We start from the raw sequence: 490,944 nt of genomic DNA, 5'->3' as shown, positions 1-490,944 counted from the left end.
CAGCCTGTCCTGAAATAAAGGCAGGAGGCATCCTTAGCCCAAGAGATAGAGTGCCCCTAAGGGGTTGTGCCTAAGGAAAAGGGCAACCCAGTTCATCCATAGGGACACTTATTATTTTGAGACAATTACACATTTTATTTCCTGGGCCAAACGCTGGAGAGACATCCTGTCAGAGCAGTTGAGCTGTGGGACCCTGATGTCACTAACCAAGGGGACCACACATAGCTGTGTTGTGTCAGGAGGTGATGTGACTCCACCAGATTGTTGTTTGAGACATTAAGTGACATGGCTACCTGTGAGTGACATTCAGTGACACAGTGGCGGAGGAATGTGACCTTAACCTGCACTATCATGCGGACAGTGCGTGATCGCCTATAGCCTAACCAGTCAGGAGTTACCCCTAGAGCATGACTGGCTGGACCAGCATGCTGAGGCCTCCAGAGTGTTCCATCAAGGGGGGACCCTGATTGGCTAGGGAGTTTATAAAGGGGACTGCGCGCCTTAGCGTGGGTCCCCAGACGCTCCCAGACTCCAGTCCTTGGAATCAGACCTAAAAGACAGCCTGATCACCTGTCTCGTCGTCTGGACAGACCCCTAGGCTTCTAGCTAGATTACTAGCATAGGCTGCTACAGCTTACAGCTAGACCACACGCAATCCGGAACGTCCTGTGTGTTGCTCAGCCAGGCATCATACTTGTATTGCTATTACTTTCGGCTGCAGTCGACCTTCACGACTACACCTTACTTGTCACTCGCTGCTACCCATCAGTTGTTCGTTTGTTTTACCTGCACCACGTCGTCTGTGTCCACCTGCTACTGTAAATAGTTCTTGTAATTAGTTCCTGTATTCATCAAGTTACTTCAACTCGTTAATCATCTTGTTGGCTCGTAAGTAAACTTATCAATTTTCTCCACCTACCATTTGTCTCAGTATCGCGCCCCTTTATATCTCTCTCTCGCACACCTGGCATCCCCGAGCGTGTCTGGGTTGGTGTCACCACCCAGTGCCCCGCTCGACACGCAACTGCGGCCGCTTCCCAAGCACTATCCGGGAATCATGGCCCACACGTTGTTGTCAGGTGATGTGTGGGTGGGGTGTAGGGGAGGTGGAGCCCCAGATCATCAGGACATCACACCCTGAGTAACCTCCTGGGACACCATTGACTCCTTCTTATCTTTATTATAACAAGTAAGGCATGGTGGGAAAGTGAGAGGTGTCCCTCCCAGAGGGAGGTAGACCCTTCATGGAAGTTGATCCTGTGACATACACCTTTCACAGAGGGTTGTCCCGTGACACTTACCCTGCAGCCCCCATGAGGCAGGAAAGGCTTCTGTGCTTGGGGGCTGCCAAGTTCCTAGCAGGATAAAATCCTCAGCCTCCTCCTCTCATCCCCCCGCCCCACCAGGCCATTGCATCCTATCCCCTCAGCAGCCCATTTTCAGCATCAAGACCAGGGCTGCCCCAATGCTAATCATCCCAATTAACTGATTGTCAGCATTTCCTTTGACATGCTATTCATGGGCAAGCACATTCAAATTATGACACCATACAAATGAGCCATAAAGATGTTCCACATATTTTGTGCAATATCTTTGTGACTGGTGTGCCACTTTACAATGCCATAAATCAGCTTCACATGTAGCACTTCTACTATTTATGGTGCGATAAACACATGAATCGCACCTTAAATGTAATGTGTGCCAGGGACCTAACAGATGGAGAGCAGTAAAGCAAGAGAATGGGCAGGAACATAACAGGTGAGCAAGTATGAGGAGGTTAATTTCTCCTTGCCTTCTCATTGTCCTTACAAACATCTCCCTCCACTGCTACAGCTCTTTAAAGACCTTTTTTGAAACAGTGGATTTATCTTTTCTCTCATTCTTTATCCTCTTCATTTCAAACACATCTTTTGGTAGCTGGACATCTTCAAGAAAGGTGATTCAAAATACAACTCTCTCATCCAGATTAGAATTAGAATCTAATTTAGAACTATAGCAATAGTTCACTGACAGAGATGCTATCTAATACAATAGAGTTGGTGCATGTCTCCCTTTAGTGCTTAGATTTATTGAAGAGAAGAACCAGGCACCCCTTGTTTACTCTATTAATTCCAATCGATTAGTACCGAAAGCACAAAATGGAGTTGATACCTACTAGTGATTATGGTGACTATAGATACTCCGTTAAAGCACATTACATATTTTGGATTGCAGTTAATTTGAGTATCAGGAAATCTATCACACCAATACCTTTATATAAATTGGTGGCAAAGGACATAAAAACCTTACACTAATTATATTACAAAACTAACTCTCCTAATATTATTACTATACAACTATGTATATACAAAATTAGCAGTTGTGTAGTACACAGAAAAGTGGAAAATGTGAGCATACATCTCACAGTCAAATGCAGTGAAAAGGAACTGATGGATAGTCAGGCCTATTTTGACTTATGCCACCAGGTTGGACCATGTAGGGTCATTCAGGGCACAGGCATGGCTCTGGACACTGCAGGCCAAAAGATTCCAATATCCTATGCCTGGGGCACACATGCAGCAGAAATTAAATATGCCTGGACAGTCATTTGAAGAAGTAAGAACTGCAAAGTTACCAAGGATATTTGGTTGTTAAAGCTAGAACAGTGACGTTTGGGTAGTTTGCAATGGCAGAAGAGATGTACGTGCAGCATTATTCACATCTTTCTGGTGTTATTTTACAAATCTGAAAAAAGCTGTTTTCATTACAAGTCAAAGAACTGGACAAAGGCTAGTCCTGCAGTCTTTATGTGTATGGAACTCTAGAAGTTAGTGAGTTTTGCTTATGGACAGAAGGAATTGTATTAACTATGCAGTACTAGTAGTAAAAAAATGTCAGAAGGTACAACAAAAAGGGGTTTCCTGGATCTGCAAGGAGCAAAAGGATAACAAAAGAAAGTGTAAGCCATCTACTTAATAGGACATTGAAGGAGAGAGAGAAAGAAAATGGACATACATAAAGTGACCAACTTTTAGGGAACAAAATCCAGGAAACAGTCTTCAATGTTCCTCAGACCTGCAAATAGTTTATATTGCTTCCAAATCCAGTTAGTGAAGCTATAAGAATATGTTACTAAGACAGTTAAGCGCATGAAGTGAGAAAGAGGGTAATTGATAGATTATGTTTGCATATCTGAAAATGCTACAGCAATCCAAGATAGTTTGTAATTGTTTCAAGAAAAACAAATTTATAAATATGATGGAAGGCAATACTGGTTTAGCAAAAAATAAATAATCCAATTTCTCTCTTTAATATAGTAAGCTTGGTGGCAAAGGGTAATGAGATTATTCCACAGTGAGATATCAAGTATAATAAGGCTTGTAATATCATTTCATAGAGATGTTTAGGGGAAACAGCCAAAATGTAGATTAAATGAAATTCCTATTAGACGTATACACACATGCTTTAAGAAAAGTAAAACACATTAAACAATGCAATTCTTGATTCTGTTTTCAGTTACAGGGATTGGTTGTACAACAAACTTTCCCTAGTGAAAGAGCAGAATTAGGCCCCCAAGGCTCTAGGGTGGGAACGGAAAGGGAGTTTCTCTTTTCTGTTGCTACTATTGCCCCAAGAAATTGTTATTAAACTAACTGTGGACAAAATGTTGAAGTGCGCAGTGGGGAAAAGAAAACACAGAAAAAACACTGTCCCTCTAATCTCTCAGTTATAGTAACTTTAGGCATTGCTTATAAACATTAGTAGATAAAAATACAATTTAAATAAAAGTAGGACATTTGTTATATTTTAAACAATATCAGAGCAAGTACTGTTACAAACACAAAGTCTTTTCAATACTGAAATACTTTTCAAGAGAATGCAAGGGAGAAAAAATAAATTATAAGTATTTAACAGCTCCCTTTTTTCAGAAGGGTCATTGGCACCCTCTAGTGGTATAGTTATTCAAATGCACTCTCTTTTGTTCATGACAGGGTATAACTGAATTTCAAATTGAGTAAGCTAACAGTCATATTTGTTCTTGCTCTGCACTGCATGTGTAGATGCTGAGACTTTACTGCAGAGCTAATTAGGCATCTACAGCAAACATCTCATGTAGATGCACTGACGGAGGCCCTTTTAGGCATTCACAGAAGCAGAGCATATAACAACTGGGAAACTTAAACACTGAAAACTAAGGTGCCTGTGGATTTAGCTCCAGGGCTAGGCAGAAGGAGAACAGAAGGGCTTTTATCTTTTTGTTCCAGGATTTAGGATGAATTTAGGTGCTTAAGTCCCATTTTAGATATGCATGTTCCTTTTGTGGATCTAGCCATAAGTTGTTTAAGGTAGGAATCTGAAATTTCTAGCACACTTGTTCATATAAAACTCATACTAAAGTGAATGTTCTAAATTGACAAGCTAGTCTCTTTCTTATGCATATGGGAACACAGCACAATGGAGCTCTCTAGGATCTATCTTGATGTAAGCAGTGGTAAAAGACTGCTCTTTCCAAAGTGATGCAGCACTAACACAACAAAGTTACAGGGAAATGTATAAATAATGCATATTTCTATAAGCAACGCTCTCACTAGTTAGGCTGAAGGAGATAGTCAAAATACTCATAGAAATGTTTTCGCTCTTTTTTAAACAAACATAGTATTCCTCTGTAAAATACAGTGTATGAGAAAGTACCAATTGACTTTGGAATGTGACATCAGAAAACACTACCTCCATTAGACTACCTCCGAAAAGATTTGTTCCAGTACGTACATCATAAACCTAGAGTCAACTTATCACAAGTTAGAAGGAAAATATATTATGTGATAGCTTTGTTGAGCCAAACATTACCAAGGAATTTCACAGAAACAGGAAAAAAGATGAAAAGTGTGAGATTTTAAAATATTAAATTAGTTATTTCTGTTCTGAATGTCCCCTAGTGTTTAGTTAAATGACTGAAACACTTAAGCATAGAAAACTCAATTGTTCTCTGATTATGTCCTCTAGAGTCTACCCATTTAAGAAAGTAGTAACTTGCATATGTCACACCTTTTTTTCCTGAAAATTAGCTGCTGGAAATTGGGGCACATCTTAAATGAGGAAATGCAGGGAACTGAGGGCCTGATCCTGCATGACCTGAACTGCATGATCCCTCTTTTGGAACCCGGTAAGTGGGCAGCAGCATCTGCTTAGTCAGATAAAGGCAGCTTGAAACAGGGCTGGGCAGTTCAACTAATTCAGCAGACATGGTTAACTGAGCCAAACTGCCTAGCCCTGCTTCTCCAGCCACGTGGGAAGTCAACAGTGCCTGCTGGGTCCTGGAACTAGGGGGCTTACAGAAGCCACAAGGTTTTGTTTCTTCCTGTTTTTGCTTCCCCACCCCCCTGCAGCTACCTGTGTTTCCTGCAAAAATACTATACTTAGCAGTATTTTCAAGGAAAGATTTTTTTCCCCTCATTTCACCTTCCAAAAACCAGACATGTCTTTTTTGGCAGCATGTAGTATGCAAAGAAATACAGCTCTAATAGTAATGTGCAAATGTATGTACAAAAATAGGCTGCTATATGCTTTTAATGTTGGCTTCCTAAGTATGTTATGAAGGTATTTGAAGAATCTAATAATCCTATTATAATATGCTTTATTATTAATAACACAAATCACCTGATACTAAATTTTAAACTACAGTGATAGAGGCATATTCAAGACTTGAACATGCTGTATCAGGGGTGGGCAAAATATGGCCCATGGGCCAGGTTTGGCCCACGAGGCCATTCTATCCAGGCTCTGGAACCCCTAAAAAAAAATTAGAAAATTAATATTTCTCTGCCCTTGGTTCCTGTAAAAAATGTAGGAACCAAGGGCAGTAGGACCAAGGGGAAGCCCGGTGGGCTCCAACAACAGCAGGGCCCACCCCACCCCGCCCTCCAGCTGGAAGCCCCAGGCAGGGTTTCTGGGCTGGGAGCAGGTGGCTGCCCCAGCGCCAGAACCTCAGGTAAGTGGGTGGTGAGGGACCCCAGGCAGGGAAGGAACACTGGGGGGGGGGGGGCGGGAGGAGCAGACTCTCCCTGCCCCACGCCCGTTGCCCCACGCTGCAGATGCTTGCAGCCCACATGGGACTGCCTGTGCCCGCTCCGGACAGCCCCATGCAGGCTGCAAGCGCCTGCAGTGTGTGGCATCGGGCGTGGGAGGGGCTGCTTCCCACCCACGCTCAGCTTTTCCCTGGGCGCCTTTCCTGCAAGGAGAAAAGCGACTCCTCACCCACCCCACGGCCGGCACCCTGCACTGCAAACGCTCACAACCCACACGGGGCTGTCTGGAGCAGACACATGCAGCCCCAGGCCGGTTGCGAGCAGCTGCAGCACGGGGTGCCGGGCATGGGGCAGGCGAGGGGCTGCTTTCTCCGCCCCCCATGCTCAGCACCAGCTTGTAACCCAGCCCCACTGCCAGGCTGCAAGTGGGGCGGGTTACAAGCTGGTGCTGAGTGCAGCGAAAAGCGGCCCCTCACCCACACCATGGCCAGTGCCCTGCACTGCAGCCCACGAGGCTGCCTGTGCCTGCTCCAGTGAGCCCCGCGTGGGCTGCAAACACCTACAGCAGGGAGCGTCGGCCATGGGGTGGGCGAGGGGCTGCTTTTCCCCGTACTCAGCACCAGCTTCCTCCCTGCCAGCAAGCAGGGTCAGGGTTGTATGCTGCCCCCCACCTGTACCACGGGGCTGGGGGACACTGGGTGTGACTGGTCGCGGAGCCAGTGGGAGCACAGGGCCCGCACTGGTGTCCTGGGACCAGTGCCAGTGGGGCCCAGAGCAGGGTAGCAGGAGCGTGGGGTCCCAGCCAGCAGGGGCTCTATGGAACCTTACCAGCTTCCCCCTCTCCCTCCTGGTGCAGCCCAACCTGGTTCCAAAGACCCCTGCCAGCCTGTGCCCCACTTGGCCCCACTGATGCTGGCCCTGGGACATTGGTCCAAGATGGTAACCAAGGGGTGGGGCACCTGTCAAGAGGCGGAGCTACCCACGCAGCCCTAGACAGCCTGCCAAAACTGGGTAAGTGGCCCTCCGCCCAAAATAATTGCCTGCCCCTGTGCTATATAAACACTTTTTAATATATTGTTCAAGCATTAACAGAAGACGCATTTAAATATGAGATGGTTAGATGGCATTTGAGTTAATAGCCCACTTTTGGTCCTTGTCTACTATTCATAACAAAGAATATCAGGGGATATAGCTATACCACTTTGTACTGCTGCAGTGAGGCATATGCATCTGTTCTGCATGTGCTCTCTTTTAAAATATAACTAATATTGATGTTGTGATCTAAAAGAGTTTATTGGCATGTACCCCAGAAATAAGATTGCTGCTTAAATTTAGCTAGGATTTAAACACCAGGGAAAGGGGAGGGCTGTCCAAGTTCTTAACGTTGGCAAAAGTGAGAGGGCATAAACTGACCTTTAAATAAAATTAGGCTGGAAATTAAAAGAATGTATCTAACTATCAGAGTGGTGAGTTCTGCAATAAGTTTTAAATAAGGCCCCCTCTATGTTCAGGAAGAGGTGCCATCTCATGTGCAATCCACATGAATGTGCATACATGGCAGGAGGTGCAATTGTGGGATCATGCATTAGATCCCACTGAGTCTTATTGCTGGTGCAGGGGCTCCCCCTACACTGGCAAGAAGCAAACTCCTGAAGCTGAGAGCCCCCTCAGCTGAAAGGGCTTCCAGTCATGGGGGCAGCCCATGCACCCCTACAGCTAAGAAACAAAGCTGGTGTGATCTTCCAGCCCCGTGGGTGCTGAAATCCCTGGGGCTGGGAGATTGCAGCTTTGACCGATGGCTGCTGGAGTATCCCAGCACTGGGAGGCATGCTGCAGGGACCCATCCACAGCTGTGAGCTGCAGCTGGGACCCAGAGTCCACAGCTGCTGCAGCTGAAAATCTCCTCAGTTGCAGGACTCTTGGTCCCTGCTGAGCATAGTGCACCCTAGCTGAAGGGAGACCCTGCTACACATGCAAATTAAAGCTCAACAGCAACCAGCTCTAAAGTTAGTACACATTTTCAAGGTCTAACTTTATCATTTGTTGGAGCTGTTTATGGTGTGATAGCTACTTTGCACATTCAGCTGGTCTGAAGGTAATTGTGCAATAAACCAATTAATTGTGTGATACCTATAATGTGTAGAGTGGGCCCAAGAGTAATGGGGCAAAAAAAATCCCAAATACTTTTAAGAGGAGACTTGATCAGCTTGTCAAAGGGATGATACAACAAGATTGCCTGCAATTACAGGAGACTGGGCTCATCGATCCAGGAGATCCCCTCCAGTCCCAACTTCCCCAACTTTGTAAATACAACATCTCTGAACACTGTTTTACAAAAGCACAATGAAGACTGAAGAGTTAGTCTGCTAGAACACCTGTTGGGAATGAGCAGATCTAAGAGCTTATCAGTCCCATTTGAGGGAGAATGTTGAGCTCTGTAAGTAAATCCTATTTGAGAACAGAATAATTTTGATGCAACACAAAATATCTCAACTGGTAACAGCAATCTAAACCAGGCACCACTAACAGAAAGTCTGTGTGCTAGTCTATGTGCTAGAAACAATTTGTGAAGATTTATTGCTTGGATTTCTCTGAGCTCTTGCATTCCTGTCAGCAAAACAAGATTGAAATGGCTTCAAAGACTCTGATCATTTTCCCTCACCAAAACCACTTGAGGCTTATGACTGTTGCTCCAGAGAACTGGAAAAGATGGGTAAAGTATGTGCAGTTTTTCCTGGCATGTTTTGTTGGCAGCAGCCAAGGATAAATTCAAAGAACTAAGCATTCTTCGTAGAATTAATACACACCACTGCCTTAAGCCCTCTTTCAGAAACCTTGGAAAACTAAACACTTTCCCGGGGCATTCTTAATAGGTAATGTTTCCCCTCCCACAAGGAACAAGTGTATGTATAAACATAGACAACCCCATAAGATAAAAAGGAACCCAGCATTCATTTGGGAAAGAATAGCAGAATTAACCAACAGCCAAACATTTCTGCCAATAGTAAGACATCATTTACCCCATATTGTTCTGGGTAATGCTGCTGTTTCTCCCTTTGTCCATGAGAAAGAATGTCCTTCAAGCACCTCACTCCCTACTCCTTACCATCCAGTGCATCCCACACAGTTTGTGGCCACTTGCTACTGCAGGTATCCTTGCTGTCTGCTCCTTGCAGGTATCCTTGCTCCCCTTACTCCATTCCAGCTGGGCTGCAAATGAGCTGGGCTTAGTTCAGGATGGCAATTGGTGCATGGGTGGGTTTCCCTTCTGCATCCCAGCTTCTGGGATGGCTGGGAATACTATTAGGGAACATACTAAGCAGGTCCATCTCGAGTCCTCTGGTAGGGGGAAATGCTTCTTTGAAGAGAGACTACCATGCCACTTCTGCCTTTCCCCTCACGATGCTGTCACTTCAATCCTAGTTTAAACTATAATAATTAAAATTCTGGAGATACTGGGCAGCATCTATTCCAGGTTCTTACTGACGTTCCTTCATTGTTGTTGTTACTCCGAGGAGCTTGAAAGTGGCCAGGAAGCAGTCAGATATAAAAATGTTGATCAGACTTTCTGTTACCCGAGATTCACTCCTCATAGGAACACATTTCCTCTTTCTCATTAGTAAGATGGGATGGCTGAGGATAGGTTATCGTGAGCTCTTGCTCAGAACATTTTAGGTATAGTTCCATTGCCCTTGAGTCACACAACAACAGCCAAAACTTAAATGAACTATAATAAAAACCAACAAGTTACCCACTATGCAAAAGTGCTCATCGCTGGTGAAAGTCAAGTCTGGCTTATTCTTCCTCTTCTTTTAATTAATCAATAGATGGCAGCAGAGAAATTGTTTCTCTCATCTACAGAGCACATAACCGCTACAGCATACCAAGTATTAAGGGGAGGAAGGCAAAGCTCCTTATAAATTGTAAGAACGTGATTTTTCCTCTCTCAAGTTAACCTCTTTCTAAAGGTTACAGAGTCTATAAGCTTACTTCATGGCTCCTCTATTCTTGGCTTTTTAATTTAGAAAAAAATAAACTCCTTGAATGCAGGTTAATTTTCAACTGTCCTAAAAATGTCAAAAGATATTTTCCTTAATCAGGGATGCTTACCAGGAGGAAAAAATTCCCACACGCCTCACGCGGGCTGCAGGTGGCTGCAGCGCAAGGCGCTGGCCATGGGGCGGGAGAGGGGCCGCTTTTCCCCGCACTCAGCACCAGCTTGTAACCCACCCCACTGCCAGCCTGGCAGTGGGGCTGGGTTACAGGCTGGTGCTGAGCGTGGGGGGAGGAGAAATCAGCCCCTCGCCTGCCCTATGCCCGGCGCCCCGCGCTGTAGCCCCTCGCAGCCGGCCTGGTGCTGCCTGTGCCTGTGCGCGCTGCGAGTGCCTGCAGTGCAAGCCACCGGCCATGGGGTAGGTGAGGAGCCGCTTTTCTCCCTGCAGGGAAGGAGGCCGGGGAACAGCTGAGCGCGGGGGGGGAAGTGGCCCCTCCCACACGCGGTGCCCGACACTGCAGGCGCTCGCAGCCTGCATGGGGCTGTCCGGAGTGCGCACAGGCAGCCCCACGCAGGCTGAAAGCATCTGCAGCGCGGGGCACCGGGCATGGGGCGGGGAGGGTCTGCTTCCACCCCTGCATGCCTTCCCTGCCTGTGGTCCCCCGCCACCCACTTACCCGAGCTTCCCGCACAGGTCAGCCACATGATCACAGCCCAGAACCCCGGCTGGGAGGCGAGGCCAGGTGGGCCCCGCAGTTGTTAGAGCCCACCGGGCTTCCTCTGGGTCCTACTGCCCTTGCTTCCTGCATTTTTGACAGGAACCAAGGGCAGAGAAATATTTTTTTTCTAAAGTTTTTTAGGAGCCCCACGGGCCAGATAGAATGGCCTCGTGGGCCAAATCCGGCCCGCAGGCAGTATTTTGTCCACCCCCGATCTAGCCGGTAGGCCATACACTTGACACCCCTGGTTAAGTCATCAGCATATGAATTGCTTGTTGGATCATCCTGGTATTCTCTGTTTGAAATTCCCAAATCCTCTGAAAAAAAATCTAATGTTCTCCCACTTAAAACCCCAGAATCTGCATTTTTCTGTGATTGAAATGAGATGTCACTATAGGTATCAGTTGGACATAATTTTTTACTGATATAATTACAATTTTAAAACAATTTGGAAACCTACCAGTGCCTCAATCATTAAAATAAAATATTGGGTTGTTATTGGGCACTCCTCAACCATTTTTGAACTGGACAGTGTCACTGTGACTCAGAATTTATACCAATGGGGCCTTTTGCAGTGACAACAAACACCCTTGTTGATAAATCAAACCATGTCTCACATTGTTGACTTGCGTCCATTTACAGTGCTACCTGGTGGCCTTCAAGCTCTTTCCGCTGGTGATAACACCTTAAGGCAGCTGAAACAATATGGCAAAACCGTATATGCTAAATAAATAAGATAAATTCTAACTACCTATATACTTTGGCATTGGATTTTGGGTTTTTTTAATCATGGGGGGGGAAAAAAAAAAAATCAGAGCTCCCCTTGCCCCCCTTTGCTCATCAGGACACAGGTCCATCTGTGACTGCCCCCCGTTTTTTGTGGTGCTGAACAGTTGGGATATCCCTACCCATGCCATTGCCCCCACTCCCAATTCACAGCTACCCACCCCCTCCCAGCCCTGCTGGTGCCTCTCACACCTGACCTGCAGCCTCCCCCCACCCCCATCCCTACCGGTGCCCCTCACTCCTAACCCATTTCCCCCCACCCCCCAATATGTGGGGAAGCGGACTGGGGTGTGGCATAGGCAGTGCCATAGGTGACGTGTTGGGGGAAGGGGTATGGGAGGGCATGTTCCCCACCCCCAGATTTCTATACCTACAGCAGCCCCATATTCCCACCTGCTCTGGCCCCAGCCCTGGCTCCAGGCACTGACTCTGCTGAGGAGTGGCTCCAGCCCTAGCCACCAACCCCACTCCCTCCCTCACTGTGCAGTCTCAGTGTGACCCACCACCTCAATCCTGCCACAAGTTGTGCCCCACTGCCCCCCCACCTCCTCACATGTCACCTATGCCCCTACCATAGACTTACCTGCAGAGAACTGTGGGAGTTGCTCTCCACCATGCTGCCTGACTTATTGCCAGCCACACACGTATGCACGTGGACATGCACACGGTACCACCTGTGTCTGATCGCCCTCCTACTCCCCCCAGCCTCAAGCAGCCCCCTGTAGGCTGGAACTCTATCAGCCTGCAAGTGGAAGCCTGCAGTTTCCCAGGTTTTTCTCCTTTAAAGGAAAAAATCCACATTTTTCCATGGAAAACAGAAAGTCTGGATCCCTGATCATCAGGTACTGGTGGTGTAAAAGTGTATTGAAACCCTGATCTAAGTCACATCAACATCAAGTACACCCTTATTACAACACTTCACAACAGCACATTAATCTTTAACAACTGAAATGCAACAAGGGACATGGTGCGCTGAATTCTACATGAGCTTATTATAAAAAAAGAAGCCAACAGCATACTGGGTTATATTAATAGGAGTCGCAAATCTAGGGACACGATTTTTCTACTGTATTCAGCACTGGTGAGGCCTCACCTGGAGTCGTGTGTCCAGTTTGGGACCAGACCCTGCACTTCAAGAAGGATGTGGCAGATTGGAAATGATGCAGTACAGAACAAAAATGATTAGGGGCCTGGGAACTATGACTTATGAAGAAAGTCTGAAAGAACTAGTGTTATTTAGTCTGGAGAAGAGAAGACCAATGTGGGAGGTTGAGGTTTGATAACATTCCTCAAATACCTAAAGGGCAATTACAGAGAGGATGGAGATGAGCTTCTCAGTGGCTGTAGGGGACAGGACTGGGAGCAATGGCCTTGAGATTCGGTCAGGGAAATTTAGGTTGGAGATCAGGAGAAATTTTCTGACTATGAGAATAGTCAAACATTGGAAAAGGCTATTTAGAGAAATGAGAATCTCCATCATGGGAAGATTTCAAGAGCAGGTTAGAAAGACAATTAGCTGGGATGGTTTAGTCCAAGATGATCCTGCTTTGAGGAGGCGGCTGGACTAGATGACCTTGTGAGGTTTCTGCTCTACCTTCCTATGACTGGGCAGAGAGGACAAAAGGCAGGAAGCAGAAAGGCCAGGTGAAGGGGAACAAAGTTGCACCCAGGGAGAGTGCAGGACTAATTTGTGGCACACCTGCCAAAGAGGTTGTCTCCCAGTGTTGTAGAAGATTAAGTTTATCCTAATGGTTTTCCCTGGCCTCCATATCTAACCTAGGCCATGAAACACTATGGTGAAGAATGCCCAGCCCACTCACTCCTACTCTGTGTATGCCTCACTACTGTGATTCAGTAATGTAGCTGCCTTATAGCAGCACTGTGTGTATGCTAATAAACATGCTTGACACAGAGAACCTAAAAAAAAAAAAGCTAAGGCTGCTACATGGCCTCATTTTTTAATGTGTGGTATAGGTGTGAGTAGGTGGGGCATGCTTAATAGCAGGGTTTCCAGGCACAGCATGAAGGCAACACAGATGTCCTTAGTTGCATTACATCTGGTGTCTGATCACAGCATGGTTTTAAAGACATCAGCTCTCTCTCAGAGGTCTTAAAAAAAACAACACTAAAAGAAAGGTAATATTTAAAAAGGAATCACTCTTTAATTTGTCATTGAGACAAGAATTACAATTTTAAATATTAAAGTGATATTGTGAGTTAAATTATTGAAGACTATATTGAAAGTACTTTATTGGAAAATTAAGCTGTTGGAAGTGTCTGGCTACATCACAGGTAAAACAAGACATAAAACAGTTAAAAATTCTCACTTTTTTTCAAAAATTTGTCAAAAACCACACTAAGTTAGATTAAGATATATACATGAGAAATCAGCAGCTTGATTAATGGGCAAAATGACATTGAATAATACTTCTAAACTATGTGCAATTAATAAAAATATATACAAGATTAGGAATTGATGAGGAAAGGAAAATTTAGAGTCGTTTTAAATTTCTCTTGCTTTGGGCACTTCCTGGCAGAGCATCTTTTTTATTTTGCCACTTTGCAGATGTTTTACAGCATTCTTTTGATCCATGAAAGGCACATAAACATACTATACAAAAGTCAAATGCACAGGTCTCTCGGCTACATAGTCCCCGTTTCTTTAAAGGCTGATATTTAGCAGGGTGCTGACATCTTGGACAGGGTTTTAAAGCTTCATCGGTAAAAAGACTTCTGGCAACCTGTAGCAAGATGGGTGGGGAGGAGGTTGGAAATTAACGCACATACAGCGTTTAGTTCCCACAGTACCTGTATCTTAAGAAATCTTCCTTTCCAGTTCTAGCAACTGAAAATTTCTTACCTTAAAATATTCTTCCTGTTTACTAGTTGACGATGAAACAGAACTGCATCTTGTAGCTATCACCGGCTCGATGCAACAAGGTGGGGTTTGAAATAAAGCAGTTTTGGCTTGAGCTTGTACAGGTCTTAGAGCAGATCTGCTTAGAATATTAAATCTTGTCGCAGCATCTTCAACATTCAAGAGGCATCCCTTTTAAAGATAATGATCATTAAGAAGGATATTAGGTTTCTATAGAGTGAAAAAATAATCAGGGTTTTATTTAATGCATATTTTGGAATAATTCTAGGTTTCAGAACTATTTTTTCTTCCCTCCCCCCTGCAAGGTACAAAATACCACATGGTGCAGATTTCTCTAAGTAAAAAGAAATTTTTTACTTGATGAAGAGGTAGACAAAAGATAACTCTTGAAGGAAACATTGTGGTCAATAAATACCTGGCCCACTCACTCCTACTCTATACACGTCTCACTGCTGTAATTTGGTAAATGTAGCTGCCTTAAAGCACCATTGTGTAAATGCCAATAAACATGGTTGAGACAGAGAGCCCCCTCATTTTACTTTGGGGTGAACAAATTAACTCTCCTTTACCATTTCAAAGACAATGTCTCCTTACAGCTCCTCAGATTCTCAAGTAGAACAGATATCAAAATAGTAAGCATCTTAAAAGGCATGACAGTCTTGTCACATGCACATCTTGTCAGTAAAACCTATCCTAGAGGCAAGTTAAGCCATGAAGTAAAACATATGGGAAGAAGTCAAAGTTTGCATTTTACAAGACCACAAGCAGCAAGTGAAATGGAAGAAAGGATGGGGTCTAAGTGGAAGTGAGGTTTGGGCCCCAGACTTTACTTGGTTACTATTTTAGACTTAACAGAACTGTCCTCAAATACATGTTTATACACAGTGCTTGATGTATGGTATTGTTTGAAAAGAAACAGAAACAGAAAAACATAAAACATCTTGAACACTCTCACATGACTGTGTGTACATCCCATCATAGGTACTGGAAAAAAATTAACTCTTACTATAAGCTGAAATATTACTGCAACTTGATAAGATCTTCATTCTCTTCCCTGTTCACAACCCCCTGCTCAAGTCTCATAAATAAATAAATAAATAAATAAATAAATACTACTTTGGGGAAATACATTACCCCAGCTTCTGCCTTCTGTTGTTTTATGTACAATTTTCTCCTCTGATATGCATTTTTATCTTGAACAACAATTTCACGCCAGTTTTTGCTTACTTTCCAAATGCTGAAACAAAAAGTTATCATCATCATGCCCCTTCCAAATCAAGCTTCTGTTTCTACATGTGGCACAATAAGATCATAATATGGAAACTAACCACTTATCATTCTAACTTACCTTAAAAACATTATACTGCAATATTCTGCTAAGCAGAGATAAGATTGCAGATTTGGTTTAAACATAGTATCACCTCACATGTTCTTCTGCATCATGTAGAATCAGATACAGAAGTCTACCTGACTATTTTATTATAGTACCATAGCATTTCTGTAGATCAACTTACAGCAACACAGAACGTATTTTCCTTTCCCTAAATAATTTACATTTTTAGATGGCCATACATTTATTTAGGAGCAAGCAGATTGCAAACTATATTAGCTAATTACAAAGCTGCATACTTTCTCTCTCAGAACAACTTTCATCCATTTCCCTAACCAAGTGTAAGATTTATTACTTCTTTTTAATAACATTAAGGAAATCTTGTTCCCGCTGAAATCAGTGACAATCCTTACAGATTCCAGTTGGAGCCAAGATTTCACTCATAATGCCATTTTCTTTTCTAAAACTATCCCAATGACATAATAAAAGTTGTTTTTATATTAGGAAATCACCATTTTGGTCTTCATTTTTTTAAGTGATTTAAAGAATCTTAGGCTTTTGAGGGATTAAAAAACAAGACATAATATTTTTAGAGTATGTATTAAGTGTTATAGTGGGTGCATATGTACATGTGCTTTACAGTGGAGTAGACAAATTAATTCCACAGTAAAGCTTCATCATTTACACATGCACCAGTACTACAGTGAAGTAAATTAACTCCGCCATAAAATAGTACTGCCAGGGATAATACTATCTTATGGCAGAATAATTTACTGCACTGAAACATGTGTGGACACTGATTGCAGGCATAAATTGTGCCTGGTCAGCCCAGCCAGCTGGGGGTCCACTCCACTCCAGCTCAAACTGCTGTTGTCCTGGGCTCATATGTAAACACTGCACCCAGGAGAAGTTTCCTCTGGCTCAAAGGGCTCCAGAGTTAATTGTGTTGCATTGATTACACATGTAGATGCTCCCAGTGTTGCTCTTTTTATTGCAAATAAATAAATAAATAAATAAATCTATTTCCTGATTTAGAGAGTTTTTAGTAAGTTTTAAATTTGCAGTTGCTCAGATAGAATAGAATCATAGATTGGTGTATGGGAAACAGAGCTCAACATGTATTAATATTTTCACTGAAGATGCCAGTATTTTGTTGTGAATAAGTCTATAACAGTGGTCCTCAAGCTTTTGGCCCCATGGCATGAGGTTGTTGACAGACCAAACTGAACCTTGTGTAACAGGACTGGGACAGGGCCCTGGCACCACCCACTCCCTGCCCCAGGCACAGAGATTGGGCCATGGGACCTGGCCCCACCACCTGGCCTTGCACACTGGGATTGTGCAGCCAATCCAGCATGCAGGGTCCGCAACACGAGTCCAGAAATTTGGCAGCAGGGGAGGAGAGCCACCACTTCCCAGCCAACAAACTTCTGGACCCACTGGGATCTGACCTGCAAGCCAGTGGTTGAGCATTCCTGGTCTAAAATTAGATAGAAAGAAGAGGCTAGGTACCAGTGACAATCCTTGTCACATCTACACATCATTAATAGATTGTTAGTGCTCTGACAAAAATAAATAAATAAATAAAAATAAAAAAGGCAGCCCTGGGTCTTAACTAATATGCAGAAAAGCAACTTTTAAAATACAATTTATGTCTCTCTTTCCTTCTTACCTGCACAGGTTCTCCACAGTCAAAGCCTCTAAAACTATTGCAAGAACATGCTTCAAATCTCTGTATTTTAATTCTGTTAAAATATCTAATTTTTCAAGGCCCATTTTCTTGCCTATAAGTCCAGCAAGAATATAGTCCAATACAGACATTTCAGCCCCATAAGCATTTTCCAAACATTCATTTTGCTGTGAACTTCTCTTTTGTCTTTGAATGCAGATTTCCTGGATTACTTGTAAAGCTGGGGTTCTTGATAAATCCCCAAGTTTTACAAACAAATTTCCACTGTTCTCTTCATCAAAAACCAAGCCACTTTCTTTGTTGACAGTTTCTCTTATTTTTAATTCATATTCTGAATTATTTAGAGTGATATCATTGTCTTCCTCCGTCTCAGAGTGTGAGCCCCTTTCCTGAAGGGTGGATAGTCTTCTGAATTGGTCTAGTTTTCTTAGCTTTCTGTTAATATCAAGAATTTTGGGAGTTTCTTTATGATTTTGAAAGAGTTCTTGGAAAGATCCCTCTTGATGAGACAAGGAATCTTCCGTTTTATCCAAGCTAAGTGAATTGTACCCACTATCTTCAGGTGTTGAAAGGTCCAGGTCACTTACCACTTTAACAGGGGGAGTAGGTATATCAGATAAATTAAGCTTAAAATTGGCTAGGAGGTTGTTGACTGGGGTCAAAAATTTATTCTCATTTACCCAAGACAACATACAAGTAGGTGTTTTAAGCAACTGCATAGAAGTACTTTCATTACTACTGCTTGTGAGGGCACTATCAATTAATTCATTAGGAGTCTTTCCAACAGTAGTCTCTTTAGAAGCATTACATTGAATTGGCGATAGACATTCAGGTTCTGGCACCAAGCTGTTTTTACATTTGGAATCATCTACAGTAGAAGTCCTTTGCTGTGAAAAAGCAAGTCTCCATTTTTGACAACTAGGGCTAGACTCCTCAGTTTTTAAGGTGCTAGTAGCTAGAGGTTTATAATTTTTATCTCTTGGAGAATCTGAAACACTTTTTGCAAGCCCATCTTCAAAAGAGAGACTATGAGATAAAGTTTTTTTCCTGCTATTCCATGAAGAATTGGCTTGTCTTTCAAAGCACCCTAAAGTATTATCTGAAGCAGTTTTAGACAGAAGCAGTCTCCTGCACAGTGATGGGTCTTTTTTACTTGCTTTAGGAGTTTCAAAAAAATCTACACTAAGATTTGCTTTTCTTCTTTCTGATAAGAATGTAGAGTTCTTTTCAATTTCAGTGGAAGACAATACAGGAATCACTAAACTAGGGTGTGAATACTCAGAACATTCTTGTAGCAACGAAAACGCTTCTTTATGTTCTACATCAGGATGATCTAAGCAAGGGTCTTTTAATGATTCATTGTATCCACTGTCTTGAAAGATGGAAGTGGAGTAGGAGTCTTTAAAACAGGAATATTTGATATTGTTGCTGGGAGAGGTCATCCGGCTTCTTTTAAGAGTAGTCAGCAGGGAATGGCTTTCTGACATCTTCTTGGAATTTTTCCAGTCCTGTAAAGTCAAGACACTATTTTTCTTTCTGGACTAAGTCATTATTAATATTTTAATGTAGTTACCAATTGATATAATTTATTATACCTAAAGGGTAACTGTTGTTTTTCTATGCAAACTTATTTAACTATCAATAGTAGCCACAGGAAAAGAAAAATCAATTGCATCTTAATGGAAGAAATGTTCATTGACCAATATGATCATGCATTATAGATATTTAGAAAAGTTGGTGGCAAAAGCTTAACATCAGTTATGTAACCAGGATCAACAGCTAAAAGGCACAACCTAGATTAAATGAAAAGTGAAAACACATATCCAATTAGCTAGCTGATCTGCTATTCTTCTTCCATGAAGGATGCTTTCAATGAGATCATGGACACTGCAGGTGAAACCTTGGCCCCACTGAAGTCAATGATAAAATGATTTTTGAAAGCCAGTCTTTGAGACCCTTCATTACAACAGAATCAGGTTTTCACCCATATGTACACTTTCCAGTCCTTCAGCTTTCTGACAGTTTGGGTCTTGAGAACTAATGGGTTAGTTCATTAAAAATGGGAGAAGAAAAAGGCATGTGTTTAAAGAAAGAGTAGAAAGAAAGCATTAAATTAACTACCACTGCTCCCTTCAATTAGTCACTGAAACCAGCGAGTTGGCCAACTTCCAGCATTTCTACTCATGAACTGATCAACCCTTGGATATGGATAAACCCTTGGAATTCCAGCTCAAAGGACAACAACCAACCATGTAACTATACTTCACTTCTTTACAAATGTATAGTAATCACCAAATATTTATGCTCAGTTCTATTCATAGTTGAAAGTAATACAACCCCATACCCAGTGCTTGTGGAAGCTTTGGGACAACTCACTTCCTTTCTAGGGTATGGACTGAAAGATGCTCAACTCAATGGCAATATGTCTCCCTACATCCCTTGCTCCTTTTACCCCTCTCCTTTCCCCTGGCAAGAAGCATATTTTATTTTTGACAATGAAAGAAACAGCAGCAGTTCTATAGGAACTTATATGGCTTTTCTCTGAAAGATAAGATCGGTGGTTCACTCATGCAAGTTATAAACACCAGAAAAGAATGCAGACTGATCACTGTTTCCATTCAGATATGAAGAGGGATCTTCTCCACGATGCTAGGTCAAGACAGGAACACAGATCAGTTTACTACTTCGCAAGCACAAGACTCAGTAGACAAGTAAACAGATTCAGAATAATACAACTTTATGAGGAACAGTATTTCAAGAGACACTAGAGCCACTACAATACAAAAGCGTTATATGCTTTTGGAAAGTTTGACTCAAAACTTTGACTATACAATACTGGTCCCTAATCTTGACAGTTTGGGAGATGCCCCTGGAAACAGTCGTTGGTATTTTAGAACCAACAAAAATATTCATAAGGCCACATACCAGAGTAGGTGGTCTTCAGTGGTTCAAGGATCCTGAGACAGTTTGTTCTCCATTGCAAGGAACAAGGTTAGTGCAGTACATCTGCTAAATGAGGTTATACTTTGATGGCTTAGGGGTATTAGAATAATTACCCAGTGATGGCGAGTCCACAAGAAGGGAGAAGTTTTCCCTATAGTAAACAGATCTCACCACACACACACACTTTTTGGTAGAGAGAAGGATAAGACAGACACAGCGTAGTGGGAAATCATGAGGAGAAATACCGAAGACCAATTGGGTAGGTAGTCTTTTGCCTATAAAATAATAAATGAACATAAATATAAGGTCAAAAGAATAGCAGCAGAAAAATGGACATGAATCCATTTCTGAACACAGAATTTGGACTAGCATTCAGATGTTCTTGTGCAAGTAGAGGCTGAAGGTGAATTTTTTTGCATTATAACATGCAGGGCAATACTCTGCTTTTGCCCCTCAAAGTTGCTGTTCACTTCAGCAGGCACTCCTTTTTCCCATCCCAAGCCAGACAATGCCCTGGGAATCAAGATCTGCAGTGGAAGAGAATTCTGAGAGGAAGGCTGTGCATTTTTTGGTTTGTTTGTTTGTTTGTATTGGTTAATTTCCCTTCTTTAGACAGAAGGCAAAAATCTCGTAGTGTCCCTGGCTAGATCTGTCTGGAACCACAGCAGCATATTTATCTTAAACGTACAGCGATGTTTAAGTTGCTGCTGTTACTATCACCATCACCACACCTTTTCAAATCATAAAGTTAAAGATTCAGATTAATACTACCTGTATGATCAGTTTCAAAAGTGTGTGTGGGGGAGGAGGAAATCAATAAAAGCACCAATATTTTGAGTCGACTATAAATAGCTTATTTCTTTTCATCTTAATATTTTTAAATCCAGAGACCTTGTTGAAAAAAAATAAAGCTTTCAAGCAAAGAAACATGAAGCCATACCTAAAACTTGAGGAAAATAAATAAATCTTTTGCTACTTCAGTGGGTATTGGATCAGACTGATAGCCAGGAGAGATTCCAGGAATACTAGAAAGTGCTGTACTAGAAAACACACACAAATACTTGATAGGCAAATGGCATTGGTGACTGTTTGGAAAATTTACCTGCATTAAGCTTTGAATCCTGATTAGGGTTTTTTGTTTTTATAAAACATCCATTTGCTCACAGAGCTTGTATCTGTGCCTGCCAGGGCAGGACTGGGCAGGTACAACATCGAACCATAGAACATTAGGGTTGGAAGGGACCCGAATGTTAACACCTAGGTGATGGCCCTGCTTTGAGCAGGGGTCAGACAACTAGATCATCCAAGCCAAGGCTTTGTCTAGCCAGGTCTTAAAAACCTTCCAAGGACAGAGCTTCCACCGCCGCTCTGGGTAACCTGTTCCAGTGTTTTACTCCCCTTCCAATGAGAAGGTTTTCCCTCATATCTAATCTAAGCCTCCCTTGCTGCCGCTTGAGACCGCTGCTCCTTGCCCCATTATTTGCCATCGCTGAGAACAGTCCAGCTCCATCCTCTTTGTAGCCACCCTCCAGGCAGCTGAAGGCTGCTATTAAATTCCCCCCACAGTCTTCAACTCCTCTCCAACAAAAACCATTAGAAACAACTGGGTCCTTGAACCAAACTCTGCCACTAGCTTCAGGCGAGCCAATAAGAACAAGGAGAGAACAATCCTTGCATCAGACTCGGCGCTCTCCAGGTTGCTCGGGGCTCCTGCCCGTTGGAGCAAAGGGACAGAGCAGACAAGCCTCCTGGTACAAGGCAGGGCAGTGCCCCGGCCCCCCCACGGCACCAGCCTTCTCCCTGCAGCAAACAGGGTTTCGCTGGAGGCGCCCATCCATCGCCCGTCAGGGGAGAGGAGAGGAAAGGAGAGGAGATGCGCCAGTCGGGATGCCCCGTGGCTTTGGCATCACTTACCCAGCTGTTTCACAAGGCAGGAGATGGGGCAGGGGGACCTAAGCCCACGAGGGCTCCAGCTTAAAGGGGGCACTGGCAAGGTCTAGCCCCCAGGAGCCGGGGCGGGCCACGGGCTCGCACAAGCGCCTGAGGAGAAACACCTAGGGCAAGGGGCAGCCCAGCGAGGAGCGCCCCGGTCCCGCGGCCGCCTCAGGGGCTGCTCCCCGCCGGCCCGGGCTCTGCCGCCTCCAGCGCGGCCGGTTGCCCTAGTAAGGAGCCGCTTCCCTCCGCCCGGCGGCAGCAGCAGCAACAACTTTCCCTCGCTTGGGTTTCAAGTGCCCGCCTTTATCAACTGCTGCTTCCCTCCTCAGCTCGGCGCCGGGGGGCGGGGCCGGGCCCGGGGCGGGGTGGGGCGGGGCGGGGCGCCCCCTGCGGCTTCGTCCCCGCGCCCTGCCCGGCTCCTCCGGCCTCGCGTGGTGTCCCCGTCTCCTTCCCGCCACTCCGGGGCCCGGCCCCGCGCCCCAGGCGTCAAAGCTCCCCCCGTGCTCAGCCCACGTGCTCCAGGCCCGGCCCTGCGCTCGGGCTCGGCACTCGCCGGCACTAGCCTTGGCTACAGGCTAGTCGGGATGCAGCGCTAGGGCGTGCGGGCGCCTCCCGTCCCGTCCCGCCTGCGCAGCGCAGCGCAGAGCGAGCCCTTCTCCGGGCGCGGGTCAGGGGCAGCCCCGGCTTTGCGCCCTGCCCCATTGCTTAGTTCTTCCGCGCCTCTCCTCCCTCGGCGAGGGAAGGGTCAAGCTGCGTTATCCTTCAGCGTTTTAGTTTAGTCTTAGGATATCCGCCCCCATCTTCCTTCCCTCTGGAGGTCAACGTCAAACCCGCGATGGGGGGGGATACGCATGAAAAGTCTTGATGTGTTTCATGGAAACAGAGAGAGGCTCCAGAGAGAGAGGGAGCGGCTCGGAGATAATTTTGAAGTTAAAGCAAACACGTTCAAGTTTGGCAAGTTCGCTCCCGCTTTCTATTTTCCCTGCCTATGAAACCAGGACTTTAATAAGGCTCTGGGGTCCCAGGCGGGGAGTGAGGTGGACTCCGACAGGCAGCAACCGGAGGGAGCTGAAGGACATTCGGTTTAAAGCCTTACAAGTGTAAAGCATAGGGCATATTTTTTTATAAAGGGAAATAATATGGTAATCCATTTATACTATTGAGGAGACTCTCTGCTGCCTTTTAATGGATGAAAGAGCATCCTGGCAGGGAAACGGTTATTTTCCTGGAGGAGGATGAAATAAATTAACCAACCCCTCAGGTTTTAATACATTATTAGACTGGACAGTAGGACTGTATTGATACCCATTTCATAACACTGGAAAGACCCTTACAACAGAATAAAGTCAACTGCAAAATAAAAAGAACTACCCTTCCTGTATCACTTGTCCTGATTTTAACTCTTTCAAAGTCCAGCTCCTGAGCCAGAACCAGACAGATCGATTCTACCTCATTAAAACAATCCTTAAAAGGTTAATAGATGCTGCTGCTCTCCTGATCAGTATGCGGACATAGTGTCACTGAGGAAGGCTGACAGCAGTATTTTAAAAGAACTGTCCATGAACATGTCAGGGTGCTTTAGGCTAATTTCACATTCCTTTCCAAACCTAGCAGTAAATACCTTCTAAACTAAGCATCCCCTGTAAAATAAATAAATAAAGACTGACCTTTACAAAACAAAGGATGCAACAGGTTCCTGTTTTGCTTGATGTGCCGAATCAGTGATTCTCAATCAGGGTGTTGTGGCACCCAGAAGTGCCTTGGGGTCCCTTCACCAGTGTAATGCAAAGTTAGCACTGTTAGATATGTAAACATGATACACAAGATAAAACCAGAGACTTCAAATAGGAATCTATAGTGTTCAAAACACTCGGATCTATTGTAGGCTTCCTGCCTTCAGTGTAACAGATTAATTGCTATATTCTTTTTCTGTAGTCAAAAAACAAGTGAAAACTTAGAGTTGGCATTTTCCAAGAAGTGCCTGAAGTCTTGGGAACCTGAGAACCACTGAATTAATACCTCAATAAATGGTGTGGTGGGCATTTTTAACTTATTCTCTTAACCTTTTAGTTGAAGATCCAAACTGAGTCTGTCAATGAGAGCTATATTGTTGACAATGCATTTCCAACCCTACATTTATTGTACATTTTAAAGTTAAATAGAACGTAGAAAACTTGAAATAAACCAAGTTATTGATCACAGATGAGGCTAGTTTACCTGGAAGATAGTTCATCAAGCCTAGTTTTTGGCATTCACAAAAACAACCCAAAAGGAAGCCCCTGCTTAACTACAAATATCAGCTTGGAAACTGTCGGAAACAGGCTGAGTAACCAGAGTTAAGTTTTGGGGTCTCTGTTAAACCTCAAGTTGTTTCAATGAAAAAACAATTGACCAATATATTTCTTAAATTTAGAACCTAGTTTTCCAACTGAATGGTTAAAATGGCTTTTTGGTGGCTAGGCTATGAACAGGTAAGTTTAAAAGTACGAGGTAGATTTAAAAAATATGAATGGACCCTGAAAGAGCAATATTGAAAAAAAGACAGTTTATGATTTTGTAGAGTTTAATGCCTTTTAAGTGCTATGGGAAAAAATAAGTGAGTTAATTGAACTAGAAGATGTGGAAAGGATATTGCTAATGCTTAATAAGTGACAGCTATAGAGATGGGCTTCCTAAATTGCCATTTATTTTTATTTGATTTTCTTTCTTTTTTCTTCAGAATTGGAAAAATTAAGTCTTTGAGACTTTTTTTCTCCCTCTCTTAAGAAATCTTAGTTATTTTAACTTTTTGGGGGGACGGGTGAAATAAGAAGATGTGGGCAGCATGGGCATACATAATAAGTACAGTAATAATACTGGAAACTTAGAATGAACATAGGTTATATTTTGACAATGCATTTCGAAACCCAAATTCATTGTATATTTTTAAATTAAATACAAATGTAGAAAACTTAAACCAAGTGTTGTTTAGATGTTATTTATCACAAATGAGGTTAAACTGGCAAATATCAAAGTAGTACTGGAAAATATAATTAAACAATAAGATTATCAGAGATTTCCAAATATTTGATAATATACTCAAAAACCCCCAAAAGACTAATTTAATTTGCTTTCAGTATTCAGGATTGTTGATTGATCTCCTAGGTACGTGCATTGCCTTTATTGACTAACACTACATACTGAATTATAATGCATAGTTCACATTTTGTAGGGTTCTGTACACATCATTTGTAGTAAAAGTATATTTGGGCCTGAGAATGAGAGAGCAATTGGTATTTTTTCACCATAGTTTAAATGGCTGCAGATATGGTAAACATTTACGTTGTTGAAAAATGAACTTTTTTATAACAAAACCAATCGTGGCACTGAAAACACATAATTATTTCTTTGTATCTTTGTTTTAATGAATATAGGAGCATATAGTAAGACCTACAAGAAAAAAGTATTTACCTTAAGCTCTATCAGGCCTAGAATATACACTCTTGAACTTCTGAAAATAAAAAAAAGTTCAGGCAAAGGAGACCACTCCTCTCTGGGTTAAAATTCTCTGGTCATGTGACAATGTCTGAGTCATCTGATTGTTTTCCTCAGGATATGTAGATTAGTTCAGGTAGTTAAATATGTAGCAGAATTGCTGCTTTGGTGTTTGTTTGTTTTTTAATTAAATACTTACAAAAAAATTGTGCAAGTTTACGTTCAATAAAGGCTTTTCTCTTCTCTTTCCAAAATGAATAATGTTAGTGGCCCAGTGTTCACTGCTTTCTTGATCTCTCTCTGTGTTTTATCTTCAGTGGGCCCCATGCTGTTAGGAATAACAATACAAAGACTGCTGGTACTGGCATGCTTGCCCCATTGCTGGGGACTGGTTTGGCCCCTGTAGCAGGCAAACTGAGTTATGCTCAGACTCTTAGCATAACTTTAGGCCTTTCTAGAACTAATTAATTAAATTACAGAGTGCTTACAGAGTGACTGGGAAAAGTGAGTGCTGTGATTGGTACGGTGGGCTAACCAGGTACAGTTTCCCTATAAGGAATGTGCTTGGCACAGTGCCAGTGGAATGATTGGCGCACACACCCAGCAGAGGATCTTAAGTCAGTACCCCCGAAGGTTGCTGTTGTAATGTCTAAAGAAACTGCTTACCAAGTCGTATTAGAGGGAGGAAACTTGTAATAAATAATTACACCTATGACTTAGTGGGGCTAACAGAGACCTGGTGGGATTCATCCCATGACTGGGCGGTACATATTGAGGGCTATAGATTGTACAGAAAGGACAGGTCGGGGAAGAAAGGGGGGGGGGGTTGCACTTTATGTCAGTGAGCAATATACATCAACCCTCATCAAGACAGAATCTGAGGTTGAGGAAGTAGAAGGATTGTGGGTTAGGCTACATGGGGGGCAGGGAGAAAGGGATTTGGTGGTAGGGGTCTGCTACAGACCCCCACACCAAGGGGAAGAAATAGATGCGGGGCTCCTGAGGCAACTCTCAGAGACCATAAAAGCTAAAGAGGCAGTAGTCATGGGGGACCTAAACTACCCGGACATCTAATGGGAGACGCAGACAGCAAGGTCCCATCGCTCACGCAGGTTTCTAACCTGTATACAGGACCTCCACCTGACACAGGAGGTGCATGGTCCCACTAGGGGGAATGCCATACTGGATCTGGTATTGGCAACAGGGGATGACATGATAGGGGACCTCCAGATCGGTAGCCATTTGGGAGACAGTGATCACCTAATAATAGAATTCAACATAAGACGGCGAGTGGGTAAGGTAACTAGTAGGGTGAAAGTGCTAGACTTTAGGAAAGCTGATCTCAATGCACTCAGGCAATTAGTCAAGGAAGCACTGCAGAGTAGGAGTTTTGAAGTGATGGGAGCCCAAGAAGGGTGGCTGTGCCTTAAGGAAACGATCCTTCAGGCACAAAGCAAGACGATCCCCGAGCAAGGCAAAAGAGGGAAAGGGGCCAGGAGGCTTCCCTGGCTGACCACAGAAATCCAGGGCAGCCTAAGGGCCAAAAGGGGAGCACATAAAAAGTGGAAACAGGGTGAGATCACTAAAGATGAATATACCTCCTCTGCTCGTGCTTGTAGGGAGGCAGTTAGGCGGGCCAAAGCTACCATGGAGCTGAGGATGGCAACCCAAGTAAAAGACAACAAGAAATTGTTTTATAGATATATTGGGAGTAAAAGGAAGGCCCAGGGAGGAATAGGACCCCTGCTAAATGGGCAGAAACAATTGGTGATGGACAGGGGGGACAAGGCTGAACTCCTCAACGAGTTCTTTGCCTCAGTGTTCCTAAGTGAGGGGCACAACAAGTCTCTCACTGGGGTTGTAGAGAGGCAGCAGCAAGGCGCCAGACTTCCATACGTAGATCCTGAGGTGGTGCAGAGTCATTTGGAAGAACTGGATGCCTTTAAATCGGCAGGCCCGGATGGGCTCCATCCGAGGGTGCTGAAGGCACTGGCCGACATCATTGCAGAGCCACTGGCAGGAATATTCGAACGTTCATGGCGCACGGGCCAAGTCCCAGAGGACTGGAAAAGGGCTAATGTGGTCCCCATTTTCAAAAAGGGGAGGAAGGAGGACCCGGGCAACTATAGGCCAGTCAGTCTCACCTCCATCCTTGGTAAAGTCTTTGAAAAAATTATCAAGGCTCACATTTGTGAGAGCCCGGCAGGGCAAATTATGCTGAGGGGAAACCAGCACGGGTTTGTGGCGGGCAGATCGTGCCTGACCAATCTAGTCTCTTTCTATGACCAGGTTACGAAACGCCTGGACACAGGAGGAGGGGTGGATGTCGTATACTTAGACTTCAGGAAGGCCTTCGATACGGTATCCCACCCCATACTGGTGAACAAGTATTCACCAAGGCGCCCCAGGGGGTTACAAGAAACAATGGCCACAAGCTAGCAGAGAGCAGATTTAGATTGGACATTAGGAAGAACTTCTTCACAGTTCGAGTGGCCAAGGTCTGGAACGGGCTCCCAAGGGAGGTGGTGCTCTCCCCTACCCTGGGGGTCTTCAAGAGGAGGTTAGATGAGTATCTAGCTGGGGTCATCTAGACCCAGCACTCTTTCCTGCTTATGCAGGGGGTCGGACTCGATGATCTACTGAGGTCCCTTCCGACCCTAACATCTATGAATCTATGAATAGAGATTGCTATTGAAGTTCACTAGACACCACGTCGGATGAGCTGCTGCGTTAATCCTTGGAGGGCTCTGACAAAAAGAATCCTAGGGTTATCATCCCCCAAGACTGGTTCCTAACCTTTTTAGAGTCAAGGCACCCTTTCTTAGACTCAAAGCACCCCTCAGAAAATGTCAGCTCTTAGTTTTCACTGTTTTTTCCACCAGAGGGATATAATAAGCAACTTTTCTGTTGCGGTGAATTCAGAAAGCCCACAACAGGTCAGGATGTATTTAACACTATGGATTCCTATTTGAAATCTCTGGATTTATCTTGTGAATCATATTTGCACATTTCACAGCGCTAACACACAGTGGCAGCCTTGAAAAGATCTCAAGGCAGCCAAGGCACCATTGTTGAGCATCACCAGTCTATAGCGTGGCGCTTGCAATCACACCACAGGTGCTTTCTCTATGACTTTGCTGTAAAAGGTACTTAGGTGCTCATTTGGGTTGGGGATTTATTCATACAAATTCTATGAATGCAGATTTTCCTACACGCATCGGTTCCACTGTATTCTTTTTTCCACTCAGAAACTGTATCTCGCTAAATTAATGGAGAAGCCCTGTAGAAGGGCACTTTGCATCCAAATGCTGGTCTAACATCTTTTTGAACTATACAGTTAGTCCAATAAAACGTATCACCAAAAAACTTTGTTTCTCACATATTTCCTATACCAGCAAGTCTATAACACTCCAACTCTACTACTAAATTATGGGGAATTTCTAACTACACTGCTATTTCCCCATTTCTGTGGCCTAAACCAATCCTTCTATATAAACTAGAATGCCTGTGTTAGTATGCTTATAAAATTAATGTTATTGTACTGTATAGGACCCAGGAAAGAGAACTGAGATACTCAACTCCTTAGCTCAATTTTTTCCTTTTGAACAATTAAAGGTTCAGTCTTGGTTAAATGCACAGTGATCTTTGCTTTTAATATTGAAAGCTTGGTAAATCCTCTAGTGCAGGGATTCCCAGACTGTGGTATGTATGTGTAGCCTGGGGTAGGGGGGATATGGAGAAATTGTGTAATGGCAGATTTAATTTTCATTATAATTGGCATTTAAGGGGTTAAAATATAAAACATGCTGGTACAGCTATGCAGGCAGCTGGTAAATCTGGAAGCGGGGGCACAATAAGAAAAAGTTTGCAACCCCCCCACTGTAGTAGGAACACTACTATAACAATGGCATGGGCACAACTGGTACCAAATAATGAACCCCCACAGTAGTAATGGCTTATTTACAGCTTACTTCAAGGCAGTACAATAAAATGAACAATACAGTTGATATATAACAATAACATGTATATAATTTGCTAAAAACATACAGTGAAAGTAATAATTCTACCAGTTTACTGCAGAACCCCATACACCAAAAAAGCTCAGGAGCCAGCCCCTCCATCAGTGATCTGTGGGCTGGAAAGGACCTCAAGAGTCTTCTAGTTACTCTCTTCCCCCGCCCCCAAATAACTTGCACTTGTTGATTCGCATTAAATAACACGCGTGGGGGCTCTTTCTGGTTGCATTCTGGACCTTTAGGGCGCTCTTGTTTCCTGCGCCAAGCCTTTCTCCACACCCCGGAGTACTACAACCTGACTTTAAAATCGAATTGAAGGAAGGAAGCCGAGGCTCTCAGAAGCGGGGCCGCAGAAAGGCCTGGCTGTCACGAGCCGCGGGACCCGGGCGGGCTGCTCGGAGAAGCAGACAGCGGGGCGCCGGAGCCCTCCGCAAGCACGCGGCCGCGCGGGGACCGGGCAGGCGCGGCGGTGGCTCCTCCCCGGCAGCGGCCGGAAGCTGCCGTGAGGCCTCATTCATCGCTGTCAGGACGGGGCAGCGGCGGAGGTAGGGCATGGGCTGTCTCCCCTCCTTGGCGGCAGGCGCCTGCTGCGCTCTGGCCCTTCCGCGTCCCCGCTGCAGCGGTGGCGCCGCCCGAGGCCTCCCGCCTCCCCCTCCCCGCGCGTGGGGCTGCCAGGGCAGGACTGGCTCGTCCCTGCCCCGCGCCGCCGCGTGCTCAGAGGCACCGCCGGGAAGGCCCAGGGGGTGGGGAAGGGGGCGCCTTTGAGGAGGATGTGACCGAAGGTTGGTCTTGGAGATGGCGCCTGCCCCCGGCCAGCGGAGGGTTGTTCGGGGGAGGGGGCCCTGTTGGCACCTTGTTGTCCTGTAACGTCCTGGGTTTTTGGTCTATTGGCGGCCCTTCCCAGCTGCTCTGTACTCTTACTCCAGCTCTGTGTGTAGTTAAATGTTCCCTGGGGTGGGAGGGTCAACCTTTTGGCAGGCCTGCCATGCAGCCTCCCCAGGTTGCCACTCTGATCCCCCTCCTCTGCTCTGCTTTCTGTTCCAGGCTATGCTCCCTTGTTCTGCTGCCCTGCTTCCTTCCCTCTGCTCACTGCATGAGTTGTTGCTTTGCTTTCTGCTCCCTGCCCTATCTGCTGTGCCTGGCACACAGAGGCTGCCCATGCCACTTGTGGCACCTGTGCCACGGGTTGGCCACCCCTGCTTTAGAGAGTGGTGTTTCTGTGTTCACGTATCTTCTGTATGCTAGGGTATCGCTGCCTGCATTCCCTCAGAGTATCGGGGTGTCAGAGTGGTAGACTGGAAACGTGGATCCCCACACTGGTGATGATGCATGATTGTATTGTGAGAAAAGCTTCAGTATAGCTATAGGTTAGATTGCAGTGGCAAAACCTGGCCTACAACAATATTGCCTGTGGTTTGTGACCTGCTTGTTTGACCCAGGTATGTTATGTTTGCAGGTGTTTTGCTTTTTAGCAATATTTGTATAGGTGCATTGTGGAAAGGGAGAAGAGCTTTTGCCTTGTGCTTCAGCAGGGAGTAAGCATCCGGAGGAGAGGTACACAGAGCAGCATTATCGCTGCGAGATGCCTAAGGTTGTCCTGCTCCGTGATAGACAAAAACCCAACCAAACAGCAATTTGAGCCAGTTACAAAAAAATAGCTTCACGCTAGCCTGGATTTCATACAGGATTGGAAAACTGGCAGCAAACCATGTTCTGGTTTCTAATTGGGTAGAAATGGTGATAGACACGTTTGGCTCCCATGATGCATGTGTGCATGATCTGAAATGTGGAGTAGGAAGGGTCTAGATTCCCTGTACAGAAAATAAGGTTATGCTGTCTGTTTTCTCCCCTTTTTTTTTTTTTTTGATAAACCAGGTTTCTTACATTTGGCTTTTTAGTGACAGAGGATGGATTCTCAAAAGGATGTTCAGCCACCAAAGCAGCAGCCAATGATTTATATCTGTGGAGGTAAGAGTGAAAACAAATGTTTCAGTAATATCTGATGCACATAAGAACAGTCCCTTACTGGTTGAAAAAAGTTAACATTCTCTGAATAGTTTTCTATTTACCAGGATCATTTTGGGAAGTGGTGGTGCATCCCCCAGAGGGAACATGCATTTCCCCAAGGGCAAACAGCAGTGGCAGGGGAACACCTGCAAGTGTGGGGCGTGTGGTGTCTGTGGCACTGCATACTGTACAGCTGCACTCGTCTGGATGCATCTGTTTAGTTCTCTTGATGCAAGGCACAAGATTGCACATTTTGGTCTTCTTGTTAAGTGTTTATAATAATCTGTTTATAGGGAATAGGTGTTGGCATAAAAGATGGCTTTATAAGGATTGCTGTAAGGCTAAAGATTAATTGAAGCCTTGAAGAAATACATGTCCAAAAAGAATAAATTTAGTTTCCAACAGATGAAGAAGATTAAAATAATTTATTATTAAATTATTATTATTACATTTATTATTAAAAACCCTAATAGAAAGAAGAAATAATATCAAATGAGGCTATGGGAGGACTTTGTAACTGCAGGGAATAATAATAATAATAGCCACTTTTTTGGAAAGTTATAGCCAAGGGGTTATAACTATAACAATTGAGTTTAATTCCTGATGCTTATCTTTCTGAACGTATGTGAACATCACTTGTATTAAAAAAAATAAGTTCAACAATTTAACTTGCAGTTGATGAGGAAAGTGATGGTTACCTGGTGAATACAAGCAGATTATTAACTGGACTCTGAGGCTGCTTGCAGGCATTAAAGAAATACAAAAAAAATCAATGTTTTACTTTGAACTCCTCATGTCCCTACACCAAGCTCGGTGCATGTCCAGAAGAGGTAACGCGTTAGTTGGACCTAGCTCGCCCAGTGTCTTTATAGATTGGGTGCTTTAGTGGGGGGGGTTTGGCACTGTTGTCTAATAGCTGATTGAATGTTAGATAAAAACGCCAGAAAGACCTGATGAAGCACCCAGTCTATATCCATGCTGCAGAGCTGGGATGAAGTAATGTGCTGCTACTTCTGCATGCTTTGTTTTGTTTTTGTCTTTTTTTAAAACATCTGCAAGCAGCCTGAATGCCAAGTAAAATTATAGTAATGAGTAATGGAAAGGGCCCCAGTCTTAATCCCCCCCCCCCAGAAATTGCCAAGGAATTCTGACAAAAAACGTAATAGTATTATTTTAGGAAGTATTGGAATGAAACTATAATAGTTCTAACTTTTAAAAATGGTGATGAGAGAGATCCTATAGTATATCATCCTGTTAATTTTATGTATATTCCAGCAAAAATATTTAGACAGTGTTATTTTTTCACCCCACCTACAGAGGTGGGGCAGGGGCAGGAAGCAGAAGCTAGAGAAGTAATGGGAGACTGGAGATCCCACCCCAGCAGCAGCTGGAGTGTTGGGTTGTGGGGGAAGTGTCCAGGTTGGAGTCTGCAGGCAGCCAGGTGGGCAACTCTGGCTTAGGAAGCGTGTTGACAGTCATTCACCCAGTATTTAAATTTTTTTATTTAAAAATAACAGATTATGTGACCAAATTATGCAGGCAGTAAGATTTTTCTTGAACTTCCTGTTTTTTGAGGTTAAAGCATTCTTTTGGTCTAGGAACCTACTTGTCTGCATGCTACAAACAAAAACTAAAAATGAGGTTACAGTTCACGTTAATTAAATCTGCATTGATGACTGGTATTGGACCCCATGTTGAGATGGAATATATTCTTGTAGGGAGAGTGAAATAAATGTTTTAAATCACCGTGGAGAATGAAGACCACCACAAGTAAAGATGATAAGTGGAAAATGGATATCTCCATTACTGGAAAATGTGAAATGTTGATGAAGAGAAAACAATTTGGCTTCTTTCTAATGACTCAAAGTCTGTTTTATATTCCCCATGTCAGGGATGGGCAAAATACAGCCCATGGGCTTTGACCCGGCCCCTGGCCCCACACTATCACCACCCCATGATCCTGGCCCCTGCCCAGCCGTCCTGTTCCCGGATTCTGCTGCCTGCCCATGGTCCCATCCCATCCACCCAGCCAGGTGCACCGCACCCTGCCTACAGGGCCCCGCCTGGCTGCTCCATCTGGCAACCCTGGCAGTGGGTGAGAGGTGGACAGGCCCCAGGCTGGCTAGTATCAATTTTATACCCCCCCACCCCCCTCTTTCAGTCTGCAACAGCTCACCCAAATTCCTAAAGTGGCTCTGCAGCCAAAATAATTACTCACCTCTGCCCTGTGCGTATTTGCAATACGTGCCCAAACAATAAAGGTCAAAATCAGTTAAAATACTTGTTTTACCTTACTGCTGTATATCATTTCATTTTATCTGTTTGTTTCTTTTTATGTTTTTGTACCATTCTACCTGTTTTATGGTAAAAAACATGGTAAAACTGGTAGAATGTATGTTTTTAGCAACACCCATAATTGTTTAACTTTTATTATATGATATAATAAAAAGGACAATGAAATAATATATTGTTTTAGTAAAAGCTGTATATAAATAAACAAATAAAAATAAAAGCTTTTCTGAGAGTGGATGATAGTTTTAGGGAATGCTATGTGGGCATTTAGCTTGTTTGTTATGAACAAGCAAAGATTGTTATGAGCCATGTGCAAATGCATTAACTTGCACATTGATTATAGCTGTTGAATTAGGAGGTACATCTACTTATTTTGAGGAATGTTTTCCTGGAATACTGTACATATTGTATGGGGCAAACAAAAGACAATTTTATTTTGTCCTTTAGAAGAATCTTTTTAAGCTAAGGAAAAGTAATGGATAGATAATATAACTGCATTTGGAGAAAGGAACATACTCCATTAAAGTAGAATCTTTCTCCAAATCAGAAGTTTAGAGTGAAAAATGTTTCATATTGTCATGTGGGTGCTTTGACCACTAGTATGTGGTACGTATTTTTTTAAAACTGCAGTATCTTAAAGCTACTCAGTTAGTTAGCATAGTCTAGGTAATTTAGTTTGCATGGTTTTGAGATGTTTTATAGCTTTATTCTAGGTACTTTAGTTTGAATACTGTACAGTATGATAGCTTTGAAATCAATAGAACAATAAATTATAACTTTATAGATTAACTAAAAATGTATATGCTGAAGAAAAATAAATTAAAAACTGAAATTGAAATTTTGCTAGATTACTAAAATTGTTCTTTGCTTTGTCATATGCATGTTTTAAATTTTGGTATGCGTTTTTAAAAAAAGAAATACAAATGCAAAATATTGCTTATAACTTTGGCCTAACAATATTGTCTCCCCACAGAATGTCACACAGAAAATGAAATAAAAGCAAGAGATCCTATCAGGTGTCGAGAATGTGGATACAGAATAATGTACAAGAAAAGGACAAAAAGATGTATCCTTTTACAGTCCTCTTATCTTTGGGTAGGTAGAGAAAAATAAAGGTTAGAATAAGAAATTGGGTTGATTTTTATGACTCCATGCAGGGACAAAAAAAGCTTACAAATGAAAAATGCGTATGAAGAACAACCTGTACATCTCTGCAACTTACAATATTTTCACTGATAGTGGAATTGTTCCGGATATGTCAATCACTTTTTGTTAATGCAAACCACAGTAAACTGTCAGCTGTTATCATCTGTAACAGTAAAGGCAGATACAAAGTACACTAGGTAATGAGATTGCCATGCATGTTCCAAATTTTAAGATATAAATACAAACTATTGGGGTTATAACTAAAAATTAGTTTGAAACTGTGTTCTGTGCAACTCTTGTGATCTGCTGTTTTCTACTTTTTCTTTAACACAAATTTATAACAGTGGTGGTTTTTGATGCCCGATGATGTGAACCCAAGATGTAGCTGCTTTATCTTAATGCTGAATTATCTCTGATAACTTTTGCTGTATAAGAGTGTGCAGCTACATGTACTTTTCCATCCTGTTACCTGCTGTTATAAGTTATTTGTCTGCAATAAAGTTTTAACATCAGATATTCAGTCTAATGATTTGTATACATATAATGATTTTTTTTTCAGTAAGCAGGCTTCTAAAACTATCAGGCAAGCTTTCAAATGCAAGACGTGTTTCTTCAGGTCTCTGAGGGTGGTGCCTGGTGCGCTGAGCTTTGAGATCTTTTACCTGATCAGCTCTGATCCGCTCTGGTGAGGACCCTGTGGCAGGATAAGAGCTTCCAGTTTAGTGTAACTTTGTAGAAGTCCTTGGGATTCAGTGGAGTTATGCTAGTGCTAAACTTGGCCTCACATCTCCAAGTTATCTGCTCTCCGCCCCCACCCCCCCCCTTTCCAATATCTCTTGAAACTCGTAAAGGCAATATATCTCATCCAATGTACCAAATGCCCAGATGGAAAATACATAGGTGAGACCAAACAACAACTGTGCACCAGAGTGAATGCACACCAGAAATCTATCAAAGACAGGAATACCCAATTACCAGTGGGGATACATTTCTCGCAAGAAAACCACTCTCTAATCTCAGTCCTGATCCTCAAAGGAAACTTACAAAACACTTCCCAGACACAAGCCTATGAACTTCACTTCATCAACCTCCTGGATACTAAAAATCATGGACTAAATACAGACATTGGATTTATGACACATTATAACCTGCCTGACAGCTGACTTCCCAGGTACTTCTCCACTATTCATCCCCCTTCTCTCCTCCCCACCCAGCCTGTCTCTCACCCATTGACTTCACAGTCTACATTTTCACTGACTACCTGTCTTGCATGCAGACCAGCCCAGCCCCTGGCTTCTTTACTTTTCATTGCATCCAGGAAGAGCACACACCAACTGCTGAAACTTCCTTAGCCTGACAAGGGGTTTTTGAACCAGAAAACTTGTTTAAATATTGTTCTCCAACTATTTAGTTGGGCCAATAAAAAATATCAGATTCACCCAAAGAACCTTGTCTGCCAGTCCTTTGAGGCACTCCTAAAGAGAAACTCATAAAGGCCTTCCAACTTATTGCCATCCTTGATTTCCAAGATAGTGTTTAATGCGTTAAGGCAAACACATCTGTGATGGTAAAACGCACTCTGTTAACTACAGACATCAACACTATTTATTGCTTGCTAGGTGTTCCTGAGAGGGAAGGTGTAGCTGTAAGTGATGTAGCCCTGATGGTCCAGAAATGGAGAGAGGCAAGGATCCCCTAGGGGGGATATCCGTCTTTTATTGAACCAGCTGTATTTGGGATAGAGTTAGGCAACGTTTCCAGGGCAAGACGTATTCTTCCTCAGCTCCGATGTAGGAAGTGGGGTGTAACTCAAACCGCTGAGTTTGAATGACTTGAAGTCCTTCACCGCTGTTTTTCAGGGATCAAACCCGCTATTTCTATTGATCAGCATTGGGTGTCTGGGGGCAGGGAAGGGAGGGCACTTGTGGCCGTCTCCTAAGGGCTTTTGGTCGTTCGCTTTCTCTTCCTGCAGCCGAACAAAGCTCTATTTTAGGCGGAAACGGGATTATTGCCTCCTTCATCTACGCCCCGAAACGGGAGGAGAGGCTGGCTCGGGCTGCCAGTCTCCCTCACGGGGCGGTGCCCACTCCCTCAGGCCCCGCCCCGCCCCAACGCTCTGGCCGAGACGCCAGTGCGCGTGCGCGTTCCGCTGTGGGCGGTGCCGCGCTGAGACGCGGCGTCCTGGTTGCGGGGCAGCGCGGAGCTCCTCGCAGGTGGGTCGGGCTGGGCACGGGGCCTTGCCCTACCCGCCTCTGCTCCTGGTGCGTGTGGGGAGGTGTTCCCGGCGTGGGGTGCTGGGGCTCGCGGGACACGATTCTGTCTGTCCCGCGCCTCGGAGTGGGGGCTCTTCCATGGGGGTCGCAGCGCCCCTCCCCCCGTCGGGGCGCTGAGCGAGGCGTCATGGCAACTGATGCTAGGGAAGGACGCGGCGCGCAGGGGGGCGGAGCCACTGTGCAGAGCGCCCCGCCCCGCACAGGTGGATCTCGGGGCTTTGCCTGGTGTCTTTTGGGCATGAGGGGCCTTCCTCAGGGTTTGTAGCAGGAACTAGCTGCCGCGTTTCTCAGAAGTTTGTTCTGCTGTCACGTTGTCATGGCGGAAAAAGGGAGAGAAAAGCGCCTCCTCTTGCCTCGCATCTGCCCTGGGAGGCTGCGGATTCTGCCGCGGGAAATATTGGCCGTGCTTTACATCAGCGCAACTCTGAGAAACGTTCATGTAAAAAAACAAAAAAGAAAGGTTGATCCACTAGATAGGCAAGACAGTCTGGTTTTTGTTTGAGTGCAGGGAACAGTTAGGGTAGAAATAGGCGTTTTCGTTGGCGAGCCATTGGCTGTGCAGTGATGTGTCGCTGCACAGCTAATTGCAGTCTGGGAATGTCTCTGGACATCACTGGTAGCTGCACTCTGATGTGGGGCATATCTGTAAGGGGGGGAGGGAATCCCTGCTTGCAAACTTGCTCTTCCTGTTAAGGAGAAAAAAATCCCCTGCAGGGGATTTCCCCTATGCACCTGCCAGCCTAGGGTGGGGGGAATTCTCCCACAGGGGGTCCCCCTCCCCATTTGCAGCCCAGGCTCCATGCTATTCCTAGCAACAGCATGGAGTATGGTTTGCAATAGGGAGAGGGACCCCCATAGCTGATTCCCTGCTTCCCTCTGCTTCAGGTGTGCCAGGGGAAATCCCCTGTAAAGGGATTCCCTTGCCTTGCTGAGGGTGCTTTGTCTGCAAGAAAGAAACCCCCACTTGCAAGACACGCTCCATGAAGCCCTGACTTTCCTCACTTACCCAGACGTCCCTGGAGGGATGCAGCTGGGTGTGCAGGGAAAGTGAGGCAAACACTCCCAGGGCTTGAGGGTGCCAATCTGGTGTGAGAATTCCCAGGGTGTGCAGGACTGGGCCCACCAAGCCTGAGAAACCCCTGTTCCAGGGAGACTGTTGCCTGTGTCTAACAATAAAGTTTGTTACTGCCCCCCAGTTTGTTACTGCTTTTTGTTGTGGACACAAATTTCAGCTTTTGTGGAACAACCAAAGATAGGGGTGTCTATTAGCTTTCACTTTTTACCACCATAAAAAATTTTATGGTAGCACAAAGGTTTCTATCCTTAGTGTGGTAATAGTATTGGTAGTGTTAGGGTGATGTAACCATGATGTTCCAAGAATTATGCAAGAGGCAAAGATTTCTTTGAGTGTTGTCTCTTATTCGACAAACTGCATAATTGGGATAGAGTTAGACAAGGTTTTAAATGCAAGAAGTTCGTCTTCAGGTCCCTGAAGGTCGTCCCCAGGGTGTGGAGCTCTGAGATCTATTATGGGATCAGTTTGGGTCAGCTCGGGTGGGAAGGAATCTGTGACAGGAAAAGAGCATTTCACTCTGAAAACAAGCTTTATTAACCAGTTATATACACTAAACTAACAGTAACTCAGGTTGTCTTGGTAAGTGCATATAGTCACCCATTCATAGATTCACAGACGTTAGGGTCGGAAGGGACCTCAATAGATCATCGAGTCCGACCCCCTGCATAGGCAGGAAAGAGTGCTGGGTCTAGATGACCCCAGCTAGATACTCATCTAACCTCCTCTTGAAGACCCCCAGGGTAGGGGAGAGCACCACCTCCCTTGGGAGCCCGTTCCAGACCTCGGCCACTCAAACTGTGAAGAAGTTCTTCCTAATGTCCAATCTAAATCTGCTGTCTGCTAGCTTGTGGCCATCGTTTCTTGTAACCCCCGGGGGCGCCTTGGTGAATAAATACTCACCAATTCCCTTCTGTGCCCCCGTGATGAACTTATAGGCAGCCACAAGGTCGCCTCTCAACCTTCTCTTTCGAAGGCTGAAAAGGTCCAGTTTCTCTAGTCTCTCCTCGTAGGGCTTGGTCTGCAGGCCCTTAACCATACGAGTGGCCCTTCTCTGGACCCTCTCCAGGTTATCCGCATCCTTCTTGAAGTGTGGCGCCCAGAATTGCACGCAGTACTCCAACTGCGGTCTGACGAGCGCCCGATAGAGGGGAAGTATCACCTCCTTGGACCTATTTGTCATGGATCTGCTGATGCACGATAAAGTGCCATTGGCTTTTTTGATGGCTTCATCACACTGCCGACTCATGTTCATCTTGGAGTCCACTAGGACTCCAAGATCCCTTTCCACTTCCGTGCCACCCAGCAGGTCATTCCCTAGGCTGTAGGTGTGCTGGACATTTTTCCTCCCTAGGTGCAGCACTTTGCATTTCTCCTTGTTGAACTGCATCCTGTTGTTTTCTGCCCACTTGTCCAACCTATCCAGGTCTGCCTGCAGCTGTTCCCTGCCCTCCGGCGTGTCCACTTCTCCCCATAACTTTGTGTCATCTGCAAACTTGGACAGAGTACATTTGACTCCCTCGTCCAAGTCGCTGATGAAGACATTAAAGAGTATCGGTCCAAGGACCGAGCCCTGCGGGACCCCACTGCCCACGCCCTTCCAGGTCGAAACCGACCCATCCACCACGACTCTCTGGGTGCGACCCTCCAGCCAATTCGCCACCCACTGGACTGTGTAGTCATCCAAGTCACAGCCTCTTAACTTGTTCACCAGTATGGGGTGGGATACCGTATCGAAGGCCTTCCTGAAGTCTAAGTATACGACATCCACCCCTCCTCCTGTGTCCAGGCATTTCGTAACCTGGTCCTAAAAAGAGACTAGATTGGTCAGGCATGATCTGCCTGCCACGAACCCGTGCTGGTTTCCCCTCAGCATAATTTGTCCTGCCGGGCTCTCACAAATGTGAGCCTTGATAATTTTTTCAAAGACTTTGCCAAGGATGGAGGTGAGACTGACTGGCCTATAGTTGCCCGGGTCCTCCTTCCTCCCCTTTTTGAAAATGGGGACCACGTTGGCCCTTTTCCAGTCCTCCGGGACTTGGCCCGTGCGCCACGAGCGTTCAAATATTCCTGCCAGTGGCTCTGCAATGATGTCGGCCAGTGCCTTCAGCACCCTCGGATGGAGCTCATCCAGGCCTGCCGACTTAAAGGCATCCAGTTCTTCCAAATGACTCTGCACCATCTCAGGGTCTACGCATGGCAGTCTGGCGCCTTGCTGCTGCCTCTCTACAACCCCAGTGAGAGACTTGTCGTGTCCCTCGCTTAGGAACACTGAGGCAAAGAACTCGTTGAGGAGTTCAGCCTTGTCCCCCCTGTCCGTCACCAATTGTTTCTGCCCATTTAGCAGGGGTCCTATTCCTCCCTGGGTCTTCCTTTTACTCCCTATATATCTAAAAAACAATTTCTTGTTGTCTTTTACTTGGGTTGCCATCCTCAGCTCCATGGTAGCTTTGGCCCGTCTAACTGCCTCCCTACAAGCACGAGCAGAGGAGGTATATTCGTCTTTGGTGATCTCTCCCTGTTTCCACTTTTTATGTGCTCCCCTTTTGGCCCTTAGGCTGCCCTGGATTTCTGTGGTCAGCCAGGGAAGCCTCCTGGCCCCTTTCCCTCTTTTGCCTCGCTCAGGGATCGTCTTGCTTTGTGCCTGAAGGATCGTTTCCTTAAGGCACAGCCACCCTTCTTGGGCTCCCATCGCTTCAAAACTCCTACTTTGCAGTGCGTCCTTGACTAATCGCCTGAGTTCATTGAGATCAGCTTTCCTAAAGTCTAGCACTTTCACCCTACTAGTTACCTTACCCACTCGACGTCTTATGGTGAATTCTATTATTAGGTGATCACTGTCCCCCAGATGGCTACTGATCTTGAGGTCCCCTACCATGTCATCCCCCGTTGCCAATACCAGATCCAGTATGGCATTCCCCCTAGTGGGACCGTGTACCTCCTGTGTCAGGTGGAGGTCCTGTACACAGGTTAGAAACCTTCGTGAGCGGTGGGACTTTGGTGTCTGTGACTCCCAGCAGATGTCCGGGTAGTTTAGGTCCCTCATGACTACCGCCTCTTTAGCTTTTATGGTCTCCGAGAATTGCCTCAGGAGCCCCGAATCTCTTTCTTCCCCTTGGTGTGGGGGTCTGTAGCAGACCCCTACCACCAAATCCCTTTCTCCTTGCCCCCCATGTAGCCTAACCCACAATCCTTCTACTTCCTCATCCTTGGATTCTGTCTTGATGAGGGTTGATGTATATTACTCACTGACATAGAGCACAACCCCTCCCCCTTTCTTCCCCACCCTGTCCTTTATGTGCAATCTATAGCCCTCAATATGTACTGCCCAGTCATGGGATGAATCCCACCAGGTTTCTGTTAGCCCTACTAAGACATAGGTGTTTAGTGCAAGCAGGAGTGCTAGTTCATCCTGCTTGTTTCCCATTCTCCTAGCATTAGTATATAGGCACTTGAGCCCTGCGACTGGTGCCTTTGCTGCCCCCCGCTCCAAGTCCTAAGGGGCCCATTGTTTCTTACCTTCTCATTTCTTACCTGTGCTGTAGTGCTGGCCTCCCCATGGCTTTCAGGTTCCCATTGAGCTGGTGGGTCTGAGATGGCCAGTTGCTAGGAGTCCTACAGGTGTCGTTTTGGTGGTATTCTTGCCAGCTGGCAGTCTCTCTTTGTTCTCACTTTGTCTCGGGCTGATCAGGTGAGCTGGCAGATCTCATGCAGATTTCTTTTCTGTATGCTTTGCACCCTGTTTTTCCCAGGCAGACTTCCCTAACTGCATGGGCAGTTTAGTTATATATGAGGCATGCTACTGGCTAGCAGCCTCTAATGGAAGCAACCAGTAGCCAGGGGTTCTCAACCTTTTTAGACTGTCACCCCTCGGTAGACTTGAGGCACCCCTCAAGAAATGCCAGCTCTTAATTTTCACTTGTTTTTTGACTACAGAAAAGTAATACAGCAATTTTTCTGTTGGAGCGAACTGAGAGAGACCACAACAGGTCAGAATGTTTTTAACACTACATTTCTGTTTGAACCCTGGTTGAGAATCACTGTTGTAATAAAAAATCAATAACACTCTGCAGTTAATCTTCTTTCACCCTAGTCAGGTCTACACTTCTTCTCCACAGGTGAAAAATCTGCAAGATCATATCTTAAATTTAGCAAATTTGGCAATCCCATCTTTATGGCAATAGCTTTGTTTGTATGAGAGAGGATTATGCAGGATTAAGGCAGGACCAGTCTCTCAAAATATATTTAGTACCATTTTACACAACAGAATAATTAGGTTTATCTTTCAAAGTTTTAGTTATGAGTGACCAGCCAATGCCATCTATGTTGGACCAAGGATTAACAAAAACATACCAGATTCCTATTGGTCATCTGGACTACACATTCATTGAGAAATGCACAGATGTGAAACACCTTGAAAAGATTCTCAAGATATTAAGGTAAACGTTTGAAATTCTGTTTTTGTTACTTCATTATTGACAACACTGAAAATGTTAATCCATCAAATACATATAGCATAAGTAGAAGTAGTATTAGCTGCTTCTCGCTGTCCCATCATCCTACTCTAGTTGTAGCATGGAGGTACCTCCCCCAAAAGAAGGTAGTGATTTCAGGCACCTTGCCTATTTAATTCTTGGAACATTTGTTGAGAGTGATACATGTCCATGTTTAGACTAATTGCAATGATGTTTTTTATAATATGGATGTTTATCTGCTGGAAACTAGTCTCAAACTCATTTCATGTTTGTTACCAGACTGCTGCTAGGTGGTAACAACTCTCAGTTGCTTGGAAGTAAACTATCCTCTGTGGTTCCTATTGTGTGTTATACACAGAAGTATTTATATTTCTGGAGAACACAATATTATTTGTTTCTTGTGCTTAACTTTTAAATTATGTAGATTTTCTGTTTCTGTAAGGTCTGGTGAGGAAGGGTATTACCCCGATCTCACATTATTTTGTGAAAAGCGCATTGAATGTTTAGCTCCTGGGAGCAGAGCCCTTCGAAAAGATAAGCCTGCAGCCACTGCAGCTGACTTTACAACTGAAGAATGGGAAGAAATAAATGGTGAAATTAAGGTATAGTATAATTTCAGTCTCTAACGTACAGTACTAGTACTGTAAACTTTATGTTAAAATTAATTACTTAGGTGGTGATTGAGTTAGTTTTAGGCCTAATTTATAATTTGGTTAGGGTTCTTTGTTCTCATATTATATGTACAGATTATCAGTGGCCAGTAACTCTCTCTCAACCTTTCATATTAAAACCTGTATAACTGAGTGAGGAAATATTGGCCAGGGGTGTTGGTTGTAGATGTGTTGGTCTAAGGGCATAGGCAGACAAGACTCTTTGGGTAAATCTGATATTTTTTATTAGACCCACGACAATAATTGGAAAAATTCTTTGCAAGCTTTCATGTACAAACACCCTTCTTCAGGCAGAGGGAGCACCTGTAGTTGTTTTGTGCTTTTATTTCAACCAGGAAGAGCACAAAACAACTGCAGATGCTCCCTCTGCCTGAAGAAGGGTATTTGTACATGAAAACTTGCACAGAAGAGTTTTTTCCCAACTATTTTATTTGGTCTAATAAAAAAAATCAGATTTACCCAAAGAAATATTGCCCAAGCACTTTGATTATCCTTTCTTTCATTTGAATAGTGCCACTAGTTCTTTAATTTCTAGCAGAATAGAAAGAACCGTTCATTTAGAAGAATCGGAAAGTATTGACATATTATATTTAGGAAATGCATTGCTCATCATTTAAATCTGACATCTGATTACACTGTTACAGCAATATTATACTATAGGATAGGAAATGAGGAATTCCTGAAATGCAGGGAGAATTTAGCAAGGTAGACAAACCTTAGGCTTTAATGTTTCTTTGAAGACAGTATGTTTAATGGTGCTGTGCCTTAGCAGTAACAATTAGATACAAGTCCAAGTCTTAATGTGAAATAAACCTATGATTTTTCTAGCCCAGAGTAGACTGAATAGTCTATTAAATCATACTAAGGTTGATCCTGACAAGTATCAAGCATGAACAGTAATTTTGAAAAGAGATTCCTTGCATTTATAATAGACATCTAAGTATTTTTTATTATTACTGTATTTTAAGACAAATTATGGGCAACTTAGCATATATTACAATTAGTGTAGTGTCCTAATAATATTCTGCTTTTTATGTTTTGGATTATTTCCACTACTTGAAAGAAGATTCCCCAAACCCTTTTCAAATACTCCTTGACTCCTTTCCTATTGTATATTTTCCTTTATTATTTTTCCTCCCTTTGCTTTCAAAAGCCAATGTTGCATATGACTGTTGCATCAGCAGAGGAGGGCTGAAAAATGACTCTTGCATAAGACCATCAATTGCTCCTTGAGCTGACCACAGGGCTTGGTAGAAAGTAACCCTTTTGGCCCGAGGAAATTTAGGTTTAAACTGAACAGGACTATGTTTTGTTCATAATAGATGATGTCTTTACTATTTTGAGGTATGGTGATATTATATGTTTCTTTTCAGAGCTGGATGACAGAAATGCAAGAAGATTATAAAATACAGCTTCCTAAAACACAAATACTTCATGAGAGACTGGACAATTTGCCACCAGTTCGTGGTTCAGATAGCTGTGTTCCTATTGGCCAAGTATTTCACTTTTAAATATATGCTTAAAAATTTGTTTTACATTTTAAAGATGTCTCTGTATTGCTGTGCAATAATAATCAGTATTAACTGAGGTTTTTCTTCACCAGTATTTTGTAAGGAGAAAAAACTAGTGGAGGGTCTCTTGTAGGTGATTAAGGCTAAATTGAAACTGCCTCTTTAATACTATATTTAATCTCTGCTCATTTTATATCTGCATTAGTACTCCCAGTCTTCTTCCTTTCTTTTTCCTCATAACTCACTTAGAAATCATGTTAAACAAATCATGAAGAAGTACATAGTAATATTTTAAGTATCTTCCTATAGATCTGTTTCTTCAGGTTTTTTTAGTTCTTTGGCTGGCTGATCAAGTACAGTACTTTAGAATGAATTCAGAATAAAATGTGGACTCAAACATTTAATTGGCAACTTAGTTGTTATCTGATTCTCATCCAGTATTAGTAAGGTCTGGGACACTGCTTGAGTCAGCTCACGGAAACCATTTCCCTTTTAACAGTGTATGAATTTGTGATTTACATCAATATAATGGGTCTTTAAATGATCCATTGGTTTCTTGTTAATTGCTAGATTGATTAATTGTCTAGGAATGTTTCTATACTAACAAACTAGTTTACGATTAAAAATTACGCTAACACACACATGCCTTAAACTTGTGGAAAATTCACAGTAATATGACTGACAATCCTAGGCAATTCCTTTTATTTAGAGGCTTGTATTGATCAGTAACATCATGGAGTTTATTCATGGCTGCTTTACAAACCTTTTGAAATTTGATATCCAAATACCTGTATAAATTCAGCTAAGCCAACTAAGTAGTGATGTGATCTTTGATAATTTCTGAGTAACAGAATCAATTTTATTGTATTAATCCATCTAGGTTTGCCACTGACCATATTAATTCTTCCTGAGTGCCTTACATTACTGTGTTGGTAAACTGACTACTTTCATCTTGTTTCTTCTGAGTGGTTCCAGACCAGAAGATATATCTGGACTTAGAGAATCCAGAAATGGAAATATTATCATAAGCCTTAACAGGTGACTTAAGCTGCAAACACATGAAAAAATCTGGGCAAATTCTCCCAGGTTTGCTTTTCTTAAGACTTACCCAGACCCACATGTAAAGATGTTCACATGCTGAGGCCCTGGAGAGTAGAGAGCTTGCAGTGCTGACATCTCTTTGCACATGTCTTAGTGTGCTCATCAGGCTCTCTGTTTACCTGGCAACAGATGGCAGCAGTGCATATGGTAGCCCTGATGGCTGACCCAGGCTGTCCAGGGTCAGCCTGCATTTCCCTACAGGACAGTGTGGTGTTTGGAAAGGGAGTGTGTTTTGCGCCCTGCTGAAACAACATAGTCCAGCAAATGATACACTGTCTCCCTTGGGGACAGGGAGGTATTGCTGAAGGAGTATGTTCTCTTCTGAGATAAGCCACAGCATGTACAGGCATTTGCTCTCCCAGGAGAAACTCTCCTGGGTGTGATTTACCCCTAGTTATTCCCAAATTATTTTTCCTGGAACGGTAATTTTTACCATGGGAGAAAAAGCTTGAACATCTATATATTCATGGTTTCTCCTGGGACAGCAGTGATTCTCCCAAGAGAAACTAAGTGTCTGTATGAGGCCTTAGTGTTCAGCATAGAAAATATATCAGAAATGGACATGTAATCAGAAATGTTCTCCCTTAACACATTAATAATTTGCATTTGTTCTCCATTTTCCCCTCCCACTATCTAGTACTGTGGGACATACTCTACACACAAAGCATTCTTCCATGCTTTAAGGATCTGTATTATGACAATTATCTTTCAAGCTAAAGAGATTGGATATAGCTTCATGGCATTTCTGTCAGTTATGCCCAGCCTCCCTCTCTGCCTTCCACTTGGCTATGTGGGTTGTCTCTGTAATACCCCTAGGTTCATAGATTTCACTGAGAAGTAAGGTTGGAAGGGACAGGGAGAGAGACCTGAAATAGTGTTTTGTATGTGGATTGTTCTTTGTGGGGATGCAGTCACGCTTTTTGTGCATTATATATATCAGTTCTGTGAAGATTAATGTTCAAATTTAATGTAAAAAATTAATGATTCATTTACTTGTGATTATGTTTTCCTCTCCAGCTTGAAACAGTCATACCAAATCTATTGCCCTATCAACCCAAATCCAAGACAACTTCAAATTTAAGACAACCCCCAATAATTAGATTCTGTACATAGAAAATTTATAATTTTGTTATAATATTTCATGTGTATAACTATTGCAGAGTTGTCTTTAATTCATCCTTCCAACCACTGAATTGGGGAAAGTAGCAACAGGGAAGCAGGTTTGGGGGTGGGGGGAGGAGGCAGGTGGCCTGCATCTTGCTTCCTATTGCCTATCCCACTCACCACCACTTGCCCACCCGATTGCCTGCAACCCCCCCAGGACTCTCCCGTAGTGCCTGTATTCCCTGCTGTCTCTCCTCCCCTCTCCCCACCATGCCTGTACCCCTGTGGTGCCTGTCGGCTCCAGCCCCCCCCCCCCTTTCTGCTTGCTTCCTTTACCCCCCACATCACTTAGGCCCCTTCTGCTACTTATCCTCAGTCAGGGCTCTGGGTCCAGTGTGTGCTTGGCCAACGAGTGGTGGTTGCAGCAGTAGCAGCAGCTTCAGCCCTGACCCTGGGACTGGCTTGGAGTTGGAGCTGCTGCTGGGCTGTGTGGGGCCTAGACTCAGTGCGCTCTGTGCCCTGAGCTAGGTGGGGCCAGAGGCACAACTGAGGGTAAGCAATGAGGCAGAGGTGGCGGGTTGAGCAGTAACACTCAATTCCAAGCCTGCGTTGTAGCCAGAACTACAGTTGGAACTGTAGCAGCTGCCTGTCTTCCCACATGTTCTCGAATCCAAGATTCTGTGCTTTTTTCCCCATGCTGAATGGAGGAAATAAAATTCATCTTGGATTTGAAGAAAATATAATCACAAAATTAGAGATCAGTTGTATGTAGTTCCAGTGCTTCTTGTTCTCTTGTCTGCCAGAAGGAAATCCAATGAAAATATTGACTCTCTAATGCGGTGGTCACCAACCGGTTGATTGGGGTTGACCGGTGGATCCCAAAGCCTCTTGCATGTGCGCACCACCCCACCAAGTCCAGCAGATCAGTTGGTGGGGGAGGGAAGGGGTGGAGCCTGGTGGGCACGTGCAGCAGGGCTTGGAGCACAAAACCCAGCCTGCAGCTGCAGCCAGGGTGGGGGATGGAGCTGCAAGTGGCTCATTCGGGGAGAGGGTGGGCACGCAGCCTGGGAGGACACGGGGCGTGGGGCCGGCTGGGGCCAGAGCAGTGGCAGCCCCAGGCTGTTCCCAGCTGGGTGTGCTTAGGCTGGGCAGCTGTGGCATTGTTTCTGGGAGCAGGGTGTTCCCACTGGGCCTGACCCATGCTGCACTTGGTGGCAGTGCTGGGAGCGGGGGTTGGGAGGGCTATGGCTCCCCCCTTTTGGCCCCACTCCCAATGCTGCTGCTGCAGCCACCCCCATCCCTAGGCTCCCCGTGTGTGGGGAATGGCGTGGGTGTGTGGGGAAGGGGTGTGTGGACACAGGCAATGTGGAAGGGGGTACAGGTGACACAAAGGGGGGTGGGGGGCATGTCCCCTCCCTCCCCTCTGAGATTTCTGCACCTACAGCAGGGTGCGGAGCTGCAGCCAGGCCAAACCAGCTCCAGGCAGGAGCTGCCTCCACAGCCCAGTTGGTAGGACCTGGTGCGGGAGGGAGTGCAGTACTACCATGGCCAGCAAGGTGAGGCACCCCTTGCCCACCCGGCAACAAGGGGGCACAACTCCATGCCACTGCTGCTACAATACCTCACCGTGGTGACCATCGTGGTACTCCCTCCCACACCATGTCCTGCATGCTGGGCCACAGAAGCAGCTCTTGCCCTGAGCTGGTCTGGCCCAACTGCAGCCCTGCACCCCATGCCCCACTGTGGGTGCAGAAATCTCAGGGGGCACATACACTGCCACATCACCTTGGCCCCCCTCCCCTCTCTACTATGTTGCCTGTACCTCCTCCTGCCCCTTTCCACCGTGTTTCCTGTGGCCCACCCTACGCATCGTCTGTGCCCTCCTGTCCCCCCAACCCATTGTCTTGGTCCCCCACCCTTCTGTGCTGTCACCTGTGCTTCCTGACACCCTGACATGTTGCCTGTTCCCCCCACCCCAATGTATCACCTGTGCCTTCTTCCCCCATCCCCCCATAGACTTATCTGGAGGGAGCTTTGGGAGCTGCTCTTCACTGCTGCTTGACTGCCATATGCATGTGCATGCACATGTGCCCCCTGCCTTCGATCGCCCTCCTCGCTCCCCCCAGTTCCAGGCAGCTCCTTGCAGACTGGAACTTAGCCAGCCTGCAAGTGGAAAACGACAGTTTCTTGCATTTTTCTCCTTTAAAGGAGAAAATCCAAATTTTTCCACAGTGAGAGGAAAACCTAGATCCCTGGTAATAGCCCAGGGCCTCAGTCATCATTCTTAAGCACATCACCTTACATCCAGCACTTTACATCCAACATAACTGAACCTATCTTTTACAGCATAAAATAATATAGAAATATTACATTATTTTTCTCCGGTTTGGGTCCCAATAGCCCTCTTCCTGAGGGGGTCCAGCATCCTCGGCCCCCCAGGTACTCACCCTTCTGAGAACAGATTTGCAGAAAGGGACCTTGTATTTTGTTTGTGGGCCATAGTTTATCACCAAAATTGCATCTAGCTGATACTGTAAATAACAGCTAGTTGTTTCGCTAACACCGCACTCATCTTGTTTAAAAAAAAAAAAAAGAAAAGTTTTTACAGACCAGGCTTTCTGGTCACTCATTGATGACCAGAAGGAGCCTTCTATATGCAGCTCATACCCTTATGGGCAGAAATCATAGGATCAAAGGAAATTAGGGCTGGAAAGGACTTCATGTGATTGTCTAGTCCAGGGGTTTTCAACCTTTTTGGATCAGTGTACCCTGGTGGCTGGACACTGAGCGGGGGTGGGGGAGTGGCGTGTAGCTGAACACGGTGGGCAACACGGGTGAGCATCCCCCTGCCCCTGTGTCCGGCTGGGTGGGCCACACCTGCACAGCAGCACAGGATGGTGCACGACTGCGCTCCGTGCCCGCCCACCCACACATACCCCCTAGATCCTTCTCAAGTACCCCTGGTCTAGACAACCCCTGGTCTAGTCCAACCCTGCTCAAGGCAGGATCATCTCTGACCAGACCATCCCAGCCAAATGTCTGTTTAACCAGTGCTTGAAAATTTTCAGGGATATACATTCCATAACTTTTCTATGTAGCCTGTTCCAAAACTTAATCTACCTCCCAGTCAGAAAGTTATTCCTAATCTCCAATCTAAATTTACTCTGCTGCAGTATGAAGCCATTGCTCCTGCTTGTGCCCCTATAGCAGGGGTGGGCAAAATGCGGCTCGTGGGCCAGATGCGGCCAGCCAGCCTGTTTTATCCAGCCCGCAGGGCTCCTAAAAAATTTAGAAAATTCATATTTATCTGCCCCTGGCTGCCTGTCATGCGGCCCTTGATGGCTTGCCAAAACTCAGTATACAGCCCTCTGCCAGAAATAATTGCCCGCCCCTGCCCTATAGCCACAGAGAAAAGTATATGTCCATTCTCTTTATTATCACCCTTCAAGTATTTGAAGTCTGTTATCAAATCTATCCTCAGTCTTTTTTTCTCCAGACTAAGTAACCCTGGCTCCTTAAGTTTTTCCTCATAAGTCTTGCTTCCCAACCCCCTCATCATTTTTTTTGTATTGCACTGGATTCTTTCCAGTCTGTCCACATCTTTCTTGAAGTGTGGGGCTCCAAACTGAACACAGTATTCCAGATGAGGCCTCACCACTATCAAATAGGGTAGAAGAATCACTTCCTTGATTTGCAGGTGACACTCATGTTAATACCCCCCAGTGTGCTGTTTGCTTTTTATGCAATAGCTGTGCAGTGTTGGCTCATATTCAGTTTATCCAGTGAAACCCGTAGGTCCTTCTCTTTAGTGCTTCAGTCTAGCCAAACATCCCCCAGTCTGGATTTGTTTATGTTATTATTCTATCCCAAGTGCAGGTCTTTGCACTTGTTGTTGAATCGCATCCGATTGAATACAGACTTTTTCTAATCCATCCAGGTAATTCTGGATCCTAGGCCTGCCCTCCATTGTCTGAAACTCCACCCAACTTTGTGTCATCCACAGATTTGCTAAGCATACACTCAGTCCCATCATCTACATCATTAATGAAGGTGATGTTGAACAATACCAGACCTAGGGCAGACCCCTGGGGAACCCTGTTTGATACTTCCTCCCAACTAGACATTGAGCCATTGATGGCTGTTTGTTGAGTATGTATGTCAAATACTTAATAGATTTTCTTTAAAACAGAAGTAATAACTAACCATATTTCAAAACACTAATTCTGAGACCAGTCACAATGGTGTTGATCTCTCCTGTGGTTAAGTATGGGATGAAAAATGTAAATTGCATGTAAGGCAAATAGATAAGAATACATTTTCAGCCTGTTTGTTTTTTCTTCCAGAATCAAGGTTCAGGAAAAAAACAAAGAAAGAAGAAGAATATACCACGGGATTACAGGGAATGGGACAAGTATGTTAAATACTCACTTATTTTACATTTTTAGTGAATTTCCTATTTTAATTTTATTTTAAAGACCTGTTTTACAAATTTTACATTTTCATGGAATTATACAGTATAGGGAACCTTACTTTTTAATAAAAAATATATCCATTGCAAAGCAAACAATGAATCATGGTACTAAAACTTGAGAAGAATAACATGAAGCTGCATAGCTTGTCCTTTTTTTCTAGGTAAATGTAGAGCAGAAGTGAATAGAAAACATAAATAAAAATAATTTGTTTCAAATTTCAACTTTTTTAACAATCTAAGATGTTAACCTATACATCTTCTTGGATGAGTCTTTAAATGTTACAATTTGTTATTTGATAAATTGGATTCATTGATAAAGTTTTTAAAAAATGAGATCTTACAAGATGACATATTGATACAAGACAACAAATAAGGAAATTAACAGTTTGATTTTTACCTGAACGGTTTTGTTTAAACAGAATTGTGTAGATTTTTGTGCTGTGTTCATCATTGTAGTTATTGGGTACCTTAGTAGCAAAGAGAAGAATCTCTGCTGCTCTACCAGATCATTGGCTTCACAGTATGGGGCTTGTAGTAGGTGGATGTCTGCCCACACACATTTACATGGATGATCAGAGCCTTATACACCACCAGTTCCCTTCACTGGTGATAACTAGTAGTGAGGGGAAGTGACAACAGTCACTGAATAGTGGGGGTATGATAGCAGTCAACCCTGGTGTGGTGGGACATAAACCCACAAAGCTTAAGAAATGCTGGGTTACATAATAAAGTCCCAATATTCCAAACACTTCCAATCTATATGTAGTTTAGTAAAATAATGACATTTAAAATAAATTTAATAGAAATTCACCTTGCACAGGGGTGGGCAAAAGACAACCCGCAGGCACAATTCGGCCCACGGAGGGACTTAGTCCAGGCCGTGGCAGGTCCCTGCCTGGCCCAAGCGCTGTCCGGCTTGTGGCAAATCCTGCCGCCCCTTGGAACACAGTGGGCCTGGGCTGGCTCTGCAGCTGGATTGCCTTTCTAGGCAGCCCAGGTAGTGGCAGCTCCTTCCAACTGCCACAGCCACTGGCCTCAGCCCTGCGGTGCTGGCAGGTACCTGCGTGCACAGCTCTGACCCAGCCCGCCCTGCACCTGCTTCAGACTTACCTGCCCATGCTGAGCACTAGCAGTGGCTGGGCAGAAGCTCCTGCTCAGCATGGGGCGGGAGGGGAGTGGGGAAAGCAGCCCCTCCACTTCAGCTACCAGCCCCTTCTTGCTGCAGCCACCCAGAGCCTGCACCCAGGCTTCCCTGCTGCTCCTCTGCACTGCCACTACTGCCTCACTGGGTGGCTCAATGACAGTGGCAGAGAGGAGCAGCAGGGCAGCCTGGGCACGGGCTCTGGGCAGCTGCAGCAAGAATGGCCCTACATTCTTGGCGAGTGGAGTGGGTGCTTTTCCGGTGGGCCCAGCAGCAGCTTCTGCCTAGCTGCTGCTGCTGCTCAGCATGGGTGGGCAGTCCAGAGCAGGCACAGGGCGAGCTGGGTCAAGGCTGTGCTTGTGAGTTCTAGTTACTCCAGAGCTGGTCCACTAGGCTAAGCTGAGTCCTCAGTGGGCGTGGGGTGGGCTGGGACCGGGGCTGTGCATGTGTGTCCCCGCCGGTACCACAGAGCTGGGGCCAGCGGCAGTGGTAGAGAGAAGGAGGCATCAACGCCGCCTGGGCTGCCTAGAGAGGTAGGCCAGGTGGGGTTGAAGCTTTGTGCTATTAGTGGTGGCACGTGGGCTCCAGGCTGTTGTGGGGGTGGTGCTGACCAGCTCATGGCAGCTCCATAGAACTGCCTATGTGGCCTGTGGACCTAAATAATTGCCTGCCTGTGCTCTTGCATCTAGTCCAGGAGTGACTTGAGAAACAGTTACTTAAATGTTCCCTAATGTTTGTACTACCATAATTTAACATACAAGTCTTTGGGAGTATTTATAGTGGATGGAATGGAAGATGGCATACAGAAAGGAAATGGAGATACAATATACTATATTATCCTACCTACAGTATAATATAGGTCTGTTTATTTTGGATGGTTCAAACAGACCAAATCACTCTTTATAGCTGATTTGTTTTCTTTTACATAAGAAACATAGTGTATCCTTTTTCTGATGGCGCAGTCGTGTTATGCTACATTATTATATATTTGAATGGTTTTAATTTAAGATTTGATGTGGAAAAAGAATGTTCTAAAATTGATGAATGCGATGAAGAAAATAATTCAAAATCAAGACTTCTTACCAGTTCAAGTGTGCCCCAAATTGAGACGACAATAGATCTAACAGGTAAATGCTGACTTAAAAATTGTTTTTTTCTTTCGATTATATATTCAACTAATTTTAAACAGTGCAGTGTTCATGCAAACTGAAGAAACATATTACAGAGAAAAAAATGCTTTTGCTATGTATTATTTCTTACTTCACCTCTCACAGGAAACAGAAGTGGCATCCTGTTTGTGTTAGGCTAGTTTGGAAAAGGGCCATATTTGCAGACATTCTGGTATGGCTTCTGATAATATTTATTGTTGGGAAGAAAATCTCTTTTAAAGTCAATATAGAAAATTGTTTTTGGAATGGGGCCACTGGGTAAAAGTATAACTTCAAGATGGGTACTGTTGGAGTGATGTAATTGCAATGGTCCAGGAAATATAGGAGAGGCAAAAACTTTTGGGTAGTGTCTTTTATTGGACCAACTGTGTAGTTGAGATAGACTTAGACAAGCTTTCAAATGCAGTGTATTCTTCCCCAGGTCAAATTAATTGCATTTGAAAGTTTGCCTTAAGTCTGTCCCAACTATGCAGTTGATCCAATAAAAGATCTGTTACCAAAAAAACTTGTTTTTCACATTACATCAAGATTTGATTCCCATTCCCCCCTGCCCCATAGTAAATAAAGGCTTTTAAATGTGTCAGAACCTAATTAGGATAGTCTTGTGTAAGAAAAAAATATCTCATTTACCCAAATCCAAGATAACTCTCTGAATTTAAGATAACCCCCCAATAATTAGATTAAATACATGGAAAAATTATAAATGCTATAATTTTCCATACATAGAATCTAATTATTGCAGGGTCATCTTAAATTTGTCTCCCTCTGCCACTGATGCTGTGGGGAAAGGAGTGGCAGGAGGGAAGGTGGTGGGAGAGATAGTTGGGGAGGGGTCAAGCAGCTTGATATTTGGCCTCCTCCTTTTCTGTACCCCCTTCTGCTGATGCTTGCCTGACCCCCATGGCTACTTGCCCCTCCCTGCAGCATCTGCCATTCTGCCACCTCTGCCTCCCCACCCACAGTCCTTTTTCCCCCACTGTCTCTCCTGACCCCAGACCTCCCACTGCAGCCTTTGCTCAGGCTCCAGGGCCTGGACAGAGTTGCTGCTGCTACCATCAGCTGTTAATGAGCCAGGCTGGGGCTGGAGTATGCCCTAAGTTGCAGTGGAGGTGGAGTGAAGGTAACTGGCCGGGGTCTGGAACAGAGGTGGTAGGGAGGCAGGCAGCAGCTGTGGCCCTGATCCTGACCCTGATCTTGACCCTGAGTTGCAGCTGGACCTGGAGCTGCAGCAGTTGCCTGCTGCCCTGCCGCCTTGTAATCGAATCCAAGACGAGGGGCTTTCCCCCCTATTTAAATGAGGAAGAAAACCTTGTCTTGTATTCGGGTAAATATGGTCATTTTAAAATTCTTGGTTATAAAAACTACTGTCTAATGCCATTTTTTCTATAATATTAATGCTAGATTTGGATTGTACCATTATTTTTGAGTGCTGGGCTGCTAGCGATGTGTTTGAGGTAAAATTGTTGTATTTCAATTATTTGAAAAAAAGTATGTTAGTGTTTTCTTACTGAGCTGGTCCAGCTTTGGGTATATTAATAGTTTCAAGATACTGCAGAATTAAAACTTTATCTGAATATAGATCTGCTGAAAACTTTGTTCTCTTCCTTAGTTGTCTTCTGGTGACCTAGCATCCTCTCTCCTTTCAATACAATAACCTATTTTATCAGATAGTCAGGGGATGATAACCGTTTTTCCAGAAAAACTGAAACAGCATTTATTCAACAGTGCAAATTACTTATCCCAGACATTAAGTTCCATTATCACTGCAGAAAAATCAGTTATTCTGCTGAAATCATTCTTCTGCATAGTGAACTTGTCAAGGTGACAGCATAGTGATTTTTGTAGAAAAGAACATTTGTAACTGTGGCAGGGCACTGTTTGTGCCTGCCACTTTAAGGGCCTGGAGCCGGCAGCCGCCAGGTGCCTGATTGTGGCAGCCATTTTGGATCTGGGGATGCCCATATAAACAGGGCAGTTCTGCTGCTGGGAGGCCAGGCAACAACATCGCCTGGCTGGAGGGCTGCTGATATCATCTGGAGGTAAGGGAGGAGCTGTAGGGGATGGTCAGGAGGCTCCTGGTCCTGACTATGACCTAAAACTGCACCCTGCCAGGAGTGGGTGGCCTGGTGGGGCTCTCAGTGGTTCAGGAGCCCCCAAGAAATACCAAGCCAGTTACCACCCTGGTGAAAGGCAGGTTGAGGCGCCTTAACCCCAGCTCCCACAACTGGGTGGGTTACCCCTTTGTTTGGAGGGTCTGGAAGGTGGACCCCAGAGGAAGAGTGTGAGCCCGTGGACTCACGAACCTGTCTGACATTTCCCCTGACTGGTCAATGCTGGGGCCAGGACCGGAAGGGTCAAAGGGCCAAGGGGCACACCACAAGGAACACCCAAGAGCTGAGGGCCTGGGGTTCCAATGGGCCTGGAGGTGGGCCAGGGCTAGTAGCCCAAGGTCCTGGGGGGACCACACCCGTGAGGGGGAAGCAGCTCAGGGAGCCATGTTTGCCAAGGATGAAGGCGGAATAGGCTGCTTGAAGAGAGGAATACAGGCAGGGTTCAGTTAGTAGGATTCTGGGGCCCAGTGTTGGGGCTGGTGATTGTGAGAACTATAGATGCCATCTGCGAGGCTTGGGCTGCAGTGTAGGGGAGGAATGGAGCCGTAGATAGCGCCCCCTGGCATCAGGGCAGGTAATGGGCAGCCTCCCGCTTGATTAACATCTATTAAATAATTAACAACAAAGCATGGCAGGCGAGAACGTGGGTGGTTAGCCCAGAAACAGGTGGGCAGGCTGCAGGGAAAGCAGCCCTGAGTAGGCCCCCTGTTACAGTAACAAAAATGGATATAAAATCAGTTTAATATTTTAATACACTTTACAAATAGTATTTACTATATGTTTAACAATGGAAGAAAGTTACAGACAGTATTGGCCTATGTGACGGGGTAAGCTCAGGGCCAAGTCTCAAGTCAGCCCACCCAACTGTCTATGGGGCAGTCTGCCAAGTCTCACCTGACATGACTTTTCTGTAACAATAAACTGGTGGTAAATGTCAGGAGGCTGCCCATTACATGCCCCGATGCCAGGGGGTGCTACCCACAGCTCCATACCATCCCTACACCATGGCCTATGCCTTGCAGATGGCATCCAGTATGTCACTATGCTTCTGGCCTAAAGCTGGGCCAACTTAGTCCTACGTCAGGTCTCATTTACTCACGCACTCATATTGTCCACCTCTCACTGGGGCCTTTTGCACTCAACCCTCTCTCACAGGGTGTCTTGACCGCCGCACTATACTGTGCCCCCTTAACTCTGCCCTGCTCCCTTGAGCAGCCCTGTAGGCCATCAGGCTTATCAGAGTCATGTCTCAAGTGGCAACATGTAGTCTTTTGGGCCTCTCCTGCAACCCTCACCTGGGTAATGGCCAGCTGATTCACCAAACGGAGGACGAACTCTGCCCTAGCACCTCACTGGGCTTCTCACACCCTACAACTTTATCTCATGGGGGTTGGCCCATGTGCTGCCCTTCTGGCCATCCCACAGCCCTACTCAGCACACCCCTTTGGGCTGCTCTTCAGGCTGACCCTCATCCCTACTCAGCCCCTGTCAGGGCCTTCCCTACTGTCCCCTCCCTGGGGCCTCCAAGGTCTTTCATCCCTGCGGGTTCAGGTTGGCACAGCCATGCCTGGCCCTACTCCTTTCCTGGGGTCTTGCATCCCCTGGGGCTCAGGTGGCTGTAGGTGTGCCTGGCCCCCTTACCCACAGTGTTGTGGGGGCTGGGGTTATTAAGGCTCCCTGACCCGCCTTTCACCAGGGAGGTGAGCAGTCCTGGTATTTGAGTGGGGTTGCTACACCACCAGCAGTCCCGCCAGGCCTTCCTTCCCCAGCAGGGTGCAGTTTTAGGTCATGCCCAGGACCAGGAGCCTCCAAGCCTGCCCCTAGCTCCTGCCCTTACCTCCAGGGTGTTCCACACTGCAAAGGAGCCAGATGGTACTGCTCCCTTGGCTGCAAGCAGTTAACAGCTGTCTCTGCTTGGCTGACTTTTGTTTGAAAATGGCTGCCTTAATCAGGTACCTGTCGGCTGCCTGCTTCAGTCCTTAAAGTTGCAGTTACCAAAAGTGCATTGCCACAGCCTATATGATGTACTAGCGAATTGCCTGTCGAGAATGATGGTGGGGACAGAGCAGGGATGGTGGGGATGGGAGTTAGGGGGCAAAGCCAGCACCATGCTGCCAGCACCCTGCACTGCCACTGCCTCCACGGAGCAGGGCTGGGGGAGGGGCGAGGCCAGTGTTGCTGGCCTCGCCCCCCCAGCTCCATCCCCTCTGTTCCTGCCATCATGCTCCCCCCCGCCGCTCTGCATCCAGCCCCATGTACCCCCCTCCTCCCCCCCACTTTCTCTGTACCTGCTGTCATGGCAGTACTCCGTCCCCACTGTCATTCTTGATGGGCAATTCACCCCGCATGCAGCAATGGCTGGAGCCATGCCTCTCTGGGAGCCACACCCCCAAGAATATTACAAACAGACAGACAGACTAAGCCCTTATGTATATAGATGCCATTCATATACACAGAGAAAGCTTACTATGGTTTTCCCTTGATTTATGTGGTAAATGCTTTCCCAGGGAACGGTGCATAAATTGAATTCGCATAAAGTGAACCCAATTTATAACGAAACAGATAGGGATGTGTTCCCACAGTGGTGAGGGAGGGATTAAGGCTGGGACTAGGGAAGGGGCAGGACGTAGCCCAGTTGCTACAAGCAGGTGGCGTCTGCCGCTCCCAGGGTTGCAGCATGGGCATCACAGGGTGCTTTGCGGTACTTGGGGTGGGCGGTAGCTCCACTCAGCCCACTTCTCCCCACTTGCACCACTGCTCTGCTTCTCCCCACTCACCACAGCCCCTGCTGTAGCAGCCCGGCGAGCGGCTGATGCCAGCTGCCTGCAGCCACTGGGTTGCACCATGCCCCAAACCTCCCGGCATGGTGCAGCCCAGCGGCTGCAAGCAGGTAGTGTCTGCCACTCCCAGGGCTGCAGCAGGGGTGGGCAGCAGCCTGCAGTAGGACGAGAGCAGGCTGGGGCTGGTGGTGGCACCAGGTTCTTCCCAGCGCTCAGCAACAGTGATGGGAGGGCAGTTTGTGGGGAGCTACGGTGAATTTTGAGGTGGCAGCAGCCCCCCTCCCATCACCGCAGCCTACCCGGAGCGCTGGGAAGAGCCTGGTGCTGCCGCTGGCTCCAGTCTGCTCTTGTCTTGCTGCAGGCAGCTGCCTGCCCCTGCTGCAGCCCTGGGAGTGGCAGACACCGCCTGCTTGTAGCCACTGGACTACGCCATGCCAGGAGGCTTGGGGCCCGGTCCCTCAAGGGAAGTGGAGCTGCAGAGGGTTTAGGGCACGGCACAGCCCAGCGGCTGCAAATGGCTGGAATCGGCTGCTCCCAGAGCAGCTGCAGCAGGGGCTGTGGAGAGTGGAGTCCCAGCCCCATGGCCCTTTCCCCTGCCCTTACCCCTCCCCTCAGGTTACAACCCTTCACCTTACAAACTCACAGATTTACCTGCTTGGGGGAGGGGAGAGTGCGCCTATGCCAATCGCATAACAGTGAATTTACCCCACGTTTAATGAATTTCAGGTATAAAAAGTGTCATCGCATAAGAGCAAATTCACATAAATCAAACCCGCATAAATCGAGGGAAACCTGTCCAGTGAAATATCAATATAATAAATGTCACGGGAATGAAAATTGTAGTACAGTAAAATCCCTGTTATCTGGCACGAGTGGGGAATGGGGGGTGCCAGTAAGCTAAAAATGCTGGTTACCTAAGGCACAGGGTTTCCAGCTGGATGTGGAGTGGGGGCGGGGTGAGGCGGCTGTGTGCAGAGTGGTGGCAGCCGCTGCGTGCAAGCTTCTTTCCTGCCCCTCATGCAGCAGAAGGCAAAATGGCACGGCGCGGCGCTGTGTGCGTCCCACCGCTTTCAGTAGTGCAGCGGGAGGCAAAGCGGTGTGGTGTGGCGCCATGTGTGGTGCAGTGCTGAAATTCCGATTAATAAGGTATTCCAGATGTTGAAGTACCAGATAACAGAGATTTTACTGTATAATGAAAAGGCACAAAAAGTCATCCCATTTCCTGTATAAAACTGTGGTGTTGTGCTTCAGTATAATAAATTTCAGTTTAACAAATAGACAGACAAGGTTCCTTGTGTGAATTTGATATTTTTTATTAGACCAACCCGAATAGTTGGAGAATTGTTATTAAGCAAGCTTTCGGGTTCAAAAACCCTTCATCAGGCTAAGGAAGTTTCAGCAGTTGGGGTGTGCTCTTCCTGGATGGAATGAAAAGTAAAGAAGCCAGAGGCTGGGCTGGGGAGTCAGTTGCCAGGCAGATTATAATGTGTCAAAAATCCAATGTCTTTATTTAGTCCATGATCTCTAGTATCCAGCAGGTTGATGAAATGGAGCTCATAGGCTCGTCTCTGGGAAGTGTTGTGTAAGTTTCCCTTGAGGATCAGGACTGAGAGATTGGAGAGAGAGTGGCCCTCCTGTGAGAAATGTGCCCCCACCGGTAATTGGGTATTTCTGTCTTTGATAGATTTCCGGTGTGCATTCATTCTGGTTTAACAAATGTGATTTTACACCATTGTAATACTGGGTATAGTATTATGAACAGTAAAATTAATTTCAACTTCGAACACAATGGCAACAGATTAAATTAAATGTCTAAAAGAAACACAGCCATCTGTGTCATGTAAAACTGTCTTATTTCTCCTGTAATTTTCTAACCAGCACAGCATAGGTCTTGGGTACAGGGAACCATGTGATAAAACCATGTCTCCACTTGAACATATACCATGCTGCTGTTTGGTTTGCTTTTCCCATAGGTGTTTGCAGCGAAGAAAGCAATGGATGCCATGGGGAAGGAAGGGAAGGCATATATAATTTTGTTTGAAGGAAATATTATGAATTATAAATTAAATGGATAAGTGAAATCAAGAAGCGTGATGTTCAAACAATACAGTGTTATCAACTCTGTCTGCACTTTTAAAAGACAGATATAAAATTGAAAGCAAAGTCTAGGGTGATGCACTTGTTGGCGTTAGTTGTACTGTAATGTATTATTGACATTACACTGTATTGAGCGGCCATATATCTCAACATTGATGTAAACAAAGAGGTATATGTGGCATATTTGTTGGGGAGAGAACCTTAATACCTATTCCAAATGCTGTAAAGTGTTGCATATATTTCAAGTATTACATTTCTAAAGCAGACCAAATCTCTGGAGCTGGACATCCTGCTTATCCTAATATTTTTAGTGCACATTTTACATACAGAAGAATCTTGAAAAGTACCATATTCCATGTCCATTTTAAAAGAAATGTACAAATTATAATGATAGTTTTTATGTTAAATTTCTTATTTTGCATCTTTAAATATTAGGTGTTATCATATATAAATGCTGTTTTCTAGGTATGTCTGAGAGAGAGAAATTCTTTATTGCGAATCGTGAAAAAGAAAAAGGTAATGAAGCTTTTGCCACTGGGGACTACAAAGAAGCAGTGACATATTATGCTCGGTGAGTTAAAGATGTTGTTAAATATTGTTAAAATTCACAGTTCTACAGTGAGTCCCTCTTAGCTGAGGATAGTAATGCTGTGGTGTCTGTTGGTGGCTGAGTCAAGCATGGTGAGTATACAGATGACTGTCCAGGTCTATGCATAATATGTGTGTTTTTGTCATGAAATTTGTAGTGCTTCTCACATCAGCTGGTCTTCTGCTGCTGTTCAGAAAGATTTATACCTTCTCTTACCTTGATGCTACACTGCTGCCTGTTTACAACTAACAGGTTAAAAGAGTTACCTGGTAGTTTATGATCAATTAAGCAAGCCTTTAGTATGCCCATGAAGTACTTTCTTGGACCACTGTGCTGCTGCTTCCTACAGTTCAGTTCACCATGAAGTGGCTGCTTGTGAATTCATGCATTGTCTGTCCCAGTTGTTGTTGTTAACTTCTCTGTGACCATCCAACCAGCATGCTGCAGGACTTTTGTTCTTGGTCAGTTTATATCACCAGTTTATTAAGAATAAAGATGTGAAAGAGCGTCTGTTGGAACTTCTCCAATTGATTGATCAATGCATCTTTTGTACAATGTCCACATCTTTCACAGTGTGGGGTGGTAAGCATGACAGCTTTGTATAACTTGAATTTGGAAGAAGGCTTGATTCCACAGTAGATTCACACTTGCTTTGTAAGCGGGCCAGAGACCATGCTAGCTTTTTTAATGTGAGAGACTACCTACCCATCAATGCTGGCATGATTGGTCAAAACAGTTCCAAAATAAATGAACTCATGAATGAACTGGAAGTTTAGTTCTTCCATTGGAGGTAAAAGGGATGTTATGTTCTCTTCTATGGGATGGCTGATGCATAATATCAGTCTTCCTTAAACTGAAAGTTAGTCCAAAGCTGATTGCAGATACTGCAAAATACTTTACCAAGAGTGGAAATTCTTCCACAGAGTGGCCACCAGTACAGTTGCCAGAGATCCTGTGTGGTCTGGTAACCTTGGAGCCAGCGTACAGTTGGGAGTTTAAGCAGCTCTCTAGTAAGTGAATCTTAGTGCCTACCTGAATATAAGAGTTATCTTTTCTAGCATTGCTACATAGAACAGTGTGAACAGGATTGGCTCAGAGATGCATACTTGTGTGATACTGTTCATCAAGGGGAAGGGGTCAGATAGATATTGTTGATCTTTACCACATGTATTACCGTGGAGCCGTCTCAAGATCAGAAGAAACTTTCTTGGCCAGCCAAGTCTTTCCATAAGATCCAAACTAGAATTGCAGCTCACTATACCTAAGGTTTCTGCCAAATCTTTGAAGGGTATGTAGAGGTTGAGATTTTGTTTTTGACATTTCTTCTGACTTTGCTAAACAGCAAAAATCATATCAGGTATTTCTTGGTTTGCCCAGAAGCTACATTGTGATTCTGTTTCCCTCCCTCCCACGGCCCTGGAGCACGTGTAAAGATACCCACTCTGCCTAAATCAATAAGTAATAAGAAATTAAATAGCTTAGCAAATCACTATACCAGGATGGATGTGGCTAGACAATGCAACTGGTTTAATGTATTTTGGGACAGATTTTCTACTGGTAACTCTTTGTGGGGGAGAAAGTAGAGTAGGGTTTTAGGGGTTTTGCCATCTTCCCAATTTTGTTTTTGTTTTTTTTTACAACGGTGTAATGCCAATTAAATTACAGTGGTGTAATGCCAGTTAAAATACTTTGTCTGTCCAGGCTTGTAAGCTTTTCTGTAGGAAGAAACTTCCTGTAGACAAGTTATTCCTTATTTGCACCTTCTCCTAAAACATTTGGTATTGGGCACTGTCAGAGATCATATAACCTGCTAGTGCTAGCTGGGTTCTAGTTTAGTTCTGTATGGTAATTCCTATTTTCTTAAGTTTAAAAAGTTATAAGATTTAAATAAGATACAAGATAAAATGTGCTTACAGCATTTTAAAGGGGTTACAATCATATTTAGTGTATAGCTATATGGAATAAGTACACTGTAACCAGATTATTTTATATTAAACTTGAATTTTTTTTTCCTATGTACTGTCTGTCTTATCTTCCTAGTCCAAATTGAAAGTAGACAGTAGTTTTTACTTAAGTGTTTTAGTTCATAAGGAAGGTTTAATGAGCGACTAAGAGCTTCAAAACTTTTTTGCACAAAGCTTGTTGTAAAACTGTGCCCCTATGTTGGCATGATTTTAAAATCTCTTTTCACTTCCTTTTTTACAGATTTCTAATTGTAACAATACCAGCTTACTGAATTTAAATTGTATACAATAAATGTTTATATAAAACTGAAAATATTTACAATTCAAAACTGAGTTCACTGAATTCTGACGTACTCTTGTTTTCTTGCTAGCAGACAGCTCACTATGTCCAATATCTTTTCTTTTGTAGGAGTATATCAGTATTGCCAACTGCAGCTGCATATAACAACAAAGCTCAAGCAGAAATCAAACTTAAGGACTGGCACAGTGCTTTGCAGGATTGTGAGAAAGTATTAGATATGGAGCCTGGCAACCTAAAAGGTAAAATTAAATGTAAACTTTTCTAAGGATAGTTTTGTTTTTAACAAAAGAGAATGCTAGTTCAGCATCCATTGAAGCCAAAGGGAGATCTTTCTATTGACTTCCATGATCACTAGGTCAGATCCCAACTGTGGAAGACTAACTCCCCCTGCACTTAATTTCTTAATGGTAGTTTTGAGATTTGTTCAGGTTTTGCTCCTGTGCTGGTTGATTTTTCTGAAACTGGGTGAGGCTACAAGAAGGTGGAAGCATGCAGCCAGATCATTCATTCAGAATGATTTTTAACAGCCTCGTAGTGCAGGGTTTCTTAATACTCATAGAGAGGCATTTCTTTTAGCAGTTCTACCAGCTAAATTAAACTGCAGTGAAAGATGTTGGTATTGTGCTTTCTTACTAAGCTAAGTATTTGAAACCCAGTTAACTAAACTTGGACTACAAGAGTCTAGTACAAAAGAGTAAATGTTGGGAAAATATTAAAATTGTAATATTTCATGTATTACCATATAACAATAGAATGTCATGTCAAATTATGTTATCAGAAAAAAGTAGAAAATCGGTTAACGATTGACGCAGGGTTATTGTAAAGTAGATGTATGCTTTTATTTAATACAGAATTATTTTATATTTACATTGTAAATTATGTTACCATATTTACTCAAATATAAGCCAACCCTGATTATTAGACCCCCCCCAGTAGATTCTGTATATGGAAAATTGATAAATTTGATACAATTTTCCAGGTATAGAATCTAATTATTGGAGGTTTGTCTTGATTTTTTTCAACCTCCCACTGCTACAGTAAGGAAAATAAATCTGGGGGGGTCAGGTAGCTCCTTTGCCTGGCCCCCTCCCCCCAACTTCTTCCCTCTGCAGCCCTTTCCTACGTCCTTACTGTCAGACTCTGCTCTCCCTGAGCACATGGAAGTGAGGAATAAATCTGAAAAAATTGACCTTGAAATAAACATAGCTGTAGCAATTTGCATATAGCACCTATAGCCTTAGTTCACCCAGAAATAGTGCATTTTAACTTTTTGAAAAAGCTGCAAGTTTTACCACAGGTACTCTTTAAACATACTTTTAAGCGGCATGTTAATACTTCCTTATATATAATACAGATTATGCATTATATTAATCCAAACCAAAAAGGGTCATGATTTACCATATATCTTATTGGGCTGGGTCCCAAAAAAGTCCGACAGCATTTCAAGCCATGGTGACCCCACAGCTCAGCATGTGTCTGTACTCCAAATACCATCCCCACAAAGGATCCATGTACTGATCAGCCTACCTGTCATGATTGGAACCCAGGTGTTCTTGTCATGAATCCTGGAATCCTTCAAAAATGTATATGCAGATGAGGCATAGGGCAACCTCATGGAGGGCAGAGCCACACTAATTATATGAGACAGGCTGGGTGGGGGGAAATGGAGGGATTTGGGGTAAATTGCTTGGGACCCCATTTGGTGATGTTTGCCAGACATTTAAGGCTGGTGAAGAAACCGGAATAATTGGAAATGGGAAAGAAAGGTGTAGATCAACTGTGGGAGTGAAGAAGTTGAAACATGTGCAATATAGTGGCTCACCATGACTTGAACAAGAGTCAGTGCTGAGGGGGACTGCACTCAATGGGCTCTGCCACATATTTTATTCAGATGGGTTGTGCTAACCTATGTTTGTGGAGAGCCATGTACTTTATAATTATGCTCAGTTTTGGCTGCTTTTGATCAACTTCAAAGTTAGCTTCTGTTACTGAGCACATGATGCTTTTAGCAGTAGTTCAAAGATAGTCAATGTATTTAATGTGGTTTCTTTGCATACAAATAAATAAGAGGGGCTTTTCCCCTCATGTTGATTGAGGGAGGACCTCGTCTCACATATGAGTAAATATGGTAAATATAAATTGTTGTTTGACACACAATTTAGAACAATGCAATATAAATATGTTCTTTGTTAATTTGTAGCTCTTATGCGCCATGCCACTGCAAACAAACATCTACAGAATTACCAGGCAGCTATAGAGGATTTGACTGAAGTATTATACGTTGAACCAGAAAATGCAGTAGCCAAGGTAAAGAATATCACTTGGTATTTCTAGAACAAGCGTTGTCAACTGGGGGTACACATACCCCCAAGGGTACTTGGGAAGGCCTGAGGAAGTATGTGTGGGTGGGCCAGGATGGAGTGCCACCACCCACAACCCTGTGCCACCACCTTCCAGGGTCAGGGCAGCGGGGTAGTGGCGCCCCTCTGCGGGCTACACAGGCACCACCTGCCTGGCCAGATCAGGGAGGAAGCTCATATGCAGTGGCCACCACTGCCACTCACCACGCTGCACTGCCGCCACTGTGCATCTGGCCGTGCCCCCCTCTCCCTTCCCCCTAGCTCTGCATCTGGCTGCTGAGGGTACACTTCATAGATTCATACATTCATAGATTGTAAGGGGCTGGAAGGAAACTTGGAAGATCATCAGGTCCAGCCCCTTCCACTAGGCAGGAAAAACAACTGGGGTCAGGTGACCCCAGCCAGGTGACCGCCCAGTCTCCTCTTGAAGATTTCCAGGGTAGGCGATTGTACCACTGCTGGAGGGAGCTTATTCCACAGTCTGGACATCCTAACTGTGAAGAAATTTTTCCTAATGTTGAGCCTGAAACGGTCTTCCAGGAGTTTGTGGCCATTTAAAAAAGGTTGAAAACCCCTGGCTTAGGCATCCCTACCCTGTGCTGGTTGTTATGAACCCCATTCCTTGGCACCTAACTCTTCCCATGCATTATATATAGAACTTCAATGTATAACTAGGGTTTGTGGTTTCAACTCCCAGTCTGAGTGGCCTCACTTTTCTGAACAAGCTAATTTACTTTACTTTGAGGGCTCAACTACTGCCTGTTGATAATGGCAAATGCACAGGTATAAAACTTAAAAGATCCCAGTTAAAACATTTGTAAACCTACCAACATAAACTATATATTTAAAAAAATCAATAAATGATTTGTGCATCCATGTCACATTGGCTATAAAGGAGGCTCTGCCAAGAGGATGTTAAAGAGTCACACCTACACTTTAGTTGGATAACTTGGAGGTTGTTCCAAGCTGCACTTTGGTCACTAGGTGAAATAGAATTCTGCCCAGTGGGGTTGTTTTTTTTCAGGCAAAAATTATTACAGTCCTACAACTTTTGTTGCCCTTTAACATGAATGCACACCTTTCTGATTAGAGCAGTAAGACCAAAAGCAGCACATTCTTGCAGATCCAGGCATACCTTCTGACATGAATGAAAGGAATTGTAGCTTTTGAAGTATCTTGCTCTTTTTTACAGAACTTGTATCAGTTTTCACATCACTTTACCAGTCTGCAAGAAATTATTTTTCTTATATTTATGTTTCCCTAGCTGTGACAGTTAAAATATGTGAAAAGAAAAAAATATTCTTATCAAACAATGGGCTTTTTCTAGTGTGGATTTTGGTTAAATTATTTTGAGTTCTCTCCCAAAGTTCCAGAAAATAGTTTAGTGTCTGTAAACCTTGAATCTGTTACTCTCTCTTAAACAGGCCATTCTAGTTAATTCTTATTGTCACAACTGTATTGTCTGCACACACAGAAACATACAATCAGTATCCCAAATAACTCATTTACAAATGGCACATATATGGTATTTATATTCTATACGCTTTGGCTTCTAGTGAATTTAAGACAGGACTAGGAACCAAAAACCCTATTTCTAATCCAAGTTCGGATACTTGCACTAATATCTTGAAGAAATACTTAACCTTTCTCTGTCTAATTTCTTGTTTATAACATAACAATATTTACTTGAGAATAGAAGGTACTATCCAAATGCTATCTTCAGAAGAACACTTCTAATGTTGCTATTATTGTTTTTCTGCAGAAAAATCTGTTGGAAATGGAACAGAAACTTAAAGATATAAAGCCTGTATCCGAGACTCACACTAAACGACAAAGAATATTTATTCAGGATATAGAGAACTCAGATGGGGAAGAAGAACGTGAAAGAGGCAGTGGAGATAAAAGTAATGTAATGTTTGTCTGTGTAATTGTTATTTGTGAAAGATGTGAGGCCTTAATTCTGCAGTCTTTATTTAGGAAAAATCATTTTTGCTTCCTAAAAATTTTGCCTAAGAACTGTGGAACTGAGTCCACTGCTTATAAATATGAAGCTGAGTCACATCTGTCAGGGAGAAATTGGAGTCCTTTAGAGTCTAGTCGAAGAGTCCTTTGGAAAATTGTGCCGAAGCGATACTCCTCTTGGTATTGGAAGAGCTTTCCTGTGTTATTCACCCTCCATCAGTTAGCACATAAGCTAGATAGTTAAGTAGTGACTGTTCAAAGGTCCCTCAGTCAGTGCATTAGCAAGTGATCTAAAATATATTGAATACAAACAGCTAAATCCAGAATACTAACTGTACTGTACCAATTAATATGGGCTTGTATCAAGTGTCTGGGACAGTGGGCAAGAAAAGACAACATGAGAGTGTACTGGAAGGCTACTGTTACGAAAAATTACAATTTGAGATTAGAAGTAACTTGCCAGAGCCAACAAAAACAACCCACAATGGGCTTGTTTTGATGTGTTCCATTCTGTTTTTTGCTTTTTTATTATGCATGTAAAAGACCTGAACAGATTTTGGGGAAATAGGTTCTCTTTTGCTTGCTTTCAATACTAGAAATACAGATCTTTTCTCCATTAGTGACTGGTAGTCTTTGGTGATTTAAAGACCTAGTAAGATTATGAAATCACAACAGACTGAAATTTGAAGCACTCAGAGAAGAAAAAGGGTTCCTGGAAAGACATTTGTTTCTAGTTCTCATTTAACACCAGTGTCTAATGATAATTTGAATTTTTTTTTAAAAGTGTAGTGATGCTGACCCTTGAATTAAGGTGAGGAGTTAATAATGAGACACACAAAAAAGTCATGTGATAAAACCAGGAAAATAGGGCATATATGATATTCAAAACAGTATGTAAAATAGTAATATGTAAAAAAATTTTTTTTAAAAGGTCCCTCCTACCCCCAAAAAAACACATTTCTGTCATTCCTTCTGCATTTTAAAGGAACAAAAAAATTGCAAATTACAATTGATGGGAAATTTTTTGATGGCACATTTTTTCTTGTTGAAAAGTGTTGATACATCAAGAAACTATCTAAGAGGAGCCAGTAAGTTGGTTTGGAGCAGGGTCTTGAACCTGAGTTTCTCCATTCCATGTAAATGACCTAACTAGTAGGATGTCGGCAGTTTTGGTGTGAGTGTTTAATTTTTTTGTATGAAATATTTGAAATATCTTAGTTTTGTCAAATGGAAGAAGAAAACAAATGCTAAAACTTAGAACTTTTTGAAAACCAAATGCTAAATTTCACGCTAGTCCAAGTGCAAGGTTGGCTTTTTATATAAAATTATTTTACACAGTATATGCAGAGGCAGATCCGGAAGGGTTTAAGTGGTGCAGTTGCAACTCCCTTTTGGATCACACAATGGGAGCAGCAGGCAGGGACTTTTTCTAAGTCCCCAAATCAGATGAGAATCCCACATCCCTTGGTCTCAGTAGGCCCCTTCATCCTCGTTATGCTCAGTGGCTCACTGTTTTGAATATCTTAATTCTGTCTTTCCCCTTCCCTTTTCCACCTGCTGCTGCTGCCACTGCCTCTAGCTGACTTGGAGTTGGTGGGGACCTCCATAGCCATTCCTGCCCTACTCTGGCCAGGCTGCCTGGGACAGTGGGATTAGCTAGGGACAGTAGTGGTGGCAGGCAGATTCCCCCTCTAGTCCTCCAGGTTAGCATGCATTTCCTGCTAACCTGGAAACAGGTGCAGAGAGCAGGAACTTGGCCAAGCCCCACTCTCTGTACAGCCCCTTCCCATGGCTGTGCCTGAAGCAGGTCAGGAGTGGCTGGATTTCCCCTTCCTGCACCCAGAAATGTAAGTAGAGAGGGCAAAGAGGGAAAGGGAGAGGTGAAGAGGTGTTGTAAACACAGAGGCTAAGAGAAGGGGAGCTTAGACTAGGGGGTGGGAGTGGAATTTTTACCTGATTTTAAAAAGTCCCTGCCTGCTGCTCCTGTGTCATGATCTACCCTATCTTGGAAGGGGGTAGGAGAGGGGAGGCTGGGAGTGGGAGAGTGCAGCCACCCCTGCAGCTCAGGTCATGGTTCTTCACCTGCCTTTTTTAAATCATGGATCTGCTTACAAATATATGTCTTTGTATAGAGAAAATATAGATAATTCTGTATCTTGGAATTCCATTGATCTAGGGACACTGGATTTTCTTGTGATTGGCAAAGGCAACCCAATTATAATACCAGAATTGTTTTTCACAGCCTTATATCATAATATGTTTTCTACATTTCTAAAGTACTTCAATGTGTCTTGGACTGTATAACAACACATTGTTTAAAAGAAACTAAAGGAAAAGATAGTCTTTAATATTTTGTTAAAATTGTAAGTCTGTGCCTGCTGTCTAGAGTGACATCCTGGGCAAAGAAATGGGTCTTGCACCTTGCTGCAAGCTTGGGCTTTATTGAACTGATGGTAGAAGTCAATTCTAGAGCCGAGTGCTTTTTTATTGATAACAACCAAATATTTGAAGACCCGATATAATCCTCATTGAAAGTCTGTAGTAGTGCAGGCAAAATCATGGGATAAGTAGAACATACCTGCTTTATCTTCCTCTTTCTCTTATTGTTTGCTCTTGTGATTTAGTTCTGTTTTTGCTGTCTACTGTTGTATCTGTTTTCAGGGCCCAATCCTTCAAGGTTCTGAGCATTCTGGCTCCAACCCAGCAAAGCACTTAAGTATTATAAGCAGTCTGGCTGACTTCAACAGAACTACTTTCATGCTTAACATTAAGCACATGCTTAAGTGTTCTGCTGGATGAGTTGGAGAGCTCAGTCTCTTGTACGATAAAGCGTTTAATGAGTCCAAGGAAAATTAAATAACCAGGTAGTCTGCCTTGTTTCTGTGAATAAAATATCTGCCCCAAATACATTATTTTGTTTTAGTGCAGTCTTTCCAGTCTTTCCTTTTTAAAGAGTTTCATAATGGGAAACCTGCTGTATATGTTCTTTTGTTATTTTATGGGAGGCAAATTAAAATGAAATATCCTCGCATGAGCAGAAGAAAAATGGATGTCTAAGATAGCTATATGGAGTTCAATCTTTTATCAGATATTTACAACATTTTTTTCAATCAACGGGAGTTAGATGCCAACCTTTTGATACGCATTTGAAAATCTGTCTCGTTGCCTATGTACATCTTCAGGTGTAGAAACTTCTGAAATTCTGATTGGATAACTTACGTATTTCTCATTTTAGTAGATACTGCCCTTTCCTGCTTGATTCTTTTTACTGTTAGATTGGAAGAAAAACACTTGCATGTTCTTTCAACTCTCAATTCAAATTTGAATGAACTGTCCCAAATGAAGAACCTATTCTTCCTGCACATGCTTGAAAAAAAGTAAGGCAAAAATTTACCTGCACAAGAGAAACTTGAAAGTGCCTGCATATGACAAACTATATTACTGGTGTTTACTTAATGTAAAGATTGCAAATAACATTGTCAGGTATTTATAAAGGTCAAGTTGTTCTAAAAAATTAAAGATGTTTCCCCCAGTTTTATACATTAAGAAAACACCACCATTTAACTTATTAAAATTGTGAAAGACTCATTTATCCAGAACATTTCTGTTATTATTTATTAAATTATTTTAATAGATTGAAGAAAGCTTCAGTCTGTATAGTAGTTATTCTATTTTCAGATTTAATTTTAAACATATATTTTAAAATATACATTTAAACCAAAAAAGCTGACCTAAATAAAAACAGATTTTTATCACCTTGTTTGGTGCACTGTATCTGCTAAAAGTGACATAAGGTCTAGCTTAAAAATAGGGGTACACCGATAGAGAATTTTTGGGCCAAGGCGATACTGGTGGCTGATTTTTAATGAGCCATATCGGCCAATACCGATCCAATTCTGATATGCAGCTGGGCAGCGTGGAGAGCGGTGTCCACCTGGGAAGTCTGGGGGAAGGGAAGGGAAGGGGTGTGTGGGGGCAGACTGAGGCCCCCACAGTGAGGGAGGGAGTGGGGCTGGGGCAGGTGCTGCACAGCTGGAGCAAAGCAGAGGATGGAGTTGTGAGCGGCTCATCTGGGGGATGCAGAGAGGGGGAGGCAGCTCCTGCTGCTGCATACATCCTGGGAGGGCATAGGAGGCCCCCAGATCTGTGCATAGGGTGAGGTTGGATTGTTGCTGTGGGCTGGGGCCAAGGCAGTGCCGAGCTCTTCCCAGTGTTGGGCCAGGCTGCACTCAGGGTGGGCAGTGGCGGCACTGGGAGGAGATTATGGGCGGGAGGGGCTGCAGCCTCCCCAAAATTCGCCATAGCCCCCATCCCAGCACCACCGTCCGTCCTGGGCGATGCCCAGCCCAGCCCCTCTGCTGCCAAGAGCCCAGCGCCACCCATGGCTGCAGCACACCCTCGCCTCACGTGCAGATCTGGGAGCACATGCCCCCCATGCCCTCCTGGGGTTTGCATAGTGGCAGGAGCTGCCCCTGCCCCGTACTCCCCAGATGAGCCACCTGTGGCTCCGTTCCGCATCCCCCCTAGACTGTGTAGCCCCTGCCCCACCCCACTTCCTCCCTCACCTCTGGGGCCTCAATCTGCCCCCCACACACCCCTCCCCTACAACAGACTTACCAGCCAGACCTGGTTGCTCTCCACTTTGCGGACTGTTCTCTTGGCTGCCTGCATGCTGCATTGCAGCTGCATGCATGCGTGGGGCATTTATTGGTGGCATTATTGGCCACATCAGCCAAAAAGCCGATTGCCGATGCAGTCAATTTTCCTTATATTGGTGCTTATCCAATATGGGACCGATGTAGAGGTGCTCCTCTACTTAAAAACTATACTTCATATACACTTAAGAAATTCTAACAGACCAGTGTGGCTTTTATTTAGTGTATCCTGTGGATAGATGTTCCACAAGAAGATGTTCAGTTTTTGATTGGTTTATTCTTTGGGCTCTAAGGCAGAAGTTTCACATTCAAGCCATGCTCTGTGCCAGATCCAGACTGTGGAGCTCCTCATAGGCCGGATCTAGCATCAGACAGCTATAGCAGGGCCGTGTGGCAGCAGCTGTGGTGAAGTGCATCCAGCACAGGTCACAGAGCAGTGGCACTAAGTCAGCACAGCCTTCATTCACTTGCTTTCCTCCCACCAAGGGCCCATATGGCCTTGGGACCCTGAATTTTGTGGCAAGCAACACCCTCTGCAGCCATACCCCCAGATTCCCTAGTCTGCCAACAGCCTGGTTGGCTGGATAGAGCATCACAGCAGGCTACCTTTTAGCTTTGGGGCTCGTGGATGTATTTCCATTTTCTTTCTGGAAAGCCTTTTTGGTCTGGCTTCCAGCTTGGCTCCATCTATGGTCTTAAATTCAGCAGTACTGGCTGTTCAGAATGCTTTACAGGTAGTTTGCTCTCTTGTTGCCAGCTTCACGAGTGTTTTCTTAACACAGAAGATACTACTGAAAGTGACAGAATGCGTATCAAGTTCCTCTCTCAAATATGATAAGTACCATTCTTAACTTAAAACTGGACCTTTTCCAGATATGAATTCCCTTTATGGGGGTTTGCATTTTCACCTTTCGTCAATTTATATTTTGTCTTGTCATTGTCAGGAGCCATAAGGTGAACTGAATAGCTGAGAGAACTTACTCAGTTGCCTTGATGAATCACATAACCTGCGATCAGCTGACATTAGCAAAGTGTGATTTTTTTTCTCTGAGTTGTATGCTCCCTGCCACTGGCTAGGTGCGGACTTCCAAAATAAGAATGGGTTGCTATTACTAATGGAATTTGTCTCCACGTATAGAGTTTATTGATTTTTCTAAATATTTTGGGAAGTGAAGTTCTCAAAATAAAACTCTATTGCTTGTCCTCAGATTTTCTTACTCTTTTGAGCTGGAAAATCCCTTTTGGAGTTGTGAATAATTTCTTTGACATTGCAGTTAATTCTTTAGCATTAGTGGCAGTGCTATATGACTGAATACTTCAAGCTTTTCACATGAAATAATGAGAGAAAGGTCCTGGATTTGTGTTTTGAAATTCCTGTTTTATTCGGTAAAAAGACTGCAGGTAGAGACCAGAACTTACTGCTGCTCAAAGAATCAGTTCTGTTTGTTGTGCTAGCATTAGGAGTCTCATTTTTCTACCTCTGAAGAAGGAAAATAACCATTCCATTAGTGAACTTAGCAATTTGAAGGTTGTTAGTAGTTATCTGTCACTGCACAATTAGCCCAATTCTGCAGAGGCAATCAAAACTACAGAGGAAACTTGTAAGTTCTACTTTGGTACCTTTTTCTGACTCTCTGAAGATGATTATTCCATTTCCTTCCAGGATTGCTTTCTATTATTCTGAGATTGCTAGGTCTTTGAGCTAATTGAGAAGGATGTCAGCCTCCTGTTAAACGTTACAGTGCCTCTTCATCCCCTATCTTTATGACCTTATACCATGTCCAAATTCCCCTCTTCCCCAAATTTGAATCTTGTGAGATCCTTCTCACAATATTGCTGTGCTGAAAGATTTTGTTCCTAATGGAGACTAATCTAATAGACTGGGGTGCTCAATCCCTGGTCTGTAGGCGACCCTTTCTCCCTTTCCAGCACCATGTCATCTGGTCCACAGGGTTCCCATGGATCCGTGAGGATGGTGCAGCCAGCCCCAGAGCCTGATCCCAGGGGGCTGGGGGCAGCATGGGGACCCTGGAGCCTAATTCCTGCCAGAAGGGTGCAGCATGGGGACCCAATCCAGCCCATGGACTGGCCCCATGCCGTTTGTCTGGCCAGCAGGGCCAAAACCTTGAGCATTGCAGTAATAGACCATTCATTCCATTTACAAAGATAAAGAGATTTAATGATGCTATCTTGTTATCGGGACAGGTAGCCCTAATTTGTCCCCTTTGGTATGTGTTATATTAGTTACCTTCTTTGTTCATCCTATCCATCTTTTTTTGTCTTGTCTTTTAGACTGTAAACTCTTTGATGCAGGCACTGTTATTTGTTGCTGATTTTGTGTAACATCTACCACAGCGAGACCTGAGCTAATTGTGGCTTTTTGTCTCTGTTGAGTTTTAATTATAGCCTTGTATAATTTCAGAGTATTTAAAATTAAAATAATGAAATCTAACTCTAAAACTAACTGTAGAATTAATTTCTTGAAGCTAAGAAAAGTATTCAGTTATAGATTCATATAAATGTTAAATAACAACAGCTCTTTCTTGTTACTGTTTAGGAGAAAAGACTTCATTTTTTTTTTCTTCCTGTGACTCTTTCACACATACAATGTCACTTGACCTCTGTTTGGTTACTCCTAAGCAGTCAAAGAAAATATTTCTTTAGGAGTTTATCTAGTGAATTCTCTATAATGGAACAAGTCAAATCCAGGCTGTACTAGATAACATGAAAATAAATATTTATTGACAATTTAGGGTACAGAAAATAACATTAAATATTATTAAATAGTAATCAGCGGAGATTATTATCAGTTCTTTCAAGTGGCCCTGGCCTTAGAAAAGTAGGGCTGGAAGGGATCTCTGGGGACCCTGCTATACATTCAAATTAAAACTGGATAGAAACCAGCTATAAAGTTGTTACACATTTTCAAGCACAATCTTTATAGCTGGTTGGCTTTTTTTATAGCGGCACAGACATTTTTATGTGATGATGATTACTTTCCACTTGTGGCTGGTTTTCCTTTGCAGGTGTGGCCAGTCTAAAGTTATTGTATGATTAACCAGTTAATTGCATAATATACATAGTATGTGGCAGGGACCTCTGGATGTCATCTAGTCCAGCCCCCCTGCCTGAGGCGCAGGATCATCCCTATCCAAACATCTCAAGCAAATCCTTGTCTAACCTATTACTAGAATTACACAATCAACCGGGTCACATAACCTAACTTGCCACAGGCAGAGCAGGAGGATAACAGCAGTCAGTGTCATTCTGCTGGAAGGGTTGTCAAAATATACTTGAGACATCCAAGGAAAAGGGCCCACCCGTGCCAGAGGAGAAGGCCATGCCAGTCTGACCATGGATTAAAATTCCTTCCTGACCCCAAAAGTGGCAATTGCTCTGACCGTGAGCAGAGGGGCAAGACCCTCTAGCCAGAAATTTACAGGTTCAGTTCCAGCAGGTGCACTGGTATGTCCAGTTACTATCCCTAGCATTGGCTTAAGCTATAATTGAGGAGATAATATCAGGCAAACTGTTACCCAGTAGCTTTTATTATATTTAAACTGATCCTTTTACATTTGGCTATTCTGTATCATTCTGTCATTGTTACCATATACCACACATGTGGGAACCAAAGTCTTGTGCCACTGGACACTAATTTTTAAATTGCTCCTTCCTTTCTTAGAATGATGTCACCTTTAAAAAGGTTTCAAAATACTTACTAGCTTTTAGGTTATGCTAGTCCTTCCTTTTTTAAGTTGGTGAAATTGTAAATTCCAGGAGTTTTTCTTCTGATATTTACTGGCAAGTTAAAATGCATCCTATTTTATATTTGTTTAGTTTATTGTCTCTTGTTACCTGAATATAACCTTGTGCATTCATTTCAGTTAGTTTTTCTTTTGAATTATTAATATATCCAAAGAAAAGTTAACTTGCATTGCTTGTATTTAAAATAAAGCACAGTCCACTACTTTAAGGAAGGAAAATCCATTACTTCAAGGGGCTTGAGTATCCATAATTTTTTTAAGATCAGTAGGGAAATGCAGTGTTGAGTCCTAAATACAGATACTGAAAAACCTAAAAAGTGGATTTTTGACTATTGTTGCATAGTTTTAGTAGTACTAGTTGCTCATTTCAAAGAAGTTTTCATTAAATAATTAGGCTGTCTCAAAGCTTAACACTTTTCTCTGAAGGATCATATTTCTCAAAGTGACTCCAAATGCTTTTTATCTTCCCTCAGGATTTGGTATTTTCTTCCACATTGTGCAAAGGACAACTGATATGAATTACCTTCTTTTTTTGCTTTTCTCTTGCTGTGGCATTTGGAGTGCTTATCAAGTTCTTATATGTAGATTGCTTGGTTCCAGTGACCTCTTTGGATGTTGTAACAATAGTAGGGAATCATAGAAAGCAAAATTCACTTTAATTCAAGTTTCTTGTTCAGTACTAAAAGAGAGTGAGGAAAAAGGAATTATCACTAAATCTACTCAGTCTGTTTCTGCTGCACTATACAACTTATGCCTAGATTCTTACCAAGTCCTCTTCTGGTTTTTTTTTTTTGTCACTGCAAGAATTGAAAATTTCTTCTCACTGTGAAAGTGAAAGTGTGCCTGAGTCTAAAGGCCTATTGGGTCACAGTGATTAAGCCACTCCAGTTCCTTAACCAGCAGCAAACAGGGAGTTATGTGGTTAGCACCATGTCCAGATGCCTGTGACTCCCCAGCCTGAATGGCCAGGTACCCATTTGCAGTAGGGTTGACTGGGACAGCCTTTGGCACAAGCCCTAATAAAGCTTGACCTCACACTGCTGGAATCACAACAAGGCACTTTAACTGTTGTGCCACTGTGCCCTTCACCCTATTGGATGAACCTCCATAGAATCTTGTAGGTATGAGTCAGTTGCAAGTAAAATGATTTTTCCCTCTGTCTTGATATGTCCTGTTCCTCTTAGTTTGATTTCAGTGATCTTTTTGTACATGTAAAGTCAGAAACAACTTGAGAATTCTAAACTATAGGTTGTCATATAAGCTATGGAAACATTAGTAAGTTTCAGTCAGTTGGAGTCAATCCTGAAAGAAATAAGAATATGTAAAGTTCCTTCTAGATCACTTGTTGTGCCATTTAAAAGTAAAAAAAAATAAAAAGCCTAGCCTCTAGATCAGTGGTGCCAAGATACCTAGTGTGTACAATTAACTGATGCTTTCTGTTAAAATTGCTACTTAGCTCCTCTAATGCTAGGCTATTAGAAATTAAAATATTGAGTTAAATAATTAAGTAGGACTCTTTATCTATTTGCTCCTGACTGTCACTAGAACTATTATTTTGATACTTATGTAATTCTAAATTGTAATTCTAATAATTTTTATTGAGGGCTGGAAAAAGTGAATCGGAAGTTCAATGACAATATATCAGCTTTTTATTTAACATGTGGTATTTAAGGAGTTAATTTCCAGGTGAATTCTGTACCATTACATCACCTCAGAAAGGGGGTGGGAGATAAGTTGCTTATCAGCAAGGAGACAACAGATTTCATAGTAATACAGTCTTACTACCTGCTGTAGACTGTTTCTTACTATATAGTCATTTTTTCTGTGAATGTTTTCTGAGGCAGATGACTCCCTATAAATAAATACTCCTGAACTATTTTGTGCTGTGCTCTGTTCAAGTACACCCCTCCTTTGCCTTGGCAATAGTTTCTTCTGATGATGCAGACTCTAACCTAGCTGATTAACTTCCTTGTAGAAACTGGTGTGCTAGTGCAGGAAGAGATTGCAACTGAGAAGAGTGAAATGGGGAATGTACAAAAAAAGTTTACCAGCAAAGGAGATGGCTCTAGGTCAGATGATAAGGAGACACAGAATCAGAGGGAGCATACTGGGAGTGGAGCAAAAAAAGGCACATCTGAAAACAGGACACCTAAACATTTACCAGATCAAGAAGCTGAAGTTAATGGCTATTTGAACAACGATAAAAAAAAGAGTGGGAACAGTAACGTTAAGGAAGAGAACCCCAGATCATGTGAGACAGTGTCTTCATCTTCTGGAAAAAGCATTTCTACTTTGCTTCCTCCTACTGCAGCAAAACTAAAAAGTGAAGGAAATGAGTTATTTAAGAATGGACAGTTTGGAGAGGCTGTGTTGAAATACTCAGAGGCAATTGATAATGTCGTCAATTTAGGTAAGTGATGTTTCTTTATAAAATAGATTGTCTGTTTAAAATTGCTTGAAGACCCACAATTTAGCCATCACAGAGTATCCGTATACTCTTGGCAGGAGCTGATGGGCAGTGTATACCAGTGCAGTGAATAATGAAGTCAAGTTAAGAAATGATTCACATAAGCTACCATAGTGTAAAGTTATCTTTTAAACTTCTCTGTAGTATAGATACTAGTGTTTGTTTGCATATTCAAATAACGATGTATTGTAGATGACATAACTGAATAAACAAAAGCTCCTTGAAGCTTTGCATCCTCAGCAAACTGCAGCACTGCAGTGCAACTGGGAACCTATAGTAGTCTTTTAGTTCTAATTTAAATGTAATGTCAGTAATGAATTTTCACTGTCATTGCGTATCCTTTTAGGAGTGCAAAATCCAGATGATTTAAGTATCTTATACTCAAACAGAGCAGCATGTTACCTAAAAGAAGGCAACTGCAGTGACTGCATTCAAGACTGTAACAGGTAAACAGTGCCCTTTCATTGTAGGGGAACCACATTCCTGATGACTAAACATTTAAATTGGTTTCTTGTTGTTGAAATACTATTTTAACTGAGTCATCTTTAAGGCTAACTCCTTATCATATTTATTTATCAAAATATCTTGGGGATTGCTTGGATGTTAGGTTCAGGGTGATTTAAAAAATATTCCAGGAGTTAAGTCTTAAATGCACATAGAATTGCATGAGTGGCTTTAACAACATTCATTTTAAATTAATATAGACTCAGTAGTGAACAGTTCACTAAAACTCTATTTATATATAAATGCTGTTCACCATAAATCTTTTAATCATTTTGGAAACTATATTCAATCATGTTTACAGTATAAATGGGTGTTTGTAGGTTTCTTTTGCAGGTGCACTTTGCATAGTTATAAATTGTATTAACAGCTATACTCAGAAACTTAGCTACAGTCCTGTCATTAACTTATAGTTTGCCTTGACTCCTCCCAAAAATCTCCCTCCAAACCCCTCTTACTCTTGAACTGTTGCTGTTTTTAACTAAAGTGATATCTATTACATTTTCATAAATTTTGGTTCATGGGTCAAGAGACCTTAAAGTTTAAGCAAGATTCCAGTAATCAGAACACTCATCAACCAAATTCCTTCTTTCAAAGTGTGATGTACAGCTTAAAATATAAAAATGACTGGATATATTTAGAACCAGATTCAAATTAGTTCTTTAGGTGCTGAACTAGGACTTAGGGTAAGACTTCAATGCCTGAATCCCTAGGAGAGATTCAAATTGGCCTGGTGCCAGTCCCCTACAAACACATTATGCACCTGAATCCATTATGTGGTTCAGTACATACAAGGGTGCTAGTTATCCACACTTGGCTACATGTACCTGTGTAAAAGCAAACCAGAGCTCCCGCTTAAGTGGCTGGCTGTCCCATAAGATCTAGGATAAATTCAAATCAGCCCTGGAAGGTAGCCAAGTTCTGCTTAAGACCCTGGAGAGGGCTATGCCATTATACAGACAAAACTGTAGCAAATGTACATTGACAGCACCAAATTCAGCTGAAGAATGCCTTTGGTAGTGGTGCTCACTTCTTGTCCAATAGCCTAATAGGTAGACCATTCACTCTAGGATTTGGAAAATGTGGTTTGTAGTCCCTTGCCTTTATTCTGAAGGCATATAAACATCATAGCGTAAACAGGCTAGCTAAAGGCATTTTTGACATTCCTCTTGAACCTGGGCCACTAGACAGAAAAGTGTGCAAGAATCATGGGGCCAGAATGAAAACAAGCAAGAAGGAGCCAGACTATAGTGTAGTGATTGTCATGGGGGATTGGGACCTGGACTCTAGGCCCTTGTCCTTGGTTCCCAGCACTGATTATGCATTTTACTGACTTATAAATCAGTGGTTCTCAAAGTTTTAGGCTCTGGGCTCCCCTCCTTAGCTCTATGGATTTCCAATTAGAAATTTCTGGGTTTATCTTATGAGTCATGGATAGGTATTTGCCATTTAACAGTGCTAATTATGCAACACTAGCACTCTTAAAAGGATCTCACAGCACCCACAGTGCAATAGGACCCTGGCTGAGAATCGGTGCTTTATGAAGGCATTACGTAAAAAAACAAAAATACTTAGGATCATAGGAAAGTAGAGCTGGAAGGGACCTCATGAGGTCATCTAGTCCAGCTGTCTGTACAAGGCAGGATCATCCCTAACTAAACTATCCTAGCAAAGTTTCTGTTTAACCTGCTTCTGAAAACTTCCAAGGATGGAGATTTTACAGCTTCTCTAGGTAGCCTGTTCCAGTGCTTGACTACCCTCCTAGATAAAAAGTTATTTCTAATTTCCAACCTAAATTTCTTTTGCTGAAGTTTGAAACCATTAGTCCTATTTTTGTCCCCAGCAGCCATAGAGAAAAGTCCTCTGTCCTCTTTTATAATCACCCATATCCCCTCCACCCCATCTTCTCTTTTCCAAACTAAATTACCCTAGACCTTTCAGCTTTTGCTCTCGTATTTCCTAGGCCTCTAATAATTTTTTTTGCTCTTCGTTGGATTCTGTCTGTCCATATCTTTTGTTGAAGTGGGGGACCCAAAACTGGACATTAGTACTCTAGAAGAGGCCTCACCAGTGCTGAAGAGAGTTGAAGATTTATTTTCCTTCATTTGAAAGTGATAACTGTGTTAATACAACCACAGGTGACTGGTAAGGGGGGCACATGCCCCCCCCCTCCCCCCCCGAGATTGACCCCTGACTCGGCACCACTCAGGATGGGGCAGGTTTTTTGCTGCGTAGGTTGGTGGTGTGTTGGGGCAGGGGAGCACTAAGCTGTGGCACAGAAGTATAGGAGTGGATATGGGGCTGTTGGCCTGCCCCTGGGCCCACCCTCAAATTGTGCCCCCCAAGACTCAGGAAGCACCAGTCATCCCTGAATAGAACAAGCCAGTATGTTGTTGACTTTTTTGTAACAGGAGCACATTGTTGGCTCACATTCAGCTTATGGTCCTTTGTAATCCTCAGGTCTTTCCCTGCAGTACTGCAGCCTAGCCAAGCATTCCCCAGTTCATATTTGTGCTTGCGGTTATTCCAGCCCAAGTGCAGAACTTTTCACTTGTTCTTGTTGAATTTAATTTGAGTGATTTTTTATTTTTTTTTTGCACAGTTTTCTGTGAAATCACAATTTCAGCAAGTCCCTAGTAATAGATAACTTGAGATAAGGTCTGATACACCCTTCTACATCACTGGTTGTTTTTTTTACTTCTGAATTGCCTTTTGGGATGCCTACTATTACCTATTCTTTTTTTATAGGGCCTGTAGATGCATAAGCCTGCATCACCTTAGGCAACTCTGAAAGGTCTCCACTGATTCTCAGATATGCTAGAATTTACTTCCTAGGGCAGGCACACAAGTTAGGCGTTGAGCTGCCTAAAATCTCAGGTACTTTCTGAGACTGCTTGAATCCTGCCCTTAGCTCTTAGTTTTTATTAATTAAATGGAAATCATATTGCAAATAATATAATATCTGCTTTAAAATTTTCCTTACAACAAGGATTTTCCTTTTTTAAATTAGCTTTGTAATCTTCAGTATAAATTTCAATTTGGGGGTAATTACTAATAGTTGAAAGAGACATTTACTGACTAAAAGTATATAGTTATATGAAACAAATCTCTTCTCTTAGTTTCAGAGTATAACTCTGCCATTATAGCAATGCTATTAATCTTTCTTCTGTATTTTCACTTAGTTGAAACTCGTTTCATGATTATTAATAATTTATAATACCCATAATGTTGTAGATGATTTCAGTAGACAAGGAGGTATTGTGTCTGCCTGTCCTTGGGGCCCACAAATAGACAGAAATTAGGGGAAATGGAAAATAGTATGTTGCTTTGAAAAGGTTAACATATATGCCAAGTGGAGTGGCTATAAGTGGCCTAGCAGAAATAGACAAGATTTAAGAATATGCTTTGGGGGTTTTTTTTAAATTGATTTCAGCCATACCTAAGAGCACTTATATTTAGAGGTGCACTGATACATTGGTCCAATATTGGATCAGCACCGATATAAAGAAATTTGATTGTATTGGAAATTGGTCTGATGTGGCTGATAAATGCCTGTGCATGCATGCAGCTGCAGCGCAGCATGTAGGTCAGGAGCGCAGCCTGGCAGCTTGAAGAGCTGCATGCAGCTAGTAAGTCTGTTCTGGTGGACTGGGAGGTGTAGATCAATGCCCCCTGCAGAGAAGGCGGGAGTGGTGCTGGGGCTGGGGCCGGTGCTGCTCAGCTGGGGCGGGGCACAGGATAGCCGCAGCTTGTCCGGGGGGGCACGGGATAGAGAAGGGGGGGTGGCTCCTGCCACTGCACACACCCCAGGATGGTGGGGGGAGCATGTGCTCCCGGATCTGTGTGGGGGGTGGGGGCAGGGTGGGCTGCTGGGCTGGGGTGGGACCGGGGCTGTGCTGGGCTCTTTCCAGTGCACGAGGGCTGTGCTCGGGGCTGTGCTCCCATCACGTGGGGGGCTGCGCTCAGGGCGGGCAACAGCAGCGCTGGGAAGGGGGGGCTATGCCATAATTTGGGGTGGCCACAGCCCCTCTGGAACCCCCCTCCCAGCACTGCCACCACCCGCCCTGAGTGCAGCCCTGGCCCAACCCCCCTTCACCCCCCCCCAGGTACCGGGAAGCGCCTGGCGCAGCCCTATGCCCCCTCTGCTCCCCTGGCATAGATCCAGGGGCACCCCCCATCTCCTCCTGGGGTGTGCGCAGCAGCAGGAGCCACGCTGCACCCCCCGGATGAGCTGTGGCTGTGTCCAGCGCCCTGCTCCGCCCTGGCTGGGCAGTGCCTGCCCCAGCCCTACTCCCTCACTGCAGGGGGACATTGATCTGTCACCCCCACACCCCTTCCCTTCCCCCTCCCTGTATACCACAACAGACTTACCAGCTCCACACAGCTGTATTGGAAATCGGATCAGTATCGGCTGACATGCCTCCTTAAAAATTGGCGTTGGTATCAGCCCCCAAAGTGTCTTATTGATGCAACAGTGCACCTCTACTTATATTGATACAAAAATGTGTTCTGCACATTTCTCTTTTAATTTTTTACTTACTTCTTGGAAATATTCCAGGGACCCCCTATTTAGTTCCTGCCCTGCTTGAGAAAGTAAGGTTGCAATCACTTTCTATTTGACTGCAAGAGGGCAGGTGTGGCTTTCATATACTAACTTCTGTTTCCCGGACGAGTGCTTTTACTTGATTTTTGTCACATGGCTATCATTCTCCAGTCATACCCTAGAAATATATGTGGGACAGCTTTCTTTCCCAGGTTGCAGTCTTCTCCAAGAAATGTCACTCCCATTGAATTTACAACTAGTGTTTAGATTGCACCTAATTTCCTTGTATAATGAACCTGGAAATTGGGTTAATGTTTTATAGGTTAAAAAGAAGACATTTCTGAGCCTCTGTAACTCAATTAAGTGATGCAGAATTGAATTTCTAAACTGTATTTAGCAATAGGAGAGAACTTGGTAGTTTAGCTAAAACAATCTATTATTTCTTGAGATTTTTATGGGGGTATCAATCCTAACATGTAGCTGCTTAAAATCCTCTGAATTGCACTATTCCAGTGCATAGCTTTTTACCTCATTATTAGGAATTCATGATTAAGAAATGCTTTTGTGGGCTTCTGCAGAACTCATTGTGTTGCTGGAATAATCCACAGAGTTTGGAAGGCATCTTGTTTCCCCTGTGGTAGGGAATGAGTTTGCTGTCTGCTAGCATCATTGCCAGAGGCATTGGAGAAATGCTATAATTGACTAGTAAGCAATTGAAGCTGTTGTGCAAGGAAAAAACCTATAGCCAAGAACAGGCAATGATGTATTACATGTATTGCTATATGCATTCATTATTATAGTGGAGGAGGAACTGAAAACTGTTAAGGAACAGACAGAAACAGCATATGTTTGAGAACCACGCAGATCTAGGTACCATTGAAGCAGAAAAATCATCTCCCTTTAGATTTTACCTCACAACAGTATTCTGCTTTTCTGAAGGAATAGATCTGTTAAATCTAATGGAAGTAGTTTTTCAAACTTAGTATACACGTGTAAATAAAATATATGGTAATACACATACTAACATGTTCTTGACTGTAGTCCTATTTTATGTGTTTAAACCTAACCATTTAAGCTTTGTTTTTTTTAATCTTATGTTAAATTAACTCTAAGATGAAATTGTAGAAGTACTAAATCTCATTAGATGATTTCATTTTAGTTTACTCACCGGTTCAATTCCAAGCTTGCACTGCTTGTCATCTCTTTTCTTTTGTAATCTTTTTTTTCCCCCAGAGCTCTGGAACTTCAACCATTTTCACTTAAACCTCTCCTGCGAAGAGCAATGGCATACGAGTCCATGGAGCGGTATCGGCAAGCTTATGTTGATTTTAAAACAGTTCTACAGATAGACAGTGGGATCCAGGCAGCAAATGACAGTGTTAATAGGTAACCTCAATTTGTGACTTTCCTTTTTGTATGTGAGGCTGAATGGAAATATAAAAGTCTGCATTTCGTTTATTTTCCTTTATCTTTTCTGTAGTCCCTGAAAGTTAGAAGCATCCTATATGGAGATGCCAGTTGTTTGTTGTTAATTAAATTATTGTGGCCCAATCATTTCCTATTACTGTAGCTACTTTATGATTGATTAGACCATGAAGATGAACTTGAATGAGGACTTTTCTGAAACTGTATATTAAAAATAATTTTAAAACATCTGTAGCAATGACCTCTTGGTAGAACAAACATTTAAATGCTATGCCTTCAGCACCTGTGAATATGTACTGTTTTTCCTTCTACTGTTTTGTCATTTATTTTTTTCCCTTCAGTGTATTGTGCCTTTCAGTCTTGTCCTGCACTTTCCTTCTTTTTTGATTTTCTTTTGTATTCTGCCCAGTGTGCTGGCAGCAGCAAAATGAATCTTGTGTGATTCCTGATCGTGCAAATGCCAGGCTAACATCAGGAGTCTTCTAGCCTACAGAAGTCCATGTTTTATTATACTGTATTAAATTGTGCTGCCAAGTACCTCATTAAAGAATGGTGGGAAAATTAGCTAAATACAAGAGAGCCCCATTTCAGCATCCGCTTAAATTTTATTTCTATACCTCAGAATGGTAGAAATATCCATGTTAAACTTAATCAACTGATATTTAGTAGTGATGGAATTTGCATCTTTATTTTCTCATTTACAATAAGCCTCTCACTGGGGTTGTAGAGAGGCAGCAGCAAGGCGCCACACTTCCATGCGTAGACCCTGAGATGGTGCAGAGTCACTTGGAAGAACTGGATGCCTTTAAGTCGGTAGGCCCGGATGAGCTCCATCCGAGGGTGCTGAAGGCACTGGCCGACATCATTGTGCAGCCACTGGGGGGAATATTTGAACGCTCGTGGCGCATGGGCCAAGTCCCAGAGGACTGGAAAAGGGCCAATGTGGTCCCCATTTTCAAGAAGGGGAGGAAGGAGGACCCGGGCAACTATAGGCCAGTCAGTCTCACCTCCATCCTAGGCAAAGTCTTTGAAAAAATTATCAAGGCTCACATTTGCGAGAGCCCGGCAAGACAAATTATGCTGAGGGGAAACCAGCACGGGTTCGTGGCAGGCAGATCGTGCCTGACCAATCTAGTTTCTTTTTATGACCAGGTTATGAAACGCCTGGACACAGGAGGAGGGGTGGATGTCATATACTTAGACTTCAGGAAGGCCTTCGATACGGTATCCCACCCCATACTGGTGAACAAGTTAAGAGGCTGTGACTTGGATGACTACACAGTCCGGTGGGTGGAGAATTGGCTGGAGGGTCACACCCAGAGAGTCGTGGTGGATGGGTCAGTTTCGACCTGGAAGGGTGTGGGCAGTGAGGTCCCGCAGGGCTCGGTCCTTGAACCGATACTCTTTAATGTCTTCATCAGCGACTTGGACGAGGGAGTGAAATGTACTCTGTCCAAGTTTGCAGATGACACAAAGCTATGGGGAGAAGTGGACACACCGGAGGGCAGGGAACAGCTGCAAGCAGACCTGGACAGGTTAGACAAGTGGGCAGAAAACAACAGAATGCAGTTCAACAAGGAGAAATGCAAAGTGCTGCACCTAGGGAGGAAAAATGTCCAGCACACCTACAGCCTAGGGAATGACCTGCTGGGTGGCATGGAAGTGGAAAGGGATCTTGGAGTCCTAGTGGACTCTAAGATGAACATGAGTCGGCAGTGTGATGAAGCCATCAGAAAAGCCAATGGCACTTTATCGTGCATCAGCAGATCCATGACAAATAGGTCCAAGGAGGTGATACTTCCCCTCTATCGGGCGCTGGTCAGACCGCAGTTGGAGTACTGCGTGCAATTCTGGGCGCCGCAATTCAAGAGAGATGCGGATAACCTGGAGAGGGTCCAGAGAAGGGCCACTCATATGGTTAAGGGCCTGCAGACCAAGCCCTACGAGGAGAGACTAGAGAAACTGGACCTTTTCAGCCTCCGCAAGAGAAGGTTGAGAGGCGACCTTGTGGCTGCCTATAAGTTCATCACGGGGGCACAGAAGGGAATTGGTGAGTATTTATTCACCAAGGCGCCCCCGGGGGTTACAAGAAACAATGGCCACAAGCTAGCAGAGAGCAGATTTAGATTGGACATTAGGAAGAACTTCTTCACAGTTCGAGTGGCCAAGGTCTGGAACAGGCTCCCAAGGGAGGTGGTGCTCTCCCCTACCCTGGGGGTCTTCAAGAGGAGGTTAGATGAGTATCTAGCTGGGGTCATCTAGTCCCAGCACTCTTTCCTGCCTATGCAGGGGGTCGGACTCGATGATCTATTGAGGTCCCTTCCGACCCTAACATCTATGAATCTATGAATACTCATAGGATCATAGAAAAGTAGGGCTGGAAGAGCCTTCCTGAGGTCATCTAGTCCAGGTCCCTGTGCAAGGCAGGATCGTCCCTGACTAAATCATTCCTATGTAAAGGTCTGTCTAACCTGCTCTTGAAAAGTTCCAGAGATGGAGATTGCACAATTTCTCTAGGTAGCCTGCTCCAGTGCACGACCACCCTCATAGTCAGAAAGATACTCCTAATCTCCAACCTAAATTTCCCTGGCTGGAGCTTTAGCCATTGCTTCTAGTCCTGTCCTCTACAGCCACAGAAAAAAGACCACCTCCGTTCTCTCTCCTCTTCAGGTATTTGAAGACTGTTATCAAATCCCCCTTCATCTTCTCTTCTCCAGATTAAATAACCCTAGTTCTTTCAGCCTTCTTTCTGCCTTTCTCCATAAGTCTTGCCTCCCAGGTCCCTAATAATTTCTGTGACTCTTTGCTGGACTCTTTCCAAACTGTTCACATCTTTCTTGAAGTATGAGGCCTAAAACTGGATACAGTACTCCAGGTGAGGCCAATGCTGAATACAATAGAAGAACCACTCCTTGATTTGTAAGTTACACTCCTGCTAATGCAACAAGAGCACAATGTTGGCTCAGATTCATCTTATGGTTCATTGTAACTCCCAGGTCCTCCTCTGGAGTACTGCAGCCTAGCCAGTCATTCCCCAGTCTGTATTTCTGCATGCTGTTGTTCTATCCCAAGTGCACTTGTCCTTGTTGAATCTCATTTTACTGATTGTGGACCATTCCTGCACTCCATCCAGATGATTCTGGATCCTAGCCCTGCCCTCAAAGTCTCTGCAGTTCCACATGACTTGTTGTCATCACAGATTTGCTAAGCATGCACTTCATCACATAATCCAAGTCATTAATGAGGTTATTAAACAATACTGAGCCCAGGACAGACCTTTGGGGAACCCAGCTCATTCCCCTTAGACACTGAACCGTTGATGATTAGTTGAGCTGAATACAAAGATTCAACCAGTTATGTGTCTACTTTACAGTATTTTAATCTAGCCCGTATTTCTTTAGCTGGTTAATGAGAATGCCATTGGAGATGGCATCAAAAGCCGTGCTAAAGTCGAGGTATATCAACATTCACTGCTGTCTTCCAATCCACAGAGCCTGTCACAGTCTGATCATGAAAGGAAATCACGTTGGTTAGGCATGACTTGCTCTTTGTAAATCTATGCTGGCTCTTCCTGATCGCCTTATTTTCCAATAAGTTCTTCACAGTATATTCCTTGGGGACCTCTTACGAGGTATAAAAGTTAGGGTGACTAATCTGTAATTCCTCAGATCTTTCTCCTTCCCTTTCTTAAAATGGGCAGTATATTTGCCCTTTTGCAATCATCTGGAACCTCACCCAACCTCCATGAGTTCTCAAAGAGGATAGCCAAAAGCTCTGAAACTACCTCAGCCAGTTCCTTTAGAATCCTAGAGTACATCCCATTCATCCCTGATGACCTGAAAGCATCTAGGTTCTCTAAGTAACCCCTAATCTGTTCTTTTACTATTTTAGGTTGTTTGTCTCCTTCCCTGTCTTTACTGCCACCTGCACTCCTCATTTGGTTGATGCCTGTTTGCTGAAGTAAAAAAAAACATTAAATACTTCAGCTTTCTGTGTATTGTCTGTAACTAGATTGCCTTCCGCATTCCTTAAGGGGCCTGTGGTTTCTTTTATCATCTTCTTTCTTTTGACATCCTTGTAGAATTCCTTTTTATTGCCTTTTATTGCCAGTTGCATCTCAAATTGTGCCATGACTTTCCTAATTTTCTCCCTGCATGCCCATGCCATACTTTTACTTCTCCCTAGTACTATGACCAAATTTCCAGATTTTGTAGGATTTCTTTTTGAGTTTCAACTCATTGAAAAGATCGCTGTGTAGCCAGGGTGTCCTCCTGTTGCACAGTCCATTCTTCTGTTGCATGAGGTTAGCTTGTTTCAGCACTATTAAAAGGGTCTTTTAAAGGTATGGTCAGCTCTTCTGCATTTCTTTTCCCCTCAGACTTGCCTCCCAGAGGATCCTGCCCAGCAGTTCCCTGAGTTTGTTAAAGCCTCCTTGCTTAAGTCCAGTGTCCTTACTCAGCTGCTCTCCTTCTTTATGCCCCTTTCAATCTTTAACTCTGTCATTTCATGCTCACTGGATACATCTATGTGAGACTGCTGTGAGACATGCAGCTGCCTAATTAGCTCCACAGCAAAGCTTCAGCATCTACACGTGTGGCCTTATTGGGCTACAAGAAACTAACTAACTCTGCTGTAGATTAGTACTTGTAAACACAAATACTGTCCTACGGCAGCATTCTTTAGCGAGCAGTAGTGCATGTGTAGATGGTGGCTGGGGCATGAGGGTGCTTCAGTGTGGGGGCTGCCTGCCAGCTAGTTCTGCACTGGAGCATCCTCATGTCCCAGCTAGCCCCTCCACAGCATGTTGAGCCAAGTCGGCACAGCCCCAGGCTGGGAGGCTGAACCCCTGGGCCCCCCCACCAGTCAGAGCTGCTCCAACCTGGCTCAGTGTGCTGCGGTCCCGGGTGCATATGTAAACATGACACTTGGGAGCATTAAACTCCGGTGTTTATTGTGTCGCATTAATTTCATGTATAGACGCACCCACTGTCATGTGAGTTACCTTCCACCTTCACAGTCTCAACAAATTCCTCTCAATTCATTAGAGTAACTCAAGAAGAGCTTTCTCCCCAGCTGGCTTCTCTATTGTCTGTATCAAATAGTTAACATACTCAAGAATTTGCTAGGCTGCATGTAAACTACTACTGTACCTCCCTGCAGATGTCCCAGTAATTAAAGTCCCCCATGAGAACCAAGTCCTTTGATTTGGAAGCTTCCATAAGTTGTTTAAAGAAGGTCCCGTTCACCTTCTCCTTCTGGTTTGGCAGCCTGTAGTCAATGCCCACTAAGATATCCCCCTGGGCACTCTTCCCTCTGACCTTTTCCCAGAGGCTTTGAATAGGCCTACCTTTCTGTTCATACTGTACCTCAGACCCCATGTACATCACCTTTATACATAGGGCAACATGCCCTCCTTTTTTTCCCTGCCTATCCTTTCTGAACAAGTTATACTTGTCCCTGATCATACTCCAGGAACATGAACTGTGCCACCACATCTCTGTGATTCCAATTGCATCGTAATTCTGTGCTTGTACCAGGACCTCCACTTCTTCCAGTTTGTTTCCCATACCTTTCAAGTTAGTATATTAATATTTCAGGTAGCTAACTGACTGTCCTGTCCTCTCCCTGAGAAATTTGCTAAGGTTTCTATTATTGATTTCCTTTACTAAGTTTTTATGCAGGTCCCCCAGGCTTTTTAATTTCCTCTGGGCTTTTGTCTCCATCCCCCAGTGAACTTAGTTTAAAGCCCTTTAAACTAGGTCTTCAACTACTTGTTATGTTTCACACTTCTGCTTCCCTGAGGTTATTATTATTTCCAGAATTTGGTTGTAATGCATATCAGTGCAATTTGTTGCTCTTGTTTTGGATATTTTACCCTTTCCTATGAAATTTAAGTATTATAAATATTATAACTTAAGGCAGAGGTGGGCAAAATACAGCACGTGGGCCAGATCCAGCTCACCACGCAATTTCATCTGGCCTGCAGGTGCCCATCAACTAATTGTACCCCACCCAGCCTTTCCACCCATGAGGGTGGGAGTGAGGTGCCCACATATACACCCTTCCCTCCCCACCCCCAACGTACCCTGTTGCATCTTGTTCCCACCCTGGTGTGTGGAAGGGCCTGGCCCAGCCAGCACACAGCTTCCAGGAGGGGCTGCTGCTGCCATTGTCATTGCCAGGGGGACTTGCTTGGCTTCCCCAGCATCCTGTTCACTCCAGGCACCAGACAGGGAAGCAGCCGAAGGCAGGGTGGGGAGCTGCAGCTGAGTGGGAGTGTGGAGTATGGGGCGGGGGCTGGCAGCAGCGCGGAGCCCGCACCTAGGGGAACGCAGAGCTCAGGTGGGCAGAATGTGGGTGTGATGGAGGGTGGGAGCTCTTGGAGCGCTGGTGTCTGGCACAGATGCTGCCACTTGTGGTGGGTCGTGGCAAGGAGTGCAGCAGGGCTGGCCCACCTTTAAAGCGTGGGGCTTTCTGTGGTGCATGTGCACTTGTGCGCCACTGGGGGAAGCCCTGTGCAATGGAGCTGGCTGATTTCCCTGTTGTGCAGGTCCCAGGACTCCCGTCCACTTCCAGCGGAGTCTCAGGACCTGCGCAGCAAGGAGCAGTGAAGGCAGCTGGCTCTATCAAGTGGGGCTTCCCTTGGTGGTGTGCAAGTGCAGGAGCTGCGAGTGCAGGAGCTGCAGGGAGCCCTGTGCAATAGAGGTGAGCTGGCTGGGCTGTGCTTCTTGCCCCCATGTGCGCTGCTGGTGGCAGCACCTACACCAGACATGAGCACCCTGAGCACCCCTGCCTCCTGCTGCTGCTGCCAGCAGGGGTTGTGCACTGTGAATTCCCCACACACCCCCATCCTCCCTTACACCCCACACACCCACACCCTGCCTCCATAACCCCCCCACATATATATCCCCCAACATATCATATTGCCCCCACACACACAGCCACACCCCCCCACACAACTATACACCCCACCATACCCCGCACACAATATACAAGAGTAAGTCTTTATTTTTGAGTTATTGTACAATCATTTATATACAGTACGTAAACACAGATCATGACAAAAATAGTTTTGTAGGAAAATTAAAATATGTTATAGTAGGTGTTTGTCTTTTAGTATATGATTTGGGGGTTTTTTTGTTCCAAGATGGCAAACCTCCCCTTCCAAAAGGAGTATTTCCAGGGGAGAGGGGGAGGAGAGGGGCAAGAGGAGGGACTTTCAGTGGCAAAGTTCAGGGGGCTAGGGGCAGGACTTCCAGTCCCAAGATGGTTACTAGGGGGTGGAGCACCTGTCATGGGGTGGGGTTACCTTTGTGGTGCTTGACAGGTCACCAAAACTCATTAAGCGGCTCTCCAGCTGAAATAATTGCCTGCTCTGACTTAAGGCAACCTCATCAGAGCAGATTTTGCCTCTGATGTTCTTTTCTTTCTAGTTCTACAGCTTGCATAGTGTCTTAAATTTGAGGTGTCTGAATATATCAAGAGCAAAATATCAGAGCTGAGAATTTTGCCTTTAACAGTTTTAAAAATGTTAATGAGATATTAAACTATATTATTTATGTTAGATAATAAAATACTGATGTAGGTGGGGTAGAATAATTTTACATCAGCGTTACTGCCAGAAAGGTCTCCTCATAAGATAGTGGTCTTTCGGACTGCATTAGTCATCCATTTAATGCAGAGGCAGGCAATTATTTTGGGCGGAGGGCCACTTACTGAGTTTTGGCAAGCCATCGAGGGCCACACAACAGGCAGCCAGGGGCAGATAAATATTAATTTTCTAAATTTTTACGGGGCCCCGTGGGCCTGATAGAATGGCCTGGCAAGCTGCATCTGGTCCGCGGGTCACATTTTGCCCACCCTGATTTAATGTCACAACAATCAAGTTTTGTAATAAGAGATTGAAATTGTGTTGCTAAGTGACATTATACTCTAGGCCAGATTCATAAATACAGGTACATGACCTAGGGTTTTAGGTTGTAGCCGTGTTGGTCTAAGGACATAGGCAGACAAGGTTCCTTGGGTGAATTTGATATATTTTATTAGACCAACCCAAATGGTTGGAGAATAGTTATTAAGCAAGCTTTCGGGTTCAAAAACCCTTTGTCAGGCTAAGGAAGCTGCAGCAGTTGCTGCGTGCTCTTCCTGGATGGAATGAAAAGTAAAGAAGCCAGGGGCTGGGCTGGGGAGTCAGTTGCCAGGCAGACTGTAATGTATCAAAAATCCAATGTCTATGTTTAGTCCATGATCTCTAGTATCCAGCAGGTTGGTGAAATGGAGCTCATAGGCTCGTCTCTGGGAAGTGTTGTGTAAGTTTCCCTTGAGGATCAGGACTGAGAGATTGGAGAGAGAGTGGCCCTCCTGTGAGAAATGTGCCCCCACCGGTAATTGGGTGTTTCTGTCTTTGATGGATTTCCGGTGTGCATTCATTCTGGTACACAGTTGTTGTCTGGTCTCTCCTACATAACTTCCATCAGGGCATTTGGTGCATTGGATGAGGTATATCACATTTCTGGAGGTGCAGCTGTAAGATCCTGGGATGCTGATGGCTCTGTTGTGGGGTGTAGTGATAGTGGGGGTGGTGGAGATGTGTGGGCAGGTTTTGCATTTCTTGTCCTGGCACGGTCTGGATCCTTTTGGTGTGTTCTGGGCTTGAGGAAGGTACATGACCTAGGTTTACATGATTGCCAGCAGTGACAGTGAGAGAGAGTTCTAGGGAGCTATATTTCAGTGACTGAGTAACAATATTTATCCAGGGTCTCAGATTTGTATCTCAGCGTAGTGTTTGTCACCTTTTGGAAAGAAGATTCTGAGTTATTGATAGTTGTACAGAACGTTGAACAAACTTACTACAGGTATTACTCAAAAAGGTATAGGTGAGCCCCAAGCATGTTTTTAGAGTGATTTTTCTTTTAGGCTAAAATATATTTTAAGGACTTTAATTAATTTGCCTCAGTTCATGTCCCTGTTTTTGTATCTAATATCAGGTCAAATAATATCTACCCTTCCCTAAAATTTCTTTCTTCCATTAGTATTTATATTATGGTAGTCACGTCTGGAATCAGGCCTTGATATGCTGGAGCTTTACAAACCTAGAAACAGACACAGTGTCTGTCTGCATAGCTTTCAGTTTAAAACATTTATGTGGAATACAGTTTTTCTTGATTTTTCTTGGTACCGCCAAATCCATATATAACTTCTGTTGTCAGCTGCCATTCCTTAATTTCTTTATTATAAAGTATGTAAATTTTGTGTGCATGCTGTCAAGCCTGTATTTCCATTGTTACAGTAAGTGCCTCTGTCCAAGAATGTCAGAATTGCGTTTGCTTTCTTATTCATACTTAAAAATGCGTATGAGTAGAGATCAGGTATTATTCATTGAGCAAGAACCCTCATACTTTACACCTTCAACAAAAGAACTCAAGTTTTGTTTATTTTTTTTTAAAGTAGGACAGGACATTCAGTTTATTCCCTCTGATTCTTAAGAAGTTCAGTTTCCTTTAACTTTTTCCTATCGGGGCACCAAAGATGGGCAGAAAGGATACCAGTTTACTTTCTCCTCTGTAGAGCTGCAGCCCGGTGTGTGAGTGGCTGGAGGTGGGAGGAGGTAAGGGCAGCATAGCCTCTTCTGTCCATTGATCCTCGCACTGCTGGTGGTGCAGGGGTCCTGGTTGCAGCAGCAGCAACAAGTCTTGCTGCCCTGCTCTGTCCTCCTGTACTGGGCCCACCTACTGGGCTATTGAGATGATTCCTGCCCGTGCCAGTCTGTCCAGGCTGCAGCCCCATGCCCGCTGTGGGCACACAAATCTGGGGTGGATGGCAGCAGGTCAGGAGTGAGGGGCACCAGCAGGGCTGTGGGGTGGAGGGCTATAGGTTGGGAGTGAGGGGCACCAGCAGGACCAGGGGACTGTTTTCTACTTAAACTTTCTACTGTGTCAGGAGTGAACCTCGATGTTTACAAATGGGTCCTGGTACAAATAAATTTGAGAACCACTGCTCTAATAGATGGTACTTTTCCCCTGCTTAGCAGTTTGCTACCAGAATCCTGAGTCTATGTGTTGTGCTATGTTCTGGGGTGGTGAAATCACTGATGTCCAGCTGGTTTTGTACAGTTTTACTTCTGTTATTTTTATCTTGTATATGCACACAAGCACTTCCGGTAGTTCCCCAAGGTAGATTTTGTAACTTGCTTAGTGTTAAGCTTACTTCATATTTTTCCCTTAACATTCTTCATTTTCTCCTCTCTAGGCCTTCCTTATGTTTTAGCTTCACAGCTCATTACTCTTTCCTCCCTGGCAACCCATCACCTTATTTCAGCTGCTTCTTCCTTCTTCTCTTCTGCTGGTAATTCATTTTCAGCTTGCAAATTCTTAGAGCATAGATCTGCTGCATATATTGAATGTTTAATACAGTTTATTCTGTGTCTTACCTACTTTGTTTATAGTTTAAAGTGCTGGCCAAATATGGAAAAGGTTATTTTCAGTGAGGAAAGATAATTAATTAAAAGGGGTTTTTTACTTTTTAATGTGAACTGCAAAGTAAAAAGGGCAGAGATCCTACCTTTACTTTCCCTTTTAATTTAAAAGGGTAACCTCAAAATGTATTTTTAAAAATATTTTGCTGTTTGTCTTTTATACTAAGAATATTAGGTCCCGGCTGCTTGTTTTTATTGAAGGTTTTTGTAAAGTTCCTGAGGCACGGGGTGGGGAGTGGGAGTGCAGGGAAAAGGGTGGGGAGTAGATGGTGACATTGGGAAGATTAGATAACCCTGAGTTGCTGATCTTCCTTTTCTGCTTGCAGAAGTGGGGATTACTCATGTAAAAGACAGGTTAAAATGTTTTAAAAAATTAGGTTAGCTTTGTATATCATAAAGAAGAATATTTGAGAGGGTGAGAAATAATTACTTTGCAGTGCACCTTTTAAAAAAATAGAGAGTTTATTACATGATGCTTGTTTCTTCCTTTTGTGATTTCCTGACCTTGTACACATTGAAGAGTAATAGCAAGAACTCTTGTTCTAAAGGTTCTTACTTACAGACACTGTTCCTTATCATGGTATGGCAGAACTAAGATTTGGGGCTCTTCTTTTCCAAAAAGTTTTAATTAGCAGCATTTTATTGTGTCTGTGTCCAACATCACATTTCTGGGCTGATTTGTTTTTTCAGTTTTATGTTGAATTGACTGATAGTTTTGCAGTTGGCTTTTAGTTATTGTGAGAGTGCAGATGCCATGGCACTGGGCTCTGACTGCCTCCTTCCTCTCAGTGAATTGACTTCTCATTCTAATTGTCTCTTTCTGCTTTTAATATCTCTTATTAAATTGCATCAGAACTACTCAGCAGCTTTTGTTGCCAGCTTTCATTTGAGAATGGTATTATAATTATATTTTTCTGATAGGTGCCAGTAAATTTAGCATTTCAGCATGACAGTGTTTTGTTACAAAATACCATGTTTGGCCTAAGAGCGTTCCTCATGCAGAAGAATAAATGGGTACAATGGGTTGCTACATCAAGTCTCGTCCTCATCCCATCCATCCCAGGCAAGGACCAGGGACAAATGTGGTTTGCTCCCTCCGAGCATTTAGAATTAGTTAATAGGAATCTTTCAGTTGTCTTTGGACATTGCATCAGACCATCTGTGCAATGTCAGAGCCACATTGCTACAAAGGGAAGAAGAGCTGGGCAGGAAGGAAACAGGTCCATGTTTAGTGTGAAGTTGGACATGCTTCTCACTCAGAATAATATTTTAGCAATTTTTTATCTGACTGTGTGTGTAACATAACTCATTTTACAGTGAAAAAAACAGAGGAAATTAAAAAGGTATATAGAGTGCCCATAATTTTATAAAAACTAGCTTTATTTTAGGGAATGAAGCTGTAGTGAAGTTAAATGAAAAATAAAAATTCTTTTGCAAAAGAATGGCTCGATAATGATTTTGGGAACATAACACAGAGCTTACTGCAAGGCATCTTTGCTTACTACACCAACAAACATTGTTACTGTTCAGTAAAGGAAGAAATTAGGCAACCTGATAATGTTGTGGAATGAGTGAAAAATATCTTGTATACAATTCTTATGTTTACTTTTAAAAATAAATTTACATAAATCAGTTTAGCACACAATGCACAAAACAATACATCATACAAGTCTAACAGTTTTATCAGAATTCATTTTAATTCTATTACTTTGTAGAATAGTAGAACATTACATGATAAAATATACTTAAATCGGTAAAACTTCTCATAGGCCTAAGTAAGGAGAGGAGTATTTGGCCCTATTCTCCTACTATAATACTGAAATACCCTTAATTTTATAAGCATTACTGATATTTAAGGTCTTCAGAAAATTTAAAAGAATAAAATTAAGGGTGAAACGTGTCCATCTGGTTTGCTTTCCTTTATCCCTACCACATCCTTAATGTTGCATTGAATGCTGTTCATCTTTTTTCAGATGTATATCCTTTCCTAAATTTATTTAATGCAATTACATCTGAAAAATATTTTTAATATATTTTTGCCTGAGTGCTATGTCAAATAATCAAACTTCAGGATCAAGAAATACAGTTAAAATATGCAGTAGATGTTAATCCTTTCTGAAGTAGTACTTTATTTTTTAGATTTATGTGCTGTCCTCACAAAAGGCTCAGGGTGGGTTACAGTACTATTTTCTAAATTAAGAAGGCCTCTCAGTTACTGGTTTTATTAGTGATTAATATTTTTTTTTTAGAAGTTGCTACAAAACTATATAGCTTTGTACAACCCTTCATAAGCTAATTTGATTACCTTCGCTGAGGTCTTGAGCCAGTGCCTATTGCAGTCAGCGTGCAACTTAGGTTTTAGATGGAATCTTTTGGTTTTTGAATAACCTGATTTCCCTTCAATGTACAGATAGAGAAGTATGCTTTTAAAAGATAATGTTTTTGAAAAGAAACAATTTTAAATATATATTTTAAAACAAAAATGGAGAAGAATGTATGCTCAGAAGTTTACTCACTTTAAAATGCAATTTATTAGGTACTTTATGACCATCACTGCTTTTCCTGAAAGATAATTTTATGTTAAAGGAACATATTTTAAATTACATCAACAGTTTTCAGTATTGCATTTATTGTTACAAGCAGCACTTACATTTGGCAGAATAAAACTTCTTTTTTCTCTCTCTTCCACTGCCTCCTTTAGTTTCTTTAGTTTATATTTTTAGGCTGGATTTAGGGAGCAATCTTGCAGTTAATCTTGTACTTAAATGGTTTGCTGGCTCAGGTGGAAGTCAGTTTCTCCACTGCTGAAAAGACTCTTCCATTTTAACAGAGAGCATAAAAACAAATTAAAAAAGGAATTTAGGACCTCTTTCTTTAAAAAAAACTAAGTACATTTTAAATTGGGCACTCGTTTTTTTTTTTGTTTTTTTTAAATGAGTTTTTTACTGAAAACTGCTTAGTTATTTTTAACCTTAAGTAATAAAAAGAATAATTATATGGAAAATGTATGTTTTTCTTTAGAATAACAAAAACTCTAATAGATCAGGATGGTCCAAGTTGGAGGGAGAAGCTATCACCAATTCCAGTTGTCCCTGTTTCTGCTCAACAGCACAGATGGGATGGAGGAACCTTTACTTCAGAGGCTAAGCAAAAGAGCGTCACAGATGTCAGTGGAGATAAACAGTTGCAGATCAACAGTATGTATAACATATGCACATCTATATAGTTTCAGAAAGGAAAATTTAAATGTGAAAAGCAAGAAGCTTTGGGGGCTGGATCTGGGGGAGTGCTGTGGTGTAGTTGCACCTCTCCTTGGGTGTAGAGCACATGTCCAGTGAGCTCTCCGCTGCCAAGATCTCTGGTCTCAGCTGCTGGTTGCATCCCCCATACCAGTAAGGTGCCCAACCCACGCCCTATTTCCAATATCCTCGATCCACTCCTGGAAGCATCTCATTACTTTTCAGAATGTTAGCTGAAGAAAGTTAGCTGACCACATATTTCTGAAAAGAAGAATTAGATTTAAGAGTCTCTTTGCATGTGGACCCAGTGGTGCTTAATGTTTAGGCCGGTCTGTGGGCTGGGTTGGAACCTGCATCTCAGGATCAGACCTGCACACCCAGATCAGTAGCTGCTGTCTGACCCTGCATGCTGGGATTAGGGGCCAGAACCCTGCATTGCCTCCATCCCATCTAGCTTGCTTGGATCGGGGGCCCAGGATCTCCTGACACCTTCACCCAGTCCTGCAGGCTGGGATTAGGGCCCCAGACCCAATGCCATGTCCACCAGATTCCATGTGCCAGGATCCAGGATCCTGTAAACAAATTTATATTTACAGTTACTTGTCTTTAAGTTATTCAAAGTTGCTTTCTTTTCAATAATATTGTTTGTTTAGTTATTTAATTCGGCCGGCTAGTATGGTGACAGGCACTTTGTTACATGTGTGCTCAATCCACCTGTGTCAGTGATAGAACTACAGGAGAATCAGGTTCCTCAGAAGACCTGTCATCCCTCCAGAGTGTGCAAGAGAGAGAAGGCCGAGGGCAGTGAATGTGTGGAGCTGGGGATCTGCACTCCCACTGCACCTTGCAGTATACCTGTACCAGTGTATTGGGGAACATTCGCACTGTATCAGATTCCTATTTGGCCCATTGAGTGAGACCAGGGAGAAAACTGTGACTTGAGGAAGTTACTCTCTCTCTCTTGAGCTACCTTGGGGAAAATGCATTGTTCTTAGGATAAATTATTAACTTGTACATAATAAATTGGTCTGTCTTTAAATAACATTTGGTCCTTTTGAAACCTAGGTGAAAAAACTGAAGAGAGGTTCAGAATCCTGAAGACTGAAGGGAATGAATTAGTAAAGAAGGGTAAATATAATGAAGCTCTAATAAAGTACAGTGAGTGCATGAAGTTGAACTCCCAGGAAAGTACTGTCTACACTAACAGGTAAGGAGCTGAAATCTCTGCCCCATTTTGTAAGTTTGCTAGATAGCAATGTTTGGTGATTCTAAATCATGACTGCTGATAATTTCATGCAACTTTACTCACTTTTTTTTATATTACAGAAGATTACATTTTTCCAGTGTTTGAGATATGGTTCAAATAACTTTTTATTTTAATCCATATTTATCTTTATTTTATTGTATTTTATTTTATTTTTTTAGGGACAGCATGTTTAAAGTGATTGAAAATGTTCTCCAAGGTCTTTATGCAATAGACTGTAGTAACTGTTGTAATGAATTTGTAAAATGAAAATTTGTTGTATTTTGTTCCATTTTCCAAGAATGTCAATGTCATGGTTGGATACCTTAAATCTCATATGTAGTGACATCGTGAGAATTATGGAAAAATTTCAAATATCTTTCACAAAAGCTGTACATTTTTTAAAGACAAGTGGTCATAATCAGGGATCCTGGTTTTCCCTGATTAAAAAAATGTCAAATTCTCTTATTAAAACACTAACATCCATGATTAAAATGAAACAGCAATTTGGAACCCTACCAGTGCCTCAATCACTATAATAAAAATGTATTCTAAATACCTATAAATTTTAGTATTTGATTTTGCATTTTTTATCATGAAAAATCAGAGCTCCCCCTGCCCCCTTAGCCCCCTGGCCTTGCTGGTGTTCCTTGCCTCCCACCCACAGCCCCCTGCCCCCCCCCAGCCCTGTTAGAGGTGGCTCCCAGCTGCCAGGGTTACGGGACTTGGATCTGCAGCCCCCTGCATCAGCGCCTGAGCCTCAGCTGCCACCCACAGGATGTGGCAGCTGCTGAAATGTAGTGGAGCATGGAGCCCAGCTCCCTTTCCCCCATGGGCAGCACAGCCGAGCAGAGCCTGTGGGGAGGGCAAGTGCAGGCTGCCTGCTGCGGGCTCAGGCGGGGGGGTCGGGCTGGCTCCCTGTCGCCGTGCATACTCCTGGGCGTGAAAACAGGTAGGACCCAAATCCCCCAGATCTGTGCACAGGGTGGGTGAAGGCTGCCCACTACAGGCTTGAGCTCCCTACCCTGCTGCCCTCCCCTGGGGCTTACACAGCCTGGTGAGCAAGACCCAATATGGCAGGGTAGAGTGAGGCTGGGTAGGGAAGCTCCTTGTCACTGCAAGCTCTGTGCTGCCCTGGCAAGGCACCCCCTGCCCACTCAAAGCAGTGAGGGGCACAACCCCGTACTGCCACCCCCACTGCTGCGGGACGGGCAGGGGGCACCTTGCCAGGGTGACGTGGGGCTCACAGCAGCAAGGAGCTTCCCCACCCGGCCCCACTCTGCCCCGCTGCACTGGGTCCTGCCCGCTGGTCTGTGGAGGCCCCGGGGGAGGGCAGCAGGGTGGGGAGCCTTAGTCTGTAGCGGGCAGCCTGCACCCACCCAATGCACAGATCTTGGAGGCATGGATCCTCCCTGCCCCCTGGTCGTGTGTGCAGTGAGGGGAGCCTGATCCACCCCACTGCCTCCTGGACAAGCTGCCAGCGGCCCCATCCCACTCCCTGCTTGGGCCCCACACACCACCCAGCTTGGCAGAAACCCCAGCTCCGGCCCTGCCCAACTGTCTCCTTATGTGGCCCTCAATCTCTCTCTCTCCCCACCACCACCAGACTTACCTGCGGGAGCTACTCTCCAGGCTGCCTGGTGGCCATGTGCACACACATGCACATGGCACCCCTTGCCTGACTACCCTCCTCCTGCTCCCCCCAGCCTCTTGCAGGTTGGAACTCTGCCAGCCTGAAGAGAGCTTTTTGCAAAACTGCAAAATTTGCATGTTTCTCTTGGGGAAGAAGGGAAATCTGTGGTTTTTTTCTGTTTTCCCATGGGAAATGGAAAACCCGGATCCCTGGTCATAATAATAAAGTAGTGTTAATATTTAAAGGACAGCTTTCAGCTGCAGTCGTAATTCTTTCTCTTCCCACAAACTTAGAAGGTTTGAATAGGTCAATGGTAGGCTGGGAGACCCCCAGAAAATACTGTTGTGCGAGGAACTACAGAAAACAATATTAATGAAATAGGGAGTAACACTTCTACGTTTTTCTTAGCTACTGTTGAAGGATTGCCCCATTTTGGCATTAAGCAGCTAACAGGGGCCCTGATTCTGCAAACTTACCCCATGCTTTATTCTGACCTTTTGAGCAACTACATTGACTTTTTATCATCCCCCCTCCCCCCCCAGGAAACATTGCAGGAATTGGTCCTAAATAGAAACTATTAATACATTGCTGTAATGAATTACACTCAAGTATTTTTGAAGAACTCCACAAATGTGTATGTGGGGGGGAGGGGGAGCAGAGAATTGATTTGGAATAGAATCAAGCAACATAATTAAATGTTTTGAATCAGATACTGTCAGCAATTCAATATGTTACAATTCCCTTATCCTGCACTGTGTTTTGTTGTGTTATGGTAGAGCTCTCTGTCACCTGAAACTGTGTAAATACGAAGAGGCTAAACAGGATTGTGATCATGTTCTTCAAATAGAAGATACTAATATTAAAGCTTTTTATAGGCGAGCTCTAGCATACAAAGGACTACAGGTAAGAATAAAGATTACGGCAGGTATTCTTACATCTTTTGAAATTTACTTATTCACCTCAAAGGCAATTCCATGATCGCAGTTTATACATAAATACAAGCAAGGGAGTAAGTGAATCCTTCACATTACACCAAAGTTCTCGAAATGCTGGCAAAATGTAAAACACTATAACTAGTTTGGGATATACAAATCATTTGAATTGAGATATCTGGTAGTTTGAGGAATTGAGTCATGTATGCAGCAATGGCAGGGGCTAAATGAGAGTTTTGGTTACCTGGGAACTGATTAAACAACATTTGACTATAATTTCCCTTTAATTTTCTTCTGATGCTGCCACAATCATCCTTCTGTGCCAATGTGTCTATTGCCAAGCTTACCACAAATTCAACTGCTGATGGCTTGTAGATCTCTGCTCTAGACCTAGCATGTTCTGTCGAAATTAAAATCACCACCTGTCACCCTGGCATCATTTCATTGATGGCAGTTGTCAATTCCAGCTCAAAATAGCTAAAATAGACGTCTTCATCACACTCCCCCCGTCTCAAAACCCTTCTTACTCCTTTCTTTTTCACTTTCGGTGTGGAAAACATCATTACCATCCTTCTTGACACTCACCCTGGTAAGGTTGGTGTCATAGTTGACAGACTTATATATAGGTCCTTACATCCAGGCTACATCTAAGTCTACCAGATCTGTCTGCATAATATCTCTTAAGACGAGTCCTTTATTGGCCCAACCTCCTTTTTACTGGCATTGACAAATAGAGGGTTGCACACAGAATGTTGCTACAAAATCTCTTTCCTAGCGCATCAATTAAAGCGTATTACCTCTCTTGCCGCCCTTCACTGGCTCCCTCTTCTCAGTTGCTTCAAACATAAATTCCTTGCCTTCATTTTCAGAATTCTGTATAGTCTGTCTTCACCCTCTCATTCAGTGTAGAAAGGTTGATTCCCATCTTTGATCAGCCTGTGATTGCCAGCCTGTATCACTCTTTAGATTTTTTTCAAACAACTACCCTCGTGTTTTGTGTTGCCTCACATGCTTGGGAGGAGCTCCTTGTAATCATCCCCCCAGGTGCTTGGTTACATGCCTTCAGATTGGCTCCATAAAACTCTCCTTTGTGATGATGCCTACAAAACAGCTTGGAGTGCTGATGCCAGTGACCGTCAGGCTGGCCACTAATGTCACTTTGTTCCTTGTGGTTCCATGTCTGTCTGCATCTCTCACCTCTTGTCCTAGGGTCTGGAAACATGCACATTTGGAACTGTTTAAAAAAGGAAGCAGGAACTCCTCTCTTATAAAGGGGGAGAACGTCTCTGTTTTTGGAAATGGATCCAAAAATGTGTGTATAAATACCCTAATGTCCAGAGCCCAGAGCTCTGAACTGTGCAGCAGCAGTTAGGTTCTAACAATTGTGTGTGGACAAGCTAGGAATGATACAAATGTAGCAAAAGAGCTCCAGTTTTACCGTGCTTCATCCAGGGTTAAATTGGAGCAGGTTTGCTGATTTTGTAATGCTCTGTCTTGTCCACACATAATGGTTAGGATGTACCAGCTTCTAAATGCTCCTAATCATCTGCTCCCCTTTTGAAATGGCTCCAGATGTATGTGTCTATACCTTCATGCCTTCATAGACTGTAAGTTCTTTGGGGCCAGGACTGTCTGTTTGTACAGTGCCTTGCAGAATGGGGACCTTGTCCATGGCTGTTGTTTCTAGATGCTATGATACTACAAATAATAACAAAAATAAAGTAAAAGCATGTGCTGTTGAGCATGAAAGGACTAGAAACCAAGTAATGCAGCAGACAAAGACACTCTACTCTTCATTTGCCCTCAACTTAGCTATGATTTCCAAATGTAAGTCTCAGTAAGAACCAGGGAGTTTTTGATGACAAGTCAGATTCCTTTACTTATTAAAAATACCTGAAAAACTGTAGCAGTTAAAAAAAAAAAAAAAAAAAAAGTTTAATTTTTCTGGAAAACCACTGGCAAGACAAACTTTTGCTTTGTATCAAATATTTAAGCAGACTGTACTTGATAAACTCTAATCTCCTTATGCATTATTGTTGTCAATAGAAATTAATATAGATGGTGAAACCAGAAAGTGATTCAACCTGCCAAAAGGCAACCAGAGATTACAGAAAAAATTGTCTTTCCTGATTGTTTATTTAGAGGGAACATGTAAAGAGACTGAGAAATCAACTCTCCTACTTCCCTGTCTCTGCTTGAAATACTTTGATTGGTACATCCTACAATTGCATCGCCTTTTTCACAGGTCTGTTGCATTGGCTGTTCAGAATCATTCTGTGATTGATTGATACATCCAGGTGTGTCCCCTCATTTGCCAGTTCAAGCTGATGAAACCTGAGCTTATGTTAGAAATTCTCATTCTTTGGTTCAGTGGAAGTTGGGGCACCTAATGCACCTAAATGCTGTTTGAATCTGGTCCTGTTCAAGTGCATGACTGTGTGTGTGTGCTGTACTATGTTATTTCATCTTTAATCCATTCTCTGACATGAGGGTGAATTGTCTCCAAGCAGTTTGATCCACAATGTGTATATTTACATATATCACCTGTACATATTTGGCTACAAAATATTAGTTTAAAAGAACAAAAAAACCTATTCTCATGCCTATTCTTTAGTAAAATTGTGCATCTTAAGTCTTGTTTAGACGATACTTACTGTTAGTATTCCAGTTTTGTTTTTTTAAAGTAATTGTGAAGTTGACCATTGCAGTTCCAGCTAATTCTCTTATCTTACTCTCTGGAATAGTTTTATGAACACACTTTGTTTCACCTTTCACTTTCAGAATTACCAAGCCAGTGTTGATGATCTCAGAAAAGTACTTTGTATAGATCCTAATGTTGCTGAAGCAAAGAAAGAACTAGAGGAGATAACCCAATTTCTTAACCCTAATGTCACAACCAGCAGCCAACAAAAGCAAAGAAAGAAAATCAAAATTCATGAGGTATTTCCATTATTGTGAAAAGTAATCCGTAGGGAAGTCGCACAGTAAATAAGATTAAAACTTAGATCTTGTTTTGTAATATTGATAGCTTTTTTAACTACGTGTATTAATTTGTTTATTGTTTTAAGGCATACCAGTGTACTGAAATATTAAATGTGGTGTTTGATCCAATGAGGTCTATAGTGCTTTGGGGAACATCCATAACTCCAGTAGAAAGAAACTATTTATCATTCTTGGACAAAACAGTTTAGGGTGGAGGTAGCTGAGGACATTTACTGTTGAGTTTTCAGAATATGTCTCTCATCTGATCTGACAGGGCAACAAATGTTGCTTATATAGAACCAACAGAGCCTATGCTATCCTGTTGCTGTGGCTGAGCCAGCAGAGGTATGCTGTCCAACAGGACCTCCGACTCTCCTTTCAGTGAAACCTAGCAATTGGATCAGAGAACAGAAGCCCAAATATACATAAAGCTCTAGAGCATATGTGTGCAAATCTACAAAACGGTCAGAGAGTGATATTGTGCCTTAAGTTTTGATGTTGTAAAACAAGCAAGCGATGTAAGTGGGTGAAAACGTCAGTTAAGCTGAGTTTCTTGGCATCCACACAGGTCCTGTGTTCAATACTGAATCACTCAAAGAAGGGATTTCTCTGTAATTAGATGCTTAGGGTTGGTAACTGTGTTAGTTCAATAAGAATGGATTTCTGTCTTTCTAGTTTTATTACAAGAAATCTGGCTACTGATCAATACAGTCCCATTAATGACATTAAAATTTGGACCTGTAACTTCAAAAATGTATGAATTTTGTTAAAACTGGATCTATAGATGGTAACATAATGGATGGAAATTCATTCATGCAGGAATTCAAAGCCAAAGAGATGTTTAGTACTTTATGTAACTGGCCATGAGCAAGAAGCTGTTTTTTTCATTTTACCATGATGTAACACATCTGAGATCCAGAAACCTCCCTTAACAGTAACAACAATTGGGGGCTACTACTGGATTATAGAAAAAGAGAAAATAATAGCAGGGTAAGACCAGTGATGTAACTCTACGTTAATGGAGTGCCTTTTATACTTACCTGAGCTAGTTTCTCAGCAGAGCTAATTAGCCTAATGAGGCTACACTGCTCCTGATACCCATACTAATTAGTTCAGAACTAGCTCTGGCAATGTCTACATTCACTGTTACATGTAGATGTTTTAAGGTGCCTTGAAACTTTTTCAAAAAGGGTGATATTCAATGTCAGGAGACTGACTGACGGTTGAGTGTTTATTAACCTAGTTCTGGGACTCTTTAGTTTAAAGTAGAAGCTGGTCTTTTAGCAGGTACTCACTACGAATATGTCTACGGTGTAGCCACAAACCTCAGGACAGGCAGTAAAACCCACCAGAAAATCTGGGTAAATATTCAGGCAGTTGCACTGTGCTGAGGTGCTTGCTGCCACAGCTAGTATGCTGCCAGTACTAAAGTTAACTTTGGGTACATCTACCTTACACTGCAGTCACAGCAGTGAATCCAGCATAGTCCTACCCTGCTGGTATGTGGGTGCAGGCACACAAAATAGTTGAACCGTTCCAGAATATCACCCATTAGGCACCGGTTCAAAGTTGTGTGAAATGTTGTGGTTCCAATACTTGGGTGAGCATCAGAGTGAGTGTCCAGCTCAGCAGTCATGACAGTGGGCAAGTGGAGAGGGATGCTTTCACCTGTGCTTTGGGGAGACATCCAGTAAGTAGGTGACCTGTGGCTGGGGATGTTTTCACTTTGCTTCTTCCCACTGTCTCCTAAACATTGGTTCAAGAAGCGTCAGTAAGCCACAAATGACTGAAGTCTGTAGTGTGCTTATCTGACTGAGGGGCAGGTTTGCCAACCCAAGAATTTCTTGTTTTTACTGACAGTCTGCACACCTTTTCCTGACAGCCAGACTTTTTTTACTCACATATGTTTTACCTAATGCAAATGCAATCTTCTGCCTTAAGTGGCAGTGACATGGCAGGATTCAAATGTGGGGTTTAACATCCACCAGAGTAAAAACAAGTTTGCTGCTTGACTGCAGCAGTTGTTTTATACCATGCTGCTTCTATGCCAGGGGTTTCCCACTCACCCCCAAATGGACCCAAGGCAGTGCTGCCCCTACCCCAGCTCATTCCACAGCCTTACCTCCACCAGTTCCACACCTCGTTCAAGTATGGACCCCCATCTTCCCCTCCCAGCCTGAAGCTCTGTCCCAGCTGCATTGTCCTCCTCCCTGTATGTTTGAGGCAAGCAGCTGTTAAAGCCAGGGGACAGCCAAAGGGACAGAGTGGCAGCATATGTCTGGGGGGGGAGGGCTGTGAACCACAAAGCCCTGACAAGAGCTCCCTGCTGGGTTCTGAGCTCCCATTCAGACACTGCTTGGTGCTGCTGTGTTCCTTCTGTCCATCAAGCTCATCATTATTTAGTTTTTATGGACAGCTCCATTTTTTATAGACCTTATGGACAAGCATTTTTGCCTTATTTTTTTATGGGCTGCCCATAAGTTTGTAGTCAGTTGGCAACCGTGCCATTGGGGAAAATGCTTGGAGTTGTATCTGCATTTGAAGTGTGTTTTATGGTTCTTAGGGTCTGATGGGCTGTGCTTGAGGAAGTGGTGAGAACACAGCTGGTGTTTAGAAAGATAACATTGATTGAACAAGCAGTGCAAGGGAGCTTGTTGATAAAAGTGCCAACAAAAGGGAAAAAAGGGGGAGAGTACAGTTCTGCCACCAGAGGGGCAGTTGCAGCAGTGTGTATGTATGAGGGGTTGGGGGCAGGGAGGAGCAGTGCACTGTCAGGTGCCTAAAGGACTGAGCAGACGTGTCACTGAATACTTGATATCTACACTAATACCGAACTGTTTCAAAGTGAACTGGTTCAATATAGTACTTGATTTTCCAAGTACACTTTTGAACTGTTCCAGTTTAAACCAGTTTAACAAGCTTGTATGTCTGTCCGCTTCAGTTATAAACTGCATTTAAACTGTTCTAAACTGTCCATGTCCTGTTTATGTCATTAGTTATATGGTCAATTTTCTCTTAAAACCTTTCAGATCTCACCTTAGAAAAGGGAGGACAGGTGTAAGGTGCATGTTGACACAGAGACAGCATTTTAAGACGCTTGACTATTAGGATATTACTTCTGCAAAGGGACCTGGGAGAAAGGAGGAGGACCACCATACTCTGAAAACCCTCCCTCTAGAAGAGGAAGTGATAACCACTAGTTTAATGATATCTCTGCTTTATGTACTCTGATCTATCTGGTTTATGAAACTTGAGGTATTATATACATCAACATTTAAATGGTTTGTTGTTGTTTCCTTTTAAAGGTGACTGAGAGCAACAAACAGGAGAGCCAGGTCAATACTTCAGAGGATGCTATGATTAATCACATACCTTCTGAAGGAGGAGCAGAAAAGGGTGTACCATTGAAAAGGTCTGAAAAACTGCTCATTTCAGAACCATCTACTGCCTATGACTTTGGTCAGAGCATAAATGCTGTGAATGCCCGGAAGGATAAAGCAGCCTGTGCAGATCTTCTAATGATCATCAACCCCCCAAAATTGCCAATGCTGCTAAGTAACAAGCTAGATGGGGATACGTTTCTGATCTTTATCCAGGCATTGGAATGCTATATACTTGGGAAAAATCCTGGTCTTGTTTATCAGCACCTTTTCTATCTGAGTAAAGCAGAAAGGTTTAAGGTAAGAGCATATCTTTTGTTTAATTTGCCTTTGTAGAAAAAGGAACAAAACTCAAAATTTGAAGGATTTAATGGAACAGAAAGTGTGTTGATTTCAGCATTTAACAGAAAACCAGTCAATGCAGAACACTCACCTGCACTGATTGTACCCATACTGGTTTCTTTTTTCAGGTGGTCCTGACCCTTCTTAGCAAAAATGAAAAAGAACAAGTTCGGCATCTGTTTGAATTGCTTTCAGAAAAGCATAATCATCAGTTTTCATCAGAAGACCTGGAGAGCCTTAAAAGGGTTTATGAACTTTAAACAGAACTTGATTTTACAGTTTCTTCTCGCTCGCATACAGCTGAGTTATGAATGGAGGTATGAACTGCAGATTTGCATGGGAAAGAACTTGGTCTTTTACCTGAATTGTTCAACTGCTGTATTTTTTACAGTATGTGCACATCTAATGGTTGCTGCTCTTTTGTCTTGTAGTTGTATACATTTTAACCCCAGTTGAGTTCTAATGCATGTCTGTATTTAATAACATAGGTGATATTTGAGGATATGTTGATTTAATAAGAATGTATCAATTAAATGTATAAAAATGTCTTAAGTCCTACAGTAACTATCAAGAGTTTTAGCTATTCATTTATTATAAGGTAGATCATATTTTCTTGGGTAAAAGCAAGTCCTCAAGATAAATGGGTTATTAGGAACAATGTTGCTGAAATAAGTTTACAGAAGGTGTTAACTTTTTCCCCCTGGTATGTAAAGTAACTGCTGTATTACATATTTGTTCTCATGGAGTGTACAAAAACAGTTAAATATTTTTGGTGCAATACAGGTTAAAAGCAAACATGAATAAAAATAGATTAGTTTGTTATGGAACTCTTCAAAGCAATTTAGCTATTAAATAAATTGTTATGTTTTTTAAATGGAAATGCGTAATTAAGAGTTTTTAAATTATTAATAGCATAATTATTTTAAGCAAGATTTCTGGGTGTTTGCACTGTTTTAGGAAGTGGCACTTGGCAGTGACCAAATTCTTCACTTCAGTGGCTTGCTCACATGTAGTTCATTTTTGTTCAATTTATCCTTAGAATGAGGGGCTGCACATATATTTGATTCATCTGAGACTTAAATGGTCTTTAAAGGTTGGTATATTAATGATCTGTTTTTAGTTGTGCTTGTGAAAACAAAACAAAATAGTTTCATAAACCCATAGCAAGTTTTGCTTTATTTTGCACAGAACTGTATACATTTTCAGATTTGTCGGTAAAGAAACTGCTTTTTTCCAAAATAATGTAGCTTTTCTTTTAATAGTTTCTTTTTGAATTTGACCACATTCCTTTCTTGGTTATATTACATATATACACAATATTTGTCTTGGGCATATATTAATAGAAAATCAATGTATTTCTCTTCAGGATATAATCTATGGATTCTCACTTCTGGTTCTAAATTATCCAGACTTTAATTCAAACATAGCTAATAAGATTTGTCTTGTGACAAAGCTATCAAGAGTAAGTCACTGTCAGGAGTACTTAAAAGAAAGATAAATCAAGTTGCATAATTAACTTTTATCTAGGGAGTTTGTCATATGGTCAAAAGACTGGTCCATCTGCAGGTATCTATCTGTTTGCTTGCAGTCAGTGACACTGCACATCTGTCCAGCCTGTTATTAGGTCTTCAAGGTCATTTACTTTTTATGATGACAAGATGCCAATTTCTGTTTCTTCATCTTTTAAACATTTATAAAGTGCTGATCAAATACCATATCTATGCTTAATGGAACTGAGAAGTATTTTTACCTAATTCACACTTCTGAAATGTAGCTAATTAACCAAAGAAAACTGAAGGGAAGTGGGGACAATGAAGACTGGGTTTTCATTAAATGGGATGTTTTCTAGTTCTCCGATACAAAGATAACTCTGACATTCCCACAATGTTGGAATGCCATGTGTTCCAACACATATTTACAGCATATTTGTTCTACATTATGCTAAGGGGCCAAATGGCTGAACACTTTAAATGCAGACATGTAATTATTGGTAGTAAGTGGAAGGCTATATGACGGTTTTGTTATGGTCATCCTGGCAGGTTATTTGCCATTCTTATTTTCATTGAGTAAATCATTGTTGCTTACGAAATCCTTCCAAAGCTTCTCCTGTGGTTTTCTTCTTTCAGTATGAGCAGTGAGCAGAAATTTTGTCTTGCACCAAACCACTAAACATGGAACTGTCGTATGGAACACAGGGGTGTTACGGTGCCTTTATCAACAAATGATTTCTCAAGATAAGTCACTTGCACAAGTAGATTCTGTGTTGGACTCAAGTCTGGAAAGAAGATCATTTTGTTGCCTTTGTTGATATTTATTTCTTTATATGGATTGCACACAGATTTTGCTCCATACTCTTTCAGGTCTCACTTGGAGAAGCAAGCCTATTGATTATTTTCACTATATCTAAAGGAAACTGTCAAGCTACAACTTAAGTATATAAAATAAAACCTTTTCATTTCCTGCCTCATTTGATTTTAAAAGCCTTTGTAATTGTAATAATGTAGTTGGCAACAAATGTGCTGGGGCGGGAAGGGGAAATGGATTTTGTATCATCCTTGAGCCTATTTCCATTTATTGCAGTACCAGTGTCACACTCAAGCACTGCAAGTTCTGGGGGCATAAATACTGCCATGAAAGGATGAGGTAAGTTATCAAACCTCTATTATTTTTAAACTTTATGGAAGGCATTTGGGTTTACACAGAATCTGTGTTTGACTGCCTGCCATTATCTTTTCAGCCACCAAAGTGTTTAGTTTTCAGCTTCATTTTTTTAACCACTTGGCCTGAACATAAGCATATTTTTAAAGCTACTGAGGCAGGGCAGAAAGGATCCATTCAGGGATACTGTGCCCTGTACAAAGAGATAGAGACAGTTTCAACCCCATTGGGTTTACAGTACAAAAGTCCCCAAAATAAGTTGAGGATAGGGTTATGATATAAAAATAAATGATCTTCCTGGTGATTGGCTTAGTTTTATTAGCCAGACATGTTGAGCCTGAGGAGGGAATGCCAGGAATGGGGAAGCAAGGGAGAAAAGAAAAGGGAAAATGGAGACTTCCAGATTATTACCAGTCCAGGCACAGACAGACATCACAGCTGAGATGAGTCTGAGCCCCTGGTGCATGTTCAAGTAATGGTGCAATGGGATCTGTTTCTTGGTCCCAACAATCATGCTTCCTGCCATGCCACAAATGAATGGCAAGATGTGAAATTTGGGGTTTGGGGATCAGATCCCAGCCACACTATTACTGCTTGTCAGTGCAGAAGGATCATGACCTTGGGCTCCCCCTGCACTGGCAACTAGAAATCTGGGTGCCTGGCGAACTGGTGCTGATTTAGAGTCCCAGCCTCCAGACCACACTGGGGTTTGTCCCAGAGCCCCACAATGCAGCTGGCATCAGGCAACAGGACAGGGACCCTGCCACACATTCAAATTAAGGCATGATGGAAACCAGTCACAAAATTATTACAGATTTTATACAGCTAATTTATGTGTCTTGTTTCCTGTTTTATTGCACCTTTAATTGTGTGTGTGGGGCTGGGTTACTATTTAAAGCCTGATTAACTGGTTAATCACATCTTAGTATAATGTTTGCCAGGGGCTTTGGGGATAGATTCAGTAAAGGGCTTAGGGCTGCAGTGCCTCACTTGAGGCATTTGGCCCCCATAGTGAAATCCAGAAGCTGGTAGTAGACCTCTTTGATACCTTGGCAGTACAAGGGGGAATTTGAGCATGAAGAGTAGCAGCTCCATGACTTCTACCTGAGGTGTGGGGCTTCCTCTGCTGTAGCAAAGACTCTAAGGGGGGTGGGGGCGGGGGGTGGAATCTGGCATGCCCCCTCATAGTCAGCCCCCAGGGCAGATGTCCCGGTGCCTTGCCCTACTTAAGCTACTGGGTGAGGTGACAAAAGCAAGGCATGTGTCAGCAGGTATTAACTCGCCTCAGGCTCCACAGCTGAAGGGCAGTGAGTGGCCTAAGATAAAACCCTATGATACTTTGTTAATGACTACGACTTGGTGGGGGGTGGGGGGGGGTTGTTTCCAGCTGGATCTACAGGCTACTGTAGGCTTCCTGTTACTAGTGTTCCCAGTACCGAAGCCACTTAGTGCCCAGCAGTGGAGGCTGTTCACAACAAAGTTTAAACATACAAAACCAACTACACAGCAGCTTTCAGACCTGCTATAACAGTAGTAGTAGAACATTTTGGTCCCAACTCCTACTGTGGACAAAGGTCGTGTCAGTGCGTCACTCCTGTTCTCTGTTCCTGTTTTGATTCCCTTTGGTGTTCCTCTGAGCCTTGGCAGTTTCTTTCTTCCTAGTCCCTCACTATCAGTTCCTTGTTCTCTTTCTCTCTGTTCTTCACTGTTGCACTCAGCCAAGGCTGTCACTTTGTGTTAATCCTAAATGCTCTGTGGGAAACAGCTCCATCTTCAGTAAATAATAATAGCAGGAACTCAGCGCAGTCCTTCTCCTCTCATGTAGGAATGGGGTAGTGGTAGAATCCACCTGCGTATTACTCCAGCAGTAGATATGGATCTATTTGTTTGCCATGTAACTGTAAAACCAAATGCATATTTGAAATTATTCCAGCCATGTGGTATGGAATATGTTTAAAGATAATAAAATCATGGACAAGTAGAGAAGACCTCAGGAAGACACTGAGTCCAAGCCCCTGCTCAAGGCAGGTTCATTCCTGTCCAGCCATCCTATTCAAATTTTGGTCTAATGGTTAGACTGTAACCGATTTGTAGAAGCTCTGGAACCAACCCTCTTGCTCAACTGCAAGGTATCATGTCATTTAACTTACCATAGGGATAGCAGGGGGTTGAGGGCACTGTCTCCAAAGAAAAGGGCAAGGGAATCCAAGTCTTCCTTCTTTGTGTATGAGCAAACCAGGTAAGGACCAGCTGCACTGAGAGCCTGTTGTAAATGACCTGCAATGCTGGCTTCCCAAGCAGCACAGAGTAGGTATCCACGTTACACTGTATTACAAATAACTTGAGCTTTCCTCAGCAGGGTTCAAGAGCTGCAGCTTAGCAATTTAGAGATTTAGCTAGTTTGACCCTCTACCACTCACTGGTTGTGCCCCATGGGACTTGTTACATGCCCAGCGTCAATCATTCTCGCTTGTTATGTTCTGCTGTGGGTGACATCAAGCCTTTGAGAAACAGCTAGTCTCATAAATTTCAGAGTTCAAGGTATTTTCAAATGTTAACAGGGTTAAGTGAAATATTTGTACACTTAGAAGTAGAATGACTGATCAGCCATGGGTTATTACAGGTTGGTGTGAATAGATGGAGACCTGACATGACTCTGTTTTTTAACTTATAACAAGTCACGTGAAGACGTTTTTGTAGCAAGTGGTGGGGTAAAAGTGGCCTGGGAGTCTTGTAAATGTGGCCTTGCATGTATTCTTTGCAAATTGAGACAAGGGGGATTGAAGTTGAGCAGGCAGTGGAAGTCCAGGGGGGATGAGGTAGCATATGCCTAGTGGAAAGATGACCCTCACAGCTCTGTGTAGCAGTGAAGGCCATCTCTTGGCAGGCTGAAAAGTGAAGTTCAAGCCTTAAATGTCCTAGTGAAGTGAGTGAGGCTGGGCTCAGCCTGCTCATACTTCTTCCCTATGCATGTGGTGCAGGAGATAATAGCCAAACTGTTCCTGCCCCATGTGCGGTTTCTTCAGTGGCATAGACCGTACTCTGCTTCCTTTGCTCTCAACCCCATGTGTACACACAGCTCAGGATAGTTTCTAGGCCAAGCCCTTTTCAAGATGAATGACCCAAAAAAAATGAGGAAAATGTTTGTGTAGATAGAACAGATGCAGGGTCGATGGTGCTTGCCTGCTCTTTCTGTGTGCCAGCATTCCTAAACTGATGGAGATGGATCAGCTACAATAGCTGCAGAGCCACCAAGTACTTTTGAAAATGTACCATACTCTTGTGCTGGGAAGACATGTGCCATGCAGAACATCATGGCAAACAGCTTCCTTTAAGAAGCTGAAGGGAGACTTGGTTATAACACGTTATTTCAGCTGTTAGTTGAAATAACTTGCTTTTTCACTGTTTTGGCCTTCTGGAAATTGATACATACAAATGTGAGTGCACTTGGAGACTGCTGGAGGGAGAACAGGCATGCAGGAAAGTCCATTATTTAAAATTAAACCCTGTCAGTGCCATCTTTCCCTGCCTTCCCGCTTGCTAGTCCATGGGCTCTGTTACTGATGCAAACCCAGGTGGACTCATGTTGGTGCAAGTCCTTCCAGGGTCCTAGAAAGGCTCCTGGCCAAGTGGTTGATGTATCCCAATGCTGATTCCTCTGGCCTAGGCCTTCTTGGTCTCTCAATGAACAACACAACAAGAACATTGCAGCATTATCAGCAAGTTTTATGTTGCGCACACAGGATGCTAAGCTAACTTCATGTTACCAGCCAGCCTACACAGCAGGTGAGGCCTGCCCAGACTGGGTAGGAGGGGTGGTGTCCTTCAGGCCACATGCAGCTCTTCGATAAGGTTGCAGAGGCACCGATGTCCCACAGGATCTCATGTCAGGCCTCTACCTAAAGCAAGGTTAAGCTGCTGTAGAATTACTGCTCCCTCTGCTGCTGCTGTTGCTTCTTCCCTAGCCTGAGTATCTTTCCTGTAGTGAGATGGAAAAATGAATCACTGTTACTGTTCATAAATAGGAACTTTACAAAACATCCTGATCTCCAGTGCTGTTCAACTCTGGGACAGGCAGCAGGAACATGGCAGCTGTTTTGGCACACTGTACTAATGCCAACTTGGAGCAGGAAGCCCACGTAGCCAGGCCTCCCCATCCTGGCAGGGATGTGGCTGTTTACAGGTTTGCCAATTTGCAAGTCTCCCTTCCCCTCCTGACCGCACTTGCTTGATGCCCCCCCCAAAGGAACCTTGGTGTTGCGTCAGGCTTCGCTATATGCAGCTGGATCCTACTCATTGGAACGATTCTTGCTGCACCTAAAGCAGGAGTCAGCTCAGCATGCAGGCCACAGCATGGCACACACAAACATTTTGCCTGGCATGTGCACCTTACGGTGGATGACTGGGTGGAGCCATGAGGGGTCCAATCCTTGTTCTCGGCCTTTTCTCCACCATCTGCCCTGAGGTGTGTGCGAGTGAGCTGGGCTGAGGCTCTGTGGACCCCAGTGCAGCTGCTTGCAGCCTCTCAGCTGCCTGCCACAGCCAGCCCAGGTTTTAGGCAGGCCCCTGTTCATTTTCCTCAGGAAAATGACCCCAGGCCGTGCCATCTGAATTCTACTATTTTTGCCTCAGAGCAGCACAGTCTCCATCATCCCCGCAATGTGTGCTGTCCTAGCACTGTCTAGGCAAACTGTGCAGCAGCTTCCCTCCATGCCTGCCACCGCTGTTGTCTTGTTCCTCTTTCACAAACCTCTTCCAAGTAGGTCTCCCTCTATTTGTGACCTAGATTAATTTACTTTTGCCTTTACCCAGTTGATTCTTAGCTTCTGCTCATACTTAAAGCAATTATAGCTCCTTAGTTTGCTGTCAAAAACTATACCCCTTAATGCCTGTGGCTTGGCTCACTAGCTTTACAACAAAAAATGCTTAGTGTTGCCTTGATATCAGAAGTTACCTTCAAAAAGTGCTTATATTAGAAAATAATTATTTAAAAATGGTTCATTAATCCATGTTAATTAAGGTGTTATTTAAAGGTAGCATTAATACACACCAGTCGGGTTACCTTGCTAAATAGCCATCTATTTATAGTCCAATTCATCCTGGTATATGGAATGAAAAATATACTACTTCAGGGCGAAAAATCAATTGTAATGAAAAAGATTCACTCATCACAAAACAAACCTCCTCAGAGGAGCAGAACTTTCCCAGGCTGCTCTCACTAGAGGAGGTTGCAATCGTTGTGCCAAGACTTAACAGCACCTCTTGCTCCAGTTGCCAGGATCTTTCCAGGTATTCTGATGCTTTATTTTTTTTTTGCTTAAAGGAACTATTTTGAAATACCAGCACTGGAAAAATAAGAGTTCATGTAATACTTATGATTAGCTAGTTTCTGTATTGAGTAACATGTATACTTGCAAGTGCAATATACAACAAGAAATACTCCATTTGCTGAGCAAGTATCAAAAATTCTTAGACAGAGCTTTTCCTCCTTGTGTAAGTGAATAAATCCTGTTACAGCAATAAAATCACAAGTTTTTTCATGGATGTAAAATGGTTAAAGCACCTTTGAATGTACCTTATGCTCTTTTCAATGAACATTCATAACTGAATTACAAACAGTAATATTGAAATAGTCAAAATGGAACCATATGATGTATCTCACTTCATCTAATATCCATGAAAGGGATGCTGCAATCAGCAAAATTAATTTTCTATTATAGCAAATTCTTCTTTGGTGGGTAGAAACTGGCTTTGTTTTACCATACGTGAAAGTTAGTGAATAATTCTGAAAAATACTGGACCTTGCAATTAGGAACACCAACCCTTTGAGGGCAAAGTAGTTATATTTGCTTTACCAGGGTAAATTTTTATTTCCATTTTACAGAAAGCAAAAGTTAAGGGGTCTCTCTCAGTCAATGATAGAATCAATAAGAGAAACTGGTCTAACGCCCAATCCTCAGTTCAATAGCTACATTACATCACTACAGATATCTGGATACTTCACTGATGGCTATATGTTGATTTTCAAATCAGGAGACAATGATGGATTACAGAAACTTTATTGCTACTGCATGTAATGATAGACATAAAATTAATTCAAGAATAAATAAAAACCAAAATAGAGGTTTACATTCTTTGATACACAGAACAAGAAAATTCTGGCTCAAGATGATTGTTTTAAGGAGGCATCTGTCTTGTAAGATTCCTTGCTTAATCGTAAGTCGGCACCACTAACCCCTAGAGAACAAGATTCAGCAATGCTTTTTCCTATGCAAAGACACAAGTCTGGGCAACTCAGAGGTCAGAGTTTTAGCCATGGAAGTCTAGCTTCCTTCCCTCCCAGAGCATTAGTGAGGCTTTTGCACTTGAATTTATGACCATGACAGAGACCATCCTGACTGCTACATCCAAAATATGCACATTGCCATAAGCAGGAAAGTACTGAAAGCTTTACTTCCACCAATGCCTATCCCAGTTCAATCTCAATCTTTAGCAAATGCAGATGTTAGTATCACTATTCAGAATCCATGTACATTCATTTTTTAAAGTTCAAATCCCAAGCACAAAAGAACAGAAGAGGAATGGAAGTCACAGGAGAGAAGATACCGACCACTAGGAATTCTCTGCTGTCCCTCAAATTAAAGATAATTTAATTTGGCATAAAATATACAAGATTACATTTACTCCCAACCCAGATGGTTAGTGACCACAGCACATGTAACAGCACCACTTGCTCTTATGATTTACTTTCACTGCCAGGATCCTTCTGCAATGGAGGAGATGCATCATCCAGCAGAAGAATGAAAGGGAGTGTCAATTCCTCACATCTTCATGGACCCTCTCTATGCTGACAGGCTTTAGACAAAACATCCAACTCAACCAGTTTATCTGTCAACACAAGTGTGTTGTCCTAACAGAGATATCACTTTGAATGTCTGGAAGAAGTTTGTTTCAGGATGACAGAGAGAGAAAAATTAAGAAAATAATTCTAAAGAAAAAACAGGTGGGTTGCCTGGCTCACAATCCGCTCCTGATGCAATGGAATTTAAAAACAAAATGTGATCAAGTCACTACATATAAATATAGGGTTCCAGTCCTCTCAGCAAGCAGTTTATTTCCCTCACCAGGGCAGCGGCAACCAGATTGCCGCTCTGGCTGTACCAAAGCAGGAAAGAGGATGGTCATCTTGAAATTTATGGAGGGGGAGGAGAAGGGTGGGTGGGGAAATTGCTTCTCTGCACTCCATCCTGCGAGGTGACAGAAAATCAGCAATTTCCATCACAGCCAGACCTCGCCAGACAGGCAATGGCAGAGGACAGCACTCAGGACCTTGTAAGAAAGAGCTCTCAGTTAGCATCTACAATTTTGTAAGGCCACCAGTGCACTGAACAAGGGACAACTGAAGGTAGTACTTCAACATTTATTTCAGGTATGCAGTTTACACGCATAGTATTGAGCAAAACTGAAATGCAAATATACAAATACCATAACAAGCGTTATCAAATAACATAACTGGCACTAGTGTTATAGCATACTAATGAAATTGGTGAGGCCAAGTCATGGAGGAGGACTGCAGCCCATGGCATTTTTCTTTTTACCCAATCAAACTTCCAGTAGCACCATAATGGCAATACTTACAAGAAACACAAGACAGATCATTGTTAACCAGGATTGATAGCCACATTTTTTTTCACGATTTAGTGAATTACATAGCAAAAATGTTTTCAGCAGTGCAGATGCTTTGGCCAACTTCAGTTTGTGTCTAGCTGTACATTTTCCATATACAAAAGAAAAAAGAAAAAGACGGCCATATCTAGAACCCATCTTTTGTACTTGTGCAGGTTCTGCACTGTGCTTGAATTCAGTGACTGGGGATGTGCACAAGTCTTGCAAACAGATGTCATGAAAGTTTTATCCACTGACGCCTGAGTGAGTCTTTGGTAGGCTAATACTTCATTATTATTATTATACACTTATCTACCACAGTCATTTTATTCTCTCAAGTTTTCCTTTATAATCCAAGATGGCCAAAGAGGATATTCTGGAAAACATTACAGTAAAATCCTCAAACGACCAGGCACTTAAAACCCAGTCTTTTCCAAAGGCACCGAGAATCTGTGGGGCACTGTTCTTCCCCTAATGAAAGGTGACTGTAGCGGCTTCTCTATATTTATAAATCAATGGTTTCTTATTTTACAGTTTTTGTACAGTATATAGTCACTTTGCCTGTTGCACGCATCATTAATTTATCCCACTCTTCTTCAAAAGAGGTCACTTTTCTACCATATACTAAGTACCAGTCCAAGTTAATTCAAATGCCATAACATTGCTCAAAGTGTGCAAGTATATAAACCCTTCTAACACAGGCTGCATCCATCTCTGGATATGTGATTCATTCTAAATGCAAACTTTTGAAATGTGTCCAGTTATGAGCCAAAACGGTCATTACAAATATTCGTTACTGAAACATACCTGTATAGTCTTTGCAAGACTTTTGCTTCCCTTAGTGTTCACTCTAGAATGATATCAAAGTTACTACTACTCATCTAACACCCACTTATCCCCAGCCCCACATTTTCAAGTGAACAGTGCAGGACGCTATTCAGTTTAGCATTTAACATTATACAAATTTGCCAATTTTGTATTGAATACATCAAGTATATACTTTCAAGCAAAGTTGTGGCAAAAATACAAAACATTAACTTATTTGTTGTGTAGTAATGCACTTGTTAAAGCCTTTGTCACTTCACATAGGTCTGTAACTAAGATCCACATGAAGCATTCTGCCTTACTAGACAGGTACATATAAAATATAATTGCATCAAAACCTTGCTTCTGCTGGTCACTTGGGACTTACAGTAGTCACATGTAGTTCAACCAGCTTTCAGACAGGGCTCTTTAGTGGTAAATATAATTTTGCAGCACTTATAGGTCTAAATTTCAGTCTGAATCGCAGTGTTTAATTCCACAGCGTGTTGTGAATGATTGTTGTTTGTTTCTTTCAGTGTCTCACCAATATCTAAATCCACATCAGCTGAAGTTCCATTATGAACACTTTCTTCAGCGATGTAACTCAGTTGTGGGACGTCAGTGCTTGGGGCGGTTGGAGCCAACACAGGAATTCCACTCTGATGTGGAGAATTTTCCAAGCGGTCGTGTTCTACCTCGGGGAGGACACTGACTGTAGTGAAGCGAGTGTGGTAATCATTGGAACCATGGCTACAGGACGTTTTCATACTTTCCATATCAGAGCAACTAAACTCTGAAAAATGACTTGAGTGGGAATCTGCTACAGACGGGATGCTATCGCTCAGAGAGGGAGAATCAAATTCACTTGAGTTTGTGCTTTGTTGCTCCAACAACTGAGCATCCATGTCCTCTCTGGTCTCATTTATCTTCATGCTACTTTTTTTTCTCAGTTTACCTTTACATTTTTTTCCTGCCGTCGCCTCTTTGGACCACTTGGTGGCACTAGATTTACTTTCTGGCAAGCTGGCTGATGAACAACCAGCATTACTACGACCTGGAGCACTGCCATCATCAACACTACTGCTTCCACTATTGTGTCTGAATTTAGCTGGCTTCGATTCAATATCAACTTGCACCTCCATGCTGTTACCTTCCCTAGAACATGAAATTATAAATGTAAATGTTCACTGTTAAAGACAACATATAACAAAATTAATTACCAATGCAAACACGTGCCTTTTTTCAATGTCTGACATAAATTTAAAGTTCATTATACTAGTTTGTTTAATATTATTGTTAGAAACTTCAAAGATGAATCAAAACCCCAAATGAATAAAAGGTATATAAACAAGTTGATCTCCAACTTTAATGACATGTTCCTACAAGGAACATCTATTTACTATATTTCACAGTGTATCGGTTGACCCCCAGCTTTCCAATCTGAAAGGTAAGGATTTTCACAGCCATGGTGTATAAGTCAGGGCCAAGCTCGGCTGCCAACGCTACTTATGGGATGGGGACAGGGACAGAGACAGCCAATACTGTGAGCAGCGTTGCTGGTGCCACTTGCAGGGGATGAGGCCATGCAAGCCTAGTGCCGAGCCTGTCCCCATCCCGTGAGCAATGCTTGGCTCACAGGGGATGGAGCTACTACTGAATGCTGAGCCTGATGCTGCTTGCAGGGGATGAGGCTGTGCCAGCTTAGCGCTAAGCCCAGCATTCAGCAGTGCTGCTTGCATCAGACAGCCAGGCTCGGCGCTTGGCTGGCACAGCCCCAGCCCCAGTGCTGCTCACAGGGGATGGGGGCGGGGCTGGGCTTGGCTGGCGCAGCCTCATCCCCTGCAAATGGCACTGCTGGCGCCACTCACGGGGGATGAGGCTGCACCAGCTGAGTGCAGAGCCCAGCCAAGCCCAGCCCCGTCCCCAATTTTTTGATGTGGCACAATGTGTAAGTCGAGTTTTGATTTTTAAGACACAAAAATTGGGTTTCAAAACCCGACTTATGCACTCTGAAATATTGTACTTCATCCTTTATACACTTGAGTGAGTCTTTGGTGAGCATGGTGACATCTATTAACTTAAATCATAAATGCACAGAGTTCTGAAGGTAAAGTCCTGAAGTCCTTGCAGCTGAAATCCCTTTTAAATGCAATTCAGAAATTTTCAAGAGCAGGCTGGACAGATACTTAGCTGGGATGGTTGAGTCAGGGATGATCCTGCCTTGAACAGGGGGTTAAACTAGATATCATGAGGTCCCTTCCAGTCTTATTTTTCTATGATCTTACATTGTTCTTACCTATCCAATGGGAGGTAGGAATTCAGAATGGATCCTGCCATTGCTTTTGTACTGGCGTTGTCACTAACCGTTCCCAAGCTAACCGTACCAGATTCTCCACTCAGACTGTATCGCTCTTTTTGCACATCTGCTTGAACTTCCAACCTTGGAGAGATTTACAAAAAAGGCAGAAATTATCTTCATATATTGCTACCAGGACTGACATCCCTAGCTAAGATCAATAACAGCTTTTGTAATACTGGGTGTGTCTACACATGCGCATTTAATGTGCATTAGCCCAATTTAAGGTGCATTAAGGGCACGTCTGCATGTACACGCCCTTAATGTGCCTTAAAAATGGTGATTTTAGGCTATTCGAGCGTGAATAGTTAAGTTGCATTAGCAAACGTATAGACAAACTAATGCGCATTACCGCAGTGTGTGTCCATTGACTTGGGACTAACTTTAGTCTCAAGTTGATCCACACACCTGTGTTAATGCGCCTTAGCATGTGCACACGTAGACACGCACATAAGTCACCTTAATATGCATTAAGCTAATGCACATTAAGTTTAAGCGTGCATAAAAGCACATGTAGACACCCACTCATTTACAGCTGATGAGCATCTCCCACACGGAGACTTGTAGTTCACACTTACTGCAGTGGACATTCCTCTTGCCTCTTTGTAAAAAAATGTCTATAGCAATGTGCTCCCCTAATTCAAGAGAGAGAGAGAGAGAGAGAGAGACCCAGAGTGAGCTACATCAAATAATTAGTAGCAACTAACAGTAAATAATAATCGTTAGGGCATTCTCAAGGAAAGTAGTATGAGTGAGTTTGAGTTGGATTGAGGAGGGCACTAAACCAACATCCCTTACTTCCCTGGTGAGTGTTCTAACCACTATCCTATCACATAAAAGGCTACTACTACCCTCCTCCAGTTCAACCAGTTGTCTTTGCTCAGGGCTTGTGTTGTGAATCCCAGTACTAAGAACAGGGAATTAGAGGCATGCAAGTCCACAAAAGAAGCAGAATTTTAGACATGCCTCTCTGGCATTTCCTACTGGCTAGCTTAGACATTCCCACACTCTGTACTGGCTGCATGAATTCAATTCCTATGCTCTGCACAAGGCCCTTCTGTGGCCAAACCCCAGGTTGTGAATTTCACTTCAGGAGCCAGGCACATAAAAGTTAGGTGTGGCAATGCCGAGTGCTGAACAGCAAATCACTTTGTGAAGCTAAAGATAAGGAGAATTCAGCAGTACCACTTTAGTGCTCAGATGAAGTCTACACAGTACTTCTGGGCAAATGAAAGAGGCCCTGCATTTATGGCCTGAAATCAGAGCCATGCCTGGTACAAAGGTGGAACGTTCGCTGATTATAAAAGAGTTATATGATTTCTTTCTGAGCAATAAAAGATCAGCCTTGAGACACAGCCTTCTCTTAGCAACAAATGGTTAACCTCTCAAGAAATCTCCATCACTACTATAATCAGCAGTCCCCATAACAAAATCATCAGAATCCATGGTTCATTCCTACACACGCCTTTTCCAAAATGTGAAATACTTGATCCAAATGCACCAAATGCCCTCATGATAATTATGTGAGGAAAACTAAACAGCATGCCAGAATGAACTCTGAGACAAAAACATTTCTTACAAAACAACCACTCTGACCTCACAATACTCATGCTCAAGGGAAATCTACCTAACACCTTTAAAAAGCAACCTTGGGAACAAAAAATCATAAGCTGGCTGGACAGTAAGAACCAAGGACTTAACACTAATATTGGTTTTGTGGCACATTATAACCTACCTGATCCCTGAATTCTTTCCACACATGAAAGGTGATAATGACCCTTCCTCCTTTTGACAGACTTTGATCACCCAGTAACCAGCTTTTCTTCTGCTAATTGTTTGTCTGCTATCCCTCGGAATTCCTCTCCGCCTTCTTCCAACTGTTTTTTTACTATGGGGTGCTAGCTTTCACTCCCCAGATCTAAAGATTCAATAATTTGTCTGACTATCCCAACTATGCAGTTGATCCAATAAAGGATATTACCCCAAGTAATCCTTTTCTTTCACAGTAAAGACTAAGAATTGCTGTTTCATTAAACAGAATTTACAGATTATGCGATGGGGTGAGGTGTACCATGGTATGTGTAATGCTGCACACATAGTTAAACTGACTTGTCCTCATGAGTGTCTTTCCTGGGACTAGACATATGTAGAGCCAGATCTAGAAGGGAATCCTTTCACTGCCTGCAACGGGCAGCAGCTATGGCCCTTAAAATTCATAAAGCTTGAATATATGGATTTTTTTTCATAGATTTCATAGACATTAGGGCTGGAAGGGACCTTGGAAGATCATCGAGTCCAGCCCCCTGCCCAAAGGGCAGGAAGTCAGCTGGGGTCATAGGATCCCAGCAAGATAAGCATCCAGTTTGCTCTTGAAGGTGTTCAATGTAGGTGCTTGAACCACCTCCGGTGGCAGGCTGTTCCAGACCTTGGGGGCTCGGACCGTAAAGAAATTCTTCCTTATGTCCAGCCTGAAACGGTCTTGTAGTAGTTTATGACCGTTCGACCTAGTCGTCATCCCTTTGGGCGCTCTGGTGAACAAACGTTCCCCCAGATACTGGTGGTCACCCCTGATAAATTTATAGGTGGCCATGAGATCACCCCGAGCCTGCGCTTTTCCAGGCTAAAGAGCCCCAGGGCTCTCAGCCTGTCATCATAGGGTCTGCTTCCCTGACCTCTGATCATGCGCGTGGCTCTTCTCTGGACTCTCTCAAGCTTCTCCACATCCTTTTTCAATTGTGGAGCCCAAAACTGGATGCAGTACTCCAGCTGCGGCCTCACCAAGGCCACGTACAAGGGGAGAACAATGTCCCGGGATTTGCGTGAGAAGCAACTATGGATGCAAACCAGCGTTTTGGTCACTTTACTAGCCACAGCATTACATTGCAGGCTCATGTTCATCTTGTGGTCAGTGATGACCCCCAAGTCTCTTTCTTCCATAGTGCTAGCCAACATAGCACTGCCAAGCCTATAAGGATGCTGCGGGTTTTTCTTCCCAAGGTGGAGAACCTTGCATTTATCGGCGTTGAACACCACCAGATTCTCGTCCGCCCACTTGCTGAGCCTGTCCAGGTCAGCCTGGATCACCCGCCTGTCTTCTGGTGTGGATGCTTTGCCCCAAAGTTTGGTGTCATCGGCAAACTTGGCCAGTCCGCTTCTGACTCCAGTGTCCACATCGTTAATGAAGATGTTGAACAGTATGGGTCCAAGGACAGAGCCTTGGGGGACCCCACTGGTCACAGGGCACCACGATGAGTGACTTCCATCAATTACTACCCTCTGGGTCCGACCACGGAGCCAATTTTCCAGCCAGTGGATCGTGTTGGCCCCAAGGCGACAACTGGCCAGTTTCTCCAAGAGGTGATCATGGGACACCAGATCGAAGGCTTTTTTGAAGTCTAGATATATGACATCAATCTCTTCTCCCTTGTCCAGGTGATAGGTCACCTGGTCGTAGAAGGAAATGAGATTGGTCAAGCAAGACCTACCCGCAACAAACCCATGCTGGGTATCCCTTAAGATGTTGGCGTCGGCCAGTCCATTAAGAACGGCCTCTTTAATAAACTTTTATATATTAGTTATTTGGTTTTCTAAAAACTATAGTGTAATATTCTTGTTGGCTTTGATAAACTATTGCATTCTTCCCCAGGCATGGCAACATTATAACCTATAAGACAGTGGTGAATAAAGGATTTTTAAAGTCCAAAGACACAAACACAAATTAACTGGAGGGTTACTACTAGGGCTTTGCGAAACTTTGGGTGCTGATTCAATTTCAAAGGAGATTCAGCCCGATTCGGCGGCTGAATCTCCAAATCTGAATTGAATCAGGAGACCAATAAAAAGGTATGACTTGATTTGAAGCTCTCCAAATTGATTCAGAAAAGATTTGGAGAGCTTCAGTGATTCAGGCAGTCCCTGCTCGCTGCCACAGGGAGCTGGACCCAGACTCCGTGCTGCTAAGTAGGGGGCAGTGGAGGGGGAGGGGGGGGCTGAAGAAGGGGGCAGAGGACCATGGGGGGGACCCCTGCCAGGCACCATTCCCTACCTGCTCCCCCAGCCCCCACCATGGCTGCCCTGCCTGGCTCCAGCTCCTAAAAAAAAAAAAAGAGCCCTGCACTCACAGGCTGCTGCAGCAGCTTCTGGGGGCTTGTGGCAGAGCCCCCTGATACAGCACAGGGTAGTGGGGACAGCAGGGATCGCCCCCTGCCTGGCAGAAACTGGTGAGTCTAGGGCTTTTTTTAAGAGCCAACACTGGGGCCAGGCAGGGCACCCATGGGGGGAGCTGGGAAAGTGGGTGGGGGGACTCGTGGCAGAGCCCCCATGCAGCATGGGGCAGCAGGGATTGCCCTCCCCCCCACGCAGCAGCAGTCAGTGAGTGGGGGCTTTAAAAAAAAAAAAAAAGAACAGAGCCAGGAGCTGGGGCTGGACAGGGTATGGGGGCTGGTGACATAGCCCCCCATGCAGCGCAGGGGGGCAACGGGGACCACCCCCCACCTGGCAGCAGCTGGTGAGTGCCAGGCTCTTTTAAAAAAAATAATAATAAAAAAATAAATAAAAAGAGCTGGGAGCTGACACCAGGAGGAGCAGCCATTGACAGGGCTGGGAGATTGGGCAGGGAATAGGGTCTGTCCGATTCAGAGATTTGGCCAATTCAGCAGTGGCCAAATCTCCAAATCAGTTTCGGCCGAATCGATTCGGAACTGAGATTCAAATCACTGAACTGAATCACTGTCCCCCAAAATCGGCTGAATCCAAAGTGAATGCTACCTGTTTCACACGGGCCTAGTTACTGCTATGTCCTGGACTGTTTTGACATGCAGTATTTGACCTTACTTGTGAATTCATAATTTCACAATTCACTTGCAGCTTCAAAAACCTAAAGACTAAATTACACATGCAGCAATATCACCTTAATTGCCATTTCCAGTTTTATCTCTATAATGCCAGAAAAATCTTCCCACCCTACCTTTTTCCCCTCACTGTCTTATTAACTAAATGTGACTTAATTAAAAAGAAGATGTTGAAAGGAAGACTAAGGCTTATACTTGCTGGGTAATGCATCTGTTCTTAAAGCAAACACGTAATTCTAAAGAGCAACAGTATCTTGGTTCTTTAATGGTTCTGGCTTATGGGTGTTCTGCACCTTGGTTTCTATGGCTACTTTGCATATAAACTTGTGATTCTTAAAGTATGAAAACACAATATGCTTGTTCTATGAATACATCTGTATCTGCGTTAAACAGTATACAAAGCTGTCAAAGAAAACAGAACTAGCTTTTGGGGCCCCAAGGCATTTATAAATTCCATTTCAGGTGTGTTATGAGTGGATGAGGACAAAAGAGGATCTTAGCAATGCAATTGTGCAGTTATTCAAGTTTAGACACAGGCACATTCTTAGTCTTGTTCTAGTAGTAAAATGTAAAATGCTTGGATGAATAATTACAATGCTCATAACATGAGACAGATACTACTTTTCCCCTGCTATTTTTAAACATGGGATAAGTATAATCAATTACAGTGTATCAGAACAGGCATACTAAGGATATACAAAATTGTGATATGGGTAACTGTGGGTAGAAACATAAAGTAGAAAACTAAGTAGTTTTATTGTAGGCTTTTACAATAGTTTGTTCATCCAAGCATCCTCCTGCAGTAATACATCGGTCTCAGTCTCCTTTGCAGTCTCCAGGGTTGACTTTGCTGTTACCTCCCCCTCTACAACAAGGGTCACCTCCCCTGCCACCTGGAAAAGGAAAGTTCTCTCTCCAGAGTCCAATTCAAGCTCTGATTCCAGGCATAGCTTATTAGTAAATATCTGTCAGCAGTTCTCTCAAGAGGCAGACAATTTACAAATCTCTGTTCAAAGACAAGTTAAGAACAAGCAGTTCTCCAGCCTTTTTTTATTCCAAGATTTCCACTAAAGAATTGATTTCCACTTTCAATTCATATGCCTGTGTTCTTGAGCCTTCTGGCAATCCTGTGCTCTTCTTGGATTGCAGGACTTCTACAGTTTCACTGGAGTGTTCCACTCCCCACCCCTTTTCATCTTCAATTCCCATCACTACCAAACTCCTTCTCAAGAAAAACTTCCTGAAGAATCAACCCACTTGTTCTTGGGTTGAACCTGTCCTGACTGAACTGGTTCTTTATTATCTGGAGCCTCTGCATAAGCCTTTCACTCAGTATGATTCATATACCCAGCCAGGTTTTTCAAGTCCTTTGAGCCAGCTCTCTTCCACAGTCTCTACCACTCTCCAGGTAACTCTGTTCAGCTCATTTCTGCTTCTCTCTCTCAGCTGCATCGTAAGTCTTTATAGCAGCTGGGTACCCTCTACCAGGTCCTGTTGGGGGGGCAACTAACCTGTCACAGGTGAACTGGACTAGTGCACCCTTAAATGGGGTCGGCCACCTTGTCATAGGTTCATTTTAAAATAGCTGTCTATCTACACATTAAGAAATGAATAACCAAGAACCCTTAAATGCTATTTATGTTGAAAGATGGATACCATGGAGTGGAAAGATTGTGTCTTACCTGTTAAAACAGTTGACCATTGCGCTTCCTGATAGACTCCCTGTTATACTAGCTCCAGCTAGTGCCATGGTGCTAGCAGTTTCACTCAGGTTATCTCGAATGGCTCCTATTCTATCCATATGGCTACCACTTGCACTCAGGCTGCCGGTCAGTCCTCCCACACTTCCTTCCCCTATGCTAGGGTTATGTCGTGCCTCTGCCACAGAAGTAGTATCTATGTAAAAACAGAAAAATCTTGAAATTCATCAGAAACAGAAAGCTTTTATTCTGCCTTAAAATATGGATATGAAATATTGCTTCTGCAGTTACACTAAAAAGACCTGGACACAATCTACATGATTTGTTGAAACATACTACAAACATGACAAAGTTTACAACATGAAGAAAAATCAGAACTTGTTTGAGACTGCCACAAAAGGTTGTGTTTGAGAAGTTGCTGGTAAGTTTCAAAATATTGTAAGACTACATAAGAATGGTACTCTTGGGTCATCTTACACACATCTTACCCTGCACCAGAAGATCTTGCCCTTTATTTAAAAAATGGTAAGTTACAACTGTGACAGAAGAGACCAAGAGAGCTGAGTTCTAGCCTGCCATTTTTGTGGGGAATACTGGAGGGGGTTGCTCAGAGTGAGCATGGTTTGTCGTAAATAGTCTTAAAAGTAGGACATCCAGAAGCCCTTTCCATACCAGAGGAAGATGGCAGTCTGGACCTATCAGCAGGGTCTGAAGATTGCTCTCTGATTATGCTCCATTTTATTGGGTGAGGGTTGTCCCCAGATTAAGACTACAGTTTTGTAACAGTTTGGTAAAAAGGGTGGCTAACTGTGCCTGAAGAGAAAGGGGTAGAAGAAAGGGTAGTCCCAGGGATGAGGTGTGGAGTCCAAGGAAGGAAAGAGGGAACTGCAGTGGCACGGTAAAGACTGTTTGTCAAGAGCCAAACAATGTGCTGTGCTCTCTGGGACATAGGCACTGTGGACCACCCCTCCCCCCCCCCCCCCCGTCCACACACACACACACACACACACACACACACACACACACTCTCTCTCTTTCTCTCTCTCTCTCTCTCTCTCTAACAGAGAGAACAACCCCCTTCCCAGGAGTTGACCAAAAAGGATCTCTTCAAGGTGGGCATGCTAAAGATCAGGGACTGAGAAAAGCCAGGGTCCCAAAGCCAGAGGCTTGAGTCTTGAGAAGCTGGCTGCAGGGGGTTCATTCAGGAGAGGGAGACTGAATAAGGTTACTTCCTGGGGAGTCCCAAGGCAAAGCTCTCTCAAAAGTGGCACTGATTCTGTGACAATAACATTTCTGAAAGGAGCAGCAGAACAATTGCTAATGGATTTGCTTCTCCATAAGAAATGAAAGCTAACATCATCTATAGATAAATCATCTGCAAAAATACTCATTTTATATCTCCACTCTCAGCATAGAAGACATATTATTATTTGGTTAGAACAAATAACAGCTTTTCTGTATCACTTCTTTTTTAACTCTGTTGAGAGACAGCGAAAAGTCTCTGTTTTCCCACCACCAGCAGGACCCAAGCAAAGTTTGAGATCCTTCATGTGGGCCCCCTGAACTCATGCATAACCTCATCAGTTACTTCAGGGATCCATGTTGGATGCAATTATTCAACATAATGCAGGTCTTTTGGGGTGGGATGGGGCGAAGGGGAAATTGACTGTTGAAAAAAGTCTGGTAGTGTATAGAGCATTTTTCATGTTCTTATACAACCCAGGCTAAAAAAAAGAAAGCTTTCACTTAATGCACTACTGTAAGATATTATAGTACGGAGGACCTACAGCATAAAAACATTTAAAGAAAAAAGTATGATAGAAACTTGGCTGTTTCACTCCAGGCCCAAAACGACACCACTGCACTAGCATAGAAACAGAATAACCCTCATCCCAGGAGACTTTCCTGTTACAGGCCATGGAGATAAACAGATGAGAGATGACTTGCATAACTGTAATCTGCATAGAACTTTTCCTGCAAAGAAAGGTCTCATGCACAAAGCTGTCAAATCCAGAAACTAATTGCAAAGCCCTACATTTACAAAAAATAAAATGCTGAACCTTCTTACCTATGGCTGCATTTGTTCCACCAACATTTATATCATTTTCATCATCAAATTCTATCCTGACACCCTTTCCATTGCCTGCAGACACACCACAACCTCCACTTCGACAGAGGGAGATAGGAACAACTCCATACACATAAGCCAACATAATGGGAACGCCAATACCTATAAAGAAAAATATTAAGTCCTCATATTTAAATATAACTATTTTCTCCAGTATTTTGCATAAAAGCGATCAAAATATGCAAATATTATCTGATCATGCACATAATAAAATTGGAGCATGGAGGAAGAAATGAAGAAAGCTTAGTTTTCAGATGAAATTTGGAAGTAGCTGGAAAGTCATTAAGATGGTATGAGACTTGCAAGTTGTTCCAGACAGTAGGTCCCCACTAGCAGTGAGATATGCAGAGAAGCAGAGGGCTGCATTAACACATTCATGCTATATCTATTACCTCATCATTTACAAACACATTCAAAATATATCACACTTCAAATGACTAAACAAACTTTGTCTAAGAATACTAAAAACTATTTACATGGGAAAGCAGCATGAACCTATGTCAAACATCTTTAAAACCAGAAATGGCCACTATTAGGGCTTATAATTAAGGGTGTAGCCCTGCTCCCACTGAAGCCAGAAAAAGCTTTACTAGGGACCAGTAGAGATGAGCTCAGCCTTCACTATAAGTGTTACTGTGAGATCTGCACATTTATTGTGTCCAATTCATTTCCAAATTTTCTCATTTTATAAGTAGAAAAAAAACTGCTGAGAAAAGCCAATGCAAGGTGCATTTAAAAAGGCTGGTCTGGATTAGGCTGTACTGCCACTGCACCACTTCCCACATATTGTGGGAGCTCATTGTTTGGTATAGACAATCAAGCACTGTGAATTAGACCATTTGACTGCCTTGCTGATGGAAGCCTGTGAAAGACAGGATAAAACAGCAGGCAAAGCCATGCCAGATTAACACACTGAGGGAGACAGCAGGAATAAACCCAGTTCATAAATGCCCAAATAAGGGAGGTCAACAGATTCCAAGCTCCCTGCCCCCGAAGTCAATGCTGCTGCAGGGTTGAGGCAGTGTGGGGTAGCTCTGGAATTACTATTTAGGCAGCTAAGGGAGTCAGTAGTCTGTTTATGTCCCATTGTTCTCTACTTCACAGGTGTAAACAATCATCTCCTCATTTTAATGGTTATTCCAATAATCAAGCCACTTTATTTTAGAGCAATTTTGCTGTCTGCCAGGTCTTCCTTTTTCACAGCTCATGCTGGATCAGCCTCTGAATTCTGGGACTGTTCCACCTAAACTGGGACGTAGGGCCACCAGTGTTCCCTCTAAGCTGTGCGGCATGCACAGCCACGCAAGCGTGCACATGCCATGCTGCCAGGCGCGCCTGCATGGACATACACACCACACAGCTTAAAGGGAACGCTGGTCACCCTAAGTATAGGGAGTGTACAGCTCTAGCATAGGAATAGAGTCCAGACTAATGAAGCTGCACATTTAAAGAAGTTATTCTCCCCATCAAATTGAGTAAGATGTTTTTATGTTTAGTCTTTCTTTTGCTCCTTGAAGAGACACTTTAAACATTTGTTTTGGGATCCAGCACACAAACTTGGATCATTTCTTCCTATATACCAGGTAACAAAAGCAAAGGTTTTACAAGCCAAAATGTGTGCAGCCCCACTTTTTTAAAATGCTGTTTGCAATAACACCTATGGAGAAGCTGTGAGAAAGGGAAACAGCTCTGCTTAACCATCAGTGACAAAATCTGGCCATGCAGTGGCAGATATTTAAGCACTGTTAACTTAAAAAAACAACAACACTTTTAACTAGAGCTACCTTGACATAGAATCAACAAGACAAACATATGGATCTCCAGCTGTCTTCAGATAGAGACACTTTCAAAAAGCAGTCTTTTCATTTCCTTTTCATGGAAAAAGATTGGGTTTATGAAAGATTGGGTTTTTGATTGCCTCCAGACTATTGGAAAATTGTAAGATTAAAAGCATTTGTAAAGGTTTTACTGAGGTGTAGCCCTCCCCAAAGGCTGCACGCTGTTATCTGCTTTTTTCAGTTCCCAATATAACCTTGGTCAATCTATCCTTTCAGTCTCCCTAGCTGTAAAAGGGAGCTAGATTCTCCTAATTCACTGTACACGACAATTATGAGCAGTTGTAAAGCATTTTCAAACCTCAGTTTTTAGGTACTAGCAAAATGCAAAGCAGTAGTATTGGCTTACCTACAGTTACTGCAGCTACAACTGGAGAAACAATTACAGACAAGGTTACACCACCTGCGATAGCCAAGTTTCTCTTGTGCTTCGAAATGTCTTTTCCTTCATAGCGATTGTGAATCTTGAGAGGAAAAAAAAAGGAAAAAAAAGTGTTCAGGATATATTGAAAAATGCTGATAAACTGTTGTAGGGAGGAAAGATGTCATGGATAATTTGGCCTCTGCTCTGCTATTATGCAATGTTGTGCCTTCAATTAGAGACTATGTACTACTCATTTATATCCTGATATAGCCCCTCTTAAAAAGGGGTACTTATCAAAGAGGAAGGACATTCATCTTTTTCTTAAGTTTTTATACAAGTATCTTCAGAAAGTATGTTAGAGAGCCCTGTAACATATGCATATACTGAGTCTTACAAATATGATTTCTGAATCCATTTAGAGACAAATTATTAATATTTCTTGCTCTTAGTCATATTTTTCCTGAACATTAGAGCAATGAAAAAACTGTGCTTTCAGATGTTTTAACAGAACAAGGAATGAAAAACTGCCACAGCAGCGTTGCCTTCAAGCTGAGACACCAGGAGACCAGAACTGTTAGTGTATACTTGCTAGGATAAACTTTCGAGTTAAGTGTGTGTGTTGGCTAACACTGTTCTTATTGTGCTTCTATCCATCAAGGGGTTTAGCAGGGTTAAAACCCTTACTGATTGTCTGCTCTACAGGCCTTTGGAAATTTGACTGTCTATACCCATCTGCAGCAACCAAATGAACAAGGTTTCCCAATTAGCTGTCTGTTACTTGACATCACTTTTGAGGCTCAGGCTGTAATTCTAAAATGATAATACTACTCTACTTTGAAGGTCTGTTATGAGTGTAAATTAATACATGAAAAGCACTTAGTGATGAGGTCTTCTAATAACATGGGGCAACACCTGTTCTAACCAGAAACATCAGACAACAGTCTTCCTTTCTTCCCCTCTTTTTTGGAAGGGTGCAAGTAGTATATTAGAACACAGCAGCAGGCACGTCATGAAAACAATGGTAGCAGAAAAGAGAGAGAAAGGGCTGAAAAACTGGTTGGGTAAAACTGCATCGCCACAATTCTAAGCTAGCAGTAAGAGTCTATGAATAGGAGAAGAAAAGGAAAGACAGGCACGACAGTCTTTTGGATCAGCAAGAAGCTGACTGGCAGGAGTGTGTTTGGACTAATTTAAACTGACAAAGCAGACACAGAGTAGCCTTAGGATTTAAGCGACAGTACAATTAATGTGAAGCATTAAACTACGGAGCAGTTTGAGCCGGAGTTAACTGCTCCTGGGTGCAGCGTCTAACTTTGCGCCTGGGACAGCAGCAATATGAGCTGGGGAGGAGCAGGCTCACAACTGGCTGGGCTGACTGGGCACAATTTACACCCATGGTCACTGGCTAACATGCATTTCAGCACAGCAAACTGCTACTCTGTACTTGGGACAGTACTATCTTACAGCAGAGTTAATTAGCTCACTGCGACCTAATACTGGTGCATGCGTAGATTGTGACCCTTTACTATTGAGTTAATTTAGTCTACTCTGCAATAAAGCACATGTGTATAGATATACCCACTATAGCCTGATTAACAGTTTTAGCACTTTAACTCTCCAAAATCACCCATTTCAGAAGGCCCATTTCCATGGGACGTTGGTAAATTAATATTTGACCAGGAATCCCATCCAACTTTGGGTATGATTAAGGAGACCAGGGATGGAAGATTCAGTACTTGTTAAAAAAAAAAAAAAAAGCCAGCTGGGTGCCCAAATAAGGATTCAAAGGATAACTTTCCAATATTTTGGTCTGCATGTATGTGCAAACAGAAGCCACCCTTAAACATTGTTTATTTCTGAAATGAATCGCTTTATGTATTTGGGAAGGGACGGTGAAAGGAGCTAACTGGAAGTATATAACTGTACCCTTTGTAAATGTGCTGCATTTAATATCAGAATGTAAAATCTGAAGCAAGAAAAGAGACAGAATGCACTTTACCTTACGTCCCACATACACAGGGATCCCAATGATCATAGCAGGAATGGCAATACCAGCTATTAAAGCAATCCCTACAGGAGCCCCAACAAGCGTCCCCAGTTGCCACAGTATTTTCTTCTTACGACTCCATGGTTTCTTTCCCCAAAAAGTACAACCTGATGGGCTAATAGAAAGAAACTGTAAGCAACTCCAAAGGAGTAGCTTCAAACCAAACCACATGTTAGTTATTGTTTGATAGGCCAATAGCTAGTACAATTCAGGTTTCGTATACTGGAAATACTCAGTCCATCAATGATTGCTTGAGATGCAGTATTTTGCAAAACACTGGGTGCATCTACACGTGCTATTAAGGCAATATGATAAACTACATGTGTACCTGGGATCGCAGCAGTTTGAGCTGGGGTAGAGAAGCCCCGGGTTGCTAGAGGGCCTGGCAGGCCAACCCGAGCTTCAGGTGGTGGCGTTGGGGCTGGCTGGTGCACAAAGGTCCAAAAGTCCAGGGCTAGAAGGCAGGCAGACCCTGCCCCACTTTAGTACCCTCCTGCCCCAGCCAGCCCATCACTGTCTACACATGTATTTCAGCACACATAATTACTCTGCCATAAGATAATACCATCTCTGACAGTACTATCCTACAGAGGAGTTAATTTACTGCACCCTAATACCAGCGTGTGTGTAGACAGTGATGCTTTACTGCAGAGTGAATTAGTCAACTGCAGTGAAGTGCATATGTAGCTGCACCTATGGAGTCCTACCACATACCACCTTGGGCTGCTACTAACCCAAATCATTCCCTCCGTGCACAAACAATAACTTATATCAGGTTAACAATAAAGACAAAACAACATAACACCACCAAACAACAATAAAATTAATAATTAATCATATGGGAAGTATTTCACTGTGCTGTACTGAGTTTGTCATATCCATCTTTGAGCTTGAACCAAAAGGAATAGAAAATTAAACATTAAACAAATAAAATGAACAAGTTATGTAATTATGCACCTACATGGAAAAATTGATGCATTTCACTTCTCATGAAGAGTCAAAGGAGCCTGGATTCTCTGCTCCAGTAGTGAGTGAGATGGCCTTAGGGCTCAGAGAATCTGACCCTAGATATTTTAGCGCAGGCACATATTTGTCCAAATAGGACTATCGGAATATGCGCTAACCTATAATGACCGCTAAAGAACTTCTGAAGTTACATGAAGCCAAAGAGGGGGACACTAAAGTAACATAAAAATCAGTAAACAGAGATTATGAATGATGTATGCTCAGCATAAATTTCTCATATGTGCTGTACTTGTTCTATTTCAAAATGAATATTTTTTCTAAACATACCTTAAGTAATGCAAATCTGAGATCTCTTTCATACACAGCCAACAGAATTCACAACCACAGACAGCACAAGTCATATGATTGCAGCTTCCATCGTTCATTTTTATTATGTAAGCAGCACATCGTGGACATGGCTTTATGTCATCGGCTGTTTAAATAAAACGAACATTAAGATCATACCCTTTCTATGCAAAAATCAACTGAAACAAAAACAAGACATACCAACAAACCTGACTGATCAATAAGATGAGAAGCAGATGCATCTAAAAAAACCTTTAGTATGAATTTACTTTAATAAATCCAGATTTGCAGGTGACTTCTGCTCATGGCCACTTCGATTTGTATGGTTCAGACCCTAAATACAACAGAACTAATCACAATGACAAGTAGAAACCCAGTGTAATGCCTGAGTAACCAAATCACTTAACATGCACAGCAAGGATTTTCTAAACCTAAAACAACAGATACTAAAAACATGCATGTAAACAAACACTGCTGATGCAGGCAATCTCTGCATATAAAGATCTTGTCATGTTTTAGGCTGATATAAGTAATTCTTTTGCCTTTTGCCCCAGTTGTTTTATTTCTCTCTCATATTTAATATGCATTTTCCCTATCATTCCATATCTTTTCTTCTTTTTTAATTTGTCTGCTCTTGATTTGCCCCCATACCCACCCTCTCAGCTCTTGCACCCTTCTTCCCACATTAACTTTATAGAAACATATTAGCATCTGTGCCTTCATATATTATAGAAACAAATAAGTATCAGAAAGTGCTCACAACTGAGCTTTAACACTGAAATACATACAGCTAAAGGGTTTTTCGGTTGATGAGAAGTAAGGGCACTAAACAAAAATGAGTATGTTCTAAAGACAGCCTTAATGGACAGGAAAAATACAAGCTCTCCCTTCTGTTTTAATTTTAACCATTTCCTTGCTCATATTAAGAATGATGGGTTGCTCACTGATCACAGCAATGTAAGTCACATGCAAATCCATCACCCACTGTTGAGCTGGTCAGAAGTTGCCAGTCCTGCACAAGGCAGCCAACAGATTCTGTTGCAATAGATTTATTGCCCCAGTCTATCTCAGCACCACTGAGGCAGTGCAAAATGAGTAGAAGACTGCAAGTCTCCTGGGGTATACCTGGCAGAGAGGGGTCTCCCATAGATCAGTAGTCACAATAAACAGTTCCTACACTGTCCTTGCCACCAGCTCCAGTGCATGTTCAGGAGAGGCAGCAAGCCAAGTTTGATGCACTCTAGCTATTTATTCCCAGATGGCATGTAGTCATTATGGATCTATATTCTTATGGAACAAAATCAGTGCAGCCCTAGTGGTTGGATCAGAGAATCAGGAAGCTGTAACTGGACCAAAAACACAAAAGAAAGTCCTCCACAATACAGGAGTGAGGTATGCCAGCAAAAGGGTCTGATCTGATGAAACTGTGATGGATACAGCATGCAAGTGTTGGACATGTTGCCCCACCGATTAGTCACCCTCATCCTCCTCCCTTGGTGAGAGATAAAAGGAGTAGATTTTTGGAAATCAGAATTTTTTGATTACTAGCTGCCCAACACTGAAGCATTTTACTGGCAACCTAGATATCTCCCTTATGCTGAGGTAGCAGTTTATTTGCTCTTATGCTAACAGATGTGGATGCTGGTAACAGAGTAATTTAAAATGCATTAGTCTTTTCTGAACACCAGTAACCTTTCTGCTGTTTGAGTTTTATTTACACCAGCATTTATTATTAGAAACCTTGCAAAAACTCAGGCTACAGAGACGATTTGTGTTTCAGTTGCTGAGTTATACAGCTAGGACAAAATGGTCCAGCCAGCAAGCAAAACCTTGCAAATGCCTGGTGCAAGAACTATGCACTTTGGAGCTATAAAATAACTAAAACAATAAAAAAAAATCGTTACAAATCAAAACCAGCAGCTCCTAACCCACACAATTTCATCATCACTGGAAACCAAACATTTCCTGTGCCTGGACAACTCAGCATTTTTTTCCTTAAATCTGAAGCTATATTCATATTTTATATTTCTACAGCACACATAAGGAGTTAAGAGGAATGAGGAGCTGGGATAACAATCAAGAGCCATCAGACATTTCTTTCCTCTGAAATATCAAACATGCAAGTAGTTATATAAATGTACAAGACAGACATTTTACAGATACAGTTCATAAATACCTGCTGCTCCTGACTCTTGGCTATAACTAATAGATGAAGAACGAATTGTTCTCAAGCGTAGACTTTGGGCTCTCTCTTGGCGAGCAGCGTCACAGGTCTGGTTTGGATGCCAAATCTGTTTACAGTGATAGCAGAACTCAGTTCCACAGCCTTCACGTTCACAAGTAAGTTTGGGACAGCTGGCACAGCCAAAAGCGATCACAGCATATCTTAAAATGATCAAGAAGCCAGGAGAAAGACTGTTAATACATAATTTCCATTTGGTGACAAAAGCTCGCACGGTAGCTAAAGAAATAGCTTCATTATGTCCTGCTGCACTGGGAAGAAAGGAGATAAAATGGGGCTATCCACAAGGCCTGCCTCTCACATTGCAGCCAGAACTGTACTGAGAACACAAACCCTATCCAGGAGCACTAGGAGCCATGCAGCACCTACCCTGCCCCTTTCTCCCCACCCCATACCATAGGAAGAAAGCAAGACAGATGAAAATCTACAGAGCTCTGACAGGAACAGCTTAAGCAGGTACAGATGGGCACAATTAGTATGTTCTTCAGTTTTAACTGGACACAGCTCAGTCTGCTCCAAAGCCCTTCCTAGCCCCGTCTCATAGTTTTCTTCCCCATCCCAACCTTCATTTTCTCCTTCTTTCCCTTTTTGCTTCACTATCCTTCCTTTGTCTGCATTTCCCTCATTCCCTCCTAACTGAACCCCCTATTGCTTTAGAGATTACAGTTTAAGGTTTACATTCAGTTATCTGGGTCTTTCCCCACATATTGTCCTTCTCTCACTTCTAGATCTGTTGTTTTTTGTTCTGTCCTCCATCATGTTCCACTTGCAGTTTTTTTCTGGCTTTTGGATGCTAAAGCTTTATCTCAGGCTGCTGTTTATGTAGCCTTGAAGTTTCAATATCAGGATCCTGGGAAATTTCCAAGCTTGTGCCACACAATGATACTAAATATATTAAAGTTTTGTTTGGAAAGCAAGGCTTCTGTTTTTCCATATTGCCACTAGGGTTACAAAAGCATGTCTGGCTTTTGCTGTTCTGACTTTAATGCCTTCATCAGCTCCACCTGGTTTGCCTACAATGCTGCCAAGATACATAAAGTGCCCAACCTCTTCTATGTCAGTTGCAAAATCTGCTGTTTTTCCCCCTGTAGGGTTGCTTCTCAGTTTCTCATAGCTATTTTGTTTCAACACTGATTTTCAATTCCACTGTGCGTGTGTAGGTCCAGAGGTCATTCACTTCATCTTCTATGGTCTCCTAAGGTGTGGAACAGGAGACCGATATCTGCAAAATCTAGGTTTTTCAACCTGTGTGTGGGAGCTCATCACACTGTTCTTCAATACCCAATCCACTACCAAATAACAAACTCATGGGAGACATAAGACATCCTCATCTGATGTCTATAATTACCTCTAGCGGTTTGGGAGTTCACTGTTACTCAGTTATGTGACATGTCAGATTTTCAAATCTCTGAGGGACCCATAGTGGCATGGCAACTTCTATAAGACCCTTCTATTGACCGTATCGGGGGCTTTTTGAGTCTGTGAAATACACAAGGAGTAACAGCTGCCATTCAACCAAGTACTCTAGGTCAACACACAGGGTAACTATGTATGTAGTCAAAGTAAGTTTTCCTCATCTAAACCCAGTCATGGATATACTGCTTTCTCTAATCCATCTAAGGGTGTGGGCACACTATACATTACTAAATTTATTTTAGATTTCATTCTGCAGTAGAGTGATAAGGCAAGGACACATGACCAGATCACTCCCGAGCTAGCTTCCTGCAGCACTATTACAGCACCTTGCCAGTAGATGGCAGGAGATCTGGTTTGCACTGAGCAAATAGCTACCCTAATTTACTAAGGGCGGGACAGACTACAACACTTACTCCATGGTAACAAACCTTGAGATAAAAAGTTCCAGAATTGTTTTTGTAGGGTAATTTCACAGTGGAAAAGAGAAGCTTACTCTGTAGGAATGCTCTGTCTGCTCCACTATAGTGTAAAATTTGCTTGCGGGGGGAGGAAGAGGAAGAACACTCAATGCTTAGCAAAAGGAGCCGTCCCTCCTCCTCTCCCAATTCCTGAGGGAGGCAGAGTCTCTAAGAACTATTCTAATACAACCAAGTAAGCAAACTGATCCACCTCATGCTGCCAACACACCTCTTTGTAAGGCAGAGGAAGCTGTCTAGCTTACCTCCCTCCCCATTTTTTGCCCACCCCTGGGCAAAGGTCCATGACCAGCATATTTTGCAGACTCCCTGTAAAAGAAGCTTGCATTCTCTCTCTCATTAATCTGAAGCCCATCTATCTGTGTTCAAACAGTATTATATCTTTTCTCCTGCATTCAGAATACACAAGTAAGGCTTTTCATACATTGCACTGACAGAGATTAAGTTACCAGGTCATTTTACTGATTAACTGTTTTGCATACAGTTTCTCGCTACACATGGAACATTTATATAGTAGGTGTACAATTCTTGTAGTTAGTTATTCAACTATTTAAAAAATCTAAAGACTAGAGCCATACTCAAGTGAGTTAGTCCCTTCAGCATAACCATACAGTTTTGTTTTTACAGTTAAAACTACATTCACATTGCTATACAAAACCAACAAAAACAGCACAGAAGAGTAACAATAGCAAAACAGATGCTGCAACAAGAGTGCTCCAAGATCAGATCTTTTCTCCAGTCAAGAGTCAAAGGTCAAAAGTAATGAATAAACCTTTCAGACTTGAAGAGCAAAGGAAGAGAAAGCAGCATCTCAAATTGCTGTTTTGCTGAGCCACTCAAAGAAAAATGACGACGTATTTCAGGTGCCACTGAAAAATGTATTACTTTGCTGGAAAGGGTGGGTGGGTATGTGTGGGGGTGTGTGTGTGTGTGCATTGACCTGGAAATGGGAAACGCTGTAACTAACATTCACAGCCATTAAGCAATAACGAAAACCTGGGGTTGCTGTTATTCAGTACCTAAAAAACACTGTTGACACTTAATACTCAGTACAAAATAATCTCGATAGATACCGTGATGACAGGCACCAAGGAAAGTGTGTCAAAATTAACTAAAGTTGTAACTGATCCTACTCCAAATACAAGTAACTTTAATCCAATTTAGCTTTCTTCATTTTGAAAACTGCATTCCATCTGAATACATGGTACAGAAAATATCCTCAGGAGAAATGTTGCTGCTAAGAGCTTATTTGGTTGCAGCAACACTTGTTAAGAGCAACAACAGCTTTAACCCTACCTGTTCAGGGCAGGAAGGGTAAAGTTTTCAAAAGAAAGCAAGCGATTTAGGAGCAAGTCTCTATTCCATTTTCTAAAGCATTTCAATCAATCAATCTGGACATGTCCAAACCTGAAACCCACATACATATTGTGGGTAACTGCGTTAAGTGGTATGCAAAATTGTACGGGCTGCTTGTCCATACCACAGTATCAGCCCACAATTAAAGGCAGTTTTGCCTCTCATCATTGTGGCCCCACACCACTACAATACTTTGAAATAAATACTCTGCATTCCGTCAGACATGCCATGGTGCTCTGTTGTGTTGCGTGCATTCTGGGATCTTTTATGCTCTGATCTGTGGGATATAATCCTGAGATTTGTGGTCAAAATAATTCCCATGATTTCTTTTGATCACCTCGTGAGCTCACCTTTCTGAAACCAAAGAGCTGAGTTTTCAAAGCACTGAGAGACAGCCTGTCACTGATGATTTCTCACAGATGCATACGAACACACTGCTGTGTTCCTAGTATATCCAAAGTCACAAAGTGCTATCAAAGCCAGAATGAAAAAGACCTGAAGCAACTACAGCTGAAAATCCCACTGTTACACCTCTACTTGGAGTACACTTGCCAGGTGATGCACTGCTCCCTGGCCTGGCCAACTATCAGAGGCTGGCTGGACAGGGTGGCAGAACTCTGGGAATATATAAACCCCTTCTGATGCACATCTCTATGCTGAGCTCAGAGCCTGGAGCAGCATCAAATCATCTAGTGAGACTTCCATCAGTAACGTGTAGTAACCCTGCAGAAACTCTCCATCCACAGCTGTCGCCAGTTGCGTGTGCAAAGATCAACTATTAAGGCTGTTGTGAGAGAGATATGTGCTGCTACTGAGAAGTATGGTACGCTCCCCCTGGGTCCTAACACTAGGTGATGCACTTAGCAGGTATTTTATGGTTTGTATGGTTCAGATTCCCAACCTATAGCAGGGCCACTGACAAGTACTACATGCCTATTCTCTGCCCCTCAGACCACATGTCCAAGTTCAACAAGAAAAAAGCCTGCATCTCCATGGTCTTACAAATCGAGTACAGTTAAATGGTTTTTAATCAATGGGATCACCATACTGAGTTTTAAGACAGCTGATTAAGGCACTGCCTAAACAATTAACAGCAATTTTTCCTAACTTTCAGAATGCTAGGGAAGCTCCAGAAGACATAAGAAAGCTAATGATGTGTCAATATTTATAGAAGATAAAAAGGATAATATTGTTCCCCTGAGCACTACCAGGAGTAACTAGGAATAACTGCCACAAGTTTACTGAGAGTAGGTTCAAGCTAGACATCAGGAGGCGCTACTTCACAGTCAGGGCAGCCAGGATCTGAAACCAACTCCCAAGGGAAGTGGTACTCACTCCTACCCTGGGGGTCTTCAAAAGGAGGCTAGACAATCACCTAGCTGGGGTCATTTCACCCCAGCATTCTTTCCTGCCCATGGCAGGGGGTCGGACTTGATCTGCTCAGGTCCCTTCCGACCCTCCCAACGATGAAATTATGAAACTATGATAATTATAGGCTATCAGTCTTGGGCAAATCATGGAATAGCTGATACAAGAATAAATTAATTAAAGGAAGAACATTAATGTCTATTATCATAGATTTATGAAAAACGGGCCCAATCAAACACATCTGCTATCTTTTTGGGATGAGATTATAAATTTGATTCATTAAGGTGAAACTGTTGATGTAACAGATTTAGAATTCTGGGCCACATTTGACTTGGCACTGCATAAAAAGCCCAGAACAAAAAAATACAACATGGATAACATTTCCAGGGGGGTTCCTCAGGTACAGATTTCTGGTCCTACCACTGAAATATTTTTATCCATATTTAGAAATACTGTAAATTTGCTGATGATATAGTGGGATTAAATAATTAAGAGGATTTCAGACTGGGAACATGCACAGGTTTTTAACCACCAGAGGCATAAACCACTAGAACACTAAGGGTCATGGAGGACTCTCCATCACTAGCAGCTTATAGATCAAGATTGGAAGTTTTTCTGAAATATGCTCTGGTCCAAACAAAAAATAATTTAGGAAAGTCCTATGGCCTGTGTTATAAAGGAGGTCGTATTAGGACCACCACAATATTCCTTTCAAGCCCTATAATCTAAGAACACATTCATCCACAACAAATCTCAAATGTCACCTCTGAAAGATTAATCTGGTTGAAGGTCTTTTTGAAGATGTTAACCTAAGTGAATAATACTGTATGTAATTGAAACCCTGGGGCAAATATTTGGTAGGTGGATTCCTAAATTACCAGATCTTACAAGTTAGCCATGAGTCCCTTGTTATTTGGAGTTTTTCTTGAAGCCTACATTTCTGGAATCATGTAATCATAGAATAATCTTCATTCTCATTTATTACAATAATAACCATTATTTGTTAATAAAATTTCTAATGCTCATGGTTCTAGAAAAAGGCTTGAAAAATGTAACACAAGTAAAGCTCGGAGTTTTAAAAAAAGGCAGAATTTTGCCTGCCCCTCACCAACATATACTGAAAAACAAAAAAACCCCAGCATCCTAGTTGGTAATACAGAAATAAGTATGTTCTACTGAAGTAAGACACTAATTCCTGCTCTGCCAATTTTTCCCCTTAAAAGTTTGTGGAGAAAAAAGAAAAAACTATAGCTTGTTTTCTCATTTCTCTAAAATGCTAAAAAGTATAGCAGTCCAAATCAGGCTACTTACTCCTGACCTTTTCCCCATGTATGTGGGTTCTTCTATTAAGCAACATGTAGGAGGATTCTTCAATGGGTCAGCAAAAAAAGTCAATGTTTCTTCTTGTAGAAGACTAATCAAAAGGATAACAATCCCTCTACAACTGTGGCCTTCAGTCCCAATCCCCTAGAGATTGATGACTTGCTTATTTAAAGCATGTACAAAATCTCAGTGAATTTATTGCATGGTGTGTGCCACTGGCAAATGCATACGGATTTAAAACATTGCTGCATCAATTCTAAACTCAGCTAATTTGTGGAAAGTGTGTCAAGGTAAGTGGTAACAGAGTTTTTTGTGAAAACTATGCATGTGCCATTGCTGCAAGTCATACTTCAGATTACTATAAAATTACTATTACTGTAAGGCAGGGATGGGCAATTATTTCGGCTGGAGGGCCACTTAACGAGTTCTGGTGAGCTGTCAAGGGCTGCAAGGCTGCAGAGACTTGATTATGTTGAATTAGCCTGAAATACAAAAAACCCTTCTGCATGCAAACCAGTAGGAGAAAAATCCTAATTTAAAATAAAAAAAAAAAAATGTCTGAGACTGTTTAAAAAGTTGATCTCAGAAAAATCAATGTTTTAAAACAATCATTCATAACTGTCCCTTTGCCTTTCAATGTGGTAAACTATTCTATGAAGTGCCAAATCTCATTTATGTATGACTGCCAATTCTGTTTTAAATTTAACATTTTTTTCCACTGTCAGTGTGGCCGTGATTCTTAATCTTCTCTCCAAGAGATAGCTGGATAGAGGCCTCTACATCTAGCTAACAAGGCAGAAACTCTGGTATTAATAAGGTTACAGGATTTTCTCAATGCTCTTCTCCAAGTATCATTTTTTGCTGCTGCCTCTTAACATTTGTTGTCCGTATAGAAAAAATATATATATTTCAAATGTTTAATTTCAATCTCTGGTTTTTTAATCAGATGCCTGTATTATGCTAACTCTTGACTTTCCTTCCATTTCATAGTCTTAACTGCTAAAGAGGACTTTTTTTTGCTTTATTAAAAATGATTTTCCTAATCTTTAACAGAATTTCATGTTTTAGAGGACTGTTCTCCTAAGAAGTTTTACAGTAAAAATGTTGATACACACCAGTCCAGGGCTGCACTAATGTCTTCACTGTATGAACACACACAAAATTGATAAGCCTTCCAGAAGTCTATTACTTAAGCAGTGTTGCAAATCCATTGATTAATAATTTACTGCACCTCATGTTACATGTTGAATTTCCTCAAGCTGAGAAGAAGCTGATGTTTTGGCTCAACTGGTCCTCTCTTTCACAGTTTGGGAATTACGACAGGGTTTCGGAAAACCCCATCTGCAAGTGGCTAAATTAGGTTCAAGCACTCAACTCTGCATCTAATTTTTTTAAATTTTGGACACTGTACCTAAACTACTGTGCAAGAACTTTTTTTTTTTTTTTAACATAATGCAAATCTTATTAACTCTTCGCTATGAAAAAAACTCAAGTAGTTTAAAGTGACAACAATTTAATGCAACTGAGATTTTAAAAAAAACCCCAACAAAATAAAACAGTATACCAAACACTTAAGCAACTATGTAATTTTATTGCCATGAAATGTCATAGACTTCAAAGTGACTCTATGAATAGTTACACATCTGCTAAATTTCTGCAGGTGAGGGCATTTCTCCCTCAGTTCGAGCTTGAAAAAAAAGTTACCAGCATTTACAGTTGAGTTCATTATATATATGTTCATTTCAAGTTACAGCAGCCCAAGGTTCCAACACATTTTACAGGATCTCAACCTGACAAACTGCTCCAACCTGATAGTTCTGCCAAATATTTTAAAGCTTCTTTAAAGATATTTTTGGAAGACCATGATGGTTTTCAGAAAGCCTGTAGGAGTGGCTGCCCCTTCACTTACAACTGATATAATAATCTACTATTAAAAGACGAGAAATAATAAACCATTTAGTTTTGAAATATTTTTCATATTTCTCCAAGCAAAACATTTTATTTCAATAATTGCAAGAACCTACTATGCTGTTGTAGCTAATCTATAAGGTGCAAATCTACTCTGCCTTCTGGTCGACTTCAGACTGGTATTGCTAACTACTTCTCTCTGGTGCGATGTCAGACATGTTTCAAGAGTAGGAGAGGAGGGAAAGGAGGGGCCGGGAAGTGAATGGATCAGAGATGCAACTCAAAACTTGAGTGCCTTAGGGGCTGGCAGCAAAGCTGCTCCTAATTTTTGCGTCCCCTAACAGCCCAAGGTCTCAGCCAGGTCCTGGTGTCTCAGTCACCTCCCTTCATTACACCACTGGAGTGAATTTTGGATACATCCTCTCTTCTACTGGTAACATGCCCAACTATTTCTAATAAAGCATCAGGCCAATTCTTATAAGCAACACTGCCTATATCTGCTACTTGTTCCTACAATGATGCCTCATGGAATAGTCATAATTCAGGAATACACATTCAAGCAGTAGCCTTCTGGCCCAGTCTTCTCCTCAGAGTACATGTAATACAAGCTTTCTTAGGAGCCGAGGCACAAAAAAAGCAGAACAAAACAAATGGAAATAGCCAATGTAAAGGAAGTGGACAGGACTTGATTGATAGCCTTCAATAAGTGGGCAGGTGGAGGCAGGGACAAAGAAAAGACAAGTTTACATCGTTAAAAAAGGAGAGAGCCAGACAGGCAGACACAGAGAGGAACCAGAGTTGGCATTCATCTTTATGCCTGTTCTTTGCAAGGTAGGATTCAAAAACAAGTCAAACAAAAGAAAATCCAGGATTCACTACACTGCCCACTACCTTTCCCTCTTCTAATGATGTAGTGTTGTAGAGGGAAAAAGGCTGAATACATTTAAAATACTAAGTAATGCAGGCTTGTCAAAATGACAATTTACAGTTTACATGTTGAAAACATCTGACAGCAAAAAATGAAGTGAAGAAAATAAGCCGTGCGAGTTAATACTCTACAGTCTGCCAAAGCAGGAGCTGCAGCAACACACAACTGTTGAAGCCGTATGTCTGCTGCTAGGAGGATTTTGCATATTTCACAAGGCATCTGTTCTTGAAATTACCTTCAGCAATACTAAAATAGACTGTATGATGCATCTAACTGGCAGCAACCAGTAACTCCATTTGATTTTTAATCCATAGTTCAAGGAAGAACCTCTTACTGTATACCAGTGGCTCTCAACTTTTTTAAGACTTAAGGTACCCCTTGGGAAATGCCAGCTCTTAAGTTTCACTTATTTTTTTGAGCACAGGAAAACAAAAGAGTAATTTCCCTGTTGCAAACAACTCAGGCCACATGTCAAAATGATTTTAATGCTATGGATTCCTATTTGAAATCTCTGGGTTTATCTTGTGAATCATGTCTGCACAACTAACAGCGCTAACACTGCATTGCACCCCCCCAGCACCCTTGAAAAGAAAGCAGCCCACCCCAGGGTGTTCTGTCACCATGGTTGAGATCACTGTTATACTTAAGCACAGCATGTATGCATTGGAAATTACTTCTCTACTGTAGCAAGGATATGAAGAACACTGAGTCTAACATGAAAGTTAGGGAAAACCACAGTGAAGACTGCCCTTATTAAATTAGTTATTCTTTTCTTGCACATAAACACATTAAGATAGTCTTTTATGACATGATGATCACATAGCTTTTTCCCAGAAGACTCCCATCTCATCCAGTAGACAAAACTGATTGTACTTATCTGACTACCTATTAAATATTGTTTTGTCCTCCCTGTTCAATATATAGTCCTACGCCTCATTTATTGCACAGTAGAAAAACCTGCTTTAAACAGACACTTTTCAACAGCAATCACTGTAGGTAAATGCTTTAAAAATGTTAGGAGTAGCATTTTCCCCACTTTACAGATGGGGAACTGAGGCAGAGATAAAAGGGAAAATAAACACCCACTAATTTTCACCACTCAGTTTGCTACACCTGATGATTTTTTTTTCAGGACTGTGTTTTATATAGTACTTGGTATGTTCAAAACAAAGCTCACATTTCCTTCAGCTGCAGCCACACACACTCACCACTTCTGCAAGTCAGATCCTGTTGTATCAACAACTAGACTTTCTTTTTTCTCCTGGAATCTTCTGCCACTCTCTCTACAAACTTTCCAACTTCTACAGCTGAAGTTGGGCTCCTACAGACAGCAACCTTCTCTAACACAAGCTTGCTGAAACATCCCACGCAACAGGCCTATCCTTTAACACTGTCCCCTTTGGAAAAAAAATACTGCGCAAAGATTTTACCATAATGCAGATCAGAGGGGGGATTAAAGTTACACAAGCATCTCCTATTGACACCAACATCATTAATAAGCAAAATGACATTGTGTTGATCTATCACACACAGCTCCACCACATGAGCTAATGATTCTAGCAATACAGATCAGGCGTTGGCAACCCATGGCCACAGGGCTGGATATACAGATATGGGGCTCTGGCTGCAGGAGTTCCCCCCACATGCTACTGTGGAGAGATGCAGAAGTGGCAGCTGGGTCCTAGCTAGGGGTGCACTGATAGGAAGTGGGGCAGGGGCAGGCACTGCTCAGCCAGGGTGGTGAACGTGACCCCAGGACCAGGAGTGGAAGGGAGCCAAAAGGCGGCTCGTCCAGGGTGTATGGGGGGAGGTAGGGCAGCTCCAAGCCCACACCATGGGAGAGGCATGGTGGGGAGGGGATATATGCCCTCTTGGATTTGTGTGCAGGGCAAAGGTGGGCTGCCTGCTGCAGGCTCAGGGCCAGGGGCTGTGCTGGACTCTTCCCAGCAGGGGGGCTGGGGGGGAGGGAGTTTGGGGCAGGCAGCAGCACCACTGGGAAGGGTCACCGTGGAGAATTTTGGGGTGGCTATAGCCCACCCCATAGCCATGCCTCCCAATACTACCTCCGCCCCCCCCCCACCCCCATGAAGCCCAGACTCCCCACTGGAAGAAGCCAGTGCAGCCCCTGGCCCCAAGCCTGCCCTCAACCCACACACAAGTCTGAGGGGGCACATGACTCCCATGCCTCACCTGGGGGTGCACGCAGAAGCAAGGAGCCGCCCCCCCTGCACCTCCTGGATGAGACACCTGCAGCTCCATCCTGCTCCCAGCGCCAGGGTCGCATTCACCACCCTGGCTGGGCAGCGCCTGCCCCTGACCCACTCCCCTCCTTCACTGTGGGGGCCTCAATCTCCTCCCCCAGCTCACAGACTTACTGGCAGGATACTGCTCTCCAAGCTGCTTGGCTGAATTCCTGGCCACGTTCATGTGTGTGGCTGCATGCACGCACGCAGCATTTATCAGTGACATTATCAGCTACATCGGCCAACTGCTGACGTTAATTATCCTTTTATTAGTGGTGATCCTATATGTGACCAATATATCGGTACACCTCTAGTCCTAGCACCTGCCTGCATCTAACCAGAACTGGGTCATTCCAGCCCACAACACAAAAAGGCTGCTAAACACCAATATAGTCGATCGTCTTCTAGGTAGACCACCATTAGGAGGAGAATGAGCCCAGTGGATTTTATCATTACCTGACAGCAGAGAAACGGCAAAACTCTGGATTTCATCTCAGGCTCTGGAGGAGTGAATAACGTAGTAAGGACACACACTTCCTGCCCCTGCATCCAGATGTTGAACCCGGTCCCTCATTCCCTGTCGCAAGCTTCTCTTTCGGAACTACAGACCAGGCAGCCTCATCTCATTCCCTGGAAAAGTCATGGGGCAGGTCCTCAAGAAATCCATTTTGAAGCACTTGGAGGAGAAGGTGATAAGGAAGTCAGCATGGATTCACCAAGGTCATGTCTGATCAACCTGATTGGCTTCTATGATGAGATGACTGGCTCTGTGGATGCAGGGGAAAGTAGTGGATGTGATATACCTTGACTTTAGCAAGGCTTTTGATATGGTCTCCCTCAACATTCTCACAAAGAAGCTAAGGATATCAGGGTTGGATGGATGAATGCACTGTAAGGTGGACAGAAAATTGGATGGATCATTGGGCTCAGAGGGTAGTAGTCGATGGCTCGATATCTAGTTGGAAGCCAACATCAAGTGGAGTGCCCCAGGGGTTGGTCCTGGAGTCGGTTTTGTTCAATATCTTCATTAATGACCCAGAAGATGGGATGGCATGCACAGAAAGTTTGCAGATGACACCAAGGTACGGGCAGTAGTAGATACACTGGAGGGTAGAGCTAGGATTCAGAGTGACCTCGAGAAACTGGAGGATTGGGACAAAAGAAATCTCACAAGGGCAATGAAAATGGTTAGGGGGCTGGGACACATGACTTCTGAGGAGAGCCTGAGGGAACTGGGCTTATTTAGTCTGGAGAAGAGAAGGACTGAGGGAGAGGTGGCGGAGGAATTTAATAGAAGTCTTCAACTACGTGAAGGGGGTTCCAAAGAGGATGGAGCTGGACTGTTCTCAGCTGTGGCAGATGATAGCACAAGGAGCAATGTTCTCCAGTTGAAGCAAGGGAAGTTTAGGTTTAGTATTGGGAAAAACTCTCACTAGGAGGGTAGTAAAACACTGAAACAGGTTACCCACAGAGGTGGTGGCATATCCATTACTGGAGGTTTTTAAAACCTGGCTAGACAAAGCCCTGGCCAGGATGATATAGTTGGGGGTGGTCCCGCTTTGAGCAGGGGGTTAGACTAGATGACTTCCTGAGGTCCCTTCCAACCCTAATTTTCTATGATTCTTCATGCCATGAAACTTGTCATGCCAGTCCCAATCTCTTTGAATAGCCAATCTTAGTTTTCCACTGCAGTCTTGCTGCCTGGAGTTTCAATCTCAGTTCTCCCCTTTCCCTGCTCACAGATTATTAAACAAGAAGGGACCATTGTTTTTAGTTGAATCTCCTGTACAGGACTTTCTGAAAAGTTCTTTGCCCTGTCTCCCCATCTCTCTTTTTTGTCATTTCAGTTTCTTTGACTAGCCAATCCTGGCTCTCCTCCTGGATCCCCTTTGTCAAATCTGTCCCACTTCCCTCTCCCTCTTCATATAGGTTCCTAAGTTTCAGTCTCCTTGTCCAAACAAACTCAGTCTTCCCCTTTCTTCTAACTCCTGGTCAGTCTGTGTTCAGTTCCCATCCAACTGGCTACCAGTCCTATTTCATGTCCTCCGATTTTTCTCACCAGCTTACAAAGCTAGTTCGTCTCCTTGAAGCTTCCCCTATGCTGCCCTCCCCAAAACTGTTTCTGTCCTCCACTCCAGTCTCAGATTCTTTGCTCCCCTGAGAAAGGGTGAACGTGCCCAGTGAGGATAGAGCCTTTGAAACTTTCCATGACAACAAGTGTAGAAGACATTAATCTTCTAAACTGCCACTTCTTCTAAACTGACATTAATTTTCTTCTAAACTGCCACTTTTTAGAGGACGTTTTTGGCAGATTTTCACAGGGATGACAAAAGATGCTTCTCTAACAAGGGTCGCTGATAATTCCAACGACTGCTCCAAAGTGTAGAAGTAGAGCTTTAAATGGGTAACATGAAGTATTTGCCCGTAGCCTCATTTGTGGAAACAGATGAGCCTTTTTAGCTGACATTTTAAAATTAATTCAATCAGAGGGTGACACCCAGCATGGAAAATTTCAGTCCAAATGGTCAAAGTTTGACAAAGCAACAGGTTATGCTAACCTTACCCATTACACAAACAAATATAGATGGGCTCAAATATTCTGTCTTCTATAAATTTACATTACCTGTTTCAAAGGTATTTTATATTCCATCCTAATTTTATTTGTATTGTTTGGTTTTTAAGATATGGTATATGGCTGGTACATTTTTAAAATGCCAATTATTTATGCATTTCAGTAAAATTTAAAAAAATAGAAATTTTGTAATAGTACCTCAATTTAATTAGTGACACAAAATGTATTAGCTATTTTCAAGTGAAAAATACCCCAATGAATTTGGAATCAAAACACACTCTTTTAAAAAGAAACTTAGTTTAAAAAGTTGAGTTTTAATAAAAAACAATTTATACAGAACATAACATGGAAGTTTTCATGTTAATAAAGGAGTAAAAAATAGTTTGCTTGGTTGATGATCAAAGCAAACACCGACACTGACTTGGAGTGTAAGAATAAAAAAAATGTAGTGACTAACTGCTTTGTGAAAAATGAGGGAAAACATTTCCCATAGTTCCTGTTATAATATCCAAGATTTTATTAGTAGCTCCCTGATTCCTTAAAAAAAATCTGGCATTACATTTTATTGCATTTCATTAAAAAAAGAGATAGAATAAGAGCACAGCAGGAACTTGTTCACTTGCAGTAGTGACTGAGAAAATTGCATGGAACAATGGGAAGTTGAGGAGGAAGCAGGAGAGGGGAAAAATACAAAACCTTAAAAAAAAATCTACCTACAATAGGAAGTTTTACAAAAAAATTCTCCAACAGCTCTTATGAATTAATCCATTTTTATCAATGTGTTTAAAACTCTGACATTACATTTTATTACATTATTACATATTAAATATTATATGTATTAATCTCTAACCACATTGTCTACTGGGGCTCACTCCCTATGACTCCTAAAGAGTTTAATACAAGTCAATATGCTCATCAAGGAGCATATCTGTGGGGGGCCTGCAGGGGAGATAATGCTTAGGGGCAATCAGCACGGGTTCACCAAAGTCAGGTCCTGCCAGACCAACCTGATTACCTTTTACGACCAAGTAACTAAATCCTTGGATGATGGTGTTGCTGTGGACATAGTCTTTCTAGACTTTATGAAGGCCTTTGACACGGTCTCTCACCCCATCCTCATCAATAAATTAAGTGACTGCGGCATTGATACCTGCACAGTTGGATGGGTAAAAAATTGGCTGATGGGGCGCACCCAGAGAGTAGTGGTGGACAGGTTGTACTCAACCTGGTGAGATGTGAGCAGTGGGGTACCCCAGGGCTCGGTCCTTGGGCCTGCACTGTTTAAACATCTTCATCAGTGACTTGGATGAGGGGGTGGAAAGCACGCTGTCTAAGTTTGCTAATGACACTAAGATGTGGGGCGAGGTGGATACACTTGAAGGGAGAGAGAGGCTGCAACTAGATTTAGACAGACTACAAAAGTAGCATGGGGTTCAACGTAGACAAATGCAGGGTGCTACACCTTGGGAGAAGGAATCCACAGCATACATACAGGCTGGGGAGTTCCCTTCTTGAAAGCACAGAGGCAGAAAGGGATCTTGAAGTCATTATTGACTCTAAGATGAACATAAGCCACCAATGCCAGACCACAGCCAGCAAGGCCAGCCATACCTTGTCATGCATCCAAAGGTGCAACTCAAGCCTGTCCAGAGAGGTGATACTCCCCCTCTATGCAACTTTGGTCAGGCCACAGTTGGAGTACTGCGTCCAGTACTGGACGCCGCACTTCAAAAGGGATGTGACCAGCCTGGAGAGGGTTCAGAGGAGGGCCACCCGCTTGGTGAGAGGGCAGCAGGACAGGCCTTATGAGAAGAGACTGAAGGACCTGAACCTGTTCAGCCTCAGCAAGAGGAGGCTGAGGGGGGACCTGGTGGCTGCCTACAAGCTCATCAGGGGGATCAACAGCAAACAGGCAGAGCTCTTTTCTCCCCAGCACCACCTGGGGTGATGAGGAACAGTGGTCATAAGCTGATGGAGAATAGGCTTAAGTTGGAGATCAGAAGGCAATATTTTACAGTTAGGGTGGCTAAAATCTGGAACCAACTTCCCAGGGAAGTGGTCCTCGCCCCTACCTTGGGCAGAGTCAAGAAGAGGTTGGATGATCACCTGTCTGGGGTCTTGTGAACCCAGCAGTCATTCCTGCCTGTGGCAGGGGGTCAGGTTAGATGATCTGTTCAGGTCCCTCCTGACCCTAGCTACTATGAAACTGTGAAACCTGTTTTTCAACAGGTTTGTACCAACAACTGGAGGAGAGTAATTGGTGGAAGACTCGTCTGTTCTATGCTCCTGAGCTTAAGACCTCCCCCCCCACTAATTAGCAAGCTGAGCTTTATACTTTAAACTGCAACTCCCTTGGTCAGGAAGAATGTCTCTGAGGTAACTAGAAAGTTTTAAAATAAACTGCTCTGTAAGTTACTAAACTTTGTGATCAAACTATTAAACAACAAGAAAGATACTGCATCATAAAATGTAGTAATGCCATTTGATAAACAAAAACACAACCGAATTATTTATGATACTGCTGCACAGAACACTAGCACATGTTCAGCTGTACATCTTCCAATAATGAAGCATCAGGACAGAACTCTCAACACAGTTCTGACTCTGCTCTTAAGTTTGTGTTTAAAAGCAAGGAAAACTATGAATAAATTACTGGTTTGTGGATTAGTGTAAAGGAAAATTAACAAAGCTCAACTGAACTTTCATCTATGGAAGAAAAGTGTATCCAGTTTTCCCACAGCAGCTATTTGAAAAAGAAGCCTTTCTCCATTTATAAAATTACGGAGAGTCCACTTTCCACTAAAATGTTTGGTTTTACCATATCGCATATATAAACAAGCTTCTTATTCTCACTCTCAGCTCTGCCCTTCCTTCCCTTATCTGTTCATCTTTCATGTCATCTCTACTACTACCACCTTTATGTCTCCAGTCTTATCTAGGCCAACTTTTAATACCATTACCTTCATCCAAATCCCTGCTTGTGGGATTTCCATGAGGCTTACAAGAAATCAAAAAACAGACAACAGGAGTATCTGAGGGCAGTGTTTCCTTTTTAATTTTATTTGGAACTGCCTGAAAATGTTAAGTTGTGGAACATCTGAGCCATAACTATCTATAAAGATAGTTGCGTTATAGTTACATGCTATAATTACAAAGATACATGTATAAATATAAGAGCCTGATCTAATTTTCATTACCCCTTTGCTTTTCTTCTTATCACTATTATTTATGTTTTACCCCATATGAGATGCACTCTGAGATGGAGATACCTCCCACTAGGTGTTTAGTGCATCTTGTATAATATTTGGACCATGATCATGACTGGGACCTCCATATACCATGATGATGAAAATACAAATGACTGACTATAACTGGTCCAATATAAAATATCACCAACAAAATCCTTGCCTCTCAATCAAATTGGTTAATGATTTTACATTCAACTCTTGTTGAGAGCCAACACAACCAATAGCAAGATGGCAGCTCCCTGAAACCAGGGACAACTTTTACGTAAAAACAAGTTTTCAACCTACCTCACAATTTAAAACCAAAAGCAACTGCAAAGTCCCTAGTAAATTTTATGGAACCACTGGCATTTCTCCCTTGTGGGCTCAAAATTCTGCAAAATTGTTGTACTTTTTTTTCCTTTTTTTTTTTTTTAAAGGAAAGTCTCATTCCCTCCCAGGAATCAGCCCAAGAAGTGCCAGTGCTTTACGTCAGTGGTGTCCAACTCACCAGTCCCTGTGCACCCAGTCTAGTACATGGAGTCAGTCCATGGGCTCATAGAGCTCCCCCCAGATCAGAAAAACTGACAGTAAAGTGAGCAGCAGCATTAACTGCCACAGCTTCCAGAGCCACAACAATTGATGGTGCTACCACTCCCCCAACACCAAAGTTCTGGACCCTTGGGAAGTCCCATGAGCTGGATGACAACTTCATGGCTTGCGTCCAGTCTGTATACATATTTTGGTTACCCTCACTTTAAACTTAAACAGACCACCCTTCTTTTAAAGAATTCTGATACTATTCAACTGCATACATCTGTCTTTTGTCACCTGATTTGTATTAAAATCAATACACCTGATTTTATTGATTTGTAAGCTAGAATGATTAGTACAATTTTCTTGGACAATGTATAGTTTAAATGGGTAGGAGTTTGTCAATGCCAGCACAGAAATACTTTCTAAATTAGAATCATTTCAATGTACATATTACAAAGATAAAAGATAAACAGACACATGACAATGATTTGCTACATAAAGTAAAGCTAATTTGTGTTCATTTTAATAGAAAATTCTATATGTCCCGCTGGATTAAGAGAGAAGAATTTTAAAAAGGACATTCTTACCCACAGTCTGGAGCTGGGCACCATCTACAATCTGGATCTGCAACAAGCCATCGCCTAAGCATAAATTCTTCGTATTTTTCCATCAAGATGTCATCGTTTAATATCAAACGAATGTCATGTGGATTGAATCGTTCAGAACATTCTGGACAGCTGATATTAACTCTACTCTCAGAGATTTCTATCCGGAGATACTGACGTAAGCAATCCACACAGGATCTATGGTGACAAGTCATTATTTCTGGGAACCTGTCCTTAGAGTGCCGTAATAGACACAAGGGGCACTCCATGAAGTCTCCAGTTGGTTTACTGCTAGAGGTGGTGCCATTGTCAGAAGAGGTACATGTGGAGAAGATAGAGTTCTTGTCTGTGCACATTTCAGAATGTATACTTTCAATACTTGCAATTCCATCCACCCCTCCATTTAAATCCCTAGATTTGCGTTTTGTATCCTTTTTCCTTCGGAAGAGGGAGCCCAGTGAAATTCTTCTTTTCTTTGGTGCCTTTTTAACTGAAGGCAAACTTACTGAAGAGGCAGAAGACTGCAGGTCCCGATCAGAGCCCATTTGCCGATGCAAACTCATGTCTAGAATACTCATCAGAAGTGGGTCAAAGTTCATGTGTTACCCTTATCGTTTTTAAGGCTCAAATGAATACAAAGTAGTAGTGTGCTTAAGTCATGTTACCAGGTGATCCAACTTGATGGTCTTCATAAAGAAAATTCTTCATGTACATTTGTTTCCAGGGAAGTCTTCACAGAAATTCTCTTAAGTCCAAAAAACAAAACAAAAAGACATATTAGCATTTTATTCACTCTTTAAATTCTAAGAGCACAGCATCTGGAGGACCACTTTACTCATATTACTGCCCCCTTGCCACACTAAAAGCCTAAAACAAAAAAAGACCCATAGGCACTATTGTCAACCCCCATAGGCACTATTGTCATTAAAACAAGGGCAACCATCTATTGTACCAACTAGCTCTCTTGCAATTTCTTCATTGGATGGAGTGATCAGAAAACTTGGCACCCAGTAATGCAACACTTTTGTAATGAAGAAAGAAAAATGAGTTCTCCTATAAGCCAATTTTGCAGAAATGGATTCTTAATGTCTATTAGAGACAGCCACGTGACTGACAACTTGAACTGCTTCTCAACTTTCTAAATACCGCCTTGATGTGGAGACCTAGAGACTGCACCTGGTTTTTGTGATTTTATTTGTAGCTTTGATCATACTGAAGTTAACTGCTAGAAAGAACAGGGATATGTCACACATTTTTACATTTATGCATTTTGCTAGAGATGAGAGTAAGGATTCTGTGTGCTCCAGCCTGTTGGGCCAGACGACCTTGAGCCAACAATCCATACAAAATTTGTATCTCTGATATGGAACCAGCAGGGTGGATAAAAATGAACAATTTTACTATTTTTTTTTTATTTAATCATTTATTTTTTAAGATGCTTTAAAAAAAAATCTATATAAAGATAGTTTTAAGTTAAGATATGTTAAAGCTCAAAGATATCATCATGGAATAGGGATTATAACTTCTAAATTATATATTATTTGAAGTTATACATATATTCATGCAACCTTTTTAGAAAAGTTTGATAAACAGGTCACAACAGGTCATGGACTATATTGGGGGCCCATCTTATGGGGTTCCCAGAGTCTCCTCTATAGATTAGTAAAGGTTTAAAAAAAACCCACTATCTAGTAGGGACTCAGTGCTCAGTCTCAAAGATCCCATTAAGCATCTCTGTGATGCTTAGTTTCAGTTCTTAAACTGTGGATTTGTGTCTCCAGAGACAACATCCTTGTTAACAGCAGTATATGGACATGAGAGAGAACAGACCTGATTACCTAACCATGAGCTCTACTGTCTCTCTGTAAGTTTGCATACACACAGTCAAGCCCATACCTTTCTCTAAAAGTGCAAGTTTCGAGAAGTTAAATGAATAAAGGATATCAAACAACAATAATGATCTTTTGTTGAAAACAATGATTAAATCAAGCCTTCCTGACCAGCGATTTAAATCAATTTATTTAAAAATTAAATCTGCCCTGGGAACCAGTCACTGTTCAACCAGTGGAAGCCATAATAAGAAGCTCCAAAGGCCAGGTCTGAAAGTGAGTTGTCCAGGCAAAGAAAAGTGACACAGGATGAAATCCCCACTTTCACAGGCTGGATATGGACCACAGGCTATATATGTTTGACACCCCTATCATGGGGCTGTTGTGCTACAAAAATAGTTACGATATAGGAGTGGGTTTACTTATTTTGTAAGCATAGTGCATTATTACAAGATCCTCTGTACATTTAATAGTGTATTTCTACTTCTCCAATTAGGGGACTGTGCTACAAAACTGCTGAGCTACATATCATGCATAATGTATGAAAATAAGTTGTGGTAATTTTAATAAACTTGAGGTACTAGCATTCCAAAAAGAACAATAGATACTGCATTATGCATCCACAAACGGATTCACTAAAACCAGTTCATTGTTCTTACAAAGTAACTTCGTCTCTCTGTTGCAACTACATTAGCATTTACTTTAAGCATGCAAGTCTATAAAATATATTGCAGAGTCATTTCCATGGCAACTTTACTGCAGGAGTACACAAAGGGAGTCCTACTTTTAAAAACCTGCAGTTTCATGCTGTGTGTATTTGCACTGCCAGTTGATAATCTTCCACTGTCACTCAAGTTGATGTAAACAACATGAACTACGAGACTTTTTCCTCTCTTGAAAAAGTGGAGAAGACAGAGGCCTTGGGAAAAAAGAATTTCATAAATAAGATATGTTCAGTACCATTTGTACAAGTTGTTACTTTTTTTTCCCTTAGGAAGGATATGCCTTACACTGAGCCCAATATAAAACACTTAAAAATGCTACAAATATATAAAGTCAAAATATTTTTAGAACATCATTTATGGTTAAAATCTACAGCTGAAATATTAACATTACACTATTCCTTCTTAAATTATGACTGCTTTCTAACATTGCACCTCATTTCACAGTAGTTAAAACTATGTGTTTTGACATTTACAATCCAGCTTGTCATTTTGCCCAAAACAGTAAGGTAAAACAAATACTGTTAAGTTTCAAAGTGCTATGCTACTGGAAGGAAATGAAGATTCTTCTACTAAGAAACTGCACACTAAATCATTAAGGCAAATGAGTTACATAGGCATAACTATTTCTAGGCTGCAAACCTGCAGAACACCAGTCATATGTTGTGTGTTCTAGAAGGTAAATGCAGCACTCAGTGTCAATATAGAGTGTCAATCATATAAGTGTTCTATGTATCATATGATTATATTTTGACATTATAAAATGTTCACATTTTAAACAATTTTGTAAAACAGTAGCTTAACTACACTTACACACTTTGAAGCAGGATTCCCATAGACCAATCCAAAAAAAAAAAAAAATCAGGGCAAAACTGAGTATAGCTTCTTTAGAATGATTCCAACACTTTCTTCAATAACAAAAACAAATTTAAAATACTTCTATAGAAAGCATTAATTCTGCACACATTATAAACTTACATGTACGTGTGCACGCAGATGCACACACACACACAAGTTCATACCAACTCTAGCAGAGAAGCATGGAACATATTCAGTAACAGGGTGTATTTTACCTATTGATCCATACTGTAGCAAGCAACCCTGATCCAATGAACGTAACCCAGGGGCAATTTAACTGGTTTTGGCAAGTTAAGCAAACACAAAGCCAAAATGACACTTGCAGAAAGTTGTTTTGTTACATACTTTCATAGTTAAAAAAAACCCTATTCCAATTATTCAGTGAGGAAATGGGACTGCTAAACACACAAGCCTGTGAGATCACCTTCACTCTTTTCATATTTGTTTAAACAGCTCCCACAGTAAGCCAAAGACATTGCAGAACAAAGAAAGAAAAGCCCTGCCCCCAAGGAGATTACAGTCCAATTTTATAAAATGCCCTCCCAGCAAGCAGGGAAGGGCAGGCAGAGTTGAAGAGAAAGGAAAATTCAGAACCAGGCTTGTAAATAAAATGCAGACCACAAGCCTTCCTAAATAGAACAACCATTGGCTAGTTGGTCCAAGCAGGAAGTCTTGAAGCAACTGCAAAAGAGAGGGAAGAAGAAATAAGAATGACAATAAAGAGATAAAAAATATTGGGGGACAGGAAGGCATATTAGGACAACAGGATGTATAAAAATAAGTAACTTTTAGTAACTAGTGATTCTGTTTTAAAAGAATTTAAAGTGCCCTGAGGAGGACAGTTAAGCTGCTGACAGAGGTTGGGGGGGAGGGTCGGGGGGGGAAAACGGGACACCAAAACAGTGCTTTACTGAAAGAGGACCCACGTCAGTTTGACTCAGCTCACCCAACACATGTAGAGAAAGTGTGCACTTTAGCAGGGCTTTTTGTCACTTTTATCAAATAGCTGATTCAATCAGCTATTCAATAAAAATGACAAAAATCCCTGCTGAAGTGCATAATCTATACAGGTGTTGGGTGAGCTAGGTCAAACGGACGGTGGCTACTTTTCTAGGCATATGCTGCTGCGCTTGGTGCAGGGCATGCTGAGCTGAAAGTAAAGCAGCGTTTTGGTTTTTTCCCCCCATGTCTTTCAGAAGCCTTAGTTCTATGTAGTAAGCTACAAAGATTTTGCTATTTGTATTGTGTCCGGTTTCCAAGGGGATCCTACAGCTTTATTTCATGTTTTTAATTTCACCCTACAAAAATTTCTTTAAAAGCAGTTAACATAGCTGAAGGCAAAAAATGCCTTCCTAAAAAAAAAAAAAAGAAAAAAAGAAAAGCATACGGCTACATATACCCATTCCCAGAACACGCCATCTCCATCCCAAATAAATTAAGGGTAATGAACCCCAGTCACTGTCCGAAACACACAACCTTGATTTCTGTATTTTCCAATCAAGACACTGTGATCACAATAATTTAAGTTCCAATAGAACAAACTAAGCATTGGAGTCTAAAATATACTTTCGTTGGATGCTAAATGCATTACTGTAGAGCAGGGGCAGGTAATTATTTTGGGCAGAGGACCGCTTACCCAATTTTGGCAAGCTGTCGAGGGCCGCATGGGTAGCCCCGTTCCTTGACAGGTGCCCCGCCCCCTGGTCACCATCTTGGGACCAATGTCTTGGGACCAATGTCCCAGGGCCAGCACCGGTGCAGCCCAGAGTGGGGTGCAGGCTGGCAGGGGTATGTGGAGCTGGGCTGGGATGCACCAGCAGGGAGAGGTGGGGAGCTGGCTTGCCTCCACAGAGCCCCTGCTGACCAGGACCCCTGTACTCCTGCCGCCCTGCTCTGGGCCCCGCCGGTGCTGGCCCTGGGACAACAGTGTGGGTCCCGTGTACCCATTTACTCCCAGTGCCCCCCAGCCCTCCAGTACAGGTGGGAAGCAGCATGCAGCCCATACCCCATGCTCCCCAGTAGGGAACCAGCTGGTGCTGAGTGTGGGGAAAAGTGGCCCCTCTCCCACCCCATGACTGGTGATCCCTGCTGCAGCTGCTCGCAGCCCGCACAGGGCTGTCCTGAGCATGCACAGACAGACCCATGCGGGCTGCGAGCAGCTGCAGTGCAGGGCACCGGCCACAGGGTGGGCAAGGGGCTGCTTTTTTCGCACTCAGCACCAGCTTGTAACCCACCCCTGCAGCCAGCTTGGGCTCGCTCGTTGGGGCTGCGCACGGCGGCAGCAGCTGCAGCCCGCCCCCACTTGCTGTGTCAGGCAGTGTTTACCACCGCCACCTCTGGGCTGCCCTGTGCACAAGCTCTGGGCAGGCAGCAGCAGCAAATACTGCCCAGTGCAGCAGGTGGGGGGCCACAGCTGCTGCTGACGCGGCACAGCCCCAACGGGTGAGCCTGGAGCTGGCACGGGGCCCAGGCTGGCAGTGGGGGTGGGTTACAAGCTGATGCTAAGTGCGGGAAAAGCGGCCCTTCCCCTGCCCTGTGGCCGGTATCCCACACTGCAGATGCTTGCAGCCTGCATGGGGCTGCCTGTGCCTGCTCAGGACAGCCCCACGCGGGTTGTGAGGTTGCAGCAGGCAGCATGGGCCATGGAGCAGGGGAGGTGCCGCTTTTGCCTGGGCTCCTTCCCTGCCCCCCCCCCCCAACCAACTACCTGAGCTTCAGGTGCAGCCACATGCTCCCAGGCCAGAAGCCCCTGCTGGGGCTGGGGGCAGGGGGCAGGGCCGGGCAGGCCCTACTGTTGCGGGAACCCACCGGGCTTCCCCTGGGTCCTACTGCCCCTGCTTCCTGTCATCTTTGACAGGAACCAAAAGACAGATAAATATTAACTTTCTAAATTTTTTAGGGGCCCCGCAGGCCAGATAGAATGGCTCCGCGAACTGTATTTTGCCCACCCCTGAACAAGGGAGTAATGAGGTAGGTGTAATCCAATTTATATTGTTATCTAACAAATTAGCTATATCAGGACTGTAGCTATATCAGTTCTAACAATTTTTTTAAGTGCAAGTTAGGCCAAAATTTGCGCTAAAATAAATAAATAAATAAATAAATAAATAAATTAACCACCCAAAAAACACAAGGACATTTTTAAAAGGATGTAATGATTTCAATATTTTAAAGTATGATGACAGCTGCACAGAAATCCCTTTATTATTCCAAATGTGTTAAGACTACATTTTTCAAGAGAAATCTTTTCACTGAAAAGGATTACATGAAAATTTCACATTTGATTCTTGGCACTCCATCTGAAATACAGCAAATTACAAATAACAGAATATAGCAGAACAATATTTGTTACTGCTTCTGTTAAGGCAGCTCTGTCAGCCTGAAATCTGGTAAAAGATACCAACACTTACTCATGTTGCCCTACCAATTGTGGGCTTACAATCATACTTCCTAATCAAGAGCCTCCTTCTTCCACCAACACTCTTCCTAAATTAAAGACCCACACAAAGAACAGGCCTGACTACATGCGATCAAAAAGCTCCAAACAAACAGGTGACTTCTCCAAATCTGTCCATTAAGATAATTTCAAGTACATTTGTAACTCAGATGGTAAACAACAGGATACAAATACACATCTGTGAAAAAATTAAGCTTCTGGCCTTAAGAGTCTCAAAAAAAAAATCTTGAAAAGGTTATTAATACATGTGTATGTTGATGCATGTTGTTAAATATATACCTACAACCATGTGTATGTATATACACAGTGGGTATCTTCCCAATACATGAAATTGTTTTTTAATGAGGAAGGAGAGAGGTGATATCACACATTTCATATGGAAGTAACTTAGCATGCAGAGTATAATACAGCTAATCTATTGTGAAAAAAAAATTACTTCAGCTGAGAACTTCCAACAACTTCCTTTAAAGTACAGTAACCAAGGCAGCTAAGTCAAAGAATATAAACTCTTTTCCTTTCCTTTCTCTGGAAAGGAAAGAATGTGCATTACAGTATTTCTGCCAACTTCAACAGATGTGTGAAATCATGAAATAGCATCTCTGGTGATTCATCGGCTGCACTTTTTATAAACAAAGATTCTCCCATGCCCTAACAAAACACATTATTTATTCCCGAGTTCTCTCCTAAAAAGAAAGAAACTATTGCTTTGCTAGATTATTGGAATAAAAGTGTTGTGACTTAGTTAAAGGCACCAACAATTATTCTTCAACACTTGGTCTCCATCTTATTAGAATGGAATATAACCACTTTTAGGCCATACTCTTTGTCTTATGATAAACATAGTTTGAACTTTTAACTAAGTGCAAGGGGGAAAAACAGAAAGCACATTGTTCATGATTACCAGAGGCAGACTTGAGAGGACAAAAAGAGGGACTGAGGCAGGGTTTCCTACTATTGCCACACCTACAGTTCAGGTGCCCTGCTTGAGAAACCAGTCATAAAGAAGTAGGCTGGAAGAATAGAGACAAGTAGGGTGCACTTTAAAGACATCTGCAAGCAGGACATGAAGGCTTCTGGAATCAACCCAAACCTTTGGGAGGCCTTAGTAAGAGACAGGACAAAATGGCACTCCATTCTCAATCATGGAATCCAACTTCACAATGAGAAATGGTTACTTGAATTACAACAGAAATGTGACCAAAGGAAACAGCCTGTCAATACAGTAGCTCCTAACTCTACAGACATATGAGACCACTGTGGCAGGATCTGCAAGTCTAACATCGGTCTCTACAGCCACAAGAGAAAAATGCACCATCAGTCAGTACAATAGCTGCAATATCCATCATCACTCACTGATAAACAGGTGCCCTTATTTTGAGGCTGGAAGGGATCTCAAGAGGTCATCTAGTTCAACACCCCTGCCCAAGTCAGGCATCTACATTTTTTTTTACAGTGCACAGGGACAGTAGGGAATGTATAAGATTCATAACAAGCAGCAAGTTAAGAGGGGACGTACCAGAGATGGCAAATAAGGGACAGAAGAGAGCAGTGTGTCTGAACTCCTGTCTGTCCCCCAGATTTAAAATGCCTGTTGTGAATGGCATTGGTATCAGATTCAGAACCTGATCCCCTCTTCCAGACTAAGGGGGGCAAGTTGTTCCTTTGAAGGTTACTTGTTTTCTTGTAAAAAACAAACAAACAAACCCGTTCTAGGCTACAAGAAGCCCTGCAGCCTTGACACAGTCCATGGATCCAAAGATTTCAGCACCCCGGGGCTAGATGCTAAACTGGAATAAAGCTACCATCCACTTCTGCTGAAGCTGTGCAAAAAGATTCATAGGGATAGATGAAAACAAAGGATAGAATCTGACTCTCTAGCCCAGTGATGAGAACTCATCCAAGTGTGGAGTCCTGCATTCCACTCCCTGCTCTCAACATTGTTTACGAACTTTGCACTGAAATGTCACTGGATAAAAATGCAAAAACAGGATTGGGAGCAGGGGGAACCAGAGACCAGATCTTGGTCAGAACACAAGTGACCATGGGTTTTTGTGCTTTGGTCTGAGCTTAATAATGAGTAGACTGCATGCTTGCTTGAGATGCCCCACTCAGCTGAGCAGGGAGTGCTTCCTGACATGCAAGGTAGCTGAACTTTAGGTGCCTAACGTAACTGTAGTGATAAAAAACTCAGGCTTTTACAGAGGCACCCACAAAGATGGACAGAACTTTGGTGGATTATACTCCTGAATTTACGACACTTAATGTGTCCCCCCCCCAATCTGGCCCTTAATGTTGCAGTGGAGTTATACTAACTGTGATCAGATCTGCACAGAACTGTACCAGCTGTTAGCATCAGTATCAAGTAAGGTGCAATCCTGATGCAGCACAGCCTACTTTTCCATATGGGTAATATGGGCTGCTTGCAGACATTAAAAAACCCCCCAACCCTCCCCACCAAAAAAACCCCCAAAACAAACAAACACCCTCCCCCCCACAAAAAAACAATACCCCTACCAAAAACATTTTACTGGAAGCAGCAGCACATTACTTCAACCCAGCTCTACAGCATCTGTATAGACTGAGTGCTTCAGTGAGTTTTTTTGGTGCTATTAGCTTAAGCTGATTCAGTTGTTAGATAAAAGTGCCAAAAAAGCCCCACCGAAGTGCCCGATCTTTACAGCTGTTAGGCAAGCCAGGTCCAACTAAGACGCTGCCTCTTCTGGGCATGTGCTGGGCTGGGCTCAGGGTGGAAATGCACTGAGTTCAAAGTAAAGCCTCGTTTTGGGGGTCTGTTTGTTTTTTTAACATCTGTAAGCAGCCATGAAGCCCATGTTGCTATTTATTTAGTAATGAGAGTCAACATGAAGGAGGCATGCTGCAGAAAAAGGAAATCTATTAATAAAATGATGCAAAAAGAGCCAAGATTATGTTGAGGGAGAAAAGGACTGCAATTCTTTGACTACAGTGCTTTTTCACAGAATTAAAAAAGAAAACAACCCTTAATCAGATTTTAAGAGGTGCTTCAGGCAATAGTTGTGATGTAATTGGGAACAAAGTATAAGAATCAAGTATTACACCCCATTAGCATCAACCAGCACAACTTTGTTACCAGACAACAGAAACTAGATTAAAGTAGATTAAAACAGTCCACAAAGAGACAGATCTTAAAGTCACAACTCATCAGCAGTGTTTCCTCAAAAGCACTTACAGATTGCAAAAAGCCATATATTCATGGTTTCCTGCCATCATGAAGGCCTCACCACAAGTCAAAATTCCATCAGCATTTTAAATGCACTCTGGACAGCAGCCAGGCACAAAAAACTGACTGCTGTAGCACAAAAGCACTATTTGGGAAATTTTCCAAAAACATAAAGGACAGTTACATGCCTAACTTCTACTTATTTTAAAAAACATTCATAGAAGCCATGTGCTTCATTGCCATTTGTACTTCTGAAATTCTACCCCTAAACTGTCTGCAGAAGGAATCTAACTAAAACTTGACACATCTAATCTATTTCCCTTTGCAACTCCTGGTCAAACCACTACATGTTAATTCAGGGCTGGCCAACTGGTGATTCATGGGGTGGCCCCTGAGGGGTTAACTTGTGGATCCGTGGGCTCCCAGTCCAGGCACCGCACCCAACATCGTTCTCATGCTGCTGCTGCCAGGGTCCCTGGGCTCCTCCACTCTCCTCCAGTTTCCACTTTCCGCCCCTGTACCTAGGGGTGTGATGGGGAGGGGCAACGCAGCTTGTGGGGCCAAAGGAGCTTGCAGCCCAGGGGTTCAAGGGAACCCCGTGAAACATGGAGGGGAGATGGGGGCATGCACCATGGTGTGCCACAGGGGTGCTGTTGCAGTATGCAGCCCCCAACCACTTAGAAGTTGGACATCCCTGTACTAAAACTAAACACTGATGTCAAACCTACAGGAAGAGGAAGAAACAGAACATATTTTTCCCTACCAATGCTATCAGGCACAGTTCTCAGTGGAAAAGTGACTAAGTGAAACCAGACCAGACACTCAACTTGTTTAAATATTTCCACCAGTAACATAATTTGCAAATACTTCATTCATAATATTTCTGAGAAAGCTCAAGACACTATTAGGCTGAACTCTGATTTTCATCAAAATCCATAAAGCCAGACAGGGAAAAATCCAATTACTAATGCCATGAACAAGTGGCAAACTCAGGCTGGGTGCCTTCTTGATACTGCAGAAAGGGGAAGCTCTCTGGCATACCCAACTGCAGCATACACATACCAGACACAAACTTAAAAACACTTCTCTTTTTCATTGGGTGCTCAGCATGACCCACATAAGCAATACACCTTGTGATTAGTGTAATTTGGAAGTCATTTGGACCACCAACACAAATTAAGTCACCCTTGCAAAAAAATCTAAATCCTATACATATTAGCACTGGCACACATGTTAAAGAGGGAAGAGAAGAGAGGCTTGTTAAAGACTGACCAGAAGATGCCTTGACTTAAAACTGAGATTTACTCTCATGTCTCTGGCACTTGTTCCCCTCTGGCCTTAGCAGGCCTCCTGCCACAATGTGAGGTATTTCTGAATATCTATCACCATAAAACATGGCAAATTACAATTAAGCACTAAACAGAAAAGCCCACTGTGGATTTTACAGACACTGTTCTCCCTCTTCTAGCTTTTGATAGCTTTTACTTCAATGCTGGTAGGTTGCTACAATCTCTTATCTAGAAAATCTAACCTATAGCCTGAAGTAGGGCTGTCCATCTCCAAAGTGACTAAGTGCTGCATTCCTTGGAGACTATGGTGGGTGGCAGAGACCTCTGGGGCTGCGCACTGCATACCTCTCCCACCCTCCACTACACTGCACACCCAACTCTGCCTCCCAAAAGCACCACATGCCCAGGTGCCCTTCCCACTGCACCATGCTCTCTCCACTGCTGCATTGTAAGTCTGGGCACATTGCCACTGTGCGGTACCGCACATGCCTGGGCTCTTCTGCACTGCATCTCTCCAGCACTCTGGGCTGCTGGCACCCCCAGTACTACAGGTGCACTGTCCCATCCTGGAATGGGGAAGGGGAAGCCAGAGGGAAAGAAAGCCCAAAGACCCCAGCTTCTTCTGTAGTCAAAGCAACAGCCGTGTGGGAACCCACTTTAACCTTGCATGCAGCTTAAGGGCCACCAGTTGGACAGCCCTAGCCTGAAGCCTACCACTGTGCACTGAATACAGCAAGACTGGGCTTTGAATAATTGCCACTTGTCATTTCAGAATAAGCACCCTCAACAGGTAATATCTAATTAGAAGTTCTTAAGAGCCTTATCCTAAGAATTCTACTCTATAGTGTCCCCCTGGCTTATAAACAAAGAAGCCATTTCTGACATAGAGCCCCTAGCACTTTTTCCTATCAAAATGTGGGCTACTAAGTCTACAGAAGGTGGCATCTGTGTGCCCTCATTTTAGCAGATACAATTAGAGTAGTTCTCACTTCAGATGATCAATGTATGAGGGAGACTGTGGTTAGATTCTCACCTAATGCATATAATGTAATTCTCAGCGTGAAGGTAGAGAAGGCAGCATCTCTTTCAGCTGTTAATACCTGGGTATCCTGTGGTAAGGCCAGCAGAATGCCAAAACTCAGTACTACTGAGTAGGAGAGGTGCAGTTCCTTCAGTGGAATGGGAGGTCTATTAAAGGCTAACATTTTAGTTAGCATTCAGCTAGCCATATGCTGCAACATATATTTTCCTAAAGCAAGGGCTTTATTGTATTTTAATTAATAATCTATTAAGATTTCCTGGTGACCATTTGCATGGTGCACATCATTTTAATTACACAGTAGGTGACAACCTAACTATAAAATTGAAATTAAATAAGGGAATTAATATTTACACTAACCAAAAACAGAAAGGGTTACATGGGATATTAACATATGCAGTAACTGATTATAAACAGTTACCTCCTCCCTCTGAGTGTCCTGGCATTTGGATGGACCAGTTCCTTTACAGGAAATGCTCTACCATGCTAATAATGGCCACAGCCACCATACAGCATATGGAACTTGAAGCCATTTCACTGAGGGCGTATCAGTGCACTTGAGGGGCACAACCAGGGCTGAGAGTCCTGTCAGCTGTGGGAACTTGCTATTTCCTGGTGCAGGGGGAGCCCAGGATAGCAAATCCAGGCTCCCCCTGTACCAGCAATAAGGCGTGATAGGACCTTACACTGGATCCCACAATCACACCTCCTGCCACGCATGTGTGGCAAGGCAGAAAGTAGGATTGTGTGGATCACACATTAGTTCCCACTGTGCCTTTATCTGTATGTGTAGAGGGCCCCTAACTCTCTTTGCTTGTTATTGGGAGCAAATATGAAGTTTCTTGAATTTGCTTAAATATCTTCATGTTACTTTTTAATCTGAGAGTACATAGATCATGACTGAATATCATAGGTGGATATTTTTAGTGTCTGGGCTCAAAAATGCTAATAAAAAAACCTGGAAAATGTATGGGTACAGTCTACCATATATTTTTACCCCAAATAACTTAGTGCTAAAATAAGTGCACCTTATAACTGTCACTTTGTAAAGGAAATAGAATACATTTTATGCAAGAAATGAACCATACTGAATCCCCTCCCTGCTGCTGCCTGCGCCCCCCCCAGCACAGTCCCAACCCAGCCTCCACACCAGGAAGAGACCAGTGCAGCCCCTAGCCCCAAGCCTGCAGCCCACCCTCACCCCATGCCAACTCTGGGGGGCACATGTACCCCATGCCTTCCCTGGAGTTGTGCACACTGGTGGAGAGCTGCCCGCCCCTGGACGAGCCACTGCGGCTCCATCCCGCACCCTGCCCTGCCCCAGCTGGGCAGTGCCTGCCCCACTCCCTCTCTCACTGGGGGGGACCTCTATCTGCACCCCCTACACCCCTTCCCTCCCTCACAGACTTACTGGCTAGATGCTGCACTCCAAGCTGCTTAACTGCGTCCTGGCCGTGTGCATGTTGCGGCTGCACACATGCATGCAGCATTTATCAGTTACATGATCAGCTACACAGGCCAAAAAAAGCTGAATGCCAATCATGTGAATTTTCTTTTTATCAACACCAATCTGATATGGATCGATATATTAGTGTACCTCTAGTAACAAGCAAAATTTATCTTCCATTTAACGTTCCAAAGATTAACACAAATATGGCAAAAATTATTGTATTGTGTGTCCTTTTACATGGGTCACAGAAGGAATTTACAAGATATTTTTGGATTATTTATTTGAGATTATTTTCCTACCACACAAACCTCAGAACAATTACATTTCAATTTGAATTAAAATACAGATTTGTCAATGATAGAATACAGAAACTAAGAAGGCTTATTAAAAGAAATTGGTCCACCCTCCTGCAGATATAGGATGTTTTTTGCGTGTACTCCATTAAGAGCTTGGCATATTCTAGATTTAAGGTAACTCCCAAATTTAAAATGTCTATGTTTCAGGTTAAGGCCTCACTGTAAAAATCTTATATGACATTCCTCCTAACTTTTCCTTTATTTGGTGTCATTTTATTACTCCTACTCATCTAAAGCAGTGGTGCCCAACCTTTTGCCCCCCTCAGGGTGGGAGAGATGGCGCTGTCTGTCCATGGGCTAGATCTGGCCGTTGGGCCTGATCTGGCTTGAAGAGCAGCAAGGTGAGGCCTGATCTGGTGGTGTGGGGGGTGGAGGCAGGGAGCAGCCTGACCCCAATTCAGGCATGAGTGGGTAGAAGGGGGTGTAACTCGGTCCCAATCTGACTACGTGGAGAGAGGAAGCAGATGTGGCCCAGCCTCAATCTGGCCCTACAAGGCTTGGGAATTTTGGCAGCAGGAGAGGGGTGGCAGCATTACTATTACTTGCCACAGCTCCCCTACCACCTAGTTTCCCAACCCAGGAGGAGCCCTGCAGGATGGGTACTATAGCTCCACAGGCTGCATTTGGTCCCTTGGCTAGAAGCTGAGCACCCCTGATCAGTTAGAGATATCTTCGTATCTTCTTCTCTGATAAAGATAACACATTTTTTCTGAGTTTAACTTTAGAGACTTTATTTAGAGTAGATTTTTGGTTGTTTACATATATAAGCACCAAAAATTTCCAATATATATATAAAATCAGGAACTTGAATATAAATTACAGTCTAAAGAAATTACCTTATTTTCCCAAATCCTGTACACCAAGAAGCTGTAGAAAGTTTGGACAACAAGTAATTTTAAATTTAATTTTGCTTTTAACAATTTATATTTCTCTCAAGAATCCTCCATCTCAGTCACCATCCTGCCTGCAGGACTGGAAAAGCCTCTTTCCAAACTGTACAGATTCTGCCAGCTGAATAAATGGAAGAATGAAAAAACAAACCAAAATTTTCTGGGAACTCCCTTCACAACAACAACAAAGATAAAAAAAGAGATATTCTTAATTGGCTGGGAATTAAAAAAAAAAAATCAGTGTTATCTTTAAAATAGTATTACAACTCAAAGTGTTCCCCCACTTCAATTATCATTTTAGAAAGGCTATAAACCTTTATCAGTGTGATTTTTAAACTTCTGCAAAGTGTATAGCAGGAATATCTAAAGAACAAGCTAGGACCAAACTGCAAAGCACAAATTAAAAGGCACAAACACTGAATTCTTCTTCCATACAATTCTCTCCCCTCCCCTCCTCTACCTAGTATCTTAAACTCATAGAAATACAATAAAGATGCAGAAAATGCTCTAGTAAGATTCAAAAGGCAGCACTGCCCTGCAGCATTTACCTAAAAGATGGTTATGCCCTTTTACCAGAAAGGTATTTGCTGATGTGCTGTTGTCAAATAACTGCAATGGATTACCTTGCTAGATTCCCCTGAGGTCAAACAAGGTAGTTATTTTGATGTTTTAATCACATGGACACAGGTTCCCGAATCTGGACTGCCTGCAGAAGTGCAAAGGTAATTATTAGCCTGGTCTCCTCAGGACAGCATTTTACCTTCCCTGTCATATCAAAACCTGGTTCAGGGCTCCAGCCCCACTGGTAAAGCAAAATACAGCACAGACCTGCATGCAACCAATTGGATATCGATTCTATGAGAAGTTTCCATAAATCAGCATACCAAAGTACCTGGAAGGAAAGCTGAAAAAGGGCCTGCCATCTCCAGGGTTTACAGATATTGGGAAAAGACTCTAGAGGTGACTCCAAAACTGTAACTGAAAAAAATGATGGCCTTCTGTTGGCTAATACTGTATTGCAAGGGTTGTTTTGTGTTCACTAACAACATATATCAAGGGGCTAGCAAGCTATGGCCTAAGCTATGGCCTATAGCCAAATCCAGCCCACAGAGTTCTTGGATCCAGCCCACGGAGCTGTCTGTGGCTTCAGCTGCATTCAGCAACAGGGGGCTCTGCCTGTGCTGTGACATCCCTGGGCTGACTGGCAAATGGGGAGCTCTTTTTGTGCCACCTCTGGGCATCAGAGAGAGTGGCTGAGGGAACGGGATCCTAGTGCCTGGCCACCTCACATCTGAGCCAAGTCATTTCAGCTCCAGCTGGAAAATGCTGTCAACCCCTAACACATATTATTTACTTATCTTCTTTGCCATTTATGTTTAACAGGATAATGCCTTTGCTCTGCCATGTTCAGCTTTGAACCAAACTCCCAGTGCATTGTGAACACACACGTGCACACATGCTTTACGTACCAAAACTGAAAAATTGCACAAACCCAGCAAAAGCTGCTATAGGCACCATGAAAACCAACACATGGATACAGGGCTTTTGCAGTACTTCAAAGCTAAAACTTAAGAATTTATACACAATTTTATTTTTTTTTCTTTTAAACTCCAAAAGCTCAGCATGAATTATCTTTTGTATAAATGTTTATGATATTTTATCCTTCTGTGACAATGGGCAACTGTTTTCACTTCTGAATATCTCAGAGAGATGGGTGTATTATATGTGTATTTAAAACAGTGCTCCAAACTATTTAATTAGCGGGCAGTCTGGAAAATGCTAACAATTTAAGGAGCTGAAGATGGATTAAAGAACTATACCATGAAACTGTTCAGAACACAAACAACTGTAGCAATGCTTTCATTAAAACTAAACACAAACTGTTCCACTCCTTCGTTTGTAAAGGAAGCCAGCTTGCATCAAAGAACTGCTCTGATGAAGAATTCCTTTCTTGTCTGACCTGCTTTGGGCCAAGCTTAAAAAAAAAAGGCTAAGCAGGATTTTCTGTAAATTCAGCATTTAAAATCCTAATTAACTCCAAGTATAGACAATGTGGAAGATGGTGCTAAGGAATTCAATTAAAACCTTTCTTTTCTGGAAGAGTTCTTTGGGCATTAGCAGATCCAGATTGTAACCAATTACCTATGAAAAGCAGCAAAAACCTAAACACTTCATTCATCCAGTGTTGACAAAGGCCCAAAAATAAGCAAAACCAACTGAAAGATCCAGCAATACTGATATCAAAATGATCCTGAAAGTGAATCTGCAGGGGCTTTCAGTCAGCACGGAATTTATTTAAGCCAAGCAGACAGACATTTATTTTTGCTTTTTAAAACTACTAGCAGGTTAAACAATCTCTCTCTAAATTTCATCCCGAACAGTCAATGTACCAAAAGTGCTAAATGATATTTTAAATTTTGTGGGTCGGTTGGGGTTTTCAAGCAACAGCAAGTAGCTGAAACTTCTGGTAGCAAAAAGGAAATATACCTTTTTTCCCCTCCCCTTTAGGCAAAGGACAGAAAAGACTCAGCAAGCAGAGGAAGAGGTTCTATTTTTCCATTCCTGAGCACAGCAAATTGATACAATAACTCACCATACCCTGGTGGGCCAAATCCAGTCTGCAGGCCATAAGTTGCTGACCCCTCTCCTAAGTGAATCCCCAAGTTGGCCTACTCTAGCAAGCAGATGGTGGCACAGGCAATGGGAGCTGTGTCTCCCAAGTCCTCAGGTTAGGGCCCAAACTAAGAGGCCATCCTTTCCATATTGACCATTTTCAAAGCTGTATCATTCAACTAACAGTGCATTCATAGTCATACCTGAGTAAACTCATCCAGAATGGAGAGACATCAAAAACTAAAATAGGAAGAGGGCCAGACAGGGAAACAAAAATAATCCTGCTACGAACAAACCATTCCAATTTCCAGACAGGAAACGCTGCCTTCAGAAAAAGTGATGATAGCTGTCACAAAGTAGCAAAAGTATGCAGGAGGTAGTTTCCTCATACCACAAAGTAGGAAAACTGAAAAACTGGAGAAAGATGACATAGGAGAAAAAAGAAAAAGATAAACTGGGTCAGCCCTAACTCACAGAGCTTATGACTTACTAGTATGTAGGGGGAAAAATAGGTTTCAGAGAGCCAAGGGTTCTTGCTTCCTAACCCAGAGAAAACCTAGTGGACTGAGGGACAGTCCAATCAGCATCTATGGAGCAAGGGAGAAAGAAGGACTACTCCATGACATTTTACAGACATGATTCAGTGACAATGATAAATAATGGGATTTATCTGATCAACCTGAAGGGGAGAGAAGAGGGTAACAGGGGAAGTGCAAAACACCAGAAGTAACTGCAGGCTTGTTTACAGCAGACGCTTCTCTGCTGTAGCCCTTAATGGACAGTTTTTCAGCTGTCATACCTACACTTCTTCCCCAAACAGCATAAGCTAAGCCTGTCAATACCGCTGCATCAACACTCGGAAAACCGTTTTACTAGCATAGCTAGGTCAGCTAATGGTTATTTTTTGTCATATGGTCTACGCTGATGCACTAATGCAGCAAAACTGGGCTAAGTAGTATAGACTAAGGTAAGCACAAATTCTCTCTGCAGAATGCTTTTATTAAGTAAATTCCAAGAGAACATCTTTATGTTTTTAATTAACTCCCTTTTAAAGAAAGTTCTCTCAATTTTCAAATATTCTGAGATAATCACCAGTTAGTCAGGTAGTACTGAGAAAAGAGCAATAACAGAAATCTCCCTTTACCCCTGCAATCAATTTTATGCTTAATGACATGCAACCTCTGTCTGTTATTAGAATCTTGCTTAACAGAAGCAGCCACATCTTAGAATCAAAACTACGCACCAAAAACATTGTATTGTGGGCATTTTCTATCACTTATTAGTTTCTTTGCTGTACAAAAACAAAAGGTCAAACCATAATATATGCATATAAACATTTTCTCCCCACTGGCTATTAGAATCAGTGGGTAAGTATAACAAAGTGCCAAAACTGTATAGGCCCTTTTGACAAGACTCTGTACAAGCTTTTAATCTGGTGCCACTTATTAAGATCACTTGTTATTAAAATTAAAAGTGCTCTGCCCAATTGGATAATAACCCACAGGCACTATACCAGATTTTTGGTGGGCAATAAGCAAGAATTTTGGTGGATGATATTTTTATAGGACCAACTACATAGTTGGGGGAGACTAAGACAAGCTTTTAGACACAAAGTACGCTTCTCAACTGAGAAAGCAGACACAGCTTGAGCTAAGTAGCCAATAGAACAATGACCCATGTAAAACTCCACATGTAAATAAAAAGTCTATTTAGAAAGATGGAACAATGTTGTGAAACATGAGAAGAGAGACATTACCAGGAGTAGCTAACAGAGAAAAAAATAGGAAGGGAATCACCTGATTAGTGGAAGTCCAGGATGATTCGAGAGGGAAGAGGGTTGTTATCACCTATGGAGTTTAGAAACATTAGCAGGGATTGCAGGCAGATATAACGAGCCCTACAGTCAGTATCTGTGATTAGTCCTGGTTTTCTCATGTCCAGTAAGCTTATGAATTTTGACCCCAGGCTCATCTTCTAAATGTGTTTGGTAAATTTCCACTGAGCATGAGGATTGTAAGGTCAGAAACAAAATGTGTGTTCTGTGAGATGTGCTCTCCTAGCCTTGTTCATTGTTCTTTTTTCCAGTGATCATTCTTCCTGATTTTTTTAATGTCATTCTGACATATACAAAAAGCACATCATAGCTTCTAATGAAACTTCTCTTATCTGTCATGGCATTAATTTTTTCATAGAGTCATAGAAATGTAAGGCTGGAAGGGACTTCAAGAGCTCATTGAGTACAACCAGGGATCAAACCCGCAACTTTGGTGTTATTAACACCATGCTCTAACCAAGCTACACAGCTGCTCTTACTGAGCTACACAGCCACTCTCTAAAATTCTGGAGTCCACAGGGGCTTCTCCGCCACCTTGAGGGGGTCAGGTCCACATACAGCCTCCAACTTAGAGTATCAACATGATCAGTGAGACTAGCACAGGGGCGGGCAATTATTTCAGGCAGAGGGGCACTTACTGAGTTTTGGCAAGCCTTCGAGGGCTGCATGACAGGCAGCCAGGGGCAGATAAATATTATATTTTCTAAATTTTTTTAGGGGTCCCACAGGCTGGATGGAATGGCCTGGTGAGCCGCATCTGGCCCACCGGCCGCATCTTGCCCACCCCTGGACTAGCAAGAGAATATTTTAAAAAGCAGTTTAAAGTTTATTTCTCTGTTTACTGGGCTAGTTACTGGAGTACCCCTCTTAGAAATCAGAGACTACTTTTTTTAGTTTTGCTTTGCAGTGCACCTCCAACAATTAAAGGAAGCTATGGTTAGAGCTGAAGTGATGCAAGAGATGTCTAAATAAACAATAATTAATAGAACGCTTAGCATTAGCTAACCTTCTTGGCTCATGTGGACCTGTTCTTCTGCACAACAAGTACAGGAGAAAAAAGTGGTGGACCCAAAGGCAGTTCTCAAAAACAGTATTACACTGCTTTCTCCATTACTTGTGCACCTAATACATTTTCCAAACTATTTTAATTAATTTGGTTTTGGGGTTAAGAAAACAATATTTTGTTGTTCACAGTAATTACAGAGGTATTACCCTCCAACTATACCAGTATTTCAAGTACACAGATAACATGTATATCAATGAAAAGCACAGTGAATTTTCCATAGCTTATTTTAAGAGGTCACTTAAAAAAAACAACCAAATTTATTTATTTATTTATTTATTTATTTATTTATTTTTAAAGACTGAAGTAACATGCATGTCTATTTAATCAGTAATTTTATTCCAGGAGAAAATGCTACCTCCGCTGAAGCTCATTTATATTTAGAAGTCACTTATCTATGTACCTTAAATAGAGGGGAGTAGGCATTTGTGTTTTTTTGTTTTAAAAAGCAGTATAAACAACATGTAAAGCTACAAAAGCTGCTTGTTCAATTGTCAAATCTGCTGCACTGCTGTATTTACACTCCCTTTATTGTAGCAGTCCTGCCACTGTAGAACTTTAGTTTTGTCACAGTGACATGCACACAGTGCAGCCCGACGTCCTTAAATAGAACTCACCCAAATTATTTGCATTCAGATAAACAAATGCCTTGAATAGGATCTAAGGCAAAATTTACAACAGGGGCTTTCATAATATTCATTTTCAAGTCAAGGATATTTGTTTAGTCAGCTACAAAAAAAAAAGTGTCAATTTTTTTATCTTTAAAATTAAAATATTCCTTTCATTCCTATACATATCTTGTCAGTTATGAATTATTTCTATTTGAAAATTAAACTTGTTTTTCAAATTATAGTGTGCATGGGGGGGAGGGGAAATCTACTGCAATCTAGTTGTAATCCTTGAAAAAATTCTTTCCTTGCAAAAATATATTTTGTTTTAAGAATCGGAATTCTAACTTATAGAAAGGGGAAAAGAGCTGGAAAACCAGTTTTTTGTGGCTGTTAACTAAAAAATATTAAAACAACAAAAATAATCAAAAACTCGGTAATGGGGTCAAATACAAAAAAAAGGTAAGATGTTACTTGCAACTCTTACACTACAAATTATGTTAATTCAAGTATATTTCCTATAAATCAAGTCAGCAGTTATCACAGCCACAAATCCCTTTCACATTTATTGCCAAGTTCCTCTACAGTTCCAATAACTGAATTCCATAAACTATACATCATATCTTTAAAGTTTTGGACTTGTTTGAGAGTTTAACTCCAACATTAGTAAAATTAGGTTACCTTGCCAACAAAAAGTGTGAAAGTCTATCTTGTGCTATTACGAGTAAATAAAATCTGAGGTAAGAGCCCTTAACACTAAAGAACACAAGGAGCAGGGAAAGGGGAAGTTCCCAGTAAAACTGCTGCAAGGTGAAGTCTACTACTACACTGAAGATAGTTTTATCCATATGGCAACATAACATTTGTCAAAAATGTGATATATAGGGAGAGAAGGCTGAGACACAGAATGGTGTTGGTCAGAGTGTAGGCAGGAAGGCATTCAGAGCAATATGGACAAGGAGCAGGCAAGGTGTGTTGGGGTGAGAGAGCAAAGTGAGAAAGGATAAAGATACAGCATTTTATTTAATTAAAATCCTTATAGCCTATCACAGACTTGGCTACAAAACACTACATACCTTCTACTACTATGCCTTATCTGTCCAAGCCACTCAACTTGACCCAGACAGAGTAATCACAGGCTGCAATGTACCTGTCTTTCTCTTTAAGCTTCAAAATTAAAAAAGGTGCCTTGGGCAAAGTCATTTGAATTAATCTAACAATAGAAACTAGCCAAACCTAACTGTTTATGCACACTACAGATAAAAGACTGAAAGATCTTTAACACTTTCAGGAACAGCAATGAAGTATCTATGCTAATTTTCCTGGAAGATAAATGATCATATCAACAAGGTCTCAACTACTACCATTCAAAAACTCATATGCTCATTTACCTCATGTCACAGGTCATCCCTGATCCAACCCCTACACAGCTGGCCACACCTTGAACTTTCAATTTAAAGCCTGGGTCAACGTAGGTGACACATCCCAAGCCAGGTCCTCTTTAATAATCATCAAGTGAATCAGGTAATAGAACACCCACAGGTCTCAGAAGTCACAGACAGAATCATCATCTTAATTAGAACACATCAAATACCATATTAAGTCACGGGACAATAGGATTCCATCTGCAAGACAGGTACTCAACATTCCTTTCTACTCCAGTCTCAACAACTGCCACAGCTACCCACATAATGGGGGCAGATCCAGGGGTGGAGGATGAGGGGGTGCAGTGGTGCAGTTGCACCATCTTTTGACTCCTGGTCCACTCAAAGTTCAAAACAAATTGCCTAGCAGCGGCAGCAGCACAGCTATTCAGGAAGCAGTGAGAGTGTCACTTGACTTTATTACTCATCTTCACACCCGATTCCTTATAACCAGGGATCTTGGCTTCTTCCGATAAAAATAAATAAATAAATAAATAAATAAATATATATATATCAATCAATCAAATTCTCTGATAAACCCCCCAAAATCCGTTATTAAAATTAAAAGCCCCCTGCTGGTGCCCCTTACTCTCTCCCAAAGCCATCCCAACACAGCTGGTGCCCCTCATTGCTCCCACAACAGCCCCTGCCCTACTTGTGCCTCTTGCCCCCACCCACAGCCCCTGCCCTCTGGCCCTGCTGGAGGGGGCCCCCAGCTGCCAGGGCTATAGGGCCAGGGACCCAAGTCCGCAGTCCTTCCCCTAACAGCAGGCAGCTGCAGCAGAAGCAGCATGGAGCTGGCTTCCCCAGTACTGCTTGGGTGGGGGTGGGGTGAGCTCCTGGCCCCCCCAGCCCTGCTGGTGCCCCCCAGCCATGACTTACAACCCCCCACCCCTGCCAGAGGGCCCCCAACCTCCTGCAAGCCCCACTTACTCTTCCAGGCGTGAAGATTGAAGCTGAATTGAATGGAGCTGTGGCTGACAGAGCCTCTAGCCCCGCCCTTCCCTCTCCCCCTTCCGGCAGGCCTGGGGGTTTCTTGCCCTGTTTGCAAACAGCTCTTCAAGGCTGGAGCTCAACCAGCCTTCAAGAGCTGTTTTCAAAAGCAGGGAATTCATGGATTTCTCTGCTAAAATGAGAAATCCACGTTTACTCCAATAAGAAGGGGAAACCTGTGGTTTTGTTTTTCCATGGGAAATGGGAAACCAGGATCCCTGCTTATGACTGGTTTTCTCCAATCTAAAAAAATCCCCAATTTTCAGTTTTAAAAAGTAACCCAAAATTCACATTGTTTTGCAATTAAAATGAAACACCACTAATATATAGCTGTATATATAGCGGTGTTTCATTTTCATCACAGAACAATGTGGATTTTGGGTTACTTCATTAAAATAAAAAATTGGGGATTTTTAAAATCAGAGAACACCAGGATCCCTCTTAATGACCCTCTCTCCTTTTTTATGGTCTTAATGTTCTTCTAATTAACGTATTCTCTCTTTTGCAATTCTACTACCTGTTAGTTGCTCCTTGCAATCGCTCCACAGCTCTGCAAACTGTTTTTAACTCTAGCTAAAAACATTAAATCAAGCAAACATGAATTTAGGTATGGAAATAACTTTCAATGAAGCATTGGATTCACTGTCAAAATGGTCCAGAAGGCTAGATTCTGTTTTATGAATCTAAAAGAGAGTATGTTTCATTATAATGACTGCAGGACTAAAGAAACATCTTTTGATGATTTTTACCCAGTTTGTTGTGTTTTTAATACAAAATATATAATATAGCAAATTAATGCACATTCCAGTAAAGTCATTTGTTTTTGCTTTGATCTTAAACTGAATTCTATAGCTTTGGAACTCCAGCATATTAGTAACATTTTAGTTTTTTACCTGGAAAAAAAGATGTGTTATATGTGACGATACAACATACCCCCTTTTCAAAATCCTAGATCTGCCCAGGCACATAGCCCCTTCATGCACCTCTCATACAAATCACCTTTATTCTCTCATATTCAATACTAGATTAAGATAGAAGGAAGTGTAATCCTTAATGACAAGAACAAAAACTAAAGCAGGCTTGAAACATGAATTTCTCAAGGCCTACAGTGACACTGTTTAGAGAAAATGCCTACAAATTTTACTTTATGTAGCTATTTAGGTCATAATTTATTAAGCTTGATTACCTACAGTACACAGCAGAATTCATCACCAAGAAGAGTCCTCATCCCATCTGGCTATAAAGTTGATGTGTGCTGGGAAGGCTTCTCAAGTTACATGGCTCTACCACATCTATACTGCCAAAGCTGGCCTAAATGCTCAGTATTCTCTCCATCTACAGTACCAGAAGTACTGGATTCTGTAAAAGAGACTTAACTCAAGATTTTTCAAATTTCTCATTGTGGTTAATGAAGAAGTCATGAACAATTGGTGCCACACATGGCTGAAACTGGCCGCCATGGGATGGGGTCCTCAAGGATGGCCGTGTTACCCCTAGGCCCCCTCAACCGTGCCAATTTGGCCCGCTGGGCACCCTCTATTCTCGTCCACCATGTCTTGATGTAATTGTACCAAGTAGGGAGGCTGCCTTTAAGTCTACTTGGGCACGGTCCTGATGAACTTCCCTGAACCTCGAGGGTCCTGTTGCAAAATAGATGACTTGGGACACCCCAGCCTTATGGGCTATATGCGTGGCTCCAACCGCCCCTTTACCACGCCCCAAGCCTTCCAGATAGCACGGACGTTGTCCTGTCTAGGCTTTGCTGTGATTTGGCCTCCTTGTCCTCTCTCCGGGCTCTCTGCAGCCTGAGCCGCGCCCCTGCTGGTGCCTGGGCTCTCCGCAGCCCCTCCAGCCACGCCCTTGCTGGCGCCTGGGCTCTCCGCAGCCCCTCCAGCTGCGCCCTTGCTGGCGCCTGGGTCTGTGCCCCCCCAAATACTGCACCCTCTCTGGCGCCGGGGTCTGCACGCCCAAATGCTGCACCCTCTCTGGTGCCGGGGTCTGCACGCCCAAATGCCGCATCCTCTCTGGCACTGGGGTCTGTGCGCCCCAATGCCGCACCCTCTCTGGCACCAGGGTCTGTGCGCCCCAATGCCTCTCTGGCACCGGGGTCCCCACGCTGCAGTGGGCCCCCCAATGAGGCCTCCTCCTTCTCCAAATAGCCTCACCCAAGCCACCAGTGTTATACAACAGCAAACAAAACATAAGTCCCTGGGCTACAACATAATACAAGATCAGAGCGTGCTCTGACCCTTTAAAAGAATCAGATTTCATCCCTGGCACTAAGCGTCTACTAGGCAAGGGTACCCGTGGAGCTCATGGAGCACCCTTAGTCCTACGTGCAGCATACCAGGCACCTGCAGCATCACTGAGCACTTCCTCCCTGGAAGCTCCTTCCCCTCTGGCTGCTAGCAGGGAACTGCCTTCCTGGCCTCAGCCCTGGGGGTTTATAGATGAGCCAGGCCCTGCCCCTTCTGGTCAGCTGACTGCTGGGAGGTGTGGGCTAACTATCTCGTCCTGGCTGCCCTAGTAACCAGCGGCTGGGGCTCCCAACTGACTGCTAGGGCTCTCTAGTGCCAGAGAGGGTGCAGCATTTGGGCGTGCAGACCCCGGTGCCAGAGAGGGCGCGGTATTTGGGGGGGCACAGACCCAGGCGCCAGTGAGGGCGCAGCTGGAGGGGCTGCGGAGAGCCCAGGCACCAGCAAGGGCGCGGCTGGAGGGGCTGCGGAGAGCCCAGGCGCCAGCAAGGGCGCGGCTCGAGGGGCTGCGGAGAGCCCAGGCGCCAGCAAGGGCGCGGCTCGAGGGGCTGCGGAGAGCCCAGGCGCCAGCAAGGGCGCGGCTCGAGGGGCTGCGGAGAGCCCAGGCGCCAGCAAGGGCGTGGCTCGAGGGGCTGCGGAGAGCCCAGGCGCCAGGGAAAAGGACAAGTAGTGATGGGCTGAAGGTGTGAAAGAGCCTGATCCTGCAAGGGGATTCTTGGGGTGTGCATCTGCAAGTGGGGGAACCTCCGAGGGCTCCCCCACTTGCAGAAGCAGGTGTAGAAGCATGAAATGTACCCCAGGAATCCACTACAAAGAGATTCCTGGAGTGTGCATTTCACACTGCCACGCCCTGGGTCAGAACACCATCTGAAAGCACAGAGAGAAAGAAACCTCCATGAGGTTTCTCCCCTCTGCAGACATGGTGCTTGCAGACATTGAAAAAAAATGGCACTTTACTTTAAAACTTGGCATGTTCCTGTGCCAAGCCCTGCACATGCTCACAAGAGGCAGTGCCTTGGACCCAGCTCAGCCAACCTCTATAAAGATTGGGTGCTTTAGTGGGGCTTTTTTGGCGCTTTGATTTAATAGTGGATTGAATCAGGCTGCTTTAGCTAAAGCACCAAAAACTCCACTGAAGCACCTGATCTTTACAGACACTGTGGAGCTGGGTCCAATTAATGTGCTGCTGCTTCCTATAAAGCACTGGGGTTTTTTGTTTGTTTTTTAAACATCTGCAAGCAGCCTTAATCCCCCCTGCAGGCTGGTATCCCATAGCAATAGGCTCCCTGAAGCCCCAGGAGTGGCATGGACCTGACCCCTTGGGACAGTGGTCTTGGGTGACAGCTGTAGATGCCAATGAAGTGGATCAACTATGCCGGGACACGTTCTGGCTAAGATAACTCCCCCCCCCCGAAGAGGCAACATCTGCTTCTGCAATAAAACATTATACTTTTAAAGTTACATATTAGGAATAGCTTTCTAACTTTGAAGTAGATGACCTAGAGCAGTGGTGCTCAACCTCCAGCCCAAAGACCAGATCTGGCCTGCAGGGCTCCTCACAGGTCTAGAAATTTGGTGATGGAGGAGTGGTGGCAATTAACACTGCTATCACTCCCCTGCCACCAAATTTTCAAGCCCTACAGGCCAGATGACATAGCTCTATGCACTGGATCTGGCCCAAAGACTGGATCCAGTTCATGGACTGACCCCACATCACTCACCTGGCCTATGGGCCCAGAAGGCTGGGCACCATTGATCTAGAAAGGTTGTGGAATTTCCATTACTGGAAATTTAAGTGTAGGTTATCCAAACTTTTATCTGGAATGGCTTAGATGGGGACAATCCTGCCTCAAAGTAAAAACTTGAATCAGATAAGGTACCAAAGGTCCTTTTCTAGACCTATTTTTTAAATAATTATTCTGACACCTCTATTTTAAAAATCTTTGTGCTAATATATGTTCTTGTTTATTATGGTCTGCCTTTCCTTTTTTCAAAATTCTTCTCTGTCTTTCAATTTGTGGGTAGTATCATTAGATAAATCATCATCATCCTCATTCTCAACTTTATCCTATTATCTGATCTCCCTTCCTCTTTCTCTCTAACCTTTTTAATTTATGGTTTGCAATACTATTGGTTAAAATGTTTTACTCCAAAACAGTTTTAATGAAGAAAAGTATTCAGACATTGCAAATTTATTGGAGGTATAATTCAGTGCTACTTCACTCTTTCAAACTGGATCAAACAGTAAAGTATTTTGCTAAAAGCACGCTTCATAGAAAGGGCAAAGATACAGTTATTACCCAGTGAAACAAAAAGTCACTTTTGTGGCTGTCAGGAAGCTTTGTGCCATGGCTGTGATAGCCATGACAAGGGATATAAAGTGCGAGACAAACCAAAAATACCTTGATTTTAACCAGGACAAGTGCAGTGTGTGTATGTTAATGCAAATAAACTAGGATAATGATCTGCCAAGTTAACTCTGATGTCACAGTCTCATTACCCTAGCTCTTAAGACTTTCATTGTTTGCCAATACCAACAACTTATAATGTATGCTGAGTGAAGCTTTTAAAATAATTCTGAGGAAGGTTAATATTGTGAAAAAAATACCAGGAGTTAAATTGCACAAAAAAGGTTTCCCAGTTTAAAACTTGGCTTAAATTTAGATATAAGTAGAATAGTTCAGATCAGCCCCACATTTGTATTAAGAACGCAATACAGTATCAGCTAGAGCAGTGACTTTTCCCCAGTTAAATATGGCAGAAAATACAGAAGAATTAGCCAGCCAGACAGCTCTTAAAATGTAATAAGCTTTGAGTGCCTTGATACAATCCCCATACTGTCTATATGACATTCATTTACGAACAGCTGCACATTCACTTACCACTGATGTCACAATCCCATGTAACAATTGTACTGTTCATGGGACAAGGGGAAAGAAAAGGGGAGGGGGAAAAGGAGAGAGAGGGGGAGAGAGAGGAAATGGGTGGGGTGAATGATAAACTACCTCTAAGGTCACAAATCTACTATTACCAGCTAGTCTATACATAAATGGCATTGTTAGCCCATAAACCATTGATACAGCATCACCAGTGATTCTGCAGCATACAAATGATTTGATCAGGGAGTTAAAGGAGGAAAAATAGAGGTACTTGATGTCAGACTGCTCATAAGGTAAGAATACAGAGAAGAAAGGAGCACCAGTTGAATAATCCACTCATGTTATTATATAAATAGATGCCTCTTTCAGCCTGCTCTAAAACAAATGGCAAAACTGTAATCCCTTTCTTGGATTTGGCTTATTAAAACAAAAAAAATTCAGATCAAGTTTTGGCTTGTCCATGGGTTTCTATGTCAGAATTTCTCATCCTGAAACCACTCTCCTAAGAAAGTCATTTCCAACCTCTTACAGTTGGGATAGCGAGCCTCACCAAGAAAGCAGGACTGCTAATCCCCTCCCTAGTAAAAAGACCATCTGATAATAGGATAGGCTGTTTCAGCCAGATCCTCTCAACTACTTAAGCATAACTACTTAAAAAGCAATTTTATTGCGGAAGCAGATATTTCCTGTAACATGTTTAATTATAACACATACTCATCTCTTTAGCACATACATATTCATGCATGTTCATGTGTCTACATATCAAAACACTTGTAACAGGTCTCATAGGTATACACTAATACTCCCATACAAAACCTGTTAAACATTAACAATGCATAGGTCCAGTACTTAAAAGTTAAAGGATACCAGAATTAAAAGTTGACTTTGTAAATGATCCAGACTCCTGTGCACATGCATTTTGCTACAATCTTAATTTACATACTGTATTTTCCAGGGGATTCCACAACTTCAATCAATGCACAGGATGAATTGTTCTCATTAAACAGGTGGCTTTTCTTTTTTCCTTCATCATTCATTATGTGGTCCTACACTTTATATACTGCATACCAAAGCGTGCACTGAATATAGAACTATTTACCTTCCTTAGGGGACCACCACAGGAAAAACCCATAAGTGTTTCACAAACAGTAATAAATTCATTTTCACAATATTCCTGCGGGGAAAATATTTTCTCTATTTTAGGGGTGGGGAACAGATACACAGAGACATTAAGGCCAGAACTGTCACCTGAAATTCTCAACTTGAACAACTGTGAGCTTGGCTTTGCATCCATGTAGCATGTCCTGGGTCCAAAAGCTGTGAGTCCTCACCACTTCTGAAAATCAGGCAGCTGGCTGTCTTGGGTTGGACACCCTGGCTGTGTCCAGACATGTGTGGATGTTTGGTTCCCTGGGGACAACTAGCAGCAGCTCACCTTACACCACCACTACTTGTCCCTGGGAAATGCCTATGCCACGCACACTCTGGCACGCAGCAAGTTACCATGGGGGTACTAGGGGAGGTTGGGGCCAGCACTGGGCTGGCCACAGCAGCCTTACCTGGGGCCCTCCCAGGCTGCAGCAGTGACTCTGCTATACAGAGCCTGGCTAGTAGCTGCAGCGTGGCTCCAAGCAGTCTAGGTCTGCTTTTGAGCAGCGCGCACTGCCTGTCCATGCGCTGCTCCATTTTTTTTCTCCAAAGGTTTTTTAATGACTGAATATTGAGGGGTCAAAAAAACCCGCAGAGAAAAAAAAAGCAGAGCAGCACACGCATAAGCAGCGCAGAAAACAAATGAACGTGCAGTATGTGGCACCACAGATACATCTGCGCAGCCACATACTGCACAGCTGTACTAGTCTGGACATGGCCCCAGTTAGTGGTGATGTGTGTCAAATCTAAGTGATTTCACTAGCATCATATATGAATACCATGGAAGAAAAAGTAAATAGAACACATAATCCAATTCAAGAAGGTCCCTTCCAGCCCTAATGTCTATGAAATCTATGAAACTGGGCAGAATTGTCACATCCGCAAGCCGATCCTTCTCTTCCCCTGCCTCATTTATTATATATCCATCAACTGTTGCAATAAATTAGGCAGAGATCTTAGAGACAACAGCCTCTTACTACACAAACCCAGAGTGCCATTTTCCACTGAACAAGGCAGGTATCACAGGGAAAAGGTCCTAAATGATCATATGTTTCAGGGGTGTGAAACATACAGATTCATCCCACCTCTTCTCTCTGAATTTGATTCAGGCTGTTGCTACTTTCTCCTCACTGTCTAGACGGGGAGTCAGCAACCTACAGCCCATGGGCCAAATCTGGACTTGAAAAAGTCTGGATATGTCCTGGTAAGGTCTGACCCAGTCTAACAGATTGGGCCACATGCAGCTCTGCTGAGCCGCTGGTCCCCTCTCCAGTCCTCTCTGATGCTCTCGCCACCTGAGCTTATCTTCACTGCAGAGGGGCCAGGAATCTGCGCAGAGTCTCCAGGGGCAGAGATTTGCAGCCCAGGGCAAGAAGCAAGGTAGAAAGCTCAGGCTTGCTGTAGCAAAAAGTTTCTAACCCCTGGCCTATACAAGAGTAAAGGGCAGGAACTAAAGGATACAGACAGTATCCCCTGCTTTCAATTCTAGTGTCCAGCATCACTGCAGTTCTTAATCTATAGAACCTGAGTAGGCCTCCTCCCAATACCCATGCCAGAGCATGGTCAGTCAATCAAAGAATTGATTACAAAATTAAATACAATCAAAGAATTTAGCTCCTATATCCCAATAACATGCTACTGAGCATATTCAAAACAGCAATGTTTGAGGCTTATCATTCTGCTAAATTTGTGACAACGGGTGCTAACTAACCACAGAGCAACACCTCCATTAAATTTTAAGCCTATGTTTCAAAGCAGAGACTTTGACACTTCTCAACAAATCAGCCACAACAGTCCAAATCATTCAGCCTCATGGGCTAAATGAAAGTCGCTAATACTATGACAAAGGTTACACTTTTTATAGGACACCTTTTCCAAGTTCCAACTCATTGAGATTACTGTCTAGCAAAGCTGGCCTCTGTCTCTCTCACTTTCCATTCTTCTGTCACATTGGGATAGCTTGCCCCTGCACCCTTAAAAAGGCCTCTTTAGAGTATAGCTAGTTCTCCTGGACTACTTTCCCCCTAAAATTTGATGGCCTACCAGTTCCTTGAGTTTGTTAAAGTCTACTTTTATGAAACCCAGTATCCTTATTCCACTGCTCTCCTTCCTTCCCTTAGGATTTTAAACTCTTATCTAATTTCATGATCGCTAACACCCAGGTTACCTTCCACTTTCACATTCTCAATCAATTCCTCCTCATTTGGGAGCAGCAAGCTGAAAAGAGTTTCCCCCCTGGCTAGTCTCTCTACCACCTGCATCAAAAAGTTATACCCAACATACTCCAACAATTTGCTGTACTGCTCATGCAATACTGTATTTCCCTCCCAGCAGATGCCACAACAGGTTCTGCAATTTAGAACCTTTCATCAATTGTTTAAATAAAGCCTAGTCCACCTCCTCTTGGCTTGGTGGCCTACAGCAGATGCAAAAACCAGAAGCAAGGGAACTACTGACCTCTCCAAACCTTCAAACCTGCTGGCCAGCCAAGGAATTGTCTGTCAGTAGTGGAATTTGAACCCAGACCTGGAAGTGAGACAGTGACCTTAATGCAGCACCTCTGACAGCCTGGACATCCATCTTATTCTCTCAGGAACTAATTTTACTCAAACTTAAAAAAAAATAAAATCAACCAGAGGCAGGTACCAACGTAAATATTTTCACCCCAAACAGGCTCAGGACAGACATCCAAAAAGCCTGAACTGATTCAATCTTTGCAGGTTAGTCTAACCTGGCTAGGCTGAACTGATTTGTAACCATATAGACATCCCCTCTGGACTGAAAAAATGCAGGCACATACCTGCAACAGCTCAAGCTAGAAGCCAGGGGGTGCTAGAGCAGCTCTCCCTGCCCTTCCACAATTCTGAGCAGAGCTGAGCTGAGCTGAGCTGAGGGGGGATATAGTCAGGCCCCAGCAGGATGATCTGATTAAGGAGGGGTCCGTTCCCCCCCCCCACACACACACCTCGCTGCTCCTGACCAGCAAGGGAGCCAACAGGGCTCCCTTGGTGTGTAAATGCACAGCATTTACTTACACAGCAGGGAAGAGCATTTATCAGCCCATCAAGCAAACAAAAGCCTCCCTCATTAGTTCAAGCTCTTCTTAAACAACTTTTTCCAAAAAAAGGAAGGAAGGGACATTACCAGCTACCTGCAGATTAGCTTCAAAAAGCCCTAAGCAGACACTGTCCTGTCTGCCTTACACAGACACCTCTCAGCATTAGTTAGCATACCACATGCTGGCTATGTCTGTGATGTGGGAGAGGGGAGGGAGGAATCCCTGCTTGAGCGGGGGGGGGGGGGGGGGGGGGGGGGGGGGGCAGTAGGAAGCCAGGCAAATGCCCCCGTGCTTGCTGTTTCTGCCGGAGCTCCAGCCAGGGAGCAGAGGGGCCGGGCTGGCCTAGCTCTCTGGAGCAGAAAGCCCCACACTCAGGGCTGCTGAGCATCTTGGGATGCTGGGGGACTCTGGTTTAAGTTAAACTAGGAAGGTGTTTAACTTAACCCCTTTCCTTTTTTGGGACAAATGTTGCATGAACTGGTTTGAACCACATCAGTTAAGTCCGATACTACTACATTCAACCGGGTTTATCTTAAACTGATTTCAGCCATTTTCAAACTGGTTTATGTGACCTGAATGTCTGTTCTCTTAAAGGTTTAAACCAGTTTGATCACTTAATCCAGTTTATATGTAATGTCTGTCCTTAGTGTTAAAGTTTGGTTAAAGTTATGCTCAAATAAAACAGGGTCTTGTAACGGGAAGTGAAAAGGAACCTAATCATAGGAGTCAGTGATAGTTGTTTGCTATATATATCCCCCAATTTACAATATTACACATGCTAATTTATTATTCACAGATTCATAGAAGTTTAGGGCTGAAAGGGACCTCATGAGATCATTGGGTTCAGACCCCTGCTTACTGCCACATAGTAGGACAGTCCTTACCCAATATAGTTTAAAATAGACAAAACATTATAAAAAAGTAGGATAAAGGAAGCATTATTGCTATTTTACAGATGGGAATTGGGGCAGCTACATTATGCAATTTACCCAAAGTAACTTGAGTAACTGGCAGGAGAAAAAAAATCACTCTCCGAATCAAGTTCTCTCAAGTCCTAGTCCAGTGGCAACAGTTACCCTTAAAGGACTTCTATAAGGACAACTGCATGACTTCAAGAGAAAAATCAGAAGCTTATGACATACCATTACTAATTTCAACTCTCTTCCTCACTCACACACAATATTCTCTCAAAAACCTCTAGTATATTTTTTTCCAGGTACAAAAAGATATTTCTTTTTCTGAATCACATTTGCTATAGTTGAACATCAACCTGTACTATTAACATCACCAGAGAATAAGCCCAGACGGAGCTCTCTCAGCAAGGAATTTTGCTTTAATGGTAGTCTGGAAGAACTTAATGTCATTCAACACCAAATCTCTTCCCAACCCTCAAAAGATCCTTTCGTTAAGGAAGGCAAAAACCTTGATAAAAAAATATAATTTTCCAAGATCTGTAAAGTAAATATTACTTATTCAATTAGCTTGCAGTAAACCAATTATTTATACAAGGCTTTTTAAGGCTCTTCCCCCACATTAGGTGAAATTTTGTATAGTTTGGGTCTTATCATTATGAAAAAAGGTTTTTTTTAAATTCAGTTACACTTTCTTCATACAATACAGTATATTTTAAACTGTAGAGATGATGTATAATATTAGAAAGTAAAGACAGATTTGTAAAATTACCTTACTGTTCACACTTCTTGGGGGGTGGAGGGGAAAGGACTTACTGAAGAGAAAAAAAAATGCTAGCAAGAGCAAACCTGCTGTGCTACGACCCAGATGAGTTACTAAAGTCTAAAGCAGGGGTCAGCAACATTTTTAGGCAGAGTGCCAAAAACACCTGCAACCTTGACTTGTAAGATGTTGGCATGCCAGGGGCAGACGGCAGGGGAGCCATGAGGGGCCCGTCCTTGTTGTGGAAGTGCGGCCCCAGCCCCCTTCCTGCCATCCACCCTGAGGCACACATGCCAAGCAAAATGCCTGTGCGCGCCACATTCTGGCACCCATGCTGTGGGTTGCCTACCCTGGTCTAAAGAGATGTACATATTAAAATAACATAAGATTAAGTTTATTTAAGGAAAAATAACATTTCTGAGCAATTTCTTCATCTGATTATATTCTATAAATAATCTTAACTTCTATAATTGTTTCCTAATCCAACTATGTAGTAGAGAGAGATGTCATTACATCATTAGGAACCCTTGGGACGCTGTCAAGACCTATCAGATCTGGTAGGGGAAGAATTATTTTCTTTACAACTCCTGTGGCATTTTCTTGAAGGGGGTGCAATTTGATATTTTTGCTCACCTTTGAGATTTAGTTGTTCAAATACATTATTAGATTCTACGCAAGTGTTCCAAGTCCAATAGAAATATACATCTCACAATGTATATAGACTGCAACTTGCCAGTGATTGCTAAGAAGTTTAATGTTTTCTGAATAATGATCATACAATGGGTGCAAAATATATGGTTTACAGAACCATTTCACCCAGCCCAGAGGCCTCCTGGAACGGTCCAAGAATGTGAAGACAGGGCAAGTGCAGGAGAAGTCTGCTGCCAAATTCCAGCGTACAAAGCCTAGCTGAGGACACATATAGGCTGCATTAACCTGTGGCTCCCTGACACCCTTCACTCTACTATTACGGCCACTTGCCCTGCCACCAGAGGCGAGTCCAGATTCAGCCCACAAAGCTCCTGGCAGTCTGAATCCTACCCATAAGGAACTCCATGGTCCAAATTTGGCCTTAGGCAGGGGGCAGAGGTAGGAGGGAAACGGTCAAGGGAGTTTGACATGCCTGATCTATATCCTAAAGAATTTATAAATTTCAAAAAATCACAAAAATTCATAGAAACATAAAACTTGCCATTCTGGATCAGACTCAGGGCCCAGTTTCCTGTCTCCACAGGACATGAGTGCCAAATATTTCAGAGAAAGAAATAAAGAACTGTTCAATAGGCAGATGTAGAATAATTTGCCCTCAACATATGATTCTCCTATCTTTTTTTAAACTTGCTGAATGCTTGGCTTTGGTAACTTCCTGCAGCATTAAGTTCAAGAGTCTGAACATTGTACAGAAAGACAAATTCTCTTAACTGCTTCTGAATTTGTCCCCTTTTTAACTTCAATGAATGCCCCATTGCTCTTGTGATACCAGACAATGAGAATAGTAATCCCTAATCTGCCCTCTAAATAAATTATAAATAAAGGGGAAGAGGCAACAGTCCAGTTTATTAGTAAATGGTACCTAAAACTCCCCATTATATAACCTGTGTTCATCTTATAAATCTGTCAAACTTTAACTTCTTTGGGCTTAAATTTTCTATGCCAAGTATCTGGTGCCAACTGATTTATTTTTTATAAAAGTTTCAGCTATATGATTTGTGATAAGGAAGCTCAGGGCAAAACAACGTTTTTCCACTATTAAATTTCAACAACTTTCATTTAGAAAAGTTCCAAAGTCTAGTAGTATGAAGAACTTGAAGCTTGGCAGGGGCAGGGTTGTCCAATTTATCTGGCCCCACGAGATAGATAACAGACCTTTAATGGCAGGACAGTGGCCCATCAACACAGCTGCTGAAGCCACTAGATTAGCATGGCTCAGGAACCCAGGGAGTAAATGCTGCTGCTGCTTGGCTCCTCTTCCCCCTCCGCTCCCCCGCAAATGTGACTCACCAGCGGCATCTAAAGACCCCAAATTCTGTAGTGGACAAAGGGATGTGGGGGTAAGCCATGGATGCATTCACCTTCTGGATTCTAGAGCTGCATCAGTGCAGCAGCTCCAGCAGCCATATCAGCAAGTCTCCACCCTGTGGGCCACAGTATAACCCCAGCTGGACAACTTCCAGTTGGAAAGCCCAGGGCAGAGGGATACTTGTGTCAGGTGTGTGCTGTTTTCCAACCCTATGTAAATCTGTACAAGTTAAAAACTTTTTTTTTTTTTGGGGGGGGGGGGGGGGGGGGGGAAGGATCATAGTTTGCACATGCTCAGCGTGCAATGGGATTTGGCCCATATATTTTAACGGCTGAATTCGCCAAAGATTTTGGATGCATGAGAATGTTCCAGCTTTTGTTTTTTCAGGAAAAATCCTGTATACCTGTTCTGGGGCAAAACAGACAGTAGACTGTTCACTAACAGTCAGCTCCATTTCCCACTTGGCCCCCCTGGGCAAGAGGGAGAGCCAAGCTGCAGGATGCAGCAGCCCTCAGAAGACTTTGGGGTGCAGAGTGCTCCTGTGTGCTCCATCTCCACTTTCCCAGAGAACCTCCCCCACCAGAACTGGGAGAAGCATGGTGGGAGTAAGGGCGAGTGGAGTCACAGGATGCAGCATTTTCCTATTTGGCCTGTGCTGGACAGTTGGAAGGCATGCTGCTGCATGAGCTGCTGCATGCAGCCACAGTGAATTTGATGCATTTCAGCTGGGGAAGGGAAGGGCAGTACATATGTCCCAGACTGAAGCACTCTGTTTTTGATGTGCTCTGGAATGCAGCTGCACTTTGAAGCATTTCAAATATTATGACTTCTCCCTACCCAGATGGTCCCTCCTGTGCTTAGGAGGCTAAGAGATTCAAACACAGACAAGACAAAAGCCATTCCTACAAGAGAAAGGTGATGGAAATAATAGATTGAAAACTGGGATCTAGCACCCACAGGAGACAAAACAGAGACTGTGAGCTGGGGGAAAAGGAGAGAATGGGAGTGTCTCAGCAGCGCAAGAGCTGAGGGTGTGGAATGGAAACCAGTCAGAGAGACAGGAAGAACAGACTGAATAAGAAACAAAGGAGAGCCAAGATGTTGGACTAAGTGCCAAAGGGGAAAAGGAGGAAAGGGGCAGAGAAGACTAATCTGCTGGAGTGCAGGGAAAGAAAAGTAGGATTTACTGGGAAAACAGACAAACAAGGAACAAAAAAGGAAGCCTGGGACCAGGTGGGGAAGAGGCCTGACTGTGGTGAATACAAATCAGCTGAAGAATTAAGAGAAAGGAAACTGGAAGGGTACAACAATTGGACTGGGGAGGTAAAAGTTGAAAGTTAGTTTTTCTCATTTAAAAGTCCTGTTCAACTATTTTCGTAACTATATCAACTATTTTGATATAAAAGTTACAATTTTGGTTCATTTAAAAATAATAATAAAAAAGCAGTTGAAGAACTTGTCTGTCTTTTGCCAGTACATTAACAGAAAAACAGGAAATGAATCAGACTTTAATAATAAACCTCAAGAAGTTGAAACACGATGAAATTGTTTAGCTGTACCAAGGAAGGATGGTTTTTTGAATGACAAACTTCTCAAGACAAGCTGCCATCTCAGACTGAAAGCATCAATACTGTTGACCCCTCCTAAGGTGTTCTTTAGGAGGGATCAACAGTATTGATTCATACAGCCAAAACTCCATTTGGGAAACCCACCAAGTAGACAAGCTACAGAGGTTCTACTGCTAAGAAACTGAAAAGGCCAGGAGCAGACTAACTTATTTTTTTCAGACATGGGAAAGAAGATACCATATTATTATGATGTGTAACAGGAGCCCTTCTCATCTCGTCTGTGATTGTTCAGTTCTCACTCACAAAATAAATATCATTTATAAAATTTAAATAACCTGCATCAAACTCTGTGAATTTGCAAAACGCTAGCAAGGACACTGACAGTTAACTTGCATTATCTTTTCAGCTTTCTGACGTGCTGGACTTTCGTAGGGAAAAGTCCTGGACTTTCGTCTCATGACAGTTGCTTATACCGTACCAAATTTTTGCCCAGCTTCCACCAAGACTTGGCTTTTTGGGTTTTTTCCCCCTTGGTTATACCTAAAGTTAGTTTAGTTTTGATGTAACCTAACCATATTATTGCCAGATAAAGCAGAAAAACCAAATGAATTCTTGGGGAATCACTGCTGTATGTTACATGTTTTGAATACTGGAAGAACCTTCAAGATTTTGATACATCCCAGATTTTTAAATATTTTTTCCTGCCACGTGGAGCTAATAACCCTAAGAATTAAAGATCCTGCTATCCAACTGCAAAGTCTTAAAACTCTAGCTTTTAACTATATTATAAAACAGCATTTGTAATTAAGTTGATATCAATTTGAAGTCAAAGGAAAAACTTTCAAAGCCTATCTACATACCAGAAACCAGACCAACAATTTTTTATTTTTAGAAGTTACTCAATGAGTTAATATTTAAAGCCCATTATTTTAGAAATTATGTAAGAATAAGTGTTTCCTCACATATACAAGGTGATCTAAAAGAGAACAGAATGACTACACTTCCAGAGCCATGGTACTTTTTTCTGTATACTGTAATGGCAAACCATTTCCAAAACCAAGAAAAATAAAGGAGTTAAGGATAACATAACAAGTTCTAAAAGACCTTTAAATTCAATGTCTACTGCCAAGATTTAACCATTAGTCTTCATTCCACCATTAAAACTGTGTGCTAGGCCCTCAAGAGTATTCTATTTTAAAAGCAAGTGAAAAATGCCCCATTCTTGCACACATTAGCCATGTCCAGATGAGCACAGCCAGGTGGTATGTGGTGCCACAAACACATCTGTGACATCACACACTGCACATTCAGATGTTCTCTGCACTGCAAGGGAGCGCTACATCGCTTTTTTTTCCCCATGGTTTTTTTTTACCCCTGGATATCAAAAAACCCCTGGATATCAAAAAAAACCCACAGGGGGCAAAGGGGGGCAAGAGGGTGGAGCAGAACAGCACATGCCACTCAAAAATGGAACCAGGCTGCCCCTACTTGTACCTGGGGAACCATATGTCCATGCTCATGTGCACGTAACCATTGTAGAGCTATGAATTGCATGCAGAAGCACTAATTACAGTAAAGTAAAACTTTTGTACATATAAAAATAACTTCTATATTTTGTACTTGAATCAAATACAGACAAGACCACCACTTCACATGTGCTTGCTCTCTTATTTAATGCTTGCAACCTATGCTGAAGATACCTGTTTAGCATTTATGCTTCAGCTTGTAGAATCGAAAGTGCATTTAACTTGTCTGTTAAGAGGTGCCAGACTGATTGAACAGACACACCAAGAATGCATGCATGCTCACATCGTACCGACAATGTTTCAACCTTGAATGAAGAAGACCTGCTATTTTAGAAGGGCTGCTGCTGTCCCCTAGACACCAGGTAAGTCAGGGACAGCAGTAGCAGCAGTGAAAAGGGTGTATGACTGCACTGCCACAGCCCTCTGGATCCAAGCCTGGTGATGCTCCAGCCCCTCCTACCAGACATGACAGAGAACAGTCTTAAGTTCTAGTTGCTTTTCCTGTCCGCTGATGAAAGTGGACTAAAACACTACTGCTTTGTTTCTATACACCGCACAGGCACACAGTAGTATCCTGCTAATTTACATTAATAACTGGAAGACCCATTGCCAATCTCAAATTTTGCAAGGGAACAAACACCAACCATCTTTTGCAATGCCTAAAAAATACCTGCCAATTAATAATGGAGGGTAAAGCAGCAGAGGGTTGTCAACATCTTTTCTTACAAATAAAAGTATAGCTAATTGTCTTCCTCACCACACCATCCAGTTCACATCCTTAGACTGCAGGCTTCCTAGGCTATGGCTGTGTTTTCACATTGCAGTACTAATCCCAGTGTGATGGAGCCCAGCTTTGATCAGCATTCCCAATGTTACTACAATACAAAAACAACGTTACTGGGGCGGGGCTGAGGGGTGAGTGAAGTGAGCCAGGAATGGGGGCTACAGGAAAACAGCTGTCAGCAGCAGACACTGTCCTATGCACTACTGCTACCCATAGTATGGTGTTGCCCTGCTACACTTCTCATAAATAATACGTGATGAACTTTGATCATAATTTCATAGTCGGAAGGGACCTAAGCAGATCATCAAGTCCGACCCCCTGCCATGGACAGGAAAGAGTACTGGGGTCAAATGACCACGGCAAGGTGTTCATGTAGCCTCCTCTTAAAGACGCCCAGGGTAGGAGCCAGCACCACTTCTCTTGGAAGTTGGTTCCAGATCCTAGCTGCCCTGACAGTGAAGTAGTGCCTCCTGATGTCTAGCCTGAATCTACCCTCTGCCACCTTGTGACTGTTATTTCTAGTCACTCCTGGTAGCGCTCAGGGGAACAGGGACTCCCCCAATGCCTGCTGGTCCCCTCTGACTAGTTTGTAAATGGCCACTGGGTCCCCCCTCAGCCTTCTCTTGTGGAGGCTGAACAAGTTCAGGTCCTTTAGCCTCTTCTCATAGGGCCTGCCCTGCTTCCCCCCTATCATGCAGGTGGCCCTTCTTTGGACCCTCTCCATGTTGTCCACATCCCTTCTGAAGTGCGGCACCCAAAACTGGACGCAGTACTCCAACTGCAGCCTGACTAGTGTCGCATAGAGGGGGAGCATCACCTCCTTGGACCTGCTTGAGATGCACCTGTGGATGCATGACAAGGTACAGTTGGCCTTCCTGACCGCGTCCCCACGTTGTCGGCCCATGTTAATTTTCGCATCAATAATGACTCCAAGATCCTTTTCTGTCTCTGCATTGACAAGAAGGGAGTTCCCCAGCCTGTAGGTATGCTGCTGGTCCTTCCCCCACAGGTGCAGTACCTTGCACTTGTCAGTGTTGAAACCCATCCTGTTCTCATCCGCCCACCCCTGTAACCTGTCTAGGTCCGATTGCAGCCTATTCCTCCCTGCTAGTGTGCCCACATCCCCCCACATCTTAGTGTTGTCTGCAAATTTGAACAGGGTGCTTTTTACCCCCTCATCCAAGTCACTGATGATGTTGAACAGTGCAGGCCTGGGGACTGAGCCCTGGGGAACCCCACTGCCCACATCCCTCCAGGTCGAATAGGACCCGCCCACCACCACTCCCTGGGTGCGACCCTCCAGCCAGTTAGTGACCCATTTGACTGTGTAGGTGTCAATGCCACAGTCCTCTAGATTTTTACTGAGAATGGGGTGAGAGACCATGTCAAAGGCCTTCCTAAAATCCAGAAAGACTACGTCTACTGCTACACCTGTGTCTAAGGATTTTGTGACCTGGTCGTAGAAGGCCACCAGGTTGGTCTGACAGGACCTGCCTCTAATGGACCCATGTTGGTTGCCACTAAGCATAATCTTCCCTGCTGGCCCCTCACGGACATGTACCAGGATAACTCTCAAAAAGCTTATCTAGGATCGAGGCAAGACTAATGGGCCTATAGTTTCCTGGGTCCTCCTTCCTCCCTTTTTTGAAAATGGGAACCACACTGGCCCTTTTCCAGTCCTCTGGCACCACACCAGAGCACCATGAGTGATCGTAAAGCTGTGCCAGGGGTCTTGCAATGACCTCTGCTAATTCCCTCAGCACTATGGGGTGGAGATTGTCAGGACCAGCTGATTTAAATTCATCCTTTCCCTCCAGAAGTTCCCTGACTAGGTCCTCACTGACCCTAGGCCTGGGTGCACCTCCCCTAGGGCCTACGGTGGTCCCAGTGGGTGGGGTGACTTGGTCCCTGCTCAGAAAAATGGAGGCAAAGAAATTGTTAAATAGGTTAGCTTTGTCATCTGGTGTGATGACCAGATTTCCTAGCATGCCATGCAGAGGCCCCACGTTACCTGGTACCCTCTTTTTACCCCTGGGGATGGCCCCTCCCCTCCATTGGGTGTATGACTCCTTTCCAGCTAGATGTTCCCGTATGCTTTTGGTGAGCCATGGGGGCTTTTGCCCCCTGTTGCCCCCTTTGATCCGTGTTGGGATTACCTCCCTTTGGGCTTGGAGGATTGTTTCCTTAAGGAACAACCACTCTTCTTGGACACCTGACTCCTCTCCCCTCCGGGACCTCAGTGCCTCCCCGACTATTCTCCTTACCTCATTGAAATCCACCCTTCTGAAGTCCAGGGCTGCTGCCTTGCTGCAGGCCTTTGCCACCTTGCGCTGGATAGTGGATTCCAGCAGGTGATGATCACTGTCACCCAGGTGCTTGAGCACCCGCAGACTGCTCACCAGGTCATCGCCCGTGGCCAGGACTAGATCCAACAAGGCGTCTCCCCTGGTGGGGCTGTGCACCTCCTGAGTTAGATGGAGGTCCTGTATCTCGGCTAGGAACCTACGTGAGCAGTCAGACCTGGCTGACTGCTCTTCCCAGCAGATGTCTGGAAAGTTCAGGTCACCCATGATGACCACATCCCTTGACCTAACTACCTCCGTGAGCTGACTTAAGAATTCCCGGTCTAGCTCCTCCCCTCAGGTGGGTGGTCTGTAGTAGACCCCCACCATTAAGTCCCTTTCCCCTCGACTTCCTTGTACTCTAACCCAGAGCACTTCAGTGTGCCCCTCCTCTGACCCCGTGGTACTTGTTGAGGATGTGTACTTCTCCTTGACGTAGAGCACCACACCCCCACTTTTCCTCCCTGTCCTGTCCCTCCTGCACAGCCTATAGCCCTTGATATTCACCGCCCAGTCGTGCGTTGGGTCCCACCACGTTTCGGTGAGCCCCACTATGTCTGGGTTGGTGTCAGCTAGCAGGAGGGTAAGTTCCTCCTGCTTGTTCCCCATACTATGAGCATGTTCCCCATACTACGACCATCATTATCAACTGTATTCTGGAGTTACCATGCTTCAAAATATTAGCACATGTAAACAAGCTTTCATAAAATAATGATTCCTTAGGCATAATGGGGACTTCACAACAGCAACAACTCTCGATTCCTTGACAAATATGGAGAGAGAACCATTTTTGTATCAATTAAGAAACAAACAGTGTGGCCAAGTTTTTAGGAATTGTATGTGATTCACTATATGCTTCTATAAGACTTTCTAAGCAGCATTTTGGAAGTATTTAAAGGAACTAAATTTAGACTTTTTACTAAAAGCTTTGTTTTAACTATGAACTTGCAATTCAAGTTTAAATACTTCTGAGATCAATATGGGAGTGCTCTTAGTCACTATGGCAGGGCACCTAAGAGCAGGAAATAGGCAGCAGCCAGATGCTTGATGAGGGCAGCCATTTTGGCCTGGGGATATAAGCTGGGCTGCAGTTTGCTGCAGGAAGTAAGGAACACAAGGCTGAGAGGCTGCTCTGGCCATAGTCAGGAGATAAGGGGAAGAAGTGACCCCTTGTCCTGGAGACAATGTAAAACTGCACCCTGCTGGGGAAAGGTGGTCTGGTGGGGCTCCTAGTGGTGTGGGAGCCCCCAGGAAGTGCCAGGTCAGTTACCTCCCGAATGAAAGGTGGGTCAGGGCACCTTAATAACCCCAGCCCTACATCTCTGGTGGTGTTCTAGCGAGCAGGGGGAGCTCAGGGCTTGGTTAAGGAGCCCCGAGGCAGAGCTCAGGCCGGAAGAGGTAGCTGGGGCCTCACCCACGCAGCAGAGGAAAACCTGGGGGCAACAAGTAGTGCAACCCTGAGAGAGAGGGGTGACAAACAGTGGCCCTGTGAGTGTGGGCGAATGAGGAGGCCCAGTGAGGGGCCAGGAGCGAAATAGGCCTACAGCTGTACAATCGCTCAGTCAACACTCAGATGAGGGTAGCGGGAGATACCCAACAGACTGTGCCATGGCTGACCAAGACGAGGAGAGCTAAGCCCAAAGCCGGGCGAGGCCGGGCGGTATAAGCGTGGCCCCTGAGAAAGGGCAGTATGAAAGAGGCTGGGTGAGAGCCAGCAGAGTGAGTAGAACCCTGGTGAGAAAGGGGTAGCATGAAAGTGGCCCTCCAGGGCTGTAGAAAAGAGCTACAACTGCGTGCCCAGTTTGCTCCAGTCATAGGCCGGAGAAGTAACATTAGAGAAACATCCACACGGCCTGAGACTTGCGGACAGCAGGCTGGAGCAGGTATTAGGCCCTTGTCACTAGGGTGAGTAATGGGTAGCCTTCCACCCTTGTAACAACTCTCATATTTTTTCATCAAGGCATGGCAGGTGAGCAAAGCGGGCGGTTACCCCAGGAGCAGGGCAGCTGACAAAGACCTGATGAGGAGGCCACCCTGTTACAGTCATTATAAACAAAGAATGTTTAATCTATTAAGTGTTAAGCACTCAACCTGACTGAGACATTTTAAGAGAATAAAGCAGTCCATTTTATAATCTTCTCTTAATCACAAGTAAAAATATGCTGTATTGAAACAAACCTTCAGACTAACACAATGTGTTGGCTTGAGTTACATAGATGTAAAAGATCTTTACAAACAAAATATTCAAGTAACTTAAAGCTCAAGCATTACAAAAATAAATTACAATCTTTTGAGGCAGGGGGAAAGAGGAAACTTCCCCCACATTTGTAGAAAAGAGTATACAAAACTGATGAATTTATAACTACGTCCACACAAAGGTTCATTTCTTCCTTGGGTCTTAATGCAACTGTTCTATTTTGGGACAAGACTGTTCCATGAGCTCTTAACTTTTGCCAAAGCCAGAAGAGCAGCTAGCTATTCTAAGAAGACTGTCTCCAACTGTTCGAACTTTTGTTTGAACATTAGCCAAATATTCCATAATTTTACACAGTCGAAAAAAACAAAGGTCGGTTTTTACCATTAAATGTTTACAAATATACATCAGTAAGGAGGACAGTTTGGCAGACAGGCAACAAAAACAATGTAAATATTTCCTTTATGACTACTTTATGGATAAATTGGGCTAGAAGCAGGCATCTGTTTTCAAATCAAACTCTGCATCTGTAAAGTCACTAGGTTCAACTAAGTCTACTTTTCAGAAATGCATCAGTTCAACATGTCATCTCTCTAACATTTCATTTATGCAGGTGGGGCTGTACCGTTTTCAGTACTGGGCTTTCCTTAATTAAGATAAGGAAGGAATCATCAAGAGGTGTGGAGTTTGCATTAATTTGTTTGTAACATTCAACGGGTATAAAAGAAAAGGTCTATATCAAATCAAAATTCTTGAAAATTTTGTATTAAAGTAAACGCACTGCCACTAAGAAAGTGAAATTTCACCCTTAAAGCTATAATTTAAGATACTTTAAAAATATATTTCTAAGAAATATTATGAATGGTCAATACTGTGAGAGGCCAGGGTTTTTGTGGGTAATGTGTTTTATTGGACCAACTCTACAGTTGGAATAAAATTAGACAAGCAGTTGAATGCAAAGCACTCTTCTTCAGGTTCTTCTTCTCATGTCCTTGATATAAATTAGATGTTTTTCCAGAATCATGCACAAGTGATAGCTCTTTCTGTTGATGCAGTGAGGTCCTCTCTTGTACAGGTCTCACAAAGGAGTCAGCAAGCAGGTGCTCCACAGCCTGCACTTCACCACACTTGTACATGTTTGTCATTAGAGTAGCTCCATTTGATCATGCTTGTTTTTGATTTTCCAGTTTGTGTACACAGGTGATTCAGGCATCACCACGTTGACCAATCTAGATCACCCTCTTGGGAAGGTCCTCCTGGGTTTCCAGGTCCATTTCAGAGCACCCGATTGCACATAATCTTTCCTTCCATAACTTCAGTCACATCCTGTCAGCTGTTGTGTCCAACAGCACAACACTGGTCACCAAACATTTGTGTTTTTAGCTGTTTAGTTACATCTGTATAACCATAAAGTGGATGTCTGGAGTCTTTCATCTGCTTTCATCTTTCTTTTTGGCTAACTACCTTTCTTCTGCTATCAGGTGGTGCAATGCCAGCCAGTGAGTACAGGCTAGGCTATCCTTTAGTGTTGGCTTTAGACATTCTGTTATTCCACAACAGCTGTCATTTAGAACTGGGTCTAGTTTCTTGGCATGAACTGATCATTCCCATACTGGACATGCACACTGCAGTGGAGTAACACAAGGCAATAGCAGTGGTTTGTAACGTAGCTGGATTTACTCCCTACTTCGAGGTGATCAACTTTATTAGTATGTTGCAGGTCCTGACTTTCCCTTTTGTCTTCTCTACGCATGCTTTGAAGGTAACTGTTCAGTTCAATGTAACCCCCAACCAAGTAAGGAGGGTTTGGGTGATTAGTTAGTGGGATTCCATACCAGAGGATGTTTAATTTCCACTTGTTTCTCTATGGTGTAGGCAAAAAACTGTAACCTGTCTTGGTTGGGTTGGCATGACTACTTCTTTCTGTAGTCAGCTGAGAGGTTGCTCAGTTAGTTGCACCCTAGTCTCTTCTCGACAATCGCGAAGTCCTTCTCTCGTGACATGATGCATAGATCATCCACACTTACGAAGCTTCTTGCATTACTCTGTATGGATTGGCCATTGGTGTATATATTAAAAAGGATCAGTGCTAGCATACTAGGCTGTGGGAGGCTGTAATGTTGTCATCTCCAGTGGCTCCATTTCTTGCACAATTCTACATAAAAAGACATCTATTCAAAAGGGATAAGATGAGCTGCACTAGGTGATAGTCATCCATAATAGCATAGACTTCAGCAAGCAGGTTTCAGTGGCTGCGTTGCATGCTGCTGCTATGTCAACAAACACCACCTGTTATCATTTGTTTCTCGAATCGATCTTAAATATCCTAGGTCAAGGGCGGGCAATTATTTTGGGAGAAGTGTCACTTAACGAATTTTGGTGAGCTGTCGAGGGCTGCGTGGGTAGTCCCGCCCCTTGATAGTTACCCTGCCCCTTTGTTGCCATCTTGGGACTGGAAGTCCCACCTTTAACTCTGACCTTTGCCACCAGAAGTTCTTCCCCTTGCCCCCCCAAAATATTCTTTTTTTTTCAGGGGGAGGGAGGGTTGCCATCTTGGAGTCAGAAAAAAAACAAATCACACACTAAAAAAGTCAAACGCCTACTATAACTTTTTAATTTTGTTACGAAAAATATTTTTGTCATGATTTGTGTTTGCGTAGTATATATATATATATAGAGGTGATAGCATAACAACTCAAAAACTTTTAGTTTTGTAAATTGTGGAGGGAGGGTGTATATGGTGGGGTGTGTAGTACGATGTGGTTGTGTGAGGAGGTGTGGCTGTGTGTGTTGGGGGCAATAGGATATATTGTGGGTTATGTATATATGGGGGGTTGTGGGGGCAGTGTGTGGGTGTGAGGGAGGTTAGGGACCCCCCATACTCCCCATATGGTGCAGCAGCAGGTGGGGACCCCTCCCCCACCACATGTCCCCCATGGTGTGCAGTTCTGGCAGGTGGTGGTGGCAGCGGCAGCAGGCAGGGCACAGGCATCTGGCAGGGTGCAGCTCCAGCCAGCACTGCACATTGCAGCAAGTGGCACAGTCTCCATGCGGCAGCCTGTATCACTTGTGCTCCCTGCCACTTGTGTGCACCCCCTGCACTCATACAGCAGGGAGGGAAGCCCCACATGCTGGAGCCAGGTGCCTTCCCCGCAAGGGCTGTGCTGTAGGGGAGGGAAGCCCCAGGCATCTTCCCCTGTGGGGCAGCTAGCTCCAGAGCCGGAAGCTTCTCTTCTGTGTTGCGCAGCCCTGGAAGAGAAGGCACCTGGCTCTAGCACATGGGGCTTCCCTCCCTGCTATGTGAGCACAGGGGCTGCACGTGAGTGGCAGGGAGCACCAGTGATACAGGCAGCCATGCAGAAGCTGCATCCCTCACTGTGATTTGCAGTGCTGGCCAGAGCTGCACCCCACCAGGTGCCTGTGCCCTGCCTGCTGCTGCTGCCACCACCACCACCTGCCAGAACTGCACACCATGGGGGACATGTGGGGGGGGAGGGGTCCCCACACCCCCCCACTCTCCCTCACACCACCCACCCCAGCTCTGTGTTGCTGCCATCCCCTGTCCCCATGGGTGCAGGCTCTGTCCTGCCACCAGCCCTAGCCCCACACTCTGGGCTCCCTCCCAGCTGCAGCCCCACCCCTGCTGCCTGGAGCCAGCAGACTAGGGAAGCAAGCAAGTCCCGGGGGATGAGGTAGCAGCAGCCCCGCACGGAAGGTGCACACTGGCCAGCCAGGCCCTTCCACCTATGAGGGTGGGAGCGAGGCAATAGGGTATGTTTTTAGGGCTGTGTCTACACCTGGGTGCCTTGCTCCCACCCTGTTGGGCAGAAGGGCTGGGTGGGGCACAATTTGTTGGAAGGCTCCACAGGCCAGATGAAGGCACTTGGCAAGCCGGATCCAGCCCGTGGGCCATATTTTGCCCGCCCTTGTACTAGATAACATTTAGTATTAGGCCAATGCTGGACTTGCCTGGTCAAAATTCAGCTTGTTTTGATATTAGATGTTGTTTGATATGAGGTAAAAGGCAACTGAGAATCAAGGCATTTGTAAAGCTTATAAAGATGGCACAGAAGTGACGCTGGCCTAAAGTTCTCTGGGCCAGAGGTATCCTGCCCTGGTTCCTTCTTCAGGTGATCTTGTATTTGTACAGCATGGCCCTGATCCATGATTGGGCATTTAGGCACTACTGCAATGCAAGTAATGTTGTAAAGAAATATTTACTGCTGAATCATCTTTACCAGATGTTCATGAACTAAACAAAAAGTATTCTAAGACTGAAGTTTCACAAATCTGTCAGCTACAATAAAAAGACCTGTAAGTCAGGTGACCTAAAGAATGCTTTGCATTCAAAACCTTGTTGATATATGAGGGATTTGAACAGTTAAATGATTAATCATTGAACTAATCAGCTCAGTGATAACTCTTTCTAGCTTAACAGTTACCATTTACCCTGGAGCCAGGCACAGTCCAACAGGGAAGGGAAGCCCTGCAGTGCTACAGCAGGAACTGAAAAGGCACACGAGAGTGGAGGATGGGGAGCAGAGGGGTTGCCTGCTCCCACCCTCCCAATGCTTCAGGGGCTGCAGTGGGCTGGTAAAGCCCCTTGCTGGCTGCTGCCTCTTTCTCCCCTGCCTCCTGTCCTGCTGCAGCTGACCCTGAGAGGCCACAGGCTGGTTGCTGTAGCCCGTCGGGGGTTTCTGGGCTGTGCTGCCCACCTGGAAGGGATGCTTTGGCCCCTAGCACCCCACACTGCTCTGGACAGGTGGGTGCAGCCCCTCTTCCATGGCAGGGCACACACTGGGTTAGGGCTCAAGACCCCCTCCTCCGACCCTGCTGACTTCACAGAGCCACCCAACTGATTGTTTAACCTGTTGCAATTACAACAGGTTAAACAAATATTTATTTAATCAGTATTTACATCCCTAGGATATACATCTACTTTGGTTAGTCCATAAGGTGCAAGCCTACCCTGCCTTCTACTTATCTTTTATTGGACCAACTATATAGTTGGGATAAAGTTATCACCCAAAAAATCCTTACCTCACACAATTCTTGGGCCATCACAGCTACATCACTCTAACACTACCATAACATGGTTAATACTGTGACATCATCAGTTTTAATCATCACCAGCTAGGGCCTGATTCCATGAAGCACGGAGTTCCTTTCAATTCAAACTTATCTAACTCAGTACATTGCAGGAAAAGACCTTTAGATGACCTATAATAATCTTTCAATTGACCTCCTTCCATAATTTCTTTAAGTTAAGTTGTGCAAAGAATGTTAGACGAGAACACTGACCTAGCACACATTCTCTTATTATAACATTACCAAAGGGACTGAGTTCTTTTTTCTACCAGCTAAATCATTCCATTCTTTTTAAAGGAAGAGCTTATGAAGACTAAAATAATGTATTTTCATATATATGTTTATCTTTAGTGGTAACATTATGATCAGATGGATTCACTTGTAGACTACTATAGGAATACAGTAATTACAGCTGACAAATTTATGAAGCTCCAGTCTTAGTGTAACTTTTGTTTAGTTCATGAACATCTGGTAAAGATGGTTTCAACAGTTAACTTTTTCTTTGTATCATTACTTGTACTGCAGTAGTGCCTAAATGCCCCAATCATTGATCAGGGTCACATTGTACAAGTACAAGGAGACAATTCCTACTTTGAAAAGTTTACAATCTAAACAATAACCCAATCAAACCTGTTTTTATCAATTACCTACCCTCTGGAAAATTCTAATATAATAAAAGGCTTAGTCTGTCTGTCTCTGTGCCTGTCCGTAATGCTTTTGCCCAACTGCGCATGCGCTGACTGGCTGTGGGGGCAGGTCGTCCGGGAGCGGGGCCAATCAAGTTAAAACTGGAGCCCATCCACCATGCTGCCACCGCCTGCAGCCTTCAGTGTGGCAGCCCCCTCCACCCCACCTCCACAGAGGCAAAAAAAAAAATTTTTTTTACATTGGGTAGAGCACTTTAACAGTGGCGGGGCTAGCTGAGGAAAAGCGGGAGCCCCTCCATTGTAGAGGGGTCAGACCTGAACCGGGGGGGGGGGGGGGGGGGGGGGTGACGACACATGATGTCGGACCTGAAATGGGGGGAAGTGTGGTCAGACCCGAAGCAGTGTGGGGTGGGTCAGACCCAAAGCAGAGGGGGAGAAGGGGGGGGGAGAGGTGGGGTCAGCCCTGAACTAGGGGAGGGGGAGCAGGGTAGGACCTTATAAGCAGGAGGCAGGGTCACACACAAAGCAGGGGGAGAAGAGGTGGGGAACTGGGGTCACAGGTGAACGGGGGGGGGGGGGGAGGGGGGAGCAGAGTCAGTCCCGAACAGGGGGAGTGGGGTGCAGTTGAACCCGAAGCAAGGAGGGGTGAGGCTAGACCCAAAGTGGGGGGAGGAAGGGGGCAGGGTCGGACTCAAAGCTGGGAGCTGCAGGGCTAGACACGGGGCTCCGGCCCCACCGGCCCCCCTTCTCCCATCATTCTTGACAGGCAATTTACTAGTACATACATAATGTTTGAATCCAATACAAAATGGAAAATAATGCACAATGATGAGACAAAATTTTGTTGAATGATTGATTTGTTGGTGAGACCCTTCAGTGGCCATGTACAGGCATTCTGTTTCTATTGGGAGAATCACTGTTCTCCCAGAAGAAACCAAATGTGTGTAAACATTCATGCTCTTTCTTCCAGACCAAAGAAGGGAATTCCAGGAGAAAAATAAGCCAACTCCAACCAGGGAGAGTTTCTCCTGGGAAAATGAACATTTATACACTTTCTCCCATGCACCAGGAGTCAAATGGAGTCAGCAGCACTACAAGTTCTCTGCCTGCTTCTCACAGAGTCCCTGGAGTGAGAGGCAGGTTGAAGGCTCTTCCTTCTTCTCCCAGATGGATCTAAAAGGGGAAAGGAATGGCAGCAGCCACTGCTCCCTGCTTCTTCCCCAAAACAGGCAGCCCCCAGTTTTGGGAAGACGGTGGAGGGGAAGGTAGAAGGAGGGAGCTGCCAGCCCCACTGGATTCACTTTGCCACCCATGCCACCCAGCAGAGTAGCATTTTAAAAGCCAGCAGGGCTGGGAAGCAGCTCAAGGAGAGCCTCCCTAAGCCCAGTTCTTGGTCCTACTGAAGCCTGGAAGCCAAGAGGAGGGAGCAGTGCCACCCCCTGCCTGCTGCTCAAAAAGAAGTCCTAGAGTCAAAAGCAGATGAGCATTCTGCCCCACTGCTCCCTCCTTCACTCTGCTCCCAGTCTCAGCTGCTTGCTACCCACTTCCCAGACTGGCTGAGGAAGGGGCTGGAGGCTTTGCCTTGTTACTCCATTTTCCTTGCAGACCAGTACAGTCCTACTCCCTTCCTCTTCCCCAAACTGGGCACTGCTTTAAGGACAGGGTAAGTGTGCACTTAGGCAATCACCACAGAAAGCTAACATGCTGCAAAGCCCCATCCTTATTTTCTTGTTTCCATGTCTCTCCTCTGCCATAGATGCCTATTTATAGTTAGGCATCTAAATCCAGGGAAAATACAAAGTTTCAAATATTCTTCCTTTCTGTGTTTCCTATTGCAGTTTAAAGCATTCCAATCTCCTTTACAGAGTTTAAATCAAAATATTTATCTTAGAAACATACTTAATGCAGATCAAACCTTTCAAATCAATAGATTAAGGTACTATACCAGTCTACTTAGACAAGGCTCTTTTTCCAAAACCTGAGACAAAGTGCAACAGAATTAGAGAAGCTCAGAATTGTGTGTTATTTCTTACTATTAGCTTTCCAGCCTGGAAATAGCTGAAAGATTATAATCACTGTTAGAAAGTCATGCTTTTCAAAACAAACTTTGATGAAAAGTTTAAGTGGAGACAGAGAAAAACAATCCCTTAAAAAGCTACATGGAGCCTGATTTTTCAGCAGTACAAAACACTTGTAGTTCTACCTGTAGTCACTCAGAACTCCAAGTGTACTGCACGTTAAAGAAAAATCAGTCAGATTTTATTTAAAGAAGCTTAACTTCCAATGAAGTTCAAATGAAGCAACAAGACATTCAACAGTGCTCAATATCCAACAGCTAATATGGAGAATAAAGACAGTCCTGAGCTCTTTTGAAAATCCATGTGTATAATCTGTTTAACTGGCATACTTTCCAAGAAAAACTAAATACAACTAGACTATATTCTATTTTCTATTTTTCAGGATACCACAGGTAAGGAATTAATGAAACAATAAGATATTTTCATGCAAAAATAATCTTGATGGACTACCTTTTCATTTCAAGGGACCTCATCCCCAAAATTAAGTTTTGTCTTTTATACTTCATAAATGCACCCTAAAATATACAGCAGACAAAAATCAATTCAATTTTTTTCCTGCAATAGCATCTGGTGTCCTATAATAGTGACTCTTCCCTACAAGAACCTAAGATTAAAATCTCAGTAATTTTATAAACAGATTTAAAAACACCACGTACAAGGTACAAAATATTTAATTTTTACTTATCGATACTAAAATTACTTTTGAAGGAAGCTTTCCTTAGTGTCAGGAGCTTCACTGCTTGCTTGAAATAATCTGCTTGCTTGAAATAATCTACTTCCTCATATAGTTCCAAAGAAAATAATTACAGAAGTACACTAGAGGAAACACTTATATAATATCACTTGAAAGGAATTAAACTTTCAATAAAAGGAAAACTGTTACCAAAAGAAGATTTTTCAACAACTGTTGTTTTAAAAATACTCCTTACTAGCACGTATTTTCATATTTATCTAACATACCAGTTTACAAAGGTAAGCAACTGTGGACTACTCCACAAAACATGCACTACAAAAGCAGGCATTTTTCAATAGCACTTCACTCAGGTCATTATACGTAGTTTTAGTTGTACAAAGAAAACTTTAATAGCAACTAAATACATACGGTAATTTAGTTCATACCTCTAGTGATTTCAAGTTGAACTGAAATGGAGTTGTCTCAACCAAAGGTGAGGAGTGCTATACAGTTACTAACCCATACTGTACACTCATTCCTTTGGATTCTGATAGGCCTTGAAACTTAAGTAGCTTATTACTAGTTAATTATTTAGACCACAGCAAAATACAGATATGTGTATATTACCTAGCACAATGGCACACGCTAGAAAAAAAATCTTTGCCCCAAGGAGTAATTTAGTTATGCTTACACTTTAATTCTTTATAAAAAAAATCCCTGTACAAAAAATTAAGAGGTTTAAAACAGTTCATGAAGTTTTACAATACAGTTGTCATCCACATACTAGTATTTGTGCTGATATATTAGTGCAACATGCATTAGTGGACATTAACAACCCCAAAATGCACACAAATGTGAGTGGCAAGATGGCAGAAAAGCCAACTGGGATCTACCAAAAATAGAATCTGAGGCAAAGAAAATAAGTATTTAGTACTAAACAAACAATATATACCTTTGAAATAACAGTACTTCTGCAAAAGTAGAGGACACAATGTGTAATATTGCATTCTCATCAAGCAGTTTTCACAATTTAAAAACTACTTTTTGCTGCCCTGCTCAGGTGTAATTTACTAGACTGTCTTCTTTGCAACTAGCCTGCACTCTAGTATTCCATAACAATCTCTGGTAAGCTTTACTTCAAAGTTCACAGCTCATGTAACAATAGCCAGGTTCCCAAGTTGGCATGCTCTACTCTGTCCTTTTATGGTGTATGCTCTGAGGCATGAATGTGAAATTTATCAACTTACGTTGCATCTGCAGACCAACTACATAGGGCAAGGGAGTAGAGCAGCCCCTAGGAGGCTAGAAGTGTTGCAAAAGGGGCAGTAGCCTTGCTGGATGTCTGCAAAGAAACAGTTCCTTCTACAGAGCAGGGGAGGGATAGAACAGAAGGGTAAGCAGATCATCATACATTAAGCTAAGCTAGAAATAAACAACCTTGAACTGGTGAAGATGCAAGCCAAATGGCCAAAAGTCAAGTGCATCATGACTCACCTCACTTTTAATGTTTAATAATTGTCATCTACTGCAAGCAAAACAGAACAATTTCTTATTTCAGGCAGTGCTAGTAATTCCACTAATATAAAAGGTTGCACCATATTTCCCCATAATAAAACTGACAAGCTTACACAGTTGGGAACTTTCTACGCTGGATGTCTACTCAAGACCGCTTTTGGTTTTAATTTGGGGTTTTTTTCTTAATTTTAGCCACAAAGCTTCAATGATTTTCAAAAAAGAAATTCAAAAACAATATATTTGGCCTTATCAAAAAAGTTGTGCCAAAATACTCATTCTTTGAAGAAGTCCTAATGCATGTACACAATGGTTGTGTCCAGACAAGTGCAGCCATGCGGGATGTGATGCCGCGGACACATCTGCAGCACCACATACCACATGTTCAGCTTCTGTCCACACTGCAATGGAACAGCACGGGGGAGGGGAGGGAGCTTGACCCCTGGATATCCAGGGGCCAAAAAAAAAAACCCACACCAAAAAAAAAGTGGAGCGATGTATGTGGGAACAGTGCATGCTGCTCAAAACCAGAGCCTGGCCATCGTGATCCATGCTCTGGCTGCCAGCCAGGCTCAGTGCGGCAGGATTACCACTGCTGCAGTGCTAGGAGCCCCCAGGATTCCAGATAAGGCTGCTGGGGCCAGCCCAGTACTGGCCCCAGCCTTCCCAACCCCACCCAGGGTAACTTGCTGTGCACCAGAGGGCACATAGCATAGGCATTCCCTGGGGACAACAAGTGCCAGCACAAGGTGTACTGCTGCTAATTGTCTTGGGGGAACCAAACATCCAAGCTCATATGGATGTGGCCAAGGGGGCTGAGTTAAGGTTGCAGAGGCCACCTTAATTCAAGTATTCCAAAACAAAGCCTTAAAAATAAGGAAACTTAACATACTTCTTTTAGTACATAGGGGGTAAAAAGAAGGTACCGGGTAATGTGGGGCCTCTGCATGGCATACTAGGAAATCTGGGCGTCGCACCAGACAACAAAACTAACCTATTTAACAGTTTATTTGCCTCCATTTTTCTGAGCAGGGACCAGGCCACCCCACCCACCGTAGGCCCCAGGGGAGGCACATCCAGGCCTAGGGTCAGTGAGGACCTAGTCAGGGAACTTCTGGAGGGACTGGATGCATTTAAATCAGCTGGTCCTGACTATCTCCACCCCAGAGTGCTGAGGGAATTAGCAAAGGTCATTGCGGAACCCCTGGCACGGCTTTATGAGCACTCACGGTGCTCTGGCGTGGTGCCAGAGGACTGGAAAAGGGCCAATGTGGTTCCCATTTTTCAAAAAAGGGAGGAAGACCCAGGAAACTATAGGCCTGTTAGTCTTACCTCGATCCTAGATAAGCTTTTTGAGAGTTATCCTGGTGCATGTCTGCGAGGGGCCAGCAGGGGAGATTATGCTTAGGGGCAACCAACATGGGTTCATTAGAGGCAGGTCCTGTCAGACCAACCTGGTAGCCTTCTATGAGAAGGTCACAAAATCCTAAGACACAGGTATAGTAGTGGACACAGTATTACTGGACTTTAGGAAGGCCTTCGACACAGTCTCTCACCCCATTCTCAGTAAAAAAACTAGGGGACTGTGGCATTGACACCTACATAGTCAATTGGGTCACTAACTGGCTGGAGGGTCGCACCCAGGGAGTGGTGGTGGACAGGTCCTATTCGACCTGGAGGGATGTGGGCAGTGGGGTTCCCCAGGGCTCGGTCCCCAGGCCTGCACTGTTCAACATCTTCATAAGCGACTTGGATGAGGGGGTAAAAAAGCACCCTGTTCAAATTCGCAAACAACACTAAGATGTGGGGGGAAGTGGGCACACTAGAAGGGAGGAATAGGCTGCAATCGGACCTAGACAGGTTACAAGGATGGGCGGATGTGAACAGGATGGGTTTCAACACTGACAAGTGCAAGGTGCTGCACCTGGGGAACAGAACAAGCAGCATACCTACAGGCTGGGGAACTCCCTTCTTGTCAATGCAGAGGCAGAAAAGGATCTTGGAGTCATTATTGATGCCAAAATGAACATGGGCCGACAGTGTGGAGACGCAGTCAGGAAGGCCAACTGTACCTTGTCATGCATCCACAGGTGCATCTCAAGTAGGTCCAAGGTGGTGATCCTCCCCCTCTATGCAACACTGGTCAGGCTGCAGTTGGAGTACTGCATCCAGTTTTGGGCGCCACACTTCAGGAGGGATGTGGACAACATGGAGAGGGTCCAGAGGAGGGCCACTCGCATGATCAGGGGGCAGCAGGACAGGCCCTATGAGGAGAGGCTAAGGGACCTGAACCTGTTCAGCCTCCACAAAAGAAGGCTGGGGGGGAATCTAGTGGCCATTTACCAACTAGTCAGAGGGGACCAGCAGGCATTGGGGGAGTCCCTGTTCCCTCCAGCACTACCAGGAGTGACTAGAAATAACAGTCACAAGCTGGCAGAGGGTAGATTCAGGCTAGACATCAGGAGACACTACTTCACAGTAAGGGCGGCTAGGATCTGGAACCAACTTCCAAGAGAAGTGGTGCTGGCTCCTACCCTGGGCATCTTTAAGAGGAGGCTACACAAACACCTTGCCAGGGTTGTTTGACCCCAGTACTCTTTCCTGCCATGGCAGGGGGTCGGACTTGATGATCTGCTCAGGTGCCTTCCGACCCTACCAACTATGAAACTTCTTGTAGCATTTTGTGTATCATCTCACACTGAATTTGATTTTAGAAGTCAAACAGCTTCCCAGAAACCATATCCATTACAGCATTTCTAATGCACTCACCACAGTATCTGGGCAACAACATTAGGTAAACAAGCTATCAGCTTCAAAGTATTTTTCCCAGTCTTCATCATATACCGTAAAGAGTTCATCTTCACATTTTTGTACATTATTAACAGCTGAGACATCACTGACCATCTATTTATACCTCAACTTTTCCTGCTGTTTTACCTACTACAGTGATACTGAAGGCTGCTCCCTTTAGAGTCCAAATTTGTCATTTCTCTGAACTATTTTTTATCAATTGGAAATTTGGTTATTTTTCCACTCGTATTCCAGATGCTCCAAAATATATTAGTGCATGTACTCCTTTACTAATGGTGCACTTCTGTGATGGCTGAAGGCTCAATGCCAAGTAAACAGATAAAGTGAACTAAAATGCCCTGCAAACATAACTGCAATGAAGTCAAAAGTTTTGCCAAAAGCAAATTTAAACTATAAAACATACTGTGGTTTACTGCTTAATTGTGCGTATGCTCTCTTCAGTGATGCCATTACTTGCATCTTCCATAAAAGTTTAGTCAGCCATCATGAGATTAAAAAAAACTAGCCAATGCTCTGAAAAAGTAAAGCAAATGAACGGTCTCTAAAATCTTCAGGATAACAAGATATATAGCTTAATTAAGGAGCCCCAAGAGTTACACTATTTATACTTCAGGTAGCATAAACAAAGTCATGAGTATTTTGAAAAGCATAGATTCAAAGATGGCTTTATCCTAGTATTTAACCAGTAGCATCTGCAAGAATTTGATTCAGCAATATAAGAGAAAAGTATCTGCACTACTGTAGTCATTTTCTATGACCTAAGCCAATGCTTGAAACAGATTTTGTCTGCTGCTTGTCTAATTGAGGAAGGAAGAATAATCAAAATAAATTTATTCTGCATTTCTGCAAAGCAGGGTGCATTCTTCTGTTTGTTCCTAGAGTTTTCTATCGTTAAAAACAAATTTGTTAGTTCACTGTCTAATTTATCCTGGAACAGTTTCTTAATTGTTAATAGTGGAAAAACACTGTACTTTTCAGTTGGGCCTGAGAGGCTCTCTTCTACTCTTACCATAGCTGAGTGTCTTGTGATGGTGTCAGGTCATAGAAGTCATAGAAAAGTTTTTCCTGCAACTTGCTGTTACCAGCACAGGTAACAGCGTTGTGACTGAAAGTCCTCCAACTACATATAGAAAAAGCAAATACAGACTGCACAAGAGAAAGTAGGTGAAGGGGGAAGAAGGACAACCAGATAGGTAAGAAATTTGGGAAAAAGGTTCTTCGCATCCAAACGCAGTATTACTTCAGTTGTGGACATTTATGACCACAGTATTTTAGAAATGTGGAAAAGATCATCAGGTGGGAGTTTTGCACCATTTCTTTCTATGTTCTCACAAGATTCAAAGCCCTGGTGAAAGGCAAACCTTACAATACCAAAGTGTTGGCGTATCTGATAATCTGTAAATTTGACTATACCATTCCGTATCCATTGTGTAGAAAAAACCTGGAACTTTAGCACCTCCATCTCTGACCTTCAAAACAGAATGAACAGGCTTTTGGTTTCCTGTGGAAGCATATTTTATGCCTCCTTTAATATCAGAAAGAATGGTTTTCTCTATTCAACTCATGAAGTCAACCAGGTCAATTAAAACTTCACAGGTAAGGGAAATGGATAAGGAAACTATCATTTCTGGTAGGAATTTGAGTGAAAGGCAACATCTGCTTCATCCTAATGAAGCATACATTCAGTATGCTTCATTAGGACATAGGCTAATGGGCCCAAATGGGCTTCTAAAGTCTGCTGGTTTCTCCTACAACAAACAATCTCTTTGCCTATTATCAAGAAGACTTACAGCACATACAGCTGCTCAGCTTTTCAGTAAAATGTTTACAGTACTGTCAGAGGAACTGCTAGAAGTATACTTGCAAAAAAAACAACTACAGCACATGAAGTCTGGATTAAGCACACAACACCCAGTCCTCAAGATTTAGATTTGAAGCCTGAGGAGACGGATGTAGTTGACGACTCAGTCTGGACTGAATGAACCAATTCATTCAACACTTTTTTTTAAGCAAGGAAAAGGTTTTTCTACTTCACTGTCTATCACAGTCTCCAGAAGAAAGATTTATTGAAATAGTTTTAGTGAACATGTACCTTACCCTAGTTAGCCACTAAGGGCGTGTCCAGATGAGTGCGGACGTTTGATTCCCCAGGGACAAGTAGTAGCGGATCACCCTGCACCTCAGCTACTTGTCCCCAGGGAATGCCCATGCCACACACGCTTTGGCATGTGGCAAGTTACCTTAAGGGCAATAAGGGAGGCCCCAGCAGCCTTACCTGGGGCTGCAGCTGTGGTGCTCCTGCTGGGCAGAGCCTGACACTGGCAGCTGCAGCACAGCTCCAGGTGGCCCAGCTCCACTTTTAGAGCAGTGTGCCCTGCCCAAATGTGTGCTGCTCTGATATCCAGGAGTCAAAAAAAAAAAAAACCCATGGAAAAAACCCCAGAGCACTGCACACACAGGCATTGTACCCTTGCAGTGTGGAGAACACCAGACTGTAAGATATGTGGCACTGTTGACGTATTTGCAGTGCCACATACTGCAGAACTGGCCTCATCTGGATACGCCCTAAGTGTGTAACTGGATCATACCAAGGTTCTGTGCACTACACCTTCCCTGGTTCTTCTCAGAAAGGGAACTGGATAACTCAGCATGACAGTGTAACCCAGCATCACTATTGCTTTCTCTGGAGTTCTCCTATTATTACCACCTTTATCATAGCAGAGATCCTAGTTTTCTCTATTTAAAAATCCAAAGTTCTCTGATGTAATAAAAAAGAAAAAGAACCATCCAAAATTCTGATTAAAAAACCCAAAATCTGTGTTTAACCAATTAAAATGAAACACCACTACTTTATCATTAAAAAAAAAAAAAAATCAGAGCTCCCCCTGCCCCTACCAGGTAGATCCAGCTGTGGCTGCCCCCCCTGCTGATTTGTGGCGCTGAGCTGCCCTAATATGCCAGTGCCCTGCACCTGCCCCTGCCACTCGCCCCAACCCACAGCCACCCATCCTCCCCAGCCCTGCTGAACCTTCACCCTGATGCCCCTCACTCATGACCCACTGTCCCCCTTTCCCCCACACTGTATGAGAATGGGGATGAGTGTATGGGGAAAGGGGTGTGTGGGCAGAGGTGATGCATTGGCAGGGGATGGGGGGCCACAAGTGATGTGTGGGGGGGTGTCGGTGGGCACAGAAGACACGTGGAGGGGTCAGGAGTGGCACATGCCCCCCCCTCAAACACACCACCTGTGCACACCCCCTCACACCTACCCCCCTCCATAGACTTACCTGGAGGGAACTACAGGAGCTGCTCTCCACCACACTGCCTGGCTGCCATGTGCAAGTATGCACATGCATATGGACATAGCTCCCCCTGCATCTGCTCCCCCCAGCCCCAAGTTGCCCCTTGCAGGCTGGAACTCTGCCAGCCTACAAGGGGAAACCCGTGGTTTCCCACATTTTTCCCCTCTAAAAGAGAAAATCTGCATTTTCCCGCAACAATCCTGAAGAACAGTATCTCTGAAAACAAAAACATAATAAAGTTGATCCCTAGAAAACTTTGGCGTGGTAACAGGAGCATGGCTGAAATACTGCCTTGGAGGTTTGACAACTTCAAGAAAGTTTTCTGTATTTGGAGGGCATTAGAAATGAGCTGCACTTTTGTGGAAAGCCTGTGCATCAAATTCAGTAAAATATTCTTTCCTCAAAACTAAAAGGTATCACTGATCTGAATACATGCCAGCTCAATTAACTTGTTGGTTCATTAAGAGGAAAGCTTAAGGGCTAAGGGATTTGGGGTGGGAATGAGGTAGGGGTTGAAACGGAGTGATACCAATGACTTATTAAAAGGGACAAAGGATACAATTTCTTCATATTTTGCATGGCTCCAAGTTTAGATGCAAATCTTCAAGAATATATTCTGTTGGAAGCGAAGCCATGGATAAGAAAAGCTCTCTTCTGAAATAGCAATGAAGGCATATTCTAGAGTTTCTGCACAAAATATATGGGGCTATGGAAGGGTTGAAACCCAAGTTTTAGTTTAGTTTTAGAAAACAAACAAACAAAAAACCCTCCAGATCCTTCAGTCCAAAAAAATCACTATTCCAAGAGATAGCCTTAACGTTGTCCAACAAGTTTAAAAAGTCCTAGTCTATAACATTTGTCACATTAAAGGCCAGTTGCATTCTGAAGAGTATTTTTTATGTTTTACTTGGATAAAAGAAAGCTTCCATCCAGGGGAGAACTGCTCAGTAAATATAAATGAATAGGTAGGTATAATCAGCTCAGCTGATGCTAGCTCATGATTCCTGTAAGGTACCCCCCTTCAGTGATTTTGTTGAGTATATCTTTAAGTGCTACTCTGATCTCTAGAGAGAAGGTTTTTGAACCTGAGGAAACAATTGTATAACTTGACTATTAGGTTTTCTCTTAAATTCATTTGATGCAGGCTTTGTATATGGCAATTATGTGCTGGAAATCCAGCACAAGTTATTATTCAGAAAATGAGTGAACAACCAAGAATTTGTTCTCATTTTCATCTTTCAGGAAAAAAATCCTTTGACAGCTCTTTTTACTTTGTAGGGAAGGTTGTAGTTGAACTGTTTTAGCTACTTGCCTAATGAAAGATGATGTGTCATGTGGCAGTCAATCCTCTGAGTCAAATTCTTAGTTTATATTTTTACAGGAAAGAGACTACAGAATTCTCCATTCTTTGAAAAGAAGGAAAGGAACAGAAGCATTTTAGCCTCTTCTGCTTCCATGAACCCCAGGTGAAGGTGGAGTAGGATCCTTTCTTAGAAGCAAGTTGCTCGTTCCATTAAGGTCAGAAAAAGGGAGTAGAGTCAAGGAATAGCTTGATTGCTAGAAACAGTTTACTTTGCTGTAAATGCACAGAAGACATTTCATAGCTCAGCTATTAAGGGTCTGGTTAAAATACTATTTCTTCCCTTAATTCCATCTGCCCTTCTAATATCTCAGCTGAGGGATGGGCTCTGGGCTAAGTGTCTTCTCCTGAAGACATTTTGAAGGAGCAGACAACAGGCTCAGTGGAGACTAAGGAGGCTCCTCCAAAAGGCTGTTTGAGTGTACACCATGCAAAAAAGTCTGTAATTGAGGCTTGTAATGCGCTACTTATATACAATGCATTTATAGCTCCTTTTTGGAAGTCTTCCACTCTTTTGTTTTTTATTCTTGAGCCAGCAGGTGGGAAAGTGCACTAAAAGGAAATAATATATAAAGTGTGCCAGTGTAGCACTTAAAAAATAAAATGAAAGCAGAAACTACAACTAGAGAAGCCACGAGGACCACTAGAACGCAATAAACAGTAAGAGAGTAAAACAGAGAAAAGAACCAACTTGCCCAGTGACACAGGCAGTTAAAAAAAGCCTTCATTACAAATGGCTGCTTCCAGTTCAACAGACTAGGAGAACATTTTGTGCATAATCATAGTCAGGTCACAAAAATTCAAACTTAGAAGCAAGTTTTTCATCAGCAGTGGAATTCATCATGTTTCCACAAAACCTGCTTGTGTACTACATTGCTGCAGAAATCTAATGAAAATAGCTGTTAAGAATCCTCAAGTTAACTTTTACTGAAAACTTACAAAACAATTTAGAACATGGGTCTATTAAATATTCATGTTTAAAAATGTTGTCAAGCATTTCCTTCTGATAAGAAGAGTACTGAAGTTGGCTGGTTGACATAGAATATATTTTTTCCTTTTAAACAATGGTCTTTAAGGTTGGAAATTCCTGTAGGGGTCTTCCACTCCTCCATCTCCCCCCCACAACATTCTAGCTGCTACCCAACCAGGGTCTCTAGGCTCCCTTTTCCTTTTTCTAGCTTCAGCTTCCTGCCCCACCCCTAGGCACATGGGCAGGGTAGTTCAGCCCCCAGGGCCCAAGGAGCCAGCAGCTCAGGCGTGGCCCTGCACAGTGCAGCATGGCACTAGACAGCATGGAAGGCAGCCCATGCAGTGTAGGCCTGGCACAGGTGCAGCCCCCCGCCACTCAAAGTTGAACAGCTGTGATAACTGATTAATATTTATTTCATTTACAGAATTTTATTTCTATTTTTGTATTTTTAGTTTTCTATATAGCAGAGCATGGGAAACCTAATCTGTTCATAAGATTAAAACGTTATACCTGAAATTTAGCGCTCTCAAAAAGTTTTCCCCTTAGATTGAAAAGCAAACACTGAAGACTACCAACAGGACAAATTACAGATACAGCTTATGATTATCAATATGTATGATTCAAAGAAACACCTCTTACCAAAATATACTAGAAAATGTGTATTTTTCTAGGTATTTTCATACCCTACAAGAACAAATAAAATATGTACAAATAGTCCATTATTATAACAGCAAACTCAAACTGTCTCATTACCTTCCTGGTTGAAGTCTACTTCTGCGTATAATTTGTGTGCATCTAGTAAGACGATCTCTTAATATCATTCTCGGCCTCTTGAAGCTGTGTGCGTGTCAGTTCAGTCAGTTGCACATCTTGTCAGTGACAAAATACAGATGAAACAAATGAACAGAGAGAAAAAACAGAATTTAACTTTCTTATGAGTAAAACAACATAAGCACAAACATTAGCACTGGTCCTCTAAAAACTTATTAACCCTAAGGATCAATTTGAACAGGCTCCTCTAGAAACTATGAATCAGACCAAAAACTTTGAAACTTAAATGTGCCAAGTATGACTAAAACAGGGTATTAGACAATTATTAAAATTTCTTCTGCTAGATCTGGTGGCTAATCAACAGGACATTGCATTATAATTCAGCAAGTAATTTATGGACCTCCAACCACAGACCACAGTAAACCAACCACATAATAGGGGCAATGTCCTTGACCGCAGGACAACATGGGTGCAGAAAAGTAGCTGCTGCACTTGGGAGTTCAAAGCTGCTCATCAGAACCCTCAAAGCAGGATTCAATAGTCTAGGAAAAGATTGTCATCCTGCCCTTCTAGCTAGGATACAAAAAAAAAAAATATTTATGAACGCTGTAAGACTAATTGGGGGGAAAAGATAAACATTTGTATGAAAGGAAAACAATCTGCTGAAAAAATAATATGAAGAGAACAGTCTATATTATAGTTTCCGAAACTCATCACTACCTGCCTTATACTGGAAAACGTTAAGTTTTCTGCACTTGCCATAGCATAATACAAATCACATAAAACTACGAATCTTACCACTGACTCACCATACACACACTAACTTCATCTAGGAATCCCTAGCTAGGATGGTTAAGCTGCTTCACTGGTTAACCCAGAGGCCAAAACCCGTCTGCATCATACAGGCACACAAAACTCTTCTGTCAAATACCTTCTCTCCTTCCGACATCACTGACTAGGAATTTAAGAGTTCTGTTAACTCTTGTATGTAAAAACTTCTACTATTTCCCATCAAACTGTCCAAAAAAGCACACAATGTCCAGAGATTTAAATTTCTGCTTTTAAGATTAAAAAAAAAAAAGCCAAACAGATCATCCATTCTTCAAATCTAAACATTGTCGAGAATAAGCAGAACATGAGTATGCACTGGAGTTTCAGATAATTTAGAAAAAACACATTAAACATTTGTATTTTATCCAAAAATGGAGTTTTAAAGTATGCAGGTTTCTCTGACGTCAAGAAAAATTGTGTGGGGGCATTTTGTTTTGTTTCTTAATGCAGGCCTTTTTCTGGAATAGTTCATTTCCAAAGAGCAACAGAATTACTGTTATGGCAAAAGAAAGTGAAACGGGCTTGTTTATTTTCATTTTCCAGTCTCAGTTAACTGCAAAAGAGACCTAATGCTCATGAAATGCAAGCGTCAAATACATAAATGCTTTCTCTACTGCTCAACAAATTCACACTTGCTTCAAACTGCTTCTCACAGTTCCATACAGTCGCATTTCAGCAAACAGCTCCCCATTGCCTGTCACTTTCATACATGCAAATGAATTCTGCTAGTCCACATGATTTCTGATTTACAAGCCAGTCTGAATCCCTCAGGTTTGAGTCACAAGTCAGATGTACAAAAAAAGCCATATTAGAACCTTTCATTCCTAACTAAAAACCTGCCTTCGCCAAAGGCAAAGTGAGAAACAGGTCACGGGATACCTTAAGTCCAGCCCTTCCACTACCATTACAAAATAAAAAATGTGGAAGACGGGTGGAAATAAATTCAGAGAACATGAGGCTCTGATCCGTGGCAGAATTCAATCCTGCAACTCCCTGATTACATAAATACCCTTCTCCTTTTTCACCTTCCCCTTGGTGAATAACCCAGCATTTTGAGGAAACAGAAACCGCTAATCAACCCCGAGGGGTGGTTAAAAGCCACAGCCGGCCGTCTGGCCACATGGTAATAAAGGCAGGAGAGCCTGGATAAACACCGCGGCCCCCAACTTTGATTTCTCAGCCCGGGAAAGCCGCATTCCTCCACAGTCCGAGCCCGCGGCTTGGAGGGGGGCGGAGAGAGGAAGGAGGGGCCCGGCCCCTCGTCCTGCACTGAAGGTGGGGGGCCCCGGGCACACACCGGTCTCGGGGCTGGTTGCCTGGCCCGTCGCCCCCACCCCCGCCGCCACACCCTGCACAAATCACTGCGCGACTCCGGCGCGGCTACAGCCTCCGCCGAGGGCGCGGGGCCCGACCCCCCCGCACGAGTGCGCTGCCGCCGGGGAGCGGGGCCCGCGCTCAACTCTTCTCCCAGCCCCCGGGGGGGGAGGAGGGCCGGGCCGGGCCGGGCCGGGCTCGGCTCGCTGGGCCGCTGCCGCGGGGAGACAATAGGCGCGATGACTTCACCCTCCAGCAATGTGAGGAGCCGCCGGCCCCTGCCCCGCGCTCCGCTCCCCTCAGCGGCCCGGGCCCGTTGGCGGAGGGGGCGCCCGTCCAGGTACCTCACCTATGCCGCCGCCGCGGCCACCCCGCTGGGCCCGGCCCCGGGCAGGACTCGCCTGTGTGAGGGCGGGGAGGAGCGGGGCGAGGCGAGGCAGGGCAGGGCCGGGCCGGGCCGGGGGCGGTCGGCGTCTTCCCGAGCTGCGACGCGCTGAGCTCACACGCACTGCGCTGCAAGGCCGCCTCCAACGGCCGCTCAACGCCCGCACCAACGGCCGGGGGCGGGGCGGGGCGGGGCGGGGCCGCGTCACGTCGCGGGCTCGGGGCGTCCCCTCGCCCCTCCCCCCGCGTTCCCCCCTCGCGGCCCAGGCTGGGGATGCCCCGCGCGATGCCCCCGCCCCCGCGCGCGCCCTCGGGGCCGCCGAGCCGGGGAAGCCCGGGAGCGGGCAGCGCTGCTCGAGGCTGGTTAGGAGTCACCCGGCCCGGCTGGTCGTGCCCTTCCTTCGCTTCGTCTTAGTGCTTTACAACAGATGAATAAAGAGCCGGTGTCCGTGGGACGCTTCATGTCCCCGTCAGTCCGGCCCCATTGGAAAACCTGTCGTCCTCTGTCCCGGCTGCCAAACCCCTGATTCACTCCGCCGCTTTCCTTTGTTTCTTTGGCTGTAATTGCCTCTTCTCTGGCTCCAACTTTCAGCCACAAAATTAATCATCTGCGGTTTCCTACACTCCTCAGCTTGCCCCTTCCCCTTCCCCTTCCCCTTGCCCTGCTGCTCCTGTTATCTCTTCTTTTGCTCGTGTACCTTCTTTCATGCCCAGCAGCCGAGCCTATAAGCATGCTGCAGGTTTTTCCTCCCACGGTGGAGAACCTTGCATTTTTCAGCATTGAACACCACCATGTTCTCATCCGCCCACTTCATGAGTCTGTCCAGATCTGCCTGGATCACCCTCCTGTCCTCAGGTGTGGACGCTTTACCCCAGAGTTTGGTGTCATCGGCAAACTTGGCCAGTCCGCTTCTGACACCAATGTCCACATCATTGATGAAGATGTTAAATAGTATAGGCACTAGGACAGAGCCTCGTGGGACCCCACTGGTCACAGCGCACCAAGACAATTGGCTCCTGTCGACCGCCACCCTCTGGGTCCTACCGCGGAGCCAGTTCCCCAGCCAGCAGATCGTGGTGACGTCAAGGCCACAGTTAGCCAGTTTAGCCAAGAGGTGATTGTGGGATACCAGATTGAAGGCTTTTTTTAAAGTCAAGGTATACAATGTCAATCTCTTCCCCCTTGTCCAGGTGATAGGTCGCCTGGTCATAAAAGGAAATGAGATTGGTCAAGCTAGACCTACCCGCAACAAACCCATGCTGGGTATCCCTCAGGATATTGTCTTCAGCTAGTCTGTTAAGGATGGCCTCCTTGATAATCTTTTCCAAGACCTTCCGCAGGATAGAGGTCAGGCTGATGGGCCTGTAGTTTGCTGGATCTACTTTCCTCCCTTTCTTGAAGATAGGCACGACATGCCTAATGATTGCATTCAATAACTACTGATGCCCCTTTCCTCCAAGAATTTGTCTAGTCCCTTTCTTGGATCTGGCCAAACTGTCAGCTCCCACAATACCCAGTGTCAATGAGTTAGTACCACACTATCTCAATACCTTGCCTTAATCCCCCCACACCCTTATGTAGCTTCCCTGATCCCTACTCCTGTGTTCACTGTCAGTAGTCCTCTTTTCTGCTCTTCCCTCATTCATAGGTATTATAAGAACCATTTACCATCTAATTATCTTTGTTTTATACCTTGCTCCTTCCCTTTTCTATCCCTTGCCTGTTATCTTTGTTTATCTTTTCCAAAGCTGTCATTGAATTAGGCATTTTCTCCAAGATTGTCCTTAGTGGTGGGTTCTGGAAATAGCAGTGCTGCTGAGTCCTGAAAAGTCTGCAATGGAAGTAGACAGGTAACAGGAAGAAGGTTATGTTGGAAGTGACTGTTGATTAGGTAGACTGTATTTACAAAGTGTATATGTTATGAGGGGAAATCAAATCCATGGGTCCTGCCCTATAGTTTACAGCCAGAGATCCCAACCCTGCTGGCTTACATCTGTTTTTCATTCATATGTATAGTCACATTAAAATCAATGTGAACCATGGTGCAAAAAAACAAGCATGTATGACAGTCTTTGCAGAAATTTAAGTTTGCAATTAAGTTATTTTAACAGGTGGGAGAGGAGATGGAAAATAAAAACCATTGAATCATAGAGAAGTAGGTCTGGAAGGGACCTTGGAGGCTATTTAGTCCAACACCCTCCCTGCCTGAGGCAAAATCATCCCTATGCAAAACCATCCTTTACAAATCCATTGTCTAACATCTTAGCAAAACTATACAGTCAACCCTGACACAACCACAAAGCATAACATCCCAACCTGCCACAGGTAAAGCAGAGGGACTATGGCAACCAGCATCCTGATGCTGCAAAGGTTGGTAATTATATGTTCCACAGATCCCAGGCAGAGCACCAGCCTCCTGCTACAGAGGAAGACAAAACCTGTCACAGTCCATACCAATCTGACCATGGGGTAAAAGTCCTTCCTGACCCCAAATATGGCAACCGGTCTGACCCTGAGCAGAGAGAGTAACAGGAAGAAGGTTACATTGGTGTATTGATATTCAGTGTACAAATCATGTACTTCCTTGTTTGTTTTGAATCTTCATAGCTAAGCGAGTTACTTAGCTCACAATGCATCAAATGCTTATGTACATTAGTCACTTTATGCCCATGAGTAGTCCCATTGAATTCAGCTGGAGAGGACATGCAGAAAAATACTTAAAGCTTTGCAGTGTGGAGCCTTGCACTCTTGAGTGTGGATTAAATGGAGAGAGAAGAGTGGTGAGAAACATCAAGAGGAGGGGAGAGGAATGGAGAGATGGAGATTGGTGAAGGCAAGAGGAGAGGGAGGATGTAGGAGAGGTAGGATGCATAATGCAGATGGCATGATAACACAGGAAGAATGATTTTGTTTGGAGTGGCATAGCAGAGTATTTAAGTAAAAAGCTGGAATCTGCAATTACTTAATACAATAAACATCATCATCATCATCATCATCGTGACAAACAAACATCATGACCAAATAGCAAATGGATGACACTGAAAACTCAGAGGAGCAGTAAAAGTGTTCCTAAGTCTGTATTCATGCTAGAGAACTCAAAAGTTGGTGGATTCAAGAAAGTTTCTAAATTCTGTTCTGTCTGTGGTGAATTGATTAGTCCTGGGAGCAGCCCCATTATCCACAATGTCCCAAAGTGTCTTCTCACTGAATCTGAGTAGGGGCTAAGTAGGAAGTCCCTCCCTCAGGCTAGAAGCCTTAATACAGAAAAGTCAGGGAATAAAGATGTGTATTTTTGCACAAAATTTATGCACAAACTGGTAAAAACATGTTCTGTTTAAAACGGAAGATTTAAATTTTCTGTTTTCTTACAGGACAGGGTGGCAGAGTGGTACTGTATTAAGAAAAAGTGACAGCTTTACAAACCCTTGATAGAGAGGAGGTACCTCATCCACTTTATATTTTATGAAGCAAGATAAGCTTTCTGAAAAGATATTAGCATGTCCTTCCACAACACTTTCTAGAAAACACTGCAGTTTAATAGTTTGAAAGTATAATTCAACTGATGGCAAGAGTGTGTGTGTGTGTGTACGCACTTGCTGTTTGTAATGTCAACTTCAAACTGAAAAAATGTGGTGTGTTTCAAAAAAAATCAACATTCAGCAGTACTGTCATAGTGTAAAAGGGGAAAATGATAGGGACATGAGGAAGAAGATAAGAGGAAATGAGTGGTAAGGAAACAAGCTTCTTATCCAAACTGGAAAGGAAGCAGGAGGGAGATGACATGGAGAACCTTAATTTTAATTGTATTTAGGAAATATCCTTCCAATAATGTGCCTTGTAGGGGGTGCTGACCTGTGTAGCTTCAGTATTCTATTTCTGAGCAGCACAATATAATATATAAGTGGTATTGTCAAAATCAGTAATATAAACCAAAAGTGTATTTTGTTAAAAGAAAAAAACAAAAACATTTTATGTTGGAGGAATATCACGTTTAATGGGTAAATGTTTTCCTCTCTTGGATCTCACATCCCAGGCTCTCCCAGACAACTCCTTCTCAAAATGTCATGATCAGCTTCCACTTTATATGGCCAAAACCAAACTGATTTTCCTTCAAAAATCTTCTCTCCACAATCTCTCCACCAGCATCATCCTTATCACTCAAGACCATAATGCAGGAGTCATCTTTAACCTTTTCTCTCTTGACAGCCGTCTCAGGCAGGATCCAGTGACTTCTTCCACTATGATACTTGTAAAATCTATTGTTTCTGTCAAGGAACCCAAGTCCTCTCCATTATCATATATCTCATATCTGAGGGGTAAGCAACCCCCTGGCACACACACATGCCAGAATGTGGCACACAAAGACATTTTGTTTGGCGCACACACCTCAGGGTGGATGGTGGGGGAGCCGTGAGGGCCCTGATCCTTGTTGTGGCAGTGCAGCCCCAGCCACTTCCCCACCGTCTGCCTCAAGGTACGCGTGCACACGCTGCTGGCAATGAGCTGGGCTGGGGCTCCACAGACCCTGGTGCAGTTACTTGCAGCCTCTCTGCCACCTGCTGCGAGCAGCCTGGGCTCTGTGGTGGGCAGCAGGGGCCTTGATTACAAAGGGCCTTGTCCCATAACTACAAAAACATGCTGAACCACTTATATGAGCCAGCATAAGCATCTCACATAGGAAAACACAGTTAATTTATGTGTGTGGTCAGCAATTAGTTACTCGCATGGAATGAACAGGGCCTTAGGTTCAAGTCTATTTAGAGCCCCCTGTCTCTTGGTAAGCAACTGGTGAAGAGAAGGGTAGATTGGAACTTTAATCATTAGGGCTAAGGAGTGCTGAAGGGAGGCAGCACATGGATCATAGTAGTAGTATCATTCCTTTTTCTTAGGACTCACTGCATCATTTCCCCAGCACACCATTTTGGACTTTCTGTGGCACAAACAGTCTGACTGAGTTGTGCCTAAGGAATTAGCTTGAGAATTTGATGTGCTAAGCATATGCAATATCCAGTGCTTTATATTGGAGATGCTGAGCATCTATTCCAATCAGGCCATTAGTGTCTGTAGTGAATTATGTGCTTAGAATTTTATATTAAAATGTAACTAGATATAGATATCTAATGTAGTTCAACTGCAAATCACATAAACTTAGAATATATGTTATTTTTCTCATTAAATCAGCAGGTTTTCACCACAGAAATATCATTTTATTTCATTCCTTTATTAAATGCTTTGGCACTAACTGGGGTGTTGTCATCAACTGCATTGAATATAACTGACTCAAAAACATATATACAGTATTGAGATAGTGCAGATTAAGATTTTCTCAAAAGTCATTATCACCTTGAAGCTAAAATAAAACCATGTCTAAATACTCAAATATAAGAATGATGAGCAAGACAGAAATGCTGAGAGAGAGAGATTAGGATAAAATAGAAGTAGATGGATCAAGAATAAAAAAAGTCCTAAAACAATTAAATAGAAGCTGAAAGAGAAAAAATCAGAATTCTATGCACAATAGAGAACAGCTTGCATTAAGATTTGCATAAGTTTTTTTAAATATAAATTTAACTCTGACATGTTAGGATTGGGTCAGCTGATCAAGTCAGTAAGTGAAAGTAGCATTAGGTTTCTCTGGTAGTCAAATAAGAAAAACATAAAAATCAGATATTTAAGGCGTCTGGAACTGTGTACACTGGGACATGCCTGCTCTTGAAGAGGAAAACCTCTTTAAAATAAATATGTTTATTTCCAATTATAAGTTCCTTTTCAGAAGATAAGTGTAAGAACTAAAAGTTCCATTTCTGGTCATGAAACCAGGATTCTGGGTTCTATACAAGGAGTCAGTTATCTATGAGTTTAATGCTGCAGCACCCAGTGTTTGCAGTATGTCAGTTCTTTTTTTTATATCTAGAATGGTGATCTCAACCAAGATGTGGTGGCACCCTGGGGTGCACTGAGATCCTTTCAAGGGTACTATGGGGTGCCACATTAATAGGTGTGCAAACATGATCGACAAGATACACTCACGGTTTTCAAATCAGAATCCACAGTGTTAAAAACATTCTGACCTGTGATCTTTCTGAGTTATTTGAAACAGAAGAATGGCTCTAATAAAAACTAAGGGTTTTTTTGAGGGGTACCTCACATCTGAAAAGTTTGCGAACCACTGATATAGACATTGGTGCAAAGGTTATTTGCCACCGTTCTCTACATAAAGGTGGAGTAAAAACAGCTATCAAAGGAAACAGAAATAGGATGCTTTTCTAGGTAGGATGAATGTGCCAGAAGAAGAAAAAAAAAAAGCTGAGGCAGAGTATAAGAGAAGTGCATTTCATGGTTCGTTCATGTTTAGCACCGTCTGCATCCTAGCCTCCTGCTTTTTTCCCCTCAGTTGCTCACTAATTTTTTTATACTTCTCTAGGTTGAGAAATTCAATGCTTATAGATTCATAGATGTTAGGGTCAGAAGGGACCTCAATAGATCATCGAGTCCGACCCCCTGCTTAAGCAGGAAAGAGTGCTGGGTCTAGATGACCCCAGGTAGATACTCATCCAACCTCCTCTTGAAAACCCCCAGGGTAGGGGAGAGTACCACCTCCCTTGGGAGCCCGTTCCAGACCTTGGCCACTTGAACTGTGAAGAAGTTCTTCCTAATGTCCAATCTAAATCTGCTGTCTGCTAGCTTGTGGCCATTGCTTCTTGTAACCCCCGGGGACGCCTTGGTGAATAAATACTCACCAATTCCCTTCTGTGCCCCTGTGATGAACTTATAGGCAGCCACAAGGTCACCTCTCAACCTTCTTTTGCGGAGGCTGAAAAGGTCCAGTTTCTCTAGTCTCTCCTCGTAGGGCTTGGTCTGCAGGCCCTTAACCATATGAGTGGCCCTTCTCTGGACCCTCTCCAGGTTATCTGCATCCTTCTTGAAGTGTGGCGCCCAGAATTGCACGCAGTACTCCAACTGCAGTCTGACCAGCGCCCGATAGAGGGGAAGTATCACCTCCTTGGACCTATTCGTCATGCTTAGGCTCTGCTAAAAGATAAAATTGTTTTTGGAAAATGTGAATAAAATAGTTCATCTGTTTTTAAAATATGAGAAGAATTACCAAAAAAAATGGAGTGTTAAAGGTTTTCCATCCAAATAGGTAGGAATGAACATTCTGGTTGTGATAGAATTAGCCCTTGCTAAGAAAATTATTCTTGGTTTTGTTAGAGAAAATTGGTTTTAACCAAGTTAAGAGACTTGCAAGATCACATACACAGGATCTTAGGTTTTGTAGAATTTAGATTTATCTTCTCCAAGGTCTCTGCTCAAGCTGAGGAGTACACACTTGGATACTCACACACCCAATGGAATGAATCTAGCTCAAATACTGTCTGTAATATAGCACTTAAGTTCAGAAAGCAAGAAGAAAATTGCTCAAGATACCTCTGCAGGGAAACACTTATTGGTCTTCATTGGCCTTGTAACTACATAAATGACACAAGGTTCATAAGGAAATCTCCAGTTTTCCCTAGGCCTCTGTGTACAGGGTCAGCCATGCTAGGTGGCCCACAAGAGATATTCAGGGTATAGACTAGGACTTGATCTGTGTCAATTTCCATGACAAGGTCCTCTGGATTTGATTTGATTCCGTTCAATTTGATCCTAGTTCTTATACTATGCTTATCACCATACTATCTGAGCAACTATTATTCAGTTGAAATATGGATAGGCTTTTTGTGAATTTAGATTGAAGGTTAGAAGAGAAAACTACAGTTCCATGCCTTTTCCCTGGTCTATGTAAGAGTTTTAAATCTGTGGAATCTAAAATGGAATTTCCGCTCATGTTTTTCCTCTTCAAGTTCCAGGAAGGATGATGTTCTGGCTCTTAGTTCTCAGCATTATGTCTCTACCATGGAAGAAAAATCAAGTATATATTTAGCGTTTGCTTTACTGGCACATGTTGTTTCAAGTTAGCCTCTTATTTTCATCCCTATTGGAATTTGCATTCTGTCCCAAAATAATCAGCATAGGAGTCAGTGGATTTGGCTTTATTAAAGCTTGCTTGTGCCTCTTATTTTAACAGTTCTGCAGGAGGTGCTATATGGCAGTGGTTCTTCCTCCTTTTTTTCTTGGCAGGTCTTTGTAGTGTTCCCCCCCACTCCAATTACTTTCTATTTTTGCACTAGATCAGCCCCATGCTGCTAAACACATGACATCCATGTCCTTCCCCCAGAACAATCCTGGCCAAGGCATACAGACAGAAAATTCCTTTCTGTCTATGATAATGAGAAACAAAATCTGGAACAATAACAGGAGACAGATAGGGTTTCACCTACCCCTCGCCCTCTGTTCCCATTCCTACTCCTTTTACATCTGCTGCAGTTGACTTGTAGCACAAGACCTGCAAATGGGAAGGTGACCAGTCTTCATAGATAAGTATTATTCATCACTTGCTCAAAAATGTTTACATTTGCAAGTGGTGAATATAGGAGGTGCTAAGAGTCTCTACCCTATACCTATCCCCCAAAAGCCTCAATTTAAACTTGAAACTGGCTCTTGCAGGGCAGTTTTTTTGGTGGTTGAGCACAGGTTTTGCCATTAAGACAGCCCTGGTTCACATCTGAATTAACAGAAGGGCTAATAAGCTGCTTGGGAGGCAAATTTCTGACTCCTTACTGTGAGGTCTGGTGTACGCTTGTCTGAGCTAACTTTAAATTACCCAGCTTGGGTCCTGTTAGCAATATAGCTGTGGCAGCACAGAGCTCAGGGCAAACTAACTGCTTATGTTTTTACCTAGTTTCTCAGGTTTGTAGCCCATGCTGTGCTACCATTATGGGGGTGCTGACTGAGTGAAAACTAAGCAAGGATCTTAATAATTTTTACTTGTTGTAGAAACAAGGAATGCATTCCGGTATATTGTATTTGTGTGCAGAAGCCTTTCTAGTAACACTATTATGGCAAACAGTATTGTAACTAAGGGAGGGTAACCAGGACAGCAACCTTAGGCACTGACTTACGATGGGGGCACAAAAATAACAGCCATTGCCACTGCTACCTGGCCATGCCAGCAGCAACAGCAGCTGGAAGCTACTGCTACACTGCAACACTGCTGCCCAGTGTACAGAGGTGCCCTGTTACACCTCTGATGGGAAAACTTGTCCTGCACCTCTGATTATCCTACTTGTATACATAGTGATCTGTCATATCTGTTCATGGTAACAGGAAAACCAAAAGATTATATTATAAAGGCAATTGTATGAGCTAGAGTAATCAGCAGTTGCAGTTAACTATTAACAATACTTGCTGCCTAGTGCACAGAGCTGCCCTGGTACACCTCTGATGGCAAAACCTGTGCCCTACACCTCTGATTATCCTACTTGTATACATACTGATCTGTCATATCTGTGCATGGTAACAGGAAAACAAAAAGATTATATTATGAAGGTAATTTTATAAGCTAGAGTAATCAGCAGTTGCAGTTAACTATTAACAATACCTGGAGTTTAGAAAAAGCTTATGATTGATAACTGCTTGCATAACTATGACAGTTAAGAAAAGTAAGCAAGCCCCCCTACCTCTGAAAGCTTAAGCTATACATCTCTGATTCAGTTAGTCTATAAAGGTGGACTTCAGTTAAGATTATGTAAGCATATAGCATATGTAACCATATACCAGAGCATAGGCTGGTCACCACAACTCTGAGAGGAGCTTTTGCCTGTTGCCTTCCACATTCAGCTTTACACAATTGGCTACATCCACTTTTGACTGTGGGTGTGGAGGGGAAGAGGGGCAGATTCCACGATCCTCCAAGGTCTCAGATAGTGTCCACTGCTAGGGTCAACGATCAGAATGACAGTGGTAGATGGTCTAACACCACAGATTTCAAGCCTTTTCATATTTGTGAATTACTGCAAAACACAGATCTTTCTTAGATTCATAGATTCATAGACACTAGGGCCAGAAGGGACCTTGGAAGATCATCAAGTCCAGCCCCCTGCCCCGGGGGGAGGAAGTCAGCAGGGATCATAGGATTCCAGAAAGATAAACATCCAAATGTCTCTTGAAGGCGTTCAAAGTAGGTGCTTGAACCACCTCTGGCAGCAGTCTATTCCAAACCTTGGCGGCTTGGACACTAAAGAAGTTCTTACTTATGTCCAGCCTGAAACAGTCATGGAGGAGTTTGTGATGGTTTGACCTTGTCATCCCTTGGGGCTCTCTGGTGAACAAACGCTCCTCCAGATCCTGGTGAGCACCCCTGATAAACTTATAGGTGGCCACCAGATCACCCCTGAACCTGCACTTTTCCAGGCTGAAGAGTCCCATGGCTCTCAGCCTCTCATCATAAGGTCTGTTTTCCTGACCTCTGATCATGTGCGTGGCTCTCCTCTGCACTCTCTCAAGCTTCTCCACATCCTTTTTGAATTGTGGAGCCCAAAACTGGATGCAGTACTCCAGCTGCGGCCTCACCAAGGCCGAGTACAACAGGAGAATGACCTTCTGGAATTTGCTTGAGAGGCATCTATGGATGCAAACCAGCGTTTTGCTCACTTTGCTAGCCGCAGCATCACATTGCAGGGTTATATTCATCTTGTGGTCAATCATGACCCCCCAAGTCACTTTTGTCCATACCACTAGCCAGCATAGCACTGCTGACCTATAAGCATGCTGCAGGTTTTTCCTCCCAAATGCTGCAGGTTTTTCCTCCCACCTTGTCACAGGCTACTTCGGATTCCACACATTTTCTGTCACAATTATATTACTTGGGTATATATTAAGGTATAAGAGGATGACAAGATTTTAAAAAAAGCCTTTCATTGGTGCCCTGGGCCCTTGGTTACGATCTCCCATCTGGTCTTCATATTGTTGGTTTATTCTCTTTGTCCATAGGGCTCAACACTTATTAAGACCATATTTTTTCAGTGCCTACAGCCCCCATTTTTTGGTTTATTACTACCCTCCTGTGTACTACCTGTTACATTTCCCAGTTCGATGTTGCCTGTAGATAGAGATTTTGTTTTTGTTTTTTTAAATCAGGATTGAATTTAAAACAAAGAAAATTCCAGAAAGAAAAATATAAGCCTGTTGTCCAAGGTCCAAAGAGAGATGCTTCTTTATTTTTAGCTTAACTGAACAAGCAAATCCTCTGAGCCCAAAAGAGGATCTATACACATACCACTCCACAGACCCTAGAGCATTAGGGGCAAAGTATGGCTGGTGCCCCCAGGTCTTGCTAGGGTAATTCCATAGGCACCAACTATGTGGGTGCTCTGAGGCTCAAGCACCCCTTGAAAAAGTTAGCAGGTGCTCAGCATCCATTAGCTGCAGCCATCCGCTTGCAGCCCTGATTCCGCCTCCCAACCCCCCAGTGCTTTACCAGAAGCCGTAGCGCCTTACTTCAACTATTAGAACATTATTTCAACTATTAGAGCTGTGTTCTGGAGGATGAAGGAAGGTAGCGTCTTATCAGATTTATCATAGGAATGATTTTTTCCTAGATTTATAAAACTACATTTGAATTAACCATAAGTGATTCCATCAGCTGATAGATAAAAGCACTACAAAGGCCCCACTAAAGTGCCCAATCTTTACAGGCACTGCAAAACTGGATTGAAGTAATGTGCTGCCTCTTCTGGGCGTGTGTGGGGCTTAGCACAGGAATGCACCAAGTTTAAAGAAAGTGCCATTGGGGGGGGGGTTACATCTGCAAGCACCCACCTGCAAAAACCAAATTTGACATCTATGGTTAATTCAAATATAGTTTTGTAAACCTCTGAAAAAAATATATTTCCTATGATAAATCTGATAAGATGCTACCTTCCTTCATCCCCCAGAACACAGCTCTAATAATCTAGATGGTAACTCTTACATGTTTATTTGGTATAATTAACATTTGTATTTAAGGGCAAACTGTAGTAATAAATTCATAATACTAGTTTCACTAGTTTTATTAACTAAAGAATTTTCATCCCCTTTCTGAGAACATTAAACCATCTTTTAAATTACAAGGCAGGAGGATTTTGCCAAGTATATTACAGTAGATGTTTGGAACAACCAGAATAAACTTTCAAAGTATGTTAACATGCAATAATGAGCAATATACAGTTTGTTAACTGTTACTCCTGTTCCTCATTATTTATGCTACCATTACAAGCACAAGATGATAAATCTTCCCCAAACCATTTGCAAGCCAAGTTAAAATGTAAATTGATGAAGGACACAAATAGTGGGAGGAGTGGATTGGACAGAAGAAAGGACAGGATGACAGCATTTATTTAAAGTTCTTTTTAGTATATTGAAATATGCACATTCCATTTTGTCTTTCCAGGTTGACATCATGCATCTCTTCCAAGTGTGGCAAAGGGCCAGGAGGAACTATAGAAGATAAGACACCCCAAAACAGCAAGCCCTAAACAGCAGCATGCTCTCCTTGTATTTGAAGCCACTCATGGATAGAAGTTCTTTGACTCTTCAGCACTGAAGTGCCTAATAAATTAACCAGGGGTGTAGGCTGTAGATGTGTTTGTCTCAGGACATAGGCAGACAAGGTTCTTTGGGTGAATATGATATCTTTTATTAGACCAATTTAAATAGTTGGAAAAAAAATGTATACCAAGCTTTCGGGTTTAAAAACCACACCAACTCCAGAGACTTCCTCAGCCTGACGAAGGGTTTTTAAACCCGAAAGCTTGCTATAAAAATGTTTTCCAACTATTTAAGTTGGTTTAATAAAATATATCATATTCACCCAAAGAAACTTGTTTGCCTAATAAATTAAGCTGCAGTATTAATGGGTTCCATTACATCCTTTCACTTAAGACTTAAACTGAATGAGTAGTGTCAAGGCATGGGGGAAAAGTGGCTACTTTGGAGCATCTTTACTTAGTTCCTTGGTCACTCTTTTTCCTTGAAGGCTCACTTCACACAAGCCAGATTAACATGGTCTTTGGGGTTTTTTTGCTTTTCTCTGTAGCAGGGAAGTGTCCCGCTCCCTTGGAACTCTCAAACATATCTTAACAACCTTTGCAGCAGTAGGGTATTGGCCATGGTTATCCCCCTGCTTTACCTGTGACAGGTTAGGGTGTTATGGTTGTGTCAGGGTTGACTGTAGTTTTGCAAACAGGTTAGACAACAGGAAGGTTTCTGTAGGGATGCTGCTGCTTCAGGCAGTGGGAGTGGACTAGATGAACTCTAGAAATCCCTTCCAGCCCTTCTTTTCTATGATTTTATAATACTAAGACAAAATAAAACCATTCTACATTTGTCCTTCAGAACACAATATGCCTTAGTATTGGTTTACCATGAATAGCAAGTTGGAGAGTGTAGGGAGCTGGATACAACTCCAAGAACTTTAGCCACATTTATCTGCTTTCTATTTTTATTGATGTTTAGCAAAGTATAGGGTGCATAAACAGAAACACTGACTATAGGTTACAGGAGATTATTCTGGCTGTATATGAGGAGCTAGGACCTGTAACCCTGTCATTTGAATACATATTTTAATTGTAAGGTGTATTGTTTAAAATAAAGTCAGTTCTGGTCATCTTAAAAATATTCTAGAACCAAAGGATACTGCAGAGGATGGCAAAATGTTGCATTCAGATATGAAACTATTATGCAAAATGTTTAGAGAAAATAGATTTTTATCTGTCAAAAAGGAGAAATGAAAGGGAAGCATAACTTCACTGAAGTCTGGATGGAACAGAGAAGTTAAAAGCCACAAGTCTATTTCAGCTTGTTACACAAAAGACAAAGGGTCACAGACAAGAAAAGAGCTGAATATGATGATGATGTTGATGATATAAATAGAATTGGACACCCAAAGAACACAGGAAATACTCTGATGCAATTTTTTAGGTTATTTTAAAGTGACTTATACAGCAAGGGCAACAGAACTATGACTGGTCCTGTTTTGAATGGGAACTTGCCAGATATTTAGGCAAACAAGAACATTTGGTGACTGCCTCTGTTGATCGAAGAAGTGGATCCAGATAGATTTTTTTTCAGTTTTCCATTCTATAATGTCCTGCATTATTAGAAGTAGCGGCTGCTTGAGGACTTCCTCCTATGAGGTTGATTCAGTGACCTACTGTTAGGCCACATGTTGTCCTTATGGCCAGATGGTACCTGTCTAACCGTTTTCTGATACCCAAAAGGTAATTCAAAATAATTCTCTACAAGAAAGAATTCTCTACTTGCCTCCTCCCTACACACACTCGTAAAGGTCACAAAACATACTCACACAAACAGGACGTAGAACAGAGTTTGGAGTGACTGGAATCTCCCTGTACCTCAGCCTATGGGAGAGGTATAAAGTTTTTCCAAGTCACTTCTCCAGGGCTAGCCCGGTACTGCCATGAAGTACTGGTCCACTGCCATGACTGTTACTTCACCAGCTGAACTTCACTCCATATACAAGAGGACAAATAAATATAATAGAATTTGTCCATGTGCTTTTCAGTCTTTGTACCATCATTAGTTTTTCAGGCAAATCTCTACACTCACCATTATCTCGCCTAAAAAGGCAAGATCTTTTGGTGTCTTTTGAAATAACACTTGCCTTTCACTTTCATTCATTTTCTTCCCTATTTTAGATCAATAATAGAGATGTTAAAAATCAATTTACACCTTCTTCACCACAACTAAAAGCAGTTTTGATTATTTTTGTCCATTCTTACAATGAAGGGACAAAGATAGCAAACTCAGTTCAATTCAAGCTGTGCAAATATTCTCAAACCATGATCCAGGGAGCACTTCCTGGTGGTTCATAGAGTGCTGGTTTCCCTACATTACTGGCTTCTCCTTCTCTCCAGTTGTTACATTGTAATAAAGGTTGGAAAAGTGTATTTCCTAATAAACAATGAACCTGGCTGCCACAGGAGCATTACCTAAGTGCAAATGAGGAAGAGATCTAGGTAATCATAAAAGAGTAGCGAGGTGGTTTGCAAAACCTCTCACTAAGATGTAGCCCACCATATGAAAAAGTTGGGCAACTGAGCTATGCTTTTAAACTTCTTGTTATACTAGCTTCCTCAGGACATTTCCTCTTCTTCCTCCCTATGGGAGATATATTGTTATACACAATACTGAATACTTGGCATACAAACATTAACCTTTACCCTAATTTTAGAATCACAGATGTTAACAATGGAAAAGGACTACAAATTCTCTAGTTCGTTCCCCTACCACTGTAAAACCATTCCATTTCTGGCCCTTTGTTTAATTTAGTCTTAAATTTATCAGCCAATGTAGAGTAAGGAGGGCAGAATCTGCCCCCCCCCCCCCCCAAGGATATTCTATGTAATAAGTGGTTGGTTCTTTTGAAATTTGCAATTGTATTTAAATGATAGAAGAACACATATACCATGTATTTAAAACAACTATATTTGGCCTGGGCTACTTAGAAAACGTCTGAGAGTTATTTTATGATGTTGCTGTTCCAGGCATTTGCAAAATATCCTACCTAAAAATCCTTTCTAATTAAAGGAAGCATGGAAAATAAAGCTTCAGCTTGTGCGGGCTGGGGGCGAGCCGGGCCCGTCTTTGTGCACACAGGCTGTGGCCAGCAGCCCGGGCACGCGGGGCCGGAGGAGACCGTACGGTGGCAAGGCACGCACGGGCTAGAATTAGTCACAGAGGCGTAATGGTTGATTTAAAGATTATTTACTTAAACCCAAGATGGTCGCGGTGCAGGCAGGAAAACTTGCTTGAGTTACAGTTGCAGATAGAAAAGAAGAGAGGCGGACTAGAGTTCCTTCCCGTGAACACTCTTCTAGCCCATCCAGTTGGAGGCTCTAAACCACGAGCCCGTCGCGCCAACCGAAGAAAGTACTCAAAACAAAGAGCTCTGAATACACTTACACAAAGTTTGCTAGGCTCCGTGGATCCTTTTTGCGCGCAGGGAAGAAGGATACGTCGGGATTGCACTCGGTGATGGGGAGAGGCTAGAGGCTGATCAGACCTCTGTTGCCTGCTTGAAATGCGTTGGGTCCATAAGGATCCGCAGCGCTTAGAGATCTTCACACAGGGTGAAGTCTCCTCCTCCTGATGTTTGTGGAGTCCTCCAACTTGGGCGGAAACCACTCAAGCCTTTTATACGGCCAGCAAGCCAATCGCTAGCCGCCACGTGTGCATGTATTAGAATCGGCCAATAACGTGGCACGAATCTTCATACAAATGGCGGGAACTCCTTTGCACCGTGCATCTCTGAGATGCAAAAGAAATGCACCATGCAAAGAAAGCTACAAATTTGGCGGGAATACTCCGTTGTACCGGAGTTCTCTTCTGCAGCAGAGAACTCCACCATGCAAGGAAGCTGCAATTTAGTGGGAACATAATTTAGCAATGCCGAAGCACACACAAACAAAAACTCACAACTTTGGGTTGTGACACAGCTAAAAGGCAAATGAGGTCTAGCTGTACTTAGAACTACTAGCTCTGGGCATTAGTACAATAAAATTGTACTTTTACATCCCTGAAACCATACTCAAGTCAAAATTGGTGCATGGGTATGTAAATGACAGGACTGTTTGGTTCCTTGTGCACAGAGTGACTAATTACAGTTTCCACAGAAGCCCTGCCTAACATTTTGTATCAGTGGTCAGGTTCTTTGTTCAGTTTTGTGCCAATTTTCTCACATCTGAGTGGTGAAGTTGTAAGAGCGCTAATTTACGCTGTTCACAACTAGAGCTGTTAGAGATGTCAGGCAGAAGGTTAGGTATTCCGAGTTCCAGTATTCTGCATAACATTTTCCACAAAACTCACTCTTTCACTGCCACTGACTTAAGTCACTCTTACCAAGTTTACAGTTACATTAAATGACCTTATTTCTCTGGCTCTGGTTTTGTGATATTCTCTCCAGAATAAATTCCATTCTTGCACATCTGGGTTTCCTGTAGCATTTTCTCAAGACTGCAAGGGATTTATTTAAATTAATTTAACTGGCAAAATGGATGAAGTAGAACCATACTGAACCAAAACACAACTTTTAATTCAAAAGCAAATCTAACTGGGAAAGCTATCATTCAAACAGAAGATGTGCCATAAATTTCTGAGTGTTCACACTCAACAGTTCTCTTACTGCTGTCACTTGATCAACTAACACCTTTTGTTGCCGTGCAGTATTTCTATGCTGATTCAGTACTATCCAGCTGCCAAATGGGATAAACGGTTCTTCCACAGTCAGAGGTAGACATATGGCTAAACAGACAGCTAATGGGAACAAAATTGCTTTATAAGAGATCATTAGTGTGGTCACCACAAACAAATCACAAACTGCTGTACTCCAGCTGTGCTGCTTTGCACTGTTTCTCTGTACAAATTCCTTTTCTTCCAAACAGAGGTGCTCCATTTCTGTTAAATCAAGGGCACCAGATGCCTTTCAATCCTAAGCACAACTCAGAATACTTTATATCAGCTGTTCTGGCAGTGTCTCTGGAGCAGTGTCACAGCTATTGTGAAAGATTCTGAGGCATGTTTGACAATTGAAAGTTCTTGTCTCCAATATCTGAGCAGAAACAGGAACTCACTTTATAAGAGGAATTGAGGTCAACAAGGTAGGTTCTGAGGCATTCAAACACTGAAGTACTAGAGTAATAGTCATACTAAAAAGCCCAGTCAGAATACAGTTTAAATTACTAGAGGGAGTAAAAAACAAAAGGAGAATATTTTTGTATTTTTTTTATCCCCAGATATATGTATGGAATTTTAACATTAATGAATGTCTCCCCTTGATCATATGACCACTTGAACGTATAAGAGCTATTCTGTCAAGGCTTTCTGTGGATTCAGGCAGACATTACTGCATTGGTTTATATCAGTGGTTCTCAACCTTTTTAGACTTAAAGGACCTCTGAACAGACTCAAGGCATCCCTCCAAAAATCGTCTCTTAGTTTACATTTACTTTTTGACTACAGGAAAATACTAGAGCGATTCTTCTGTTGCAAAGAACTCAGAAAGACCACAGTAGGTCAAAATATTTTTAACACTATGGACTCCTATTTGAAATCTCTGAGTTTACCTCATGAATTATGTTGGGACACCTAAAACTATTAACATTGCATGGCACCCTGCAACACCCTTGAAAGGATCTCAAGGCCTTTGGGACTTCCATGGCACCCTGGTTGAGAATCACTGATTAATATTCAGTTTAAAATTTAAAGGATTTTCCATAGCCACAAAGACTAGAGAGTTGGATTTTTTGTTGTTTTTTTAAAGGAATCATGCAGCCATTTCTGGATACTTAAAAATTTATACAGGGGCCTTAATCAGCTTTCCAAAAAAAAAAAAAAAGAAAGATTAATGATTAAGGATTACTAAAGGACACAAAAAAAGACAAGAAGAACTAATTTACTTACAAAATTACTTGTCTGAGATAATGTGAGCCCAAATTTTAGCTTTGAAAATAATAAATTTGACAAAGCAAAACAAAAAGCTGATTTTGATACAATTTAGCACAATTGCATTGATTACAAGAATACTTTGAGTAATTACATGTGGAAATGACTCTGATAAACCATAAATAAGGAAGATCCCTACATAAGTTCAGATATATACAACATTTCCTACATATTCTTATAAATGTATAACATTTAATACAAGTTTCTCCCAATGTGCCAGTAGAGGTGTGCATTTATATCAAATAAAGAGGCTGTCATAAGTTAATACATTGCAATGTAATCATTAAAATAATTAAGAAACGGCCCATTTAAAGTTTCTCAGTTATTAAACTTGACAGGCTCTTATTATGGTGGCTGTCATGATTAGTTCAATGGCAGACTTATCAGAGGATATGTAGATTACAATTTAAATCTGTGAATGCATAAGAAGATACTAACATATACATATTACTTGAAAGTTCTGTTTGGTGTTATGCAAAATAATTCATTTTAATATGATGAGACAAAAGAAAAGAACAGCCTGCCTTTTAGAAAGGGTTTATATTCTATTCATATTTAGATTAGTTTCAGAGACATAATGAGAATGTTAATTGGGCTGCTTGAGAAAACAGACATTCAGGCCAATAAGAAATGTTCTCTCAAGGAGTTGGACATTCTTTTTAAATCTTTGCTCTGTAAAGCTGAAGAGAGGCTGAGGCATAGGAGTCCAAATCACAAGAAAGTGGACACAGAAAAGAAAGGGGGTATTTACAGCCAACCTCACTGAGTATAGATGTGCTTCTAGCAGACATTCACAGAACACATTTTTCAGTAGTCAGAGCAGACAGGAACTTTGGATAGAATAGACATTTCTTTTAATCATTGAGTAATTATTATATTTTTAATGCTCAGAAGAAGGAGAGAAGGAGATGACATGGGACATCTGGCAAGTGTTGAGGTGAAATTTTGGAACTGTGGATATTTTTTTTTCCCTTCAATAAAGTAACTGCTTAGGAGCTATATAAATCTTCTTTGTTCAAACAAAAGCTCTGAATGATAACAGATTTCCAGCAGAATGCTCAGCTTAACAGTCACTATTATTATAAAGCTCAACAAAGTGCTAGGAGAGTTAGCTTTTTGGCAAAATCCACACCTTATAAATTGGCACAGTGTATTTTCTATATAAAAGCTGCCATAGCCTACCTGTAAAATGTTCCTAAATAAATACAATGAAATTCATTAACTTTATGGTTATAAATTAAAAGTAGCAAGACCTGAGAAATTCTACTTTTACTCTGCTTTTCAGCCCTTAAAAGGAGGATGCTTATTATTGGAACAGTTATTTTAATAATTGTTCAGTGTTGTTTCAGTTGGATATAATATTATTTTCCATTTCCTCAGCTTGTTTCTATCTTTGTTATGCTTTGTTATTCTCTCCCTTATGTTTTCCTTTTAACTTTACTATTGCCTTATAGCTGGTCTTTAATGTGGGATAGGGTACCCAGTTCAACAAGGGGATGCTTACCCTCCTTTGCCAATGACTTCCATCTATGCTTTGAGCTTGATGCATTTATGAAATAGGTCTGTTTTGCCTGTGATGGGCCAGCCATGCTGAGAAGACACAGAGGTCTTTTGAAGACACAGGAGTTTTGATTTCAGTTGAAGAACTGACCTTAAAATTGTTTCAGGATACAAATGTTCAGGAATCGCAGCTAGCTTGCGTCTATGTAGCTCAAGTGATACAGACCTAGTTTGATTTAAACGATAGCATAACTGGGGTCGGGGGAAGGGTACAAAAATGGCATCTGCTGCTGCTACCAGTTCGGTGCCTACACCACTGGCAGCTGCCCAGCTGCTGTCACTGCCCCATGTGCTGACACCACCACTGCCCATGGCCCAAAACTGCTCAGTTATGCATTTGGGTTTCCACTAACTAAGGGTGTGACCTCATGTTAGTAATTTACTTCAGCCCAGGTTCTCTAGCTTCATTCTGCCCATCCGGATGGAGTCTGTTCTTCAGATAATTTATACAGCATCAGATAACACTAAAGATGTATGTGTAATTTGTAACCTAGTTTAGTCCAATCTGACATATAAGTGCTGATGTAACTTTTATTGGTTGCTCAGAATGCAGCAGATTATTACTGTATTATTATGTATTATGATATTATCATGTATTATAGTGTATTATTCTTTTCAACAAAATTGAAAAATGGCCCATCTGTTTAAATGCTTTAAAAGTCATGCAGGTGTGCACCATGATTATATTCATAACTTGCTTTGATAACTTGTGCAGTCCACAGCCACGGTGCTGTATAATTAAATTCAAGACAGCATATTATTAAAGTTATTAACCATTATGAACAATCTCTGACAAAGTGAAAAAAACACAAAGTCCTGATTTACCACACTGGTTGCACTGTTAGCAAACGCTGTGTCACATGTGTGACTTGCTAGCATGGGAATAGGCATCTATAAGGAGCCCTGAAACATTACAATTTCCTTAATTCAATTAATGTATTTCAAGTAGATTAGAACAAAAATAGTGGGAAAAATGCTCTTCAAATTTAAAGGAAAAGGCTCAAGAATCAACTCCCAATCATACCCCACGTATAGCTAGGAATCTACAAAGATATAAATATCTTACCAGAGTTAAAATAAATCTGTGCAAGAGGAAACAGACATGCAAATTGAGACCTAGACCATTTCCATGAACTGTCATATTGACTGACAAGTGTGTTTGCATGAATCTGCATGAAAGCTAAAGCAGCCTCAACCCAACAGCTGTATGGCAAGAATAAAGTAAAGCATGGGTTCCCAGATTCTCCTAGAACATGGAGCACTCTTTTAGCAGAATAATATCTTGTGATTCTCCTCACAACCTCTGTTTCATCATATCCCACTTACAATGGCTCCCCACTCCCTTTCTTCCTTCCCCCAGCATATCCAGAACCTCTCTTCAGTTCATCATCCCATAGGTTGGTTTCCTTCCATTCAAAAGCAAATCCTCTCTTGCACATACTTTCACAAAGGGTCACCAGAGATACGGGGGGTGGGGAGGAGGGAGGGAGAAGGGTGGCCCTTTAGGTACTGCTGTGACAAATGAATTATAACAACACTAAGAATAATATGAATAGAGGAATTTTCTATTACTACCTCTCTATGCTCAGGATCAGCCTGAGGATTCCACGGGCCAACTCATAAGATAAGGATACAGTGCTCACTTCTAAGGCTTTGTAGGTATTTTGAAAGGCTAGAAGGTATGGTAAGTATGACTTGCATATTTCTCAACTACAGTACTGTATGTTTTTACTGGGTGGGCCTGATCCTCATCTCACTACATGTCAGCTGGAAACTTGTGTAACCATTTAATTCACTGAATTGTCCGTATTTATCCTGGAGTAGGTGAGATCAGAGTTGGGTTCAACATATGCATAGGATTACACAATAGCACAATAGCCTTCTCCTTGACTAGACTATACACAAGTGAGCTCTTGCATTGCATTGAGGTTGCAACATTAGTCAACACTAGGCAGTTTGATTTATAAATGTGTACACACTGCAATTCTATGTTAGAGAAGGATGTTTGTGTTGGTTTCTCTGTCTCCTGCACAGTTCACTTCATTTAGAAATATATAGATGGATTTTATTAAAACTTTCTTAAAACAGGTGATTGTATTGGTCCAAAATAAACAAATAGCATTCCAGCAACAAACCAGAATGGGAATTATGAATAGTGTAACAAAACTCTAAGGAAAGCTACACAGCGACACAATATTGGAAATGCACTTATCTGAAGAACAGCCCAGGGCCCTTTACATGCATATTAGAATATGAATGAAGAAAGGCCTAGTACCATATGTAGGTAAAATTAATATATAATAAATAATACTTACAGGAGCACCTGCATAGGCCTTTTGATCCAACCCATTAATAATAAATAGCAATTAGTAAGTAGCTATTATATAAGCTAGTAGCTCTCAAAGACCTTCACAAAGGTGAGGAAGCATTACCTGTACACATTTACTAGATAGTAAAACGAATGTATACAGCGATTAAACACACACGCACACTTGCCATGTCTGATTGTTTCCTTTTCTTCTCCCCCATCTTGTGTATTTCACTCATCTTCTAAGATCAATAGGTCTCAAATACTTTTGGAGTCACATACCCCTTTCTAAGTTTGTTACACTGCTGTGAATGCTTCTGATTCCATGTTACAGGTAATAAAAAGTAACACCTTTATGTCACTGCAACTACACTGTAACCTCTTCAACAGTTGTTCTTCATTTTTTCTTTCCCCTCCATGCATGCTTCCCCTTTCCCATTCCATTCTCACATATACCTTCTAAAAGTTTGCTTCAAACCCCCAGGTATACAAACACACACATTCATTTGGGGTACTCAAATGGAGAAACTTTGCAGCTACGTTTTCAGAGAAATTATCATCACATTGCACTTCATATGTTCAAAGCACAGCTCTGAAATATTTCAGATATAGCTGGAATTGCTCAGCCTTTCAGCTCAATCAGGATGCCAAGGATTCAAGATAAACACCCAGAAAACAAGGAGTCTCAGCCTAGACAGTGAGCACATAGAAAGGAGAGTCAGAATAAGTGCAGCAGGACTTTGTGCCAAAGCAGCTGTCTGCAGATTTAAGTTAAATGTAATTCAAATAAAAACAATGCTGAGTGGTGTTTACCAGACTAAATATTTGCATAAAAAATGAAACTCCCTAATGAAAGCTAAATGCAGACTGGAGATGGCTGGTACTGAAGAGCACTTGTTGGCTGTACCTCAAGAATATGAAACTCTTTGGCTAATAGCAGTACACTAGCTAATTATACCAGTGTTTAGCAGCCGACTGTATATACAAGGCAAACACACACAAATCAGGACAAATTTAAAAAAAATTAAAGTATGTTGTGGATGTTTGATTTTTAGTATATAATTTGTGTTTTTTTTCCAGTTCCAAGTTGGCAAACCCCCTTCCCAAAAGGAGTACTTCCGGGGACAAGAGGAGGGACTTCTGCTGGCAAAAATCAGGAATTAGGGGGTGAGACTTCCAGTTTCAAGATGGCAACCAGGGGGCGGGGTGCTTGTCAAGGGGCAGGGCCACCCTTGCAGCCCTCGACAGCTCACCAAAACTTGTTAAGCGGACCTCCATTTGAAATAATTGCCTGCCTCTAAAGTAGAGGATTGTTTTGTTTTGTTTTATGTTTTGAAAGGAGAAATTCTAGAGCCCAGACTGGATTGTGTTAAGTATGGTCTAAACTCTTCCTTTTCCAAGTGACCACTTACATAATTGCCCCATCCAGACCCAGCGAGCATGTGCCTGTTGTGGGGTCTCAAAGCAGTTTGAGATGCTGTGGGAAGCACACTAGGGACGAAAAAATGTTCCCTTGCTGCATATTTGCAACGTGGACTCTAAATTTGATACCAGGAAATCCTGGTATCAAAAAAACCAAAAAACAAAAAAAACCCCATGCTGGGAAAAAGTGGCTCAGCGCGTGCTCCTGGAGCGTGCTCTGAAGCAACTGGAGTCTGGGTCCTCCACAGAGATACTCTAGCGCCCAGCCACAATGTCTCTATGCCTGCTGCATGCCCCTGATGCTCCAGCATGCTGCCTCAGCATGCGGGAGCAAATAGAAGTGGGGCAAGGCTGGCAGCAGTGACTTGGACCCAGGCTCTGTCCCTGGTCAGTAGGGATGTGGGGGTTTGGGGGACTGTGAGTGAGGAGGACTGCTTGGGAGGCGGGGGTCCCCTGCCCACCCCCTGCATGGTGCATAGCCCCACCGCAGCAGCAGCAGTGGGCTGTTGGGTCGCTCATGGCTTGCTGCTGGCAGAGACCCCTGGCAGTGCATGGTGCTGCCTTAAAACTTGGGGCTACATGTGGCACATGGCGCTGGCTTGGCCTGCTGTCACAAGTGTTCAGCCAGGACTGGGCTGGCTCTTGCTGCCACCCAGAGATCCTGTCACTGCATGCAGGAGCCATGCACCATTGGGCCAGGCCAGCTCCTGCCTGCATGTACCCCACATGCTGTTAGGTTGGGCTGGCTTCATGGAGGCAGGAGCCACCCCAGCCCGATGGCGCATGGCACCTGCATGTGGTGCCAGGGGCCCCAGGAGGTGGCAGGAGCCAGCCTGGTTCTGTTCAAAGGTGCACACTAGCAGGCTGGGCCAGTGCCATGCACCATGTGTAGTCCCTGGGTCTCAGGCAGTGCCACATGCTGGTAGGGGTCTCTGCCAGTAGTGGGCCATGAGTGCTTTGATGGACCACTCCTACTGCTGTGCAGGGGGGCTATGCGCAGTGTGGGGGGATGGATGGGAGATCCATCCCTCCTGAGCAGGCCCCCACACCCTCACAGTGCCCCCCCACCCCACACAGTCCCCCCACACCCACAACCCCCCACAATCCAGCCACAAATCCCACACCCCAAAACACCCCCATAAACCACAACCCACATACTCACCCACAAACCCCACATCCTCCAAACCCCTTCACAAGCCCCACACTCCCGACAAACATTACACCCACCCCTGTACCCACCTACAAACACCCACAAGGCCCCTCCCTACCCCCACAAAGCTCACACCCTGTGTGCCCAGCTTCCAGACAGGACAGCTGCAGCTGCAGGGGAAACTGCCACACTACAGCCCTGCCCCATGCCCACACCAGTGCTGAGACATGTGGCCCTGGCCTGGGGGTGTTCCTGGTCCCAGGAACCACTTGGGTATAATGGGCTGGGGGGAAGGGGTGGAGGTGGCAGCAGGGATATGTGTGAGAAAGGGAGAGATAGGGGTTGGAGATGGGGGAGTGCTCTGGGTAAGAGAGGCTGCTGAAACTAGGCTTAGAGACCCCCTTGAGGGGACTCAGCAGGTGGCCATTTGAGGCCACGAGTACACATTTTAACAGTTCAAAATGGGCTACTGCAATGAGCATATCCTCTGGGCAACAGCTGCCCAGATGGCAGAGTAGAGGCACCAGAAGACATGACAGCAGTACTGCCTGAAGGCCAACTGTGCAGCCATGGCCCACAGGCAGCTGGCTCAGAGGTACAGGAGGCTCTGCTGCAGTGCCTATATCATAGCCCAGGCAGCTGTGTGGTCCCCATTTGGTTTGGGGGGTGTGCAGCCATGGGGCCGTGGGTCTAAGGGCATGGATGATGTCACAGGTGGCAGCAGATCACAGCCAAGCAGCAGCCCCCACTGCCAGACTGCTGCAGTGGGTAGAGAGTGCAGGGGCCACTCTAGGTTAGGGCTGCTTCAGCAGTCCAGCTGGCACAAGGGGATAGTGTCCCCAGGTACCAACTGGCTGGGCCTCAGAAACTCCTGAGGGCCCGTAGCCTTGAGCTGCTCTCCAGGTCAGCATTTTATATTGCTGGGGCTAGCACAGGTGCTGGCCCCAGCCTCTAGCTCCTGGCTGAAGATCCAGGAGGAGCTGGGCAGGATCAGTTTGCCCCAAGTGGCCCAGTTTGCCACACACCAAAGTGCACATTCAGGCATGTGTGCTGAGGCACAAATCTCTGGCACAAATTTGTGCCACTGCTATTTGAGCTGCTGCAAGCGCATGTGCCTGCATGTGTGGACATGTCCAATGGGGTTAAACAAAAGTGATTGTTTACTGGATACTTAGCTTAGTATGTATCTGCTCCTTTACCAAACCACAGAAGGGCATTTGGGCACCAAACCTTGTCTAATATCTCTCCCAGCCATGGACCTAATCCAATAAAAGATATTACTAAACAAATTTTGCATATTCCTAGTACCATCACAGCTATTCCTTTCACACACACAGAACAACACTATTACCTAGTGTTACCATATTTCCAGTATCAAAAAAGAAGACACCTGTGAGGGGGGGAAGGAGAGCAGGGAAGGGCATATGACTGCGGGGGGGGGGGGGGGCAGTGATGTGCCTATGCCCTGCCTCTGCCCCTCACTCCTAAGACCCTGCCCCCCCAGCCCTGCCAGCCCCTCCTCACTCCCAACCCACAGCCCCCTGCCCCCAGAGCTGCCGGTACCCCTCACTTCCAACCCACAGCCCCCTGCCCCCCAGCTCTGCTAATGCCCTTCACTGCCGACCCAAAGCCCCCCAGCCCTGCTGGTGCCCCTCACTCCTGACTCACAGCACCCTGCCCCCCAGCTCTGCCAGTGCCCCCTCACTACTGACCTGTAGCCCCTTGCCCCCTCAGCCCTGCTGGTGCCCCTGACTCCAGACCCACAGCACCCTGCCCCCCCCAGCCCTGCTGCCCAAGCAGCTCCCACATTGTGCACGTGCACACCCACATAACCACACACACAGTGTCTCTTTACCTGGCTGGGGCCCACGCGGGCGGATGGGACATGACCTGCAACAGCCAATCACCTTGCCTGCTGCTCCCAGCCCCAAGCAGCCAGCCCAAGAGAGCAGAGGAAGAGCAAAAACATGGACATTTGCTCTCATTTTAAAAACCTGCCTGGGCATGAGGACAGGGATCCAAAAAAGAGGACATGTCTGGGAAAACCCAGAAGTATGGTAACCCTAATACACACCCTCCCCCTCTGGCCCCCTGCTGAGAGCAACAAAACTTTAAAAATGAGCTTGAATGGGAAATCACAGAACAAGACATCATCCACAGACTGGATTGTGTTAAGTATGGTCTAAACTGAGACTACTGATTCTTATCCTATTACCTGGATCTGTTTTTATAAGCCCTATGTCCCTTATTGGGTCAACTGCTTTGTTTCTCTCTCTTCTACTCACCTTGACTCTCTCAGCAGTGCTCCCTCCCTTTTCCTCCCTCCTTCTCTACCCTTTGTATTCTAATCATCTGCTTCCTCTAGTCCCTTCACAGCATTTGACAAAGAAAGCCCTCTGCTTACAGACACTTGTGCTATACATCTTGATTTAGTTAGTCTATAAAGGTGCAAATCTACCCTGCCTTCTGCCTGATTTCAGAATACATAAAAAAGAGGGGAGGGAAGAATAGGGAGGTATGGGAAGGGGATGCATACAAAGCATCTAGCCTGTGGAGAGGAATAGGAGAATTTGTCCTGGAGAGGGGAAGGCGACACAAAAGCCCCCAGTATATGGGAAGAAGTAAAAGGGATAATGGTATGGGGAAAAGAAGAGAGAAAGAGGAGAAAAAGAGGGCACCTGGTATGTGGCAGAGGGGGAAGTGAAGACCACTCCTCATAGTTCATGAGGGGACAGATTACCCTCTGTTAATCTGGTCTTGAAAAACATGCAAGGAGCCATTTTTTGGTTTGTGCTCATTAGATCAGTGAACTTTAGTGGACAGTGAATTCATTGTTTTTCCCTTTTGTTTACCTTAGCTGGCTACAGCTGTTCGAAACACTTTTGAATATCTCAACAACTATAGTATTGTTTGCTAACACCTCCTAAATGCTTCATTAATCAGTTGATTGTGTGCAACAGCTCGTGGCTTGGTTAAGACCCATGCAAGTGTTTTGGAAATAAGGGCAATTTCCTACCACAGAAAAGCCAACTTTCTTTGTTTGTCTTTGCAGAGGAGCTATTACCACAGCTGTGTGGAAAATTTCACGCACCCTAAGATCTCAGGTAAAACTGTGGCTTTTCAACCCATGTGAGACTCCTGGCTTTCCATTCGATTCAACTGCCTGAAATCTGTTGTAAAGTGAATGCACATTTGGTTTGGTGCAGAGGGAAAGGAAGAAGAGACGCTAAAATCAAAATGTAGGCCTCCCTCATCTGCACAAGAGATAACCCCCAATTTCACCCTCTGGTGACCAGTGTAACAATACATATGGGTCTTGGAGGCAAAACCACCAGCAGCAGAATAGAGGGGTGCAAAGGACGAACGGGAAGTGGGGGGGGGAGGATGGCATCCCAAGTAAAGGATAATAAGAAATTGTTTTTTAAATATATTGGGAGTAAAAGGAAGGCCCGGGGAGGAATAGGACCCCTACTAAATGGGCAGAAGCAATTGGTGACGGACAGGGGGGACAAGGCTGAACTCCTCAACGAGTTCTTTGCCTCAGTGTTCCTAAGAGAGGGGCATGACAAGTCTCTCACTGGGGTTGGGGAGAGGCAGCAGCAAGGCACCAGACTGCCATGCGTAGACCCTGAGATGGTGCAGAGTCACTTGGAGGAACCGGATGCCTTTAAGTCGGCAGGCCCGGATGAGCTCCATCCGAGGGTGCTGAAGGCACTGGCCGACGTCATTGCACAGCCACTGGCGGGAATATTTGAATGCTCGTGGCGCATGGGCCAAGTCCCGGAGGACTGGAAAAGGGCCAATGTGGTCCCCATTTTCAAGAAGGGGAGGAAGGAGGACCCGGGCAACTATAGGCCAGTCAGTCTCACCTCCATCCTTGGCAAAGTCTTTGAAAAAATTATCAAGGCTCACATTTGCGAGAGCCTGGCAGGACAAATTATGCTGAGGGGAAACCAGCACGGGTTCGTGGCAGGCAGATCGTGCCTGACTAATCTAGTCTCTTTTGATGACCAAGTTATGAAATGCCTGGACACAGGAGTAGGGGTGGATGTCATATACTTGACTTCAGGAAGGCCTTCGATACAGTATCCCACCCCATACTGGTGAACAAGTTAAGAGGCTGTGACTTGGATGACTACACAGTCCGGTGGGTGGAGAATTGGCTAGAGGGTCACACCCAGAGAGTCGTGGTGGATGGGTCAGCTTCGACCTGGAAGGGTGTGGTCAGTGGGGTCCCGCAGGGCTTGGTCCTTGGACCGATAGTCTTCAATATCTTCATCAGTGACTTGGATGAGGGAGTGAAGTGTACTCTGTCCAAGTTTGCGGATGACAATAAACTGTGGGGAGAAGTGGACACACCGGAGGGCAGGGAACAGCTGCAAGCAGACCTGGACAGGTTGGACAAGTGGGCAGAAAACAACAGAATGCAATTCAACAAGGAGAAATGCAAAGTGCTGCACCTAGGGAGGAAAAATGTCCAGCACACCTACTGCCTAGGAAATGACCTGCTTGGTGGCACGGAAGTGGAAAGGGATCTTGGAGTCCTAGTGGACTCCAAGATGAACATGAGTCGGCAGTGTGACGAAGCCATCAGAAAAGCCAATGGCACTTTATCGTGCAACAGCAGATGCATGACGAATAGATCCAAAGAGGTGATACTTCCCCTCTATCGGGCGCTGGTCAGACTGCAGTTGGAGTACTGCGTGCAATTCGGGGCACCGCACTTCAAGAGGGATGCGGATAACCTGGAGAGGGTCCAGAGAAGGGCCACTCGTATGGTTAAGGGCTTGCAGGCCAAGCCCTACAAGGAGAGACTAGAGAACCTGGACCTTTTCAGCCTCCGCAAGAGAAGGTTGAGAGGCGACCTTGTGGCTGCCTATAAGTTCATCACGGGGGCACAGAAGGGAATTGGTGAGTATTTATTCACCAAGGCGCCCCTGGGGGTTACAAGAAATAATGGTCACAAGCTAGCAGAGAGCAGAGTTAGACTGGACATTAGGAAGAACTTCTTCACAGTTCGAGTGGCCAAGGTCTGGAACGGGCTCCCAAGGGAGGTGGTGCTCTCCCCTACCCTGGGGGTCTTCAAGAGGAGGTTAGATAACCATCTAGCTGGGGTCATCTAGACCCAGCACTCTTTCCTGCTTATGCAGGGGGTCGGACTCGATGATCTAGTGAGGTCCCTTCCAACCCTAACATCTATGAATCTATGAATCTATGAGACAGGAAGAACAAGAGAGTTAGAGAGGCTGGGGAGATAGTAGGCCCTGTAACAGCTCTGTAATAAACTGCTTTAATAAAGATACTGTTTGTATTAAGTAGGGAGCTGTTTCTTGATTACCCATACAGGTCACATGAAACATGGTGGCAGCAGGAAGCCTGTGAGAAAATGCAAGAGAAGAGAGAGACCTGGGCCCCAGCAGCGATTAAAACATTGCGAGAAGCATGGAGGGATGGAAGCCCCCTGAACAACTGGATTTCAATACAAAGAGCCTGGCACAGGCATGGACACAATGGAAGCAAGAATTCAGTTTGTATAGAGTTAACCATGGCTGATAAAGAAGAGAGAATAAAGATAAAGCTGTTTTCTATCTAGTGGGGGAAAAAGGCTGTGAAGTAAGTTTGACACTGATGCCAGGGAACCCTGACACATGAAAACAGATAACAGAAGCATTTGATGCATACTGTGACCCCAGGAAAAATTAGACTGTAGAGAGATATCAGTTTTTCACCCAAAACTAAGAGGAAGAGGAAGGAATAGAGTCTATATCACAGCACTGAAAACTGTGGCATCCTCATGTAACTTTGGAGACATAAAAGACTCCCTAATCAGAGATAGGATTGTGTGTGGCACACGGGACTACTAAGAGAGTCAGATCTAACCCTGGAAAAATATCACCAAATTGCAAGGGCAGCAGAACTGTCTAAACAAAGGATCAAAATGATATCAACAGCCACATGTACAGCGCAGGTTCACAGGCTCAACCTAAAGGACTCTGGAAAGCAGGAACCTGACAGGCCAACTGCAAACGCCAATAATATGATTCAGTGCATGTACTGTGGGAAGCTACATGAAAGGCGGAAGGACAAATGCCCAGCCTATGGAAAAGAGTGCAAACAATTTGGAAAACAGATCATTTCAGAGGTCAGTGTTGTAGCCATCCAAACAGAAAAAAACAGTCCACGCAGTGATGAGGGATCAGGAGACTACAGATGAGGAGGAAGCTTTCAGTGTAAATTTGACAGATTCACAGACTCACATGATACACACATTACAGAAAAAAATGGGCAACAACTCAGCCATATTTGCAACAATGATGCTACAGCAAAGAACTATAAGATTCCAGGTGGATTGTGGAGCCATTTGCAATGTCCTTCCTGTGAATCTATTGAGTAGCAGCATTAGAAAAATGTCGCCAAGTCCTGTTAATGTATAACAAAACAACTGTAAGGCCACCGGGAAAGTGCCGACTGACTATAAGAAATCCATGCAAGAAGAAACAGATCGCCTGGAATTTATAGTGATTGACAGGGTGACCACCCATCCACTGCTGGGTAGCCAGGCAGTACAGCCCATGGATTTAATTACAGTGCAACACCACAACATCCTCCAGGTCACAGAAGAGCAAGAACGGTCATTAAGTTCACTACCAAACATTCTGTTAAAAAATGAAGACATATTCCAGGGCACTGGACTCTTTGAAGGTGAACTGAAGTTAGAAATAGATCCACAGATGCAATCAGTACAACTACCAAAATGCAGAATTCTGATAGCTCTGCTGGAGCAACTGAAGAAAGAACTGACAAACCTGCAGAAAAAAGGCATCATCACACCAGCTGAAAAAAGCATTGACTGGATCAGCAGTCTACTAGTAGTCAGGCAAACTGAGAATCTGCATTGATCTGAAACCACTTAACAGGGCACTCAAAAGAAGCCACTACCCATTGCCAATGATTAAGGATCTACTACCTGACCTGTCTAGGGTAAAAGTGTTCACAGTTTGCAATGTCAAGAATGGATTTTGGCACGTGGAGCTAGATGAATCATCCAGCCACCTGACCACCTTTAGTATGCCCTTTGGCAGGTATCGCTGGTTAAGGTGCCCATGGGGATCAGTCCAGCTCTGGAAGTTTTCCAGAAGAAGCTGAACCAGGAGCTGGAAGGTATTCTGGGTATCAAGATTGTGACTGATGATATTCTTGTCAAAGGAGAAGGGGATGATAAGGAAGAGGCAATCCGTGACCATGACGCCAAACTGCAACAACTATTTAACAGACACTGGAAGAGGAAAATTAAACTGAATGCCGACAAAATACAGCTGAGATGAACAGAAGTACCCTACATTGGATACCTGCTGACTTCAGAAGGACTATGGTAGGCCCGGAGAAGGTAAGAACCATTATGGAGATGCCCAGGCCACAGGATGTCAAAGGAGTCCAGCACCTTATTAGGATGGTTAACTATCTGTCCAAATTTTGTGCACAGTTGTCTAACACTGGTGAACCACGCAGGTTGCCAACACACAATGATGCAGCCTGGGAATGGGCACAGAACCAAGAGGAGGCATTCAAAAGAATGAAAAAACTCAACAGTGAAGCCCCAACACTGAAGTACTGCAACACAGCTGAGCAACTAGTACTACAGTGTGATGCGTCACAAGGAGGTCTGGGAGCAGTACTGATGCAGAACCAGCAGCCCGTATCTTTTGCTAATAAAGCAATGACTGAAACCAAAAGGAGATATGCACAGATAGCAAAGGGGAGTTACTAGTAGTATTGTTTGGACTGGAATGGTTCCATCAGTTCACCTTTGGACAGAGAGTGGATGTGCAATCAGATCACAAACCATTAGAGATCATAATGAAAAAACCCTTGCCAAGTGCTCCTAAGAGACTTCAATGCATGCGACTGAAACTCCAGGCCTATGATGTGAGTATAAAGTACTACCCAGGAAAGTTCCTGCAAGTAGCAGATGCACTAAGAGCATACCTTCCAGAGTGCAGCACAGATGGATCTGTAGAACAGGAGATAGAGTCCATTAATATGGTACAAGACTTACCCTTCTCCAAAAGCAGTCTCAAAGCAATACAACAGAGTACGGAACAGGATGGTGCGCTACAAGCAGTTAAACGAACCATCCTAGAGGGCTGGCCGCAGCACAAGGCACCAGTACCACCAGAAGTTGCCACATACTACCAATGGAGGGATAAACTATGTACACAGGATGGAATTCTGTTCAAGGGAGACACGGTAGTGATCCCAGCAGCTCAGTGGAGAGACATCATGAACCAACTCCATGCTTCATACCTGGGAATAGAATCATACCTGAGGACAGCACAGGAGTGCATCTACTGGCCAGGCATGAATGCCCACTTGAGAACATACATGGAGCAGTGTGAGGTGCGCAAGGAATACAGTGATAAACAGCAAAAAGAGACATTGAACTTAATGACTTCCCCTCTTGGTCCTGGGAGAAGGTAGGGACTGACTTGTTTAATGTCAATGACAGAAACTATATGGTCACTATAGACTACTATTCCAGTTTTTGGGAGGTGGATTACCTCAAAGACACTCAGGCAGGAATGGTGATCAGGAAGCTGAAGGCTCACTTTGCATGGCATGGGATACCTGACACACTGTTCTCAGACAATGGTCCACAATACACCTCAAGAGAATTCAAACAGTTCTGCACTAGAGAATGGGAATTCCAGCACAAGACACCAGCCCCTTGGTACCTGCAAAGCAATGGGAAGGCTGAATCAGTGGTAAAGACAGCCAGGAGACTCTTGCTGAAGACTGCAGGGGATCCCTACCTGGTTGGATCATTGCAACACACCCTCCCAAGGAATGGATAGTAGCCCAGTCAAAAGATTAAGAGAACTAAGGCATTACTCCCCATGAGAGACTGTTTGCTACAACCCCAGGGGGTATGGGGCAACAGTACATGGAAGCAGCTAAAAAAGCAACAGTCTCAGCAAGTATCACAGTATAACAAAGGAGCCAGGGGCCTGAGACCACTGTGCAGAGGGGAAAAGGTCTGGGAACAACCAGTAAGTCCACATGTGAAAGAATGGCAAAAGGCCACTGTCGAGGGTACAGTGGGAGATAGATCCTACGAAGTTGTCACAGACAGTGGACAGCGACTGAGACGTAACTGGAAGCAGCTGCGGAGAGCTGGCAAAGCGGAAATACAATTGAGCAAAAGATCCCAGGATCAGGACCAAGACAACTTTGACAACTGGTCAGTCATCAGTGAGCCCCAGATAGGGGAGAAAGATGCCATGGACTCCACAAAGGAAAGAGATACACAATCAGAGTCCAGCCTGCAAAACAAAGACACGGATAGAATAGAAGCAGGCATAGTACCCAGAAAAATCAAACAAATGAGAAGCGGGAGGCTGGTACAACGACCGGCATACCTGGATAACTGAGTCCTGAAGAACACAGCAGACCAGCAGTAAAGGCTCGCTCTTCATGGTGGGCTATGTGCTAGTAAACTCTGGCCCAACCAGGGGAATAAGTTAATCATCTGTTTTAAACTGTTGAAAGGAAAGATGTAACAGTATGTATGCATCTCAGAGGCAAAACCAGCAGCAGCAGAAAGCAGTCTGAAGGAGAAACAGGAAGTGAAGGGGAGGAGACATGAAAAACAAGAGAGTTAGAGAGGCTGGGGGAGAACAGTAGTCCCTGTAACAGCTCTGTAAGAAACTGCTTTAATAAAGACACTGTTTATACTAAGTAGGGAGCTGTTCCTTGATTACCCATACAGGATCACATGAAACAAACAGAAACCTCTGAAGCCACACTGCCAGTATAGGCAAGGAGAGGTTCAGTCTGTGCTACTTTGTGGCAGAGGTGAGTTCAAATGAGTGCAGATGGCAGCTTTCCAGGTCTATGCATTGGATTTGTGCCAATGCAGCTACACTGATCACCAGCCAGGAAGGGCTGAAACTGGGGGTTATTTCTAATAATGGAGGCCCTTGTTTTCTCTTTTGCTTCATTTATATCTCAACTCCAGTCATGGAAATAGCAGCACTCATTGGCCTAAGTGGATTTTCAGTGGTGAAGGTGTTGGCACAGCTGTAAGAAGGAAAGGGAAAGTACAGTTAATTTGAATTAGACTGCCCACCAGATGAGTATTCAAGTGAGAAACCTAAGTATATATCTGTGGTGGCTGAAGGGCCTGAAAATGGTGCTGAAACAAGCTGAACAATCTCTGCCCTTTTAAATCACTAACAGTTCTTCTATTTCTTAAAGGTGAAATACAGTTCTTTTCAACCAGAGGTGTCACATTTATTTGCCCCCCTGCTGGGTCAGATCTGGACTTCAGGGTTCCTCATGGCCCAGATTCAGACCCACATCTGGCAGCAGAGCAGGCAGTGGTGTTAACCCCCACAGGTATCTGAGTTGCTGTGTCAGTTCAGGGAGCTGTGGAGGGCTAATGCTGCTGACACTTGCCTGCTACCACTGAAACCAGTCCCCATACTCACTTTAATTCTCTGTAACCAAGAATTCTGGAGTGACATGAGCAGGGATTGTGGTAGGGCTCAGGGACTGCTGCGTCAGTTCAGGGAGTTGTGGAGATTAATGCCACATGCTGCACCACTGAATTTCTGGCTCCATCAGGAGCACCCTGGGCTGGATGACATGGCCAGATCAAGGCTGCAGGCCATGTTTGACACTTCTGTTTTAAACCAAACAATTCAATGAAGACTAGGTTATGGTTATCCAACTGTACCTGTGCAGGAGGAGTGTAGCTGCTGTGCCCCAAAGGGGTTACAGACATGGAGCTGTGACTCAGAGAAGAATGATTCCTCCTCTACTGTCCCCTGCAATCCTGGGTGTCATCCCATACCAGCAACAGACTGCTGTCTCCATGCGGCAGTGCAGCTCTGCTGGCAGTGCTTAGGGTTGGGTGAAAGGGTATACTGGAGCTTGCCTTTCTTTCTACTCACTAGTGCATGGATGCACAATCTTGGCTTTCTTCACTTCACTATGCTTGCTGCAGATATACAGGGTGGCCACACAGGGACATAAGTCCATCTGTGTGCTGGACTTGCCCCTGTGTCCCTGTGCAGCCTAGTTAAAGCATGATCTGGCCTTAAATCAATAGAAAAACATTCTTTAAAATCCCACAGCATGGAGGAAAAATGCAGGTCAAAGTGAAAGTTGAAAATCGATATACTGGAGAAGTCCTGTAGAATTCAAAGGGGATAAAATCACAGGTTTTTCTAGAAAGGACTAAAAAGCCACTGAATTGAACTGAGCATTGACTTTTCTACAGGACTTCCAAGTCAATGCACACTAGTTCCTCTCCCCATAAGAAGCCCTTAATTCTCTTGTGTGATGAGAGCCTTCTTGTCAATGCTAGCCTCCATCACCCACATGCTACAGTTTTAAAACTGTTTTTTCAGTCTCCTTTTTGTGACTTATGATGTCCCTGCTATCTCCTTCATTAATCACCTCTGACTTGCAATTGGTATATTTTAGCAGCCTTATCAGTGAGATGCATGTTCTGTAGTGTTCTCGTTTCATCTCAGCCTGTAGGAGAAAAGAGGACAAAGAGTCCTTGAACTAGCCCCAGCTTTAATGATAAACATTCAATAAAAGAACCCCTTTCCCTTCTGATTCCTCTCCACATTCTTTTTTTTAAATTTTTTTATACCTTTATGACACAAATTTTAAAAACAAATGGTAAAAGTGCAAAGGTATGTGGCCCTCCCACAGCCCAAGCGAAAAACACCATGTCACCAGAGATTGAAAACCTCTCCCACAAGCCCCTCATGGGGTTATACATGTAGGACCAGCTGTTGGTCTTCCACCTTGCATATTGCCTCTGTGATGGTGCAGTGTGGCACAAACTGGCCCACATTTTGTTGCAGGTTGAAGTGTCCAAATTCAAATGTGACATGTGCCCAGACCAGGAAGTAGAAGAGTTGGAGGACATCGGAGCTGGTCCCTATGAGCTGGCCTTTAGCTTTTCAGAGTTTCCATCTTGCCCTGGTCCAGCAGGAAATTGGCCAGACAGCTCACGCTCCCCTTGGCTGCTCAGTACAGGATAGAGAAAATATACACAGTCTTGGAGAAGTCCAAGTGCAGTGTGCTAAAGAGAATGCTGAGGGCAGTCGCTGTACCTGTGGGCAGTCAATGATAGCAGGAAGAGAGTCTCCTCTACCACCTTGTTGCAGAAAGGTCAGGCTGCCAATGCCATCTAAGTGTCAGGCAAAGGTAAGAAATGAAGGAAAAACCTCTTACTCTGTGTTTATATAGTGCTTGGCACAATGGGGCCCTGCCCTCAGTTGGGGTTTCTTGGTACCACTGTCATACAGATACAAATAATTTTATATGAGGAATCACATTACTCTGTAGTTCCTGCTTAATCAGGATATATGGATCTAAGAAACTTACCAGAGTCAGTTCCTCTGATCTCTTAATGTATTCTGTAGAGTGCCAACCTGTTTCATATTGATAAAACGCCACCTCCCTGCAACACATGTAACATTACTCCCACATTATCCAGCAGACAACAAGCAAAGGAGATAGACAATGTGTGCAATAGGAACATCAGCACAGTGAATCATGCCTGTGGCTTTGTCTAAGAGCTGCAGAAAAACAGAAGACAGTCCACTGGAAGCATAGACAAGTGTGAAGGAGACACAAAGGGCTTCATCGTTAGTCTACACCTCTCAGGGTGTAAACTCTTTGGGACAGGCAATGTCTTATTCAGTGTCTTGTGAAGTAATGTGCACCTTCACAATGACATGCACATGGTTAACTGTGAAAGAGATACTGAAGTATTTATTCAGGCCAAACTCCCACAAGTATCTATATGCACTTTGTCCACTGTAGAGCAGGAACCGAGTAAGGCCTTCACAAGTTAGTCTGTTTATAGCAAACTTGGTAAAATCAATGGTTCAGAGATGTATTCAAGCCTGTACTGCATTTTCCCTAGTTGATGGGTTGTCAATTGGGGGTATGCATACCCCTGGGGGTAATTGAGAAGACCCTAGGGGGTACACACAGGCAGGTGGGGACAGAGCGCTGCCACGCACAATCCCATGCTGCCACACAGGTGCCACCATGCAGGTGTTGCCTGCCTGGCCGGACGCAGGGGGTGGGGGAAACTCGCATGCGGCGGTTGCTGCCGCTCCACATCCAGCTCCACATCATATGGTTATAATGGGCTTCACAGGAATGACTGGAGTGATTCCAGACTGGGCATGAAATGCCTGTATTGTTATTACATTCTCATGTCTCATTAAGAAATCATGGGCAATCAGATTATGGGAATGTGCATATTTCCTGTGCCAGGCTTGCCCTGTTACCTAAATCAGCAAACTTCATAGTGTCAGAGGGGGGAAAAAAAAGTCATATAATGATCTTTGGGTGTGGGATGCCACAGAGCTATCCACAGGGAAGGCACAGTCTGTGCAGGGCAAGTAAGGGAGAACAAAAGGAGCTTTTTCATGTGTGCACCCATTGTGCAAAGGTGACACACATTGGTAGCTATCCTGATGCAGGGTAGTGCTCTCCTAGTGTTTCCCCAAGTCACCACAGAGGAATACAGGAGGAGGCCATACTACCTCTCCCAGTACCATTCTGAGCAACCAGCTGGGCACAATGACAGGGGAGCAGGCTGTGCTATCTGGAAGGGACCACATGCACCAGAGCTTCTCCTTTGGCATCTCCATGACACTTCTTTCACAGGGCTGTAGGCAACTTGCACTGTTGGGCCCATGGTGAATATTCTACAAATTCCAAGTGGCACTCATTACTCCTCCACATATCTGACTTCAATCCACGCCTTGGCTCTTAGGCAGAAGTGCCCATAAATGGCTTCTTTCATTCTCTGTTGACACGTTTTCAAAACCAACAGCACATTTCAAAGCTCTTTTGGTCTGGAGTGAAGCCACGTTTCACAAGCTTTGTCTTGAAGTTATTGGCAATGGGGTGTCTTGGATACCAGGGCCACCAATATTGCTGGGAGGTGCTGTCATGTCCTCTTGTCTCTGTTTTTGGCTCCATTGTCTCTCTGCAACCTTCAGCCACGTAAGTTTCACTTGCTGTTGGGTCTTTGCTACTTCCTGTTATTACTTTACATGATATTTGTGCACGTCAGGACTTTACAGGTCTGTAAAACCAGGTTCCAGCTGACCTGGGCCCAGGCCACTACAGCTCACTGTTACTCACTGTGATGTCCAATGGCTGGTTCAGGTACTACTGCTTTTGGCTTTGCCTGTTACTGCTTTGAGCACATCAAGGCAAACCGCGATCTCCACCATGTGCTTGTCTGACCTCTGTTTCTACTAGCATGGCACTTTCTCTTCTGCTCTAGGATGGAATGTTGTAATGGTGGGAGAGATCAGGAGACCGGAATGGACTCACAGTGCTGCTTTAGCACTGCCATGTGATGGAAAGATCCTCTCTGCCTTTGTAACTAGGACATTGGGACAAGAGTGTTAATATAGCCCCAAATAATCTGTTCTAGACTGCCCATAGGACAGTGCATGCAGGGCACCAGTAACAGCATTGCTACAAGTAAATGGATCTTCTTGTAGCTTAGTCAATAGTTCAACATGAGACAGAACTGGTAATAAGAGAAAACTGTCCCCCCTTTCCCGGCTCTCTGGTGATGAATACTTAGCTGATCTACATGAGACTCCTCAGAGACAGGCATTCATATCCCCAAACCACCATTACCCTCTCCATACCCAGCAGTCACAGCAGAGCCACCATTGGGAGCTGAATCACCAGCTCACCTCAAGAGATTGTCACTGTAGTTCAGGATGTGGGCAGTATGGGGTGGCTTGCACTGAACTACTGCCTGCATTCAACCTATGTTTTGGCTAGGCAGGGGACTCCAGCCTCTACAGTTGACAGTTTGGTATCTCACACAAGAACCCAGTAAATACAAAGGCAGAACACATGAGGTTAAAACAGCTTTCCCTGGCAAGGCAGCAAATCAGCCTGCTAACCCCTTTGACTAGGAACAGAAATTACACATAAACTGATATAAGTGATCAGGAACAGGTTCATATCTATAATACAACATAAGTTCAGTGCACATAAACTGCTTTCAAAATGGCCAAAACTGGTTTAAGATAAATCTGGATAGAAGCAGTATTAGACCTAACTGATTTAGGTTGAATCAGTTTATTGAACTTCTGTGCCAAATCCCCACCAGATTCAAGTTAACTCATAGTCCCCCAGCATTCCAGGATGCTTTGCACCTCCCCCACAACCCTCCCCCTTGCAGGGTGGGTGGGCTAGCCTTGGCCCAAGCTGTCTGCTTCAGCCAAGCAGGGAGGTGTGCTCTAGTGCCCCTGGCCTCTGGCCAGGGCCACTGCAAGCATGTGGCTGCATTTCCAGAATCAAAAGTGAATGTATGTTCACTTGTTTATCTGATCAATGTACACAGATTAGACTAACCTGCAGAGATTGAATCAATTCAGCCTCAGGCTTTATTATTGTCTGCACTTAGCCTTTCTCTCTATCCCAAGCCTTCATTCATTAATTAAAGGTTCCTACAAGCAAGTGGGACTCAGCCCCTGGAAGGACACCTGTTGCTTTATGTGCTGCTTCTTCCTTGCTTCATTCCATGCTTTCACCTGACCTGCTGGCTTGCTGTGCTCCACATAGACAACTGTACAGGTTCTCCATGGGCTCACTTTCATTCTGCCATCTGCTAAGCACCCTTTCATAATCCTCACCTCTCCAACAAAAGAACAATTCCCTCATTTACACCTTGTTAACATGGGATTCCAGTTTCCCAGAGATGTAGGGTATGTCTGCACTGCTACTTTGTCCTGTCTTCCTGCTCATCTTCTAGCCTAAAACTGTAGACATTAAAACCCCCTTAGTTTTGTGGCACAAGTGGCACAGGCAGCCAGCCTCTGTGTGTGGCATGAAATAGACTGGGGAGGTGACAGGCAACACAGTGGCAGCTAGGGCACAAAGCAGAAAGAAGAGGAGCAGGTCAGGCAAAGGAAGATGATTGAAGGGGCAGTGGGTGAGGGTGCAGAGCTAATTTGTGACGTGTACCAAAAAGGTTGGCTCCCACTTCCTGGCACCAATCCATTCCATCCCCAGAAGCAAAAAAACAAGTTTCCCCTAGCACACCTGGCCCTCTGGTGTATTCAGAGATCAGTCAAGCTAAGGATCCTTCTATTTATCCACTTCTACTGTCTGTAATTAAAATGTGGCAGGCTGGCTGGTGGCAGCCCAGCTTGATGGCTTGAGCTGGATGGCTCAGGATGATTGGTGGGGGCATTTCCCTTCCCCACCAATCCAGAGAAAGCAGGAGGAAGGTTTGCCCCGCTCTGACCTAGGGGTGAGGTGAAGAAGAGGACCTGAGGGGAAACTAACCCCCCAGGCTCTGTTGATTGGTCTGTTTCCAGTCTGGGGGCAGAGCCTCCAGAAGGGATAAAAGCCCACATGCCTAGCACATGAGGGTTGATGAGGATGGGGCTGCAGAAGAGCTGGTAGAGTTGACTAGTGGGACGGAGCAGTTGCCCCAGAAATGCCCTGAAGACACCTTTGCTGAGCGGGAAGCAGCAAGCAGCTGCATCCCAGCCCCACCTTGGAGGGGGCTGGTGCATGGAGGCTCTGGAGCCAGCTTGTCCAATATACAGCCCGTGGGCCACCATGTGGCCCACCAAGCCATTTTCTGAGCCCCAAGGTCCCTTGCTCAGGACAGGCGGGTGGGGGAGGGGAGGGGAGCTGCTCACTCCCGTGGGGCTGGACTCGTCACGTGAGCTGGGTCCTGCCACCGCTGCCCCAAGGGCTACACGGCACGGGGCTGCCCCAGCTGCACCTGACAGGATGAGCTGGGGACAGCACCTGCTTTTACTACTCTCTGGCTCGGCCCCTTGCCCCCAGCGTCCCACCCACCTCCGGGGGCCCACCAGGCTCAGCGGCCACAGGGTAGGAACGGGGCATGGTGCCTGGTGCAGGCAGTCAGCAGGGCAGCCCCAGGAGGGCCTCGGCAGGCGGGGACCTGGTGTGACCTCTGTGGGGCGAGGCGGCAGGAGCCGGTGTCTGCCAGACCCTGTGCTCCAAGCTCGCAGCATGGAGGCCACCGGGGCTGTGTGCATGGGTGGCCAGGCACCACGGTGAGCGGGGCCATGCGGGTGAGGGGCTGCAGTGCAGCGGCCGCCTCACTGCGGCCCCACTCAGGCAGCGCTGGCTCATGGGGCTGCGCTGCTTGGGGGATGGGGATGTGGAGCTATTTATTTCTCCCCTTCAGTTTCTGGGGCAGTAGCTGGCTGGATGCAGAATGGGTCCCTCCTGCCCCTGCCCACCAGCAGCTACCATGAACCTTGCAGTAACAGGCAGGTGCAGCAGGGCTGCACCATCAGGGTCTCTCTGGCCCAGGACAGAGGGTGTTTGAATATGGCTTGCTGGCCCACTGAGTGATAAAAAGTTCATGATCCGGTTCCATATTCAAAAAGGCTGGACACCTCTGGTCTGGAGAGTTGATGGGACCTCGATGGCTGCACGAGGAAGTGTGGGACCCCAACCCTGCACAAGGCAGACGCCCCTTCGGTGCACAGGGTGGTGCATGGGGCTAAGAGAACTGAGTAGAGCTGACAGAACACCATGGCTGCAAGAGGCAGCACAGGTCCCCAACCCTGCATGAGGCAGGCGCCCCTTTGGTGCACAAAGTGGTGCATGGGGCTGAGAGAGCTGAACGGAAAAGAGCTGAAAAGTGAGGAGCTGACAGGACACTGGGCTGCACGAAGTAGTGCAGGTCCCTATCCCTGCACGAGGCAGGCGCCCCTTCAGTGCACAGGGCTGTGTATGTGGCTGAGAGAGGGCTGACAGGCCCGGTGGCTGCATGAGGCAGTTTGGGCCTTCCTGCAGCAAGTGGCTACTGGATGGGTCGACCATCCTAGCGAGGAAGGGAGCCCCCGCAGCCAATCTACAGAGAGATGAGCCTAGATCACTAAAACTTCTGGGAGTTGTGAGTCACCTGGGAAGGGGATTGCAGTTCCCAAGAGGAGGGGATTTCCATAGGGGAGGAGAGGCCGTCTTTCATTTGGGTGATTAAAGGGAAGCCCCATAATGGGGATGGGGAGATGACCTTTTTTGTGTGCAGCAAGGAGCTAAGGGCCCCATTTATTAAGGGTATCTTCATGCTTATGGGCCCCCCACCAGTCATGTGGCCTAGGGGAGGGTGATGGTGTTTCCTTAAAGTAAGGAGTACTTTCCCCCCAGTATCATTTCTTTTTTGGGCACAGTTGCTGTGCCATTGTTGTGTCCTGGTTCCTTGTTTTGTTGGGATTTTCGCTGTAAACTTGCATTCTTATTGTTCTATTATGAGAGGATTTGGCTTGGATGAGTTAGGGCAACCATCAAGGTCAGTCTCAGTAGCAATGTAGACATACCTTTAAATCTTTGCCCTGAGAGCTAAGGGCTGCAATTGGCATTAAGCATTAGTTAGGGTCATGTGCAAACTATCTAATTTAACTTTGGATCTTGCTGTCATTTCTTCCTGTCTCCGCTACCAGTAATAAAAAAGTAAATAATACATGAGACCACACTAGACAAAGATAAAATATGCATTTATAAGAGTTGTTTGGCCCTGTATTTTTAGCTTTGTGAAAAGAGCCACTTTACAGCCACTTAGGCATTTTGTGTCCTAGTTCCAGGATCATTAATTTGAATCCACTCATGAGATAACATCTTAATTAGCCACAATAGTATTTTTGAATTTCTGCTTTCCCAGACTTTGTTAATTAAATAACTTAAGCCCCCACAGACTTCTTGAACTAGGGTCATAAAGCAGGAGGCTAGGAGGTTCATGATAATGGCTGAGGAGATATTTGTCAAAAAATGTAGAAGGGCAAACAGAATTTTCAGGTGAAAGGGCAGGAATTTTCCATTCCTTTTGCCTTTTCCATTGGGCCAGTGACATCGGAAGTACTGTATTAGAGCCCACAAGACCCTAACATGAAGCCCACAAACAGCTTTCTGAAAGCTGAGGATGAAGTTCCTTAGGTGCAGGTTCTCAAGGCTGGTAGGCTGAAGTAACCATTTAGCTATCAAGGAAGGTGCAAGCACAAGTATCTTAACTATGCATTTACTGTGGGGGTTGAGTTATGGGCGACTGGTGCCTCCTGAGTCGGGGGGCACTTGTGGACAGTCAGCAACTGGGGGGGAGGGCCCCCCTGTGGCCAATCCTGCTGACTGGGGGGTGTTCCCGCAGTCTATCCTGCCAATCTGCAACTGGCAGCGGCACACCACTGGCACTTTCAGGAACACTGCTGGCACTTACAGGTTGGCAGGATTGGCTGCGGGGGGACCACTTCTCCTGGCACACTCCCCATCTGGCACTCTCGCCTGCCCCCCCTGCCCAGGAACCCTGCTGTCAGTAGCAAATCCCTAGCCCTGTAGTTAGAAAGTTCAGGCCTGTCTGCATTTAACTATTCCAGATACCTTTCTTTCCCTTGGCTCCTTTGCTAACATCACAGCTCCTTCACTGAGACTGAAGCAAACTGTTTTCAGTGCTTTCCTTCCACTTCTCTGGAAAAGGGGCCTCGGTCCCTATGCCTCCCAATTGTTAATGCTACGTTGACCCCTCTCTAGTATACTTAACACCAACATGTCAAAAGCTCTTCATGTCAGTTATGAGCTAGAGGATTTAGAGTGAAATGAAGAGTGTATGTGTTCCATTCCCAGCCCACAGGGCACAAACAATGTGGCAAGACATTGTTATTGAAAGACAATAATAAGCTCACATTAGAAAAACCTTCCTCTCAAACTAAGCAGGGATGACTCAGCCTGAACGTAGGCATGTTGAGCAGGATCTCATAAATGCACTGTTGAGCAATTATCGTTCTTCATAATTCAGAAACTGAAGCTGATCAAATAATGAGAATTCCCCAGAACTGTCAGCTAGACAAACAAAGTGATTTGGCAAGTTCCCCAAAATGTTTTAGGCCTATACATGAGAACATGTGATACTTGGGAAACAGGAACATGCCAGCAAGTCTCACAAGCCCAATCTTCTTTTGGCTGATTTTTCATTTTCCTCAGAATTTAGATGGTTTGTAATGAATAAAGCAAGGGCCTCAATGCAGGACTCGGCATCAGTCAGTCAGTGCAGTGTGGATGGTATGCAGTGAACGAGGGAGGGCACCACGCACAGAACAATGTGGACAAATCAATTCTGAACAGCTGCCTTATTCACCTTCCACTCAATAAGAGTGAGGTCTGTAACTGAAAACTCTTGTAATGCACAAGAGACTGTAGCTGAGACTGAAGTTTGCTATTCACTTTGGCATTTTGCAACCTGTAACATTATTTTGTTCTTATTTGAATTAAATATTGCATTCCTCATTATATAAATGGCTGCTTTTCTCTCTTAGGGGTTACCATTTAGCTCTCTAAAAGGTAGGGACATAGGAACAAGTTACCTTGGGGTAGAAAGCACTGATTATTTTCTGTGTGTCAGCTGCTCTGCAGTAACTAGGGCCAGCCCATCCTATCCTGAGAAATCTGTGGCCGCAGGGGGCCCCACAGCCAAGGGGCCCCCTGTGTCCAGACACTCACCACCCCTCTCCTCCCTGCCACTGACACTGCTGCCACCGGCTTCTTCAGCCACTCACTACACCCCTCACTGCTGCCAGCTTCTTCACGCCAGGGGACCACAAAACTATTTCTTGCAGGGGGCCCCAAAAAATTGTGGGCTGACTCTGGCAGTAACTCCTAAGGTGCATGCTTAGCCCTCAGTGAACCAGGGGGGAGTAATACAGTTCAGCTTCCAGCTACTACCAGGTTAGTGTTTGTACCTGGGCAGTTACTGAAGAATAACTTGTGCATGGTAAAGACCCACTTCCTCTTAGCTCCTATTTAAAGTGTGCCTGTGTGTATACCCTGATGTAGTCTCACTAATCACACTGGTTTTCCTTTAAGAAATCTTTTGTTCTAGGCTGCCTTAGTAGCCCTGGGTAAATGTCCTGCTTTCCCACCTAGGAGAGTTGGGTATAAATGCAGATCTCTGCCTCCCACTCTGGTAGGGACCAGAGGCAGAGTCAGCTGACTCAGCAGGAGGCTGGGACACTATAAGAAGCAGGGTTGGGGTTTTTTGGGGGGGAAATGCTGCCATCTGAGTCAGTTCAGGGGGCAGTGTGCTGATACAGTTGGTACCTTTTGGGCATGAGATATGACCACCTGTTTCATTAAATATTTCAGGCCAATGCAGGGTAGTAACCCAAGCCCTCTACCCAGTGCAATTTTGTCAAAGGAACATAGAACCAGAAAGGGCCTCCAGGCTAAATATGGAGGTTCATAGTTTCATAGTAGCTAGGGTCAGGAGGGACCTGAACAGATCATTTAGCCTGACCCCCTGCCACAGGCAGGAATGAATGCTGGGTTCACAAGACCCCAGACAGGTGATCATCCAACCTCCTCTTGACTTTGCCCAAGGTAGGGGCGAGGACCACTACCCTGGGAAGTTGGTTCCAGATTTTGGCCACCCTAACTGTAAAATATTGCCTTGTGATCTCTAACCTAAACCTATTCTCCATCAGCTTATTACCATTGTTCCTTGTCACCCCAGGTGGTGCTGGGGAGAGAAGGGCTCTACCTATTTGCTGTTGATCTCCCCTGATGAGTTTGTAGGCAGCCACCAGGTCCCCCCTCAGCCTCTTCTTGCTGAGGCTGAACAGGTTCAGGTCCCTCAGTCTCTCCTCATAGGGCCTGTCCTGCTGCCCTCTCACCAAGTGGGTGGCCCTCCTCTGAACCCTCTCCAGGCTGGCCACATCCCCTTTGAAGTGCGGCGCCCAGTACTGGACAGAGTACTCCAACTGTGGTCTGACCAAAGTCACATAGAGGGGGAGTATCACCTCTCTGGACCGGCTTGAGATGCAGCTTTGGATGCATAACAAGGTATGGCTGACCTTGCTGGCTGCAGTCTGGCATTGGCGGCTCATGTTTATCTTGGAGTCAATAATGACTCCAAGATCCCTTTCCGCCTCTGTGCTTTCAAGAAGGGAACTCCCCAGCCTGTATGTATGCTGTGGATTCCATCTCCTAAAGTGCAGCACCCTGCATTTGTCTACATTGAACCCCATCCTATTCTCATCTGCCCACTTTTGTAGTCTGTCTAAATCTATTTGCAGCCTCTCTCTCCTTTCAAGTGTGTCCACCTTGCCCCACATCTTAGTGTCATCAGCAAACTTGGACAGCGTGCTTTCCACCCCCTCGTCCAAGTCACTGATGAAGATGTTAAACAGTGCGGGCCTGAGGACCGAGCCCTGGGGTACCCCACTGCTCACATCTCACCAGGTTGAGTACAACCTGTCCACCACTACTCTCTGGGTGCGCCCCATCAGCCAATTTTTACCCATCCAACTGTGTAGGTATCAATGCCACAGTCGCTTAATTTATTGATGAGAATGGCGTGAGAGACAGTGTCAAAGGCCTTCTTAAAGTCTAGAAAGACTACGTCCACGGCAACACCATCATCCAAGGATTTAGTCACTTGGTCATAAAAGGCAACCAGGTTGGTCAGGCAAAACCTGCCTTTGATGAACCCATGCTGATTGCCCCTGAGCATGATCTTCCCTGCAGGCCCCCCACAGATGTGCTCCTTGATGATTCTCTCCAAAATCTTCCCGAGCACCGAGGTGAGACTTACAGGCCTGTAGTTACTTGGGTCCTCCTTCCTCCCTTTCTTGAAAATTGGGACCACATTAGCCAGTTTCCAGTCCCCTGGCACCTGGCCAGGTGACCACAAATGCTCATATAGCCGGGCCAAGGGCTCCGCGATGACCCCTGCCAGCTCCCTCAACACCCTTGGGTGGAGGGCATCTGGACCTGCAGATTTAAAAATGTCTAGCCCTTCCAGAAGATCCCTAACTACATCTGCACTGACTGAAGGCCTGACAGAGCTATCCCCAAGATTGTCCCTACTTCTGGTAGGTGGGATATCCTGGCCCCTGTTCAAGAAAACAGAGACAAAGAAACTGTTAAAAATATCAGCTTCCTTGTCTGGCGTAGCCAGAAGATTACCGTTTGCGTCTTGCAGGGGCCCTACATTGCCTGGTGCCCTCTTCTTGCTCCCAATGTACTTGAAAAAGGACTTTTTGTTGTCCTTAATCCTAGACGCTAGCCTGAGTTCCATCTCTGCCTTGGCCTTCCTAATAGCCCTCCTACACTCCCAGGCCGAGGAGGCGTACTCCTCCTTCGTGATGGCTCCTCCCTTCTACTGGTTGTACACCCTGCTTTTAGTCCTCAGGCATTGCTAAATGCCCTTGCTGAGTCAAGGGGGTTTCTGAGCACTCTTACCCCACTTGCTTCTCTCAGGGACTGTTAACCTTTGGGCCTGGAGGATCGCCCCCTTATGGTACAACCATCCCTCGTGGGCTCCAATCTCCTCTACCTTCTGGGTCCTCAATACCTCCCCCACTAGTCTCCTAAGCTCATTGAACGTGGCCCTTCTGAAGTCAAGGGCTTTAGCTTTGTTGTAAGCCCTTGACGCCCTGTGTTGGATAGTGAAATCCAGCAGGTGATGATCACTCACTATTGCCCAGGTGGTCAAGGACCTGCAGTCCCCTCATCAGGTCATCCCCCTGTGGCCAGGACCAGGTCCAGCAAGGCGATACCCCTAGTGGGGCTGTGCACTTCCTGGATAAAGTGAAGGTCCTGTAATATAGCCAGGAACCTACACAAGTGGTCAGACCTGGCTGCCTGCTCCTCCCAGCAAATGTCTGGGTAGTTTAGGTCACCCATGACAATAACATCCTTTGACCTAACCACCTCCATAAGCTGACCGGAGAATTCTTGGTCCAGCTTTTCCCCCTGGTTGGGTGGTCTGTAGTAGACACCCACTGTAAGGTACCTTTTGCCACACACCCCTTGTAGTTTGACCCATAGTGTCTCTGCCCGACCCTCCTCTAACCCAAAGCTAATCCTTGATGATGTGAAGTGCTCTTTGACATACAGCGCAACCCCCCCATCTTTCCTCTCTGTCCTGTCTCTTCTATAGGGTGTATCCTCAAATACCTGCTGCTCAGTTGTAGGTAGGATCCCACCAGGTTTCTGTGAGCCCTACTAAGTCTGGGTTCTTACTCGCAATCAGGAGGCACAGTTCCTCCTGTTTACTCCCCATACTATGAGCATTAGTGTAGAGGTACCTGAGGCCTCCTGAGGGTGTACGAGCCTCCCTCCCACTCCCAGGACAGTTGTGGCCCCCTACTCCCAGGACATTAATGCTTACTTGGGCTTCCCTTCCTCTTGTCACCCTGTATGCTGGTGAAGCATCCTTTCCACTTGAAGCGGCCCCTTTCCTTCAAAAAGCCTGAGGCAAAATTGGGCAAAATACCCCCCTCACCTGGAGGGGGAAGGGCTGGGGGAATTGCGAACCTCCCCCCTCCTGGTGGAGACTCCCCCTCACCTGGTGGAGTCTCCCCACCCCCATGCCAGGCATACCCAGCTGGGTCTGGTGCCAGGCCAGATGTGGTGCATTTCTACCCTGTGCCCCACTCAGAGATTTCATAGACATTAGGGCTGGAAGGGACCTCAGAAGATCTTTGAGTCCAGCCCCCTGCCCCAGGGGCAGGAAGTCAGCTGGGGTCATAGGATCCCAGCAAGATAAACATCCACATTTCTCTTGAAGGTGTTCAAAGTAGGTGCTTGAACCACCTCTGATGGCAGGCTATTCCAGACCTTGGGAGATTGAGGGGGTGGGCATGAGCTGATCCCAGCCTGGCTCTCTGGGCTACAGAGCAGGGGGAAGAAAAGCTCCCTCTACCAGGGCTTTTCCTCCCCTTCCTATACTGCCCAAGGCTACAGGGTCCTGGGAGTCTGTTCTTCTGCCCTGAGCCCATGGGGCTGACAGGCAGGAAGCAGGTTGGGGAGCAGAGGCTTTACTGCTTCAGCTCTGTGACAGCTAGGGACAGGGCCAGCCCTGCTCCATTGGAGCAGACACCATAGCTCAGAGCTGCAAAGCACCCTGGGATCTTGGGGGATTGTGAGTTAACTTGAATGAGGAAGAGAGCTGGGACAGAAGTTCCATAAACCGATTTGACCTAAATCAATTAAGTCTGATAGTATCTCCATCTAGGGCTGCCAACTCTGTTTGAATCTTTTCTGGGAGGTTTCATCACATGACATGCCTGCTACACAACACAAATGTGCCTACATGCTTGCATATATCTCTTATGGATTACAGTGTGTAGATTTTACATCAGGAAGGCAAATGCACATTACTATTACATTTTAAAAACCCACTGGAATACAGTATAAATCAAATTCAACATTTTAATATTTATTTTAATGAATACCTTATCATTTATCTCTGGGTGACTCTCAGCAGTCTCCTGGGCAAAGTAGAGACATTCAAAAAACCTGGATTCAATTTTTGCAGGTTAGTCTAACCTGCACAAATAGAACCAACTTGCAAGTGAATAGACATTCACTTTTGATTCCAGAAATGCAGCCACTTACCTACAGTGGCTCAGGCTAGAAGCTGGGGGGCACTAGAGAAAGCCCTCCTTTCCCTTCGGAAGCAGCCAGAGGGCTGGAGGGAAGCTGATTGGGGGGGTGGGGGGGGGTGGCCAGGCCCTGGCAGGCCACTAAGTATGATTGGGGAGGGGTTTAAATCCCCATCCTGGCCTGCAGGGACCCCAGCTAGAGTGTGCTGGGAGGGGGAAGGGGAAAGCAGCCCTTGCCAGGCTTGTCCCCAAGGGTGGGGGGTTGTGGCCAGACACCGGCCAGGGCAGGGCCTCAGGTGAAGCAGGGAGGGAGAAAGATTAAACTCCCCTGTCTCTCCTCTGCCGCACCCACACAGGGACCCCATCCAGGGTCTCCTGGGTTTCTACCCCACTGGCCACTCATGCAGTAGGGGGAGGGGCCAGAGCCGGGCTGGGCAGCAGCCTCAGGTGAAGCGGGGGCAGGGACAGGTATTAAACTCCCCTGTCTTCCCTCTTGGGCATGGGCATGGGGACCCCAACCAGGGTCTACTCGGATTTCTGTCCTACTGGCCACTCTCCTGGCTGGGGGGTGTGGCCAGAGCTGGCTGGCATACCCCCGCCATCTGCCCACCTCGCCCAGGGCTGCAGGGCTGAGTCAGGTTGGCCCATGGGTATTGCTTAGGTGGGTGTGGAGGGGCCAGTTTGGGCTGGGCTGCAGGGGCAGGGCCCTTCCCAGCTGGTTGTGGCTCAGGCTGGGGCCGCTGGAGCTGTGCACTTGGATTCCTCCTGGCTCCCCATGCTCAGGCAGGGCCGAGCTGTTATAGAGCTGCAGCTGGCGAGGAAGGGCCCTACCCCCAGGCCCCGGGCTAGTCCCTCTGCGCCTGCCCTCAGCAGTGCCTTCAGCTGACTCTGCTAAGCCCTGGGCTAGGCAGGTGGATAGTGGGGCTGGTCCAGGCCGGGCCATGGGGGCAGGGCCCTTCCCAGCCAGCTGTGGGTTAGTGACAGTCCAGCCTGGCATGCATGGGTAGCAGCTGGCTGGGCAGGAGCGTGGAGGTGATGCTACTGCAGGTGGATGCCTTGGCAGCTGGACTGGCCATGCGGGACATGCCCGCAGCTGCCTGATCCAACTTGGAGGTACCAGCAGGCCTGGAGTGTGGCAACCACCTGCTGCAGGGGCTCATGTACCTGCAGCTGCCACTGCTGCTGCCACAGCCCCTGCACAGGGCCTGTGATGATGAGCAAGCACCGTGAAGGGGGTGCAGCGGTGGCAGCTGTGGGCACACAAGCCCCTGTGGTGGGTGGTTGCCAGGCTCTGGGTCTGCCAGCACCTCTGAGCCAGGCCAGGCAGCCATGGGCACATCCCACACACTGGCTGCCAGTGTGCCTGCCTGCAGCTGCAGCAGCTTCACCTCTATGCCACTGCCAGGTCACTGCCCATTCACGCCAGGCCAGGCTGTCACAGAGCTGCAGCTGGTTGGGGCTGAGCAGGGCCAGCAGTGAGCGCTGCTGGGGATGGGCACAGATGGGACAGCCTGGGCTGGGTTGAGTCAGGCCATGGGGGCAGGGCGCTTCCCAGCTGGCTGCAGCTCCATGAGAGTCCAGCCTGACCTGGAAACTGTCCATTTAAATTGCTCGTAGGCCAAGTGTCTCAAGTGAAACTGTTTCAAGGATTATACAGCAAGGGGGGATCTGTAACTCAGCTATTGTATTTACAGTTATATAGAATGAAAAGCTAATAGTTTTACAGATGTTTCTATATAAACAGCAAGCATAAAAGAAAGAAGTTTAGACATAAAATTAAGATTTACCTCTGGCCTGTGTCCCCCAGATTGGTTATCATGAAATTTATTGCCATAACAAATGCTAAATCATTCAAAAGAGATTATGGGACACTTTAGAATTAAAGTATTCCAGCATTCTCCTCTATATTGTTGTCTCTCTTTTGGGATTTTCATTTTGCATTGTATTGTACTTCAGGAGTGAAGCTGAACTGCAATGCAGCATGAGCAATTGGTAGTGGGTTTAATCTGTGTTCAAAAAAAAATACTGTGCCAATATCAGGGGAGGTAGTTACTCAGTTCTGGTAGTCTAGTTGGATGACTTCTCACATAGTTTTCTAACATATACAACATCAGAAAATAAAGCAAAGTTATAAAATCCTTCTATTTCTGTTATCAAGTTTTAAATGCTGTGGAAGTATAAAATATAATTTAACCTAGCTGGAAAAAAAATTAATACAATATTATCACTACTACCAAAGTTTTACTTTGAATCTCATGAAATAGGATTCACTTTTTTCAAACCCTAGCTAGAAAAAGTCAAGTGATCACAAAAATAATTTAAAGATAATACTTCTAGTCCTATAAGTGCATAGAAAAGCTTGAAAATATAACTTGAATACAACTTGAAGGGGCAAGGAAAGGCAAACAAGAAAGAAGAAAACAATAAAAAGAGACAGAAAAGAAAGAACAACCCATATTATTATTATTTTTTTAAATCTCATGATTTTTACACTAATGTTATGCTTTCTAAGATTTCCTGCGTCACGAAATGTGTTTTTAATTCTGAGTTGGCCAGAGAGAGCAAGACAGAGAGAGAAGCAATAGCTAAAGCTGGTATATTCATATGTTGCTTTAGGTATTGTTGCAAACCCTTCTTGCAAAATATACTGTTTCCACTTGGACTCCCGGTATTTGCATGTGTAAACCTCATGTACATACAGCTAACACACAAACTTGCTTCAACTTGGTCATATTTGCCTCATGTACATAGAGCTAACACACATACAAACAAGTGGTGAAGTACTCAGCATCAGCAACTCTTTTAGCTTGTTCAAATACCATTGTACAAAGGATACAGTGGCAATTTAGGTGCCCCTATCTGAATCATGATGTCCCAGGACAGCCCAAAGGGTAGAAACATTCTCATAGCTATACTTTACCAGAGATAGCTAGAGAGGTAGTTTGCCGTGTTAGTCTGAAATCGGGCAGAAGGCAAGGTAGAGATGCCCCTTATAGACTAACTGAATCAGAGATGCATAAGCCTTTGAAAGTGAGAGCTCCCTTCATTAGTAACACATTAGTAAAAAGCCTAAAGAAGAACTACAAGAAGTTGTTTTTCCTTTACCTCTTGATCAGAAACTAAGATTTCTACACCACATTCTTAAGAATTTAAAGATGAGTCAAGTTTCCAGAAAACATTTAATATCACTGTAGATAGAAACATCCAGTAAAACCAAAGCTAAGATGGGGGTAGCAGATGGATTTATTTTACCATGTGTGTTTTTTACTGGTCATCATAGAGCTTAAAACAGACAACACTTCATCAAAGCCTCCACCTACTGAAACCCCAATGCACTTATTAATTTTCTATAGTAGCAATGTTTCATCAGGGGCCCAGCCATCAAAGCACGCTGTCTTGCTGTACATCATATTTTAGAACCAGAGGGATGGTGTGGGAACAGGAGTGTGCCTTTACCACCCCCAAATGGGTGCATCTGGCTTTATCTTGTTAACACTCAGCAGTAGGAGATAGAGTTGTTGCTAGGATACAGTCATTGTGCAACAATGGGTTTTTTTATCTTGAAACGGGACTCAGCTCCAACCTGAATAAACGCCATTAATGCTTAAAACTGTGCAAAGAAGTAGACAACACAATGGAGTCATTTAATGAAAGGAGAACATCCAACATTTAGACTTTCCCAGGTCAAATTAATCCCATAGAAGTTAGAGTGGTTTTACCAGATTGAAATTTAACTCTGATTTATTTCTATAAAGTGCAAAAAATTAGTAAGATACAGCACTGGCAGTAAGCAAGCCTGTTCCTATTCTGCCTCATAAGTGCTTTCAATGTATCTGAGCCCCTCCCAGCAGTTCAGTGAGGATGTGACTAATGTGACCAGCTGTTACCTGTCTTCTCTTCTGGTAGGGGGAAGTGTGGGCAGTGCAGGGCCCTGTTTGCAGGGTTGTTTTTGTTCAGCTGGTTTCTGGTTGAGCCACTGACTTCCTGTATGAGAGGGAATTCTGTCTCATTTCCCACTGTGTGAAGCACCCTCTACTTTGACATGTTTCTGTAGCACTTGAGGGAATTTAGGTACTGCAGCAGGTATTAAGTAGCCTGTGGCTTTGGGCCCACAAAGCATATCTTCTCATTGTTTTGTTTATAAAATGAAGCTAAGTTTACTTATCCAATTTCAGAGGGCTATTGAAACATTTAATTGATTTATGCTTATAGGCTTGGGTCAGAAGTTAAATATAAACCGGTATAAGTGATTGAAAACTGATTCAAATCTGTAACCCAATGTCATGATATGGCCATCCCAGAGATGGCCGTGATGTCCCTAGGGCACCATGACTGTGCTGGCTCCACCCTATGGGCACCTACTAATCTCATCTCCTATGTCTTGCAGGTATAACTGATCATAGAATCATAGAAGTAGGGTTGGAAGGGACCTTGTAGATCTTCAAGTCCGACCCCCGGCCTTGGCAGGAGGAAAACTGGGCTCAAATGACCCCAGCCAGGTAGGCATGATGAATAGGAAGGCTGCCCTAGAGTTGCTGCTCAGTCACAGTCCTGACAGACTCCTTTAAACCCTGTGGGTTGTTGGACCCCTTACTGGGTCTCACACTCAGGAGGTACCTTACGATACCCAACCCCCCAAGCCTTATGGGCTAGATGCCTGACTCCAAAACCTCCCCTTTACCATGCTCCATGCCTTAGGCCCTGGGCTCTCGTAGCTGCACCCTCACTGGTGCTGGGCTCTCTGCAAGCCCTATCTGCAGGCCCTCACTGGTGCTGGGCTTCCTGGAAGCTCTGTCTGTGCACCCTCACTGACACTGGGCTCTCCGCAGACCTGTCACTGCACCCTCACTGGCGCTGAGCTCTCTGCAGCCCTGTGCTGCACCCTCTGGCACTAGGCTCTCCACACTGTAGTGTGCCCCAGTGAGGTTTCCTCCTCCCCAATAGCCTCAGCCTGGTCCACTAGTTCAAACAACTAACAATGTAAATACAAGCCCCTGGACTACAACACAACAATACTCTGGAATCCACACTACCCCTTTTTAGAAGGCAAGCTTCTCTCTCAGTATAATATGCTTCCCACCCATAAGTACTTATGAGTTCCTATAGCCCCTTAATCCTAGCAGCAGCAGAACAGTCAGTCAAGCATCTCCAAATAGCTTTCTCTGAGATCTCCTTTCCCCTTGGCTGCTGCCAGAGAATTAACCCTCTAATCCCAGCCCTGGGGCTTACACGTGCCCAGGGCCCTGCCTCCTTCCAGTCAGCTGACCGGGTGCAAGTGCAGGCTCATTTCCTCATTTGCCTGCTGCCATGGCAACCTGCACCTGTGGGGGTTCTACCTGACTCCTAGGGCCCTCTCCTAGGCAGTTTCTTCCCTTAAAGGAGCAGGCACACCTTAGTGCCCGGCGACACCCAACAGAAGATGAGCGCACATAAACTGTTTTCAAAATGGCTGAAACTGGTTTATGATAACTCTGGATGGATATAGTATCAGACTTAATTGATTTAGGTTAAATCAATTAATTTAACTTCTGCCCCCCAGATCCCCTCCAGATTGAAGCAGCAGGGCAGGGAGGCATGCTCTAGCACCCATTGACTTCTGGCCTGGGCTACTTCAGGCATGTAGCTGCATTTCTAGAATCAAAAGTGAATGTCTGTTCACTTGCTTATCAGTTCAATATGCAGCTTAAACTAACCTGTGAAGACTGAACTGATTCAGGCTCAGGCTTTTTGACTGTCTGTGCTTAGCCATAAAGGGTTCCCAGACCCTTATCTAGAGACAGCTGTAAAGGGGGTGACAACTTGTTTACCAATAAGGTGTTGAACTGAACCACCAGTCAGCAGACAGATTAAAGAAGGGGTCTGGGGTCGCTGTGGAAGAGTACTTGAGACAAGTAGGTTGGTGCCCAGCAGGAGAAAAAAAGTGGACATGTACAGACAAGGATTAAAGCTCAAAGATGAGCTGCCCTTTTGAGGCTGAGGGAATCTGCACCATGGTAAAGGACAGCAGGCTCTACATCTGCTGCAGCCTAAATCATTTCTTAACCTTCTCAGTCCATGCCCAGACCAGCCAGGGAGCCATGTCCATTGCACTGGGTAGTTCTGTGTTGTCCTCTACTCACATTTGTCTCCCAGTAATCTAACTCTTCAGTTCTTGATTCTCCTGTGTCCCAGCTTCACTCAGATGTTGAGTGGTGAGGCTTCCTAAGCTCAGCCATTTGGCCTCAGCATAAGCTAAAGATGCAGAGAAGCAGCTGAACAATGAGATGCATCAGAGCTTTATTCTCCCAGCTGGCTTCCTTCCTTCTCACTGTTCCTATGCCTCAGAGCTGGAATATGCCCTCTTTCTCTTGATGGGGGAGGGGCATGGAGAAACCTGAGTCAGTTTTCTTGTACAGGAGGAATTCCCCACAAGCACCACCTGGCTGCTTTAAAGTTGCTCTGTGCTGCTCTACGCAGCACAAAGGGACTTTGACTGACTGGAGAATACAGCTGCTATTGTATAGAAGTAGGGTTTCTTTGTATCTGGAAGATACAAAGAAGTACTGATGCTGTCCTTGCACAGAACCTTTGCTAAAGCTAATCTGGAACACTACATGCTGAAGACCCTTACTTGCATAAGTAGTCCTCTTAATTTCCATGAGACAACTCACACAAGAGAAGAGCACTGTGTAGGAAGAGGCCTGCCCAGGAGTGGAAATTACAGAATTGTAATTTCTTTGAAAGATGGAAGAAGAACTCACATGCTTCTAGAAACCCTGAAGAGGCACAGGGACAGCCAATCACAGAGCTAACACTGACCCTGAGAATGTATTTCTCCAACACTTCAGTTGAAGGAATTTCAAACACTCTTTTGGTGTCTTTCACACTTACAGGAAAATTTTGCTTTTGTCTTTGAATAATCTAGTCAGGGCTTTTTTCACCTCCCCCCTTGAAAAAACAGGTGTTTAGACTGTCAAGACAAAGTGAAACTGCTGCTTACTCTGGCACAGCCAGAGAGATACCTCACAAAGACAAGTTCATGCAAATACAGCAGGCTGAAGCTTGTTTCCTTGCACCAAGGGTTGGTAAGACTTTATGGCTAGGGACAGACATTCAAAAAGCCAGAGCCTGAATTGATTCAATCTTTGCAGATTAGTCTAACCTGCCTAGATTGAACCAATTTGCAAGTGAATAGATATTCACTTTTCACTCAGGAAATGCAGGCATATGCCTGCAGTGGCTCAGGCAGAAACTGGGGGGTGCTAGAGCAAGCCCTTGGCTGCAGGGAAGCTGTGCTGGGGGTGAGGGGTAGTGTGGCCAGCCTTGGCAGTAGCCTCAAGTGAACTGGTCAAGGAGGGGGTTTAATTCCTTCTTCCCATCCCACTGGCACAGACCCAAGCTGGGGTCCTCCTGGTGCTCCCCACTCCTGCTGCAATGGCAGGGGCAGGAGCATGGCCAGAGGCCGGCCGGCATGGCCCCCTGAGGCAAAGGGGACAGGGAGGGTTTTTTTCCTCTCCTTCTGCCCCCGGTGGACCACAGCTGGGATCTGCCAGCCCTGATCACTGCCTCTACTGATTGCTCTCGGCATGGGGTGAGTAGCAGAATAATCTCCTTCCCTGCCCTCTCTGCCGTACACCAGAGGGAGGGGGGAAATAACCCCTTTCCCTGCCTCCTTTGCCTAAGGGGGCCGTGCTGGCTGGCATCTGGCTGTGCCCCCACCTCTGCTACTGGAGAGGTGAGGGGGGAGTGACCCTCATGGGGCAGCAGTCCGTGTCATGGTTTCCCAGGAGCACAAATCTCTTCTCAGCAGGGGGGCTGCACTGTGGGCAGGAGTGAGGTAGGCAGAACCGCCGCAGACTGTGGGGGGTGAGCAGCGGCAGCACTAGGAGGGGCTAGGGGGGTTATGACCACCCCTCCAAGCCCTGGTGCTGTCACTCGCCCTGTACAGTTTGTGGCAGCTCTGTGCATCCCTGGCAGTCCCACCTGCAGTGCAGCCCCCTGCCAGGAAGAGGCTTGTCCTCCCAGGAAACAATGACAAGGGCTGCTGCCTTGTGAAGGCCGCTCCCCCTTTGCCGCAGCAGGGGTGTGGCCAGAGGGTGGCCAGCATGGCCCCCTTAGAGGAAGGGGGTAGGGAAGGGGGTTATTTCTCCACTTCCTCCAGCATCTGGTGGAGGGGGCAGGGAGGGAGCTTATTCCGCTGCTTGCCCTGTGCAGAGAATAATCAGTGGAGGCAGTGGTCAGGGCTGGGAGACCCCAGCTACAGTCCCTCAGGGGCATGGGGGGGAAAATCCCCTCCTTGCCCCTTTTGCCTCAGGGGGCCATGCCAGCTGGCATCTGGCCATGCTCCCACCCCTACCACTGCAGCAGTGATGGGGGAGCACCAGGCGGACCCTGGCTTGGGTCCATGCTGGTGGCACAGGGAGGGGGGAATTAAACCCCCTCCCTGGCCAGTTCACTTGAGGCTACTCCTGGGGCTGGCCATGCCCCCACCAGTGGAGCAGTGAGTGGAGAAATGCCTGGCAGGGGCTGCTGCACTCCTGCCTGTTAGACCCCAGCTGGGGTCTGGGATGGTGGGACAGGGGAGGGAGGGCAGGAATAAACCTCTTCCCTGTCCCCTTCTCCTTGTGGTGTGTGGTCGTGCTCCCGGCCCTTCTCAACCCTGCTCTGGCTAGGGAGCAGAGGGCAAGGCAGACAGCACAGCACAGCCCAGGGCTGCAGAGCATGCTGGGATGCCAGGGGATTTCTGGTTTAACTTAAACCAGGAAGGGGTCTGGGACAGAAGTTCCATAAAATGGTTTGAGCTCAATCAGGTCAACCAGGTTTATCTCAAACCAGTTTTGTCCATTTTGAAACTGGTTTATGTGCATTGAACTTATGTTCTGTTACAGGTTTAAACCAGTTTCTGATCACTGATCACTTATGTGTAACTTCTGTCCCTAACCCATGTGCTTGTTGAACAGTAGCAGGTCTCTAAAGGATCACATCCCAAGGTTTCCTATGGCCTGTCTCTAGACTGTTGGACTTCAGCATAAATGGCCTCCCTCTACTCCCAATGTCCTTCTCTGCTTGTGGAGGCTGGCAGTTAAAAACAAACACTTTCTGCTCAACTGCTCTAGGGATTGAGAAGCTAGCTATACAGAGCAGATATAGCATGAGCTGGAAAAGTACAAACTACTTCACATTACTCCACCTGAAGGGATCATCTCCAGGGGCAAGGTGCGAGTTGAGTGTCTGTGGCCATTCAACTCTTGAATTTTTCCCTGAGCACGCTAACAAGTGTTTGATGATGGCCCTGTTACATTGACACCTGTTCACAAAAAGCTGGACTGAGCCCAGTGAATTTCCTATTGGTCAGTGACAATGTTTGGTCACTAGCTGACATTCTGGATTCAACCTTGGGACCCTGACAATGAGCATTTCCACATCTCATTGCTAGTTCCCTGGTCCACCCAGTAAATATTAACAGCATTTATTTCCATTAAAAAATGCCCACAATGTCCAGTTCCAGTTCATGTTTACTAAGATGTAAAGGACCAAACAATGGCTCATTTAGACACTGATCTGCAATAAGGATAGTTCAAAGCTGCACTGTCCAAGGGATCTTATGATGGGACTGTGCCTCAGGAGGCATGCTTTCTGCTTTTCCAGGTTCAGGGATGGAGAACACTTTTCTCCCCACTATCAGCAGAGCCTGGGGGGCTGTGTGGCATGCATGTGGGCCATAGTCCTGCCACTTTTCTATTGGAACAAATTTATACCACAAAGTACATGGAAGATGCAGTCCCTCTTCTGCCTGAGCTCTCCCACACTGGTGGGGCATAAGGGAACATTCCTTGACTCCTTCCCATACCTGTACTTGGGCTCAGGATAATCTGGACTGAATCAAGAAGAAGTTGCACCAAATCTTAGGTGTGTCTATCTGAGACACTACGTCACTATAGCTCATTGCTATGGTGATGAACAGCTAAAAATAACTTTGTGGAAATGGTACTGCGCATAATGCCGATTACTGCGCAGTCATTTAGTACTTGCTTAAGAAGTTGGTTACTGCACAGTCCTGGTGTGCAGGGTGCAGTCCCATAACCGCACAGTTATTTTTAGCCGCTGCGTAGTAGTAGCAATGATCTACTGTGCAGCAGCGTTACCATCACAGTTTGTGCCTGGCAATGCTACACTGCCATAGCAATGAACTATGGTGCAGTAGCTTGTTGCTATGGTAACGTAGTGTCTCGTGTGTCTCGTGTGCTTAAGCAAATACTTTGATGATGTACCATCTCGAGTGCTTAAGCAAGTATTTAAGCAAGTACTAAATGACTGCGCAGTAACAACCAGCATTAATCCAAAGCAACTTCACTGAATTCAGTGGAGGGACATTGGATTTACACCCATATAACAGTGTTTTCTCATCAGCCTAGCTCTCTGATGAGAAAGCAAGCTCCCAGAAGAGCTGTGTACTTTTACACTAAGTACATCCACACTTTTCCCTGGCTTCTTTCTTTTAGAGTGATTCATTTACAGAAATTCCTCCTTGCAGTTGTCTTCAGTTTGTGAAGTGAGTCTGCTGTGATTCAGCAGCTGTCATGATGAACTCTCTCAGAGGATTCACTCGGTCCAAGCTTATGAAGATCAGAAACTAAAAAAAATAACATGATATGATTTCCAGAGATGCCTGATATTAAGCCACTCTATTCTGCAGAACTTCTGTACTTGAATTCAGAGGTTGTTCTTCCATAAATACTGGAAACCCTGTACATCTTATTACACCGTATTATACCCTCTATACCAGTAGCATAATGTGTGGTAGGGGAATAGGGAACAAGCACCAGGTGCCAAATTAGAGGGACACCAGAATGGCAGCCCTTTGGGAGACTTTGCCCTGGCAGCAGCAGCCCCATGGCAGGCAGTAGCAGCTGGGTGTGGGGTACCACAGCAGCAGCAACCAGGGTCCTTGACTTCCTGGGGCAGGTAAGACTGACCTTCCTTCCTTCTCCCCCAGCTCTGCAGCACTTAGCACCCCCTCCCATCTCACCCCAGGGTGCAGGGAGTTTTTTCTCAGGGTGCAAAACTCATTAGCTGTGCCTTTGCCCTTGTTGGGACCCAGGGCAGCCGGCCAGCAGCTGTCCCTTACTCCCACCCAGGCAGTTAAGGGTCTGTCGCCTTAGAAGGCCGTCAGGCGGGTATTTGTGACGCTTGGAGTGGAATTAATTAGGCGGACGCTTACCGGTTGCAAAGCAAGATTATTTACTCACGCCATCAAGGTGGTGAATAGCAGAGGTCAGAGATACTTGGTTAGTTACACCTTAAGGTTTGTAGGTCATAGGTCGGTCTGCATAAGAGTTCGTCGGTCGGGCAGATAAATGGAGAAAAAAGTCGGGCTGGCAGGTCGTTGATTTACGTCTGATAAGGTCGAGACGAGGGAGACTGACAAGTGATTAATTTGTCAGTTATTCTCACACATACGTTCAGAGGTTTTTCAGGTGTGTGCGCGGAGGTCTCCCATTCTTCACGGAAGTGAAGACGGGTTTTATTTGTATAATAGCCAATTGTTTTTCGCCACGTCATAAATTTAATTAGAATCGCCAATTATCTAGCGGTCTTTGCTAGGGTGTTATCATAGGGTTACTCCCTGTTTTTTTTGACCAGTTATAATGATTTATGTATAGCACAGAAGGCTAAGTTTTATCTCTGTTAGTGGCGCAGCAATAAATTTCTTTTTGACATGCGCAGCAAAAAAAAGCGGTTACTATCATTATTGTTAACCCTTAGTTAACCTAGTGCAGAAAAAAACTGTTTTGAATGGTTTTACTTGTTTGTGACATGGGCACTACTTAATTTGGTTGTGACAGCTCTATATCCAAGAATACTGGTATCATACTGGTACGGTTACTTCCAGTTTGGGATGAATTTACAGTCCATTCATGTGTTCATTAACACACAACCAATGAATAAATCATGACCTATATTGCACAAAAACAGACAGCAGCAAGCACAATGGACACTGGCCCATGCAGTACATTACCATCAGCAGTGTCGCAAGGGCAGACTTCCTCAGAGATGGAAACAGCTCCATAAGAGAGAGGAAGCCCAGGAACTAGGGAAGACCTAGGAGAAGATCCAGGATCAGGGATGACCCAAGAGAGTGGCTCCACACTTAACCACATGAGAAGGCCTGGATGAACAAGGCAAAGCAGAGCAAGTAGAAGCCTCCAGAATAGCAAGAACTTTAGGACAGAAAGGACTGAGGGAATGCCAAGCAACAGGCTCTGTGTTCTGGCTTAAGAGGATAGACTTGTTTGGGTGGAAGTTGATACACACACTGTGATGTTACTTTAATAAGCCAGGCCCCAAAAAGAACAGTTACCTGCCTCCAGACACCTATGCAGGTCAATTTGGAGAACTTTAGAGAGGGAAAACCAAGGCAACTGATAGATGATTCCTGTTCTAGAAAGACCTTTTTTTGTTTGCTTTTGATAATGCCTATTCAGCTCAAGGGTGCCAACAAATCTTCTTTCTCTTAGAGATTCAGCACCCTACCTCTTTATGTAAGGGCTGACAAAGTTTCCAGTGCACATCTGCGAGCCATCCAAGAAGTCCTATGGCAGAAACAGGGAAGATCAGTGAGGACGTTCCCGATAAAGTGAAAATCAAACCAAATAAAAAACCTGGTTTGGAAAGAAACCCCAAATGTATCTGCTTTCCTTATGTAACACCCACACACACTGGGCTGTATATTTTGTGTGTATGTGTGTGTGTGTTTTGATATGGGCAAGATGGCCCCTGTTGTTCTGGCCATGTCCTAAGCACAGCTAGGGACAGACTTTCAAAAAGCCTGAGCCTGAATTGATTCAATCTTTGCAGATTAGTCTAACCTGGCTAGGCTGAACCAGTTTGTAACTACACAGATATCTCCTCTGGACTGAGAAAATACAGGCACATGCCTGCAGTGGCTCAGGCTAGAAGTTGTGGGGGGTGCTAGAGCAGCCCTCCCTTCCCTTCGACATTGCTGAGCTGAGCTGAGCTGAGCTGGGGGGTGTGGCCAGGGCCTGGCAGGATGCTCTGATTAGGCAACGGTCCCCTCCCCACTTGCTGTCCTGATCAGTGAAGGAGCCAGCAGGGATTTACATGGCATTTAATTACACAGCATTTATCAGTACATCAACAAAACAAAAGCCTCTCTCATTAATTCAAGCTCTCCTTAAACAACTTTTTCCAAGGAAGGAACAGAGGGACATTACCAGCTGACCTATTTTTTAGCTCCAAAAAGCCCTGAGTGGACACTGCCCTGTCTGCCTTACACAGATACCTCTTATCATTAGCTAGTATACGGGAAAGGGGAGGAAGGGATCCCCGCTTGAGCAGAGAGTGGTGGTGGGGGGATGGGACAGGTGGAAGCCAGGAAGATGCTGCTGTGCCTGCAAGTCTCTGCTGGAGCTCCAGCCAGGGAACAGAGGGGAGGGGCCAGCTCTGCTGTGGAACTGAGAGCCCTGCCCAGGGCTGTAAAGCATCTGGGATGCTGAGGGATTCAGGATTAAGTTAAATGAGGAAGGGGTCTGGGACAGACATTGCATAAACTGGTTTAACCCAAATCAGTTAAGTCTGATACTACATTCAACCAGGTGTATCTCAAATCAGTTTCAGTCATTTTCAGGCTGGTTTATGTGCACTGAATGTCTGTTCTGTTACAGGTTCAAACCAGTTTCTGATCACTTAAACTGGTTTATGTGTAATGTCTGTCCTTAGCCCACATGGTGTTGCCCTGTGGGGTCAGGCCAACTCTCAGGATCTCAATATTGCGCTGACAGGAGGGTGTGACACAATTGCACATATACAAACACACAAATCAATTAGGTGCATACACACACACACTACCAACTCAGGCACATACCCATCCAAGCCAGCCTAGGCACATGCATACCTGTCACCAATTCAAACACATACACTATACAACCCAAAAGTTAGACAAAAATCAATTGTCCATATACCACACACTGAGTACACATACACAGATCACTAATTCGTATATCATACACACAGTGACATATATATACACACACTCACCAGTTCACACACATACAACCCACCTACATATAGGTAAGTTCCTAACTTGGATAGTATGTATGTGTGTGCTTGCGGTACCTGAGATCCTTGGGGGAAGGTTAAGGTGAGAGAGAGTTAAAGTGTAGGGAGTGAAAGTTGCCAGAACCAGGATTAGAACCGGTGGACTAGAAAGAAGCTGGCCGAGGAACTGAGGCTTGGGGTTACTTAAGGTCAAGTGGCCCCAGGGTTACTTGAGGTCACTGGTGCAAGGGGAAAAGCCTGGTGGCAAGGAGACAGCCAGGGAAGAGAGAGGCAGAAACCCAGGAGCTTGGGGGCTGGAAACTGAGGCAGACAACTGAGAGATTGGGCTTGGAAACTGAGGCAGGCAGCTGAGAGATTGGGGGGGAAAGGGGGTGCACATAAGTGGTGGCAAGGAGAAGACAGCCAGGAAAGAAACTGAGGCAGAAATCTGGGAGCTCTGGGGAAAAGGCAGTGGGGACAAGGCAATAAGAGTGGCAGAGATCAGGAGAAAAGGCAGTGGAGACAAAGCAATAGCAGTGGCAGAGATCTGGGGAAAAGGCAATAATGGTGGCAAAGATCAGGGGAAAAGGCAGTGGGGATAAGACAAAGGCAAAGAGACAGGGGGTTTGGAGGCAGAGAGGAGCTCAGGACAGGTGTTGGAGGTGGTAGAGAGCCAGAAGCAGGAGAGGGAGAAATGAGACAGAAGTTTTAGGGGTGAGGAGCAGAGATTGGAGCAGGGCTGGAACTGTAGTAAAGCAAAACCCAACTCAGAGGTCCAAATAACAGTTTTATTAAACAGACAACACACTACATGGCCCCATGAAGTTATTGGTTCACACACACACATATGCACACACACACATGCTCACACAAGCACTCATAATGGCAGCAGGAGAAAAAGACTCAGTGGAAGGGTTGGAGTCCAGGTAGGGAAGAAAAGCAGAGTCCAAGTCCTTGGTTGAAGAGGGAGTGGGGGTGATAGCTACCTATTCAGGCTGGAAAGGGCTCCTTGTCTAGTAGGTGTTGTCCAGAGCGGGGTTGCCGGCAGGGCCTCTGGGTGGATGGGTGGTGTGGCACGGTGCTGGTCCAGATGAAGAGGGCGTCCCTAGGAGTCAGTCTTCACTACCCCTTTTTATGGGGCAGACTACCTCTGATCTCCTATGAGGAGGGCCTGTCCAGGCAATGTCAGTCCTGTCCCAGGGGGTTCCAGGTGTTTTTACTGAGCATGTGCAGCCTGGCACAATGGTGGGTTGCCTCATCTTTTGTTTCTTGAATGCAGAGGGTGGTTCCAATGGCTGGGTCATTGGTCCATGTATTGGTTTTGATGGTTTGGTCATTCAGAGAGAGCTATTTTTAAACCTACTACCATTGTCTCTCAAGCACCCTCATTCATCCCCATTCATTCAGGAACCAAGTTACATAGGAGGGGTAGGTATGAGTCATAGGCTACACAACATCAGGGGATACCAGACCGGGGCTTGACATTACAAGATTGAAATTTGACATGACTTATGCTAACTTACATATGTAGGCCTAAATCATATAGTATCAGTAAAACAGTAATATAGAACAGTAAAAATCAATATAGACATAATAATTATACAATATAAAGAAGGAGAAAAAAACAAAACAAATACAACTTGCTACCAAAATAAAATGCTGAAGCTTATCCTATGTCTTAGCTCACTTATACTTATCTATAGGGAATAGAGAGGGAGAGACAAAGTCAGAAATAGTTGGGGAAGGGGAGGGAATACGTTTTAAAATTAAAAAAGAAAAAGAAAAACTGGGCATTTTGCTACAATGGCAAGCTGGAGCCTGTAGTTGGAGAAAATAAGTAAAATTCTCTGGCTTCATTGGCCAGAGGAAGCAGAGGATGCTTCAGGCAGACTAGTTGGGAGAAAGACTGAAATTTCCCTCCTGGATTGGACAAGGCTTGGGTGATGTCACACCAGGTATATAGGAACAACTCACTGAGGTTCTGGGCTATTGTTCATCTGCCTGCTGAGAACTGTACAGCTACATTGGGAGCCAGAAAACCTGCTGCCCATGGGAGGAGATGGGGGATGAACTATGCATTGTAGTTGGTAGTTTTAAATTGTATCTAGTGTTTCCTTTGTTCTCTTTGGCTTTGTTTTGAGTAATAAATTTGTTCTCTGTTTACACTGCTTATGAGAAGGGGGTTTTGTTTATGCATGACACCCTAGTAATTTATTTAGTGTTTCCCAGGTGGTCTGGGTTGGGGGTTGAGCCAAGGTAAAATATATTTAGACCCCAAAATTGAACCCAGCCCTTGCTGCTGACCGGTGCCTGGCAGAAGGGTTACACTTATGTATCAACAAATGAACACCAGGTGTAAGTGTGATTTCTTTTCCCTTGCCAAGAACACCAAGTAAATGCAAAGTCAATGCTGTCTGTCTATCTGACCAGGAAACAACATTTGCACTGTCACAGAAAGTGCCTGGCTATCTTTATTATAATTTGAAAGCCTCCAGCAGTCTGGTAGTTTTGAGGACCCTACATGTAGCTTTTGCCCCTGTAATGATACAGAGGGAAAACACCTCTTCCTGCAGATGACAGCTGCCCTTTGGCACTTACACACCCCTGTAGTACTGACAGTCCTGACCCTGTAAGATATGCTGAGCTCTCCATAGCATTTCGGAAGCCTGAAGCAGCAGATTCCTCTGGATGACTATATACAGTAGGGGCGGGGGTGTCAATCTTACCCTCAGCCTTGGACTGGACCATGGGGAGTTCTCCTGCTCTGGCTATTCAGGGCCAGCAGTAACAGTTGTGGGTCTATGAGCAAGCACTGCAGGTCTGGGTTCAGGCAGTAGCATGGGTCTGGATTCTTGCAGTGGCACTGTTCCAAGTTCCAGGTGCCCTCAAGTGTGGACAGCCGTGTCCACTGGGGTCTAGGGACCCTGAATTTTGTGGCAAGCCAAACCCCACCAATCCTGCCTCCAACTTTTGGCCAGATGGAACAGTTCTGTGGGACAGATCCAGTCTTCAGGCCATATGGATTTTTTGGCTTTCCTTCCTCAGAAGCATGGGTTTTGGCTGCAGCCAAGGCTGGAGTAGGGGTGTGCCTGCTCCTGCTGGGACTTAAAGCAAGAGATTTCTGGCTAGAGGGTCTTGCCCTTCTGGTCAGGCTCATACCGATCACCATATCTGAGGTTAGGAAGGAATTTTACCCCATGATCAGATTGGTATGAGGGTTTTGCCTTCTCCTGTAGCTGGGTGCAGAGCCCTTTACCTGGGATCTCTCAGGCATATTTAAACAACCTTCATAGCATCATTGTCGCCCTGCTTTGCCTGTGTCAGCTTAGAGCATTATGTCTTGTGGCTGTGTCAGGGCTGACTATGTGGTTACTAAGAGGTTATATCATGAATTTGTGTGGGACGGTCTGGATAGGGTTGATCCTGCCTCGGGCAGGGTTTTGGACTAGATGACATCTGGAGGCCCCTTCCAAACCTACTTTTCTATGATTCTGTTTGATGCCCCTGATTGACATCATACATGGGGATTTTTGTTTCTTGTAAATGGTTGCTTCCACTACCAGCAAGTTGTTCTCTGATGCTAGGCTACCATTTTTGCCCCACCAAATCCATTCCTAACCTTTCAAATGCTCACCTCCAGTGTTCACTTTGGGTTTGTAAATACATTCGCTTCTATTCAGGTAACAGTAGTGCACTGGCACCAAGAGCTGATACCAGTGGCTCTGCCTCTGCCCTTGTAGGCAGTGGCCATTATCCATGATGCCAGCATAACCTGCCACAGGATGGCTACCACAGTGCTGGGGGAGCTGAACTAGCAGCTCTTCCACCATCACTTCTGCTGTCAGTGCGAAGGGTGTGGCCAAGGAGCTGGAAACTGGAGGCTTCTGTATGTCACCAGGATTCCTGGCTATACTACTCACCCTTTCACACTGCTCTAAGGCAAGGTGTACAGAGCAAATTAAGGTGTGACTGGCACAGGCAGGCATACCTGCACTATCTTTAATCTGATTGACATGGATAAGAGCAGTAGCAAGGATGCAAGTCTGGATTTCAGCAGGCTAGCATTTGAGCACGCATCCAGGGCCCCAGTGGAGAGTTGACATTGAAATCCATGCCCCCACATCTACACAGCTCTGGTTACCTGTAACACCTGGATGAAAGCCTATACGTGCACCCGACACACCACATAATTCCTGGTGCTGACATTTTAAGTTACAGGAACCCAGCAGCAGGCAAGTTTATAGGTCACCTAGGAAACCTTTCCCCCAACCTGCAGTGTGCACTTCCTGGCCACAGAGAAGGGGCTAGGACAGTTTTTCATTTCAAAGGAAGAATCGCCCCCAGGTTTAAGAGTTGGTTCAACAACTAGAGAAGCACTATTAGCAGTTACAGATAGTCACAAATAACTGCTAGGAAAAACCTGTCAGGATAGGTGATCAGATACAAACAAGGCTCTTAACACTTGGAGCTGTCTAGTTCAAAGATTCAGGCATACGTACTATTAACTATGCCTAGAAAGCAGGTAGGCAAGAGGCACAGCGTGTGCAGTCATCGTGCTAATAGCACTGACATCATCTTCAGAATGCCAAGTCCAGGTGGGTACCGGACTAGAAGAGTTTCTTGGGACATTGAGTCCAGGCTTGTACACTGGCAGGTGATTACTTACCCCAAGTCCTAAAAATTGTCTACTCCAACCCTTTAACATGCCACAGCCACAAAGCTCATTACAAAAACAAAAGCACCCTACACTGTGCCACAAGTAAAAAGCTGGGAGACACCAGCACTGCCAGTGTTTTCCCACTGCAATGACACAAAAGCTACTAGGTCAATATATGCTATGGGGATCCTTGGAAAACAAAAATGCCTCACACTACAGAGGAAGGCTGAGCCCATTCCCATCTGGCTGGGGGTGGGGTAGGGATTTCCTTCCTGAGCAGAAGGGCAAGACCCTCCCGTTAGGTATCCAAAGGTTTCTAAATAAATTATGGCATCAGTGCATCCAAGTGAAAGTTCTTACCTTTAGCTGTGGTAATGTCCCTAGCTTCAGAGGAAGGTGAAAAACCAAAACACACCAGAAGGCAATAAAGAATTCATAAGGATACTTGGCACTGGTGAGGCCGCAGCTGTACTGTGTCCAGTTCTGGACTCTGCATTTCAAGAAGGATGTGGAGAAGCTTGACAGAGCCCAGAGAAGAGCCACTCATATAATTAGAGGCCTGAAGAGCAAGCCATACGAGGAAAGGCTGACAGATATGGGACTGTTTAGCCTAGAAAAGAGAAGACTTTGGGGGAATTTGGCAGCTTACAAGTATATCAGAGGTGAGCATCAGGGGCTAGGTGAACAACTGTTCACCAAAGTGCCCCAAGGGAAAACCAGGAGCAAACGGTCATAAACTCCTAGAAGAAGGTTTCAGACTGGATACAAGGGAAAACTTCTTCACGGTTTGTGTGACCAGGCTCTGGAACAGACTCCCAGCGGGGGTGGTGCAGGCACCTGCTCTGGAGATCTTCAAAAGGAGACTGGATGCACACCTTGCTGGGGTTATTTGACCCCAGCAGTCTTTCCTGCCCAGAGCAGGGGGGGCTGAATCTGATGATCTCACAAGGTCCCTTCCAGCCTCAAACTTTTGTGAGTTTGTGAAATTCTTCCTTGCAGCCCCTGATAGTTGACCAACCGAAAGCCCTGAAGTGTAGGATTCCCAGGCACATCCCACATGGAAAGCGTTACTTCTTAACCCTAAATGGAGGTTTGCAAATACAGGTGTGTCCTGACAATCCCCATACTTGCAAGGATGTGTGCATTTCTCCCCTTCACCTGGCCATTCATTGAAATATCACAGAGTTCTGTCTTATAACTAGTGACAATGTAATTGTCATCTCTCATCCACATGATGCCTGAGTTTGACCATTGGTTATCACTTCGTTAACATACAGTACAGAGCACACTTAATTATGCATCTCCCTTCCAGCCTGTAGAACAGGTTTGGCATCTCCCAGTGTTTCAGCTTGTTTTGGAAAATTAATTTGAGTTTACTTCCTCAAACGTGTACTACACCACCTAAGGGTAAGAAGACTAGCCCTAAGTGTGAGCTTCCACCCTCCTTCTCCTGTTGTGAGGCAAAGTTGACCCCTAGTGATCATTATTTCATCATCTTGCTCTTCTTTACAAGCTAATCCCTGGGCTTTTCTATCCTTTTATCCTATGTTAACCCTCTCACCACACAATGGCTCTAACAGGGGATTGGAATGTAAGATGGGCATTAACTTAATGGGTTCAGAGAAGGAACATCTGTTTTTAAGTAACTTCTTGTTCCTTCCATGTGATAATGGTTATAGATTAACGTGCTAAATTATGAACTTGTTTGTAACCCCTCAGAATGGTATGTTTTAAGTTATTGACAAAGCTTTATTTTTTAATGTAGGCTTTCTTACTGCGTTTCCTGGATTTTTTTAAAAATGTGCACTTTTTAGTTTGCAAATGAAGCATGGATGAGATTCATTTGATATAGCTCTGAGTGCAACCATTTAGGTCAACAACTGTATGATCACATTCTGTTTTACTTAACATGTTAATATTCACTACAGTTACCAAGCAACTACAAAATTATTTTAACATGATCTTTAAAATATATCCAAGGCTCAGTTTAATTTGACACTGAAGTACTGTAAGTAGAAAAAAATCTGCACAAACATAACCATTAATAAATGTCAAACCCCAGATACCTCAATTGGGAAAGACATGTAACATAAATAGGTCACCTAGCACAAGCATGTTTCATCATCTCTGACGCAGAATAATTAATATGAAGAGTAATATGCATAAAGTGGTCAAACGGCACTTGAAATCAACAGTGGGGAGATAGAGCTCTTTACATCTTGGTCAAAACCACATACTGCTGTTGCTTTTGCTTGTACTGCCTGTTAGCAGCACATCAAGAGCATGATGGAGCAGACTGAAACTGGCACAACCAGGGACAATTTCATAAAGCTGCTCATGCTGGACCAGGAAACATTCAAATACAGAAGAAATAGTCGGACTGTTGCCATGGATGTACTAGGGGGAGGGAGGTCAGATCAAGGATCTAGTGGGAATGGAAATATTACAAAGAAAGATACTTTGCCAGATCCATGAAAAGCTCTTGGCTTCCCTGAAACTGTTTGGGTGTAACAAGGGCAGCACTGAGTAAAGTGTTCATGATCAGTTACACTGGTTAATCGCTAACGAAGCGGGCAGTGGCAATATCCCAATGCCTTCAGCATGTTTATTTTTAAAAGATGACAAAATTTAACCTATCTGGGTGTCAGGCAGAGGAACCAGCATCCCTACAATATACTCAAGTGGTGAAAACTACTACCAGCACCACCACCAAGTGTGTGGGGTAAACTGACTGAGTTTAGAGTCAGAAGGTGTGAACTAGTGGGTTGGGAAGTACATTCCAGTGGTCTGGATACAAGTAAAGATAGCAATACACAGGCTGCATCATTAAGTAGCACTTATAACACAGCAACAAGAGGGGGACTATCAGTACAGGTGCAGCCTCTGTGTCTCAGGGTCTTGTTACAGTTTATGCTGTGAGCTGCACAAAAGTTGATCAGCTTAGTGCTTTGGAGCAGTCACACCTTCAACCTGAACAGCACATCTGTGGAGAGTGGCCACACCTTAATATAACATGAGATAAATTGTGCAAATCAAGAGATAAACCTGCCCTGGAGTGGCTTAACTTTGAGCTTTCTCACTGTTTTTCCTGAATTTAAAAAATGGAAGGAACAAGAAGTTACTTCCAAACTTTTTGCTGCACGAGTGCTTTAAGCCATTTTAAAATGTTAATGTGAGAACAATCCAGGGGTTAAGAGCTCCAGGAGCCACCCAGAATTCCCATGTAACAAGATCCTCAGGCCAATGGGGATAATTATTCCCTACCTTGGGCTGCAAATCTTAGGTAAGAGCATCTGCAAAGCACATTACCATCCTTGGCCGGAAGTGCAAAATGATGAATGTGTTATGTGGTTCCAGAGGAGACTGGCAGTGTTTTCCCCTCCCGTTTAATCTCTCTCTCTCTCTCTCTCATTCCAGCTAAGTATAGGCATAATGAACATTGATCAAAAGGTCTCAGAGTTCTGCCTAGAAAATATTTATCTAAAATATCTGCTTTAAAATATTTGTTTTTAGTGATTCTCATCATCAAACCATAGAGTGATTTAGCCCAGAGAAGGCAATCACTGGTTATTGATGCAAAACTGTATGGTGATTTTGGGTTGCCTTCTCAAGGTTAAAGATAAAATTTCAGCTGGTCATTCCAGTTTTTGTGGTTTCTTTCAGGTTTATTATTCAGTGGCCAGTCAATTAGTTTCAGATACAACTCTGGCTCAGTTTGCTTCCCCCTCACCTTTAATCACCTCATTCTTCACTTAATGCATCCCAAATTGCTTCCTACTAAATCCACACTTGGAAAAAGCCTGAGAATGGATTCCAGCTATGTAGCATTCACCTTCTTTATCCTCATGGCAAGCCTCATTGTGGAAGCTCTGCTTTGGCTAGGATCCATGGCATTGGAGAGGACAGGGAGCAGGAGTGGAAAATCACTGAGCTCTTGTAAAACACAGGTTGAAACTACATTTCTTTATCCATGTCAAGGCAATTCTTTTTTTTAAAGTGGGTTTACCAGGAGAGGGATGAATGAGGCTCTTGGTTACTAATGCTTTTCTTTGACTCATTTCTAATTGGACTAGGTCTTATTTCACTCTGCTGCTTTCTTCCCTTTCATACTTTCAACCTGCATCTTCCCAGTGAAACACAACGCATTCACATAAGCATTCCCATAAAGTAGATGTATGCACAATTTGTAAACGAATGTTCCACTTAAACCCAGATTAGATTTCAAGGAGAATTCATAGAGATGGACATTTGCAGAGCTCTCCACAGGCATAAACTGTTTGTCATATTTATGTGATATCACCCTGGTACACATGTTTACTTCTCCAGTTTGTAACATGAATCCCGTTAATCCAGCCACTCCTTTGTACGGCTGGGCGGTCTGCATTCCATCCCCACTTTCAAGCCCAGAGCTCTGTGCAAGAGAAGCCTATGACATATTCCATTTGGAATGCCCCCTTTTTGAAGGGATTTTTTGGTGCCAGTCCAAACACAGCAAGTGTAGGATCAGGATCTGATTTCCCCTCTAGTGCTAGAAATACCCATTTGAAAACTTCTCTTTGATAGTATTAAGGAAAGATGGTATCAAGACATACTGTTGTAGTTAACTTTGTGTTGTAATCATTCTCTCTCTCTCTCTCATACACATACATGCACATGCGCGCACCCCCATCCCAAAGCTAAATTAATCTACCTGAATTTTGTAATTTGTCCTCTATCAGAGGAGAAAATTTGAAGGTTGGGGGTAGTAAGACAAGTTCTTTATGAGATATGAAAATATACAAAAATCACATTTGATTGCTTTGGACATTTTTCCTACCACTTTTCTGCCAGTTTCATAGCAGACTCTATGACTCTAGGCTCTATAACTCTACAATTTGGACTGATGAAACCAAAGATTTTTAGTTTATACTCCAAAATTGTGTATTGTGCTATTTTGCTTGTGGAAGGGGCCTACTATAACACTATTTATTTATGGGCTGGTCATAATTCCCACCACTTAAGAAGATTTAAAATTCAGTAAGCTCCTTTATGGAACTCTGTAGCTAAACCAATAGTGGCCTTTATACCAGACATAGGCACATGTCCTCACCCAAAACAAAGATAGAAACAACTCACTGGTTATTGTTTTGTGGAGGTTTCACTTTCTATAAAAGAGATTCAGAAGCATCAGTGAAGCAGAGAGAGAAGGCAGCAAGAAACATCAGAGAAGCACTGAGAGTATGGCCTTGAGAAAAAGATGAGAATGCTAGTGAGCTTCTGAGCTGAGTGGGGACAAAAATGTTCCTTTGTTCATAGCTCCAAGGTCCTTTATTCTCCAGTGTTCAAGGAAACAGAAGATGTATGCTGTTTTTAAATAAACAGAGTTTTATTAAAGAAATAACCCATGTGAATTTTGGCTGACTGTGTGGGTCAAACAGTAGTAATGGTATTTTGTATAAGTCTGGGGACTTAATTTTACAGTTATTTGTTACATTTGATGCAAACCAGTGATGTCTGCAAACTGTAGTGGGTGGACTTTGGGAAAAATGCAGCCACAGGTTGCTTTTATCAGAGTTGCCAGGTCTGCAAACACAAACACCAAAACGCAACTGTAAGGATACCACAGGGATAGAGCTGCAGTCCAGATTCCCATGGATCTTGTAACATGGAAAACTAGGAGGATTCTGAACTGAAGATAGCCCCCTAAACCAGCCTGGCTCCCCAGGGAAATCTGTGCTATAATAATGCTATAGAAATGGCAAAATAAAAACATCCCTTGACATCTTCTAGAAATACAACTGCCCTCCAAAGTGTTTTAGTGTGGCTCTAGAACCCAAGGAGTTAATTCTGCTCACCTCCCTCCCCCACCCACTGCCAAGATCAGAGATTTTAGTCACACCTAAATGTAGCAGCAGGGAAAATGGGAGGGCAAATGGTAACCATATTCACCCCCTCGGATTCGGAGCTGTGAAGCTTTGGCAACCGCATGGATTAATGCCACTGCTGGTCGCAGGTCATCCAGTCCATGCCCCTTGGTCTGAGTCCGGCTCACGGGGCCCAATAAGTTTTACATCTCCTGCCTGAGGGACAAAACTTAGAAGAATGCAGTAGAAGAGCACAAGTAGAAATAGTTCTATGTCAGGAATCCAGGAACTTCAAACCTAAAATACCCATGTTCCCCGCTTTCCACAAAAGCTGAATATTTTGCAAGACAGAAACACTAATTAAGGTGGCTGAAGAAGCCAGAATTCTGGCCCACTTCTCACCACTTTGTCTCTCCATTACCCCAGCCAGTGCACAGAGTCCAGTAAAGTCTGTAGGGTTACACAGACATAAACCAGCATAGATGGTTAAAAATTCATCCCCTTCCAAGTAAGGTAGACACTTGCCTGTAACTATCACAGTTGTCAGCAGCTGACATCTTAAACATAATACAGGTTGGCAATTTGGTGACTGCCACAAGTCATTGTAGCTACAGACTGAAAAAAACTCTTTTGTTGAAATTGCAGGCATTGTCAAAAAGGCCCATGTGGCAGGGCACTGTTTGTGCCTGCCTCTTTAAGGGCCTGGAGCTGGCAGCTGCCAGGTGCCTGAGGAGGGCAGCCATTTTGAATCTGGGCAGCAGTTCTGCTGCTGGGGGCTGGGCAACAATGTTGCCTGGCTGGAGGGCTGCTGGTCTTATCTGGAGGTAAGGGCAGGAGCTGTAGGGGATGGATAGGAGGCTCCTGGTCCTGGGTATGACTTAAAACTGCACCCTGCCGGGAGTGGGTGGCCTGGTGGGGCTCTCAGTGGCATGGGAGCCCCCAGGAAATGCCAGGCCAGTTACCACCCCAGTGAAAGGTGGGTCGAGGCGCCTTAACCCCTAGCCCCCACAACTGGGTGGGTTACCCCTTTGTAGGGTCTGGAGAGTGGGCCCCCAGAGAGAGAGAAAGAGAGAGAGTGGGGCCATAGACTCACGCCTGTCTGGACTTCCCCTGACTGGTCAATGCTGGGGCCAGGACTGTAAGGGTCGAAGGGCTGGGGACCCACCGTGAGGGACACCCAGAGCAGAGGGCCTGGGGTTCTGTCTGGCCTGGCGGTGGGCCAGGGCCAGTAGAGCCAAAGGTCCTGGGGGGACCACACCTGTAAGGGGAAAGCAGTTCAGGGAGCTATGCTGCCCAGGATGAAGGCAGATGAGGCTGCCTGATTGGAAGGATTGTAGAAGGGTTCAAACTAGAGGATTTTGGGGGCCAGTGATTGTAGGAACATCTGGATGCCATCTGCGAGGCTTGGGCTGCAGTGTAGGGGAGGAACAGAGCTGCAGATAGCGGCCCCTGGCATTGGGGCAGGAAATGGACAGCCTCCCACTTAATTACATCGTTAACTAATCACCAAGAAGACAAGTTGGGCAGGTAGCCCAGAAACAGGTGGGTGGGCCACCAGGAAGACCCCCTGTTACAGCCCACCATGATGAAATCACTTGGTATGCATACCTGACTTATGAGGGGATGTGAGATTTACTTAAGTGCATGGCCTCAGGCCAGTAGGAAATATTGGACTTATTAAAATAGGATAAAATGAGTCATTAAGACTGACAGCTTAATGAGCAAGACTCCCTTTTTCAAACCTTGCCTTTCAAGTCTTCAAACAAAATTTCTTTCTAAATGTAAAGACATTTTACAAATGAAAAAAGAAAAGAAATACTGTGGGAAGGGGAAAAGGGTGACTAAGCAAACAAAAACTCTTTGACTCAGTCACTCAAGTGCATCAGACACTTGATTCTGTCATTGCTAAAGGCAAGTAGAACAGCAGTAGTTTTCTTCTGAGACCATTCGCTGTACACTTTGAACATAAATATTAGATAAGAGCTACTCCATAACAGGAAGATTATTTCTTTCTCTCCTGATGGGATCTTTCTGGATAAACAAACGTAAGTGAGGAGCAAATTCAGGGTATGGACACACACAACACTTATAACAGTTTAACATGGTTTAAACCAGAAGCAGACAGACACATGTGCCTATTAAACCTATTTAAATCTGCCTGGAACAGTTAAAAAAAATGTACCTGGAACTGGTTTACTGTAAAGTGTGTGGACACCAAGCCTTCTGTGACATGGGTATGGCGAGTCCTCCAGGCACCCCATACTGCATTGCCACCCCCTTCCCCCTACCACACACACACATGTACTGCTGCAACTAGCCACTCTGGTATACAGCCAGAACTTTCCTGCCCACTTTTTTTCTTCTTTGTTGGCACTTTTTTTTTTTTGTAATCAATGAGTTCCCTTATACTGTTCATTCAATAAAAGCCACCTTTTTAACAACCAGCTGTTTCCTCACTCCCTACTCTACCATAACTCATTATCATATCACCAACCGCTAGGAAGCAAAAAGCGGGTCTAAGCATTTGCTCCCACCCCCCCATCAAGTCAGGCAAGCACACTGTAGACTCGGTCACTGGCAGGCTGTTGAAGTTTACTTAACTTATGTTTAGGAGCAAAGGGAAAGCAGAAACACCCCGAGCTCCAGTCAAACTCTCAAACCATGGGTGAAAGCTCTCCTTGCTTGCCCACTGCAAGTGTGCCCCTACTGCAAGGGTGTTGGAGCCATGACAATTCGGTGATGTTTTGGAACGGTGTGATTGTTAACGTGTCTGCAGCCTCAGTGGGCAAATGCTGGAAGCCTGTTTGTAACCTGCATAGCTTGTAACTTCCCCTCCAGTGCTAGAAATATCCAGTTGAAAACTTTTCTCTGGTTGCGTTATGGCCCCTGACAGTGATCTCCCAAGGAGCCTGGCATGACAACCCAGCTGCATCACAGGACACCATTCCCATCCAGTAGGCGGAAAGAAAGTGAGGGAGATGGCTGCCCATGTCAGAGGGAGGGGAAGGAGAAAGGAAGACAGCTTACTTCCAGTAAAAAGCACCTGCCATAGGAGACGGGGAAAGGGAGAAAGGGAGGGATAGAGTCCATATCATCTGCTGTAGAGGAGGGGAGAGGGCGAGAGCAGGATGGACTGCAGCCCAAGCTTCTCGCCACTGATCCCCCAAGCTGTGGACCCAATCCAGTCATACTGGGGACTGGATCCAGCCCACAGGTTGTAGGTTGACCGCAACTTGATTAGATACATACATACAGCAATACCCTATGGTTCTTGCCAGTTCCAAGCCCTCCAGTGCCTTATATCTGCATTCAGTTCAGAGAACCTTACTCAGAAATTCCTACTGCATCCATTTTGCATTGATCATTGTCCACAACAAGAAAAAGGCATACATGTCTTGATGTCTGCTGATTATTATGATTAATTAGTTGTAATGCTGTAGTACTCAGAGGGCAGGGCCCTATTGTGCTAGGCACTGTACAGAGACAAAGGGTATCCTGCCAAACTTGCCAATCTAAGTGCAAGATTGAAGGTAAAAAAGGTAAAGTAGACCAAAGTGGGATTCTCAAGGAACCAAAACAATACCAACCAGCATGAAATACCATAGTTGCAGCTCACCAATTGCCTACCTGAAGTTGAGCCCTTATGAGAAGTGTCTTATTAAGAGTCAGGAGGAGGGCACAAGTCGGCTTTGAAGCTGTCTACAAGTAGCACAGTCAGAGAGAAGACAGAAAGTGCTTGTTAGATAAACTAAAAACACAGTCAAGAGTAGTATCATGGCATCTTTCTAATAGACTGTAAATATTAATTCCCAGTAGTTAATTAGACCACATAACACTCAGACCCAGGGTTCTGTTCTCTTGATAGCCAATAATGTATTAATATTAAGCCCTGTACATCAAGATGCTTCTGTATTTTAAGCAACTTGCAAGTCACTGGTCAATCTCTGACTGCCCATTCCCTTGTGCAGTGGTACAGCACACCAGATTCTCTGCTGAAATTTTTGCAAGGCTAAAGCAGAGCAAAGCAGCCAGAATCTGTCAGCGGGGGATTCTCCTGGCATAAAAGGACCCCCCAACTAGCCAAACAAAGGCTGTAGGGGCCACCATTTGTTACTCCAACCCCACTCCTAACACAAAGGCACTTTTGGAAAAGGGATGGGGGCAAACTGAAGTGAAGCTTCTTGAGCAATATCATCCAGCAGACATAATACCAGTGCTGCACACTAGATTAGTTCTAGCTGTCATCAGGATTATGGCAAACCAGCTTGCAAAACCAAGGAGTCAAACTCAGCTTCCTCTAACAGGCATACATACCTCCATGCTAATCACACAGGGATCATGGGAGAGAACTTGGGGACTAAGACAGGTTCTCAGCTGAACCCAGAAGGGACTCAGCTGAGGGGGAGAAACTACAAAGGACCCATTTGCAGCTCTCCAGACTTGGGCAGTTCTGTGTGGTCTATGTTCACAAAGTCAGCTGGCTCATAACAACCTCCTGGGTGCCATTTTAATGCCAGAACATACACTAGCTGTATTCACTCCTCTCTGACAGAGGTGTGGGACAGAAGAGGGATGCAGAACCTGTCAATAATTGTTCAGCAGAACCTGTAAATCCCTTTGCACTGCTGGCACTGAACAAAGGATGTAAGTCCCTTTGCACTGCCAGGACTTGAGCCAGGATCCATTCCACTGTATTTCCTTTAATCTAGTAACGTAGCAGTCAGGTGGTAAAGGCCCCTGCATTAAGTACTACATACACAAAGGATGTGATCTCGTGTGGTCTGAGGACTAAGAGACTCAGTCTCAGTCTTAAATGCAGGCATTCAAGTGTATATTAATGTATGAGATATAAAAACAAGGATCTGTCCCCATTTAGCCTGAGGATTCATTTTGTGTGATAGGGGTGTCAGTCCCAATGAACTGAACAAATTCCAGTGTCAGCACTTAGGCATCTTTCTCTCCTACTTCCCCTTCAGTTTAACTGGAATGCATATTCAGCTGTATTCTTCATTTTGTGTTGTCAACTGTTGCTTGGCCCTGCTACGCAGTTGCTTAGTAGAGCTGGATAGGAATTTTCTGACTATACTCATCAGAGTTTCATTAGGTAACAGTTTGATCCTTCCTGTTGGAACTGCTCCACCTTGTCTAACAAAAATTAAATACTCAGTGAGCCAGGCAGGTTTCAGAGGACAAACAACTTGACTCCAGACATCAAAGCACTCGCTTGGGAAGTGGGAGACCCAAGCTGAAGTTGCTGCTCCAGTGATTTACCACTTAGACCAAGTGGAACAGCTTCACTGGAAAGAGAAAGAGACCTGCAATTCCTATCAGTTCTGTGGGCAGCACCCTCAACTGGGACGAGAAAGGGAGGTTTACACTCAGCCTGACTCAGGATCTCCTACATTCCAAGTGAGTGTCCTGATCCCTTGGATTTTGAGTTTTCTGGTCTCATTCTCACATTTTTTCACAACTCCACTTTGAAAGGCTCCATTTTATCCTGTTGCCAAATGGGAAACTTTCTGAAATCTCAAGAATTCTCAACAGATGGGAAAACCACGTCTCTTCCATCTCCACAGCTGAACTCCAGACCAAGGTTATGTTTCAGTTGCGGATGAACTGACTCATTTCCTCTCTTCCCCTTCTCATAGTAGTACTATGATCAATTAGTATTTATGAAGTGTTTGAATTCCTTGGATGCAAGATGCTATGATAATTCCCAGGGACATTTTAATTTGAAGCAACAACAATGAAAATCATCATCATTGGCAATCCCTTGCAGTCAAGGACAATTGTCTTCCACGATTGCCTTACTTGTGGGTCCAAAGATGGCTAACAAAGTCAATCTGGGGTCAATAGGTTCTACTGCAACTTACGTATGTGTTTCTATGCAGGGTGGGTGGCCCTGGTTTCTTGATTTGGTCTGTGACATACATAATGTTTCTGCCACTCCTGCTTTTCTGTCTCCTGTGGTCACCGTGAGGTTTCAAAGTACTGAGGTCCTTACACCAAACTCTTCCTCCATTTGGGGCAGTCCTGGGCAATAGTCTCCCATGAGTTGATGTTGATGTTGCATTTTACTAATTCTTTGAGGACGTCCATGAAGTGCTTTCTCTGCCCTCCTTTTGAGCGTACACCTTGACTGAGCTGGAAGAATAAAACTTGCCTTGGGAGTCTGCAGTTGGATATCTAGATGACGTAACCAGCCCAGTGAAGTTGATATTGGCTGATCATCACCTCGATGCTTGTGAGAGGATGCTAGTGTTGGTGCATCTGTCTTCCAACTGGATTCAAAGGATATTCTGTGAGCAGCATTAACGGCACTTCTCCAGCAGTTTGAGGTATCTCCTGTAAGTTGTCCACGTCTCAGCTCTGTACAGTAAAGTGAGGATCATGATTGCTTGATAGACCATGAGCTTGGTTTCAAATCTGAAGTTGTGATCTTCAAACACCTGTTTCCTCAGGCATTCACAGGTTGAAATTGAATATTTAAAGCGATGCTGGATTTCTTTGTTGAGGTCAGCCTTCTGTAAGAGATGGATTCCAAGGTATGGGAAATATTCACCATTTTCCAGAGTCTCACTGTGACTCTGAATTACCAGAGGTGGAGACTGCTCATTAGGGTCCTACATCAACTAATCTTCTGAATGTTAAGTGTCGGTCCCATTTTATTGTATGCCTCGGTAATGACATAGACAATTGCCTGAAAGTCTGTATGGGAGGTTCGAGCCCCAGGGGTGGCTGTGATACCCTCTGGTGGCCCTGGGACTCCTGCCCAGCTCACTCTCTAAAGCAGTCCTCCCTTGTTTGCTTGCCCACCAGGCCTTGTTCTTAATGAAGGTTAAATAAGGGAAGCTGCCTACGGGCTTTAGAGTGAGCCTTTGTCCAATCAAGTCTCTCTCAGACTCCACCAGTCTCGCTCTGGCCCTTAAGCTCAATGAACCCCCTTGACCTGTCCATGTCCCTGCAAGGCACCTGTAGCTTTAAGAGATAACTCCACATCTATGCCCCTCCATGGCACCAATAGTCTTAAGGGCTCATTGTGTGGCTGTCCTCCCTACACCACGTCCTATGCCTTGCAGATGTTATTTTATAGTCATTTGCCTTGTAGGAGTCTCAGCCTTATCGGCCTCCCTGCCTTTTTTGCTCTTGTAGGGCTTTTTAGCCCAGGCCCATGGTATTGGACCTGGCTTCTAGGTTCCCATCTCCCTAACTGCAGGTCCCTGACCCTATCCGTCTCTGGCAGGTTTCCCTCTTGCACCTTTGGTTCCTCCCGGGCCTTGGCCCCACTCCTGGCCAGTAGAGATCTCCAGGTTCCCCAGCTTTGGCAGTCCCCAGCTGCAGTCCATCCTTGATCTTTAGCCCCTCATGGGCCCTGGCCTAGGGTGGCCACCTTTTCCAAATTGGAAGGTGGAACACATGCAAACTCTCCCCTCCCCCTCCATGGCACAGCTGGAGCAGAGCCAAGCGTAGTCAGTGGGGGGGCAGAGGTGGATGCAGGCTGCCCACTGTGGGGCTCATGGTTTCCTGCCCTGCTTCTCTGCTTTCCCCCAGGAGTCTTGTGCCGGCCATGCCACCATAGCAAGGCACCCCCTGCCCACCCAGCAGCAGCAGGGACACAACTCTAGGTGGGTGCCACTGCCACTGTCACCACCACTGCTGCTACCAGGCAGGCAGGAGGCACCTTCTTGGGGGCAGGACAGCAGTGTGGAGAGCCCCGAGTCCACATCTGCCCCCACCCCACACACAAACTTGGGGGTTATATGCCTCCCCATACCCACCTACCTGGGAGTGAGCGCAGCAGCAGGAAGTCCTTCCTCCCCCGCAACTACCAGACGAGCCGCCTGTGGCTCTGTCTTTCTCCCCTGCTGGACCCTACAGCTGCACATTCCTGCCCCCAGCCCCATGCACTGCCCTGGCTGGGCAGCACCCCCAGCCCCAGCCACGAACCTTGTCCCACTCCTTCCTTCACCATGGGGGCCTCAATCTGCACCCTCCCTGATTTACCTGCACTAGGTAGCTGGGTGGTCTGCTCTCCACCACTGTCTGGGGCTGTATCGCTGGCCACATGCATATGTGTGTGCTCACACATGCACGTGGTACCCCCTGCATCTTGCTCTCCCTAGCCCTTGCAGGCTGGAACTCTGCCAACTTGCAAGGGGAAACCTGCTGTTTCCCATGGTTTTCCATGAGAATGAAAAACCCAGATCCTTGTACATGATACTGGGAATCCAGGACAAATGCTGTCCTGGAGTCATCCAGGACCAGGACTTGATCTTTAAATTTCAGGACTGTCCTGAAATAGGGCTCAGCCTGAGTAGGGATAGGGCTCAGTCTCTAGCAGTGGCCCCTCCTAGGCCTTGGCCCCACTCCTGGCCCAGTTGGGATCACCAGGGTCCCTGGCCTTGGCAGTGTCTGGTTATAGCCCCTCTTCTGGGTTTGTGGACTCTTGGGTCCCACCCTCACTCCCTACTGAACTACCGGCTCTCTGAGTAGGCCTTGATTCTGCCCCAGCAGGGCGCAAGGCTAAACCACTGGTGTAAATGCCCTCTGACAGACACCCAAACTGCTTCTGGGCTTAACGTAAAATAAGGACAGCCTGCCTGCACAAATAAGTCTCTCTCTCTGCCCAGGCAGCTTTCTCCTGTTTCCAGGCCTACAGAGTCACATACCCAGTTTCACTGTCACTTCAGGAGCCCTGATGCTCCACTGCCAGTAGCTCCTCTTTTCATGGCTCTCAGGGCTAAACTGCCAGACCAGCTCAGGCCAGGGGTTTATATGACTCAAGTCCAAGCCCTCTTCCAGTCAGGTGAGTTTCTAATCAGCCCCCTTGTCACCTGCAATCTGCCTCTCAAGCTGCTTGTTTTCTTAAAGGGACTGGTGCACCAGTCACCCTGTCACAGTCTGCTTCCAATAAGCACACACTCCAATAAGCATCATCAGTGTACTGGAGCTCGATGACTGAGGTCAGCGTGGTCCTGGTTTGGGCTCAGAGTCAGCTGAAATTAAACAGTTTCCAGTTTAGCATCCATTTGGTAGTTTAGCTCCACTCCAACTGGAAGCTTGTTGGTGGTCAGATGTAGTATAGCAGTAAGAAATATTGAGAAGTGTGTTGGAGCAATGATACAGCCTTGATTAACTCCTGTTTTAACCTTAAACGGATCTGTGAGAAATCCATTACTGAGAACCACTGCTTGCATACTGTCATGGAGTAGGCAAAGAAGGGTGATTAATTTTGGTGGGCATTTGTACTTCAGAAGAATCCTCCACAGAGTTTTTCAGTTGACAATTGAAGGCTTTCATCAGGTCAAAGAAGCCCATGTAGAGAGGTTTATTTTGTTCCCAGAATTTTTCGTGCATCTGGTGAGCTATGAAGATTATGTCAATTGTGCCTCTTGATGCACTAAACCCATGCTGAGATTCCAGGAGGAGTTCTTCAGCAAGTGGAAGGAGGCAGTTCAGGAAACACTTCTTTCTAGTGAAAGCCTCATTTCAAAGATGTTTCAAAGATGTCTGCTGTTATAAATCTAAAATTCTGTCCGAAAGTTCTAAACTAAAAGAGTGCTAAGATTGCAGAGTCATCTGCTAGAAAGGTTGGAAATGCCTGTTTAAGTTGCCTGTACAACGTTTTGGGGTTTAGTTACATGATTATAAACATCTTTTCCCAGAGGAACATTGCCTGATTCAGTGATCATGTAGGAAAACTATCAGAGGGATAAGAATAGAATCAAAGTCTACATGCCATCCAACTTTGCAAAAAATGAGTCAGGGCTCCTACTGACACTAATCTCATTCATCCCAGAACAGGCCATCATGCACATTGAAGGAGGCAAAGGTCCTGTGAAGAAACAGCATAGGAAGATGAGAGATTTTTGTAAGAGAAACTGGAGAAAACACCTACTCTTATGAAAATCCCTTGGGATCATTAATGTGTTAAGACAGCAGAGTAGACCCTCTGGTAGTATTGTTAACTGGCTACTGCTGTACTACATAGATTCAAAGTGAGTCTTCCTAGCTGTCTCTTGTATGAAACTGGAGAGCTCTGGGTGTTTAGTGAAGGTAAAGCAATTTTCAAAAGAAGGAATTGACATTTTGGCCATATTGAATCAGGTGAAAGGTGGATGGGAGCAGAAAGACCCATAGACATAAAGGTTTCCCTCAAGCAGCTCTTCTCCAAAATGGGTCACACATGGTAGTGTCAACACAAACTGGTTTGCACCAAAAGATTAGGAGGTCATAGATTCCAGCAATGTAAGCTTTGATCTCTGCTGTGCTTCTAGTAGGCAAAGGCTGGAGACCATGTGACAGTTTTAAGGATTAAAGAACTAACACAGATCTTGGACAGGAAAGACTGCTATTGGGAGGGGTAATATCAGGCTAGTTATTTGAGAAGAATTCTGAGCAATTTTGCCTGCAAAGTAGGTGGCTAACTTGTCACAACAGACTTTAGATTATTTGATTTCCAGGTGGAAACAACCTGGATAAACCAAGCCATCCACCACCTATACACTCTGCCATCCACCATCCAGTTCATCACCATCACTGCCATGGTGCTTTAAGAAGGGTCTATGCAGGAATCAGTCAGATTTGGCATGGGCCATGAGCTACTTGCACTAACTGCCTATCCTCCCACTTCAGCTGCCTCAGCTTCTCCAGGTGGCTCTGTGCCAGTGCTGATGTGGGAGTGAAGGTCTGGGTACCACAGTGTTTATGGCCAAGGTCAGCGTGCTATTCCACAAATCAACCAAGTCATCAACAGAGTAGATGTAAAAGTCACTTAGAAAGAAGTACATCTGTTTCCTGTATTGTACATCACTTTGAAGATGTAACATGCTCTGTTTCATGATGGCTCCTTGTTATCATTGAATTTAAATTCTAGTGTACTATAGTGTTTTGCAAGGTGTATATTTTTATCCTGAATTGCCAAAAGAGCATTAGCAAGACTTTTATAGCACAGAGATTCTACAAAGAGCCCTATGCTTGTATAGGACCTAATACAATAGGGCCCTATCTCTTGATTAGGAAATACTGGATGTTAGGATGTAGATCTGTAAGTGATGTCTTACACAGAATGTAGATCTGTAAAAAAGCAGTGCATTATAAATGTTGCAAAGGAAGAATGAGAAAATAACTGGTAAGAAGATAGAGAGAGGGATATAAGATAAATGTCCAAAGGCCAGATTCTGTTTTCATTAGGTCTACGGAGCTTTAGTGGAGGTACTCCAGTTTTACATGGATTTCTTTCTAAACTAAATTAACCACTTAGTTTTTCTTTTTTAGCTTCTTCTCCCCCACCTTCATATTTAGCCTGCTGCTGCATTGTGCTACTTAGACTGCTTTTTTTACCCTTTTCAGATGTGGTCCTACACTTTTCTTGTCATTAGCATAGTTATGCAAACTAATATAAACACATTTATGTAAATGTTTATGGTAACTCTCACAAATTCACACATCTCAAAATATGCTGGCTTCTGAACACACTTGGGGATTTCTCTGCTAAGCTATACTCATACCAGTCACATCTTTGTTTCCTTAGTAACTGCAATACTTCAAAAGGGAAAAGGCAGAGAGGGATGAAAAAGGGTCAAACCTCAGACTAGTGTCACAAAAATTCTAAGGTATGTATGGGGAGCTAAAATGTGTTTGCCCACCTCAGCTTTTGGGACCAATGCCCAATGAAGTCCATAGGAGTCTTTCTGTTGGCTTCAATGGATAATGGAAAAGCTTGCTTGCTGGTAATGCAATCATATCAAAAACATAATGTTACATAATGAATAGCATTCTTACACTCATGGTCTATGGAAAATTTCATCAGAAAATTTTCAGTCTGCTGATCAGAACTACTAATCCACCTACAGAACTCTGGAGAAAAAGACCATTGTGAGAAGTCTATTGGAGTGCTGGAATTTCTACTGGAGTATTTATAGTCCTACATTTCAAGCAAACATTTTGATATACTACAGTACATAAGTATAATGCATAAATCAGTGACTGCTGACTATAAGGGATCTAGAGTAAATACCTGTACCTACTGAATATGTATTGTCTTCAGCTGAAGTAAGTACCACTTCCTCTTAGAGATAAATTACTTCCTGTGCTTCTGAAAGTCTCTGATGATATCACCAACATCTATTATCTGGATCTTTGCTGATGACTTCGTAGATTTTATGGTGGACTTTTTTTTTCATTGTTATCACTGAGGGAGGCACTTAATATATTGTATCAGGAAATGGCCTTTCCTGTTTTAATAGCTACAAAAAATGAGGAAGTCAAATTCCATTTAAAACTAAAATTTGCATTCAATATTTGAATGGTCTTTAAGCCTTAATTTAATGATATTTGTGTAAATGTGTGTTCAATGGCTTGATTTTTATTTTTTATGTGGAATAGCAATTTATACTGCTTATAGTAAAGCTTGAAGGGCCTTTTATGAGAAAGAGATGTTATCCTGAAGTGATAACACGGCTTACCTATACATGTGCAGTGAGCCTGCTCTGATGTCCTGTAATTACAGTGCGTTGGAGCAGACTGGATTAATGGAGTCTGCTGGAGCTTGGTAATTACCATGCTCCAGCAGACTCCATGGTCATCTACATCAGTGTCCCTACGTTGAAAAATGTGTGTGTTGTGGGGCGGACTTTTAACTAAAGATAATTTAACAAGCTTTAGTTAAAGTGCCCCTGCTGCTATTTTTCAGCACAGGGATGCTGATACACATGATGCTCCAGGTGCTTTAATTAGAGTAGCTCTCAGAGCTTCCTTGTCCAAAGCCCATGCTACTCAGTCATGCTTTCACTTTTGTATAACTCATTCTTAACATATAAGCCAGAGTTGTTTACTGAGTAGAAGATATGAGTAACTGGGTATTATCCAGTCATTATAGCTTCCATCCAGCTGGGATACTAGCCCCATCCCACTGGACAATCTGCTTTGCCATCATTTACTTCCCAATATACGACATTATCCTCCCAGTTTTCTGTGTTCCCCCATACTCCCATCTCATAATTTCATTACACGTTAGTCTCATATTAAAAAACAAACAAACCCTGAAATGTATTCAGGATTTAAACAGAAACCTGTTGCAACCAGATCCTTGTCAAACATTTAAAAATACCTACAACTTTTGCCTTAGTGCTGAATATCTTCATTTTGTGCATTAAGGATAACGATCATGGACCTCTTTCTTCTGCAAACTATCCTCACTTACTTATGTAATTCTGCTGGACTCATTGTGAACTACGTATTTCAGTAAGAACTGCATGCATTAGAGTTGCACGATCCACCTCTGGACTAGCACTCTGCACCTACTGTAAAATTGCTCAGAAAATGGGCAACTGGTGCCTCTTGAGTCTGGGGGGGCACCTGCAGAAGCTGCCGGCAGCATCAGCAGCAGGGACGGGGCTAGCGAGCACCCGCAGAAGCTGCTGGTGGTGTCAGTAGCGGAGATGGGGCTGGCGAGCACCTGTAGAAGCTGCCAGCAGTGTCAGCAGCGGGGACAGGGCTGGTGAACACCTGCAGAAGCCGCTGGTGGCATTGGTGGTAGATATGTCCCCCTGTACCCACCTACAAATTGCCTATGGCTCAGAAAATAATCAAAATGAGACTGTGTTAAGGGTCACTTCCACTCACCTTCCTTTTCTCTTATTTTTCTCCTTTTTGTCCTCTCACAAGCCAGTTTTAAGACAGATGCAACAACAAATTCAACAAAGTGGCTGAAAGACTCTGACTCTTATTTGAGTCTTGGTCTCTGCATGTGTGACCTCTAAGCCACCTACCTGATTGACTTGTTTGTTGTGGACTAGGGTCTTCCTAGCTGGCTTCCAGCCTATGTCTCTGGCCCTCTTTTATCACTACCTGTACCAAAGCTTAAACCCTGAGACTAGGGACAGACATTACACATACACTGATTTAAGTGATCAGAAACTGGTTTAAACCTGTAACAGAACAGACATTTACAGTGCCTATAAACCAGGCTGAAAAAGGCTGAAACCAGTATGAGATAAACCTGGTTGAATGTAGTATCAGACTTAACTGATTTAGGTCAAATTGGTTTATGCAATGTCTGTCCCAGACCCCTTCCTGGTTTAAGTTAAATCAGAGTCTCCCAGCATCCCAGCTGGGAGTCTCTGTGGGCTAGGTGGGGCTCTCGGCTCTAGAAAGCTGGGCTGGGCTCTCCCCTCTGCTCCACTGGAGCTCTGACAGAGACTTGCAGAAACAGCAGCTTCTGCCTGGCTTCCTCTGCCTTCCCCCCCACCCCAACCACAGTTCTTACTGAAATACCCAGTTCACATGTGGTATGCTAGCTAATGCTGAGGTGTCTGTGTAAAGCAGACAGGACAAAGGCAGACAGGACAGTGTCTGCTTAGGGCTTTTTGGAGCTAATCAGCAGGCAGCTGGTAATGTCTCCCCTTGGAATGTGTCCTTGGAAAAAGTTGTTTAAGAAGAGCTTGAACTAATGAAAGAGTCTTTGTTTTCTGATGGGGTATTAAATGCTGATAACAGAGCTGATAAATGCTCTGTTATCAAGGGGGGAAACTCCTCCCTAATCAGAGCATCCTGCTGGGGCCTGGCTATGTCCCCTCTCAGCTCAGTACTGTGGAAGTGAAGGGAGGGCTGTTCTAGCACCCCCTGGTTTCTAGCATGAGCCACTGCAGGCATGTGCCTGAATTTCCTCAGTTCAGAGGGGATGTCTGTACGGTTACAAACTGATTCAACCTAGCCAGGTTAGACTAATCTGCGAAAACTTGATCAATTCAGGCTCAGGCTTTCTGAATATCTGTCCCTACCCTAATTGGCAATGGTTATTATGCCTGTTATTTTGCTGGTCCTAGATGAGGCATATAGACAGACATCAACCTGTCAAATCTCCTGATGCAATTCTCAGTGACATTAAACTAAGCAGGCCAAAACTGAAAAAGCTACAGAGAGGCTTCATTCTGGGCAATCAGTATTCTTCCATGTAGGTCACAAATATCATCCTTACTGAGACTGCAAAAGCAGGCCCAGCATCTGATCTTAAAAAGTCTGTTTATAAAATACAGTTCTAAAAAGATAAAAGGTGCATTTCCAAATTGGGCTTTGCATATGCATGACTGGGAACACCATGACCGAAAAGCTGCTTAAGTCTCTGACATGTAACTGTAAACATGCTTGCTGATTTATAAATTGTATTAAGACTATGAGGAGTTTTGGGTGGTGAAGAGCAGCAAACCTTGTCTTTAGATGGGAATCCAAAACTCTTCAGGAGATCTTCCAAATGCTCACAGTCTGTTCTTGCAGGGTATAAACAGTATAACCCAGCACAATACACCAACACTTGTCGGGGTACTAGACTTAGAGACACCTGGCCTTTCATACTTTTCTCACACATTAGAACTGTGCAGTTATATTTAAGGGGTACCAAGACAAAACTTAAGATTTAAGATAATTATTGTAAATTAGTGGCCCAGCAAATGCTCCCATATATTCTGATACAGTGATCTGGTTCATTTCACAAACTGGTCCGAATATTTGGAGCTTGTGGCCTGGAACCTTTTTTGGGTAGCAGTTGGCAAGAGTAAGTGCATTGCTAGTCACTTCATAATACTCCATTGCCATTCCTACTGTTGTACATACTAAGGCCTGTGGGAGGGTGAGGGGGGAGACTGTTGATAGAAAATTCGATTGGTGTAAATCTAGAGGAACATCCTTGATGTAAGTGGAGTTATTCTGGATTTACAGTGGTGTAAGTGAGGTTAGAATCCACCATGTGGATTGGAAGACAAGAAATGTGCTGTTTCATTATTTTTCATTGCATAAAAGATGATGAATTGAACTCAGGTCATTTGAAAATAGAGGCAAAAACTGAGTAGATTTTTACTCACAGTTAACAATGTTTATGCTGTTCCCACAAAGGACAGGGAATTTCCAGCTCAGGAATCCCCTTGTACCAGTGCTGCATTTGTTTTCATGAAAAGTCTTTGTGCAAGCACGTGAGTGAGAATGCAAAGGAAGCCATCTGCTCCAACTGACAGGGAAGTCACTCCTTTAAACAGTTAATTTTCCCATAGGTGCCAAAAGATTTTCTGGAGTCAGGATTGTTTTAGAAGATAGCAATCTCTGCATCTTTTGCATATGTCCTACTGACAAGTAACCTATAAACCCACAGGAAGAGCACACACCAACTGCTGAAACTTCCTTAGCTGACAAAGGGTTTTTGAACCCGAAAGCTTGCTTAATAACTATTCTCCAACTATTTGAGTTGGTCTAATAAAAGATATCAAATTCACCCAAGAAACCTTGTCTGCCTATGTCCTTAGACCAACATGGCTACAACCTAAACCCCCATAAACCCACACAGGCACATACAGAGATACTTAATTGAAGCCACGTGTTCCTTCAGCTTGCCCAAATCCCAGTGGGAAAACTTTTTGAGGTAGGGGTTTTCCATTTGTCAAAGCAAGACATTAACAAATAATTGAAGAGGGGAGGCCATCTCATGCTCTGAGAACACATTTCAGCTTGGCCTTTTCCATTTCAGCAACTCCACTGCCAGTGGCTATCAGGGGGCTTTAGAACTGACAGAGCACCACCTCCGAGCAGCCAACACAGCAGTTAAAACACAGCAAAGCAAATAAAATCTTGGCTTGCATCTACTGATGCATCTCAAGCAAGACCCAAGATATCATCTTCCCACTTTACTCAGCCTTGGCGAGGCTGCAGATGGAGTACTGTATTCAATTCTAGGCTCCACACTTTAAAAAGGATATGGAGAAACTTGAGAGTCTGAAAGAGAGCCATGTGCATGATCAGCGGTCAAGAGAACAGGCCTTATGAGAAGAGGCTGAGAGGCATGGGACTCTTCAGCCTGAAGAAGTGTGAGCTCAGGGGGGACTTGGTGGCAGCCTAAAAGTACATAAGGGGTGTGCATCAGGATCTGGGAATATGGCTGTTCACCAGGTAACCCCAAGGGAAGACTAGGTCAAACAGTCACAAACTGCTAGAAGACCGTTTGAGACTAGACATAAGAAAAATCTTCTTTACGCTCTGAGTCCTCAGAGTCTGGAATAGACTCCCCACAGAAGGGGTGCAAGCACTAGGTTGTGTGAAGCTTTGGGTTGTGATTTGATTAGGAGATTGGGCCCAATTAGGTGGCCAAATCTCCAAATCCAAATCAAATCAGGGGACCAATTTAAAGGTCCAAATCGATTCAAGGCTCTCCGAATCTTTGGAAAAAATTCAGAGAGCTTTGATGACCGGGCAGTCCATGGTGGCTGCAGCAGGGAGCTGCAGCTGGACTCGGAGATGGTAAGTTCTAGGGGTGGGGGAGGAGGGGCTGGGGAGGGGACCATGGGGGGACCCCTGCCAGCCTCCCTGGCCCCCTGCTCCTCCAGCCCCCTGCCATGGCTGCCCCTACCTGCCCCAGTTCCTGGCTCTTTAAAAAAAATGAGCCCCCCGAGCCCCGCCCGCTTCCCCAGCCCTCCCCCCCCCCAATGGGTGCTCTGCCTGGGCAAGCTCTGGCCCTTTAAGAAACAAATAACCCAGAAAAAAGCCCCGGGACTCACCGCTCCTGCAGTGGTCTTGGGGCTTTGGGGGGCTCATGCAGAGCCCCCACATGGTATGGGGCAGCAGGGGGCAGTTTTTTTTTCTTAAAGGGCTGGAGCTGGCCTGGGCGGGGCACCCATGTGGAGGCTGGGAGAGTGAGGGACATGTTGGGGGGCTTGTGCATTGCCCCCCATGCAGTGTGGGGCAGCAGGGATCACTCCCCGCCCAGCAGCACCCGGTGAGCTGGGGCTTTTTTTCCCCAAAGAGCTGGGAGCTGGGGCAAGCGGGGCAGCCATTGCTGGGCTGGGGGGGATGGGCCTGGCTGATTTGGAGATTCAGCAGCAGCCAAATTGCTGAATCAATTCGGGACAGTGATTCGATTTACCGAATCAAATCACTGGCCCCCAAATAAGCCAAATCCGAATCCGAAGTGAATACTAGCCGCTTCGCACAAGCCTAGCAAGCACCTGCTCTAGACACGTTCAAGAAGTGTTTGGATGCTTATCTTGCTGGGGTCACCTGACCCCAGCTGACTTCCTGCCCCTTGGGCAGGGGGCTGGACCCAATGAACTTTTGAGGTCCCTTCCAGCCCTAATGTCTATGAAATCTATGGTGTTCTGCCAACATGAGAGCTCCACAGATGTGGGCACTGCTGGAACTGTACTGGTAGTGGCAACACTGGGAAATTTTACAGGAAGAAGCCCCATATAGCCACAGCAAAAGATGGCCCATCAGGACCTCAAATTCACCTTACTCCTTGTCTCTTTTTTTTTTTTCAAATCTTTTCTTTAATATTTTCTCACTTTCTCCCAGTCCCTATCACATTTTTACCTGCTTATATGGAGCATTTGCTTACTTTTCCTCTTTAGGTAATGGAAGAGGAGGTAGGATTCAATTGCTGAGCCCCACACCCATGCTCTCTTTAGAAATGATAGTCATTTCTTCCACAGCTGTGGAGAGAAATGGGCCATGGAAGAGGTTTGAGTCCACTGCATTGGAACTATATATTGGTCACGTGAGGGATGCATGATATGGAAATCTACTCTGTGTGAGCCCCAAGTTGAGGAACAGACAAGGCATGGGGGTATGGCAGAGAGGGGCCCATATGAAGCAACCTTTATTTATGGAGGCTACTCCAGCCATTAGAGTGAAGCAGCCTCTGCACAGCAGCTCTCCTAAGCTGCTCCATGGGCTTCATGGAGAATATTCCTCCTGCTTTCTTTGCAGACACACTCGGCACCTGACCTGACTACTCAGGCTGGATTTAGGATTTGGTCCTGTCATTAAGTAACTTGCTAAAAATGGAAAAATGTCATGGGAAAACTTCCAAAGCTCAAAATCCATGCCTGCAATTCAGTGGCTACACAATTTGTTTCCAGAATGAAAACTGATTCTCTCTTCTATCCAGAAATTTGAGAACCTCTCACCTCACCAGAAAGTGCCAGGGCAGTTCTCTAGTCAGCATTCTTCCCACTGTGCCAGCACTCAGTCAAAGCTGGGAGGGCTGGTACCAAGACAGCCTGCCCTCCTACTACTGGCAAATAAATCTAGAACTACCAAACATGTCATCAGCCCAGTCACTTAGCTTTGGCTTCCTGCTTGTTCCACAATGCCTCATAAGTGTAAATCTCTTGGAGAGGGAACCTGCCTCCCTGTACTTGGTCCTGATCCCTTCTGTGAGGGGGCCAACTAAAGTGAGACTTCAAATGGTGCATCAGTTCAGGCTATGGAGGTCCAGTACAGAAACAGGACTTATTCACAAAACTTCACGTAATGTTTGGCACTGAAGAAACATGACCATCACCACACCGACTTGTGGATAACATGGCTTGTTTTCCTCTTAAAGGAATATATATATATATATCACTGCCACCAGCTTCGTTTTAAAATATATTCAACAAAAATTTAAAAAACCAAAATGGAATGCTGGTAAATACTGCCTATTGCTTGCCCATACAGAGCAGTCTATTAGTAAAGCCCTTTATCAACGTTAGCAATATTGAGTCCTCACAACACAACATCCCACCCAGGCTGTTATGGGCCACATTGATTTTACAGTCGGGGAACCTAAGATAAAATGATTTTTCCATGGCCATCCACTAAGTCAGTGGCAGAACCAGGATGAGGGCTGTAATTTCCAAGTCCTATGCTCAGTCCACAAAAGGATCTTACTTCACTGCGGAACACACATTTTGTAGGAAACTTCTCAAGGGACAAGGGATGCGTCTACATGAAATGCTTTAAGTGTCTCTGTCTACATGTGCACACCATTTACTGTGCAGTAAATTTGGCAGTTAGCTACTACCTGTAAATACAGGTAGTAAGCTAAATGCACAGTACTGCATGTATAGATGCTGACTGGGAGCAAATTTGCTTCCAGTCAGCCCCAACACCAGGGGGCCACAGGGGATGGAGAACTCCCCCAGTCCTGGTGCTGCTCAGCTCCTGGCTGCCCAAGGAGTACAGCGCTGGGACTGGGGAGTTCTCTGCTTCCCCACACTTCTGGGGCAACTCCCAGCCAGCCCCCAGCTGCTTGGGGAAATCCCTGCTCAGCCAGGGGCTGGCTGGGAGCTGCGCCAGAAGTGGGACAGCTCCCAGCCAGCCCCTGGCTACACAGGGAAGTCCCTCTGGGCACAGGGATTGTCCCCATGTGCACAGAGCTGGGAGAGCTCTGCAAGAGAAGCTGTCTTAGGACCCCTCCAGATATGCATGGGGCTAAGAGACAGCTGCAGAGCTCTCCTGGTCCCATGAGCATTGGGACCAGCCCCTGTGCTCCCTGCCAACTCCTGGGGGCCAGAGCAGGCTAGAAGTAGCCCTATACTGGGCTACTCCCATAGGGAGTAGATTTGCTCCCAAAAGGGAGCATGTGTTGACATGCTCCCAGAAAAGGCTTACTGTGCAGTATTTTATTGTGCAGTAAGCCTTTATAGCATTAATAGCACATGTAGACATGCCCAAGAAAAATTAAGAGGAACATTCAGATAAAAATAAAAATAATTTCCCCAGTTAGACAAACCCATTTTCTGAAGGTCAGGAAAGAAGTCTGCTGGTTTTTTTAAGTGATAACAGCTCTGTGGCACTTAAGCCACAAAGAGAAGCACTGAAATACCATAAGGGAGCTATTTCTAATATGGCTAAAAATCATATAAGATGGCTGGATCTCAGAAATTTACCAGTACAAAGGAACATAAGTATATGGACCACTATCTGAAACATTGTTTTTTAGAACCATCCATTGGTAGTTTTCATGACCACAGAAGCCAGAACTGCTTGCTTCTGTTTTGTGTTTCTGACATCCATTATCCTGTTATACCATTAGAGGTTCCTGCAGATACGTATATTACTTCATATTATGGAAGGCCATCTGCAGTACATCTGGTAAATCTACTGAGCTACACTGTGCTTGTTTGTAGGCTACTCACATAGGAGAAAAGGTTTTGGTCAATGTTAGACTCCAATTAATATTTATTTACACGCACCTGAAGATAAAATATTTAAGATAGAGTTTAAGTACATAGAAAGATGACTTGTTTCTTGAACATGCAAATTTAAAAACCTTTTAATCTGGACTTTGAAAGGATCAATGCAATATAAAAGCAAAGAGTCAGTGCTGAATAAGTGATAATACTATTTACCCTCCACAGTCTAGTTGCGAGTCAGAATGAAAGAGAATCAAAACCTGTTTTAAGGTGAGATTTCAGTCTAACAACTAAGGCATACATAAGATGTTTGCAAAATGTGTCATAAATGAACTGTATGTGGAAATAATCACCACCTGGCACCTAGGGTTTGTTAAAGCCATCTGGGGTTTTTGTCACCCTCAACCTGAACCCTCTGCTAGATGCCAGGGGCCTGTTGCTGGTCTGCCTGTGGACAGGGCCTTCACCAAGGGCCTTCCTTGGCCCAGAATTGTCCTTCTTGGGGTTGGAAGGCTGAAAGACTACAGCCTGATGCTACTGCTTCTATTGAATAAAAAGGTCCTTTCTTCCTCACCAGCCTATTTTTGGGTTAAAGTACATCTAGGAAGAGAGACCTCTGTTTACACCCCCAGCCAAGCCCAGGGAAGAAGAGAACTTGTGCCAGGGTGTAGACCCTGTAAAAATCTAGAAGGGTCAACTATCTCTGCTTGCTGGTGAGGTACAGGTGGAGGGGATCATGCTGCTGTGAGCACGAAAAAGGGCTAGCTGAAAGAGAACAGAGAAGGCGCAGGAGCTTGTGCAAGCTGGAAAGTCTTGAGAGCCTGAAGGGTGAGATGCACCATTTTGTTTGTTACCCTGAAGGATAAAGGCCACCATGGGGCCCAATGGGGACCTACAGATCGGTAGCCATCTGGGGGACAGTGATCACCTAATAATAGAATTCACCATAAGACATCGAGTGGGTAAGGTAACTAGTAGGGTGAAAGTGCTAGACTTTAGGAAAGCTGATCTCAATGCACTCAGGCGATTAGTCAAGGACGCACTGCAGAGTAGGAGTTTTGAAGTGATGGGAGCCCAAGAAGGGTGGCTGTGCCTTAAGGAAACGATCCTTCGGGCACAAAGCAAGACGATCCCCGAGCGAGGCAAAAGAGGGAAAGGGGCCAGGAGGCTTCCCTGGCTGACCACAGAAATCCAGGGCAGCCTAAGGGCCAAAAGGGGAGCACATAAAAAGTGGAAACAGGGAGAGATCACCAAAGACGAATATACCTCCTCTGCTCGTGCGTGTAGGGAGGCAGTTAGACGGGCCAAAGATACCATGGAGCTGAGGATGGCAACCCAAGTAAAAGACAACAAGAAATTGTTTTTTAGATATATAGGGAGTAAAAGGAAGGCCCAGGGAGGAATAGGACCCCTGCTAAATGGGCAGAAACAATTGGTGACGGACAGGGGGGACAAGGCTGAACTCCTCAACGAGTTCTTTGCCTCAGTGTTCCTAAGCAAGGGGCATGACAAGTCTCTCACTGGGGTTGTAGAGAGGCAGCAGCAAGGCGCCAGACTGCCATGCGTAGACCCTGAGATGGTGCAGAGTCACTTGGAGGAACTGGATGCCTTTAAGTCGGCAGGCCTGGATGAGCTCCATCCAAGGGTGCTGAAGGCACTGGCCGACATCATTGCAGAGCCACTGGTGGGAATATTTGAAAGCTCGTGGCGCACGGGCCAAGTCCCGGAGGACTGGAAAAGGGCCAATGTGGTCCCCATTTTCAAAAAGGGGAGGAAGGAGGACCCGGGCAACTATAGGCCAGTCAGTCTCACCTCCATCCTTGGCAAAGTCTTTGAAAAAATTATCAAGGCTCACATTTGCGAGAGCCCGGCAGGACAAATTATGCTGAGGGGAAACCAGCACGGGTTCGTGGCAGGCAGATCGTGCCTGACCAATCTAGTCTCTTTTTATGACCAGGTTACGAAACGCCTGGACACAGGAGGAGGGGTGGATGTCGTATACTTAGACTTCAGGAAGGCTTTCGATACGGTATCCCACCCCATACTGGTGAACAAGTTAAGAGGCTGTGACTTGGATGACTACAGTCCGGTGGGTGGCAAATTGGCTGGAGGGTCACACCCAGAGAGTCATAGTGGATGGGTCGGTATCGACCTGGAAGGGTGTGGGCAGTGGGGTCCTGCAGGGCTCGGTCCTTGGACCGATACTCTTTAATGTCTTCATCAGTGACTTGGACGAGGGAGTGAAATGTACTCTGTCCAAGTTTGCAGATGACACAAAGCTATGGGGAGAAGTGGACATGCCGGAGGGCAGGGAACAGCTGCAAGCAGACCTGGACAGGTTGGACATATTGGCAGAAAACAACAGAATGCAGTTCAACAAGGAGAAATGCAAAGTGCTGCACCTAGGGAGGAAAAATGTCCAGCACACCTACAGCCTAGGGAATGACTTGCTGGGTGGCATGGAAGCGGAAAGGGATCTTGGAGTCCTAGTGGACTCCAAGATGAACGTGAGTCGGCAGTGTGACGAAGCCATCAAAAAAGCCAATGGCACTTTATCGTGCATCAGCAGATGCATGACGAATAGGTCCAAGGTGATACTTCCCCTCTATCAGGCGCTGGTCAGACCGCAGTTGGAGTACTGCGTGCAATTCTGGGCGCCACACTTCAAGAGGGATGCGGATAACCTGGAGAGGGTCCAGAGAAGGGCCACTCGTATGGTCAAGGGCCTGCAGACCAAGCCCTATGAGGAGAGACTAGAGAACCTGGACCTTTTCAGCCTCCGCAAGAGAAGGTTGAGAGGCGACCTTGTGGCTGCCTATAAGTTCATCACGGGGGCACAGAAGGGAATTGGTGAGGTTTGATTCACCAAGGCGCCCCCAGGGGTCACAAGAAATAATGGCCACAAGCTAGTAGAGAGCAGATTTAGACTGGACATTAGGAAGAACTTCTTCACAGTTCGAGTGGCCAGGGTCTGGAACGGGCTCCCAAGGGAGGTGGTGCTCTCCCCTACCCTGGGGGTCTTCAAGAGGAGGTTAGATGAGTATCTAGCTGGGGTCATCTAGACCCAGCACTCTTTCCTGCTTATGCAGGGGGTCGGACTCGATGATCTATTGAGGTCCCTTCCAATCCTAACATCTATGAATCTATGAATCATTTGTTGTTTGACTGACCTCCTTTAGTGAGGAGGGCTTTGAATAAAGGACCTGTTTGGAACTTGGCGGTAAGTGTAGCTGGGAGACCAGCTGGTAGGGGGCAGAACCAGCTCTCACAGCTCTCGGGGAGGGCTCTGGCAGATGGTGCGGAAGAGATGTCTTCACACACTGGCCCTTAGCTCTCACTCACAGATGCTGGCCACTTTAACTGACACCCAGCCTAGACCCCTCCCACTTCCCCTTGGACAAGATCCTCCTTAACAGAGTCTACTGCTTCAGGGTTTGGGTGTGCCTGAAAACCCGTGGCTGCCAGAGTGGCTGGACAGAGGCCCTTACTTGCAGAGAAGCAGCAGCCAGTGGTTGCTGCTTCCATGCCCGAAGATCAGCAAGCAGCAGCAGCAGCGGGACCCTTAACCAAGGTATTTACACATGTGATTGGTGTGGCCTTTTGTATAGGAGAAAACTTCATGCTCCAGGCAATGTGCTCCACACACTCTCCTCCAAGCACATGTGATATGCTCACATAGCTCCAGAGAGAGAGCAGTCCAAAGGCTGAATAAGAAGGGAACAAAAAACAGAACAGAGAATGAAGGTCTTACTGGGCTCACTTAAACTCAAGTTGGGTTAAAGTCAAGGAGCTGAAGGAAAGTTTCTGACCCATCATGTAAAAATGTGGAAATGGAAGTTATGAATGGGAATATTTATTTTAGAACCTGACATCTTAAACTCATTCTGCGCAGAAGAGCTGAGAATAGAAGGCATTGCTTCCTTTGTTTCTGTCATCTCAGGACAGTCCCCTTCTGGGTTTTGGTCCATTCTGTTTAAACATCTGGAATGCTGTTTTAGAAGCGCGCAATAACATTTTATCATCAGTCATGGCCAGGAAAATAAAATCTGATTCAGCTTAAGTTTTCTGTAACGAAGCTGAGGCGGCTTTGCTTGTTGCAGCAGTTATAGCTTCAGAAAAAAAGATATTTTATGCCTATATCTGAGAGTATGAAAACAGAAAGATTTCCCCCAGACCCGATTCTTTTCTGCCAGTAACAAGTCTAAGCCTGCCTAGCTCTTTTCTTTGGAAAGTTTGCAGTGTTTAAAGAAGTGGCATATCTCCCTTTAGCTTCCTGTTTTTTTATTCCACTCTTTCAGCATTCTCCATTCATGTGTCAGAGTCACACAGGAGCTCAAGTTCTACCACTGTTTTTACCAGTGAAAACCAGAGGAATATTTGATGCCTATTGAACACGTTTCATGCAGGAAATGTGCACTGTTTTGCATATCAGTCGGCGCATCTACATAATGAGATTTACTGTGGGGTAGACTAATTAGCTCCACAGTAAATATTGCATGTCCGTATGCGCGCCCCTATTAGGCTGGAGTAAACTAATTAATCTGCAGCACAACAGTACTTGTAAATACAAGTTGTTTACTCTGCAGCAGTGCATGTGTAGATGCTGCCCTGGCTGGCTAGGGAACAAAGGTGCTTCAGTGTAGGAACTGACTGATGGCTAGCTCTACACTGGAGCACCCTTGTGCCCCAGCCAGCCCCCCTGCAGCACGTTGAGCTGGGGGGAACAACCCCAGGCTGGCAGGCTGACCTCTGGGGCCCTCTGTCGGCCAGGGCTGCTCTGATGTGGCTCAAAGTGCTGCAGTCCCAGGTGCACGTTAAAATGGTGCGCCCAGGAACAATAAACTCCAGACCAGTAAGCTCTGGAGTTTATTGCTTTGCGTTAATTACATGTGCAGACGTGCTCAGAGATACTCAAATGTAGCCCACTGCCCACAGACTGCTTGATAAGCCAAACAGATAGTGACCTTGTACGGATCCTGCTTCTTCATTTCTAGGCAATTCAACAGGCATCTACTTTCATCTCTGAAATGAACTTGCCTGCCTATAATAACAGACAGAGGGATGTTGCATAAATGCAAATAGCAGCAGCCAAAAACATCTGATGAAGTAGACTGTTGCCTACCAAAGCTTGTGCATCTCTGAACCAGTTAGCCTACAAGGTGTCACCCTGCTCTAGCTTCTGCCTAACTTCAGCCTAACACAATTAACTACCACTCTCAGAAACTACAATGAACCTAGATGTGTTCTACTAATCCACTGCTTGCTTGGTCATCATTTAACAGTACATTGGACAACACATTAATATATTGGCCCAAATCTGACCTCTGCTTTGGCTCCTTTATGCAAGCTGTGCTGGTAAAATGATCTGTAAAGACAGTGGAACCACTCACCGGTAGAGGAGTATTTCCCCAAGGATGAGATAGCTGCTGTTTTAGGCTAAGTACAGACAGTCAAAAAGCCTGAGGCTGAATTGATTCAGTCTGTGTAGGTTAGTCCAATAACCAATAAGCAAATGAACAGACATCCACTTTTAATTCAGGAAATGCAGCCACATGTCTGCAATAGCTCAAGCCAGAAGCCAGGAGGCACCCAGCCAGCATGGCCCATGTGTTTGCTTCCTCTTCCTGCTGCCGCTGAGGTCTCTGGGATTTGCAGGCCACAATCACAGTAGCAGGACTCTGCAGGGTTGCTCATCATTTCCTGCTTCTAGGTGCCTCTGGGATTTGTAGTCCACAGTCTCAGCCAGCAGGGCAGAGCATCTCTGTACTCAGGGGAAGGCAAGTTTAACACTCCTCCCTGGCCCAACCCCAGCCGGGGTTTGCCTGGGGGTGGGCAGTGAACCAGCCCTCATTGCTCCAACTAGGGAGCAGAGGGGTGGGGCCAGCCCTGCTCTCTGGAACAGACAGCACACCCAGGACTGCAAAGCATGCTGGGGAATTCTGATTTAACTTGAACCAGGAAGAGGCCTGGGACAGAAGGTTCATAAACTGGTTTGACCTAAATCAGTTTAGTCTGATACTATATTCAACCAGGTTTATCTTAAATCCATTTAGGCCATTTTGAAACTGGTTTATGTGCACTAAGCTTCTGTTCTGTTACAGGTTTAAACCAATTTCTGATCACTTGAACCGGTTTATGTGTAACTTCTATCCCTAGCCTTAGTGCTATGACACCCCCTCCTTTAAACCTTTTGATCTAGGAATATACTGGGGGCACGGCTAGGAGGATGATTTTAGCACCCTGGCACTGATTGTGTTTAGGGTCTTCAGGCTGAGCATAAACTAGAGTAGCCCAGTGGCTACTGTAGCTTATCCCAGGGAGCAAGCATACTGGTGAGTGTCCAGCCAGTTCCACCATCCAAATGATCTCTGAGCTAGCACACAGGAATTTTTGTTTCTTCACCCACCAAAAAGTTCAGAATCTGGGCCACCTTATAGTGCACCTGGAGCAGAGCATGTGTACCTTACTTGATTTAGCAAACAGATACACAGAATCAGCCATAACTTTAGGGAAAGGAAAACAGATCTGAAGACATATGCAAACAATTGTCTCAGATCCTAACTGTGACAGGTATAAATAAAAAGGATAAATAAATAAAAGATAACCACTGCTGGAGATGAACCGATGAAATTAGACTTCCACGGCCTGAAGGCCTAGTTCCTACTGTAGCCCCATACTCTACTCCACAAAGAGCTTACAGTCCAAGATGGATCAAACTGATTAAGGGCAATGGTCCGAGCAAGATACTTATACTGGAGGCAGAGGGGTATAGAATCAGTAAGGCGGAAAAAAACTTTTCCACCTTGTACCTGGAAGAAACTTTTTTTTTTAAATTTCTGGACAGTGAGTTATTGATGGGTCATCCAAGCATAGGAAACATCATGAACCAAGACACAGAACCTAAGAAAAAATATGAAAATAGCAGTGAGGAGCAACAGCAGTGGAGAGAGCAGGGAATGAGACAAAGAAATGAGAGCATAGGTGTACTATGGAACAGAAGCAAGAATATGTAGGTCTTGCAAGTAAGGATAAGGAACTTGGGAGTGATACAGTGAGAGAAAGGAAACCAGTGAATGGACTCAAAATTGCAGAAAATTGGAAGCTGCTCAGACAGAAGCCCAACCAGTTGCCATATATCAAGAGGCCAAGGAAATGCCCCTGCAATGGGGGCCTGTGCAGGTTGAAGGCCATGAGGCATCTTCTCTGTGGCAAGCTCCTTGCACTGCAAGCTTCTTTCTTATAGCCCATGGGGATGCAACTAATCATATAGATTGTAATGTCACACCAGCAGATCAATCAGCCTGTGGAACCACTCTTGTTCCTGCTGGAAACTAGAGTATCCAAAACATGGATGGTTAGCATGAATTGTGACTGCAAGAGGAATAAGGCCTCTGGCATCAACATAGCAAAAGTCCACCTAAAAATGTGTCATAAAGTTACTACTTCTAAGCAAAGCTACAAAAAAATTAGTGCAAAAGAGCCCTTAAAAATAAGGAGACTGAAAATTTACTCCGTCTATCCAAGCTTAGGGAAGACCCCCTCCATTTGCTTCTCTGCAACAGACCATGGCTCCTCCAACTCCTTTTTACACATACTTTGTGTTGTTTTGTAGGGAGGGGCACCTGCTGACCTCTTCCAGCATCTCTGGTAGGACTGTACTTTCCTTCACTATCTTTGCAAGGGTTTTCAGATCATCTTTTCATATCCTGAATGGAGATGCAAGGTGATAAATTACTTTTCCCTCCACAATGCTGATGATCACCCTGATGAATAATAGTCCTGACACCAGTTTTATCTTGTTTTATAGCTGGCTAAGAGAATATCCAGAAATATGAAAATGTGATAAATCAAGTCCTTCCAGCCCTCTCTCCAGCATGGGGTAGGATTAACAAGTTAGGGAACCAGGATCCATATCCCGTGATCTGAAACTAATCAACGACTCTAACCCAGCTTGAAATGTTCAAAATTTCAGCCAAATATTGTTAGTAAATTTTCATAAGTCCTAGTAACAAATAAATGGTGGAACAGTATTTGGTTATAATTTCAAAATCATTCCAATTTTGTCAACAACCTACAACCTGGGAAATTAACCATATGTGACAAAAACATATTAGGAAACATTCACCCAGGAGCACTTGTGAGTTATGAGAACCTTGGGTGAATTCCCAGCTTGATTGAAGTTGACAGGAGGCTTGCCTTGTCACTTATTTGGTTGGGGCCAGGATTTCATTCATTGTATTCGTTTTCGAAGACAAGAAAATAAGTCAGAACAAGGCATTAGCTTGTTCAAGGTCACACAGGGCAGTCTGTGGCAGAAACAGAAATGAAAATAAGATCCATCTGATGGTCCAGAGATCAGGGACAGCATCAGTTCTCTGTACTGTGCCTGTGGCCTCAGTGACTAGTTACACCTCTGGAAATAGCTTTTTATAAGTTTTCTGTTTAAATCATTTGAAAACTTCAGGGTTAATTTAACATTTGAAATACTGGAGCTTAGTCAGTGAAATAGGTAACTAGCTTTGCGAAGTATATAAGGGGACCTGCATTTTCTAAAAATATGCAATGTAAGTAGAGCAGGAGAATAGGCAGTGGAGTCAATGAAATAAATACAAATAGAACTGACAGTTGATTAAATAAGGAACTGGGTGAGGAATGACAAAAAAAATATCCTTACATCAGGGCTTTTGTTGTAAATTTAGCTTCCTTTCCCCTAAGGAAAGCTCACTGTGACATGCAGCCAGACTGAGCAAGGAGAACACATATGCTCGGTACCAGTGAGCATACACAGGCCATGATTCTCACAAACATGTTATGAAAAAGTATTCTTAAACTTGCAAGTGAAAAATACAGTAATGTCTGACTTCCAGTGCAATTAATAATCCTGAAAGCAGCCTATGGGTCAGGGCTTCTATTAAACCCATCTATTGTCCACATGATTATACCAAGTACCATAGATGGGAAAAACTATTTGTCCAAAAAGAAAGGGATTGGTAGGCCTAAGTGGCCTGCACAGAGTCCACAGCCAAATGGTCTTTTAACGGCCTTTTTTGGATCCTGAGTAGTACAAAGCTGCTCCCCTGGCATTCTGATAGCTCCCATTGTAGAAACTTTCCTGCTCAAACTCCCAGGTTTAAATCTATGGGTGTCTGCATACTTCAATTTTCTTCTGAACACATAAAGCACTTAAAACAAACTGAGCAGGCAGCAGTTTTAAAACTTGTGTTGAGGGATCAATAAAAGGAAGAAGAGTGGGAAGCATATTAACTTGTATGACTTGGCAGGCATTAATCATCCCACCTTCGTTACATTGAGCTGATTTCACAAACCCAGTACAATCTCTAACTTTTTTTAAACACAGTGTCATTTTCACAAAGCTATAAAATGGTGTTACATACAATATAAAGCTTCTCTACCAGGGAGTAAGAGCTACATTGGAAAAATTCCTGCCACAGAGAAAGTTGGCAGCCAGACCTGATGGCTAGAAAATGGTATTTAGAGGTTTATTTTTGGGAATTGATTTGTAGGTAAAGTAGATATGCATTAGAACAATGGTCCAGGGCAACAGCAAGGGTTAATTGATTTCTAAAAGCCTGTTTATGACAGTTTCTTCCAGACCCATTGTGTCTGACACAGGCAAGCAGCAAGCAGACGCACAGGCTGGGAAATTGAAAACATGTACCACACTGTTCCATAACATGAGATAAGGGACTCTGAAGTACTGGCGCCAGGTCACAGTGCCCAAGTGCAGAGCCCTTGGGATTTCTTGTTTTGGTAGATGGACCAAATTAGGAGGACACTGGAAAAGCCCAAATTAGGATGTGTGTATGTGATGGGTTTGTGAAACAAAGGCATTTGCTGACAGGATAGAACGTGAACAGTATGACAACCACAGGGAGACCAATCAGTGATGCCCATAGACAAAGAGTCATCAGGAGAGAGAAAGAATACAAAAGGAAGAATTTCAGAGCAGCAGAGGGTCCTCAAGAGGGGAACCCAAGGCCACCATGGACAAAGGACATATTACCAGCCTGTCTCACCCACCCCACTGTGGGGAGTAGGGGTTGGGCCTCAGCCTCCAACCTCCAGGCTGCTGACATCTGACAGTCGAGAGACCTGAGTGGAGCCTGTGTACTGGCCAGACGTATCTTGACTCTGTGAACCTTGGGACTGGTAGATACAGAATTGTTTGCATTATTCTCATCTGCTATCACCGTGTATCAATAAAATTTGCCTATTATTGAATGGAAAGGTCATGGTCGGTCTGAGGGTTTTGGGTCCACCTGGAACAAGGTATCTGGGTCATAAATCCAGTGCCAACAAGACCCTTTGGCACAAAGGAGAATTCATATTCTACAATTTAAAACAAAATTAACTATGATTTTCATTTTGTTTTGCAGAGAAGGGAACATACTTTGACCTTATTTTTTGGCAGAGAAGAGGGAGACATTTTTACATACATTTGATCCTTCATCTGGACTCCTGCCTTCTGAGATCTAGATAAAGATAATTTAAAATAGCAGAAATATTTGAATGTTCTAAAAGGAGCTACTGTTCATGTGCAGTAAAACTTTTGATAGCTCATGTGCTGAGGTATGTTGGGGCAACGGGGGACAGTAAGACTTCCACATCGAAACAGCTGTGGGGGCTCAGGCACCCAAATACACAGTTATCTCATCTGAAATGGAAGCACACTGAACACTGAAAGCAGAGATGGGATAGCTCAGGTTGCAGGGCTGGGGCCAGGAAAATCAATCATAGTACTACGTTAGGATGGATACCACAGGACAACTGGAGCACTTCTTACAAGCACTGGACTGGCCCATAGGCAGTGATTCATAAAAAGCCTTTCTCCCTCCCTCTTCATGATCGTATCCTCACTCATCTTGTTTATGTGCTGTCCTTTTCTCTTTAAACCTCACTCTATAGTTTCTTTTTCCTCACTTTTCCTGACCCAGTAGAGCTGGAGGTGGTCAACCTGCAATAAACTTGTCACAAGTGGCATGGGCAGCCTCTCTGTAGGGCACGTGGCAGACTGGGGAGAGGGGAGGCAGCACAGGGGCAGATAAGGCAAAAGGCAGAGCAGCAGATCAGGCAGGTGAAGGGGATAAGAGATAAGAGGGGCACTCAGGGAGGGCATGGGGCTTGATTTGTGGCACTTCTGCCAACAAAGTTGGACCCCACTGCAGTAGAGGATAATTTTAAAGAACCACAGTTCGTCACCCATTACTTAGTGGCTCAGATTTCTGATCCCTTTGCATTAATGTTTTGTAATTCTCCTGCCTCGTCATGCCTATTAGTGGATGTACTATCTTAATTGGAAAGAAAGAACTGTTTCTACCTGTTTTTGCAAATGAACCATATATTAGTACGGTCAGTACCTTCTTCCTAAAAACTCTCTTACTTAATGCTTAGTGACTTTGGGGATGGACACTGCATAAATACCTAAGCTAGATACACATTTGAAAATGTTTACTGCCACTGCGCACAAATAGCAGAGCAATGAAGTGACTGAAGAGCACTGTCAAACTGAATTTTTCTGTAGTCTTATTCTCTAGTTTCTGTATCTTGGATTTAACAATCTGAGAGTATCCCATTTCCTTGCTACAGGCAACAATGATTTTATAATTAAATGCATTTGTTCTTTATGACTATACAGTTATAAACAATTTTTCTTATAAGGGTCTGTACAAAAAAAAAGAAGAGACAACAAGTTTAGTATCAACACACAGAACGCACATCATACTTACTTGTAAGCAGAAACACTGAATTAGCTTTAATGGCATTGGGCGGGGAGTTTCATAACATTAGGCCTCAACCAGCAAATGCTCTGGAACCATCAGAGTATGATGAAGCATAAGGAAATTCAAGTTGTCTAGGGAGCCAGTATTGTGACAAAGATCAGAAGCATTCTAACAACCTGCACCATAGCTAATCTCTCGGTAGCATTCTGGATCACTTAGGAATTTTCACAAAGCACATTCTGGGTGGCTAATCTGTAAGGATTAATGTCAAAGTACAACCAAGAGGGAATACACAAAGAGAAAAAGCAAAATCATAAAGGTTGTTTAATATTCTGATTTAGCTGTCCAATTCTGAATGGCTGAGGTCCACAGGCCCCCTGGACACTCACTGCATGGGCTGCACACCATGTTGTACTGCACTGTGTGGATGACCCTCTGCTGTCTTGTACCACACAGTGAGGGCCTCCCCTCCCCGCCAACTGCACTGTGCCAGGGGCCCTGTCCCCCACACTATGTGCTCTCCCCCTGCCACGTGGGGCAGGTGTTCCTCTTGCTGTACCATGCCAGCACTCCCATACCACAAAGCGTACCTAGGTCCCTAGAGTCCTCCAGCCACAGGCACCCTTGGCCAGGCTGTGCTGCCCAGCCTTCCGGGGTGGTGGCAAGTGAAAACTACAGGAAGGATGGGTAGCACAGGGGCCACAGCCTGACCTCTTAAAAGCCACATGCAGCCCAATGGTTGGATCTAATTCCAACCTGCATTAAGGGTTTATTTAGGTCCCTAACAAAGCCCACATGCTTACAGAGATGACCCTTGGCTACAGAGATAAGAAGAGTTATGTCATTTTTCCAATTAAGAGAATGTCAGTTTTGCTTAGGCTTCAGACCTGGTCACTGCCTCTAAAACGCATGTCACTGTTCTCAACTGTAAGGTTAATTTTAAATATAAATAAAACATTTGAACAGGGCAAGATACAATGTTAACACTTGTACATTTGTTGGGAGCTGCAGAGATTTCTTTAGATGCATTTTCTGCTTTCTGGTATGAATTTAAAATACTTAATTCCAGGTAAATTTCTACCAAATTTAAACTTCCTTAGGCCTAAGCATCTAAAAAAAATAATTGTGGATGCTAATTGGCTCATCTAAAACAACCTTGGCAGGTAAACATTATTCCCAGATGGAAATAAAGAAGGGAAATAGTCAAAGCAAGGTTAGTTGAGGCATTGGACACACACTACATTTGTGGCAGTGCTAACATGCTGTAGAGCTACAACAAGCAAGTGCCCATGCATGCAAGTCATCTATAGCACTGCAAAAAGTGGCAGATCTGTCGCAAAAGTTTTCCTCTTCCAAAGAGGATCTTCTCTGTGGTGCTGTTTTGGACAGTGAATGTCTGGACATGTAACATTACAGGGAGGTCTTTTGGACCCTCAGTGCCCTACAGTCCTCTGCTCTGCCTTCCCCACCACTCCTCCAAGGGGAGGAAGGGAGATCGGCTGCCTCCCTGATAGCTTGCACAGTTGTGGCAAGCTGTTACAAAGCCCTGCTGTGCTCCCATGGGGTCGATCCCAGCAGAAACTGCTGCCTCAACCACCAATGCCCAAGGACACCAGCTTGTGCTGATCCTCCTGCTGCACTGGCTGTCCCTGAGAAAGCTGTTCCCTCCACCTCCCTCTTCACCACTGATGGTGGGGAGGGGACAAGCTGCCAGTGACAGCTCACAGACAGGGTCCCCTGGGGTCTTGTGGGTAGGGCACAGGAGCCAACTGGGGGGTAGGGCAAAGAAGCCCCTATCAGCCACTGGCTGGGCAGTGTGCCTCTGAGACAAATTAGCAGTGCTTGATTCAGGGGGCAGTCCCCCATAGTGCTTTATTTCTGTAGTACTACAAAGTGCCTCACTGATACCAGCATGTATCCAAAGCTCGAGTTACACCAAATCCAACTATCAGTCAGAAGCAGAGTCAGAAACAGCATCTGTATCTTCCAAGTTCAGCCCTGTGCCCAAAAAACTAGACCAAGCTCCCTCCCTTGTGTGGACATTCCCTGGCAACACACCCCAGAGTGCAGAAGACGTATGCACTCCAGGGGAGCAATGCAATGATTTCCTCTTACAAAACATAATGCAAGCCTCCAGAACCACAGGCTGGCTTCATCAGAGAAAACCTTCAGGAACAAGTTTCCACATAAGTGACACTGGCAAATCTCTGCACTTCTCTGTGCATCTGTTTCCACTTCTGCTTTTTCCTCTGTCTATACTGGAAGAACTTCAAGGTACTGTCTCTCTGGCTACAGTTTGTTGCAAAACGTGTCCCAAATCCCAGTCAGCTTTTCCAGGTATCACTGTAACAAATACATAACAAATCAAAATGAAACGTATGCAGGGGTGGAATTGGGGGAGGGGGACGGGGGCAGGTGAAGGTGCAGTTGCACCCTTTGATTCCTGTTCTACCCAAACTTTAAAACCAATGGCCTGGGAGTGGCAGCAGCATTTCTGTTCAGGCAGCAATGAATCAACTGACTTCATGGCTCATTATAATTTACCCGTTTCCTGCTAATGCCTCCTTGTAGGTGCTAACAACCCCCCTCTCCTTTTTAATGGTCTTGGTATTCCACTATCCAACTTCCTCCTGTGATTTTGCTGTCTATCAGCCACTCCTGGTAAAGTCTCTCTTTGATTTCACAGCCCTGCAGAGCTTTTAGCTCTAGCTAAAAACATTAATTTTAACTGTAATGATTACAGGACTAATGAAACACTATCTTTTTACTACTGTGACCATTTTTGGCCTAGGTTTTGTGATTTTTAAATTTAATATATAATCTAGCAAATTAGGGCATATTCCAATAATGTTATGTCTATTTTGCTTTGATCTTAAACTGAATAGTGTAGCGCTAGGCCCCTAGCATATTGGTAAAGTTTCTAAATTATCTTTAATTGGCAAAATATGTGTGTCGTTATATGTGATGATGTATCACACCACCTGCACCCCGCTTTTAAAAAATCCTAGATCCACCCATGGGCATATGTCATTCAAAAGATCTATGGTCCAAGTGACAAATAAGAAATGTCTAAGGTTCCCAGAACAACATGTTTAAATCAGAGTAAGTTAAACTTAGCCATGCATCCATGCAAAGGACAAAGCTTGAATTCTATGTGGTTTACCATGTGGAGGCTTAGTAAGGATGCCTGAGGTCCTTCCTGCATGTCATACAGAGGAAGATGATTGTTTTGGTGCACTTAGACAACACTTCCCTTCCCCTCCCAATCTTGACTTTGCCAGATGTTTTCCTGATTGTATCCTTTCCTAGAAAAGCTGCACTTCAATATTTAAGGTATACAGAAGCACAAGAAGTGCTCTGGATTCCTATGGTATGAAAACTGCTTCATATTAATCCATAGACTTAGATACCAGAGATGAGCGACTAAAACCCTCCAGCAATGAGAAGATACCACAAACCAGCCAAAAAATAAATTACTGGACCTCCTTACTTGTTAAAATTAAGAAGCATTAAAGTGGGTATCCTTCTAAATGTCATGACCCAAAGGGTATGATTTTGTGCGTGCTTCGGCACTGCAGAATTATTTCCCGCCACGAGGAGCTTTCTTTGCACGGTGCAATTCTCAGTTGCAGAGAGAAAACCCCAGTGCAAAGGAGTTCCCGCCACCCGTATGTAAATTTGTGTCCCACTATTGGCTGTTTCTAAATTATTCCCATGTGGCAGCTAGCGATTGGCTTGCTAGCCGTATAAGAGGCTAGAGCAGTTTCCGCCCAAGTTGGAGGACTCCACAACCATCTCCTGAAGGAGGAGAAGGAGGACTTCACATCTCGTGAAGAACTCTAAGCGCGCTGTGGAGCTTAACGAACCCAGCGTGTGCCTTAAGAAGGATACAGGGGCCTGATCAACCTCTAGCCTCTCCCCGTTGCCACCTGATCCCTCAACGTACCCTTCCCTGCGTGCTTTCATGGACAGTCACCTTTCGGACTCTCATCATGGTATCCAGAGCTCTTCTCGAGGTTATTTCGTCCGGTTGATTCGACGGGCTCGCGGTTCTAGAGCTCTCAGCTGGCCTTGGACCAGAGTTCGTGGTTAGGACTCTTGTCTGCTCTTCTTCTTTCCTATCTGTAACTGCAACGCAAGAAAGTTTTCCTGCCTGCACCGCGACCACCTACGGTGTAAGTAAAATAATCTTTAATCAACCTCTATGCGTCAGTGCCTAATTCTAGTTCGCCGTGCCGAGACCTTTTCCCCAGCCCATGTGCCTAGGCTGCTGGCCACAGCCCCTCGGCCCCGACACTAAATATGCACCAAAACCCTCATGCTGCAATTTCTGAATGGAAAAAAGCCTATTTCTGACATACTCTTTGATTTGATGTCATGGGCGCAAGAGAATAAAATCACACTGACGTGCTGAAATGAAGCAGCCTCTTCATGTTCGCTCTTGAAATATTAATAAAATAAAAGCTTGTTTAGTCATACTAGTTTATTTGTAGCATTCATCCATACTCAGAAACAATTACAAATTACACTGAAAGTTTATAATGGAGAATGTCATTATTTAATATAAGATACGGAGGATTCATAATAGAAATGTACTTACCTACAGGACTGAATGCAATTTATATATAAATTAGCTTATATTTTTTCTATTCACAAACACATATACAGAAAATTAAATTGTTTAGGAAAGAAGTTCATTTTGTTGTTTTGGGATGCTTTGCTGCATTTGTGCCATCAGAGAAAATGCTGTTTCATTGCTTTAAACTGCAAAATAAGACTACGAATTTCTCAGAAGCAATTTAGAATGGATGCATCAGCAAAGACCACAATGCAGCAGAGATAAGAAGCCTCCTCAGCCAATACTCATGAACAACCAAGAAAACAAATACGTTAACAGAATACAGAGATTCAGTTATAGCCATCAACTTACTGTCATTTCTAATTCTACAAATCTTATTGTGAAGATTAGTAGCTTCTTGTGAAGCTCAGCTAGTAATAATTATATATTGTTTTAGTAAAAATGAAAAACAACAACTTTTGTTGTTTTATTAGAGTCTGCAAAATTTACTGAAGTGCCTTTGAAAATCCTATTCTAAGGGCGTTAGGTATTTAAACAACACTTAAACTGAGAATGAGCTGGTAGTCTTTAAAATTTTCAGTTTTAATGAATAACATTGACTTAGTTTCCGTAAAAGAGTATTAAATAATCAGATTTACATATTTTGGTCATTAACACAAAAAGTCTTCACTGCTGGAGCAAAGCACATGGAGGTTTTTAATGCATATACTGCAACACATAATGCTGAAAATTCTCCACCAGGTATTAAGTACCTCCTGAAAACATCTGACAGTAAAAAAAAAAAGTCCCAATCAAGCCCTCCCACAATACTGCAAATGAAATAAACATATTCATTTTGGTGAATACCACACTACCTGGCATAAAGCCATGTTTCACAAAGATAACACTACAGAAGTCCATATGTAGAACATGTTTAGATCACTTTTCATCTATTTTTACAAAGAAAATGCTTCCTTATAGATATTTCAAATGAAAAGGTGCATTTTTTAAAGTCTAGTGATAAGAGATTTTCTTCCAAAAGCATTATGAATAGCTTCACTTTACATGATTTATTTCCAAGTAGATACTAACAACTCCCAAACTAATCTGGAAAAGACATTATCATAAAAGGGATCCAAGTATGTCAAAGAACGTTAAGAGAGATTTTGTAATTTGAAATGTTTCTCATGTCTTTGAAATAGAATGTATATGTTGTTCATAAAAAGAGACATGAAAACGCTGTGTGTGTTAGGAAACCATGCACCTACTGTATAGTGCTACATATATGTCAGATTATATATTAGTGATTATGATTATGTATTAGTTCAATTTAATGTGGGTAGATTTTTTTAACAATATTTTTAGTTTTAACTGTAAAAAAAACAGGAAAAGTTCAACAGATTAAAAAAAAATTAAATTAAGATGATATGGTCCTGTATTTTTCAGACTCAGAGATTTGCTTTTCATTTATGAAGGGCCTTTTATAATCACTACAGAGATTACTATTGACTTCTTGCTTACAAGTCAAAAACATGTTAAGACATAGCTTGGGAATGTTTTAGCATTTTTGTGGTGTTAGCTTAAATGAATTCATTCTTCCAAAAGGGTTAATAGTACACAGAAAAGGCAAACAGTATATACAGCTGCCACTGCTTGCACTGAGAAGAGAATTATAAGAGGCTCACAAGAAAGATAAGACCTCAGAGAAAAAAAAACACACTGCATCTTTTACAGTGGTTTTAGTGCACCAGTTCAGGCTGATTTTCTACAAAAGGAAGTACCCCACTAACGTAGTATGCAATTCCAAGAGACAGAAGGGCAATAACAAAGATGAGGAGCAGCACTCTCCAGAAGCCCAGGTCCTCCACAAACTCTTGCCATGTTGTGCGGAAGCTGGAAAGAACCCCTTCACCTTGCTGCAGGTTCGGATTAAGGAGGGAGTGGCTTTCCATCGCGCTGTGAAGAATAAAAAGTATAGATATATCAAGTAAAAGAATACATCTTTAAGTAGGCTAGTAAACTTTTCAGCTCAACTAAAATATTCTAAATACAGAAGCAAACACACTTTCAGGTTTACAATACTGCCTCATCAATATAAAGGCAAGAAAAATAGGAAAAGGACTCCTTCCGCTCTCCCACCTCAAAACCAATACACAACAGTCAGCAAGCAAAGTCTTTGAAACCAACTTTCCAATAATCTTTGATATGCATAAACGGAGTGGTATTTGATCTGTGCAAATGAAGGGTTTGTGTGGCTATGAATTAGAAGCCTTTTGAAAATGTGTTCCTGTGAGTCCTACTGCCTAAACCGTAACAAATTTAATGAAGTATAATTTAAGTATAGCTGTGTGTATCAATACAAACAGTGAATTGTCATTTAGAAGTAACCCCTTCCGATTATAAAAGGAAATTGTAGTCAATGCATTTTGGGTACTGAACATTCTGAATTTTGAAAAAAGATGAATTTAATTTAACGGAACTACATAGTTACAAGGCTTCTTTCACAGCTAAAACTTTCTAGGCACAAACATTTCAGAGAAAATATTTATCCTGACAAAGTTTAGAAACTGAGACCTTCTCTTGGAACAGGAACAGGCAATTATTTCAGCTGGAACGCTGCTTAATGACTTTAGTGAGCTGTCAAGGGCCGCAAGGGTAGCCCTGCCCCTTGACAGGAGCCCCGTCCCCTGACCACCAGTTTGGGACTGGAAGTGCCACCTCAACCCTTGACCTTTGCCACTGGACATCTGTCTCCATGCCTCCAGAAGTACTAGTTGGGGGGGAAGCAAAGAATTGCCATCCCGGAACCAAAAAACCCCAAATCATATACTAAAATCCAACATCTGCTATAACATATTTTATTCCAAAAACTGTTTTTGTCCTGATTTATGCGTGTTTAAATAGCGTAAATGATTAGAGATATAGAGATGATTGCATTATAGTTCAAAATAAAGTCTTACTCTTGTATATTGAGTGTGGGGGCTGTGGTTGGCAAAGTGCGTGTATGTGGGGTTTGTGGGGTTTCTGGAGGGGTGGGTATGTGGTGTGTGTATGGGGGTGGGATTTGTGAGGGGCCTGTGGGCAGGATGTGCCCACATCCACCCACAACCCTACCCCCACCTCCTGTAGGCAGGACCTCTCCTCCCCACTCACATGCCATCATGCTCATGCCTCCACATGGGCCTCCTAGGTGGAGTGCAGGAGCCCCACAGAGGTGGAGGCACAGAGCCTGCCAGGTCTGATGGTGCATGACCTCTGAAAGCCCTCCTCTGGCTGCCTTTCAGAGGTGCAGCCATGGGCCAGTAATAATTTTTCTTTGGAGGGGCCCTGCAGGCCAGATAAAATGACCTGGTGGGCCAGATCAGGTCTGTGGGCTATAGTTTGGCCATCTCTGTCTTGGAAACAGTTAACATGGCTATGCTCTGCTACCAGAATACAAAACATGCCACTGAAACGTAACCATGTCACCAGCAATCTGGGAACTGCTCCATCCTATGAATTTCTCTTGTCAGAACTATAAATTTGGGACCTGAAAAATCTAATTATCATTTAATATAAAATTATTAAAAGGGACACAATCAGCTTGAAATCAAGTCAGTCTGAAGAAGTTAAATACAAGTAATTTCAGATGCTACTTTCCCTTGTGTTCCTGTGCCACTTCTTGTGGTTTTATACGTACAATAAAAGTTAGAAACACGTTTGTCTTTGCTCTATGGCTATATGAAAGAACCATGCAAACAACAGGAGAATTGACTCATGGCCTGACACCAAATTCCTAGGCATGTGTGTAACCCAACCAATTTGAAAAATCCCATGACTTCTCACATGAGCAAAATTACATGCATGTAGGCTTGCAGGATCAGGGATCAGATTGCACACATAGGGGAAAGCAGTGAAACTAGCCATGCACCTAAGTCATCCTATGGCACATCCCAGGGCACAAAGCAGAGGGGAAACAGAATTTCTCCCAATCTTTTTCAGTTACAATAATCTTAGGTGTTTCTTGTAATAACGTGAAAAAAATGTTTCAGAAAAAGCATAATTTGCAAGTTAACATGATCCATTTAGACCTTCTGATGTGACTAAATCAAACAGGAATGTGTCACTAGTAGAAAGATTAATTTGTAAACCCTTGTCCAAAATTAAACCTCTGATCACCTTTAGTATTATTCATGTGGCATTTTACTTATCATGACGTACAACTACTGAATCATAATTACATTAAGTTCCACTAGTCTACTGAAGTATTACAGTGCGTCAGAAAATTACAGATATTTCCAGTAAGCAGCTTGTCTTTTTTGGTTTTTAAATATTTACTTGACTGTAAAGCTATTTTGGTTTGCCCATAACTGCAGGAATTATGGGCACATTTTCTACCACTTCTTATGATTTCTCAAACAAAATAAAGAGCTTATTAAACGACAACTGTTTGTTTAAAGAGAACCTCTTACTAATTAAACACCAACTAGTTAATATCTAACTACTACAGAGGTTAAATAAAGGTCCAGTGCAATCTAAATAAAGAGGTCATATGTTCATAGTAAAAAAAAGTTCTCACTGGTCTCAAGAAACCATCTGTGTTATTTTCCATTGCAATCAAATTAAAAGCAACCCTGAAATGGCAACAAGTGCCTGAATGCAAACTATTTTGGAAGAATTTGAGAGACATATCCCAGATGCTTTTTTCCCCCCACTTTTAACAAAAAACTTTAATATTTTGATAGAACGATGGTCTTAACTCATTGTGCAGTTACAGTGACATGTCACAAGAGCAAAGGAAAAAGTAAGATTCTCTACTCTAAAATAAACTCTCTGCCCAGTGATAGCACAATGTGATACATTACTTAGGGGCAAAGAAAAGGAGAGAAAATCTTAGCTGGGAATCTAGTTGTGTCCACTTCCCTTGGCAAAAGCAACTCTGTGCAGTGAGAAGGGGACAGTAAATTTAGCCAAAAAGGGAATGAAGACTTTTGCATTGCTCCCTAAAAGCCTCTCCTTTCTAAGAGCAAAGCTCACTATCTCTGTAGGGAACACCAATTATCCTTCTTTGGCTTCATGCATGGTGAGAGATAGAGAACAAAAGTGGGAATGCTGCACAGATCATCCCTAGAATCAAAAAAATAATTTCAGAAGGTAAAAGTGAAACTAGAGAAACCAGAAAAACCAACCGCATTACAGATGACCATTTTACTATTAAAAACACACTTCAAATGGATTCTCTTGCTTTTTCTTGTAGATGCATCTTTAATAATCATTATGATGATGATTATTATTCAGCATTATCTTAAAGGAAGATGTTTCAGACATTTTATAGTAGTTCTCAAACAAGTTGTGGAATATGCTGTTTGTACATATGCATTTCCAGAAAGCAAGCTACAAATCAAACAAGATAACATTAACAAAGAGAAAATAAGTTAAATTAAGTTACAAGCTGTAAAGGGACACTGTCAGATCAAAAATTATAGCTGAATCCTGTCCCTATTAAAATTAATGGTAAAACTCCCACTGGCTTCAAAAGGGCTTAGGCAGATGGGGTGAAAAATGTGTCTTAAAATATTTGAGATCCTTAAAATTTGGCAAGACTCAACCTAAGGCTGTATATTTGGACAAGAATGAACCCTGGATGTTCTAAGTTAACACTAATATTTTTGTAAAATTATGTTAAATATTAAAGCCCATCAGCTGTGCTCTAGGCTTTAAACTGATCTCTATTAGGAATTAGGGGACACCTATTTTGGAGGAAAAGTTATACCGTATTTGCCTACAAGGTTTCTTGCACCTTTCTTATGAGGCATTTAGTCCCAGCCATTCATGCTCACTAGATTAAAAAGACCAATCTTTGGATCCAGAACATCACTGCATGCATCTCCTATCTAAGTGTGGAAGATACTTTAAAAAACAAATTTAACATTTCGGCATTTATTCTACTTGTTCAATTTTCACATTTTTAATTGTCTAAGTTGAGAGAAAGGCTAGCCCAGTTCACTTTCAGTTATAGTCAAGTCCCTGTATGTTCTAAAGCAAATACATGGACTCTAATTTTCCAACAAGATTTCTCATCTCTGGTGATGACATGGTGCTATATTATATTTTAAAACGTAAAATATAAAGGAATATAAAACAAAACAAATAAATATAAAACAATCTCCTGCATCATATCTAGTCCTCTGCTGTTACAGGCTACCACATCAAATTCAACCCTTCATAAATGTTTCAAGCTCCATTTTGAAATCAGCTATGCATTTTGCTCTCCTCCTGTTGGAAAGCTATTCCAGAACCCCACTGCTCAGGTGGTTTGACATTTTTTTCAAAAGGCAAGGGTCTCTTAGGGTGATAGCTTTTATTGGTCCAATTATGTAGTTGAGATAAAGTTAGACCAGGCTTTGAGATGACCCAATGAAGAATGTCTTCCATTTGAAAGTTTGTCTAACTCTATACCAACTACACAGTTGGTCCAATAAAAGATATCAAAGAAATCCTTGTCTCTTGCATAATTTCTGTACCACCGTGGCTACAACATCACTGTTAGACATCAGATTTTTTTTTCCTTCTAATTTTGGCTTGTACTTCATAATAGGCAATTTAAACCCATTTGTCCTTGTGCCAACATTGTTTTTAACTTAAATAGCTAGCTCTCTTTTCCTTCTCTTATGTTTTATTCCTCTCACGTATTTTGAAAAAGCATATCGCATCCCATCTGACACTTCATTTTGCTTGACTAAACATGCCAAACTCTTTTAACTTCTTCTTGTAAGACACTTTCCATTCCTCTGATCATCCTAGTAACCCTTTTCTCTGCATCTATTCCAGTTTGAATACGTTTCCTGAACATGGATGACCAGAACAGTGCACAGTATTCCTGAAGCAGTCTTGTTAGTGTCTTTTACAATAGCATGAATACTTCCCTTATGTCTGTTGGAAATGCCTGTTCCATATCTTAATCAGGCAAGATATTTGCCTTTTTCAGAGCTACCTCATATTGGTAGCTTTATGACTAAAACTTTCTCTTCTTCTGTCACTTTCAATTGATGCCTTCTCCTTTCACTGCCAGAGAATTTAAGAGTGCAAAATAGATGGTTAGAACATGCAGAGGCAACAGAGATGCATCATACCCAGCACGACCTCAGAGGCCTCTTCAAAACTCAACTGCTTGGCAGACAAAGTCCATCTGTTTTGTAGTAAATAACACTTCATGAAGCTGGAAGCTGCACTGGTAAGATGGGAGGAACACTTCATGACCTTGCTAAGTCAAACCAGAGATGTTGATCAACATCTCCTGAACAGAGATGCTCAGCACTCAGCAACTGACTCTCACTATAGAGCCACCTCTCAAAGAAGTGGAGAAAGAAGTCACCCAGTTGTTGTCACAAAATCCTGAAGGAAGATGTTATATCCAGTGAAATCCATATGAAAGGTGGCTCCTCACTGCTACCTTGGCTGCATTAGTTGCTAGTTAAATGTGGCAAGCTAAGGATATCCCACAAAACATCAAAAACTTCAGGAAAAAGCCTTGTAAATGCAGGTGCATTTGCCATAACTGCCAAGATTGGTAAGACTGTAGTCCATATAATTTTGAATCAACTCTGCCTTTATCTGGTAGTTTCTGCCCTGCCAGATCAAAAGTTAATGTGATATTTATAACGGAGGCAGCTCCTGGAAAAATGCAAAGGGCAACATATAGTTCTACATGCCATTCATAGACTTAGTGGAAGTGTTTGACTATGTCCCTTGAACCAGACTGTAGGACAACGTCAATACTTGCTAGGATAAACCTTACAGCTGTCTGTTGTCTTCACAAGGGGATGCCAGTGTGCATCTTCACTGGTGGTCTACAAACCTCTCCCCTTTGACATCACAACTGGTGTTAGACACGGTTGCACACTGGTTTATGTCCTCTTCACTCTCTACCTTACACTCATCCTCCATACATTAGACCATATCCCATCCCCTGACTTCAGAGTATGGTACAGATTAGCTAGCAGGCTAATTACACTCTAAGTTAGCACAGTGTAGTAACTGATGAGTTTCTGCAGACTGATGATGCTGAATTTACAAGTCAAGCTGAGCTACAATAAACACTTACTGCCATAGAGAGGGCTTTCTCAGCCTGGGACTTACAAATCAGTGAGGAAAAGGCTGAGGGTATATATAACTGGGGCCTTCTTTAGTGATCATTGAGGCTAGTGCACTAATGACAACCTCAGTCTTTCATTATATGGGAAGTGCAGTGTCTGCAGATGGATCACCTAATACCGATGAGGGTTGCAAGTACTTCTGGTACCTTTATCACCTTTAAGTCTCATACAAGGAAATAAAAGGGTTTCTTGGTGACAAGATGTCAGTCTGTTGTCTTCTTTTTGTGTCTTACACCATGTTCGACTATTTTGTTACATGTTTGGGTTCATTTATTGTACTTTGTGAGACTTTTCATTGTACACCTGCCTTCAAGTAGTAGACAAAGCAGCGGGTGTTGCATAGTCTGAGACTCTGTGCCACAGTCGCAGGTGGTTGAACCAAAGGTATAGCCCTACTTGTTCATTAGTTCCTTGGAGTGTACATAGGCAGTTGAGATATTTCCACCTTTGCAAGGTTCATCAGCCCCTGGTGATAAGGACTCAACCTCTGGAGCATCCATTTTTTTTACTGTCAAGTATTTCCTTCAGCCTCTTGTTCCACATCTGTAGTTGTGTCTCCTTGGGTGTGGCATCGAAGGCTGGGTGCTGGTGAGGAAGCTCCTGCATGACTTCAGACATATGTGTGCTGTGGCATCGTAGTACAGAAGGTGTCTCACATTTTCTGTTTGTCTTGATTGTTCTATCCTGCTGGCCAGTGCTCTTTTGATGTCAGGTGGAGTGATGCCAGCCAGAAGGTACAAACTGTTTAGCTTGGTAGGCTTCAGATATTCTGTGATGTATCAGAAGTAACCATTCAGAATGGGGTCAAGGTGGTTAATATATGCATACAGGGCATGCGTACTCAGCAGAGAAGCTGAGAACCAGAGCAGTGTTTCAGGTGGTTAAAGGGCTAGCCCCCCATTTTGAGTTGGCGAGCTTATACAGAATGCTGCTACACCTGCTCACCTTTGCTTTTGTCTTTATGGTGCATTCTTTGTTTGACTCAGGGTGACTCCAAGGTAAACTGGATTTGGACAGTGGGAAAGTGGGGTCCTGGGCCATGTAATGTTGAGCTGGTGGTTGATCTCATGGTTTTTCAGATGGAAGGCATTGCTGGGTTGGCTCAATGTAGTATGAGGTTAGGCCAATGAGTACCTTGCTTACGGATTTTTCAACATGGTCAGAACTAGCGTTTTGGGGTGTTATGCATAGGTCTACACAGATGAAACCTTTTGTTTCCAAACTGATTTGCTGGTCATTCATATAGATGTTATATAATAGCGGTGCAAGTCTGCTTCCTTGAGGGAGGCCATTAATATGTCACCTTCATCTGCTTTGCTTCCCATCCAGTTTGACAAATAAAGTCTGTTTTTGAGTAGGGTTCATATAAGGTGTTGATCTTTTGTCATTTCCAGGGTCTTGTAGGAATCATTGGTGGTTAACTGTATCATAGGTGGCTGTTAGCGCAATGAACACAGCTCCAGTTTCATAGTTGGTAGGGTCGGAAGGGACCTAAGCAGATCATCAAGTCCAACCCAAACAGGGGGTCGGACTTGATGATCTATTGAGGTCCCTTCCGACCCTAACATCTATGAATCTATGAAAACCCTCTGCCATGGGCAGGAAAGGATGCTGGGGTCAAATGACCCCAGCTAGGTGATTGTCTAGCCTCTTTTTGAAGATCCCCAGTGTAGGGGCGAGCACAACTTCCCTTGGAAGTTGGTTCCAGCTCCTAGCTGCCCTGACTGTGAAGTAGTGCCTCTTGATGTCTAGCCTTCAACTACGCTCAGTCAGCTTATGGCCATTACTCCTTGTAACTCCCGGCAGTGTTTGGGGGAACTGGGACTCTCCCGTTGCCTGCTGGTCCCCCTTGGCAAGTTTGTAGGCAGCCACCAGATCCCCTCTCAGTCTTCTTTTGTGTAAGCTGAACAGGTTCAGGTCCCGTAGTCTCTCCTCATAGGGCCTACCCTGTTGCCCCCTGATCATGCGAGTGGCCCTCCTCTGGACCCTCTCAATGCTATCCACATCCCTCCTGAAGTGTGGTGCCCAGAACTGGACGCAGTACTCCAACTACAGCTTGACCAATGTCGCATAGAGGGGGAGGATCACCTCCTTGGACCTGCTCGTGATGCATCTATGGATGCATGACAAGGTATGGTTAGCCTTCCTGACCACGTCCCCACATTGGTGGCCCACATTCATTGTGGAATCAATAATGATCCCAAGATCCTTTTCTGCCTCTGTGCTGACAAGAAGGGAGTTCCCCAGACTGTAGGTATGCTGCTGGTTTTTCCTCCCCAGATGCAATACCTTGCACTTGTCCGTATTGAAACCCATCCTATTCTCATCCGCCCACCTCTGTAACCTGTCCAGATCTAGTTGCAGCCTGTCCCTCTCTTCTAGTGTGCTCACTTCTCTCCACATCTTAGTGTCATCTGAGAACTTGAACAAGGTGCTTTTCACCCCCTCGTCCAAGTTGCTGATGAAGCTATTGAATGGTGGGGGCCCGAGGACTGAGCCCTGGGGAACCCCGCTACCCACATCCCGTCAGGTTGAAAATGACCCATCCACCACCACTCTCTGGGTGCAGCCCACCAGCCAATTTGCGACCCATCTGACTGTGTAGGCGTCAACACCACAGTCGCCTACTTTTTAATGAGGATGGGGTGAGAGACAGTGTCGAAGGCCTTCCTAAAGTCCAGAAAGACTATGTCCACCACGACACCTGCGTCCAAGGCTTTTGTGACCTGGCCGTAGAAGGCGACCAGGTTGGTCTGACAGGACCTGCCTCGAATGAACCCATGTTGATTGCCTCTAAGCATAATCTCCCCTGCTGGTCCCTCACAGATGTGCTCCTGGATAATTTTCTCAAAGAGCTTTCCCAGGACTGAGGTAAGACTAACAGGCCTATAGTTTCCTGGGTCCTCTTTCCTCCCTTTTTTGAAAATGGGGACCACATTGGTCCTTTTCCAGTCCTCCAGCACCTCACCAGAACACCATGAGTGCTTATAAAGCCATGCCAGGGGTCCCGCAATGACCTCTGCCAATTCCCTCAGCACTCTGCGGTGGAGATCATTGGGACCTGCTGATTTGAACATGTCTAGTCCCTCCAGAAGTTCCCTGACTAGGTCCTCACTGACCCTGGGCCTGGCTGTGTCTCTCCTGGGTACATCTGGAATCCCAGTGGGGGGGATGTCCCTGTCCCTGCTCAGAAAAATGGAAGAAACAAAACTGTTAAAGAGGTCTTGCTTGACCAATCTCATTTCCTTCTACGACCAGGTGACCTATCACCTGGACAAGGGAGAAGAGATTGATGTCATATATCTTGACTTCAAAAAAGCCTTCGATCTGGTTTCCCATGATCACCTCTTGGAGAAACTGGCCAATTGTCGCCTTGGGTCCTCCACGATCCACTGGCTGGAAAATTGGCTCTGTGGTCGGACCCAGAGGGTAGTAATTGATGGAAGTCACTCATCATGGTGCCCTGTGACCAGTGGGGTCCCCCAAGGCTCTGTCCTTGGACCCATACTGTTCAACATCTTCATTAATGATGTGGACACTGGAGTCAGAAGCGGACTGGCCAAGTTTGCCGATGACACCAAACTTTGGGGCAAAGCATCCACACCAGAAGACAGGCGGGTGATCCAGGCTGACCTGGACAGGCTCAGCAAGTGGGCGGACGAGAATCTGATGGTGTTCAACACCGATAAGTGCAAGGTTCTCCACCTTGGGAAGAAAAACCCGCAGCATCCTTATAGGCTCGGCAGTGCTGTGTTGGCTAGCACTATGCAAAAAAGAGACTTGGGGGTCATCACTGACCACAAGATGAACACGAGCCTGCAGTGGGATGCTGCGGCTAGTAAAGCGACCAAAACGCTGGCTTGCATCCATAGATGCTTCTCAAGCAAATCCCGGGACGTCATTCTCCCCTTGTACTCGGCCTTAGTGAGGCCGCAGCTGGAGTACTGCGTCCAGTTTTGGGCTCCACAATTCAAAAAGGATGTGGAGAAGCTTGAAAGAGTCCAGAGAAGAGCCACGCGCGTGATCAGAGGTCAGGGAAGCAGACCCTACAATGACAGGCTGAGAGCCCTGGGGCTCTTTAGCCTGGAAAAGCGCAGGCTCAAGGGTGATCTGATGGCCACCTATAAGTTTATCAGGGGTGACCACCAGTATCTGGGGGAACGTTTGATCACCAGAGCGCCCCAAGGGATGACGACTAGGTCGAATAGTCATAAACTACTACAAGACCGTTTCAGGCTGGACATAAGGAAGAATTTCTTTACTGTCCGAGCCCCCAAGGTCTGGAACAGCCTGCCACCGGAGGCGGTTCAAGCGCCTACATTGAACACCTTCAAGAGCAAACTGGATGCTTATCTTGCTGGGATCCTATGACCCCAGCTGACTTCCTGCCCTTTGGGCAGGGGGCTGGACTCGATGATCTTCCGAGGTCCCTTCCAGCCCTAATGTCTATGAAATCTATGAAATTAGCTTTGTTGCCTCGTGCTACCACCAGATTACCAAGCATGTCCTGCAGAGGCCCCACGTTTCTTGGTACCTTCTTTTTACCCCGTGTATTTAAAAAAGGACTTCTTGTTATCTTTGATCCAAGCTGCTAGTCCCAGTTCCATCTGTGTCTTAGCCTTCCTAACAGCCCTCCTATAATCTCGAGCAATGGAGGTATAATCCTTCTTGGTGATGGCCCCTCCCTTCCATTGAGTGTACGCCTCCTTTTTGGCTTTGTGAGGTTCCTGGATGCTTTTGGTGAGTCATGGGGGCTTTTGAGTGCTCTTGCCCCCTTTGATCCGTGTGGGGATTGTCACCCTTTGGGCTTAGAGGATCATCTCCTTAAGGAACGACCACTCTTCCTGGACTCCCAAATCCCCTCCCTTCCAGGACCTCAGTGCCTCCCTGACTAGTCTCCTTACCTCATTGAAATCTGCCCTCCTGAAGTCCAGGGCTGCTGCCTTGCTGCAGGCCTTTGACACCCTGTGCTGGATGGTGAATTCCAGTAAGCAATTATCGCTGTCGCCCATGTGGTCGAGAACCCGCAGTCCACTCACCAGGTCGTCGCCTGTGGCCAGGACCAGGTCCAAAAAGGCATTTCCCCTGGTGGGACTGTGCACCTCCTGGGTTAGCTGGAGGTCCTGTATCTCGGCTAGGAACCTACCTGAGTGGTCAGACCTGGCTGACTGCTCTTCCCAGCAGATGTCCAGGTAGTTTAGGTAACCCATGATGACTACATCCCTTGACTTAACTGCCTCCGCGAGCTGACCAGAGAATTCCCGGTCCAGCTCTTCCCCTTGGTTGGGTGGCCTGTAGTAGACCCCCACTGTTAGGTCCCTTTCCCCTGGACCCCCTTGTATTCTGACCCAGAGCACCTCAGTGATCTGGCCACTTTCAAAACCATCCTCAGTATGTTGAGTTAGATTGAGCAGTTGGCTCATTTTTTATTTTCCAGAGTGAAAACTGCCCTGTTTGGTGTTTATTCACGTATGGGGCAAGTCAGTTCAGTATTAGTCATTTGTACAATTTGTATGCGTAATGTAAGAGAGGTAGGTCTGAAGCTCTTTGGGTCAGATGGATCTTTCTCTGGCTTTAAAAATGCTATTATGGGGGACATAGCAGAAGTGTTCACATTGTGACCCTATCAGGTAATACCTAGTAATACCTGCAAATTCTGCTAATACTCCAAACCATGATGTCTATCTTTAAGAGAGTGAATTTCAACCGTTTTAGACTCAAGGCACTCTGAAAAATGCTAGGTCTTCACTTACCACTCATTTTTTAACTATGAAAAAATAATATGGCAATTCTGATGCAAAGAACTCAGAAAGACTGCATAGGGTGATCATGTTTTGACATTATGTGTTTGTATTTGAAATCTCTGGATTTATCTTGTGAATCCTGTGTAGGTGTTTGCACACCTAACTGTGCTAGTATTGCACAGTACCCTGAAGCATCCTTAAAAGGATTTTGTGGTACCCTGGTGGAGAATCACTGTTATAAAGCAACAGCATTTCCCTGCCTCCATTCTGGTTGTGAAACTTTAACCATGCTGCAAACTGTACATCTGATCTTTGGAGAGATTTCATCAATAGCATCTGAGACTAATTTTGGGACAGGGGCCCAATAAAGAGATACAACTCAGCACCAGCTCACTGTATAGCAAGTGTCCACAGGCTAGTTTCCTTTGCTGCTCACTCCTCCTTTCATTTTGTATAAGCTTATTCTTAATATTCTTTTTTGAACAGCATCCACCCAGTAACGTCTGGAACACTTCCCTGAATTTTTTTCTCCTTGCTTCTAGATTAAGTCAAGAAGGTGTAAAGAACAAAGAAATTCCCAGTCTCTTTTATAGTCAACAACCTGTGCTCTTCAAGTCCAGCTGACTTCACTAACTAGTTATTAAACATTATTTTACTTTCCCCCCCAGATTTTCAGAGCACCACATTACTATATTTTTATACTAGCAACTCATAACTTCCTTGTAAAAAGTGTTAGATTTCACACAGGTGGAGCTTTGTCGACAGAGGAGGGAACAGGTGGGGCTTTAGTTACCTAGGAAAGTGTAAGACTAATCAAATTTGTGGAATGAACAGATTAGCTGGATGATTTAGTAACAAAAATAAGCAGTAAAATAATCAAGGGCAATAAAAGTTATTTTAAATATAACCATTAAGCTGCAGAATAAACCTGTCAGAGATTAAAAGAAAAGAATCCATTCTTATCCTTGAGAACTATAGTTCAGGGTCCCTACTGGCTTCTAGAAAAGAACTCTTTATTATTTTGCACTTGACATTAGAAACTTCTGGGTGAGTTCCCAGCCTCCCCTCCCAGCCACAACCTGGAAGCTTATTCCTTTGGGATTGTTTATGACCAGGTGCAGTGAATTTCACAAGTAAAATGGAACAATGAGCACTGTAATGTGAAATTTAGCTTCTTCCACTGGAAATGTCAAAATTACATTTAAAAAAAATCTAAATATTATGAAAGGTATTCTTTTTGACAGATCCAAAGCCAGAGGCCAAATTAACCTTGTCTGCTCCAAAGAACAAACAAACCAGCCAATTTAGTCAGCAATCTGAAAAAAAGATCTACCACAAATATTTTATAGATGTGCCATTAGTTTTTCTAGCAAATATCTTCCTGCATTGTAATTACCTTTCACTTTCAGCAGTCTGCATAGTTTCCAGTTTAGAGTGAGTGCCTCTGTTAAAACCTTTCACTTCTTGCTCCTCCAAAGACTCCAGCAATCGAATGACATCTTTATTTACGCCTCTTCGTTTTGCCAGAACAAGTGGTGTTGCACCTTGATGGTTGCTAATATAATGCAAGAGATATTGCATGATTATTATTGAGAATTAACCTCATCAGAGCTCCTAATTACAGACTGGTCTCATGACATTAGGCAATAAATGAAACAAAGGATGGGCGGATCCTGCTACCACTATCTTAAAAAAAATACAGAGGTGGATTACTTTTGTTATCTTTGGATTAAGAATGGCCAGCAAACAGATGAATAAAAACAGGCAATGATCCTGGCTGGCCAATATTCTGATACGAGATCACAGGAGCTACATTAGACAAGCATGAACAAAACTCCCAAGGGACATTCACTAATGTCTGCCATTTTTCCTCTACTGGGATATAAGTGCAGAAAAACAAAATAACCTTGGTTAATTCTAACTGTATTTAATAAAACAGCTAGCTAGTTAGTTCTCTAAGTGCCTGTGTTAAAGCACTGGTATCTAACAGCTGCTAGAAGCTAAGAAGAAATAATATACAATATTTAAAAGTAGGACTGAATCACAGGCATTGAGGGAGGGGGCAAGCACTGAATGGCAACACTGTCTACCGAAGAGTATGGTGAAAAAACTAGGGCACAGATTTACTGTATTTCCTTTGTTCTTTACAGTAGAGAAATTGAAGCATCAGGACCAGGGTACATACAATTCTAAAATAAATAAATAAATAAATAGCCATCAATGTGAAATTGTTGTGTGGTACCACACACACACAACCTGCCTGGCTGGCCAAACCAGCCATCAGCTAATCAGAAGCAGCACCTGTGCAAAACCTATCCAAGAGCTGTTGCTTGTATTTGTCTTTCACAATGCATATGATAAACAAAAGTGGGCCCATTTTATTGTTCTTGTCCAGTTTTTATTTACAGCTGACATTTTAAAACCCCCCAAAAACAACTGCACTGAATGTAACACTACAGCCGTTATATCAGGCACCAAATTTGTACTAAATTATTTGGAGAGAAGGCACTAATACACTAGCAAGAAAGATCTGGGTTTTGAAAAAGTGACACAGCAAACTTACCAAATGTCAATTTTGAGTCCATTAGAAACTAGGAATTGAATGGTGTCCACATGTCCACACAGATGAAGGGCTGTGTTACCCTGATAATCAGTGGCCAAGAGGTCAGCACCAAATTTGTGCAACAGCTGACAGATGTCTACATTTCCTCTGGCTGCTGCAAGGTGGAGCCCAGTTCGGCCACGACTATCACGAATATTTGGGTCAAAGCCACTTTCTAACAGCCGCTTGGAATAGTTAAAGTCTCCATCAATACAAGCCTGCAGCAGGGGCACATTGGTCTGGGAAGAATCGTTTACAAAAACGTAGGACATCGCTCTGTTTGTATCTGGTGTGTGAAGCAAGCCTGTAGGTAAAATAAGAAGAGATGATGGTGAAGCCACATAAATGAATGCAACGCAAACTTCTAACAAATCACTGAATCTCTCAATTAAGACTGCAAACTTCTTAGGAATATAAGCTCTAAAGTCCTTATGCCTAACATATTAATTTAATATGCTGCATTCTTTTCTGGTGCATGGATAATGCTCCTTTTAATCCTGTTCGCATCTGCAGGAACAGAACAGAAGAGCCTTGTTACTTCTGAGGACTGCTCTAAAGCACTATCATGAATGCAAGGCAGAAAGTAAACCCCACCTAGAAAGAGATCACACACTGTACTTTTCAATACCAAAAAGGAACTTTGTTATATCCCGGCTGTGGGTTAATTCCAGAAAGGAAGAGGCATGGGGGTTGGAGGGAGGAAGAGTCACCGTTTTCTAATTCAGGGACCTAGGACTGAACACACATATTGGGCTTTGCCAATGTAATACATCTAGTAACACCAATTAATAATGAAGCCACTTTAATGAGATTTCCTCATTCTTTAATCTGTTCCTTCTTTACATTTGAACTTCAGTACGCGGTAGCAGACAACTGCTGGAAAATGCATCATTATTGTGAGTACCATATCCTTTGTGCCACAGGAAATTACACTTTTCAACCATCTCCGTGCATGGTGTTTTGCTCACAGCAGTGGAGACCACAGTAAATAGGGTGTTAAATTCCATGAAAGAAAAAGTGAAAAGAACTGTTACAATCGGAGTAGCCGACCTCTAATACACATGCCAGAAGTGGCACAGGCGGCCTCTGCATGGCACACAGCAGATCAGAAAAGAGGTAGGCAGCATGGTGGCAGGTAGGGCAGGGAGTAAAAAGCAGAGCAAGAAGGGAGCAGAAAACAGAGCAGCAGGTCAGGCAGGGGAAGGGGACTGGAGTGGCACCTGGAGAGGGCGCAGGGCTAACTTGTAGCACGCTTGTCAAAAAGGTTGGCCCTCACTATGTTAGAAGACGTAAGAAGGACCATAACTCAAAAGGGGGACTAGAGCATGTGGGATGCTATTATTGCACTAGAACTTGCTCTAGCACAGCTATGCAGTAGTTATTAAACATGGGATTAAGTGCTCAGCTGGAGAAGGGCCTAGAAGTGGAAGGCAAGGGCTGGCTGCATCATAGATTACTTAATTATTATTTGATGAACTATAATTCAACTGACTGACTAGATATGATAGCTTTGTGGATGAAACAAATTTTTAAGATGGATTTGGGTAGGGAGAACATAATGTTCAGAAAGATCAAATAAGATGGTTTCATAGTTTCATAGTAGCTAGGGTCAGGAGGGACCTGAACAGATCATCTAGCCTGATCCCCTGCCACAGGCAGGAATGAATGCTGGGTTCACAAGACCCCAGACAGGTGATCATCCAACCTCCTCTTGAATTTGCCCAAGGTAAGGGCGAGGACCACTTCCCTGGGAAGTTGGTTCCAGATTTTGACCACCATAACTGTAAAATATTGCCTTCTGATCTCTAACCTAAACCTATTCTCCATCAGCTTATTACCATTGTTCCTTGTCACCCCAGGTGGTGCTGGGGAGAAAAGAGCTCTGCCTATTTGCTGTTGATCCTCCCTGATGAGCTTGTAGGCAGCCACCAGGTCCCCCCTCAGCCTCCTCTTGCTGAGGCTGAACAGGTTCAGGTCCTTCAGTCTCTCCTTGTAGGGCCTGTCCTGCTGCCCTCTCACCAAGAGGGTAACCGTCTGACTCTTTAGTCCTCTGAACCCTCTCCAGGCTGGCCACATCCCTTTTGAAGTGCAGTGCCCAGTACTGGACGCAGTACTCCAACTGTGGCCTGACCAAAGTCGCATAGAGGGGGAGTATCACCTCTCTGGACCGGCTTGGATGCACCTTTGGATGCATGACAAGGTATGGCTGGCCTTGCTGGCTGTGGTCTGGCACTGGCAGCTCATGTTCATCTTGGAGTCAATAGTGACTCCAAGATCCCTTTCCACCTCTTTGCTTTCAAGAGAGGAACTCCCCAGCCTGTATGTATGCTGTGGATTCCTTCTCCTAAAGTGCAGCACCCTGCATTTGTCTACGTTGAACCCCATCCTATTCTCATCTGCCCACTTTTGTAGTCTGTCTAAATCTATTTGCAGCCTCTCTCTCCTTTCAAGTGTGTCCACCTTGCCCCACATCTTAGTGTCATCAGCAAACTTGAACAGTGTGCTTTCCACCCCCTCGTCCAAGTCACTGATGAAGATGTTAAACAGTGCGGGCCCGAGGACTGAGCCCTGAGGTACCCCACTGCTCACATCTCGCCAGGTTGAGTACAACCCGTCCACCACTACTCTCTAGGTGTGCCCCATCAGCCAATTTTTTACCCATCCAACTGTGCAGGTATCAATGCCGCAGTCACTTAATTTACTGATGAGGATGGGGTGAGAGACCGTGTCAAAGGCCTTCTTAAAGTCTAGAAAGACTACGTCCACAGCGACACCATCATCCAAGGACTTAGTCACTTGGTCGTAAAAGGCAATCAGGTTGGTCTGGCAGGACCTGCCTTTGATGAACCCATGCTGATTGCCCCTGAGCATGATCTCCCCTGCAGGGCCCCCACAGATGTGCTCCTTGACGATTCTCTCCAAGATCTTCCCGAGCACCGAGGTGAGGCTTACAGGCCTATAATTACTTGGGTCCTCCTTCCTCCCCTTCTTAAAAATAGGGACCACATTAGCCAGTTTCCAATACCCCGGCACCTGGCCAGATGACCATGAATGCTCATACAGCTGGGCCAAGGGCTCTGCGATGACCCCTGCCAGCTCCCTCAACACCCTTGGGTGGAGGGCATCTGGACCTGCAGATTTAAAAATGTCTAGCCCTTCCAGAAGATCCCTAACTACATCTGCACTGACTGAAGGCTTGACAGAGCTATCCCCAAGATTGTCCCTACGTCTGGTAGGTGGGGTATCCCGGTCCCTGTTCAGGAAAACAGAGGCAAAGAAACTGTTAAAAATATCAGCTTTCTTGTCTGGCGTAGCCACAAGATTACCGTTTGCATCTTGCAGGGGCCCTACATTGCCTGGTGCCCTCTTCTTGCTCCCAATGTACTTGAAACAGGACTTTTTGTTGTCCTTAATCCTGGACGCTAGCCTGAGTTCCATCTCTGCCCTGTCCTTCCTAATAGCCCTCCTACACTCCCAGGCCAAGGAGGAGTACTCCTCCTTGGTGATAGCTCCTCCCTTCCACTGGTTGTATGCCTCCCTTTTAGTCCTCAGGCATTGCTGAATGCCCTTGCTGAGCCAAGGGGGTTTCTGAGCACTCTTACCTCCCTTGCTTTTCTCAGGGACTGTTATCCTTTGGGCCTGGAGGATCGCCCCCTTAAGGTATGACCATCCCTCGTGGACTCCCATCTCCTCTACCTTCTGGGCCCTTAGTGCCTCCTCCACTAGTTTCCTAAGCTCAATGAAGTTGGCCCTTCTGAAGTCAAGGGCTTTAGCCTTGGTGTGAGCCCTAGACGCCCTGCGTTGGATAGTGAAATCCAGCAGGTGATGATCGCTATTGCCCAGGTTGTCAAGGACCTGCAGTCCCCTCACCAGGTCACCCCCCGTGGCCAGGACCAGGTCCAGCAAGGCGTTACCCCTAGTGGGGCTGTGCACTTCCTGGATAGGACAGGGGACAGGTTTCATGGACAGGGAACAGCCATGAAGAGGACGTGAAGATAAAAATGGGAGAAAAGGAAAAGAATGATTATGCAGGAGGTCTTGCTGCTCCAAAGCATGTGAAAGGAGAAGTTAAGATGTTAAGAGGCCCTAGAGGTGGGACTTCTTATGGAAGTCTATGTAGGACCTTGACCAGCAAGTCAAATTAATGTTGAAATCAATGAGTATATCCAGTAACCAGATTTGAATACAGGCATGATGTCAGCCAAATTATTTCAGCAGATGGATACTAAATAGACTGCAGTGAGGGGGAGGGGAGAATTAAGACACTATTTAAGGTAATGGAGCTGAAAGATGGCAAAAACTTAAGACTAGAGTTTTGCAGACAGGAATGAAGAGGAAATTATGGATCCTGAACACCTGGCACTCCATGATCATGATCATTCTAGCACATTTTTACCAGTGTTATGATTAACCGCCTGACCCTTTAGTACCACACTGAAGTATTTTAATTCTACTGTCCATATAAGGTATCCTCTCATTCTAGTGTGCTCATTTAACTAGAAAAATGGAAATATGGCCAAAGAATTAGATTTATGAACTCTTCTGTTTTCTGGGAACTTACAGTGTTCATAGTTTATAGCTCTTCTCTAGTGCTTTAAATTAATCATTCTGAAATACCCACTCCAAATACTCAGGTGTCAATTTGCACATGCTGGTCTGATTAAGAGACTAATATTTTAGAGTGTTTACATTAACTAGTTTTATTTAAGCCTCACTAGGTTGCATTTATTATCTGGATAATTTCCACTACCAACAAATGTTTCAGCATTGATTTGTCAAGGCAAGAGACACAACTTCCTTTTCCTATTGCAGATCTGGAAGATGGAGAGGTAAGGAAATAACTTTCTGGTCTGAATAGTTACATAAAGAATGACTTAATAAGTCAGCACCTATGCAGAATACATTCCTTTAGTCTGCAAGGACTATTTATGTACAGGATGATTTACTGCCTACTTCAAGCACTCTTTTCCAAAACCATCTCCAATAACAGAAGGCCAGTTCACTGGGGGGCCATAAAGCAGTTCAAACATAAGCAATGCCCTCTAGGATCCCAACTGCTTCCTTTTCATCCAAATATGGCAGTGCAATTGAAGGAAAGCAGAATTTACCAGCTATTTCCACTTGAAATTCAACATACATTCTGGTGGGTTGCAGGGCTAGAATTCTAACTCTCAGCAATCTGTAATTTCATGACAATTTCCCATCCAGGAGGCAGCCTAGGTTTTCCTGCCTGTTTCTCTTCCAGAATTTAAATGACTTAATTGTATCGTCTTCAGCTCTAGTAGTCCTAACCTTCCCCACAAACTGTCAGGCCCAATTTTCAAAGAACCCATTACAGTATTGCACAAGATGCTAAAGTAGGATCATAAATCGTTTTAATATCCTCAGCTATCAAACATACCAACAGCGTAAAATCCCAGTTATTTTTAAGAAAACAGATCTTGCCTTCAGTGGCTGCAGGACACTACTGGGATTTTTAAGCTTGCTTAATAAAACGTCTTCTGGTGTGCCAGCACAAATCTATAACAAAGAGAATATTCTATTAGAACAGTACAGTACTTCCTGAAATAGAGTAGTGAGTACTGGAAAATATGGGCTTGTTTGTAAGTCTGGTAAATCCTTTAGTGTTCTCCACTTTACATGCATACCTACTGGAACATAAATTAAGGACCAAAGAGAACTTTAAGACTCTCATAAAGGTGGGGGGCATAGAAGCAGCTGATTATCATGGAGCAGGATTGCCAGGGACCTACTTTAGAACTGATGATAACTAGGACCTGGCAAAGAATTGTTCATTAATAAGCAAGAAAATTAGAGAAAACAAGTGTTCCACAATAATTAAGTAACATTAAAAAGGCAAAAATAAATCCCACCTACCAACGCTCGAGGATTATGAACTAAGCAAGTGTTATATTCCAGCTCACAAAATATACTCCCACTATTCCATCTGGCCTGAATAATCTTTGTAACTAATGATATTCTGCAAACTTAATTCTCTATGAAGCTACCTGTCTTGTACCAGATACAACCCAATTACAAAGAAGACATGATCCCTCTCAAAGTATCAGTAAACTGAGTGAGGCCACCCTCTAATATTAGAATTTTACATAAATAAAAAAATAAACACATTCCCCTCTTAAACAGAATTTGGTTCAGCAACATATTCTACCAACCAAAATTCTGGAAAAATTATAAAATGGTTTGTTTCCTTAGACATCCTTAAATAAACAAACTCTGGATTTAGCACTCATCTCAGAATTTGCAATCTTATCCATGATGTGTCAAAAAAGTCTAATTTGTGCACAACTGGTCATTTAATTATATCAGAAAAAATCCTTACTAATCATTCTCCTTAAATGGTTTCAGAACAGGGCTGCCAAACCAATACTTTTTTTTTTTTACTGACAATTTGCAAACTTTTTACCAGCAACCAAACTTTTTACTGACATGTTTTCACTGCCAGTAAAAAAAAATTCTTGGGTTGACAACCCCCTCTATAGCAATGGTTTTACACAATTTTGAAACCATACCCTGACACCCCCAACTATACCTCGCACCATGCTGCTCCCCAGCTCACTGGCAGCCTTATTTCTGCTGGCTCCATCTATCGTGTCCCAGAATAAACCCTCACCCTCTACCTCTCCCCACATCACCCTGGCCCATGGCTCCACCTGTCTTGTCCAGCCTAGGGCTGGTGGGCCCTGTATACAGTACTTTCAGAGTGAGCACTGAGCAGGCAGGCATGCAGTGGCAACAATTGTTAGAGTGAGCTACAGAGGCTCTAGTGGGCCAGAAAGCCCTGACAGACAGACAGTCATCTGAGGGCTCTGAACAGCCACCCATTTATGATACCAGGTAGTGCTACTCTGCAATCTGTGTCCAAACACATTTGCATCTAGTTTCATTCACACAGATTCTGAAATAAACTCAGTCTTACAGACAGCTCAATTTTTATTATGGACAGGCATTTTTAGAGTTTGGGGGGGTTTTTTGGGTTGTTTTTGTTTGGTTGTTATTTTGTTTTTACAGACCACTGGTAAATTTATGGACAGTCAGAAACCTTGTTTTAGAAAAATGAATTTGATGGCAGCTCTAAATCTAACATAAAAACAGAGTCATCTAACTAAAAACCATCTGCTCAAAACACTGGCACCTGATTGTGGTGTAATGGGACTGGTGTGATGTCCATATGACCAGAGCTATGACCAGCATAGATGACTGCTACATAGATCATTGTTTGATATGTTCCACTATGTCCATTCATATCACCCCAAAATGATAAGAACAGAAGCAGCAACCAAGGAACCAAGGCTGGGACTATGCTACAAATTTCACATCTGATCTTTGGAGAGGCTCCATCAATAGCATCTGAGTCTAACTTTTGGGACAGGTGGCCCAATAAAGAGGTACAATGTAGTACCGGCTCATCATAAAGCGAAAGAGATTCAAAAGCTTGCTGATAGCCATGACATGCATAATTTCTTTAGGGCAACCAAAGTTTTTATGGGCCAAGCACACAAGAAACTCACTCTGAGGTCCAAGGATGGCCCACTCTTTAAAGACAGCTCAACCCTCAACAGATGGTGAAAGGATCATGTTCAAGAGTTCCTGAACCAAGATTCTGATGTTGAAGACAAAATACCATCAACGCCATTCCACAACACTTCATAAAGGACTACCATGAAGATCCACCAACTTATCAAGAAGTCTTGAAAGCCATTAAGCAGATAAAGCAAGGCAGGTGGTCCTGACAGAATACCAGCTGAAATTGATATGCAAGCTGGACAAAAAAATCTCTGTCTGACTAGATGTTACTAATATGAAAATCTAGAAGCATGAACAGATTCCCAGTGACTTGGGATGCCAGAATCATTACCATATTCAAGAAAGGAGATAGGTTAGACTGCAACAATTATTGTAGTATTGCACTCCTGTCCAGAGCTAGGAAAATCTGTGCCCACATTCTCCTCATTAGACTTACTTTCCTCACTAAGGAGCTCTACCCAAGTCCCAAGGTGGTTTAGGACCACTCAGAGGTATAATAGATATGATCTTTATTGCTAGAAAGCTACAGAAGAAGTTCCAAATGCAAGACTGAGATATTCATATGGCCTTTGTTGACCTGACTATGATTCAATCAACAGAGACACCATATGGAAGATGCTGATGAGATTTGGATACCTACCAAATTTTGTTACCATTATTAGACTTCTTCATGACAACATAGATTTCATAGATTTCTAGAGTCAGAAGTGATCTGGTAGATCATTAGGTTTGACCCCCTGCTCCAGGCAGGAAAGAACGCTGGGATTAAGTAACTCCAGCCAGATCCCTGTCTAATCTCCTCTTGAACACCTCCAGGGTAGGGGAAAGCACCACCTCCCTTGGAAGCCCATTCCATATTTTGGCAACCCTTACCGTAAAGAATTTCTTTCTTATGTCCAATCTAAATCTGTTCTCCTTCAGTTTGTGGTCATTACTCCTGGTAACCCCGAGGGAAGCCCTGGTAAACAGAGTATCCCCTAGTCCCTGTTGGCCCCCCCGATGAGTTTGTAGACAGCCACAAGATCGCCTCTCAGCCCTCTCTTGTGGAGGCTGAAGAGATTCAGATCCTTCAGTTTGTCTTCATAGGGTCTTGCCTGCAGGCCCTCAACCATAAAAGTAGCAACACGAAAGCAACCATCCTAAGCCTAAGCAATGGCTCAGAAATGGATCCCATCACTATTAGAACTGGAGTCAAGCAAGGCTGTGTGCTTCCATGAACACTCTTTTCCGTCTATATTGCAGCTATTCCGCATCTCATTGCTGATGGATCTGAAGTCAGCAACCAGGATCATATGAACAGGAATCTCTTTAATATCAACTGGTTACATTCCAAATCCAAGATAACCAACAATTTCAATACTGATTTTCAATACACTGATGATTGTGTCATGTGTGCTCACTCAGTTGAAGAGCTCCAGGTAGCTTGTGATTGCTTTTGGGCTGCATGTGAAATGCTGGGATTCACTGTCAACTTCAGAAAAACCCAAAAGCCTTACCAAACCACCCAAAACCAATGAGGGGCTATAATTCCAGGGCAATCCTTGGAGAATGTTAAGCATTATTCCTACCTGGGTAACCACATTTCCTAAAAAGTAAATATAGACAAGGATATTCAACACCAGATAAAATCTGCCAGCGCTGCCTTTGGACTTCTCCAAAACTGTATCTTCAATGAACATGACATCAGGACCCAAACCAAACTTATCTAGCAATCTGTTGTCATCCCTACCCTGCTATATGGGTGTAAAACTTGGACAACATACTGGAAACCCCTGAAAGTTTTGGAATGTCTCCACTAGCGACGTCTTTGGAAAATCCTCCATATCAATTGGAAGGACTGAAGAACAAACACCAGTGTTCTGTCTGAAGCAAACACCACCAGCATTGAAGCTATGTTTATATGGTACTAGCTCCACTGGAAAAAGCATGTCATAAAGGTGCCTGACAAATGGCTCCCCAAACAGGTCCTGTACTCCCAATTCACCAGTGGTCACCACTCTACAGGTGGGCACAAGAAGACACTCAAGGACACCTTGTTGGCCAGGCTGAAGAGATGAGATATTAACCACCTCCTATAATTCCTGGCCAATACCTGGGATCAATACCTGAGAGACTCAAGCAATGACTCGTGCTCCATGGTGTCATGATATACAACAAGGCATCAATCATTCTGAGCAAACATTTCGCTATGGAGACAGATAGATCAGAGAAACGAAGGAAAGGAGCTGCAACCCAACATCACCAGAATCTACTCCTTTGTCCCTGAACTATCACCCACAGACTGAACTTCTGTCATCTACAGACTCATTGAAGACTTCTCTTTTTACTGGAAGATAGTTATCCTTACATCAAGGGACTAATGACAATGTTCAGAATATGATATAGAGCAGAGGTTGTCAAGAGGGGTATGCGTACCCCTGGGGGTACTTGCGGAAGACCTAGCAGGTACACACGGGCAGGGACGGAGCACTGCCACCCACCATCCCATGCCGCAGCCTCCCAGGAGCAGAAGCAGGAGCAGGGCCAGGGCCAGGGCCAGGGCCAGGGCCAGGGCAGTGGTGCCCCTTTGCGGGCTGCACAGGTACCACTTGGCTGGTTGGACGTGGGATGTGGAGTTGGGGGGGCAGAAGCTTGTATATGGCGACAGCTGCCTACACTCTGCATCCGGCTGCACAACACCCTCTCCCCGTCCCCCGCTTGCTCTGCATCCAGCCGCCGGGGGTACACATCTTAAAAAGATTTAAAACCCCCTGTCTAGAGTGATACTGGCTTGTAGAACCTTTGCAATTTTTAAGTCAAAAAGCATTTTATCTTAAGCACCCTGTTGTAATAATGTTCCCATATCTTGATGAATCTCCTTCCCTGAAGATTTTCAGGAACAGACTGGGTTATAGACATGTTTTGGAATAGTGAATCCTGCATCTGTGCAGGAGGCTGGACTGAATAACCTTTGAGATCCTTTCTGAAAGTAATGTTTTACATGCAGTCACATTTAAAGAGGAAAAAAAAGCAACCCCAAATAAGCTGTATTTACATGTGCATACAAGATAAAAGCAACATTCAGAATATATGCTTTGATCTATAAGAGGAAATACAAACAGTCCTACAGGAAATGGTGTCCCTTCCCCATTATTGTCGGATGGGAGTCCCACCAAAGTATTTAAAAGTAGAAACAATGCCAGCTCTCTCTCTCCCTTCTCAGTGTGGAGGAGAAATTGCCTGGTTAGTTTACAGGATGTGCTTGTACATGGATTTCTTTTTGTTGTAGAAGTTACTGAGGAAGAGTTAAATGGAACAAACAGGTTGCATATTCAATTTGAAAATGGTAACATCTACTGTAATTTTTGCTTGTGGAACGGTCCATTGAACACATCTGGTTTCTCTGGCAGTTCTGTCTGCAGCACTAACAAGCCCTCCCCACACTGGATTACTACAAACACAAGACTGCCAGGAGAGAAGACCTCTCAGATGAGAACCAATCTTGTGAAAGCTTTTAGATACAGGAATCGTAATAAGCAGCATTATATTTTCTTAAAAGAAAGCAAGCAGCACTTCCCCTCTTCTTGCCTTGAGTTATTTTATTAATAGTTCCAGTTTGCAAGGTGTCTCAGGCAGTCCTTATGAATCATCTCTTCTGTAATGTTTTCTCAGTCATTACAGATATGAGCTGGTGACAATGCAAAAGCAGCACTTTATGCTGTTGTTTGCATTCAGTGGGACTCGTGCTCCTGCAGTCATTCCCATCTTCCCCCAGTGGCAGTACATGTGCATCTGCAGGATTTACAGTTACGTTATCTTGACTTCAGAAACAACCATAAATTGACAAAAATTTTGAGGCATAAAATAGTATCACCTAGCTCTTACAAATGGGTACAGAGTCAAAGAGAAGTGAAGTGCTTTACCCAATGTAACGCAGATAGCAAGAGCCAGAAAAACTGTTTCCCAGTCTCACCTCCCAATCCAGTGCTTTATCTACAGATGTGGACAGAAGTAGCTTTTGAAATGTATCCATGCATAACAAGCTTGGAAACATTTCAAAAAAGGAATCACTTCTGCTGTGGGATATCCATACAACCCCTGTGGCACCTCCTGGCTCCTACTCCTGTCACTGCTGGTGCCAAGGTCCCCAGCCCCAATCTCATGAAACTCTCTTCTCCCCATCTCACTGGAGAACCCTAGGGCTGGAGTCACCAGGACCGCAGATTAGGACCCGCACCTAAACTGTCTGGCAGGTTACCAGCCTGTTCACCTTGCTCACCCTCCCCATCTCTCACCCTGTGATGGGAGGGGAAAGATTCTGGAGGAACTATGGGTCCCCTGTCCCCATGCACATGCAACAAGTGAAACACCTCAAAACAAGATCTAATTTCAAGAGGTACTATTCTGGAACATTTCAGAGGGCACATACATTTACACACCTGGCTCCTTGAAGCATTTCAAAGGCATTTGAAACATTTAAATTGTTAATTCTGTCCACACCCAGCTACACCACAATGCCTCCCTAAGTAACAGAATGGTAGCACAGTGCAAAAAAGGGTGGAAAGTTTTGTTACATTTGCCCTGTCTATTAAATACTGTAAATTTTACCTATACCAAAACTTCCTGATGAGGGAATTTCCAAACAACTTTCTTCAGAAGCAATACTCAGGTCAATCAGTTACACTAAATGCATTCTTTTGCTCGAACGTGTTCCAGGACAGTTTACTATACAATACCTTTAAAAAAGCATTTCTGATTCTGGGCAATTTTTTTTTCCACTAAGACAATGTAGTACTGAGCAAACCTGTTCAAATTATATGGGGCCTTGGTTCACTGTAATTGTGCTCTGAAGGAGCTAAATACCTTAAACCCAATCTGGAAGCACAAACAATACATGCTGGCTAATGCTACCCATTCCAGAACTTCTGCTTTTACGGGAAGTTAGTGAAGTGAACACTTTACTGCTCAGAAACCCTTATGCAAATTCTCTGTCTCCAGTGGGATACTGCAGAAAGGGTTTCCAGCAATTCATCCAAGGGAGTCATCAAGGTCATGAAAGTCAGTTTTGTTTAAAAGCTAAAATTATTTCCAGCTCTTGGTGCATTTCAACTTGAATTTACTGCTGATCCTGGAACAGCCTTATGGAAAAAGAGACAACTGACACTCACTGAGCATGCATCAGGAAACAGTTCTTTAATAAGCAATTGCTCTCAAATTGCATAAGCTCTGGTTTTACGTGGATGAATGATGCCACCATGTGGTCTGCTGAGTTCACATTCAGTTGTAACAAACTACACATACTCTAATCATTTTTCTTTTGCTTCGCTCCTGATTTTCTTGGGGGGGAAACTGGAAATAAGATTTTAAACTAATAGGACGATAAAACAAGATTCATCAAAAGAAATCTTGAAAAAGTTAGCGTAAATTACTGTAACTGCAACAGACTACAAGACTGAAGTATTCAGTTAAAAAAAGTGAGTGCATCATCCAGTGACAAAGGAATTGTGGTTCTAAATCTTCTCTATTTTCATTTATGCCAAAGACAGTGGACCTGATTGAACTGAGCCAATTCTGTCAAAATCACAGGCCTGCCCAGGTGGCCTAGAGGAACAGTCCATGCATAGGATAATCATGGCCTCAATACCCACCCTGCTGTTACCACACTGGAGACTCATTGTCCCTCTGTGACACAGAATTACAGTAAATAACAAGTACTAAGTCTGCGTAGTCTGGCAAACTAGGATGTACAGGTTACAAATCAGCGTGGCACAAACTCCATGCTATCATATTGCCTTCTCTTTTGTCTTTTACTATTTATAAAGTTCTGTCTAAGCTTAGGTCCCAATACTACAAAGGTTATGTTCTGATGTATGTTTCCTTCTATGAACATCTGTACTAGGTTTTATTAGCTTACATATTTCTAGGTTGAATCTCTTATGCACCAATTTAACCTCCCAAGGCCTCTTCATAAGGTTTCTGTGGTCTTGCTGGCATTTATTATAATGGCTAGGGAACAGATCTAGCTCAGTTTAAGAAAGGAGTCTTTTGTGGTTCAGTGGTAGAATCCTCATCTGCCGCATAGGAGACCTAGGTTTGATTCTTGGACGCATATACAACTACAGCCATGAAGGCACCAAATGTTCAGGTTCAGTCTAGTCACTGGATTCTGTCCCAGTTGCCTAAAGGGGGAATGGAAGGTCTGGGCAACTTCTGCTCCTCCAAAAACTCCTACCTAAGCATGTGTCAAAGGTCTGAGTGACCTTTCACACATGCACCATAATTTGGAAGGATCAACAGTTGCCAAAACAAAGTTTAAGAGAATGCTAGCTCAACAAATTTTTAAATGCGAGCATTATTTGCATAGTGTTGCATAATTTTTGTAGAAACTTTAAAATTATGCACAGAAAAACCTCAATGTTATGCAAAGTAATGCAGGTACTTTGTATGATTGGGGGGTAGGGGGAACCCGTGAAGGTGTGGGGGTCTGTGTGCTGCGTTTGGACTCCAGGGAGGGGGGTTGCCTGCAGGGGGGTATGAAGCCTAGAGAGGGTGGCCATCCTGCCAGGATGTGCAGGGGTCCCATCTGAGTGGGGTCTCCGCAGAGCTGCCCCGGGCCTGAGGTGTTCCCCCTGCCCAAACACGGCCCCAGCAGCGGTGGGCTCACTCCGCCCTTGCCCCAGCAGCAACAGCCACAGGCAGCCCAGGCTGGGGGCAGTTGCTCCGGACCAAACTTCCCTGCTTACTTGCTCAGCGGGTCCCAGGCAGTCCCAACTTGTCCTGGGCCCGAGGATGCCAAGCAGCTCCACCACAGCCCAGTGCTGCTGTCTCTGAACCCCTGGAGCTGCCAGCCCGGCTGCTCGGGGGCCTACATGGGGGTTCATGGGTGGGTGGGTGGGTGTGCCCCCCCACCTCCTCCTGCTGCAGCCACCTGGACCCTGCATCCTGCCAGGACCTGCATGGAGTCACTGCAGAGGAGCTGCCTGGCACCTTCGGGTCCTGCAACTCAGGCTCAGAGCATGTCAAGACTGCCAAGGAGCTCCAGCATGAGCTGCTTCCAGGCCTGCGGGTACCCGCGCATCCAAGGATGAGGAAGTAGAAGGATTGTGGGTTAGGCTACATGGGGGGCAAGGAGAAAGGGATTTGGTGGTAGGGGTCTGCTACAGACCCCCACATCAAGGGGAAGAAAGAGATTCGGGACTCCTGAGGCAACTCTCGGAGGCCATAAAAGCTAAAGAGGCGGTAATCATAGGGGACCTAAACTACCCGGACATCTGCTGGGAGACGCAGACGGCAAAGTCCCACCGCTCACGCAGGTTTCTAACCTGTGTACAGGACCTCCACCTGACACAGGAGGTACATGGTCCCACTAGGGGGAATGCCATACTGGATCTGGTATTGGCAACAGGTGATGACATGGTAGCAGACCTCCAGATTGGTAGCCATCTGGGGGACAGTGATCACCTAATAATAGAATACACCATAAGACGTCGAATGGGTAAGGTAACTAGCAGGGTGAAAGTGCTAGACTTTAGGAAAGCTGATTTCAATGTACTCAGGCGATTAGTCAAGGATGCACTGCAGAGTAGGAGATTTGAAGAAATGGAAGCCCAAGAAGGGTGGCTGTGCCTTAAGGAAACGATCCTTCGAGCACAAAGCAAGACGATCCCCGAGCGAGGCAAAAGAGGGAAAGGGGCCAGGAGGCTTCCCTGGCTGACCACAGAAATCCAGGGCAGCCTAAGGGCCAAAAGGGGAGCACATAAAAAGTGGAAACAGGGAGAGATCACCAAAGACGAATATACCTCCTCTGCTCGTGCTTGCAGGGAGGCAGTTAAACAGGCCAAAGCTACCATGGAGCTGAGGATGGCAACCCAAGTAAAAGACAACAAGAAATTGTTTTTTAGATATATAGGGAGTAAAAGGAAGGCCCAGGGAGGAATAGGACCCCTGCTAAATGGGCAGAAACAATTGGTGACGGACAGAGGGGACAAGGCTGAACTCCTCAACAAGTTCTTTGCCTCAGTGTTCCTAAGTGAGGGGCACGACAAGTCTCTCACTGGGGTTGTAGAGAGGCAGCAGCAAGGTGCCAGACTTCCATGCGTAGACCCTGAGACGGTGCAGAGTCACTTGGAAGAACTGGATGCCTTTAAGTCGGCAGGCCCGGATGAGCTCCATCCGAGGGCGCTGAAGGCACTGGCCGACATCATTGCAGAGCCACTGGCGGGAATATTTGAACGCTCGTGGCGCAAGGGCCAAGTCCCGGACGACTGGAAAAGGGCCAACATGGTCCCCATTTTCAAAAAGGGGAGGAAGGAGGACCCAGGCAACTATAGGCCAGTCAGTCTCATCTCCATCCTTGGCAAAGTCTTTGAAAAAATTATCAAAGCTCACATTTGTGAGAGCCCGGCAGGACAAATTATGCTGAGGGGAAACCAGCATGGGTTCATGGCAGGCAGATCGTGCCTGACCAATCTAGTTTCTTTTTATGACCAGGTTACGAAACGCCTGGACACAGGAGTAGGGGTGGATGTCGTATACTTAGACTTCAGGAAGGCCTTCGATACGGTATCCCACCCCATACTGGTGAACAAGTTTAGAGGCTGTGACTTGGATGACTACACAGTCCGGTGGGTGGCGAATTGGCTAGAGGGTCGCACCCAGAGAGTTGTGGTGGATGGGTCGGTTTTGACCTGGAAGGGTGTGGGCAGTGGGGTCCCGCAGGGCTTGGTCCTTGGACCGATAGTCTTTAATGTCTTCATCAGCGACTTGGACAAGGGAGTGAAATGTACTCTGTCCAAGTTTGCAGATGACACAAAACTATGGGGAGATGTAGACATGCTGGAGGGCAGGGAACAGCTGCAAGCAGACCTGGACAGGTTGGACAAGTGGGCAGAAAACAACAGGATGCAGTTCAACAAGGAGAAATGCAAAGTGCTGCACCTAGGGAGGAAAAATGTCCAGCACACCTACAGCCTAGGAAATGACCTGCTGGATGGCACAGAAGTGGAAAGGGATCTTGGAGTCCTAGTGGACTCCAAGATGAACATGAGTCGGCAGTGTGACGAAGCCATCAAAAAAGCCAATGGCACCTTATCGTGCATCAGCAGATGCATGTCAAATAGGTCCAAGGAGGTGATACTTCCCCTCTATTGGGCGCTGGTCAGACCGCAGTTGGAGTACTGCGTGCAATTCTGGGCGCCACAATTCAAGAGGGATGCGGATAACCTGGAGAGGGTCCAGCGAAGGGCCACTCATATGGTTAAGGGCCTGCAGACCAAGCCCTATGAGGAGAGACTAGAGAAACTGGACCTTTTCAGCCTCCGCAAGAGAAGGTTGAGAGGAGACCTTGTGGCTGCCTATAAGTTCATCACGGGGGCACAGAAGGGAATTGGTGAGTATTTATTCACCAAGGCGCCCCCTGGGGTTACAAGAAATAATGGCCACAAGCTAGCAGAGAGCAGATTTAGATTGGACATTAGGAAGAACTTCTTCACAGTTCGAGTGGCCAGGGTCTGGAACGGGCTCCCAAGGGAGGTGGTGCTCTCTCCTACCCTGGGGGTCTTCAAGAGGAGGTTAGATGAGTATCTAGCTGGGGTCATCTAGACCCAGCACTCTTTCCTGCTTATGCAGGGGGTTGGACTCGATGATCTATTGAGGTCCCTTCCAATCCTAACATCTATGAATCTATGAATCCCTGGTCTGGGCCCTCAGGAAGTGAAAGTGACGGCAGCCCAGCACCATGTCTGTCGGTGGAGGCAGTCGGTACCAGTGGGCAGAGGCGGGATTCCTATGGAGCCACCTCCCACAGCCCCCAGCCCATGCCACACACCCGGCTCCATCCTAGTGCTGATGGGGTCTGATCTGTGCCCAACGCTACTGCTGAGCAGAGCCACCACTTTCCCCCCTACACTGCCTGGGCTCCTGACGGGACCCAGCAGGTTCAGTGGCTCTGTGTGGGTCCTGGCAGGAACCCAGTTTGGGGAGAGCAGTGGTTCTGCCCGGTGCTGCAGAGGTGCTAGGTGCAGCTCGACTTCCATTGGTGCTGGGCTAGAGCCGGGTGCGTGGCATGGGCCAAGGACCGCAGGAGGTGGTTCCGCAGGAATCCCACCCCTGCCTGCTAGCAGTGGCTGCCTCCATGGGTGCACAGGGCATGGGGCTGCCATTGCTGTCACTCCCTAGAGTCCAAAGACTGGGGATGCATGGGGACCCGAAGGCCCAGAGGCGGCTCCTGCTGGAGCTCCCAGGTAGTCCCAATCCCCCGAGACCACACCATAGGGCCCAGGAGTGCCAGGCAGCTTCGCTGCAGCTCAGAGCCAACTTCCCTGAAACCCCAGCACTGCCAGCCTGGCTGCTTGGGGCCCTGGATGGGGGTTGTAGGTGTGTGGGTATGCCCCCTTCCCCACTTTTGTGCTGCAGCTGCTCGGAGCCCACGCCTGGGCTGCTCTACGGCTCTTCTGCACTGCCACTGCTGCCCTCCTAGGCAGCTTGGATGCGGTGGCGATGGCAGCAGGGCAGGGCAACTGGGGCACAGGTTCCAAAACCACATGTGCAATTAACGCATTAAAAATAATTGATGTATTAATTGGTTCTTGCCTTAATTGTGCACATTAACAGCAATTAATTGACAGCCCTAAAATAAAACCAATTCACTGTCTTCCTTGTTCATAATATACCCTTATTTTTAATATATTTATTTTCAATAGCAAAGGTAGTAAAATTAGCACCAGCGGATATATGCGGCTCTTACCATGCCAACAGGACAAAAATGGGGCAAACTTTAAACAAGAGATGGCAGAATCACTTTATCACCGCTTAAGAGATGACTGGACTGAAATATCAACCTCTCTCTCATGTTTTAAGTTTTCCAGTCAACTAAGATTTTAAATACTTTTATTGGGTTTATAAAGTAACGCCATATCACATGCCATGACAAGATGCAATGATATGCTATTGTACTATATATCTAACTAGCAAACAAACTGATGATATGTACCAGCCCTGACCTTATCAAAATTTACAAACAACTTAAACCTCAGGAAGCTCAACTTCTTTCTGTTTACATTCTGTTGTCCTGATACTGATTGCTGTAAGAATTTGGGGTATGCCTATGTGGCGCCAAGCTGAGACACCACATCTGCTCCATGCCTTATTCCCCAGTCAGAAGGCGCACAGCCAAGTACTTCTGTAGATGGACCAATACACTCTGCAAGATGCTGCCTACTACAGCTGAAAGAGCCTTCCTGGTTGGTGCATCTCAGTAGGGAGCTTCAATGTGCTACACAGATATACCTCAAATTTCTTGTTCATTTAATTTTTCAAGTTGTGCTTTTCTAGAATAAACAGTAGAATAACTATGAAAATTAAAGAAAAAATGCACAATTTTTCAGGCTAGAAGGCCTTGCCTATCCCCAATCAACAAGGTTCTAAACCACAGCTATTTGAGCATGATTTACCTCTTAACTGCTTCCAAAATAATCACCCAAGAACCACCTGACTGGATAGTGGATCATGACTAAATGGAGATATCTAAAATACAACACCAGCACAGGTGGTGCTTGGACTTAGCCCTACCAGCAAAAGCTTTCAACTTGTCTGTAGATTTTGTTTTGTATTTCAAACATAGAAACTCAGTTTTGTATTTCAGATAACATTATAAAGCTAAATAAAAATGCAGATAATTAGACATCCACAGTATTGCTTCTGTAGGCCATTGTGTTACTCTTCTCTGTCTTCTGGGTTATAGACTAAGCAATGCAATAAGTATCCTTTCATATACAAGCTTTTATTTGATTCTATTTGACACTGTTTGAATAAAAATTAATTATACTTCGCATCTGGCTCTGACCTCTCACTGTTTCCTCACAATCCTTCTAACATTTTAGAAAACATTGGGAGGCAAGTTGCCAAAGCACTTTAGTGAATAATAACAGTAAATGGAGGAGGGGTGGGGAGAAAGAGAACTACACTGTTTATTATGGTATTAAAAGTTAAAAGTAGAAGGCAGATTTCAGAAGGGAAAAAAATGTCCTTTGAGGTTACCATTCTGAGACATTCAGAGCTTGTTTACAAAGAAAAGTTTTTCTCAAATAAGACAGGGTATGAATTTACAATATAGTGGTTATTTGCTATTAATATGGTTACTCTTATTCTGAATAACAATGAGCACAAAGGAAACTATCCCGGTCAATGAACATGTGCAAACAAGCCTTTAGTGATGCAAAAGTCAAAGTAAGGCAGGTTTCTTCATAACCTTCTTTTTTCTTTACCCATGTCCCACTGTATCATTCTGCAAACACACACAAAGCAGAAAGTGTTGAACACAAGGGCAATCTAGTAATGGAAGCTGCTGAAGCATTTAATTCTTTTTTTAACTTGAGTTTTCACAAATAAGGTCAGCTACTAGATGACAGGCACAGTTAGCAGCAAGGACAGAGGAAGAAATAAGCAAGCTAGAGCAGGGAAAGAACAGGAGATATACTTAGAGGAGCTGAATGTTTTCAAATTAACACTGCCAGACAAGACACACTCTAGACAACTCAAGGAACTGGTGGAGGTAATTGCAGAGCCACTGGCTACTCTCTTTGTGACCTCATGGAGGTTGGGTGAGGTGCCAGATGAGCAGGAAAGGAGAAATATGGTGCACATTTTTACAAAAACAAACAGGATGATGATCCATGGAATCAGATCCGTCAGTTTGACCTGGAAACCAGGAAAGATCATTGAATAGGGCGGTAAGGAATCTATTTCTAAGTACCTAGAAGATAACAAAATGACTAGGAATCACCAGCACAGATTCACTTAAAACAAGTCATATCTGACCAACCTGATTTGCTTTTAAGACAAGGCACCAGGCTTTCTGGGTGAAGGGAGAGCAGTGGCAGTGGATGTGATCTACCTCAGCTTCAGCAAAGCTTTCAATACTATCTATATATAACAGACAGCTATAAGGAAATGATCCTTTGGGCACAGAGGGAGACAATCCCGATGTGAGGAAAAAGAGGGAAAGGGGCCAGGAGGCTTCCCTGGCTGACCAGAGAAATCCAGGGCAGCCTGCGGACTAAAAGGGGAGCATATAAAAAGTGGAAACGGAGAGAGATTACCAAAGAAAAGTATACCTCCTCTGCTCACGCATGTAGGGAGGCAGTTAGACGGGCCAAAGCTCCCATGGAGCTGAGGATGGCATCCCAAGTAAAGGATAACAAGAAATTGTTTTTTAGATATATAGGGAGTAAAAGGAAGGCCCAGGGAGGAATAGGACCCCTACTAATGGGCAGAAGCAATTGGTGATGGACAGGGGGGACAAGGCTGAACTCCTCAACGAGTTCTTTGCTTCAGTGTTCCTAAGCGAGGGGTAGGACAAGTCTCTCACTGGGGTTGTAGAGAGGCAGCAGCAAGGCACCGGACTACCATGCATAGACCCTGAGATGGTGCAGAGTCACTTGGAGGAACTGGATGCCTTTAAGTCGGCAGGCCCGGATGAGCTCCATCCAAGGGTGCTGAAGGCACTGGCCGACGTCACTGCACAGCCACTGGCGGGAATATTTGAATGCTCGTGGCGCACGGGCCAGGTCCCGGAGGACTGGAAAAGGGCCAATGTGGTCCCCATTTTCAAGAAGGGGAGGAAGGAGGACCCGGGCAACTATAGGCCAGTCAGTCTCACCTCCATCCTAGGCAAAGTCTTCGAAAAAATTATCAAGGCTCACATTTGCGAGAGCCCGGCAAGACAAATTATGGTGAGGGGAAACCAGCACGGGTTTGCAGCAGGTAGATCATGCCCGACTAATCTAGTCTCTTTTTATGACCAGGTTACAAAATGCCTGGATGCAGGAGTAGGGGTTGATGTCGTATACTTAGACTTCATGAAGGCCTTCGATACGGTATCCCACCCCATACTGGTAAACAAGTTAAGAGGCTGTGACTTGGATGACTACACAGTCCGGTGGGTGGAGAATTGGCTAGAGGGTCGCACCCAGAAAGTCATAGTGGATGGGTCGGCTTCAACCTGGAAGGGTGTGGGCAGTGGGGTCCCGCAGGGCTCGGTCCTTGGACCGATACTCTTCAATATCTTCATCAGTGACTTGGACGAGGGAGTGAAGTGTACTCTGTCCAAGTTTGTGGATGACACAAAACTGTGGGGAGAAGTGGACATGCCGGGGGGGCAGGGAACAGCTGCAAGCAGACCTGGACAGGTCGGACATATTGGCAGAAAACAACAGAATGCAGTTCAACAAGGAGAAACGCAAAGTGCTGCACCTAGGGAGGAAAAATGTCCAGCATACCTACTGCCTAGGGAATGACCTGCTTGGTGGAACGGAAGTGGAAAGGGATCTTGGAGTCCTAGTGGACTCCAAGATGAACATGAGTCGTCAGTGTGACGAAGCCATCAGAAAAGCTAATGGCACTTTATCGTGCATCAGCAGATGCATGACGAACAGATCCAAGGAGGCGATATTTCCCCTCTATTGGGTGCTGGTCAGACCACAGTTGGAATACTGCATGCAGTGTGGCACCCAAAACTTCAAGAGGGATGTAGATAACCTGGAGAGGGTCCAGAGAAAGGCCACTCGTATGGTTAAGGGCTTGCAGGCCAAGCCCTCTGAGGAGAGACTGGGGCACCTGGACCTCTTCAGCCTCCGCAAGAGAAGGCTGAGAGGCGACCTTGTGGCTGCCTATAAGTTCATCACGGGGGCACAGAAGGGAATTGGTGAGGTTTGATTCACCAAGGCGCCCCCAGGGGTCACAAGAAATAATGGCCACAAGCTAGCAGAGAGCAGATTTAGACTGGACATTAGGAAGAACTTCTTCACAGTTAGAGTGGCCAAAGTCTGGAACGGGCTCCCAAGGGAGGTGGTGCTCTCCCCTACCCTGGGCGTCTTCAAGAGGAGGTTGGATAGGCATCTGGCTGGGGTCATCTGAACGTCAACACTCTTTCCTGCCTATGCAGGGGGTCGGACTCGATGATCTATTGAGGTCCCTTCCGACCCTAGCATCTATGAATCTATGACTCTCTCGTGAGATGTGTTCAACCTGTAGCATGTGTAGCAGGGCAGTCTTTATGTGTCTTACCATATAGAAGATGGGGCAGGAAGCAGAAAGGAGAGTAGCAGATTGGTCAAGGGGAGATCGGACTAACACTCAGGGATGCCATGGATTTTTATGTGTGGCACACCTCCCAAAAAGGTTGGCCTCTACTGGTTTAGAAGAAAGTACTGTAAGGTGCACACATAACTAGTGGAATCATCAAGCTCAAAGGGAAGTCATCAGTGGTTTGATATCTAAGTGGTGACCAGGGTTACCCAAGGATCTGTCCTAGGTTCATTGTTTAACTCCATTGTTAATGATCTTGAGAAAAGGCCTGAATGCAAGGTTAGCAAATTTGCAGGTTACAACAAGGTCAGTGGAGTTGCAAACACACGGGAGCACAGAATTAGGACTATAGAACCATCAGACTGGTGATGGACAAGCTACACTGCAGTACTGCAGAAAGAGACCTGGGATTTATGACAGAACATAAGCCAAAAACAAGTTACAATAGATAAATTAGCTGCAAAACAATCCAACAGCATACCAGATGACATTAACAAGAATGTAACTTGCAAGTCAAAGTGATTCTTCTACTCAGTTCAGTGCTGGTGAGGCCTCACCTGGAGTACCGAGTTCACTTTTGGGCAGTGTATTTAAGAGAAACACTGACAAACTAGGAAGAGTCCAGTGGACAGCAACAAAAACAATCAGGGGTTTAGGAAACAAGATAAAAAAGGAACATCTGGATGAACTATTTAGTCTGAAGAAGAGAACACTGAAGGGGGATTTGATAAGTCTTCAAATACCCAAAGTATGGTTGTAAATAGGACACTGGTTCCCAACCTCAGGGCACAATCCAAATCAGGGTCACAGGAGTCCTTAATAGGGTTGCAAAGGGCCCACACACAACACGCATGTGACCTGGGAGCGGTGGGCAGGGCAGGGCTGCCGTGCACAAAGGGGGCAATGGCAGCTCCCCCATCCCTGCCCCTGCCCCAGGCTGCTGTTGCCGCTGCCACTGCACTCTGCTTCCAGCAGCCCCCGGGGCACTGGGTCAGGAGGTCCTGCTGGTGGACAATTTAGGGTTACAGCAAAACAAAGGTGGGGAACTACTGAAACAGGATGTTGACAACTGACTATTCAGCATGGCCACAAGGGACAGGACAGGATGTAACCATCTTAAATTGCACCAAGAGAAATTTTGGTTGCATATTAACTCTCTCTCCATATGAGAGCAGCTAAGCATTCAGAGTAGCCCCAGCTGGCTGGGGATCCAGGGGGTCAGCCTGCCAGCCCAGGGCTGCTCTGACATGGCTCAGCATGCTGTGGCAGAGCTGGCTAGGGCACGATGGTGCTCCACTGTGGGGCTAGCTGGCAGCACCTTTGTGCCCCAGCCAGCCACTTCAGTGTCTGCATGTGTGCTGCTGCAGAGTAAAAAAACTCCACAACAGGATACTACTTGTATTCACTATCCTGCTGCAGAGTTTATTAGTTTACTCCAGCCTAATAGCCCTGCACCTGTAGATGCCAGAAGTTTACTGCAGAGCTAATTAGTCAACTCCACAATAAACTCTCATGTGGACACATCTCTAGAGAGGTTTTGGACTCCCCATCCCTGGAAGTTTTTAGAGAAGTTTAAACACTGGGCTAGGCCAGTTTGGACAGACATGATCCTGCTTTTAGCAAGTGGTTGGACTAGATAACTTTTTGAAGCCCCTTCCAGCCCTATTTTTCTACGATTCTATGCAAGGACTTATAGCAAGGTATGGCATGCTCTGAACACATCTTCATCCTCTGGGGAAACGTACTCCAACAGGGACTATGAAAATGACTCTGAATTCTGGAAGCTGTTCACCACCCAGGGAAAACCCTAGTACCTAAAGTATTTTTTGAGCAAGGCCCTGGCCCTTTGATCTGCTCTGGCAGCATGAAAAAGCTGCAGCATATTAGAAAGTTTAGCTCACAGAATTTAGAAGAAAGATGAATTAATGTAGCCCTTCCCCCGAACCCTACATTATACATGACAGAATATTACAACACGTTTTGCTTGTCGCTAGTTATAAAACTGTTATAAAAAGGTTTAACTTTTGCCATTTGCATAGTTCAGTAACCATAGTTACCTAAATCTATGACAACTTCAAATTTAAGATAATCTTCCACTAATTAGACTCTTTACATGGAAAATTATAACACCTTTATAATTTTCCATGTACAGAGACTCTAATTATTGGGGGGGGGGGGTCATCTTAAATGTGAAGTTGTCTTGGATTTGGATAAATGTGGTGGGAAGTTACACATGTACTATAACATGCAAAGAATCTAAATAGTGGAAGGTCATCTTAAATCATCCCCCTCCTGCAGTGACCGGGCAGGAGAAGGAGTGGCAAAGAGCAAGGGATCTGCTGCTCCCCCCTGCCGCTCTGTGCCTGAGCCTGTCCCTGCTCCTGCTCCCTACATCTTCCCCCCACACCCACCTCCAGCTCTGACATGCGGCCGCAGCAGCAGGCCGGACGCTGCCCAGCCCAGGAGAAGCAGTGGCAGCTCCCAGCCAGGCAGGGGCAGGGGCTCCAGCGCTGGAGCAGGTCGGAGGGGAAGGGGCAGCTGGGGCGGGGCAGAGCCAGAGAAGAAGGTGGGGGAGGGGGCAGGGAGGGAGCACGGGGGCAGCCGGGGGGGAGGGGCGGGCAGGCTGCAGTGTCCCCCGCGCTTCCCCGGAGCCGCACACCGGGGGGGTCTTCCCCGTTCCCCGGCACCGGCAAGGCGGACACTGCCCGTTCCGCTGCCCCCCAGGGTTTTCAATTCAGAGGCGCCCCCCGTCCTTGTCCTCCTCCCACTCTCACCCCCACCCCCACCCCCACTGCCGCGGGCCGGGGGCGCCTCTGCTCCCGCGAGCGAATCCGCCCTCCCCCCGCAACCGCCGCGGCCCGCCAGTACCTGTCCCCCCTCCCCAGCTGCTCGGCGGCCTCGGCCTCGGCCTAGTCCCGCCCGGCGCCGAGAGGGAAGGCGCGGGCCACGCGCCGCCGGGGGGGGAGCGCCCCCTGCAGGCCGGAGGCCGCGGGGCGGCGCGTGCGGCCCGGCGCAGGAAGCAGAGCCACAGATCGGGGGGGACGGGAGCGCAGAGCAGAGGGCAGCGCTTCAGGTGGGGAGCAGCAAGCAGAGCAGGCGGGAGCGCTCAGCAGATCAGGCCGGGAGGACTGCAGGTAACCGGAAGCAGAGCAGCAGGTCAAGTAGGGAGCAACAAGCAGAGCAGACAGTGTGTTGGGCGGGGAGCAGAAGGGAGAGCAGCAGATCGGGCAGGAGCAGCGCTGTAGCAAGGGGCGGGGGCCGACCAGCCCAGGCGCTGAAGGGAAGGGGCTCCGAGAGGCGCTGCCCGGCCGGCGCAGGGCGCAGCCGCGAGCAGCCGGTTGCGGGGCGCGCAGACGGGGCAAGCGTGCGGGCGCGTGCCCCCGGCCCTGTGCGGGCGAGGGCGGCCTGCCGCGGCGGCCACCAAACGTGGTTGTTACGGCCCTGGGCAGGCGAGGCGCCGGGGAGGGGGCAGGACTCGGCTTGCGGCAGCCGGCCGGAGCGGTGCCCCCCACTCTGGACAGCTCGGGGCTCCAGGAAACTGCAGAAGGGCTCACGCTTGCTCTCCTTAAACGGGAAAATCCAGGGAATTGCAAAGCAGCCAGAAACAAGGGAATAAATACTCCACCTGTGTGTAAGCACCTAGAATAGCCAGTATAGATTTGATTTCCCCACGACACAATAGTAAACTTAGTGACTAGAGAAATAAACTAGATGTGATAGATCTGGACTTCAGCAATGCATTTTAGCACAGTCCTAAATAACAGCTTTTTAAGCCATTAGGGAACCGTGGTCTAGGGCAGTGATCACCAAGCAGTGGATCTCGATCCACCAGTAGATCTCAGAGCCTCTTGGAATCGATCGGAGGCTGGGGTGGGGGGCCGAGTGCCCCTATGCATGTGCATGCCCCAGCCCAGCAGGTCAGTCAGTGGTGTACAGAAGGGGTGGGCCTAGATCAAGGCCCCTGCAGCGAGGGACAGTGCCACAGAGGCAGCAGCAGGGGTAAGTTGAATAGGGCCCTGGCCAGGTAGGACTTACCTGCTGGGGAGATGCACCCCCAAGTAATTTTTTCTCCTTCTGCTTTGATTTGCACCCCCCCATCTCTCTCCACAGACTTACTTGCTGGGCAGGGTGGGGGGGGGGGGGGTGGCAGTGGTTCACAGTAGACCTTGGGTTGCTTTTAAATGCCAAAGGTGATCGCCTACTTAAAAAGGTTGGAGACCACTGGTCTAGGGGAAATTACTGTAAGGTAGCTACAAAATTGGTTGAAAAACTACTCTCAGTAGTTCTAAATAGCTCACTTTCAAACTGGAAAAATATATCAAGTGTGGGGTTCTGAATCCAGTGCTATTCAATATTTTCATTAATTATATATATATGACAGAATAAAAAGTACAATTTTTCCATTTGCAGGACAGGATTAGAATTCAAAAGGATCTTGACAAATTGGAGAAACAGTTTGAAATAAATAGGAAGAAATTCAAATTTAAAAGTACTAAACTAAACTAATCATCAGCCACACAAAGATAAAAGAGGAAACTTGCTTGTAAGTAGTTCTCAGAAAGAGGATCTAGAGCAGGGGTGGGCAATTATTTTGGGCAGAGGGCTGCTTACTGAATTTTGGCAAGTCATTGAGGGCCACATGGCAGAAAATTAATATTAATCTGCCCTGGATTGCCTAAATTTTTTAGGGGCCCTGCGGGCTGGATAGAATGGCCTGGCATCCCGCATCCAGCCCCTGGGTCACATTTTGCCCACCCCTGATCTAGAGGCTAGAGTAGATCACAAACTGAATATAAGTCAACAGTGGGATGTATAAATGGGAATATCAGAGGGAAGGCATGAAATAATCCTTTCAACTCCACTTAGTATTGCTAAGGTCTCCATTGGAACATTGTGTCTAGTTTTGGGCATCACACTTTAAAAAAGGTGTGGGCTAATTGGGAAGAATCTAGAGAGCCACAAAAGTGGTCTAGAAAACATGACCTCCGATGAAAGATAAAAAGAATTGGATTAGTTTAGTCTAGAAGAGATGGATGAGCAGCCATAATCTTCAATTAAGTGAGAGGCTATTGCAAAGAGGAAGGTTATACCTTGTTCTCCATGTCCACTGGGGATAGGACAAGTAATAAGGTTAGGCTGCAGCAAGAGAGATTTAAAAGTTAGACATTAGGGTGGGGGGAAAACCTCTTTCCAACTGTAAGCACAGGAATGAATTATCTATGTAAGTTGTGGGATCTCTGGAGGCTTAAAAAAAAAAAATCAGATTAGACAAGCATGTCATGAAAGGATGAGATAGTTGATACTGTTTGGGGGTAAGGAACAGACTAGATGGCCTCTCAGTCCCTTCCTATGATTCTGTGTACTGGGATTCTGAAAACATCATCTCTGGGGACCCTAGGTATGCCCCATGCTGCTGCATCTTCATTGCACTAGCTAGATCACACCTGCAGTTTGTCCTGTTCAAGTTCCTCTTATCAGACCAGGCAGCTGCATGCGTACATCCAGGGTTCGAATTACACTTTGACTCTTGGGGGAGGGGTGGGGAAGGAGATCTACACAAAAAAAATTGGGCTGCCCATCACAATGCCCTAATAAATCAGAGACCCCTCCCAGGTTATGATTTTCAAATCTTACAGGGGGGCTCTCGTCTCTTATGGGGGGAGGGGCTCAGCCCCCTGAGCTGCCCCATAATTTGAACCCTGCACACTTCTTTGGTCAGGCTACCTTCTGAACTAGAAGCTATGTAGCTGGAGAACCCCTCGCTGGTGAGTTGCTGAGACACTATAGGCAGGCTAATTAGGCACTGTAGGCAAGTAAGGCACTGCCAGGCAACTCTGCAATGCTCCTTTGATTCTTAAGCGGAGTATAAAAAGCACAGCATGCTTTCAGTGCACCATTGCCTGGCATGGTAACTTTGCAGTGCAACACTGTCACATAATAGGATGCAGCCCTGTGCCCCTCTCACTAAAAAGTATCGATAGGGGTTTAGAGACCAAAACAACAGCATACCTTAAAAATATATGAATACCATATGGGATTCACATACCTTACATCCACAAATAAGATGCACACCTTGTTTTGAGAAGGCAGAATGAAGGAAAAATAGATTTTTCCAGAGTCATAGCTGAATGGAGCAGGAATAGAGTCTACTCTTCAGTGGGCATGTCTACATGGGCTACACAGCACATTAATAAACTCTGGAGCTTATTGCTTCAGGATTCTTGCTCCTGGGTACACCACTTGAACATGTGCCTGGGAGCAATTAACTTGAGCAATACACTCTCTAGAGTTCATTCATGCACAACACATGGAGCAAGGTCGGAGCAGCTCTGGCTGGCAGGAGGCCCCGGGGGTCAACCTGCCAGCCTGGGGATTGCAGAGGGGCTGGCTGGGGCACAAGGGAGCTCTAATGTGGGGCTAGCTGGCAGGCAGCCCCTGCACTGATGTACCTTCATGCCTGGCCTGCCAGGGCAAGTCTACATTTGCACTGCTGCAGACTTTTATTCCACAGCAGGATGTACTTAAATGCAAGTAGTATCCTGCTGTGGAGTCAATTAGTGTACTCTAGCCTAATAGGGGTGCATGTGTAGACATCAGGATGTTTACTGTGCAGCTAACTAGTCTACTGCACAGTAAACATCTTGTGTAGATACACCCAGTGTCACTCACCCTGCCTCTCCTGCTCAGCCAAGTTAGGGGACTTTAACTCTGTCACAGCTGCTGCTAAATTGGCTGCTCAGCTTTTGGCCACTCAGCCAAAAGCTGCTGCCAATTTGGTGGTGGCTATGACATGGTTAAACCTCTAGCTTTTGACTGAGCAGCAGACTGTATCTCTCCTCTCTGCAGATGGGAGGAAGCCAGCCCCTGGCAGCCATTATAGCATCCCTACACCTCCATCCCAGCATTGAAATCAGGTTACTTACTTAAAACATGCACCCCAATTTTTGTAGGAGAGGTGTGTGTGGTTTGCAGGTAAATATGGTAGATCATTGGTCTTGGAATATTAGTAGCTAGGAAGAACAGAATTGCTGCATCAAGTCAGACCCACAGCCTATTTGTTTCTAGCTTCTTGTCTCCAAGAACGTCCAGCATTAGACACTTTAGGAGAAGGTTGCAAATAGGTACAGACTAAGTTTCCCCCAACCCTACACCTTTTGTAGATTTCATCTTGCTTTGTGGTGGGTAAACCTTGCTTAAATCTTGAAACACGGGTTGTTGGGGTTTTTTTTAATTCAATAATGTGAACAGGTAGTAGAGGAGGACAATGCAATGGAGTTCTACAGTTAAAATTCTTTAATCTAGCAAAGGCTGTTTCACAAAAGAAGTTATTTTTTGGGTTGGTAAATGTATGAAGGTAACTAGACACACTTACCATTAATACGCTTATGGAACTTCTTAGCTCTTTGGAATTTAAAAACGCCTGTAAAAGGAAGGAGGATAATCCTTTTTGCAATGAGTCTGACATCAAGCAAACCGAAAGGTGGCAACCATAAGGAACTTGTCCAGGCTGCTTTGCTCAGGGCAGCAGAGTAGAAATTAATATGAAGTGAAACATTCCCTTCAACTGGATTGTATTATTGGAAAATAAAATCTTACATGGGATTTTCGAGGTTTACTGCTGGCATCCACAAACCTGCTGAAGAGGCATATTGGCAATACTGGGACTGTTCAGGGTTGATCTCAGAAGCTGGAAAGCAGTTTTGTGTTTCCTTTAATTGCCTATGGTGGCGGCAGCTTCTTTGGGTCCAGGGCCTGTGGGATTGGAGCAGGGGTAGAGCCTTGCATGGGCTGATTTGCCCTGGGCCCCGCACCCTGCTCAGGTCGCCTCTGCCCATGGATGTGGGGCTTCAGCAACATTCAGTGGCAAGGTGGTGGCCTTCTGCTGTGGGTGCTTTCCCCATGCTGTCCTGGGGAGAAGTACTGAGTGTGCGTATTTTCCTTGTGTCATGGGGAAGACATGTAGAGGTGGAAGGGTCCTAGTATCTGCCCACCTGCCTCCAACCTGGGGTGAGTCATTCCAGACTGTAGCCAAAAAAGGTTGCCTACCCCAGTCTAATTCATCCTTTTGGCTTTTGCTGTAGGAGTGAAGGGATTTTTATGCTTTTCTCCTTTTGGTAAGAAATGAGGGAAAGCAAGTGCTAGAGAAGGTACCATACAGGCCCCTGGAGTTGCAAGACATGGTTTTCAGGAACCAATTAAGTCAAAATGTTGTAACTCAGAACCAATTTTCTCATAAGAAACAATGTTATAAATGGGGGATTGGTTCCTGAACCAAGGCCCAATACCCTATTTTCACCACAAATACCCCAGAATTTTGTACTTGATCAATTATAGATGAGTAATATAGCTACATTAATATATTTATATTGTAAATAGCAAACATATTGATTTGGAAAGACTTCTTTGAGGTGACTTTGCTAGACTTTTTGAAGGGCTCGTGGTTGGACTTTTTGAAGGGTTCTGGCTGGAGTCTTCTCAGAAGTCTTGGCTGCAGGTTTTTCTGGAGTCTTGTCTGCTTTCTTAAAGAAACTATCCAAGGCAGTTTGGATGGATGTTCTCCACGGAGATAAGCGACACAGTGAACTTGTTCGCTGGCATGGCATTGCATCGGATCAAGCGTTGTAAATCGAAACTGGCATTGTAAAGTTGAAACAGGGTGTCAATTTATAAACGCTGTGTGAAACGTAAGTCAAGAAGTGCCTGTAATAGAGATCAACTTTCCCTCTGTTAATGAATAGACCAAGGGGCTGAGACCTATTAAATACCGTATTTCCTGATGTATCATCTGCAGCTTTTCCCCCCAAATCTCTTCTTATTAACAAGAATGCCTCTGGCCCCGCTTTTCCTGCAACTTCATTGAATGTAGGCACCCTGCATCTCACTGATTGCTAGTTTCTGGCAGTATGCTTTGTGGTAGTGTCACACAGACCAAGGGCAGGAGCTTGTCAGGTGCCTTCAAATGAAAACAACTTATATTTCTAAAAATATAACTATCTGTGCATCAAAGTATAAAAGCAAAAAAGACAAAAATGTTCTTTCCTAACTGCACTGAGCAGATTGCAGGCTGGTCCGTGCTGGGAAAACATAAGTTATTAATACCTTGATATACCTCCCATGCTACGTGGGGGTAACCCTCCAAGCTCTCTACTACAATCAAAGTGGATTTATGAACCGTGGGGTATAGGATAAGACCACTCTCTGTGGCATTCAGCATTTTCCATCTTTAAGCTCTCCCCTTCATCTCAACAATGCATGTTTTGTGCTGCCTATCTGTTGAACAGATTTGCTTGTGCCTTTCATTAAGGTATCTGCATACTGTACCACACTACATACATGCAAAACAAAATGGAACCAGGTAGAAAAAAAATAAAATAAAATCACAGAACAAGAGCTTGGGCTCAGTCAGAACTGTAAGATGGCTGAGGATACATGACTGCCCCAACACACTCCATCAGCTGGTGCAAAGATTGGGGATCTGGACAGAGACAGGCAAGACATGCAGGATTTGTAGTTTGTCCCAGAGACAGTTAAGGAGCCCGTCTCTGAACTAATTTTTACAGCTCACGGTTCTGCGTCCAAGAAGTTCTCTCCCCTCACCTGGATCCCAACTAAGAGGAGGGATCAGGAACAGGCTTATCAAAACCTCATCACAGCTGCTCAGAATGGGCTGATTTCATAAAAAGCTTAATTTGTATGATGCTGAAAGCTTGTAATATAGCTGTGCGTTTATGGGCAGTCAACAGATTCCTGGGTATGAACAAATAGATGCAACCAATCCTTCCATCTTTACAGAATGCAGCTCATTAGCAGCTACATTCTCTCCAACTATTGCAGCTTCCTGATGATTAGCCTCAAGGGAAAAATCAGAAGCATGGGGGCATGGAAACAGCCTGCTCCAAACAAAGAATATGTGTAGAGAAAATGGATGGACTTTCTAAATAATCCAGAAATGGGATCAGCATACTCAACCACTGTCATGATATTTAATAGGGCTGCACGAAACAAAAAGAGGGAAAGGGGCCAGGAGGCTTCCTTGGCTGACCAGAGAAATCCAGAGCAGCCTACAGGCCAAAAGGGGAGCACATAAAAACTGGAAACGGAGAGATCACCAAAGAGGAGTATACCTCCTCTGTTCGTGCTTGTAGGGAGGCAGTTAGACGGGCCAAAGCTACCACGGAGCTGAGGATGGCATCCCAAGTAAAGGATAACAAGAAATTGTTTTTTTAGATATATAGGGAGTAAAAGGAAGGCCCAGGGAGGAATAGGACCCCTACTAAATGGGCAGAAGCAATTGGTGACAGACAGGGGGGACAAGGCTGAACTCCTCAACGAGTTCTTTGCTTCAGTGTTCCTAAGAGAGGGGCAAGACAAGTCTCTCACTGGGGTTGTAGAGAGGCAGCAGCAAGGCGCCAGACTGCCATGCGTAGACCCTGAGATGGTGCAGAGTCACTTGGAAGAACTGGATGCCTTTAAGTCGGCAGGCCTGGATGAGCTCCATCCGAGGGTGCTGAAGGCACTGGCTGACATCATTGCACAGCCACTGGTGGGAATATTTGAACGCTCGTGGTGTACAGGCCAAGTCCCAGAGGATTGGAAAAGGGCCAGTGTGGTCCCCATTTTCAAGAAGGGGAGGAAGGAGGACCCAGGCAACTATAGGCCAGTCAGTCTCACCTCCATCCTAGGCAAAGTCTTTGAAAAAATTATCAAGGCTCACATTTGCGAGAGCCTGGCAGGACAAATTATGCTGAGGGGAAACCAGCACGGGTTCATACAAGGTAGATCATGCCTGACTAATCTAGTCTCTTTTTATGACCAGGTTACAAAACGCCTGGACACAGGAGTAGGGGTGGATGTCATATACTTAGATTTCAGGAAGGCTTTCGATACGGTATCCCACCCCATACTGGTGAACAAGTTAAGAGGCTGTGACTTGGATGACTACACAGTCCGGTGGGTGGTGAATTGGCTAGAGTGTCGTACCCAGAGAGTCATGGTGGATGAGTCGGTTTTGACCTGGAAGGGTGTGGGCAGTGGGGTCCCACAGGGCTCGGTCCTTGGACCGATACTCTTTAATGTCTTCATCAGTGACTTGGACGAGGGAGTGAAGTGTACTCCGTCCAAGTTTGCGGATGACACAAAGCTATGAGGAGAAGTGGACAGGTTCCCGGAGGGCAGGGAAGAGCTGCTAGCAGACCTGGACAGGTTGGACAAGTGGGCAGAAAACAACAGGATGCAGTTCAACAAGGAGAAATGCAAAGTGTTGCACCTAGGCAGGAAAAATGTCCAGCATACCTACTGCCTAGGAAATGACCTGCTGGGTGGCACGGAAGTGGAAAGGGATCTTGGAGTCCTAGTAGACTCCAAGATGAACATGATTCGGCAGTGTGATGAAGCCATCAGAAAAGCTAATGGCACTTTATCGTGCAACAGCAGATGCATGACGAATAGATCCAAAGAGGTGATACTTCCCCTCTGTCGGGCGCTGGTCAGACCGCAGTTGGAGTACTGCGTGCAATTCTGGGCACCGCACTTCAAGAGGGATGTGGATAACCTGGAGAGGGTCCAGAGAAGGGCCACTCGTATGGTTAAGGGCTTGCAGACCAAGCCCTACGAGGAGATACTAGAGAACCTGGACCTTTTCAGCCTCCGCAAGAGAAGGTTGAGAGGCGACCTTGTGGCTGCCTATAAAGTTCATCACGGGGGCACAGAAGGGAATTGGTGAATATTTATTCACCAAGGCGCGCCCGGGGGTTACAAGAAACAATGGCCACAAGCTAGCAGAGAGCAGATTTAGATTGGACATTAGGAAGAACTTCTTCACAGTTCGAGTGGCCAAGGTCTGGAACGGGCTCCCAAGGGAGGTGGTGCTCTCCCCTACCCTGGGGGTCTTCAAGAGGAGGTTGGATATGCATCTAGCTGGGGTCATCTAGACCCAGCACTCTTTCCTGCCTATGCAGGGGGTCAGACTCGATGGTCTATTGAGGTCCCTTCCGACCCTAACATCTATGAATCTATGAAACTTTGGTTGTTGATTCAGTTCGGAGGCAATTCGGCCCAATTTGGCGGCCAAATCTCTGAATCCAAATCGGATCAGGAGATCCGTTAATCTCTCCAAATTGAATCAGAAGCCTCTGATTTGATTCGGAGAGATTTGATGATTAGGACATAGACACAGCTTTATATGTTGTTTCTACATACCTCAAGGTACCAGGCGGCTTGTGAACGCTTGAGATAGTAGGGAAGAAGGACTGTCCCACAGGAGCGCAGGGGGTGGTCTCCAGCACATGCAGCAGCAGACCCAGAAGTGGACCAGAAGCACTTCCGGTCCACTTTGAGTTCTCTGCAGAGCATGCGGGGGACCCCTCTTTGCCCCCTGGCTCCGCAACTGGTGCCTCCTGGGTCTGGGGTGGGTAGCTGGGGTCCCCCCTCATGGCCCATCACCAAGCCAGAGGGGGGGTGTGGTGGTGGGGGAGGGGGTCCTCCTGTGGGATGCTCCATCCACCCTACCATCTCAGCGTTCAGGAGCTGCGCCTGGTACCTCGAAGCATTTAGAAAAACCATATAAAGGTATGTCTATGGCTGAATCGCTGATTCTCCAAATCAGAATTGAATCTTCAGATTCGGCTGAACTGAATCAGGACAGTGATCCGAATCAACAAATTGAATCACTGTCCCCCAAAATCGGGCCGAATCTGAATCAAACAAGGCCTGCTTCACAGACCCCTAATATTTAACACAACATGTGTAAGAGCCATTAAAAAAGTTTTAATGAAAAGTAAATGTAATGAAAATGAAAATCTTCTGTACTCTTTTCTACTTAAGGCTTTTCCTTTTAAAAAGTGAATGTATACCAGAAATGTATCATGTTTCTTAAACTTTTCTATTCCAAGTTGGTCTCCACATTTGTAGCATGTTTTCACTCTAGGGAGTGGTAAACAGGAGCTTTAAAAACTGCTACTATTAGGTGTGCCATAAATATCAAGGGACAAGAAAGGATATTGTATATTCATGAATTTAGGACCTTTTAATGTAATTCAGAAGTCACATCACTTTTTTGTAGGCATCTCAAAGTACAACATACAGAATTTATCACAAATCCTCTTCTCTTATTTTCTCAAAAACGCGGTCCTCTTCATTTGGCCTAACAAATGTCCTTTTTCTTGGTATAAAACCACAAATCTGAAGAGAAACAGGTACAGTTAGATAGGACTTACATATTACTTATTATACTTTTAGCCAAGGAAGTTGACAGAACTAAGATAATGATCAATGTTACTAACTAAAGGGAAAAAAAGTGAGAGATGCAGTTCTGTTTTACTGTTGTAGTAGCTGGCATTTCTAGACCAGTATTTTGGAGTGGACAGAGCTTATGTATAGGGGATTCATCCCAGTGATTACTACTTGCTTACAATAATGTTTATTTCACTGCATTAAAGGTAGTATAAATTGGGACATGCAGATCTGCATTTTACTAGTGTTTCTGTTCCTGAGAAACTACAGCCCAGTCCAAACATTCACATATTCATGCTAATATGACCAAGCAGACCCACAGTCTACTCATGTGTACTTATAAAGGATTATTGTGTATAAAAGTTAGGCACGTGCAAAAATGTTTGTATAAATGGGGTCTACATCAATAATTTATCCCTACACACTGCAAATATATGTTTCATCTTCTGCCTTCAGAATGCCAATATTGTTCCAGGCTTTGATAGGACACCAGCATAGGCGGAGGGAGAAAATATTAAGGGGTGGGTGGGAAAGAGAGGGCTTAGCATAATTGTGCACACACATACTGCCCAGCAGGTAAGTCTGTGGAGGGGAAGGGGTTGGGGAGCAGACTGAGGCCCCCACAGTGAGGGAGTGGGGCAGGGGCAAATGGGGCCCCAGGGCAGGTCATGGGACAGTCAGAGCCTGGGCGGCTCAGCCAGGGGGCTCCTGCCACTGTGCACACCACAGGGGAGGCATGGGGGGCACATACCCCCCAGATTTGTGTGCTGAGCAGAGGAAGGCTGCTACTGCAGGCTGGGGCTCTGTGCCCCGCTGCCACTACCTCAGGAGCTATGTGATGCCATGTCTGCAGCGCATCCACTGCCCACCCAGCAGCAGCAGGCACATAGCGTTGCGCATAGCTCCCATGGCAAAGGCACTGCTCCATGGTTGGGGGTGGGGGTGGGCTAAGCCCTGTTAGCCCTAGTCTTCCACTGCCTGTGGACACCAGACTTATTCCAACAAATGACAGACTCTGCTCCAAGCTTTCCTACCAAGCAGTCACCTGACTGCTGTAAAGCTATAAGTGTCTACTAGTGTGACATGCCATTTGTCGCTTACTGTCTATATCTGGGAAATGTAGAGAACGTCTTGCATATCTTCCAAACAGCTGATATCTTGACTCGTACATTAAACTGTTTAATACTATAAAAAAGTATTTTATAAATATTATGGCAGCCCTGTTACAATCTTCTCCGACAGCAATTATCTGTACAAAGTTTTGTTTATGATACTATAATTACTAGGTAACACTAGTTACTTCAGCTCCCATGTTCAGAAACTCTTAAAGGATTCAGTCATTCTAAGTTTGGTAGATGTTTGAATACTCCATAGACTGTGCATATGGATTTTTGTTTTAATCACCTGCTTGGTAATAAAATTCTTGCTTCTAGCCAGCGCTCCCTCTAAATTGTGTGGCATGCACGACTGCGCAGGCGCTCCTGGCAGCATGGTATGAGCATACTTGCGCAGCCGCACAAGCCACACAGCTTAGAGGGAATGCTGCTTCCAACTCAGCAGACTGTTCTTGATCTTCCTATTAACTAACTTTTGCATCTGTACTGGATAATCTACACAGAGGTTATTTATGGGCTATCCTGCTAGCACTACATTGTGCTGCCCTTGGGCAGCACAAGAAATCAAGATCAGATTTCTGATTAGGCAGGAACCACCTGGTTTAGCACTGTAAAAATCCCTCCTGGGCTAGAAGATTAGAAAGGCCTTTGAAAACTATGATGGGAGAAAATAAAGAGACGGTCTAAATAACTCTGCTCCCCCTGTATGAAAATTTACAGGCCAATCTTTATCCTTAGTTTCTAAAACATCTTAAACGGCAGTATAAAGACTTGAAAAACAGGATAGAACAGGGATGCCTCAAGCAGCTTAGTTTTTAACTCTCCCACGTGTTTTGATATGTTCAACTAAATAAGATTAAAGATTTCAGTGGATTCATTGCCCATTTGATAGCTTAACAGTGCATATCACAGATGGGCTGTGTAACCATCAAAATCCTGCAGATTGTTAAAACTAACTGACAGAGCTAATACTCTGTAGTCTGGTAATCCTAAAATCAGATGCAAAAATGATCAAGGAGGACCTAACCCATTATTGGTTTTATAAGTCATGAAGAGGATTTTACAGGCTATACATAAAGTTGCTAGTATTCCTTGCAAATATTCAATAAAAGGGCTAATACTCAAGAGAAACATCAGCTCAAGCAAGCACTTTGATCTATATCAAGTGAACAGTTTAGAGGTCACTAAACATTAAATTCACTGCAGTACAAACAACCCTCCAGATCACAAGAGCCTTTAAAGCCTAATTTAAATACTCTGTAGAGGGGCTCTCTGTACTGGGGTGAATGTCATCCTAAAAATATCAGCAGTGAAGTTATATGAAACATATGTTTGAATGGAAAGAGATGCCCTGAACAGGTATGGTCACACATTGCCAAGCAAGAGTAGTAACATCTGTGACAGCTAAATATGTGCCCAGAGGAGACTAACCAGGCAAGTCCTTAGGTCCCTAATTCAATCCTTACTAAAGCTACATGAACCTTACTAAAGCTACATATCAAGAATGACTTAGCTTGTACATGAAAAAGGGAACTAAAAGTACAGGATATCTGTACACCAATGTGCATTTTTATATTGCAATTGCCATATTGGACTCAGTGCCATGGTCCATTTAGAGTAGTATCCTGCCTAGAATTGTGGCCAGGACCAGGTACTCCAGAGGACAGGACATAAGTCTACAAAAAATAATTTAATAATTTGGTCAGGGAGAAAATTTCTTCCTACCTTCTGGCTGGGGAGAAGACCATGTGGCCTATTTAAATTTTGCCTGAATCCTGGTACAGTTTTATCTTGATTTCATAGATTCATAGATGTTAGGGTCGGAAGGGACCTCAATAGATCATCGAGTCTGACCCCCTGCATAAGCAGGCAGGAAAGAGTGCTGAGTCTAGATGACCCCAGCTAGATGCTTATCTAACCTCTTCTTGAAGACCTGCAGGGTAGGGGAGAACACCACCTCCCTTGGGAGCCCGTTCCAGACCTTGGCCACTCGAACTGTGAAGAAGTTCTTCCTAATGTCCAATCTAAATCTGCTCTCTGCTAGCTTGTGGCCATTATTTCTTGTAACCCCTGGGGGCGCCTTGGTGAATAAAACCTCACCAATTCCCTTCTGTGCCCCCGTGATGAACTTATAGGCAGCCACAAGGTCGCCTCTCAACCTTCTCTTTCGAAGGCTGAAAAGGTCCAGTTTCTCTAGTCTCTCCTCATAGGGCTTGGTCTGTAGGCCTTTAACCATACGAGTGGCCCTTCTCTGGACCCTCTCCAGGTTATCCGCATCCTTCTTGAAGTATGGCGCCCAGAATTGCACGCAGTACTCCAACTGCGGTCTGACCAGCGCCCGATAGAGGGGAAGTATCACCTCCTTGGACCTATTTGTCATGGATCTGCTGATGCACGATAAAGTGCCATTGGCTTTTTTGATGGCTTCGTCACACTGCCGACTCATGTTCATCTTGGAGTCTACTAGGACTCCGAGATCCCTTTCCACTTCCATGCCACCCAGCAGGTCATTCCCTAGGCTGTAGGTGTGCTGGACATTTTTCCTCCCTAGGTGCAGCACTTTGCATTTCTCCTTGTTGAACTGCATTCTGTTGTTTTCTGCCCACTTGTCCAACCTGTCCAGGTCTGCTTGCAGCTGTTCCCTGCCCTCCGGCATGTCCACTTCTCCCCATAGCTTTGTGTCATCCGCAAACTTGGACAGAGTACATTTCACTCCCTCGTCCAAGTCACTGATGAAGACATTAAAGAGTATCGGTCCAAGGACCGAGCCCTGTGGGACCCCACTGACCACACCCTTCCAGGTCGAAGCCGACCCATCCACCACGACTCTCTGGGTGTGACCCTCTAGCCAATTCGCCACCCACCGGACTGTGTAGTCATCCAAGTCACAGCCTCTTAACTTGTTCACCAGTATGGGGTGGGATACCGTATCGAAGGCCTTCCTGAAGTCTAAGTATACGATATCCACCCCTCCTCCTGTGTCCAGGCATTTCGTAACCTGGTCATAAAAAGAAACTAGATTGGTCGGGCACGATCTGCCTGCTACGAACCCGTGCTGGTTTGCCCTCAGCATAATTTGTCCTGCCGGGCTCTCACAAATGTGAGCCTTAATTTAATGTGAGATTTCTTTCACCAATGTCTCCCAAAGGGTCAGCTCTGTTGCTTTCCAATTTATGTATTTGGTTATTGTTCAGCTAACATTTTAACTGAACATATCTAATTCAGTGGATGTTCCAAGTATTAACCATGAGCATGGGTTGGAGCAATTGCTACCTGCAATTAGTGTTGTGTTATAGGTCACTCAGTGTGTTCTTCCTACTCTCTCACTGGATAACTGCCATGAAGGAGATTACAAGACTAGTGCACAACACTTCCAGAGCAAATCCTTGTGCAAGTACATAATCTACACAAACACTTGCAAGTGGCTACGTGCACCTGCACACATACATGGAACATTTTTACTTTCTGCAATCAAGATTCCGCTCAAACACTTCGGCAAAAATCAAAGAGTAGCAGATTGTCACTAAGCCCATTAATACAAGTTAGCATTTTTAGTCTAAGACGCTTCAAGTTTTCTTCCAGCCTTCATCCAATTCTAATCCTTTTTCAATGGAAGCCTGCCTAGGTGAGGAACCCCATTATTTGGCGCAAACAATGTTAATAAGAAAATCTGCTTGTAATTATAATTTCAGTTACTTAATTGTTTCACTTACCTGGTTCTGTTGGATGCTAGAATTTTTGCTTTTACTGGTTTCAGGCATCTCAATCTGCTGAAGAGAATAATGAGATTAGCATATAACAACAAGCCTAGAGAAAGCAAGTACAAAGACACACCACACTCTACACAGACAAACCAAACTGGTGCCAGGACCGGATTCCAACGAAGCCAGTGGAAGCTGCACATTAATAGTCCTGTTCATAGTCACTCTAGCTGTCCAGCAGTAGCAACAGAAGCTGAATATTAGACACCACTACATTTAAAACTTTAAAATTTACCTATCTTACAAATAACTCAGAAATCTAAAGATTAAAAAAATAGTTTCAAAATTCAAATCAAAATCACCTATTTTTGGTAGTTCATTGTTTAAAACTGTGAAAACAGAAGTCATTTGTTGCCTTCTTGTTCATTTTATGAGCAAAGTGTCACATGCACTTTTTTCGCCCCACTCAAAGAAAAAGACTTAGACAAAACAGCAGTCTCAGTCTCTTTGGATATAGGAATGTTAACAAAGGTATTATTAACATTAAGCATTGGGATACTGACCACTGGTGCAGAAATGCCTGGAAGTACTACAGATTTAAATTTAAAGCTTCTTATGTAAAAGCAACAACGAGGAACCTTCTGGTAACAAGTTTTAATTTTACTATGTATTAAAATTCCCTATATGAAGAGGCAGATTGCTTCCAATTTTTTTAAAGGATGTTTCTTAGATCACAATAAAAACTGTGAACAACTCCATTAGGGAAAATGAAGATTCAGGCAAAAATACAGTTGTCAAGATGGATACATGAAAAACAGTGATGGTACCAGCATGCTTTCCTGTGTGTGAAAAATAAAATCTAAATGGGAAATGAAAGAGACCAATTTTAAACATTCTTCTGGCAAGAGGTCATCTTTAAAACAGCATTTTTTGTGACATTTCCACCCTCGTTATCAATTAATTCTGTGACAACATATAAAATGTTGGAAGCCGCAAAAGCTGCTATACTAGGACTCCCTCTAACTCAGCTGAAATGAGGTTGGCAGCAGTGGAAGCTCTGTTCCCTTAAAAGGTCCCCCAGTATAGATGAAACCACATGCGATTCGCAGCCAGGCTGACGCATGCAGGCTCCAACAGTTGCACTGACAGCCTGACTCACCAGTTCTTGCTCTTTGGTCGTCTTCATCAGCTGTTCTGATATCATTTTTTTAAAGCAGCTGCTTAGCAGAAATGCCTTATAATGGATAAACAGAATGGATTTTAGCTTCTCTTATTAAAAAAGTTTCCTCAACTTTCCTGCCCTCCCAGTCTGTAACCCAGTTCTTAGTCTTGGAATTTGGTTAGATTTTACTTCACATTTAAAATGTGTGCAGTCAAACCTACTTGCTGTTTTTATCATTGGTCCTGTAAAGTAAGCTATTATTTTATAACTGCCTACTGTGCACAGCTGTGAGGCAGTTCAAATGCACTTCAGGCTAGTTTAGACTATTGAAATGTGGCATTATCTGCATCAGTACAAGTACCTATTCCCACTTCTAATGTGTCCTAGTGTCATAAGTGTTGAGAATCTAGAATTTCAAGAACAGAAAATGGAAGTGGCAGGAATTTTATTCCCCTGAAAAGTCAGATCCCATGTGCTGTCGTTCACATGCATCACTACAATCTCTGGGAGCCAGCACTACTACCATTACACCTTACATAGTTAGTGTCCACGTGGACTGAGGCACCAACATGTTAGCTTGCACAGTTCGACTGGGGCCTGATGCAAAGTCAAAGTTACTGGGAACTTAATAGGCTTCTGGATCAAGCTCTTGGCCCTTCCAGATGCCAGCAGCTTTCAAAGCTATATATTCTTCTTTTTATTTTTAAGAGGTAAGATTCCTCACTCACTGGAGCAAATCAAGAGCTTAATTTAACAGGTTCAGCAGAAGAACTAACACAGGAATTTCAGTTGTCTGTTCTCTCATGCCAGCAACCCAGTAGAAAAGCTGCCTCTGCTGAACGCTGGTTATTTGGAGAGGGGTCATGTTCTCGTAAAATGTAGAACAGCAACAAATAAATATGCTGCTACATAATTGTGCAGATTATAAAGAGTCACACTAGAATGCAGAAGTAATGAATGAAAAAATATGAATTTTGATTTCACTTGGAAAGTTCTCACTGCTACTAAGTGGGGGTTGAAGAAGGCAAGAGAAGAGAAGGAAGGAGAAATGGTTTATTTGAAGAATGAACCTCTTCTTCCTTTTGTTTTTAAAAAGTGCCAGAACCAAGACACCCAGAATCAAAAACACCTGCAGAATCTACATAATTTAATATTTCTACTAAGCATCATAACTATATATTTGCCATGTCTCTTTTGAGATTTTTAAAAGAGCTGCCAGAAATTAGATGGGAGGGATGGGACACTAATGGGGATATGCTTACAATATGCCTACATAGATTGAGTGCCACTATGAAACTCGTTTTATTTATTTAACCTGGATTTGGGCAAGAGGCTTATGTGCTCCACATGCCATTTGGAAGATGGGCTCTTTAACCCGTCGGGAATGCTTAAAAGCCTGTGTTTGTAGACAGTCACTAGGCTAGTAAATAATAAAGAAGTCAGCATTGCCTCATACCATGTTAACTACAAGACATTTCTCACACCATGAAGGAAACACCCTGCCCCCTGCACTGTGAGGTATTTGAGCTCTCATATAACACTGTTCCTAGACTAAGCTGGTATAGACAGCTGCTGCATCCAGCCACAGAAGCTGTACATGATTATTCTAAAAAGTAGAAGTCAGGCCCATTGCCTAGCAGCTTACCTTTCTTTGCTGGCCAACTTTTTACTGCCTCAAAACTAACCTGTTTTGTGTAAAAGACTATCCATTTCCATGTGTCTGAATCATTGTACTCAAACCTGAGCTCCAGGGTCTCACCAGTCCCTTCATCATTTGCATCTGTAACAGCACCCTGAAAAGCAAGGGAAACAGAAGAAACAGCTACAAAGTGGCATTAACTCAGATTTAAGGCTGGACTCTTTCACTTTATGCCACTTGGCTGAAGATATTCCAAAGTGGCTAGAGTTCTGTATTGGAACAGTGCCCCTTTATGCATGTGGGGAATCTCCACCAGTTGGCTAACGTGGCCCCTGCTGCCTCCTACACTGCTCTACTTACAGTCTGCCATATGGGAAGACAGCTGGAGTGCAAAGGACTGCATCCAGGGAAGGGAAGAGACCTTGTCAGAATGATGCATCTCCATGCCCAATTTGCCACAGGCATCAAAATCAATAAAGGATTTTATGTTAAGAACTAGGGAACTACAAGCAGCTCCCAACACCATTAAGCCTTCCTTCAGGGGAAAGAAAGGGCAGAAGAAGAAAATTAAAATCTATTTAAACTGAGCATAGAAAGGTGTGAAGCCAGCGAGATACTTACTAGAAAGGTGACCTGCCAGCACCTCACTCTGTTGATCTTGAAGCTGATTACTTTGGTCTGATTAGTAGGCAGTTTTACACAGCAGTAAATCTCATTATTCCCCACATGGACATCGGCAGAACAGCCTACTTCTGGATAATCACAGGTGCAAGGATCAAGCTTTATGTATCCATAGTGCTGCACTTCACTAACGAGCTCTAAAAACTGCATCAGAAAGACAGAATTAGGAAGTCCTACAAGATTGATGTGAAGACAGGTGTGATCTAGTGACATGAGCAATGGGCTAAAAATGAAGGACTGAAGGTTTTTAGTCTCAGCTCTACCAACTAATTTTTGCCTATGATCAGATAGTACTTTCCTGTCTGCAAGTCACTGGGAATATAAATATGTAACCTCAAGATTCAATTTAAGAAGTTATTTCTCAGACAATTGGAAATCACACGCATGTCAAGGGTCTTCATCCTGCAGTATGTTCTCAATGTGTTTATCTTAATTTAACAAAACACTTTACCTTAATTTTGTTTGCTGTTTTTTGTAGCAACTCAAGTTTCTGCATCTGTTCATCTGTGGGTTTAACCCAGTTCCTCTCAATTTCCTGTACTGCCTTAAATGAAGTTCAGAAAATTAGTAAACTTTAGCAAGTTTCTCCTTTTTGTCCCATTAGTAGAATAAAAATCCCAGAATCTTTTAAAACAGTCTTATATTTCCAGACTTCTTGTTATCTCTGGCAGATATCCTAGAGTTGTTCTCAGCTTGCTTATGCAAAGCTTTGATTTAAGGCATTTAGAGTATTACAACATAGTATCATAGAAAATTAGGGCTGGAAAGGATAAGTCAGTAAGTCACTAGTCCAATCCCCCTGCTCAAGGAAAGATTTATCTCTGCCTAGCCATCCTAGACAATTCTTTGTCTAAACTGTTCTTAGAAACTTTGGGAACAAAGCCTCACATAACTACCAAGCATTATGACCAAAACTTCAAGAACACCCTTTAGTTTGTCTACAAAGTCTGCTAGTCTAGAAATTGCATGGGGCTGCTCCCATACTAAATCTGAAGCTATTTACTATCTCTCTATTGAAAATTCCAAGTTGCTATAGGAGATTTTCCTCCATCTTCTGAGAGCTAAAAGGAAATCTTACAGATTTTTATTCGATCATCCAGAAAAATTAATCTCTGGAAAAAGACCAACACAAGGAGATATTTTAATCCTTAAAAAGACAGAGGATTTTGTTTTTAAATTATGGAAGTAGTTTAGAACAAAACTGCAGTCTCAACCTTAACACCACCATCATAGCACCATCTACAGATTGTCATTAGGAGAATGTGGAAGGGTACTCAAGTCACCACCTTCATGTAAAGAATTATTATACTAAGAAGAAACAGGTAGATTACGCAGCAGGTTTACTGTGCAATACAGAGAACATGCTCCTCAACAGTGCTCTCTTTTTATTATTTTTAGAGAGAAAAAAGTGTGGCAAGATTAAATAGAAAGAAACTGTACTTTTTCCTGCTTAGGATCATTTAAGCAAAAGTCATTTAAAACACATTTCTTATATTAAGATGGGGAAATAGGTTTTAGAAATACCAGGGATTTCATTTTTTACCTGCATATAGAGTAAGTTCACCGAGGCTCTACAGTCCAGCAGCATTTTATCAAGGGATGGATCCATATACCTGCAAAAATGCAAATAAGTTACACAACTAAACACTGCTCTCAGAATTCAGGATTTTTATTCTGCTTAAATATTCAGTTGAATGCACAGCACAAAAAACACTAGGTTATAAAACAGAGGTTGGCAACATTTTTGGCTAGAGTGCCAAAAACACCCCAACCCTGACCCATGGCTCGACTTGGCATGCCAGAGGCAGGCGGTGGGAGAGTTGCAAGGGGCCCAATCCTTGGTGCTGGTGGTGGCTGCAAGTCGCCTCCAAATGGATGGCAGGGAAGGGGCCGAGGCTGCGCTGCCCTGGCCCCTTTCCCACCCTGAGGTGTACTTGTAGTTGCTGCCAGCATGGAGCCAGTGCCAGGGCTCTGGAGCCCAGTTCAGCTGTTTGCAGCCTGTCTGCTACAGCTGCCCGGAGCCTGGGCTTGCAGACAGGAGCCTGTAAACAGTTGTACTGGCTCCAGAGCCCTAGCTGGGCTCCGTGGCGGTGGCAAGTGCACATGTGCCTCCAGGTGGATGGTGGGAGAGGGGACTGGGGTAGTGCAACCCTGGCCCCTCCCCTGCCATTTGCCTGGAGGCATGTATGCAGCTGTTGCCACCATGTAACCTGGCCAAGGGCTCTGGAGACTGATGCAGCTGTTTGCAGCCTTCTGGCTGTAGCTAGCCCAGGCCAGCTGTAGCATGCCAAGCAAAATGGTCTTGTGTGCCATGCTCTGATACATGTGCCATGGGTTGCTGACCCTTGTTATAGAATGTCCCACCACATTAGCAAAAGAAAAAAGTGTCACATTCAAGGGTGTATGGAAAAATTGCAGCCAATAAAGTCAACTATTCTAATTGGCTTATCTGCTTTTATTACAGTAGCACTGAAAACTATGATTAATTTAGAACTGAAGCATTAAAAATATGAATAAAAAACACAAGGGTTTCTCCTGGCTTTCCCTCATTCATCCAAAACAAACTCCACACTTGTCTGCACAAAGAAATTTGCCGGTAGAACTGTAGCCTACCTACTTCTAAGTCACTGCTGCAACTGCAGTATAGTATAGGTATACCTGAGCCAGCTTTAAACTGGCTAGGTTGCTACCAGTAGCAATCTAGCCACAGCAGCATGGAGAACAGCTCAACTGCAAAACTCACTGAGCTACCTGATGTCATGCCTGAGCTAAATCATTTAAAAGCTTATAGCTACAATATAAGGCACATCTACTTTGCAATATATCTGTCTATTTGGACACAGCACTGCATGTTTTTCCATTTAGCCTGCGTCTTTTCTTAAGTGGTATGAACTTATTTGGAATAAAGGTCTTGTGGTACTAGAACAGGTGTGATCACACAAAGTTATATTGGCATAAGCATAGCAGTACAACCATGCTGATAGAACTAGGCCACTACTTTCCCCCATGCAGAATACTTTTATGAACTAGACAACAGAGAATGGCCTGTATTTGCCAAGCTTTAGCCCAATGACTTTTTAGTTACCAATTGTGAAATGCACCTGAACACAGGTTTTTAATGCAACTGAGTGACAGATACTTTAAGCATAGCAGCAGTGTTAGAATTCTGGTATTTTGTGCAGTAACATGCAGCAATACAATCTTTGGAAAAATACACCCTAAAGGCTAGGTACAGACATTTAAAAAGCCTGAAGCGGAATCAATCTAAGTTACACAGTTTTCTATAAGGGGCATAAGTTTAGATTGGTAGTGAACAAAACACACATTCGCCCTTTGGTGTGGGGACAAATCTTAGACCAGATTCCACCATTTTTAAACCAATCTGTGTGCACCAAATTTCTGTTCTGTTATGGGTACAGACTGGTTTCCAATCACTTTTACTGGTAAAAGTGTAATGTCTGTACCTAAGTGATTTTTTCATACACAAACTGCAACTTTCAACTTAGAATCCCACATCCCGCTTGTTCTCTCATCTCAGAAGACAGCCATTTAAGTATTTTAAACTATAGTTTTATTTTCCCACTACATTTGGCAGCATTTGTAAACTAGAGCAAGATTACCCAAAAGAAAAAAAAAAAAATAGGCCTCCTTTACTAGAAGCTTTGGCCAAAGATATTAAAATACAGACCACCCCAATCTTGAACTTTACATAGATTAGTGAATAATTGGCTCATTGCAGCAAGGGACATTCCATGATTACCACAATGAGTGGACTTAAAAGTATGCAGGGCCAGTGAAGCTGGTCAGTTCCCATATTATACCAAGGAACTCAAAGACAAATCAGGACAGTCAGGCTGAATACACAGAATCTAAGTTGCTGTGAGGATTTACTTCTCTAGTACATTTATATTTGGTGGTATAAGAGTGATGCTGTAGCCATGTTGGTCCGTAAATTATGCGAGACAAGGATTTCTTAGGGTGATATTTTCTATTGGATCAACTGTAGTTGGGATAATGTTAGACGAGTGTTTGAATACAAGACATTTCAAATCCTGCAACATGAGGAAGAATGTTATTGCGTTCAAACGCTTGTCTAACTTTATCCCAAATACACAGTTGGCCCAATACAAGATATCACCCTAAGAAATCCTTGTCTCTCACAATTATATTTGTAATACATGTTGCTAATCTATCTTCAGCTTCCTACTCACCACTTCCTGATCCCAAGCTTACAGTGCGACTGTTTCATGCTCTGAAGACTCACATAGGGAAGTTCAAATTCTGCCACTTTTTTCACAACTGAAGGGGGAGTGGGGCAGGAGGGAAGAAAAGAAATATTACTGAATCCTCCCTTGAAAAGAAAACAGATATTCTAGTATTTCATTAACACTCAATCATGGTCATGAATAATAGCATTCATTGTGTAGATGGAAAAGGACTTCACAAAAATAAGGTATGAGAAAGATAAAGCAACAACTATGTTGTTTAGATTTCCCCATTAATCTAATCTTAAGGAGCTTCAAATTACAGTGCTCCTCATTTTGCTTTATGCATCTCTGAATTAGTTAATCTTAATCTGCCCTGCCTTCTGCCTGACTTCAGACTAACATAGCTAACCACTTCTTTCTGTCAAATCCCATGAAAGAAAGGAAGAGGAGGTTAATTATTATAGATTTCAAACAAGTTTGAGCAAACAGGACATCTGCAGATACAGCTCCAATGCAGATCTTTGTGATTTTGTTACATGAGCAAGGTTGGCACAAAATGATTCATTGCTTGAAAAAAAACCCCAACAAAACAAAACAGAATGCTCTCAGGAAGGTGCAAGTACAAGTCTCATATTCAATGGGGATTAATTTAATAAGGAAGTCTTCCATAAAATGGAGGGTCTCACCCTGCATCTCTTCAGTTAAGACCCCAGTTCAGCAAGGCACTTAAACACCTGCCTAACTTTAAGCAGGCAAATGCTCAGATTCCTAGCTCTGGGTTTGTGTTGACTTAGCATGTATGGCCTTACAAACAGTTCTGTATGTGCACCCAGAGAATGCAGTGCTCATTTATAAAGGTAAATAAATGAAATATGCAGAAAAAACACTCCCATATGCCACTTATTTTTATGCTGTAGCACAATGAATATGTAATATCATACATGGCTATAGTAAAGCGCTATGTAAGTTTATATAAGAGGTGCTAGAGCAAGAGATGCTTATTGCATAGGAGAACCCAGGGACCTCACATGCTCAGCATCACATTCTTCTTCTCTCATCCCTGAAAGCATGAACTATTTCAGACATTAAGTGATAAAAAAATAGGCACATATAGCGAGGCTTGGCAGCATTACCTGCCACACTGAGGAAGTCACCTACACACTACATCAAGCACAGCCCTTGTGCCCAGTAATTTGGCACCATTTGCAATATGCATTTTTTTTTGCTAGAAACCTATACACCACTTTTTCAATGATGAGCCTTAAAGCACTTCCAGAAGTGCAGGAACTGGGGAGGAGAGGGGTTAAATGATTTGGCAAAGATCAAATACAGGATCAGTAACAGAGCCAGGAGTCTAGTCTTGGTACGAAATCCTGGTTCCACTGATCTCTGTGAAGAAGCTACTGTTGATTTAATGGAAGTCAGGATTTTACCCTCATTCTCCTATATCCTGACCCTGGCTTACGTCCACTAAATTACCACTGGCCAACTGAGGAAAGGATATATGCATGAGAAGCATAAAAGACTAAAAAAGCAAGATACAACTTTGCAGATAATCATATTCTAGATTTAGGGCACATTCAGGTTAATCACTGTCAGGAACTCTGTAAATTTCATCAGCTAAGAAATGGAAACTTAAGGTATAAACTAGAACCAGTTAAAGTTTTGCCTTTGTATGTAAAAGCTTTGAGTTTGATAAACAGCTTTTATTTCAGAGTATAGTAATTGGTAGAGAAACCTAAAATGAAAACATCTAGCTAAGTGCTCAACAAAAACAACACAAGTCACCAAGTTGCTACATGCCTTGTAACTTAAAAGGAATAAAAACATCCTTAAATGAAAAGTTCACTATGCTTAGAGCAAACCTCACCCACCTATTACCATGCTTTGTTTGCTTCCCTCTCTCCCTCCCTTGGTGACTGGGTCATGCATAAAAATTGCTAAAAATCACCTGTTCCAACCTTGAGTTAACAAAGCAGATGTGTCTGTTAGGTCAAGCAGCAGAACTTCATGCTTTTCAATCCAAAGGTCCCAGCTTCAATTCCCTCTGCAATGACACACCTGCAGGTGCACTGCATTGTACCTTGAGCATAGCTTACCAGAGAGAGTTCCACTGTTGTGATCTTCAATAAAAAATAAACTAAAATATCCTATCAGTTCTCTTGACAGTCCCATCTTGTATGAGGCAACCTTTAAAAACAAACAAACAAACAAACAAACCAGTACCTATCCATCAGAACATGAATGGAGTAAAACCATTCTGCAACTTACTTTTTATTTTACACTGCTCTCCTTTCTTGAATAATAAGAATTTGAAAAAAAATGAATGCTCCAACATGGAAGTGGTTAAAATTTATCATGGTATTTGCAGTATTATTAGGATTGTCAATTCATGTCCCAGTGAGAACTACAAGGCATACATACACAGTTGGGTATTTCACTTGTTTGCATGGCTGCTTACTGTACAGACTAAACGCTGGGGGAAAACCAAAACACAAACACACACATCTGCCCTTGTTGAGCTGATACAGTCCCACCACATCATATCTACAAAGTCTGCAGCTAGTTGGTAATTTTGGTCTAGATATCAAGGACCTAACCTTCAGACACCTGTTTCAATGCATTTAGCCTAGCCTTCAGAGCAGTATTTAGCTGCTATGAGGCACAAAACCAAACTAGTAATTGTTTATTATTTGTACTGCAACAGCAGCTATACGTGCTAGCACCATGGTATTAGGTACTGTGAAAACAGCCTATGAAAAGCTTATGATCTGACTCTAGACACCAGGTGGTCAAACACAAGCCAGACAGAGGGAGCAGAGAGGACTGGTGAGAAGTGGTCAGCATGATAAGCTGTAGTCACAGTGCAGCAGTTGTCTTGAACTATGTCTAAACTAAGGCTAGAGCATCTTTGCCCATGCAGGTGGGCACCAGGAAGTTTAAATAGATTTGGCCTATCATAACCATATCAAAACAAAGTTAAATCTATTTACCCAAGACAGTAGGACAGACTGGGCCAAAATGGCCAAACAGTTGCAGGGATATTGAGTGGCTGAAGTTTTTTGGGGGTGGAGGATGTGGCAGGGAGGAGTGCTGATGAATATAAACACTAGGGAAGACTTATATAAAAAGGTTAGATACGTAAATTAGATAGTAGTCAGCTCATGGGTAAATCCTAACTGCAAAATTAGCAAGTTCTAAATTCTGTTCTTTGCAGGTATTCCCTCAGATTTTTTTTTTTGGCTTATTTTCTACTAATATGCAAAGGAGATCATTCTTTTCTCTTCACAGCTCTTGCAGTTAGGAATGTGAGTAGGACCCCACATAGAAATACCTCTAGTATTCTTTCAGCCGTGTCCGATGTCTTGATATCCAGCCTAATATTCCTTCCATCAGCCAGGTAAACATCTAGACAAGCTTTCTGTGGCTGGATCTTAAATGTATCCTGTTGAAGTGAAATATAAACAGGTTTACTGCTGCCCTGATATAGATACTGATGCTCTGCTTCCAAAGTAACTCCAGAGACACCAACTGGATCGTGGGAAGGAAACTGAAGCTGGGATGGGGAAGTACCACACTGACTCTATTCCTACCTTGAGTCTCAGAAGAGAGGCCCTATATACAAGAAGCAGAATTACCAGATCAATTATCCTTCCCCTGGGAAATTTCAGAGATGTAGTTTTACCACAGGTTCTCATGTATTTGCTATATATCTTATTACCAGGATGCTGTACCAGAACCAGAAAGGCTCTTTAAGCTTCTCCTGAGCTTACAGCACCTTTCTGCAGTTTGATGCTGACATTGATGAAGAAATCCAACATTGCCTCAGATGTGCAAGTGCAGCCTTTGGACTCCTGAAGAAGCAGGTGTTCAAAGATCGTGACCTCAGATCCAAAACCAAGCTCATGGTTCTTATCAAGCAGCTGTGATCCTCACCTTGCTGTACAGAGCTGAGCCATGGGCAACATACAGGAGACATTTAAAGTTGTTGGAGAAGTACCATCAAGGCTGCTTGCAGAAGATGCTTCGAATCCAGTGGGAAGACAGACAGACACACCAACACTAGTGTCCTCCTGCAAGCAAACACTAGGAGTACTGAGGCAATGATCATTTGACATCAACTTCATTGGACCGACCATGTCATCCGGATGCCTCACTCCAGACTCCCAAAGCAAGTTTTATTTTCTCAACTCAGTCAAGGCATATGCTCAAGAAGAGGGCAAAGAAAGTGTGTCAGGAACAACTTCAAGGCCAACTTAAAAAAATGCAACATCGATGTTAAGTCATGGGAGACTATTGCCCAGGACTGCCCCAAATGGAGGAAGAGTGCCTCAGGGATCTCAGTACTTTATAACCTCACAACATTAGGAGATGGAAAAGTGGGAGTGGCAGAAACAGTGTGTTGAGGCCCAAATCAAGAATCCGGCATCACCCACCCCACAAGGAAACATATGTCCGAGCTGCAGTAGAGTCTGTTGATCCTGGATAGGCTTCATCAGCCATCTTTGGATGCACAGATAAGACCATCATGAAAGACAATCATCCTCGACTGCAAGGGATAGCTGAAGAGAGAATGTAGGGTTCGAGTGTCCTGGAGAAGAGCAGACAGAAGGTTTTGCACCACAGATGTTTCAGCCTTGAATCTGCCTGCTTTGTTTGAACTACTTTGCCACTGTGAATCCTTGGGGAAGAGGTTGACAAACTTGCACTTTGTATGCTTGTAATCGGATTTTTGTTGTTGTTGAAGATCATGGATTTAAATTATTCTGGTGAAGATGAGTTCAGCCCAAAAGAAACAAAACAGTACTAATGTTGCTCACACTTATTCAAGAGTAAAGCTTTATACCATCATAGAAATATAGCCCAGGTTTTTCTGTAAAAGGAACAAACACCAGTGATGACCCCTGTGCCTATACCAGAGAGGTGGTTGATATAAAGGAGGACTCATTAAACAAGGATGCAACTTGAAACTGGCTTGCACCATTTAATATTTATTTTACAGACAGGAGCTGTTTAAGATGTTATTCATATTGAGCACAGCAACCACATCATGGGACTTTGTTACAAAACAGCTATGCCTAACTTTTCCCAGAGTGAATCAGTGCAAGAGCGAGTAAAGTCCCAAATGGGATCATGCAGAGCTGTCCAGTGCTACTGACACCCCTAGACTAAACTGTATTTTAATTGCACTGAACTGGGTCCCAAGTAAAGGAGAGAGGTAAGTATATCTGTGAAAAATTGTATAATTTAATACCTCCACTACAGCAATTTAAATTTGGGAAAGTACATAAGCAGCCAGCACACTGAACTACAAAGAAGGGAAACATTTTTCTGGGTTTCATTCCTTCATTGAACCTGTTTAAAACCTGAGACCTGAGCTAGCCAAGAATAAGGTAAAATTCATGCTTTTGAAAGTTACCAGATTTTGAAGGGTAACATATTAAATAAATTCAGTGCCTTTATCATTTCTCTTCTCTGAAGCTCATTTTTCATCTTGAAGTAATCCCAGCTCTTTGTGATAAAAATAGAGACTAGGAAAAGCTGGAATGGAACATGTCAAAAGAAGATAAAACAGAGAAATACAACTTCCTGAGGCTGCCTTGGCATTGGGATGAATCTAGCAAGCAAGGCTGTCTTTGGCACTGAGTGAGACTACCCTGAGGGTTTGCAGGGAGAGCTGGAGAAGGTTTTGGTCCATAAGAGGCACAGAAAGTCATGCAAAAGCAAAACGAGAAGCTCCTTCAGACAGCCCAGGACAGAGATGAACTGCTAAAGTAACAAAAAGGAATGACCACTCACATCAGGGTTCCCTGCATAGAGTTACCATATTTGCAGTTCCAAAAAAGATGACACCTGTCACGCCGGGGGGGCAGGGGGCAGCTGGTATGACTGTAGGGGGCAGCGATAAGCCGGTGCCCTGGCTCTGCTCATTCCATTGCCCCTCACTCCTAAGCTACAGCCCTCCCCACCCCCAAGCCCTGCTGCTGCCCCTCACTCCTGACCTGCAGGCTACTGGCCCTGCCAGTGCCCTTCACTCCCAACCTGCAGTACCTTGCCCCTCTGGGCCATGCTGATGCCCCTCACTCCCAATCTACAGCCCACCCCATCCCTGCCAGTGCCCATCATTCCCAACCCACAGCCCCCTGCTCCCTCCAGCATCTCCCAGCTGCCCCACCCCTGTGAGCAAGGGCAGAGACCCCCGCCCTGTCAGATGGGCCACGCAGCTCCCTGCTGCCCCTGAAGGGCCCCCCAAGCCCCTTCCCCTGCTGGAGGGGTAGGCACAGTGCCTGGACAGCTTCCCCCAGTGCTGGCAGGCACTCACCCCCCTCACACACATCCCCTCCACACACGCCGCCCCCCCCCCCAAAAGTCCCCAAGCCCTGGCCCTCCAACCTCTGCCCCCCGCAACTTACCTGCATCCAGCTGTTGGGGCTACTCCCAATCACCCTGCCAGGCTGCATGCCTAGGGTTACCATACGTCCAGGTTTTCCCCAGTCACATCCTCTTTTTGGGTCCTCTCATCTCTGTCCAGGAGGTTTTTTAAAATACTCATCACATGTCCAGAATCTTGTTCTGCTCAGCACTGAAGTTTCCCCTGGAACTTTGTGGCTTGCCCTAACAAGATGCAGCTTGGGGTTGTGGGGAGCAGAGGGAGGGCAATTGGAGGCAGAGGCATCATGTGCATGTCTGGCATGCAGCCAAGATGTAGTCAAGCAGGGTGGTGGGAGCAGCCCCAGCAGCTACATGCGGGTAAGTCTATGGTAGATGGGGTGGGAGGGACAGGGCTTAGGGACTGTAGAGGGGAGTCTGTGTGTGTGTGGTAAGGGGCGTGTGGATGGGATGAATGTGTATGTGGCGGGGAGGCGCATCTGCCAGTGCTGGGTGCACAGGGGCAGGGGAAATGGGGGAAGGAGGTGGGGGCCCTTTGGGGGCAACACTGGGGCTGGTGCCTGTGCTCACAGGAGCAGGGCAGCAGGTCAGGAGTGAGGGGCATTGGCAGGGCTGGGGTCTATTGGTCTGGAGTGAGGGGCTCTGGCAGGGCTGGGGGGAATGTGGCTTGGGAGTGAGGGGCACCAGAGGGGGCTGGGGACTGTGGGCCAGAAGCATGGGGTACAGGCAGTGCCAGGGGGCTGAGAGTCAGGAGTGAGGGGTATCAGCGGGGATGAAGTGGGGGTGTGGGTTGGGAGTAAGAGGCACCACCATGGTTTGGGGAGCAGGATACTGTGGGTCAAGAGTGAAGGGCAGTAGCAGGGCTGAGGGGCTGTGGTTTAGGAGTGAGGCACAGGGGCAGAGGCATATCACTACCCCACCCACAATCATATTTCTCTCCCCCGGTGTCTTTTTTTTGGAAACTGGAAATATAATCCTATGCATGCTGGCCATGTACATGTGCACCCTGCCTGCAATAGTCTTCCTCCTGTTCCTCCCCGCAGCCCCAAGCAGCTCTTTGCTAGGGCAAGCCAGGAAAAACTTCAAAGCCGAGTTGACCAAAATCCCGGACATTTCATCCTATTTAAAAAAAAACAAAAAACCACCTGGACAGAGATCGGAGAATCTAAAAAGAGGACGTGTCCAGTAAAACCAGGACATATGGTAACCCTATCCCTGCACAGCTAGAATCTGGTAACATATGAATCTCCTATATTTCCGTGAGCAATCTCAGCCCTTATTATAACCAGAACTGTGCATCTGCTCAATTTCACATAACATCTGCAGGGTTGTACAGCAAAAAGAAAAAAGCGTTAATCTAAAAATATAATTTAAGTTTCTAGCTCTCTACTAGAGAAAAAAAACCCATCCAAAACATAGAAGGGAAGCTAACTCGGGCTGTGTTGTCTTGAAGTTTCTCTGTTAGCAGATTCTGAAACACCTGAAAGGCAAGATACCACCAGGGATGTTTAGCTGTCACCACTGGGGATCACAATTAACTGCTGCCATTATGAACCATTTCACTGTTGATTATGCAAGTGGAATCATTCAGTTAACATACACACCTGTTGATGGGTGCATTGGTAGATATTTTGGGTGCAACTAGTTGTTCTTGTAGGAAACTAAAAGCCTTATCTACATTAGAAAGCATATCAACTTGAACCAGCAGGGTCACAAATGTGCAAAGTACAGAGTAGAGCAATCATACTAGGCAACCCATCTTGGGCACGCACAGAGTAATGTCCAGTCACGTTTTACACTGCTCACAAATTACATAACTCTCAGGAAAAGGGCCTGTACATGCATGAGGCTGTTTCTGCCCATATGTTATTTTGGTCTGCTTATCACAGTTCAGGCACAGGGAGCAGCATGCACTGCTACTACCTCATGCTATTACTGCCAATGACTTCAGCCTCTCCTGTGGAAGCTGCAGAATCATTAGGTTGAGTCTCACCTCAGTGGGGCAGTGTTGCTTGAGAAGGTTTGTTGCTTCATGGGTTACTTAAGATTAAGGTTTCTATAAATCCTCCTTGGCAGTTTTTCTTCTTTTGCTTTGTAGCTGAATGCGTAATTTTTCCTTGCCATCACCTTCATTCTATGTTGAAGTTTATCTTTTTTTTTTTTTTATTGTAGATCATCTCTCCAATTTGAGATCATTTTGAATTTTAATTCCATCCTCCAAAGTATTTGCAACCTGTCTCCATGCCCTCTCCCCCATCTTGTCATCTGCAAATTCCATCATTTGAATAATTAATGAAAATATTGACTAGAGCTAGGCCTGGAACAGATCCCTGAAGATGACAGTGAGACATCAATAATGGCTCAGCGATTTTGCAGCCAGTTTTGCACCCAAGTAATACGGCAAGGGAGAGAGGGTATGAGAGAGAGAAAAAAACTGATGAAGAAAACAAACCCTACTAAAGTAATTACATTAAATGACACTGGCTGAATATGACTGACTTGGGTGGTTTCCTTTCTTGCTGCCTTCAGTCCACACCCAACTGTCCCTACTGAAAGACAGGTAAGTGCCCTATTTCTAAATGCTGTTGTAACAGTCACCTTTTTCTTTCCTTCAAGTTTGTTATAGCAACATTAACAATATTTACTACAACACAATGACTTTTTTCTCCTCCCTCTCTTCATATGCACTTTAAACTGTCAAGTGAAGAAAAGAGGATCACATCACACTGACTCAAAAAAAAAAAATCAAAAACAAGAACTCAATGCATTTAGTATCTTAAATCTGCTTGTTATATGCATCCTTAGCTTGGCATACTATGGATAAAACCCTTATGTGAAAGCAAAAAGCAGTAGCATTTTTCTCCAAGGCAGCAAGAGAAGGCACGCACAAGTTATCCTTTACCCTCTTCCCCCCCCAGTTACAGGTACTAAGCCAGGGATGGGGAAAATATGGCCCGTGGGCCACAACCGGCCCACCAGGCAATTCCATCTGTCCCATGGGGCCCCTCTGTTAGCTCTGGCCCTGAGCGGCCCCTCTGCAAGCCAGTGTGTCCCTGTAGGGGGAGCAGCTCTGGTTGCTAAGAAACCATTCCCCCCCAACCTGACCCGCCCCAGCCCTGAGCCAGGGGGTGCTACAGCCGAGAAACCACTGCCTGGCAGAGCTTGTGCCTGGCCACCCCAAGGCTGTTTCCAGCCTCCCTGCTTGTGAGATGGGGAATTCAGGTAAGGGCCCCACTGGGCCGGGCCAGGGTCTCCTGCTGGGGAAAGGGGGTGGGAGTGCGGGAAGGTGCACACTATGGGGCCCAGCTGGGCTAGCTCTGCATGCTGCAGGAGCTGTGCGCTATGGAGCCAGGTGGGGCCGGCCCCACACCCTGCCATCATGTGCAGCCGGAGACTGGGGTGGAAGCTGCACACTACGGGGATGGGTGGGGCTAGACCTGCTCACTACCACCATGTGCCCTTCAGGGATTCACACACTCCAGGGACTCTGAGGACGTCCCCGCCCCACACCCCCTCTACCATACCAGCGAACAACCACACCCTCTGACACCCCTCACCATGTCCCCAAACACACCCACACCCTCCCACAGTCCCACCCTAACCACATGCCCTGCACTCTTCCACACCCCACAATATCCAAGATTAAGACTGTATTTTGAGCTATGATGCAGTCACCTCTAGATACACTATGCAAACACGTGTAAATCAGGACAAAAATATTTTTTAAAATAAAATTAAAATAAGTTATAGTAAATGTTTGATTTTTTTTTAGCGTACAATATATTTTTTTCCTGGTTTCAAAATGGTAACCCCCTGCCCCCAAAGGAGTATTTCTGGGGCAAGGGGAGGGACTTCTGGTCCCAAGATGGCATTCAGGGGGTGGGGTACCTGTCAAGGGGCAGGCTGCCTTTGTGGCTTCTGACAGCTTGCCAAAACTCATTAAGCAGCCCTCCAGCCAAAATAATTGCTCACCCCTGTACTAAAGGAATCAGGATTAATTTGTTTCTGTTATATGGAAAAGAGTTTTTATTATGATTATAAACAGTGCATTTAGTGAGTGCTTATTACAATATATATGAATAAATAAGAAAATAAACATTGAGGATAAAGTGTAGCAAGGCTCTAGCAGTCATGCAGAATGATTCCAGTTCTTATCCTAAGCTGATGTTTTAATTTTAATTTCAGAAGGGGCAATGGCCTTGCTTCCTATTTACTCAAAGCTCAGACTACAGCTTCCATTATACAGGAATATTGTCCTTCAGCATTTATTCCTCAATTTCTCTCTCCATCTCCTAGGACTTGGGTCTTTTTGCCTCTGACATATGTTAATTTAATGGTGGAACGGGATCTGATCCTTGAGCTCAATAGTTGTAGCTCCTGCTACGCCACATGCATGGGAAGATGCACAATTTCTGGGATGAGGGATCAGATCCCATTCCACCATCACTTCGTGCTAGTCCAGAGAGAGTTCGGGATCATGATTCTTGGCTCCCCTTGCACCAGCAAATTGAAACAATGGTGTGAACTGGTGTGTGGTCCTGGGCCCCAATTGGCCCCATTCCCAGGACCACAGTAGGGCTGGATTGAGAGGCTGGTGCAGTCCCTGGGCTGAGGTGATCTGATTGTCAGTCCCAGACCCTGTGCACTGGAATGTTAGGAAACCTCACAGGCAGCCCAGCTGCACACATGGTTTTTTAAATTCTCATGGTGGGACCCCAGGATCGAGAAGACATTCTTCTATCCTGAGATCCCCATGTGCCAAAAATAGTGTGCCACACACTATAGTGTGCCAAAAATTTGGCATCCTGAGAACAGTGGAATGCATCCCCATGCAGGGCGGCACCACATGGCTGTCAGCCTGCTAACATGGGGGAGCTATCAACCATGCAATCAGCAGGCTACATGGTAGGGCTACTCTGCCACATGTTCAATTCAAAGCACAATGGAAACTAGCCACAAAAAAGTTACACCCGTTTTGGGGAATGTTTTTGTAAATAGCATGGCAAAAACCAGAGACCAGCAATTGACTGAACTTGTGGCAGGGTTACCATTAATGAAGTGATTAACAAGTCAGTCATGTCTTAATTGTAAGGTCTGCCAGGTGCCTGAAATCCAATTATGTACAGTTTTCTTCAGGGTCTCATTAAACAAGAGACACTATCCCACTTCCACCTGAATTCTTCTTCACAGGAGGTGTTGCTATCCCACCTAAAATCCTTTCCAAGTCAAGCAGAAACTGCTGCTTCCTCTCCATTCAGATTGTTTAATAGGCTGAAGCAGGGGTGCCTCCAGCACAGCTTATTAATATAAAAATGTACAACAGCATACATCTGGAAGGGGCTTCCAGGGTCATATAATCCAGTCCCCCAATAAGGAAGTTACTGAATGGAGTTGGCCAGAAATTTTCTACTGTACATCTCCCCTCCAGGAAAGGGGGATTTTTTATTAATTCAGAGAGTTTTCCTTGGAAATGGATTTTGATTCCCTGAATTTTGGGGGTTTTTTTTTTGCTTTGCTGCCTCACTGTAATTGCTGTTCAGCCAGGGAACTCTGTCCAAGGAAGAACAACAGTGAGGAATGACACAGTTGAATTAGAACTGGAAACACAGCATCAGCTCAGGAAGACAGAGAGAAATCAGTGTCAAACAGAACCAAAATAAAACAGTAACATCTCAGACCATGATTTGTCAGAAGGTACTGTTCCACTAAAGTACTGGTAGTGACCTTTTTGTCCTGACTTAGGATGAAAGCAAACCTCAAAATGGGAAATTTCTCACCAGCTGTGCTACTTGAAGTGGAGGGTCAGAAACATGGATCTTGCACTTTTAAAAAGGAGAGCGCCAAATCTGCAGAGAAGCCTCAGCCTGGCTTCTGATTTTATGCACGGTATATCCACACTCACAAGCTGTTGCTAATGTGCACAGGTGACTGATTTTGCATGCATCAGTGCCACTACCTGCACACATAAGCAATAAAAAGATAAGAGTAAGCATGCAGGTGCTTGTTCAAACCCAGAATTCACATGCTTAAAAAAGAAGCCCTATTTTGAGAGTGCACAGGCTAGACCCAGCCCCTGTCAGAATAGTTAAGATCTTTGATGATGTTTGCAGGCATCTCAGGTAGGCTGTGCCAAGGCCTTACCCCATCGTCTCAGCTGCAGTACTTATGACTTGCACCGCTTAGACTTGCATTTGCTCATAAAATGGAAGACAACCCTGCAGCAGAGTGTTTAGATGAAAACCATGGCAGGAATGCTACTTACAGGATTATCAGATGTCACTTTGGTCTAGTTGCTCCAAATATTCAAGGAACCTTTGGCCTCTTGAAGACACTATCATCCATTTACTTAGGTTAAAGAATGCTGTTTTGCTGGAACATCACACTGGAAAGAACCTTTTGGGTCAAGTCTAGCCTCTAGCTATTGCAGATAACCCAGAGCTGCCCTGCATAATCCTGATCATAAGTTTATCAGACTCTAAGAGAAGCCTGGAAGGGGCCTCTCAGACCACTGTGTCCAGTTCTATGCATTGGGAATATCCTAAGTCCTAAAAATCACCTGCTCCAAATCCTCTCAAATACCAAAGCCACAACATACATTATGAAAATAAAACCAAAACAGAACCTAAGATGTGCCAGGCTTTAAAAAAGGCAGGGGGAGATAAGATCACTGCCCACGTCCTGTTTCTGCAATGGCAGCAAAGTTACTAATGTATGCTCAGAGGATCCTGTACAGCAGTGGTGTCCAACCTTTTCACCCCATTGGCTGTATGGGTTGTGCAAGGGGCGGGCGGGGGGGAGAGGGCACAGCAGGACTGTTTCACTGATGATTGCTTCAACAGAAACATCCAGCTTTTGTGCTAATCCGTGTGCTAGTTATCCCTAGTTCTACATTGGCTAAAGGGCCTGGCCCTAAGGTACCCATGATTTAGATTAGGTCAAATGCTCTGCGACAGAAGATGGCAACAGGCCAAGGCATAGGACAGGAAAGCAGAGCTTCCCAATACTGGCCCATCTCTGCTAAAAAACCTTGCCATGTTGGCTCTGACTGTAAAAGGAATAGAGCAGGAGCTGACAATCTTTCAGCAACAGTGGATTGAACTAGTGTATCTCGGTTCCATGGCAGGCTACTGCTGCTGACTCAGCCACTGCCATCCCCTGCTGCTGCCACCGATTGCTGTCACTGTGCTGATGGTGAAGGATGTTTCACCATCAGCACAGACAAGGACAAGTCACGCTCAGCATCGTATCAGGGAATTGTGGACAAACCCCAGTCCCTGTGCGGCATTTGCACCATCCAGATCACTGGTGAGAAGGCTCCCTCCACATTTTTTGCCATTTCGCAACAGGATCCAGAGCAGTGATACAATGGAGGACTGACAGCTTCAAACTTGGTTCAGTTCTTTTAGTCACAGATCTATAGAAATTTCCATTCAGCCAAGGGTTGAAATGTTGGTATGCTTTCAATGAAAGAAGGGATGATCAGAGCCTGTACAGTTACATGGGAGGAAACTCCACTTCCTCTAGGAATTTAGGACATGAGAGGGAAGGAGGTGAATCAGGAGTGAATTTAGAAGGAAAGCAGTCTAATAGGCTGATTTGCTCCTGGGTTTCTTACCTGTCTATTTGCAAACCCCAGGAGTATCTTTCAAGAAAGTTGCACTGATTTAATGGAAGATGTTTTAAAACAGACCAAATTAACAGAGTAAGAGACTGGGACACTCTTAAATTTAAATGTAAGCCATTTTTATTTCTGTTTAGAGTACAGTAAATCTACTCAGAGGGCATGCCTTCACATAGAAGTTGCTCCTGTTTAAAGACAATTAAGATCAGTGTAAATGCTTCAGTGAACACTCCTAAAGCAATTCAGACTAAACAAATAAAAGTTGTCTTCACTGATAGGTTTCCTGGCACAAGGTAAACCAATATTAGCTTGATTTAAACAGAAATAAAAACAGCCCAGTCTCCTGCATGGATTTAAGCACCAAATCAAGCTTGACTGGTACAACCTGCGCAACTGCCTACATCCCGAGTTAAAGTTTTACAGAACAAGTTATTTTGAGAATTAATTTCTCAAACTGAAGCAACAGGCGTAGGCATGCTAATGTGCAAGTTTACAGCATGTCTGATATAGGGCAATAACTGCCAGCGTGCTTGCTAGTGACCTACCATAAGCAAGAGGTGGCTTGCCCCTCAGTGGTAGTGGGGTAAGCTACCTTGCATTTGCAGCAGGGTAAAAAACATGCACATAGGCAGCTACTGCAAAGCATCATGCTGCAGGTTTGCACCTGAGAAGATCACATTGTGCCTTATTGATGTGCCTATTCTCTCAGGTTGAGAAGCCAGTTACCAATTTTTGAGATCAGGTCCCACAGATAACACTGCTGCCTGCCAGGTTTATGCTTCTGCAGCCTGCCTCTTGCAGTTCTCAGCCAGGGAACTTCTGTCTGGTTCAGCTCCAAGCAACACAGAGTGAGTGGTAAGGAGTAAGTGTGTAACTCTAGCTGTGCTTACAAGCTCAAGTAGTGATAACACAGCAGAACGTATGTGGGAAGGAAACATCTTTAATCCCATACCTTCCTTCAAAAAACAATGTTTTCCTCCCTATAGCTGCAGTTTAAAGCAAGGCCCCACGTACTCCACAGCAAGCAAGCCCTACATTTTACAACTGGTTCCCTCAACAAAACAGTGCTTCAGTCAAACTTATGAAAAAGCTCTAGTTGTATTTATACATAAGGAGATAGAAGTTTCTAGGACAAGGTAATTTAAGGACTGTGTAATCGATCAGTGGCACCTTTCAGAAATGGAAGTGTGGCAATGGCATAAAGTTAGTATACCCCGAATATTAAAATTTACAAATGCAACATTTCAATGCCAGTTTATAAAAGCTGAGGGTGAGATGCACCAGCCTCCCCACAGACACATACACCATTGTCCAAGCACTGGATTTTACTAACTTCTCCTCAGTCTGGATGCTTGTGAGAAGGCTGCAGAATTTTAGTTTTCATTCCATTTTATTCCTGAATCATTGATTTCTCCCCTTACCCCATATGTTTTAACGTCATACATAAGTTTTAATAGCAATAAAGAATCATGAATCACATAAAACCAGAAATAATTTTAAATATAGTAGCAATATCAATGCCATATGTTACCACTTCTAAGCGTCATACAAAACACTATAAGCGATGCCTGGGAAGTCTTATTGATGTAGCAATGGAAAGTCAACGGCTCTACAGGGATATTTTAAAGATGAAGGTCATTCGTCTCTTAAAACAGGATATTTTTACTAAGATATGATTGTACTACTAGAATATTTTCTGTAGCTCTCTCCACTCAGCTTAAACAAGATTTTGTAATATCTAAACAAGCTTTCATTCAGCTTTTAGCTACACCAAGTAAAGGAATTTGAGTACAGGCAATGACAGCATGGACTTCTGTCATTTAGGCTAGGGACAGAAGTTACACAAATTGGTATAAGTGATCTGAAACTGGTTCAAATTTGTAACACAACAGACATTCAGTGCACATAAACTGCTTTAAAAATGGCCGACACTGGTTTAAGATAAACCTGAATGGGTATAGTATCAGGCATTCTCTAGTGCCTCATGGCTTCTGGCCTGAGCCACTGTAGGCATGTGGCTGTATTTCCAGAATCAAAAGTGAATGTCTGTTTACTTATCAATTCAATCTATACAGCTTAAACTAAGCTGCAAAGACTGATTCGATTCAGCCTTGGGGTTGGGGTTTTTTTTTTGGGGGGGGGGGGGGGGGGAGGGAGGAGGGTTGTTTTTTTTGTTTTTTTTTTACTGTCTGTACTCAGCCTTACATAATTTTGTGATCCTCCCCAGAAGTCAGCTCTTCTCAAGAATGAAAGAACAGGTACAGCACTATTGCTACTTGTATTATGAAGAAATCACTTTATGTAAGTGTAACAATTATAAAATGAAACTGTAAACAAAAGAAGCTGTAGAACTACCATCTATGCCAAGCAGGAAGCTTAAATGTTGTATAGGAACATTCATCCCAAAACAAGAGTTAGTTTGTTTTTGTGTTAAGGGTGTGCAAACTTTGCATTAAGCTTTCAGGATTTATTTCAGAATCTACTGGGAAATCTAGAAAATTAGACTTCAGTCTGCACTCACTGCATACATTAGTAAGCATCCATGTCTGTAGTCCATGTCTGTGTGTAATTAGAATACTTCCCATATCAAATCTCCAAAAGCAAAAACAACAAAAAGCTGAAAATTTCAAACTTCAGTTTCAGAGTCATTTTAAATGTAAATCCATGCCCGCTGCACGCAGGGCCACTTTCAACACTGCAAACACATGCACAGGAATATAGTACCAGATCAAGTGTCCTACCTTACTTACAGTTTAGATACAGGTTTGTTTTCCCCACCAAAGCTCTGAAAGAAAGAGCTAACCATCATCAGAAGGTAACAGTTGAGTGAAGGATAAGATACAATTTCACCCATAAAAGATTTACATTCTCTCTAACAGAACTGTTGTATGGCTGATCCAGAGCCTATGGAAATTAACAGATGCCATTCCATTGATTTCAACAGGCTCTGAATCAGAGAGCAAGATGTTATGTTCTTCCATAAACAAACCTTTAATTCAGAATTGTCACTGACATAAGAACCTTTTCTAGAGATGGATCAGAAGTAGCAAATAAGCAATTTTTTTTTTTTTTAGAAGAAAAAGGTCTATGTTGCAATGAAATGTTTAGTATAAAGGTAGACAGCCTTCCTAAGCCAAATACACATTAACAAACAGGAAACCAAGAGTAACAAGTCACAAAAGAATTACATACAAATCATTTTAACAGTCTGTCCAATCTAACTTCCTGTTTCGAGTATTTCACATTACAACTCAGACTATGGTCACGCTCATTTTGCTGGGCGCTTTCCAGGAACTTAAATTTCATCCCTACTGAAAAAGCTATCTGCTGCAGTATCCAAGGGTCATAGTGAACAAAGCAAGTTACTCTGGAACTGTGACTTAATTTCCCAATTGCAGCAAATGAACAAAGGCATGGCTAAAGTTTCAGTTTAGAGGGGATGCTTGTGCTTATTAGTCTTAATATTTATATTGAACTCATTGGCGTAATTCATACTGACAATCTCCATATTCATTCTCTCATATGCATAGACATGTATGGAACAAGTAAACATGGATTTCAAAAGTAGCACAGGTTGCAGCACTTGAAACATGCCAATTCGGCCTGTCACCACAGTGACAAGATAAGAGAAGCTGACATGTTCACAACAGTCATCATCAGGACATTTATCACCCCAATTTACTGACACAAACAAAAAGCATTTATGCTTGCAAAACCTAAGAATGTGTGTAATCCTTTCATTGAACTTGCACAAAGACTTTCTGGTAGTTATTCAGGGCCAAAGATTCATCAGATATCGTAACAGGACAGAAAAACAAAACAAATGATTCTTTTCATGGCTAAGAACATTTGGCAAAGGACAAAAAAACAAACAAAAAAAAATAATACCTAGCTCTGACATAGGGCTTTGGATCACGAGACCTCAAAGTGCTTTACAAATGAAGTCAGTATTGTGGCAATATAAATAATGGAAGTCAGAAAAGGCAAATGAAGCCTTAGTTTAAGGAGGTGAACTATAAATTCAGTTGTTCCAAACACCTAATTAATGTTGTAGAAAGGTTCAAACTTACCTGCTGCAATTTTTGGAAAAAACTGATGAAGACATCACTGTTTATAATGTTTGGATCTATAGTAACTGGAAGAAGAAAAAAGAGAGAGGGAAAAAAACCCATCAAGGGCGTAAAGATCAAGGTTAGTTGAAGGGCTGGGGAGGAAGGTCTAGGACTGAAAACGAGGTATTTGCAATATCCCTATCCGCTTTCCCCAAGAGACACGTATGCATGGAAACTGTTGCTGGTAAAGCTGTCAACAGTCAATTAACCATCCTCTAGTTTATGCATGACTACCTTTATTGGAAGGTCCCCCAACTGTTTTCAGATCACACACATGGCCGTGTGCATCTTCCACTATCTTAAGACCAAATCGTAGCTCCACATTTCACAAGACAAAGAGTGCCTGAAGTTTGGATCCTGAGAAAATGAACAGGTTTTCTGAAGCACCAAGTGGCTGACTACTCCCACCAGCAGCAACAGGAGCTGCCAACAATTCAGAGTCAGCAGGCACCCAAATAAATCCCGAATCATCCAGGCACCCAAATAAATGCAAAGTTTCAATGCTAGTTTATAAAAGCTGAGGGTGAGATGTACCAGAATCCTCACAGACACTTATACTGCTGTCCAAGCACTGGATTTTACTAACTTTTCCTCAGACTAGATACTTGTGAGAAGGCTGCAGAATTTTAGTTTCCATTCCATTTTATTCGTGAATTCCATGTTATTCCTAAATTATTTATTTGGGTGCCTGGATGGTTCAGGAAACCATTTTTGACAGTCTGGGCCACAAAAGGCATATACTAGAAGCTACAAAATGTTCAAGCTTCCTATTTCTTATAACTGAAATAGTTACATTTTAGTTCACTGCTTATGTGAAGTTCATAAGAAAGAAATGATGCTTCCTACAGGTGGAGTGTCCATCATACCCTGTATTCCATACATGCTGTTCAATAATCCCAACAAGCATGTTCACAGATATTTTTGAGAAAAGAAAGCTTTCTTAGTTGGGGGGGGAGAAGGGGAAAATGAGGAAAGTCCAATGTATAAGCAAAAGAAAGGTATGAATTCCCAAGAGGACCTTTCTAAAAGGCTCCATCTTTTGCTATGAAGTCAGTGGGAGTGTTAGACAGGATAGGATTGCAGGATGAGGCTCCAAATAGTTTAGTCTTAACATTTGGGGGTATATCTCATTCTAGTGTGCGTCTCTGAATGGCATACAGCACAACATGGTTGAATCCAGTTTAATATTCTCCCTCCTACCTCCTAGATACACCCACCCACCAAAATCATGCCTTACAGAATCCACATATGTATCTAAAAAGTAAACCACAAATACCGATCATATACCATTTTGTAGATACTGCTCAAGTTGAGACCTCCTCTCATCCGCCATAGACTTGGTCATTGCTAGGTAAAACTTTGGAGGGAAAGTAGGCACACTGCTTCCAAAGATGCGCCGTAACTACAATGAGAGTTAAAATAAAGTGTAGAGTTAGTGAAGACCAGCTCATGCTTCTGAAGACCTAATAGTACTGTCATATTGTAGCAGAGTGCACCCAGTCTAAGGAAAGAATGGAAAATATCCATTCACTATAGCTGGAAGGTTAGAGGCATTTCGCTCACAACCCAGTCAATGAGAAACAATGCAAGTCAATCACAAGTTTCCCTTCAAAAGCACTCAGAGGGCTCCACTGACAGCAAACATTGAGCATGCCGCCTTTTTTCATTTTACTTTTACACGTCAGATCAGTAGCTCTGAAATGTTTCAGTTCCATCAGGAAGATCACACTGTGTCTAACTCGGTGTGTTTGGCTAAGAATAGACATTACACATAAACTGGTTTAAGTGATCAGAAACTGGTTTAAACCTGTAACAGAACAGATGTTCAGTGCACATAAACCAGTTTGAAAATGGCTGAAACCAGTTTGAGATAAACCTGGCTGAATGTAGCATCAGGCTTAACTGATTTGGCTCAAACCGGTTTATAAAACGTCTGTCCCGGACCCCTTCCTAGTTTAAGTTAAACCAGAGTCCCCCAGCATCCCAAATGTTTTGCAGCCCTGGGCCAGGCTCTCTGCTCCAGAGAGCCAGGCTGGCCCCATCCATCTGCTCCCTGGCTGGAGCTCAGCAGAGGCGGCAGGGACAGCGGTGTCTGCCTGGCTTCCCTGTGCCCCCTCCCCCACCACTCCCTGCTCAAGCAGGGATTCCCCCCCTCCCCTCTCCCACAGCACAGACCATAGCCAACATGTGGTATGCTAGTTAATGCCGAGAGGTCTGTGTAAGGTAGATAGGACAAAGGCAGACAAGACAGTGTCCACTTAGGGTTTTTGGAGCTAATCAACAGGTCAGCTGGTTTTTCTGTTCCTTCCTTGGAAAAAGTTGTTTCCAGGAGCAGTGAGGCTGGGGAGGACCCCTCCCTAATCCGAGCATCCTGCCAGGGCCAGGCTATGCCCCTCAACTCATCTCAGCACTGTAGAAGGGAAGAGAGGGCTACTTTAGTGCCCCCCAGATTCTAGCCTGAGCCACTGCAGGCATGTGCCTGCGTTTTTTCAGTCCAGAGGGGATGTCTATATGGTTACAAACCAGTTCAGCCTAGCCAGGTTAGACTAACCTGCAAAGATTGAATCAATTCAGGCTCAGGCTTTTTGAATATCTGTCCCTAGCCTTTATGTACTACAGCTCCACTGTGAAGATGAGGGCTTGCAAACTAGCCAGAGGTATACAAAACCTCAAACAGCCAGGCAGGACCACAGAGGAATTTCAGCTGCTTCTGGGACTTTTGCTTCAAAGGGCACCAATAAGCTGTGCTAGACCATGGCTGTGCCTTAGCCAATCAAAAAAACTGCACCCTTTGAAGTAATAGCACCCTTTGCAGCAATTGGCTGAACAGCTTTTATCAACCTGCTCTGAAACAAGCAGGTTGTGAGCCAACCATATACAAGTAGTCCGGGTCCAGCTATACATTTTACAGACAAGTGACATAAACCTACCAACCACACACACACTTTTATTGATCTGCAATACTGCAGGTATAGATCAAATAAATCCTCGGTATTAGAAAATACTGATTTATACTTCTTTTTTTTTCCACAAACTCAAAGAAAAGGATCCAAATGATATGTCAATCCTCAGAGGCCTTCCTGATATCACTAGTTATCATTCACACACTCTGGAAGAGACTGAAGCGTTTCTTGGAGGCGCTTTTCCCTTCCTAGAGGCTGTTGTTGCATCTTACAGACAACTATTCTGGCTAACAGCAGACAATACATTTTCCTCCAAGGAGGTTGTTTCTTTAGTATTTTCACTCCAAGCTACAATGAGCTCAGCAGGATGTTCAGCTTTTTTTAATAAAACCTGTGCTAATCTAATGTGCTGCATTACAAAATACTTTGTTCAGGCAGTTACTTCTGACTAGTTCCATGTTCATCCCCCTTAAAATGATCTTCCCTGGAGTGTAGCTAGCAAGTAGAGAAGAAAAATGATAGAAAAATGGAAGAAATATGATTTCCTTAATTTAGTTGAATCAAAACACTACATTTTTAACCTGGCATTTGGACAAAGCAATGAGAGTCTTCCAGCACACAGGAGGAAGGTATACCAAACTAGGAAAAGAAAATAAGTAAACAAATATCTGTTTTCAAGCTACAGTGAATGCAATTACTGTTGCCAGGCACTGCAATAGCTGGCATTTTTCTTCAAGGGCCAGCTCCTGGAGCCAAGTGAAAGATAAACTTTTTTTTAAATAAAGGAAGAAAGTCAAGAGTCATTTCTAACCATTGCAGTTGCCCAGAAACACTGGAAAACAGGACTTGAATGAACCCTACAGCATCAAAACCAGATGACAAAATAAAAGGAAGAAAAAAATATTATTCTGAAAAAAATCTCATGATTTTTGAATCCTTGGAACAGCAGCACTGATACTGATGAAACCCAATACTATTGCTTTCAACTCTGCCCTGCTCAGAGCATGGCCACATGTTCCCGAAGTCTTCCTGTTTTCACAGCCTCTCCCAATCTTTTTTTTTTTTTTTTTTATTATAAAATCAATCATTTTACCTCAATATTTTTTTTTAAATAATTTGTGTGTGTTATAAGCTAAATCAAGTCCAAATCCGTGAGTCAGTCCACAACCATAAGTGACCCTACAACTGGCAAACATCCTCCACCCCAACCTGCGGCTTCAAATATTTTCAAAGTCTTTTGGTGGGCATCCTACGTGCAGGCCCAAGCCCGAAGACTTGGGGTTCAGAGGCCCCCAAGTTTTGCCTGCCCTCAGCCATATGGCTGCAGGAGCAAGCTAGGGACGAGCCTCCCATTTCCGTAAAGTGGGCTATAAGCCCCAACACCTCAGCGGGTACTAAACCACACCAGAAGAACAGTTATCCCCAGGAACGCTTAAGGAAAACTGCCTTCATGGACCCAGATACATGGTGTTTCCCCTGCCAGGTGTAAGTCATCCAGAGGCTACTAGAAAGCAGGCAGGTAATAATGACAGCAAACTACCTGCAAGCACATGCACCGAGACCCACCCATTTTTTATAGCAAGGACCTCTGGAATAAACAACAACATAGGGTAAATTTCCTCTTGAAGTTAAACATTTTAGGTGAACAGAAATCACAAAGCATTATCTCTGTTTGATAGATCAGGACACAGAGGCAGAAATATCACCTCTGGTTTTACCAGGGATGGAATCAGACTCAGAACTAGAACCAGGAATTCCTGCCTTCTCTGTGTGCCTTCACACCACGCTGGTTCACTCATGCAAAGCAGCAGCACCCATTATCCCTGGTTGGCACAAATGGAAAAAACAAAGACCGCTCATGAAAAGTTTAAACCAAGGAGAATATTTACTCACCTCAGAGATGAATGCTTGAGAACTTTTAGCTTTCAAAGTTAAGCTCCATGTGTCTTATGGCTTTCAGGACTGAGAGAGAAATTTAGCTGAACAACCACACAAATGTTCCACAACCAGGTTATAGGCACATAAAGAAGTGCAGTGTGACAGGGTGGCCTGTCTGCCTGCAAGCACTAATCCAACACAGCTAAAAAAACTGGTTGCTTCCAATACACTTAAATCCCAAAGGCAGGGCCAATTTTAAATGCAAACAATCAGTACCTGGCAGAGCTGTGTTCTAGGAACTGCAGGCTGTGGGCCTCTCTCTCCAGCTCTGGCAGAACAGGTACCACCCCCAAAGGCTGATTCAGGCCATCTTTCTGAAGGCCTCAGCTTCACACAAAAATGGCTTCAAACATAAGCCATTTCAGCCATGGCTACTGTGCATCATAAAGGTAAAAGTTTAGGGCAAATGAAACATTTGAGATATAATATCTAATCTGGAAGCAGTGGTCAGAACAGCATCCCTGGGAGGAATCAGGAAGGTGTCATGAGCTTTCCATAAAAGAGGAATGGGGAAGGTGTTAGGGGATTGATGAAAAGTATAAAAAGGCCTATAATTTTACGTTTGATTGGAAGTACTTCAATCTATTTTTGTTATGGACAGCTATACACAAATATTTTCATCTACAAGTGACATAAGTTTAAGTCAGTCTGCTTCACAGCTGGCTAAACAATGTTGAAAAACAAGTTTATTTCAAAATTTAATTCCTTCATACCCAATTACTTTTGTGATTCATTGATTTCTAAATTTATTTTTATACCAGCTGTTTATAAAAGACCCATATGTTCCTCAGCTGATTCCATAAAGATTAGCGCTGCAATTAAAATCAGTCCACATCACATTTCTGTTGTTACTATTTTACAAGTCTGCCTTTGTTTACTTAATGACTGAAAATAAATACAATCATTAAAATTCGATACTACAAGAAGGGCATTTTCCCTGGTTTTACAACTTCATTCAAGTTTGATGTAGGTGAAGAATCTCCCCCATCCTGCCCCCCCCCCCCCCCCCCCAAGTCAAAGAAGCCAATTGACACCAGTTTTTCAAAGCTGGAAAACAGGAAGAATTTATCCAAAACCTCCTTGCCAAGATATAAATGTTGTGTTATAATGAAACCCATCAACTGTCTCAATTCAGGAACAATCTTCCTGAATGACTTGCACTAAATCCTTTTCTAAGAAGGACAGTTTAGTTTCAGTCGCTTCTGATCTTCCACAAAAGTAGTAATTTTTCTTATACCTCAGACGAAAGGCACAGCTATACTAGTGGGTGCTTACTACCAATCTATAAGCTTTTTGGGTTACAATCTAACAGCTAGATCCCAAAAAAGTTGGAAACTTGAGTCCCATTGTCCTGTCCATGGACATGCTTAAAACTAAACAGCAGATCCTCAAAACATACCTGCACTATTAAATGTTAACCCTTCAGAGACTCCCTCTGACATTTTTCCCCCTGCTCTCTTCCCCCTCCCTTCCCTGCTTTTCCTTTTGTTTTGCTTATCTCTACCCATTTACATTTGCACTGACATCTTACCACACTTCAAGCTTCTCTCCTTCCTTGGAGTCTCAGACTAGCTGAGGCTCCCTATGCCGGAGAAAGGGTGACTGTGCCCAAAAGCTTGCCTAGCAGAGGGGGCACTCACTTGGAGAAGGGGAGACTTGGGATCCCACACCAGCTCCCTTGAATATTTAATTTTTACATATTCAGATGGGAGGGACTTGAATTGGGTGGGAGTGCCCAAACCACTAAGCTTAGCAGATAAAGGGGGCAATGCTATCAGCACTGTCTCCTCTCACTACGCTTTTGAGAGAGAGGGTTGATGTAACAACTAATTCCAAGAGAAGGTTCAGGATTATAGAGATGGGTACCTTACTTTAGACTGCAGGGAGGCATCTGTTTTCCCAAGAGTCTCAAGACACACCAGTCTCCTCATTATTTCCCATCGGCCAACTTGTGCAGATCCCTGCTGCACGCTGACTTTTGAGGATACTACTTTTAAATGCCGAAGTTGGCTCAATTCAATATCTTCCATGTTACAGGGTAGAGACATGTTGGTCTAAGAACACAGACAGACAAGGTTCTTTAAGTAAAACTGATATCTTTTATTAGGCCAACTCAAATAGTTAAAAAAAATTCTTCTTTGCAAGCTTTTAGGTATAAATATCCTGCATCAGGCTGAGGAAGCATCTGCAGCTGGCGTATGCTCTATCTGGATGGAATGAATAGTAAAGAAGCCAGAGGCTGGTATGCACGCAAGAAATTTTCCAATTATTTGAGTTGGTCTAATAAAAAAAAAAAAAAAAAAAAAAATCAGATTTACCCAAAGAACCTTATCTGCCTACGTCAGCTCAGGCATTGGATAGGAAGCCTAGGTCCTTCACTCAGCACCGTGGATACCACTAGGTGGTGACATGCCTAAAATATTAGAAGTTGCAACAGACTGAGTGCTGCAGTAGCCAAGTCTTTCTGTGACTTTTCCCACCTCACAATATCTATAGCACCCAATCAGATCATTGTTTTACATAAAAACCCTCACTAATTTCCATACAACATCTTCTCTTTGGAAAGCTTCTGCTAATCTTCTGCAGAGAAATATAGGAAACACTTGGAAGAACAGAATATACCAATTCTTAGAGAAAAAGGAAGGAAGTATAAAACTGGTAAGTACATTACTTGAAGTGATAAGAAAATGCATTGTAGAAATAAAGGAAGTGAGGAACAGTGCCAGACAAACATGAAACAGACTGTGAGATGAGATCTGAAGAAAGGAGCTGCTACACATGGGGAAACAAAACCTTGAGAGTGCCACACTGGAGCAGGTCATTGGTCCATAGATTCACAGATGCTAGGGTCAGAAGGGACCTCAACAGATCATTGAGTCCGACCCCCTGCATAGGCAGGAAAGAGTGCTGAGCTCAGATGATCCCAGCCAGATGCTTGTCCAGCCTTCTTTTAAAGACCCCCAAGGTAGGGGAGAACACCACCTCCCTTGGAAGCCCATTCCAAATTTTGGCCACCCTTACTGTGAAGAAGTTCTTTCTAATGTCCAGCCTAACTCTGTTCTTGGTCAGTTTGTGACCGTTGTTCCTTGTTACCCTCCAAGAGGCACCCTGGTGAAGAGAGCATCTCCGATCCCTTGCTGCATGCCCCTAATGAATTTGTAGGCGGCCACACGGTCACCTCTCAGCCTTCTCTTGCGGAGGCTGAAGAGATCCAGGTCCCTTAGTCTCTCCTCATAGGGCTTGGCCTGCAAACCCTTAACCATATGAGTGGCCCTCCTCTGGACCCTCTTGAGGTTATCCACATCCTTCTTAAAATATGGCCCCCAAAACTGGATGCAGTACTCCAACAGTGGTCTGACCAATGCTGCATAGAGGGGAAGCATCATCTCCTTGGATCTATTTGTCATTCATCTGCTAATGCATGATAAAGTGCGGTTAGCTTTGCCTATGATTTTGTCACACTGATGACTCATATTCATCTTGAAGTCCACTACAACTCTGAGATCCCTTTCTGCTTCTGTGCTGCTGGGAGGATAATTTCCCAGCCAGTAGGTGTGCTGGATATTTTTACATCCTAGGTGCAGCACTCTGCATTTGTCCTCATTGAACTGCATCCTATTGTGTTCTGCCCACTTTGCCAACCTGTCCAGGTCCACCTGCAATCGTTCCCTACCCTCCGGTGTGTTCACTTCACCCCACAATTTAGTATCATCTGCAAACTTGGACAGAGTACACTTCATGCCCACATCCAAGTCACTGATGAAGAACACTGAAGAGTACAGGTCCAAGGACCAAGCCCTGCAGGACTCCACTGCCCACATCCTTCCAGGTTGATACCAACCTGTCTACCACCACTCTCTGGGTGCGACCCCCAAGCCCATTTGCCACCCACCAGACTGTGTAATCATCTAAATCACAGCCTCTTAATGTATTTATGAGAATGAAATGAGATACCATATCAAAGGCCTTCCTAAAATCCAAGTAAACAACATCCACCTCTACTCCTGTGTCTAAGCGTTGTATGACCTGGTCAAAAAAAGAAACCTGATTAGTTAGGCATGATCTACCTGCTACAAATTCATGCTGGTTCCCCTGATGCATTATTTTTCCTGCTGGACTCACATAAATATGATCCTTAATTTTTTCAAAGACTTTTCCAAGGATAGAGGTGAGACTAACTGGACTATAATTACTCAGATTCTCTTTCCCCCGCTTCTTGAAAATAGGGATCACAATGGCCGTTTTCCATTGATCCATTTACTTCAGCGCCGTATCTGAGAGATGCCAGTACTAAATGCTTCGCAAAAGTGCTCAGAAAATGCTTATATGAACAATTATGTGAAAACCCACCTAGAAGGGAAATTCATTTCTAAGCAATGTCATGTAGGGGTTAAATTATGATCCAAGGCATGAAAATATTCATTATAATCAACAGGGAAATGCTACATATTTTCTAAACCGCATATGTGACCTATTCAGAGAGGTAAAGTTATTGTATAGTGAATTCTAAGACTTTCCTGTATGAATGTATTGTTCTAGCTTAGCAGGGGGATGCAGGTAAAACAAGCAGAGAAACACATTCCTAGCAAATGTTTGGGAGGCAATTACAGGACCTTGTCACACTTCTAAGACTAAGAAAAAGATAACAGTCATTCTGTCAATGGTGGCAAGAAAAAGATTAACAAAAATAATAGTTAAACAGTAAATAATAGTTAATTAGTTAAAAACTAATTCAGGAGTGAGTGTCAACTGTCAGGGAGACAGCTTAATGGGGTTGGTGGGGGCAGGGTGGAGAGAGAGGCTGATAAGGATGTCTGAAGGAGATGGACCTTCCTAGACCAAGGACATAGGAAGCCTTAGGGCAGGGCAAGGTACATGTATAGGCTGGTTTGTTCTGTTAAGACTTTACCCGAGATATTTTTGTTCTAAATAATAAACACTTTGCTTTGAGGAGACTGCTTGGTTATTGGACCTTGCTGTTATAGCCCCCAGAAGGAAAAGACTGGAAGGTCTGAGCCAAAGGCAGCTCTGCTGAGATAAGTTAGGGCTGATCACAGGAAACTGCAGTTCACCATCCCATCGGAGAACAGAAAAGTTGCAGGATTCTACCCAGAGTCAGATGTCTACTAAGGGCCCGAGAGAGTGCACATTTAAAGATCAGGAGTGGCCAAGGTACAGTCAGCCTAGTGACGGTTGCAGAGGATAAAGCCTTGTGCTCCTCCTCACAAAACCAGAGGGAAGAAGCCAAATACTTGCGGGTGGAGGGTTGGGGAGGAGGGGACAGGGGTTAATATTAAGGATGCAGGAAACTTTCACAGAAAACAAGACAGAGGGAGAGGGAGACCAGCTCTGGAAAAAAAAAAAAAAAAAAAAATCCTACTGTTCTTGTGGAACCATTTATCATTGTCACAGTAACTATTCATCATCAGGCTATTCCAAGAACAGCATTCAGACTACAAAGGGAGCTACTATACCCAAACTTCTTCACCACTTTCGAAAGGACAGCCATTGAAATCAAGTTTTCTGCTTAGCCTCTGACCATACACAGCACAGGTTTCAGCTCTCCACTCTCTTCTACACTATTCTCTCTTCCTACAGGAACAGCACTAAAAAGTAACAACTTTTGAACCCAACTACTTGAACCAGAGATCCACATTTGTTCATTTCCCAGGTCAGATCAGAAAGCACCATAGGGGAAATCTGGCTTTGCAAAATGTTTTTGTACAGAATGGTCCATTTTCCAGGTAAAATAGGACTACATGATCCTAATTCCCTCCCATTGTATGGGCGCACAGTGTTGCCTTCATCTCTCCTGCTCTTTTTCTATGGAACAGCATTAGGGTTTTTTGTTTTGTGTGGGTTTTCTTTTGGGTTTTTTTTTTTTTTTTGAGGATTAGGGTATCCAAAACAAAAAAATCCCAGTTGGGGTATTAGGGGTGCTGAGTAATGTTCTTGTGGACCCTTCTAATCTAAGGGTTCTTCTCACAATTATTATATGGCTGCCCATAGCCATAGGAGACTGCATACAGGGAACCAGATGGTCTCTCTAGTCCTGTGTTCCTATACAGAAGTTCCCATAGCCTACTGCCAGTGCTTGGAGCTGTGCAGTCTCCCCAAGCCTACTTTGTTTGGCAGGCTTTTGAGGCAATAAATGCCCAGGGAATAAAAGCAAAAACAAGAATCCACCCAAGGGATGGAGACATGATCAAAGTTTCTTTTACAGAGAGAGGAAGCATTCACACAGATGAATATCACAAAAGCTTCTTTCAATCTAATTCACAGAAAAAAAACCTACTCCAAATTGAGAGCACATTGTCCAAGTTTGCTGATGACATTAAGATGTGGGGCAAGGTGGGCACACTTGAAGGGAGAGAGAGGCTGCAGCTAAATTTAGACAGACTACAAAAGTGGGCAGATGAGAATAGGTTGGGGTTCAACGTAGACAAATGCAGGGTGCTGCACCTTGGGAGAAGGAATCCACAGAATACATACAGGCTGGGGAGTTCCTCTCTTGAAAGCACAGAGGTGGAAAGGGATCTTGGAGTCATTATTGACTCCAAGATGAACACGAGCTGCTAATGCCAGACCACAGCCAGCAAGGCCAGCCTTACCTTGTCATGCATCCAAAGATGCATCTCAAGCCAGTCCAAAGAGGTGATACTCCCCCTCTATGCAACACGGGTCAGGCCGCAATTGGAGTACTGCATCCAGTACTGAGCACTGCACTTTAGGAAGGATGTGGCCAGCCTGGAGAGGGTTCAGAGGAGGGCCACCGGCTTGGTGAGAGAGCAGCAGGACAGGCCCTATGAGGAGAGACAGAGGGACCTGAACCTATTCAGCCTCAGCAAGAGGAGGCTGAGGGGGGACCTGGTGGCTACCTACAAACTCATCAGGGGAGATCATCAGCAAACAGGAAGAGCCCTTTTCTCCACAGCACTACCTGGGGTGATGAGGAACAATGGTAATAAGCTGATGGAGAATAGGTTTAGGTTAGAGATCAGGAGGCAATATTTTACAATTAGGGTGGCCAGAATCTAGAACCAACTTCCCAGGGAAGTGGTCCTCGCCCCTACCTTAGGCAAATTCAAAAAGGGGTTAGATGATCACCTGTCTGGGGTCTTGTGAACCTAGCATTCACTCCTGCCTGTGGCAGGGGGTCAGGCTAGATGATGTGTTCAGGTCCTTCCTGACTCTAGCTACTATGAAACTATGAAATTCTAGTTTTGTACAGGCACTTGCAAATTTGAAATGACAAGTTGATTCTGTGGTTCCGTAACCTGCCTTAGTGCATCTGCTAGAAAAAAAAAATTGAAAAGTTTAAAATCTGTGGCCAATATTTACCAAACTCAAGTTTTCCAGAGCAAAATGTACCTAAAATCATTTCCATTCGCTCCTGGACTCAGCCAGGGCAGGTACACCATGAGCAAGCTATCGAATCAAGTGGTAGCTTTGTGGTGACCTGATTTTCAGAAGTAATAAGTACTCACACTGCCTCTTGAAGTTGCAGGAAGATAGAGAGGATTGCCATTCTAGTGGGGTGGGGCTGAGGGGAGGAAACAGAAGTCAGGACACCTATTTAAGTACTATACTTCAATATGGAGTTAGAGTCCTCATCTTAATGCACCAACAATTTGACACTTTTGGCTGTACAAAACAGGTTTACTCAAAATTCAGAGATGGTGAAGCTTGGACAGATAACATTATTCAGGTAAGATTAAAAACAAGACATTTAAAAATTAAATTTTTGTTCAAATCTTTATCAAAAAAGTGCCTGTGCGTTCTCCTCTAGAAATCACTGAAGAGGAATGCTACAGGAAGACTTATTTGGACGAGCTGAAGATATGTCAATTTAAACACAAGGAGGGAAACAGAGAAAAGTTTGTTTCAATTTCATGTAAATCCATGCGAGAAAAGTAACAAGAGTTTTACCTTTAGGCCACATACAGATATTACACTTTTACTGGTATAAGTGATCAGAAACCCATCTGTACCTGTAACAGAACAGAAGTTTGGCACATACAGACTGATTAAAAAATGGCAGAACCCAGTCTAAGATTTGCCCCCTTCCTCACAAAAGGGAGGCTGTGCTCTGTTCACCACAGATCTAAACTACACCGCTTACAGAACTTAGACTGATGCTGCCTTAGGCTTTTTGAATGTCTGTACCTAGCCTTAAAGGTTCTATTTGACAGAAGACATTAGGGGATAGTTTCTGAACAGGGACTATTCCTAATATTCAGGAGCACAGATTTTCAGGGACAAATACAAAACTGACTGACAGAAAATAACCTTCAAACTATTGTTCTCCCTACATACAGGCTAGTTTTCAAATTAGTATCTCAGTAAATAGTACCATTTGCCCTTTAAAGCAACTGCACTGTATTAGTATCGTCCCACATTGCAATGCTCAATTTTGAAGCAGTAAGAAATTTACCCAGTAGGTTGTGAGAGTGAAAAATAATCCTAGGCATAGACCCACAAGCTGTTTTGTGTCTGCACAAACCCACTGAGGACAATGAAATTCTGAGTAGAAGAAGTGCTTTGTCAGTGCAAAAGAGCTTGCAAGATTACAGCCCAGCATTGAGAGGTGGAGAAGATCGAACAGATCAAAGGTTCTTACGGCCTTTGTACAAACCACAAAATTAGCCTTTAAAACGGCTTAAATACCCTTTTGTACCGCTTTAATGGTGTTGCTTTTTGCACGCTCGGTGGCACATTCCACTTTAAATGACTGAGGTGTTTTATCTTGCTACATACCAAGGCATTTTAGTTTGTACCTAACAAAGTGCAACAGTACATGGGCCGTTGGAAGCCGATGTGCTCGGGACTTGGTGGGTCCTGCATAGCTCAGGGGCTGTGGGACCTGGCAGCAGCCCGTGCAGGCAGGCTCCAATGAAGGAGAAAAAAGTGGCAAGCCTGATCTCTCCCCCACCCCAGGCTGCCTGAGCTGTGCAGGGGCCTGGTGCTTCCCTCTGCAATTGCAGGGGGGGCGGTGTTTCCCTCCATGGCTGTGGCAGCCCCTGGGACCACCTGGGCGACCCCCACGCAGTTCAGAGATGGCTCAGCCTGCTGGCAGCTCACCCCCTTCCTCCTCGCCACCAAGAGGCAGATAAGGATCGGGCCCCCACCCCTGTGTACATGTCAAGGGGGTTTAGTTTGGTTTCACTCTTAAATGGAAGTGGTGTTTTTAAAACCCCACCGTTTCAATTTAGGGAGAACTAAACCAAATTAAACCCCATGTGGCATGTACAAGCAGCCTTAAACTCTAAGAGAAAGCTCTAAAGCACGAATCAGTTTGATATAATAATGGGCAGCTTTAACGTGAAGGTCTCCTCACGGATATGGCCCACCATTTGTGGTCACGAAAGTGACCTTTGTATTCCTCTCTGATATTCCTATGTCAGCTACAGTAATCATTATTGTGGAAATGGGTCATAAAGGAAACAACACAGTTGAAGCTGTCTTCATGCATCATAGCATCTGGAAAGGAGGGGGAAGCTAGCATCAAATTAACTTCTTAGGCTCCCACAGTTCAATAATCCTCCTAATAGATGATCTGGTAACCTGGTTTTGCCTCTGCAGTACATTTTCTATGACCATTTCCAGTCTACCACCAGAAACATCAAGCCACATGGAAGCTATGGATATCTCACTGATGCCGGTATAAAATGATCAAAATGCTCCAGCTACTTGACACTTTAAGGGCATATACAACCAAGTTAAAAAGCATAGGACAAACCATGTGTCAACTGTGTGGTGCATGTCCTCCAATCCTGCCTTTAGCTTTCCCCCGTTTCATTTAGAAGTAAATTTGTTCTAGTTTAACCAGGGCAATTTATGCTTACCACAGGATAGGAGCAGACACATGACACAGTTACCACAGTTCAGCTGATTCAACAGTTACACTTTTTTACTTAATATAATTTGTTCATGTATCCATACCCTAGATCTCTTCCATGTTCACCCAATATATTAATAACAATATAATTACACCTTCCTCCAATAATCCCTTCACTGATTTTTATTTTGTTAGATCATAGAATGAGTGATCCTGAAGCAACGCAACGCATCAATAAGGACTAGCAGTTTTGCTTGTCTACTTATTTAAATTATGAACACCGTTACATATCAAGCTCTTCTGTACCATCATTACTGCATTATAATAACTGGAATATTATATCATATAATTACCTAGGTAGACTTATGACCTGCGCTATTCTAGTATCTAAGCCTCTCATAATCATTAATGGATGTTATCCTCATCGTGACAATGTCATGAGGAGGAAAGTAATGATCTTTGTTTTACAGGTAGAAAACAGGAACAAGACAGACCATGCAATCTGGGGCCAAACTACAAGTAAAACTCAGGTCTCTCTACTCTCAACTCGGTGCCTGTTCACAGGGATCGTCCACCTTCCACTTGCAATTGACACAATTCACAAGGGATTAAGAGGGGAACCATGGTCACAAGGTGGAATGTGAAGTCTCACATACCCCTTGGAATTCAACCCCTGTATTGGTTGCTTTTAAGCAAGAACATTTTCAAAATATATCGCTTGCTAACACGATTGGAACTGCAGCACAGAGAGAATCTAGAGGAGGTTTGGTTTTGGTTTTTTTTTTTGTTTTTTTTTTATAGCTCATGGGATTCTAAGATGAGGAGAAATGCCTTGCAGACACCGACACTAAAAATAGCTATGTGAAACCTGTTTCCCTGAATATTATTCAATTCCATTTTCATACCTGCTTTAGCAGGTACCAGCAGAGGAGCTGGAATAAAGAAACACCCTAGATCACCTCTGGAGAAGTTTGCAGAGGGACAAAGTACAAGAAAGCCTGCACTGAGAAACTTGTTCTCCCTTCTAAAGGGTCCGGCTTGGGCTACATGTCCTGCATACAATGAAAACTCAGGATGTGCTGTGAAAGAGACTGGACAAATAGAAGGGAAAGAATGAAAAGAGCCGAGCTGCTACCAAAAGATGGAGGAGAGGAAGCAGCAGAGAACTTGGTATGTCTCAGCACAGAGACCTCAACTTGTTGGAACCAAAACCTTTCTGCAGCCGTGCACCTTTGGAGGAGAGCGGGGCTGGGGAAAGCGCCTCGGTGCCCGGAGGAGCAAAGCTGGTCAGGGTCCCCCCCAGACCTGTCTGGGACGTGGGCTTAAAGCTCCGCTTTGATCCCTCCCGCAGCAGGCCAGAGACGTGAGGGCCCAGGGCAGGGCGGGCTGCCTCCCTCGCTCTGCACGAGCCCCAGGGACGGCGGCGAGCGCAGCCCGCTCCTGCGGGAGGGGAAACGTCCGCAGCCCGCTCCAGAAGAGCCTTTAGGGCCAGCCTCCGGGGACAGGGACGGGCAGCAACCCCTGTGCCCCCAACCCCCCGGAGCCTCTGGTCCGGCCGCAGCCCCTGCCCCTGCCCAGCGGGGCGCTCACCTGCTCGTTCCAGCGGTGCAGCTGGCTGTAGCGCGCCTTGCAGAAGAGGAAGCCCTCCAGGTACACGGAGTAGAGCTGCAAGACACCCCCGGTCAATAGTCCCAGTCCCAGTCCCAGCCCCAGCCCCAGCCCCGACCCCGACCCCGACCCCAGCCCCAGCCCCAGCCCCAGCCCCAGCCCCAGCCCCAGCCCCAGCCCCACCACGTAGCGGCCGCCGAACTTCTCGAGCAGCTCCTCGGAGAGCGGGATGCTGAAGTGCATCTTCATGGTGCCGAGCAGCTCCGGCCGGCGGGGCAGGTCCGGGCGGCGCCACTTGTTGCCGCACGTGACGGGAGAGGCCGCGCTGTCTCCGCCCAGTGCCGCCGGGCCGAGCCTGGGCGCTCCGGCTCCGCAGGGAGGTGCCGGGCCGGGGCGGAGCCGTGGCCCAGCAGAGGGCGCGAACCCGGGGAGACGGCGGCGGTCCGGGGGGGGGGGGAGGTGGCGAGCGGCGGGGCAGCGCTCCGGTTGTGCCGCTCCTTCCTCGGTGCGCGCAGAGCAAACCAGGCTGCAACGCGAGCAGGCCCGGCCCAGGGGCTCCCCACGCTGCAGCGGCCCCGGGGGACTGCGCAGACGACAGATGATGTCCTGTGTGCCGCACCCCCTGCCCCAGGCCCCCTTCACATCCCCACTCGTGTATCTGTTCCCTGTAAGAGATCATGGCCCCCCCTTATGCCCCCGGCAGCGGGCAGCCCGTAGGCAGCTTGGAGGAAAGAGGGGTGTGGAAGGGCAGTGGGAGTCCCCACGCCCAAGGGCGGCGGGGGAAGATTTTGAAGTTTTCACCTTTCCCTGAGGTAGCTGCGGTCTGAGCCGCGCTTCTTCCCGGAACAGCTCCTTTCCAGCGAACTGCTGGAGCTTTACTAGAGGGAGGAGGTGCAACACTTCAGAGCTGAACGTTTCAAACCCTCTGCTGATCTCTAGATGGTCCTTGTTATGGTGGAAGATGATGGTTCAGGGAGACTTAGAAGTGCCAGTAGGATCTAGTGGAGTCAGACGGTGACTCTGTTAAGTTCCGTTTCGCATTATGTGTAGCGGCGATGCCTGGCCGTAGCAAAGGTTCTCACGCTGTTCCAGTCAGCTACCCGGCCCAGGAAAGGCACTTGACACCCGACTGCGACTGAGGAACCAACCTTCTGATGTGTTTGGCTGCTAGCCCATTCTGATGGACCAGGCGGCTCTTTACATCAGGACCCCAGAAGGGAAGGGCTACGTTTCTCAGCAGCCGAAGGGGGAGCAACTATGCTATCCTAGCATATTGTCCGCAAGTGGTTACATCAGAAGCCAGGGGTCTCACAGCAAGGTGAAACTCTAAGGGAGCAAGTGTAAGGTGCTAGGAAATCAGGTCCCAGGTTCATTAGATGTGTTTTGAATTTAAGTGCTCATAAGCCCATAAAGAATATGTGGCCAGCTGTGACTGAATGTCATTGGTTAGATCTTTATCACTGTGTGTATGCTGGCAATAGAAAGGGGTTTGGCATGGACTTGGGTAAATGTTTCAGCATATGATGTGTGGGCCTCTGAATGAAAGTTGGCTTAACTGATGAGTTCCTCAACTTTTAAGTGATTACATTAGCACTAATCTAACAAAGTGAATTGGGAGTAGGAAATCTTACATATCTTTCTATCTGAAAAATGCTCCTTTTATTCTTGCTGGCTATTTCCTTTTACAAAGAATACAGCGTATTCTAATCACAGTGGCATCCTGCAGCTTTGGCATAGCTAAAAACATGGTAGTATTTCCATTTTAAAGCCCATTTGTTTGGATTTATAACACAGCCATTTCAGTTTTCTTCAGGATGTAACAAATACTCAACCCAGATGCAATACTGGAGAGGCAAGAAGATGTTCTCTAAGAAAGCTTGCTTCTGCAAAGCTGGCCATTTTGCTTGTTACACAAACCTGACAACCATGGGCTTTTGGGGAGCTGATGCCACTGCCTACTCCATACTGTTCCTTTGCCAGCTACATACTATGTATGCCTTTGTTTCTTTATCTGTGTGTATCCATCTGTTAACTCCTGTCTTATGCAAAGTCTCTGGGGCAGAGACTATAGCTTTGCTCTGCATCAGTACAGCACTTTGTGCAACAGGGCTCTGCTCCATGACCAGGGCTCCTAGGAGCTACAATAAAACTCTTAACAATATTTGCAGAGGCAAATTAAGAGGATCTCTTTACACATCCCTCTCCTTCTGTCAGGTGTTACTATCCTCTGGGAAATATAGAATGAAAGCAATGATTGGAAATTTTACAGGGGGATATTTTAGAGTCTGTTTTGAGAACAGGGGATCATTGAAACTCAAAACTTCTGTTTTGTGCATAATTAGAAGCATTTACAACCTTCACCTGGAACTGGGACAAAATATCAGACTATGAAACTACCTGCAAAATACAAATTAGAAACAATACATTTGGGAAGTACTGAAGCTACCTTATCAAAGTGATTTGTTTCAATAAGGTTGACATGTTGTTTCCAGGTTATAATTTGAGGAGTTAAAATATAATGCAGTAGCCTAAACAAGGTACTTAGTTGTAGAGTTTCTAACAACTAACAACTCTTAGATGTTTTGATAATTCTTAAAAATTATTCTATCACAATAAAATTTCCTTCATTTCCCATATCTGCAGTCCCCCCCCCCCCAAAAAAAAACAAACACTCAGAGTTGAAGACACTTGTTGATATGTTTGTTTGATGAGTTTCTTCTACCATTATTTTCAAAAACAGGTTTTTGTTAGGGACCCTGGGTCCTTGTCTCAGCTCCCAGGATAGCGTTCAGGAGATCAGCTCAAAACCACTTCTCCAAGGTGGTCTAGGAAAAAGGGGGAGCCTGAAGCCAATATCTGTAGTTCCTTGATTTTCAAGGCAGCAGCTGCTGCACTGTTCTCCAAGCTGTCTGGTTTGCCAGCCTATTCCATCTCCCTTGTTTCTTGCATTTGAGCTAGTGTCTACTTCCCGCTTTCCAGACCCCTGCTGCCTGATTCCAAGGAACAGTACAGGGAACCCACACAGCAATACAATTCTCCCTGGCAGGAAAACATACAGAGCAAGACACAGCTGTAGGCAGGTCCTGGCAGGACAGAGTAACAGGTAGAAAAAAAATGTTGAAGCAAAATGGTAGTCTTTTTGGCATAGAATACTACTAATTAATTTAATTGTGTCTTGGGAGTGACAAATTACACAGTAGCCACAGAACTGTTCAGTGGTTGAGAACGGAACAGGTCACATCTGAAAGCAGATTTCTGGCTCTAGTGAAATACTGGCAAGCAATGCTGCATTGATTGAATTTTGAGTCTCTTGTACAGCCAAGAGGGCTGGCAATATACTGCTTTCACATTAAAACTGAGATTCTGAAACACAATGCTGCAACAAATTCCACTGACATAGACATCTACAATACGCCAGGAACCCTGATAATAAATTGTCCAAGAAATCTGAGGGAAGAGCTAAGCCTATACAGCAGCTGCATTTCCTTCCAGTCCTATGAAAACCATGAGTGGGAGAGTTAACTTTCAGGGGTGTTGGTTGTTGACTTTGGCTTAAGTATTTGTTGCTGGATAGTTGCAGTTCTTACCCTCAGGAATTAAAGCTGATCATGGCAACATTATTCCTGTGGAGCAAGTCAGACACCAGTTGACAATCCAAGAGGGGGTAGCAGGATAGCTTCAAGAGAGAGAACTGAGGGAACGGGGGAATTTCTCCAAGAAGTTAGACAGCTATAGACTTACCCCATAAAAATAAGGATATTAGTGAGTGAAGCTGGGTGGCCTCACCCTTGCCAATAGGAAGGTAAAAATCTTGTCTTTACATGTGGTACCTCAGAAATCCCATAAGGAGACTTCTCCATTATGTATCTATAGCTCTTCTGTTTTCTTTACACCATGAAGGTATGATCCAGCTTTTGGTACCAGAAGTAGTACCCAGGATATTGAGACAGTGATTAACAGGAAAACTAAACTAAATTATCACCAACAACAGAGGATGCTCCAGTCTGAGAGTTTCATTCTGAGGAATCCACTGATGCCTATGTGTGCGCGCGCACACCAGTTTACAAGACAGGTATGTTCTTGGCACCTGATGCCACAACCTGTTAACATGGAGTAGGTGGAATCAGTTGAGCAGGGCTCGGGCTATTGCCTTCCAATCATAGCTCATTGTAGCACCTGTCGGAAAGATTTATGCCACCTTTATCAGCAACCAGATTAAATCAATAGCTGTAACTAATCCTAGATCATAACCAAGCAATGGGAATCTTTTCCTTCAGGTCATAGTTACTTTGCTGACTGGTGTTGAACTCTAAGGAAGAAGGATCTCACCCTAACCGGGGGAGCTACATTTGAATGCTGAGCTCTCAAATCAACAAAAGCTTCAGACAATAACTATGAGAGCTTAAAAAGAAGAGATTGTGTACTGTACCTTCACAACAGAAGCGCCTAAAGGCCATCTTTGCACTCCCAGTTCTAAAACAGGGCTGAAATAGCTTTTGGTATCACTTAGGCAGTCAAGGGAGAGGCTTTAACTTGTACCAGCCTGCTTAGGTTGTCTATGGGAAGTCCCATAACTGAGAACTGCCCAGATTCTTTACTGTGCACCAGACTGTAGCCTCATGCTTTCTAACTCAAAAGATGTCCCCAGCTCCCTTGGTGGCAGCCTACAGCAGTCCTGCACTGGGTCTGTTGGGGGGGTCTCCCATGACTGCTAAGCAGCTTTCCCAGACTATACACACTGGCTGCAGTGGGGTACAGGCTACTGTAGCAGGGAGGAAAATCCCTCCCAGTGTCAGAGGAACTCCCCAAGGAGCAAGATTTCCTGCTTCATCTGCAGTCTTTTGAGCTGCTGGGGTCAGTTTTTCAGAACCACTGGAGATGGAAAGCCCAAGCAAAGCAAGTGTCTCAAGAAACCCCAGTTGATTCTTGATAGCAGGAAACAGTGAGGCATGAGTCCCTGGCACTCTCTCAAAACCACGGATCCTAACATGGTATATTACCTCTGAGGATAAATGGAAATCTTGTTTCCCACAGCTTTCTTGATACATTCCATGCAAAAATCTTGGTGACTAGATACAGAGGGAAGAAAGCCTATTTGTCAAGGATCTGAGCCTAGGAAAATAAGAGTAGCTCTTTTCCAGCCAGTTATCCACAAGTCACTGACAGTGCTGTTGACTCCTCGGATGAAAACATAACTAGCCGGCAGGGCTGAGGGCACAGTTTACTTACCGAAAGGCAGACTGCATTTTGCTACAGCAACCACAGTGCTTGACACGTAGGATTATTCTGCCTGAACCAAGGACATTAACTGCTTAAATGCAGGCTCTTTTCCTTCTTCTGGAGTCCAGCGTGCAACTAAACTATATTGTCCGACTAAAAAATGTTCAGATTTACAGTCCATTCAGATGGCTCTAACATTTCACAGATAGCTAAGTGCCACTGGTCCCTACCCCTCACCCCAGCTCTGAAATGCTCGCCATGGTTACAGCAGAAGGTGGGGGAGGGCTGAAGGAATGAAATGCTAAAGGATTCAGCAAAATCGGCTTAGGTCCGAGTGGCTAGAGGAACGTTTCCGTTTTCTGCTCTGAATCAATCAGTTGAGCTAATGTAAGCCTCTGACATGCAGAAATGCCCTATGGAAATGTGAGATAGAATCAAGTGATCGCTGATTAAGCTGGCTAATAGAGACAAGACAATGCCCTGCCTAGTGCGTATTTCTTTGTGGGGGACACAACAGCAATTTTAACCATGACATTTAAAAGGATAAAACTTGTAGGAAGCAGGAAAAATTACAGAACTGTTATCTTGAAAGTAGGTTTAAAACAACATGGAAGCATAGTAATAGTGGTAAAGTTAGGCATTTTGTCTAGGAGTGATTACTGCATAAACAGACAAAAAGCCAGAGGTCAATCCTGATTTCACTATAGTGTCATTAAACACTAACTGGTTCAGAGAAGTATTAGATTTTGCAGATAACAACCTACTTGGTCACCTGACCAAGTAATTACCTACAAAATGTATACCTGACTTCAGACTAACGTGATTCACTACCTCTTTGTAGTATCATTGAATAGGAGACCTTCACATGGCCCCCTACCATAGCTTCTACCATGTTTCATGGTGGCACACATGCTACATAGTTCGGCATTTTCCCATTATTTCCCCCATCCACAGATTTCAAGACCCCTTTCAACAAAGCTGGGAGGATATTGTTTCCCCAATTTACAGAAGTTATTTGACTTGGCTAGTCACAGACAAAGCAGGAGAACCAGGAGTGGAATACAGGCTGGTTTCCCAACCATTATCCTATCCCTGAGAAACTTATACTGCTTCCTGCTAGGAGGTCCACAGTACAAAAATTCACTGTTATTTTCATGTTCTAGGCATTTGAATAGGGACATACCAAAGAAATTCCCTAGCTTTAATATGAAAAAATTTCAAAAACGGTCTTAGGATGTGACACAGAGGCACAAAAGGCAACTGAAACACATTTTGCCCACAAAGCTTTTTAAAGATAATCCACTGCAGGCCGCATTTTGCCCACCTGTCCTAGCATTTTTCTCAACTTTTTTTGCCTTTTAATCTGTAAGACTTTTGACTCCAATGTTAAAAGCCCACAGCTGTACTGCATGATTTTGCAATGCCCTCCCCCTATTATCAGTTTTATACCAATAGATGATACCAAGTAATAGTTTATGGATTATCCGAGTAGCAAAGGCCTAAAAGCTGTGGCTGGGAGGGAAGCCCTTGGTCCTAGTTCTAGTCTACTTGAGAGCCTAGTTCTGCTTCTAAGAGTGTTCTCCCAAGGTTGGAGTTGAAAATTATGGGTAATTTCTTAACACCAGCAGTTACTTCAAAGTTGATTCATGTTGTGAAACATTCCTTTAAAAGCTCTTGTTTTAACAGAAGTCTGGATATTTTTATTATGCATTTTACTTTTCATTGTGCTCAACATTTGGCCCCACTGTTGCTCTATGGCAGGTATCCACGCTAATTGTGCCTAGTTTGAAAACCCTTCTTTTCATAAGTTATGAATGTGCCACCTTTCAATTTAATTGGAAGTCCCCTTTTCATTCTAATATACAGGAAGATAGATAGATGCCACTCAGGTAAAACACAAATCAGGCTGATTTGTGTCACTGAGCATCAATAGCTTTTATCAAGGAGTAACTCATTTCAGTAAGTAACATACTCTAATTAATGTACCTACTTTTTGGCATTCAACAACAGAAAGTAAAACTCAAAAGACTAGTTTTATACAGGAAGAGACTTGCTTTAAGCCAGTTGTAAAAAAACCCTAATAGTTATCTTATAGACACAGCCTTATCTTTTGTAATGTAATTTCTTAAAGCATTCAGTCCAAAGGACTATGCCCCAGAATTTGTGAAGACGACTAACCTTTCAGCCCTCTGCAAAGAAAGTCAGAATGTAAACAAATGCAATGCTTTTTTTCAGTTTGCAAAGTACTTTGGGTGTGCTCTCATTCATTTCAGTAATGTTCATCCCTGAACATAATGGCACTAATTTCAATGTGCATAACTGTTTAATTGAAGATCTTTTAGCAAAAAATGCAATGATTTTCACTTCTTAGAGGCTGCCATTGTCTCCAGACAGAACCAGTAGGATTGATTGCCTGTTGCCATCAAGATGTTTTAAACGGTAAGTAGGAGTTCATGTCATCCACCATCAATGGTTGCTACCACAACCCTTTTAAATCACTGCAAGTTACTAATAAACCTTGTAAATGGTGAAAATCAGTGGATTCTTTTTCTCTCCCTTAACACAGCTCCTGTATACAGACCTACTGCTAAAAATGAGCACAAGCAAATTTAATAATCAGAACCATGGTTTAGGCTCAGATTAGGGTCACCAGGTCTACCTGACTAGATTAAATGTCCATACAAATCTAAAAAACGTGAGTTACTAAAACGTTAAAAAGGATTTGTTAACCTTGGTAACAGACAAAAGGTTAGGAGGCTGGATTTGAGCCAAAAGTTGTTTTTATCCCAAGAAAAATTAAACTTCAGAGCAAACAACTTACTTTTGTATTAAAGATCATTGCACATTATAGAAACATTTTGGTTCCAAGGAGAATTAGTCTCAAGTTAAGCAGCCATTTAAAAGGGCTTGTTCTTCATTATAATCAGTGCCTTGCAGTTTGGATAAGTTGTACTCTAATACTTTGTAGCAACTTTGCTACAATTTTTGTTGCAATAAATTATTCCTCAAAAGAAAAATGTAGCTTTGTAGCACGCTTTGGACAAAGGTTAGATCAAAATTACTGGCATGGCAAAATATGGAATCATCATGAATTCCTAGGCATTCTTGAAAGTCCTTTGAGTCCCTTTGTTTTAATCTCATGTAAATAACTGCTGCAGCAACAGTCATGGGAATTCAGAAAAGCCAGCTGTCTTAAAACCTGGAAAATGGGTTCTGCAGAAATCATATTTCCTTCTACTCTGGGAATGGGTATACATTTTTCTCTACTGCACCTTAAGCCATCTAAAAATATGGGCAACTTGATCTGATTTATTTATAGTAAAGTGAGCATGAAGCCACAAAAGTCACACTATTAAGAATTTAAAACTAAGAAAGAGTAGATCCAACTGCTCATTTCACATTTGTTAACACTGGAGTTTATATATCGGAGAAAGATGACCAAATGCAGGTTAATCTTAGCCAGAAACTCCACAGAGAGTAGATATCCACTTCTAGAATTATACTACTAGTGTGAAGCACACCAACATTAAAGAAGAAAGAAGTTATGAAAAGTAAGTCAGTGTTTAAGGAATTTTTATTAAAGCAAGAATTTTATAATCCAAATTACGTTTCTTTGCTCAGCTATCAATTCCACTGTCAACTAAAACAGTGGTGATATTCTGAGCTTTTCCACAGTAAAGAATTACAAAATTAAAGAAAGGAATGCTTTAAATTTTGTACTGTGCTGAAAATTCTTTTCCCCCGGGTTTATAAAACATTAATTTGTATTTTTTATTTTACTATTTTTTTTAAATTTTAAATCAATAGGTAATCTAGGACTAGCATTAGTTTTGCTAGTCCTGGCATTTGCTCTGTACATAAGCTTCCAAGTTTCCTTTCTTTTTTTTATTTATTTTATATTTTGCAATGTTTTTTCTCAATATTTAATAGTTTTTCCATGTTTAGATTATTTTTTCTTCAGTGAAGCGAAGTTCTAGTTTGTAGTCCCAGATCTTTCTGCAAATAAAAACAATATTACTAGCTTTTAAATGTGAAAATGTAACTTGCATTTTTTTATATCCCTTCTATGGCATCAGTTAATATCCTGGAGGCTTCTAGGCACTGAATTGTACCACCATAACCAGTTTGATTCCAACTCCTTCCTATTTTATACAGCAGGCCACAGTCTCCTGAGACCATTATAACCAGGAAATCATAGCAATGGAGAAAGCTTACTAACAATTCCCGAATACAAAGTACTTAAAATATTGTAGAGCTATACAAATCAACATAGCCAGTTCAGGCTGTAAGCTGGGGAAAGCAGTGTTGGCAGAAGTACTATGCCATTCATAGTCACAGAAGAAAAACTGATATCTAAATGACAGCAATAACTGAGTACCAAGTTGGACTAACTAGTAATAATGAAAAGAGACCAACGGTGCAAACATTTCCAGCAGAGCTCCAAGTCATAGATTCATAGATTGTAGAGTCGGAAGGGACCCCGAAGGATCATTGTGTGTCCGATCTCCTGCCCCCGACAGGAAAAAGACCAAGATCAGATGACCCTAGCCAGGTGCCTATCTAGCCTCCTCTTGAAGACCTCCAAGTTAGGTGATAGTACCACCTCTCTTGGCAGCCCATTCCAGATTCTGGCCACTGTGAAAAATTTCTTCACAATGTCTAACCTGAATCTACTCTCCACTAGTTTGTACACATTACTCCTATGAACTCCAAGGGGTGCCCTGGTAAATAGCGCATCTCCAACTCTCTGTTGTCCTCCCTTGATAAACTTATAGGCTGCTACAAGGTCTCCCCTCAGCTGTCTCTTGTGAAGGCTGAAGAGATCCAGATCCTTCAACCTCCCCTTGTAGAGTCTTGCACAGAGGCCCCTAGTCATACAAGTGGCCCTCCTCTGGACCCTCTCCAGATTCTCCACATCCTTCTTGAAGTGCGGCGCCCAGAACTGGACACAGTACTCCAACTGTGGCCTGACCAGTGCCGCACAGAGGGGGAGCATCACCTCCCCCGATCTGTTGGTCATGCATCTGCTAATGCATGATAAGTTGCAACTGGCTTTATTACACTGCTGGCTCATGTTTATCTTGGAGTCAACTAAGTTCACCCAATTTAAGTGAGGGCAAACTTTCTAGGAATATTACCAAATTATGCATCCTTGTTGCTACTACATTTGACAAAAAGTTACAAGAACTTATTTTGCAAGGAACTCACATATTAAACACTTGGAACCCCAGCAGGGTTGTTAACTGCTTTCTGAGCAGCCTCTTTAGCTTGGTGGGCTTGTAGTACGGCTACAGCTTCATCAACCTGATAGAATCAAACAGTCATTAGTCAAAGACCATGCTTTAATCATTTCAATAAATTTATAACAGGGGTGTCAATCTCAACCTGCCCCCGTAGGCCATATCTGAACTGCTAGGTTTCCAATGGGTGGAGCCAGCAGCAGCATCTATGCATGCAGTGGGCCAAGCTGCCACAGGGTAAATGGAGACAAGGGCGAGTAGGGCTGTGTTGGCAAATACTTTTGCTCATCACCCTGCTGCCAGGGGCTTTGTACAAACCCTATGAGGTTTTGTAGTGGGCCCTGCCCCTCAAATTTCCTGACCTACAGGGAACAACTTTGTGGTCTGTAGGTTTGTCACATCCAAGTCAGACGAGACAGCAGCTAAATCGCACACAAATGCAAAATGTCAACTTACCTTCGAACGAAGAGACTCAGGAGACTCGAGCATGTGGAGGAGCTCAGAGTTGTCAATCTCCAACAACATACCGGTGATTTTACCCGCCAGAGTAGGGTGCATGGATTGAATAAGTGGAAACAGCCGTTCACCTAGAAAATATTAAAACTTTGCAGTTGACCATAAATATTAGTCTCTCCCAGCACTAAACACAGCTCTAAAATTTGTTACACGATCTCTGAAGATTTGAATAAATTCTTCAAAAGCATTATGTTTCCAAATGTTCCTGAACACTCAATATACTGAAAAAAACCTCCAAACAAACCTTTCTAAACACAACTGTATAAAAACCAAGTAGCCTTTGATGCAATTAGCAACCAAGCTTACATAAAGTGAAGTCAAGGACTCAAAAGAGTGTTTTCAGGAAAAGAGTGGCCTTCTGACACCTTAAATTACATCGGCCTCAGTCCTTTAGCATAGTGAAATACACCAAAATAAAGTTATGGCTTGGGTATAAATGTTGTCAATTGTCTTATCTTAACCTCCTTTGTCTCGCTCTTGCTAATCAATACCACTTTTTCCAGGGAACAAGGTACCCTCCTGTAGCTGCTCCTTTTGGAAGATAAACTGAGGGTTGCTAGTCAACCGCCACAAGGTGAAAGACAGCAAATAATTCCTTTGTTTTAATGATTAGTCATGCTACATTTTCTTATGTAACTTTCAAAACACTTTTGTAACTGATCAGAAGTGCACAGTTTTAGAAGAGCCAAAGGATATTTAATTTCTACTACAGGGCAGCCAGGTGAGATAGTATATACATACCTAACATCTGCTTTTGTTCTTGTGGAGGAGCAGAAGCCAACATGGAAGCAGTCAATGGTTCCTGACCTTGCACATGGACAGCAGGCTGCAAGTGAATGTATACCACTGTACTTTAATGTTAAGAATCTAACACAACTATCTACAACTTAAAATGTAGAATTTTTATACCTCAACAACCTAGTCATATTTTTGACAGGTAAGCTGACATAATTATAGGGGAAAACCATGTCCAAGTCATTATGCTGGTGAGAGATGAGTGATATTGGAGGCTCATCAGTGCTTAGTCAACTCACTGAGGATCATAAGTTATATAAGGGAAAAACAGGCTGACGGTTTAATCACCATGCACAGAATATCCTCCCCCAAGTAGGCTTGAAATATATTTTAAACCTCAAGTTTACAGCCCTGGTTCCTACAATCAGGTGGCAAATTCTGGATTATTTGGGTGCAACTTATCCAGCAAAGCCACATCAACAGGAAGATTCAAGACAACTTAACAGCAGAATAAATAGCAAGCTGTTCCCAACATATTTTAGACTCATGAAAATATGGCCCAGTAAGGCAACCTGCAACTTTAATGACCCAGTGATGAGAGCAACGCCTTAATTATGATACGGATTTGGAAGAAAAGCTTGACACAGCAAAAATATTACTTGGCTCCCATAAAAGACTACATACCTGCTGCATAGCAACCTGTGGCTGTGTGTTAAGATGTTGCTGAGGGTTACGAACACCAGCAGCATACTTGTACTGTGGAACTGTGCGCACAGCAGGAGTGGCTGCAGTAGCTGCTGCTGCAGGACGCGGACCCATCGTTTGTGTTGATGTATTAGCTGGAAAGATGGCATGATTTTATATCTAAACAATTCCATTTCTATAAAGCTTACACTTTATGCAAGTTGTTTAAATGGGCACAGAATTGGGACAGTATTGAATACTGGTTTTACTATTACTACAATTCACAGGAACTTAGTTAAAAGTGTGGCAGTAAAAGTCACCTGCAAGTTCAAAACCAAGCCTGTCAAGTATTAATTTTCCCATAATTTTGCTTTCAACTTGTTTTTGTTATACACAATGAAAAATACTGGTTACAGAAATGCGCACTTGAATTTTATTTCACTACCACCACCACAACTTCACTGGTTTCCACATTCTGCACTTGCTGGTGCTAGGTATGCATGTTGTACACATGATGACAGCTGAACACAAAGTGAGGCCACAACAATGCGTTAACAGCTAAGAACACAGGCTTTCCCAGTACAGCAAAAGCTGTTATCCGGCACCCAAGGGAAATGGGGGGTGCCAGATAACAAAATATAACTGAGGCCTGAACAGGCGTTTTTGCCTGTTTGGGCTGCTGCCTCTCCCGCCATGTCCAGGGCATCACTGCCCCTCCCTTGGGCCGTGAGCAGGCTGCTTTGCCCTGGGCCGTGAGGGGTCGGCACTTCCGGTTTCGCTTTTACCTTACAAGCTGGCATGCTGGTTAATAGAGCGTGCCGACTTGCGAGGTGCCAGATAACAGCTTTAACTGCATTATTTTCTAGGTGACCTACTGCAGCAACTACCACGTGCATATTACAGATTCAAGCAGGAGGACAAGGCTGTCCATGCAACACTTTAAACAAGTGGTCCTCATTATGAAAGTGCACTGAATAAATTAATGGTGTAAAAAAACTTGGGGATTAAATAATTAAGACTACATAAGGATTGACTAAAGAAACAGAAAACATAAGTTAAGAGTGGAAAGAAATATATAGCCTCTCCTAGATATTACAGGTCAGCCTCAATAGTGTGGTCTTGACAGGGGTACATTCAAGAACAAGAGCAGATAACAAATCACTCATTACTTCTTCATTAGTAGGGGGAGACAGTTAAAGTATGACATGAATTACAGCCATAAGAAAAGAAACAGGATCAAAGAGAGCAGAAGTCACCTAAACCACCTAATCCATCCTGGATATTGTTGAAGCATAACTGTATTGTGGTCATTAGAAAACCAGAAAAGGGAGAAAAGCACCATTAGCTAGCTTCAAACAATCTTTTGAAAGCTTATTCAAGTGCTAGCAAAAACTCTGCAAGTGTGACAACTGAGTTATACACCTAACTGAAGAGGGATTCTGGTGTAGTACTACAGAGGAATGGACACTTAAAAAAAAAACACCCTGAAACTCACCAACACGTTGTGCTGACATGACTCGTGGAACTTGTGAAGAAGCTGGTCTCATGGTACTAAATGGTGGTCTGGGAGCTGCTGGGCGGATAGCACCAGGCATGTTCTGGAAAGCTGTATGTAAAACATTAATATTTTGATTGCATTATAGATAGCTTAGTGACAAGGAAAGGTTATTCGTTTCCCTTGTAGTGATTTTATGCCATTACCCACAATATTCCAGGTAAAGGAATGGAGAAATTAATTTCTTTGGGAATTGACATTCAATCCTGAGACAATTTAGGGCAAAACTGGTAAGCAGATTTTGCTGAGTTTAATGACAGCAATTTAGCTTGCAAATTATTATAAACAAGAGAAGGATCTTAAATTATCACTAACATGCAGTTAAATACAAACAAGACCTACAACTAGTGTACAATTTTTCTACCCACTACGTGTCATGAACAATACATATGTCCAAGTTAGCACCATCTAGATAACTCTTTACTAGAGCAAAGTATTCCAATTAACTCTCCCTTATTCAGAAGAACAACAGAGGAAGCTACTTACGATGAGGTCTGGCACCCTGAGCAGTCCAGCGAGGACTTGGTCTGAGTTGAGCAAGTTGGCTAGTAGGATAGTATGCAGCACGGTTCTGGGTCTGTCAAGAAATATAAATTAAAGTATCTGCTTCATTCTTGTATACCCAAGTACTTTCTATGAACCTTCTTATGTTTCAGAAAAATCTGACCTTAAGTTTATTCAGTATGAGCCAGAAACACTTTAAAATATATCACTGAGCTTGCTTTTAAAAATCTTCACAGGCTGCATTTAGTCCAGCACCAAACACACTACTTTTTATGCATTTAAACACAACACTGCATGTATTCCATTTAGTTACATTTACTGCTGAATCTAAGCAGAATCTACACACTGTGAAGAACATTTGTATACATACCTGTGGGATAGCTGCCATGAAATAACCTGAAGGAGGTGCTGGCTGGTAGGGGTTGATTACAGGATTGGGTACTGCTCTTACACTTGCCATTCTCTGCATATACTGGTTGGTGAGATGAGCCTGGCGTTCCTCTTTACGTTGAGCTAGAGCTACATATAATGGCTTAGTGGCCACAATTCTGCCATTCATTTCTGTGACAGCTTTGGTGGCTTCTTCTGGTGAAGAAAAGCATACAAACCCAAACCCTTTGCTGCGGCCACCTTCCATCATGACCTGCCAAAACAACGTGCAGTTTTAAAACAAATTTGGGGCAGGAAACATCATTTGGTAATGACATCACCTAGATTCAAAGTACATAAATAATATTTTGCATATCTGCAAGGACAGACCATCTAAAAAGTACTTCTTAAATTCTGAGATGCAAGAATAAACTCAATGACAATACTACCTTCTGCTAAGGAAATAGCGTCCCATCCCAGTTTAGTGCAATTAAACCATTTCAATTTTTTGATCTAACCTAGTTTTAAGACAAAGTCAGATCATCAACTTCAACCTTATATGGAGGAACACCCAATTAAAAGTTATTTTGATCATCACTGCCGAATATAATGGCTCTGCCAGCTTCCATACCCAAACTGAAAACAACAAAAAATAATGTATTCGTTTTCAGCCAGCTGGTTCATCTAATAACAAGCCAGTTTTCCAGCAATTCAAGTGAAATCAGTCTTATTAGATGGTAACAGTAAAAAAAACACATCATTACATGGAATTTTCTTTTAAAATTAAATGTCCTGTCAATATCTGGACAGGCTGATTTCTGAACCTTATGTGGTCGATTATTATTATCCATAATGCACAAAAACAAAAAAACAAGTAAATGGCAGTGCATGCAGAGGTTCATAAATATGAATGTAATACACCAGAGGTTTATGTCCGTATTACTTTTTTAAAGTACCCTGAAAAGAAGTGCATGTACCATAAACTATTTAAACTGCTATTATAAAATAACATCCAGAAAATTATATGAATGCATTTAAAAAACCATGTCAACTAATTTTACCAATGCCAATACTCATATTTAATGACAGCAGTATTTATGGGCTGTTAAGCCATATCTCCACTTCTTACGCTTGCCAGCTGAAGAATTGAATCCCACCATCTCCTCTTGGTTGACACATCCCAACTTTTCTCGCTACAAATATAGTAGTTCCAAAGTTTACTCTACCTTTGCACTCGTGATTGTGCCAAATGGAGAAAATTCTTTTCGTAGACGCTCATCATCAATCCCATCATCAAGATTTTTCACATAAAGGTTTACTCCCTTAAAAAAAAAAAAATATTATTCTGAAAGTAGGCAAACTAGCTGAGTTAAAAAGATTATGTAAAATAAGCTTGTGTATTCAATTTAAAAATAACCTGATATCTGGTGATCCTGTCCTGCTTCATTTGCTCAAATTTGCGCTTGAGCTCTGTTTGCCTTTCCACTTTTTTCTGGGCCCGGCCTACATAGATTTGCTTTCCATTGAGTTCTTTCCCATTCATCTCATCCACAGCCTTCAAAAATTAAAAACAAAGGGTTGCTAACACTCTCTCTGTTGCTAATGAATAAAGTTTAAATGCATATAAATAAAGCCACCAACAAAAAAAGCTAAAGAAAGCTTGAATATGGGTAGAATCAAAGCCACCCTCAAAACTTTCAGAACCATATTTTATTAAACTTTCTTAGATGTTCTTTGATCAACATATGGGTTATTTATTTAGAAAATGCAAATCCACAGAGCCAAGCGATAGCCTCCTCGTTAACTGAGTTCAAAGTTATTAAACCGTTTCTTAGTTTGTAGAGAGGACACTCCTCAAAGTGCAACATTGTTTGCATCTCTCCACAAGACCACAATGGGTTAAGCACTGAGGCCCCAGCAGCAGAGGTGCTTGGCCTGTCCTGAACCTGTTTAGAGACCACTCTTGCCACATTAATTAAAAACCAGGAAGTTGACAAGTGGGGTTTGTCACAAAAAACTTGTTTGTGACTTCCCATGTTTCCCATTCCTTGATCCAAAAGGTATCTGCAGACAGATCCTGATCTGGGAGGTTGCTCCATAAGGGGCGTCACAAGGAAAGGGGGTCCTTGGGTGAATTAAACGTATCATTGTAAAGTGGTAGCTGAGATACAGCATGAATAGTTTCAACCAGCTTTCAAGTCATCATCAACATATGGGTTAAAGAAAAATTATAAGGAAACAGAAATACAGAACTCTATTCTTGTAAAATGTAGTATATTCAAAAGAACACTAAAGGTATCCAGAAGAAGCCATGTCTTTAGCCCTTTTTGAAAAAAATCACTGCATGCAAAGAAAAGCAAACTAAAGGGAGATTATGGGTTTAAGTATCAACAATTTAAGTCTTATCTTTCCTTGTCAAAAACAACAGCTAGCATTACCGTAGTTTGAAAATTTGGGAAAAAAAATCCTCCTCTTGCCCCCCATTTGATATCAAGTACATTTGATGCCACATAGTACAATACATTCCCCTTATTTCTCCTCTCTCTCAGACAAAGCAGAAAATTACTTGAAAGTCTGAGAAATGGACTGTAAAACCACAAAAAACAAGGGCATTCAGAGGTGCAGGTAACAAAATATTGTTTTCAAAACTGTAAACAATGAGTTTACTGAGTCTCCCTTACAAGCAGCCTCTAGCACAGGCACATTCCACAAATTAAAAAAAAAAAACAAATTTACTGGATTACACTTTCACAAGTTAGAGCTATTTTATACTCATTTACCCAATATCCTGAAATCTCTTGCCTATTATGCAGATACACTATATATGAAAGAACCACATTCCACAAGTGTTTACACCTAAAACAGCAGCAGACAAATAACTGAACTAGGAATACATAGAAATCAAAACGTTCTAGGCTTAAAAAGCGAAGATTTATTCTAATCTATTGGCTATATGTTTTTTATTGGTGACAACTGAGGGAAAGCACATTTTGTTCGTTGTTTTGATTTGTTCTTTTCTGCTTAGTTTGTCATCTTAATGCAAGGCACTTACTGCCACTAAACCAATGCATCAAAACCACCCAGGCCAAAAATGGAAACCGTGAAGCATGCTGCCCTCTCAGACAAATACTCATGTAAAGGGCAAGGTTACAAAGTTACTCTCCAGAGTAAAAGCCACATTACAAAGTTGGTATTGCTGTCATATTTTCATATCCAGTGTACACAAATTTACAATCTATGGGGCCCTGTCTAACGTCCAACACTGCGGGGCCCATCAGAGATGATTTTTTTCACCTTGCACATCAACAGTAATAGAGCCTACATAAGATCAAATTATGCCCTGTTTATTCACCGAGATGTGTATAGGTACAGTTGTGAACTGCAACTGTAGTTCAAAGAACTGCTGAAATAAACAGAGAATGGAGCTTTGAGGTCACTTGTCATAGCTGTGCTGGTTCTACAAAGCAAAAAGAAATTAAATACCACAAATCTTTTTTGTCATTAAAACAATCAAATAAGACTGTGTATATACCAGGAGGTGTTTTTCTTGAGAAACTGCCATTCTAAATTATCTTCAAAGCACAATGCTTTTCTCTGCCCTCCTGTCAGAGCTCCATATGGCTCTTAAGTATACTGATATATCTGCTACATTTATGGCCAGTGTCAGTTCAAGATCAGCTGAACTGGCAGAATCAGCTATTTTAGCAATCTTCTTGAACTTTCCCATGTAGAAGTGTGCTCTTGACTTCAGACCATTATTCCAAGTGAGAAAAAGAATGTTACATGAAGATGCAGTATATCTGCTGAACATGCTTTTGTATGAAGCTCAAACATAATCCTTGTTGAATATGGAAATCTCCACAGAATGCAAAACTATTAATATCCAAGACTCAAAAAATTATCTGTCTCCCAAAATGATATATTAAAAGGAAAAAAAAAAGCCCCTGCTCAAACTTACTTTCTGGGCATCTTCATGTCTTTCAAAACTAACAAAGCCAAAGCCTTTGGATTTTCCACTCTCATCGGTCATAACTTTCACACTTAAGGCAGGCCCTGAAAAAAATCCAAAAAGCACACAATATTTATTCTGTACATAGATTTGGTCTTCTGTTTGGAAGTCTTAGTGCTCCCTGAAAGAAGTCATTATTATGAAAACTCCAGTAGTAGCATTATTTCCTAGTTAATACCATGGGATGTTACAAAATACACTCTCCAGTTGAAGTTCTATATTTTCCATAAAAAGCTATTTTAACTAAATTATTTTTACTTTTAGAATACAGGTTTCTTAGATATTTATTATTATAAAGAAAAATAGCTTGTTCCCAAAGAATTTACTTTTTTTTTTTTTTATTAGCTTGCATTCAAATATAGCATACATTTCATCAGTGATATTCCAAAAATCAAGTCGTTTTTAAATGTACTGGTTCCTCCCTTAAAGGATACTGGAGCATCTCTACAGTTCTCAGGATCAGAACCTATAACCAACTTCTGGGATGATTTACAGAGATGCCTGCTGATGCAGAAGTGCCCCCCAGAATGTTCTTTTAATGTTTTCATTTCAGTGCTTGCCCTCTCACCCTACACCTGATTGGTGGAGGAGCCCTGATGGCTGGACCATTTGCAGCTGTTTTAAATGTGTTGCAGTTGTCACATTCCCGGTGATCAGTGGCAAAACAGCCTGGCTGCAGGGCCCCTCCACCAATCAGGTGGAGGAGGGCAAGCATTCCAACACAATTTAGAGATCCCTATGCATGGGTCCTTAATTCATGGTTTACTGATACCCAACATATTGCATGCAAGACTAATTTCCTGCAACTATAAGGAATGTGAACAGTTAAAATGAAGCTGACAATTACAGCAAAATTTTGTCAGCAGCATGTTACTGCCTCAGCATTGCTGCCCAAGGGCCAGTAAAGGTTTGGGTCTAGTAAAAAAAAAAAGATTCTTGGCTAAAATTTTCCAAATACAGGTGCCTAACATTAAATGTAATACTTGAAGTAGCCCCATTTCCTATGGAAATGGACTGGAGCTCTGCATTTCTGCAAATAAATGACTTAATACTGAAACCAATCTTTATTTGACTGAAGATGGCAGTTAAATTTAACATGAAAAAATATTTTATAAAGAATTTAACTGATAATACTCTAAGAATTTACTAACTTAAATGGTGTTTTACTTTATTTCCACAATATATTTGTACCAGAAACTGAATTAGTAACACCCCATCATGGCTGCCTGATCCTTCCCATCAAAGCAACTAAAAGTCAAAAACTGAAATTTTTCTCACTAAGTTGTTGCCTCATTTTGACCCATTCAGCTAAAATGGGTCAACCATTTGAGAGAATGAGGTTAAAATAAAATACACTTGTCTTGGCCACATTAAAAACTTCTGGCAAGCTTTCCAGTGAAACTCTCTAGAGCCCCATTCTTTGCAGCAAGGATTCGAGATGTTGCAAAGTCACAGTTTGTGTGAAGGATGCATCTCCTCCCCACCCCCGGGCTTACAAAATACATCCAAATCTGTTTAAAGATACAAGCCTGAAGGGGAAAAAAAAAAAAGGTTCACACAGGCTCCCTAACACATCTCAGAAATCAAATTTCTGAAAGCGTTCACCTACAATACACATGCTCCAGCCTAGGGCCAAGCAGGTGCTTGTAAAGTCAGTTGTAGGCTGCTATGCCTTGTCCATGTTCAGGCAACTGAGAGACTATTTCCTGGCTCTCAGGTCTCCAAAACACTCCTGCTGGACTCCAGCAAATGTGAAAAAGGTAGTGGCTAATTCAAATGCAAAGGGAACAAGAGCTATAATGTAACGAATTTAGACTAGAAAGAGCAGGAGTCAAGCTAAGACTGGAAGGAAGAGCAAGGAAATGGCAACTGACAAAGCAATGAGGTATACTGGTAGTCAGAAAGACAGGGTGGTATACAATCTGTAGTAAATGGAGAACTGTGAATAGAAAAGAAAGAGAACTGGAACAAAGGTAGGGTGAGAGGGGCTAGGACAACAGGTGTCACACTTAGGAAAATAAGCAGGAGAGTCTGTGCTCACTATAGTACAATGTCTTCCAAAGCCTGTAGTTCTCCTTTTCAAAGTGACAACATGTGTATGCACTATGAACTACTGTCTGAAGGCGTTGTCCCTCCTGTATGACATATAGCATTAATAGCACATAGTGATCCATATAAAACAGAACTAGAATTTCAAGTTTTGGATACTTGGCTCTGTCCCTTATAAGGATTGTCAGATGTTTTCTTCTGTAATTAGTAGTTGTAGCTTAATAATACAACATAATAGAATATAGGTTAATAGAGTGCATTTGGTATATTTAAGGTTTTAACATTGCTCACTAAAAGCAATACACCATATGAATTACTAAGCAATAGAGCACCGATACAGATCTGAAACCATAAGTAGCATTAGTAATAAAGATAGAACTTGACATTTGTCACTGATATTGCTGATAAAGTTTTACACATTTCCATATTTAATTCAGCAGGCAAACAACTTGAGAAGAACTCATAGATATGCCATGCAAACAAGGAAAATGCAAAAAATCCACCAAGATTGCCTATATATAAAATTTATCATGAAAGTTTTAAGACATTACCAAACTTGCCAAAGAGTTCCTTAAGTCTTTCGTCATCCATGTCTTCTCCAAAATTTTTGATGTAAACATTAGTAAATTCCTTAGCTCTAGCTCCAAGTTCTGCCTCACGTTCTTTACGAGATTTAAACCTTCCAACAAATCTAGTTTCAGGAAAACAAATAAATCTTTATGTAAAATAAATCTTTGTGTATTCAAGATTTCACCTCTATCATATAAACCAAAACTGTGCCAGAGAAATATTTGATTATGATTTGTTCTTAAGTGCAGTTCTTCTCAATACACAATAATAAGCAAGAAACTCCCAGATGAAAGATATAACTTTATTTGAAAAACAATTACTCTGCCCCTGGCTATCTTGATCTATTTATCACAGTTACTATGATAAACAACCCTGCTAGCAGCTTGATGAGGTTTTAATTTTTGTTGGTCAAGTTTAACTTTTCCTCACAAGTAATCAACTGGGAAAGTCTTGGATGACTGTTAAAACAGTCTAACTTCAGCATTTTGTGCTGTACTGACATGGTCTGTAGCCTTAAAACATTGTTTCCATATTGTTTCTCTAAAAGTCCATCCTACCACTCATAAACAAAAGCTGCCAGGAGAGGGTTTGTTTTTACAAGTCAACAGCCAATACCACAATACAGTCAGTCATTACTGTCAAGGGAGGAATGTGCTCTTTCAGGAGAGCCTTCTCTACCCCAAGGAACCATTTTGGTATGGTAACTACTCACAAAGCTGTATTTGTGACTCTACTAAATTTTAGCTATCTGATTTTGTTTAAAGCTGAGTAACCTGCAAAGCTGTCCCAGTGGATACAACACAGATGTGTAAAGTGACTCCACATATTTTGGTAAAGGTTGATGACTTGACCTCATGTGTAGTTATATCTGGATATTAATATTGATGATGCAAGTACTGCAACAATCTACACTGTAAGATCAACTGTTTAATCCACTTTAAAAGCTGCAGCTTAAAACAGAATTTTAAAGAAAAGAGTTTTTATGGTGGACTAAACCAGGTTAAAATTAAAGGCGTTCAAGCTAATAATTACTAGTGGAACTGTTAGGCTAGTTAAAGTGTAAGTAGAGAAGGAACTGCTATTAAGAAAAAACCACCACAGCATATCTATCTATTAAATGGTTCAATTAAAAAAAACCCCCATAGTACAAAACTATTTGAGAAGTCGTACACAGCCTTTTCTACAGAGAGAGAGATACATGCCTCTATAGGATAGAGCCTCCCTCGGTGCTACACTCCTCTTCTTCTATGCAAAAAATTTAGATGTTAACAGGAAAAGAAAATTTGCCCAGGAGAGTACTGTCGATGCTGATTTTCTATTATCCATATTTTCCCAAGACACCGCTCCTCTTCTCTAACCCAAAGATTATTACAGTCATGCTTGTTGGACACATTGGTTTTTACAAGTAAACTGGTAAGAACACCCTAACGTTTAAGCATCATTTGCAATACCATTCAGTTTCCATTAGCCTAGGAAGCAAGAACCCAAGGGTCAAATGAGAACTTTTCCTACATCTTGAATGCAGATTCCAATAGTTTAAACTGTTCTTCACTGATGCAAGCACAAGAGTCTGGTTGGATTTAAAATGTTTATCCAATATATACTAGCAACAGTTTAAAAGCACCCTAAGTGGAAAACAATTATTTGCAGCATATAAATAAAAACAAATAAAACTGAATATATCATAAACAAAAGGAAGCAAGAAACACTGTTTACATCCCAATTCTCAATACCCTAGCTACAATATCATCTCAAAACACAAAACTAAAGCTGATTTTCTTGTTAAGATTCCATTTTATCCACATTTTTCATATTCTTCTTGCCATCAGTATATGTAATCAACATCTTAAAGTATATATCAATACATTTTTTAACTAATCCCTTTAAAATAAGCAACATATTTTGAATTATTTGCCTTTTCTAGGTGTACATCACAGTCCCAATGCAGACTGAATTTCAGTCTGTCAAGAAGCCTCAAATATCTATTTATGTACTTACACTTTGCGGTCGTTAAGCAGCATACCATTCATTTTTTCAATAGCTCTTTCAGCAGCTTCTTGTGTCTCAAAATGTACAAATCCATAGCCCTTAGATCCATTTTCATCACAAACCACCTATTAAAGAAGAGAGTCTGTTGTAATGCTTGTGAAATAGCTCAACTGTGGTTTTGCTGTTTCTGACATCACATCATTGTGCACACCAGTGATTTGCCACTTACCTTACAAGAGAGGATGTTTCCAAAAGCAGAAAATGTATCATACAAAGCTTTATTATCAATGGATTTATCCAAGTTTTTGATGAAAATGTTTCCAACACCACTTTTGCGCAAAGATGGATCACGCTGAGACCACATAATGCGCACCGGCTTGCCCTTAATGACATCAAAGTTCATGGTATCCAAAGCTCGTTCAGCTGGAAAAAGACATACTAATGTTAGCGAGAAGTGCTAAGTTATTATCTTAATAGACATAATAATCTTACTTTAAAAATTCATTAATTCTTTCTATAATTTAATCCAGTAGAAATTTATCCCATTCTCACCCACCGCTAAAATATAACTTGAATATTGCAACAACAAAAAAAGTATGGATATTAAAATTAAATTTTAAGTTTCCTCTATTTTAACTCCATTTTGCCAGAGAAGACATACAAATTGGCTGGTTGAGTGGCAGAACTCTCTCTGCTCCAGGAACAATCATATTCAGAATATGGAAGAAAGACTATATCAATGGGTGACACGTATGGTCAAGTCTATGCTAGAGAAGGTTTGGCCACTATAGTAGAAGTTGGCAATGTTTTTGGCCAGAGTGCCAAGAACACTGCAACTGTGATCCATGCCCTTGGCTTGGTGCACCAGGGGCAGATGTTGGGGGAGATGCAAGAGCCCTGATACTTGTCGTTGGCAGTGGGTGCATACACACATCCAGTAGAATGGGGGCAGGGGGGTGTTGCACTGCCCCGGCCCCTTTCCCACCCAAGGCACATGTGCACCCACTGCTGCCAGAGGCCGGCTGGGGGCTCTGGATCCCTGGCACTGGCTGCACACATACCCAAGATACATGTGCAGCTGATGCTGCGACATAGCTGGTGCTGGGTTCTAGACCCTGATGCAGCTATTTGCAGCCTCCTGGCTTCCTTGCACCCAGCCCAGCTGCAGTGTGCTGAGCAAAACAGCTTCTCATGCCATGCTCTGGCATGTGTGCTGGGGGGTGCCCACCCCTGCACTATAGCTATGCCAGCAAACCCTAACGTAGATACAGTTTATATAAATCAAAACAAAGACAAAAACAAAACCTTTGCTGGGATAAGATTATGCCATTTGCCTGAACAAAACAACTTGTCTAACTGAAGCACTTATATGCTACTATAATGTCTTATACTGGCAAAAGCCCTTGTGTAAAGTATCACCAAAACCAAAACATTTATACCATATCCCTATATTGAAAAACTGTCTAGTGCAGGCCAAGACAGTTTTGTTTCTGCAGCAGTTTCATGTACCCTCTGAGTGCCAAAACAGGTACTTGTAATGGCCTTGCAGGGGACTGAGTAGTGAGAATGTAAAAGTAACACTACTTCTAGTATTGCAGTAACTTAGCAACAGATTTTGCATGTTGCAAAGCTTTAATTTATTAGCACAGATTTTTGTGCTTCTAAAATATTGGTTTTGACTGAAAAGTTTGTGTCTTCTACAATTCCAAGCATAAACTGTTCCTATAGTTTCTGGAAAACATCTGAGCTGCTTTAAGAGGCAAATGAAATGCACTATTTTACACGGGTGGTTAAAAACTAGTCTATTCAGAACTTCATGACTAGCTTTTTTCAAAGAAAACTTGGAATTTGATTTCTAGAAAAATCTCTACTTAAAAATGGACACACAAGAAATGTTCTTCAGTTTCCATAGCATAACACTCCGCAGTAGTAACATGGCAAGACGTAACAGGCATATAGGTAGCAAGTCATGGAGAATGTGTTTAAGCAAGGAATAGGCAAGGTTCCGAGTTACGGTGGATACAGACTTATGGTCTTCTGGACTAGTTTCACACCCATGCCTGTGTGTGTCTGGAGAGGCAGATTAAACAGGAACACTGTTAAATGTCTGAAACCACACCCAGAGGACACCATAAATTATGCTATTTACATGCAGAACAGAACATGACAAAAGCAAAAGCAAAGATGAAGAGCTTTTGATACAAATGCATGACTATACCAAGTTATTTCTCAGTCTTAAACTACTGTTTGCTTCCAGCACCAAAGTCACATCAAGCTTCTCCTTTTAACCTATGAACCCTTACACACCTTAACATTATGACACAAAGCTATGGGGAGAAGTGGACACGCCGGAGGGCAGGGAACAGCTGCAGGCAGACCTGGATAGGTTGGACAAGTGGGCAGAAAACAACAGGATGCAGTTCAACAAGGAGAAATGCAAAGTGCTGCACCTAGGGAGGAAAAATGTCCAGCACACCTACAGCCTAGGGAATGACCTGCTGGGTGGCACAGAGGTGGAAAGGGATCTTGGAGTCCTAGTGGACTCCAAGATGAACATGAGCTGGCAGTGTGACGAAGCCATCAGAAAAGCAAATGGCACTTTATCGTGCATCAGCAGATGCATGACGAATAGGTCCAAGGAGGTGATACTTCCCCTCTATCGGGAGCTGATCAGACCGCAGTTGGAGTACTACGTGGAATTCTGGGCGCCACACTTCAAGAAGGATGCGGATAACCTGGAGATGGTCCAGAGAAGGGCAACTTGTATGGTCAAGGGCCTGCAGACCAAGCCCTACGAGGAGAGGCTAGAGAAACTGGACCTTTTCAGCCTCCGCAAGAGAAGGTTGAGAGGCGACCTTGTGGCTGCCTTTAAGTTCATCACGGGGGCACAGAAGGGAATTGGTGAGGTTTTATTCACCAAGGCACCCCCGGGGGTTACAAGAAACAATGGCCACAAGCTAGCAGAGAGCAGATTTAGATTGGACATTAGGAAGAACTTCTTCACAGTTCGAGTGGCCAAGGTCTGGAACGGGCTCCCAAGGGAGGTGGTGCTCTCCCCTACCCTGGGGGTCTTCAAGAGGAGGTTAGATGAGTATCTAGCTGGGGTCATCTAGACCCAGCACTCTTTCCTGCTTATGCAGGGGGTCGGACTCAATGATCTATTCAGGTCCCTTCCGACCCTAACATCTATGAATCTATGAATTTTTTCAAAGCTTTCTTTACTGCCATTGTCATGCACGAAGGTAACAGGACTTACTAATGAACCAAATGTAGTCAATATAGTATAACCAAATGGTTACAGTTTGTTTTCACAACAAAAAAAGAAAAAGTTTCAATCATCTCAAGTGGTATACTGAGAAAATGTTGATCGAAAACCAGGAACATACTGACAGGCCAGTTTTTTAAAAACCAAACCCTGCACATGCTGACCATTTTTTTTTTTTAAACAGAAAGAAGAATCAACTAGATTAAAAAAAAAAATATCACATTTATTGTCAACTACTTAATAAAAATAAGTTTCATCTGGAAAACCTAACAAAATGAATACTGCTAATATCCTGAGCATTTTTATACTGCTGACTTTAGCCAAGTAGTTAAGATTTTTCTGACCTTAAAAACTTTGTTTTTAACAATTTTGTAATAAAGTGAAAGGGAGAAAGTAGATATCCACCCCACAAAGGGCCTGGGCATGAAAACATTCATTATTAAATAAACTACCATTACAGCTAGAGATTAAGACTTCCTCCCTATATGCCCTTCAAGAGTCACACTTAGCTGGCCATTTTCCACCAAGAAGCGAGACCCCTCAATGACTACGTGATCCAAAGTAGACTATGCTCTGTTGTAACGTGAAGTGGTCAAACTGAAGAAAGACATGTGCTTACATATGAAGTTCAAGGGGGGAAAGGCACTGTCAAAAAAAGCCCTTCAGGGTCACCATTTTGGCATGGCCCAGCACAAAGAACCTGACCAGGCTGATGACACTTTCCTCAGCTGCTTGGTAGAGGACAGAGAAAGCTTACATGCAGGAGAAATCCACATCCCATGCACCAAAGATAACGGGGGGGGGGGGGGGGGGGAGGAGGGAGGGAAAGAAGGCAAGTGGCTGCAGCCAGGGCAGTCAAGGGAGGTATGTGAGTTTTCTCCACCTCCTTCTCACAGAAGGGGCAGGCCACTGATGCCTCTGGGCTACGTGGTGGACAAAGGTGCCAGTGGTCAGGTTACCATGATATAAATAAAATGTTTATACCCTGGCTCTTATCCTTCTTTCTATTCTGTTTTCAGATTTCATGTGAACCTTGAGGTGTCTTTATACAGAAAATGTATTGTACCCTAGAAATAACTAGTATTATTTTCCTTTCATATACACCACCTGTGTGTGCACATTGCACTTACTATAAAAGGGTTGAGGAGAATAGACAAATTCAGTCAGTGGCCTCCTCCGAGAGTCTAAAAGTCTAATGTTACCATCCAATAATTGATAGCCAAATGAAAATAGTGACAGGAATCAATATAGTTCTTACTGGATCAGTGTTTAAATAGCTACCATAAACCAAAGGAAATTAAAATTTGGATAAATTAGTTTGGATGCTTATCTTGCTGGAATCCTTTGACCCTAGCTGACTTCCTGCCCCCTGAGGCAGAGGGCTGGACTTGATGATCTTCAAGGTCCCTTCCAGCCCTAACATCTATGAAATCTAAAACTGCTTAGTAATTGTAGCAAATCAAAAATAATTTCACGACTCCAAGGAGCAGACACGAGATTTGTTTTCTTCTTTTCTTCAGCATTTTTTATGCCTCAATTCCCCAAACATACCAAAACAACCCCTGACCCATTCCTCCTAGGAAGTGTCCACACTGGCCTGTACAAGCATGCTACATACCTCAAGATAACAGCATTCATTTAAGTTAAAATTGTGCAAATTCCTTGCACGTAAAATACAAGTGCTTTTGCCCATCATATACCTGGTCTGCAGAGCCAACACTAGAATCTCAAGCCCTCTCCCCTTCAGACATTTTTGATGCACAGTTTAAATTAATTGCAATTAAAAAAAAAATGAACGTTTAACACTTTTTTCACCTGTGAAACCACTTGGTTTAAATGGAGACCAAAAACACTACAATCAAACTAGGTATCAGTCAGTGACCCACCTTGCTTTGCATCTTAAATGCAGCTAGCAAAATTGACAGCCTTGAATAAATCATTTTAACTTGTTTTCCATAAAGGACTGCACCTTTGTTTTCAAGACAATAACATTCAGTAGTTAACTTATTACCAAATGGCCACACCTACTAAGTTTACCCATGTTATACATTTGCTGATTCAGCTTAAGCTTCTACTGAATGAGTCACCAGTTCCCATTTTAGTTGCAAGTGAGCTGGGACAGTCAACTTCATAACTGACTGTACTGTATTATACATACAGGTAACATGAAATACACCCCCCCTCTTTTTTTTCCTAAAAGTAAAAAGAAAGTTGAAGGATGTATATACAGAAGTGTCTACTTATATGAAAAACTTCTGTGGAACATAATCAATCTATAAATCTCCTTGGCAACAAAAAATGACAACAAAACCACCTGTATTTGTTCAAAATTGTTTCATTTATACTGATCAGACAACAAGACAACCTGGTTTGTCATCCTTGACAACACTGACTCAATCATCAGGCAAGGTGTGGAAATACTTGAATACTTTAAGAAGCTGTCATCAAGCTTAATTAGTGTTTAGAAAGAGCTCTGAGATTTCTGGTTTGTAGGTGCTCTATGTATGAAATTAGACTTCAAATAATACCATTCTAAAAACCCTGACTAATCACTAGCTGTTAATGAAACAAATATGACAAGATTTTAAACTGTAGTTAAGTTAAAATGAGAAAGGCCTGCCACTTGGAATTAAAATAAATAAATAAATAAAAACGAATACTGAAGTAGGAGTCAAGAATGGCATCTGTGCCTCAATTTTAGGTCTGTAAACGGAGTTATTATCTATAAAATTCTTCTACAAATATCACTTTTGGCAGTATTTGCAAATACACTGAATTTTTATTTTAAAGTTACCAGATACGGTTTAAGGATATTTTAAGCACTCTACTGATGGGGGAATAGAACAGTAGAGAAAGATTAGAACTGTCATTTGTGCATTTAATATATTTTTAATTTTTTTTCACTGTTCTGGCTGGAAGGTGTTTTTAACCAACATAATTGCACTACTAAACAAAAACTAAATACAGTAAATATGCAGGGACTTCATATCCCCCAAAAGCCTCAAAGTAATTCCAATTCTTAAAACAATATAATATAGGTTATCCTCTAAAATGTCAAAAGGGCAGCTGTTGACAAGAACAAACAGCTTTGCATTAAGAAAACATCCAACTGAAACTGGAGTGTTAGCTACACTCCCCAGTTAAATATCCACCACAATCCTGTCCCAAAAGTGATAGGATCATCCACAAAATACTAGGCCACTATTTCAGTTCTAGATCAGAGAAGAGTGGTGTTTGAAACACGTCCAACTTCTGCCCCAATATTATTATCAGAAGCACGGTTTGTTTGGAACTATCTTTTTTTGGACTAACAATTTTCTTTTAGTTGGGAAAGAACTTAGATAAGCTTTCAGGTAAAAAAGTGCCCTTCCTCAGGTCTGGAAAAACAAGCAGATACAGCCTAGAAAGACCAAGGAAAATAATGACTTGTCCTTCACTCCATTTAATGTAAATGAAAACAGTCATCTGAAGAAATGGACCTGTGAAGCAAAGAGAAGTTACTAGAAACAGTTACAGGCTAAATAAAGGACAGTTGAAATAAACTTATTTATGTAAAAGAACAGGACCATTCATAAGACCTTACTAATTTGTGATATTGTCCAATACACCAAGAATTATTTTGACTCAACACTTTTTTTTTTTCCTTCTAAGATTTGACTACAGTGTAACTCTCAATGAAGTGAGCTTGAGTTCATGAAAATTCAATACATCTTAATGTTAGGTGCATATCTACCCTCAGTGTAGCCTAACTACAGCTTCATATTCGTTTTATTAGCAGTTAGAAACTAGCTACTCTTTTAAAAGAAGAGGTGGTCCCGAAAGTCTTGCATTTGTTAGAAGCTTAACATTTAAGCCCTCACATTCTATGTACTAGTTAAATAAAATTAAAAGCTCCCTGATGTAGGAGAAAATTGAGAAGAGACTAAAAGGGCTGTAGCTACGATCTAGTAAACGTAGTTGCTGGTGAATTTTATTACATATCTATAAATGCCAATACAGCCAAAAGAACTCTGGTCTGTACTGCGCAGACAGTAAAACAAGCGTAAATTCTAGCATAAAAGCTTATACTGAAATTCAGCTAATCCAAATGTCAGAATTTGGAGCCAAGTGTCTCCATTCTTAATTTTTTCCGAAAACATAACCACAGATGGTTAGCCCTTTCCCAGATCAGCTGTTTCCCAAACCCCGCTTTAGCTGAGCTCTGAAGTTTGCACAGGAGATTTGAAACTTAAAAGGGAGTCATCCAGACACCACGTCCTCTGAAAGAAAACCCTGCCTGGCATATTTCCGCCTCAACTCCTATTTACAGGTCACTTACAAACCCACGGGGAAAAAATTAGTTCCTGATGCGACATAACCTGACCGCGATGCAATGACACGAACTTTTGTGGATCCTGTAAGAGCCCATTATTGAGCAATTCACCAGGAGGACTAAGCACGGTGTCACAATGCTGCCCCGGAGATGAGGCACAACCCCGGTGCCTAAATCACCTCAGCAGGAAGGTCCTGCCTGACAGGCTTGGGAGCTGGTGATGGCCGGACTTCCAAGGGTGGCGCTCTCCAGGCCTCCTTCCTCCCCGCACCCCCCAGGCTGCTCACAGCAGTGGCGTCTTCCCGCGAGCCCAGGCCCAGGCGCACCGACCCGCGGGGACCCCGCTGGGGCCGAGTCCGGCCTCGACCTCTCGCTTTCGATTCCCGGCGAGCGCATGAGGAAGCGTCTTCCCCCCTTCCCCCCCCCGCGCCACGAGGCGCAGCAGCCCCAGGCCGCGTGGGGCCGGCCCGGAAACCCAGCCCCGGCCGGGCCCTGCAGCAGGCCGGAGCCGGGGCGGGGGAGGGGAACATGGCTCCCGCCCGGCGCTCACCGTCGGCGGGCTGCTGGAAGTTGACGTAGGCGTAGCCCAGGGAGCGGCGGGTGATCATGTCCCGGCAGACGCGGATGGACAGGATGGGCCCGGCGGGGCTGAACTTCTCGTACAGCATGGCCTCGGTGACGTCGGGGTGCAGGTCCCCCACGTAGAGCGAGGCCATGGGGTAGCTGGGCGCGCTGGGGTTCATGCTGCCGCCGGCTCCCGCACCAAGGGCTGCGCTGCGGCAGCGGCGGCCGTCGGCGGGTTCGAAACTTAACGGCTGCGCGGGTCCGGGTCCGGGTCCGGGTCGTGGCCTGGCGGGCGGCTCCTCTCGGCTGCGTCGGGTCCGGGGCTTCGCTTCACCGGTGGTTTCGTATCGCCCCGGCCGGTTGCGGGCGGAGGGACGGGGTTTCTTTTTTTTTTTTCTCCTTTTTTTTTTTTTTTTAAAGGGTTGTTTTTTTTTTTAAGGATTTTTGGGGGGGTTTTGCCTTTTTTTTTTAAGGATTTTTTTTTAGTAAGAAATGGTGCGGCGTGTCCGGAGCACACGCACTGCGCACACAGCACCGACGGCGGCCGGGGGACAAGGGGGAGGCCGCCGCCCCGGCCGCGCTCTATATATAGCCGCCCCGCCCCCACCCGCCCCCACCGCACCACACGCCACGCACCGACAGCGCGTACCGCGCAGGCGCGGAGAGTGGGAGGGAGGTGCGTACGGCGTCAGAGCTCGTTGAGAGGGGGAGAGGGAAGGAGGGCAAGGGTGCATGCGCGCCAGGAAGGGCCTGGTCACAGGAAGGAGGCGTGTGCCGAGATCTGTTGGGGGGGGGGGGCAGGGGGAAGTGAGCAGTTGCGCATGCGCCGCGCAAGAGCGGGTGACAGGCCACGTGCGAAGCGGAGGAGCTGACGGACTCAGCGCACGCGCAGGGGAGTTGCGTCAAGAGCGCGTGGCGCATGCGCCGCCCAACGGCCCGCCCGCTTCCCGAAGGGACGGAGAGCGCGTGCACCAGTCGGTGTCGGAGAGCGCATGCGAGGTAGGGGAGGAGAGGAGAGGGGCGGGGCGGGGCGGAGGGCGCTGCTGACAGGCAACGGCCGGAAGATGCCTTATTGGGCGTGCGCCGCACCGCGGGCTCCGACGCCTGACAGAAGGGGAGAATCCCGAGGCTTGTCAGGGCGCAGGCGCTTGACGTAGAACGTCTTCCTCTCCCAGTGCGCTCGATGAGCGCGCGTGCCCTTTATAGCGCGACTCGCCTGGTGCTGCCAGGGCCTCACTCGACCACAGCTGTAATCGTGAGAGTGAAGTCAGGACCCCCTAGCGCTAGCAGGCTACTTCGTCTCCATTTGCGGGCAGAAAGATGAGTACTAGATGGTTTTGTTATCCCAGCCCAGCGTGCCTCCCTCAAGTCTGTTCAATATAAAGTGGTTTGGTTTTTCCAGGCATTTTGATAGTTACGGTAGATACGTCATCAGTCCTCACGTTCACAGCACTTGCTTCATTCTCTAAAAATTTGGTTTATTGCTTAAGAAGTCGTTTCCTTTGTGGGTTTACTTTCACAGTACTCGGCGTCTCCATTTTCTATTAAAGGATGCTGACAAATGATAACATTCAAGCCAGGCTTACACTCAAGACATTTTACCAACACAGCTATTCTCAGGAGCATTGTAGAAGAGAAAAAAATGCTTTTGACATTATGCAGGGGAGAGACCTAGGGCTGAAGCAGTTATATAGGAAGAAACCTCTATGTACAGTTTAATTTGCTAGTTCCAGCTCCCTGAGTAAAAGAGATCAAGTGATATAGCTTACTAGGTTTAAGCTGCATCTGCACTGTTTGCTGATGTACCGCAGACCTTTTCTGGTATAGATACAGCATCAGTTTCTGCTCCACTTGCTCCATATGCTTGTAGCACATTCAGCTGCTAGATGAAATTTCAAATGCAAGTTTTAATTGTTGATTGGTACATGTCCAAGTCTCCCATAAAATTGCCATGTTCATAATATCCTCTGTTTCTGAAATGGATACTGAAGACTTGTGCCATTATCTGGCTATTTTTTTGGGTGAGAAATGCCTCCCTAAAGAGACCATGACAAGCCAGCAGCAGGATCAGAACTAACTCATGGGAGGGGAAAGAGATGCAACTGATCTTTCCACAATCATCTTCAGTACTAGCTCTGACAGTATGACTAGATCTATTAACCTAGGTCCTAAAATGGAGGGTTTTTAAATAAAGAGGCAACCCCTAGATTTTCCCTTGGATGTTTTAAACTGTACAAAGGAATTAAATAACGTTACCAAATTCATTTTCAAGAAAATGTGTGTCTTAACATTAAATGTGATGATATAAACCCCCCCCACACACAATCTTAGGCTAGGAACTATTTACTTCATAGTAGTTTTACCATCTATTTGTTATCTTTACTACGGAGAACTTTTACAATCTTTTCTCCAATACCTGATGAAAGGTGTTTGCGCCCTAAAGTTTGCAAAAATCTTTGCAAACTTTTTCAAAAATCTAATTGGTCTAATAAAACATATCACCTCTGCCACCAGTCCCAATTGCTTTTTCCTCTAGACCAATATGGCTATAACCTGGTTAACCTTATCTTTACTAGAGTTTTTATTTTAAGAATTTTTATATTAGTTTCTGGGGAAGACAGAAAGGGTCTGGATTGTGAAACCTCATTTCCATTTCCTTTTACCAGTATTTTTCATTTCAGGCCCTGACTAGAGCTATACAAGTGATTTTGTGTGTGTTACTTTGCCGTTGCACACAAATATGATACTAGGACAATAATTCCCCAAATCCACCAAAAGAACTGATATGTCAGGGTATGAGGAAGGAGATGCTAGATCTATTATGAAGATACCAAAAATGTGGTGCATGTCCATAATCTTTTACTATATTAACGGCTGTCTTTCATTAAGTCTTAACCAGTCAACTGGGTGTCCAAAAGACTTAGCTGTGCCAGCCTATTTTATTGCATGTTAAGTTAATTATATCAAGACATCATTAGTACTATTTTAACAAAAGTAGAGAAATACAACAAACATAATAAATACAATAAACATGGATTTAGAACAAGCAAGATTGTCAGCTGCTATACAGAGAAAACACACACAGGTACATGCTTTCTTTTAAAATTTACTTTACATTGAATTTTGCTACTTTTAATTCTTTGATAGCCAAATTAAAAGGGGATCTTGTCATCTCAAGGCATTCAGTGCACACATGTGCATACTCTTCCCACCTTAGACCAACACAGCTATAACCTACACTCCTCCCACACACACTTGAATGAATTTTCAGTGCTTAACATTGGAAATTCTAGGTTTAATGTTGCCTTTAATGTATTAAAGTCAACAGGCATGCACTTTTCTCCCTGGACACCCCTGCATCCTGAGATATGGATGTTGCCTTAGAAATTAGTTGTGGTTGTATAGTGAAAGGAGTTGTTGTTTAAGAGCCCTGGTTTTTATAGAAGTCCCTCTACAAATACCAAAAATAAATAAAATTGAAAATTTTCTAGGTTTTTAAAAAAGCAAACAAGAATAAAAGGCAGACAGGGTTCTTTGGGTGAATCTGAAAATTTTTATTAGACCAAGTTAAATAGTTGGAAAAAAAAATTTTAAGCAAGCTTTCAGATTTAAAAACCCTTTGTCAGGCTGAGGAAGCTTCTACAGAAGTTCTACAGAAACTTGCTCAGCCTGATGAAGGGTTTTTAAACCTGAAAGTTTGCTTAAAATTTTTTTTCCCCCAACTATTTCATAGTTGGTAGAGTTGGAAAGGACCTGAGCAGATCATCAAGTGATGATCCATGGCAGGAAAAAGTACTGGGGTCAAATGACCCCAGCAAGGTGTTCGTCTAGACTCCTCTTAAAAACCCCCAGGGTAGGAGCCAACACCACTTCGCTTGGAAGTTGATTCCAGGTCCTAGGTGCCCTGACTGTGAAGTAGCGCCTCCTGACGTCTAGCCTGAATCTACCTTCTGCCAGCTTGTGACCGTTATTTCTAGTCACTCCTGGTAGTGCTCGGGGGAACAGGGACTCCCCCAATGCCTGCTGGTCCCCTCTGACTAGTTTGTAACAGGCCACTAGATCCCCCCCTCAGCCTTTTCTTGTGGAGGCTGAACAGGTTCAGGTCCCATAGCCTCTCCTTGTAGGGCCTGCCCTGCTGCCCCCTGATTATGCGGGTGGCCCTCCTCTGGACCCTCTCACTGCTGTCCACATCCCTCCTGAAGTGCGGTGCCCAGAACTGGACGCAGTACTCCAACTGCGGCCTGACCAGTGTCGCGCAGAGAGGGAGGATCACCTCCTTGGACCTGCTCAAGATGCATCTGTGGATGCATGACAAGGTGTGGTTGGCCTTCCTGACCGCGTCCCCACACTGTCAGCCCATGTTCATTTTGGCATTAATAATGATTCCAAGACCCTTTTCTGCCTCTGCACTGACAAGAAGGGAGTTCCCCAGCCTGTAGGTATGCTGCTGGATCTTCCTCCCCAAGTGTAGCACTTTGCACTTGTCAGTGTTGAAACCCATCCTGTTCTCATCTGCCCACCCTTGTAACCTGTCTAGGTCCGATTGCAGCCTATTCCTCCCTTCTAGCGTGCCCACTTCCCCCCACATCTTAGTGTTGTCAGCAAATTTGAACAGGGTGCTCTTTACCCCCTCGTCCAAGCCACTGATGAAGATGTTGAACAGCGTGGGTCCGAGGACTGAGCCCTGGGGGATCCCACTGCCACATCCCTCCAGGTCGAAAATGACCGCACCACTCTCTGGGTGCGGCCCTCCGGCCAGCTAGTGACCCATTTGACTGTGTAGGTGTTGACGCCACAGTCCCCTAGTTTTTTTTAATGAGAATGGGGTGAGAGACAGTGTTGAAGGCCTTTCTGAAGTCCAGAAAGGCTATGTCCACTGCTACCCCTGTGTCTAAGGATTTTGTGACCTGGTCAAAGAAGGCCACCAGGTTGGTCTGACAGGACCTGCCTCTAATGAACCCATGTTGGTTGCCCCTAAGCATAATCTCCCCTGCTGGCTCCTTGCAGACATGCTCCAGGATAACTCTCTCAAAAAGCTTACCTAGGATCGAGGCAAGACTAACAGGCCTATAGTTTCCTGGGTCCTCCTTCCTCCCTTTTTTGAAAATGGTAACCACATTGGCCCTTTTCCAGTCCTCTGGCACCACGCCAGAGCACCATGAGTGCTCGTAAAGCCGTGCCAGGGGTCCCGCAATGACCTCTGCTAATTCGCTCAGCACTCTGGGGTGGAGATTGTCAGGACCAGCTGATTTAAATAAGTCCAGTCCCTCCAGAAGTTCCGTGACTAGATTTTCACTGACCCTAGGCCTGGTCTTAAGTTGGTCTAATAAAAGATATCAGATTCATCTGAAGAAACCTTGTTTGCTTATGTCCTTAGACCAACACGGCTACAAACCTACACCCCTGTAACGAGAATAAAAAGCATTTAGGCATGCAGAACTATTTTAACCCCTCATCAGTACAGTGGGAACCTTTAGATCAGGGTTATCAAACTCATGCAGACCAACAGGCTGTAGGAAGGGCACAGGACTAGATCAGGCCTACAGACCAGGCCTGCATGCCAGAACCAGCACATGTTCAGTGTGCAGATGTGCATGCAGTATGGTCCAGCTCCCTCCCCATGTGTTGCATATGCAATATGCTGGACTAGTGCTTCATGCTGGGCCCAGCACACAGGGCTAGTTTGGATCCTAACTCTGTATGTTGGGTCCAGCCTGTGGGATCCAGCATATAGGGCTGGCTCAGCATGGGCACTGCATGCAGTGCATGGTCTGGTCCAGTCTAAGACCTACAGGCAGTACTGTGGGCCAGATGGTAGGGCTCTGTAACCCAGATCTTTGACACCCTTGCTTTATATCCATGGTCCAGACTAACTGTAGGCTGCCATTCTTTATTGGGCAGCAGTAGGAGGAAACATGCGTTTTGTCAGTGGGTTTCACAGATATTTGCTGATGCCCCTTTTACCCTGTTCTCTAGCTTGTCACCTTTCCCCTGCCTGACCCTATTATTTTCTCCAAGGCAGTGGTGCTCAAGGTTTTGGCCCCACAAACCAGATGAATGGTGCAGGGTGCTGGCCCGCCCACTGAGATTGGGCCTTGTGCCACTAGGTGTACCCAATCCAATACGCAGGGTCACAACTCACCAAGCTCCCCCGAGGTTCAGGGGTGCTCTACAGGCTGGATGACATAACCTTAGGGGCTAGATCTGGTGCATGGGTCAGAAGTTGAGCACCCCTGCTCTAAAGTGGTCACTCTCAATCATGGTGTCACAGTGCCCTAAGGTGGCACAAGAGCCTTAAGGGTGCCCCAGGTTGCCACAATATAAGCACTGTTAAGCATGCAAATACCTATACATGATTCACAAGATGAATTAAGAGATTTCAAATAGAAATCCATTGTTTCAAAAGCTTTGTAAACTGTTGTGGTCTTTTCCAGTTCACTGCAACTTGAGAATTGCTCTGTTGTTTTTCTGTACTGCAAAAGTTAGTTTCACTCCCTTTTTTAATGGCCTGTCTCTAAATTCAGAAAAAAGTTATGGACAGAGATGTCATAGTCATAAGGAGGTTGAAGACCACTGCTCTAAAGCAAGGGTGCTCAACTTCTGACCCATGGGCCAAATGCAGACTGCAGTCATAGCATCTAGCCTGCAGGGCTCACCACAGGTCAGGAAATCTGGCAGCAGGGGAGCAGTGGTCAGTAATACTGTACAACCGCCCTCCCCTGCTGCCAAATTCCCCTCTTCCTGCACAGCCATATGGGACCAGGCCAGGCCCCTTCTCCACACAGGTGAATTGGGGCCCTCCCTCCCACCAGCAGCTGGGTTAAAGCTGGACCTTGCCTACCCTCCCATCCCCCACAGAGGCTGGGCCATGCCTCCTTCCCTCCCTGAATTGGGGCCCAGCTGCCCTCCCCCGCCCCACTCTGTGCAACTGGATGGGACCCCAATAAACCCACCCCAGGCACCAGATTGGGGTCATGGGCTGGATCTGGCCTGCTGAGCAACTTGGCACTGTCTATCGAGCCCACCAGGAAAGAAGGTTGAGAGCACCACTGCTCTAAAGCATCCATTCCTTGCTGCTGCCAGAGACAGGTTGCTGGACAAGATTAATCTTTGCATTCTTGTCTCTGTCCCCCTGCTCACCTCCCACTCTACTTCTGTCCTTATTCCTCATCCTTCTGCTTTCAAGTTATATTGCTCTTCTCTTCTATTCTGTCTGGGCATAGCAAGGGCATACCGATTGCTCAGAAAGGCTTTTCCCAGCTCACAGTTTCACTGGCTTGGCAGTTAGGAGAAGAAATTGCATTCTGCTTGGCAGAGGTGAAAGTGGTTGCCAGTCTCTAAGGAAAATGCGCTAGCAGTCATTTTCAGAGATTTACAGTTCAGTGAATTTACAGTTCAGTGAATTTTAACAGAGGTGGTAAAAAGTCACCTGTCTGGCTTCAGGCAAGTCTCCAAGCATATAGGTGTGGGAGCCTTACAATTAAACAGTGGTAAGATTCTTCCCTCCCTCCAGCAGAACAGTGTTCCCCTTACTTTGTTCACTTAAACAACTGAATTATTTTTGCTGAAAACTTAAAACAGAATGCATTAGGAAACCCTTAACATAGTTTCAAACATAACCACAAAATGCTGGAGCTAGAAATTGAACTTCCCTTTTTAAAAGGAACAGCCATAATTTAGGAAATGCAGAACTATGAAGTTAAGGTCAACCAAGCAATTTCAGCCCTGCTCTGGTGTTCCTTTCACTAATTGTCCCAAATTCCTTTAAAGTTTGTTTTGCAAGATGTCATCTAGGACAGTCCTTAGAGCACAAGCCGATGGTCCCGCAGTTACATGACTGACCTGAGCTCAGGTTCTCATTATTAGGGACTGATGTAGGCTTGCTGTATAACTTTGGACAAGTAACTGAAGGCCTAGATCCAGTAAAAGACTCAGATGCCTACAAATTGGGATTGGGAAAAGAGTTCACTGTTTTGGACTGGATTCCAAAACAACCAGCAAGCAGAATAAAGAGCTGCCTATAGCCACAAGGAAATCCTGAGGAGGGAGTTTAATCTCAACTGTTAGCCCTGTCTGGGTGCTTCACACAAGTACAGGCAAGCAACTCCACCTACTGTGGATCCACAGCTCAGAATCCTACTGAAGGTCAGTGCCTACATCCTTCCTTTTATCTCTTAAGATACACACAGAGGAGGAGGTCCTCCTTATGCAATGGCTTAGTGAGTAAAGCACTTGTTCAGGAAGTAGGAGATGTAGTTTCAATTCTTTCTGAAAGGATTCCAACCAACATGTCCCAACTTCCTAACCATGAGACTGTTAGCAGTTCTGGAGCAGGAGCACTTGCCTGCTAAAATTGTTTCACTCATCAATAAAGAATTCAAGATTTGTGGAGCCAGAAAGAAGATAAAAGAGTTAGCCTGACTCTGTAGGCTTTCAGTTATGGCATTTGCCTTAGAGGGCAGCTGCCAATACTGTTTCTGTATTGTACACTAAATAGCTATTGGGTAGCTGAAGCAGGGGCCAGACTCCAGGACTCCTCTCCACTCCAAAGCAAGTGCCCCTAGGCCAGGTTGCAGCAGGGGTGGCACATTAACAGAGCTTAGGTCTGAGTTTGAGCCACTACCAACCCAGCCTGCACTGCCTCTTGAGCTGGAACCACAACCACTGCCCCACCACACATCTCATAGTGGTGCTACTTTTCCCCGCTGCCTGGAAGAAGCCCTCCACTGCCAAAATACTGCAGAAGCTCCTTGGTTGCACAGGGCAGATAAAGTGCCTCTCTGGACTGTAGCCAAACTCTGCACTAAGGTTCAGTGACAGGTTCCCTTATGTTCCCTCTCTGACCCCATGAATTTTGCATTTTGCTGCACAGTAGAATGATTTCAACAGGAGGGCAGAACTTACCCCCTTATCCTTTCCCCTATCCCTACCTCAGAAGCCAAGCTTACATTCTCAGTATTTATGGTACTCTTCTGGGATAAGAGAGAGAGAGAGAGATTTAAAACCTCTCAGTTAGAGGAGGAAATTAAACCTGAGGGGTGCTCCAAGGGACGGCAGGCTGCTTTAATTAGAGCAGCTCTGAAAGTCACTCTAATTGAAGTGCCTGGAGCATCTCGTGTATCAACGTCCCCATGCTTTAAAATAGCAGTGGGGGTGGTTTATCTAAAGCTCATTGAATGAGCTCTAGATAAAGCACCCCTGCCACCATTTTGGAGTGCAGGGATGCTGATACATGAGACGTGGAGGCTAGCTGCAGCATGGTAATTACCACACTCCAGCAGACTTGATTAACTGAGTCTTCTGTGATGTGCTATAATTACAGTGTCAGAGCAGCATCTTGGCTGATATATAACCTGGCTCATGTTCAAATAGGGCATGTTAGACAAGTGTACTAACCGCTAATCACCTCTTCCTCCTTTGGTTGTGCTTTAACAGCAAGTGGTGGCCACAACTCCATTTTGTAGGAAGCTTAATTCTAACAGCAAGCATTCAGTGGGCTTGGAGAATACTTACCAGGTCAAGCGGGAGCTTTCAGGAGAGCAGTTGTAGACCTATGTACACTGAGGTGCTCGTGTTCTACTTCAGCTGCTTATGCCTTCTTTTCTGGAGCTGAGCCTTGAAGTCTGCATCTTTTTACGCTTCCTGGAAGACAAACTATTCCTTCCTTCTCAGGAGGCCTAATACATACACACACTTTTATGAGTTGTTCAGATACTACTAGAGTGAAAGCTAAATAAATGCATAGCACAATAGTGAACACACACATTTTTAAATTGCTAACGAGTTTGGATCTCAGCTATTGTCCCGAAGTTGGATACAGCATGCTGGCATTATGCATGCATATCTTCTATTAAACTCATGATTTCCCACCCCATGTTATCCTTGGTTCTTATCAAGTACCTTGAGCAATTTAGGATTTGGTGTCTAACAGATTAGTCCCTGTAAACAGGTTTGTTATAATTTGTTAATCCAGCAGCATTTATAGTAGAAAACTGATACACCTTTAGCAATTAGTGTATAACAAATTGTTCTTCAAATTCTCTTTGACTCATGGAGTAGTCAAAAAACTTATTTTGATCTTTGAACAGACCAAGTGTCTCACACAACATACAATCTGACTTAATGATTCTTATTAAGCAAAATTTACTGGAAGCAGGAAGAGTTGCATCAAAATAGCACAAGATCAGAAAGGTTGAGTTAGTCTTAACTTGGTAAAAGTTAATCTAAGTAGGTGCTGATTTAGAGGTAAGATAAAGATGATTTAAAAATTACCTGTAATCAGTTTTGTTATATTACATCAGTCTCTAGAGTTCCTCTCCAAGAGAGCTGCAGTGATCTCCTGGTTTTAGGCAAACTTCTCCTACAGATTGATTCTTGAGTACCTTTGAAACCAGACTACACTATCGTAGTGACAAGGAAGTCCCAGGTGATTTATTTTGGAGAAAAGGAGCTTGCTTCCTGGGCAGTCAGACTTGATTTAATTATCTCTGGAAAGTTCACTAATTTTTTGTTCCAGCTGATTCAAATAGAAAAGGTGTCATTTAATACCCTCAGGCAAGTCAGTTGAAGCCTGATTAAGATCCAGGCGATTTTGGTCAGGAAAGAAAAAAGCCAGAGGGCGTAGAGAATTCTCCTATTTCCTTCCCCCATGAATGTGAAGAAACAATGCTTCTAATTTCTTCTCTATATATTGATTGTTGATAGATGAAGTTTGATTTGCACAGAAGCCAGGAGTCCTGTCAAGTTGCAGTGTAACTGCAGATTTAGTAGATATCTTATGCAGTCACTTAAAGGATTAAAAATAGCTTAGTCTTGTAAACTATGTTCTCAGTCTGAGAACCCTTGATGAACTGGCCCAGCATTTGATTTTGTGGCCCCAGTAGCATCTAAACTCTAGCTGTTATCAATACTGGGGAAAAATAAAGGGTACCTGGAGAACTTTAAGAGTTTATTGCCATACTTTTGGCTTTGTTGTGGAATGAAAAACTTAACCATGAAATTCTAATAACTATGAATACATTTGAGACAAGGGTTCTGTCTCCTTGTAGACAATATCTTTACTAGGAAAAGTGTGTGTTTTTAAATGATTTAGCCACTGTAAAATCTTCTGATACCTAAGACAGGTTAGTTTCACCTCAGTGTAGCTGGTCAAGGTAATGGTATGGGGGAGTTTAGGGGTTTTCCTTGACTGGCTATATACAGATAATTTTATCTTGTGCCTCATTCTCCACTGGCATTGAGAGAGACCTAAACTTGAGTTAGCCATCTCATTGTGAAAACCTTGCCTCCCTTCCTATGGTTGACCTGCCCTGTGGGATTTTTTTCCTTTAAACATTTATGGCTGTTTTTATACCTGTTCCAAGACTGGGTGGGAGGATGCTTTAATTAAAGCACCCAGAGTATGTCATGTATCAGTATTGTTGCTGCCATTTTGAAGTGTGGGGACGCTGATACATGAGATACAGAGGCTAGCTGGAGCAAGGTAATTACCACACTCCAGCAGACTCGATTAATTGAGTCTGCTCTGAGGTGCTGTAATTACAGCGCATTGGAGCAGCCACCAGGCTCATGTACAGGCACCCTTTTACTTTTCTCTCATTTAAATTCAAGGTTACTACAATTCCCTCTCAACAGCCCTTCTCCCCTCCCCCCATACCTAGACATAGGGGATTTCCTTAATTTTCTTTCACAAGGATGTTGCTCACTGGGTCTATATGGATTGTACTAGCTGGACTAGGAGGAGATGAGAGGTAAGTGGATTGAGAAGGAGTATTTATTCATGAAAGGCCCAGTTTAGCATAGTACTTAAGCCTATATATAACATTAGGCACACAAGTGGCCCAGCTGAATTGATAGAATGGTTCACATGTTTGGAACTAGGGACATGCTTAAGTATGTTACTAAATCAAGGCCAAAGTGCGTTATAATCCGAAGTCCCTGCTAGGTAATTTTGGATGCGAGGTCTTTTCCTGTATAGTGTAGACCCAGCAAAGAATCTCAGTGGGAAAGTGAATGTTGACCTTTACTAAGCTCACATCTCTTGGGGGTTCATTTTGGCTGTGATACTCTTTGACTTCTATATGATTGATCACCTGCCTGGTAGAGGTTTGCTACCACATGCACAGGCTGTGACCACCTTCCATGAAGGAGACTATGGGGAAAGGAAATAGCCATGTTCTTTAGATTCCCTTCTCATTGTAGATGCTAATGACACCTGACTGCAGCTGAAACTTTCTCCTGTAGAGCAGAAGTTGTGAGGGAAGATGGTTGCCTTGCAAAATAGGAGACTTACCCTCAAAAGTAGGTCTCCTTTTGAAGCCAGGTTCAGGGAGATGTAATTTATGGCTGCCTTTGCCAACCTGGACAAAATGAACACAAAGGGAAGAATTAGGAGATGAGATGGAGTGATAATATTCTCATTATAGATCCTGACACTATTATACAGGAGAACAAAAGCAAAGTTTGCCCAGTATATTAACCAGTAGTAGTTGGTTAACTATTTCACAGTCTTTACAGATTTCTTCTTCTACATTCAGCCCAGAATCCTTACACAAAGTTTAATAAAAATCATATGTCTCTGTAAACAAAGCTGAACCGGTAGAATGGTTGGTTTCAAATAGATACAAGATTACCCTTTGTAGCAAAAAATGTTATCATCTGGTATTTATTTCTTCTTCTAGATTGCAGTGGAAGTAATGAAATTAATAAAATAGGTTAACAGTGTAACAGATCCTTTTCCCCTGGCCCATGGGAAATGGAGTTTCAAATGTTAATATATTAATAATTATCTGGTGAAGCTTGCTAAATAGCATTTAATCCTTGAAAACGATAAATATAGATCAGACTCTGCCATGTAATTTGATTGGGGAAATACTTTTTAAAAATGTGCTAATCCTGGATTTGTAGTTCAATTTTCTAAATCATTGTTGAAAAACCACAGGTAATCCTTGATTTAGAAAATAGTGTTCTGACCTGACACAAGTGCTGCATTGCTGAGATCAGGTATTGCAAGATCTCTCTTGCCCTTCTCAAGTTTTCCCTTTCCAAACTGTTGTGGTGCTGTACCATATACTGAAATACTATTGTGAAAGCTAAAAGGCCCAGGATCTGTGTCCCAGAGATAAGGAAGAGACATGTAGCTTTCAAAAGGAGTGCCAGTTTCTTTAAACCAGCTGAGTGCAAGGCTGATAAAGCTGTTTGCTTTTGCTGGCCTACTTAATTCAAATATGCTTTTCAATAGTAGATAATCTCTCAGGCAGTGCCAATGCCAAATTCAAACTAATTTGTTTAAAAAAAAGAAACAGATCCAAGAAGAAAAACGATTCCAAAGCTCAAAGCTATAGATAGTAGAAATTCCTGTTGTCCATTAGTAAAACACTTTATGCTTCCTCATTTTAAGGCCTATTTTGTAAGTGAGCTCCTTGAACATATGAAACACTATATTTCCATTTCCTTAATACAGCTCAGGAAGGACGTAGAAAAATAAGATAAATGGGGAAAGAGAAGGAATTGCTTCCTCTGCCTCCAAGAGGAGGAGGAGAGATTGTGGTTACTTCATAAATGTGACTCAAATATAGATGGCAATGTTTTCTTTTTCCCTAAAGCACAATTCTTGTTATAAAATGCTGTCAGGGAAACATGCCCGCGTATGTGCTATCTACTCTATTTTTTGTGAAATACTGACTGGGGTGTCAGTCTCCCATAACCCTCTCCTGTCTACAATCAGAACTTTTGAACAGTGGGTCATATGCCCTGTACTACTGACAGTTAAGATATTTCCTCTCGTAATTCAAGCTGTAAGAGCATGAATTTCAGGAAAGAAGTATTTTAGCACCATGCTTCCTGGTCCTGAAATGTCCAAGTGGCTCTGGCATGCAGTGTAGCTATGATGATGATGCTATTGTAGGTGGCAGTAGACATGTTACTATATTTTAAAATAAACATATTCCTTAGTAGGGTATCTAAACTGATCCTGTTTTCAAAAGGTCTCACCTAGCAGCTCAGACAAACTACCCATTATGTCCTATGTTAACTGCCCCATGGATTGCATCACAACAGATCATACATCCGCACATGAAACTGCTGCAATGATACAGTCATGTAAAATCACAAAGACACAACCTCTTGCTGATGCTGCCATGAAATGAGTGATGGAGGGACCTTAAACACCCTAGCATTTGTAAATGGGTTGTCTAAGTGATTCAGCTCCTGAATGATTATCTCAGGGGTTTTCAACCTATTTTAACAAGTGTACCCCTTCTGTCCCAAAGTTTCAGCTCATGTACCCCTTTATATTAAAATTATTTGGGGGGGCTGAATGCATGTGTGCACATGCCTCACTCCACCCCAGCAGGTAAGTCTGGGGGAGACAAAAGGGCTGGGGGGCAGGGGGAGGGGGCAGATAGAGGCCCCTGAGGTGCGGGAGGGAGCGGGGCACAGACATGGGCAGGGGCTGGAGTGAATGGGGCCTTGGCCAGGCTGGGTTGTGGGACAATTGGAGCCTGGGTGGCTTGTCCAGGGGCATGGGGCGGGAGGGGAGCTCCTGCCACTGTATGCACCCCGCTGGAGGCCTACAGGGCATGTACCCCCCCACCCCAATCTGTGCTCAGGGTGGAGGCGGCTGCCAGTGCATGCTGGGCTTTGCATGCCACTGTAGCTGCTCCGGGAGCAGTGCAACCCTCCTGTCTCGCACCTATTGTCTTCCACCCCTCTGATCCTCACTGCTACACATTTGCATTTTCACAGACCTGCATTTTGGCTTCTATTCTACCCAGGAGAGCACACAAAACGACAACAGACGTCTCCCTTTGCCCGAAGAAAGGTGTTTGTGCCGAAAGCTTGCAAAGAACAATTTTCCCCAACTATTTCTAGTTGAAATAGTTGGAAACTGTTGTCCAACTAATAAAAGATATCACATCTACCCAAAGAACCTTGTCTGAACCTATCAGCACTTCACCAGGCTTTCAACAATCATGCTCCCTTTTTCAGGGGAAGAGCTGCATGGGCTGCCACTCCTTTGGCATTAAGGACAGGCTTACTTTTATACTAGTAGCCACAGTGAATCATTTCATCTTCCTGTGTCTTTTTCCAGGGATTCCTGCCTCTCACAGTCCCTCAAATTTATCTACTTCTCCTCTCACATACCTCCGTTGCCTTCAATGGAATCGCTGTCACTTTATACCAGCTGTAGTCTCATTTGGTTCCAGAGGTACCTTAACTGGGACTGTAAACTGATGTTCTGCTGAGCTGATACATATGCAGCTTTACCTGTTAAGGCAAACTTAATAGGTTAGTAAGACAACTAGCAGGAAGTTATTAGTGCAATCAAGGATGCATTCCAGTTTCATGATTGCTTAATCTGGGTTGGGCCAGGCCAGGGCCAGGGCGTCACTGTGCTGACTTTTGTGTTGCACGTGCTCAGTGTTTCCCAGTCTTCACACTAGAGGGCCAGGAATCAAGAACAGCATCAGCTTTGTCCTGCAGAAAAGCTGCCAGAGAAGCAAAACAAAAGATCCAGACTTCAAGAAGCTGCATACATGGGCCTGAAACCAGAATTAAGGGAAATGGCACAGGCAGAGAGTTAAATTCTGCCCAGAGAGTGACAGGTTATATTCAAAGGAAGGACTTGGTAAAAACAGACCTGTGGTATCCCCAGTGCTTTGCCTATTCACTTTAAACAGTACCATGAGCCTCTTAAAGGCAAAATGTTCTATGTTGTGATTCCCTTTGCAATAAAATACAAGCTTCTTCCTGTAACAGACTCCATCTTTGAGTGACAGAAAAGTATTAACCTGTACAGGAAGCCAGCTGTCGACCATTTTATAAGTGGCAATGACCTTAAAAAAAAAAAAAGGCATAGTAAGTGAGGCTATGCTAAGAACTTTAAAGGCACAGTAATTTTTAATTATGGCATGCTGGAGCACTTAAACCTGGCTAGAGAAAAGAAAGCGCGAGACAAAAAGAGGAAACAATAGATTACTCACAATACAAAAACAATGCAAAGAACAGTGTCATCCAACATAAAGAAACTAAAAGGGACATTTTGAAAGCACGCTGCTTATTGCCCAGCTCTGACATAGAAGAGCCGATGTTTGGTCACAAATGGCAGAGAGCAAGGCAGAAAGGATACAGTACTTTGCAAACTGCCTGACAGCACCAAATGGTAGATGATATATATATATGGTAAAATTGCTTCATTATGTGATGTACCAGGCATACAGAATCCTTGCTGGGTGGTGCACAGCAGTGTCAGAGAGCAGTCGTGTCTGACCCAGTAGAATACCTGATACATCGAGCAGCTGTTTCAGTGAGCCCCAAACCTTTTTAGCTGCATTAACAATTTCAAAGCATTCCCAAAGTGCCCACTACTACTGGTGGGCTACTTAGACCTAGGTACAGATTCCATTTCAAATGTGAATGTGGTCCCAGAGCTTGAATTCATCAGAGAACCGAGGATCGCTCAGACTATAATCAGTCACATAACTTAAGTGTCTGGTTATTATTACTGAATATTCATATTGCAGCAGCCCACAGTCCAACCAGGCAGCAGCCCTGCTGTGCTAGGTGGCATACAGATATAACGCATACAGGCACACAGAGCTTACAGTACACACTGATAATAAGTACAAATCCAAGGAGGTTGGAACATGTGCGGACTTAGACCTCCCATGGATCCCTTCTCTCCGGAAGTGGCGTACTGCACTCACAGCTGCTAATATTATTAATGATCTGTATAGAAGCATGGTCTTCAGACATAAACATTATGATAAATGTCACTATTGTATTTACTCGAATATAAGACAATTCTGAATATAAGAAAAAAGCTCAGGTACCTCTTCATTATTTACCAGCTACATTCATTCCCCTTCCCCCCCACCTGCCCCAACCTGTCTCAATTTACATCTTCGCTGACTGGCTTTCTTGCATGCATACCAGCCTCTGGCTTCTTTACTATTCATTCTATCCAGGAAGGGCACACCAATTGCACCCTGATGAATGGTATTTATACCCAAAAGCTTGCAAAGAAGAATTTTTCCAACTATTTGAGTCGGTCTAATAAAAGATATCAGATTAACCCAAAGAACCTTGTCTGCCTATGTTCTTAAATCAACACAGCTACAACCTATACCTCAGAAGACGCCCCAGTAATTAGATCCTATCTATTGAAAATTTATAAAATTTTCCAGGTATAGAATCTAATTATTTAAGTGTTGTCTTGAACCCCCCCTCCCACTGCTGCAGCAGGGAAAGCAGTGGCTGGAGGGAAGGGGAGGGTAAGGTGGTACTCTTGCCCTGCCAACTTTTTCCCTCCCTGCCCCAGCCTTCCTGTCCCCACTGCAATGACCTGCTTCCAGCTTCCTAAAGCTTCTGCCCATCCCTCCACTCTCCCAGTCTCTGCCTCTTTCCCTCCCTGCGCCCTCCAGTTTCTGCCTCTTCCCCCCGCCCCCTTACTGTCAGATGCTGCTTGGGCTGCTCAGTCCTGGAGCATAGCATGTGAAAGCTCAGCCTTTGCCTGGCCATGCAGCGGTGTCACCACTGCTGATTGGTCATACAGGGAAGGTGTTTCCATGCGCTCCACTAGTGGAGAGGCCCCAGCCAGAGCAGAGCGCATCTGACAGTAAAGGGGTAGGGAAGGGGATGGGCAGAGGGGAAGTGGAAGGGGTGGGGCAGAAGGCTCCTGTGGGTCTGACTGTCCCTCAGGGCCAGTCAGAGCTGCAGCAGCTGCCTGTAGGGTGACCACATTGCCTAATTGGGTGGGACAGTCTTGGAATGGGTTCATCAAGTCCTGGTCCTGAGCTGCATGACTCCAGGATTCTCAGCATCGTGCAGGGATCCGGGTTTCCCCTTAGAGACTGACAGTGTTCCAGTGTGCAAGGGGTGGCTTGAGGCTGCTGGAAGTGGGACAGGGGCACCACGTGCACACGTGACTGCATTGGCAACATGTAGAGATCGACCATGCACCCCCTGGAAGCACTAGCTGGCTCGGCGATTGGCCACTAGGGGACCCTTGGCGATCAGCCGTTGGAGGACTGCCTCCCCTGTCGGTGATCTGGTTCCCCCCCCCAAACTCGGGAGACACTAGTCGCCCATGTGTGACTGCATGAACGATGCATGCCCCTGGAGGCTGGGGGGGGGGGCACAGCGACTGCCTGCAGGTGGCGGTAGCTGGGGAGTGGCAGTGGTGAGTGTGGAGCTCGCACAGGCAGCCGCAGACGCTGCCAGCAGCATCGGCGGTGGCCAGAGGCCAGTGGCGATTGATGACTGCCCACAGACACTGCCAGCAGTGTTGGCAGCAGGGTGAGGGAGCAACGGCAGCATCAGTGGCACTTCTTTCAGGGGGTGCACCACTAATCTCAGGGGGTACACGTACACCTGTGTGCCCCCCTTACGTGTCACCAATGCTTGTGAGCCCTCAAACTTGCACATGGCCAGGAAAGAGCCGGGCACTATGGAGAGCAGCAACGTGCAGGTAAGTCTATGGGGGCATGGAAGGGAAATGGGGGGGACAGATCAAGGCCCCCATGGTGAGAGAGGGACTGGGGCTTAGGGTACTGCCCAGTCAGGGAGGTGCATGGTATGGCAGAATTCCACCTCTGTCTCTCCCCAAAAACTCTGCTATGTGACAATTTGGTTAACATGGTCCCTGCAGAGGGCACACTTCTCATTTCTTTAGGTAACCCTGAGTTGTAACCTGAGCTGGATACATTCCTGAGGGAGGGGGGAAACCTCCTCCCTCTGCCTAGTTACTGGCATCACATACGTGGGTGAGGGGCTTGGGCTCCCTATTGTTCTAAGCAATGCCAGTCTACCTGGCAACCAGTGATGCATTTCAAATGGGTTGGCTGGCAGCCAACAGGTGCTGACCTCCATTGGTCCAGGTAAATGAGGTCATAAGATCTATAAGTTAAGGACTACCCAGGAGGAAGCATAGTAGCCATGATGAAAACTTGGAAGCTGGACCATCTGAAACTTGCTCGCTCTTGAAACTCATGATCAATGAACTGCCTGCCTCTAAAGGGAATCTCCACCTGCCTCTGGATGATACTTGCGAGTAAGCTACCTGAGATCTAACTAGATACATAGCTTGCAGCAACTCAGATGCGTGATCAAAGGCTACCCAGCCATGCCAGTTTCCTCTATGGGATTTCTCTGATATTGCTCAACCCTGTACCCTATTCCAAACCTACTCCTTGTAACCAATAAAGTTCTCTTTTGTACCAAGTGTGGGAGACTTATTGGGAGTGGGTCTAGATTATGCCTTGGGGTCCCCTTGGTTCGGCTGACTAAACAAGACCACTATTTGCTTGAGACTGAGGGAAGCACTCTCAAGGACTATTAGGCCTGTGTTTCACAGGGGGCACAGAGTCAGGATCAGTCCAGACCCTGGATGGTGGCGGTTTTACCCCCAGGCTAGTGGCTGTGCTCCAGGAAGGGGGTCGGCCAGACATGGGACACCCCTAGGAAGGCACTTGGAGCCTGGAAGGTGGTTGGGCGCAGTGAGGTGGGTGGCTCAGTGCAAGAGCACCCCCTACTGGCCTGCCACACATGGGGCATGAAGCTGGGGTGGGGAATGGGACAGAGCCATGGGCAGCTCATCCAGGAGGCATGGGGGAGGGCAGCTACCTGCTGCTGCACCCTCCCCCCCACAGGGAGGAGAGTATGAGGGGCATGTGCCCCCCAGCTGTGTGTGCAGAGCCAGGATAGATGAAGGCTGTCTGCTACAGGCTCAGGGCTTCCCGCCCTGCTGCCCTTCTCCTGGGCGTGCCGCACCACCATGGCAATGTGCACCCTGCCTGCCCAGCAACGGCCAGGGTGGCTGCAGCATGGAGTTGTGCCCCCCACTGCTGCTAGATGAGCAGGGCGTACATGACCAGTGCGGGGCTCCCAAGGGAAAGGCAGCTGGAGTACTGCATACAGTTTTTTGCACCACACTTCAGCAAGGAAGCGGAAAAGCTTGGGAGAGTCCAGAGAAGAGCCACCCATGTGAACAGAGACTTGCAAGGCAAGCCATATGAGGAAAGTCTGAGGGACCTGGGACTCTTCAGCCTGAAAAAGAGAAGGCTGAGAGGGGACTTTGGTAGCAGCTTACCACTACATCAGGGGAATACATCAAGGGCTTTGCAAACAACTGTTCACCAGGGCACTCTTGGGGAAAACCAGGAGTAATGGCCACAGACTCCTGGAATACCGTTTCAGGTGCAACTCTAGGAAAAACTTCTTCACAGTTAGGGCTTCCAGACTGTGGAATAGGTTCCCTTCAGAGGTGGTGCAATCACCTATCCTAGAAATCTTCAAGAAGAGATCAGATGGTCACCTTGCTGGTGTCACCAGACCCCAGTTTCCTGCCTAGTGCAGGGGGGCTGGATCCAACAATCTTGTGAGTTACCTTCCAGCCCCTTACAATTGATGAATCCATGCCCCCTCTTCTGCTCTGGGCATGCTCTAGGGTTACCATATTTCTAGTATCAAAAGAGGATATATGTGAAAGGAAGCAGGGAGGAGAGGAGGGAGGGGCATATGATTGCGGGGGGCCAGTGATATGCCCATATCCTGCCTCTGCCCCTCACTCCTAAGCCCCCAGCCCTGCCAGCTCTCCCTCACTCCTAACCCACAGCCCCCTGCCCCCCCAGCACTGCCAATGCTCCTCACTCCTGACCCGCAGACCCCTGCCCCACAATGCTGCTGGTGCCCCTTACTCCCGACCTGCAGCCCCTGCCCCTCCTAGCCCTGACAGTGCCCCTCACTCCCAACCTGCAACAGCCTGCCCCCCCAGCCCTGCTGCCCAAGCAGTTCCTGCATGCACGCATGTACCCACACACACAGTTTACCTGGGAGTGGCTTGCTGGGCCTGAGTGGGAAGCACATGACCACCAACAGCCAGTCACCTTGCCCACTGCTCCCAGCCCCAAGCAGCCAGCCTTGGAAAGCAGAAGAAGAGCAAAACCCCAGGCATTTGCTCTTGTTAAAAAACCCCCCAAAAAAACAAACAAACAAAAAACCCCCAAAAACAAAAAACATCCAGACACAAGAACAGGGGCCAAAAAAAGAGGACATGTCCAGAAAAACCCAGATGTATGGTAACCCTAGATTGCTGCCGGTAGGGGGGTGGGGAGGGGAAAGGCAGGCAGGCATGTGTCCTGCCTTTACATTTTAAAAAGGTGGTCACCCTAACTGCCTGTTCCACCTCTGTCTTGTATGTAATTTTGTTTCTAAGCACTTGGAGGAGAAGAAGTTGGTTAGGAACAGTCAGTATGGGTTCACCAGGGGCAAGTCATACCTGAATAACCTGATTGCCTTCTATGATGAGATGACTGGCTAAGTGGATGCAGGGAGTGGATGTACTGTACCTTGATTTTAGCAAGGCTTTTGATAGTCTCCTAGGCAAGCTAAGGAAGTATGGGATGGATGAGTGGACTGTAAGGTGGACAGAAAACTGACTTGATCATCAGGCTCAGAGGGCAGTAGTCAATGGCTCAATGTGTAGTTGGCAGCCAGTATCAAGTTGAGTGCCCCAAGGGCTGGTTTTGTTCACTATCTTCATCAATGACCTGGAAGATGACATAGAGGGCACCCTCAGCAAGTCTGTAGATGACACCAAGCTGTGGGGAGTGGTAGATACACTGGAGGGTAGGGTTAGGATTCAGAGAGACCTAAACAAATTGGAGGACTAGACCAAAAGAAATCTCATGAGGTTCAACGAAGACAAGTGTGAAGTCCTGTATTTAGAACAGAACAGTCCCATGCACCGGTACAGGCTGGGGGCTGACTGTCTGGGCAGCAGCTTGTAGAAGAGGGCCTGAGGGTTACAGTGGACAATAAGCTGAATATGGGCCAACAGTGTGCCCTTCTTTGTTTAAAAAAAAGAAGGCTAATGGAATACTGGACTGTACTGGTAGGAGTGTTGCCAGCAGTTCCAGGGAAATTATTATTCCCCTCTGTTCAGCACTGGTGAGGCCACATCTGGAATACTGTGTCCAGTTGTTGCCCTCCCCCCTACAGGACAGATGTGGAGAAATTGGAGAGAGTCCTGTGGAGGGTAACAAACAATGGTGAGAGGACTGGGGGATATGACTTATGAAGAGAAGCTGAAGGAACTGGGCTTATTTAGTCTGGAGAAGACTGAGGGGGGCAGATTTAATAGCAGTCTTCTACTACCTGAAGGTGGTTCCAAAGAGGATGGAGCCTAGACTGTTCTCAGTGGTGGCAGATGACAGAACAAGGAGTCTCAAGTTGCAGCAAAGAAAGTTTAGGTTAGGTATTAGGAAGAACTCTCTCACTAGGAGAGTAGTAAAACACTGGAACAGGTTACCCAGAAAAGTTCTGGAATCTCCATTCTTGGAGGAACCTCCATCCTTTGAGGTTTTTAAGACCCAACTAGACAAAGTCTTGGTTGGGGTCATGTGGTTGGGGACGGTCCTGCTTTGAGCAGGGGGTTGGACTAGATGACCATCTGAGGTGCCTTCCAATCCTAATTTTCTATGATTCTGTTATTTTAATACAAGATGAGGGGCTGACGGGGGGAAAAAATCCTTGTCCTTAAGAATAAGTCTCTTAGCTGCACTATGTTTCCAATGTTTTCTCATATATAATACACACCTTTCCCCACAAAAGTCAGTTCCCCCAAATTGGGGTGCAAGGATTAAGCAGGAAGCTGATTTTCTGCCTAGGACAGAAGCAACCTGATTTGATTTCTTCTCCGTGGTGCAGCAGGTGTGCCATTTCTATTCAGTCAGCTGAGGGAGTCAATTGACTTAATGGCTCACCTCTTTACTATACAGGTATTAACAATTGTCTCTCCTTTTTAATGGTCTTGATATTCCACTAATCAAGCTAATCCATTTTAGGACAATTTTGCTGTCTATTAGCTGTTCCTGGTCTCTTTTCTCTTATTTTATGGCCTTGGAGACTCTTTAGCTCCTCAAAATCATTGATCCACCCAGAGAGACCAGGCTTCAGCAGGAGCCAGGGTTTGAGCTTTTTTTCTTCATGTTGTCTTTCAAAAAAGAAGGTGTGTATTATGTTCTGGAGTGCATTGTATGTGGGAAAACATGGTACTTTGAACCCTGCATACAGCAGGAAACCAATGTCAGCATCCGTTCTGCTGCTAAAGTTTTCCCAAGCATGATGAAGGCTGTTGCACAGGGATCCCTGCAGGAAAAATGATCTCCAGAGGTGACATCACAATATGTGGGAGGACATGGGAGGCTAATGACAAATCACTGCAGATAGTATTTAGGAGATACCAGGAGAAGAACTTCACTTTGAATCAAGCTAAAAGGGATTCCTATAAAACTTTCCTAGAGTTTTGGCTGTGTCTTTTTTGGAGCTGGCGCAGTACCAGATCTTAACTAGAAAGTAGCCATTAAAAGCATGTCAGCACCACAGAGTGCCAGTGAATGACTCAGCCTCATGAGAAAG

The 490,944-nt window shown here is 44.0% G+C and overlaps 7 protein-coding genes and 3 long non-coding RNA genes across 24 annotated transcripts; 5 read left to right on the top strand and 5 right to left on the bottom strand.

Moving 5' to 3' along the window:
- Nucleotides 1-13,689: 13,689 nt before the first annotated feature.
- Nucleotides 13,690-26,399, bottom strand: FBXO43 (F-box protein 43). Of its 2 annotated transcripts, XM_059723844.1 has the most exons (6): nucleotides 25,731-26,399; nucleotides 23,948-24,049; nucleotides 17,385-18,910; nucleotides 15,517-15,619; nucleotides 14,365-14,553; nucleotides 13,690-14,245 (listed from the first exon to the last, which is right to left on the bottom strand). In XM_059723844.1, exons 3-6 carry the CDS (start codon nucleotides 18,887-18,889, stop codon nucleotides 13,997-13,999), a joined length of 2,046 nt encoding a protein of 681 aa, XP_059579827.1. In that variant the 5' UTR covers nucleotides 18,890-18,910; nucleotides 23,948-24,049; nucleotides 25,731-26,399; the 3' UTR covers nucleotides 13,690-13,996. The 2 variants fall into 2 exon arrangements, with proteins under 2 accessions (XP_059579827.1, XP_006263661.1); XM_006263599.4 differs by lacking the exons at nucleotides 23,948-24,049; nucleotides 25,731-26,399 and adding an exon at nucleotides 22,260-22,627.
- A 3,814-nt stretch (nucleotides 26,400-30,213) lies between these two features.
- Nucleotides 30,214-35,729, top strand: POLR2K (RNA polymerase II, I and III subunit K). 2 transcript variants are annotated; one of them, XM_014611645.3, is made up of 4 exons: nucleotides 30,214-30,315; nucleotides 31,646-31,738; nucleotides 35,043-35,135; nucleotides 35,560-35,729. In XM_014611645.3, exons 2-4 carry the CDS (start codon nucleotides 31,678-31,680, stop codon nucleotides 35,580-35,582), a joined length of 177 nt encoding a protein of 58 aa, XP_014467131.1. In that variant the 5' UTR covers nucleotides 30,214-30,315; nucleotides 31,646-31,677; the 3' UTR covers nucleotides 35,583-35,729. The 2 variants fall into 2 exon arrangements, with proteins under 2 accessions (XP_014467131.1, XP_019351238.1); XM_019495693.2 differs by lacking the exon at nucleotides 30,214-30,315 and adding an exon at nucleotides 30,452-30,552.
- A 1,616-nt stretch (nucleotides 35,730-37,345) lies between these two features.
- SPAG1 (sperm associated antigen 1) lies at nucleotides 37,346-110,827 on the top strand. Of its 4 annotated transcripts, none has more exons than XM_006268797.4 (19): nucleotides 37,346-37,428; nucleotides 42,852-42,999; nucleotides 43,478-43,637; nucleotides 45,080-45,202; nucleotides 51,766-51,833; nucleotides 54,043-54,161; nucleotides 61,657-61,762; nucleotides 64,154-64,284; nucleotides 66,246-66,352; nucleotides 68,168-68,309; nucleotides 78,762-79,196; nucleotides 79,600-79,699; nucleotides 85,531-85,683; nucleotides 99,218-99,393; nucleotides 100,501-100,642; nucleotides 103,088-103,214; nucleotides 106,025-106,183; nucleotides 109,531-109,905; nucleotides 110,076-110,827. In XM_006268797.4, exons 2-19 carry the CDS (start codon nucleotides 42,860-42,862, stop codon nucleotides 110,205-110,207), a joined length of 2,895 nt encoding a protein of 964 aa, XP_006268859.1. In that variant the 5' UTR covers nucleotides 37,346-37,428; nucleotides 42,852-42,859; the 3' UTR covers nucleotides 110,208-110,827. The 4 variants fall into 4 exon arrangements, with proteins under 4 accessions (XP_006268859.1, XP_019351346.1, XP_019351345.1 ...); XM_019495801.2 differs by having other exon boundaries at nucleotides 37,374-37,428; nucleotides 42,858-42,999; XM_019495800.2 differs by lacking the exon at nucleotides 37,346-37,428 and adding an exon at nucleotides 37,459-37,476.
- Nucleotides 110,828-120,011: 9,184 nt separating this feature from the next.
- On the bottom strand, nucleotides 120,012-224,831 carry RNF19A (ring finger protein 19A, RBR E3 ubiquitin protein ligase). 3 transcript variants are annotated; one of them, XM_019495739.2, is made up of 12 exons: nucleotides 224,643-224,831; nucleotides 222,131-222,246; nucleotides 160,477-160,611; nucleotides 157,846-158,608; nucleotides 139,842-140,050; nucleotides 137,648-137,792; nucleotides 136,307-136,469; nucleotides 134,293-134,407; nucleotides 132,049-132,210; nucleotides 129,963-130,176; nucleotides 123,371-123,514; nucleotides 120,012-122,229 (listed from the first exon to the last, which is right to left on the bottom strand). In XM_019495739.2, exons 4-12 carry the CDS (start codon nucleotides 158,460-158,462, stop codon nucleotides 121,539-121,541), a joined length of 2,460 nt encoding a protein of 819 aa, XP_019351284.1. In that variant the 5' UTR covers nucleotides 158,463-158,608; nucleotides 160,477-160,611; nucleotides 222,131-222,246; nucleotides 224,643-224,831; the 3' UTR covers nucleotides 120,012-121,538. The 3 variants fall into 3 exon arrangements, with proteins under 3 accessions (XP_019351284.1, XP_006268858.1, XP_019351285.1); XM_006268796.4 differs by lacking the exon at nucleotides 160,477-160,611; XM_019495740.2 differs by lacking the exons at nucleotides 160,477-160,611; nucleotides 222,131-222,246.
- Nucleotides 224,184-238,212, top strand: LOC109285211 (uncharacterized). The gene is made up of 2 exons (XR_002092877.2): nucleotides 224,184-224,633; nucleotides 236,989-238,212. It is a non-coding gene; the product is annotated as an uncharacterized LOC109285211 (long non-coding RNA).
- Nucleotides 238,213-336,617: 98,405 nt separating this feature from the next.
- ANKRD46 (ankyrin repeat domain 46) lies at nucleotides 336,618-378,760 on the bottom strand. 3 transcript variants are annotated; one of them, XM_019495751.2, is made up of 5 exons: nucleotides 378,668-378,760; nucleotides 358,593-358,711; nucleotides 353,153-353,495; nucleotides 351,986-352,144; nucleotides 336,618-338,666 (listed from the first exon to the last, which is right to left on the bottom strand). In XM_019495751.2, the coding sequence occupies exons 3-5, from the start codon at nucleotides 353,461-353,463 to the stop codon at nucleotides 338,450-338,452; spliced, it is 687 nt and encodes a 228-aa protein (XP_019351296.1). In that variant the 5' UTR covers nucleotides 353,464-353,495; nucleotides 358,593-358,711; nucleotides 378,668-378,760; the 3' UTR covers nucleotides 336,618-338,449. The 3 variants fall into 3 exon arrangements, with proteins under 3 accessions (XP_019351296.1, XP_019351295.1, XP_014467091.2); XM_019495750.2 differs by having other exon boundaries at nucleotides 358,637-358,711; XM_014611605.3 differs by lacking the exon at nucleotides 358,593-358,711.
- Nucleotides 378,761-378,830: 70 nt separating this feature from the next.
- On the top strand, nucleotides 378,831-435,934 carry LOC109285214 (uncharacterized). Its single transcript, XR_009460652.1, has 3 exons — nucleotides 378,831-378,933; nucleotides 410,098-410,485; nucleotides 434,808-435,934. It is a non-coding gene; the product is annotated as an uncharacterized LOC109285214 (long non-coding RNA).
- On the bottom strand, nucleotides 383,066-436,290 carry SNX31 (sorting nexin 31). Of its 5 annotated transcripts, none has more exons than XM_059723840.1 (14): nucleotides 436,129-436,289; nucleotides 435,928-436,002; nucleotides 420,946-421,060; nucleotides 419,617-419,681; nucleotides 404,870-404,980; nucleotides 403,635-403,725; nucleotides 401,539-401,626; nucleotides 398,871-398,940; nucleotides 397,779-397,871; nucleotides 397,268-397,471; nucleotides 396,693-396,800; nucleotides 395,005-395,079; nucleotides 393,858-393,914; nucleotides 383,067-384,431 (listed from the first exon to the last, which is right to left on the bottom strand). In XM_059723840.1, the coding sequence occupies exons 1-14, from the start codon at nucleotides 436,192-436,194 to the stop codon at nucleotides 384,147-384,149; spliced, it is 1,503 nt and encodes a 500-aa protein (XP_059579823.1). In that variant the 5' UTR covers nucleotides 436,195-436,289; the 3' UTR covers nucleotides 383,067-384,146. The 5 variants fall into 5 exon arrangements, with proteins under 5 accessions (XP_059579825.1, XP_059579823.1, XP_059579824.1 ...); XM_059723841.1 differs by having other exon boundaries at nucleotides 393,858-393,911; XM_006260915.4 differs by lacking the exon at nucleotides 383,067-384,431 and adding an exon at nucleotides 388,798-388,978 and having other exon boundaries at nucleotides 436,129-436,272.
- An 8,431-nt stretch (nucleotides 436,291-444,721) lies between these two features.
- Nucleotides 444,722-468,078, bottom strand: PABPC1 (poly(A) binding protein cytoplasmic 1). Of its 2 annotated transcripts, none has more exons than XM_006260913.4 (15): nucleotides 467,513-468,078; nucleotides 459,615-459,808; nucleotides 459,395-459,510; nucleotides 457,378-457,517; nucleotides 454,727-454,821; nucleotides 452,186-452,323; nucleotides 451,995-452,090; nucleotides 450,770-451,042; nucleotides 450,382-450,472; nucleotides 449,836-449,946; nucleotides 448,341-448,495; nucleotides 447,663-447,747; nucleotides 446,862-446,992; nucleotides 446,374-446,469; nucleotides 444,722-445,161 (listed from the first exon to the last, which is right to left on the bottom strand). In XM_006260913.4, exons 1-14 carry the CDS (start codon nucleotides 467,703-467,705, stop codon nucleotides 446,377-446,379), a joined length of 1,911 nt encoding a protein of 636 aa, XP_006260975.1. In that variant the 5' UTR covers nucleotides 467,706-468,078; the 3' UTR covers nucleotides 444,722-445,161; nucleotides 446,374-446,376. The 2 variants fall into 2 exon arrangements, with proteins under 2 accessions (XP_006260975.1, XP_006260976.1); XM_006260914.4 differs by having other exon boundaries at nucleotides 457,387-457,517.
- A 323-nt stretch (nucleotides 468,079-468,401) lies between these two features.
- LOC132249253 (uncharacterized) lies at nucleotides 468,402-484,609 on the top strand. Its single transcript, XR_009460653.1, has 2 exons — nucleotides 468,402-468,525; nucleotides 482,272-484,609. It is a non-coding gene; the product is annotated as an uncharacterized LOC132249253 (long non-coding RNA).
- Nucleotides 484,610-490,944: the final 6,335 nt, after the last annotated feature.

This window comes from Alligator mississippiensis, chromosome 3 (assembly GCF_030867095.1).
Source record: "Alligator mississippiensis isolate rAllMis1 chromosome 3, rAllMis1, whole genome shotgun sequence".
NCBI lineage: Eukaryota > Metazoa > Chordata > Crocodylia > Alligatoridae > Alligator > Alligator mississippiensis.
Note: the sequence above shows the minus strand (reverse complement) of the source record. Positions and strands in the feature narration are given on the sequence as shown.

Excerpts from the sequence above, each read along its gene's own strand:
- FBXO43 (XM_059723844.1), bottom strand. The coding sequence starts at position 18,889 with ATGTCAGAAAGCCATTCCCTGCTGACTACTCTTAAAAGAAGCCGGATG. Across the intron at positions 15,620-17,384 it reads ACTGTGGAGAACCTGTGCAG|CATTTGGAAAGTAAGCAAAA; the intron begins GTAAGAAGGAAA and ends TTTTTGTTTCAG. Across the intron at positions 14,554-15,516 it reads AACAGAAGGCAGAAGCTGGG|GGATGCCTCTTGAATGTTGA; the intron begins GTAATGTATTTC and ends TATCTTTAAAAG.
- POLR2K (XM_014611645.3), top strand. The coding sequence starts at position 31,678 with ATGGATTCTCAAAAGGATGTTCAGCCACCAAAGCAGCAGCCAATGATT. Across the intron at positions 31,739-35,042 it reads AATGATTTATATCTGTGGAG|AATGTCACACAGAAAATGAA; the intron begins GTAAGAGTGAAA and ends GTCTCCCCACAG. Across the intron at positions 35,136-35,559 it reads CAAGAAAAGGACAAAAAGAT|TGGTGGTTTTTGATGCCCGA; the intron begins GTATCCTTTTAC and ends AATTTATAACAG.
- SPAG1 (XM_006268797.4), top strand. The coding sequence starts at position 42,860 with ATGAGTGACCAGCCAATGCCATCTATGTTGGACCAAGGATTAACAAAA. Across the intron at positions 45,203-51,765 it reads GCTGTGTTCCTATTGGCCAA|AATCAAGGTTCAGGAAAAAA; the intron begins GTATTTCACTTT and ends TTTTTCTTCCAG. Across the intron at positions 79,700-85,530 it reads TGCATTCAAGACTGTAACAG|AGCTCTGGAACTTCAACCAT; the intron begins GTAAACAGTGCC and ends TTTTTCCCCCAG.
- RNF19A (XM_019495739.2), bottom strand. The coding sequence starts at position 158,462 with ATGAACTTTGACCCACTTCTGATGAGTATTCTAGACATGAGTTTGCAT. Across the intron at positions 137,793-139,841 it reads CCAAGAGTCAGGAGCAGCAG|CCGATGACATAAAGCCATGT; the intron begins GTATTTATGAAC and ends TTATTTAAACAG. Across the intron at positions 132,211-134,292 it reads TGTAGCTGCAGTAACTGTAG|GTATTGGCGTTCCCATTATG; the intron begins GTAAGCCAATAC and ends TTTTCTTTATAG.
- ANKRD46 (XM_019495751.2), bottom strand. The coding sequence starts at position 353,463 with ATGTCCTACGTTTTTGTAAACGATTCTTCCCAGACCAATGTGCCCCTG. Across the intron at positions 352,145-353,152 it reads GGACTCAAAATTGACATTTG|CAACCATCAAGGTGCAACAC; the intron begins GTAAGTTTGCTG and ends GCATTATATTAG. Across the intron at positions 338,667-351,985 it reads CAGACTGCTGAAAGTGAAAG|CGCGATGGAAAGCCACTCCC; the intron begins GTAATTACAATG and ends TATTCTTCACAG.
- SNX31 (XM_059723840.1), bottom strand. The coding sequence starts at position 436,194 with ATGAAGATGCACTTCAGCATCCCGCTCTCCGAGGAGCTGCTCGAGAAG. Across the intron at positions 436,003-436,128 it reads AGTTCGGCGGCCGCTACGTG|CTCTACTCCGTGTACCTGGA; the intron begins GTGGGGCTGGGG and ends GGTGTCTTGCAG. Across the intron at positions 395,080-396,692 it reads TAGTCTTTTACACAAAACAG|GCATTTCTGCTAAGCAGCTG; the intron begins GTTAGTTTTGAG and ends ATCCATTATAAG.
- PABPC1 (XM_006260913.4), bottom strand. The coding sequence starts at position 467,705 with ATGAACCCCAGCGCGCCCAGCTACCCCATGGCCTCGCTCTACGTGGGG. Across the intron at positions 452,091-452,185 it reads ACAGGATCACCAGATATCAG|GGAGTAAACCTTTATGTGAA; the intron begins GTTATTTTTAAA and ends TTTTTTTTTAAG. Across the intron at positions 451,043-451,994 it reads GCACAATCACGAGTGCAAAG|GTCATGATGGAAGGTGGCCG; the intron begins GTAGAGTAAACT and ends TTGTTTTGGCAG.